This window comes from Carcharodon carcharias, chromosome 18, assembly GCF_017639515.1.
Source record: "Carcharodon carcharias isolate sCarCar2 chromosome 18, sCarCar2.pri, whole genome shotgun sequence".
NCBI lineage: Eukaryota > Metazoa > Chordata > Chondrichthyes > Lamniformes > Lamnidae > Carcharodon > Carcharodon carcharias.
In genome coordinates, this window is record NC_054484.1 from 34,533,706 (window position 1) to 35,110,421 (window position 576,716).

Here is a 576,716-nt window from a genome sequence, read left to right on the forward strand (position 1 = left end):
GAGTTTGCTGTGCACAAATTGGCTGATGCATTTCCTACATTACAAGTGACTACAGGTCAAAAGCACTTCATTGGCTATAAAGTGCTTTGTGATAGATATCTTGTGGTCATGAAAGGCACTATATAAATGCAAATCTTTCTTTAGTAGGATGGAGCAAAGCATGGAACCTCTGGCGGAGAGGCTCAAGTGGAAGAAAAAAGCAAAATACTGCGGATGCTGGAAATCTGAAACAAAAACAAAAATAGCTGGAAAAAGTCAGCAGGTCCAACAGCGTCTGTGGAGAGGAATGCAGTTAACGTTTCAAGCCCCTACGACTGTTCATCAGAACTAAGGGAAAATAGAAATGAGGTGAGATATAAGCTGGTTGAGGGGGTGGGACAGGTAGAGCTGGATAGAGGGCCAGTGATTGGTGGAGGCAAAGAAGTGATTGCCAAAGATGTCATAGACAAAAGGACAAAGGGGTGTTGATGGTGGTGATATTATCTAAGGAAAGCGCTAATGGTGGCATTAAGGGTAGAAAGCAGGACGAGCAAGATGGCCCTAGTGGGGATGGTGTGAGGGGAAGGGATCGAAATAGGCTAAAGGGTGGAGATAAAACGATAGATTGAAATAAATTTAAAAATAGGTGGGAGAAGAAAAATATATTTTAAAAATGATAAATTATTGGAAAAAGGGGGATCGGAAAGGGGGTGGGGATGGAGGAGAGAGTTTATGATCTGAAGTTGTTGAACTCAGTGTTAAGTCTGGAAGGCTGTAAAGTGCCGAGTCGGAAGATGAGGTTCTGTTCCTCCAGTTTGCGTTGAGTTTCACTGGAACATTGCAGCAGGCCAAGGACGGACATGTGGGCATGAGAGCAGGATGATGTGTTGAAATGGCAAGCGACAGGCAGGTCTGGGCCGTGCTTGTGGACAGACTGAAGGTGTTCCGCAAAGTGGTCACCCAGTCTGCGTTTGGTCTCTCCAGTGTAGAGGAGACCACACTGGGAGCAGCGAACGGAGTAGACTAAATTGAGGGAAGTGCAAGTGAAGTGCTGCTTCACTTGAAAGGAGTGTTTGGGCCCTTGGACGGTGAGGAGGGGGGAAATAAAGGGGCAGGTGTTGACACCTTCTGCGGTTGCATGGGAAGGTGCCATGGGAGGGGGTTGAGGTGTAGGGGCTGATGGAGGAGTGGATCAGGATGTCCCGGAGGGAACAATCGCAGTGGAAAGCCACCCGAAGGGTGAAGGGAAGATGTATTTGGTGATGGCATTATGCTGGAGTTGGTGGAAATGGTGGATAATGATCCTTTGAACGTGGAGGCTGTTGGGGTGATAAGTGAGGACAAGGGGGACCCTATCATGGTTCTGGGAGGGAGAGGGTGTGAGGGTGGATGCGCAGGAGATGGGCCGGACATGTTTGAGGGCCCTGTCAACCACCATGGATGGAAAATCTCATTTAAGGAAGAAGGAAGACATGTCAGAGGAACTGTTTTGGAAAGTGGCATCATCAGAACAGGTGCGACGGAGGCAAAGGAACTGTGAGAATGGGATGGAGTCCTTACAGGAAGCGGGGTGTAAGGAGCTGTAGTCGAGGTAGCTGTGGGAGTCATTAGGCTTGTAATGAATATTGGTGGGCAGTCTATCACCAGAAATTGAGACAGAGAGGTCAAGGAAGGGAAGGGAAGTGTCCGTGATGGACCATGTGAAAATGATGGAGGGGTGGAAATTGGAAGCAAAATTAATAAATTTTTGCAGGTCCAGACGAGAGCATGAAGCGGCACCGAAGCCGTCATTGATTTACTAGAGAAAGAGCTGTGGGATGGGGCCTGAGTAGGACTGGAACAAGGAGTGTTCCACATACGCCATAAAGAGACAGGCATAACTGGGGCCCATGTGGGTATCCATAGCCACACCTTTTATTTGGAGGAAGTGAGAGGAGTTTAAGAAGAAATTGTTCAGTGAGAGAACAAGTTCAGCCAGACGGAGGAGAGTAGTGGCGGATGGGGATTGTTCGGGTCTCTGTACGAAGAAGAAGCTGAGAGCCCTCAGACCAACCTGGTGAGGGATGGAGATGTAGAGCAATTGGACGTCCATGGTGAAGAAGAGGCGGTTGGCGCCAGGAACTGGAAATTGTTGATATGATGCAGGGCGTGAGAGGAATCGTGGAAGTAGGTGGGAAGAGACTGGACAAAGGGAGAGCGAATGGAGTCAAGATAGAAGAAATGAGTTCCATGGGGCAGGAACAGGCTGACATGATCGGTTTTCCAGGACAGTCCTGTTTGTGGATTTTGGGTAGGAGATAGAAGCGAGCCATCCGAGGTTGGGAGACTATGAGGTTAGAAGCTGTGGAGGGAAGATCTCCAGAGGAGATGAGGTCAGTGACAGTCCTAGAAACAAGTGGAAGAAAGGCAGGTAGACCCCAGAATGTGGACAACATTGCTGATAGGTGTTCTCTCCCTCAAGTACCTGCTTATACCTTTACTCCAGCCGCTCTGGTGCAGCCATCTTTCATTGCCAAGTCTCAACTTTTTCCAGTTCTGACAAAAGGTTATCAACCTGAAACATTGGCCCAGAACTTCTAATCTCTGATGGATCATACTCAGGAGGTACCCTAGAAGAGATGATGGGAAACACCCCATCCCTCCTCAGAATCCCCCGGAAGTCTCCGCGCAAGGACTGCACGACAATTGTCCAGGAGGTTCAAACGGGGACCAAAACTGTACACAGTACTCCAGGTGCGGCCCCACCAACACTCTGTACAGTTGTAACAAGACTTCCCTATTTTTAAACTCCAATCTTATAGCAGTACAGGCCAAAATTCCATTTGCTTTCTTAATTACTTGCTGCACCTGCATGCTAACTTTGTGTGTTTCATGCACAAGAACACCCAGATCCCTCTGTATTGCACTTCTTTGGAGTCTCTCTCCATTTAAATAATAGTTTGCCTTTTGATTCTTCCTACCAAAGTGAATGACCTCATACTTTCCTACATTAAACTCCATTTGCCAACTTTTTGCCCACTCATTCAACCAATCTCTATCCCCTTGCAGATTCCTTATGTCCTCATCACAATGTGCCCTCTCACCTATTTTTGTATCGTCAGCAAATTTGGGCACATTACACTCTGCCCCCTCCTCCAAGTCATTAATATAGATAATAAATAAGAGGCACTAGGACTGATCCTTGTGGCACTCCACTAGTTACGTCTTTCCAACCTTCCAAAAAAGACCCATTAATCCTGACTCTGTCTTCTGTGTATTAACCAATCCTCATTCCATGCTAATACATTACTCCCCAATACTGTGAGTTCCTATCTTGTGCAATAACCTTTTATGTGGCACCTTATCAAATGCCTTCTGGAAATCCAAATACACTATATCTACTAATTCCCCTTCATCAACTCTGCATGTTATATCCTAAATTTGTCAAACATGATTTCCCTTTCACAAAATCACGTTGACTTTGTTTGATTGCGTTAAGCTTTTCTAAATGTCCTGCTCTTTCTTCCTTAATGATGGACTCTAGCATTTTCCCAACTACAGATGTTAAGCTGACCAGCCTATTGTTTCCTTCTTTTTGTCCCCATCCCTTCTTGAACACGGGCTTCATATTAGCAATTTTTCAATCTGCTGGAATCCAGTAAATTCTGGAATATTTTGACTAATGCCCCTACTATCTCTGCAGCCACTTGCTTTAAAACCCTTGGATGCAGACCATCAGGTCCTGGCGACTTGTCTGCCTTTAGTCCCATTAGTTTGTCAAATACTTTGTCCCTTGTAATAGAGATTGTTACAAGATCTTTCCTCCCATTAGCTCTTTGCTTATCTGGTATCTTTGGGATGTTTATAGTGTCCTCCACTGTAAATACTGATGAAAAATATTGGTTTAAATTATCTGCCATTTCCGTGTTCCCTGTTATCAATTCTCCAGTCACGTCCTCCAAGGGTCCCACGCTCACTTTAGTCACTCTCTATTTTTATATACCCATAGAAGCTCTTGCTGTTTGTTTTTATATTTCTTGCCAATTTACTTTCATTATCAATTATCTCCCTGTTTATTAGCTTTTTAGTCGTCCGCTGCTGGCTCCTAAACCTCAAGGGCTCCTGTTTCTCTCTTAAGTAAAGCTAGGGTAGAAGTTAAAAACAAAGTTCATTACATTTTCTAGTTCATGATGAGAGCAGAAAGTGGCAGAATGTAGCAGAAAAAAGAAGTCAGGGAAGGGACCTAAGTGGGACTGCAACAAAGAATGTTTCATGTATCTCAAGAATAGGGAGAACAACTAGGACCCGTTGTTAATGTTGAAATTGTGCTATAAAAGAATGCATGATTTAAGTTGGTAATTAAGCATAGCTGTCTCAAACTGGGTACAAATTAGGGAATCATTGCAAGAGTATATAAACCAGTTCACTCTTAGTGTCTGGGAGAGTTTGTGACTTTACTTTGTTGTCTTGAAAATAAACTTGTTTTAAGGTAGAGGCTAGCTTCAGACTCATTTATCCTCAACACCTGTAGGGGTTCTCATGGTAACACCTTTGATTTGGAGAAAGTGAGTAGAATTAAAGGAAAAGTTATTTAATGTGAGACTCTGCAGTGGGTGGTCTCTGTTCAAGGAAAATGTGGAAAGCCATTCTGGTGGGGGATGGAGGTATATAGGGATTGAATGTCCAAGGTGAAAAGGAAACGGGTAGAGAAAGAAATTGAGAAACGGTTAAAATAGCAGTGTGTCAGAAGAATTGCGGATGCAAGCCTGAGTGCCTGGAGAAGGAGTGGAAAAAATTAAGTTGAGATAAACAATAGGATCCAAAGACCAGGAATAGACTAGAACATTGGGCTGACAGGGACAGTTCTATTTGTGGATCTTCTGAAGGAAGTAGAAATGGGTTGTGTAAGGTTGGGGTCTATTAGTTTGGAGGCCATAGTGTTAAGATCTCCAGAGATGCCAATGATTGCCTGGGATGATGTTCGGTGGTGGAGTCATAGTTCAAGGGGAGATAGGAGGAGATTTTGGAGAGTTGGTGTTCAGCCTTGTGAGGTATAGGTCTTATCGTCAAGCAACCAGAGCTCCCTTGTCAGCAGGCTTAATGACAATGTTAGAGTTGCACCTGAGAGAATGGAGTACTGCAAGTTCAGAAAGAAAGGTAAAGCAAGTGAGAGGAGTAGAGAAATTGAGATGGATAGCATCACATCAGCTGTGAAAAGATTGAGGGGATGGGGGGTAAAGTTGAATAGGGCCAAAGGAGTGATTGAAGAAGGGAAAGTGGTAGAAGAAGAGCTCACATGATGTCAGTCTCAAGATTCTCTCAGGCTGGTGTATATGAGCATTGAGCTGAGGCCTTTGCTGAGGATCAATTGTTTGGGGTCACAGAGGAGATGGTCAGAAGGAACGGTGAACATGTGACAAAGGAGATTAGAATAAGGGATGGGGCCAGGTAAAAATGAAGGGGGAAGAAGGATCAGGAGGGGTGCTGGTATTTAAGATTCATTAAAGCTTCTGATCCTTGATATCTGAAAAGGAAGAAAACTTTTGTTGAAATGCTGGATGAGGTGAAAGGTGAAATGGAACCAAAGTTAAGGACAGCTCTGAAACAGTGAGTTAGTGCTGCTGATGAGAACAATTGAAATTGTAAAATCTTTCAGTTAAGCAAGATGAAAGTTGCATAACTGAAGATTTTAGTGTCATGCCATTAACTTTCTGAATTTTTTTTTCCCGTCATCTGCAGCAATACAGATGGATGCATAATCACCGTGTTTACGCTGAGAGCTTTGCAGATGCAGACTACAATTTCAGGGACATGGATACGTGTCAAAATACTACACAGCTTTCCACTGATGTTGCTGTCTTTATCACAGATTCATCCTTCAATAAACTGTCAATGTTCCTTGCTACCAACTACTGCAGAAAAAGTTCTTCAAGATTTCTCTTTGCTCTATGAAAAGGATCTGCAAATTCAAACCATTTTCACAATTTTCTTCCCTCTGCCCATTTCATCTTATGTATATAATGCACAGTAGGTGTAATTTCCACTTTGTTACCAATCACCTAAAAAGGGCTTTGAAGCACTTACTTCCTATGTGTTCTGTTACATTTGTTGTGATATTATCAGAATTGGTCCATTGAATCTATGGTGATGCGTACTGGTAATTACATGATGTCAATTTCAAATGTTCCATCATGCTCCATTGGCAAAAGATCCATTTTGGTAGAATGAAGAACATTGAAAAAGTGTTCTTTAATTAAGTTCTGTTTGCCATCAAAAAAATTGAAAATTTTGCAATTACTTTAAAAATCCTTCTGAGTGAATGTGTTCTATAAGCTACTTGGACAATGCCGAGGTCTCTAATTTTCCTCTACGAACAACTGCAAAAGCATCTTCATTTGCAATGGAATTACATGTTCTTTCAATTTGACATGTTTCTTGAGGATTTTATTTTTGGGGCATTTGAGCAATCTGTTATAGACTTATACCAAAGAAATTCTTTGTTGTTATCAAAGATAAAGTAATAATTACAAAATATGCACCTAAAGTACAGCATTATGCTAGTTGACCTGATCTGCCATTATATCTTCAGTATTTCAACTACAACCATTATCACTCCCTTTGCCTTGATCTTTTTGACATTACTGTCTCCCACCCTCTACCCTATCCCAGACCTTCTCTTTTGTTTTTCCTCCCCTCCCCCTCCCCCTCCCCCGTTCAATGGCATTAAACCCATCACATTTCCACTTGCCTTCAGTTCCGATGAAGTCATATTTGACTCAAATCATTAACTCTGTTTCTCCACAGATGCTGCCAGGCCTGCTGAGTATTTCCAGCATTTTCTGTTATTATTATAAAAAGTGAAGCATACTGAGGGTCATCTCTGCACAGAAGCAGACCCTGAGCCCTGTGCATGTAAGAAACAAGGCCCATGTTCAATTACAGGAAAGATGGATGAGGGCAGGGGAATAATAAAATTGGGGGCGGAGGGGGGTGGGGGGGAGGTAGTGCGGTGGGGTAGAAGAGAGCCAAAAGTGTGTCATGTGGGTAAACGGGGATAAGAGTGCTAGTCTGGTGGGGCTGTAGGAGCAGCAGCATAAACCAGGGAGAACGTGACAATTTAACAGCTATAATAGAACAAACACATATCTGCAATATGGGTAAAAAGAAAATCCCCGGTATTACTCACACACATGATGTGTCTGCAGTTTACTGTGCTAACGGTTACATTTGATAAGTGGAGGTGTTTCTTTCAGGGTGGGGTAGGAGCTGAGGGTTTTTTTTAAAAAGCTGGGCTATGATGCTGCCATGTGCACAGGGTCAGTGAGGGCAGAGCTCCTTCTGCTGGCTGCTCACTTCCTGCGTCCTCAGGTTCCCTTGGAAATACAGGTAGTTTCATCTTCAGCGTAGCGGTTTCGACATTTCTCAAGAACCTCCCCCCGACCTCCGACATTAAATTTTAAACAAGCAGACAACCTGGCACACGATGGTGTGTCAACCGGGCCCGGAGCTTTGCTGCCGGCCTCTGCGCTCCTGTCCCTGGTTTATTAAATTGGGGGTGGCTGGGTTGGCCGGGCTTGTGTGGAATGTGCTGCTGGCCCCCGCTCCAGTGTCAGTGCCGCGCGTTGCTCGGGGAGGAGGAGGAGGAAGAGGAGGAGCGGGGGCCGGGAATCGAACTCAGGTACTGGGAACGGGAGGGAATCTCACTCTCACTCGCCGAATGTCGGGGCAACAGGGCTGGAAACCACCTCCTCGTCTCCCGGGGGGGATGTTTCACCCTCCTGCCCTGCCCCTCCGGTTTGAAGCGTGCTTTTTCCGAGTGCGCCGGTAATGAGGCCGCTGACGGGCGATTAGTCCAGGTCTTTTTTTTAAAAAAAGAGACCCCCTCTCCCCCCCCACCCCCCCGCAAGTGACAGACCAGATCGCAACGCAAAAGATGCATCAAAATACATGTTGCAAAACTTAGTACGAAAGTCATTTTGGTTCCTTGGGGAAGCAACCTACTCCTCTGTGTCATTTTCATAGCCAAATGCATAATTTCCAAACTGTTCTTTTGATACCTTGTGGACATTTTTTTTTGCTCCTCTCAATCTGATGTTTTGGAGAATTACATCTGCACGTGTTGTGCACGGTAATGTTGCACCTATCTGTAAGTCCTCTAGGAGGTATTACAGTATTAAAAAAGAACATGTGCTATGAGCTGACTCCTTTTAAATGGACCAATGGTTATTGGGATGAGGTGGAGCAGACTGCCTCCCCGAACTGTTACTGGGATAACTGGAGAGGAATCCGCCCAGCTGTATTTGGACAACCAATCCCTCCCATGGTACCAAATAAGGAATTGTGAAGGTTGTAATAGCCCCCACCGGTTGTAGATGGCATGAGAACAGCTTATTCTAGTGCAGAATTTTTTTCCACATTTGTAGTTAATTTTATTCCACAATTACAATAATGGCAAAATAAATCAAAATTCAACTCCTGTTGTATGTATATATTGTTGGATTTGGTGCAGTGGGACCTCAATGCAGAGGAGGAAGAGGGTGATCCATTTTGTTGTTTCACCTCCGTAGCTGGTGAGTGTTTCCCCTTGGTCTCTAAACTGAGAAACTAACTTGCTATCACCTATACTTTACTAAATTAGTAACTAACTAATCAAATAAATAAAAATGTTGACTGACATGGCAGGGTGGGTGGGTTTTTAAAAATCATTCAAGGGATGTGGGCTTCACTGGCTGGGCCAGCATTTATAGCCAATTCCTAATTGCCCTTGAGAAGGTAGTGGTGAGTTGCCGCTCTGAACCGCTGTGGTCCATGTGGTGTAGGTATACACATAGTGCTGTTAGGGTGTTCCAGGATTTTGACCCAGTGACAGTGAAGGAACTGCAATATATTTATTATAACCCCCCCAGGATGTTGATAGTGGGGGAACTTGGCGATGGAATGCCATTGAATGTCAAGGGACAATGGTAGATTCTCTCTTGTTGGAGTTGGTCATTGCCTGGCATTTGTGTGGCACGAATGTTACTTGCCACTTGTTAGCCCAAGCCTGGATGCTGTTCAGGTCTTGCTGCATTTGGACATGGACTGCTTCAGTATCTGAGGAGTTGCGAATGGTGGTGAACATTGTGCAATCATCAGCGAACATCCCCACTTTTGATCTTATGATGGAAGGAAGGTCAGTGATGAAGCAGCTGAAGATGTTTGGGCCTAGGACACTGCCCTGAGGAACTCCTGCAGTGATGTCCTGCAACATAATTGCAACATATGAGAATTTGTGGAGAGCATTGTGATCCCAGGCAAACCACCTCTGTGAAAGTTCGGCTCCAGAGGCAGAGATGGGGAGAGTTACCCGGAAGCTTGGTTCTGGGAGGCAATCACACCCGTTAGTTTAAGTAGAACTTTAAAATTCATCAATGATCAGGGACAGGCGTGTGTGATTGCGCGTTTGGGGATCCAGGGTTTAGTAATGGAGCCTCGGCCCTTGACTTTTATCAACAGGAACGAGGTACTTGCTACTTGTGTGGATGAGAGTAAGGTCTACAGTGTGGAAGGATAAACTGACCATAGCACAAGAGTGCAGAGCACATTTAAGGAGAGGGGAGGGGCAATGAAAAGGAATGTGGTCATGAGAGGGAACAGTATCTGTCGTCATGGGGATAAATAAGTTCTCTGCAGCTGTGACTGGCAGTTTTGTAGGGTGTGTTGCCTACCAGGTGCCAGGTTTAAAGCCATATCCTTAGGACTGGAGCCAAATTGGGAGGGGAAGGATCCATTTATTATGTTCACGGAAGAACCAACAACATAGGTAGAACTAGGAATGATGTTCTGCTGAGAGAGTTTGAGGACTTGCGGTCCAAATTAACATGCGATACCTCAAAAGTAATAATCTCTGGATTGTGACCTGAGTCTTGGGCCGAGTGGCAAAGGATCAAGGAGACGAGAGAGTTAAATGCATGGATCAAAGATCGGTCTGGGAATAAGGAGCTTTGATTCAAGGACGCTGGCACTAGTACTTTGGAAATAGGGAACTGTTCCATTGGGATGGGCTCTACTTTTCCCAGGAATCAGTGTCCTGTTGAATTTTTTAACTAGGGTTTGGGTAGGGCTTTAATCTAAGAGAGGTGGGAGAGGTCAGGTGAAGGGAGATTTGGAAATCCAAAGAGAAAGTCGAGACATCACAGCAATGTAATGATTTGGATAAAGACAAACAGAGTGGGACAGGAAGGGATAGAGCCTAATGGTAATAGTACATCAGGCAATATGCCCATGTAAAGAATAGTGGTTAAAAAAAATAAAATTGAAGGCTTTCTCTCTCAATGCATGAGGCATTCATAACAAATGAGTGGTACAATAGAGATAAATGAGTTTATAAACACCAGTATGGAGAGATGGTTACAAGGTGCCTGAGTTTGGGAAATTAATATTACAGGGTACACAACATTTCAGAAAGAGACAGATTGGAAAAAGAGGAAGAGTAGACATGATAGCAAAGGATGACATAAGGACAATTGTATAAAAGGTTCTTGGCTCAGAAAATAAGGAGGCAGAATCAGTCTGATGGAAACTAGAAATAACAAGGAGCCTGAAAACTCTGGTGGGAGTAGTTTATAGGGCCCTTAAAAGTATTTTTAAAAATTATTTAACGGGATGTGGGCTTCACTAACTAGGCCAGCATTTATTTTCCATCCCTAATTGCCCTTGAGAAGGTGGTGGTGAGCTGCCTTCCTGAACCGCTGCAGTCCATATGGTGTAGGTACATGTACAGTGTTGTTAGGGAGGAAGTTCCAGGATTTTGACCCAGTGACAATGAAGGAACAGCGATACAGTTCCAAGTCAGGATGGTGTGTGTCCTGGAGGGGAACTTGCATTCCCATGTGTCTGCTGCCCTTGTCCTTCTAGGTTGCAGGTTTGGAAGGTGCTGTTGAAGGAGCCTTGGTGAGTTGCTGAGATGCATCTTGTAGATGGGACACACTGCTGCCACTGTGTGTCGGTGGTAGAGGGAATTAATGTTTAAGGTGTTGGATGGAGTGGCAATCAAGCAGACTGCTTTGTCGTGTCTTGAGTGTTGTTGGAGTTGCACTCATCCAGGCAAGTGAGGAGAATTCCATCACACACCTGACTTGTGCCTTGCAGATGGTAGGCAGGCTTTGGGGATTCAGGTGGTGAGTTACCAATAGCAGAATTCCCAGCCTCTGGCCTACTCTTGGAGCTACAGTATTTATGTGGCTAGTCAAGCTCAGTTTCTGGTTAATGGCAACCCCCAGAATATTGATAGTGGGGGATTCAGCGATAGTAATGCCATTGAATGTTAAGTGGGGATGGTCACTGATGATTGTGCAATGTTCCCATTTGCGACTCCACAGATTCTCTCCTTTTGAAGATGGTCATTGCCTGGCACTTGGTGTGGGTGTGAATGTTACTTGCCGCTTATTAGCCAAAGCCTAAATGTTGTTCAGTTCTTGCTGCATATGAACATACACTGCTTCAGTATCAGAGGATTCGCAAATGGTGCTGAACATGGTCACTGATGATTGCACAATCTCTACATCTGATCTTACGATGGAACGAAGGTCACTGATGAAGCAGTTTAATATGGCTGGACCTAGAACACTACCTTGAGGAACTCCTGCAGCGATGCCCCGGGACTGAGATGATTGATCACAAACAACCACAGCCATGTTCCTTTGTGCTAGGTCTGATTCCAACCAGTGGAGAGTTTTCCCCCGATTCCCATTGACTTTAGTTTTGCTAGGGCTCCTTGATGCCATACTCACTCAAATGCTGCCTTGATGTCCACAGCAGTCACTCTCGCCCCACCTCGTGTCCATGTTTGGATCAAGGCTATAATGAGGCCAGGGGTAGCTCTGGCTGAATTGAAACTGAGCATCTGGGTTGCTTAATAGCACTGTCGGCAACACCTTCCATCACTTTGGATAGGACGTACCTGGGCAATTTCCACATTGCCAGGTAGATAACAGCGTTGTAGCTGTATCGGAACAGCTAGTCTAGGGGCAAGGCTAGTTCTGGAGCCCAAGTCATCAGTACTATTGTTATTCCTAGTTTCCATCCATACTGTTTCAGTTGTATTGCTGGTATGCTGTCAGGACCCATAACACTTGCAGTATCCAGTGCCTTCAGCTATTTCTTGATATCATGTGGAGTGAATCAAATTGGCTGGACTGGTTTCTGTAATGCTGGGAACCTCAGGAGGAGGGAAATGGATCCTCCACTCAGCACTTCCTGCTGAAGATGGTTGCAAATACTTCACTCTTCTCTTATGCATTAATGTGCTGGGCTCTACCATCATTGAGGATGGGGATAATTGTGGAGCCTCCTCCCCCAGGTTTGTTGTTTAATTGTCCACCACCATACACACTTGGATTTGGCAGGACTGCAGAGTTTAGATCTGATCCATTGATTGTGGGATTGCTTTACTTTATCAATCACATGCTGCTTACACTGTTTGGCATGCAAGTCATCCTGAGTTGTAGCTTCACCAGGTTGACACCTCATTTTTAGGTGTGCCTGGCATGGCCCCTGCACTCTTCATTGAACCAGGATTGATCCTCTGACTTGTTGGTAATGGTAGAGTGGGAGATATGCTGGGCCATGAGGTTACAGATTGTGGTTGAATACAATTCTCTGTTGCTGATGGCCCACAGCATCTTATGGCGCCCAGTCTTGAGTTGCTAGATCTGTTTAAAATCTATTCAATCTAGCATAGTGATAGTGCCATTCAACACAGAGGGTAGCCTCAATGTGAAGATGAGACTTTGTCTCCACAAAGACTGTACAAGGTGGCCGCTCCTACTGATACTGTCATGGATGGATGCATCCGTGACAGGTAGCATGATAAGGGTGAGGTACGTAGGTTTTTCCCACTTGGTTCCCTCACTACTTGCCGCAGACCCGTCTAGCAGCTATGTCCTTTAGGACTCAGCCAGCTCAGTCAGTAATGGTGCTATTGAGCCACTCTTGGTGAAGTGCATTGAAGTTCCCCACCCAGAGTGCATTCTGTGCTACCCTCAGTGCTTCCTCCCAAGTAGTGTTCAACATGGAGGAGTATTGATTCATCAGTTGAGGCGGGGCATAGTTTGTAATCAGTAGGACATTTCCTTGCCCATGTTTGACTTGATAGCATGAGACTTCATGGAGTCCAGAGACAATTTTGAGGACTCCCAGCGCAATTCCCTTCTGACTGTATACCACTGTGCTGCCACCTCTGGTGTGTCTGTTCTGCCAGGACAGGACACACCCGGGGACGTTGATAATGGTGTCTGGGATGTTGTCTGTAAGGTATGGTTCCAGGAACATGACCATATTAGACTGTTGCTTGACTGGCCTGTGGGACAGCATTTCCAATTTTGGTGTAAGCCTCAGATGTTAATAAGGAAGACTGCAGGGTCGGCAGGGCTGGATGTGCCGTTGTCATTTCCAGTGCCTAGTATTTAGCATTTAAACTGTTGGATAGAATACTAAGCAAGAAATTATTGGGGGTTTGCAATAAAAGCACTGTAATAATTGTGGGGTCTTATAATCTTCATGTAATAAATTGGGCAATTCAAAGTGGCAAAGGTGGTCTTGAAGATGAGGTTGTAAAATGCTTTTGTGACAGCTTCCAAGAACAATACATTGTGGAACCAACTAGGAACAAAATTATTTTACATCTAGTATTATGTATTGAGAAAGAGTTAATAATCTCATAGTAAAAGATCCTCTAGGAAAAAGTGATCATAATACAATTAATTCCATATAAAATTTGAGAGCAATATGCTCATTTCCAAAACAAGGAGCTTAAATTTAAACACAGACAATTACATGTGTAAGAGGGGAGACTTGTCTAAGGGTTATTGGGCAAATAGACTGAATGGTATTGCAGTAAATAACCAGTGGGAAGCATTTAAGGAAACAATTCAAAATGTTAAACACAAACACATTCCATTGAAAAAAAACTCAGTGAGAAAGATCCCTCCATGGCTTACTGGGGAAGTTCACGCTGTATTAGATTCAAAGAAGAGCTTTATAATGTTGCAAAAGAGAGCTATAAGCCTGAGGATTTAGAAAGCTTTAGAAACCACCAGAAGTTTGATAGATAGGGAAAAATAGGATATGAGAGTAAACTAGTCAGGAATATGAAAATTGACTGAGCTTTTACCAGCAAACATTGGTTCCTTAGAGACAGAGACAGGAGAAATTATAATGAGAATGAGGAAATGACAGACAGTAAAAGACATAAATTACATACTAGAAATAGAGGGTGACCAAGGAACTCACCAAGGCTCCTTAGATAGCATCTACCAAACCCACAACTACTACCATCCAGAAGGACATGGGCAGCAAACACATGGGAACACCACCACCTGCAAGTTCCTCTCCAAGCCATTCGCCCATCCTGACTTGGAAATATATCGCTGTTCCTTCACTGTCGCTGGGTCAAAATCCGAGAACTCCCTCCCTAACAGCACTGTGGGTGTACCTACACCACATGGACGGCAGCGTTCAAGAAAGCAGCTCACTACCACCTTCTCAGGCAATTAGGGATGGGCAGTAAATACTGGCCTAGCCAGCGGTGCCCACATCCCATCAATGAATTTTTAAAAAATAAATAAAATTGAAGACCATAAATTAATAACCAGGGAAAAACTACTAGAGAAACTTCAAGGGACTAAAAGCTCACAAATCCCTCGGACCTGGTGGCCTACGTCCTCAGATTCTAAAAGAGGTAGCTGTAGGGATAGCAGATGATGAATAGTGGATAATTCACCAAGGTTCCTTCGACAGCACCTTCCAAACCCGCGACCACGACCACCAGTGAAGCCCACATTCTGTGATACAGTTTAAAAAAAAGCTGATTATGATTTTTAAAGTTCCCAATATTCTAGAATAGCCCCAGTAGACTGGAGGCTATCAAATATAACACCCCTATTCAAGAATGGAAAGGGAGAGAAAACCGGGAACTACAAGCTAGTTAACCTAACATCGGTCATCGGGAAAATGCTGGAACCTATTAAGGATGCACTTAGAAAATCATAGTATAATAAGATATAGTCAGCATGATTTAATGAAAGGGAATTTGAGTTTTTTGCTCACCACCACCTCAAGTGCAATCAGGGATGGGCAATAAATGTTGGTCTTGCCAGTGATGCTAACTTTCCAAGAGCGAGTATAAAAAACAGTAGGATAAATAAAGGGGAGCCAGGAAATGTAATATGCTTGGATTTCTGAAATGGACTTCCTAAGGTGTCACACAAATGGTTAATAGGCAAGAGAAGGGTTCATGGAGTTGGGAGTAATAGCTTGGATGGAGGATTGGTTAACAGGCAGGAAGCAGAGAGTAGGGATAAATGGGGCATTTTCAAGTTGGCAGGTTGTAACTATTGGAGTGCCACAAGGCAATGGCCTCAACTATTTTCAATCTATATTAATGACTGACCCAAAGAGACAGAGAGTAATGTATCCAAATTTGATGATACATTCCCACCTGGCTTGTAAACTGTGGGGAGTACACAAGGAGGCTGCAAAGAGATTTAGATAGTGTAAGTAACTAGAAAACAAGATGAAAGATGGAGTTTAAAGTGGGGAGTGTGAGGTTATTCACTTTGGTAATAAGAATAGAAAAGCAGAATATTTTTAAAAAGTTGTGAAACCTTTAAACGTTGATGTTCAGAGAGATTTGGATGGACTCTTCAAGGAACACAAAGTTAACAAGCAGGTAAAGCAAGCAACAAGGAATGCAAATGGCATGTTGGCCTTTATTGTAAGGGAATTGGGGTACAAGAACAAGGAAATCTTGCTACAGTTGTACAGGCTTTGGTGAGACCACAACTGGAGAACCATGCAGTTTTGGCCTTTGTGTTTAAAGAAGGATATACTTGCATTGGAGGTGCAATGAGAAGATCGTCCTATGATGAGAGACTGAGTAAATTAGGCCTCAACTCTGGAGTTCAGAAGAATATGAGGTGATCTCCTTGAAACTTGGAAGATTCTGAAGGGGCTTGACAGGGTAGACGCTGAGAGGTTGTTTTCCCTTGGCTAGAAAATCTAGAACATAGGGCTCAACCTCAAGATAAGGGCCAAATATTTAGAATTGAGATAAGGGGAAATTTCTTCACTCAGAGGATTGTGAATCCTTTTACTCCAGAGAATTGTGGGTGCTCAGTCTCAAACGTACTCAATGATGAAGATAGACAGATTTTTGTTGTCTTAGAGAATCAAGGGATATGGGGAGCAGGTGGCAATGTGGAGTTGAGGCAGAAGGTCTGCCATGATCACATTGAATGGCGGAGCAGGTTCTAAGAGCCATATGGTCTACTTCTGCTTCTAACTCTTAGGTTATTAAAAGTTAAAAGTCTCTGGCGACTGCTCTGACCTTGTGTACGTGGTAGATATTGAGTAAAACCTATAACTTGCAGTGTTGCAAGTTCTCTTTAAGCTATCAATTTCTTGCTAAAATGCAGCTGAAAAGTGAGGCCCTCTTGCATATGTGTCTGGAAAATTCTAGCATAAATCACAAAAAATAACATGGTATGTAATTTCTATGTATAAGAACATAAGAAAGCAAGCTGTCCTAGTGTCTTGTGGTAAAGAGGGTGCAACTGAGCAGTGTATGCCAGAAGGCCACTAGTGCGCTGGCACTCTCCCATTATCATTGTAGTTTCACACTTGGCACCTGCTGCCCTCTCCAAGCTCACCTCTTTTATAAGATCCAGCTCCTGATCTCTTGATTCCCTCTAAACTCAACTACTGAGACTTAACAATTTCTTCACAGAATCACAGAGTGCAGAAGAGGCTCTTCGGCCCATCGAGTCTGCACCAACACGTGAGAAATACTTGACTTACCTGCCTAATCCCATTTACCAGCCCTTGGCCCTTGGCTTGAAAGTTATGATGTGCCAAGTGCTCATCCAGGTACTTTTTAAAGGATGTGAGGCAACCCGCCTCCACCACCCTCCCAGGTAGCGCATTCCAGACCGTCACCACCCTCTGGGTAAACATCCCCTCTCACATCCCCCCTAAACCACCTGCCCCTCACCTTGAACTTGTGTTCCCTTGTGACTGACCCTTCAACTAAGGGGAACAGCTGCTCCCTATCCACTCTGCCCATGCCCCTCATAATCTTGCACACCTCGATCAGGTCACCCCTCAGTCTTCTCTGCTCCAACGAAAACAACCCAAGTCTATCCAACCTCTCTTCATAACTTAAATGTTTCATCACAGGCAACATCCTGATGAATCTCCTCTGCATCCCCTCCAGTGAAATCACATCCTTCCTATAATGTGGCGATCAGAACTGCACACACTACTCCAACTGTGGCCTCACCAAGGTTCTATACAACTCCAACATGACCTCCCTACTTTTGTAATTTATGCCTCGATTGATAAAGGCAAGTGTCCCATATGCCTTTTTCACCCCCTACTAACATGCTTCTCCACCTTCAGAGATCTATGGACACACACGCCAAGGTCCCTTTGTTCCTCAGCACTTCCTAGTGACATGTCATTCATTGAATGCTTCCTTGTCAAATTATTCCTTCCAAAGTGTATCACCTCACACATTTCAGGGTTAAGTTCTATCTGCCACTTATCTGCCCTTTTGACCATCCTGTCTATATCTTCCTGTAGCCCAAGACACTCAACCTCACTGTTAACCACCCGGTCAATCTTTGTGTCATCTGCAAATTTACTAATCCTACCCCCCACATAGTCATCTATGTCGTTTATATAAATGATGAATAATAGGGGACCCAACGTAGATCCCTGTGGTACGCCACTGGACTTCCAGTCACTGTCATCACCCTCTGTCTCCTACAACTAAGCCAATTTTGAATCCACCTTATCAAGTTACCCTGTATCCCATGTGCATTTGCTTTCTTTATAAGTCTCCCATGTGGGACCCTGTCAAAGGCTTTGCTGAAATCCATATGAACTAGATCAACTGCATTACCCTCATCTACACACCTGGTCGCCTCCTCAAAAAATTCAATCAAATTTGTTAGGTATGACTTCCCTCTGACAAACCCATACTGACTATCCCTGATCAAACCTTGCCTCTCCAAGTGGAGATAGATTCTCTCCTTCAGAATTTTCTCCAGTAGTTTCCCTACCATTGACATGAGACTCACTGGTCTGTAGTTCCCTGGCTTATCTCTACAACTCTTCTTAAATAGTGGAACCACATTAGCTGTTCTTCAATCATCAGGCACCTCCCCCGTGGCCAAAGAGTAGTTAAAAATTGAGACAGAGCCCCTGCGATCTCCTCCCTTGCCTCCCTCAGCAGTCTGGGACACAAATCATCCGGACCTGGAGATTTGTCCACTTTTAAGCCTGCCAACACCTCCAATACCTTGTCACCCCCTATATTAATTTGCTCAAGAACCTCGCCGTCTCTCTTCCCGAGTTCCATACCTTCATCCTCATTCTCTTGGGTGAAGACGGATGTGAAGTATTCATTCAACAGTCTACCGATGTCCTCTGGTTCCACTCATAGATTGCCCCCTTGGTCCCTAATGGGCCCTACTCTTTCCCTGGTTATCCTCTTCCCATTGATATACTTAGAATATCTTGGGATTTTCCCTACTTTTACCAGCCAGAGCTTTCTCATATCCCCTCTTTGCTCACCGAATTGCTTTCTTAAGCTCCACCCTGCACTTTTTGTACTCCACTAATGCCTCCGCTGATTTGCTCCCTTTGTACCTGCTAGAAGCCCCCCTTTTCCTTCTCATCCAATCCTGAATATCTCTGGTTATCCATGGTTCTCTGGGCTTGTTACTCCTTCCCTAGAGAGAACATGTTGAGCCTGTACCCTCCCCATTTCCTTTTTGAACGCCCCCCACTGCTCTTCTGTAGATTTCCCCACAAGTAGCTGTTCCCAGTCTACCTAAGCCAGATCCTGCCTTATTTTACTAAAATCCATTCTCCCCCAATCCTTACCCTTATAATTACCCTAGTTTTTACACACTAGATTGTGCACATATTTGCTCCTCAATTTCCCACTGACTATCTGGGGGTCTATAATAAGCACCTAACAATGTGGCTGCCCCTTTTTTATTCCTAAGCTCTACCCACAAAGCTTCATTCGATGCCCCCTCCAAGATATCATCTCTCCTTACTGCAGTAACTGACTCCTTAACTAATAATGCAATGCCTCCTCCTCTTTTACCCCCTGCCCTGTCTTGCCTGAAGATCCTATAAACCGGAACGTTGAGCTGCCAATCCTGCTCCTCCCTCAACCACGACTCTGTGATGGCTACTATATCACAATTCCATGTGTCAATCCTCACCCTTAACTCATCCGTTTTACCTGTAATGCTCCTGGCATTAAAGTAGAGGCCATCTAGCCTTGCCCTACTCCCTTGAAACTTAATGCAACTGTACTCCCTCTGACTTGATTGTTTTAGTGTAATATGATGTGTCCCTATTCTGCTAACATTCTGTGTTCCCTCCCCCTGCCGAATTAGTTTAAATTCCTCCCAACAGTGCTCGCAAACCCGCCCGCAAGGATGTTAGTCCCGCTCTGGTTCAGATGTAGACCGTCCCGCTTGTACAAGCCCCACCTTCCCCAGAAATGGCCCCAGTGATCCAGGAATCTAAAACCCCCCTCCTGCACCAACTCTTAAGCCACGTATTCATCTGCGCTATTCTATTTCTGAGCTCGCTAGCAGGTGGCACTGGGAGTAACCCAGAGATTACAACCCGAGAGGTCCTGCTTTTTAGTCTATTGCCTAACTCCCTGAATTCTTGATGCAAGACCTCATCCCTCTTTCTACCTATGTTATTGGTACCGACATGTACCATGACCTCTGCCTTATCACTCTCCCTCTATAGGATGTCCTGCAGCCATTCAGTGACATCCTGGACCCTGACACCAGGGAGGCAACACACCATCCTGGAGTCACGTTGACAGCCACAGTAGCGCCTATCTGTTCCCCTGACTATAGAATCCCCTATTTCTCTGCCTCCCCTCCAAACAGACAGGCTGCTTGTGGTGCCAGAAGCTTGGCTCTGTCCGCACTCCCTGGAGGAACCAGCGCCCTCATTAGCCTCCAAAATGGAATACTGATTTGCAAGCGGGACCCCAGGTGGACTCCTGAACTACCTGCTTTTTTCTCTTAGACTGCCTGATGATCACCCATTCCCTTCCTTCGTCAAGTCCCTTCAGCTGCGGTGTGATCACCTCTCTAAACGTGCTATCCACGATGCTCTCAGACTTGCGGATGCTCCAGTGTCCCCAATCGCCATTCCATATCTGAAACCCTAGCTTTCAGGAGCTGCAGCTGGACATACTTCCTGCACATATGCTGGTCCCGAGCACTAGAAATGTTCCCGGCTTCCCACATGGAGCACAAGGAGCACACCACAGCTTTGAGCTCTCCTGCCAAGACTTATCCCTTTAAATTAAACCTTTTAAATCAATTATTCTAGGGCCCTTCTTTCCTGATCCTCGTTACTACAGAATATACAAACTATAAACCACAAAAAGACCTTAAATTATAAGGGATACCTGACCTTACCCACTGCTTACCAGTCTTTCCTCTCCCTCGTAGCCTCTACTGCTGCAGCAGGGAAAGACCACTCTCTGAAGATTTAAGAAGTTGGATAGCAAAGAAAAAATGCGAATAGCACCTCTTCCCCTCCGCACCAAATTCCCACTGTGCACCAAATTCCCACTGTGCACCAAATTCCCACTGTGCACCAAATTCCCACTGTGCACCAAATTCCCACTGTGCACCAAATTCCCACTGTGCACCAAATTCCCACTGTGTACTAAATTGCCAATATCCACACTCACTCTGGCTGTGTCTCACTCAGGATGAGGTCTCTTCCCTGCTCATGTGCAATATTAATAGCTCCATTTGCTCTGGCCGTCTTTAGAGATTGCCGTAATCATTCCACACCTCAGAGTTTTGGCTCAACCAATCTGCAGTCACAACCTGGCATGTTTTGCTATTCTTGCTTTCCTTTCTAAAATCCTTGATTATCTTTTTGCTTCCACCTTCCTTAAAACTAATCCCATCAGATCAGTAGCCAAGTACTGCAGATGCTGGAAAACTGAAGTAAAAACAGAAAATGTCAGAAATACTCAGCAGGTCTGGCAGCATCTGTGAAAAAAAAAAGTTAATGTTTCAGGGCGATGATCTTTAATCAGAACTAGCCTTCAGTTTAGTGTCCACCTTGTTCAGAGTACTGACATTGCTCTGGTCAAAGTCACAAATTACATCTATCAACAGCTACTGCATTAAGTATCCCTCCTTTTTCTCCTTGATATTTTTTCCATGTTTGATATGGTCATCCATACCATTTTCCTCCTTTGCCACTCTCTCATTATAGTAGATATGCACAAGTTTAGCATTTTTTTTATATTGCTTAGTTGTTTCACTTTTGTTTAATAAGAGTAACCTCAGGCTGTCTTATTTTTAACTTGGGTGTCAGTTGTGCTGAACTTTGCTATGGAATTTGGATAATCCCGTTGTTTTATCAGTGGAACTATTGGGACAAGCTCTTTGCACTTACTGAATTGAACCTAACTTTCTAAATCAAACAGCAAATTTGTAGGGTCAAATTTGTGATGTTATTTGTTCAGTGAGTGTGGAGAATGTATATATTTACTGTAACTGATTTGTTCACATCCACTTGGCTGCATTTCTACAATATAAATGCACCTAAGACATATTAGAATTTACATTACCGTCCAGATTTATGAAGAGAAGGACAGAAATGTGACAAAGTTGTGATCTTTAATATTAGGTTTTAGGATACTTCTGCTGCTCGCATAAGGAAGCTTGAAAGCACTGGCTAAATTCCATGGACACAAGCAGCCTCCACTGTTTCTCTATGTTTAGGTTACATACCTGCTGTGTGTCATCACCCATAACTAAGTCTAATAATTACCTTCCATTTTGACCATCTTCTTTTAAGGAAAGAACCTCCTCTTTCTCAACACAGACATTTCACTATCTAGTCTATTTTTGAATAATTTAAATTTCCTAAGAATGTGATTGTATTGTTAATATACACCTCTTTAATTTCATCCTCAATTTCTGTTTCAATATTGTGGCTGATCCTACCTTCTGTTAACTGTGGCTCCAAGGTAGCACTCTTGCCTCTCAGTCAGAAGATTATGAATTCTAGATCCATCTGAGCCTAAACATCTAGGTAGATATTTCATTACATTACTTTGGGAGTGCTGTAATGTCGGAGGTGGATTGAAGCATTAAATCAAGGCCTGTCTTCCCTCTCCGGTGACCTTAAAAGATCCCTGGTCATCATTGGAGGGGGGCACTGGTGTTCTCCCTGATGTCCTGGCTAATATGTATCCCTAACCAACACCACTGAAACGCAAGTTCTGTCGAAGGGTCATGAGGACTCGAAACGTCAACTTTTTTCTTCTCCGCCGATGCTGCCAGACCTGCTGAGTTTTTCCAGGTAATTCTGTTTTTGTTTTGGATTTCCAGCATCCGCAGGTTTTTTGTTTTTACCACTGAAACAACCTATCTGATCATTATCATATTGCTGTTTGTGGGAACTTGCTCTGCGGAAATTGGCTTCCATATTTTCTACATTGGAACGTAAGCAGCAAAATACTTAAGTGCCTGTAAAGCACTTGTTAATTGACTGCAAAGTGCTTCAGGACATCCTGGTTTTGAAAGGCTGTACAACTGCAAGTCTCTTTCTCTTTCTTACCTAAACACAGAGCCAACTTTCTCCCAAGTCTCTCCCTTTGCTGCACTCTGTTTTCATTAGTTTGTGCATAGTTGTTAACTACTTGCTTTTTGAAAGGGCAATCTGTGATTTGGCTTTGCATCCATTTGACTCGCACAAGGCTCCTTTCACCCGCTAATTCTAGGCACTTTAAAAACCACTCTCAGCACTTTGCAAATGATCTCTTGCCATTTGTGATTTTTCAGCACAAGCAGCAAATGTAACACAAACCATGAATGCAAATTAACTGCAACCTAGCCGCCCACACCAGATGACATTAGATCCATTCTATCCTGCTTCAGCAGAAATGGGTGGAGTCAAAAAGTTTGGAAGAGTATTAGTTGAGACATCACATGAGAATGGTGCAGCAAGGACATGTTAGTCAGAGAATGAGCAATGGCAAGGTTTGGGATGTAGACCCTTCCTTAGAAGCTAGCCAACGATGTATTTTAAATAAATTTGAAACATTATTCCCTAAATTCATTCCTGGATAATGTCTGATTAACTAGGAGATGTTCTGGTGTAGTAGGTACGGCCTCTGTCTCTGAGCCAGAAGCTTCGTTTCAAGTCCCACTCCAGAATTGATGGCCAAGGAAGCTGCATTCATACACAGCCAAACAAGTTGATTATCAACCTTCAAATCCTTCCAACACATGCTAGTGGCAGCTGTTAAGAGTGGGGATGATTCCTGTTCAGCCATGTGATGGAAAGAAAGTTGGTGCCTCTACCATCGCTATCCATCGCTCCAAACTACAACATGCATGTAAAAGTGCATGTTGCCACAATAACTTGGACTCTGAGTGAACTGTAGTGCACCACGGCCATCTGATTAACTCCAATTTGCATACAGCAAGATACTACAAACAGATGTGACATAAATGACCTGATTAGCAGGTTTACTGATCTTGATTGAGGAATAGATGTTGGCCTGGTTACCAGGCAACTCCCCTGCTCTTCTTTGAGTCATGTCCTGTGATGTTTTACATCCACTTGAGAGAGGTTTCAGTTTAATATACCTGACTCCCCATCAGCTGATTCCCCAAGGCACAAGTCAGAAGTGTGATGGAATAGTCTCCACTTACCTGGATGAGTCCAGCTCCAACAACACTCAAGAAGCTTGACATCATCTAGGACAGAGCAACCCGCTTGATTGGCACCTCATCCACAAACATTCACTCCCTCCACCACCGAAGCATAGCGGCAGCAGTGTGCACCATCTATAAGAAGCACTGCAGGAACTCACCAAGGCTCCTTAGTCAGCACTTTCCAAACCCGCAACCACTAACATCCCGAAGGACAAGGGCAGCAGACACATGGGAACACCACCACCTGGAAATTCCCCTCCAAGCCACACACCATCCTGACTTGGAAATATATCACTGTTCCTTCAGTGTCACTGGGTCAAAATCTTGGCACTCTCTCCCTAACAACACTGTGGGTGTACCTACACCACATGGACTGCAGCGGTATAAGAAGGCAGCTTGCCAACACCTTCTCAAGGGCAATTAGGGATGGGCAATAAATGCTGGCCTAGCCGGTGATGCCCACATCCCAAGATTGAAGAAAAAAAAATGGCATCTCTGAAAGTTCAGCATTCTGTCAAGCTGTCATTTCAATGCAGTATTAATTATATGCTCAAATCTCTGAAGTGGGTCTTGAGCTCCCAACCTGACTGAGGAAAGTGAACCCCTGAGTCGAGGCTGACCGATTTTGATTAAGAAAGCATACTGCTTTTGATCCAACTTGGGAGTGCCTATATATTTTTAACCATTTGTGCTTCATTGATAGTCTCTCCACATCATCTCTCTCCTCGCTTGTATTGCCTCGATCACACTCCAATCTGTGCCAAAGGAATTAGTATCCTACATAATTTTAAAGAACAAATAATTTGATCACTGATTGAAGTACAGTCAAATGAACACCATTGGGAAAATTACCAAAATAGATGCATTCTCTGTGCAACTCAAAAGACTCGCTTGGGGTGAAGTTATTCAACAACATTAGTGCAAAATGGGTTGACAGCAAATTGGTAGCTTGTTTTATACTCTGCCAATTTCTCTTCCATTCACTTGTCCTTTGGCTGCGAGCAGCTAACCCAGCAAAGATCAGACCTTCCTGCTGCAAGATGAGCAGTGGGCCATTTGGTCAGGTTTGTTTGCATGTTAGCTGTTTAAATGCAGCCTAAGCAAATTGTGCAGACATGAGTTACCACTTGGAGACAGCTTCTGGGAAGCTCAACATGATTTAGTTTTGATGTCCTGTGGGTGTTTGTTAGTTATCATGAGAGATGCTCTTTGATTTCATTATTCTGGGTGCAATAAATAGTTGTGAAATATATATTGGGCAGACTTGCCTCAATCTTTGTTTCTCTAAAGTCATCAGACAGAGGGAATGAGGCAAGCGTCTCCATAGGGAATTATGAAATAAATTGCATATAAAGCTCTTGTTGATGATCTTAATCAAATCCAGTTTCACAATGTGTTTTCATGAAGGAGCCATAACACTTTTTATTCTCTAATGCATAATTGTTTTGTATACATAACTGTAAATCTGCTCTTTGGCTTTGCTGTTTGCTGCCATACCTATTTATAATTTATTCCTAAAGTAGTTGATAGTCCAGGCCACATTCTGATTAAAAACAAAAACAGAATTACCTGGAAAAACTCAGCAGGTCTGGCAGCATCGGCAGAGAAGAAAAGAGTTAACGTTTCGAGTCCTCATGACCCTTCAACAGAACTTGAGTTCGAGTCCAAGAAAGAGTTGAAATATAAGCTGGTTTAAGGTGTGTGTGTGGGGGGTGGAGAGATAGAGAGAGGTGGGGGGGGGCGCTGTGGTTGTATGGACAAACAAGCAGTGATAGAAGCAAAACAAAAACAGAATTACCTGGAAAAACTCAGCAGGTCTGGCAGCATCGGCGGAGAAGAAAAGAGTTGACGTTTCGAGTCCTCATGACCCTTCGACAGAACTTGATAGAAGCAGATCATCAAAAGATGTCAACGACAATAGTACAATAGAACACATAGGTGTTAAAGTTAAAGTTGGTGATATTATCTAAACGAATGTGCTAATTAAGAATGGATGGTAGGGCACTCAAGGTATAGCTCTAGTGGGGGTGTTTTTTTTTATAATGGAAATAGGTAGGAAAAGGAAAATCTTTATAATTTATTGGAAAAAAAAGGAAGGGGGAAACAGAAAGGGGGTGGGGATGGGGGAGGGAGCTCACGACCTAAAGTTGTTGAATTCAATATTCAGTCCGGAAGGCTGTAAAGTGCCTAGTCTGAAGATGAGGTGTTGTTCCTCCAGTTTGCACAGTTCACATTGTTTGGGCACAGCCCCTTGACAGCTGTGGCCTGAAGGCTTTTTCATCTAATCCTTTGAGTAGCACAGCAGCAAGTCAGCATAAAAGATCTGCCGTCGCTCCCTCCGGGACACCCTGGTCCACTCCTCCATCACCCCCTACTCCTCAACCCCCTCCTATGGCACCACCCCATGCCCACGCAAAAGATGCAACACCTGCCCCTTCACTTCCTCTCTCCTCACCGTCCAAGGACCCAAACACTCCTTTCAAGTGAAGCAGCATTTCACTTGCATTTCCCCCAACTTAGTCTACTGCATTCGTTGCTCCCAATGTGGTCTCCTCTACATTGGAGAGACCAAACATAAACTGGGCGACCGCTTTGCAGAACACCTGCGGTCTGTCCGCAAGAATGACCCAAACCTCCCTGTCGCTTGCCATTTTAACACTCCACCCTGCTCTCTTGCCCACATGTCTGTCCTTGGCTTGCTGCATTGTTCCAGTGAAGCCCAACGCAAACTGGAGGAACAACACCTCATCTTCCGACTAGGCACTTTACAGCCTTCCGGACTGAATATTGAATTCAACAACTTTAGGTCGTGAGCTCCCTCCCCCATCCCCACCCCCTTTCTGTTTCCCCCTTCCTTTTTTTTCCAATAAATTATAAAGATTTTCCTTTTCCCACCTATTTCCATTATAAAAAAAAACACCCCCACTAGAGCTATACTTTGAGTGCCCTACCATCCATTCTTAATTAGCACATTCGTTTAGATAATATCACCAACTTTAACTTTAACACCTATGTGTTCTATTGTACTATTGTCGTTGACGTCTTTTGATGATCTGCTTCTATCACTGCTTGTTTGTCCATACAACCACATCGCCTCCCCCCCCCCCCCACCCCCCGCCACCTCTCTCTCTATCTCTCCACCCCCCACACACACACCTTAAACCAGCTTATATTTCAACTCTTTCTTGGACTCGAACTCAAGTTCTGTTGAAGGGTCATGAGGACTCGAAACGTCAACTCTTTTCTTCTCCGCCGATGCTGCCAGACCTGCTGAGTTTTTCCAGGTAATTCTGTTTTTGTTTTGGATTTCCAGCATCCGCAGTTTTTTTGTTTTTATCACATTCTGATTAATACTTATAGAAATGATTGTGTTCACGGTAAATAGATAGATGTGTGCTAATGCTAGAGACCATTTTTGGGCGGGAAATAAACAGGTAGTCGAAGAAAAACTGTTTTTGTTTTTGAACGTGTACCATGATAAATGTTTGTCCAGTAATACTCATTTGCCAAAAGGTGGTGGTGTTGTACCACATTTGGAAAGTGTTGCAGCTAAGTACGCAGAACATTGGTACTACAGCTTAAATATGTAAAAAATTATCTTGAGCATTTATCTGCAGCACCAACTCATATTTTCCTGTTTAATTTTTATGTATTCGACTTACTCCTAGTCCCAAGATAATGGCTACATCCCTCCCTGGCAACTGTCTACTGTTGAACCAGAGTGTTTGCAATCTTGGTGTCATATCTGTGCTATCACTAAAATCACCTATTTCCACCTCTGTAACATAGCCTGACTCCGCACCTGCCTCAGCTCATCTGCTGCTGAATCCCCCATCCATGTATTTGTTAGCTCCAGGCTTGACTATTCCAGTGCAATACTGGCTAGCCTCCCACGTTCCACCCTCTGTCAACTTGAGGTCATGCCCGTGTTCAAACCAGATCCTGTTCATTCCCTGTGTTCACTAACCCTACATTTGCTTCTCGTTAAGCAACTCTTGGATTGTAAAATTCTCATTTGCATTTTCAAATCCCTCCATGGCCTTGTCCCTCCCTACCTGTCATCTCCTCCAGCCACACAACCCTTTGAGATATGTGCACTCCTCCAGTTCTGGCTTCTAGTGTATCCTTAATTTTAATCAATCTGCCATTGTTGGCCATGCCTTCATCCTCCCAGCATCTCTACTTTTAAAAAATTAATTCATGGGACGTGGGTGTCGCTGACTAAGCCAGCATTTATTGCCTATGTCTAGTTGCCGTTGTTCAGAGGGCATTTAAGAGTCAAGCACGTTGCTGTGGGTCTGGAGTCACATGTAGGCCAGACCAGGTAAGGATGGCAGATTTCCTTCCCTAAATGGCATTAGTGAACCAGATGGGTTTTTACAACAATCAATCAGCAATGGTCATCAGACTTTTAATTCTGGATTTTTATTGAATTCAAATTCCATCTGCCATGACAGGATTTGAACTCAGGTCCCCACAGCATTATCCTGGGTCTCTGGCTTTGCTCTGTAATGCTCCTGTCAAGCCACTTGAGATGTTTTATTACATTAAAGGTGCTATATAAAGCAACTTGTTGTTGTTGCAGTCATGGCGGGCGTATTACCATCTACCTTATCAGCCATGGATGGGGTGTGGCAGAGGGAGGCTAATAGAAATGAAAATGTTTTGTCAGTGGCTCAGCATTTTTGCATGCTTTTTTGAGGTTGATGTGATGTATAACAATTTAGGTGAGAAAGTGGTGAGCTGCCACCAGTCTAGTATGAATGGCTTTTTCCTGGAAAGGATTGACAAGGAGAAAAGCATTGAAGACAAATTTTTTTTTAAAAAGAATTATGCTGTTGCAAAGAAACTGGGAGTTAGATTCAGCCTGTTTTGTAGGGAAAAGGAAGAAACTGAAAGGAATATATATATATACCCATTGTATAGTGGAATTTGATTTTGCATATATATATATATATATATATATTATATATGCAAAATCAAATTCCACTATACAATGGGTATACAACAAACATTAAAATGCGGAGTGAATGTAGTGCAACATTTGGAAACTTTCTTTTTAAGTACATTATAGTTGTGCAAACCAATTGATGTAAATTAAGCCATAGACAGAATTTTTTGTCATTCACACATTGTGGTCATTTGGAACCTTACTTTAATACTTGCCTGTTTGTGTGTTCCCTCCCAAAATGATTTTACTTTGTCAGTAATGTGTAGTAACCATCTTCAATTTGTGCTATCAACTGCATTTCATTCTGTATTATTTAGAAAATACACATTTCCATGGTTTTTATGCTTAAATGAATTTGTCTGAGAGTTCCCCAGTCAAAGAATTTTATGTTGAATAGCCTACTTTAAAGCAAGGACCCCTTTCTTTAATAGGTTAATTCCGAGTTAAATTCTGCCATTCGGATGCATTGAATGTGGCTGTTTGAATTTATTCCAGTTTAAGGATCTTGGGTGGTATTTAATGGAGGCAACAGGGGTGTCTCCAGCTGGCTGGAAGAGCTGGCGAAAACCTGCATTGCTTCTTTTTCGGAAGGTTCGCCAAATTAAGTGCCAGTTGAGTATTTAACTTGGTAGCAGCGGGCCTTCTCCGGGATCCTTGATTCTGGGGGTGGTGGTGGTCCCATGTGCCAAGAGCTGCCCAGCAAAGCAGAAGCTGGCAACTCTTCGTTGCTCAGTAGCTCCACCGGAGAGGCATTGGCTATAGCTAATACTGCACCCACCCAAGACCGAAGATGGCTATTGGACCCAGGCATAGGTGAGTATGGGGGCGTGGGGGTGGTTCACGGTGTGGGGACGTTGGGAGGGGAGTTGACAGCAAGACCAGGGGGTTGACCTTTGGCAGGCTCCCTCTCTCTCTCCTCTCCTGCCTGCCCCCCCCCCCCCCCCCAATGCTAGTTCGCTCGATCAGGTACTGAGTGGTTTCGACTGATGGACCACTGCACCACCCCTGGAGCCCACAAACAACCCCAACAGATATGCTTGTCAGGCTTCCAGCATGACAAGTCTGCCACCTGCCACTGGGTGAATGCCAGCAGTGGCAGGATGAGGCCTTAAGTGGGCATTAATTATCCACTTCACCTTGAACTTAACCAAGGTAGTGGCAGGAAGATGGTAGGGTCCCCACCTGCCACCCTTCCACCTGATTAAATGCCCCCCTGCCACCTAAGTTGCCACTGATAGGGCATTAAATTCCATCCCTTGTCTAGGTTTGTTTATTTGGAAACATCTGATAATTTATATTGGAACTAGAATGAAGAGGTCAAGAATGTAAGGCATTCGTATGTTCATCATGTCCCAAAGAAAGGATAGGGTGCCAGTTCCTAAATCCAGAATGATAGAGTTCAGTTTTCTTTGAAGTGAACATTACCAACCAAACTCCATGAGAGATTTCAGCCTGGAACCTCCCCCCACCCCACACCAGGAGCAAATCTGGACATTAACATACCCATTAGAGATTAACAGAAATCTCCTTTGATCTGATTTCTCTAAGGTTATCGCCTCATAACTGTGTACATTGAGGGATTATGCTGAATTATCATATGAGTTTGATTTAATTCAGACTTGTGATGACGGACTGCTGCAGCTGTTTTCACACATGGTGGAAAACTGTCAAATAGTTTGCATCTGTTGCAGATTCACCTAATACAAAGGATTATACATCCTATAGCACCTTGTTATCTGTTCATTTTTTTGCAAAAAAAAATTTACATTTTGCCAAAAGTAGCTTGTATATTGAAGTTGGATGTAACACTTGTTGCCTGTTTTCTTACAGATTGTTTTTCTGATTGTAGCTCAGATTTGGAGATGAGTCTGTCAGGCATCCTAACCAATTTTATTGTACTGGATCTTGGTTTAGGGATACGAGTTGGAAATGAATGCCGGACTGTGTGCTCCTGTGCAACCTGAGGGAAAAATATGCAGAGCAAAAATTAGAATTGACAGTTAGTAGCAGTATTTATGTGTAACATAGTTCCCAACAGTTTGAAATTAACTATTTTTGAGTACTTAGTTTTCTTTGAATATCTGATGCTGAGCTGCAGGGAAGAGAATGAGACGGATTTCAAATAAAACTTTTTGCAGTGACGTACAAACTGAACTGTTGATTTGCAGCATCATTGTTATTCAGACATTTCAGATTGCACTTCACCATTAGCTATATATGAAACTTGTTGAAAGCTCGTGTCATTTTTATAGGAATGGATGGCAGGTTGTAATTTTGATACTTTTGCTCAAACTTTTCCACCTGCAAAACCTCAAATGTTCTTCACAATAATTTCTGATGTTATGAACAATTGTTATCCTGAAATGTGGGAAGCTGTAAACTTTGACCTGCAGATGGTAGGAGCTGGGTTATGTTGGCACCTATATTTAGTTCGTTATGACCACAGCAGATGTCAGTTACTGAACAAACCAAATCTCAAAAATTTGGCTTACGGGCCACACCCTTTTTTCTGTATTCTGAAAATGAGAAGAAAACATACTGATCTCAGCAGCAAGAAGTTCAGTAACACTTGGGATTTTAAAAATTAAAAGTAAAATTTTTATTAACAAGAAAAGAAAACTTAAACACCCAAGATTACAGTTACACAGTTAAAGTTAGCCTCACAAAACATTCCCCCAAAAGATGCCCTGCTTGGTCAGACCCACAAGTAAACACCTTCCAGGCAATACTCCGTTTTGATTTTTATAGTTAAACATCTATATAATATTACCCAAGGCAAACTGTTGTAGCTTTAATGAAGGCATACCACATGACCTCTTAAACTCTCTTCCACTCTGCTGTGGAAATCCAAGACATGAGAACAAGACTGCTTTTTGTAGCCCAAGACTTTTCTGGCTTGACTAGATGACTGATTCAAACTGCATCTTCTCCCAGCCTGGAGCTGTTTCTAGGAGATCTTCCTCATACCATCAGTAGCCAACAGCTCACAGTACCTCTAAAGTACCTTTTTCTCCCTTTCATCTCAGGTTCCATTGTTCTCACACCTCTTTGAAACTCAGATCCTTCCCAATATAAAATCTTTCATATTTTTATTTAGTCCCTGCTTTCGGGTCAATAAATGTGATATACCCTCTCTTGTTCACTCATGGAACTCCCGTAAGATGCTTAAATGTTCCTTGTCGCCTCTGACTTCCCTTTGATATTCAAACAAACTCTCAATTTAACCAAAAAATGCAAATGGCAGATCCACCCTATTTACTTGTACTTCAAACCCACCATAATATCTTATTACAAATGCACACCTAACTTCTCTATCCTTTCATGTCTTAGCCTCCCAGACAACCTGCATCAAGTAACCTTTCCCCAGCTTAATTAAATCATTTACACACACACACACAGACACAACGTTCTTTACAGAATAACACCATATTTCCAAAAAATATTTTAAAAAATCAATTCTCCCAAGATTCAAAACAATTGTGTTAAATGCAGTCAAGGATGTATAATATAAACATAAGGAACACCGTTTTGACAACTGGATAATATCTCACATGACTGGTATAATACTATTTAATTTTTCTAGCAGAATGGACAATGTACTGCACACTACATGAACAATATTGACATTGATTGGCACACATTTAATTGCAAGGATCCAGATTAAAATTTTTGTGAAAGGTACAGTTAACGCATTAGAGACATGACCTATTCACTGGCTTGATGAGTTAGTAGACCCCAATATACCAACGTTTTATTCAAATGTGTTCATAGTTTAATGTCGCCAAGAGTAGAGTGTATTTTGTTCAAATGTATTTATATGTTATGTTCATGAATGGTAATAATTGTTTTACTCATTGACTCGGCAACATGTAGTTCCATTATGCAGCTGCTTTGTACTTCTGAAATTTGAATAACATCTGTGCAAGATACTAGACAAATTAACTGGGACCAGCAGTAGACTGTCAGTAATGCATGTGCTTAGTTTTAATTTGTTACACTTTGTGTTATGGCTGTCAACTTAGTATGTGTTCTAGTTGACCATTTGACTTTCTTCTTTATGATGAGTTCATAGAGAGGAAAAAGCTCAAAGCTTTTTTAAAAAATCTGGCTGTCTGCCTTAAACTTACGAAGTTTACATATAGATCCAGCTGTGACACATCAAACAAAATATTTATTAGGTTTCTAATTATGATGTCATTTGACTTTGTGGCTATTTCTCCAGGGCACAAGTCTTAACAGCTCCTCTGCTCCACATGTAATTCTAGAAAGACTAAGACTTTACACAATGATGTCAGAGTCTCAGAATTTCCTTTACTCTTCCTCCCCATTTGAAGATTTGTGTTGCTTATAATCCAGTTACATGATTTTTACGTAACTCAGATTCAAAATATTCACAATTACTCGAGTTTATGTTACAAGACTCCAGGGCTGGTTGTCAACTCTAGGAGCCCAGGTCTTAAAAATTTGCCGTGCAGAAGACCAAGCCTGTGCTCTACTTAAAGCTATTATATATGTATCATGTAATTGTAACACATGCTTGTGTTCCTGTTTTTGTAAATTTGGATAAGCAAAACAGAAAGTAACACACACTTGGGGTGCTGTTTTTCACTTTTAGAAACTGAGTTGCCAATCTTGCTGTGCTTTCTCCCTTTCAATGATAATAATTAGAAATGTTGGTTATTTTTTTTATTCATAAATTATTCTACAGGATTTTATTTGCTTTATTGACAGAAACCTTATCAATCAGGACTTTCTAGCCATATGTATTTCATCTCTAAACGGCTGAGTTACTAGGCAACATGGATTGAGTTACAATTGATTTATATTAGCTGGTTCAATTAGTGAGAAATGGGTGCTGAGTACCACAGACTCCATAAGAGAGGAAACCACTTGCCCCACCGGCTATCACTAGCATTTTAAACAATCTTCCATTACTGGGGTGCATTACTTAGCAAAGCAGCACCTGCCTCGGGTACTTTAAATATCCAATCAGAAAACTAGTTACAGGTCTGTGAATGATAGTGGGAGCAATTTGAGATGATGGTGTAAGAGCAAGTGACACAAAAGGCACAGAAACACAACATTAAGCATTGATTGAAATGCAGTTTTTTCCTTTACTGTTTGGTGTCAAATGTTAAATAAACCAAACGACACAAAATGTTTTGGTGAGAATGTAAGGGAAGGAAATCCTATTTAATTTACATCAAACAGCTACATCTGGTGATGGTGAAGACTAATGATTTAGAATTAATGACAATATTTTTGTTTTTATGTTGTATTTTGTAATAAGCCTGTGCATTTGCTTTCTCAAAGATAAAAACTCCATTGAAGGTAAACCTGGAACTTACTTTGAAACAATGAATGCAGGACTAGGGAGCTCAATCTATAAATGCTAAGCTTAGGACCAGTGTCAATAAATACTTCACGTAAAAATGAAGAGGTTGAATGGACTTTCTCCTAGAGGAGCGGAGGCAGTATTTCTGCAATCATTTAAGAATCATCCGCATGATTTGATGGAAGAGCTTGGATAAACTAAATACTTACCTCACTGTGTTTCGTGTATGTGGGGAGAGGTGGAAACAGAAAATCAAATGCTCGCCAGATAAATGGCTTGATGGATGCCACAAAATCCCAGGAGTGTTTACATTTTGATATTCTGATTTAATTAGGTCTAATGTCAAATGTGACTTTAATTCTTCACCGGTAGTGTTTCATCCCATTACCCAGCAGCCCCAGGAACGGTTCCCAGCCTGGAAGCTCAGTTTATCTCATTGGCAAAAGAAGCAAAAGTGACATGAAGAAAACATTTTCATGCAGCAAGTGCTTAGAGTCTGGAATGCATTGCCTGCATGTGTGGTGGAGGCAAGTTCATTTGAAGCATTCACAAGGGTATTAGACTGTTACCTGAAAAGGAAGAATGTGCAGGGCAGAAGGTAGGGGAATGGCACTAGGTAAGTTGCTCATTTGAAGAGCCAGTGCAGGCATGATGGGCCGAATGGCAGCCTCCTATGCTGTAACAATTAAATGATTCTGGTTTTACTCATGGGGAAGATACTTGTAGGCATTAACAAAATATACCAATTGTCAAAAATAAGGCCAACACCTATAACAAATTGAGACATTGAAATAATATGGATGAAGCTAAAGTGGCTACTTGCCCCTCACCTCTGTTCTGAGATGTGTTACCCTCAGTTTTATTAGAAGACTGACAAATATGTGGTTTTGCTACCATTGGCTGTATTTAAGTATAAATGAATAACCAATATTTATTCTTGTAGCAGCACTTTTGCTTGCTGCTACCAGATTTACTAGTTTCACTACTGGCCCAATAAGTACAATGTTGGTAATTGCACCTGATGTCATGATGTCATTACTGTTATGAGGTCAAAACTGCTGATTGAAACAGTGACCCATAATAATGTAAAGGCAAAATATTGCGGATGCTGGAGATCTGAAATAAAAATAAAGTGCTGGGAAAGCTCAGTAAGTCTGGCAGCATCTGCAGAGAAAGAAACACTTAACGTTTTGAGTCTAATATGACTCTTCTTTGGAACTGAAGAAAGGCAGAAATGTGATGGGTTTTATGAAGAAGGGAAAAGGGCCAGGTGGAACAAAAAGTCAGGTCAGAAATAGGATAGAGGGTGAGGGAGATTAAATGACAAAGATGTCATGGAACAAAAGGCAAAGGGAGTAGTCATGGTAGTAGAAAAGGAACAAAGCATTGGTCCAGAGTAGATGTTAATAGCAGAATAAAAGTCAGTGTTTTCTGAAAGAAAAAAACATGAGAGCAAGACACAGACTGGCACTAGGGGGGGAAAAAAAAAAACACAAAATGGAGGACAGGGTTCATGGTCTGAAGTTGTTGAACTCAAGGTTGAACCCAGAAGGCTGTAAAGTGCCTAATTGGAAGATGAGGTGCTGTTCCTGAAGCTTGCATTGAGCTTTACTGAAACATTGCAGCGGGCCGAGGACAGAAATGTGGACGCGAGAGCAAGATGGCGAATTGAAATGGCAAGAAACCAAAAGATCGGGGTCATGCTTGTGTACTGAACAGAGGTGTTCAGCAAAGTGATCACCTAGCCTGCTTTTGGTCTCCCCAATGTAGAGGAGACCACACTGAATATACACTGAACCACACTGAGCACCGAATATAGTAGACTAAGTTGAAAGAAGTACGAGTATAACACTGCTTCACCTGAAAGGAGTAATGTGTTGAATACATGCAGAAAAACAACATTGTGTATCCACAGTTGACAAGGAGAGTAACATAAAAGGGAGCTTGACACAGTGAGCATCCCTTTCCCAAAATGATCAGTAATGCAAAAGCATGTTTAATTAAAGCATGCTTAAAAGTTTAAGTATAACTTACAGAACTTGGTAAATTCTTATTATTGAAAGGATTCTTTTTTTCTGCAAGGTGGGAATGTCTTTTAGATGACATGATTGAATCACGTGGTTTGCCAAGCTGTGCTACTTGGATTTAAGTTCATTACTGATATACATATTCATGGTATAAAGCACACAATTTGAGGTATTGGCTGCCTTATACATGCAAAGCAGAGAATTGTGAGCCATTGTGAAGAAAGCCTGTATAAAAACCAAAAACTACTGGCTGACTGAAAGAGCTGCAGAAGCAGAGGAAGCTTTCAAGAAAGTATATTCACTCGTCAAAGTCATAGCTGGAAAGAAATATGTAAACCCATGAATAGGTATCAAGAATGAAAATGGAGACTTGTCATATGGTAAGGACAAGATTAGGATGAGATGGGAAAATTATTGCAGGCAACTGAAGAACCAGGAAAGATAAACAATGAAGATTGGAAATTTAAAAAAAGACCTAGAACCTGAGTACAAAAAGATGAGATAAGAAAATCTAGAAAGAACATCGACATTGGAAAAGCAGGACAAGATCAGATACCAGCAGAAACACTAAAAGCTGGAGGTGAAACAGTAGTAGACGCAAAGAAAGAGATTATTGATGAGATATGGACAACAGGTGAATGGGCCAGTGAGTGAACTATACCTGAGATGGTCACAATGCTGAAGATAGCAGGCACACAGGACTGTCCAAAAAATTGTACACTAAGTCTCATCAGTCATACATCTAAAGTACAACTTGAGGTCATCGGGCAGAGAGTCGCCCCCTGTGTGAACAGTGAAGTGGTAGAGGAGCAGTTTGACTTCATTCCTGGAAAGGTTACAACTGACACTATGCTTGTGCTCAGAAATCTCATGGAGAAATGTGAAGCTAACCAGGAAGCCCAGCTTTGGCTCACGTTTATAAACCATGCCAAAGCTTTCAACACTGTCGAGCATGATGCCTTATGGAAGGTATTGAAAGACTGTGGTGTACCCGAACATATCATGTGGCTAATACAGGAGTTATATAGAAATGCTTCAGGAGTTGTCAGAGTTGATGGGCACACAAACCAATTCTCGCTTGAGAAAGGAGTCAGGCAGGGATATCATCTGTTACCCATGCTGTTTAATGCTGTGGGAGAGAAGTTGATGAGGATGATGCAGGAAGAGTTAACAGAGAGAAGTGGCACATCATTGGAGGTTGTAGCAAATGGAATCTCCGGCATGAAGACGATACAGCACTCAGCCAGAACAAAGGAAGAGCTTGAGGTACTGGCAGGCCTAGTCAAAAGACATGTCCTTTGGACTGAACATAAATGAGGCAAGGACCACCATTATAGCTCTAAATGGTAATGGAAAAGTACTGGGCTAGAGGTAGTGGACAAATTTGAGTACCTTGGCTTGATGATTAAACACCAAAGTTATACCAAAAATGAAATCTAGGTTAGAATAGCTATGGCAAGAGCTGTGACCAGTGACTTAAGTAGTGTCAAAGTCCAAAAGCATCAGCATGAAGCTCAAAAACTTCTAGTCCAGTCATAAATGCGGAGTGCTGCACTCTATGGATACAAGAATTGGACTCTGAAGAAAGAGGATGGGAGAAGGATAACAGCTTTTGAAATGTGGGTATGGTGGAGGATGCTTAGAATCAGCTGGATGGATAGAAAGATAAATGAGATAAATTAGATCAAGGGTATAAGTTCAAGAATCGAAAGGGTTGCTAAACACAGTTAGAGAGAGAAAGATAACTAAGTGCGAACATTGGAAATGAAGATCCAACAGCCTCGTCCTGGCAACAGCTAAAGGAGAAATTGAGGGTAACTGCAGAAGGTGAAGAAGGAAAGTCAGGTGTGTGGATAACACAGTGAGGTGGACTGAGGGAGGCTTGAAGCAAAACAATGCCAATGGCCCCACTAAAGCTATGGTGACAATAAATGAGCAGTATATAGCAGTTTACATAAAGAAGCTTAATTTATATTAACACATCCTTAGGCTATTCCGAATTACTTTTGAAATGTAGTCACTTTTATGTTGTAAATATGAGAAGCATTTTGTAAGCATCATTATTTCAAAATGCGCATATGAAAACATGATCCATTAATATGTATATACTACAAATCTGTTTGTATAATTGCTGATATACCAGAATTAAACCAGGGTTTGACAGATTAAATTATGAGGACTAGTTGCATAAATTTGGTTTGCATTCCCTTGGGTTTAGAAGCTTGAGGGGTGATCTCATTGGTTTTTAAAAGGATAAATTTATATTAATTCATATCTAGTTTGTGCAGAAATGAATATTTAGCAGAAAGTGTGGGAAATCAGGTATTCTATCACATGTGGCCGAGCCATTATTTTCAGTTTTAAAGTCCTAGTGCGATGAACAAGCAAATCATGGTAATTAAGGAAGCTCAGTATTAGTTGGTGGTCTTGACATGGAGAATGTCAAACTGAGAAGTAAAATTAAACTAGAGTAGAACTTCTATTTAGAATTGTTTGTTTCAGAATCCAATAAATTAGATGAGTATCAGAAGTTGAGTTTTGATGCCTCGATGAGGGATAGAAAGCCCACTGTTTGTATACTTTATACAATTGTTGTATAGAGTGATATTTAAAGCCAACCACCACCAAGTTATAGCTCAGTCTGTTTAAATTAGTACTTCAACTGTATCTCATTCATTGTCGTATTTGACCCAATTGTGGTACTATTATTTTCTAAATATACTGTACCTTTTTTTCATGTATCATACAACACTGAAAGAGACTTTTCAGCTTATTTGACCTGTGCTGTTAAGCTCCAATAGCTGTTTGGTAATAAAGACTGAGAACAAGACTGACTCCTTCAGATAGTTTTATGCACCGGAAATAAAACTGTATCTACAGAGAGAACTTGTTTCACCTGTTATCCCTTTTACTCTTTTGAGCAACCAATTAAGCTACATTAAAGAAAATGAGGGTCCAAGTAAGAAGCAGCCCCTTAAAGGGATATGTTATCCCTTTTATACAACCAAATGGATGCTTAGATTGTTAACTAATAATTAGCAATTGAACTCCTTTAACTGTTATCTTGCCCAACATGTGCCAACTCTTTGAAAAAGCTATCCAATTAGTTCCACTCCCCTGCTTGTTCCCTGGAGCCTTGCACATTTTTCTTTCTTTCAAATATTTATCTAATTCTCTTTTGAAATTTATTATTGGATCTGCTTCCACCAAATTTTCAGGCAGTGCATTCCAGATCATGATAATTTGTTGGATATTTTATTTCCCCCTTGGCACTTCTGTTTCTTTTACCAATTACCTTAAATCCTTGTCCTCTGGTTTGTGATACTTCTGCCACTGGAAACCGTTTTCCCTTATTTGCTCTATCAAGAACTTTTGTTATCATAATTTTCATGTTTTTGCCCTCTATTCCTCAATTGAAAAAGCCCAGCATCCCAATTACTTTTTTTTAAACAGCCTCATTAACATATCCCACACCTTCAAAGATTTGTGTATGTGAACCCCCTAGACTCTGTTCCCGCACAACCCTTCAAAAATTAACCATTAAACTTAGATTGTCAATTCTAACTTTTCCTTCCAAAAGGCTTCACAATGTGCCATTGAAGTTTTATCTCTTTTGGATATAGCATTCATGTATTCATGTTATTTTTCTATATAAAATGATATGCATTATATACAAAAAGTATTCATGGCTAATTTTCTGAAATTAAGCACAGTCAGCAGTTCAGTATTGCTAAACTAAAGATGCCATAAAACAATGTTTACTTCAATTTCACATTCATATATCAAGTAAAAACAAATATATGGCAACATTTGTAATTACTTTAATGAATATAGGTAAGGTTAAGGCTACTACTGTTTAGGGGAATGATAGAGATACATTGAAGCAGCAATTGATGCAGGAGTTTCTCCGGCTTCAGTAAAGGCAAGTAATTTTCATATTTAAAATTGCTAGCTTAGAAATTACTGTTGAGAGTATTAATGGTTGAAAGTTTAGCATGCTTCTATAACATTTCCCTTCTGTTCTTCTACCCTTCTAAAATAAACAAATGAATAGCTGATAAAACCATGGACAGAGAAATGTCATTAAATGTTTGTCCTCCGTATATTCTCCTCCATGTTGTCCAACAATATTGTCAATGGTCATTTTTAGAATACTGCTTTTTGTTGTTAAATTCATATTAGATTTGGGAAAAGTGAAATATAAATAGCCTAACAAAAAGTGTTGAGTGGAACAAAGTCCGTCCAAGGCACCAACTCAGTCGTAGCACTGTGGCTTAGAAGTCGGAAAGCCATGGGTTTAAATCCCTCTCGGTTGAACATTAGCACATAATTCAGTGCAGTATTGTGGAAGTGCTGCATTGTTGGGAGATGACTTCTCTCAAATGAGAGGTGAAACCAAGGCCACGTCTACTTGTTCCGATGGATGTAAAAGAATATTATGGCACACTTCAAAGAATAACATGAGAGTTTCCCAATTTCCTGGTCAACATTGATCTCTCAATTGACACCACTGGAAAAGATTAAAAATTTATCTCGTCGCTGTTTGCTTGACCCTGCTGTATTTACTAATAATTAATTGGATGTTAATGCTTTGCGACATCATGAAAGTGTGAAAGATGTTATATGATAGATGTAAGTTACACAGGAACTGGACCTGTTGAGAAGTGTGGATTTACTGGCGATTTCTAATCTAATATAGGGAGGGACTGGAGTGTGTGTGTGTAAATAGTTTGTTTCAACTAAATTGGTTAGGGAAGACCAGGAGCCACAATCTCAAGTTGTGTAAAGCCAGAACTAGGTTGGATTTTGGGAGGTGGCTCTTTTCCTAGACAATAGTGGACTTGTAGAACAGCTCTGATTCAAGCAATGAATGCTGATTCACTGAGTTTCTTCAGGCAAAGCTGGACCTGTTTCTGGTGAGGGCAGAGATCACTTTGCGTAAGAGGTGTGGACTGTATACCATTAATCAGGGCTAGAGTAGTTACCTAGTCTAGTTTCAATCGCTTAAAGGGGTTGGAGTGGAATTTCCAGATTTTATTTTCACTAATTGGCCTGGATTTTATCTGCTTTTCCGTCTTTCCTAGGTCGTTACTTGGTTTCAGGTTGGATGGGGAGTGCGCATATTGTGATGTACAAGATATCACATTTATGTGGGACAGGCTGAATCAACCAATTGGTCTTTTTCTGCCCATCATTTTGCATTTATTTAAATTTATGTATTCTTTTACATTGGGAATGCTTGGTAAGAATAAGTTTCTAAACAAAACAAGTAGACTAATTTTAAAAATAGATATCTTAAGAAAATGTCATATGTGCATGTATGAAGGAGGGACAGAACTGTTAGGTTGGTAGCTCCCTGTCCTTTGGATGTTTTTTTGACAGCATCCATTCTTTTCAATGTATCATCCTACATTTTATCATAACCCATTTATTTGAGGTCATCTAATTCTTGCTGCTAAGCATTTTGAATATTACTTAATAAGGAAATAGATTCAAATAGAGTAATTGTTTCTTAAACATGTAATGAAGGCACTTCCCAAATGCAGCAATAAGCTTGGTGAAAGAATGTCAAATCCCATGTATAGGGATACTGCAAAAACGCTGAAAATGTTTATTTGGATTGCATATTCTTTATTCGTCTCTTTCCCACTTTACCTCCAGTTTGGTCGAGTATCCATAATATTTTTCAAGACAGGATAGGTCCTCTGTTTTTGAACATTTAAAAAATATTTCCAAAGGGTCCCTCCCAATCTGACTAGTTTTGCCTCTGCATGCTGAAAAACCTGATTGCTGTAAGCTAGAATTCCATATGATAAAAATCTGACAGTACAGCTGTAATAGATTTTATTTTGGTTCATAAATATTCAGTTAGGTTGCCATACTCTTGTGCCAGTAACTCCTTGTGGTTTTTTCAGCTTCTCAATTTTAAGTATTCTTCTGCGGGAGTATGGTTCCACCAAGGCTGGCAGTTCCCTGGTGCTCTATCCAATACCGATTGGTTAAGTTGATATGAATGGTTTTGGCAAGCTGTTTTTATATGACGATCCTGACCGCCATAAATACACTTTCCAGCAGAATAAACTGGATAGAGATTAGGAGTAAGAACCCTGTCTGATTTTTCTCCCTCCTGTCTTAGCTAACCTGGGAGCACTGAGGCCAGTTGCATTGCTATCTGGGTGTAGACCAAGATCTATTTCTAGTCCATGTGGCTCCATGTTACACCACATGGTGCTTTTAATATAACAGAAACGGTTATACTTCTTTAGACATGGATTAAAATTAATAGAGACAAGTGGATTTATATTGGTTTGAGAGAGATTTGATTTGAATTATTGCTAGTTCTTCTTTTCTACATGTGTCATGCTAACACTTAGACTGCCAGGAAGACCAGGAAACTGACTGTCTCTTCAATACTGAAATAAAATAATAACAAAGGTTGTCAGGAAGAGATAATTTTCATGTTCTTGGAATTTATTATAAAGTAGGAATTGTGTGTGTGCGTGTGTGTGTGTCTTTCTGTGCTCGTGTATGTGAGTGTGGGGCGGGGGGAACTTAATTAAATTAAAGACAGCTGGTCTGAAGGCTTTGATATGTCAGAAGTAAAGCTAGGTTTGAAATGCTAAATAGGTAAACATGGATGAAGTTTTAGAATATGAGGTGTGAAATGAAAATTTGCATTTTGAGATAAACCAGAGTACTCGTGAATTTCAAAAGAGAGGGTGAAATATGACACTTAGCCAGAAGAAGTCAAACAGTGTGTTTATTTTTCCCAAAGCTTACTGATAAAATTGGGACTATGAAAGAGTTTTATTATTAGAAAAGTAGAGTTGAAAAGACATATTGGGACAATGGAGTTTACACCTGTTTAAAGGAGATGAGGTTGTATGTAAGGAAAGAAGGAATTCTAAGATCTAACAAGTGTGAAAACCCTCCAGCCTCTAAGCCTGAGGTTGCTGTCTACAAGAATTGAAGTGAAGAAAACTCACTTTGAATTCGACTGTTCAGGGTATCGTGCTACTTTGCCTGGGTCTTTTAAAATCTGTGTGTTTTACTGTTGCCTTAATGGAGGTGTAACTGGGAGTTAGATTAATTAGGGGAGCTAGAAGTTATCATAGTAGTAATTTGTAAACCAATGTATGTGCTTAAAATCATTTTTTAATTAATAAAGTTTAATTTAGTTTTGTAAGAAACCTATAAGACCTGGTGGTCTTCTGACTACTGAATTCAAGGCACACACCTCGAAATAAATACTAATTGTAAAACAGTAGTGTCAGTTGTTTCAAGTTTCCCTCTGGGATTTGAACAACTCACATTTACCAACTGCTGTGCCATAACAAAATTGAGAGCTCTTTGCAGGATATATTTGGAATTCCTGGACTGCTTTGGAGTTAGTGAATCTTAAGGTTATGAATATGAGAATTCAGGAGTTGGTGTGAGGTTTTTTAAGTGGTGAGACTGCAGCATGGCTTTGGCAGTTGTCAAGACTTGTCTGGGAGTTGAAGTTATAACTTTGGTTGGTTTAGCAGAGGTAAATAAAGCTAAGTTAATGGAAATGGCAGATAAGTTACAATTAGGGTTACCTGCAGGGTTAAGGAAATCGGACATAATCGAAGTTATAGCACAGCATTTAAAATTGGAAGGAATACCTGAGAGACTGAGTTCTCCAAGGGGTCATTCATTGGAATGGGCTCAAATTCAGTAGCAAATGAAAAAAGTTGGAACTAGAGGCAGCAGAAAAAAAAGAAAGAGGGCATTTCAAAGGGAGTTAGAAATGGCTAGGTTAGAAAGGCAGGAAAGAGAAAAAGAGAGAGAGAGAATTCTAGCTTAAACAGCTGACAGTTAAAAAAGAGACACCAAAAGGGCCAGAAGGACTTATTTCCAGATCAGAACCCAGTGGGGAGATGTTTAAGTTTGTACAAGCTCTTCCAAAGCTTAAAGAAAGAGATGTTGAAGCATTCTTTATTTCATTTGAGAAGATAGCTTAACAGGTGAAATGGCCACAGGAAAACTGGACATTGTTGCTACAATCTAGGTTGGTGGGTAGAGCACGTGAGGTTTATACTTCATTGTCAGAAGAAAGGTTGATGAACTCTGGTGTGGTAAAAAATGCTATTTTGAGTGCATATGAGTTGGTTCCTGAGGCATTCAGGCAGAAGTTTAGGAATATGCGAAAACAGCCTGGGCAAACTTATATTGAGTTTGAAAGAGTAAAACAAAGTAATTTTAACTGGTGCAGTAAAGATAGAGATGACATTTACAGCTCTTAGGGAGATAATTCTTTTGGAAGAATTTAAAGATTCAGTTCCTTCAGTAGTGAGAACTTGTGAAGGAACAGAGGTCTGAAACTGTAAGACAAGCAGCAGAGATAGCTGATGATTATGAGTTACTTCATAGAGCTAAACCTTTTGTTCATCACCCTTTTAAATCAGAGAAGGTTAGAAACTGGGAAGGTGAAAGGAGGATGGGTAGTCAGGGAAGAGAAGGAGTAGGAGGAAATTCACAGGAGGTTTTTTCAGAATAAAAAGGAAGGTGCTGAGGGTAGAGGTAACATTCGAAAATTGAGGTGTTTTCATTGTAATAAAGTTGGACACATGAAGTCAGTGTGTTGGAAATTGCAAGAAAATCTGTTGGGGTTATTGGGATGCAGAAAAGTTCTGGAAGTAAAAGTACTATGCGTTCTGAGGTTCAGACACAGGAAAAATCTGTGGTTTGTGTACAGGTAAGATAGAAGGAATCAATGATAGGTAAAGAACTGGGAATATGTTCACAATTACACAGAATCCTGAAGAACAAGCTGCAGAAATGTTTAAAGATTTTGTATGTGAAGGGAAAGTTTTTCCATGTGTACAGGGTGGAGTAGGTAAAGATGTTAAAATTTTAAGAGACACAGGGGCTAGTCAATCCATGATGTTGCGTGATAGTGATGTTTGTTGTTCAGAGGGAGTATTGCAGGCACTGGTGATAATAATTGGAGTTCATGGAGATGCTAAACCTATTCCGCCGTGGAAAATAAATTCAAAGAATAAGTCGAAAACAGGCAAAGTGATTGTTGGAGTAGTGGAAAAATTGCCCATTGCAGGCGTTCATTTTATTCTGGGAATGATATAGCTGGGTCATAGATGTGGGTGATGTCTATGGTAGTTGAGCAGTCTGTAGAAGTGTTTTCAACAGAAGTGTTGCTGAAAGAACATCCTGGATTGTTTCCAGATTGTGTGATAACAAGATCACAGGCTTACAGGTTGAAACAGGAAGTTAAAAGGCAGGGGGAAAGTGTGGAAATCCAATTAGCCAACACTGTTCTTGATAACATTGTTTAGGAAGGAAGAACAGAGGGCAATGCAGCGGAGGTGTTTAACTCAAGGCATTTAGTGGAGTTACAGAAAAGGGGTTCACAAATAAAACTGTTATATCAGACATCTTACTTAGAAACAGAGGCAAAATGTATTCCAGAATGTTATTACCTTAAGGGCAATGTTTTAATGAGAAAATGGCGGCCTTGTCATGCTTCAGCAAATAAAAGCTAGAGGGAAATTGTAATACCATTTGGATATAGAAATAAGATTCTGAGGATAGCTCATGAAATTTCAAAAGGGGGACATTTAGGAATTAGACACGGACGAAAGTACAAAAACATTTTTAACAGTCTAGATTGCATAGGAATGTAGACAAATTCTGTAGAACACGTCATGCATGTCAGGTGATAGGGAAACCACAAGCAGTGATTAAGCTGGCATCTTTAATTCCAATTCCGGCATTTGAAGAACCTTTTATTAGGGCCATGATTGATTGTATAGAACCCCCCTCACCTATGACTAAAAGTAGAAATAAGTACTTACTGACACTGGATGTGTCTACAAGATTTCCTGATGCAGTACCTTTGAAAAACATTACAACAAAGAAAATTGAGGAAGAGTTAAATACATTTCTTACAAGATAGGGTTTACCTAAAGAAATGCTGTTTAAGGAAGTAATGAACCCTTGGGGATAAAACAATTTAAGTCAACAGCTTACCATCCTGAGTCACGAGGGGCTTTTGAAAGATGGCACCAAACACTAAAAACTATTATGAGGGCGTATAGTCAGGACTATCCATGGGTTTGTGATAGAGGAATTCTGTTCTTGTTATTTGCTTTTAGGGACACTCCAAATGCATTGACCTGGTTTTAGTCATTTTGAACTAGTTTATGGTCATGAGGTAAGGGGACCACTGAAATTGATTCATGAGAGAATGGTGGGTCAAAATTCAGAAGCTACTCTCCTGCATTTGTATCAAACTTCAGAGAAAGATTGGACAGAGCATGTGAGTTGGCTAGGGAACATTTAAAGATATCACAGCAAGTGATGGAAGTAAGGGCAGACAGGAAAGCTATAGCTCATAGTTTTATTGCTGGGGGGAAAGTGCTAGTTTTATTATCAGCACTGGTTGACTTGTTAAAGGCAAAGTTTAGTGGGTCTTTCAGATTGAAAAGAAACTGAGTGAAGTAAAATATTCCATTTAGAAGAAAGAAGCAGAGGATGTGTCATGTAAATATGTGTAAAAAGTACTTTGACAGGGAAGAGGACCAAAAGGTGGTAGATAATGAGAAAGTGGTAAAAATGCAGGATTCTGAAATTGATTTTCCTCTAATCAAATTGGATAATGAGGGGCTACTTGAAAATTTAAATGTAATATTGAATTACCTTCCAAACAAGTGTCAAAGTGATTTGGAGGAGCTAATGTAGTCACACAAAGCTATTTGTGGGAATAAACTGGGGAGGACAAATTTAGCTATATATGATGTATGTGTAGTAGTTTCATCTTCGCTAAGGCAACATCCTTATAGATTAAATCCAGCAAAGTTATCACAAGTACAGAAAGAAATCAAATTCATGCTTCAAAATTATATCATTGAGTCTAGTAGCAGTAACTGGAGTTCGCCTATTGTACTGGTACTGAAACCGGATGGAGCACACAGACTGTCTGTGGATTATCAAAAGGGGAATGCAGTGACAGAAGCAGATTCATATCCTATAGCACGGTTGGAAGATTGCACTGAGAACGTGGGTCAATCAAAATTTATCACAAAGATTGACTTGCTAAAAGGATATTAGCATGTACTGTTATCGGAGAGAGGAAAGGCTTTTCTGATGCTAGGTGGATTATATCAGTTTAAAGTCATGCCGTTTGGTATGCAAAATGCAGTTGCAACCTTTCAAAGATTGACAAACAAAGTAATTGCAGGTCTGAGCAATTGTGCTGTTTATATTGGCAAGTCGATAATTTTCAGTCAGACATGAGAGGAGCATTTACAGCCTCTGGAAGAATTGTTTTATCGATTACAAGAAACTAATTTGGTGATGAACTTGGATAAAAGTGAATTTGCAAAAGCGCAAGTTATGTATCTAGGCCATACCATTGGACACGGTAAGGTGGCTCCAAGAGATGTGAAAGTCAATGCTATTGTGGATTTCCCCGTGCCTACAACAAAATGACAATTTTTGAGATTTCTGGGCATGAGTGGGTTTTACCGGAAATTTGTACCAAATTTAAGCATGTGGTTGCTCTATTGACTGAACTATTAAAAAATAACAAGAAGCTTTAAAAGACATAGGAGTGCTAGAAGACATTTGACAGTTTGATGACTAACTACAACACCAGTTTTGGCAGTACTCAGTTATGCCAAGCAATTTAAATTGGCCTTTAACGCAAGTGACATAGGCATTAGGGCCATACTGTTACAAGAAGAAGAAAATGGAATTTAAAAACTGAGAGTATTTTTCATGGAAGTTGAATGTACAATGGAGAAGATGTTCAATGATTAAAAAGGAAACTTTGTGTCTGGTGTTAGCATTGTGGCATTTTGAAATTTACATTGCAAAATTCGTCAGAAACAATTGTTTATACAGACCACAATTCTTTATAATTCCTGGACAAATTTCGAGACCAAAATGCAAGGCTATTCAGGTGGCCTGTATTACTGCAACCATTTAATCTACAGATTATACATGTGGCTGGATGAGAAAATCTGATTGCAGATGCATTGTCAAGAGTTTGAAGCTTAAAGAGAAAATTGAACATTTTAAAACTTGGACGCTGGACTGGAATGATTTCTGTTGATAACAAGGATTTTTATATATTTTGTTATGTTAATGCATGTATCTGGTAATATAATAGTGTAATAAGTATAGGAGGTAATGTAAGATGGGTGAAGAAAATGAAGCCGTCTTTTTACATTAAGACGGTTCATTTGTAGTAAGGAGGGGGGTGTCAGGAAAAGATGGTTTTCATAATGTTATTGGAATTTATTTTGAAGTAGGAATAGTGTGTGGGGGGGTGGACTTAAATGAATTAAAGACAGCTGGTCTGAAAGCTTTGACGTTTCAGAAGAGAAGCTAGGTTTGAAATGTTAAATAGATAAACATGGATGAAGTTTTAGAATATGAGGTGTAAAAGGAAAATTTGCATTTTGAGGTAAACCAGAGTACTCATGAATTTCAAAAGAGAGGATGAAATTTTCTTAACCAGAAGAAGTCAAACAGTGTGTTTATTTTTCCCAAAGCTTACTGATAAAATTGGTACTGTGAAGGATTTTTATTATTAGAAAAGTAGAATTGAAAAGACATTTTGAGACAATGGGATTTACTTTAAAAAGGGAAAAACCTGTTTAAAGGAAATGAGGTTGTATGTAAGGAAAGAAGGAATTCTAAGATCTAACAAGTGTGAAAACCCTCCAACCTCTAAGCCTGAAGTTGCTGTCTACAAGAACTGAAGTGAAGAAAACTCACTTTGAATTCGACTGTTCAGGGCATCGTGTTACTTTGCCTGGGTCTTTTAAAATCTGTGTTTTACTGTTGCCTTAATGGAGATGTAACTGGGAGTTCGATTAATTAGGGAGCTAAGAATTATCATAGAAGTAATTTGTAAACCAAAGTATGTGCTTAAAATATTTTTTTAATTAATAAAATTTAATTTAAAGTTTAATTTAGTTTTATAAGTGGTGGTCTTATGACTACTGAATTCAAGGCACGCACCTCAAAATAAATACAAATTGTAAAATAGTTGTGGCAATTGTTTCAAGTTTCCCTCTGGGATTTGAACAACTCAGCATTTACCAACTGCTGTGCCATACCAAAGGTATTTAAATATTTGGTATATCTTTTTATCAGCCCTACAAAAAATGCAAAGTTTGATTGAAAAAAGCTTTAAACAATATTGCCTTATTGTTTCTTTTCTTCCTATTTCCCCTTCTCTCCTATTCCCTATCATCAATTCTTAATTTTTAACGTTAAAACTTTGCTTGCATTTTTCCTGTTGGGTTCTATTGTTAATTTGGAGGTGGCAGCAACTTAAAAGCACATATTTGTCTAAAACTTGGCTCTTTTTATAAGATTTTTTGTGTATTAAAAAGTCAGCACAGTGACTAGCACAGTCACATCATAAATGTTGAATTTTAGACTTGAGAATCTTTTGTGTTTTTATAATTCAAAACAGGAGGCTGCGGTGCAACAAATATAGTCATCAACAAATCCTTAGAGCAAAAACATACCCTGACAAATAAACTTGTTTGCAGCGTGCAGAAATGTAATAAATAGCGCACCTTCAGTAATGTTGCATGGTCTATGTAAACACCTCTATAAATACTGTGCATTTTATTTAATGGTTATCAGTCAAGGAGCCATGTAAAATGTCTCTCAATAATAAAACTACTTCTTGTAGGGTGGGTTCAGCCTTACAACTTCATGCTATGCAACTGGTTGCAGTAGATGCATCAGATTCAGTTTGGTTCAATACAATATAATGTAATTTTAACTTTTTTGAAAAAAACCGAGAGACAATTATACCTTGCCTGCAAGATGCCCCAAAGTGTTTCATAGCCCGTGAATTACTTTGAAGCAAGTCATTTGTTTTGTAGTCCATTGCACCGGAACACGGTTCCACAAACAGTAATTAGATAAATAACCAATTAATCTTGTTTTGGTTGTGTTGGTTGAGGGATAAATACCGCTAGGATCTTTTACGTTTGCCTGAATAGACAGGACACCAAAAGACGACACCTCTGCCAGTACAGTACTCCCTTAATACTAAACTGTCAGCGTGGATCTTGTGCTCAAATATCTAGAGTTGAATTTGAACCTACTCACTACCTCAGATTGTGTAGAAATTGCAACAGAAACAGTGTGTGTTGATATTTGCCTTCCACATGAGCCGTAGTCCTAATTTGTTGTGCATCTCCTTTACCCATGTTCCTTTAGCTCTCTTTCCTTCAGCCATACATTTAGCTTATTCATAAATGCTGATATGTTGTCTGTTTCTGCTGCAAATTAAGCCTGTCCTCTTCTCTGACATAGGTTTCTTGCATTTTATCTTGTATCTACATCCCCTGAATCACTGGAAAAAGTCTGTTTTTATCTCCTCTGTCCCATTACAGTGAGGATTGTGATGAGAAATTTCTTCACTGAACCAGTGTGAATTTTTGGAATCCTCTACCCCAGAGGCTGTGGATGCTCAGTTGTTGAGTAATTGATAGATTTTTTTGAATACTAAGGGAATTGAGGGATATGAGATCGACCATAACTTTATTGAATCGTGGGAACTGCTCCTATTTCTTACATGGTTATGTATCCTTTCATAATTTAAATACTTTTATCAAATCACACTATAATCTCCTCAGCTTTTAAATATTTCTTTGTATTTCTTCGTACCAAGAATCATCCCAATAAATTGTTCTGTACCTTCTTGACTGTTGCAATCTTACTATGGTTTTATATAGATTTACCATTGTGTTTCAATATTTATATCAATATCGCTTTCCACAAAACCCAATATTACAATTTTTTATAGTCTTCTCTGCTTCAGGTGTTGCTTTTGATATCTTTTGAACCTGAAACCTCAGAAATCAGTCAGCTCTTCCATATCATCCAAGTTTTACATTTTTAAATATATATATTTTTATATATCAAAATATCTCCCCATATTGATTGACATTAAATTTCACCTACCGTTTTGTTATCCATTCCATTAGCTTACCATTATGTTGTCTGCTTTCTTCCAAGTATCATTTACTACCACTCTTGGTATCATATGCAAATTTTCTGCAGTCATATGTTCAAATCACTGATGTACACAGTGAACAGAGATGGTCCCAGAACAGAAACCTGTGGGGCCAAGTAGGGTAGGATACTTTCTCAGTTGCTGAATCTGTCTCAATACCTATTCTTTTTCCTTCCTTTGAACCAATTTTAAATCAAATTTACTATCTATCCCCTTATTCTATGCCCATTTATCTTCTCCAATAGCTTCCTATGTGGTACTTGTCAAAGGCTTTCTCAAATCAATTGGAATGAAAATCAGGTACTTCTATAACTGGTGGCTGATTCACGATGGTTACTTTAAGACTGGGTGGAAAGTCATCTTGTATCTGATTCAAAGTTCTAGTCAACTTCGATCCAAACTTAATCAAACTACAGGTTTTGTAAACTACAGGAAGTACTTTTATATGTTCATAATAGAAAAAACTGAAAATACTCATTAGGCCAGACAACATTTATGCCGTAACAGCAGTCAGCGTTTCAGGTATTTGCTCACTCTACTAGTCTTGAGTCTTGTTCATATCCCTTTATCCTATCTAATTAAAACCTATTGATCTTGGACTTAAAACTTTCAATTGACCACAGCTTTTTGGGAGAAAATTTCAGATTGTCATTACCCTTTTTCTGGAAAAAAGAAATTGCTTCCTGATTTCTCTCTTAAATGGCTTTGTTCTAATTTTAAAATTATGTCTCCTTGTTCTAGATTTCCACCACCTGAGGAAATAAAGAGGGCGGGGAGTTGTTTTCTCAGGCAAGTGGAGGCAGGTTTGGAGTTAAATCCCCTAAAAGTGACATCAGACCAGGATTTTGACATCATTCTGCCCCCTTCTGGGTTTCAGCTGAGCAGTTTGAAGGCAGTCAGGAACCCCCTTGAGCTTTTGGAAAATACATTTAAATATTTTAATAAGCCATTAAGTTCTGTTTTGACCAGTGATTCTGGTTTTAACAGCAAGCAGATATATTTCCCTAAGTTGTTAGTAACTTGTCAGGGTCAACTAGGTGAGTGCACAGTGGGGAGTGCTTCAGTGAAGCTGATAGACAAGGAAGCCTTTGACCAATGAAACTGAAAACACACAGCCATGAGAGAGGCAGCTATGCCCAGCACTCCTTCATAGGGAGTGTTGACAGGTGATTACCAGCTTCTTAGAAGTTACTTCACCTGAACTGCAATTCACTCACCTTGAGTTGCACTTACCTGCTGCCAGCCTTCAGCATTGTAAGGGAACAGCTTATGCAAGAAAAACAAGAGGAGTACCAATACCAATTGCATAAGCAACAGCATTTGCTTTCTCCTCAGCCACATGGCTCTATATAGGTCAAAGGAATGGACACCGAGAAGGAAAATAAGGAGACAAGACCCCCAACACAGGGTCTAAAGGCAGCTGTCTTGACATGTATGAGTGTTCATGTCTCAGGTTTAGGTTATCATGGCAGGTCTTTGCCCAACATCAGCCTCCTGAAACAAGACGTACTTCCCAATAAGCCAGGTGGTTATGTCACCCACATCTCCTGCCGTCCTGTGGTCCCGGATTCTGTTGGTGCAGCGTCTCTGGGTTGAAGGAACTGCACATCTGCTGCTGATTTCCTCAGTGACTTCCATCCAAGCTGGCTTGGTTGGAGAGTTTGTCCCTTCTATCCTTGGGAAAGATCACCTCACCACAGTTCCTCAGGTCACAGCAGGACCTGCAGGTAAGAATGATATACCTGGGGACCAAACTTTCCATGTTTCCTTTGAATTTCTGTGGTTGCTTCAGCCTCAGAAATCTATGTCCAGTTAAGCCTATGTAAGCCATGCAAAGTCCCTTTCATTAGAAGTTCTCCCTTTGACAGATCCAGTGTATCATACCGTCTACCCTCCCTGATTGGTCAGGAAAACCAGAAGTGGGATGCTAATGCCATGGTTTAATTAAGTAGTCACAACAAACATCATTGGAGATTCCAATGGGTTTCTAACCCACTAGTGGTCCCACTGTTTTTACCAGGGACAAAGTTGAGAAAGTTTTGCCCAGTGTCTCTATCTTTTTGAATACCTTAACCATTTAAAGCCTTTGATTAAATTACCCCTCAAACTAAAGGGAATATAAGCCATGTTAATGCAAACTGCTGTTGTGTCCATTTTCTGCCTGTATAATGAGTTCAAGAAGATCCAAATAAAGGAAACATGTGATGTTTGCTTCCCAGGTATTTTATTCTTACTTGCAGGTCCTGCTGTGATCTGAGGAACTGTAGTGAAGTGATCTTTAGGATGGAAGGGACACACTTTCCAATCAGGCTTGGATGGAAGTGACTGAGGAAATCAGCAACAGATGTGTGGTTCCTTCAACCCAGATACACTGCGCCAAGAAATTTTTGAAAGCTTCCAGTCTAAAGATACTATCCTGACTTTTAGAGCTTTGGCAAATTATGACTAACACAATTTTCACACCTATTTTCTTATTTTAACACACATTATTTTCTCTATTAACATGTTTTACTATATTAATTTCACTAAATTATTTCCCTTGACATATTTTTGACTTCTCTTGTGTCACTTGCATTTTGTCTTTATCTTCCATTTTTGAAAATGGATACAATGTATTAATCTAACAACTTTATTTATTGTCCATTAAAGTGTTGCCTGCATTTGGCAATGTCCTGAAAAATTGACTGCTGTATTTATGAGTGCTGCCTGATCTCTTGAGTGTTTACCGCTTTTACTGTTTTTATTTTCAGACTTCCAGCATTTGCAATATCTAGATTTCAGAAATCTCTTGGTGCACCTCTTGGCGCAGTGTCTCCGGGTTGAAGGAACCACACATTTGCTGCTGATTCCTTCAGTCACTTCCATCCAAGCCTGCTTGGAGAGTGTGTCCCTTCAGCCCTAAAGATTACCCCATTACAGCTTTTCAGATCACAGCAGGACTTGCAGGTAAGAATGATATACCTGGGGAGCAAACTTCCCATGTTTCCTTTATTTGAACCTTCTTGCACTAATTTTGTTTCAGCAACGCAGATTAAGTTAATTTTGCTAATTGCTGTAATGTGTCAAAAATGACACCCAGGATTTCTCCTTTCAGAGTGCTTTCACTTTGCTGACAAAAAGCCTATTTTGATTACTATTAAAAAGAACATGCATCCTTTTCAAAGGAAATTAGTATATTGCTATATCTTTTTGGTTCTGTGCACAATTCATGTGTGAATAAATATGACAAAGTAGTTTGGCTTGTATGCATTAATCCAGCAGCATATTATTTTCCACTTCAAAGGTGATTAAACATTTAAACAATTTAAAATAATTAGATTTCCAAGTCTGTCAGAGGGCTTTGGATAATGATAGCGTCTGGACATTTAATTCCATTTTGGGAAGCTTAAAGATGCATCCTACTAAAGCAGCATGTTAATAGTGACGAATGTTGTTCTATGACTTACTTTAACTGATGTGGATAGAGGTGGGATCATTTGTTAAAGGTTGTGTTAAAGCAAGTAATTCATTTAAAAATAAAATGTTTAATACATTTGCCAAAGCATGTCTTCTGTAAAATGCTTACCAATGCTACTGTTTGCACAAAAGATACTCTAATGCTTCCTCAGCCATGTGATTATTTCTAGAACTACTTGTATTTATGTAACATCTTTATAAAATTGAAATATATTGTAGTACTCCACACAGCAGTTTACTTTTGTTGTAACCCTTGTTAAAGAAGCAAATATGCCAGCCAACAACGTTGCAATTATGCAACGAATGATCAGTTAACCATTGCTTTTGGCAATGTAGGTTGAGGGAGAAATGCTGGCCAGGCACTGATCGAACTCCTCACTGTATCCACTGAAATCGTTATATCATTCAATTAATGAGGATCTTAGAATCGCAATATTACTGCATTCAGCCCATGGCAATGCTGATGTATTTCTCTATAGGAACATAGGACTTAGGAGCAGGAGCATGCCATTCAGCCCTTCAAGCCTTCTCTGCCATTCAGTAAGATCATAGCTGATCTGATTGTGTTGCAGCTCCAATTTGCCATCTGCCCCCAATAATCCTTGACTCCTTGTCTATCAAAAAATGTCTAACTCTGCCTTGAATAAATTCAATGACCCAGCCTCCATTGCTTTCTGGTGAAGAGAATTCCACATACTAGCAACCAAATGGGAGAAAAAATTTCTCTTCATCTCCGTCTTAAACTGTGTGCCTCTTATTGTTAAACTGTGTTCCCCGTTTCTAGTCTCTTCCACAAGTGGATGCATATTCCCGGTATTTACTCAATCAAATCTCCTCGGGATTGTGTATGTTTTTTTAAGATCACCTCTCATTCTTCTAAACTCCAATGGGTACAGGCCCAACCTGTCCATCCTTTCTTCATAAGATAAGCCCCTCATCGTAGGAATGAATTGAGTGAACCTTCTTTGAACTGCTTCTAATGCAATTATATCTTTTTTCAAATAAGGAGACTAAACTGTACACAATATTCCAGATGCGGTCTCACTAAGGCCCTGTGCAGCTGCAGTAAAACTTCCCTATTTTTATATTCCATTCCCCTTGCATTAGATGCCACTATTCCATTTGTTTTCCTAATCACTTGCTGCACCTGCATACTAACTTATAGTCACTCATGTACCAGGACAGATCCCTCTGTACCCCTGAATTCTATAATCTTTCTCTATTTAAATTGTATGACGCTTTTCTAATCTTCCTGCTAAAGTGGACAAGTTCACATTTTCCCACATTATTCCACATTGCTTCAACAATGTGTGAAGGATAATTTAATATTTTAACCATTCTTCACGAAATGTTTTTTTCCCCTAACCACATGAATTCTGTGCAGTTTGCAACCTCTTGTTGCCATTTTGCTGACCAGTGGAAACTATTTAACCCTTTATAATCTTGACTCACCCCTTAACTTCAGGCCTAGTGAAAATAATCCTGGTCATACACTAGTAAGTCGAAGTTGCACTTCTGTTGCTGTTATATCCTTCGCATTAATGGGGTGCCTAAAACTGTACATAATATTTCCAACTGCAGCCTAATTAAAGTCTTTTACAAGGTCAACGCTATCTCCTCTTGTACCTTGCATTATTAGTTGCAAAACCAAGCATTCTGATTGTATATCTGCACTCCAAAGTCCCATTGTTCCCATATGACATTTGAAATCTTGCCATTTATTGTGTTTCCTTGCCTTATTGTTACTTCTAAAATGCAACTATCTGCCCATCCTGTTTGTGTTCTGCAATCTTGCTATTTGGGCACAGTGCATTACCCAGTGCATTATCCTCATGCTGCTAATTGTCCAGGGGAAGGGTGGTATAGTGACTCAAGCAGCTGTCAATACCTCTTTCACCAGTTTGATATGTTTGTGCAGTGAAGATTGATTGCCCACTAGCAGCCTAGAATGAATATGAGACATAGAGGTCCAAGACAAATTGATCATGTAAAGCTACATATGATGTTGTGCTATGTTGGGAGTTTTGGATGTATGTTAGACATAACCCTTGCAGCTTTCCTGATGAATATTGGCCTATGCAGAAAGAGTTCTTGGACAAATCAAGGTAAATGCCCTGGTACCTGTAAATACTGTTTGAAGGGTCATGGTGGGTACCACAATTCTCTTGGTACAATTTCACCCTCCTAGGATCCCTTGATTGTTGTTCCTCTTCCTTCTCAGAAACACAAATAGTGTGATTTCCACCTATCTGGAAGAAAATTATGGTTGGCGGAATCCAGATTGGTTTCCAGTGCTAAGTGGCCAGGAGTGATTTAACAGTCCACCTGCTCAGATTTTGTTTGGCAGAGAGGGTTAAAAGTGCTCCCATATTCTAGCTTTTCTTAAATTGTTCAATCTTCTTTTCACCTTGTTGGAAGCACCGTATTGAGCCTGTTGTCTACTAAACTCCTAGCTTTATCCATAGCTATTTCAACAGCATTAATGAAGTACGTGTGTGGTACGTTTGTCCATCATATGTAGTTTAGCTTTGTCTACGTTAAATTTCAAATGCTGTGCTGCTTACTTGTATATTTTATACAACTCATTGTGTAATTTCTGAGTTCCTTCTCCAAATCTCCTGCTCTTTTTAGTGTTTTTCAGATTTGATTTGTCTTTGAAAATAACAGATACATAGGTGTGAATTCAAAGCAGCAGTCTCATCTTGGGACTCATTTTTACACTCTAGTTGATTTTAACTTTATGACATAGTAGAAATGACATTTGAATTTCCATGCAAAGAGGTAACCATGTTTGAGAGTGTGATGAAACATCAGACAGTTCTGGGATTTGAAGTGGAAAGGAAACCCATATATGATTTATTGGACTTGTGCAGTGATTTGTAGTATGAGTTGTGTTCTAGAAATTGAGTGACAATATTACATTTATTATTTCTGTAAAACTCTTATGGGCTTTGAGTTTATATCAATGTAGTGTTAAAATTAGTAGACTACTAATTAATATTTGCTGAAATGCCCAGAAAATCAGTATTGATTAAAAGTGTTTTAAAAGTGGATGGCTCTAGTCCATTAAAACAGCATCGGGTATTGACCCTTTTGTTAATGTAAAGTCAAGCGCAAACTACTTTTGCAATTTTATCTAATTAATATAAGTAAGCACAGAGCTCTAAATGAGCACATCAACCAAACTTCTTCTTTCACATGGATGCTACCAATAGAAATCCATTTGTTTAAATGGGCTGGCTGATAATTTGTTGCTGACATAAGTTTGCTTTGTGTTTGTTTTTAAACTTAAATAAAGCTTTTGACACTTCAGTATCATGGGAAGTTTATTTTTGTTTTTATAAATTTGCAAGAAAAGTGATGTATTTATTTAATTCTTATTGCTGCAGACAGGTAACAAAGATATTAGTGGGGTGGTTGGGGTGGAAGGAAGAATGCTGTCTTCCTGAGAGAGGACTGCAGGGTCATGACCCACGGAACCACTGCCACTTCCCTATGGTGACAACTCAACAATCTTCATTGAGATTACTCAACAAGTAATCTGTTAGAGGCGAGATTACTGGACTGTTGTACATTGTAATCCACAGCAGTCTGAACTTCCAATAGACCACTCAGATGTTAGTTGGTTGCTGTATATACTGCAATGTAAGCTGCAACATTGACCACCAGACATCACAGCATGGTTCGACCCACAAGTGTGCGAACGGAGTTGGCCACCACTTCCATACTGGAAATAATGGCCTCCCAAGGCCTGCATTAATCCCTGTGCCAAGTTGGTGATAGACTCCAACATGCTTCTTAATGCTGACTGCAGGCTTTTAGATAGGCTTCCAAATACCAAAGTATTTTGTTGTGCATATCCATCAGCGTTTTTCAGTGGCTACCCATTGAAGGCTTCATCCGAGTCCTCGAGTGAAACCCATTCAGAACCTGGCTGGCAAACTGGCACCTATGCTATCCTTCCTCCTTCGCAGGCTGCAGCTTACTCATGTCTGGTGTCTTGTCATGTGAAAATCTTGCCTTGCATCTATCCTCTAAGATACGTGCAGTGTCAATATCTGAACTGATGGCTGGGAGTGTGAAGTCAAGTGATGGTGCTGTCTCTTAATCATTGCTCTCTTAATGGTGTTTCTCCATTACGTGGCAAGGGTGCACCCCTTGGGTATCTGAAAGGAAAAAGGCACAAGCGTAAGGTTGCGTTGTGGAAGGTTGGAGGTTGGGGGAAGTAAGAGATATATGTTTACATCATCTACAGTTTGTAAATCAGAAGCAAGTGTGGGATGTGAGAAGAAGGAATAAATATGAAGATACCATCATCTTGCCAAGACCTCAGCAATGTGTAGGAGTGATCTGCCCAATAGTTCTCTGCTCACTTCTCTGTGCACTTTCCTCTTCAGTTGCTCACAGAAGCCTCCCATTTTCAATTTCAATGAGCATATGACTAGGGAAAAGAATACATGAGATGGTTCCTCATTGCCTTCCTCATGCGTGCTTAAAGGAAACACAAGTCCTCTTCCTGACGGTTCCTCCACCTGTAAGCAGCCATTGTCCCTCGCCGTTCTAATTCTTCCACCATCACTACCGAAAATTCATTGATTCCACCATTGACCATAGCTTGTAACCCTGAGCACGGGACCCTCACTGGGCTGGGGATGACTGGCAGAGGGCAGGGACGACCAACCCCTGAGGTCTTAAACGGCCCCACTATTCTCAGCAATGGCACCCCATTGATGACCAGCACCATCTTCTCCATGGGGATTAGGACAGGTAATCGAGCCTGTCACCCTCCAGTTAGCTTCTGCTGCCACTGGTTCTGTGCCACTTTGTCCTGTAAGTGAGGAAAGTGTGTCAGTGAATGTTGTGCAATCTGTTTAGCTGATGTGGTTACCATGGTTGAAACTCTGGGATGTGGGTGTGGGTCTTACAGCAATGCCAAATGTGTGGGGTGAAACACATGAATTTAATGAATGAGGCCTGATTGACAGAGATTGTTAGTAGGTGAGTGATTGGGATGTGGTGTTTTGAACAGTGGCTGAGGCTACAGGTGCAGTTGGTAGAACATGGCATTTGAAGCTGAAGTCACTGACCTTGATCACTTACATGAGGTCATTGAACTTCTTGTGATACTGCATCCAGATCCTTGACCTCCATGGCTACCTGCTGCCACTGCCTTTTGGCTGTGTGTCTAGAGTACCTCCTTCCCCCTGCGGTACTTCTTTTTCACCTCCTTCGTCATGATCTCCAATGCAGTCCCTGAAAACCTTGTGGCCTGCTCTCTCCCATTGTGTCATTTTTAAAAATTGTTTTCCAAGTCATATTCTCTTCAATCACGAACCCCTTTAGGAGGTGCAGACTAGCTTTAAGTAATGCAGGCTAGGTTTAAGGGGTGTTAGCCATTTACTATGTTGACCACCTGCTAATGCGTACAGTAATTGAAAATCACAATTATTGCTGACTGGATGCAGAGATCATTCACATAAGTGGGAGCAGAAAGTCAGCGTGCTACCTGAATTGCAATCAATGCTCATGGATTAATCATGTTTTGTGATTGCTACACCCATTTTCAGGAACTATCCAGTTTAACTCCCACTATTTGTTTCTTTGGCCCAGAGTTTGCAGTCAGTGGCAAAGGAACAGTGCTCGCGGTTCATCTTGAAAAAAGCTGCCCGCAATGTTTTAGTGGGGTCTGGCGTACAGACTTCCTCAATTCCTCTTTTGTGATGTTGGTTTGAATTTTGTGTCTTGTACAGGGATCTGTGAATGTCTGTGGTTAGGGCAAGCTGCAGGGAGACTGATCAACTGGACTAAAGAATCCTCACAGAAGGCAAAGCAAAAAGTAAAAAAACTGGAAATATAAACTGCATTTAAATCATAGTACAGGAAGTAAAGTAAAGATTGGGACAAACAAATGGGATTAAGGGAGAAACTTAAATAGAAGAATACAAACTTTGAAAACTATATTTTTTGTTTTTCTTAAAAAAGACTGCAACAATTTTCTTCAGAGGGAATCAGACTCCAAACTGGTAAAAAATAATTTTTTAGAGCCAGAAGGGATGTGCAGCAGTAATTATGACTTATTATGCCCTTAAAAACTCCTACCGGTGATTGAACAAGGCTCAAATTTTTCAATGGTTCTTAGCGTGATAATGGTAGGTAATTAGTTAACTTCACAGCTTAACAGTGATTTCTATGGTGATACTGTTGTTGAAGACTGCAATAGCACACCTAGTAGAGGAGCAGGGTATCACTGACAGCAGATTCCAGATTTCTGTGTTTAACTGTGCATTCATGGATGCCAGAAATGGCCGTCAATTTTATCAAATAATAACACTGAACACCAACAGCCATGCCATTATTGATACAGCAAATTCTGGGCCAACAAGTTTGCTTATCCGACATGATGTCTTTCGTGAGATTCTGAGACTGTGGAACCTCATTCTCTGGCATGTACATTTTGTTTATTTGTTAGCTAATGGATTTTCTAATTATTGAATTCTCTGCTCAGTCCTAGAATTTAAGAGGCTATTTTTCTCAAAATTTTCAGTGTGTGGATGTTAACACTGGTAATTGGTAGAGATTTCCATTCTGCTCAGTTATGACTTTTCTGTTTTGTGCAAAAAACGAGAGCACCAAGCTCTGCCAAATTAAGTAATAAGCATTTCCTTTATTCTGTCCCATGATGTGTTTTAACCTCAATCTCAAAAGGCCATGCATCCTGCACCAGTTTGATCTTTTTTTCTCATTCCCACACTAAGTGCTCTTATGGATATCTCACTGATATTGCTTGTTTGTCATGAACTATCAACAGTTTTGTACTATGTGCTGTTACTTACTGCAGCCTTGAACCTGCATTGGGAAAACTGTAACTCTTTCGAGTACAAACCTGTTTCCATCTGTTTCAGATGAAGTTACATTGTTTCATAGTTTGCCATTGTGAGATTTGAACTCTTGATCTTGGGGTTACAAACCCAGTACCATAACCACTTGGTATGAGTGCTTACTGCACTTTTTTGAAATCCCTCCATTATTTTAATGGAGCATTAAACCATTTAAAATTAACTGATTAATGCTTCTGCTAAAAAGCAGAGAGGAATTTCGGATGAAATATTGAGTATTTTTGTGCTGTGTGCTATCATTCCACAATATAATGTCAAGATCCAAGAATTCTCAGTCAGCAGATGAACCTTTCATTCTATCAGTTGCAACTGAACGTTGATCCAGGGGTGAAATAATCTGTAGTAGCTTCCACCCTACTACCCCCCCACCCAAATTGAGATGATTTAAGCAGAGATCTTATTACATAAAGATGATTTCAGAACAGCATATCTCAAAAATACCTTTTCCTGTGATAAAATATATTTGTGAACATGCAAAAGAGGAAAAAAAAAACTCAACAAACAAACTCATTCTAAAGTTTACTGCTACTCATGAGTTGTTTTTCTCTATTACAATTTGTATCTGAAAATCTGTTTTAATATTTTAAGCAAATACAATTTTCTGTTTTTATACAGTGCAGATTAAATGGTGATTGACCGTTTAATACAAGTCTTTAAAGTTGTGGAGTTACAGGTTATAATATGTACACACAGTATTACTAAACACACAAATCCAGAAGGATGTTGATTAGGTGCAGGGTTTATAGATGACATGCACAAACCAGTCTCAAATTAAAACAGAAGATGCAGGTAATGTAAGTGGATCTTCTAATGAAATTAAGAGCACAGTTATTTTCACCTGGTTTTGGGTTGGGGAAGGGAGGTTAATCATAGACATTACTTACTGTAATTTGTGAATGGCGTGGGGCAGGTGTGGCTGTTGGTGTAATAGTAATACTGCTGGTGATTTTGTTGGTTGACTTATTTGGTGTCCCATTAGTTATAGCTGGAGTTCTGATCTCCTGGATTGAACTGCATGGGCTCATTGGTCTTGAGACAGGTGAAGCTGTTTGAATGTGGGGATTACCTAAGTGGATATGGATTTTATTGTCTTCAGTTGTAATTACGTTAGGACTTGTGTTTGACTTTTGTATCTGCCGCCCTTGTATCCTTTCAGGTGACACTCTAAAGATTGTATGAGCTGTAGCAACTTCTGTTGGCTCAGGTGACAGAGCTTGTTCTGATGAGCTTGCAGTTACAGCGACTATTTGAATTGGTGACAATGTCCTTTCTGGAGTAATTGAACCACATGAGTCTGGAGTTCTTGATTTCGAAACTGTAGTCCTGGTAAGGGGTGTCAGGGCACGATCTGGTGTGGAGAATGCATCGGATGGCTTTGATTTTACGGGTGTGATTGAGGCATTCTGAATAATGGTTATTCTTTGCTTTGGAACACCGCAGTTGGGGATAACCGCTGTGCTAGTGTAAGAGAATGGATTTTCTAAAGTGGGGCTAGTGATTTCGAGAGTAGCTGTGCTGTGCCCATGATCTGGTGTTACTTTTATGTGAAGAGGTTGGCCTTGTTTCTGAGTAAGCACCATTTCACCTGGTTGCACCAGATTTCCATTCTGTTTGGTTACAGCTTTTCCATTTTGTGCACAAGTTTCCTTGCTCTTCATCCATGGTATCCATGACTTCTTATTATTGACGCTATTTACAGTTAACGAGTTGTAGTTTACTTGCAAGGATTGATCATCTAGAGAAGTGTAATCAGCTTCTTCATTTTCTATGCATATCTTTCCATTCACAACTGCTTTTTCTAAAGGGATAAGGCTTCTGTAATCAGGTGGTTCATTGTCTAATGCATCAGTCTGGATCTCTTTTGAGCAGAATTGTAATTCCCCAAACCTCCTGCCATTCATGCCAGGCCGAAGGCTCTTGCTGAACCGTCTGTATCTCTCCAGTTCTTTAGTAAGATTTTCAGTTTCTCTTGACAGTTCTTTGTTTCGGTTTTCCTGTTGAGTCAGCTTTTTTTGCAGTGATGTCTGCTCTGCTTTAAAGTGACATAATAAGTCGTCTGTTGCCATATAGTCATGAATTTTATCTTTGAGGGCTTCGACTTCTCTTGTTAGATGGCTAGATTTTGCCTGTTCCTCACTGAGTCTGTCAAACAGTATTTGTTCGTGGGTTGATTCAGCCTTTTCAGCTAGCTTATATCTGGCCAATTCCTTCTTCACAGCCTCAAGCTCCCCTGATAATAATTTCAGCTCCTGTTGTTCATCGTAATACCTATGCTCCAGTGAGTCATAGTCATCTTCTGTCTTCATTAGGTCATCTTCTACAACTTGCATCTCTTTTAATTTGTGTTTAAGCCTTTCAACCTCATGAGTTAATTCTCTTACTTTGTTGTCATCCTGTTGAAAATGTTTAGGAGATTTGCCAGACTCTTGTTTTCCTTTGTTTTTGAGGTACTCCTTTTCAACTGCTTCAAGGGACTGGAGTCTCTTCTTTAGGAGGTTGGACTTGGACAAGAGGTCATTTCCTCGCTCTTCCTCTGTTTTTAGCTTCTTTTTAAGCTCGTCCCTTTCCTTGGTCAAACTGTATGTTTTTTCTTCCAATTCTGCTTTGGACTTCAATGCCTTTTTACTTTCCTCAATTAGTTTTTCTGTCACAACTGTAACTTTATTTTCCTCTATTTGAAGTTGGGTACTTGCATTTTGAAATTTATCCTCTGTCTGTCTCATCTTCTCGGCCATAGTTTTTCTTTCATCAACCAACATCACGGTTAATGTTTTAAGCTTGCTTAGGTCCTCCTTCATGGCCAATTCAGTTTTCTCCAGTTTGTTTTCAATTGCTTCAAGCTCCCTAACTCTCACTTTTAAGGTTTCCAATTCATTTTCTAATTTCTTTGTTAGATTCTTCTCTTTTTCCAGATTACATTTAAGCACATAACATTCCTGCTTACTTTTACTGAAGGCATCCTCTAATTTTTCCAATTCCATTATTCTCTTCTTTAATTTCTCTACCTCAGTTTTTAGGTTCCTGCTGTGGCTTTCTTCCTTTTCTATTTTTCTATTGAGATCCCTGCACTGGTCCTCCATTTTTAAGAGTTCCTCATCTTTTCCTTCCATTTCCAACACGCGCTTCCGCAGGTCTTCCACTTCTGCCATCAAACTGGAATTCCCACATTCCCCTCGGTTTATTTTTTCCCTCAAATCCTGCAGTTCCCCTTCTGCTTTCTTCAATGATTTATTAGTCTCCTCCAGTTCATCTATCTGTCGGCTGAGTGTTGCGAGTTTTAAACGAAGCTGTCGATTCTGACTTTCTTCATTGGTCAATTTGGCCATTGTTGTTTCCTGTTCCTGATAAAATCTACTGGCTTGTGCTTGCAGTTCAATCTCAAGAGTGAACACTTTGTTTTCTTCTTCTGTTGCCCTTTCCTCAGAGGCTGTTAATTTCTCCTGAGCTTGCTGTGCAGTGACTGATAGCACTTGAACTTTTTGACTCTGTTGGTTAAGCTGTTCTGAAAGCCGTTGTTGTTCATCCACCAGTATCAATGCAAATGATTTCAGTTTGGTAAGCTCTTCCTTTAGTTTTGTAATTTTTTTGACATTTTCTTGATCCTTTTTCACCTGGTAGGCCTTTTCTTGGTCAATTAACTTTTTCAATCTAAAAGGGGGGAAAAAAAGGATAGATAAGAAAAAAAACAACTTGGCTCAAAGCAGAGTAAATGGTTTATTTGTTGAATCATGTTAATTTTTCTGATACATGCAATGATATTCACTGTTTTTAAATTATACTTTTCTTTAGGAGAAAAACATAAAACATTGGAAACATAGCAATCCAGTCAGTATCTGTGGAAAGAACAGATTAGTTAATGTTCAGGTGTAGACTCTTTTGTTCTTTTTACAGATGTTGACTGACCTAAATGTTTTCAATAATAATGTTGGCAAAAATGTGTTTAACTCTTAAGATATGTACTGTAGATGTTGGAAGTCAAACCTTTGAAACCTCAAAAAAAAAACCCTTTAAAAATGGGTGTCGACTTATATTTGAGTATAAGAGTGAATTGCCAGCCTGGTTGTGAGTGGTCGCCATTTTGAAATGTGAAAAGAAAACCATAGTATAGGTTGAGTATCCTTTGTCTGTAAATCAGAAAATCAAGCACATCCAAAAACCGCACTTTTTCTGAACCTCTTCAACCTTTAGCATGGGAAGTGTAGTTGTTTGTCTGCATTGTTTACCTTGCGATTTTTGTGATGAACATGTGGAAAAGAAACTTTTTCAGGTACACTGTATTTATTATTCAGTGATACATCTTACTTTTCTAGCCATTTTATTTACTTTTGACTATTAGCTAACCCAGGCTTAGGCTATTGTAACATAAGTTTATGTGTGCTATCCGAGAACTGAAATTATCTGAAATTCAATATGCAATCAGCCCCAAGGGTTTCAGATAAAGGATACTTGATCTGTAATTCATATTAAATTAATGTGACATGGTTTATTGAATAAATTAACTATATAAATACACTTTTAATCAGTGTTTTAAACCTGTCAAATTTATTGTCATCGGCATTCGACACAAAGGCCGGAATTTTCCAGCCTCTCACGCAAGTAGGATTTTCCCGCCAATGTGAACAGAGATTTCAATGACTTGCTGGTCCTGCTGCGGTGCTGGAAAATTCCAGCCAAAGATCTTAAATCTGTGTGTATCTTTGCAACTCAGCCCATATCGCCTGATTGATCCCTTGCGTCCAGTTATAAATTAAAATATGCATTTGTGAGGTGAAAAGTTGAGGCTGACTGCTAATGAGTTTAGTATGTCATGGCTGTAAAGTGGGATCGATTTATATGCAGAGTCTATGCAAAATCATGATTTTGGGGCTGGAAAAATTGCGTCTCCTATGCCAGGTCAATTTATATGCTATAAACTATAGAATGCTGAATTGAAAGGAGAATATTACAAATGTACTATTCCTACTGTTCCTACTTTGTAGCAGTTCTTTGAATAAAACCTTATACCTTCATTATTTTTCTAAAGGGATCAACAGAAATATCCAAAATTATTTTTTATACATGATGTGCCAAATTTTCCTGAAGATGGAGAAATACAGATCTTACTCTTTGAAAAACAATATGTGCTAAGTTCAACATTAATTTGGCCCCAAACCCTTGAGTTCAAACCATCCCTTGATTCCTTTGCATTGTACAGTTCATTAAGGAGGAATAAAATCTGGTGCATACATTCAAAGTATCTCGATCTTCAAATAAAAGATTTTATTGCCTGGGAAGAAGTTAAGATCTAAATTATCGATTTCTAGCCTCACCTAGCCTTGTTATTTCAGGTATTTCAGTTATTTTGTTAATCAATGTATTACACAGGTAGCCTGCCTACATACAATGTGGCCCCATTGATTGCAGTGAGAACCGGCCCACCTGATCTGCCTGATATAGCAAGCCTCGCCATCTGGCAATACCATTGGTACTATGAGTTTTTCAGTAATCCTCTTAATCCATTTTCTGCGTTGTATTGTTGTGGTCCTCCAATATTCAACATTTTAAGCACAATGCATGGAGAAAAAAAATTAAAATAGGGACCCACAATATATTTGCTTAACGTGCCAGATTGAAGGCAGACTGAACACCTGTGTATTTGATTATTTGTAAACACTAATTTCAGCTGAAAATATTTTCCTACAGGAAATGCTTTGGAATACCCTTCCTTAAACGTCTATACATCTTTCCCCCTTTTAAGAATGCTCCTTAAAATCTATCTTTTTCATCTGTACTAACATCTCCATCTTTTTACTCAGTATCACATTTTACTTAATAATGTATCTATGAAGTGCCTTAGGACATTTTACTCTATGTAAATATATGTATATATAAAGGCACGATGAAAGTGCAAGTCAAAATACTGCTGATGTTGAAAATCTGAAATAAAAACAAAATGCTGAAAATACTGGCAGTATCTGTGGAGAGAGAAACATAAATCATTGACCTAAAATAGTAACTATCATAAGAATCTTTCAAGCATGCAAGTTGTTATTGAGAAGGATGATTTATTGGGCATTCTTTCAACAACACAGAAAAAATATGAAGCCAGAGAATTGTATTACCAATGCTCTCTGGTATTACATCTTGTATACAGTTTTGATGAAGTAAGTTTTGTTCCTTGTGGGCAAACAGCTGAATTGCCGACAGGCTGCAGTACCTAGGCTTAGTCCTGAATGCGGTTTATCAGTTAATGCCAGATATAACAATTTGCAATGAACTATCCTTTACTAGAGTATCCAGTAGATCCAAGCATCCAAAGTGACAACAGAAGTTGCCACTTGTGATTACATGCTCCTACACAATGTTGTATTAGAAACAAAGATACTGGAGTTTGATTCACATTCCAGACATTTATCTATTGTTTGAGTGCGTTCATCTTGAACAAGGACACAGAAAATGTAAACTTGTGTGTGCTGGAGATCTTACAAATTGTGGAATTAGTGATATAAGATTACTGTCCATAACATTCCTGAACAATGATATGAAGAATAAGGGAACAAAATGCTCTTGGAAGACCACAATTATTGCATTAGCATGTGACATTATTAAATTTCTAAAAAATGGAGATTACATTAACAAGAGCAACTTATGTTTATGTAGGGCCTTTAATGTAGAAAAACATCCCCAGGCATTTCACAGGAGTGTTAAAAAATCAAAATTTGACACCAAGCCACACAGGATATATTAGGGCAGATGACCAAAAGCCTGTCAAAAAGATAGCCTTAAGGAGTGTCTCAAAGGAGGAACACGAAGTAGAGAGGCAAAGGTGTATAGGTAGGCAATTCCAGAGTTTAGGGCCTTAGCAGCTGAAGGCAGAGCTGCCAGTGGTGGAGGAGTTTAAATCAGGGTGATCAAGAGGCCAGAATTGGAAAAGTGCAGCTATCATAGAGGGTTATAGAGCTAAAGGAAATCACAGTGATAAGGAGAGGTAAGACCGTGGAGAGATTTGAAAATAAGGATGAGCTTTTAAAATCAAGATGTTGTTCAACCAGGAACAAATGTAGATCAGCAATCGGAGGGATCCTGGATGAACAGGTCTTGGTGCAAATTGGAATACAAGCAGCAGAGTTTTGGATGATCTCAAGGTTACAGAGGGTAGAATATGGGAGACCAACCAGTATGTTGGATTGATCAAGTCTAAGGGTAACAAAGGCATGGATGAGGGTTTCAGTAGCAGATGAACTGAAGAAGGGACAGAGTCTGGGGATATTACAAAGGTGGAAGTAGGTTACCTTACTAATGGGATGAATATGTAGGCGGAAGCTGATCTCTAGGTTAAATTTGACACCAAGGTTGGGAGCAGATAGTTCAGCCCTATACTGTCGCCAGGGAGATGGATGTAATTGGTGGTTAAGAAATGGAGTTTGTGTTGGGGACCAGAACTTAATGGCTTCAGTCTTCCCAATTTCATTGGAAGAAATTTCTGCTCATCAATACTAGATATTGGACAAACAATCTAATAATTTAGAGACAGTGGAGGGTTCAAGAGAGGCGGTGCTAGATATTATCAACGCACATGCGGGAACTGATGCAGTATTTTCACATGTTGCATAGGAGTATATGAATGGCAAGAGAAGCTGTTGCAGGTGATTCTTTGGATATGACTTGATAAAAATAAAACCAAACAAGGACAGTTCACTTAGCTGGATGACTGAGGAGAAGCGTTGGATGAGGGTGTGGTCCACTGTGTCAAAGGGTGCTCATAGGTCAAGAAGGACGAGGATGGGTATTTTTATTACAGTCAAAAAGATTGTCATTTGTGATTTTGATAAAGACCACTTCATTACTGTGGCCAGGAACTTTACTGGATGGATTCAGACATGGAATTGCAGGAACAACGGACACAGATTTGGGAGGCCACAGCAAGTTGCTTGGAGAGAAAAGGGAGGTCGGAGATGTCACCCTGGTTTGCAAGGACAGCAGTACCAAAGGTGTTTTTTTTTAATGAACGGGTGATGGCATGTTTGAAGGAGGTGGGGTGACAATACCTGAGGATCATGAACAATTAACAATAACATGGGGCCCAGGAAGAGAAGTTGGATGGTCAATAGTTTAGTTGGAAAAGGATTGAGGGAACAGGAGGTGGGTCTTGTGAACAAGATCAACACACAGCATTGCAGAAGACAGGATAGGATCTAGAGAAAGATGAGTTCAGGGGGAGGGCAGTGGGGAACATCAGAGGAAGTTAGACCTGATGAGTTTGGGGAAAGGAAGGAAGCAGCAACGGCAGCTGATTGCATGATCTCAAACTCTGTGACTAAAAAGGTCCATGAGCTCCCTGTATCTGTAGGAGGTGAAAATGAATAAAGTAGGGAAGGGTGATTTAAGAAAATAGTTTTTGGTGGAGAAGAGAAGCAGATGGATATCTTTGCATTTTTTGATGATCTTTGAATAGTGAACAGTTTTAGTGATGTAGAGTAAGACCCACTAATACCTTGTGGTCCAACCAGATCTGGTGATGGATGGTTAAACTAGTTGGCTGCCATAGACATTGAGATCTGCATCCCTCAGACTTAAGAGTGCGAAGAGGAGTTCTATACCAGGAAGAATGATTAGGATTAGAGAGAAAATAACAATTTTATGGGAACAAGAGCAAAGGTGGTGGGTGGGAAGGTGTGATTTGGCAAATCGGTAGCTGCAGAAATGTCTGGATGCATTGTGGGCCAAAGGCTAGATATCTGGGAATTTGAAAGTGGTATATGACTTGAGGGAGATGTAGAAAGAAGTGATGTTGGGAGGGGTAGCGAGGGGATAAGTGTGATACAAAGAAATGACTAGAGATTGCCTTATCATTGATGGGTTACAATGGGAGGAGGAAGGCCATATGAGATGCCAAGGACAAGGTGGTAGGAGATTTGGAATATGGATAGGAGTTATATGGAGGGAGAGAATTAGGGAGGAAAGGAAGATAATGAACTCCAAGGAAGTAGAGCAAGAAGAATTGATGGAGGTTGCAATCACTGAGTCTAAGAAATCATTCAATGCATAAGCTGAGGGAGGAAAGCAGATGGATATCTGAGAGAAATTTGGTGTGAAACTTGTGTGAATAATAAAAATAAGGGGTCGGCCATTTAAGACAACAATGAGGAGAAATTTTTTCTGAGGATCGTGAATCTTTGGAATTCTCTTCCTCAAAAGGCAGTGGAAGCAGAGTCTTTTGAATATTTTTAAGGCAGAGCTAGACAGATTCTTGATGAGCAAGGGGATGAAAGGTTATCGGGGTAGGTGGGAATGTGGAGTTGAGGTTACAATCAGATCAGCCATGATCTTTTTGAACGGCAGAGCAGGCTTGAGGTGCCAAGTTGCCTACTCCTGTTCCTAATTCCTATGTTTGTACAATACACATGAGGATTTTAAATGAGATTCATGAGGAGTTAACAAACTGAGATGCTCAAAGGATGAGTAGGGAGACACAGCAGGATGTGTTTTAGTGATAAGGGCTCCACCACCACTGCAGCAGTTTTATGTGGGGCAACAGGTGGGAATGTATAGCCAAACAGGAAGCTTCATTGAAGGGAAATATATCGTCACTCCTCTGCTATGATATCATGGCCTGGACGGACATAAGCTCGAGGTAGCAAGGGCCTTGCCCACGTGCAAATGTATATTCTGGAGGGGGATAGGGAGTGGGTGATGAAAACCAATTCCTTGGCTGAACCCAAGAGTCAGATCTGGGATCAATGAGGAGGAGGTTGGCAAGATTATCCCCTAGCAGGCAAGAATGATGCAGAGAGAGTAGAATGGGGCAACTAGGGTTGCTGCTTGTTGGAGGCAGCAATGACTTCCTTAGTGGGCCTGTGGTGGCAAGACGATGAACACTGAAGCATTGGGGTTTTTGAGGGCAGAGAAAAGAAAGGAAGCATAATGTGACAGGGTAAAGGAAGAAGGGTGGGGGGGGGAAGGAGTAAAGGGGAAATTGAAGTGGGCAACTGTCACTATTCAATGAAAACTGAACTATTGTACAAAACTTAGCACTGTCTTTAATCAGTGGCATGCATGGTTCTCCAGGCTGGCGCATAACAATCATTATATTTAATAAATATTGCCCATTGGACCAACTACCGTATTGGCCATTTGAGCTATTTTGCCTTTTTAAGTGAATTCCTCAGCTAAGCATTTGAGATTTTTATTTTTAAAAACCTGATATATATTTCTCATTAAAACAACAATTTTAACCTTTATTGAACTATCTCTGAAGCTGTTTAAATGTGAAATTCCTTTCTAATATGTAGAATATTCTAAAGCAACAAAATAGGTTTTCGAATTCACTATCACCAGTGAACATTGTCATGTTTATTTTTAGTAATATATCAATTTAGACTGGATGGAGAATGTGGTCAAAACACACCACACCATTAGTGGCAGAGAGTCTGTAATGTATTACTTTATTATTATTTGTATGCTGTTAGGTCTATTGTTGCCCACCCAAACATTTAATTTCACATTTTCATTTGTTGGGATTTGAAATCACAAGTTTGGGATTGTTGGTCCAGTCATAATCACTACTGCACATCAAAAATTAATTCATCAATCTCCTGTCAAGTTTGCTTTCTTCCCAAAAGCTCTGGCTTTTCCCTGTAAATTAATTTTTTGCATGAGTCTACCTTTTTGATGTTCTGTTCCCCTCATTCCTCAATCTATGTTTCCTGATGCTGCAACTGGAATAATAGATGCAGTTAACTTGTAATTGAAATTGTATGACATTATCATTACAACATCAACATCACATTTCTCACTGCAATACAGCAACATTTCTTTGGTCAAATAATAAGGATTTTTAAATTTCAAGACCATATGCAAAATAGATGAACTCAAAACCCCATATATTCCAAGAGTCTTTCACAATGATGCTATTTAAAAGGCAGTTTAATAAATGAACTTTCTCCCAAATCTCTCCTTTTCTCCTAAGTACACTGATTCTTGCTGAAGTATAGTTCCAGGGCAACCATAAGATCTCTGGTGCTTTCTTCAAATGGTTATTCTTTAACATCAACTAGGTAGGTTCATACATTTAAAAAAAGACAGACTTCCATTTATATACTTTCTATTGTTGATGATGTGCTTTCATTGTGTTTTAAAGGAAATATTAGGTAATACCTAAATGGCTAAACAATCATAACAATCAACAACCAAAACAATCTCTGAGCATAGCTTACAAATAATATTGTCAAATTGGTGGTCGTCTTTTCTACTGCTGACTATGATGATAACTTGAATGAACAAGTTCCCGTTTCTATCTGGGCAAGAAAATAGTTTAGTCCTCAAAAGGCCACTGGCCATCACAAGCTAGTCAGGGCAGTAAATGAAGCCTTTCCATTGTTGCTTACATCCCAAAGAGAAAAATTAAGTTCTAAAAAATTCTAGCAAAGGCCCTTTTGAGCCACTGCTATGTAACCTTACATGAACAGTATAAAATGCAGTCCATAGTTATCCAACATAAGGGTTGGATATCATAATCTTTCAACTGCTCTGTAATATTCTAGAATTATATAGGAAATTCTTCAAGTCCCTCCCTTCAATTTTTTTCTCCTCTCTGGTAGACGTTGACTCATGTTGAAGTATGATTGCATAGGCACTAGCTGCTCTCTGGTACCTTGCCTAAGTGACCATTTTTTGAGTCGAGTCCCACCTGTGCATCTAGGGTCATCTGACATTCTGTACGCTCCTTACTTTCCAACAGTTATCACTGGCCAAGGATCAGGAATGGGAGTGCTGGCTGATTTCTTCACCAGTCCCCTGAGCACCCCCCCAATTCTCTCCTCTCTAGCTGTTGGACACAGGATAATTGTAGTGCCTGTTTTGCTGTCCCAGCTGAGATTAGTTAACACAATTAAGGGCTGAACCCTTGGGATTTTCTTGGTATGGCACAATTCCATACTGGCAGTAAATTTACTGACTGAACAGGTGGGAGGGGGTGGGGTGGGGTGGTATAATTACCTTGGGAGTTTTTAATTAAAAAGATTAATTGAGTGTCCACAGTTACAAAAGCGTTTAAAATATTAAGGTGGTCATTTGGTCCATTGAGTCCCTGCCAGCTATCTGTGGCGCAATCGTGTCAGTTCCATTTTCCCACTTTCTGCCTGTAGCCCTTCAAGTTTCTTTTCCTCAAGTGCCTTTCCAATTTCCTTTTGAAATCATTCATCATCATTGCTTCTACCTCCCTCGTCGGCAGTAAGTTCCAGGCCATTACCACTCACTGCGCAAAAAAGGTTCTTCCTCAATATTCCCCGCATCTCTTGCCCTGAACCTTAAATCCATTTCCCCATGTCCTTGTACCATCAGTTAATGGGAACAGCTTTTCTTTGTCTCACTTATTTAAATCTGTCATAATCATGTACACCTCTGTGTACTCCCCTCAATTTCCTATGACCTAAGGAGAAAACCTTAGCTTCTCCAACCTAACCTTGTAGCTAAATAGCTTCATTGCTGGAACCATTCTGGTAAATCTCCTCTGCACCCTCTTAAGGACCATCACATCCTTCCTGAAGTCTGGTGGCCTGAACTGGATGCAATACTCGAGTTGTGGCCTAACCAGAGCTTTATGAAGGTCCAGCATAATGTCCCTGCTTTTGTACTCAATGCCTCTATTCCAAAGTCCCATATGCTTTGCTAATTACACTCTCAATATGTCCTGCTGGCTGCACAGATCTATACACATGAACCCCTAAGTTCCTTTACCCCTGCACACTCTAGAACTGTGTCAATAAATCTCTATTGCCTCGCCATATCCTTTCTGCTGAAATGCACCATCTTGCATTTCTCAGAACTAAATTTAATCTGCCACTTCTGCTCATTAAGCTCATCTATATATCTGTTGCAGTCAATCAGTAACCACTTTTTCACTGTTTGCCATACCAAGTTTGTCATCAGCAAATTGTGTAATTTTACTCCATATTCCGATATCCATGTTATTTACATATATCAAAACAAAATCTGCCTTTTACGAATCCATGCTGGCTCTTGTTGATTATCTTAAACCTCCAAGTGCCTGTTAAGTTTTTTCCTGAGTGTTGTTTCTAAAATATTACCCACCACTGATTTTAACTGACTGACCTGTAGTTACTAATAATGATACCCATTCTTGAATAAAGATGTCACATTTGCCACTTTTCTACCCACTGGCATCTCCCCCACATCTAGGGAAGATTATGGCCGTCCGTTTTACAATCTGCATCCCCACTTCCTTTAGCAACCTGGGCTATGCATCAACCAGAGCAGAGGACTTATTCACTCTAGTTCTAGCTAGGCTTTCCAGTACATCCTGCCTATCAATTTTCACCCTATCCATTATCTCTAACATCTCTTCTGCCAATATTTTGTCCACATCCTCTTCCTTAATAAACAGCAATACAAAGTACTCATTAAGTATTCAAGCCTTGCCCTGTGTCTGTAAGCATATATCACATTCTTTGTCCCTAGTAGGAACCAAACCACCTCTTACTACACCCTTACTCTTTACATCATGGTAGAAGATTTTTGTATTCCCTTTTTTTGTTCCCATGTTCTCTCTGCAAGTTTTATTTTCCTCTTAACCTCCCTTTTGAACTTATTGTATTTGGCTTGGTATTCGCTTCAAGAATTCACTTCACTTGCATCAAGCAGCTTTTTTCTTTTTTTATCATATTCTGTATCGCCCTCATCATCCAAGGTGCCCTAGCTTTGGTTCCTCTGCTTTTCTCTCTTTTTGGAATGTACCTAGCCTGTACCTGAAGCATTTTCTCCTTAAAGATCACCCATTTTCTGTTATAGTTTTCCCTGTCAAACTGGTCAAAGGAGTTCTCCTGAACACATTTGAAAAATTCCTCTCCCTCCTTAACTTTAACATTATCCCAATTTATATTTGGCTAACTAAAGCTCCCCAGTGTCACCACTCAATAGTTCTTGCACATCTCTCTGATTTTCCTGCCGATTTGCTCGTCTATCTCTCTCACTCACTGTTTAGAGATCCAGGATACTCTTATCATCCGTTTTTTGCTACTCAACTTTATCCGAATGGATTCTGTCTTTGCCTCCTCAATGACAAGCTCTCTTTCCAACACTACAATGTCTGCCCTAATCAGTACTAACACCTCACCTCCCTTTTTTCCTTTCATATCTTTTCTGAACACTTTGTGTTCTTGAATAGTAAGCACCCGGCCCTCACCACTTTTATGCCACGATTCCATTGTTACATCACATTCCCACATGGCCATTTGTGCTTGTAGCTAAACAACCTTTTTCACCACTAAGATAAAAGCAAAAAACTGCGGATGCTGGAAATCCAAAACAAAAATAAAAATACCTGGAAAACCTCAGCAGTCTGGCAGCATCTGCAGAGAGGAACACAGTTAACGTTTCGGGTCCATATGACTCTTCAACAGAACTGAGTAAAAATAGAAGAGAGGTGAAATATAAGCTGGTTTGGGGTGGGGGGGGGGGGGCGCGGGGGGGACAAGAGAGCTGGATAGAGGGCCAGTGATAGGTGGAGATAGCCAAAAGATGTCATAGACAAAAGGACAAAGAGGTGTTGAAGGTGGTGATATTATCTAAGGAATGTGCTAATTAAGGGTAGAAAGCAGGACAAGCAAGGTACAGATAGTCCTAGTGGGGATGGGGATGGGGTGGGGTGGAGTGAAGGAATCGAAATAGGCTAAAAGGTAGAGATTAAACAATGGATGGAAATACATTTAAAAATAATGGAAATAGGTGGGAAAAGAAAAATCTATATAAGTTATTGGAAAAAAAAATGGGGGGATCAGAAAGGGAGTGGGGATGGAGGAGAGAGTTCATGATCTAAAACTGTTGAGCTCAATACAGGAGGAACAGCACCTCATCTTCCGACTAGACACTTTACAGCCTTCCGGATTGAATATTGAGTTCAACAATTTTAGATCATGAACTCTTTCCTCCATCCCCACCCCCTTTCCAATTTCTCCCCCTTTTTTTTTCCAACAATTTATATCGATTTTTCTTTTCCCACTTATTTCCATTATTTTTAAATGTATTTCCATCCATTGTTTTATCTCTACCTTTTAGCCTTTTTCGATACCTTCACTCCACCCCATCCTCACTAGGGCTATCTGTACCTTGCTTGTCCTGCTTTCTACCCTTAATTAGCACATTCCTTAGATAATATCACCACCTTCAACACCTCTTTGTCCTTTTGTCTATGGCATCTTTTGGTTATCTCCACCTATCACTGGCCCTCTATCCAGCTCTACTTGTCCCACCCCCCCTTAAACCAGCTTATATTTCACCTCTCTTCTATTTTTACTTAGTTCTGTTGAAGAGTCATACGGACTCAAAATGTTAACTGTGTTCCTCTCCGCAGATGCTGCCAGACCTGCTGAGTTTTTCCAGGTATTTTTATTTTTAACCTTATTCACCACACTTTGTCCATTTACATACATGCATTGCAAACCTGTCTTTGTATTCCTTTGGTCCTTCTTAGTCTACTCCTATCTAATTATGGTACTGCTTCTATCTCCAGTACTATCCAACACTTTCACTCCTTTAAACACCTTATTCCTTTTTCCCATTTTTGTATGCTGGTTCCCACGCCGCTGCCAATTTAGTTTAAACCCTCCACACTCAACCACACTAGTGAACCTCCCCACTAGGACATTGATCCCAGTTCTGTTGAGATGCAAACCATTCCTAATGAATAAGTGCCTCCTGCCTCAGAACTGGTCCTAATGCCCCAAGAAACTCCCTCCATCACCATGCCTTAAGCCTCACATTGATCCTCTCTATCTTTCTATTTCTACTCGCGCTGGCACACGACACGGAGTAATCCATAGATTATTTTTCAAGTCCTACTTTTTAACTTCTGTATCTCCTTAAAATATTTAGGACCATGGTACCTATCTCTATGTCGTGGGTACCAATATGTACCACAACTTCTGGCTCAGTTCCTTCCCCCTACAGAACAACCTGCACCCTCTCCATGATGTCTTTTATCTTGGCACCAGGGAGGGAACACAATGCACACATGTGTGCTCTTACCATCTTTAATATATAATATATATGAGAAAGAGATATTTATATGTAACATATATAACATACAGGCTGAAATGTTGGACTGTGTGTAAAGATTAATGAACTGATGTTAATTTTGATTGGCAGGAAATATGACACATTTAATTTTGTCATTCAAATCCTCAATAATTTCTGTGTTTCATTGTTGGAAATGGTGTGCTGCTAGCATAAAATACTCAATGTGATGTTTCTCACCTGAGAGCAATGTATCTGCAATGCTGTCAACTTCAGCATAGATTTTGGCAATTTGAAAACATGAACAATACTGTGATTCCTTATTTTACTCATGAATTTTGCCTTTTTTGAGCTCCTTGTATTTTGTCACTTGTCAAAAAAAGTTTGGTAATCATACACTTTCAATTCACTCTTGATCTTCAAAGAAGTTGTTCATAATGCACAGGAGTAATAAATGTTGCAGCTATTATAAATATTAAAGGAGAGTTATTCCTTATCAATTGGATGATTAGAGAAAATAGCCGAATATAACTAATTGTTATTGCTTTTAAGCAGGAATTTTGCTTACCTTTGTATTTATGTGAAAACATTTCCTGATCCAGTTTTCTTTGGGTTATGGAGGGTGAAAATTTAATTTGTGTGGAGTGTACACTTCAGTTAAGTGTTCATCATATGTGTGGAAGAAAATGGAGGATTTTAATGTTAAATTCCAATGTGAATATTGTAGCTATCAAAAAGTTAATTATTTCATTCAAGGGCCTTATTAGAAATATGAAATGTAAAGGCCTATCTCTGCCTGGATCCAAAGATTAAAAGCTATCATTTATTCCTCGCTCTCTCGTACTCCTCAATTACTTTGCCTGCCAATTATCTCCGCAGTTCTCGTCTTCAATTTGCTGACATTATTGACTTCTGCTGGGTTTTCTGTTCCAAATATTCACCTTCCTGCTATGTAAAGTAGATTAAGCCTGAACAATGTGCTTACCATCTTTGTTCTAACATTCAATCCAGCCCTCCTCTTGTGAAGTTTGTGTTTATAGTTAGCATCTCTCAGAATTTTAAATGCATGTGAGAACTTTGAACCTTTTCTCTAAAGTAAAGATTCCTAGTTTCTATAGCTGCTTCTTTTGGCACTAATGCCTAATTTAAATATCAATTTTAGCAACCTTTGGCTGTACTCTCTTCAATTCTATGATCCATTTCCCCTCTTAAATACTCCCAAATTGATTGTCACTGCATGAGACTTTTATCCCTGAACTTAAACATCATACCATTTTGTGTACTTTTCATACATGCCTGGTTTCAATGCTGTTCAAAAGTATCTCCCAATCCCCCTCTATTTTGTCTCCTGTAGACTAACACAGTTTTAAACTAATATTCCTACTGCTTATTACCCTGTTCAACCTTGTCATTTTGCATATATTCACACTGAACAACATCCAACACATCAACTCCGTTTCCTGCCCCTCCTTCCAAATTGTTTCTAACTGATGTTATCTAAATCCCTCTGTACTTGGAGTATTTGTCCTGTTGTTTGCAATTCCAAGTTTCATCAGCAAACTTAGACAACCTTATTTATGCCTCCACTTAAAAAAAAAATCATTTCAACAGCCATAGTGCATATCTATGAAGAACCTTCCATCATAATACAGTACCATGTACAATTCTCCTCGTTTTCTCTAATTGTTCCATCTCTTAATTTGTTATTAATGGGTGTTCAGTTTGGAATACATTTCTGATTTCAATTAGTATGTTTTGAAAATAAATGCATATTAAATAAACATTATACAAGGACTTGTGTTTATAAATGCCTTTCAATGATAGATAAAGGTTTTTAAAGGTACATTGAGTCATTGAGAATTGCAAGCTGAAATTAGTAGCAATTGTTTACAAGCATATCATAGAATCTCACAATCTTATTGTAGAGAAGGAGGCTATTCGACCCATTGTGCCTGTGTAGGCTCTTTGAAAGCGCTATCCAATTAGTCCCACTCTCACTGCTCTTTCTCCATAACCCTATAACCCTTCAAATAGATATTCCCTTTTGAAAGTTGTTACTGAATCTGCTTTCACCACAGTTTCAAGCAATGTATTCCAGATAACGATAACTCACCATGTTAATAACATACTCATTCTGGCTCTTATGCCAGTTACTTCAGATCTGAGCCCTCTGGTTACCAACCCTCCTTACAGCGTTAATCGCTCCTCCTATCATAATTATTCATGATTTTTAACAGCTCTTTTAAGTCTCCCCTTGCTGTTCTTTAGAGAACAATTCCAGCTTAACTAATCTTTTCATGTAACTGAACACCCTCATCTCTAGTTCTAGTTAATCCCTGCTGCATCATCTCTGAGACCTTGACAACCTTCCTAAAAGTGTGGTGCCCAGAATTGGGCACGATGCTCAGCTGAGGCAAAAACCAGTGAATTAGAAGTAAAAACAAAAAACTGCGGATGCTGGAAATCCAAGACAAAAACAGAAACAGAAATACCTGGAAAAACTCAGCAGGTCTGGCAGCATCGGCGGAGAAGAGCACAGTTGACGTTTCGAGTCCTTATGACCCTTCAGCAGAACTAAGTAAAAATAGGAAAGGGGTGAAATATAAGCTGGTTTAAGTGGTTGGGGGGGGGAGTTTATTGGGACAAGCAGCCAGTGATAAGTGGAGATAACCAAAAGCTGTCACAGACAAAAGAACAAAGGGGTGTTGAAGGTGGTGATATTATCTAAGGAGTGTGCTAATTAAGGGTAGAAAGCAGGACGAGCAAGGTACAGATAGTCCTAGTGGGTTGGGGTGGAGTGAAGGAATCGAAAAAGGCTAAAAGGTAGAGATAAAACAATAGATGGAAGTGCTAAGTTGGAAGATGAGATGCTGTTTCTCCAGTTTGTGTTGAGCTTCACTGGAACAATGCAGCAAGCCAAGGACAGACATGTGGGCAAGAGAGCAGGGCGGAGTGTTGAAATGGCAAGCAACAGGGAGGTCTAGGGCATCTGGTCCATCTGCAAGCATTACCCAGACCTCTCTGTCGCTTGCCATTTCAACACTCCACCCTGCTCTCTTGCCCACATGTCTGTCCTTGGCTTGCTGCATTGTTCCAGTGAAGCTCAACGCAAACTGGAGGAACAGCACCTCATCTTCCGACTAGGCACTTTACAGCCTTCCGGACTGAATACTGAGGTCAACAATTTTAGATCTTGAACTCTCTCCTCCATCCCCACCCCCTTCCCGTTTCTTCCCCCTCCTTTTTGTTTTTTCCAATAATTTATATAGATTTTTCTTTTCCCACCTATTCCCATTATTTTAAATGTATTTCCACCCATTGTTTATTTCTACCTTTTAGTATTCCCCCACCTCCACTAGAGCTATCTGTACCTTATCTGTCCTGTCTTCTACTCTTAATTAGCACATTCCTTTAGATAATATCACCACCTTCAACACCTCTTTGTTCTTTTGTCTGTGACAGCTTTTGGTTATCTCCACCTATCACTGGCTGCTTGTCCCAACAAACCGCCCCCCTTAAACCAGCTTATATTTCACCCCTTTCCTATTTTTACTTAGTTCTGTTGAAGGGTCATGAGGACTCGAAACGTCAACTGTGCTCTTCTCCGCCGATGCTGCCGGACCTGCTGAGTTTTTCCAGTGAATTAGAAAGGACGTTTTGCATAACGTTCTTGTTTTTAGTATTTGTGCCTGTAAGACGAAAAACTAAAACTCTTGAGAGTCTAAAAAGGCGGTCGGAATTTGGCGAGCCCACTTTGTAGGAAACAGTCTTCTTATCTTGACAGTAATAGCTGAATCACGATCACTGGCTAGTTTTCACAATTCGAGAAGGGCTGTGTCCTTTCCATATTTTGTGGTGAGTGTTGTTAAAAAAAAAATAGTGCACAGAAGGTTACAATTTACTTCAGACATTCCTTATTTTAAAATGTGACTGGAAGTTCAAGAGGCCAAAAATATCCAGTTGAGCTTGCTACAAGAGGCACATTAGACTGAATTATCAGACCTGAAATTGAAATCTTTTAAATTGGGCATTTTCTTGCTTCGTATATACAATTGTAAACTTTACGCCCAAGCTCCAAAATAAGTTAGCTGAATTTAAGAGCATTCATTAGAAAACTGTGACCTGGCTACAAGAACATGTTTTTATTTAGAGGTTACCATTAGGCAGCCCACAGCATACTTTTAACTTTGTTAGCATGGAGCTCAAAAATCCTATTGCCCAAGTAAATATTATTTTGATGAGGTGCTGTATAAATTCCCTGTTTTTCCCTTGGGAATGTTAGGACATGAAAATTTTGTACAGTTGTTTGCATCTCTTTCTAAAAGAGATGTCCAATTTTAATTTGGGCAGGAGTCTAGTGGGCAGGGACCAAGCAAATGACAAACTGTTCCAACATCGACAATGTAAGACCCAGGAGATCTTAACCCTCAGTATTCATCTATGTAGTTATTCTCTCTTTTGAAAGTAGTGAGAAGCAGAAGCTGGCTAATGCTCAGTAGCAGAATGGTGAGCAGCAGGAGGCCATTGCGGGGATTGAAGGAATTGCTCTTGTCATTCAATTTGAAGGGTCTCACAGTTGAAGGAGATATGAATCTTGGTTCTGGGGAGGCCTAAACATTATGGAGCTGCAGAAGCACTCCTCCTGCAACCCCTCTCCCACCCCCACCCCTACCCTCACCCTCACCCCCACCCTTCACACTTCCCTCCACCAAGCAAAGTACTTTTTTTAAAACAAAGGAAAACTTCTAGTCCCGGTTTCTCTTTTCTAATGGGGAAGTCACAATGACTTCCCTGTGCAGGCCTGCAGTTAAAAGTTGCAATAATGCAATTGATGGCTTTATCGGAGCCCAGCCTGCACATTTATAGAATGGGACCCATTGTCTTCTGGGGGGAAATCGCTCTTGCCTATTTAAGAGCAGGTTAAGATTGGAACCTGTGAAAAACCAGTGTGACATTGGTAGATACATCCCATGAGTGATTTTAGCTGTCCACCCTTCTTGTCTATGCTAAGCAGGCAGGTTAAAATTAGACAAAAACAGAATTACCTGGAAAAACTCAGCAGGTCTGGCAGCATCGGCGGAGAATAAAAGAGCTGACGTTTCGAGTCCTCATGACCCTTCAAGCCCGAGTGTGTCGTAGACAATGAAGACTTAAGCAGATAGCTACGGTTTTGATTCCTAAATTTATATTTGTGCTGTAAAGATTGTATTTGTCCTGAAAGTTTTTTTTTAAATTGCAGTCTATATGCTGTTTATCCAACATTCGTGCAGGTTTTTAGGACTTTTCTTTGTGGTTTACAAATTTGTCTAATCAATGAAAAATCTAAATAAAGCTTAAACTCAATAGACTTGACATCAGTAACTGCAACAATTTCTGAAAGTTTCTATTGATAAACCTCAATAGCAGACAGAGAAACATGTTAAACCTTCTTCTTTCAAGCATTTCCTTGACGAATGCTCTGAGACATCAAATGGATTAAAACAAAAGCATTTATTTGGATCTTTATTGCACGTTCTTCAGAAGGCATAAATATTAGGACAAAATAGAACTGCTGGCAATTGTTATAACTTAGTGAGAATGATGATCAGTTTTGGAAGTGCTTGATATATTTTTAGTGTTCTTGTTCAAAATTGGAAGAGGGAAAAAACCACTGTCAGAAGAATGTTCCCAGTGAATGGAGTAATTACAGCTGATTGGCTGTGAGTGATGTCATGCTTTCAGTAGATGGTTGTAGCCTGGTTCACATTACAGTTATTTTACTAACGTTCTGGGGTCAATTAGCAATTTAACCTCAGAACATTGGGGAAGAAATTTCCAAAGTGAACAGGGCTTTTACAGAAAATGATAGGGGAGGAAAATAAACGTAATATGAATGAGGGATCTGTGGGAAAACATAAGTTTGGTTCCTATTATAATTTAACATGTTAAAAGCTGGGAAAATTCACTTCATCAAAACCTGGGTGATTTGCCTGACGTTGGAATTTGCAAGACGAATGTTGTAATAGTCGGCAGAATCTGAGATTTTGCTTACTGACTTTCCTGACTTTGTGCTGGGGTTAAATTGTAATGTAAATGAGGCAAAAGTGCTATTTCCCTCTTGCTAGATTACTGAAATTTGATGTATCCCCAAACTAATACTGTGATAATTTTGTAATGGGCTTGCTTCCCAACCAGATGATGAGAGTTTTAAATCCCAATGTTGCCGAAATGATTTGATTTTGACAGTTACATCTTCATTATCAGACTGCTAAAGTTGTTGAAAGTGATGCCCACAACCTAAATGGGAGGAAAATTGTGCACTTGGCTGGTCTTGCCTCATTTAAAGGTACAAACAGCTTCTAAACATGAAGATCATCATTGAGAAATTTCTGAAAAATAACAATTTTGCCTCCCCATTTAATATGTTTATTTGCATATTAGTTTTCACTGTTTTCCCCCTGATAGTCATGCATTTTATTTTAAACAGTTGAATATGTAAATAATTGATGAATCCACAGTTTTAGTTAGATTTTATGCTCCTGTGAGCTGTTTTATGTGAGAAAAATTGCATGATGTAACTTCGGAATACAGTTATGAAAAAGAGACAAAATATTATCTACTAGTCTTGAACTTTTTTTTTAGTTGACTACTACTTTAGTTTTCTATGCTGGTATATGCATATGTTTCCCATATGTTCCTCCTTTTTCTGATGCTATTTTTCCTGTCTTTTAAGTGTGATAATAGCCCTGATAACCCATGAAAGATAATATTCCTGATAATCCATGAAATTTTAAGTGAAGATTAGTACTTATACATGGTTGTCTTGAAATGTTATTTGATGTCGGGAAGCTATGGCAATATTAGAAAACACATGCACCATTTAAGGCTGCTCTTTTTGGGAGCTAAGCACCTTAAATGGCCCACAATGAGACAACATGAGGCATTAGAAATCTAGGCAATTGGACTTTTAGCTAGTAGTTTTGGTCTCCTTATTTAAGGAACAGTGTAAATGTGTTGGAGGCGGTTCAGAGGAGATTTACTAGATTGATACCTGTAATGAGTGGATTGTTTTATGAGGATAGATTGGACTGGAGTTTAGAAGAGTGAGGTGACTTGATTGAAGCATATAAGACCCTGAATGGTCTAGACCAGGTGGACATGGAAAGGATGTTTCCTTTTGTGGGTGAGTCCAGAACTAGGGGGGGACATGGTTTTAAAATTAGGGGTCACCCTTATAAGACAGAGATGAGGAGAATTTTTTTCTGAGGGTTGTGCGACTTTGGAACTCTCTGCCTCAGAAAGCAGTGGAGGTGGGGTCAACTGAATGTTTTTGAGGCAGATGTACATAGATTCTTGTTAGGTAAGGGAATCAAAGGTCATTGGGGGTAAATGGGAATGTGGAACTTGAAACACAGCCATTATCTTATTGAATGGCAGAGCAAGCTCAAGAGGCTCCTATTTTGTATGCTTAAATTTGTTTTGTTGAAAGTTCCTGGAAATTAATAGTTGCACACGGAGGTACTGCAACTTTCACTCATATACCATTAAATAGCCCTACTAGTTGGAAAATATTATTTGTAAGAAAATAATCCAGAAAAAATGATGGGGGAAAAAATTGCACATACAATATGGAATTCAGAAGCTTCTGTTTTCGAGCCCTTGTTAAAGCCTCTGATTATCTTCTGTAGTTCACAACCAAACACTTTTCAGCAAATAAATTTGTTTATCCAAATTGAGAACCGTTGGCCATTTAGTGTCTACTGGTTATAGAAAACAATGGAAGTTGATATACATTTTAGATTGAGTTATTCATTTCCTGCAGACCAAAGGTTGTTGATATCACTTGTTTACATTTCATGCTTTATTGTGCAAATGTAAGTGGGTGGTTTCACCAAGCTTTGATAAGTCACATGAGATACTAAAGTCCTTAAAAATACTGGGACTTACATGTAAAATGGATCTTTATGAATTTAAGATGCTGTAATATAGAATGTGAAATGCTGATGTATTTTGCATTTTACAATATGCCTTTTGACCTGAAAATGGTTATCTGCATGGTCTAATACATGGATTAAAAGGGATCTGGTTTAATATTTTGATTGTTGAATTTTCTTTGTAGGTTTTGTCTTCTGTCTTTTAGCAGCAGGAATGATTGTGTTTTGCATTGCCGAACCAGATGCTTATAATTAGAGGATCACAAATTACAAAAGAGTGCTTGTTTGTAGTCTTCTTTGAATAACTTGAAGCTTTCAGCCTTTTATTAGAATTTTAGTACAAAGCTGCCATTATAATTAATGCATACGAAGATTAAAGTTAGTGTAATTGAGCAACCTTGTGACTTTTTACAATGAAAATATGGTTTTAATTGATTTGCATACGGTTTAAGAAATTTAGTTTAACATTATATAATGGATGGACTTGGTTATTTAAAGTTACCTAAACTTTAAGTTTATATGAACCATTCCTTAAACCAATAGCAGAAATATTTTCTTAACTGTGCTAATTCTGTGTACAACTCCATGCTTGGTGAATGGATGTCCAGTTGAGACCTGGGAAGAAATGCACAAAAGTGCATTTTTTAAAAGAAAGCTCTAAAAGCATACCTTTAGTGGAGCAACCTGTGCTTGCCCGTCTCTACATAAGTCCCCTGAGCTTCATGGAACTTACAAGTATGTACACATACAAAAACATGACCTGATGAAACATGTGCATTCCCTGATGCATGCATACAGTCAAAATATTAAAAAAATCTAAACTTGGTCTACACTATTACTTACTATTGGTAACCTACCATCCAGATGTAATGTACTTAGTAAATCACAAAGAGAATGACAATAGCTTGTAACATAACTGCATGGTAAATAACTTTGATTTATTTATTTTGCATTGTTAAAACAAACTTGTTCCATGTTTCTCAATTGGTCTTTATTACAGTTGTGTGAATTCAGTAAATGTTTTTTATCATTGGAGCTCTATGCACAAAACATAGCATTTTGGTTTCCCCCTAGCTGAACATTTGCTAAATATGCCGTGAAAGAGTCTTAATTGTACCCACCCCATTCCGGTTGAAATTCAACAGAAGTTTTTGAACTTTGTCCTTCCAAAGTTTTCCAAAGCTTCTGACACCTTGACTTGAGGAGGTCTGTAATATTCCTTACCACAGTGGTTGGGAAAAAATGGTAGCTTTCAAAATGTAGTTGTGGGAGTTCCATTCTGAAGACTGTTGACTTGTACCTAGAGACTACTTTGAGTTTTGGCTTAAGGCTTTAATGCAATTTACATTTTATGACATCTTTACCGATATGTATTTAGTAAAATAAAGTATGAAATCCAACCACAGAAATAGATTCTTTTGCTGACCTTTTCCGATTGATTAATTTATACCACACACTGATATGCAGTTGCTTAAGGATCAATCATAGTAGCCTTATTATGTAATGTTCCGTAGTGTAGTCAGAATCATTTTCAGATTCTGACTTTACTGTTTTATCCTGGGTATCCTTCCCCTTTGACTTTTGGAATTCTCTAGCTGCATAATTTTTTCCCCCACTTTTGTGCAAAGTATAGATCAGCACCAGAAGATCGAGAATTGTGAACTTGATCACTAGAATTAAACAATGGACAAAGCACATGCTTACTCGAAAGTTAAGTGCTCAGTGAATAGTTGAAATGTATAACTTAAAGAATGTGTACTGAAATGTTTTGAAAACCACATTGCCTTCACAAGAAGTTACTCCTATTTCTGTTTTACTGTTTATCCTACTTAGTTTAGCACATTGATATTTCCAAAACCAGCCAACATTACAGAAAGCATATCCTTCTGTTGGTGTAGCCTTTGCAAGTATTGTATCAAATTATCTATAAAAGTATTTTTTATTCCTAAGAAATTATGGCACAAACTGTCTATTGTATGTGCAATACTTTGCTTTTCATTTTGGGAAAGAATCAGGAGAAAAATGTCAAATTTGTGCTGCCAAGGCACTATATAAATTAAAAGTTTAAATGCTTCAGAACAGGACATATGAAATGTATGATTTCTTGACATATTGCCAGGCTAATGAGCATGATATTTAAAAAATATATTTTAATGCATATGTATGTGCATTGCAGAAAAGAAATAAGTTCTGATTCTTAGGTACGGATTTTTTTGCTGAACAAAACCAAATGAAATAAATTGCTGTTTTCTAAGAGAAGAATTACGGAACACATCTGTGTTATAAAAAGTATTATGGAACATAGCTGTTGTAAAAATAATTGTGGAAATATCTAACATTTTAATTAAGAACATGCATAAGAGTTGTGACATAATATTCTGTGTGGTGGGGTAGTCTTCAGAGTTAAAACATCATTCTTAGCTAATTAGACCATATGACACTGTTGTGATACTAATAAACAGGAGCTGACTTGTTTTCTGAAACAAATAAACTTTTACTGAGCGCCAAAACTTACGTAATATATTCACCACACTTCATTAAAAAAGTGTTCAATGCAATGTGCTAAACATTGTATTACAAAAGTGCTATCACTTACAACACGCTATACTAAAAATTGTTACTGCTTAATAACACACAGCACTAAAAAATGTCAAGGACTCCTGAGTATTCACAGGCGAAAATTTAACCAATGCATTACTGATCGATTACTATTAGTACATTGAATCACTTCTACCATTAGTAACATTTACAACATTCTCTAGTGAGTACTGGCAACTTGCATGCTTTTGAAAAGCAATAAAATGTAGAACTTCATCAATCAAACTTTTTATAAGTTAATTATTCAATGTATATTTTGGATGTTTCTCACTTCCTTGAACATGTAATCTCAACCCTCCTAAGTGCATAGCCCCGCCTCAAATCATTTTTTTTTTGCACAAGCCAAGTTGGTTTAATCGGGGTTTAACTGTTGAACAAAACAGATTTTTGGCAGCTGTGATTCTATTTTACTGTAAGTATAAGTTTTAAAGAATCATTCTGAGAATAAAAGTTTAGCACTCATAACATTGTTTCTTCCCTACCTGAAGCCTGCAGTTTGTGAAGTTCCATTACTTGTTTGTGGGAATAAGAGCACTGAGGGAATATGATGATGCGATTCAGCCTTCCACTCATCAGCGATGTGAACATTCCAACAGTAACACCAAACAATGAGAGATGTGCTCTTTGCATCCTCTAGCCAATGGCCCATTACGTCAGATCATTGCCATATATGGTGCTCTGTTGTGCAGACCTGGAGTGTCTGACTGCAACTCTCTGATAGCCAGAACTAGGAAGCTTATTACTGCACTTAGGCTCCAGCTGACGTTTAAGGCTCTGTGAAATAATGTGTTTGTCTACTCAGTTCTCAGCCAAGAAGAATGTGCGGAAGGCTTTAGGTTACAGAATTTCCTTCTTGCCATTGAGTGCAGTGTCATTACTGGAACTGTTGCTAATGGTTTTACCGACTTTCTAAAAAGACTTTCTAATGTTTAATGAAGAATTTCTCATAAAGCTATGAATGTAATTTAGTCTTTCTTTAAGTTCACTGTTGTTAAGTAGGAAGGCTGCAGATATTTTAACACTGTCAAAGTTGCACTGGTATTTAGGCTTCAAATTAGTTACATAATTAAACAATAATTTAAGAAACATCTATACTGTATCAATTATGAATCTGGTACTATCTGATTTCAGAGAAAACAATGAACACATCATAAATGTACATAGAGCAGAGCTTGCCTTTTTAAGGAGTTTTTTTTGGTGTTCTGTATCAAAGTGGGTGAGAAAATATTATCTAGAAATTCCTCTGACATCATTTTAACCCAGAGGCAACATGATGTTATGGTGGAAGAAATTCTGGTGTGAGCAATAGCCTATATTTTGCACCTCTCCCAAAATTCCTCCCTGGTGTACAGAATAATATTGTAGATTCTGTGGTTAGCTGCAGCTACGCCCATAAAAAGGTCAGTTAAGAGGACTTTGCACTAAAATCCTCATTCTTTCACTTTCCATTGAATCTAGATAGGCAGTGTCTATTTAGTGCTAGAAATTGAACAGTGGAAGTACAGCAATAGGACGATATTGAAGATAAATTGAAACTTTTAAAAAAAAGTGTGCTAAGGCCTGGTGTTATAAGCATGTGAGGAGAGGTAAAAATGACTCCCCATTACTACCATTCCAGGTCTGACCATATCGGGAGTTTTTTTTGTGAATTTAGAGAGGATGTGCTTTGCCAGTACTACAGAAGTCCCACTATGTATGCTTTCAGATTATAAAGAATTAGACAGGTTTTCTTAAGTTAAACAAAGAACAAGATAAGTTTATTGAAACTATTTTCCAAATTAAAAACAAACGAGTTAAATCACAACCATCATTCATACATTCCCTGGGCCCACACACATAATAGTGCAGATAGTAGAATAGGAGGATAGGCTTCAGGATTTTTTACAGTTCGTGAAGAAGATAAAACATAGGTATATATGGTTAGGTGTCCTTTGGCTGGTCTCAATGCGATGATTCCATGTTGTGGCTGTTTTATTCGGTTGTCTTTGAGTGTAGTTGTATGGAGCAGATTTCCATGTTTCCGAAAGACTTCAGTTTGCAGTAGACCTCTTTTCAGGCTGATTACTTTGCAAATTCTGGTGCAATGTTCAAGGATTTGGAGAGAGAGAGAGAGACATCTTCTTTGCAGTCTTTCAATATGGCATTCTGAGCTCTGACTGCTTTGGCTTGGTAAAGAGTCCTTAAAGTCCAGCTGACTACATATTCCAGAGGAATTCGATGAATCCATGCCTGCTGCCGTCAATGTTTTTGGAACAGGTAATTGCATTTTGATGTCTCATCTCACAAACTTTGGAAAAGTTTCAGGATGGTGTAAAAGCCAACAGGAGATGAGGGTCTTTCATGCTCCTCAGGGTGTTTGTTCCTTTTCATCCCACTTGGTGGAATACAAATCTGTATATTGTAGCTGACTGACATTCCTCCATTGTCTCAATAGGATTGCAGTTTGTTTTTTAAAATCCAGCCAGAAAGAGAATTAGGAATTGTATAATTTCTTTTAAAAATGCACATCCTTGTAACAGTAGTATGAGAAAGAAATATATACAGTGGCACAGACAGCAAGAGAAAAACTCACCCTCCCCAAATGAGAATACCCCATTTTAAAATTTATTCATAGGTTGTGGGCCTCTTTGGAAAGGCCAGTATTTATTGTTGATCCCTAATTGCCCTTCAGAAGTTGGTAATGAACAGCATTTTGAACCATTGCAGTCTATGTTGTGTGGGTATTCCCATTGTATTGTTTGGTAGGAAGTTCCAAAATTTTAACTCAGCAATAATGAAGCAGTGGCAAGATATTCCCAAGTTAAGATGGTGTGTGACTTGGAAGGGAACCTGCAGGTGGTAGCATCTCCAGGTGTCCACTGCCCTTTTTCTTCTAGGTGGCAGAGGTCATGGGTTTGAAGGTGCAGTTGAAGTTGCTGCAATGGATCTTGTAGATGACATACCCGTGCTGCAGCCACGATGTGTCAGTGGTGGAGGGAGTGAATGTTTAACATGGATGGGGTGCCAGTAAAGTGGACAGCTTAATCCTGGATCGTGTCAAGTTTCTTGAGTGTTGTTGAGCCACACTCATCCAGGAAAGTGGAGTGTATTCCATCACACTCCTGACTTATGCCTTGTGGATGTTGAACAGGCTTTTGGAAGTCAGGAGGTGAGTTAATCAGTGCAAGATTCCCAGCCTCTGACCTGCTCTAGTCATCACAATATTTAAGTGACAGGTCCAGTTATGTTTCTGGTCAGTGGTGAACCAAGGATGATGTTGGGAGATTCAGCGATGGTAATGCCATTGAATGTCAAGGGAAGGTGATTAAACTCTGTTGTTGGAGATGGTTATTGCCTGACAATTGTGTGGCATCAATGTTATTAAGCACTTGCAAGCCCAAGCCTGACTAGGTCTTGCTGCCTGTGGGCACAGATGCTTCATTATCTGAGGAGTTATGAATGGAATAGACACAGTGCAATCATCAACAAATATTCCCAGTTCTGACCTTAGGATGGACAGAAGGTCATTGATGAAGCAGCTGAAGATGGTTGGGCCTAGGACACTACCCTGAGGAACTCCTGCAGCGATGTCCTGGCATAGAGATATTGACTTCCAACAAACTCGGCCTTCTTCCTAGATACTTCACGAGAGTATCAGTGAGCAGGCTATAGATGAGTAACTGCCACTTGATAACACTGTCAGTGACACGTTCCATTGTTTTGCTGATGATTGAGAGTAGACTGGGCGTGAATTGACTGGGTTGGATTTGTCCTTTTTGAGGACAGGGCATACGTGGGCAATTTTCCACTATGTTGTGTGGATGCCAGTGTTGTAACAGTATTGAACAGCTTGGCTAGTAGTTCAGCTAGTTCTGGAGCACAACTTGAGTCTTTACTATAGATTGTGCTGTCAGCTGTTTCTTGATGTCCTGTGGAGAATTGAATTGGCTGAAAACTAGCAACTGTGTTGGTGGAGAGGCCAAGATGGATCAGGAGGAGGTCAAGATGGATCATTCATTTCTACCTGAAGATGGTTGCAAAAGCTTCAACTTTGTTTTTTTGCACTAAAGAGCTGGGCTCCACCATCATTGAGGATGGAGGTGTTCATGAAGCCCCTGCTTCAGTTAGCTCTTTAGCTGCCCACCACCATTCACAGAATCACACAGTGCAGAAGGGGACCTTCGGCCCATCGAGTCTGCACCAACATGTGAGAAACACCTGACCTACCTACCTAATCCCATTCACCAGCACTTGGCCCATAGCCTTCAATGTTATGACGTGCCAAGTGCTCATCCAGGTACTTTTTAAAGGATATGAGGCAACCCACCTCCACCACCCTCCCAGGCAGTGCATTCCAGACCGTCACCACCCTCTGGGTAAAAAGGTTTTTCCTCACATCCCCCCCCCCAAACCTCCTGCCCCTCACCTTGAACATATGTCCCCTTGTGACTGACCCTTCAACCAAGGGGAACAGCTGCTCCCTATCCACCCTGTCCATGCCCCTCATAATCTTGTACACCTCGATCAGGTCGCCCCTCAGTCTTCTCTGCTCCAATGAAAACAACCCAAGTCTATCCAACCTCTCTTCATAACTTAAATGTTTCATCCCAGGCAACATGCTGGTGAATCTCCTCTGCGTCCCCTCCAGTGCAATCACATCCTTCCTATAATGAGGCAACCAGAACTGCACACAGCTGTGGCCTCACCAAGGTTCTATACAACTCCAACATGACCTCCCTACTTTTGTAATCTATGTCTCGATTGATAAAGGCAAGTATCCCATATGCCTTTTTCACCACCCCACTAACATGCCCCTCCGCCTTCAGAGATCTATGGACACACAGGCCAAGGTCCCTTTGTTCCTCAAAACTTCCTAGTGTCATGCCGTTCATTGAATACTTCCTTGTCAAATTACTCCTTCCAAAGTGTATCACCTCACACTTTTCAGGGTTAAATTCTATCTGCCACTTATCTGCCCATTTGACCACCCCGTCTATATCTTCTTGCAGCCCAAGACACTCAACCTCACTGTTAACCACCCGGCCAATCTTTGTGTCATCCGCAAACTTACTAATCCTACCCCCACATAGTTACCTATGTCGTTTATATAAATGACGAATAATAGGGGAGCCAGCACAGATCCCTGTGGTATGCCACTGGACACTGGCTTCCAGTCACTAAAGCATCCTTCTGTCATCACCCTGTGTCTCCTACAACTAAGCCAGTTTTGAATCTACCTTATCAAATTACCCTGTGTCCCATATGCATTTGCCTTCTATATAAGTCTCCCATGTGGGACCTTGTCAAAGGCTTTGCTGAAATCCTTATAAACTACATCAACTGCACTACCCTCATCTATACACCTGGTCACTTCCTCAAAAAATTCAATCAAATTTGTTAGGCATGACCTCCCTCTGACAAAGCCATGCTGACTATCCCTGATCAAACCTTGCCTCTCCAAGTGGAGATAGATTCTCTCCTTCTGAATTTTCTCCAATAGTTTCCCTACCACTGACGTGAGGCTCACTGGTCTGTCGTTCCCTGGCTTATCTCTACAACCCTTCTTAAATAACGTAACCACATTAGCTGTTCTCCAGTCCTCTGACACCTCCCCCCATGGCCAGAGAGGAATTAAAAATTTGAGTCAGAGCCCCTGCGATCTCCTCCCTTGCCTCCCTTAGCAGTCTGGGACACAAATCATTCGGACCTGGAGATTTGTCCACTTTTAAGCCTGCCAACACCTCCAATACCCTGTCACACCCTATATTCAATGGATGTGGCATGACTGCAGAGCTTTAATCTGATCTGTTGCTTGTGGGATCACTTAGCTCTGTCTATGGCATTCTGCTTCTGCTGTTTAGCGTGCATGAAATCTTGTTTTGTAGCTTCGCCAGGTTGGCACTTTATTTTTTAGGTATATCTGATGCTGCTCTAGGAGTGCTCTCCTGCACTCCCCACGGAACCAGGTTGGTCCCCTTGCTTAATTGTAATGGTAGAGTGAGGGAAATGCTGATCCGTGAGTTTGCAGATTGTGGTAGAATACAGTTCTGCTGTTGATGATGGCCCATAGTGTCTCGTGGATGCCAAGTTTTAAGCTGCTAGACCTGTTCTGCCATTTCTCGCATTTAGCGTGGGCGGTAGTATCCTCAGTGTGAAGATGGAACTTTGTCTCCATGAGGACTGTGCTGTGTTTACTCTTACCAATACTGTAGTAGACAGATGCATCTGTGACAGGTTTATTGGTGAGGATGAGGTCCTGTAGGTTTTTTCCTTATTCTCTCGCCAGCAACTACATATCATGGTCCGGCAGTTATACGGGTCAGTAGTGGTGCTACCAAGCCAGTCATTGTGATGGACATCGACGTTCCCCACCCATCCTGTGCCCTTACTACTCTCAGTGCTTCCTCCAAATGGTGTTCAAATGGAAGAATAAGGATTTATCAGTGCACAGTACTCTAGATGTGATCTCATCAACATCGTGTACAGTTGTAGCAAGACATCCTTACTTTTATATTCCATTCCCGTTACGATAAAGGCCAACATTATATTTGCCTTTCTAATTACTTGCTGCACCTGCATGTTAACTTCTTGTGATTTATATACGAGCACAACCAGATCCCTCTTACTACAACATTCCATAGTCTCTCTCCACTTAAATGTTTTTTCTTCTATAACCTACCAAATAACTCACTCGTATCAGCCCTAATTTTGCCCAGCCTATCTTTAGCCCTTTGCAGATTCTTTGCATCCCCCTTACAACTTGATTTCCAACCTATCTGTGTATCATCAGCAAATTTGGCTACAATATATGCAGTCCCCTCATCCAAGTCATGCATGTAGATTGTAAATTGTTGAGGCCCTAGCATTGACCCCTGTGGCATTCCACTAGTTAAAGTTGATCAACCTGAAAATGACTTATTTATGCCATCTCTGTTTCCTGTTCATTAGCCAATCCTCTATGCATGCTAATATATTACTCCCAACACCACAAGCTCTTAGCTTGTGCAGTGACATTTTATGTCCACTTTATTAAATGCCTTTTGGAAATCCAAATACACTGCATCTAACGGTCCCCCTGTATCCATCCTTCTCATTAAACAGAATGCTGAGAAAATTGTTAAACGCTATTTCTCTTCTATAAAACCCTGTTGATACTGATTTACTGTATTATGCTTTTCTAAACGTCCTGCTACTCCTTCCTTAAGAATGGATCCCAGCATTTTCCCAAGGAAGATAGGCTAACTGGGCTATAGTTTCCAGCTTTCTGTCTCCCTGCTTTCTTGAATAGGGGTATTACATATTTGGCTTTCCAATCAACTGAGACCTTTCAAGAATTTAGGAAATATTGGAAGATTGCAACCAATATATCCACTACCTCTGCAGCCATTTCTTTTTAGACCCTAGGATACAGGCTATCAGGCCTAGAGGACTTGTCAGCCTTTAGTCCCAGTAGTTTGCCTAGTGCTTTTCCTCTAGTGATAGCGATTGTTTTATGTCCCTGGTACCCTTTCTGACCCTTGAGTTTCTACTATTCTTTGGATGATTTTTAGTGTTTTTCATCATGAAGTCAGATTCAAAATACTTGTTCTCTACTAGTTCCTTGGTTCCCATTATTAACTTCCCAGGCTCATCCTCCAAGGGATCAATGTTTACTTTAGCTGCTCTCTCTTTTTATATATAGTTGCAGAAGCTTTTCCAGTATATTTTTAATATTTCTTGCTGGTTTACTCTCATAATCTATTTTCTTCATCTTTTTGTTTAGTCATCCTTTGCTGGTTTATAAAATTTTCCCAATCGTCTAGTCTACCACTAATCTTTGCAATTTGTATGCCTTTTCTTTCTATTTCATGCTATCCTTAACTTTTTTAAAATTTAGCCATCGATGGTTCATCCTTCTCGTAGAGTCTTTTTTCCTCAATGGAGTATATCTTTGAGAATTATGAAATATCTCCTTTAAATGTTCACCGTCCTCACCTACTTACCTTTTAGTCTATTTTCGCAGTCCATTTTAGCCAACTCTGTTTTCATACCTTTGTAATTGCCTTCATTTAAGTTTAAGACACCAGCTTTGGACCCAGGTTTCTTACTCTTAAAATTGAATATAAAATTCTGGCATGTTATGATCCTTAAAGGAGTCTAGAGGATCCTTTACTATGAATTAATTGATCATGTCTCATTGCACATTACCAAATCAAAAATGGTCTGTTCCCTGGCTGGTTCCAGAGTGAACATTGAGAGCTTCTAAGGTCATTCATTCTTGAGAGTAAAACACTGCATTGCTACATCTGATGGGTCAGCCCTGGTAGTGGGGCTAGTGATGGAGGAGACCAGAATGTTGGCTGAAATATTGACCTTTGCTTCTCTAGCCTGTGAGATATCTCTCCCAATTTTGGCACAAGTCCCCAGGTGTTATTTCGGAGGAAATTGCAAGGTTAACTGGGCTGAATGTGCCTTTGTCGTTGTCCAGTGTTTAGGTTGATGCTGTATGCCCAATCCAGTTTTAATAAACATTTTTATAGTGGTTTGAAACTACTGAGTGGCTTGCTTGGCCATTTCAGAGGGCAGTTAAGAGTCACATATAGACCAGACTGGGTAAGAATGGCAGATTTCCTTCCCTAAAGGGCATTAGGAAACCAAATGGGTTTTTACACCAATCTAGTGATTCATGGTCACCATTTATTCAATTAACTGGATTATAAGTTGCCCAGCTGTCGTGGTGAGATTTGAATTCACGTCTTTGGATCATTAGGTCAGGCCTCGGTATTACTACTCCAGTAACATAACCACTATGCTACCATACCCATGTGGTAAGTCTGATATCTCCAAACCATGCTGCAAACATCTTGTGGTTGACAAGGGCATGATATTATGAGTAGATATGTCCATTCATTTCTCTTTGACACTTGCTTACCTCCCCATGAGAGACCCATGAGTCGAAGAATCAGATGCACAATTCCGTAAATATATTAACATTGTATTGAGTAACTGTGGAAACTGTACTATTGTGTTTTAAACAGGACTACATAAATGTTGTAAACCTGTTGACATTTAACCTGCTTCGTTGTAGCCTGATTGTACTCTAATATTGCACAAGAGGCAGGCATATAAATTCAGAGGTCATAATACCACTTTTCCAAAGCAGGTGCAGAAGTTGGCTTTTAATGATGTAACTACCATTACACCAAATTTAACAGTAAACAGTTGTTCAACTAGTCACACAGTTAGTGTATATGGATATTGTTCTGTGATTACAGCTTTTTAATGTGAGCTGCATTGATCGTCAATGATGTAATGGTGTTTTATGAAAAGCACGTAGAAAGATATTGCAGAAGTTAAGGAAAATCATACCGGAACTGAGCTTATCAAATGTTTAGCAAGGAGTGTGCACATCAGCAATAATTTTGACTTAAGCTATAATTTTTTTTATTTGCAAAAAAACTGAATAATTACCTTTTAAGAGGCTAAGCAAATAGAGGGCTTTTTGGAGACATTAGATTTAGCACATCTTCAGCTAAAGTATTCAGAACAAAAAGTGCCAGAGGCACAGCAGCATCAGTGAAGTTATGTAGATTTCAGCCTTTTAAGGGCATCATCAGCATCAAGTGAGTGGCTCAGCATCACTATTGAAAGCATAATATGAGTGGCTGTTCTCTTGTGAACCTGTGACAAGCTTTCACAAGTCCAAAAATGTATACTGTATTGAAACTTGAAGACTAAGTTATGAACATCACCTATTCATGCTTATTTGACTGTATTTTGATTTTTGTTCATGGAATTGGTGACTCAAAGTTAATTTTTCAGTTTAAGTAAAGGAAGACCTAGTATTGTTTGTGCTTTTGACTTAACTAACCCTATGCCACTTTGCTAAATGTTACAAAAATAGACTAAAGGTTGGCTGGCTAAGAATGGAATATAGGAACATAGGAGCAGGAGTAGGCCATTTGGCCCGCCAAGCCTGCTATACCATTCAATAAGATCATGGCTGATCTGGTTGTGGTCTCAGCTCCACTTTCCTGTATGTCAACCATAACCCTTGACTCCCTTGCCTGACAAAAATCTGTCTAACTCTGCCTTGAATAAATTCAATGACTCAGCTTCTGCTACTTTCTGGGGAAGAGAATTCCACACACCAATGACGCTTTGGGTGAAAAAATTCTCCTCATCTTTGTCTTAAAAGGAAGACCTCTTAATTTTAAACTATGTCCCCCTAGTTTGAGTCTCCCTCACAAGAGGAAACACCTTCCAGGTATCCACCCTGTCAAGACCCTTCAGGATCTTTTATGTTTCAACAAAATCACCTCTCGTTCTTCGAAACTCCAATGGGTATAGGCCTAACTTGTTCAACCTTTCCTCAACAGACAACTCCTTCATCCCAGGAATGTGTCCAGTGAACCTTTTCTGAACTGCTTCCAAAGCAATTATCTTTTTTTTAAATAAGGAGACCAAAAGTGCACACAGTACTCTGGATGTGATCTCACGGAGGTCTCGTACAGTTGCAATAAAATTTCCCTACTTTTATATCCATTCCTCATGCAATTAATGCCAACATTCTATTTGCCTTCCTCATCACTTGCTGTACCTGCACACTAACTTTTTGTGATTCATGTACCAGGACACCTAGATCCCTCTGAATCACGGAGTTCTGCCATCTCTGTCAATTTAAATAGTTTAATGGACATCCTCAAGCACAGACATTTCACTAGACATTGTGATTGGATAGTGATTCATTACAAAATGTTTGCTCTATTAGGATGTTTTATTGGACCATTGAGTTGGACACAGCCGCTAGATGTTGATCCTTTTTGTTTCAGTAAAGGTATGAGCCCATGGAGAATAGTCGTTTTTTTCCCCCTCTCCAGAGAGATTAGATTTGCAAGGTGGGATAATAAATTGACGCCTGTTGCATTTTTCAATATTTTGAATGATATTAAGAGTACAGTTTGTAGCACTTTACTATTCATGGAGCTTAGTTCTTTGGTATCTTATAATTATAGGCTTGACCTATTCCAAAAGTTAACTGTAGTAAGAGTTTCTTAATGTGTTTACATCAAAATTTGAACAAATTAGTAAAGCAATTCAAGACATTCTTGTCAGTGCTACCTTGAGTACATTTATCAAAACTTGAAGTAAAGCCCAAGTAGGAGCTTAAATGTTTCAAAAATACAATCTTTCCATCGGTTGTGAGGAATGGGGGAGTGAGGATTGATATGTTTTACTTTTCTTAAGAAATAAATACCAAAGTTTTCATGATCTCTCAGTGGAGAGTCAAGGTTTGAATCAACTCCCAATGGAAACATTAAGTTTCCATTTTTCTTCTATTTGTTTAACTTTATTCTTTTCTTTGTATTGATATATACCAAAGGGATGATGTAGATTACTGGTTATGGTTTAGTGTTGCTCCCTATTTATTTATTTTTCCTCTCCACAGTTTAACAGGGCTGCCCTTCTGTATTACACAAAAAATTTCTGATCTTTAAGACTGCAAAAAAATGTTTAAAAAATTGGATTGTAATTCATTCTTGTGAAGAGACTACAGCACTTCTACAGTGCTGTAACTGCGCTTCAAGATTTACATGGTCTGAAATTCCGGGGTACCTGCTCTGTTGCCATTACTGCTATGGGGTGAGACTTCCTGACACTAGTCTGCATTTCCCCTGATCCTATTCTAAATTCTGGGGTCAAGGTACTTAAGGTGTGGACTTTCGAGTCATTTCCAGCATTACTTGGGTATCCCAATACAGTAATTCTAAGACAGGACTTTTCAAATGGCATTCGATTGCTTGATTCTGATGCTGGCACACACTTACTTGATTTTAGAGGCAACTCATGTAGAACTGTCAGAATTCCTGGCAAATGATTGTTTTGCCTGTTCAGGTGATGTCCATACTAATTGGGGGTTGAGCCAGCAGACTTAAGAGGCATCTACCTTATTTCTCAAGAAATTTTGACCATTAAAATAAAAGTGGAGATCTGTCATCTGCCACAATGTATTTTCAGGCTTTAGCCAGTAGGTGGCTTTGTGGAGTGAGTTTCTAATGTTTGCCTCCCAACTTCATAATCATCTTGAATGCAGGTCTTTTTTATATTCATAAAATGACTTTTGGCAATGCCACAAGCAATTTCCTCCTTTCCTTGTGACCTTTTAATATGTTTCTTCACATGTTCATCTAATCCCCTCTTAAATGCGGTGAGTGACTTAGCTTCAATAACATTCGTGATAAAGCATTCCAAATCTCTGCTACAATTTTTTTGTCTTTTTCCTGATGTCTTTCTTTCATGTTCAACATAAAAATCAGCATTTATAGGCAAGTACCTGCTTTTCTATGAACTAAAAATGGCAGAGGAAATTTAATGCAGACAGATGTAAGAACTGCACGTGGAAGCACAAAAGATTTGTCGACTCTAATAATGGCATTGAAATAGCTAAGGATGAATATGAAAGAAATCATGAAGTCTTGGTAGAGTCTATTGCTGAAGTCAATAGCATGCTTAACTACGTAGCCAGAACAAGTCAGGCAGTCATGACTAAACTAGGTGACACCCTGGTCAGACCACTTTTTTTGAGTATTGCATTCTGTTCTGGTTGCCGAGACATGGGGGAACAATCAAGCATTGGAAGAAGTACAGAAAAGTACCACAAGGCCAGTACCTGGTGTCAGTTGTCTGAACAATGAAGAAAAGCTGAAGAAATTTTGGCTTTTCAGCTTGGAAAGGTGACAACAGTGATATTATTGAGAAATGCAAGATAATAAAGGGAATGGAAAAGGTAAACCTAGAATATGATTTAAAAAAAACATAATTAACATGCATAGAACAAGAAGACAAAGATTCAGACTATTAAAAGGTAAATTTAGGATTGATGCTGGTAATTTTTTGTTTACGCAAGTGGTGATCAATGTATGGGATAGGTTTGCAAGAAAACTAGTGGAGGCATAAACCTAGAAATCTTTTAAGAAGCAATTACATTCTAAAAAAGGGGGACTTTAGAATCTTCAAGTGGGTGAACTAAGATAGTTGAATGGCCTTCCTCATTTATAATTATCTTGTGAAAACTTGGTCTTGTGCACAAAATATTTGGAGTGGTTGTGACTGACTATCTCTTTTAGATTATACATGGGAAATAGTATGGGATGCTACTGTTTACTTGGAACCAATTGAAACACAAGCCGTTGACCAAATATGTAGTTCATGTTTAAACGAAAAATCAGATTTTAAGAAAGTCATAGTGCAGTCTGATTGCTTCACAGTTACTCTTCATTTGTTTTTCTCAAACGAATAAAGTAAAGATTTCTGGAGTGGCTTTTGTGTGAATGTACACTGTTGTGCTTATAGGAGTCCTAGCTCAGTTTGGGAACTTGCACATGTGATGAAACACATGCAACTGATCTAAAGAACTTGGGTAAAGCTTGCCATCATATTTCCCAAATTCAGGTAGGTTTGATTACAAAGATTGTCAATCAAGCATCAGTACTAAGACACAATGACAGGTCATGACTTTCGTAATGTATTCACTGACAGCAATATCCTGCAACTAACCATAAAACTGTTTCTCACAATATGCATATGGTCAGCCTTTGAAAAACAGATTTGTTTGAAGATTTTAACATTAAGGATAACATCTCTTCACAGAATCACAGAATTGTTACGATGCAGAATGAGGCCATTCAGCCCAATGTGTCTGCACCGGCTCTTTGAATGAGCATTATGACTCTCTGCCATTCTCTTGCCTTTTCCCTGTAACCCTGCATGTTGTTTCTATTTAAGTAATCATCTAATGCCTCAATTGAACGTGCCTTCACCACACATCCAGGCAGTGCATTCCAGACCTGAACCATACACTGTGTGAAAAAGTTTTTTCTAACATCGCGTTTGCTTCTTTTGCAATTCACTTTAAATCTGTGCCCCCTCATTCTCAATCCTTTTATGAGTAGCAACAGTTTCTCCTCTGTTCAGCTCCCACATGATTTTGAACACCTCTATCGAATCTCCTCTCAGCCTTCCCCTCTCCAAGGAGAACAGTCCCAACTTCTCAATCTACCTTCATAACTGAAGTTTCTCATCCCTGGAACAATTTTTGTAAACCTCTTCCGCTGTGGTAACCTTAACTATGTTAATATATCACAATCCTAAGGTGTTCAGACAAACATTCTAAGGTTGATGGGGACTGTTAAAAACAAATACGCAAATGAAAGGTAAGCTGACTGGCCTATGTTTCAGAGCTGAACACAGACAGGTTTTGCATTCCTTCTTTCCAAAGACAACAGAAAATTATCCCAGAATGGCATCATAGAAGTCATGTTTAAAAACAATTGTTAGAATACTAGGTAAATAAATAAACCCATGTACAAAAATATGAGATTCTTATGATTTTTGTTTTCAATTCCCTTCATGACCTCACCCTCCCTATCTCAGTAAACTCCTCCAGCCCCACAATCCTCTGAGATATGTTCATATAATTCTGTCCTCTTGTACATTTTCAATTATAATTGCTCCACCATTGGTGGCCACACGTTCAGTTGCCGCAGGCCAAAGTTCTGGAATTCCCTCCCTACACCTCTCTCTTTCTCTACCACTCTTTCCCGCTTTAAGACACTCCTTAAAACCTCTTTGATCAAGCTGTTGGTCATCTGACCTAATATCTTTTGAGGCTCAGTATGATTCGTTATTTTATAATGCTGTATAATGTGAAACACCTTGAGACTTTTCATAACATTAAAGATGTTATATAAGCATAAGTTGTTGTATCAAAATTGGACAAATTTGATGATCCTTTGTGTAAAAAAGAATCCTTCTAACTTCCTACTTCATGAATATAATAGTAATTCTGTCACTGCTTAGAACAAAGTGTTCTGGAGCTTACAAGCTATTTTGGACGTAATGAGAACAGGAAAGGCCTCATAGTGAAGGATCCTCTTGGTAAGAGTGATCATAACATGATAGAAGTTTGCATTCAGTTTGAGAGTGAGAAATGTTGGTCCCCATAACCAGTGCCCTAAACTTAAATAAAGGCAATTACAAGGGTACGAAGACCGAGTTAACTAAAGTGGATTTAGTAAATAGGTTAAAAGGGAAGATATTTCAAAACTCTTGACAATGATGTATTCCACTGAGAAAGAAAGACGCAACCAAATGGTACTATCGATGGCTAACTAAGGAAGTTAAGGGTGGTATCAAACTAAAAGAAAAGGCATGCAATGCTGTAAAGGTTATTAGTGGGCCAGAAGATTGGGAAAGTTTTAGAAATCAGCAAAGGACTAAAAAGAAATGGAAGAAATTGGAGTCTGAGGGAAAACTAGCAAGTAATATAAAAAGTCAGTAACACTTCTACAAGTATAAAATAAGAAAATAAATAGCTAAAATGAGCATTGATCCCTTAGAAGGTGAGACTGGAGAATTAATATTGGGGAACAAGGAAATGGCAGAGGATTTTATATCTGTCTTCACAAAAAGCATCCCAAGAATAGTAGAAAATTAAGAGGCAATAGGGAGGGAGAAACTTAAAACAATCATTATCAGTAGAGAAAAGGTAATGGGAAAAACAATGGAACTTAAGGCTGACAAGTCCATAGGACCTGATAGCCTGCATCCTAGGACCTTAAAAGGAGTGGCTGCAGAGAAAGTGGATGCATTAGTTGTAATCTTTCAAAGCGGGACATGGTGGTGTAGTGGTAATGTTGCTGGACTAGTCATCTAGAGGTCCAGGATAATACTCTAGGGACATGAGTTCAAATACTGCCATGGCAGCTGGAATTTAAATTTAATTAATAATATCTAGAATATAATGCTAGCCTCAGTAATCGTGACCATGGAACTATCATCAATTGTCATAAATACCCATGTAGTTCACTCATATCCTTACCTGGTCTCGCCTTAATATGAATCCTGGCCCACAACAAGGTTGACTCTTGACTTGCTCTGAAATGGCCTAGCAAGCTGCTCAGTTCAAGGGCAATTAAGGATGGGCAACAAATGCTGGCCTTGCTAGTGATATCCACATCCCAGGAAAGAATAAAAAATGAATTCCCTAGAAAGATCTCAGGGGATTTGAAGATGGAGCATCATGTGGGAAAATGTGTGGTTGTCCATTTTTGCAAGAGGAATAGAAAAGTAGAATATTATTTAAATGGAGAGAGAATACAGAATGTTGCAGTACATTGGGATCTGGGTGTCCTTGTACATCAATTACAAAAAGTCAGCTTACAGGTACAGCAAGTAATAAGGAAGGCCAATGGAAGGTAGACCTTGATTGCAAGGGGATGGAGTATAAAAGTAAGGAAGTCTGCACCTAGACTACTCTATATGGTTCTGGTCACCTTACTGAAGGAGGGACTTTCTTGAATTGGAAACAGTTTAGAAGAAGGCTCACTAGGCTGATTCCTGGGATGAGGCTTTTGTCTTATGAGGAAAGGTTGAGCAGGTTGGGCCTATATTCATTGGAACTTAGAAGAATGAGAGGTGATCTTATTGGAATATATAAGATTCTGAGGAGGCTTGACAGAGTAGATGCTGAGAGGATTTTTCCTCTCGCGAGGGAAGCTAGAACTAGGAGGGCACTGTTTAAAAAGGGTCTCCCATTAAAGATGAAGAGGAATTTCTTATCTGAGGTTCTTTAGTGTTTGGAATTCTCTTCTAAAGCGAGCAGTTATTGAATATAAAGTTATTGAATATATTTAGGACTGAGTTAGATAGATTTTTGATTGGCACGGGTGCCAAGGGTCATGGGGGCAGACCAGAAAATGGAGTTAAGGCCACATCAGATCAGCCATGATCTTATTGAATGGTGGAGCAGGCACGAGGGGCTAAATGACCTACTCCTCCTTTTTCTTAAGATCTAGTTTATATTTGCTTCAACAATCAGTGGAAATAATCTTACATTATAAACTCTCTGAAATCCTTTGTGTTTTGAATAGTTCTGTTGGATCCTCCTTAGCCTTCTCTTCAGTGAAAATCATGCAACGTTGTGAACATTTCTTGGCATAACTACCTTGTTACATGTGGTAACAGTCTGGTAAATTCCATTTCTCCCATTCCATTGCTCCAGAATCCTTTCTCTAATGAGCTGTTCAAAATGGCAGACAATACTGCAGCTGCATCTTAGCCTATTACTTTTCCTTGTTCATCAGCACTTCAATCTTACTGTATTCAAAACTTTTGTGTAGTAAACACAGAGTCCTCCTTGCCCTTTCCTTTGGGTTTTTTTTTTCTAGCTGCAATCCCAATTTTGAAGATTTTCTTTTGATCCCCCTTATTTGTTAACATGCACAGATACCCATTGCCAAACTAAGCTATTGAGAAATCCACACAAGTACATTTTCTACCTATCTGATATTGCAGGAACATATTCCACTTACTTAAATCCAAAGAATTTTAAGCACTGATTGGTTAATGCACTACATATTCAGAGCTGGGTGCACATCCTGATTGGGTTGCAGCTGGTGAAAATTCAATGGATTTATCTCCTGTGTCCATGCTTTTATCAGGATGACTGTGGCAGTATTTTATGCTGCTCAGATGTGTTAGTGAGGAGCTACTGGGACCTGTTGCCTGCCGATTGAGGGCTCAAGTCCATGCTTGTCAATTGCCCAACCTTCTTGCAGAAAGAGGTAGTTAAGTAGGGTTTCTTAGAAACTTCCGGGATGGAAGTTTGAAACTAATAAACTCTTATTGGCTGTCTCGATAATCAAGAACCTGTGCCAATTCAGTGCAACCTGCTCCAGGGTACTGGAGATTTGATAGCCAACCTGGCTCACTTGTCAGATCTATATTTGTCACTGGGTGTTTTGATCTTTCCCATTTGGCTCCAGATAACCTTGCAACCCAGCACCTTAAAAGATAAGGTAGCCATAACCCAACAAACTATTTGATGCTGGTTATTGCTCTATGTTGAGAGAATGTATAGCTTTAGATGGTGAAATTTCAACAGTTCAACTGCACACAGTTCAGGATTCCCAAGCCACAGATCCTCCTAACCTATAATTTATTTCTTTGGACTTTGTTACATTGGGAACATCCCCACAGAGATGTATATTCCACATCAGTTGAATAGAAACTCTACATTTAAGAAGAGCTATGTTGATGGGTTTCCATGCATCAAACTCAATTTGGTTAGCTGCGAGGCTATAACATCAAGAGCAACTTGTATTTATATACCACCTTTAACATAATAAAATGCCCCAAAGTGGTTCAAAAGAGCATTATAAAGCAAAATTTGACACCGAGCCACATAAGGTGGTATTAGGGCAAATGGCTAAAAGCTTGGTCAAAGAGCTATGTTTTGGGGAACATCTTTAAGGAGGGAGGAGAGGTGGAGAGTTTTAGTGAGGGAATTTCAGAATTTAGGGCATACGCTGCTGAAGACATGGGCACCAGTGGTGGAGCAATTAAAATTGTGATGTTCAATAGACCAAAATTAGATGAGTGCAGATATCTTGGAGTGTTGTGGGACTGGAAGAGATTACGGAGATAGGGAGGGGTAAAGTTATGGATAGATTTGAAAACAAAGATGAGAGTTTTAAAATTGGATGTTGTTTAACAGAGAGCAAGTGTAGAGCAGTGAGCATAGGGATGATGGGTGAACAAGAATTTGTGCAAGTAAGGACAAATGCATCAGACATTTGGATGATCTCAACCTTATGGGGGTGGCGGATGGCGCAGGGGGTTGGTGAGGAGGGTGGAAATTGGGAGGCCAGTGATGAATGTATTGGAATAGACAAATCTAGAGGTGACAAAGGTATGGGTGAGGGTTTCAGCAGCAAATGAGCTGAGGCTAGGATCGAGTCCAATGGTGCAACAGAGATGGAAATAGGTGGTCTTAACAATGGCAGAGATATGTGATGGGAAGCTAAACTTTGGATCAAATATGACAATTTTGTCAATGGTCTGGTTAAGCCACAGACAGTTGTCAGTAGCTGGGGTGCAGGGTTTTTAATGAGGACCAAAGATTAAGAGTTCGATCCTGGATGTACATTGGTACAAGCACAGCTTGTTAGCATAATGAACCAATTGGCTTTCTGCCACTTTGATTTGGTTCAGTTCAAGCATAAACTTGCAGGATTGACCAGATCCATATGGGACGAATCACTTCCCAAAACAAACCTCACCTTCCAGATCCCATTAATGACTCAGGCTGGATGGTCAATTATCATCAGTGCCTTGGACTGTGGACCGGCTTAGCTAAAATATCAGATTACTAAATCTGCCATGTAGACAGAACTTGGCCTTAATTCTCCATTGGTAGATATACTTTCATCTAGAATACTCTTGGCTGGATCATTTATGAAGTCTGGTCAATCAGACACAGCTGAGATATTTGGCCAAACATTCTATGCTTGATGGGGGACTGTTACAAAGATGTAAATTGACACTCCCTCTGCCATCAGCATGATTGCAGTGTGCACTAGCTGCAGGATGCATTATAGCAAGTCACCTAGGCTGCTTTGACAGCACCTCCTGAAACCTTGACCATCATCACATATTAGTGCAAGGGCAGCAGATTCATGGGAATGCCATTACTTCCAGGTTCTCCTCCTAGTCTCACACTATCTTGACTTAAATATATATTGCTGTTCCTTCATTGGCACTCAGTTAAATTCTGTAACTCCCTAACAGCATAATGGGAATACCTTCACCACATGCAGTGGTGCCAAAAGGGCCGCCACCACCTTCTCGAGGACAGTTAGGAATGGGCAATAAAATGTCAGCCTTGCCAGTGATTCCCATATCCCAAGAATGGAAACCAAAAAAAGCTATCTGACTGCCTGACTCTTCAGTTTAAACAACCAGACTCCAGCGTGAATCACCACATTTAGGACAAGGAAAAGAAAACTTAGATGATGCTTTAAGCTAGTAAGATTGCAATTTTCTTCTCCCTTTGGATTCAAATCGGTGCATAGAGATTGACGCTGAATATGTTTATACTCGTGTTCTCAATGTATTTTAGTGTGATACACCTGCATGTATAAATTGATTTTTGTTATTGCTTTTGTGATGTAATTTTACCAACTGTTCAGCAAATTAGTTATGATGGATCAGGTCTAATTATGGAGAGGGGAGAGATTGATATCCCATTTACAACAGCAAACAAAAGCCAGTAAATGAATCATTTGGTCCCAAAATGCAAACTATAAATGGAGTAAATTCTACAAGACCCTCTCTGTGGAACCCAACATGGGATGTTTTATCTAAGCTCTCCTAAGCTCTTGTACTGGTAATGTAGCATTTACTGAAGTTGTTCTTCCAGTTCAGGAATCATGTCACGCATGTACATATATAGCATATGCACAATGCCCATGGCTTTTTTAAACAAACAGGTTTTATTTCCCAACTTTTCAGTTTCTGAGAAAGTACTGTGCTTTCAACATAATCTGTGTTGAAGGTATAACCGCCAGCTTGTTGCACTATACACTGTCATAGGTAATTAAGGATGGGCAATAAATGGTGATCTAGCCGGCGATGGCCGCATCTCATGAACAAATAAAAAAAGAGGGTTTTGTTTTATAAGTTGGATTAGTTGGTAGTAGGAACAAAGCAAAGAAAAAATGGATTGGCGGATGACATAAAGCTGGTTGACATATTTTGACTCTAAAGCTTGAAAAGTAGACATTTAAAAAACACCACCATTCTCTATTCCTTAAATGCTGAATGTTATACAATTTTACCGATGTAGTATTTCAGCAAATAAAACCGTGCACACTATTAAAGCACAACTAGCACTGTATATACAGTTTAAATTGATACAATAATGGGTGCTCTTGAAGGCAAGATGGGGCAGAAAATGGAAGCTTTTAGAAACTTGGACGTTTCTCATTTTCCCAACTGCGTCCCATCAAAAACGTATATGGCTGATATTGTGTGGTGCATTCTCAGCACATAAGTTTTTTTACATGAGATTAGAAGAAGTTATTTAATGTCTTGATTAAAATAGTGAACAGGCGAATTTCATAATGCATTGACGTATTTGTATACTAATATCGCACATTTCATCCTGATAGTATTGCAAAGATATTTTTCAATTTATTTTATTTTTAAAGTCTATTAAATATGTTTGGTATACAAGTTTATTAAATATTTCTGGGTGTTTAAATAAATTATTGTGCTTTGCCTTTAATCTGAGGAAAAAAGTAACAATTTACTGCTATTATTTAAACTCAATAATTAATTTACTTAATACTCAACTTTAAATAAATTACTAGATATCTTTCAGTCAGCAAATTCAAAGAAATGAAACAAGTTATTTCAACTCGATCATAAATTCATTTAATATGTTCTGAGATTTGAAAATACTTTGTATGAGAGAACTTTAAAAACAAGTGTAGTAATACCCAAAAAAATCCAGTGAACTTGCAAGTTTTAATGTCCTTTTAATGTGCATCAAACAATGGGTCCATGTACATCAGGTTTAATTTAGAATAATCAAATCTCTCAGGTGCTATAAAGTTGTATGGTTGGTTCATAAAGTTCTGCTGACATTTTAAATATGTTCCCCGGCATTCAATTTGAGAGTCTAATTCAACAATGTTGGAGTGATTAAGTGACAACCAACTGATTTATTTTAAAAAATTAAATACTACAAGTTGCTAGTTGATCCAAAGGTTTATGAGATAAAAATGGTCACTGTGACACATCATTGTGATTGATAATGAAATGGGCATTATTAACAAAATTGTTCCCCTTCTCCCTGCCACCCTCTCCTCACCTGCCCCCAAGCTATACACAAAAATTGTTTATGCTTTTAGAATTTTTAATTCTCTTCAAAGCTAAAGAACTCTTTTTATTACGAAGGTCAGACATTGTGTTTGGAGTGTTGAAGTACAACTTTTTAAAATGAGTCATATGGACTCGAACTGTGTATTCCTCTCCCCAGATGCTATCAGACCTGCTGAGATTTTGCAGCTATTTTTGTTTTTGTTTTTTAAATGACATTTTTTAAAATTGTAGGCATGTTCAGATTGTATATTATGTAAATCTTAGTAGCAACAATGCTTGAAGATTGAGAAATCAGGCAATTTGATATGTATTACTTTTATAGGGACTCTTGTCATGTGAAGGCAGTTCTGAAAAACTGGCACCATAATACAAAGTCGCACTGCTATAGTCTCATGTAAATATTAAATAATAACGGATCAAGCAAATGTTTAGATTCTTATATTGAGAAATATAGATAATGGACCAAAGCTCAACAATGGAATACTGCTAAGATTGAAAACAGTAGAAAAGAAGGTAGACCAGGAGGTAGTACAAGGTGAGGCCAAGGTGAGATGAGGGGTGAGGGCTAGTGAGCCTAACATTTAAGAAAACAGCTCAGACAAAAAAACCTTTTTAAACAGCCTACTTGGTGACTCGGCAGCCCCTGCTGCCGCCTCCTGTGTCTGGGGAGCAGTGGGCCCGACTCCATCACACACCCTGTTCCGCCACCAACCACACCCCCCCCTCCACCCCCAGAACAAATATCCCATAATTTGGGGCACTTTTTCCTGAGGCGGGTGCAGTAAGCCGGGAAATTTCCCAGCTCGGCGCGCTTGCCTCAGGGGAGCAAATATTCAGGCCCATGTGTGTTGAGAGAACAACATAAAATAAGGAAGGAAGCAACAAACGGGCTGTGCAAAGCAAAGAAAAATTGGAAGGAACATTGCTTTCCACCATTCTTAAGCCCAAACACCTACTAAATATTCATTTCTGAACTTTTCCCCCTTCCTCATCTTAAGAACCAAACGCGTTACATCCTCTTGTTTCTCCCTGCATTCTCGTTGCATTGCAATCATAATCCTTTTGTACTGTTTCCTTTTCTAACTCACTCTTTCAAGACCTTTAAAAATATGATACTACTTACTTCTCTCTGCCTTTCCCCTTTTCAACAATCTTTAGGGTTTTAGAACCCAACCTTGATCTCACCTACTATCTCCTGATTTACTTTCTTTTCCACTGTTTTCAACCATAGCAGCATTCTGCATGTTGGAATTTGATCCATTGTCTAGATTTTTCAATAGAAGAATCTAAACATATTTGACATAGCGTTGTCCAATAATTACGTGATACAATAGCATTTTTACTTAGCACCACTATGCCAGCTTTTCAGAACTGTCTTGGTTTTTATAGGTTCATCTGAGAAAAGAAATGGTTGCATAAAAAGAGTGGAAAATGGTTCCTTACCTAGAGTGAGTTTGGAATGATACTTTGTTAGCTCTGTATTTCAGAAGCCCTTGAAGAAACAGTTTTAAAGTGTGGCCTTAGGGGCTAACAGCTGGTGCAACTGCTTTGTTTATGTTGATAGGTTGTTTCCAATAGGATTTCCAGCTTTGGTTTGCCATATTTCTGAGGATTCAATTGTGTGACACCATTCATGATGTTTAATCATATGACATTTGTTCGCTGTTTGCAATGTTATTACATTTGCCTTAGTTGACCTTGTTTATCTTGTCTTAGTATCAAGCCCTGAATAAAATATTTGACTTTTTGTTTTTGGAGTGACACTTTATAAATCAAAGTACACAAAAGAATAGAAAGATTCAAGGACGAGTAATGTTTAAATAAAAACAACTTTTGTAACAGTATTGATCACAATGATTGCAAAAGAACAATTCAATCTTAATCTCATTGCTTTTTGTGTGGACTTGCTATGCAAAAATCCATTGCCACGTTTCCTATATTACAACAGTAGACTATCTCCTTTTCAAACTTGTGTTACTCTCTCAAGACACATGGCCTGGATTTCCATTCCTGATTGGGAATGGGGGGGCGGGGTGTTGGGGACTAAGCTGGGAAATTTCCCAACTTGCCACACCTGCCTCAGGTCAAGTGGGGGGTGCTCTAAATGGGGGCAATCTTCATTCCAGGGGAATGGGTGCAGGATAGGGTCAGGCACAGGGGCTGCTGAGTGCCGAGGCAGGCTACTTAAAAGGCCCACCTCAGTTCTCTGGGACTTTGTCCCAGTTGTTTTCTTAGACATTAGGCCCTTTAACCCTCACCCCTTATGCACCCTCACCCCGATGCCCACACATGTGAGCTAAGGTCAATGCATCCCTAGTGGCCTCTCACACCATCTATGCTAGCTCATGGTCCCCCCCCTACTCACCCCCACGGCACCTTGTAGCCTATATGCCAGCTTAGTGCCAACTCATGACTCCCACCCACCCCACAGCCCCTTATAACCCCTATGCCAACTTGTTGTCAACAACCTTTGCCCTTACATCTTCCAAGCCAACTTACCCTGCATCCACCATGGGCAGGCCTCAGGAGCCATGCTGAGATTAAATAAAATAAAGTTCTAAATATGTATTACAGACTTCACTGTATAAAAAAATCTCTTATTCATGATTGCCCATTTAATACATTTAAAACCTCTCAAATACTTAATTCCTTATAAAAAACAAACATTTGTATTCATAACCCCACATCAAAGACAGCGAATTTTTAATAACCTCTTTGAGCTGTCGATCAAACTGAACTTACCCACACTATGATAATGATGGGTTGTGGCAAGCATTAATAATACTGTAATGATAGCTCTTAGACTTATGTCAATAAACATCTATTGAAGCTGCTAGAACAGATTTTTTTTCGAGTTTCGGACACAGGCAGGCAGGTTTCTTTTTCAATTTTTAAAAGCTTGGCTATTTAAATAACTTGACAGTTTGACAGTTCTATGGACCTTATTCACCCTTCAAGAGCATTTACGCCAGCACAAAAAAAATTGTAACTCACACACTATGGTTTAAGGCTCTTGTTTCAGCACTGAGTTCAAATGGTCCTGCTGAGTTTGGGTTTCTGACATTCGGGAGTCACCTCCCGCACCAATCCCCCTCAGCGAAAATGGTTTCTGCCATATGTGGGGGCAGACTTTCTGATCGGAAGTACATCCGTCATTTTGGACTCTCCACAACTCCACAAAAATCCAGCCCATGGAGTTTTCAGGCGATTTTAATTGACCCTGATGTCATCATTTCCAAAACCTGGTAATGAAGTGGTTCATTCCAAATAAGGGGGAGACCAGCGGAACTCAGCCAATGCAAATTGACTGCAATTCAAGACAGCTAGAGTACTGCACATGCGCAAACCATGTTTACTGGGGCCATTCTTCCAGAGTTGCCAGCAGCAGCACGCAGGAGACCAATTGCCTATTCCTTTAAACTCTAGCCAAAAGCAGGAGGGTTAGGAACCCTAGTTTCCAGTGTAGCTGGAACAACATATATTCAGTTAATTTAGAGTTATGCTGTCTAACGTGACCTGTGGTTAAATAGATCTTCATTGCAAATTGTGTCAGCTCTGATTTGTTTTTAAAGATGGCCATTTGGACAAGGCACTACCAGGCACTCACTGAATGATACTCAAGATGATTCAATGCCTTGAGAAGGAAAAATGGGTGGAGGGAGGTGGAGAAAGAATTGTTCCTTTTGTAAGAATCAGATTTATTACTGCTTTTCCTCATTTTATTCTGTGCCATGTAGAAACTGGCAGCTCAAAGTCTGTGAGCTTCCAGAGCTGCCCCAATGTTGGACGTGTTGTACTGTCTGTGGTTAACAATTTGTCTCAACTTGTCTGCCACTTCCTGCACTGGTGCCTTATACGGAGGTTCCATGTTCTTGTCCATTTAAATTAAGTTGCCTTACATTAGATCATTTCCTTTATTCTTAGAGAAACTATTAGCTGACTAGTTATTTTCCTATTTAATATTTGTTTCAGGAAGGTACAAATGGTGTAATGTATGTACAGCTTTTTCCTTTCACTTTACTACTCCCTCAGGAAAACCACAAATGAAAAAGTTTTGTAAACACTTTGGCGCTTCTAGGTGCTGTGGAATTGCAGATAAAAGTGTTCTGTCAGATGGTACAAAGACTTAAATTTGTTTTGTATGTACAAGAAACAGTTGTTGGAAATCAATTTTACCCCCACACAAATGGAACACATTGGATCACAATAGCTTGTGTCATTTGCACACATACTAAATAAATGTAATGAGTTGGTTTATTAATAATGCTCTGACATAGTAATCCTCCAGTTTCACATGTAATTTGTACGACTTTGCTGGTTTTACACTTACTCCTAAAATCTGATTTAGATTCATTTTGGGTCAGATTGGCTGTTGTATCTCCTGCAGTATATAGTTACTTGACAAGTGACAGTCTTAGTTCACCTTGAGATTATTTTATCCAGAGTAGCAACTATAACTTTGTGAGGAAAAAAGTGAGACTAGGGTCTTTTTTCACTTCAACATTATCAAGTCATGATAATCCACCCACTCATTGAATGGCAGAAAAGGCATCGGGGCTGATAGGCCTACGTTATGTTATCACTTGGGCAGGTGGGGTCAGTAATCTAAATAAATGTTTGCACACTTCGTATAGCATAAGGAGTAAAACAAGCAAATTCATCTTCAAAGGTATGATGTAGTAACCTTTATAGAGACCAGACTCCAGACTACAGAAATGACAGGAAAAATGTAAAAGGAGGTGGAGTAGTAATATTGATAAAAGACATAATTACAGCAGAAGAAAAGAGGGATTTCAGTAAGGTGAGCAGGCAGTAGAGACAGTTTGGTAGATTTAAGGAACAGCAAAGGATATAAAGTTCTGGTTGCCTGTGGGAATGATGTAATAGCAGGAGGAATAAATAGACATCACAGAAGCATCTAGCAAAAATAATGTAGGTTACAATAGATGATTTTAATTTTCAGATAGATGGGAAGAAGCTGAACAGCAAATCATCAAGGCACGAATTTTGAGAGTGTATTCAGGACAGTTTTCTGGATTAGTATGTTTTTAGAACTGACAAGGGAATACTAGGTTGAAGTGATGTGTAACGAAAAGGAAGTAATTTACAATCTGACAGTATGGGAGCAGTGACGATATGGTTGAATTTGACACTGGCAAGGAAGAATCATAAACCAAGGGTTTTTTTTTCCATAAACTTCGAAGGGATGAGACATAAACTGATGACAGTAAACTGGACTGGACTATTAAATGGTAAATTGACAAGCAATGAGATGCATTTAAAGTAGTATTTGGTATAATACAAAACCAGTACATAAAAGGAAAAATCTCAACTTGTGTAGTAAAGCAATCATGGTCAACAAATGAGTTAAGGTACAGTATCAAGCTAAAAGAAGACTTACACAAAAGCAAAGAAATTTAGTGGACTGGGAGAGCTACTTAAAGCAACCAAGGGATACAAAAAGTGTTGAGGTGCAAAATGTAAATATGAGAAAAAGATTGCAAGGGATCAAAGCTAACAGTAAAAAGTTTTAAGAGGAGAGTGGGAAATAATAACAACAACAACATAAATTTATACAGAGTGTAATGAAACATCTCAAGCACTATAAAGTAAAGCATGTCACTGAGCCACATAAGGAGCTAATTGGTCAGATGACCAAAAGCTTGGTCAAAGTGATAGGTTTTAAGAAATGTCCTAAAGGAGGAAAGTGAGTGGAGAGGTGTAGAGTGTAGACCTCTCCACTGTTGTCCAGCTGGGTGGGACTGCTCTCACCTGCTGGAGAATCACTTGCTCTCTTCCTGCTCCTGAACCCTTAACTCTGATGTCCCCTAAGGATCTATCCTTGACCCTGTCCTATTTCTTATCTACATGCTGCCCCTTGGTGACATCATCTGAAGGTAGAGCATTAGTTTTCACATGTACACTGGTGACATTCTACCCTCAATAAACTTGTCATCCAGAACTCTACTGCCCATGTGCTAACTCACAGCAACTCACATTCCCAGTAAAGCAAAGTCCTGGTTTTAAAATTCTCACCCTTGTTTTTGAATCACTCTGTGGCCTCACCCCTCCCTATCTCTGTAATCTCTTGCAGCCCCACAACTGCGAAGATATTTGAGTTCCTCTAACTCAGGCTTCTTATGTTTCTCTGATTTTATTTGCTTCACCATTGGTAGCCTTGTCTTCAGTTACCTAGATGAGCTTTACCTCATCACCTCATCTCTTGACTCCTTTACAGTTGCTAAATTATTAGACTGCTTACCTGACATCCAGTACTGGATGAGCAGACATTTCCTCTGTTCCTTAGCTACTGACGGCATCTCTCTCCATGACAGCAGCCTGAGATTAAGCTTGTCTGTTTGCAATACTGGTGTCACATTTGATCTCGAGATGAATTTCCAACTTCATATTTGCGCCATCACTAAGATCACCTATTTCCACCTCTATAACTTCACTTTGTCTCAGTTCATCTACTGCTGAAACCCTTGTTCATGCTGTCATTATGACTATTCCAACAGACCCCTGGCTGGTCACCCACGTTCTTTCCACATTCTACTCTCAATAAACTTGTCATCCAAAATTCTGCTGCCCATGTGCTAACTCACAGCAACTCGCATTCCCAGTAAAGCAAAGTCCTGGTTTTAAAATTCTCACCCTTGTTTTTGAATCACTCTGTGGCCTCACCCCTCCTTATCTCTGTAATCTCTTGCAGCCCCACAACTGTGAAGATATCTGAGTTCCTCTAATTCTGGCTTCTTGTGTTTCTCTGATTTTATTTGCTTCACCATTGGTAGCCTTGTCTTCAGTTGCCTGGAGCTCAAGCTTGAGCATGCAAGTAGCTATTGCCTCTGGGAGTAAAAGGCACAGAATGTACTCTGGGTGGGGGACTTCAATGCTAATCACCCAGAACCACCAAGAGTGGTTTGGTAGCGCCACTACTGACCGAGCTGGCCAAGTCCTAAAGGACATAGCTGCTAGACTGGGCCTGCGGCAGGTGGAGAGGGAACCAACAAGAGGAAAAAATATACCTAACATCATCCTCACCAACCTGCCTGCTGCAGATGCATCTGTCCATGACAGTATCAGTAGCAGTGACCACCGCACAGTCACCATGGAGACGAAGTCTCGCCTTCACATCGAGGCTACCCTCTATTGTGTTGTAAGGCATTACCGCCATGTTAAACGTTTCAAACAGATTTAGCAACTCAAGACTGGGCATATTCATGAAATGCTGAGGGCCATCAGCAGCAGCAGAATTGTACTTGAACACAATCTGTAACCTCATGGCCTGGCAAATCTCCCATTCTACCATCACCATCAAGCCAGGGGATCAACCCTGGTTCAATGAAGACTGCAGGAGGGCAGGTCAGGAGCAGCACCAGGCGTACCTAAAAATGAGGTGTAAACCTGGTGAAGCTACAGCACAGGACTACTTGCGTGCCAAACAGCATAAGCAGCATGTGATAGACGGACCCCACAACCAACAGATCAGATCTAAGCTCTGCAGTCCTGCTACATCCAGTCGTGAATGGTGGTGGACAATTAAACAACTCACTGGAGAAGGAGGCTCCACAAATATCCCCATCCTCAATGATGGAGGAGCCCAGCACAGCAGTGCAAAAGACAAGGCTGAAGCATTTGCTGCAATCTTCAGCCAGAAGTGCCGAGTGGATGATCCATCTTGGCCTCCTCTGGAGGTTCCCAGCATCACAGATGCCAGTCTTCAGCCAATTCGATTCACTCCACATGATATTTGAAGGCATTGGATGGTGCAAAGGCTAAAGGCTCTGACAATATTCCGGCAATAGTACTGAAGACTTGTGCTCTAGAACGTGCGGCGCCCCTAGCCAAACTGTTCCAGTACAGCTACTGGCATCTACCTGGCTATGTGGAAAATTGCGCAGGTATGTCCTACTAATAAAAAGTAGGACAAATCCGGCAAATTACCGCCCCATCAGTCTACTCTCGATCATCAGTAAAGTAACGGAAGCGGTCATCAATAGTGCTATCAAGCGGCACTTGCTTAGCAATAACCTGCTCACTGATGCCCAGTTTATGTTCCGCCAGGGCCACTCAGCTCTTGTCCTTATTACAGCCTTGTTCAAACATGGATAAAAGAGCTGAACTCCCAAGGTGAGGTGAGAGTGACTGCCCCTTGACATCAAGGCAGTATTTGACTGAGTGTATCTTCAAGGAGCCCCAGTAAAACTGAAGTCATTGGGAATCAGGGGGAAAACTCGCCGCTGGTTGGAGTTATACCTAGCACAAAGGAAGATGGTTGTGGTTGTTGGCGGTCAGTTATTTCAGCTCCAGGACATCACTGCAGGAGTTCCTCAGGGTAGTGTCCTAGGCCCAACCATCTTCAGCTGCTTCATCAGTGACCTTCTTTCCATCATACGGTCAGTAGTGGGGATGTTCACTGATGATTGCACAATGTGCGGCACCATTCACGACTCCTCAGACACTGAAGCAGTCCATGTCCAAATGCAGTAAGAGTTGGACAATACCCAGGCTTGGGCTGACAAGTGGCAAGTAACATTGGCATCACACAAGTGTCAGGCAATGACCATCTCCAGCAAGAGAGAATCCAACCATCGCCCCTTGATGTTCAATGGTATTACCATCACTGGATCCTCCACTATCAACATCCTGGGGGTCACGATTGACCAGAAACAGAACTGGACTAGCCATATAAATATCGTGACTCCAAGAGCAGATCAGGGGCAGGCATCGTGCGACACGTAACTCACCTCCTGACTCCCCAAAGCCTGTCTACCACCTACAAAGCACAAGTCAGGAGTGTGATGGAATACTCCCACTTGCCTGGATGAGTGCAGCTTCCATAACACTGAAGAAGTTGGACACTGTCCAGGACAAAGCAGTCCACTTGATTGGCACCACATCCACAAACATTCAGTCCCTCCACCACCGACACACAGTAGCAGCAGTGTACACCATCTACAAGATGCACTGCAGGAATTCATCAAGGCTCCCTAGACAGCACCTTCCAAACCCACGACCACTGCCACCTAGAAGGTCAAGGGCAGCAGATAGATGGGAATACTACCTCCTGGAGGTTCCTCTCCAAGTCACTAACCATCCTGACTTGGAAATATATTGCTGTTCCTTCACTGTTGCTGGGTCAAAATCTTGGAACCCCCTCCCTAACAGTACCGTCGGTGTACCTACACGACGTGGACTGCAACAGTTCACGAAGGCAGCTCACCACCATCTTCTCAAAGGCAATTAGGGATGGGCAATAAATGCTGGCCTAGCTAGTGACACCTACATCCCATGAATGAATTAAAAAAAAATTCTTTCAGGCTACTACTAACCATTAAACTGATCTTTTGCACTTTATTTAGATTCCATCTTCAGGCCTGGGTCTTTGTACCTAAGTTTGTTCCTTAAAACAGGTTTGTCAATGTAACCCTTCCTCCCTATGTGCTCATAGCCTAGGAGAATGAGGTGGCAACTTCTGGATACTAATTTTTGCTCGCAGGCCTGTCAATGAAGCCAATTACTTTGCCAACCTCCTACGGGGCATGAATTTAAAAAGCACATTTCTGCTACTCTCAAAATGAATGCAGGCTGTCCTTGCTATTGGACCTGAAATAAGACAGTTGACTTTTATTGCATTGGTTCGAAGCAGGCTGTGAGCTGAACAATTTCGTAAATTGACATGTCTTGTTTCAGTCCGCATCTTACAAGTCCATTGTCTATGGCTTTCCCTCTTTAACCTTGTACAAATTCACTTTCTTCAAAACACAGACCTTAAACATAACCCAATTCCAGATCCTTTCTGTGGATAAAAAATGAATTCAAATCACTAAAAGTGTCAAGCAGGAAGGATTCCCATTTCCCAGTCATCCAGATTTTGCCATGGTTAAGGGCAATTGGGATCAGCCAAGGAAAGGGTTAACCAGCGAACAAAACCTAGGACTGCACTATACAGTTTGGGAGTTAGAGGGTCGTTAGTTCCAATGAGTGGTGTGGATTTACTTATTGCCTGGTACCAGCTGTGCATGATCCGTATCCTGTCACCACACATATACACTTGCTACTGTACTCACTACAATAACGTGTTTTAAAGGTTGTTCACAGTTTAGAATATTTGGTAATCACAGCTTTAAAGCTAAGTTGTCTTCAAGGAAATGTAACCATGGCAACCTTTTCAATATCTTCTGAGGAGCGTCTCTGGGAAGACATCCTTTCGTATCCTGTTTTGTAAAATGGGTTTGTATGTCTTAACTTCTGCTGACACCTAAGTTCACGACTGCATAAGCTACGTTTCTCCATGTCAGTCTATGTATTTCCACATAGAAACATCCCTCCAGTTGGAGCTTGGTTTAGCTGGACAATTTAACAAACTTCAGGTGCTCATTAGCAGACATATCAAATATGGCCTGAGAGTTGCAATCCCTCAACTATATTCAAAATTCCTGCCTGAGGTACTCCCTGATTTCCTTTTGAGCAGGAAATTACTGTTCCTTCCTCCGCATGAGTCTGATCAGAAACAAAAGTTTTATTACGTGGATGCTGAAGGAGCTCTGAGTTGTATTGACAGAACGAAAGTGTTTCTCAAACCTCAATAAAGCTTTTGTGTCTTATGGGACATGTGCATCTGGTAATGTTATGTCTAAGCAAAACATGGTGCACATAGATCTGTTAATGCCTTATCTAAATAATCTTGGAAAAATGGGTAATGGGTGCATTTTGCATTACTGAGCAGGTGAAGCAAACTGCAGGTGAGGTTAAGGAATATTCTACAACTTTATCAAGGATATTGTAAGACAGCATCTCCATTGTCATTTGGATTGGTCAGTCAAACTTGATTGATAGCTTGGAACCTCTGTTTTATATTTAATGTTTTCAGTAACGTGTGGCTTTCCACCTCTTTCCAGGCTATGTTCATTTAATCTCTGTTGTTGAAATCTGAATGGAAACATTCTATTAAAGGACATGGGTTGTAATTAGTTATTACTGTATAATATTTGTTATGGTTTAAGTAGGCTTTATGTTCCTTTTGAATATATAATGTATTAAAATGCTTATTTTTGGTCTTTATTCTAGCAAAGGAAACATCTTCTGCAAAGCCCCATCCATCCAGCTGTGAGTTCATTTCTTGTGAGGCTTCTCTGAATGGCTGTGCAATTGTTGGTTATTGTTCTTAATTTGTTTTTATGCTTGGGTTTTTATCAGATAAAAATGCACCACTGGTTCAGTACCCCAGGAAAGATGTACAGGTACTGTACATGTGAACTGGGAAGAGAATGTCACGGGGGTAGCTTTATAATGTCATCTGTATCAAATTGCCTGAAGAGTTAACATCACCTCATCTGGGTTTAATTCTTCACTATGTGGGGGGTGTTTTCATTCAAAGAAGGAAGATTACCCTACAGATTAGGCACCCTTTATAGATATTTAGGAGAGGAGAAATGCTGGAATGAATTGGCGTTAAATTCCATTAGCTTTGAGAGTGACTCTCTCGTGGTATATGGATAACCTCACAAGGTCAAAATTAAGTTGCAGTCCTATGACTCATCCATTTTTTTGTAATCTATATTATAAACTCAGTTAAATGAAAACCATGTTAAAAATTAAACAAAAAAGTGGAAAAATTACATCAAAGAAGCCCTGTGCCATCGCCATAGATTAAAATTGTCATCCTACTCGCAATAAGTTACTCTGTTGCTGAGGATCAAAATTTTTTTAAAAATTGGAATAATTGAAGTAATGTTATGAATGAATAGCAGTGGAATTTTCCAGTTATAGATGTTCTATTTGAATATTGCCAATGTAAAAGTTTTGACAAAAGAGCACCAATGTGAACAAGAGTGAGTTGTTCTCCTGCTGCTTGGTGTATAAAGGGTTAACAGATGGCATATGCTAATCTATAATGTAGATTACGCTGTACCACTGACATCAGTCAGTCATGTGTTAGATACGAGAAAGAGAGGAGAAAGAGGTTGGACCACCATGCCTAGGAGCAAAGTGCCTACTCTGTAACCTATCTAGATGTAGTACTTATAAACAAATGTTAAGCAGATATCAGAGTATATCTACAGTTTATCTACTCACCAAGTTCCATGCCTAGAGTCCAAGATAGAAGGACCATCTCAGAACATGGTGGCAGCTGTGTAGACATTAATGTAAAAAAAAACACATCACTGTTATCGAAGAAACCACGGAGTGGAGAACACCTTGATAGCCGCTCACAACAAATATAGTCAGGAAGAGGAGGCACACTGGAGAGAGGTAACGATGACTGAATCTGGTGAGCAGTCACAGTCCTAGCCCCGCCAGTTTGACTGCCTCGAGGGCCCACAGAGAGGCCAGCAATGGAAATTTTGAAAACCTATTTTGTTCGGTATCAAGCAGCATCAGGCCTTCGTGAAAAAGAGCAAAAACTTCAATTCAGTTCTTTTCTTTATGCAGTAGGTCCAATAGTGGATGATGTTCTCTTAAAATAGGGAGTGTAGGAGTCCGCTGCAGACTTTGAGATCACTCTTAAAGCTTTGACGCTATTTTAGCCAGAAGAGAAACTTGGTAATTGAACGAGCATGTTTTAACCAGCAGTCCTAACGACCTGGGGAATCGATTTGAATTAATTCTAATTGACCTATATTCCCTAGCTAGTTCTTGCTGAAGGACGAGTTAATCTGTGATCGCATAGCAGTGGGTGCCTGGGATGGAAAACTCTCTGACTTTCTGCACGCTAAAGTTGATTGTACTTGGGATCGAGTAACCCTGTATGTGAGGCAGGCCGAACTTAGATGATTTAATCAGGCTATAATTCGGCGTGACTCTGCGTCTTCACATTACTCCGTTGACTGGGTAGGCCCACAGGCAGTGCTCACACCCACACGAAAGCCCGCCAAACCAAGCAGAAGGATGGGAAACTCTTAAGCCGGCAACCATTTTAAGATGCTTGTGTTGTGGTGCAAAAGCTGAGCATTGACACCAGGACTGCCCAGCAGGATCGACAGAATGCTTCTAGTGCTGCAAAATTGAACATTTCAAGCATTTCTACAAATCCAACAATTTTGAATTTATGAAACAAGAAATGTAAAATCAAGATAAAAACAAAATTACTGAGTTGCTAGGGGAAGTCTTAGTCCAGACTATTGGTCAGTTACAGTGCAAGTTCAAGGCTTTGATACTACCTTTAAAATTGATACTGGAGCTGCTTTGAATATATTAGCAGATAATCTCAACTTCTGCCGATGACCCTTTATTCGTCAGATGTCCAATTACAAGGTCAAGGTGGCATAAACCTTCCAACGAAAGGTAGGATTATTGCTCCTCTTAATTATAAAGGACAACAGATCATTGGTGTTCTCTGTACAAAGTACATCCTTATTGAGTGGTGATTTTGGCAGACTTCTAGGGATTCTAGAAAAAACAGATGATGCTCAACATTTGAATAACTCATTGTATTTCATGCAACAATCTCCAACCTTATATTTAGAAGCAGTGGAAATTCAGCCTTCAGAAGCTAAGAAAGTTTATACAATCGACAGTAAGTTCCCTTTTTTCATGGAGACACCATCCACTAGAACCAAGGCAAAGATTGAAGTTATGAATTTCTCAGTCCTTCATGAAGTAAGGCCAGAGGTGGTGGGTACAGAGGGCACTGCTGCAGATGGTGACCTTTCACATGAAAACTTGCTGGACTTGAATTAGCTCTTCCTAGAAGGAAGTGATGAGGAAGAAGTCCTTGCTGCGATGAGTTGATCTCTTGGAGGTTGAGGTCCTAGAGAATGATTTATCTTTCCAGTTGATAGACGCATCATATGGAGTGTTTGTGGTCTTTTTTAGCTGTGTTTCTAGTGGCTGAGCAGCATTCAGATCTTAGTTCCACTGAACCTAATAATGTATTGCCTAGCCTAGCCTATCTCCCAGCATCCAGGAAGAATCTTCCAGAGACGATGCCTTCTACGACGCCAGGTTAGAGTCCATAGAGGATCACACTGCTAAAGAACTGGTACCTTCCAGGAAAGAAAGTCAATTGACACCCATACTTTAGTCCCAGCTGAAAGTCTTCCCTCCGGAGCTAGAGGTCAGCACAAAAGTTTTGGCAGAATCTTTAGCACTTCTGAAGCTGCAGAATCCTGTACAGCAATCTTGTCTCCGAGTTAATCATCTACAGGAAATTTGTCTCATTACAGAAAATGATGCTGTTGGTATGATGTGGCAGATGATGTGTGCCAGGCAGATCAAATCCTTGAGGGAAACTTGATCATGCAGTCACAACAATTTTGCAATTTGTATTTTATTTCAAGATGTGTGCCCTAATTCAGTGGTAATAAGTCTACCAAGACTCTAGAGCTTTTTTTACAAAACTAAATTAAACACTTACTAACAAAAGAAAAGATTTCAAGCACATACATAGGTCTACAAATTACTACTATAATAACTCCTAAAACCCCTAATTAATCTGGCCTCCAGTTACACCCCCCATTAAAGCAACAGTAAACAAAAAAAAATAGATTTTAGATAGGTTCCATCCAGTTAACACAATACCCTGGACAGTAGAATTCAAAATGGCTTTTCCCAGCTTTGGTTTCTGTAGACAGCAGCTTAATGCACAACTACTGGAGGCTTTTCACACTTCTGGTAGATCTTACCATGCCTTCACTGACACATAGCCTAATTTCCCTTTATACATGTTTCTCCCCTTTAATGCAAATTCCATTGTTCCCATATGTCTTTGGAACTTTACTTTTCTCTTAATTTAAATCTTTTCATGGTGCTTATATTATCAGTAACCTTTGGAGAAAAATAAACACACTGCTTGGCCTAGCTTCCCTGGCTAGGTGTAACATCTTATCACCTCTTTGAAATTCAAACTACCCTGATTTGTCTAAAAATGCAAATTATCCTCACTACACGTTCTAAAACTTCAGCCATGTTTACTTATTTAGCATTTCAAACCGAGCTACTTTTGATGAGTCAAAACCTCCAGACCAGCTGTCTGCAGTTCAATTAAATCGCCCCCCACACACAGAGAAGCTATCCAAACCCCACTATTAATCTCTTTTGCAATAAATGACAATAATATTATGAGAATTATTATACTTTCATGACACTGTCTTGTTTCCATACCCTCAGCAGTTCTTCCCATTGCCTATATTACCCACAACCACTACCATCTAGAAGGACAAGGGGGCAATAGATAGATGGGAACACCACCACCTGGAAGTTCCCCTCCAAGTCATTCACCATCCTGACTTGGAAATATATCGCCGTTCCTTCACTGTCGCTGGTTAAAATTCCTGGAACTCCCTTTCTAACAGCACTGTGGGTGTACCTATACCACATGGACTGCAGCAGTTCAAGAAGGCAGCTCATCACCATCTTCCCAAGGGCAACTAGGGATGGGCAATAAATGCTGGCCCAGCCAGCGAAGCCCACATCCTGTCAAGCAATTTAAAAAAAATTGGAGCAGCATCACGCCAACAGAAAGTAGGCAGTCCTCCTGAAATGTAATTGGGAAATAATTTCTTCTTCTTTTCCTGACAGTCTTACAGGAATTTGGTCATTTTTTTCCTTCATCGTCTAAGTTCATTGAAATCTCAGATCTTCAGTTCCTTTTAAACCTTTGATATAGCAGTGGGTGATACGGCTATGAGTCTTCCCTGGAGTTGACAATCATTCCTCTTCTGAAGCTCTTTCCCTGTGTGTCCAAATTCCTAGTGTCCAGAGTGCCCTGAGTTGTTCTCTTCTAGTCCCATAGAGTCCAAATGTCAATTCTTTTCAGTTTTCTTTCTTGGATCAGTCTTTCATTGAAGAGACTTTGTTGGCCTTTCAGTTGTCATCCTGAAATCTACTCTCTGCTTCCCAGCAATGTTGCTTAATTGCTGTCCTACTCTGCAGATGATATGTCCTACCAGATGCAGAAGAAAGCCCTGAGGGCCGAGAATACTGTGGGAGATTGAATTCCCCAGGACTATGACTTGGGGAGGAGAAGAGTAGGAGTTGGGTAAAATCTGTGGTTGTAAAAAAGGGAGTTACAGATGTGCAATGTAAATAGTTAGGGACATAGTTTCATGTTGTTGAAAATAGGATAGCATCGTTGGGGGTAAGTAGTATAAAGGGTTAACAGATGAGATATGCTAATATATGATGTAGATGATGATGTATCATTGACATCAGTCAGTCATGTGTTACACTCTCAAGAGAACTGTTGGAACACCAAGCCTAGAAGCAACATGCCTACTCTGTAACTTGTTTAGATACAGCACTAGTCAATAAGTGTTTAGCAGAAACTGGAATATGTCTACAGACTGTCTACTGACCAAGCTCCACATTTAGAGTCCAGGATAGAAGGACTATCTCAGAACACTTGCCATAGTGTTTAATGTTCCAAGGGATGCCTTTTGTCCTTTATTTCTAGCCTGTGGGAAATTGAGCCTGGGAATCTGAGTTCAATGATTTGATTAGGTGGGGCTGCAAGACTGAGTCCGCCAGCAGAGAGATTGTTTTGACTCCACAAGATAAGTTGTAAGTTTTGATTGCTTTAACCATCACCACCACCACCCTCCTCCCCTTTTATGGTAACCAGGAACCCCCTCCCTATCCTGCTCACCAGGGCCTGCCTCTGATCTTATGGTCATCAGAAATAAGCCCCCCCACCCCACTACCCCAGCCACTCCTCAGAAGTGTGAGGTGATGCATAGAAATCTGAGGTGATGCCTTTTGGTAGGAAGAACATGGACAGACACTATAAAATAAGGAGTGAAATTTTGAAGAGAGTGCAGGAGCAGAAATACCTGTTTATATATGTGCATAGATCATTGAAAGTGGCAGGACAGGTGGAAAGAGCAGTTAATAAAGCATATAGTATCCTGGGCTTTATTAATAGGGGCATAGAGTACAAGAGCAAGGAGGCTATGCTGAATTTATATAAGACACTTGTTAGACCTCAGCTGGAGTATTGTGTACAGACCTGGGCGCCACATTATAGGAAGGATGTGAACACATTGGAGAGAGTGTAGAAGAGGTTTACAAGAATGGTTCCACAGATGGGAAACTTCAGCTATGAGGATAGATTGGCAAGGTTGGGACTATTTTCCTTGGAGAGAAGAAGGCTAAGAGAAGATTTGATAGAGATGTTCAAAATCACAAGGGAGCTGGACAGAGTGGATAGGGAGAAGCTGTTCCCACATAAAAGGATCAAGAACAAGACGGTACAGATTTAAAGTGATTTGCAAAAGAAACAAATGTGATATGAGAAAAAACTTTTTCGCATGAGTGCTTCGGGCCTGGAATGCGCTACCTGGAAGTGTGGTGGAGGCAGGTTCAATCGAGGCATTCGAGAGGGCATTAGATGATTATTTGAATTGAAACAAGGTGCAGGGGTATGGGGAAAAGGCAGGGCAATGGCACTAGGGGTAATGCTCATTGGGAGAGCCGGTGCAGACACAATGGGCTGAATGGCCTCCTTCTGTGCCATTAAAATTTTGTGATTCTATGAGCTGGTCAGCAGAAGCCACCCTCCCCACACAGTTCCACGGTCAAAATGTCCTTATTGGTCACCCAAAAGGTCTTTAGGAAGGATGTGAAGGCATTAGAGTGGGTGCAGAAAAGATTCATGAGAATGGTTCAAGCGATGAGGAGCTTCAGTTACATACATATACTGGAGAAATTGGAACTGCTCTTCTTGGAGAACAGAAAATTCAGAGGAGATGTGACAGAGATATTCAAAATCATGAGGGGTCTGGATAGAGTGGATAGGGAGAAACTGTGCCCATTGGTGGAAGAATCAAGAACCAGAGGGCACAGATTTAATGTAATTGGCAAAAGAATCAATGGCGACATGAGAAAAACCTTTTTAATGGAGCAAGTGGTTAGGATTTGGAGTACACTGAGAATGTGGTGGAGACAGGTTCAATGGATGCATTCAATAGGAATTGGATCATTATCTTAAAAGGAAAAACATACAGGCCCACAGAGAAAAGGCAAGGAACAGCACTAAGTGAATTGTTCCTTCAGAGGGCCAGCACAGACACCACAAGTCAAATAGCCACCTTCTGTGGTGTGACCATTCTATACTACCTAGTGAAGCAATAGCATAATCCCACAGTTTTTAAGTAGAACCTTCCTCCCCACCGCCCCCCACCACAATCCTCCAGCCAGCTCCTATTTGTGATCCGAACTGGATATTGTGGTTTTTTTTGTACATGCATTCATGTGCACTCCAATCTTATTATCCCTTTGCAATACTTGTTATTGATCAAGTGCTTTACCCCAATTTATGCTCTGCTGTTTGCTTCAGGCCATTTTATGTGACAGCCTCATGCACGTAATGTTTTACCAGACTGTTGACGGTAACAGGAAAGATTTTACTCTGCCACACAGCAACAAAAAAAAGGTATTGCATGTATGAATTGACCATATTTAATTGGGGAATAATTTCCAATGTTGCAGTATTTTTAGAATCTGTTTGAACATGCAGACTCAATACCAAGATTTTGAGCCAACATGTACAAGTTAATTCCAAAAATAGCACTGAAATGTGGAACATGCAGTATCTTGGGGAAATGTAGCCAGTTTGCGATCTTAAGTAGGAAATGATTATTTGTGGCCCTTGACAACTATTAGTGGGAAAATAGTCCAATTTATTTATGGTTATGTTTGTATATATTTTGATTTCCATCACTAGGGTAACATTATAAGTATTGTTAGAAGTTTTTAATGTTTGTAGTTCCTTTTAGCATATTAGATTTTTGCTTTTGGGAAGTCTGTGCAAGAAACTTCATTGGAGTGATTGCATGAATGAAAGTTGGAACTTGTAACATTGGATTCTTGTTTGTCAGCAAGAGAGAGCTTAATGTGTTTTGACAAAGTTTCTTTTTTCATAGGCTTTTGTTCTGTAGTTTGGTTTCTCTTGACTAACTGATTCAATTTGTCAAAGATTCAATCTCCTGTTGTTTATCAGCTAAACAACAGGACATAGAAAATTCAATGCTTGAATTTATATCCTGCCTCATCATGTTGTCAGTGTCTCAAAGTACATAAAGAATCACAATTAAAAAGGAAATAGTCCTATAGATTTCAACTATATGCTGGTAGAAATGTAATTGTTACATGAAAGAGTATTATAGCGCAGGGAAAGAATGTATAATGTTCGTAGCAAAACAATTACTTCCTATTGCATGAGAAGACCACACATTTTATTTTCCAACACAAACACCTTGCTTGTTCCTGCAGTGGCTCAGCATGCTCAGTTTAACATGGAACCAAGCCATACCAACTGGTCCTAGGTTTAAATCCCTGATCAATTAGCTGATCTCACCCAAACTGATTGTAATAAAACTACAAGCGGAGGTTTGACAGTAAGTTAAAATTTTGAATTGGAAGGTTCGCTCTTGCAAAAAAAAATAATTAACTTAGGAATTCAATAAAGGCTGTGAATATTTATGTAGGGTTGAATGGTTTGTAATTAATATAATTTACAATTATATAGCATTTGTTATATTTCAAATTTCTGACTGCTGCCTGATGGGGGCTGGTGATCTTGGTGTAATTTTATGTTAAGAATGTTTTTGAGTTAAATGCAATTCTCAAAGGGTTAAAACTGTAGAACTGTGTAAATGTCACTTGGGATTCAAATGAGGCATCTGAACCAGAGCTGGTTTAGAGATTCTACTAAATATTTGTAGCCATTTGCTTCAGTTTTGTGGGGGGGTGGGATTGGTGCTGGTGGTGGTGGTGGTGGTGGTGGTGGTGGGGAGTACTGTTTATATTCGTGTAAGCATGAGAAGTTGCCTATACTCAGGAGAGAGGGGGAAGTTGATTTTGTTCACAGATTTATAGGCGAATCCCTGAACATGGAAGGAGTAAGTGGTTCCGCCCTTCTATATCTTGTAATTGCTCAGAGAGTATAGGAGAAAAAGGACACCGGCAATCAGTCGGTTAGATAGGTTTAGGGAGGAAGTCTGGCTTAGTGAAGGAATGTTTATTCATTCCAAGCCCATAGCTGGTTAGCATCGAAAGATGGGCCAGCAAAAAATAAGTGAGCTTACTAACAGGTGATAGTCAGCCTATACAGTACCATTATTTTTTCTTGTAATCTTAGCAAGGTTCTGTAGTTAATTGAGTCAAGATACGACTTAGTTACATCTATTACTACATGTTCACTTGCTGTTTCTAAAATAAGGAAGTTTAATCATTCCTGCCTAGCCTTGTCTTGCTAAAGTCTTTCAGTCAGATTTAAGTAGTATACATGAAAGCCTAGAGCCAATCCTTCCACAAGAAACCAGAGCCAATACTGTAAGAATAGAAGGAGTCTTGTAGAAGGTTGCAACGGTATGATTAAGTAAAACTGTGGAAGGATGAAAATTGTAAATTTGATGCATTGGCACTGGAATGTAATGCTGTATGGATATTCTATTTATTTCTATTGTAAGTGAATAGGAATGTGCCTTTTTTCACTGTAATTCTATTTTAGTATTATTGAATATTGGTTTCAACAATGAAATGCTGTTCTGGTGTGCATTTATGGAAAATGCGGGACAAAAGCATTATATATTTTTTTAAGAAGTCCATTTTCTCAAAATGACAGATAAGTAATTTGTAGCATTTAAATTTTTAAAAGAAAATGTTTCAATGCCTTAACAATAAACAGGAAAATGCACTGTTAGTTCATAAATCAGATCCAGAGATTGTCAAATTAGTGTGTGCCTTCACAGAGTCTTTGACAGAACTGTTGTGTTGTCCTGCAGACTTGAAGAGATTTTGTCTGGTGAGTATTTGCATCCAGAAGGTACAAGCATTTCTGGAGCATGACTCATTGACTGCAGCCTGTTGGAGGCCTCACTTACTGGGAGTGACCTTCATTTGGAATGGGTGGGAGAGAGCATTTGGAAGTAAACTCTATATTTCTTTGTGAGAAATATTGAACATAGTTTGAACAGTTCCCACAGCAACACAGAACACGTGATTTTGGTTCAAGAAAGCAAAAATGGTGTCTAGGGTACAATTTTTGTTTGTAATGATGTCTAGAGACTGCTGAATTTTTTATATCTTTCTTGTTGCCAATAAATGACTCTTATGGGAACTGCACAGTTTCACCAGTTTAGGAGGGAGGAAAAGAAACTGAGATCTATCCATTTTACTAACTAGTTATTTAAGAATAGTGAAATAAAAGTGGCTCTGAAAATCCACGGACCCACTATCCTGATGTAAGTGCCAGAATGCACCTGGCATTGACCACAACAAAGAATGCAAGGTCATCGAGAGGACACAGTTGTAATATATGGAATGGGCTCCCACACCACTAGATGTACTGATTCAGACTTTGGATTTTCCTTTACATATTCTCTCAAATACAAAGATGTCTGTCACTCTATAAGTGGTCCATGTGTGCTTGTACTGTTGAATTATATTTTAGAAGAATCAGAGATATTGCAAAACAACTTGTTTGTGATCTTTAACTGAATGTTCTCCAGCCTTTCCAAAGGCAGACAGAAACACATGGGAAGAAGCCAAAAGCGAATCATTAAGCTTTATTTTACAGATAGCAAGTGAAGATGCATAGTAAGACCTGTAAGCAGAACTCACTGAAGAAACTCACTAAATAATTTTCTTGCTCACAGAGGGAGTTAATAAAAAAGATTACAGCACATTATGCCTTTAACGTGCTCTGAGCTTTTCCTGGTCAGCCTTCTGATCATAATGGGTCTGGACTTGAAAAGATTAGGAACCTCTGCACCACAAAGCTAGGCTTCATTTCCAGGCTGACTTGACAGGCTGCCCTAGTTTCTCTTTGCCCATTTCGGCTGGACTTGCCATAGATTACTGAAAATCCTTCTAAAAACGAGGGTCAGCTTATGTTGAGTATAAAATGTGAACCACTAGTGTAGGTGGTCACCATTTTGAAATGTGAAATAAATAACATCGGTAATTCAAATTAAATCAACGTGTTATCTTTTATTTTAATGAAAAAATTCTACAAGGATAGTTTGAACATTTGTAACATTTTAAAAGTCATCAAATTCATTGTCTTATGCATCTGACACAAAGACTTCATTGAATTAATCTTGAGTCACTTCGGCTATGGCAAAATGATCATCAAGATCGTAATGAGGATCCCACTCTGGATCAGATGTGGTGCTTTCGGTTTTATAATCACCCCTCCACAACAAATCATCTTCCTCTCCATCCTGCATTTTGTGAATGATCTGACCATTTGATTGCTGGGTTTATTGAATTTCATCGCTGGTTTATCCATTTTGCTGATGTTACATAATGTGTATTCATGATTTTGCCACTGTCTAATGACAGATTGCTGAAAACTGGTAATTTTGGCATCAAGGATCTTCTGGAAGTCCCTGAACGATCTTGGTCTTCTGCCACAACACAAGACACTTTTGTTCCATAAAGTGGCTACACCAACTAGCTGTTCTTCTGAAATCTTTGCTGGACTCAGGGTTTGATTTGCCCCGCTTACTGCGTATACACACATTGCATTTCTGGTGATGAAGTAACCATTCCAGTGATTTTTGAGGACCTATTCTGATACATGTTTCTTAAGATTAGGTTAGTGACTGGTCCCTGTTTTATAGAGCATTTGCCTTGGACATCTTATTCAGTCAGAGTGGATGATTCCTCCTTCCATTCTTGCACCAGTTTTTCATTAACATCGAATTCCCTCGCTGAGTGTTGCAGTTATTTGATGAGTTAGCAAATGTTTCGAATTTTAGCTTGAAACCAGCTTTGTACTTCATTCTTTTTGAAGGAGGACCCATTCCTGTTCATCAGTCACAATGCACAATCTGCTGTGTGTGTGCATGTCTGAAACTTCCACTTAAGTTCTTGGCAATACAGCCTGTGTCGCCTGTTTGATCACATGCGCTGACTTTTAAGGCAAGTAGAACCCTAAACATGAATTTTGGGGCTGAAAATTAAGGCCGACTCCTAATGCAAGTATAGCCCTAAACATGTATTTATTAGTTGAAAAATAGGGGGTCGACTTATATGCCAAGTATAGGCCTAATTACGCATTTTGATGTTGAAAGTGGGTTGTCTTATACGCTGGGTCAACTTATACCCGTGATCCATGGTAGGGATTTTTGGTACCACTGCCTTTCTAATAAATTTGAGCTGTTTATATCAGATGTTTCTAAACATACTCCGGATTTTTTAAAAAGGATTAAAGTTGGCTTATTAAATTTTAATTGGAGTCATTATTTGTCAACAATTCTTATTTGTCAGAGATCTCTGACCTAAAGTTTGAAATATTTCTATTGAACACTGCCACAATGGTTCATTGGTATATTTACAGCTTGCGAAGTTCTGCTAATAGTAAATTTGTGTCTGTTTGTGGTGTTCCTTATGGCTTGCTAAAATTTACAAGTTGAAGTTAAAATTTTAGCAGCAGTGTAGCAGCAAGAGATGACTCATTCCAGGTCATTTGAAAACAATGCAATGTAACTCTTTTTCTTTGCCCTCGAGAGACCATTTAACACTGAACAAATGCTTCAGAATTGAGAATTCACTGAGCGGCTTCAAATTACATACCTAGTGGGTATTTACTAATACTGGTCACAGGAGTCCAGATCATCATAGCAGTGAGTGGTGTAATCTACTTTGACAATTATATTGCGTGGTTTACAATGTCAAAATAACAACTTCATAAGCCCTTTAATATGGTGCATACCACAAGCCAGATTAAAAAAAAGTTACAGCTCATCATTATTCACTACTCATTTGCTCAGAAACTCTGCTGCATAAACTGTTTTATGAACTTTAATTGTCAATTTGCTTCCCTAACTTAGTGGGAATGTTAATATTTTCATTAAACAAAAATACCTCTTCAACAAGCATTAATACATTTCTCTGTTTGCTATTTTAGCAGAGGTGTTAATCAATTTAAAATAAACAGCTTAAGCCTGTATTTTTAAAAAGCAGTCACAAGACTGCTATACAGACCTGTTTTGTTTGTCTGCTGCTATCACTAATCATCAATGCTGAGTTTAGAGAACTTGCTGTAAATTACTGATGCGTAGGGTACTTTAAGGAGTGCTGAACTTGGTGAAGCTGTTCCTAATCTGTGGTCTGTAAATTCAAACCATGTTCATATTTCTCTCTCAGCTATAGTGCAGTGAGATAAAGAGTAAATCTACCTGTTCTCTGCCCAAATACTAAAGAACACCACGAGTGCTTTGCATCGATGTGACATTGTTTTTCAGTTTTCATACCATAGTGTAACCTTTGTGTGTGAGACTGATGTTAGTGCCAATTAGTGATAGTTTGGTGTTGCAGGTCCAAGCTGACTATGGGAACTGGATTAAAATTGGCCAAAATAAAAGCAAAATACTGAGGATGCTGGAAATCTGAAACAAAAACAAAGATAGCTGGAAAAACTCAGCAGGTCTGACAGCATCTGTGGAGAGGAAGACAGGGTTAACGTTTCGAGTCCGTTTGACTCTTCATCAGAATATGAGATTTGCAGATGAGACTCAAGGTTAGCTCTGTCTTCCTCTCCACAGATGCTGTCAGACCTGTTGAGTTCTTCCAGCTATTTTTATTTTTGTTAAAATTGGCCAAACCCACTTTACATAGGATTCTTACAGGCACTAAACAAAAGAAACAGGTCTTGGGGGCAGAAGGCTGGTGATCAATACTCTGCATCAATCAATTCTGAAGCAAATCATATTTTGACATTCATACTTGACTGCCTATTTTGGGTTAGCCTCACATAATTTAGTATTTCTTTCTATTCAAAGTGAAAGTCCAGGAGAGAATTTTACAGTCCTCCACTCACAGGTTTACAGGTGGCTGGGGAAGGTGGGGGGTGATAGTGGGAGCTGTAAAATTCCCTGGATTGCCTTCTACCTACCCCCGAGCTATCCACAATTCTACAAGGAGCGGGCAAAAGCATAAGGTAATTAATTATCGGCCACCTGAGGGTGGCTTCCTGATAGGCCTCAATTTTCCAGTCGAAGGAGTTCATAGCTGGGGAGGATGCCCAGTTGATCAACCTGCTCGGGCTTCGGGCGAGAAAGTGGGAGGAGACACTTCTGCCCCTGACCCCCTTTCCATATTGCGTGCCCATTCTCCCCCCAAGGTCAGTTCCCCTGGGTGCTGCCTCCTCGCCTGGCCTTGCCATCCTGATTCCTATCCCCCTCTCCTCCACTCCCTTCCCTGCCGCGAGATCCTGCACCTACAGGGTCCTGGGGCTCTGACACTTAGACTGGTGGAACTGCTTGTTGTGAACAGTGCTCAAGGTGGTGCTGCTGGGACTGCAGAGCTGCTGACCAATCAGATTGGCCAGCAGGTCTTTGAGGCAGGACTTCCTCCCAAGTGAGAGGGTGTACCATCTACAAGATGCACTGCAGGAATTCACCAAGCCTTCTTAGACAGCATTTTCAAAAACCCACACCCAATACCATCTAGAAGTACAAGGCAGCAGACACATGGGAACACTACCACCTGGAAGTTCCCTTCCAAGCGTTATCCTGACTTGGAAGTATATTGCTGTTCCTTCACTGCCGCTGGGTCAAAACCCTGGAATTCCATCTCCACCAGCACTGTGGGTATATCTATTCAACATGGACTGCAGCAATTCAAGAAGGCAGCTCACCACCACATTGTCAAGGGAAGTTTGGGAAGGGCAATAAATGCTGGCTTAGCCAGCGATGCCCTCAACCCATGAATGAATTTTTAAAAAAATTCTGCCTCCAACCAATTAATACTCCTCAAAGGATTAAATGGCTGAGGTGTTGCCATGATCGGCAGGGATGTGTCCCCTGCTGGCTCTTTGGGCAATGGGGCGGAATTCCCCACCATCCAAAAAATCCTACCCTACGTATGCCAGGTGACAAGGGGATAAACTGTAAGGAAAGATTTGAGAAGTTCAGACTTTACCACCGGTATTTGAGGCACTTATGAGAAGATCTCATCAAGGGATATAAAAAGATTAAATGGTGAATTCAGAATAATGGCCTGGATTTTGCCGTAATGATAAAGGCTATGCTATCAGTGTTCACCATTGTAAATCTGTCAGTAATTTCTGTCATTACATGTGCGCAGTTAAACATGGAAATCCAGAAGCTGCTATCAGAAATGACCTGCTGCTCCCATGTTGCAGTCTTGCGGATAGACTCAATATTGAAATGACTGCAATGGCGTGAACGTGGGGTGCTTACCCACTCTTTCAGTGGCTGAAAATGTTAGGGCTTTTGCATTCAGGCGTAAGTGAATTTTTAATGGCGTAATAAGTGATGATTATTGATGAACAACCACTCTGGCTTTGAAAGATTGCTCTTAGAAGCATGGAGTCTCATTCCAGCAGAAGAAAATTAAAGTTGGATATTTTATTTACTTTCATTTCTCTTATCTCTCCTCCCCAATCCAAAGCATATTTTATAATCTTTATCTTGTTTTCTGCACATCCAAATTTAATCTAATTTATATTTTCTGCTTTATGCTTCCTGGTTTGCATTTACATATTTCATTGAGGATTATTAAATTTGATTGGTAGAAGAAATCTCACTGTTTCTTAACCTGCTCAGAGATGCCTCAGATCCCTTACACAGTAAAACTGATGCCAGATGAGTGGAAATCTCTGCTGATAAGCCCACAAAACTCTGTGGGCAACTGTCAGCGAAGTGAATGGTGAACCAGATATCAAAATCCCTGCTATTTTTTCAAAGTCATGAAAATAAGGTTTCAAGAAATACATTTTAAGCTAATAAAAAGTAAATTTTAAACATATATCTGAAACCATGTGATAAATGATTGTAGTAATCTTATAGACAGGTTATTAGAAACAGAAAAATTTTGAGTCTTTCAAATACAATTGGATGCTAAAATGGATGAACTAATGTAATTGAAGCTAGAGTTTTCTCATTGGGGACTGTGATCCATTTCCAAATCTTGGAATCATTTTCATATACAAGATTTTGAAGTTTTTGTAACCAATTTGTGGACCTTTTACCTAGTCAGGGGCTGTTCTAGTCTTGGAGCTGTTTCACATCAGGCTAATGAATCATTCTTGATAAGTTCACAATTGACCAGTTAGAAACTAAAGAACTTTGAGGGCAGGCCAAAAACTAATTGTGGTTAAGTACTTTTGAACAGAGAGGTTTATGATCACTGGTTAGATTTTCTTTAGGAAGACTAAAGAATGAAATTCAAACTAATAACAACAATAACTGGTATTTATATATAAAAAATAAAGATGCATTTATATAGCACCTTTCATGACCTCAGATGTCCCCCAAAGTGCTTTCCAGTTAATGAAGTACTTCTGAAGTGCAGCCAAAGTTATAATGTAGGCAGCATGGCAACCAATTTGCACACGGCAATCCCCCACAATAGCAATGTGCTAATGGCAAGATAATCTTTGTGATGTTGGTTAAGGGATAAACATTGACCAGGACACTGGATAACTCCTCTGCTCTTCTTTGAAATAGTGCCAAGGGATTTTTTATGTCCACCTGAGAGAGCAGGTGGGGCTTCAATCCCATGCCCCGTCAGAAAGACAGAACCTCCAACAGTGCAGCAACCCCTTAGTGGAGTGTCAGCCTAGATTTTTGTGTTCATTTCTCTGAAGTGGGACTTGAAACCATGACCATCTGCTTTAGAGGTGAGAATGCTACCATAGCTGACAGCTTTTAGCATAACAAATCCTTCCCAAGGCGCTTCACAAAGGTTAACCATCAAAGCTTTGACACCGATATACATATAACCAAAGGCTTGGCCAAAGTGGTTGATTGTAAGAGTGTCTTACAGGATGAAAGAGTGGATTGATTTAATGAGGTAATTCCAAACGTTAGGGCCTAGGCAGCTGAAGGCATGGCCACTAATGATGGAATGATTAAAATTGGAAATGGTCAAGAGACCAGAATTGATGGAGCAATCTTGGGAGATGTGGGTGGGATGATGCTGTAATGCTATAGGAGACCATAGAGATAGGAAGGGATGAGGCCACGGAGGGATTCAAAAACAAGGATGAGAATTTTAAAATCGAGGCATTGTTTAGGGATTATGACAGTATGCCCTGGGGAGATGGGTGAATAGGACTTGTTACATGTTAGGACACGAGCAGCAGAGTTTTGAATTACCTCAAGTTGCAGAGGGTAGAACTAGGGAGGCTACCAGGAGTGTATTACAATTGTCAAGTCTTGAGATTAAAAAAAGGCACGGATGAAGGCTTCAACAGCAATTAGTTGACAAGGGCAATGTTACAGAGGTGGAAATTAGGCAGTCTCAGTGATGATGTCAGTATGTGGTCAGAGGCTCATCTCAGAATCAAGTATAAGAACAAGGTTGCAAACAATTTGGTTCAACCTCAGATGGTTGCCAGCGAGAGGGATGGAGTCAGCAGCAAGGAAACAAAGTTTGTGATGGGGATTTATGGCAATGGCTTCTGTTTTATTTATGTTTTGTTGGAGGAAATATCTGTTCATCCAGTATTGGATGTCAGACAAGAAGTCTGCAAGGTTAGAGACAGGGGGTGGGGCGTAATCAAGAGAGGTGGAGGTAAGAGGGAGCTGGGTATCATCACTGTACATGTGGAAACTTGATGCTATGTTTTCAAATGATATTACTGGGTAGGGGTGGGGTGCAACATGTAGATGAGAAATAGGAGGGGGTAGATCCTTGTGGGACAGCAGGGATAATGGTGTGGGCGCAATAAGAGAAGCCATTTCAGATTCTCTGGCTGCAACTGAATAGATAACAATGGAACCAGGCAAGTGTATCGGCACCCGGCTGGATGATGGTAGCGAGTCATTGGAGCCGAATTTCATGGTCAACCATGTCAAAGGTTGCAGGCAGGTTGGGAAGAACGAGGAGGCATCGTTTATCTTTGTCACAATCAATTAGAATATCATTTGTGACTTTGGTATCAACTGTGAAGTGGATGGATGCTTCACATGGACATTCAAGGTTTTTGGAGAGGAAGGCGAGGTTGGAGATGGGGCAGTAGTTTGCAAGGACAGCGGGGTCAAGGATTCTTTTTTAAAGGAGAGTGGTGATGACTCTGATTTGAAACTGTTGAACAGTACCTGTGGTGAGAGAACCATTAATAATGTTAGCTAACACAGGGGCCAGGAAAGGAAATTGGGTGGTCAGCAGTTTAGTAGGAATACAGCCTAGAGAGCAAAAAGTGGGTTTCATCAACAAGATATATTTCTGATATGTTTGAATCTGTATTAAATAAAACACTTTTAATTTGTAAGCAATACTAGGGAAAAATAAATTGTGATTTGCAATTTTTGTACAGAAATTAAAGAATGAAAGAATATCAACATTAAAATCCTAACTTAATTATTATTATTATTAACCTAAATAAGTAGAGTCCTAGGACATATCTATCCTCATCTTTGCCAGGCCAATGTAAACTGAATTCCTCCGAGTCCATTCATGTGCGCATTTTTGCTGCTATTCAGACGCATGAGTAGTCCCTAGAGAGACTTGCATTAACCTCTGTGCCACTCTTAATTTTCACCAACTCCACACTCCTTACGAGCAACAACTTCAGCTGCCCCACTGTTCACTCTTGCTGAATTTTCTGCCCGGTGCACCAACAACCATAGCTGCCTTTGACTTCTCCATTAGATCAGCAATCACTGCCCCTCCCACCCCTTTTCATGTTTCTTCAGAATTTTCGTTCCAGAGCAAGGTCCTTGCATTTCACAGTTGTCTTGTGGATGATTGCATTGACATTGTGACTTTGATGGAAACTTAAGTTAGGATAGCAATACCTTTGTCCATCATGAAGCCCCCTTTCTTGACTATACTTTCTATCATCTTCCATATTTAGACCCCCAAGGTAGCAGTGTAGCTCTTATCACTAAATTACTACTACTCCTCTGGTACCTGCTCTTCCTTTGAGCACCTCACTTTGTTCCACTTATCGTTCCTTGTCTTTAAATACTCATATTCTACTGCCTCGTTAAAGCAGCACCCCAATTTTCTCATCCAAGATATTCTCCCTCTTTTTTCCTCCCTCAGCCTTTGCACTAAGTGCCTCATCATGTTCAATGATTTCCATATCCATCTCAAATCACTTTGATTTTATTGCCCTCCTTTGCTCCCTGAAACTTCCCTTCCAAATGTCATACTTTTTGCCGTGCTCTCCCTGACCCCCCCACCTCCCAACCTCAACCGTGCCACCTTGGGCGGTCCCTCTACGTGTTGTCTTGACTACACACATGGTCCATCTACAGCCAGTTCCTTTTATCACTACCCACAGCTGAAGAAGAATGAAATGCAAGGGAATCGAGTTAAGGAGGAACACACGGCAAGGATTTTGCAAGGGGATGACAGAAATAACAAAACCAAGAATACTGACACAAATTTGAAAGATAGAGAATTAAGTCATGAAAAATAATGATGACCACTGAGAGATTGGATATTCAGAATTGCAATAAAAATGTATTGAAACCCTCTTCACATTATCACCTTTGGCAATTTTCAATACATAGATTTTTTATTTTATCGACAACAAAAATAATTGGAATAATTATCTTCTTTGAGAAGTCAAATTAGCCTTAGCAAGGGCAAAGTGTGAAAAAAAAGTTTATTTGTAGAATAACCTCTTAACTATTTCATGTTTCTAATTACATGATTTTTCTGGTGTTCTTCAGGGACTCCTTGGAAATGATATGATGCAGCTCAATGTATTGCTGCAGTGAAGTACTTAAAGCAAACAAAAACAGATGTTTCCTGTGATGGACATAATTGAATATCATGCCATGCTTTCTGTTGTGAAATGCTACAACATATAGTTTGCTCTATTCCATAAAATTCTAAATAAGGCTACATTTTCACTTCAAAGTTGTAATCTGTGGTCCATTTGTTGGAGCATTCCGTAACTACTATGTAAACGTATTGCAATATTGTGCAATTAGAATGGAAAGAAATAAGAAACTTACTTAATTAGAATGGAATTTAGCTTTGACTTTTTATCACAAAACTAAACTAATGCAGTGGTGTGCTAGCCAAGGTCTTTATAAAATTTAGAAATTTGTTGGTCTCTGAGCAATGAGGAAAAGAATCCGAATATGAATGTGCCATGACCTTTAATTTACTTACGAACTTTTTCTAAAAACTTTTTTATACTGCGAAAACATTCCCTTTTGCTGAGACAATGTACTGTTTGCCAATTTCTCTGTGGCTGTTGATGTCACTGTTGCTGCACACATGGATGAGTGGAAATGTGCGTGTTGCAGAGTGAAATGACCCAACTCCCCAAATTGTGCTTGCCTGATATTGTAATGCACTCTATTGAGACCACAGTTAAGAACTGATAGCATTGCAGCTGGTGTTTTCTGTTATTCCAGTCAGTCTAAGATAGAAACCAATGGCTGTGCAGTATTTTAGCTGCAATATATCGACATTTATAATAAGATGCTCATTCTGGCATTACTCATAAATATTTTAGTGAGTGAACTAATTTGAAAGAGTAACAAAGTTTATTTTTTTAAAAATGGGCATGTCAACAGTTCTTCACCACACTATTCTCATGCCTCGTGTCCTCCATTAAGAAAAAGAATGTCTATTAAAACATGGCACCCATACATAGCACAACCCCCTGTACTCATTGACCTACATTGACTCCTGGTATGGCAATGCATACTAAACAAATCAGGCAACAGCTGTGGGGAGAAAGAACAAAAGGGGAAGGCAGGAGAGAGCAAATGACAAAAGGTTTCAGGGAATGGTTAAAGTAAAGAAGCAAAAGAAGTGTTCAGATGAGGCCTGGATAACCGCGATCTGAATGAAAAATGAAAGAATAAAAATAATGAGAAAAACCAAACCAGAAATAAAGTAGAAGCAGAGTTTATGATCCAAAATTTTTGAACTCAATGTTGAGTCCCGAAGACTGTAGGGTACTGAATCAATAGATGAGGTGCAGCTTCTCGAGCTTGCGATGCACTTCTTTGGAGCACTTTAGCAAGGCTAAGGGCAGAAAGGTCAGATGGGAGCAAGGTGAAGAATCGAAATAACAAGCTCGGAGGTATGCTTGCGGACTGAATGGAGATGCTGCACAAAGCAGTCACCCAGTCTACCTTTGGTCTCCCCAGTGTAGAAGAGACGACATTGTGAGCAGCAAATACAGTAAACTAAATTGAAAGAAGCATAAGTAAATCGATGTTTCACTTGGAAGGAGTGTTTGGGGCCTTGGATGGTGAGAAGGGAGGAGGTAAAGGGGCAAGTGTTGCTACTCCTGTGCTTACATGGAAAGGTGGTGTAAGAAATGAACAGGGTTTTTGAGGTGATTGAGGAGTGTCATGGAGTAAACAACCCCTTTGGAATGTACCAATAGTCAAGGGAGCAGGAGGTGGGGCCAATGGACAAGAAGAGCACAGAGAGGGTTCAGGGGAGATCGAGATATTTTAGATCATAACCTCTTTCACTTGCTCCCTCTTCCACTTGCTCAAAGCCTATTACATTTCAATCTTTCCTCAGTTCTGATGAAGGGTCATCATCAAACTGAAACACTAACTCTGTTTTTCTTCACAGCTGCTGCCTGACCTGCTTGAATATTTTGAGCATTTTCTGTTTTTATTTCAGATTTCTAGCATCTGCAGTATTTTGCCTTCGTCACATTAGCTTTATTTTCAAAGGGCTTCACCCATCCCTACCTCCAGCACTACAATTCTCTGAGATCTCTACACTCCTCCTGTTCAGGCCCCTTGCGCGAAACAATCTCTTTTCTCCTTTAAGACACTCCTTAAAACCTACGTCTTTGTCCAAGCTTTTGGTCACATATCCTAATATCTCCTTCTGTGGCAAGAAGCACCTTGAGACAGTAAAGGCACTAAATAAATTCTAGTTGTTGTAAAGACTTGGAAAAAAAGACCATGGAGAGAAATATATGAATGCATACCAGCTCAGTCTTTACTGCAGTACAAGTGATGATCTTATTGTCATTGCAGTCAGGAGTGAGAGAGATCGGGGTCGGGTATGAGGTGATTGGGAGGGGGTGTGGTGGGAGATATTGGTTCCTGCTCATCCTGGCTCCACTTTTAGTTAAATTACTTGCTGCCTTAGTTGGACCCAGCATGGGATCCTGAGGGGGCCTCAAACAAGCAAGAGACCCTTATTTGCATGTGCAAATGACTTAATGGCTATTTAAGACATGGGGAAAGGATGCATTTTTTTGTTCTTGCACAATATGGTGGATGACTCGTGCATCAATCCTTGTATGTTTCACAGCAATTAGAATAAAACTCAAAAGCTCAACTTAATGCTATTAACAAACGCCTTTTAAAAATATATTCCACAGGTGTCACGGATGCCTTCTATTTTAAGATAATAAATGCCAGTTGTTTTAATTGGCTTTTCTTTATCCAAGCTCTTGTAAGCACGTCTTGTTAGATGTTGGACCTCAAATGTTAAAATTAGAGCTAGACTAGAAGTCAAGAGGGCATCTTTTTCACACAAAGGATAATCAAAATCTGGATCTCCCTTTCCCCCAAAAGGCTTGTCTAATTTAAAAACTGAGCTTGATAGATTTTTGTTAGATTAAAGGGATAGAGATCAAAGTTGGATATATTAAGTAGCGGTACAGATCAGCAATGATGTAACAGAATGGTGAAATAGCCTCAAAGGTGCTGAATAGCCTAAATCTGTTCCTTTGTTTTGGTGTGTTAAAGCGTAGAAAACGTGAAAAGATGCAACATTACAGAGAAACCAGGAAATGACTCCTGAGTTCTGCTGTCACCTATAGATTGCTCTGAATTGGAAATTGCTGAGCAGTACCATAAAAGCAATAGTGTAACAGCATCCTACGAGCATGGTTACATCCTTCCATTTCATAAGCCAACCCCTTGCATGCAGCTGTATCATTGCCTCTGCCTCTGTGCTGCTACATAATATGAAAGACAAAAAACTGACTTTCTGATCCACTTTGATTCAAACACAAATGATTTCTGTTTTCCATGCTACTAACATTGGCCAGCTATATTTTTTTTTCATCTAATAAATGAAAGAAGGACTTGCATTTATATAGGACCTTTCATGACCTCCTGCTTTCCCAAAGTGCTTTACAACCAATGAAGTTGTGTAGTCACTGATATAACGGGGGCAACGTAACCAATATGCATACAGCAAGCTCGCACAAAATAGCAATGTGATAATCTGTTTTAGTGACATTGATTGAAGGATAAATATTCGCCAGGATACCAGGGATAATTCCCCTACTCTTCTTCGAAATAGTGGCAGAGAATCTTTTACTTCAGGCAGGTTTTCTGTTCAACATCCGTGATGGGGAAGTTTCCAGAAACAATAATCTGGGAGAAAATTAATAGCCACTTGCACAAGTATGGGCTAATGAAGCAGAGCCAGCACAAATATCCTAACAGCAAATCATGTTTTACTAACTTGATTGAGCTTTTAATGAGTTGACAGAGTGTGTAGATGGGTTCAGTATAGTTGCTGTTGTGTGTATGGACTTTCAAAAGATACTTGACAAGGTAGCACAGATTAGGCTTGTTATCAAAATTGAAGTCCTCTGGCATCATGGATACAAAATTCACTAAGGGATAAAAAAACAGAATTGTGGTGAATGGCTGTTTGTTACACTGGAGGGAGGTATACAGTGTGTTCCCCAGGGTTCAATACTAGGACCAATACTATTTTTGATATATGTTAATAATTTGGACTTCGGGGTTCAGGGCACAATTTCAGAATTTGCAGATGACCCAAAAGCTGGAAATGTAATAAGCATCGAAGAAGATAGTAATAGAACTGAAGAGGACATAGGCTGATGGAATGGGTGGACACATGAAATTCTGGAGGAAAAATTAGGAAAAACAATACAAGCTAATTGGTAAAATTTTAAAGGAGATGTAAGAAAAGAAAGACCTGGGGATGTTTTGTGCACAAATGTTTTAAATTAGCAGGACAGGTTAACAAAGTAAAGATTAATAAACAAATAAAGCATATGAAATATCAGGCTTTGTTAAAGAATAATTATAGTAAACTTACATGAAACACTAGTTCAGTCCCATTTGGAAGATTGTGTCCAATCTTGAAGGCTTTAAAGAGGGTGATGGTTGTGTCTTCAGCTGCCTCAGTCCTAATCTCTGCAGTTCCCTCCCTAAACCACTCCACTTCTCTCTCCTCTCCTTTAAGATGCCTCTTAAAATCTAAACCTTTGCTCAAGCTTTCAGTTGCTTGTACTAATATTTTTTATGTGGCTTTGGTCAGTTTATATTAATTCTTCAATGAAATGCCTTTGGAAGTTTTATTATGTTAAAGGTGCTATATAAATTCAAGTTTCTGTAGTTGTATATTGTTTCTATTTATTTTGAGCAAAATTTTGGCAAACTGCGTATGACAAATTGCATTTGCCTACTTTAGCAATTGTACTAAATAATTCCATTTTATTTTTCTCAAATCTGATATGAGCAGACTGATGTAAGTGTTGAGACTTGCTGGATGGGATGCACATGGTCTGTTGTAGCTAAAGTATGGTCAGTTAGCCCAGTGGTGACCCAGGAGTTATCACCTCATTACTCCTTAATGAAGTGCTGAGTGACAATATTAGAATGTTAGCCAATGAGATCAGAACTAAGTGCCCAAGTATCCTGAGAAATGAAAATATGGCTCTACATCTCTGATGAATTCACTTTAGCTATAGACTGAACATTATATATGCGTATGCATGCCTTTTAAACATAAAGGCATTTATCATTTAATGAAAACAGGAAACATTACTCCTCAGAGTAATTAATGATGTTGAATGAAATTGCAGGAATGTGCAGTGTTGAAGTGTGTGATATAAAATTCTAACAGACAAAAACAATGGACCTCCTAAAATGATGCTTTCATGTGTTTTGAGTAACTGACTAGCCACTGCCTCAGTGAAATGAAGGAAAGTTTCATTGATCCAGCTATGGCATGTACAGTGTTTGGTGACACTGGTTGAACAATTAAGAAAATCATGTAGGTGTTGATTTGTTTTGGTCACGGAGCTTAGGTTATAAGACAATGGTGATTGGAAGTGTCTGCAGATGAGTTTGTGCTACATTAATCTGTGTTGATACACTGATTGTGCCAGTGTATATAGTGGTGCATGTAAGAGTGATACACCATCCAAGTGGATAAGTATGCATGCATTATGGGAAGCCATGTAATAATGAGGACAAGGAAATACACAGTAAGACAGTTGTTACGATTGGGATGGGAGGAGTGCACGAATTATCAAGCCCCAGTACTCCGCAGGTTGTACCATTAATATAAATGTTTAATTTTCTCACCCATGAAATGGTGAATTATGTACCTATACCGCTAGTACCCAAAAGAAAAGAGTCTCTGACCAGGCTTCTTTCAAAAACTCAATGATTAATTTATTTTAAAACAAAATTTCTTTTAGCAAGTTGCAAGTACTGGTTAACACCCTATTGTAATCAGAAAGTATAGTTATCTCTTCCTAAAGAATTCCCCCAACATACACGCATGCGCGCAAAAACACACAAACACACACACACACACAGACAAACAAAGGACAAATAGAGTCTCTCTGCAGAGCTGGGCTTTGGAGGATGGGGGTTATAAAATAAAGGATAAAATCTGCAGGATGTCAACGCCATCGACCTGGAGTTCCCTTGTGTGATCCTGATCTTGCTGGATGTCTGGAAGCTCTCACCAACAGGTCTCAGTTTTGCAGGTCCAAATGCAGACTAGTTACACTCAGATGAGAGTTCTCTTCTACAGGTTGGTAGCCACACACAAATTTAGACAAGGTAGAAAGAGGGAGCCAGCTAGGGCAGCCTTCCTTACTCAGTTTGTTCCCCAAAAAGACTGAAAGCAAAACCACAGGTTCAAACTTAAGGTTTACCTCTGCCCTGTGATTGCCTTTTTGCCTTCCAGCTTTTCATTATTTAAGTACTTTACAGTTCAAAGCAAACAACTCCTTCTCAAGTACCATATAGGTCAGGTGATTTCTTGGAAGAGACCTGCTTGTTGATAATTCCAAGGTGAATTTCTGACCTTTTTTTAAAAAAAAATGTCAGGTTAGCATCCAAACGTACAGATAATGCCAAGTCTTTCCATTTGTAAAAGAAAAAAATCAGCCTTGAGAGATATAATTCCAACACAGTAAACACCTGTGATCAAGATGTTGTAGTAGTGGTTGATGAACAGTTTGAGGTATGCTGAGGATATCGACCTTAGTGAATCTGCTTTAAATTTGAGGTTGTGGCAACAGAACCATTGTTTTGAGGAGTTGCCTGTCTATGCACAAAGTACATTTAAGATGGTGGGTATTTTGAATAAATCCAATACCCACATATACATTAGGATTTATAATGGGGAAATCTCTCAGGAATGTTTCCATTATTGCAATGCAGGCTGCTTCAAACTTACAGCCTTACTTAGAGAGCCTTACTCAACATGCAGCCTACCGTCAACTTTAGAAAACAGTTACAGACAGCCATAATGGTGGGATTCTGAAACTTCAGAGCTAACCACTGTTCTGTTCTCTTGCAGCCACTTAGCCACATGAGGAGATGCTGTTCACCAGGTGGGGTGTATGGAGCACCTCAGTAGGAACAAGTAGTTCTGAATCATCATGTTGCCCTATACTGACAACTGTAGGCATAATTTCTGAAAGAGAATATAACAAAGATGCCCTTGCATTGACAGTTGCAGATATGGCTGGATATCTGTGGCTCATGGATCTTGTGAGTTGGCTATGTAGCCAACCACCAATGTTTCCCTTACTTATGGAGCACCTAACAGTAGTGCACATACAACGAAAAGCAGCTTGGCCTAACTAGCCAAGTGGTTATGGTACTGGGTTTGTAACCCCAAGATCAAGAGTTCAAATCTCACAATGGCAAAACCATGAAACAATGTAACTTCATCTGAAACAGATGGAAACGGGTTTGTACTTGAAAGAGTTACAACGAAAAGCAGGCTTGGCCTAAATAGTCAAGTGGTTATGGTACTGGGCTTGTAACCCCAAGATCAAGAGTTCAAATCTCACAATGGCAAACTATGAAACAATGTAACTTCATCTGAATAGGAACAGATGGAAACATGTTTGTACTCGAAAGAGTTACAATTGGTTTCAACAGATGGAAACGTGTTTGTACTCGAAAGAGTTACAATTGGTTTCAACAGATGGAAACGTGTTTGTACTCGAAAGAGTTACAACGAAAAGCAACATCTTGTATTTATAAAGCTATTTAATGAATAAAAATCCTGCAAGAACACGATGAAGCAAATTGTGACATGGAGTGACATAATGTGCTATTAGGGCAGATGATCAAAAGCTTGATCAAAGAGGTAGGTTTAAGGCGTGTCTTAAATGAGGTGGAGAGTTTTACCAAGAGAATGCCAAAGCTCAGAGCCTTGGCAGCTGAAAGTTTGGAGTAATTAAAATCAGGGATCTTCAAGAGTCCAGAATTTGGAGAAGCGCAGATATCTGAGGGTTGCGGTGCTGAAGGAGATTAGAGAGATTGGGAGGGATCTGAAAACAATGATGAGAATTTTAAAATTGAGTGTTACCATTATGAGGCTTAAAAGATTATTATATTTTGGAACTTTAAGTTTAGTAATGCCTAGTGAGGGCATGTCCTATTCATAACTTGGACTCTGTTCGTATGGAAGCTTCCAGAACCGTTTTTTACTTTTAAAAATGGACACTAAAAATCTATTTTCTGTAGTTTAAAGAATAAGTTGCCTTTGAAAAGAAAATAGTATTTAGCCAATAGTGTTTTTAGTCATTTGTTACAGTAAAAGTTTTAAAACATGAAATTTTGAGATATCATTCCTTCAGCTGTTAACAATAAGTTTGAATTTCTCCTTAAAAGTTAAAGGTCTCTATGAAGATCGTAATGAGACATTGATTAACCAGGAACCAATTTAGGTTGCGCACAGGGATGATGGATGATTGGGACTTTATGCAAGAAAGGTGACAGGCAGCACAGTTTTGAATGACCTTAGGTTTACAGAGGACAGAATGTGAGAGGTTGGCAAGGAGAGCATTAGAATAGTCAAGTCTAGAGCTAACAATGACGCGGATGAGAGTTTCAGTAGCAGATGAGCTAAAGTTGGGGCAGAGTCAGGTGATGTTACGGAAGTAGAGGTAGGCAGTCGTGGTGCTGGTACAAAACCAAAATTCTGCAGATGCTGCACATCTGAAATACAAAAAAAACTGCTCAAATCTCATCAGGTCAGGCAGCATCTGTGAAGAGAAGCAAAGTTAAAGTTTCAGGTTGAGTCATCTTTCATCAAAACAGTCACTCAACCTGAAATATTAACTTTGTTTCTTTCTCCATAGATGCTGCCTGATCTGCTGAGTTTTTCTATCATTTTTTGTTCTTGTCTCAGTCTCAGTGCTGATGTGGATATATGGGCGGAAGCTCATCTCGGGGTCAGATATGACACCAAGCTTGCAAACAGTCTGATTCAACCTGTTACAGCTAACAGGAAAAGGGATGGAGTTGGTGCCTGGGGAATGGAGTTTGTATTGAGGACCAAAGACAATGGCTTTGATATTCCAATCTTGGTTGGAGGAAATGTCTGATCACTCAGTACTTGATGTTAGACAATCTGACAATTTAGCAACAGTGCTAGAATCAAGAGAAGTGGTGGTGAGGTAGAGCAGAGTCTCATCAGCATTGATATGAAAACTGACCCTGTGTTTCCATATGGTATCATTGAGGGGAACTGAGAAATAGGGAGTTAAAGGTGTGGAAGTGGAAAGAGAAGATATTGCAAGTGATGCTCTGGCTATGATTAGACCGATAAGACTGGAACGAAACAAATACAATCCTAACCAGGTAGACAGTGGTGGAAAGGTGTTGGAGGTCACTGGCGTGGTTAGCTGTATCAAAGGCTGCAGACAATTTTAGAAGGCGAAGGAAGGATATTTTTACCTTTGTCACAATCACATATAATGTCATTTGTTACATTCAGAAACAATGTGGATAAGACCTTGACATAAAGGGATAAAATACAGCAACCAAAGGCATGAAACATTTATGCAACTAGCATTGCATAACTGATAAACAGGAATTCACTTTTCATGTATGAGCAGTCAGTGATTCTTAATTATGGAGGAAACAAAGCATCAGTTGTGTAAAATTCAAACAGCGAATGTCTTATGACATCCTCGGTGTGGTTTGTGGAATCTCAAAAATTTAAGACAGTGTCGCTCTTTTACTGTTAGCAGTGCATGCCAGATGGTTGACTGGAGTTGCTTGAACATCTTAGTCATAATTTCCCTGATGAGCCAACTCCCTCATGCGCTGCTCTTTTACTAAACCTGAGAAATTAACCCTGTTATGGGTCATCTTTTGACTGAGGTATCATCTGCTCTTGAAAGAGGCATCAAAGGATGTGGGACAAAGAACAAGGCCCAGGATATTTTGGTGACTGTTTGGAGTCTGGGAGGATCTGGAAGTAGTAAGGTTGGGGGTGGATGCAGCTATTTAAAATATTTATACTGTAATTTCTAACTGTATGTCAACAATTATGGTATAAGGGCACTAAATGCTTTGAATAACTAAAACTTGGCTCCAAGCTCAGTGGTAGGTCAATTGTTTGTTGGAACCCATTCCTTAAAGCCAAAAAGTTGTCATATCTTTGCCATACAATCCAATTTTAAGTTCTTTAAAGTGCTTATTAAGCTTTAGCTGAGATGGTAAATGTTCATTAAGCCTGTTAAAGAACTTGAAGATGGTTTCTGGGTCATGACTGGGCACATTACACAGGTCTTTGCTTGCGAGTGGTTTGGCAACACTGGCTATGGGGAAAATCCTAGGTGTTTGGGACAGCATTTATTGTGGCAAGAGCGAATGTGATGCAAAATAAAACGAAAACGATAAGTCTTTATGAATTCTCCTGGCTTTCCCCAGAATTTGATAATATTACTTTCATGGCATTGTGCTGAGTGCTGTTATGCCATAATGGTCAACTATATACCACCAATTACCATTGGTGTAGTGCCAAATTTTGAGGTGCAGGAGCTCTAAGGAAACGTGTTGGCCATATTATTTCTAAATGTACCATTACATTTTTTTCCAATGTATTAACCATTTGCGTCCCCAAACGTTAGTAAAACGATGCTTTTTAGGCAAAAAATATTAGTGCCGGTAGGCATTTTATTTTGAATCATGTGGTATTTTGAATTATTAGTCTTTGGCATAGCTAGAATTTCATTATGCGACAGTTTAATTAATTAATTCAAGCCTTTTAAAAACATGAATCACAGAAAACTTTATTTACTTTTGACTGGGGAATGATATGTAGAGAGGCCACTGCTTTTTTAGATTTCTATTAATAACCTAGACCTAGGTGTATGGGGCACAATTTCAAAATTTGATGATGCAAGACTTGGAAGTATTGTGAACTGTGCGGAGGATAGTGATAGACTTTAAGAGAATATAGACAGGCTGGTGGAATAGGCAGATACTTGACAGATGAAATTTAATACAGAGAAGTATGAAGTGATACATTTTGGTCAGAAGATTGAGGAGAGGTGATTTCTAAAGGAAATGCAGGAGCAGAGGGACCTGGGTGTATAAGTGCATTAGTTATTGAAGGTAGCAGTGAGGTTGCGAAAACAGTTAATAAATTGTTGTTTGGTAGTACAGAACTTGAGTATTGATGAAAAAAGAGACTTTTTTTGTCAAAACTTTATGTTTGGCACTCATCAGGACAATTCACAAGAATACCAAATACAAAGGGAATAACAATTTATACCACATAAGAAGAGTGCTGATAGGCTGGCCAGTGGACTCTGATTGGTAGAGACATCCCCATGGAGAATGCACCAGTTGATGGTGACTGACAGTTAAGTACCAAGCCTTGTTTGAAATTTAAACCAGGCAGCTTGACTCTGATTGGGCAAAGCATTGTTCTGAGAAATGAGCCAGTGAATTGCTGTCACTTATTTTGTTTAGCTGAAACAGATGCAATGTATGCATATGTTCTTTCTGTCTGCAAAGAGCAGGGCCCTGTGTATTAATATATGTAGCCTCCAGTACACGCAAATGCAACACATTGTGAGCCTGGCTGACAATCTTACATTGGTTGTCAGTGTAGTCATTGCCAGTGTGATGGTAAGTATGTAGGCCGTATGTCCAAAGGCTTGATGGAACATATCAAACAGCATGTCCCTTCTGATGTTCACAATGGGCAAGGTACACACTGTACCCAAACAGCCCGTGCTTGCAAAACTCAAAACAAGTGTCCAACATTAGTTGTGATTCCTAGATTGGACAACATTTGCTAAATAACCCTCAGTGTGCGAAGAATTGCGCTGACAGCCAATTTAAGATTGTCAGTTGGGCTCACAGTGTGCCGCATTTGTGGGTACTGGAGACTACACATTGTTAGGAGCACATTCACGTTCATAGACTGCAGTTCTTAGAGATGAAGGCTTACTATCTCATTCTTAGTGCTGTTGGGGACGGGCAATGAATGTGACACCCACATTCTGAGAATGATATTTTTAAAAATTGGAATGGGTTATTTTGCTGCTATGGTAGAGCTGTGGCATCTTTAAGGCCACATAGTTTAATTGTTAAATAACTAGAGGCTTAGGGCATTCAAAATTGAATTGATGTTTTGTCAGGGAACTTTGCAGAATAGAATGCGCTCATCAGTTTCAGGCTGCTCGTGTGCAGGATAAAAACATTTTAAGATTGTGACAAATGTAAAACACATATTTGTTGCCTGACAAAGTACAAACTATTTACAGCACAGAAATGGGTAATTTGTTCCAACAAATCCATGCCGGTGTTTATGCTCCACAATGTTATCATTACCAGCTTGTTTTTTCTAACCTCATCAGTTCTATTTCATTCTCCCTCATGTTCATCTAGCTTCCCCTTAAATGAACCTATGTTACTTGCCTCGACTAACCCCTTTGCTAGCAAGTTCCACATTCTAATTATTCTCTTGGTAAAGAAGTTTTTCTTAAATTCCATATTGGATTTATTAGTGACCAAGTTATATGGCCCCTAGTTCTGGTCTCGCTCACAAGTGGAAACATCTCATTTATGCCTACCTTATTTAAACCCTTTCATAAACTTAAAGATCTTTTATCAGATCACCTCTCAGTCTTCATTGGTTCTCTTGCCAATCACCTTAAATTTGCTTCCTAACCCCTCCACCCTCAATTTTGAACACCTCTGTCAAATCTTCTCTCGACCTCTCCTCTTTAAGGAGTACAACTCCAGCTTCTCCAATCTACCGATGTAACTGAAGACCTTCGTCCCTGGAACCGTTCTCAAATCTTTCCTGCACCCTTTCCAAAGCCTTCACATCCCTCCTAAAGTGAGGTGCCCAGAATTGGGCACAATATTCCAATCGAGGTCTAACCAAAGGCCTGTTCAAATTTAACATAACTTTTCAATTTATTCCCTCTGGAAATGAACTCGTGCTTCATCGATTTTTTTTTTAATGACCTCATTAACCTGCATTGTTACTGTTCGTGATTTGTATGTCTAATCCCCAGATCCCTCTGTTCGTCTGCTCCATTTTCCAAGGAGGATGTGGCCTCCCTATCCTTCCTACCAAAATGCACCACCTCACAGTTACTTATATTGAAGTTTACAAGCTCATTGTGCATGTTTATTACTGTGTTCCTATATTTTATTGCAGTTCACCTATGTATTACTGCACCCCAGAATGTGGTATTGTTTGAAAATTTTGAAATTGTGCTTCTGATTTCAAAGTCAAAATCAGTTATGTAAATGGTAAACAACAGCGGTCCCAGCAAGAATCCTTGTGGAACACCACTTCCATCATTTAACCAATCTGAGTAGCTAGTTTTAACCCCTACTCTGGTTTCTATTTTGTAGCCAGCTTGTTATCCATTCTGTTACTTGTTCCCTGACTCCACACGTTTGGATCTTCGACATGAGAGTACTATGTGTATTAAAACCATGTTTTATATCAAAATGACTTTACTTATTGAGTGGTCTGAAACCACAGAATAAGTTTTATAAAGAATGACAACAGTGTTTTTAAGTGGCCTAAACAGCAGTTCTTAAAATGGCCAAACATTTGCATGACTTCACCTTGCAAATTACAAAGCTATCAAAGAGAAGTTGTGCTGTCTGGAAGTGATCCACCAGGACAATCAGTTTAAATGACTGTAAATGGCCCATCCCCGGAACTACAGAAATCCAGACATAATCCATTTATTCAGATGGGTGTGGGCCAGTCAGTTAAACTTCATCACTTTGGACAATGAAACCTGGTTGGGAAGGGACACCATTGCCCGTTTAATCTAATCACTTTAGAACAATGCACCCTGGTTAAGGAGAGCCTCCACCCTGAACCATCTAGACAACTCACAACAGTAAATAATTAACATATAAACAATGGACCTGGAATGTGGGTTTAGTAACAGTCTAGTTTGTGAATGAAGTTCATGTGATAGCAAGCTAACCCTTTGTGTTAAAAAAGGAATTGCTTTTCCAGGGTCAGACAGAACATGAATGGGCAACAGAGAGAAGAAAACTTGTGTTCCCTCTCTCAGTCTCCAGCCGTTCTGCATGCATGTGCCCTATCTGTATATGACCAGCTAAGCACTGCAACCATGTCTTCAACATAAACCAAACAGCTGCTGACTTCAGAGGAAAAGACAGAGGTCATCTAGCAAGATTTTAAATTATCTCTGCGTAGAATCCAGGGAAAATCACCGAACAAGGCCTGAAATCATCCAATGCATCAACCTTCAGGAGCTGTATATGATTGACTTTCTTTTGAATATTAAACAATTTAACCTACCCTCCCTTCACGTGACCTGCTTCAGTGTGTGTGTGTGTGTAAATTTCTGGTTGCATGTGTGAACATGAGTTGGACCTTTTGCATTATTTTCATCTATTAGATATTAAGGGCAATAAACATTATTTCCATTTAAAACTTACCAGAAAACCTCTCCCTGTGTGTCTTTTACAGTCACAGCACTTAAATGGTTAAACACACACTAAATTGACAAGTAAATTTGTTTAAAATACTGTTTGTTAATTCATTCAAGGGATGTGGGCATCGCTGACTAGGCCAGCATTTATTGCCCATCCCTAGTTGCCTTTGAGAAGGTGGTGGTGAGCTGCCTTCTTGAACTGCTGTACACCCACAGCGCTGTTAGGGAGGGAGTTCCAGGATTTTGACCCAGTGACAGTAAAGGAATAGCGATATATTTCCAAGGCAGGAGGTCAGTGGCTTGGAGGAGAACTCACAGGTAGTGATGTTCCCATGTATCTGCTGCCCTTGTCTTTCTGAATGGTAGTGAACGTGGGTTTAGAAGGTGCTGTCTAAGGAGCCTTGGTGAGTTCCTGCCTCTTTGCTGTGGTCAACCAAGAGGCAGAAACAAAGGGGAGCCATTCTATCACTTCTCCCCTGGCTGTAACATATGTGGTTCCTGACTGAAGGCTTTTTGGAAATCCAGATATATTACGTCCACTCCATCACCCTTATCTACCTTTTTCCGTTGCTCCTTCAAAGAATTTAATGAAGTTGGTCAAGCATGGAACCTATGTTGACTTTTTATTAAGTTTTCATTTCCTAGATATTTTTCTATTACATTTTTGAGTGAGAATTGCATTATCTTTCCTCTCACTGACATTAAATTAATTGGTCTAGAGGTCCCTGGACTTATATATATGAATCACATTAGCTGTCTACCAGTCCCCTGGCTCTATTCCATTTTGTAATTTTTTTTATATGTATCTGAGAGTACCTCTGCTATCTCTTTCCTAACTTCTCTTAATAGTTATGGATGCAGTCCATCCAGATTATGGGTTTTATCCTTGCAAGTTTTATTAGTTTATAAATTATCACATACTAAGTATATATTTTTTATTAAAATTATTAATGTTTTTTATTAAAAACTTTTAAATATAGATATATTTGGCTGATTTATCTTGACTAGGTTGCTTGGAGGCACGCAAAAGGGATAAGGCATTTTTCCATTATGTGAATGGCAAAATCTGCAATGTTTCTAAGTCAGGTTACAATTTAGCATCCTCTACCTACCTGGCCATAGTGTGGCACTGCAAAGGCCAAGGGAATTTTGCTGGTCGCTCAGAGTCTAGGGATCCAACAATATGATTTATTTTCCTTTTTATAATGATGGCTGCACCAAAATGCCAAGTTCTTCATATGAACTCATGAAGGAGGCAAGGGAGTTAAATGCTTTTGAAAATCTAAGACAATCACACCACATGTCGAGTAGGTGAGATTCATTAATCCAAAATCTGGAATACATTCATCTAGCTGTTCCTGAAGGTGAAACGCCGCAAAGGACTGCTGGGGATTGTGGAGGGTGAAGCAACTAACAGGAAACTGAATTTTGAAGGCAAAAGGCATAAAATATTAACGTGAATATGTAATGGTGGACTAAAGCCTTTGGAGGACAACAGTTGAAAGCTAAGAGGATATAAAATAGAGGTGCTTGAAATTGAGTTTTGATAGACTGAGTAGGTAAGGACTATTTTCTTTGTTTTACAGTGATGAAAATTATTACTAAGGGAAGAGATGTTAGGAGAAATTTGTTTACACAAAAGGTTGTTGGAGCATGGAATGCTTTACCATGGGGAGTGGTCGAGGCCTAGAGCATTGCATCCTTTAAAGTAAATATTTGAAGCACATGAATGTACAAGGCTATGTGGCGAGAGTGGTAGGATTAGTTTTGAAGTTTGCACACAAAAAGCTGGCACAGACCTGATGGGCATAATTTTCCCAGCCCCATGGAGACGGGCTTGGAGGTGGGGATGCTGGGAAAAGAGGGAGGAGCTGCGTCAGGATAGCTCACCAATGCGTTGCTGCTTCTGGAGAAGTTTCCTGTGGTCAGATAATAATGCAGATTGGTGGCTGCTCCATGATGGCAGGCAGCCAAATTACAATAATTAAGACTCCAATTAGGGCTATTTTGTTGATGGCGGAGCAGCCTACGCACGGCCAGGTTAATTGAGGAGTCCTCCTTGTGGCAGGCCAAGGTTCCATCTCCAAACAGGGGGCCACAGGTGATCCAGGTGGAGGGGTGTTCCTCTACTCCAAGAGGTCTACTGGCCTCCTCTTCCCCCTCTGAAATAAGAATTTATTTTTACACCTCCTAGGGCACCTCTATTTTGCCTTCGATTGGGCTGCCGACCAATTAAGTGGCCGCCTTTTGGTATTTGGGGGCTCAGGACTCCCATTTGGTTCCAACACTGGGGTCCTGAAACCTCTGGTAAAATTCTGCCCAATGAATCAAAAGGCCTCGTTCAGTTCTGTGAACACTTTTAGTTTTATATTTGACGGGAAAATCAATTTCTCGATCTACAAATTAAGTGTCATTAAATTCCCAATGTACTTATTGGTCAAGCATAAACCTGAGGAAGACATTATTGACAGCACATGAAGGTGACTAAGACGATGGCCAGGCGACACGTTAATGTATGATAGTGGCTGATTGACTAGAATTGGAAGGTTATTCCCTGGTCTACAGTTTTAAAGTATGCTCCAAAAAACTTTTAGATAATTTGATGGGTGTGGGAGGCAATATATTTTTTAAAGAAGTTATATAACAGTTAAGTGAGTGAATTCAAAAGAAGACCAGCACAAAGCAAGAAAAATGCAATCAATAATACTGTAAATAGTCTCTGGCTGCAGAACATGTTGCTGTCTGTTTAGCTTATCCAGCATCTGTTAACTATTACAGCATAATTATTTAGCCCTCAGGTGAAATATTTTGTGTATCATTTCTTTCATTGCACAAGAAATATTACTTAAGCTCCACCGGATCAATAGGTCATTCAGTGTTATCTGTGGTGGGTCTTAGCTCATAGTGTTGAATACCATGAAATGTGGTCAAAGCATACAGCAGTCTGGCGTCAATTTTGAGCTTTTAACACATAGTCGCAAGCATATGTAATCTCTAAATGTGATGCCAACAACCAAAAAGGAAATGATTACATTGAATTACAATGCCACGTACAGAATTAGATTAGTGAACATTGTCAAAGCATTGTGGAGTAAATTAGAAACTGATGGTAAACATAGAAATGTTTACATAATGATAAACTGTTATGATTGAATGCAGCACTATAGGTTTAATGGGTATATTCCTTTGAAGTAAGTACAAATTTTCCCAGAAATAGCTCAAACTGTAGTCTAAGCTGCAACAACTTTTTTCCCCAATACTATAGCATAATATCACCATTGGCCTAACTACTCCCCTGCTCATCCCAGTGGGATTGAAGGAACAGGAGGCTAGTGATCTTGTGAGCAATTTGAACTCAGAGCAAGAGAGAAGATGTGAAATTGATAGAGCTGAAGGTTCAGGATAGTGTGGGGAGATGGGCAGGGGGATATTTGGTTGGTGGGCAAGTGATTTGTTGGGAAGGGGAGTGCGGGGAAGCAGCTGAACGATGAACCTTGACCCTTGAACCATGAGCTTCTCACACTTGTTGTTGGAGGTCAGTGTGTAAGGGACAGGAGGGAGGGGTTTAAAGAGATGGCTGATAGTGAAGGAAAAAAGGTCATTCTTGCTCTGATCAGGCCCACTAGAGGTTGATGTGATCCAGCCAGATCTGGTATTAATTGTTCAAACAGGGTCTTCAAAATTTATTTGAAAAATCATTTTAAGCTCATTCACTTGACATCATCATGCATGTCAGTCAGCAACTTGCCATGAGACCTATACTGGTTGAATTAGAAAAAAACACCTTTTTGAATAAATACTATGTGCATCAGGCTTGATAACTTGGAAAAAATAAACCATCAAGCTCGCTGCACATAGGAGAGTGCTGTGTCGGACACAACGTGTTTCCCTGATGGCTTGGTGGAAGCATAAATCACACGTGTTACGTGAAAGATGATTTTTATATTGTATAAAATGCATTTAATTCTGTCCTGCAGCTAAACAACTTACGAACAAAAGGATGTCTGAATAGTATCAATATATCAATACAATTCTGAACTAGATATTGTTCAAATGAACAGGAAATAATTTTTTTCAATAATTGCTTGCTGGTGGAATAGAAGTTCACATTTTATGCTTTATTTACCACAACTTTCATGCTTTGCAATTGTATGGATGTGACTCACCCAGCTTCCTTGTGGCTCAACTGTTTGGTTCAACTGTTACTCCTATATAGGTTGAACTGCAGATCATAAACCAGCCTATTATAATAGAAGTCATTTTGTTTCCACAAAATTTTTTTTAAAGTGTACAAAGCTGGTGAATAAAATGTTGAAAAGTTTGGGCCACCCATTTACTTATAGATTTGATCGGCTGCGTCTTATTGTCTGTTTGATGTACTTGTTAGACATCCCCCTTAAACTATTTTTCCATTGCCGTAGTTCAGTTTGCATTCCAGTTAACCCCATGTGGAGGAAATATTTGAAGATATCTCAGGCAAATTATAGCTTCTCTGCCATCTTATCACGTATGGTATTCTGACAATACAGTTAAGTCCACATGGTTACCTGACAGATGATGTGAGATGGAAGGGGTGTGTGTGTGTGCGGGTGGGCGCACAAGTAAATTTTGTTACAGAATTGACTAAGCATTTTTGCACATGGGTTTGTGTATAATTTTTTCCCCCAAGGTACATTTGTGTACGGTTTACTTTTGGAATTAATTGTTCCTCAATTACTGGTACTAATCTTATGTGTCAGGGCAACTATTTGAGGTGAGGGGAGAAGGAACATTGCAGTTCATAAGGTGCAACAATATTTTTGGTTTTTATCCAGGAAATAATGTATATGGTATAATAAAATATATGCCAGTTTTATTTTTCTCTTTTTGTAAGATGCTTAGCATGGAGGTGGATTAATGATCATGACAAACATCTTTGCCTGTTTTTCTAAAAAATATATTTTTATATTGTTGTCACAGCTGAAGATTTTTTTCATGAAGTTTGTTGGTAACAATCTATGATATGCCAGTAGAGGCCAACAAAGGAAGAATTACACTAGTATGCAGATTGTTGGCGGAAGCCACCAGGAGCGGGAAAGGTTATGTTAGAGGTAATGGCCGCAGCATTAACCCCTTCCCCACCTCAGGATAGGGTTGGGGGGGAAGTGGTGGTGGTAGGGGTAGGGAGTTAAAAATGAAAAATGCGTCCTCACCCTGCTGTGTGTTCACTTGCTGCTAATTTCATGGCAGTGGGTTTTGAGCGTGTGGGTCAGAGAGATGTTCAAAATCATGAGGGGTTTGGACAAAGTTGATAGGGGGAAACTATTTCCATTCATGAAAGGATCGAGAACAAGAGGGCAGAGATTTAAAGCAATTTTTAAAAATTTATTCATGGGATGTGTGTGATGCTGGCTAGGCCAGCATTTAATGCCCATTCCTAATTGCCCTTGAGAAGGTGGTGAGCTGCATTTTTTTGAACCGCTGCAGTCCATGTGGTGTAAATATGCCCACAGTGCTGTTAAGGCATTATTGACTTTCTAGCGATTTGATACGACTGAGCGGCTGGCTCATTTAAGAATCAACCACATTGCTGTGGATCTGGAGTCACATTTAGGCCAGAACAGGTAAGGAGGGAAGGAACCAGAGAAGTTTTTACGATGATTGACAATGGTTTCATGGTCATCATTAGACTTTTAATTCCAGATTTTTATTGTTTGAATTCAAACTCCACCCTTTGCCATAGTGGGTTTGAACCCAGGTCCCCAGAGCATTATCCTGGGTCTCTGGATTACTAGTCCAGTGACAATACCACTGCCTCTCTCTTATGGCAAAAGAAGCAAAAGTGTTATGAGAAAAAACCTTTTTGACGGAGCAAGTGGTTAAGGTCTCAATGCACTGCCTGAGAGTTTGGTGGAGGCAGGTTCAATGGAAGCATCCAAAAGAGAATTAGATTGTTATGTGAAAAGGAAGAATGTGCAGGGTTATGGGGAGAAGGTTGGGAGAATGGTACTAGGTGAATTGCTCATTCGGAGAACCGGTGCAGACACAATGGGCTGAATGGCCTCCTATTGTAATGATTCTTTGATTTAATTAACATATTTAAATCAAGCCTCACGGTGCAATTGGGAACCTGATTTAAATTTGACAGCTGCCTCGCCAGCTTCTTAGGTTACGGGAAACCCAGCAGTGAAAGAGAGGCAGAGCTGTGAGCTCGAGGAGGTGAAGTGACTTTCACAGTACCTTGCGGGCCTTTTTGGAGCAGGAGTGTTTCCTGACCTTGCAAGGAAGCCTTCGGCCTTCTCTCTTTCCCTTATTTTCTGTGATCACCTCCAACCTCCAAACACCAACGTTTTCTCCATGCCTGTACTGCAGCCAGCCTTCCCCCTCCCTAGCACCAATGTTCAGCCTTCCCCTCCCCCCCTGATTTTTGGCGGCTGTCCCTAAGGGTCCCTGACTCTGTCATTCTGTCGCTGATGTTCGCGCGCATATGCGCGCCCCCACCATCGGACCAGTCTGTGAATTTGGCCAGCTGCCAGTTACGAAAGGTAAGCAAAAGATGATAGTGAGACTCTGCTGTCTGGAATCGTCAGAACCTCTGTATCCCTGGCCTAGGAGCATTCCCTGTCTTTTTTCGCCCTCCCTGTAACTATCGCGATCAGTGTACTGATGCAGTACTTTTCAGGATGCTGGTAATAATGGAAAACTCACCATCACAAGTTCTGAAAATGGAAATAACCTGCTTTGGTAAAGATTCAGTGGAGAATTCAAGTTACAACTGTTAAAGAGGAAATATGCCTTCTCAAAATCCTTACAAATGTCTTTGCAATCTAACTGGGAAAGATTATGGACTAAAAAATTATGAGTAATGTTGAAGAGTTAAAGTAGATCTTTCTGCTGGACACTGGGTAAGTTTAATTTAACCTATCTTGAAACTGGGGAAAGTAAAATGGAGTTGTTTAAAAGGCTTACCTGCAACCTACAGAACCATAGAATGGTTACAGCGCAGAAGGAGACCATTTGGCCTATTGTGTCTGTGCTGGCTCTCTGAAGGTGCAGTTCATCTAGTGCCACTCCCCTGCCTTCTCCCCATAGCCCTGCACATTCTTCCATTTCAGATAATGACCTCTCTGTCCTTTCCAATTCATGTGCCATTTCTCACCTCCCTTTCCTCTCAAAGTTCTGGAATGTATTGATATCATCCAAGTTTCTGCTCCAGAACTCCCTGTTCATCTCTGCAAGTCAACAAAAATTCTACTGTACAGAGCAGTTGCTGTAACCACACTCCTCCTGTACTTCAGTGAGACCTGGACTGTGTTTCAGCGACACATAAGAGAGAAATTCCATCATCAGTGCCTCCGTCATATTCCAGATTCAATAGGGAGGACCGTCAAACAAATGCTAGTGTTCTTCTTGAAGACAGCTCCACAAATATTCATGGAAAACCCCTGCAAAATCAACTTTGATAGACTAGAAACTATGTCCGGATGGTGGAAAACCATCTCCCTCGCTAGGTCCTGTTTTCTTAATTCTCAAATAGCCAACATTCCAGGGCAGGACAAGGAAAACATTTCAAAGACATGCTGAAGCTCGCCTTGAAGCACTGCAGTATTGATATTAATGACTGGGAGGAGCTTGCTACCAGTTGCTCAAAATGGCGACAACTTGTCCAATAAGCTATATCATGCTTTGAGTCACAATGTCTTACTGATGGGGCAGAACAGTGGCAGAGAAGGAAAGAAAAAGAAGCAAATCCGGCATTCCAGATCCCATTACCTCGCGGGACATCCTGCCCCATGTACCTAAAGATCTGTAGGTTGAAAATTGGTTTATTCAGTCACTTGAAGACCCTTGGCAAAAACTCATGACCTTGAGTAGACATCATTCTCAAATCGAGGGACAGCCACCATCACTGATGTTAACTTCCTTTGTTTTGAGTTTTGTCTTATCCACACTACCAAGATCACCCTGGTTAAAATCACTGATAATCTATATAACTGTAACCATAACATTATCCCTCTTCATCGTCCCAAAAGAATTAATGTATATTCTGGAGTTAGGTTCTTTTCAGAGCCACCCACAGGATTTGTGAAAGAGCTAGTTGCTGTCAGGTAAGGGTCAGAGATCAAATTATTGTAATGGTGGAATGACCTGTTTCTGATTTGATAACGATAACTATATGAATTAAATTAATAATCAAATGGTTTATTTCACTATCCAGAGATCTGTGCGCTACTCTGGGACACAGTAAACGCGGGAGGGCATAGGCCATTCTTGGGCTGACCTGTTTATTCCGCACGGTTCCCAGAGGATTGGAATTAGCAAAGAGTTGCAAAGGACCTGAATCCATTACAGCCTGCACCACCCCCGCACACCCCCACCCCACCCCAGCCATCCCTATTCTTGACACAAAGCTGTGGGATAGAGTCAGGGATTCTCTCCGTAAGGGTCTGCAGCACCAAGGAACTCGCAGTTTGAGTATGAATGATGGAGCTACATTATATGCTCTTTGTACTGGTTTCCGATGCATTAACAGACTCATTCGCTAATGTTTGTAACTAAACTCTCATGTGAATGGAACTGGGTCCATTAATTCATTCCAGCCTAAACTGGGATTTATAATTTTGCCAAAATTCTGTAAAATAACCTACTGGAAAGATGGAAGAATCAGCACAGATATGAAAAAAGTGATGTAATAGCGAATGTCACAAAGTTAAAATGATATAAATTCCCTATTGTGAGCCATCAGCAGCAGCAGAATTGTACTGGAACACAATCTGTAACCTCATGGCCCAGCATCAATCTACCATTACCATCAAGCCAGGGGATCAACCCTGGTTCAATGAAGAGTGCAGGAGGGCATGCCAGGAGCAGCACCAGGCATACCTAAAAATGAGGTGTCAACCTGGTGAAGCTACAACACAGGACTACTTGTGTGCCAAACAGCATAAGCAATGAGTGATAGACAGAGCTAAGTGATCCCACAACCAATGGATCAGATTTAAGCTCTGCAGTCCTGCCACATCAAGTCGTGAATCGTGGTGGACAATTAAACAACTCACTGGAAGAGGCGGCTCCACAAATATCCCCACCCTCAATGATGGAAGAGCACAGCACATTGGTGCCAAAAGATAAGACTGAAGCATTTGCTACAACTTTCAGCCAGAAGTGCTGAGTGGATAATCACTCTCTGCCTCCTCTGTAGGTTTCCAACATCACAGATGCCAGTCTTCAGTCAATTCAATTCACTCCATGTGATATCAAGAAACAGCTGAAGACACTGGATAGCACAGAGTCTATGGGCCCTGACAATATTCCGGCAATAGTACTGAAGACTTGGGCTCCAGAGCTTGCCGTGCCCCTAGCCAAGTTGTTCTAGTACAACTACGATACTGGCATCTACCTCGGCTATGTGGAAAATTGCCCAGGTATGTCCTGTACACAAAAAGCAGGACAAATCCAAACCGGCCAATTACCAGTCTACTCTCAGTCATCAGTAATGTGATGGAAGGGGTCAACAACATTGCTATCAAGTGACACTTGCTTAGCAATAACCTGCTCACTGATGCCCAGTTTGGGTTCCGCCAGGGCCACTCAGCTCCTGATCTTATTACTGCCGTGGTTCAAACGTAGACAAAAGAGCTGAACTCCCAAGATGAGGTGACAGTGACTACTCTTGACATGAAGGCCGCATTTAACATTGTGGCATCAAGGAGCCCTAGTAAAACTGGAGTCAGTGGGAATCAGGGGAAGAACTGTCCTGGCTGGAGTCATACCTAGCACAAAGGAAGGTAGTTGTGGTTGTTGGAGGTCAGTCATCTCAGCTCTGGGACATCACTGCAGGAGTTCCCAGAGCTGTGTGCTAGGCCCAACCATCTTCTGCTGCTTCATCAATGACCTTCCTTCCATCATGAGGTCTGAATTGGGGATGCTCACTGATGATTGCACAATGTTCAGCACCATTCGCGACTCCTCAGATACTGAAGCAGTACATGTCCAAATGCAGCAAGCCTTGGGTAATATCCAGGCTTGGGCTGACACGTGGCTTCCTGGCATCAAAATGGATGAGCTGGAATTGCTTGTAGCTCAACATTGGCAAAATTGAGTTATCTTAGTTGTTACCTCTCAGAAACTCTTACTCCCATATTCCATTCTGAATATTCACTTAAACACAATCCAACAATATGTAACTTTAACCTTATTGTCCCAGTCAAAGCCCAGACTGCTTATCACATTTCCAATTGTCATTAAGACTGCCTATTTAATAGCCTAAACATTGAACATCGCAGTTCCCACCTCAACCCTGCTGCTGATTTTTAAAAAAGCCTTTGTCACTTTGAGACTCAACTTTTCCAATGCAGTCCTTTCTTGATTCATTACATAAACTACAATTAATTCAAATCGCTGACACTTGCATCCCATTTTGTATAAGCTGCTAGTGAACTATCCACTCTATCCTAGGCAAGCTCCATTCCAAAAGTGCATTGATCCCAAAATGCTCATCCTTTCAGCCATCCACAGCTTCACTTTTCCGTAGCTCTGCAACCTCCTCCAGCTTTACATTTCTGCCTCTACTCTCTTCTTTTCTGACTCTGGTGCACTGTGTGCTTGACTGTCCCTTTACCACCAGTGATAGATCTTTCCACTATTTCATCCCCACACTCCCCTTAAATCTCTCCAGCTGGTCAGGTCCCTTGTTATGTTCTAAACTCCTGTTAAAAACCTAATTCTTCACTACTTTCCGCCACCTCCACATATCTTTTCACTTAATTTTGCTCACGTCTGAGCTCCAAATCTGTAGTATATTGGGGTGTTTTGCTATATTGAGCACATTATATAAAAACAAGTTGTTACTGTTGTTGGACTTTGGTTTTGTTAATTGGACAATTGGTTGAAGATATTTGGATTATCATGATTAATATGCTTCAACTCTAGTCCAGGTAAGATAAAGCCATTATAGAGGCTTCAACTTGAGTTTACCTACAATACTCACAAGTTAAATGGAGAGCAAAGTCTGAGGTTTTCAAGTAGGCTGTCAGTATCAATTTCCATAATGCCTTTTAGACTCAATCTTCCTGAATAGGAATGTAGATATGTCATTGGAGGCACTTTACAGTTGTGAATATAAAAATAAAATCGTGCATACACCATATTTGTGTATGTTCCTTGAATATTTTCTGCATGCAAAAGGGATGGTTATAATATCACTAATTCATCGTTTTCAGTTTGGTCTATTAGTGGTGTCTTATTTCTCTTAGCATCAATGTTCAATGTTTCCTCATTCTCGTTTTCATGATATCTTCACCTGTTGCCATTAATATTAGAGCATTTCAATTTCTGAGAAGGGAATATCTACATTGTGTAGCATGTTCTACCCTTGTGGGCCACCTCTTAACTGACCAAGTTAGACCTGTGAGCAGTAGGTTGAAATGACAAACTATGGGTGACATTCACTTAACTGTTCCATTGGGAAATCAGCCCTATAAGCACAGGACTACAGTGCTACTTAATCTAACATCATTTTTCTTATAATTTAGTTTATTCAATCTTCTTAGCGGGGACAAATAAGCAATGCTTGGAATTGCAGAATGTAGAATAATACAATTTCAAAATTCTAGCACAGGAAACATACTGCAACAATTTGTAGTGTTCACAATTCTAAGCATAATATCTACATCTTGGCAGATTTCAAAGAGCCTATTGCAGGAAGGGTGACAGCTGCTAATGAAGCCAAAATACACTGTGTGATGTTAGACAGAGGAACTAAAAGAAGAATTATCAGATATATTGGCATGGATTTAGTGCTACCTCAACATTCTCACACCCAGTTTTTTTCCATCTGGAGGTTGTTTTAGTAGTGGAAGGAAACAGCAACCACCTTTTCTAATCATCAAGGCAACATTATTCATAACAGATGATAAACACTGACAGACTTTCTTGCTATGTACATGTCTTCTGGGGAACTTGTCATGCTTATGCCATGGCTTCTGCCATCAAAATATCTTCACTTGAATGTAACTCAGAAGAATATGAAAGAAATTGCAGCAACCATTATTGGTTTGCAGAAGCTAGCCTTTTAAAACTCATTGCCATTTAACTCACCAATTTGGGTATTGCTGTTATTTCTGACGCCCATTCTAGAATAACCCATATTGCTTTTGTAGCAGTATGTTGCTTCTGATGTCCCTATGGCACTCTTTAAAGCTATCATTGACATTAATCTGTTCTTAGTTTGCAAGATTAGGTGCATTATCCTCCATTCACTAATTAAAACAAAGGAATATCTCTCAGGAAAAATGGGACTACACATATACTTTTTAACTAAAATTAGAAAGTATAACGATTTGTAGACCTATCATGGTATGATCTGAATATTCAGTTCCTGATTGGAGAAAATTACCAACACTAATCGTATTTAACTCTTGTTTTGTGTCCATTATGTAATTATTGAGGGGAAATGTAGTTTTAAATTTTTAATTACTTTCTTAGTTTCAAGGTGTGGTATGGTGTTGTATTTTGTGGCTGAAAGGCCTACTAAGGAGAGTGAATGATGCAGTGGGTTAGACACAAGTCTGACCTCTCTGGAACTTGGTTCAAAATTCTACCCGACTGATGGGATAACAGTCTCTGCTGGCCACAAGGTTCTTGCGTGAAATAAGTTTAAGGCATCTTAATCGGATTTTACGTGGATAAGTACTCCTATTATTAAACTATCCCTAAGTTGAAACCAAGTTGGCAACCATACAGAGAGGTTACAGGGTGACTGGTGTGTAGGAAATGGTAGACGTCAATCTGGTGCATGCTTCTGAGGTTGGCCCTGAAGTACATTATTGAAAGAGTTGATGACAATGCTGTTCATGACCTGCAAGTGCATGATATGGGTAGTGGGTGTGTCACTGTTTCAAGACCTGACTTATTTCTCCTTGATGAACACAAGATTTATATATAATAAAGATACTTTTGGATTTTTTATATTCACATATATTGTATCTTGTTTGAATATGAAGGAGCCTGTGTTGAATTGTCCCTTCTTTTTCCTCTGTTTACCCAGACTAATTTTCAAAAATCTTCAGGAAGATTTGAATTAAAAGAAATTGTGATTCCAACACACATAAAATTCTGTGAAATTTTCTGGAACATTCTTTGGAGAATGGAGTCAAAAGAATTACCGTAACTAAGACCAAAGCTGTTGGGCATAGAGTATTTCATTTGCATTATTTGTGTCATCATACCACATTTCCATTTATTCTAATTGGGGAAATTTTGGTTAATATTATAAATTTCTAGGACTAGAGGGACACAGGTTAAAATTAGGGGTCTCTGATTTAAGACAGAGATGAGAAGAAATTCTTTCTTTGAGGGTTGTTAATCTGTGGAATTCTCTTTCCCAGAGAGCAGTGAAGACTGGATCATTGAATATATTCAAGGCAGAGTTAGATAGATTTTTGATCAACAAGGGAGTCTTGGGTTATAGGGGGACAGGCAGGAAAGTAGAGTTGAGGCCACATTTAGATCAGCTGTGATCTTATTGAATGGTGGACCAGGCTTGAGGGGTGAAATGGCCTACTCTTGCTCTTAAGTCTTGTGTTCTTATATAAAAATAAAGCAGTTAAATGCAAAGAGGTTTCATACTTTGAATTTAATCTCATTTAAGATTCATCCAAGTTTGGCATCTGAATGTTAAATGCTTAGATCGAGGCTTTCTCATGGTATTTGGGAGTAAAATATCAGTTATAAAAAGAAAGTAAACTCAAATTTATGTTCAGACTGATGTCTGACAGGAGTCATTGTGGGATTAACAGAAGGGTAGAAGAGCTAGAAGACACTGGTAGAGTCAGTGGAAAGGAGGTGGAAAGAGGCAGTTGATCAAGCAGTTGGAATTTACTTTACCCTTCAGGCTGATCCTAAAGTGAAAAAAATGATTTATCTGTACCAATTGAGAGGCAATATTTCTTTGGGTGGTCAAACCAGATTTTGGATTGTAACGAGTGGACTTAACCTTGCAGTCTTCATATTTGAGACTGTGGGGGTAGGTGCTGTAGCCAAGGAGCTAAAAGATTGTGGTATGGTTTTAATTGGAATGTGGAATGAAAAAGCTGCTGCTGATGGCGGCAAAAGTGTTAAGGCAGATTGGTGGCCAGCGGATATGTTGTTGAAAATTTGCGAAGGGTTGGGGAGGTGGGTGTGGGGAATGCATATTTTTTCTCTGGTAGATGCTTCCTGTGGATAGGGATGCATGGATAACAAGGGAAATAAAAAAATTCGTTGGAAAGCATCTTGTTAGTGATAGAAATCTTAGGGGGTGAGGCCTCGTATATAAAGCTGGGGATCTGGATTTGCCAGTGAGTGATTTTGGTGAGGAAATCACCAGTTGATAATAAGGGCCTTGAAAGAGAGGCAAACAGGATGATAAAATATGTGGTGTTCAAACAAGGAGGATCAGAAAGTAGAAATGAGACCAGGAAGTGCGAGCCACAGTGCCTTTGTGACAAGTTTGAACAGAGAACGCATGAAACGTCTCCCAGTATAGGGTGCTCTCACCAATATGCCAGGTTTCAGCCAGACATCATATGCTGATGAACCAAACAAAGATCAATGATGCTCTCATTTAGTGTTCTATTTTCCAGCATACAGAAACACCAGTCTAATGCAAAGACGAAATACTGTGGATGGTGGAAATCTGAAATAAAAAAGACAATGCTGAAAATGCTCAATAGGGTAGGGCTGCATCTGTGGAGAGAGTAACTTCAGGTCTGTCTATAGGACAGAGGATAGCATGACGGGGTTTTTAAGATTATATTGGGATACTGTTTTTTGCTATTTTGCCAGGTGCTAAGGGTTTCATAAACCTTTGTGACAATTTTTTTTGCCCCTCGTAATACTCTCAATCTGACAGTTTATAACTAAATCATTCTAACCTGGTTTAAAAAAAAATCAGAAATGGAAAAAATAGAGGCATGAAACAGTAGGGCTACTGATGTCTGATATTGAAAAGGAAAAGAAAGACTTGCATATCACGCCTTTCACAACCACAGAATGTCCTAAAGGGTTTTACAGCCAGTAAAGTAGTTTTGAAGTGTAGTCACTGTTGTAGTATAGGAAATGCAGCAGCCAATTTGTGCACAGCAAGCTCCCACAGACAGCAGTGACCAGACTGTGATCTGGTAATCTGTTTCTGTCATGCTTATTAAGGGGTAAATAATGACTGAGACACCAGGAATGACTCGCCTGCTCTGCTTTGAAATAGTGCTGTGGGATACATCCATTTGAGATGGCCTTGGTTTATCGTCTCATCCGAAAGACAGCATCTCCAACAATGCAGCATTCACATAGTACCGCACTGGAGTGTCTGCTTTGATTTTTGTGCTGAAGTCCTGGAGTAGCACTTAAACCACAACCTTCTGAATCAGAGGCGAGAATGAAGGCAAGTTCAACAGTAGTCCAGGTCCCAGCCTAGTTTCTGCCAGTGCAGCCTTCACAGGAAAAACAGCTGATTTTGCAGGCCACAGAAACCTATTCAATTCTTTGAAAGTATAGTCTTTACAGGAAAGGCATAGAAGGGAACCTCTGTAAACTGATCCCTTGGGTCTCATGCTCTTGATTTTTAACTGTAGTAGAGCAAGAGAAATACAGGTAACAATTTTCATACAGTGTGTGATGCAGATGACAGAATATATCTCAAGCCTCTATATTAGTAGGGTAAAGAAGGAAGACTGAGAACAGTAATAAGAGTGAAAAGCAAATAATAGGAAAAACTACATTTACATTTTTTTGAAATTGTCTGCTAGATAGGGTAGTAGAACAATAACATTGAGTTTGTTCAAAGTACAATTAAATGCTGTGAAGGGATAATTACAGTGTTACTGTAATTGAACATCAATGTCCCAAATCTTCCCATTACCAGATCATCGAAGACTGGATGTATGATGGAAGACGCGCATCATGACCTTTTGGAAGTCCTGACGTCTGGACCTACTTGGGAATTGCCCGGGAAGTTTAAACTTCCAATGGGCAATTCCCTGCTGGCCCGGTCCCTGTGTGAATGTCTCTGACTCGACTTACCTGGATACTTACCCAGGAAATGTTAGACCGATTAAAACCTGATCTAAAACCTGGGTAATTCCACATCCGACCCAACCTGAACCCCTCCAACCCATCCCAGACACATCCATCACTAACCCCGAGTATGTCCTGTTCTACTGGCAGCACAGACTCAGCACAGTGGTACACAGTCGGGAGGGAGTTGCCCTGGATTGATTCTGGATCCCATGATGTCTCATGGCATCAGGTCAAACATCGGCAAGGAAACCTCCTGCTGATTACCATGTACTGCCCTCTCTCAGCTGACGAATCAGTGCTCCTCCATGTTGAACAACATTTGGAGGAAGCATTGAGAGTGACAAGGATGTCAAATGTACTTTAGTTGGTATCTTCAATGTCCATCACCAAGGGTGGCTTGGTAGCACCACTACTGACCGAGCTGGTCGAGTCCTTTAGGACATAACTGCTAGGGTGGTCTGCAGCAGATGGTGAGGGAACCAACAAGAGGGTAAGAGATGCTTGACCTCATCCTCGCCAAGCTACCTGCCGCAGATGCATTTGTCCATGACAGTATCGTTAGGAGTGATCACCGCAGAGTCATTATGGAGACAAAGTCCCATCTTCACATTGAGGGTAACCTCCATCATGTTGTGTGGCACTACCACCGTGCTAAATGGAATAGGTTTCAAACAGATCTAGCAACTCGAGACTGAGCATGTCAGCATTTCTGCACAATGTCCAACATGGTAGCAGAATAAAATGTTCCTTCACTGTCGCTGGATCAAAATGCTGGTACTCCCTTCCTAACAGCACTGTGGGTATACCTACACCACATGGACTGCAGCAGTTCAAGAATGCAGCTCACCACCACCTTCTCAAGGGCAATTTGGGATGGGCAATAAATGATGGCCTAGCCAGCGAAACCTATATCCCATGAATGAAAGAAAAGACTACCACCTGACTCTTCACCCCTGACTCAACCTGACTACCCCCCAACCACCTGACTAATGTCCCTGACCTGACTACCCCATCTGACCCGACTTACTCACCCCCAATCTGACTAGCCCCTGACCCAACTACTTCCCAAACCTGATTATCTCCGACCACCCAACTATCCCCCTCACCAATCCCTCCCTGACAACCCAATCAGCTGACTACTGCCCCCAACCAGACCCAACTACACCCTTCACCAGATCGGACTACTCCCCAGCCACCTGACAACACCCTCCAAAGCCACCTGATTACCTTCCCAAATCGCCCCGACAACCCAATCACCTGACTGGCTTCCCCTATCAGACTCAACTACTCCCCGACCACCAAATTACTCCATTCCTCCAAACCCACCTGATTACCATCCCCAATGACCCCCCCTCACCGACTATCTGCCCCGCCCCCCCCAAACCCCGACAGGACCCGGCTACCTGCTGAACACACCTGACTACTCCCTTGCGACCTGACTACACCTAACCTGAACCAATCCCACTAACCTTCCTTCCCGACCCAACTCACCCCCTCTCCCATTCACTCATCGATTCAGTAACATTCATTAAAATACTGGACCTTTAAATTTACCTGAATACGGCAGCTAGCATTGTAAAAAGCAGGAGCGTCCTTTCTTCCCCTGATCGTACTGCTCTCTGATGGAGTTCCCCGGGAACACTGCACTGCACGTTTCTTTGACAGCTGGGATCAAGATCCCGGAAAAAAAGCGCACCAGTGTTGGGTTGGGAGAATCTTTGCATGCAGCAACAATTTGTGCAGCATGTAGCATCTTCGCTGCTCAGAAGATTCAGGCCATTGAGACAAATGGCCTTTGATCATCCCTAACTTTTCTTATACTTTTACATTTGTACACATTTGGTACAATGTGGGAAGGAAGGATGAATTCTAGCCGGCAATGTGATGATTGGGAATGCATTATGCCAAAAGACTTTATAGCAGTCTCATTACAGTCAGCTTCCTCAAAAACTGGTCACAGGTCATTTCAAAAAATATATGAAATAAAAACCTGACAAATTCAGTCAGACCGCTTTGGGGAGTGTACAGTCTGTTTCTAATGTAATATTTGAACCAGATTGTGCCAGAAATGGCAAACACTGATTTGAAAAGGACACTATAAATGGAGCATAAGTTAATACTGTGCTATAGGGTTTGTTTTTAGTTTGATGATGTGCCAATTCAGCAAGTCATCTTATTCATGCCATTCATTTCTGCCTCTGACCACAAATATGGCACCAAGATTAAGTAGGACATTTCTGAATTCATGGTGTTCTTAAATAGTCAAGTCTTCGAGTTGATTTTGAGTTTTCATTTTTATGCAGATAAAGATTATGGTCTTTCCATTCAATCTTTCCATCCTTGAAAACAAAAACAATTTTTAATAGAAATGTTTGTAACTTAAACATTTTTAAATGCTTTGTTAAAGTGAAATGTTTTATCACAAATGTGTCTAAAATGTTTTGATAACAATGGCTGTCATTCCGATCTCTTGAAATTTATTTTGGAAAATGTTCAAAGTTGTGAAGGGTTGATCGGATTTACTTAACTCTTGCATGTCAGCATTTCTGCACAATGTCCAACATGGTAGCAGGATAAAATCTTGTGTGTGTTTTAAGATTAAAGAAAGGGTTGTATTCCATGCATGCAACTAGTTATGAAAATCAGTTAATTACCACACTTAATAGGAGTGTACACTTTTTAAAAAAAAACTCTTTCATGGGATGTGGGCTTCGCTGGCTGGGCCAGCATTTATTGCCCATCCCTAGTTGCCCTTGAGAAGGTGGTGGCGAGCTGCCTTCTTGAACTGCTGCAGTCCATGTGGTGTAGGTACTCCACCAGTGCTGTTCCCATTTATCTGCTGCCCTTGTCTTTCTAGGTGGTAGTGTTTGTGGGTTTGGAAGGTGCTGTCTAAGAAGCCTAAGTGAATTCCTGCTGTGTGTAGGTCGAACACACTGCTGCTATTGTGCAGGGAGTGAATGTTTGTGGATGTGGTGCTAATCAAGTGGACTGCTTTGTCCTGGACAATGTTCAACTTCTTCAGTGTTGTGGGAGCTGCACTCATCCGGGCAAGTGGGGAGTATTCCATCACACTCTTGACTTGTGCCATGCAGATTTGGTGGACAGGCTTTTGGGAGTCAGGAGGTGAGTTACTCATTGCATGATTCCTAGCCTCTGACCTGCTCTTGTAGCCACAGTATTTATATGGCTAGTCCAGATCAGTTTCTGGTCTATGGTAACCCCCAGGCTGTTGATCTGTTGATATTGAGGGATTCAGTGATGGTAATGCCATTGAGTATCAAGGGGCGATGGTTGGGTTCTCTTATTGGAGCTGGTCATTGCCTGCCACTTGTGTGGTGCGAATGTTACTTGCCGCTTGTCAGCCCAAGCCTGGATATTGTCCAGGTCTTGTTGCATTTGGACATGGACTGCTTCAGTATCTGAGGAGTTGCGAATGGTTGAACATTGTGGAATCATCAGTGAACATCCCCACTTCTGACCTTATGATGGAAGGAAGGTCATTGATGAAGCTGCTGAAGATGGTTGGGCCTAGGACACTATCCTCAGGAGCTCCTGCAGTGATGTCCTGGAGCTGAGATGACTGACCTCCAGCAACCACAATCATCTTCCTTTGTGCTAGGTATGACTCCAACCAGTGGAGAGTTTTCCCCCTGATTCCCATTGACTCCAGCTTTGCTAGGGCTTCTTGATGCCACACTCGGTCAAATGCTGCCTTGATGTCGAGGGCAGTCACTCTCACCTCACCTCGGGAGTTCAGCTCTTTAGTCCATGTTTGAACCAAGACTGTAGTGAGGTCAGGAGCTGAGTGGCCCTGGCGGAACCCATACTGGGCATCAGTGAGCAGATTATTGCTAAGCAAGGGCCTCTTGATAGCACTGTTGATGACCCCCTTCCATTATTTTACTGATGATCGAGATTAGACTGATGGGGCGGTAATTGGATTTGTCCTGCACTTTTTGTGTACAGGATGTGCCTGGGCAATTTTCCACTTGGCTGGGTAGATGCCAGTGGAACAGCTTGGCTAGGGGCGTGGCAAGTTCTCGAGCACAAGTCTTCAGTACTATTGCCGGAATAGTGTCAGGGCCCATAGTCTTTGCTGTATCCAGTGCCTTCAGCCGTTTCTTGATATCACCTGGAGTGAATTGAATTTGCTGAAGACTGGCATCTGTAATGCCGGGGACCTCCAGAGGAGGCCAAGATGGATCATCCACTTGGCACTTCTGACTGAAGATTGTAGCAAATGCTTCAGCCTTATCTTTTGTACGCTGTGTTGGGCTCCTCCATGATTGAGAATGGGGATATTTGTGGAGCCTCCTCCTCCAGTGAGTTATTTAATTGTCCACCACCATTCACAACTGGATGTGGCTGGACCGCAGAGCTCAGATCTGATCCTTTGGTTGTGGGAATGCTTAGCTCTGTCTATCACTTGCTGCTTATGCTATTTGGCGTGCAAGTAGTCCTGTGTTATGGCTTCACCAAGTTGACACCTCATTTTTAGGTATGCCTGGTGCTGCTCCTGGTGTGCCCTCCTGCACTTTTCATTGAACATATAGTGGGCACACTAAGTCTGCCACTGATTGCAATCCCTCTACAGCCTAATGCAAAAATATGGCTTTGATATTGTACAATTTAGTTCTTAGATTGCTAGTCTTTGTGCCTGAGAATTAGTTAGTGCTGCAATTGGCATTTTATTGTATTTAGTATCTGTGATGTACAATTGCTTCATGTATCTAAAAGTTGAATAACTGATCCTTGAACATCTTGGAATCGATCCAGACAATGCCTCTAACTTAATAGGAGGAACTGATAACTGAAGAAAACTTAAGTGACTTATTTTCCTTTATTCTTTCTTACTTTTCTCTGTAACTAACAAGCCACGTGAACATAGAGGTAGCCATATTATGGATTTTTCTGTGATGTTTCACCTACTGAAGAACCATGGCCAAATCACTCACCCAACGTACTCAGCCTGGCCAAAGATGGGAAATGGTGTTCCACAAGCCTTGATGCTCAGCCCACTGTTGCTCAGCAGCTTTTTAAAATAATTTGGACTTGGGACTCGAAAGTTTAATTCCAAAATTTGCAAACCGCACCAAATTGGAGGGTGTAGCTAACACAGAGGAGGATGGCAACAAAATACAGGAAGATATTAATAAATTTGCCAATGAACTTCAATATAGATAACTATGAGGTGGTGCATTTTGGTAGGAAGAATAGTGAGGCCATGTACTCCTTGAAAAATATCTAAATGGGATAGCAGAACAAGCATCTGGTACCCGGGTATATATACAGAAATCACTAAAAATAGCAATGCTGTTCAAAAAGCCATAAAAAGCAAACAAAGCCACTGGGTTCATTTCTAGAGGGAATGAACTGAAAAGCAGACAAGTTACATTAAAATTGAGTAGAAACTTGGTAAGACTACACGGAGTACCATAAATAGCTTTGCTCTCCATATTAGAGGCACTTGAGAAGGTGCAAAATAGATTTAATAGAATGATATCAAAACTGAGCGGTTATACCTATCGGGAAAGATTGAACATGCTTACTGAGTGGGTGACCTGATATAAATCTTTAAGACTATGAAATGGTTTGATAGGGTAGATGTAGAGAATATGTTTCCACTTATGAGTTGATCAGAGTGTGGGGCCATAAATATAAGATAGTCACGAATAAAACAAATAAGGAATTCAGGAAAAGCTTCTTTACCCACAGAATGGTTAAAAAGTGTAACCTGCTACGACAAGTGAATAAGATAGATGCATTTAAGGGAAAACTAGATAAACACATGAGGGAGAAAGGATTAGAAGGATGTGCTGATGGAATTTGCTGAAGAAGAGTGGGAGGAGGATTGTTTGGAGCATAAATGAGCATGGAATTAACTGTTGGGCTGAATGGATCGTTTCTATGCTGCCAATACTATTTAATAATATGTACTATTTAACTATTTAAGAGTGGAAAATTATTTATGGATAAGTAGACAAATAACTGTCCACTTGAAGGATGAGGGTTTTTGTTCAAAGCAACTTAAGACGCAGATTCCAGTTCATCAAACCCATTGGTTCAAGTTTATCTACTGTCAACTGAAGCAACTTAATGAAGCTGTCATCCAGATGCTGACCTCTATCAGTGATAATATACCTATGGAGGAATTGAGTACAAATGCAGTGAAGTTATGCTGAATCTTTATAAAGCTCTTTGTAAAGAGTAGTGCATCCAGTTCTAGCTACCACACTTTAGAGAAGAAGTAAGGATCCTTGAGAGGGTGCAGAGGAAATTTACCAGAATGGTTCTGGGGATGAGTTAAGGTTAGGTTGGAGAAGTTGAGGTTGTCCTTCTTGAATCAAAGGAGATTGAGGGGAGATTTGATAGAGTGTAAAAGGTTATGACAGACTTAGATAAGATAAACAAAGAAAAGCAGTTCGCATTAGCTGGTGGTACAAGGACAAGGAGGACACAAGGACGAAATTGGGTGGGCACTTGAGGGAAATAAACTTGCAGGTCTACAGGGATAGAGAAAAGTTATGGCACTGACTGAATTGCTCAACAGAGAACCTGCATGGACTTGATGGGCCAAATATCCTCCTTTTGTACTGTAATTAGCCTATGACCTGCCTTTGGTGATAACATCAAACACATTACAATAATGTTGCAACAGTCCATAGTTGGCTGTGGGCTTCAATGAGCAGGCTAATTCCTTGTCCCGAAGAGATGCCTAATTGTGAATTTCAGTTTCTCTTTCGAATGTGGTGCCTCTTTCATGGTGCCTCAGCAAACTGAAGCAAAATTTGAACAATACCAAAGGCCACCTTCATGCATGATCTATGACTTAATATCGATGCTAGCCCTGATTTCAGCCAGCTTTTTTTATACGTTCATGGGATGGGGGCATCGCTGGCCAGGCCAGCATTTATTGTCTATCCCTAACTGCCCTTGAGAACTGAGTGGTTTGCTAGACCATTTCAGAGGGCAGTTAAGAGTCAACCACATTGCTGTGAGTTGGAGTCACAAATAGGCCACAACAGGTAAGGATGGCAGATTTCCTTTCCTAAAGGAAGGACATTAGTGAACCAGATGAGTTTTTACAACAATCGACAATGGTTTCATGGTCACCATGAGACTTTTAATTCCAGATTTTTTTTAGGATTTGAACCTGGGTCCTGGAGCATTACCCTGGGGCTCTGGATTACTAGTCTATTGGCAATACCACTACGCCACCACTTCTCCATCTACATGTCGGGGGTTTACCAAATCTGACATTTTACAGATGAGTAGGGGGGCATCTTCACATCCGATATTTAAAAAAGCAAGTTTGTTGGAGAAGGTTATGTTATTAATTTACCAGATATTCAATACACAGCTGAGGATGATAACTTTCAAGGGACCTTTGGAGAGAGTTCCTATGGAAAGCACTGTTGACCTTCACAGCCAATGAGGTATTTTTGAAGTGTGGTCAGTGTAGACAACCGTGCAGGTCAATTTGTGCACAGCAAGGCCCAACAAAGCTTGATGAGATAAATAATTATCTGTTTTAGTAACGTTGGTTGAGGGATTATTGCGGGTCTTTGGATCTGCAGAAGATTCTGCTAGCTCTGATCATAGGGACTTTTTTAGTGAACTGGCTTCTTCTCCAACTACTTTGATGTCTCCAAAATGGTGTGAGGTTTTAATCCATTCTAGACCATAAGATCTTGAACTACTTTATTCTGAATTCAAAGCTCAATATGCTAAATCAATTAAATTGAATTATTTGAAGACCCAGCATTCAATGACTCATGCCCTTAAAGATATTCAAATCTAAACCATTAGCTCACCAAATATTACTGGCAATGTGGCTGATCTGTTAGGGAATGACTTAACTTTCTTTTCATTCAGCACATTAACTGTTTTTCCAGGAACTCTCAGAATACTAATTATAGATAAGCATCATTTATGTAAACCTTCCTGTCAAGCCCAGAGGGCCACCTTTGTTTAAAATTTGTATAATATCAAAATTCAATTTGCAGTTTGAGCAGCTCACTAATGTAACAAATATCTAAAATATTGCTGTATTTTAATTTTGAAGCTATATTATTTAAAAGTAAGATTGCACTTTACTTATGAGTTACTTGATCTTAACCTTTCATAACTAACTGCGAAGCTGCCTAATTTTACATATGGATGTATGAATTGGAGAGTTTGTTAAATGGCCCAAGGTTTCTTGCGTTGAAGTGACATTTCAACATGTAATCACCATTTCTTCACAGTTAGCACTTGATGTAAAAGTATCAGGTTCTATCAGGGAACCTTAATTGTGGAGAGCACATTACATGTGCCTTGCTCTAAATTTTATAAATATTGAATTTCAATATGGGAATCTCACGGAAAGTGCATGTTTCAAAATATTTGTATAGGCCAAATTGAAGTATAAGTGTAGTTGATCTCCTGTTCAAACATTCTGATTGGCAAGTTTAAGTATGAACACTTCCTGTACTATATCCCAGTTTAAACAGTTGTTAACCAACCAAGAAATGAAATAATGTCATGTGAAAATAGTGCGCCCAGAAAATAATCTTTACATGCTCATCAGAATTTCTACCTTACCGTTTAGTTTTGTCCCAGAAGTTGAATTATTTGAAAATTTAGTGAAACATGATCCAGATTTTTTAGAATTTTTGAAAATGCATTAGAAGTGTGGCATGTCTTCTGCAAAAAGCTTTCCTTTGGTTTAGTTGCTGAATATACTTGTTGCATCCACAGATGGGATGAAAGTGCTCAAATCTAAGTCCAATAGGGTTGTTAGCAGTAGCTATAAGATCCTATTATATATTTTGACAACTTTCTACAGTTGTCCTATATTAAGATATTTTCCAGCTACGCAGAGAGGAGATTTTTGAAGGGCCAGGAAGGCGAACACAGAGGTGGGATGGCCTACAATTCCCCACTGCTGGCCGCTGTGCTGGTGTTCTGACAGTTTTCCTGGGCCATTATGACGTCTACCCACCAGCAAGTGGCAGGAAGCCAATTAGCTAACCTAAAGGGCCTATTAAAGCCACTCTATCGACGCCCACTGGAAATATCCAGTTGGCATGCAGACTCCCGCTTAGGCTGAAACCAGCCTGATGGATGGAGGCAGTCTTCTGGAGAAGACTGGGAGTGGGGGGTGGGGAGAGCGTGTGGTTTGTTTGCGCTCCATCCTTGTCTTAGCCCCACAACCACAATGGAAAGAGAGCCACAGCTGTGGCTGCTGGTCATCCTGTGGACGGACTCCCCCTTCACAATGACAACCCGGCAGGTATGGCTTCTTTGTAATTGTAAGTTTTTAAAAAGTCGTCAGAGGACATCTCCATCTTGATGTCCCCTCCCTTTCCCTTACCTACTTTGACAGCTCACATCTCTGACAGTGAGGCTGCTGATCTGTAAACTCTAGAGGGCCTTCTATTGGCCCGCCAGCCTTGCAACCCCAGCCTCCATCTTTAATTGGATAAGGCTCTTGGAGATGGCCACTTAATAAAGTCACTTCCAGGGCACCCTCTCCGACAGTTCCAGGTTCCCCAGCCAGAATTCAGCCCAACGTCAGTATTGAGACTCCTGGAATGAAAATCCAGCCCTAGGTAACAGCATTTTACTGGATGTGAGTATAAATTTCTTAACATACCGTTCACGTTCTTGTTCAAGAAGATTGGTGAATTCATCACTCTTTTCCATGTAGTCCACATGCTTCTTTTTCTCATCCTCCAATTCATTTACTGTCTGTCTGTGGGATCGTTCTACCAAGAGAAGTTGCTCTAACATCCGTCTGTGTGTCTCTTTCTGTTTCTCAACTATTTTGTCGAGCTGTATATAGAGCAAAATGATATTCCGTTATGTGCCTTAAAACTGGGGAATGTTTGTTCACAAACATAACTAGTGAAAAGTAAATAATTACAGCCCAAATTTCTTTGCTGTTTCTATAGAAGTCCTGCAATAACTTGGGCATAACCCACAATAGGGACCCAGTTACACTGGGTCACCAACAATCCTGGGATTTCACCTGTAACTTTGTTCACAGTTGAACCTATGACTGCCACTTACAAGGGCTATAATGTCAGGGCAAAGACTCTGACTTCCCAATTCCCCAGCTCAGTCAAGATCCTGTATAGGACTGGTGGCTAGCATACTGACTGAGAATGCTGAAATAAATAAGATTCTGAGGGGCCGTGATAAAGCAGATGCTGAGAGAATGTTTCCCTTTGCAGGGAATCTTGAGCAAGGGGACACAGTTTCAGAATAAGGGGTCTCCCATTCAAGATGGAGATGAGGAGGAATTTCTTCTCTCGGAGGGTCATTGATCTTTGGAAATCCTGTATCGCAGAGAGCAATGGAGACTGGATTGTTGAATATATTCAAGGTTGAGATAGACAGACTTTTGCTGTACAGGGATGTCAAGGGTTATGGGGCTGGCAGGAAAGCGGAATTAAAGCCTCAATCAGATCAACCAGGAACCTATTGAATGGCAGAGCAGGCTTGAGGGACCAATGGACATCTGCTGCTCCCATTTCTTATGTTTTTACGATTAGGTGGAAGGCTAGAGGAACCAGAGGATCTAGCCACTGGTCCTGTGAAGATTGGGATGATATAAAAATTCAAGTGAGCACTCAGTGGGCTCTTGTAAGGGTGGGCAGGTGGCAGGTTTTCTGGTTGCATGGGGCAAGTGGAAGTTCAGCAAGTATGTTTAGTAGTGTGAGTGCCTTTTGCCCAAAGTTGTGCCCTTCTACTGACCCGGTCAGAGATCACAGCCCATGGATTGTTGAGGCTGATATTTTAAACACTGCAAGAAACTTATTGCTGTTGGAAAAGGATTTTTGCTCAGTTGTAATTCCTTCTAGTGGATGATCACTCAAATTCCAAAGCCTCTAACTGCCTACTTATTATTTGTCATTGTATTGTATGGCAGGTTTAGGAATTCATCTTGCAGCAGCCTCAGAAACCTCTCGAGCTTTTGGAGATTTAGCTTCCCATTTGCCATGAGGGGATTTTAAAAAATAACATTTATAGATAACATTCAGTTCTTTCAAAAATGCTATTAAGGCAATTTATATTCACATTAATTTTTAAATACCAGTCAAAATCTATCTTATTTAAAATAAATAAATTCTGTAATCATAAATGGGGACTTAAACCCAGATGGCCTCAATGTCATTTGCAGAGAATCAAAGCATCATCCTGGAATATAGAAATACGTGAAGAAAATGACTGACTCCTAGCAGCCAGTTGAATTGATGGTGAATAACTTACACCTGCTGAGAAAGGACTCTGCCACAACAGAGTTTTTTTCTCAATTTGATAAACTTCAGTGATTGAATTTTAAAATTATGGGATTGGTTTAGAGAGGAACCAATCAGCCAGATTTTCTGCTCCTTAATATTATACAATGGCTTTGCTAATGGTTATCTATGCTTGTCACATGGGGACATTACCAGGCCTGATTATTATGTCTTGTTTGGTCAAACAGCCTTCCAACAGTAATTGCCTCGTTCATACATAGGGAATAATTGTCTGGTGAGACACCAAAGAGCTGCCACCACCTATGTAAAATTGTGCCCTTCAAGAAAGTAGACGTAACAAAAATCAAGGTTAAGTGCATGGGTTGTGAACTAATAAGAGAAAATTGAGATTTTTCTGTGACTAGTCATTGTAATGGAAAGCTGAAAAATATCTCCTAACCTCATTGCATTCTGGATTTCTTTCTGGTGTCCCATTTTAATATCCAGTTTTTCATTGATTTTTTATTGATATCTCAAATGGAAGATTCCCTTGAAAATAGGTTTGTTAGTGATAAATGAAACCACAGCATAGAAAATGTTACACGTCCAGTTCATAAAATCGCAGAAACTTACAGTACAAAGGGAAGCTATTTGACCTGCCAAGCCTATGTTGGCTTTTTGGAAAAAAATTTGTGCTTAGTCCCATATCCTCACCTCATAAGTTCCTCACCTTCAACTACCTGTCCAATTCCCTTTTAAAATTATTTATGGAATCAGCTTTTTCAGTAAAGCTTTCCATACCCTGGCGACTCTGAGTGAAAAACATTTCTCCCCACCTCTCCCTTTGATCTTTTTCCAATGAATTTTGAATCCGTGACATCTAGTTATGAACTCAATTGCAAGAGGGGATATTTTTTCCCTATTTATCAAACCTCTCATCATCTTGAAAACCTTCCTAATCTTCTTTGTTTCAGGGAAAACAGTCCTAACTTTTTCAATTTCTCCCTGTAGCTCCCATCCTAGTTAACATCCTGATAAACCACCTGTGCATCTTTTCTAATGCAGAAAAAGAGACATGCTTTTGAAGCTTTTCATCTTGCACTCATCAGGACAGATGTAAGAATGCCAAATTTCAAAGGGAATAACAATTTTTATGGTCTGAGAAAAGGGGTGCTGATTGGTTGGTAAATCAGCTTTGATTGGTCGAGATGTTGCCATGGCGAATGTACAAGATAGCTATTGTCCCCTATGTTTTTGTTTATTCAAAAAAGGTGCAATGTCTGGACATATACCTTGACAGTGGACAGATCATTGCATATAAATAAATGTGGCCTCAAGCAAGTGTAAGTGAGCTACATTGCGAGCCCAACCAATAATCTTAAATTGGTTGTTAGTATAACTTGGGATTGTTCAGCAAGTGCTGCCCAATTGCGGAATCATATCGAAGCTTAGAAATTATATTCTGTTCTGAGTTTTGCAAGCATGGGTTGATTGAGTATGGTCAGCATTCTGCTTATTGTGAGCAGCTGAAGCAACATGCTGTTTGATATGATTTGCCTCTTGTTGGGATGTATGGCCTACGTACCTGGCATCTCACCAGCACTGAAATTCAGTTATACCACATAACTGAAGAACACAAAAAATAGGAGCTAGAGTAGACCATATGGCCCTTCGAGCCTGCTCCGCCATTCAATGCAATCATGACTGATCTTGGGCTTCAACTCCACTTCCCTGCCCGTTCCCCATATCCCTTGGTTCCCCGAGAGACCAAAAATCTGTCTACTCACTTATGTGTTAGGCAGAACATATTTTTTACTTTACATCAGCATCCTGTTAGTGGAAAACACTGACCATCAAGCCAAAAAAGATGTTTTGCCTACCACACAAATGAGTAATGTGGTATACGAATTTCAGTGCCAGGTACATAGCAATGACTGGTGGATCACATCAAACAGCACGCCCCTTCAGCTGTTCACAATTGACAGAGTGCTGACCATGCTCAAACAACCCATGCTTGCAAAATTTAGAACATAATGTCTAACGTTAGATTTGATTCCATGGATAGGCAGCACTTGCTAAACAATCCCAAGTGTGCTAAAAATTACACTAACGACCAATTTAAGATTATCATTTGGGCTCACAATGTAGCTTACTTATGCTTGCTTGATACTCTTATGCAGGGATCTGTCCTCAGTAGGCACAAGGAATATATCTAGATGTTGCATCTTTTTTGAATAAACAAAAGCCTAGGAGATAGTAGTTCCCTGGTGCATTCACCATGGCAATGTCCTGACCAAGCAGAGTCAACTTGCCAACTAATTAGCACCCCTTTCCTCATGCAGTATAATTTGTTGTGAAATTTGGCATTCCTGGGTCTGTCCTGATAGTGCAATACAAAAGGCTTTGGCAGCATTTCTGTTTTTTCAGCAACACTCATTCTGAAGTACCAAGCAACTATCTTTGTAATACCTTTTTTTTTCTGAAATTTAGTGCCTAGATTTGTCCACATACACCAGCTGAGTCTCAAGTGATTTATAAAGTTCTAGCATGATCTCTTTGCGTTTGTATCCTATTCCTTTATTTATAAACCCAAGTAATGCATATACATTTTTTAAATTACCTATTAACTTGCCCTGCCATTTTTAAGGATTTTGTAAATATGGACACTAGGGTCTCTACTCATCTGCACTTTTCAAAATCATCCCATTTACAGTGTACTGCCTTTCAAAATTAATCTAATACTTAGTTGTATTTTAAAATTCAATTATGATTTTGAAGGTAGCTGCAAAAAAAGGTAGAATTTAAAGTACTGTATGTTTAATTACGTTCTACACTAATTTTGAGGACCAATTTCTATTTAGAAAGATACTGTCCTGTTTTTCTCAGGTTATTTTTTTTATTCATTCATGGGATGTGGGCTTTGCTGGCTGGGACAGCATTTATTGCCCATCCCTAGTTGCCCTTGAGAAGATGGTGGTGAGTTGCTTTCTAGAACCGCTGCAGTCCATGTGGTGTAGGTACACCCACAGTGCTGTTAGGAAGGGAGTTCCAGGATTTTGATCCAGCGACACTGAAGGAACAGCGAAATATTTCCAAGTCAGGATGGTGGGTGACTTGGAGGGGAGCTTCCAGCTGGTGGTGTTCCCATTTGTCTGCTACCCTTGTCCTTCTAGCTGGTAATGGTCATGAGTTTGGAAGATGCTGTCTAAGGAGCCTTGCTGAATTCCTCCTGCAGTGTATGTTGTAGATGGTATACACCACTGCTATTGTTTGTCAGTGGTGGAGGTAATGAAAGTTTGTGGATGTGGTGCCAATCAAGCAGACTGCTTTGTCTGGATGGTGTCCAGCTTCTTAAGTGTTGTAGGAGCTGCACTTATCCAGGCAAGTGGGGAGTATCCCATCACATTCCTGACTTGTGCCTTGTAGATGATGGACAGGCTTTTGGAAGTCAGGAGGTAAGTTACTTGTCGCACGATTCCTAGTCTCTGACCTGCTCTTATAGCCACGGTATTTATATGGCTAGTCCAGTTCAGTTTCTGGTCAATGGTAACCCCCAGGATGTTGATAGTGGGGGATTCATTGATGGTAATGCCATTGAACATCAAGGGGCGATGATTGGATTCTCTCTTATTGGAGATGGTCATTATCGGACACTTGTGTGGCACGAATGTTACTTGTCACTTGTCAGCCCAAGCCTGGATATTGTCCAGGGCTTGCTGCATTTGGACATGGACTGCTCCTGAGGAGTCACGAATTGTGCTGAACATTGTGCAATCGTCAGCGAACATCCCCACTTCTGACCTTATGATGGAGGGAAGGTCAGTGATGAAACAGCTGAAGATGGTTGGGTGTAGGACACTACCCTGAGGAAATCCTGCTGTGATGTCCTGGAGCTGAGATGACTGACCTCCTACAACCACAACCATCTTCCTTTGTGCTAGGTATGACTCCAACCAGCGGAGAGCTTTCCCCCTAATTCCCATTGACTCCAGTTTTGCTAGGGCTCCTTGATGCCTCACTCTGTCAAATGCTGCCTTGATGTCAAGGGCAGTCACTCTTACCTCTTCAGTTCTTTTGTCCATGTTTGAATCAAGGCTGTAATGAGGTCAAGAGCTGAGTGGCCCTGGCGGAACCCAAACTGGGCATCAGTGAGCAGGTTATTACTAAGCAAGTGCTGCTTGATAGCACTGTTGATGACCCCTTCCATTACTTTACTGATGATCGAGAGTAGACTGATGGGGCAGTAATTGGCTGAGTTGGATTTGTTCTGCTTTTTGTGTACAGGACACACCTAGGCAATTTTCCACATAGCTGGATAGAGGCCAGTGTTGTAGCTGTACTGGAACAGCTTGGCTAGGGGCATGGCAAGTTCTGGAGTACAAGTCTTCAGTACTATTGCTAGAGTATTGTCACGACCCATAGCGTTTGCAATATTCAGTGCCTTCAACCGTTTCTTGATATCACGTGGAGTGAATCGAATTGGCTGAAGACTGGCATCAGTGATGCTGGTGACCTCTGGAGGAGGCCAGGATGGATTATAACAAATGCTTCAGCCTTATCTTTTGTATTGCTGTGTTGGGCTCTTCCATCATTGACAATGGGGATATTTGTGGAGCTGCCTCCTGAGTTGTTTAATTGTCCACCACCATTCACGACTAGATATGGTGGGACTGCAGAGCTTAAATCTGATCCGTTGGTTGTTGGATCACTTAGCTCTGTCTATCACTTGCTGTTTATGCTGTTTGGCACGCAAGTAGTCCTGTTTTATAGTTTCACCAGGCTGACACCTCATTTTTAGGTATGCCTATTGCTGCTCCTGGCATGCCCTCCTGCACTCTTCATTGAACCAGGGTTGATCCCTTGATGGCAATGGTAAAGTGGGGGATATGCCAGGCCATGAGGTTACAGATTGTGTTTGAGTACAGTTCTGCTGCTGCTGATGACCCACAGCACCTCATGGATGCCCGTTCTTGAGTTGCTACGTCTGTTCGAAATCTATCCCATTTAGCACAGAGGTAGTGCTACACAACGTGATGGAGGGTATGAAGGCGGGACTTCGTCTCCACAATGACTGTGCTCCTACTGATACTGTCATGGACAGATGCATCTGCGGCAGGCAAGTTGGTGAAGATGAGGTCAAGTATGTTTTTCCCTCTTGTTAGTTCCCTCACCACCTGCCGCAGACCCAGTCTAGCAGCTATGTCCTTTAGGACTCAGCCAGCTTGGTCAGTAGTTGTTCTACCAAGCCACTCTCAGTGATAGACATTGAAGTCCCCCGCCCAGACACATTATGCGCCCTTGGCACCCTCAGTGCTCAGTGCTTCCTCCAAGTGATATTCAACATGGAGGAGCACTGATTCATCAGCTGAGGGAGGGTTGTACGTGGTAATCAGCTGGAGGTTTCCTTGCCCAGATTTTGACCTGATGAGATTTCTTAGGGTCCGGTGTTGATGTTACGGTCTGCCAGGGCAACTCTCTCTTGACTGTATACCACTGTGCTGCTGGATCTGTCCTGGATGATGGTGTCTGGGACATTATCTGTAAGGTATGATTACGTGAGAAAGCTCTCCCAATTTGTCACTAGCCCCCAGATGTTAATAAGGAGGGTCGACAGGGCTGCGATTGCCGTTGTTGTTTCCAGTACCTAGGTCGATGCCGGGTGATCCGCCCAATTTCAATCCTTTTTTGTGTATTTGTATTGCTTTGTCACAACTGAGTGGCTTGCTAGGCCACAATGTGTCAACCACATTGCTGTGGGTCTGGAGTCACATGTAGGTCAGGTAAGGATGACCAATTTCCTTCCCAAAGGACATTAAAGAACCAGACAACAATCGACAATGGTTTCATGTTTTTTATTGAATTCAAATTCCACCATCTGTCGTGCCATGAACCTGGGTTCCCAGAGCATTACCCTGGGTCTCTGGATTACTAGTCCAGCGACAATGCCACTACGCCATCACCTCCTACTATTCACGGTTTCAGCTCAAGATCTTCCCTTTACTGTTAAGTGATCAACCGCAATCTTATTTGAGGGTATTTGATTAAGTCATGAAAACTTACTCCAAGGACAGCTGTTAATTGGTTTTTCAGTTTTGAATAATGGGAAGGTTGACTGCACCTTGGAGGAATGCAGTAAGAATCAATCCCCAACACCATAGAAGATTTGACTGCACAAAGGAAATTAATGAGTAAGAATGCAATAGTCATAGGCGATTCAATAGTTAGAGGCATTTCTATAACCACAAAGGTGATTTCTGAATGATACGTTACTTCTCTGGTGCCAGGGTAAAGGATATCACTGAGTGGGTGCAGGATATTCTGTGATGAGAAGGGGAACAGCCTTCTTGGTACAGAAGTCTTGGTACATATTGGAACCAATGCACCAGGGAAGCAACATACCATTCAGAACTCACCTTTGTGGTTATAGAAATGCCCCTAACTATTGAATTGCCTGTAACTACTGCATTTCTGCTCATTAATTTCCCCTGTGTGCAGTCAAATCTTCTACGGTGTTGGAGATTGATTTTTCCTGCATTCCTCCAAGGTGCAGTCAACCTGCCCATTATTCAAAACTAAAAAACCAATTAGCAGTTATTCTTGGAGTAAGTTATCATGACTTAATCAAATACCCTCCCAGAACCTGTAAACATTGTGGTTGATCACTTAACAGTAAAGGGAAGATCTTGAGCTGAATCAGTGAACCTGAGAAGAATAGTATGGTATTTTTCTAAATAGAAATCAGTCCTCGAAATTAGTGTAGAATTTAACTAAACATACAGTACTTTAAATTCGACTTTTTTTTGCAGCTACCTTAAAAAGCATAATTGAATTTTAAAATACAACCAAGTATTAGAACAGGTACTTAAACTCCTAATCTATTGAGCAAGAATCAAGTTGAAAGTAATGCCTCTTTTTCAAAGTTCCTATTCCAAAATCTTCTACTTTTACAGATCTAGAAAAGATTATTTATTGTACAAAAAATATAGTATCTAACTTAGGAATGATTCATGCCCACATGTAGATTTTTAACAAAACATGTATATTAATGATTTAGATGGGGCAACTAAATGTAATATCTCCAAATTTGCAGATGACACAAAGCTGGGTGGGAGGGTGAGCTGTGAGGAGGATGCAGAGATGCTTCAGTGTGATTTGGACAAGCTGAGTGAATGGGCAAATGCATGGCAGATGCAGAATAATGTGGATAAATGTGAGGTTATCCACTTTGGTAACAAAAACAAGAAGGCAGATTATTACCTGAATGGCTACAAATTGAGAGAGGGGAATGTGCAACAAGACCTGGGTGAACTCGTACATCATTTGCTGAAGGTAAGCATGCAGGTGCAGCAGGTCGTAAAGAAGGCAAATGTTATGTTGGCCTTCATAGCCAGAGGATTCAACATTGTTTGTTTTCAAGAAGGAGTTAGATATAGCTCTTGGGGTGAAAGGGATCAAAGGATATGGGGAGAAAGCGAGAGCAGGCTATGGAGATGAATGATCAGCCATGATCATAATGAATGGCGGAGCAGTCTCGAAGGGCTGAATGGCCTAATCCTATTTTTTCTATATATGGGACATGAATCTTCTAGGTTTTTAGAAGTTACTGAAGTTTTCAAAACTGTGCAGTATATTTTTCTGCAAAGGGACATGCCATATTAGTGCACTACACTTTCAGCCACCCTAGTTCATTTTGTTTGCACTTGTTCTTGTGACAACTGTAACTACCCATAAATAAAAAAAGAAATATTGGCAATGTAGAGACCCATAGTTGCTGTTGGATAAAAACCTAATGACCTGAATTTTCACTCCCAAGTCGGGTGCACAGTGTTGGGAAAATTCTCAGCTCCCCAAACATGACGTGGGAGAAACTTCAAATTTTTGTTCTAAGGGTGAGTGGGGGCAGGAGTTGTGGGGTGAGTGTGGGTGTTAACTGTAGTTGGGTCCCGTCGCCTTAGGAAACAAAATAGAGGCAGCCAAAGGGGCGGCGGAGGCGTGCCACGGAGGGCTGTTTAAAAGACTTGCCTCGGTTCTCTGGGACTTTGTTCCAGTTATAATAAAAATAGTAGGGCTCTCTCTAGCCCTCACCCCTCACATTCCTTCACCCCACCCACACACTCCCTATGCCCCATCCGTCCAACTCATGACCCAGCCACCCTCCTTGGACCATCATAACCTCCATGCCAGCCCATGTGCCCATTCATCCCATGGCCTCTTATAGTCCCTATGCCAATTTAGTGCCAACTCATGCCAACCCATGCCTGCCACCCACCACCCTTTACCCTGACACTCTCTACGTCAACCCACCCATTATCTACCATGGACTGACCTCAGTAGCCATGCTGAGATGAATTAAAATTAAGTTTTAAGCATCTGTTACAGACTTTGTTATATTAAAAAAGCTCTCATTGATAAAAACAATCCCTTCAAGCACTTAATCCTCAATAAAAACAAACATTTGCATTCGTAGCCCACATCAAAGATGGCTAATCCCTTTTTAACCACTTGGAGCCATCAATCAAACTGTGAACTTACAAGCATTCCCCCCCCCCCACTGTGATAATGATAGATTGTGGAAGCAGTCGAGCAGCAGTAATCCTGTAATGATAACCCTCAGGCCTATGTCAACAAACAGCTATTGTAATTGCAAGCACTGATTTTTTTTCAACTGAGACAAACAGCAGGCTGTTCTTATTTTCAAAATTTAAGGGGAAGGGGCTTTAAATAACTTGACAGCTTGATAGTTCCACAGCTTTTATTCACTTTCTACGCACATTCACGTCTACAATCACCTGAGCTCCCCAAAAGGATACCTGACCTCTCCAAAAAGTTCAGTAGGGTTAAACCTTTTCCTCATTTGTAAAGCCCATGAGTTGTGTTTCCGAAACTTGGGTGACCAAAATTGCTTCTGGGTAAAGGCAGCTACACTTTTAAATGTGCTGCTGTTTCTGTAAATGGTGGAATTGTGAAATACATCCTGCCCACCTACCCTTTCCCTCCCCCCATCCACCCACCTGGCGAAAAATGGTGAGTGCCAGATACAGGGGCAGGACGTCTATATTCTGGTCTCTGGTACCATTTTGATTAAGATGTGGAGCCCTTATGTCTTTGTGAAAATCCGGGCCAATCCAGTGATGTCATTCACTACCTGTTCCACAAACAAAGGGTGGTTTAGCTTCTGATCTCTAGTTTAGGGTGGTTTTAATTATGCTCTATGATTGGCAGGAAACACCATCGAATGGGGTGTTGTCTGTTATTTTTTATATCCCTGTAGATGGTGTAGCCCACTTCCATTTTGTACTTTATCCATTTGGTAGGCTGAGTTGATGGGTCTTGCCAATGAAAATAGCAATCTGGCATGTAGAGGATCCAAAACCTATGGTCCCTGGTTGGGATTCAAGTGCTCTGCTTATTTGGTTAGGGGTGGGAGGATGTGATTACAAAGTCTCACTTTTTTTAAAACAGTGGAAGTACTAGTCTCTTGCTTATAATTAGGCATCTAATTTGAGAAGACTAGCAAAAGTTTATAGCTTATATTGCATATACCACATACCTCGACCATTGGTTTTTCATAGATGTCTTCCTGCAGTGAGTCTGCTTTTGCTTGGATTGTGTCCCGTTGGAGAGCTTGTAGCACCTTCTTTGGCATAACAAAGCCATACTGTGCTTCTAGAAGTGCCAAGTCAATTTTTTCCGCTTTTAATACAGTTATTACTTCATCTCGGGCCTAAAACAAATCCACACAACATGAATCACTGGTATACTTTGTCACCAGTTGATTTATGGAGAATACTGTACATTGAAGAAGATTTTCTTACGTGTTCACATAAGAAATATGTACTTTCGATAAGCTTGCCAGTATGAAAAATTCTCTTTTGTTAAAATGTAAAATTAAACTTTACTGTGTCAGTTGAGGTGAAAGTTGTGGCTTTTCATCTTTAGAAGTACTTTCAGAAATTGTGCTTATTTTTCATTTTACAGAGTGGAAATGCTGATGCAAATTTAGACTAAATGTTGAACACTCTAAACATCTCATGGTTGCCAGCGCATTTTTGAGCTGTCAAAAACATCAAGGTCAACTTATATCCCAATGCACCTAGCATATTTACTCTATTGATCTCCATTCTCTTTGTTTTGTGTTCCTGTTAGCCTTTTGTATTTTTTTTCTCTTTTAATCTTGTGGTTTAGAATTTCTGGTTTAAATTTGCTTCTGTTCCCTGTAGGGAACTGAGCAGAATTAATAACAATATTCCTGTGCACGTGTTATTGTACAACTTACTGAGGTGCTCTTGGTCACAATTTGGCAGGAATTGAGAAGAAAATAATGAACAAATATAATTTAAGCAGACTCAGAAACTGAGGCAAGTAGAAATAAATGAGGAAAAGGCACTGTTAAATGAAGACTAAAGGAATCAACTGAAGTTAAAAAATCTATCACTGAAGTAATTAATTCCGTGCCAGTCAATACTTGCAAAAATATTAACTCCTAAAAAAAGAAAATTAGTAATTAATAGAGCTATTGGACGGAATTTTCCATGCCCGCTGGCGTCGGGTGTGTTTGGCAGCATGAGTGGACAATATGGTGAGAAGGCCAAAAATCGGTTTCACGATGTCGTGAAATGAGTTCCTGATCTTTTACTCTGCCCGTCAATGGCGGGCCAAGATTCCCGCTGTCAGACATTGGGAACTTCATTGTTATTCATCTGCATATCATTATAAGGCCAGCCCGCTGGAATCATCTCCCCAAGCTGGATAGTCTGAGTATGTCGGTGTGATTGCATGCCAGTGTGTTTCACAAAAGCATACGTAAGGTGTGCACTTGGTGGGCTGCACTTCACTCGAGATTTCAAGGTTTGTTTGCCTACCTCGCTTTGGGCAGCACTTGCAGTCATTAGTCAGGCTTTGCAGGCAGCACCACAGCACTTTTATTGGGGGCTCATGGGCTGGCCTTTACTTATCAGACCAGCCATAGGGCATGGATGGCTTTTCAATGGCTGCAGGGGAAGGGGGAGAAGTGGCCTTAGGCAAGGGAAGAGGCTGCAGGGTGAGGGCTGTACTGGGGAAGGGGGGTATCCCAGGGTGTATGTGGGGCACATGTTGATCTGTGCAAGTGGCCTCAAAATGGTGAGGGCTGATGAGGCAGTCGCCAAAGAAGATGAGGCCAGATGGATATGTGAGCGTATGTGTGAGAGAATGGGTAGTGTTGTCCTTTGAGCTGGCAGTACTGAGATGCCAGTGACTGTGTGATGGGCTTTAGTGTGTGAGTTTAGATCAGATGGTTGCCTTATTCTGGTGGCATGGATTAGATCATTCATCTCTATCTGCATTGAATGGCCAACCTCTTCCGTGTAGCATTGGCATTGATCACCACTGCAATCGCCTACCAAGCCTGAGTGGTAATGTTGCTGCCCTTCCTGTGGCCAGAGCCAGGGTTAGAAGACATCACAGCGGTCCTCCATGGCATCCAAAAGGCGTTCAAGAGATGCATCACTAAACCTGGGGGCTGCAGTCTTCTTGCCTTTCAGGGTCATGTTTTCTATGCAGCAGTCCTGGTCTGGAAGCAGAGGTGTGTGCACGCAGCTGTACTTTAAATGTGGTGCCCGCCATGATGAAGCAGTGAGGTGATAGGGTGGCAGGCAAATAGAAACGGCATGTTTCCTGGGAATCATAATTAACTTGGCAGGATTGGGACGATACAACGTGAGAAGCCGCCATTGAGGTCAGTGGGTCAAACTTAGTGCAAATCTGGGACATTTCTGCTTCTATTTAATTTCCAGGGGTTCAGAACAAGAATAGAGATCAGGGACGGGGAGTGTTTGTGATGGAGTTAGCTTAATTTATAATTTGGAAGCATTGGATCTGATGAACCAAGTGGCTCTTTCTCATTCAAATCTTGTTTTCTGAAAGGCTTGAAGGGCCAAATGGCCTATCTCTGCTCTTATCCACTCATAGAACATATGTCCTAGATTATGCTGATGTAGACGTTTCAAGCTGATACTGTAAATAGAAATATGTAACTCATTGATGATGTCAGATACAACAGCAAAAATGCAAGCCTAATTTTGGTACCCGCATTCTTGAAACCTTAAACGTAATAGGAAATTTGCAATTTTATGACTGAGACACGGTTTTATCTTGAAACTTTTGGCACAGTCCTAAGAAATAACTCAAAATTTTAATATATCCTACTTGTGAAAGTATACACCTTCAGAAACTAGCTATAGAAATGTCTTTCCCCTAAAGATAATTGCATGAAATTTGTTGAAATCAATGATAGTAAATAGTTTTTGTCAAAAAAGCTTGCAATTAATGTTGTTCTTGAGCTATTACATGGAAAGCTTGATGAATTTTAATTTTAACTGCCCTTTTGTACTGTTATTCATACCTCAGTCTGTCAATAAAATATTGTAGCAGTTAGTCATTTTCTGTGAACATTGTTACCCATCAACTGAATTGTGTGTTCTGCCTTACAGAATTGACCATCACACCCATCACTGTGGAGGGAAGCCTTCTACAGAGAGCAGCTCAACAGCTTAAGGCAACACCCGGTGAGAATTATATTTCAGCATTCCAACTGAAAAAGCAATAAAGCTAGAGAGACAGAAGTGATCGTGCTGAAAATTGTGCTCACCTCTTCATCTAACCCCACTATGAAATTATTCTCATCCAATCACTAAGTCAACTGATCCTTAATCTTGTCTCTTGTTTTTTTTTTGCAAAACTCTAATCAAATTAAATATTTATTGTCAGACCAAACCTTTTGAAATGTGAGAGGTAATAAAGATTACCAACCTCTAATTCACCTTCAAGTATACTAAGCAGGAACAATAGGTCATCTCGAGAAAGATCTTCATGTTTTTTGGATGACGTCCTTGTTTTGTGGTTTCGCAAAACAGTCCCCGCCTCTTCCATAAAGACTCTTTCTCTTTGATTGTTCATTTTAACTGCCCCTGAGTTCAACCCGTCCTTTTCAGAATTTCGATGACGTGACCTTGCTCTTTGATGCAACCTTTTAGTTTTGGATGAGCTTTCCAGGCTGTTGCTTCTTGAGCGCATTTCCAACTGAAACAGTTTAAAACAAGTTTTTTTTTAATTGAGTTATGTAAAATATCAATATACTAATTGCAACAATTAGCAGGAACTAAACTCTAATTGTATCACTGCCGGTAAATAGAGCAGTTTCAATTTAAGATAATTATTTTTATTATTTTAAAAATTTCACATGCAAAGCAAAAATAATATAGGAAATGTTGTGACCAGTGCTTCAAACTGGCCATCCAAATTTCTTTCAGTTGGGCTCTGGACAATTGTTGGTGCCCAGAAGAGATCAGTAAGAGCTTCAGACTTAGATTTATTCTATCCCGTGCCCCATTCTGTTCTTTTATTTTTATATATATATATATATATATAGTATATATATTTCTCCAAGGATGAATGTGAGAGATTTAAGATCTCCTGTGCTACATAGAGTTGGATGGCATGTTTCATTTAAATACAGCCACTAAATGATATTCACAGCTTAATAAATGCCCTTTGTTTTCACAACATACACTATCCATAAGGATCAAGTAGTTTAGAGTGTTTTTTGCTTCCACTTCACCTCTCTAACCGTTCTTAAATCAAAATTAACTTTGTTAAGCTTTCAAAGATTTCCCAATTGTTTCTCCAGCAAAGCGCCAGAATAAAAAAAAATATTTAGAGGGCCTACCTTATAAACATAACATTGGATATTAAGAAAATTATAGTTTTTCAGACTCGACGATTGAGCAACTGCGTCTTTTAAAATATTTTAATTTGGTCAACTGGAAAACATCTCTAAAGTTATGCAGCACTACCTTATGCAAGTAGTCCAATAAGAATGGAAAGTCAAGGAAAAGCAGTGGAAAGAATAGGGAAGCCAGGATGGATAAATGTGATGAGAACTACATCCTCGCATGGAAGGTAAATGCTGGCATGGATTGGTTTGACCAAATAGCCTGATTCTGCGTTTCATCTTTTATGAGTTTGTACATCACAGATTTATGCTGAATTTGTTAAACCTGACTTTGGTGCTTTAATTGTTTTTTGTGCTCTGGAATGAAGAAAGCCAGCCTGTAGTTTGTTTGCTTTTTGACCATTATGTATTGATCCCGCTTAGCCTGACTGCGATGCTCCCACAGTTAACTGGTTTTCATAAATGAGGAATGGTCAGTATCAATGAAATTACACCACTCCTTGAGCTTTATCCCTTGAGAAAAATTGAAGAATGGGGTAAAATACCAAGCCTGATGGAAAGGGTTCTTAATATTTTCTGAATTTTTCAGCATTGGGAATTGGTGGTCCACTGAGAGCCACCCCCATGCTGCCTCCCTCCTCCCTCACGACCTCCATCCAGCAATTCCCCTCCTGCCATTGCTCATCTGTGGCCCAGGATCCAGCAATGATATTAGGCCTCAGTTGGATGTCATAGCGGCAACAGCCTCTGACATGCTGGTGGCACTGCCATTCAACAGAGCTGCTGGTCTCTGGCCATCAGCTCTTGGCAGGAGGTACTTTGGTCCCTAAGGTCCTAGATCCTTTGGAAGGTCTGCCACTGTCCAGTTAAGTGCATTTCAATTCACCATGTCTTCCCTAAAAGAGGCGATGTGGGGCTTCCACTGGCTCTGCAGCTGGCGGGTGAGACCTCTGTCACCTCCATTAAACTCAGCTCAGTGAGGCAGAATAATGACCAAAGGCACAGTTTTAAAGTTAGATTTTGTTGAGGATTTTCAATACTTTGTCAAAACAAAGGAAGCATGACTGAGATGGGTGATGGCTGTGTTTCCAACAGAGGAATTTCGGTAGTTGGAGTAGCACGGAATGCATAGCGAGACTGGAGGAGATTGCACAGATGGGAAGGGATTTGTAAATAATGGCTAAGTTTTAACTTGAATGCACTGGGGACTAGAAAGCCTGTTAAAGCCAGCAAAGGTAATGATGGTGGGCAAAGCTGGTCTCAGTATTTGACAGAATGTGAGCAAAAGTAGGTTGGTGTTGCAATGGTTAAAACTGGCACTCTTTTTGATAGATTGGAACTTGAAGCCTAGCTCAGGGTTGAGGCTGACTGAGTTTGCCTATCACAGAATCAGAATCACAGAGTGCAGAAGAGGCCCTTCGGCCCACTGAGTTTGCACCGATATGTGAGGAAACACATATTTCTAGTTCAACTTGTGCTAGCAGCTAGGAATGGGGTTGGAGTTGGTGGCAGGAGCCAAATAAGTAGTTTTCCCAATGCTCAAAAAGAAAAAGTTCTGGCTCACCCATGACTTTACATCAGACAGGCAACCTGACAAGGAGGTAATCATGGAATTAAAACTGGTGGAAAGGTTCAACGGGGAGTCAACAACATGTGTATGCAAACTGTTCCATGTGTGTGGATATGTCTTTGGGAGTCGCAGCAACTAAATGGGAAAAAAGGATGTGGATTGTGCTTTCAGAGAATTGGAGATGGTCATAATGGTCCCTTGTCCTGCAAAAATTCATGATTCTATGATAAAAGTAGGAGAATAAGGGTGAAGCCTTGGGGCACTTTGAAGGTCACCATGTAGGGTTGAGAAGTGAAGCTTTTACTGGAGATGCACCATGTAAGAAAAAGTGAGACTGGAATCATGTGAGGATGGACCACATATTCGAAATAAAGAATGTGGATGGAGTTAAGCCAATATTGAACATCACAGTGAGATCGAGATCAAAAGCTCCATGACCACAGTCACAGAGGATGTCATTGGTGATCTTGTTTTAGGATGGATTGATCAAATGGGGAAGCTTGTTAAATCATACTATAAGCAGCCTTCCTCATTCTTTGAAAGACATTTAAGTACCTCATATGAAATTCACAATCAGCTTAACTCTTTCACCTCTTTCTGACCAACTGTGCCCAGAGCTATTTTTATGTTCACTGTTGTTTCCTTGCTTTTGCTTGGGTTGAAACTGCCTCCTGTTGGTAACTTTACCAAATATGATCATTTGAAAGTGAAACAGGATTTTGCATTTTGTACCTACACCAGCCTTCTCTGGTGGTTGGGAGTTGCAATGACTGAGGATTGTGTCTTTTGCATTATGTTCTTATATTGTCTCTGCTGATATCTCTGGACAAGTAATTAAAGGTCTGCCCCAGAAAGAGGATTTTAATTATAGCCATATGGAAAGTATCCTGTAATTTATAGAGTGCAAATTTCTTCAAGGGAGGTGTCCCAGGTGAATTCTCTGCCACCCCACTCTGAAATTACTGCCATGTCCTATTTGTTTGAAGAGGGCGAATACCTTTACAAGAATGTGCAAGACTATGGCCAAGATTTTTCAGCTCTGGTGGACATACCCTGGAGGTACCCTGGAAGATGAATGGCTCTCAAAGACATATCCACACGCACAAGGCAGTTTGCATACACGTATTGTCGACTCCCCATTGTACTTTTCCACCAGTAGTGGCACCCGTGACATCTTGGTCTACTGCTCCATCACCCCCAACTCCTTATCACCTTCCCATGCAATCGCAGATGATACAACACCTGCACCTTTACCTCCTTACTCATCACCATCCAAGGCCTCAAAATTCATTTCAGGTGAAGCAGCGCTTCACTTGCACTTCCTTCAATTTAGCCCACCGTATTCACTGCTCCCAATGCTATCTCCTCTACGTTGGGGAGGCTGACTGGGTGACCACTTTGCGGAACACCTTTGGTGTGTCTGCAAGCATGACTCAGACCTTCCTGTCGCTTGCATTTGCGCACACCATCTTACTCTCATGCCCTCATGTCCGTCCTTGGCCTGCTGCAATGTTCCAGTGAAGCCCAACCCAAACTGGAGGAACAACACCTCATCTTCTGATTAGGCACTTTATAGCCTTCGGGACTTAACGTTGAGTTCAATAACTTCAGACCATGAGCTCTCATCTCCATCTTCACCCTTTTTTTAATCTCATCTTTAAAATTATTTATTTATTTATTCATTTTCTTTTTATAATCCCTTTTCCCCCAACCCCACACCACCACCCCACCACAAGCCATCTGTCACTTTTTTCTATGTTGTGCTTTCACAGAGCGCTGCCCTTGTTCTGCTATTAACGCATTCTTCTATCTTACCTTTATGCCATTCTCAGCACCTTCATTAGTCATTAACACTACCATTAACACTCCCTTTGTCTTGTGTCCATGACACCTTTGTCAATCGCTCCTGAGCTCCCACCTATCCCAGACCTTTCATTTTGCCCCATCCCCTCTTAAACAGTGTAAAATCCATCACATTTCTACTTCTCTTTAGCTCTGAAGATTCATGTGGATTCGAAACTTTAACTTTGTTTCTCTCTCCACAGATGCTGCCAGACCTGCTGAGTTTTTCTAGCATTTTCTGTTTTTAATTCAGATTTCCAGCTTCCACAGTATCTTGCTTTTATCCTGGAAGCTGCGCTGGGGGGCCCCTCGGAAGCCCCAGTGCAAGGACTCTGCTGGAATTGCCCGGAAAGTTTCAACTTCCAATGGGCAATTCCCCTGCATCTGGAATCCTCCAAAACTCTGAGATAAAGTCAGTGACTTTGGATGGTTCTGACTCATTTGCCAAAATAGTTACCAGGAAAAGTTAGAAGGATTAAAACCAGTTCTAATTCCTGAGTAACTATACTACCGACCCACCTGATTGCTCCCCCAACTACCTTTCCATCCACTACCTACACCACCCTACCCACTCACACCTTACGCCGTTAGCTTTTCTCTGTAGCTTGTCAAGGTGGCTGAGACATTTAAACTTATCTGTATATGGCAGCCAGTGTTGTAAAAAGTGGGTGTGGCTTGGCTTCCCCTGACACTCCTGCACTATGATAAAGGAGAACGGGTATGCTCCACATTTCTCAGGAGGCCCAGTTCGGAAATCCAGTCAAAAATGTGGAGTTCTGGGGCAAGGCAATAAATAGGATCAGAGTGGCAATCCATCGTTGATTGCCACTCCATGGAAGATTCCGCCTTATATCTATGAGTAGACAGCCTCTGAAGGAATGCTTTGTAGTATAGTACAGAGCCTAAATTTGATACTTTACAGTTTTTAGGACCTGCTGACCTCATTTTAATAGCTCTGCAATCACAGTGGGTTTGCGTTCTGGATCATTTCTCCTCCTTGACATAAACAATGTGACACATTAATTAGCTACAGTTTGAACTTGTTCTGTTTGTGGAATTACTTCATATTCAATAGAATGCACAGCATCCAAATCACAGTAGGAGGTTTTCCATTTCAGGCTGCCTAGCTGATTATTTTACTGTTGGGGGAGGGGTGGGGGGGGTGGTGGAATTGCAACATTACTAGTTTTAATTCTGTATATAGTCTTGTGCGTGCAGATTTTCCCCTTAGTAGCTGCAAAATTAGCTGTCAATGGTTAACCTGCTACTTTGGACATTCTTACTATTAACATAGGCAGTCAGTCAAAGGTATGATATTACACAAGCTTATAAATAAAGGAAAATAGTTATCAAGTCAGGAAAATGAGAAAAAAGACAGATGTTTTATAAGAAAATAAATAAAACAAAATGCAAGATAGAAAAGGAGGAATTAACGGATTAACTCACAAGATCAGGCTGTTGATATGCTAATGTCTTCATAATCTAGGTTATGCATAATGTCAGTAAAATGGCATTTAACATTTAGCTATCAATGTAAAAGTTTACATTTGCTTGCATGGCAGAAGAAAAGCATGGGCTGGGAACATCAGGAAGAGGAATAGGCCATTTAGTCCCTCAAGCTACATCATTCAGTTAGATCAGTGGTTCTCAAACCTTTTGGCCTGTTCAAGTAGGGGCAAAAGACCCTGTGGACCACCTACTGGTCCGGCCACAGTTGCTTTTGCTTGTGACCGCAAAATACACTCAACAGAATTAATGGGAAGAATGGCATTGCTTTTGATGAGACACCAATGAGCTGAAATCTGGTTCCAAGCTGGAGAACCTTAGTCTCATGTCGTGCTCCACGATTTAAGACAATGATCCACGGTAATTCCTTTAATGTTGAGATTTTTGGAAAATCATTTTTAAGTTTCAAACCATGATATTCTGGGAATAAGAGTCAAAGTGTTCAATTTGTGCAAAAATTTACAACTATCGAAGCACAGTCGAAAATCAAAACATAGATTAAACAGTTAAGCATGGCTGGCTAGAAGCGCTGTGCCATGTGCTCAGACACCTTGCACCTTGCCTGAGCCATGACGAGGCCATACCAGAGAACAGGTTGGACTCCCCATTAGGTGATGTCACACAACCTGACCGGCGATAGTGTTTATACTTATGGATGTTACGGCACAGCTGATGGTAAATGCTGAGTTATTCAAATCCCAAACGGAAACTTGAAACAATTGCCACAACTTGTTTTGCAAATTGTATAAATTTCGAGATGCGTGTCTTGAATTTAGTAGTAATAAGACCACCAAGTCTTATAGGTTTTTACAAAACTATATTAAACATTTATTAACAAGAAAAATGGTTTTTAAGCACACACAATTGTTTATAAATTACTACTATAACTTCTAAATCCCCTAATTAATTTAACTCCCAGTTACAATTTCATTGAGGCAATAGTAAGACACACAGATTTTAAAAGACCCAGGCAAGGTGACACACAATACCCTGAACCAGTCAAACTTAAAGTGAATTTTCTTAACTTCAGTTCTTTGAAGACAGCAGCTTGAAGTTTAGATGCTGAAGCCTTTTCACACTTGTTAGATCTTAGAATGCCTACCCTTACACACAGCGTTTGCTCCTTTATAAATACTTTCCCCATTGGATGCGAATTCCCATTGTTTCGCTATATCTTTGGACTTTACCTTTCTGATAATAAAAATCTCTCATAGTACTAAGTTTTGGCAGTAATCTTTGGGAAAAATAAACACACTGTTTCTAAACTTCACCTGGCTAGATGACACATCTGGTTAGGGACCAATAATGTTTTGTTTAAAGTAGATAAAGTTTGAGATTCAAAATACTTACTAAGTGAATAAAGCCACAAGATTCCATGGGCTTTGAACAAACAAAAAACACTTTACTTACAATTTCAGGTAGATAAAACAATCTACAAGATCTATCTTATACTCTAACATTTGAGGTGTATGTGAATTAACAGGCAAACTGTAGTCAGACACACAACACCACACCACACAATAGCTGACAGGCGCGACTAAAACAGATTCCACGGATATCTCAACAAGCCACCCAGATGTTTGTCACACTGCAAGCCATCCAATCTCAGTGAAACTTGTTTTTCTCACAAGGGTTTCCAATCTCCACATTTGAAGATCATGCCTTGGAATTCTCTCCAAAAGTCACTCCCACTAGAACATCTTCAACAATGACCCACCCTGCAGGGTTTCAATCTCATCTTGCAAGATTCTTTTCCCCTAGATCTCCAAGTATGTTTAAGCTTCACTTTCCAAGCACAATTTCAGATCTTTGGCTATGCCAAGCAGAGCATCCCTGCTCCAAAGGGGTACCTTTGCCTTAACAGCCTGCAGCATGGAGTCACCAACCTTCGGCTAATTTCTCGGACCTTCAAGGCTCTTCTCGTGCCACTTCACTTAAAGTTTTCTCCCTGCTGCTCTTTCTTTACTTCAGAGCCTATTACTCTGCTCTTTTCTTTAATTTCATCTAATGGGACCTATTCCTGCACCTGATCTTCATTTCTTACCTGGGACAACCTTTTGGGACCTTTCCCTGTCTGGATCCTGTGTCCTGCTCCCTGGGATACCTACAAGATAATGGCGTTCTGTATCAGATCATCTGACCTGCCTTTTTCGCCGTTTTTTTTTTCTGTGTAGGCACACAGGGCCGGTCCCCAGCCTGAAGAGCAAGAGAAAGGTGGTACTGTACATGTGCAGACATTTCCCAGCCAGCGTATGTGCAGGAGACAGGGGTGGGGTGGGGCGGTGGGGGTGAATTTTCTCTCTGTCTACGTGCTTAATAAGTATGTGTACTAGAATAGTCCATATTTAAATGATTTAAAAATTATCAGTTAGATAGGAGATTTTTTCCTTTCTTCTCTACCAATTGTCCCTCCAGTTACTTGCCTTATCCCATCTCTAATAAAGGCATTATTATGGTTGTGCTATTGTATCAAGAGAAATTGGGCAGCAAAGGTAAACTCCCAATTAGAAGTGACATGGGATCTACTTAGGTCAGGAGAGTGGTTATGGTGAACCAAAGAGAATATCTGATGCAGATGTGAAATTTTTACCAAACACCTACCAGATCTCGAATCCGGTCTTGGTGATTTAGCAGTTAGATAGTGTGGCTCTTTTACCCACTTAACCTTGGAGAGGGGGTTTTCAATGTAGAAGGTGCTTCAAACTGTCAGCTTGATTAAGGTGTTCTCAGTAAAGATTTAAATTGCATGAAATGAACTGATCTTACATGCCATTTGCCTGAATGAGCTGATCATTCACCTAATCTTAAAGTATGCTTGCAAGTCCAATTTGGATTAGCTATAAAATAAATGGGCTGTTTAGCACCAGAAAATAGGATTATATACAGGCTGTTATATTATTTAATGAATTGATCTGCAAGTGTAATGTTAGTTTGGCAGGTGCTATAAAGGAACATAGTCAAATGCAGTCAGAAACACTTGGGATGTAAAGATGTGTCGAGGGACTGAATGTTTTTCAATTTCTTTTGTGTTTTCCCAAACATTACATTTCTGTAGCTTTATAGCCTGTCAAAGAGATAGGCTTAACAGTTTTATAGTTTTATTTAGATCAACATATTTAAAAGGCTTTATTGTTACTGACATGTAATTTTTACAGTTTGCTCGCTTGTGATGTTTGATGTCTGACAGACCAAGCACTTAAGCTGCTTTCAGTGCTTAAATCCTTTGCTCAAAGACTCCCAGGTAAAGCATATATCCAGTAAGGAACTGGGTTGCAGGTTATGGGGTTAAGTATGAACAGAAATGATTAAATCCTTCATGAAACACTATAATTTCTATGCTGCCTTGATAAAAAAAAACCTGCCAACAACTAACCAGGATTAAATCATTGAGACCATAGAATGTTACAGCACAAAAAAAAACTTTTGACCAATCAATGATATGCTGGTGTTTTTATTTACCTGAGCCCCCTCCTCTAGTTTCAATCTCCAACTTGCTTCTCATATCCTTTAATGTTTTTCCATTTTCAACCAACTCTCTCAATTTATAAAGTAATTTATTAACTCTGCTTTAAAAATGTTGTGTGACAGAGAATTCCACCTCTGAACCATTATTTATGGTAAGGATTTTTTTTAACCTTCATTTTAATTCTTCTCGTAATTACCATATCTTAAATTTATGCCTTCTCATTCCCATCTCGCTGACCAGTAGAAACAATCAATCATTACTGAGTGCAAGGGGAATAGCTGTTTGACAGGATGATCTTGATTTGATGTGATGAGTTTACATAAAAACAGCATCATTCAGGAGCTATAACAAATCTTGTATTTGAAACAGAGAGTGATTTGATTTCAAGATATACAACAACACATATTTATAAAGCTGCTTTAGTTTAATGAAACATTCCAAGGTGCTTCACAGGAGCGTTATAAAACAAAGTATGACACCGAACCACAGAGGGAGATATTAAGTCAGATGATCAAAAGTTTGATCAAAGACACAGGTTTTAAGGAGTATCTTAAAGGAGGAAAGCGAGGTGGAGTGATAAAGAGAGGGAATTCCAAAGTTTGGGGCCTAGGCAACAGTCATCAATGATGGAGCAGTTATGATAGGGAACACACAGGCCAGGGGAGGCGATAGCATACTGGTATTGTTGCTGGACCAGTAATCCAGAGACCCAGGGTAATGCTCCAGGGACCTGGGTTTGAATCCAATTAAAATCTAGAGTTAAAAGTCTAATGATGACCACGAAACAATTGTCGATTGTTTTTTAAAAAACCCATCTGGTTCACTAATGTCCTTTAGGGGAGGAAATCCGTCATCCTTACCTGGTCTGGCCTACATGTGACTCCAGACCCACAGCAATGTGGTTGACTCTTAAATGCCCTCTGAACTATAGCAACTAGGGATGGGTAATAAATGCTGGCCTGGCCAGTGACACCCAAATCCCATGAATGAATATTTAAAAAATTAAAGGAGTTGAGATATCTTGGAGGGTTGTGGGATTGGAGAAGATTACAGAAAGGAGAGTGAGGTCATAGACAGATGTGAAAATAAGGATGAGAATTTCAAAATCAGACTGGGAGCCAGTGGAGGACAGCGAGCACAGAGGTGATAGGGGAACAGCACTTGCTGCAAGTTAACACAAGGGACAGCAGAATTTTGGATGACCTCATGTTTATGGAGGTTAAGTGTGGGAGACCAGTCAGGAATGATGGGAAAATAATTTGTGGAGGCAACAAAAAGATATAGATAGGTTAAGTGAGTGGGCAAAGATCTGGCAAATAGAGTATAATGTGGGAAAATATGAAATTGTCCATTTTGGCGGGAAGAATAAAAGAGAAGCATATTATCTAAATGGTGAGAGATTGCAGAGCTCTGAGGTGCAGAGGGATCTGGGTGTCTTAGTGCATGACTTGCAAAAGGGTAGTGTGCAGATACAGCAAGTAATTAGGAAAGCTAATAGAACATCATCATTTTGTGCGAGGGGAATTGAATACAAAAGTAGGGAGGTTATACTTCAGTTATACAAAACACTAGTGAGACATCTGGAGTACTGTGTACAGTATTGGTCACCTTACTTAAGGAAGGATGTAAGTGCGTTGAAAGCAGTTCAGAGAAAGTTTACCAGACTAATAACTGGAATGGACAGGTTGTCTTATGAGGAAAAGTTGGAGAGGCTAGGCTTGTATCTGCTGGAGTTTAGAAGAGTAAGAGGTGACTTGATTTAAACGTAGAAGATCCTGAGGGGACTTGACAGGGTGGATTTGGAGAGGATGTTTTCTCTTGTGGGAGAACCTAGAACTAGGGACACTGTTTAACAATAAGGAGTTGCCCATTTAAAACAGAGATGAGGTAAAAAATTTTCTCTGAGGGTTCTGAGCCTTTGGAAATCTCTTCCTGAAAAGGTGCGGAAGCAGAGTCTTTGAATATTTTTAAGGCAGAGGTTGGTAGAATCCTGGTAAGCAAGGGAATGATAGGTTATCGGGGGTAGGTAGGCAAGATGCAGATTTGAGGTTACTATCAGATCGGCCATGATCTTATTAAATGGCGGAGCAGGCTAAAGGGGCTGAATGGCCTACTGCTCCTTGTTCGTAGGTTTGTAATGCATTGGAATAATCTTGACTAGAGGTAATGAAGGCATAGATGAGGTTTTCAGCAGCAGATGAACTGAGACAGGGGCGAAGTCGAGTAATGTTACAGAGGTGGAAAAAGGCGGTCTTAGAGATGACACAGATATGAGGTTGGAAGCTCATCTCTGGACTGAATGTGACATCAAGATCTTAATCTCAGACTCAGACCTTTGTCACAGTCACATAGGATGTCATTTATGACTTTGATAAGAGCAGTTGTGGCCCTGTGGCAGGGGCAGAAACCTGATTGGAGGAATTCAAACATGGAGTTCTGGGAAAGATAGAAACGGACTTGGGAGGTGACTCCACATCTGAGGACTTTGGAGAGGAAAGGGAGGTTGGAGACAGGATGTTGGAGTTTTCTGAAATCTTGCCTCAAAAGCAAGCTCAAGGCTTATCTATCCTTTTAAGTGGGCTATCTGATGAGCGATCTATTTTTTGTAATTGCAAAATTTCACTCTGCAATGCCAGTTTCTTTGATGCAATGAATGCTATTTTGCCTCCAAAGTGGCGTCTGTGGTCCGCTCGCACGCTTCTGGTGTGAGGTGTGCTGGGCACCATTTTAGTGAGGGCATTAGCATTCATGCAGAGAGCATCCAGAGTAAGTATACCATGTAATGCTGGTTTGATGCCTTTGCTATCATCTTGAAACTGATGCTTCAATTGATGACCCCTCCTAACCCCTCACAGCTGAACCTACATTTGGCAACAGAAACGACTCTTCTCCCTACACTGTTTAACTTAGAACCTACTTTCAGGTTAGTTGGTGATTGATTTCTTCTGGCTCTTGCTGCAATTTTAGAAACATTTGGTGGTTTGTAGAACAAAAACAGAATTACCTGGAAAAACTCAGCAGGTCTGGCAGCATCGGCGGAGAAGAGCAAAATTGACGTTTCGAGTCCTCATAACCCTTCAACAGAACTGAGTAAAATTAGGAGAGGGGTGAAATATAAGCTGGTTTAAGGTGGGGGGGGTAGAGAGAAGTGGGGGGGTGTGGTTGTGGGGACAAGCAAGCAGTGATAGGAGCAGATAATCAAAAGATGTCACAGACAAAAGAACAAAGAGGTGTTGAAGGTGGTGATATTATCTAAAGGAATGTGCTAATTAAGAATGGATGGCAGGACACACAAGGTACAGCTCTAGTGGGGGTGGGTGAAATGAGACTAATAGGGCATAAGATGTATAGATTTAAAAATAATGGAAATAGGTGGGAAAAGAAAAATCTATATAAATTATTGGAAAAAACAAAAGGGAGGGGCAAGAAACGGAAAGGGGGCGGGGATGGAGGAGGGAGTTCAAGATCTAAAGTTGTTGAATTCAATATTCAGTCCGGAAGGCTGTAAAGTGCCTAGTCAGAAGATGAGGTGCTGTTCCTCCAGTTTACGTTGAGCTTCATTGGAACAATGCAGCAAGCCAAGGACAGACGTGGGCAAGAGAGCAGGGTGGAGTGTTAAAATGGCAAGTGACAGGGAGGTTTGGGCCATTCTTGCGGACAGACCGCAGGTGTTCTGCAAAGCGGTCGCCCAGTTTGCATTTGGTCTCTCCAATGTAGAGGAGACCACATTGGGAGCAACGAATGCAGTAAACTAAGTTGGGAGAAATGCAAGTAAAATGCTGCTTCACTTGAAAGGAGTGTTTGGGCCCTTGGACAGTGAGGAGAGAGGAAATGAAGGGGCAGGTGTTGCAATTTTTGCGTATGCATCGGGAGGTGCCATAGGTGGGGGTTGAGGAGTAAGGGGTGATGGATGATGGAGGAATGGACCAGGGTATCACGGAGGGGACGATCCCTACGGAATGCCGACGGGGGGGTGAAGGGAAGATGTGTTTGGTGGTGGCATCATGCTGGAGTTGGCGGAAATGGCGGAGAATGATCCTTTGAATGTGGAGGCTGGTGGGGTGATAAGTGAGGACAAGGGGGACCCTATCGTGTTTCTGGGAGGGAGGAGAAGGTGTGAGGGCGGATGCGCGGGAGATGGGCCGGACACGGTTGAGGGCCCTGTCTACAACCGTGGGTGGTGGTTTGTAGACTTGTTTAAAGTTGAAGACTACAGGGAGCAGTGTGACACATGCTGAAAAAGACTTTAGCCTGACTGAGGGTTCTGCAGAAACCAGATACTTACAGACCTGGGAGCAGTAGTTTGCATCACCCTTGGACCACAGCATAGTGGGGAGAATGAGCTGAAGTGCCACAGAGCAGAGAAAGCTGCTGGAAGAGGGATGAGGGGGAGAAGAACGTTCAGCAGGAGGCCATATATCTGCCCAAAGTATTCAGGCATCAATTGTGTGTGTCTGCTGTCTGTTTTTTACCAAAGTTTACTAACAACATCCTCAGGGTATCTGTCATCTGTTGCAGCTACAGCTGTAATCTCAGAACAGGCCGAAGATGGTATTGCCGGTGGCTATGAAGGTGACCGTGAACATGACCTTTATGTGTCTGGCTCCCTTTCCAGTGCGAGCATGCGATATTTGAAACATCTCCCAATTTGCTGCCCACTGTTGCATAAAGGAGATGACTGAGTCTCTGTGATTTAAGAGAGCTGACTACATTTCATGCCAGAGAGAAACAGGTGGAGCAAACATGTGGCTTCAAGAGGATTGCAGGCTTCCCCATAGTGCAGGGTACTATGATTGTACACATATCACTTTGCAGACGGTGTTTGTCAATTCGGAGATATATCGCAACTAGAACCGTAGGGATCAGTGCTGGGACCTCAACTGTTTACAACTTATGTAAATGACATTGACGAAGTGATTGAAGGGATGGTTGCCAAATTTGCTGATGACACAAATTTAGGTAGGAAAGTACGTTGTGAAGAAGACTTAAGGAGGCTACAAACAGATATATATAGGTTAAGTGAGTGGGCAAAGATCTGACAAATGGAGTATAATGCAGGAAAATGTGAAATTGCCCATTTTGGCAGGAAGAGTAAAAGAAAAACATATCTAAATGGTGAGAACTACAGGGCTCTGAGGTGCAGAGGGATCTGGGTGCATGAATCAAAGAAGGCTTGTGTGCAAGTACAGCAAGTAATTAGGAAAACTAATAGAATGTTATCATTTATTGTGAGGGGAATTGAATAAAAAAGTAGGGAGGTTATGCTTCAATTGTACAGGGCTCTAGTGAGACCACGTTTGGAGTACTGTGGTACAGTGTTGGTCACCTTATTTAAGGAAGGATGTAAATGCGTTGGATGGAGTTCAGAGAAGTTTTACCAGACTAATACCTGGAATGGGTGGGTTGTCTAATGATGAAAGGTTGGACAGACTAGGCTTGTATCTGCTGGAGTTTAGAAGAGTAAGAGACAACTTGATTGAAACATATAAGATCCTGAGGGGTCTTGACAGGGTAGATTTGGAGAGGATGTCCCCTCTTGTGGGAGAACCTAGCACTAGGGGTCACTGTTTAAAAGTAAGGGATCGCCCTTCAAAACAGAGATGAGGTGAAATTTTTTCACTGAGGGTCATAAGTCTTGGGAACTCTCTTCCTGAAAAGGTAAGGCAGAGGTGGATAGATTCTTGATAAGTAAGTGGGTGATAGGTTATTGGCAGTAGGTGGAATGCAGATTTCGGGTTACTTTCAGATCACCTATGATCTTATTAAATAGAGGAGCAGGCTCAAGGGGCTGAATGGCCTACTCCTGCTCCTTGTTTGTATGTTAAGATTCATGGTGAAGGAGGAACACAATCGCTTATTCACACAGTTGCAACCACCAAATCAGATACAGACACTCTGCATACTTCAGTGAATCACTTAAAGGTGAAGTCTGTGAAGGGTGAGACAATGGGCACAAGTTGCCTGCAGCTAGGGCAGCGAACAGGGGTGGCACAGGTGCCAGCAAGCCAGAGGGCAAGGTCACACACAGACTTTGCAGCAGAGGACTCATAAGGACTTTTATGGGTCAGCCTACAGAAGAACATTGAAGGGTGCATATACTGAAATGCTTGAATTGGCAGGTCTACTAAAAGTCCTGCAGTCAATGGAAGGGAATGTGGAGCAGTCCAGCACCAACTTTACACAGCCCTTTGTACAGTGCTTGGAGCCCACTCTCTCCAGGGTGGAAGTGGTGTCCAACTTCATGAGAACATTTCCATCCCCATGTTTGATGGCTGATCCCTCAGCCTCCATTGTAGCACAAACAGAAGCCACCTAACTTTTGGGTTCGACAATGGAAGTTTCGACTGAGGTCATGCAAGGACAGCTTCTGCCAGACCCAGTTTGTTGCCATTGTAATTGCAGATACCAATGTTCAAAGAGGCTTGCAGGGTGTCAGAACAGTCCAGCAATCCGTCCTACAACATATTGCTGAGGTGCCACCCTGGGCGACTGGTAGTGGCTCTGTGGAACATGTACTTACTGCCCCCTCTCAGGATGATAACATTCGTCCTCCCACCACTGCCACTCTGTCAGCACTCTTCCTGTTCCTATCAGCCAGCCCAGATTGCTGCCACCAGCAGTAGCGGTACAGTCCAAAGTCTGAGATGCCATTTACAGTCTTCAGCAGTGTAAGTCAGCAGCGTCCCACCAACCATGCTGCAGCCGCTGGGCTAGCACCGTGTCGGAGCACTAGGACAGGCAAAGGCACCCTCAAGACAGACACTAAGGGAAAGCACAAGGATGAATAGTTAACTTTTATATGCAATAAAGCTGGTTTGATTTACAAATTTGATTGGGAAAAATTGCTTTGTGGTGGCTTTTATTTTAGCATTATGGTCGAAAGGGTGCTGTGACAGTCAGTAACAGAGGGAGGGTAAGCTGAGGGACTGTCGGTGAATTGGGGAATTAGAGTTCTAGTCCTCTGTCAGATGAGTCGATCACAGATAGCCCAGCCACGTAGTGGTTGTTTCCTCCTCCTCAGCTGCTCTCCATATACCTGGTGGCAAGGGCTATGCCCTCATGATGGCGAGGTTGCGCAGCATGCAGCAGACCACCACAAATCTTGACATATGCTCTGCCAGGTATTGCAGGGCTCCTCCAGAGAAATCCAGGCATTGAAAGCCCTGTTTCAGCATACACATGTCTGTTCTATCACATGTCTTGTGGCAGTATGGCTTTTGGTGTATGTATGCTGCCCACTTGTGAATGGGTTGCACATCAGAGTCATGAGCCACATGGTCAGCAAATAGCCCTTATCGCCCAATGCCACCCTCTAGTTTCTGTCTCTATTGCAAATAGTATAGACGTCATAACTGCTGTCAAGTTACCAGGCATTGCCCTGTATGATGAGCCCAAGTATAGTTGCTCATCAGTTGGACATCTGCCATCTCCATTCTCCAGACTCAATTTCTATGGGACCAATGCTCACTTTGTTAACTCTTTTCTTTTTAAAATATTTATAAAAACTCTTATTATCTGTTTTTATATTTCTGGCTGGCTTTCTCTCATACTCTAACTTTTCCCTCTTTATTAGTCTTTTAGACATTCTTTGTTGATCCTTACATTCTATCCAATCTTCTGGCCTTCCACCTATCTTTGCACAATCATATTCTTTTTCTTTAAGTTTGATGCTATCTTCATCCTTTTTAGTTAACCATGGATGGTTTGTCCGTCCCTTGGACTTTTTCTTACTGGTTGGAATGTATCTATTCTGTGCATTCTGAAATATCCCCTTCAGTATTAGCCACAGCATCTCTATTGACCTATCCCTTAACCTAATTTGCCGATTCACTTTAGCCAGCTCAGCTTTCATGCCCTCATAATTGCCCTTATTTAAATTTAAAAACTTTGCCTCAGACCCACTTGTCCCTTCCTCAAACTGAATGTAAAATTCAATCATATATGGTCGCTGATACCCAGGGGTGCCTTCACTATGAGTTCATTAATTACTCCTATCTCATTGCACAAAACCAGATCTAGTATAGCCTGCTTTCCGATTGGTTCCAGAACATGCTGTTCCATGAAACTATCCTAAAAACATCCAATGTATTTCTCATCTAGGCTATCTTTGCCCATGTGACTTTTCCAGTCCAAATGTAAATTAAAATCTCCCATGATAATCGCCGTGCCTTTCTGACAAGGTCTTATATTTTCTTCTTTTATGCTCAACCATATCATGTAATTACAATTAGGGGGCCTGTACAACAACTCCCTTCTTGCCTTTACTATTTCTCATCTCAACCCAAATCATTTCCATGTCCCAGGTTCCTGAACTTAGGTCATCTCTCTCTATTGTGCTAATTATGAACAAACAAAGCCACCCCTCCATCTTCTCCATCATGGTCAAGTGCTGCTGCCTATGGTCATGCCCCACTTTGTCCTGCAAGAGCAAGGGAAATGTGCCAGAGAAGTGTGGTGCAATGTGTTTGGGTGATATAGCTGTCATGATTGAATAGCTGGCAGTGTGTGCAAGCTGTGAAATGTGGATGTGAGGTTTTCAACTGTTCTTAGTGTGTGAGGGTGAGGTGAAGCTTTGAATATTATGAATGAGTTTTGGAAAATAAAGATTGTTGGTAGGTGAGTGATGGGAGATGGAAGCGAGTGAGTGCATTGATCAGCAAGTGAGGCTACTGGTACAGTTGATGGGATAAGGCATTTGAAAATGAATTCACTGTGACAATTTGTGTGAACTTCTTGTGGCATTACATCCAGGCCCTTGGGGCTGGACTCCTGATATTGGCCGTCATAGTTATCTGCTCCCACTGCCTTCGAAGAGTTTGTCAGGCAGGCCTCTAGGCCCCCTGTAAATAAAAGACCTCTCCCCTATCATCTCTAGTCCTGTGCAGTGTCCCAGAACCTCTGGCCCTGTTGTGCCATAGCTGAGTTCTTACTTGCACTCTTTTCTGCAAACAATTGCAAAACTTGCTCCACTCAGAATGTACAGACTGGCTTAAAGTTGTGCAGGCCAGATTTATGTGATGTCAGTGTCTCACAAACTTGGGGTACCTGCTGAGGCATCCAGCCAATCTGCAGCTCATTTAGAGCTTCTGTGTTAACCGTGGCTCATTTGTAGCAGGCTCGAGTCTAAGTTAGAAAGTTGTGGAGAGTTATCATGAGCACAAAAATCAAGGCTGCCACTTCGGCACAGTACTAAGGGAGCACTGCACTGACTGAGATTCCATCATTCAGGTGAGACATTAAATCAAGACCATGTCTACACCCCTCCCAGGTGGATGTCAAAGATCCTATGGCACTATTTCAGAGAAGAACAAGGGAGTTATCCCTTTATCCCTGGTGTCCTGGCCAATATCTATGCCTCAATCGACGTTACAAATTAGACTTCAGAATGTAGATTATCTGATCATTGCCACATTGCTGTTTGTGGGAGCTTGGTATATGCAAATTGGCTGCTGTGCTTCCTACATTACAACAGTGGCTTCACTCCAAAAATGTACTTAATTGACTAACGTGCTTTAGGTCTAATGGTTGTGAGAGCTGCTGCAAATTGGCAGGCAGCATGAAGCTTGCTTGCAGCCTGCATTGGAAGCAATGAGCGGGGGTTAAATAATGCATTGCGATTTCTGCACCCATTTTCAGGCCCTCCCAATTTTGCAGCCTATGTCCGTTATGTTAAGTAACTGTAATATGTCATGTCACACTAGTGGCTATGCTTTATCTTTGCTCTGAGGAATGGATTATTTTGATACTTTGGCACTCCATGGCCATGTCAAGTATGATTGTGTGTGATAGAAGACTGGTTTGATGAATTGCAAAGCTACATTTACTCTGCTTCAAATTCAGCACCTTCAGCTGCAGCAATATGGTTTTTGTATCTCCCACATCAGTTATGATTACAGTTTCACATACCACTTCATCTATACAGAGGGAAAGCCCCAACAATCCAGACAGAAATTGAAATCAGCTCCCAGGGATGAAGGGGCTCGTGCTGTTTAAAACTTAGATTTGCCAGCAGTAAATACTTTTCATAGCCATTTTCTCCACTAATGCTTCATCTTTTTTTAAAACTAAATCCCTGTAGGCGGAGGAGCAGGAAGAAGTCAAGGTTGCAGCCAAGCATTTTGCTGAGATGTGAAAACTGGCTGACAAGCCTGAGCATGAAGCTGCCTTTCGAGTTTACAATTACCCCATTAAAATTAAAGGAATTATTATAATTACGTCATACATAAGAGCATACTCATAGTAATTGGAATCCTGTCTTAATTCAGATCAGAGTGAGGAAGGTCTTTGTACTTTAGATGTGACTTTATTTGTCAGTATTATATGGCCTTCTGGAATTGTAGGATTGAAGTAGTCTTGAACAGTTACACATTGAGCATCAAAATAAAAGCATCTCTCCACTGACGCTGCCAGACCTGCTGAGGTTTTCCAGCATTTTCTGTTTTAATAACACATTGAACATCCTTTATTCCCCTCCCAAGTCAGCATAAATGACAAGACTATGGCTTTTAATCAAAACATAATTCATTTTAGATTGCACTTATAAGTTGCTGCAATAGCTGATAACACATCTAAGGGTAGTGTCCTAGGCCCAGCCATTTTCAGCTGCTTCATCAATGACCTTCCCTCCATCATAAGGTCAGAAGTGGGGATGTTCGCTGACGATTGCACAGTGTTCAGCACTATTTGTAACTCCTCAGATACTGAAGCAGTCCATGTCCAAATGAAGCAAGACCTGGAAAATATCCAGGTTTGGGCTGACAAGTGGCAAGTAACATTCACACCACACAAGTCTCAGGCAATGACCAGCTCCAACAAGAGATAATCTAACCATCACCCCTTGGACATTCAATGGCATTACCATTGCTGAATCCCCCACCATCAACATACTAGGGGTTACCATTGACCAGAGACTGAACTGGACTAGCCATATAAGTACTGTAACTACAAGAGCAGGTCAGAGGCTAGGAATCCTGCAACAAGTAACTCACGTTCTGACTCCTCAAAGCCTGTCCTTCATCTACAAGGCACAAGTCAGGAGTGTGATAGAATGCTCTCCACTTGCCTGGATGAGTGCAGCTTCAACAACATTCAATAAGCTTGACATCATCCAGGACAAAGCAGCCCACTTGATTGGCACCCCATCCACAAATGTTCACTCCCTCCATCACTGATAAACGGTGGCAGCAGTCTGTACCATCCACAAGATGCACTCACCAAGCCTCCTTAGACAGCACCTTCCAAACCCATGACCTCTACCACCTAGAAAGACAAGGGCAGTAAAGGCATGGGAATACCACTATCTGCAAGTTTCTTTCCGAGCCACACACCATCCTGGCCTGGAAATACCTCACCATTCCTTCACTATCGCTGGGTCAATATCCTGGAACTCCCTCCCTAACAGCACTGTGGGTGTACCTACACCACATAGACTGCAGCAGTTCAAGAAGGGAGCTCATCACCACCTTCTTGAGGGCACTTAGGGATGGGCAATAAATACCCATGAATTAATTTTTTTTTTAAATTAGCTTCCTTGAGATATCACAAAGCATTTTGTATCAAATTTTAAGCACACCAATAATTGAACTTCACATTGCACTTCGAACAGATCTATCTGTCATTTTACTTGTTATCCAAACAGATCATGAACATTTTTCCATTAAGCCACTCATGCATTAAATAGTTTCCAGTGAAATAGATTTGATATCCCAGTGCTTGTTGTGTGTCCTCAATATTTCTGCTAAAGGTTTGATGTGTTCAGAATATAACCAATTGCTACAGACATCATGATAGTAAACGAAATATTTAGGGGAGACGGTGGTTTAGTGCTAATGTCACTGAACTGGTAATCCAGAGTCCTAGGCTAATGTCCAGGGGAGATGGGTTCAAATCCCACTGTGTCTGTTGGTGGAATTTAAATTCAATTCATAAAATCTGAAATATAAAGCTAGTCTCTCATTAACGGTGATCATGTGATTGTGGTAAAAACCCATCTGGTTTCCCTTTAGGGAAGGAAATTTGCCATATTTACCTGGCCTGGCCTACATGTGACTCCAGATCAACAGTAATGTGGTTGATTCTTAACTGCCTTCTGAAATACCTTAGCAAGCCACACAGTTCAAGGGAAATTTCGGATGGGCATCAAATGCTGGCGTTGCCAGTGATGCTCACATCCCATGAAGGAATAAAGAAAAAAAATCAGCATTAGTAAGTAATATGTACAGATATAATGTTGAACAAAACAAGATGCTATTCCGTTAGCCTGTTTTCAATTGTATATATACCCATTAGATAAATTTTACAGCTCTTCAACAGTTAAGAATGCATGGAAGGGATTGACTAAAATTTTTTACTGATATGTTACGATCCCCCTTAGAGACTGATAACGTTTAAAAAAAGATTTGAATTCCCAATAACTAATTCAAATGATCATGCAACAGGATTTCACATTTTAAGACTTTTACTGTAACAATCAAACCAAAATGAATATTGACTAAACATTATTTAGTAGGCAGCTAATACACTAAACTACAGAAAGATACCCACGCCCCCGCCAACTTCCTAATATGACTGGGGGTGGCCCCTTGTTCAAAGGCACTCAGTGCCTGATTGAGGGACCTGGCATCAGGAAGGGGGTGCAGCTGAGAGCAGCCCCCCCTCCCCCCCCTCACTGCCATCCTTGCTGCCAACCCACCTCCACCATCACTGACCTGTGACCTGGGATCCAGTGACAATACTGGAGTATTGTGCACAGTTTTGGTCCCCTCATCTAAGGAAGAATATACCTGACATGGAGGGAGAGCAGCGGAAGTTCACCAGATTAATCCCTGGGATGGCGGGATTGTTTTATGAGGAGAGATTGAGAGACTAATTCTGTATTCTCTGGAGTTTTGAAGAATGAAGGGTGACCTCATTGAAACTTAAAAGATTCTTACAGGACTTGACAGGCTGAATCTAGATGTTTCCCCTGGCTGGAAAGTCTAAAATCAGGGGACATAATCTCAGAATAAGTGGCAGGCCATTTAAGAATGAGATGAGGAGGAATTTCTTCATTCTGACGGTGATGAATCTTTGGAATTCTCTACCCCAGAGGGCTGTGGAAGCTCAATCATTGAGCATGTTCAAGACAGAAATCAATAGATTTCTGGAGTCTAATTACATAAAGGGATATGCAGGGAGTGCTGGAAAGTGGCATTGAGGTAGGTGACCAGCCATGATCTAATTGAATAGCGGAGCAGGCTTGACTGGCAGAATGGCCAGCTCCTGCTCCTATGTTCCTAATATGAGGCCTTGGGTGGGTGTTGTACTGACGACAGCCATCAGTCCCCTGTGGCGATGCCTTCAACTGCGACTTCTGTCCCAGGGATCCTTGATCCCGGGAAAGGCCCACCATTGTCCAGTTAGGTGCGTGTGTGGCACCACCACCTAGAAGTTCCTCTCCAAGACACTCACCATCCTGACTTGGAAATATATTGCCATTCCTTCACTGTCGCTGGGTCAAAATCCTGGAACTCCCTTCCTAACAGCACTGTGGGTGTACCTACACCTCATGGACTGCAGTGGTTCAAGAAGGCAGCTCACCACCGCCTTCTCAACGGCAACAATGGATGAGCAATAAATGCTGGCCTAACCAGCAAAGCCCACATCCTGTGAATGAATTAAAAAAAAACATAATATGGCGGGCCTTCCTGAAAAGAGGTAACGCAGAGGTTACAGAGTTAGGGAGGTGGAAGGCCATGGAAAGATTTGAAAATAAGAATGAGAATTTTAAAATTGAGGCACTGCAGGACCTGGAGCCAGTGTACAAAAGAGACCTAAAAATCAATGATCTAAATCAGAGGAAACGAATTCAGATGCCAGTGAGGAGAGCCTAATGGATAAGATCTTGTCAATTAATAATTTCTCAATTTGTTCATATAGCAATGTTGTATACAGGCACGAGTGTTGTCTCAAAGTGCTTCACAGCATAGCACTTTATTTCTCAACTTTTGACAACTAATTGATTAATGTTCATCAGTTCATTTTTTGTTTACCACCAAGTAGAGTCAACTAGTCTGTTGTTTGGTGCTGTTACTGGCATTTTACATTTTGTTGGAACAAATCAAAAAGGCTGGCTAGTTAGCATCTTAAAGACAGACAGTTTTGGATGCTGTTTTGCCATTTATTTCCAGCAGTCATATTGTTTTCTTTTGATCGCTAACATTTTACTGGATAATGTTGCTCTATCTGGTGTATATTTGGCACTTTCATGCATGGTGATTGTTCTCTCAGTTTTTTTTTAAGTTATTCGTTAAAGGGTTTTGGGCTTCACTGGCTAGGCCAGCATTTATTGCCCATCCCTAATTGCCCTTGAAAAGGTGGTGGTGAGCTGCCTTCTTGAACCGCAGCAGTCCATGTGGTTTAGGTACGCTCACAGTGCTGTTAGGGAGGGAGTTCCAGGATTTTGACCCAGCGACAGTTGAAGGAACAACGATATATTTCTGAGTCAGGATGGTGAGTGCCTTGGAGGGGAATTTCCAGGTGGTGGTGTTCCCATGTACCTGCTGCCCTTGTCCTTCTAGATGGTAGTCATCAAGGGTTTGGAAGGTGCTGTCGAAGGAGCCTTGGTGAACTCCTGCAGTGCATCTTGTAGATGGTACACGCTGCTGCTACTGTGCGTTGGTGGTGGAGGGAGCAAACATTTGTGAATGTGGTGCCAATCAAGCAGGCTGCTTTGTCCTGGACGGTGACAAGCTTCTTGAGTGTTGATGAAGCTGCACTCATCCAGGCAAGTAGAGAGTATTGCATCACACTCCTGACTTGTGCCTTGTAGATTGTGGACAGTCATTGGGGAGTCAGGAGGTGAGTTATTCGCTGCAGGATTCATAGCCTCTGACCTGCTCTTGTAACCACAGTATTTATATGGCTAGTCCAGTTCAGTTTCTGGTCAATGGTAACTCCCAGGATGCTGATATTGGGGGATTCAGTGATGGTAATGCCATTGAATGGCAAGGGGCAAGGGTTAGATTCTCTCTTGTTGGAGATGATCATTGCATGGCACTTGTGTGGCGCGAATGTTACTTGCCACTTGTCAGCCAAAGCCTGGATGTTATCCAGGTCTTGCTGCATTTGGACTTGGACTGCTTCAGTATCTGAGGAGTCGCAAATGGTGTTGAACATTGTGCAACCATCAGCGAACATTCCCACTTCTGACCTTATGATGGAAGGAAGGTAATTGATGAAGCAGCTGAAGATGTTTGGGCCTAGGACACAACCCTGAGGAATTCCTGCCGTGATGTCCTGGAGCTGAGATGACTGACCTCCAACAACCACAGCCATCTTCCTTTGTGCTAGGCATGACTCCAACCAGCGGAGAGTTTTCCCCTGATTCCCATTGACTTCAGTTTTGGTAGGGCTCCTTGATGCCGCACTCATTCAAATGCGGCCTTGATGTCAAGGGCAGTCACTCTCACCTCACCTTGGGATTTCAGCTCTTAGGTCCATGTTTGAACCAAGGCTATAATGAGGTCAGGATCAGATGGCCCTGGCATCAGTGAACAGGTTATTGCTAAGGAAGTGCTGCTTTCATCACTTCACTGATGATCAAAAGTTGACTGATGGGGCAGTAAGTGGCCAGTTGGATTTGTCCTGCTTTTTGTGGAAGGGACATACCTGGGCAATTTTTCACATAGCTGGGTAGACGCCAGTGTTGTAGCTTTACTGGAACAGCTTGGCAGGGGTGCGGCAAATTCTGGAGCACAAGTCTTCAGTACTATTGCTGGAATATTGTCAGGGCTGAATATTGAATTGGCTAAAGACTGGCATCTTTGGTGCTGGGGACCTCCAGAGGAGGCCAAGATGGATTATCCACTCCGCATTTCTGGCTGAAGATTGTTGCAAATGCTTCAGCCTTATCTTTGGCACTAATATGCTGGGCTCCCCCATCATTGAGGATAGGGATATTTGTAGAGCCTTCTCCTCCAGTGAGTTGTTTAATTGTCCACCACCATTCACGTCTGGATGTGGCAGGACTGCAGAGCTTAGATCTGATCCGTTGGTTGTAGAATCAATTAGCTCTGTCTGTCACTTGCCCCTTGTTGCTGTTTGGCATGTAGTCCTGTGTTGTAGCTTCACCAGGTTGGTGCTGTTCTTGGCATGCCCTCCTGCACTCTACATTGACTCAGGGTTGATCCCCTGCCATTGGCAGTAATGGTAGAGTGGGGTTATGTTGGGCAATGAGGTTACAGATTGCAGCTGAGTACACTTCTGCTGCTGCTGATGGCCTACAGCACCTCATGCTTGCCCAGTCTTGAGTTGCTAGATCTGTTCGAAGTCTGTCCCATTTAGCACAGTGGTAGTGCCACACAACACGATGGAGGGTATCCTCAATGTGAAGACAGGACTTGGTCTCCACAAGGACTGTGCAGTGGCACTCCTACGAATACTGTCATGGACAGATGCATCTGCAGCAGGCAGGTTGGTCAGGATGAGGTCAAGTATGTTTCTCCCTCTTGTTGGCTCCCTCAACCACTTGATGGAGACCTAGTCTAGCAGCTATGTCCTTTAGGACTTGACCAGCTAGATTAATAGTGGTGCTACCGAGCCATTCTTGGTGATGGACATTGAAGTCCCTCACCCAGAGTATGTTCTGCACCCTTGCCACCCTTAGTGCTTTCTCCAAGTGATCTTCAACATGGAGGAGTACTGATTAATCACCTGACAGGGAGGTGGTATGTGGTAATCAGCATGAAGTTTCCTTGCCCATGTTTGACCTGATGCCATGAGACTTCACAGGGTCCAGAGTTGATGTTGAGGACAACTCCATCCTGACTGTATACCACTGCGCTGCCACCTCTGCTGGGCCTGTCCTGCTATTGGGACAGGACATACTCAGGAATTGTGATGGTGATGCCTGGAATATTGTCTGTAATTTATGATTCCGTGAGTATGACTATGTCAGGATTTTGCTTTACTAGTCTGTGAGGCAGCTCTCCCAATTTTGGCACAAGCCGCCAGATGTTTGTAAGGAGGACTTTGCAGGGTCGACAGGGCTGAGTTTGCCTTTGTCATTTCTGGTGCCCAGGTCGATGCCAGGTGGTTGGTCCGGTTTCATTCCTTTGAGGTTTTTTCGTGGTTTGATACAACTAGGTGGCTTGCTAGGCCATTTCAGAGGGCATTTTAAGAGTCAACCACATTGCTGTGGGTCTGGAGTCACATGTAGGCCAGACCAGATAAGGATGGCAGATTTCCTACCCTAAAGGACATTAGTGAACCAGATGGGTTTTTACAACAATCGACAATACTTTCATGGTCATCATTAGACTTTTAATTCCGGATTTTTATTAAATTCAAATTTCACCATCTACCATGTTGGGATTCAAACCCAGGTCCCCAGAATATTTCCGTGGGTCTCTGGATTACTATGCCGTTGCCTCCCCTTCATACTATACAGGTATAATTTCTGTAGTGGCAGGAGTTATGAGTCTAGGAATTGCTTTTGGTGATATTAGTCCACAAATGGACACTTTCAAATTAAATTCCTTGTTTGCTGTTTTAACTGGGGTATTAACCATTTAAAATGAGTTGATGCTCGCATTAAAATAAAGGACAAAGAAAGTTATATGACATTAATCATTGCTTGAAAAATGTTACCAACAGTAATTTTGAGGTTATTGTATTTTACTTAAGTGATTGTAAAATTGCAGAGCAACTTATACATTGGATTTTACGGTCTCTGTAGCCCTTGATTTGCCTTGTGGTTATTCACATGTGCAATTGCTTTTCAGATTATGGTATTTAAAAGTGACATCATTTTTTAAGCATATAGATTTTCTGAAAGGAAGTTCTGTTCGTGGTATGCAATCCATTAATGGGGAAAACAGTTTTATAATGTTTAAATATATGTGAATGAGGAGAGAATTAACTGTTTTCAGTTTATCTGGATTTATTGCTTCTGTGCCTGCTGATCCGTTTCCTTTCTTTTTGAAAAAAAACGACATCCCTGGCACCAGACTATACAATTGTAGGTTTGAACTAAGTGCTTCTAGGACAACATAAATGGTTGTGCTAGTTTAGATGATATCTGTGTGACATTCTATTTGTGAAATATGTATAGAAAGTGCAATCATTATAACAAAATTTAAATTAACACTACAGTGAAGATGTGCAGCCAAGGCTCTGTTGAAGTATAACGTTTAACAATGGCAGAAAAATATTCATGGATATAATGAAGTTGTTGTACCTTAATTCTACATTAAAGGCCACAGTTTTAACATAATTAGTTTAGAATATGAAAGCTTCTTGGTTACTGACAGTACGGACCAGAAGCACAAATCCAGGTCAGTATAGTACACAACTGACCTATGTTCTTGACACTCATGGGTCAAGAGTGGTTTTTAAATAACTGCTGCTTTCTACAATGCTTTTTAAATTGACTACAGTTATTTGCATGAATTTTCATATCAGCCTTATCACAGTAAAATAGGACAATATCACTGCCTCTGAAAGTTCTACTATTGTGAGGAGCAAATTTGATAGTAAGGAATTTAACTTATCATTGTTTTATTCCCCCATCGTTGAAGCCTTGAATTCAGACACAGGATATTTATTATCAAATGGATGTCACTATCCACATACGTACATTACAGAGTACATTTGCACTACAGGTGTGACGTGGTATTGTGCTACACATCAGCCCTTTACTTACAGTATAAATGCAGCCTAAATCTGGAATTAATGCTTGACTTGACATGGGAGCAAATAGGAATGCGATCCCTTAGGGAAGGAATTTGCATCCACTTACTTCACTACTGAGTCAGTTTGATAATAACATTCTATTTACCTTACACAAATTTAATGTTGATGAGAAGTCGAAACTGCTTCACAAAATTAGTAAATTTATAGTGTGAATGCACCGAGAAATGTCGTGCTGTTTGAGATTGAGTAGTGCAACAAATTAAGACATATTACTTGGATTTCAATTTAGGGCATCTTGATGAGTTGAAAGTCTCCTTTTCTGGCTGTAAAGGTGCTAATTGAAACAAGTCTCACAGTAAGCATGAGTTCACAGCACACACAATCCATAATTCAACACTAATTAGCACTAAATTGGCAATCTCATTCAGAGAGGCCAGGAAGATGGCTAGGGTAGGCAATAATAAATTCACACTAGCGCCGGCGGCATACACATAAAATGTTAATGAGGCTCGAGGTTCAATTTCGGGTTGGCCCTGAGCCTCTCCATTGGAGCATGAAACCCTTACACATTTATACTCACTTTACTCTGCATCTGTCTTATGTTGTGCCTGACATTTATGCTGATAAATTGTAAAAGTTTTCCATTCCCAGCATATGAATTCATTAATTATATAGAATCAGTTTGCCATAACATTTTTAAAACCTGCACACACTTTATTTTATAGTATGTTCATCAAGGTAACTGCAAATAACACTAAATTTGACAGTTCCAGCAGTTTAAATTAGATTATAGGTGTGGAGGGGATGTTTCCTGTTGTGGAAGAATCTAGAAACAGGGGCCACATTTTAAAGATAAGCCGCCCATTTAGGACTGAGGTGAAGAGAATTTTTTTCTCACAAGGTTGTGAGTCTTCCTCAAACAGCAGTGGAAGCAGAGTCTTTGAGAGGCAGAGGTGGATAAGTTCTTGATAAGCAAGGGGGTGAAAGGTTATTGGGTTAGGTGGAATGTGGAGTGGAGGTTATATTCAGATCAGCCATGATCTTGTTGAATGGCGGAGCAGGCTCGAAGGGCCAAGTGGCCTACTCCTGCTCCTAATTCATATGTACCTATGTATATAAATTAACACACACAAATTAAATGACTATTAAAATACTGCAGGTTCTTGCATGTTCTATCATCAAAGTCCTAAATTTCAATAAATTTAGCTCCTGAAATTCCATGGCTAAATCTTATCATTTTTAATGGAATAATGCTTGCTGATGACCTCTAGGACCTGGAAAAAGTACTTTATTGGCATGTTGTTGCTAGGCAGTCACAGCATTGAGGTATCATCCCAGGCACCTAAGTTGTCAGACAGTCTGGAAATTCAGATGCAATTGATCTATACTGTGGGGGTGTGGCACTGAATCTCCCCCAGAGAACACTTTGGGTGCCCATTCAATAGCTCCCTGTGCATGTGGGCTCCCTTTCGAGATTGAGCAAGATTTTTCAGGCCACAGTCCCATCTTGTATCTAGCTCCCTGCCCCTAGTGGACCAACTTCTCGCCTTCAAGAGGCAATCATGCTTTTTCTTCTTTGGCAAAGCAGCCTCCAAAATTACACCGGGCTCTTTGTGCCTGATGGCAAGAGCTTAGACCCCTTTAAGGTCGATTTAAAAAAATTCATTCTTGGGATGTGAGCATCGCTAGCAAGGTCAACAGTTATTCCCTATCCCTAATTGCCCTTAAACTGAGCAGCTTGTTAGGCCATTTCAAAGGCCATTTATTGTAGGTCTAGAACTATACATTATTGTAGGCCTAGGGTCACATGTAGGCTAGACAATGTAAGGACGGCAAGATTTCCTCCCCTGCTGGCCTTTAATGAACATGAGGGGGTTTTATGACAATAGAACCACAGAAAAGTTATGGCACAGAAGGAGGCCATTTGGCCCATCTTATCCATGCCAACCCGAGGACACCCAGGTGCCCTTTCTAATCCCACCTTCCTGCACCCGGCCTATAGCCCTGCAGTTTACAGCACTTAAGGTGTAGATCCAGGTACTTTTTAAAAGAGTTTAGAGTTTCTGCCTCTACCACCAACTTGGGCAGCGAATTCCAGACACCCACTACCCTCTGCGTAAAAAAGTTCTTCCTCATGTCCCCCCTACACCTTCTGCCACTTATCTTGAATCTATGTCCCCTGGCTCTAGAATTCGCCACTAAGGAAAACAATTTTATCCTGTCCACTCTATCTATTCCCCTCATAATTTTGTCACTTCAATCAAGTCACCTCTCAGCACTCTTTGTTCTAAGGAAAATATCCCCAACCTATCCAATCTCTCCTCGTAGCTACATTTTTCTAACCCTGGCAACATTCTTGTAAACCTCCTATGCACTCTCTCCAGAGCTCGTATGTCCTTCCTGTAATTTGACCAGAACTGCACACAATACTCCAGTTGTGGCCTTACCAGTGTTTTATACAGTTCCAACATTATATCCTTACTTTTATGTTCTATATCTCTGCCAGTGAAGGAGAGCATTCCATATGCCTTCTTTACAACCTTGTCTGCTTGAACTGCTGCCTTCATGGACCTGTGTACTTGTATGCCAAGATCTCTCACTTCATCTACCCCTCTTAGTATATTCCCATTTATTATGTAATCCCTGTAACTGTTTTAGCTCCCTAAATGTATGACCTCACACTTCTCAATATTAAAATCCATCTGCCACTTTACCGCCCACTCCACCAATCCATCTATATCGTTTTGGAGATTATGGCTATCCTCTACACTATCCACTACTCGGTCAATCTTTGTGTCATCTGCAAATTTCCCAATCGCGCCCCCCACATTTACATCCAAATCGTTAAGATGTAACACAAACAGCAAGGATCCCAACACCGAGCCCTGTGGAACACCACTTGAGACAACTTTCCATTCGCAAGGGCATCCATCGACCATTACCCTTTGTTTCCTGTTACAAAGCCAACCTTTTATTCAGTTCGCCACATTACCCTAAATCCCATGGGCTTTTACTTTCCTGACCAATCTGCCATGTGGGACCTTGTCAAATGCCTTGCTAAAATCCATGTACACAATATCCACTGCACTACCTTCATCAACCCTTCTTGTCACTTCCTCAAAGAATTCAATCAAATTGAATTTGAATTCAGTTCAAATTGAACTGGCTATCTGCAGTGCTTAGTTCTTTGTGCCTATTGTACGCTTTCTTTTTCTGTTTGATCTTCCCCTGTATTCCTTTAGACAACCTGGGGGGGGGTCTAGATTTGGCAGTACCACTCTTACTTTTGTAGGGGACACGTCTACTTTGTACAATTAGGATCTTGCTTTTTAGTGCTTCCCATTGGTTTTCCACTGTTTTATCCTCCAGCAGTGCTTTCCAGTCCACCTCAGCCAAGTCCCTTCTCATTTCTGCAAAATTTGCCTTCCCCCAGTTCAAGACTTTTATTCCTGCCTTATCTTTGCCCTTTTCCATGGTAATGCTAAATCTAACTGAACTGTGATCACTGTCCCCAATATGGTCACCAATTGTCACTTTGCCCGCTTGCCCTTCTTCGTTCCCCTAGACTAGGTTTAGAATTGCATCTCCTTTCGTTGGGTTTGTCACTAATTGGTTGAAAAAGTTTTCCTGGACACACTGCATGAATTTTTCTCCCTCAGTGCCCCTTATATTGTTTGAATCCCAGTTGATATTAGGATAGTTGATGTCTCCTACTATTATTGCCCTCTTATTCTTACAAGCAGAAATTTGCCTACATATTTATTCTTCTATTTCCCTTTCACTATTTGGGGGTCTGCATACTCCCAGTACTGTGTCTGCCCCTTTTTTATTTCTAAGCTCAATCCACAAAGCCTCGTTTGTTGACCCATTTGGTATATCATCCCTTCTCACAACTGGAATTGATTCTTTAACCATTAGTGCTACCCTCCCCCTCCTTTTTTATCTCCTACTCTATCGTGTCTGAAGACTCTATAACCAGGGATATTAAGCTGCCAGTTTTGTCCCTCCTTTAGCCAGGTCTCTGTTATAGCAATGCCATCCTGCTGCCATGTGTCTACTGATGCCCTTAACTCATCTGCCTTGTTTGTAATGCTCCTTGCGTTGAAGTATAAACAGTTTAACCCTGTCAATTTCCCTTGCTGGACACTTTTTTGTAAACTTTGCTTCTCCTGTAACTTCATGTCTGTCACAACGTCCCTAGCTAATGTTCTACCTCCATTTTTCTGATCTGAATCTGACTGATCTGATCCTACTCCTGGGATCCCATCCCCCTGCCACACTAGTTTAAATACTCCCCAACAGAATTAGCAAAAGCCCCTACAAGGACACTGGTCCCAGCTCTGCCTGGGTGTAGCCCGTCTGGTTTGTACAAGTCCCACCTTCCCAAGAACCGGTCCCAGTGCCTCAAGAATCTGAATCCCTCCCAGCTACACCATCTCTCCAGCCATGTGTTCATTTGGTCTATCCTCTTATTCCTGCTCTTGCTAGCACATGGAACTGGAAGTAATCCTGAGATTACTACATTTGAGGTCCTGCATTTTAATTTATCTCCTAACTTCCTGTACTGAGCTGGCAGGTCCTCATCCCTTAGTTTACCTATGTCGTTGGTACCAATGTGTACCACAACCACTGGCTGTTTACCTTTCCTATCCAGAATGTCCTGCAGCTGCTCCATGACATCCTGCACCCTGGCACCAGGGAGGCAACATACCATCCTTGATTCACATTTGTGGCCACAGAAGCGTCTGTCTTTGCCCCTAACTATTGAATCCCCTATCACTGTAGCCCTGCCACTTCTTTTCTTCCCACCCCTCTGAGCAGCAGAGCCATCCACGGTGCTGTGAACTTGGCCTTTGCTGCTTTCCCCTGAGAGGCCATCCCCCCCCAAGAGTATCCAAAGCGGTATATCTGTTAGAGAGGGGGATGACCACAGGGGACTCCTGCATTACCTTCCTGAGTCTTTTACTGTTCCTGATGGTCACCCATTCCCTTTCTGCCTGTGTAATCTTCACCTGCGGTGTGACCACCTCGCTAAGTGTGCTATCCACGACTTGCTCAGCATTGCGGATGCTCCACGATGAGTCCACCTGCAGCTCCAGCTCCGAAATCTGGTTAGCTAGAAGCTGCATTTAGACATACCTTCCGCACACGTGGTCACCAGGAACGCTGGAAGCGTCCCTCATTTCCCACATCCTGCAGGAGTAGCATATCACAGGTCTGAGTTCTCCTGCCATGGCGTCCCTCTCGATGAAGCTAGTTACTCCCTTTAAAAAAAAAATGCTAGCTCAGGGCCTTATTTATGTTAGCTAGGAACCTTGATTCTTGACTAATTATACCATATACTTAAAAAATTTGTTTTAGCTCCTACCTCAGTATTAAGCAATGAATTACTTTACTAGATTGAAAAACAAAACTCAGCAGGATTTACTCACCAATCAGCTGCTTTTTTAAAAATCCACTTTCAGAAGAATGTCCCTCGCAGGTCTGGTGCACTCTTGTAGGTACTGCCTCTCCCTCTCTCTTTTTTGGTTTGAGGAGGAGGGAGGGATGGAAACACTACAGCAATGTAATGTTTGGGGCTATTCTGTTCTTTGACAGTGGGTCCTCCTCGATCCCCTTCTGAGTTGCGGTGACTGCGCTGACTTCTCCCAGAATGCTTCTCAGTCTTGTCTCACTACCGCCCTCTGTTGGATGCGCTTCCTCCTGTTGAGGGCAGGGTTCCTTCTCCTCGATCCCCTTCTGAGTTGTGGTTAATACGCTGACTTCTCCCAGAATGCTTCTCAGTCATATCTCACTACCACCCTCTGATGGATCTGGTAGTTTCATGATTATTAATAATGAGACTAGCATTACATTCCAAATTTTTTTTCTTTATTAATTGAATCTAAATTCCACCAGCTGCCATGGTGGGATTTGAACTCATGTTTTCAGATCGGTAAAAATAAAATGAACTGGCAGAGTTCTCAATCTTAATAGATATAAGGTGACTTCTGTAAGTTTTCGCCCTACTTATAGATTCCCCCATGAGGGGAAACATCCTCTCAGCATCCATCCTGTCGAGCTTCCTCATAATCTTATAGGTTTCAATAAAATCACCTCTCATTTTTCTAAACTCCAATGAGCATAGGCTCAAGCTGCTCATCTCAGGAATCAACCTGGTGAACGTTTTCTGAGCTGCTTCCAATGCAACTATCACCCTCTTCAATTAAGGTGATCCAAACTGTTCACTGTTCTCTGGGGGTGGTCTTACTAATGCCTTGTACGTGGTAGCAAAACTTCGCTACTTTTATACTCCATCCCTTTGCAATCAAGTCCAACATTATATTTGCCTTCCTAATTCCTTGCTATTGATGAGCACAAGAAGGGATTTGGATGTAAGCTCTCACTTGCTACTTGGCCAAGAAACTGAGGGCTGCTGCTCTCCATACAGCCTTAGCTCAACAGGGAAGAAGCTTGAGAGTGAAAAAGAAAAAAGAAAGACCTCATTTATATAACGCTTTTCATGATCACCAAATATGTCCAAGTGTACTACTTTTGAAGTGCAGTCACTGTTGCAATATAGGAAAATCAGCAGCCAATTTTTCACACAGCACCTCCACACTCCTCAAAGCTTGTCCACCATCTACAAGGCACAAGTCGGGAGTCTGATGGAATACTCTGTACTTGCCTGGATGAGTGCATCTCCAACTACATTTGCAAAGCTTGACACCATCTAGGACAAGGCAGCCCACTTGATTGGCACCCCATTCACCTCAAACACACTCTCCCTTCATCCTCCACAGCAACGTGTACAAGCGTCTCGTCAAGTTCCCTTCAACAGCCCCTTCCAAACCTACAACAGCACTGTGGATGCCCCTACCCTACATGGACTGCAGCGATTCAAGAAGGCAACCAGCTGCCTCAAGGCTAATTAAGGATGGGCGACAAATGCTGGCCTTTCCAGTGATGCCCATGTACCATGAAAGAATATAAACAAAAAGCAAGCTCCCACAAACAGCATGTGATAATGGCCAGATAATCTGTTTTTGTGATGTTGATATGTGATGGTGTTGTGTTATTATTAATAATAATGGCATGTTATTGTTCACTTAGAGTCAGGATTGCTGAGGCGACATGTACTTTTACATGCATGTTGTAGACTGGAGCTATGGGTAGTGATGTTAGCGGCTCCAACTTCCTTTCCATCACATGGCTGACAGGAATCTCTCCCACTCTTACCACCTGCCATTGACATGTGTGGAAAGGAATTGCAGGTTGACACTCAACATGTTTGAACGCAACTTCCTTGGCCATCAAGTCCTGGGTTGGGACTTGAACACGGAGCTTCAGGGAATGCTAACCACTGCGCCACAAGACCTCCTATATGTTGTTCATTAACAGATAATTATTAGCCAGAACAATGGAATAGCTGCTCTGCTCTGCTTCGAGATAGTGCCATGAGGGTCTTTTATGTCCACCTGAGAGGGCTGATGGAGCTTAGGTTTAATATCTCATCCAAAAGATAACATCTGAAACAGTGCAGCACTCCCTTAGTACTACACTGGAGTCAGCCTTGATTTTTGTGCTCCAGCCCTGGAGTAGGCCTTGAACCCACAACCTTCTGACTCAGGTGAGATTATTATCAGTTGAGCCAAGGTTGACACTTCAGTGGATGAGAAAGGCAACAATTAAGGGTGGCGTTGTGGCACACTGCACTGGAGGACTAATACACTATGTCATGTACTTGTGTGAAGTGGATATGTCTCCACAGGAATGGAGGGAAGGAAGAATGGACGGGGAGACACTTCTCTAATATCAGAGTGGCATAGACTGATACCTGAGAAGGTATTGGGTGAGACTTAACAGTGGATTTCCCTACAATTGACCAACCTGCTGACATTCACTGTCAAGGCTCATAATTAATTAATAGCTACTTGAGTGATGTAAGTTGGCTTTATGTGGAGCTTTATCTTAAAGGATTCAGTACTGCTGCACAGAGGAGAGAAGAAAATTTGTTGAGCGACTAAAAAAAATGGCTACTTATTTTTAAATAAGGCCAACTAATTCTTAAAACACAAACAGCATTATAGGGTTAAAACAATCTATTTAGAGAAAAGATTTCTGAGTTAGCCCTGGCAGGGGTGTGCCAATGATGTCATGTTGGAAAATCCAATCAGTGCAATTTTAAACCTCTCTTCAAACAGTTCAACCACATTGTTGTACTGGAGTGTGTTTATTCTAGACTGTCTAAACATCCCACAGTACTGGGAACTGAGTATGACTGACTTAATAGTGACGTCAAGGAGGGTAGAACAGAAGGGTGGATAGCTTCAATTAGTAGAGATTGACCATTTCATGCCTAGCAACTTGTGGAAAAAATACTTCTATAAATTAGTCTAAAAATATGAAGTTGGATTCTCAGCACTCTAGTTACTGTTTTACATTTATAAGTGGAGCATTACTTAAGACAATGAAAGTTTCAATGTTTGTTTTGGTAATCTTAGGAATGGCCTTGACTGTGAGCCACAGCTTCCTTTTTAGCTAGTTCAGAAATACAAGCACTAACTTCATGCCAAATACCATTCAGTCCTTAAAGAAGGTCAACACTTATTACTTTTTTCCTGCCAGTGTCTAAAGTTAGTCATTACAAGAAGTTTCTTTTTTTGCTTTTCTTTTCAAGATTGGAGGGCACAAGAGACAACACAGTGCATTCTATCTTATAGGTAATTCATTCATGTGATGTGGATGTTTCTGGGAAGGCCAGTATTTATTGTTCATCCTTAATTCCCTTGAGAAGGTGTTGGTAAGCTACCTTACTGGCTTGCTAGGCCATTTCAGAAGGCAGTTAAGAATTACATATAGACCAGATTGCCGAAGGCTGGCAGGTTTGCTTCCCTGAAGGATGTCAGTGAACTAGTTTTTACTATCCAATAGTTTCATGATCACCATTGCTGATACTATCTTGTCATTCCAAATTAATTGAATTAACTGAATTTAATTCACAAACTGCCATGGTTGGATTTGAACTCACGTCTCCAGAGCTTGTGCCTCTGGATTGCTAGTCTAGTATGATAACACATGCTACCATACCATGAAGTACTCTTAATGTGGTGCTTTAGCTACTGGAAAAAAAAAAGCAAAAAGCAGGGTAAAGGGGCTTATATGTGCCAGTTATGTGCTAAAACCTTTTTTAAAATGTATGTTCTTAAAACTTTAGAACAAGCCTTCCTTCAATCCTATATTGAAAATTATCATATTAGCATATTAAGTGTCTAAGTGTGCACTTCCCACAAGTGCAAAATTTACTTCCTGTAACATTTCCACGCCATTGTCAACTTACGAAGGTTTACTCTTTTACTCTTCCCCTTCGTTGAATCCTCAGTGGACCAAATCATTTTCACAGAAAGCCATTGAAAAGCATGATTGTGACCTTGACTGATGCGCTGTGCCTATAGTGGAGTAAGACTGGGGTGTATGTTATGTTTTGGGTTTTTTATGCCAGATAGTTTCCTTGGTGCAACACCTCATGAACCTTTGGTCTATCTGACCTGGGATGTATCTTTATCTGACTGATGTCTGGATAATTTGTACCAAGCTCAGGGAATTAACAGAAATGTATTTTGGTGTAATAATTTTATCTTGTGGCCTTACATGATCTCCTTGATGATATGAGGTGGTAGAATAGATAGCCCACTAAGTTGTGGCTTCAGGTTATGAACGAGCAAACAATTTTATTAAACAGGAGTGAAAAATGCAGTGATACTGCAAGTTTACAGTAGCCACTGTCCCCTCTTTAGAGAATCAAAAATAACACATTGTCATGTCTGTTGTGCTAAACCTGGTGCACATCCCTGAGTATTAGCAAAAAGTACAAACTGCTGATGCCTGAAACAGAAGAAAATGCTTAAAACTGTTATGTCAGTCAGCATCTGTACAGAGAATAGCAGAGGACTGAGTTAATGACCACAGTTAAATAGCACTGTCACTTGACCGAGATGTAAAGGCTGCAACTGTATATGGAAACTCAGTCAAATGATTGATCGTTAACTTTTATATATGACTGCTTTTATTTATTTAGGGTTTGTACAAAAGACACCCTCAAGGAATTGTCCTTTCTCCTTTTCTTACTTAACAAGGTCTTCTTTTCAAGTTACTAAACAAATGAATACCGAGTTATTGGCATAGTTTGTTCATAAACTTGTGAAATACTACTGTTCTTTGATATCTGGTAGGGGTGAGGGGTTGGGTTGGGGGTGGGGGTGGGGGGTGGGGGGGGTGGGGGGTGTGGGGGGGCGGTGGGTGGGGGTGGTGGGTGAGGGGGGGGGTGTGGTGGTGGTGGTAAGAGACTGATAATAAAATTTGAAGAAAATGCATTCATCCAGATAACCAGCTGTTACAGTTTCCTTTCTTAACTATGTTTAGTGGATGAATGCTGCTTTTTCCATGGGAAACTTAAATGAATAGTAACATGTTATGTTGCTTTTCCAATGTACAAATAAAAGATATTTGACGCTCAGTGCCTTTCCTTCGTCTGTGTAATTTTGTAAAACTTAGTACCCTCAAGAATTATAAAATGTATTTCCTGCCTACATGACCCTCTGCCCTGTTTGTAGAGCATATGACATTAGAAACCACACCATTTATTTTCAGACTTAACCATCTATTACTTTCACTTAATGACAGACCAGCATCTCTCATTCGCAAAAAAATGGCACCAGTTAGTCTGCGTTAGCTCATGTATTTTGGATAACATTTCAGTGAACTCAGAAACTTGTGAAATTTTACCATGACTTGTAGACTTCTCACCACATTATTAATGTGAAGTTTTGGCGAGTTCTCTATCTAATGACAGGCTGCCCTCAGCCCTCCCCATCTTTTTGTTAACAAACTGTACATATACAATTTCAAACACATCGGTCATTAATTAACATTGGTCAGTTAATGAATTAGCTTGTTTGACAATAAACAAAATATGGAGTGTAAAAATTAAATTCAGATTACTTTCAAAACAGGAAAGGAGTATTTTTGTTTTATTGTGTGTCCAGAGATTAGCTGGAAACTGGTGTGGTCCAGTTAAAATACAATTTTTTTTCTCCCAGCCCTTTTCAGTGGCAGATCTTTGAAAGTTCATGTTCACATGTTGCTGCCCTGAAGGAGAAAGACTTGCACTTCTGTAGACGGCAATAAGTTGCCCTCCAAAGCCTCATGAAAGTAATTTTAGTTATAGAAATGTGGAAAATTTAAATTGCAGAAGAAAGCTTTTCAGCCCATCATGTCTATGCTAGGCAAAAAAGAGTTTTCCAGCCTTTGGTCCATAGCCCTATCAATTATGGTGCTTCAAGTGCATATCCAAATATTTTTTAAATGTGATGAGGATTTCTACCTCTAACACCCTCTCAGGCAGTGAGTTCCAGATTCTCGGCATCTGAGTGAAAAAAAATTGTCCTCAGTTCCCTCTAATCCTTCGACCAATTGCTTTACATATGATACATACATATGAACTATGAGCAGGAGTAGGCCAATCAGTCCCTCAAGCCTGCTCTGCCATTCAATAAGATCATGGCTGATCTGATTGTAACCTTCCACCTACCCGATAACCTTTCACCCTCTTGTTAATCAAGAATCTATCTTGCTCTACCTTAAAAATATTCAAAAACCTTGCTTCCACTGCCTTTTGAGGAAGAGAGTTCCAAAGACTCTCAAGCCCCTGAGAGAACAAATTTCTCCTCATCTCTGTCTTAAATGAGCGGCCCCTTATTTTTAAACCATGACCCCTAGTATTAGATTCTCCCACAAGAGGAGAATCTTTTCCACATCCACCTTGTCAAGACCCCTTAGCAACTTACAGGTTTCGATTGATTCACCTCTTACTCTTCAGTCTAACTCCAGTGGATACAAGCCTAACCTGTGCAAACCTTTCTTAATAAGACAACCCACCCATCCCTGGTATCACCTGAGTAAACCTTCTCTGAATTGCTTCTAATGCATTTACATCTTTCCTTAAATAAGGAGACCAATACTATACATAGTGCTCCAGATGTGGTCTCACCAGTGCCCTGTACAACTGAAGCATAACCTCCCTACTTTTGTATTCAATTCCCCTCGCAATAAACAATGACATTCTATTAACTTCCCTAATTACTTGCTGTACCTCTATACTAATCTTTTGTGATTTATGCATGGGAACACCCAGATCCCTCTGAATCTCAGAGCTCTGCAATCTCTCACCATTTAGATATATTGCTTCTTTTGTATTCTTCCTGCAAACAGCACCAGCCAATCCACTCTTTCCTAATGGCTAAAATTCCCCATTTCTGAGAAACATCCTTGTAAATTTCCTCTTTATGAGGATTCTCACCCTCTTTAGTTCGACCGAGTCCTTCCTAGAATCGATGACACAGTACTCTAGCTATGGTCCTGCTCTTATATCTCAACTTGTAAAGGAAATTATCCTTATCCACCTAAATTAACCACTGTATCCACCTCTCCTACTGTCAGGGATCTGTGGACAGGGACTCTGTTGCTTTACACTTCTCAGTGTCCACCTTTTATTGTGTATTGCTTTGCCAATTGTTTGTCTTCCCTAATAGCATTTCCTCACACTTCTCTAAATTGAGTTCCATTTTCCCCTTTTCTGCCCATCTGACCAGCCTATTGATATTTTCCTGTAGTCTACAGCTTTCTTCCGATCAACTACATGGCCAATTTTTGTATAATTTTCAAACTTCTTAATCATGTCCCCTACATTTCAGTCTAAATATTTAAAAATTACCACAAAAAGCAATCTAGCACTGAGTCCTGGGGAATTCCAATGGAAACTACTTTCCAGTCACAAAACCACCTGTTGGCCATTATCCTTTGCTTCCAGCCACAGAGCCAATTTTGGATCTTACTCTTGGATACCAAGGATTCTTACTTTTCTGACCAATTTGCTGTGTACGCAGATTAGGCTGACTGTTCTGTAATTATTCAGTTTTCCCCTTCCCTTTATGAACAATGGTACAAGGTTATCAGTCATCTGAAACCATGCCTCTGGTCAGAGAAGATTGGCAAATGATGATCAGAGCCTCTGCTATTTCCTCACTTGCTTTCCTTAGCAGCCTAGAATACACTTCATCCGGGCCTGGTGATTTATCCGCTTGCAAAGATGACAAACTTCTTAATATTTTCCCTCTTACAGGCTTCCAGTCCTGCTTGCAGTTGGGATTGACACAGGCAGGTCCGGAAAATTTGGAAAGTAGCCAAAAGCCCATTGACTTTGGGTGGGAATTTCTGGTCCCGCCAGAAAATTCTGCCCACTGTTTAGTCCATCCAATACTTCACCCGCTCCCTCCTTAACTACTATGCCTGCATTACTCCCCTCTTTTTACAAACAGAGATGCAAAGCATTTATTAAGAATCATGCCCACATCTTTCCTTTCTACACCCAAGTTTTCTTTATAGTCTCTAATCAGCCTTACTCTTTTCTGAATTATCCTTTTGCTCTTTATACATTTATAAAATTGGGTTTTACTTGCTAAAACTTTTTCATGCTATCCCTTTGCTTTCCTAATTATCTTCTTCAATTTTCACCCCTGCATGTGGGAACCAGAGCAATAGGTCAGCAGCTGAAATAAATGACTGGGAACTAGCGAATATGGCCAGTAGGATTAACAGGAAGAGCAGGCAGGGAGAAATTACTGAACACAGTGGGATTGGGGGTCTGAAATGCATTTGTTTTAATGCAAGAAGCATAACAGGCAAGGCAGATAAGCTTAGAGCTTGGATTAGTACTTGGGACTATTATGTTATTGCTATTACAGTGACTTGGTTAAAGGATGAACAGGGTTGGCAGATAAACGTTCCAGGATTTAGATGTTTGAGGCAGGATAGAGAGGGACGTAGAAGAGGTGGGGGTGTTGCATTGCTGGTTAAGGAGAATATCACAGCTGTACGACAGGAGGACACCTCGGAGGGCTCATGCAGTGAGGCAATATGGGTAGTGCTCTGGAATAGGAAGGGTGCAGTCACAATGTTGCGGGTTTACTATAGGCCTCCCAATTGCCGGCAGGAGATTGAGGAACAGTTATGTAGGCAGATTTTGGAACGATGTAAAAGCAATAGGATTGTTGTGGTGGGTGATTTTAACTTCCCTATATTGACTGGGAATCACTTAGTGCTAGGGGTTTGGATGGTGCAGAATTTGTAAGGTGCATCCAGGAGGGCTTCCTGAGACAATATGTAGATAGTCCAACTAGGGAAGGGGCAATACTGGACCTAGTATTAGGGAATGAACCCAGCCAGGTGATCGAAGTTTCAGTAGGGGACCATTTCGGGAAAAGTGACCATAATTTAGTAAGTTTCAAGGTACTGGTGGATAAGGGTAACAGGAGTCCTCTGGTTAAGGTGTTTAATTGGGGGAAGGCTAATTATAACAATATTAGGTAGGAACTGAGGAATCTAGACTGGAGGCGGATGTTTGAGGGCAAATCAACAACTGACATGTTGTGGGGGGCTTTCAAACGTCAGTTGATAAGAATTCAGGACCGGCATGTTCCTGCTAGGCTGAAGGATAAGTATGGTAAGTTTCAGGAACCTTGGATGACAAAGGATATTGTGAGATTAGTCAAAAAGAAAAGGGAAGCTTTCGTATGGGCTAGAAGGCTGGGAACAGATGAAGCCCGTGGAGAATAGAAAGAAAGTAGGAAGAAACTTGAGCAAGGAGTCAGGAGGGCTAAAAGGGGTCATGAAAAGTCACTGGCAACCAGGATTAAGGAAAATCCCAAGGCCTTTTATACATATGTAAAAAGCAAGATGGTAGCCAGGGAAAGGGTAGGCCCACTCAGGGACAGAGGTGGAAATCTCTGTGGAGCCAGAAGAAATGGGATAGATACTAAATGAGTACTTCTTATCAGTATTCACCAAAGAGAAGGACTTAACGGTCGATTTGTCTAAGGAAGAGCGTGTAGATAGCCTGGACCATGTTGAGATCAAAAACGTGAAGGTGTTAGGTGTCTTGAAGAATATTAAGGTGGATAAGTCCCCAGGGCCAGATGAGATCTACCCCAGAGTACTGAGGGAGGCAAGGGAGGAGATTTCTGGGGCCTTGACAGAAATCTTTGTACCCTCACTAGCTAAGCGTGAGGTCCCAAAGGACTGGAGAATGGCCAATGTTGTTCCATTGTTTAGGAAGGGTAGCAGGGATAATCCAAGAAATTACAGGCCGGTGAGCCTTACGTCAATGGTAGGGAAATTATTGGAGAAGATTCTTCTTGACAGGATTTACTACCATTTGGAAGCAAATGGGCGTATTAGTGAAAGGTAGCATGGTTTTGCGAAGGGGAGCTCGTGTCTCACTAATTTGATCGAGTTTTTCGAGGAAGTGACAAAGATAATCGACGATGGAAGGGCAATGGATGTTATCTACATGGATTTCAGTAAGATCTTTGACAAGGCCCCTCATGGCAGACTGGTACAGAAGGTAAAGTCGCACGGAATCAGAGGTGAGCTGGCAAGATGGATACAGAATTGGCTTGGTTATAGAAGGCAGAGGGTAGCATTGGAAGGGTGCTTTTCTGAATGGAGAGCTGTGACTAGTGGTATTGCGCAGGGATCAGTGCTGGGACCTTTGCAGTTTGTAGTATACGTAAACGATTTGGAGGAAAATGTAACTGGGCTAATTAGTAAGTTTACAGATGACACTAAGGTTGGAGGAGTTGCAGATAGTGAAGAGGATTGTCAAAGGATACAACGGGATATAGATCGGTTGGAGACTTGGGCAGAGAAATGACAGATGGAGTTTAATCCGGACAAATGTGAGGTAATGCATTTTGGAAGGTCTAATACAGGCAGGAATTATACAGTAAATGGCAGAACCCTTAAGTGCATCGACGGGCAGAGGGATCTGGGTGTACAGGTCCACAGGTCACTGAAAGTGGCAACGCAGGTGGATAAGGTAGTCAGGAAGGCATATGGCATGCTTGCCTTCATCGGCAGGGGTATTGAGTATAAAAGCTGGAAAGTCATGCTGCAGCTGTATAGAACCTTGGTTAGGCCATACTTGGAATATTGCTTATAATTCTGGTTGCCACTTTACCAGAAGGATATGGAGGCATTGGAGAGGGTGCAGAGGAGGTTTACCAGGATACTGCCTGGTCTGGCAGTTATTAGCTATGAGGAGAGGTTGGAGAAACTCGGATTGATCTCACTAGAGCAACGGAGATTGAGGGTCGACTTGATAAAAGTTTACAAAATTGAGTGGCATGGACAGAGTAGATAGTCAGAAGGTTTTTCCCAGGGTGGAAGAGTCAATTACTAGGGGACATAGATTTAAGGTGAGAGGCGAAAATTTTAGAGGAGATGTGCAGGGCAAGTTTTTGACACAGAGAGTAGTGGGTGTGTGGAATTCGCTGCCAGAGGAGGTGGTGGAAGCAAGTACGATAGTGGTGTTTAAGAGGCAGCTTGACAAATCCATGAATAGGATGGGAATAGAGGGATACGGACCCCGGAAGTGCAAAATGTTTTAGTTTGACAGGCAATATGATCAGGGAGGCTTGGAGGGCCGAAGAGACTGTTCCTGTGCTGTACTTTTCTTTGTTCTCTAATACTTTCTGCAGTATTGAGCTCACAGTATCTAACATCACCTTCCCTTTTATGCCTTATCCTGCTCTAGGCTCTTTGACATCTGGCTGGGCAAGGGCAAGCTGGTGAGGAAGGGTGCAGCAGGGGTGTCTGCATTTGGGCCTTGTTGGAATATATTTCTTCTAAATTCTCTATGTTTCCTCCTCGAATGCCTCTCACTACTGTGCTAGTTAATTACCTTCAATAGTTGTTTCCATTCTACTTTTGCCAAATCATATTTTAGCTTAATAATATTGGTCTTTCTGCAATTTGAGACTTTTACCCTTGGTCTAAAGGAGGCCTTGTGGCGCAATGGTAGCGTACCTACCTTTGCACCAGAGGCTCAGGGTTTGAGTCCCACTTCAGAACTTGATGGCTATGAGAGGTGCTTGCATACCCTGGCCAAACAGGTTAATTATCAGCCTGTAAATCCTGCCAATATGCCTGATGACAGTCAGTAAAGAGCAAGAGAGTTTCCTGTTTCCTGGTGAACCATACTACATAAGGCAATGGCAAACTGCTGTTGTACTTTGCTAAGCATAATCATGGACCAATTCAATGGAACGTCCATGGTCACCAATGCCCTTGTAGGGCATGGTACCTGAGGAGGAGGCATCTTGGTCTATCTTTGCCCTTTTCCATAACTGCGCTAAATCTAGCTAAGTTATGATCACTACCGCCAAACTGCTCTCTAGCCTACAGAGAACAAACACTTTTGATAGTGCATGTTCAAGTTGCAGAGATAAATGATGGTCATATTTGACTGTCAGTCATTTTCTGAGCTTCCTTATATTTATGATTAGAAGACTGCTTTAATCACCACAATAGCAGGCTTTGGTGGCCAAGGGTAAAGAAATCAATGTGGTAGATTCTCACCTGTGTAGTAATCTGGTGGGGTAGATTGTCCAACCCTTATGTGGTTCACTTGATTTTCATTGCATTGAAACCAATGGAATAAAAATCTGACAAGTTCTATGAAGAACACTTGATTGCTACCCAAGAAAATTTACATCAATATCGAGACTTCCTTGTTGGGGTCGTGCTTTTGCACGTATTCAAATATTTCCTTGTGTGAGTGATTGTTTAGTGGAAGTTGTGGACACAACAAGCTGATAACAGCAGTAGAAAGAGGATATTAAGTTTTTTTTAGTAACGTGCTGGTAAAAGGACTGAGAATTCAGGAGCAATTGCTCTGGACAGGATCAATTGTTGAATATGTGAACTTGATTGGAGATGATAAAATAATGGAATGGTTACAGTGCAGAGAGAGGCCATTCAGTTGTTACACTCTTTGCAAAAGCAACTCAGCTAGTCTCACTCCTCACCCTTTCCCCATGGTCCTGTATTTTTTTTCCCTTCAAATGCTCATACAATTCCTTTTCGAAAGCCCTGATTTGTACCCACCCCCAACACACTTTCAGGTATTGCATTCAGGATTCTAATTACTCACTGCATAATGTGGCTGTTGGTTCATTTGCTGATCACCTTAAATTAATCCTCTCCCTTCAGCCAATGGGAACAGTCTCTCTCAATCTACTTTCCCCCATCCCTCATGATTTTAGCAAAGCTGAAATCAAATCCTCAGCAGTGTGGGTCAAATTCAAATTCAAATCTGTGACTTTCCACAGCAGTATGGAGAACACGGCTTAAGGAAGGAGAAGTATATGTTAGGTTTCAAAGTTCCTCACAGAGTCCATCAGCCAAAACTCCCAGTAATACCATCAACCTTTAGAGGGCAGATAATGACCAAGGAGCAGACCTAGTGGTGGGAAGTCCCTCAACCGAGAATTCAATTCCTGACCCAACAGTGGGACTTGACTTTTCTATGGAGTCCAGTATGTTAAGTGAGTGGAGATGTTCTAGACTCGAGATTTGGGGTCCAGGCCTAGCAAGATCCCTGAAGAAAATCATATTACTTTTTTTAACTTTGAAAGATGTGCCCTTTGCTGATGTTGTCAGGGTGAGGGCAGTCTGAGGAATCCTCCACGGTGGGGAAAACAGCTGAGTTTCCATGGGTCCAAGCAGGGTCCAAAGGCGCAATTCTAATGGTTCTTGTGTTCACCTGCCCTATACTAATTAAGTATGGAGGTGGTGCAGTGGTAATGTCACTGGACCAGTAATCCTGAGACCCAGACTAATGCCCTAGGGACATGGGTTCAAAACCCACCATGGCAGCCAGTGGAATTTGAATTCAGTTAAGCTCGTCTTAGTAATTGTGACCATGAAAGCATTGTTGTAAAAACTCACCTGGTTCACTGGGAAGGATATCTGCCATCCTTACCTGGTCTGGCCTACATGTGACTCTAAACCCACAGTAATGTGGTTGACTCTTACTTGCCCAAGGGTAATTGGGGATGGGCAACAAATACTGGCCTTGCCAGTGACACCCATATCCCATGAAAGAATAAATAATGATCCTTTGCACTCCAGCAGCATCAAAATTGAAGAGAACCAGTGGCCACAGTACTGCCATAACTGTTAGGATTATGTTCCATTGATATTAGGCCTCAAACACTTCTTGTTGAGCCAATCATCCATTAATATACATGCTGGCCTGCCAGTGTGTGAAACCACTTAAGAAGTTTTCTTACCACATAGTATTTGTTTCTGCTATAGCAATTATAAATCCCCACGCTTTTTAGCGGTTTATATTGTTTTATTTCTATTCATAGTATCATGTAAAAGCCTAATTCATTACCATATATGTGTATTTCAGAGCATTGTAGTGCCTTACACAAGTTTAAAGAGATTTTCAAAAGTAATCATATGTTTATTTAAATTCTTCTTATAAGTTAGAATAAACTGTTTCTTAATGCTGCACATTAAACTTGAGTTAACCTCATTTTTCATTTAGTGGGGCATAGACTCAATAAACTAATTCCTTTTTCAGTGGAGCTTTTCAAAGCTGTTCTTTTTAAAGAGATTGTAGTGAGCCGATTCTGGTGAATCAGACATTCCTCTTCAGTTGCATCAGTGTTCATGCGGTATGATTGATGTTGTAAGGTTTCTGGGATGACGTAGTGGCTAAAGCTAAGTTTACCTGACAATTATTTGTTCCGCCATGCTTCTCTGCTTAACATCTGAGTGTAAGGAAGCAATGTGTTTCCTTCAACTTAAGCCTGATGTACCTCACGTACTTCTGATTAAAACCAGTGTCACCCCTTGATATCAGATGTTCCTCCTTCCACCCAGGATTCACTCTGGAGCCAAGTACCACAAAGGCTATACAGTACCATCATTTGTATTGTATTGCATGTACTGCCTTGTCTGAAAAAAATGGAAATTCATTGCCCTTAGGTGCATAGTGTACCTTAATATGATCCATTTCATTTAAGTGTGTGTCTGTTTCTGTTAGATTATACTTTTTTTTTAAATTAATGGATTTTTGACAGCCAAAACTTCCTGCTTTCCCTTCAGCAATTTTCTTTGGAATTTTTCAGCTTCGTCACTTTGCATAATACAACATTTACAAAATGTGTCTGAGTGAACTTTAGGAGTTGAAAAATTGAATGTACTGATGCTATGAAGCTTCCACATTTAATATGCAACATGCTATAAAAGTTGCCAGTAACAATCTCACTGCTGTGTGTGTAAATATGTAACTTACTGACCAATTTTGGATGTTTTTCAGATTTGCTTTATTTAAGTTGAGGCTCCTTAGTTTGCTTGGCTTTCTCCTTTCCCGGGACTCCATTTAAACTGAGGGTTTGGTACACATTCAGCTCCTCTGCTACATAGTTTGCTGCTTGCATGATGCTAGATACTTACAATTTTGAAAAGAACTTTATATATTGCCAGGCATCACCCATTCATGATGGTTAACAGACAATGAATGCTGTGACACTGATACTAGACCCACATAAATCAGAAAAACAAAAGGAAAAATAAATATACATTGGCAACAATTTCCAAAGCACATCCAATATAGACAGTATCTACATGAGATATAAAAGTCATTCTCAATAGAACAAGATTCATGAATCCCTCTGTAACAAGAGCACATTAAGAAAGCAGGGTGACCTGGCACCAAACTGTAAAATCTAACAATTTGACTCAGAACTGACCAGGAAGAATCATTACTAAGTTCTGAACAATTGGTGTGGCCCGATCAATACTTATTGTGATTTTCCTGTGTCACGTACATGGATGTTGGCATTCCTGCAACAAGACTTCAAGACTTCCTGTCCCATCACCCCCATACCAAACATGTTTTCTTTTCCAGATACAGTGCATTCCATCTTTCTTTGTCCAGGCATTGAACTTGTGATGTTTTATTACTTTAAGAGCACTAAATAAATCCATTGTTGTTGTAACATTTAACCAATCGCACACACAATTTAAGTTGTTTTCCATAAGAGAAATGAAGATTGAATGAAAATATGGTTCAGGTCAAAATGTTGAAAGGCATAACTAAAATAAGTGTTGGCTATTGATGTAACTCTGTACAGGGTGTAAATGCAAAATTCACACCCCAAAAACTGACAGTTTTTATGCCACAGAGTGATGAATATAAGTTATGAATTGTCACCAAAAGAAGTAATTGTTATGTCGGTTAACCACTTTAACTAAAGGTTCTGGATGATTATGCAGTAAAGAAAGAGACTTTGGGCTATAGATGTAAATTTAAAAGTTTGAATTTGAATAATAAATAGTGCATTTTAGTTGGAACCATAGAAGTAACACTTGTGGATTGCAACCAGTTGCTTTTGAATAATTCAAAATGCAGTTTTAGATCACTACCTTGGAAAAATAGCTAAATTACTTTCTAATGTAGGGAGAGATTTCACAAATTCTTAATTTGAGATTATTATATGGTTATCGCCTCCCTTGAGAAAGTAAATAAATTGTGAAAGTTCATGATCTGTTGGGAAGAAGCACATTCAAAAGATGATGTAGCCTTTCCTTTTGCCATTCTTTCTTCTGCTTTTAGAAATTAAGAGATAGATTGGATATAAAATAGTTCATGTTAGATAGCATAAGGCACTATTTAAAATATTAAAAGTTTATTTGAACAGTAATTGGGTCCTGGAGTGCATTAATTCCACCAGCATACAATCATTATTAAGGCAATGATGTCTGCACTGGTTTGGCCATGTTCTTGGGTTGGATGACGACTGTATACCCAAAGACCTTCTGTACAGTGAATTAACCAAATTACTCTCAACCCCTTGGGTGCAGTATCTCCACTACAAGGATATCTGCAAGTGAGATATGATAATGGCAACTGGGAGACAGTCATTGACGGCTGTGACCTCTGGAGGCTGTCTGTAAGGGCATTGGAAGAGGTGAGCAGAAACAAAAATCTCAGCTGCTGAGGAGAGGGCCCAGAGAAAACAGGGTCCAGCAAATCATGCACCTTCTCAGCCCACTGTCTTCCTCTGCAGCAAATGTGACTAAGACTGCCATGCCAGAGTGGGGCTCCTGAGTCACACCAGACAATGTGTAACGCAGAGTTGAACACCTTGGCGCAAACCATCATCTTACAATTCAGAAGGCTGCCACATATAATTTGAGAAATAAAGGATACAATAGACTGAGACAAGTCAGAAACAAGTCAGACTTGTGAACAAATGTGCGTAGAAACACTGGTTGTGAAGGCACTTACTCAGTAAGAAACAAATAGTGACTTTTAACAATATAAATGTTACTTTAATTAAAGTATTCGTAAACAATGAAGACTTTGCCAGCAATTAACTTCCATGACATCAGATTTTCATAGAGGCGGCTGTGGCTACCAATAATCTAGCTAACTACAGCATGATTTATTTCCATTGAATTAATTAATTGTGGAACAGAATTTACATGTTTGTGTACGTAGCCAACTTGTACAAATGGAGCTTAGTTCTTCAAATTAGATTTCAAATTACCTTTGGGTGAATCTTTAAAGTAGTTAAGATTACGATTCAAAACTAGGATTACTTAACAGTGAACAAATACTTCAAAGTGGACAATTGTTTGAAAGTAAACTTGTAGGACATATCTGTCCAAGCCACCAATCATAAAAGTTATTTAAAAAATCACACATATCCCATATTAGCAAAACAGGTGTGCCAACTAGATTATTGTATTGATATTTTATCTGTTCCAGTCCAGGCCAACAAATACTGATCACTAAACATTGCCTCAACCTCTTTCCTACTCCAAGCAGGTTTGAGCTGATAATGAGTTTTGTTTCTTAAAGACTGTGCAGTAAACCCTCATCCTAAAACAAATTGACTGAGAACTGTGTGAAAATGTCTTTATCTGATTCAATAATATAAGTTAATTGTAAATTAGTTGCTCGTGTTGTAGTAAAGGGAATGCTTAAAATTTGGCAAAATAATAATGAAATTAATTGTTTAAAAGTAAGGTAATTGCTTAAGTCAACACCTTGGTGGTAAAGAAAATCATCCTTGTTTTTCTTCCAACACATGACATTTGCTTTTAACAATTTAAAATAGCCACCAAGAAATCGAATGGGGAATTCAGAAGAAACTTCTTAACACAGAATGGGGTGAGAATGTGGAACTCACTGTCACAGTGAGTAGTTGAGGCAATTAGTACAGATGCATTTAAGGGGAGGCTAGATAAGCGTGTGAGGTAATAGTGGCTTAAGTTGATAGAGTTAGATGAGGAAGGATGGGAGGAGGCTCAATCAGAGCGTAAATGCCATCGTGGACTGATTGAACTGAATTGCCTGTTTCTATGCTGTATATTCTATGTAATGTCTTAGACCAGGACTTTCTGGCCGCCCGAAGTCAACAGACCTTTGGCTGGTCTGTCAAATTTTACGTCCTGCCCGCGACAATTCCTGTCATGGGTGGGACAGAAAATCCCAGCTTTAATGTTCTTGATTTTCTTTTATATATTTAAGTGCTGCTTTCATTTGGAATTTATGTATTAGAATGATTTCACTCTGTGAGAACCATGGAGTGAATTTCAGTGGGGTTCCTCTATGTAGATCTTTGGTGAAAGAGCTACCACTGGAATTGCTACTGGAACTCCCATCAGAATTCTTGCTGGAGCCTGTCTGTTTGGATGTTAGATAAATGAACATCTGATTATATTGTCAGAATTGCAGTCTAAATGTTCAATTAGATATTTAGAATTCTAATTGAAGATGAATTACTGGCATATTAAGCTGTTGTAGGGCTCAAAAGCTCAAACTAAAGATAACATGTTCTTAGTGTCAAAAGAGTACAGTACTGAGACTTTCCTGTAAGCAGTTATGAAGCATCTGCTGCAAGACGGGGCAAAATTTATCTATGTTGCGACACGTATATTCAAGTATTGTTAGATTAAAAGTTCTGCCAAATTTTCAGTGTTTATGGAAATTTATTTAGGAAATCCTTTTTAATGTCAAGATTGCATAATACATGTATGAGATAAAATTTCATTATTTGTTACATGCCAGTTTATTGCACAACCTAGGGCACGTTAATATGATCGCATAGACCAACAGTAATTTCTGAAGTATAACTTTTGTTTTTTTAATACAATGTCCATTTATATTGTAACACCCATGTCCAGTTGTATAATAAGAAAAGCAGTCATCGGCGCTGAGATTTTATTTAAAAAAAACCCATAAATTGTCTTAATTGTTAGATCTCCATTTTACTTCACATAAAATTAAATGAATTCTTTTGGGGTGAAGTAAAGCTGAAATGAAAGTAGGTCCTATAATTTACGCAACTGGAAAGGTCTGAGAGTATTAATGGAGCTTCAAGAATTTGAAGATTGCATGTTCTGAATCTGTCTGGCTTAGATCAGGCTGTGTTTTGTTTTATAGCCCTTTATAATGACACTGCTTTTTACAAGCATCTTTAATTAGTTAAGGTTTGATTGACATAATAAGCTGAAAATAGTCAATGATGTAATGCTGTATCATATCACATGAAGATGCGGCTTGTCTGGTTTAAAACTCTGCCACTTTTAAAAATGTCACGGTCCAATTAGTTCCTGCCTGTATATTTTCCGGACTTGAACTGCCAGATGCAAACAGATGATACTAAAAGTCCTTCAAAAATTGGAAACCACCATGGGGAACTGTAACTACAAGAACAATTTATTCAATTATTTAAACTTAAGATTGCAACATTGTTCCACAAAATTGAAAACTGGTCATTATTGTATTTTTCTTCTCATTACTAATATTTTTTCCACCAAAATGAATGGGGAAAGCAAAAGTCAGGCATCAGTCATGCATTTATTTCCAAATATGCTTAATGTTGTTTCATTATACCATTGTGCCTTTCCTCAAGGAATGATGAATAATTTAGTTTCAATTTATATAGACTTCCAAGTCACAAATACTGTTGTATTGATAGCCAAACGGATGATTGCCATTTTTATATCCATTTCTTGTTCTGCATTGTCTGCATTTTTAGAAAATCGGCAATTACTCTGTTGAACTGTATGAACATACGAATTCGGAGCAGGAGTAGGCCACTTGACCCCTCGAGCCTGCTTCGTCATTCAATAAGATCATGGCTGATCTGACTGTAACCTCAACACCACATTCCAGCCTACACCCAATAACCTTTCACCCCCTTGTTAATCAAGAATCTATCTAGCGCTGCCTTAAAAATATTCAAGAACTCTGCTTCTACTGCCTTTTGAGGAAGAGAGTTCCAAAGACTCAAGACCCTCTGCGAGAAAAAAATTCTCCTCATCTTTGTCTTAAATGAGCGACCCCTTATTTTTAAACAGTGACCCCTAGTTCTAAATTCTCCCACAAGAGGAAGCATCTTCACCGCATCCACCCTGTCAAGCCGCATAAATAGGTCTTTTTCTGGTTGGCAGGGTATGACGAGTGGTGTACCACAGGGATTAATGCTGGGACCTCAACTTTTTACAATTTAAGTAAATGACTTGGATAAAGGATCTTAAAGGTTTCATTCAAGTCACCTCTTACTCTTCTAAACTCTGGTGGACACAAGCCTAACCTGTCCAGCCTTTCCTCAAAAGACAATCTGTCCATTCCTGGTTTAGTTTAGCAAACATTCTCTGAACAGCTTCTAACGCATTTACATCTTTCCTTAAACATTTGCCCACATTATACTCCATTTGCCGGATCGTTACCCAATCACTTAACCTATTTATGTCCATTTGTAGCCTTCTTATGTCCTGTTCACAATTTACTTTTCTACCTATCTTTATATCATCAGCAAATTTAGCAACCACACTTTCGGTCCTGTTAGCCAAGTCATTTACTTAAATTGTAAAAATTTGAGGCCCCAGCATTAATCTCTGTGGCACACCATTCATCGTACCCTGCCAACCAGAAAAAGACCTATTTATGCCAGTTCTTTGCTTCCTGTTAGCTAGCCACTCTTCTATCCATGCCAATATGTTACCCTCTACACCATGAGCTTTTATTTTCCACAATAATCTTTGATGCGGCACTTTATCAAAGGCCTTCTGGAAATTTAAGAACAGCACATCCACCAGTTCCCCTTTATGCATAGCACATGTGACTCCTTCAAAGAACTCCTCCAATAAATTGGTTAAATATGATTTCCTTTTCACAAAACCATGTTGCCTCTGCCTGATTGCCTTGAATTTTTCTAAGTGCCCTGCTTCAAACATTTTCCCTATGACAGATATTAGTCCAACTGGCCTGTACTTTCCTGCTTTCTGCCTCTCTTCCTTTTTGAATAAAGGAGTTGCACTTGCTATTTTTCAATCTAATGGAACCTTCCTTGAATCTAGGGAATTTTGGAAAATTAAAACCAACGGATCAACTATCTCACTAGCCACTTCTTTCAAGACCTTGGGGTGAAGTCCATCCAGACCTGGGGATTTGTCAGCCCACAGCTCCAACGAATTGCTCAATACCACTTCACTGGTGATTGTCATTTTCCCAAATTCCTCCCTCCCTTCCATTTCCTGATTTACAGCTATTTCTGGGATATTACTTGTGTCCTCTATAGTGCAGACCGATACAAAATACCTGTTTAGTTCATCGGTCATCTCCCTACTTTCCAGTATCAACTCCCCAGATGCACTTTCTATATGACTAATGCTCACTTTGTTAACTCTTTTTTAAATTTAGATATCTATAGAAACTTTTACTATCCGCCTTTATATTACCAGCTAGCTTTTCCTTGTACTCTAATTTTTTCCCTCCTTATCAATCTTTTTGTCATTCTTTGCTGTTCTTTATATTCTTTCCAACCTTCTGACCTGCCACCCGTCTTTGCACAATTATATGCTTTTTCTTTAATTTGATCCTATCTTTAACATTTTTAGTTAACCATAGATGGTGGGCCCTCCCCTTGGAATTTTTCTTTCTCATTGGAATGTATCTATTCTGTGCATTCTGAAATATCGCTATAAATGTCTGCCACTGAACCTCTACTGACTTTTCCCATAACCTCATTTGCTAGTTCACTTTAGCTAGCTCCACTTTCATGTCCTCAGAATTGTCCTCATTTGAGTTTAAAGTATTAGTCTTGGATGTACTCGTCTCTCCCCCAAAATGAATGTAAAATTTAACCATATTATGATCACTGCTACCTAGGGGTGTCTTCACTATGAGGTTATCAATTAATCTTATCTCATTGCACAATACCAGGTCTTGTATAGTCTGTTCTCTGGTTGGCTTCAGAATGTGTTGTTCTAAGAAACTATCCCAAATACATTCTATGAACTCCTCATCTACGCTACCTTTGCCCATCTGATTTTTCCAATCTATATGTAGATTAAAATCCCCCCTGATTGTCACAGTACCTTTCTGACAAGCTCCCATTATCTCTTCTTTTATATTCTGTCCTACTGTGTAGTTACAAATAGGGGGCCTCTACACCACTCCCGCAAGTGAGCTCTTGCCTTCATCATTTCTCATTTCAGCCCAAACCGCTTCTACATCCTGGTTTCCTGAACTTAGGTTATCCCTCCCTGATGTGCTAATACCATCATGAACGAACAGAGCCACCCCTCCACCATTTCCTAACTTCCTGTCCTTCCTAAATGTCACGTACCATTCAATATTCAGATCCCAATCTTGTAGCCATGTCTCTAATGGCTGTCAGATTGTACTTATTTATTTCTATTTGGTCTATCAGCTCATCTGTTTTTTTTTCGAATGCTACATGCATGTAAATACAGATTAGTTTTGTCCTTTTTAATATTTTTGTAGCATCTAGCCTTATCTGCTGATTTACTCTTAGATTTGTACTCTCTGTCACCTCCCCTGTCACAGTCTGTTTATCATTTCCCATCTTAGTACCTTTCTCTCTTGCCTAGTTGCTGCTCTTTGGTTTACCACCTCTTCCCAAATTTGATCCCTTGCCCCCACTATTCAGTCTAAAACCCTCTCTACTTCCCTAGTTAGGTGGCTCATGAGAATACCAACCCCAGCACGGTTCAGGTGTAGATCGTCCCAACGGTACAGATCCCACTTTCCCCAATACTGGTGCCAATACCCCACAAACCGGAACCCAATTATCTCACACCAGTCTTTGAATCACGCATTCATTTCTCTAATCTTATTTGCCCTATGCCAATTTGCACGTGGCTCAGCTAATAATCCAGAAATTATGACCTTTGAGGTTCTGCTTCTCAGTTTGGTGCCTAACTCCTCATACTGACTATGCAGAACCTCCTTCCTCATCCTGCCTATGTCATTGGTACCTACATGGACCATGACCACTGGATCCTCCCCCTCCCACTGCAAATTCCTCTCCAGTCCTGAGCAAATGTCCTGAACCCTGGCACCAGGCAGGCAACATAACTGTCTGGACTCTCGTTCCTTGCTACAGAGAACAGTATCGATCGCCCTTACTATACTGTCCCTTACTACCACTACATTTCTCTGTGCTCCTCCCAGTTGAATGGCCTCCTGTACCACAGTGCCATGGTCAGTCAGCTCATCCACCCTGCAGCCCCTACTCTCATCCAAACAAGCTGAAAGAACCTCAAAGCTGTGGACAATTGCAGAGGCTGACACTCCTTCCCTCTGGGTCCCCTTACCTGCCTCAGCTGCAGTCACATCCACCTGTCCCTGACCACCTACCAAATCAGAAGACCCTATCCTAAGGGCTGTGATCGTCTCTTGGTAGAAAATGTCCAGGTAACTTTCCCCCTCCCTGATGTGCCTTGGTGTCCACAGCTCAGCCCCCAGCTCAATGACTCTGAGCTGAAGCTCCTCAAGCTCCAGCCACTTATTACAGATGTGCTTGCCCTTGATAACACAGGTATCTGGGAGCTCCCACATGCTGCAGGTGATGTGTCATTGCTGTCCTGCCATGCGTATGTGCTTTAAGGAATTACTGAATTATATTATTCAATTATTTATTTTCTTTTACATATTTATTAGTCTTATCACAAATCCCTCAGCTCATCAAATTCTCTCACTCCGTTGAGATCACACTCCATTATAGAAATTACAGCATTTGGTCCGTTGTCTATGCTAGGTCTTCAAGTACAGATTCATTCTCTGATCCCACTTCCTGAATCCTTCCATCATATTCTTTATTTTCAAATACTTATCCAATTGTTTTTTTAAAGGACTTCCTAGCCTCTGTCTCAGCAGTCAATTGCAGTAAAGCATACCCCATTCTAATAAACATCAATGTACAAATTTCTTCCAAAGTTATCCATCATTTTTCTGGCGATAATCCTGAGTCTATGCCCTTTTTAATTCTGCAGCCAGTGGAAATAGTAATTTACTATTTGCCCTATTAATTCCATTCATCTTGAAAACCACTGTTATATACCCTTTCTCTGTTCCAAATAAAATCAATTTTCTTCATAACTCTTGCTTTTCATTCCTTTTAATTATCCAAATCTTTTCATGATTCTAATGGTCTTCTTATAATGGAATGCCTTGAATTGCAAAAAAAAATGTGGTTTAACCAGTTTTCTGCAAATTCAACATCCCTTCCTTCCCCCAATGTATAGGAGATAGATAGAATAACATTTGCCTTTTTATAGTCAAACAAAAGCAAAATATTGCAGATGCTGGAGATGTGGAATAAAAATAAAGTGCTGTAAAACCTCAGCAGGTCTGGCAGCATCTGTGTAGAGAAAAACAGTTAACGTTTCGAGCCCAATATGACTCCATGTTAGACTTGAAACTTAGCTCTGTTTCTCTCTCCACAGATGTTATCAGACCGGCTGCGTTTTTCCATCACTAGTCATACATAGCCTTCACAAACCTACGCTAAGTGGGGACTCAAAGGTTCATCCACAACCAAGCTAAGACTGCCACCTTCCAGCCCTTTACAACAGTTCCTAGTTCTAAACTTATCAAAAAATTTTGGTTAGTGCCTTTGCCATCTCTTTCCTAACCACCTTCCACATTCTGGATTGCATTCTATCGGAACTTGGTGATTTTTGTACTTTCATCCCAATTAACTTTTTAAATAGTTCCATTTAGAATACTTAACATCAGCAGTGGCTTTGCATTTTTTTCTCATGGACACTCCCACATTGCTACAGCAATTTTTCTCTGTAAATAAAACGGAAGAAAACAATACAAAATAATGGGTGGACTTTAACATTGCCGACATGGGTCTCACCCAGTGGCTAGAGAACTGACAGGAGCCCCATGTCACCTCTATTGGGGAATGCTTGCTGGAATTAACTGCCCACCAGGCACTTAACTGGCTAGCATCGCGCCTTCTCTGGGATTTAGGATCTCGTGGTCTGAAATACCTGCCCCCACTCCCCACCCCGTCTCCCCCTCCCCTCCCCCTCTCCCTCCCCCCCTCCCCTCTCCCCCTCCCCACCCTCCCTCTCACCCTCCCCACCCTCCCTCTCCACACCTCCCTCTCCCTCCCTCTCTCCCCTCCCCCTCCCCTCCCTCCCTCCCTTTCCCCCCTCCCTCTCCACCCTCCCTCTCCACCCCCCCTCTCCCTCCCTCTCCCCATCCCTCTCAGCCCCTCTGCCCCCTCCCACTCCACTCTCCCCACCCTCCCCCTCCCCACCCTCACCCTCCCCCCTCTCCCCTCCTCCCCTTCCCCTCCCCCTTCCCCTTCCCCCTCCCCCTCCCCCTCCTCCCCCTACCCCCCTCTCCCCCCCTCCCCCCTCCCCCTTCCCCCCTCCTCCCTCCCCCCACTCTCTCCCCCCACTCTCTCCCCCCCTCCCCCCACTCTCTCCCCCCTCCCCCCACTCTCTCCCCTCCCTCCTCCCCTCCATCCCTCCCTCTCCCCCCTCCCTCTCCCCCTCCCTCTCCCCCCTCCCTCTCCACCCTCCTCCCCCTCTCTCCCCCTCTCCCTCCCTCTCCCCATCCCTCTCAGCCCCTCTGCCCCCTCCCCCTCCACCCTCCCCACCACCCCTCCCCCTCCCCTCTCCCCCTCCCCTCTCCCCCTCCCCCTCCCACCCCACCCTCCCTCCCCCTCCCACCCCACCCTCCCTCCCCCTCCCCACCCTCCCTCTCCCCCTCCCCACCCTTCCTCTCACCCTCCCCACCCTCCCTCTCCACACCTCCCTCTCCCCTTTCCCCCCTACCCCCCTCACCCCTCCCCCTCCCTCGTCCCCCTACCTCCCTCCCTCTCCCTACCTCCCTCCCTCTCCCTACCTCCCTCTCCACCCTTCCTCTCCACCCTCCTTCTCTCCCTCCCTCTCCCCATCCCTCTCAGCCCCTCTGCCCCCTCCCCCTCCACCGTCCCCACCCTCCACCCTCCCCACCCTCCCCCTCCCCACCCTCACCCTCCCCCCTCCCCCCTCCCCCTCCCCCTCCCTCCTCACCCTTCACCCCCCTCCCTCCTCACCATCCTCCCCTCCCCCTCCCTCCCTCCTCCCCTTCCCTCCTCACCCTCCTCCCCCTCCTGCCCCCCTCCTCATTCTCCTCCTCACCCTCCCCCTTTCCCTCACCCTCCCCCTTCCCTCACCCTTCTCCCCCCTTCCCTCACCCTCCTCCCCCCCTTCCCTCACCCTCCTCCCCTCACCCTCCCCCCCTTGCCCCTCAAAAGCCAGTCAGAGGCCCACAGCTAGCCCTCCATTGCCTGTCACCACCACCAGGAGTGGTTACTAACCCCAGATGCCTAGGATCAACAAGGAACCCACGCCACAGGTAGTGAGGGTGGATGGGGATCACGGGATCGGCGGGGCAGGATCACTTGTTTAGGGGAGAAGGCGTCAGAAGAAAGAGTAGGGGATGGCTCTCAGCAGGCCCCACCCCACACCAACTCACTGTTTCTGGGGCCGTGTCCCTCAATCCAATGGACCCTCCCAGTAGCTTGTAAGTAAACCCAAAAGGATTCAATACCAGTGGGAGCTGGATTAGGCACTTAAGTGGGCATTAATTGCCCACTTAAGGGCCTCAGTTAGCGTCCTAGTGGAAGGCCGTCCACGAGCCTTCCTGCCCTGGACTGAACTGGGTGGAGGTGGGAAAGCGGTCAGGTCCCCACCCTGCACTCTCCCACCAAATAAATGCCTTTCTGCCTTCAAACTCACCACTGGTGCGAGGGGGATTAAAATCCACCCAATGTTTCCGTATAACTGTTAGTTTTTGAGCTGTACAAATGAGGTCAAAATTACTTGTGTACATGATCCTGACTGACTTGTAAGTAACTCATCAAAAGGCTGAAACAATCTCACTAAGCTGAGGGACTTGTTCGAAAGCATTTCTGCTGAACTCCTGTTTAAAATCATTTCGGAGTAGCCAATGATACAGGACCATTTTGATTATGATTTAAAGCTGTTGCTGCAAATTTAAGAAATAGCCCTATTTACAAAGTGTTTGCTGATTTTTTAAATTGCAATATTCTGCAAGTAATCAACTGCAGAAACAAACAAAAACTCTCAATTTCAGTGCTGTTGTGGTATTTGTTCCGGTTTATCCCATATTGAAAGGATTTCTTTTGGATTTGATAGGGTAATGAGTTAAAGAGGTTGTTTCAAGTGTGCTGTCATCCTCCTTATACGTTTATAAATCCTGATGTCATCCCCCACCAATTAAATTGATGCATTCCATATGTAGGACTTCACCTTACTTAGTCAATGGCCTCACATACCCAGAGGGGTAGTTACCAATAGGACAGACTGCTGCCAAAATGAAACATGTACTGACAAGATTGTTTTACACAGCATTCATCTTTGTCTCTATTTTTATTAATGTAATTTGGTAAAGCACAACCTCTCAAAATATGAACACAGTGCAGTTATAGTCAGCACCTTTTTAAAAAAATTCTCAAACGGTATCAATTTTATTTTTATTGGCATTTTTGAATAATTATTTATATGGGTGTGGCCATTCCCACCATTCCTCAAAACTCCACCCACATGTCCTTGCGAACTGTCACCCCATCTCCAGCAACCCCCCCACCTCCTTTCTAAAGTTTGTGAATGTGTTATTACTTCCCTAATCCACATTCATCTTCCTGCAGTTCCATGTATATCTCTACAATAAGGTTCTGGTCCCAGCCATAGCACCTGTATGATCCTAATTAAAGTCCCAAATGACATCTTCTGTGACTCTGACCACTGTCCATTGCAATAAATCTGCCCTTTTCCTTCTCCCCCTCTAATCTCAATGCAGCCTTTAATATGGCTGACCACACCATCCTCCTCCAAAGCCCCTTCTTTCCAGCTCAGTGGGACTGTGGTCGCTTTGTTCCACTCTTTTCTAATTATACCCAGAGTATCTTCAGAAATATCATTACTTCATCTCCTTTTACCTCTGCAGTCTTCTGTTTGACGCAGCTTTTTAAAAATTCATTCATAGGATGTGGGTCTCGCTGGCCAGGCCAGCATTTATTGCTCATCCCTAATTGCCCTCAAAGGTGGTGGTGAGCTGCAGCCTTGAGCCACTGCAGTCCTTGTGGTCTAGGTACACCCACAGTGCTGTTAGGGAGGGAGTTCCAAGATTTTGACCCAACGACAGTGAAGAAACGGCAATATATTTCCAACTCAGTATGGTGAGCAGCTTGGAGTGGAACTTGCAGGTGGCAGTATTCCCATGTATCTGCTGCCCTTGTCCTTCTAGGTGAGAGTGGTCATGGGTTTGGAAAGTGCTGTCTAAGGAGGCTTGGTGAGTTCCTGCAGTGCATCTTGTAGATGGTACACACTGCTGCCACTGTGCATTGGAGTGAATATTTGTGGATGGGGTGCCAATCAAGTGGTCTGCTTTGCCCTGGAGGGTGTCAAACTTCTTGAGTGTTGTTGGAGCTGCATTCATCCAGGCAAGTGGAGAGTATTCCATCACACTCCTGACTTGTGCCTTGTAGATGGTGGACAGGCTTTGGGGAGTCAGAAGGTGAGTTACTTGCCGAAGGATTCCTAGCTTCTGACCTGCTCCTGTGGCTCTTGTAGCCACAGTATTTATATGGCTAGTCGAGTTCAGTTTCTGGCCAGTGGTAACCCCCAGGATGTTGATACTGGGGAATTCAGCAATGGTAGTGCCATTGACTGTCAAGGGGCGATGGTTAGATTCTCTCATGGTGGAGATGGTCATTGCTTGGCATTTGTATGGTGCGAATGTTACTTGGCACTTGTCAGCCGAAGTTTGGATATGTCCAGGTCTTGCTGCATTTGGACATGGACTGCTTCAGTATCTGAGGAGTCAGGAATGGTACTGAACGTCGTGCAATCATCAGCGAAAATCCTGACTTTATGATGGAGGGAAGGTCATTGATGAAGCAGCTGAAGATGGTTGGGCTTAGCGTCGCCTTATTTTTCTTTCAGTTCTATGAAGCACCTTAGGATATTTTGCTATGTTAAAGGTGGTATATGAATGCAAGTTGTTGTTGTTGAATTCACTTTAACTGTTTACTGAATTCTCTGGCCTGAAGGAGATAAATGGACATCAAGAATAAATCTGGATTTTTTTCCCTGGGTGGCTTTTAATGAATACTTAATTCAAAGCTACGTTTGGTTGATTTTCTTCAGTCGCTCTTAACTGCCAAGTTTTAGTATGCTTTGTACTACATTTTGGCCGCACAAATGCCAAAAATGGGGAATGTGGCTCAGTGGCTGGTGGAAAGGTTACAGAGAAATTTCTGTGTTTATGGAAGGCGGAATAGAAACTTGTATCCAGTATCTGTTCAAACTAGTATATTTCATTTCTCTTGGCAACAACTAAATATATAACTAATGACCTCACTCTAGACCAATCTGGATAATCCATTGTCTGAATTGTATTTGCCAATAAAAATGCCGTATGCTAAATTGTATAACCACTGTAGTGGAATATATTAACTGCTTGGGGAAGAATTATTTTCATTATTGTTGTTCGTTGACCCTTGCTATGTATCAAGAACCATAGAACTACAGACATATTCAGCACAAAGGGAAGCCTGTGCCTGTACAAACGCTTTGCTAGAGGAATCCAAAACTAATCACACATCCACTGCACGCTCTCTTCATTGGCCTGTATCTTCCTCTGCTTAAGCTATTTATCCCCGTTTCCCTTAAAACAGGCAAAGAACCCTGCCTCAACTACACCCTATAACAAAGCATTTCACGCTATAACAACCATCTGCACAAAGAAATTTCTTCTGAATTCTTCTCAATCTTGATGAAAATTTTAAATTCATGCTACGTCGTGACTGACTGGAAAATATTTTTCCCTATATTCACTTTATTAGGACTTTAATAAATTTAAAAATCTCCTTTCATCTCTTGCTGTCCAAGTGGAAATAGTCCCAATATCTTAGGGGTCTCTTGTAACTAGTTTCCCATCCCTGGCATCATCCGATGTATATCTGCTGTATGCTTTTTATGACCGTAGCCTTTTCTGTAATGAAGGCATCCAAAACTACACATGGTAAGAAGTGTGAAGAATAGTCAAATGGCCAAGGTAACTGGAGGGCTGTCAGTCACGAATGAATTTAAATCAGTGCTTGGCGATAAATGAAACTTTGGCTTCAGCCTGCCTCTAGACATTCATAGGTATATAGGGACCCACATGATTAAGTCTGCTTCAGCTAAAGGCGAATCCTATGAATAACGTATAATAAACACAGTGCATGTAGTTTGTATCAGGGTTCTATTTCCATTTCATAATGGAATTTGCCCATTTATGAATGATCATAAGACCATAAGATGTAGAAGCAGAAGTAGGCCATTCAGCCCATCAAGTCTTCTCAATACCATGCTGACTTCTTGGCTAGTTATGGATATATGGTACTTTGTTGCAGCTTTTTTTTTAACCTTTCCGCCATTTCAGGAAGCAACAAAAATTGACTATTCGATCAAATTCCTAGCAGTTTTGAATGCAAAGTTAATCTGTGGAAATTCATTTTGGGAGAATCTCTATAGAAAAATCTGCTCTCTAACAAGAGTGTTGAAGCACGAAAGAAAGCAAAATGGAAGGTTGAGACAAAAGGTTAGGAAGTATTGGAAACATTGGTAGGATAGACAGATGGATGCAGGCAATTTTAAGACTAATGGAAGACACAAAGTGCTAGCTTTGAAGGATCATTCATCACCACAGGTACTTAATCGGTCTCAACCGCCCTTCCTGATATCCCAGTCCAGATGTTTACCATTATCTGTCTTATGAAAAGCAAATGTAAAAGGAGGTTTTCTTTAACTCTGGACCTGTGTTGCCTTACCCTATTGCCTTAGCACATTCGATTGTATTGTTTCAGGTTCACTTTCTTTGTTCTGTTCACTTTAATGGACTCCTAAAAGGCTCTGCTTGAGATGTTTCACTTCAAGGCTAGAGAGCCTTGGGTTATTAAATCATTTATTTTTGTTCTCTCTTTGCTGGGGATGAGTCACGCTCTGATCTTCACTACCACTGAAAGATACCTGAGCTGCTCCTCTATGATCTCTTGAATATGTGACTGAGTTGGTTACCTAATAACCCAGAAATCCTATATTCAGAATTTGTTTTTCTTCTTTCCTTTTGTTTCATCATAATTCTGATTTCCCTACATTACGTCAGTGAGTACAATTCGAAAATACTTAATTGGCTTCAAAGCATTTTGGGACATCCTGAGGTCATGAAAGTTCTATATAATCACAAAGTCCTTTCTTTCCTTAATTGGACACAGGTGGAGCAGACAAGGTAGTGAACTGCTTCCTTGCCTCTGCCTGTGGTATTCTTGAATTTAGAATTATCACCGAGAGTGAGGATAGGTGTCCAGGAACATTGTATCCCTTTTTGTTTAGAATTTCATGTTACTTCTTAACGTATAGAGATCAGGAACATGTCATCGAAGGAATCACTAGGTGAACTTCTGAACTTTCTCACTTGCCAGATTAAAAAAATTGCAGCTATGATCTTTTAAGCATGAACTCAGGATAAGTCAGTAATGTTTTTTGTGCAAAGGAATGAATGAGAGGGATTGCGCTATTGTTGCGCCTCTCCTTGATGGTAACTTTTATTAGTGGAAATTGCTAAGCTGTGATTGAAGCGCCTACTCTTTAATGGCAAAATAGGTCAACCATTACATTCATATTTTCCTGATACTTCACAATAAATTTCTTAGTTTGGTGCTAAGTATTGTAACTATAGGAATGGAAATTTGTAGCAAAGTTTTCTTAGATGTTAAACAGTGAAAACTAGGAAGGAACTTGTTCTGAGATTTAGAATCTGTTCCTTTGGTTTCCAGACCAGCAGAAAATATTTCATTAATTTGATGGCCCAATAGAAATAGTTTGTATTGCTGCCCTTTTCCATAAAAGAAAATCTGCTCAGCTGGTTTTGATTTAAATTACAGTTGAGTCTAGTAGTTACGATTCAAGTAGGATTTAAAAATATACTTGATGTTTATCTGAATAATTTTTTTTTGCTGCATTTAGCCATTGGTGCCAAGGAGAAATTTGTGGCCTTACCATCAATGTCTGTGCTTCTATCAAGTTAAATTGGTTGAAGCTGAGCCTTTTTCAGCTGTTATCATTGAGCCAAAAGAGCAGTCACTTTGGATTGGGGTCAGTTGGTTATAACACATGGGATAGAGCTTGCACTGAAGTTGGTTTGTTTATCATCTTAGCTTTGCAGTTGACCACTTTATTATTTTCAACATCATTTTTATAACCCCTGTAGGCAACCCTGGGTCATCATCTATACCATACTCAAAAGTCCTACTAGAATGACTATTGGCGTAGCGTGAAGTACTGTAAACTCTGTAATATATAGAAAATTGACGGTTCCTTTTTTTACTAGGAATATAAAAATCTTGATGGCAAATTATTTTTAATTTCACAAAGTAATATGATCTATAGTTTGTAATCAAACTCAAGAATGTTAGAAATAAGCAGTGGCGTCATTGGTGTCTGAACTTGTAGCTTAATATTTCAAGTTTAGAACCTTTGTCATAACTGAGTGCTAATCTGTTAAAGGGAATACATTTGGAATATTAACTTAAACTTTCACTTTTCAGATTTTGTCAGACTTGCTGCGTATTTCTAGCATTTTAAAAAGTATTTCTAATTTCTAAGTTTTTTGGCTTGTATTTTAAACAGTATTCTAGCTACATCTAGTGGCAGGAATTGAATATTGTGACAGTGACAATGCTTCGATAAAATGTTTGGATTTCTTAATGTCCAAAATTCTAAGGTATTCGAGTCCTGATTGAAAACCTATGTAACACCATCAAAATTAATGCAAATATTACATCAAAGAAGGACATGTAAGCACTTTTGTACTGGATGGGTAGGGAGGAAAAGTTAAATTGTCTGAATTTTACTGCAGGCCATTATGCACATGCATGACATAGGAAGCTGGTTTAGTTCAGAATCATAGCTGAGTAAAATTTTAGGCTTAGAAAGTGGCTGTTTAAATGGGTTGAAAAGCCGAGAATAATTTTGTTTCATGTTTTTCCCATCAAGGAACCTATGTAATAAAGCAACAATACCAGTGATAGGAGGGAACAAAAGAAAGATAACTGTTGTCAGCATTTCACAAGTGCTTTCTAAAATCCAGTTAATGATATTTGAATGAGATTGTCCATCTACTCTTTTGGGTGCAGAGTACAGAATACAGTGCCATGTTCTTAATGTATGTATGTACACATCAATATTTCCCCTTCCTCTCCAATAAAAACTCAAGGTTGAATAGTATTAGATCACAGTTGATTCCACATAATTCAGAGTAGCTGTCTGGGTTCCCAGGCTCCAACTGCAGTGCAGTGAGTAATGTTTTCAGCAGAGAATGTTTTCCAGCTCTCATTCTTGAAGTTGAATTAGTGTCAGAGTTAATAGTGTAATAACTACAAAGAAAAATATTCAGGAGGAAATAATTACAGAAGTACAAATAACCTAGAAAAGAGAAATGCTGAAAGAAAATCACAAATGACCTAAGAGTGCCATTTTGGAAAGAAAAATGGCACAAGAATGTTAACTCATAGGATTTGTTATTCCTTCTCAAAAGCACTTGTTTCACATGTCTTTTCAAAAGTAGTTCAGATTTTTTTTTGAAAAAGAGAAAGAAACTGGAATTAATCAAACAAGTATCAAGATGGAGAATCTCTTAACCTAATATCTGCAATATATCTGAGTTCACAAGCTTTCTAGTCTATTTGTATTGAAGAGAATCACAGAATTCACAGAATCACAGAATATTTACAGCACAGAAGAAGACCATTCCTACCATTATGTCTGCACTGGCTCTCCGAATGAGCAGTTCACCTCATGCCATTCCCCTGTCTTCTCCCTGTAATTCTGCACATTCTTCCTATTCAGATAACAATCTAATTCTCTTTTGAATGCCTCAATTGCACCCATATCCACCACACTCTCAAGCACTGCATTCAAGATCCTAAATACTTGCTGCGTGAAACAGTTTTTCTTCTGGTCGTCATTGCTTCTTTTGCCAATTACCTTAAATCTCTGCCCTCTTGTTTTTGATCCCTTCATGAGTAGAAACAATTTTCCCCTATCTACTCTGTCCAGACCCCTCCTGATTTTGAAAACCTCTATCAAATCTGCTCTCGGCCTTCTCCAAAGAAAATAGTCCCAACTTCTCCAATCTTCTTTGTAACTGAAGTTCCTCATCCCTGGTACCATTCTCATGAATCTTTTCTGCATGCTGTCCAAAGCCTTCACATCTTTCCTAAAGTGTGGCATCCAGAACTATATGCAATACTTCAGCTGATGCCGAACTAGTGTCCAATACAAACTCAATATAACCTCTAAGACAAAAGCAAAATACTGCAGATACTAGAAATCTGAAATAAAAACAGAAAATGCCGGAAAATCTCAGCAAGCCTGACAGCATCTGTGGAAAGAGAAACAGACTTAATGTTTCGAGTCCATATGACTCTTCTTCAGAGCTAATGAGAAGTAGAAATGTGATGGAATTTATACTGTTTAAGGCATGTGGAGCAAATAAAGCAGGATAGACGGTCAGTGATAGGTGGGAGCTATGGAGAGATTGACAAAGATGTCATGGGAAGACACACACACACACACACACACACACACACACTCTCCCCACACATGCACTTGGCAACCACGCACATGACCTTCTCCCACTCTCACATACATGCACCACCCACACAAATACACACGCACAAACACACACCCCAGAGACCCCTTAAACAATATAAATTCCATCACATTTCTACTCTTTAGCTCAGAAGAAGTCATATGGACTCAAAATGTTAACCCTGTTTCCTTCTCCACAGATGCTGTCAGACCTGCTGAGTTGTTCCAGCATTTTCTGTTTTTATTTCAATATAACCTTCTTGCTCTTGTACTCTATGCCCCTATTAATAAAACATAGGATATTGTATTCTTTACTAACTCCTGTCTCTTATGAACAAGGAGCAGGAGTAGGCCATTCAGCCTTTCGAGCTTGCTCTGCCATTTAATAAGATCTCTCAACCTGTCCTGCCACCTTCAATGGCTTATGCGCATATACACCCAGGTCCCTCTGCTTCTGCACCCCCTTTAGAATTGTACCCATCATTTTATATTGCCTCTCCATGTTCTTCCTAGCAAAATGAATCAAATCATAGTTCTGTACACTGAATTTTATCTGCCAATTGTTCACCCATTCCACCAACCTATCTATGTCCTTTTGAAGTTCTACACTATCCTCCTCACAGTCCACAATCCTCCCAAGTTTTGCATCATTTGCAACTTTTGAAATTGTGCCCTGTACACCAAGGTCTAGGCCATTAGTATATATCAGAACACTGACCCCTGGGGAACTTCACTACAAACCTTCCTCCAGTCCGAAAAACATCCATTAACCACTACTCTCCGTTTCCTATCATTCAGCCAATTTTGTATCCACGTTGCTACTGCCTCTATTGTAATTTAGGAAATGCAGCAACCAATTTTCACACAATAAGCTCCCACAACCAACAATGTGACAATGATTAGATTGCCTGTGTTTCTTTATGATGATTGAGGGATAAATATTGCCTGGGTTGCCAGGGAAAACTTCCTTGCTCTTCTTTGAAATAGTTCCATGGGATTGTTTACATCGAACTGAGAGGGCAGACTAGGTCTCAGTTTAACACCTCATCCAAAAGACAGCACCCCTGAAAGTGTAGCACTCTCTCAGCACTGCATTGGAGTGTCAGCCTAGATTGTTGTGCTCAAATCCTGGAGTGGGACTTGGTGGGGACAACAGTCCATGTGTAAACAACATGCAGATATTGATTCTAACCTACAGGCCCGAGTTCAGATTTTAGGAAATCTATTGACTTGCTAAAAAGTGCCCACATTTCTTTTTATATTGATTCTTGGGAATCTTGAGGGCATGTTGACCTATTAACCCTGATGATAGATAGTAATCAATTTTTTAAAAATTCATTCATGGAATGTGGGCTTCGCTGTTTGGGTCAGCATTTATTGCTCATCCCTAGTTGCCCTTGAGAAGTTTGTGGTGAGCTGCCTCCTTGAACCACTGCAGTCCATGTGGTGTAGGTACACCCACAGTGCTGTTAGGAAGGGAATTCCAGGATTTTGACCCAGCGACAGTGAAGGAACGACGATATATTTCCAAGTCAGGATGGTGAGTGGCTTTGAGGGGAACTTTCAGGTGGTGGCATTCCCATCTATTTGCTGCCCTTGCCTGTAGTGTGAATTATCAGGACGTGTGTATTTATCCTGATAAATACTTTGAATTGGTATGGGAGCAATGTCAGGTTCACAATCAAGCAACAGCCATTTGCTGAAAGCTGGATCTTTATCTTGCCATAGTCCTCTCTTCATCATGTTTGTTATCATCCAACCCATAAAGATTTTTAGCACAGGCCTGTTAATGTAATTTAGAGTTATGATATGACACACACTGCATGTCCTTGTTCATAAGTCAGTGAAAGCTAACGTGCAGGCGCAGCAAGCAATTTGGAAGGCAAATGGTATGAAGACCTCTATTACAAGAGGATTTGAGTACAGAAGTAAAGAAGTCTTGCTGCATCTAGTTTTGTCATTAGCAAAGCTTGGAAACATTACATTTGGTCCCACATCCAAGCACTGATCCTTGCGGCAGTCACAGCCTGCCAACATGAGAATGATCTGTTTATTCCTACTCCCTGTTTTCAGTCAGTTAACAAATTGTCAATCCAAGCCAATATATTACCCCCTATCCCATGTGCTCTAACATTGCTTACTAACCTCCTGTGAGGCACCTAATTGAAAGCCTTTTGAAAATCCAAATATGCCACATCCGCTGGTGCCCCTTTCTCTATTCTGCTAGTTACATCCTCAAAAAACTCTTAACAGGTTTGTCAATATGTTAAATCTATGTTGACTCTGCCCAATCCTACTGTTATTTTCTAAATGTCCAATTATCACATCCTTTATAATAGATTCTAGCATTTTCCCTACTACTGATGTCACGCTAACAGGTCTGTAGTTCCCCATTTTCTCTATCCCTCCTTACTTCAGAAGAAGTAATTCTGAAGATGACTCATTCAACTCAAAATGTTAACTCTGTTTCTGTCTCCCTAGATGCTGCCAGACCTGCTGAGTATTTCCAGCACTTTGTTTTTATTAAAGTAAACACAGGTTGTGCAAAGCCAATTTGTTTTACTGAACGATACATTGCGGATTGTGCTTAGAGGGAACTTTGGTCTTGTTCCATCATTGTTGCAAACTGGTTTCACTGTAACTATCGATACATGGGGCAGAATTTTTAGCTTGGTGGGCGGGTGCGTGCCCAACACGCTGAAGCGTTAAATAAAGCACGTTGACGTTGGCCAAGCATGCCGACATCAACATGCACACTTGCGATATTTTGCTAGATGGGTGCATGATGGAGACAGAGGCGCGCCCATTAATTAAGGCCCTTCAGATACCAACCGTCTCTGACTTTATGTAGCCCGTGCGATTTTTAGGCCATCACACGGTCAAAATGGACAGGCGGGCAGGCCACAATTTGCAAAACCTCATCCATGGGCGGGATAAGAGCGATCAGTGGCCTTGTCAAAGTGGTTAATGAGGACTGAGGGATTTCACTTGCTGATGGTTGCTTCTGTGAACAGAACAGCTTCATTTCACTTCAGAGCTGCATTGAGAGAATTTAGAGGCTTCAGCTCAGGACTCAGTGTTGTTTTCCAGGCCTCTGGAGGATTCACACCGCTTGGGGCCTCCCAGGTATCAGTCAGCCCTCTCTTACCCTAATGGGGATTGTGGTCTCCACTGGAGGCACCTCCTCTGAGGAGAGCGTCAGAAGGGGGAAGAGGCCAGTTGTCCCTATTCAGCTTCCAGGGGAGTGACCTGTGGCAGGAGGGGCGCAAGGCCAATAGGAAGTCCAAGGCGGAAGGGGCTGTAGAAGATGCCACTATCCTTCTGCCAGGGTTTACAGGCAGCAATGCAATATATCTGAGTTGCAATGCCAACGGAGGCTCCGTCTCTTTAGGGAGACACTGACCTCCATCTGTCAGAGGATCGGCCCTAAGATCAGCTCCAGATGTGTGGGTGGACACCCCAAGCCAGTGGCGCTGAAGGTCACAGTGGCCCTCAACTTCTATGCCTCCAACACTTTCCAGGGGTCAGTGGGGGAGCTTTGTGGAGTCTCCCAATCAGCTGCCCACAGTTGCATCAAACTGGTGATAGACGCTCTGTTCAGGTATGCATTTACTTTCATTCATTACCATATGGATGAGGCCAGCCAGGCAGAGCGAGCCAGAGGCTTCACAGTGATTACTGGGTTCCCCCACAGTAATCGGGGGATGCAATCAACTGCGCACGTAGCCATCAAGGCGCCAGCGGGTGAGCCGGGAGCCTTCGTCAACAGGAAGGGATACCGCTTCATGATCATGCAGACAGTGTGCGATCACAATATGCAGATTCTGCAAGTGTGTGCAAGGTATCCTGGCAGCTCCCATGATGCTTACATCCTGAGGCACTCCCTTGCGTCTTGGCTCTTCAGTGCTTCAGCCCAACTGGATGGATGGCTGTTGGGTAACAAGGGCCATCCACTCAAATGGTGGCTTATGACGCTTCTCTTTCACCCAAGAACAGAAGCCTAGCAGCGGTACAACAGGGGTGATGCCTCCACAAGGGCGGTGGTAGAAAGAGCCATAGGTCTTCTCAAGATGTCCTTATGATGCCAGGACCATTCAGGGGGTGCACTCCAATAGCCCCCAGATCTTGTGTCACTGATAGCGGTTGCGTGCTGTGCTCTCCACAATCTGGCACTGGCAAGAGGGGACCCACTGGAGGAAGGGTGGCAAGGGCACCTGCAATGCTTTGATTCAATGCTCCTTCAGCTAGACTACCAAATAAGAGTTACCACCACATGCCCGGGCTGCAGGTTCCATACTCGATCCCTGACGGGACCAGTTCCTTGGTCAACAACATACACTATGTGCCTTTGCAATAAAGTTTCAGGAGACACATGCCTCTCATAACATCATGGCTTATCCTGCACCTACAGAACAAATGAAGCATACAGAGGCCAGTTGCACAAAATAACATCTCATTTACTTGTGAATGTGCAATTTTGCAGAAATTAACATTAACTGGTGTTTTCCATCACGCCATTAAAAAAAGTAAAGAAAAATGGGGGAATCAAATATCACCCGCGACATGGCCATGTTGTGCATAAGGTACTTTAAGATTTCGCTTGCAGGTGCAACGTCCAGTGATGGCACCAGCATTGGAGACAGCCTGCTCACTCTGCTGCGTTGTTGGCCTTGATGACCTTGGCAGGCATCCTCTGGCCCACGGAACCTGTGCTGGCCCCGCCTGGGAGGGAGTGGCCAGTGCCAGGGCTGGCATCTCCTCAGTCACTGCAGCCTCATCAGATGCCATGGTCACTGGCAGAGGAGTGGAGGAGTCATGCAGAGCACCCTGAGAGGAGCCCGCAGAGAGGACAGGAGCCCTTAGTGGCAACAGGCCAAAGTTCGCCAACATCAGGTCGCATGGACTTCCCTGCTCACTATTGATGGACGGACACCTAGCTGGGATACTGGGTACCCAATCCATCTCTCACACTGACACAATAACTTTTGATATGGTACTTTATCAAATGCCTTCAGGAAATTTAAGTAGAGTACATCCGCCAGTTCCCCTTGTTATGATTACATAATAAATATAATTTTCATAATATTTTTCTTTTTTTTTGTAAGGTAGGTTTATGGGTGTGAGTGTAGATGATTCTGACTGATTTAATTACATTTGGAGTCAGGTAGATTGCAAGCTTGACATTATCAAAAAAAGCTACATGTAGACATGTACTTGAAATGCTAATGAGTAAACATGGATGCTGTCTTAGCATGTTAGGTGTGATGGGAATTTGTATCTTTAGATAAGTGAAGGGATTATTTGGATTTCTAAGGGATGTTAGTCTGTTCATAGCTGGCCAGATGAGCAAGCCTAAGTTGTGTGTTTATTTTTCCCAAAGGTTATTGACAATGTTGGCAACATGAATGTTTTATATTATGGGAAAGGTACAGTTCCAAAGACATATAGAACAATGGAATTTACATATTAAGGAGAGAGAAACATATATAAAGGAGAATGAAAGGCTATGTGGTGGGGGCCGTGTAAGATTTAACAGGAGTGTGTGAAACAGCTTTCAAGAAGCCTCCAGCCACATGTGCATAAGTCTGCTGTGTCCAGTAATTAAAGTTGGAGAAAGCCATTTGGAGTTCCACTGTCAAGTGGGTATTGTGCTAATTTGCTGGTTTTGTTATTAAATCTAAAACTTATTTTGGACTGTTGCCTTAAAGTGGCTGTGTAATTAGGAGTCAGGTGAATTAGGAATTTTAGGATTTGTTATAGTAGTAAATAATTGTATCTTATGTACGTGCTTGAAATCTTTTCTTTTGTTAATAAATATTTTAGTTTAATTTTTAAAATCTCTAAAGGTCTTAGTGGACTCATTGCTTCTGAATTCAGAGCACACATCATCTCATAATAAACACAAATTGCAAACCATTGTGATAGTGTGACCAAGTTTCCCTTGTGGATTTGGTCTGCCTGGCACACATCTGCCACATCATAACACCCTTTATCCACAGCACATGTGACTCCTTCAAAGAACTCCAATAAATTGGTTAAACATGATTTCCCTTCTATAAAACCATGTTGACTCAGCCTGATTGCATTGAATTTTTTTAAGTACCCTGCTATAACATCTTTAATATTTGCTTCTAACATTTTCCCTATAACAGATGTTAGACCAACTGGCCTATAGTTTCCTGCTTTCTGTCCCCTTCCCTTCTTGAATAAAGGAGTTATATTTTCATGAGGGACTGCAGAAAAATCATTGGCACCTACTGTTTATTAGGCTTCTTGGGATCAACACATAGACCTTGATGTATGGTTAATGAGGTAATCATAGGTTAAGCATTAAGAAAAATGGAAGCTTGCCTAACTTGAATTTTAAGCCTCACTTGATGACAGTTGCAAGGATGGAGTGTGGAAAGTTGTCACTACATTATATAGAAGGAAAATTCAGCTGAATTTGAGTTACAAATTTTATTCTCTATTCATCTGTCAATGTCATTCATGGCACAGTTGATAGCTCCGTCACCTCTTAGTCAGAGGTTGTGGTTCCCACTCCAGGAAATAGGCACAAAAATCAAGATGCATGCTCCAGTGCAGTACTGAGGGAGTGCTGCACTGTTGGAGGTGCCGAATTTCAGATGACACGTTAAACCGCCGCCTCGGGGATGTAAAAGACCCTATGGCACTATTTTGAAGAAGAGCAGGGTGATATTCCCATTGTCCTGTAAAAATGTATGCCCCGCAATCAGAATCATAAAAAGAGATTACCACTTTTGGAGCTTGCTGTATGCAAACTGGCTGCCACGTTTCCTACAACAGTGACTACACTTGAAAATAAAATATTTTGCTGTAAAGCACTTTGGGACATCCTGTGGTCAGGCAAGGCAAGGCACTAAATTTTAAGTAAAACTTTCAATTTGCATCTAATATAGACATGCTTTTAGCTGGACAATCCTATTCCATTATAGTAATGTATAGGCTTTTTGTTTGTAAAATTACATGTTCTTCTTTCAAACTTTCTTTGCCCTAATGCAAGTATCTTTTTTCCATTTCTTTATATTAGGAGGGGGATGCAGTCTGTGGCAGGGGGAGTGGTAGGGGGGTGGTTTCTGCAGCCCCGCTCCGCCTTTATATTGCTGAATATTGCAAAATAGAGCTAAAAGAAATGTAAGCTTACTTTTCATTTATTCATTACCTGTATTAAGTACATGCCTTATAACATAATTGCAGGTATTGCCATAGATCTTGGGACTAGTTGAAAATGGCACCTTCTAGACTCTTTTAAAAGAACTAATTTGGGTTATAACCACATGTGAATAGGCTAGCTAAGTGCTGTGAGTTCAATGATGTTTTGCATGCAACCTTTGCAGTTTTCCACTGCTATGCTTAGGGCTGTCAAATCCTAAAGAGAAAAAGAACATTTTGTCACTCTATGCTATATTAGACAAAGTTCTTGTGCCAAGAAATGCTGTTTTGTTATGTTTACCTAATGAACTGTTGCCCAGTAGCTGTCTGTGATGTGGAAAGAAGATTAAAATGAAAAAGATATACCACAGTTGTCATATCGAAAGCCATCACAAGAGTTTTTCAAAGTAACGGTTGCTAAACTTGGAGTTTCTTTGCGTGTATAAATAGATTGATTCTGGGAGAAGAGGTTCAGTGCATCCTGATGATGATAGCTTCTGAAACTAGATATGTGTTATGCAAGAGCATTCACATAAATGGATAAGGCATTTACATTAATCTCACCTTTAGAGACTGATACCGCTTTCTCAGCAAACTGGAATGCATCTTTCACTTTCCTAGAATAGTTCAACAGGTTTCAACCAGTGGTTTTTCTTCATTACAAATATATCACATATGGATCAAACAGCAGATGAATTAGGAGACAGTGGTAGATCCTGTCCCATTGGCTGCAAATCCTGATTCCTCTCTCAAATTATTACTCGATCCTAAGATCTCATTAGCAGTGCAAGACTCCAGTTTCCTGTGCAGTGGTCCCAGGATTTCCCTACAGTAATAATTCCTTAATAATAATATTATGCAGAACATAAAACATCAAATTCAGGATAAACAGAATAACTGGAGATCCTCAAAGTCACGTGTTTAAGATGATGTAAATGACGCACTTGCTCCTTGAAACACTTTTCCTGGCACAATCTCCTGTCAATTATTATAAAAGAAGGACAATGAACAAACCATGGGAGAACTGGTGGTTAAATAATTAAGAGGTAACTGAAAGGAGGTTCTTGGTCTTCTACTTTCATGATGATTCAAGATCAAATACTGCTTAATATTAATTTTTCAGTTGTCAGTGAAAGTTGATGGCAAATAGTAATCCTCCGTATTCCAAGTCCTGAGTCTGTAATTGGCCTATATTGTTTCAACTCCCCCTTCTCATATGCATCATTGTGACCACAGAAAGATGGGCTTCTTCCATGCCTTTCCGAAGGCATCTCTTAAGTTGGCTGTCAAATTTTTGCTTCCTGGTGGGAAAGTACTCAGGTACTCAATACCAACATTTGGCAATATAGCTTAGATTGAAAACTCCTTGAGCTTGAAATTAGCTGAGAGGGGATGAGGGAGCTGGAGTGTTGGTTTGAGATTGGAAGACAGGCAGAATTTAATGCCCTCCCCTGAGCCAAGTTTGGAGGTGAGGGGTTATTTAATCAAGTGGGAGGGTGCCAGGTGGGGACCCCACCACCTTCTCGCCACTGCCCTGATTAAGTCCAAGATAGGAAGGCTCATGGACAGGCTTCCCACTCCACTGCCATTGCCCACTTAAGGGCCTCAACCAGCTGCTGCTGGTATTCAACTAGTGGCAGTTGCCAAATGGGGAGCCCGAAAAGCAAACCCTGGCGTGTTTACTTGCGGGCTCCTGGAGGTTCGTCATTGTTAGCTGCTTAGTCCCTGATCGAAGGACCTGGCGTCGAGAAGTGTTGGGGGGTCCACTGAGAGCCACTATCACTGCCCTTGCCTCTGACAATCCCTCCCCTCCTGCAAACCCAACCTCCGACCCGTATCTGGGCCTCACTCATTTATATCCTGGTTCCTCACAGATCCTGGGCCTCTGGTGGGTGCATTGCCAGCAGCTACCACCAATCCCCTGGTGGCTCTGATGGCAATGAAGAGCTACCATTGGCTGACAGCTCTTGGGGAAGGCCCGCCTCTGATGGTAGGCCTGACCCAAAGGAGATGATATGGGCTCTCACCAGTTGGCGTGACCCCCTAGATTAAATTGCACCCACAGAAGCACAGGTTTCCTGTAGGTCCTGATGATTATAACAGCAGGACCTGATTTCCATTCTTTTTTTCTCAATTGTCCAGTCACAACCAGCCAGATTGAGAGGCTGCCTAGCAGGTGGGCAGCCCTTAGGTACCAGGCTGTAGCCAGGGAGCGGGGAGGAGCCGGGAAGTTCGGAGAGGCTAGGAAGGGGAAGGAAGATTGGAGTCTGAAGCTGGGGTGGTGGGAGGGCACTGGGGAGGAAGATCTGTGTTCAGAGCTGTGGAAAATAGGGGGTGGTAGAAATTATATTTGAAAGCATGGGAGGAGGAAGATTCGAGTCTGGAGCTGGGGAAGATTGGGGGAATGGGGTTGGATCTATCTACACAGTAGAAAATGCCAAAAGCACCCCAGGAATAATAAAAAAGGAGGGAACCAAATGGAGGGAGGAACTTAAAAAAAATCACAATCAGTAGAGAAATGCACCAGGAAAACTAATGGGACTAAAGGCTGACAGGTCCCTTGGACCTGATGGCTTGCAATCTAAGGTCTTAAAAGAAGTGGCTGCGGAGATAGTGGTTTTTATCTTCCAAAATTCTCTAGATTCTGGAAAGGTCCCAGCAGATTGGAAAACCTCAAATATAACGCCATTATTCAAGAAAGTCAGAAGGCAGAAAACTATAGGCCACTTAGGCTAACATCTGTCAGTGGGATAATGCTCCAATCCATTATTAAGGAGGTAGTAGCAAGACATTTAGATACTCATTCTACAGTCAGGCAGAGTCAACATCGTTTTGTGAAAAGGAAAGTGTTTGACAAATTTATTAGCATTCTTTGAGGATGTAACAAGCAGGGTTGGTAAAGGTACCAGCAGATATAATGTATGTGGATTTCCTAAAGGCATTCAATAAGGTGCCAGATAAAATGCTTCTGCGCAAGATGAGAACTTATGGTGTAGGGGGTGATATATTAGAATGGATAGAGGAGGATTGGCTAATGAACAGGAAACAGAGTCAGGACAAATGGGTCATTTTCAGGTTGGCAGACTGTAACAAGTGGAGTGCCACAGCGATAAATCCTGGGGCCTCAATTATTTACGATCTATGTTAATAACTTGGACGAAGGGACTGACGGTATTGTAGTCAAATTTGCTGATGATACAACAATAGATAGGAAAATAAGTTGTGGGGAGCATACAAAGAGTCTGCAAAGGAATATAGATATGTTAAGTGAGTGGGAAAACATTTTGCAGATGGAGTATAATGTGCACCAAAGGGTTAGAAACTTTGTTGAACCCCTCGGCTGTAAGACAGACAAGGAATGTATATTGTAAATATCAAGAGTATTGAAATTCTATTGAGGCACCTCAGAATGGAATATGCTGTGTGGAGACGAGTTGAATTATATTGCAGTTTCTGTAATCTTCAGTTTGAAATATTTTGCCCTCAGGCTGTGTGCCTGACATGGAATGTATATTGTAAATATCAAAAGTTTTACAGTTATATTGAGGCACCTCAGAGTGGAACAAGCTGCAGGGAGACAAGTTGAATTTTATTGCACTTTCTGTAATTTTCAAGTTGAAATGTTTTGTAATGTTATGTATTTTATTAATAAAGTATGTTTTTGGGAAAAATTGTGGGAAAATGTGAGGTTGTCCACTTTGGCAGGAAGAATAGAAAAGCAGAATATTATTTAAATGGAGAGAGACTACAGAATACTGCAGTTCTAAAGGGATCTGGATGTCCTTGTACATGAATCAAAAAATGTTAGCATGCAGGTACGGCAAATAATCAGGAAGGCAAATGGAATGTTAGCCTTTATTGCAAGGGATATGGAGTATAAAAATAGGGAAGTCTTGCTACCACTGTACAGGGCATTGGTGAGACCACACATGGAGTACTGTTTACCCGTTTTGGTCTCCTTACTTAAGGAGGGACATACTTTCATTGAAAGTTCTTCAGAGAATGTTTACTAGGCTGATTTCTGGGATGAAGGATGACATGATCGGTTTGATGATGCCGTGGAACCAGTTTGCAATCGTCCACTCAGCCCCCCGATGGTGGGCCGCGTTTCCTGTCTTCAGGAACCTCATTGTAATACATCTGCATATCATTATTAGGCTAGCTTGCCGGAATCGTCCACTCATGTCAGCAGGAAAACACGCCCACGTGTTTCACAACAGCACATAAGCGATGTGGACCTGGCGGGCTACCCTTCGCTCGGGACTGCAAGGTTTGTTTGCCTACCTTGCTTCCGTTAGCACTCGCAGTCATCAGCACTAGGTTTCACAGATGGCACCACATCACTTTTAAGAGGGTTCATGGAAGGTCTCCGTCTAGTAGAGCAGCCATATGTGGGTGGCTTTTCAATGGTTGCAGGGCTAGGGCTTGCTTGGCGAAGGTTGGAGAAGTGGCCTCAGGCAATGGAAGATGCTACAGGGTGAGGGCTGTACTGGGGAAGTGGGGGGGGTAACCCAAAGTGTGTGTGGAGGCACGTGTTGATCTGTGCAAGTGGCCTCGAGGTGGTGAGGGCTGAAGAGGTGGTCTCCAGAGAAGATGAGGCCAGATAGACATGTGAGGGTATGTGGGTGAGAATGGGTGGTGATGTCCCTTGAGCTGGCGGTGAGTGAGATGCCAGTGAATGTCACAAAATGCAAAAAGACTGCAGCCCCCAGGTTTAGTGATGCATCCCTGGCTTAACTGTGAGAGTTTAGAGCGATGAGATGGTTGGCATGCCCTGGCTGCATGGATGAGATCATTCATCCTATATCTGCATTGGATGGCCAACCTCTTCTGTGCAGTATAGGCACTGATCATCACTGCCACCACCTCTCAAGCCTGGTTGGTCACACCGCTGCCCATGCTGCGGCCAGAGCAGGAGTAGAGGACAAGACTGCAGGCCTCCACAGTGCCCAAAAGGCATTCCAGGATGCATCACTAAACCTGGGGGCTGCAGTCTTTTTGCATTTTGTGACAACTTCCCTGCAGTAGTCGTGGGCTGGAATCACTGAGAGCTGTGCACGTGGCTGGACTTGAAATATAGCGCACGACGTGATAAAGCGGTGAGGCGTGGCAGCAAATGAGACCCTGCCTGCCATCGAAATGGTGTGTTCCCCGGAATGCATAACTAATGCAGTGGGTTTGGGACGATACAATATGAAAGCTCGCCATTGCAGCTGGTGGGTAAAACGTTGTATTACCTGCCCACTACTGCATTTAGTGCAAATCTGGGACGATTCCACCCATTAAATTCTGAGGGGGCTTGACAGGTTAGATGCTGAAAGGACGTTTCCTCTTGTGTGGGAATCTAGAACTAGAAGGCACAGTTTCAAAATTAGATGGAGACGAGGAGGAATTTCTTCTCATTAGTTTTTGGAATTCTCTTCAGCAGAGACCCTTGGAAGCTGGGTCATTGAATATATTCAAGGCTGAATTAGACAGATTTTTGATCAACAGGGAGCCAAGGGTTTTGGGAGACAGGCAGGAAAGTGGAGTTAAGGCCACAAACACATCAGCCATGACCTGATTGAATAGTAGAGCAGGCTAGAGGGCCCGAATGGCCTTTTCCTCCTCCTATTTCTTATAATCTTATGGAATCCGAACAAGGCAATATCTGGGAGGCTTGTCTGTCAGGGTGGAGGGGGGAGTTGGGCAGTAGGGGTGGACAGTAAGATCAGAGTCTGGAGGTGGGAGAGGTGGGAGGGTACAGAGGCAAATAGTGTCAGGGAGGATGGTTGGAGCACATTGAAGGCCAGAGGCAGATGGGAGTTTGGAGGAGTTTATTAGCGTTGGCAGGGGGGTGGTGTGGGCGAGATCAGACGACTTGTGGAGGAGATCAAAGAGTTGCAGATTTTAGCAAAGCAGTAAACTAGATCCTGCCAATAAGTGGAGAGGCACCTACCTCCTACATCCAGAAGCCCTCATTTCCCTTTAGACCTGAGGGCTGGAAAACTCAGCTGGCCAGAGTTAAATTTAAAATGGTGGCAATTTATGAGGCAAACAACCTCATTGTAACATTTAAATTGCCTACCTGCCTCTTGACCTGTCTCTTTAAATCAGAAGTGGATTCATAGGAGCTGGAATTCAAATTTTTAACATTTTAATATCCTATTTTTGGGGGTTAAAACCCCTGCCAGATTTTACTTACAACAACGACTTATATTTATGCAGACCCTTTAACATAATGAAAAGTCCCAAGGTGCTTCACTGGAGCATTATAAAACAAAATATGCCACATGAAGAGATATTAAATCAGATGACCAAAAGCTTGGTCAAAGATGTAGGCTTCAAGAACTGTCTTAAAGAAGGAAAGCAAAGTAGAGAGACGGAGAGGTGGAGGGAGGTTATTTCAGAGCTTAGGACCCAGGCAAATTAAGGCACGGCCTCTGAAGAAGAGTTCTATGGACTTGAAACGTTAACTCTGTTTCTCTCTCTCCACAGATGCTGCCAGACCTGCTGAGTTTTTCCAGCATTTTCTGTTTTTATTTTATATTGGTGGAGGAATTATGATTGGGAATGTACAAGAGGCCAGAATTAGAGGAGCGCAGATAGGAAAGTTCAGAGATAGGGAGTACAGAGATAGAGAGGGGTAAGGCCATGGAGGGATTTGAAAACAAGGATGAACATTTTAAAATTGAGACGTTGCTTAGCTGGGAGCTGAAATAGGTCAGCAAGCATAGGGGTGAGAGGGGAACAGGACTTGCCCTGAATTAAGACACGGACAACAGAATTTTGGATGATCTCAAGTTAACGGATGGTAGAATGTGGTGGAGTGCATTGGCATAGTTGAATCTAGAGGTAACAAAAAGATGGATGAGGATTTCAGCAGCAAATGATTTGAGACAGGTGAAGTCGAGCGATGTTATGGAGGTGCAAATAGGCGGTCTTAGTGATGGCATGAATATTATGTCAGAAGCTTATCTCTGGGTCAAATGTGACACCAGGACAGCGAACAGACTAGTTTAATCTGAGATTGTTGTGGATTAGAGTTGGTTGTTAGGGAAGAGAGTTTGGACAAAACCAACAGCTTCAGTCTTCCCAATATTTAATTGGAGAAATTTCTATTTATCCAATACTGGATGTTGGATAAGCAGTCGGATAATTTAACAAAATTGAAGGAGTCAAGAGTGATGGTGGTGAGGCAGAGCTGAGTGTCTCAGTGTAGCTGAAATCCAACGCTTTGCCTTCGGATGATGTCACCAAGTGGCAGCATGTAGATGAGAAATAGGAGGGGGTTGGATAGATCCTTGAGAGATACCAGAGAAGCCATTGCAAGTAATCCTCTGGCTACGATTGGATAAATAAGAATGAAATCACGTGAGAGCAGTCCCACCAAGCTGGATGACAATGGAAAGGTGTTGGAGGAGGATGATGTGGTCAACTGAGTCAAAGGCTGCAGACAGGTTGAGAAGAATGCTGCGGTCACATAGGATGTTATTCATGACTTTGATGAGATCCATTTTGTACTGTGGCAGGGACAGAAATCACATTGGAGGGAGTTCTGGAAAAGATGTGAACAGATTTGGGAGACGACAACATGTTCAAGGACTTTGGAGAGGAAAGTGAGGTTGGAGAAGGGATTGTAGTTTGCAAGGATGGAGGTGTCAAGGGTTTTTTTTAAGGAGAAGGGGTGATAGCAGTAAATTTAAAGAAGAGAGGGACAAAACCTGAAGAGAGAGAATGGCTTACAATATCAGTTAATATGGTGGCCAGGAAAGCAAGTTGGGTGATCAGCAGTTTAGTAGGAATGGGATCAGGAAAGAATCTCATGGACAGGATAGGCTCAGAGAGGGCTTGAAGTGAAATAAGAGAGAAACTAGAGAAAGGTGCAAGATCAGGGCTAGGGCGAGGTGAAGCATTAAAGGAAGTTTAGCCAGGCGGACTAATGGAAGGGAGGGTCGTTGCAGAGGCAGCTGATCAGAATGTTTCAATTCTTAGTGACAAAGAAATCCATGAGCTCCTCACACTTATTGTTGGAGGTGAAGTTGGAGGGGACAGGGGAGAGGGGTTGAAAGAAACGGTCTTCAATCACGAAAAGAAGCCAGGGCTTATCTTTGCTTCCAGGATAATCCTGGAATAGAGAGCAGTTTTAGCAGGACCTGGTATTGCAAAGTCAAATATATATAATTAAGCCTGAGTAATTTATAAACTTTGAGAATTCAAGGGAGTAGAGACTGGACCTTGTTCCATCTGTTTTACAGGCATGTGGCAGTGCCTGGAATAGATGATAGGTGCCTTACATATGTAAATGAAGGGCCTAATCCCTTGCAAAAATTGAATAGCGGTCATTCGAACAGAAGGCAAGTCTTCTCTTTGGAGTGGGTGCTAAACACATGACCTTATGACCCCTTTAACATTCAATCTTTAAAGGCAAAACAGAAAGTTCATTTTGTGTGTGGCATGCATAGGATTGATTTAGAAGCACAAGAAGAGAATCCCAAATATTTCCAGGATTGAGTAGTGTAATTGGTTAGAACGCTTTCATTTCATCTCATCTCTGGTTTTGTACCAAAGCCATCCTGAACTTCCACATGGAAAATACTTGAGGTGTGGGAGGGGGGGAGAGAACATCTGTCATGATGTATACTCATCACAGAATCAATCCTTTGATGTGACATTAGGAAAAGGTCATTTGCCTCATTCACTATTCCTGACTTTACTGCACCTGTCACATGGTGCTGGGGGCTATTTTTGTGCTTGGTAGAACAAATGACACCTGGCTTGTAAACATCAGATCAATTAAATCGATGTTTTTGTATCTTGCTTTTGGGCAGAGTGCTGCCTCTTTATCACTGCACAGCAGGTGTTAAGTACATCACAGCACTAGGCCTGAAATCTGAGCCAAGCACTCAGCTGCTAATACTGTACAGGGGACATCTGAGAGCACGGGGGTCAATTCAGGGTGGACCTTATGCATGTCACGATATCTGTTCGGTCTAACTTATGCTATTCAGTATGCAAACACTTTGGAAAGAGCTGACGTTTATGTCGTTGTAGGGTATTTGTTTTTAAAAGTCAATAATATAATTGGTAAACCTGTTCAATTTTAGCCAGCTGCTGGTACCTTATGGTCTTGGCTTTCAAAACCTGATTTCACTTCTTGAACAGCAAAATAAGCCATTATTTGCTTTCTGCTGCATGTACTGGATAAAAAATTATTATAATCCAAGGAGGTTTCCAGAACATTATTATTATCATATTTCAAAATGGAGCCTACATGCCTCATCCCATCATTTCCTTCTTTCCTGTTATTTCTCACTGCATCTTTGATTGTATGAGAGAATCTCTTGTCATATCATGACATGCAGATTTATGCATCCTAATCTTTTCTTAGATAGTTTGGATTCATGGTATGACCTGGCTGTAAGAATGCTAAGTGCTGGCTGTAAGGATTCTGTGAATTACAGGAAATTTTTTCTTGTCTCTGACATGACCTCCACGAGTGAATTCCATCAAACGTTCCAAGGATGGTTAAATAAAGCATTGCAGCTTCAAAGTTTGAGAGGCATCATAAAATTTTATTTGGCTGACACAGTGATGCCTGACATCCCTCAGGCTGCCAAGCTGTTAGTTTTCCCATTTCTTCTTAGCTCCACCATTCCCACATGGGAATATCAAACATGAGAAAGAACAAGCCAAATTGGAATGATTTCTGCTTCAGCCACTGTAAGCAGAAAGCAAATCTCTTGTAGGGGAAATCCATTCTTGAACTAATCATGTTGCCTAAGACTTTGAAAATAACTCTGAGACTAGTTGATAGGGTCATCTTCACACAATTCCAAACAATATTGTTTGGGCTAGGCTACAACTGGGAGCCGTGCCATTTAATGGAGCTGTTCTGGTTCTAACTCCTGATCAAACAGGCTGTCCTTCTACCCTAAGTATTGTTGAAAAGAAAATAGTGCAGGTTGCACTGTTATATATGTCATATTTTTGTTTGTACATGTCTTAGGACAGGTGGCTTATTATCATAAGATTCAAAGATATCTAAAACTGAATAATATGCTGAGTATCAAGGGTATACAATTACCCAATTATACAGTGTGTAAAGGTAGCCAGGATTGTCAGAAACATATACATATGGATGGAAGGAGGGAGATTACTTTTTAAATGCATTAACAGAGCTTGGAAACAGTACATAGTAAGATGAAACTAGAATGAGCGTAAATAGAGGAAGTAATTAAAGGGTAGCCTTGGATAAAAAAAATAGATGGAAACTGGATTGGAGAGTGGGGCTGGGGTGAGTGGTGGTGATGTCATTAAAGTGTGTGATATAATACTGAGTTGAAAGGAACAATGGTCCCAGGACCAATCCTTCATTGTGCTGAATTATGTGATCTCAGCCAAACACTGAGGGTTTTCCAACATCCCAAGGCTGAAGGGGTGGCAAGGGGAAATCAGCCAGTGTTGCTGCTCCTGATTGCTATGCATTGATCATGCTGAATTTGTGTCTGTCAATGTATAGATATTAGTTTAAAGATGAATCAACTCAGCTTTAAGAAACCTGCCTATACTCCCTATTCCAGAACCAGTGAGCAGGACCAGTGAGCATCAGTTGGATGTGGCTGGAAGGCAGCTAACAACCTTTGAAAGAAGGATAAGAAGGGGAAAATCAAAAGAAAAATTGAGATTAAAAAGAGAGAATAGGCTTGGATTTTAATTTCAATTAATTTATCAGGCAACAATGAGTCTTAGTAATTGCTAATTTTGCTCCCTTTGTATTTTTAACATTTTAAGCAAGTAATAAATAATACAGGCTTAGGAAATTTTATGTATAGAATGTATTGTATCAGAAATGTCAAAACTCAAGATTTTCTGTAATGATTGAGTTGGTTGTATTGGAACCAAAGCTTCTCAGCTGAAGTAGTGGTAACAAAAATTCAATTGACCAGCAATTTGGGAGTGCTAATGTTTGGGCTCTTACAAATGGTGAGACCTGAGGAGCCCTGGATGTTGGGCATCAGACCTTATTCCCATACAGACTTTGTTGTGGGAATCCACTCAACTGTGAGAAACTTGCCAGAATAGATGGGAACTGGATTGGAGAGGGGGTGTGGTGGGGTGGGGGAGTTTGTCATTTGTGTGACATAATACTGAGTTGAAAAGCAGAAAGGTCCCAAGGAACCCCAAGCAGTGAAAGCTCAAGCTGCTGCTTATGCCAAGGTAAGTGATGGTCTAAGGAGAACGGTCACTGGTCCCTGGGGGGACATGGGGTTGGGCAGTAGACTTGAGGCTAGGGTCTAGGGCGTGGAGATCAGGGCAGAGGAGACCAAAAGCAGCAGCAATCAGAAATAAAAACAGTAAATGCTGACATAGTCAGCAGGTCTGGCAGCATCTGTGGAGACAGAAACCGAGTTAATGTTGCATGACCCTTCATCAGGTGATCTTTCAGCAATCTGGAGAGTTGTTTACAAGTAAGTAACTTAGATTTTTAAATTCTTTTACACCTCTTTCACGACTGTTTTTGCTGGAGGTAGTTCCTGGGTTGCTTTCCTTGAGGCAGCCAGAATTTGCAATTGGTCTAATATCTGCTTTAGGTGTTGGTAAAGGATGCCTCTTATTGCCTGCCCAAAATTTTGAGAATATAGAAAGCCACATAATTTGAAAAACAGATGCTGCACCATTCAATTTCTTGGCCATTGTTTCTCTAATACCTAAAACTTGATATTAGCACAAGTACCACCCTGCATTAGCTTCTCTCCCAACCTAGTAATAAAGCTGAATTGATTATAGCTATGAAGACCCAACTGGCCCAATTGCCAACCCTTCCAACTGAAGGAGGAAGTATAACAGCAGTTGAAATCTTTAAAAGAGAAAGTGTACAGAACAAAATGTAAATGCAAATACTATGGTTCAGCTTGCACGGCCATATAAAGGTTGGCATCTGTTCAAATGTAATATCATATCCCTTTAGCAATTTCTCAATGCACTCATATTCCTTTAGTGCGTGATGCGTTTTACATACAGTACAAGATTGATTTATTTAGGACAGATACCCATCACTTCACTTAAGTTCATGAAAGCAATTAGCCCCGAAGGAATCATAATTGCACAGATTCAGGTCATGCTGGAAATTGGATACAGTATGACAATAGTCTACCTCAGTCTGTAGGTATTATAGAGTTGACTTTTTTGCAGAAATATTATTTTGTTGACAGTAAAGTGCACCCTTGAGAACTATATTTACCTAAGGGGGGGGACATCTATTCAGAGTTTTTGACCCATGCAATTTGGTCACATTCTTCAAAAGGCAGAACCTGTGCACAAAACAGAACATTGACTCTCCACATTAATAACTTGGTGTGGTTGAAATTGGGTACATTTTGGGGGAAATGAAGTATATTACATTGTAGATCTTGGTGATTCTCCTCTTATTTTTGGTTTCTTCAATTAGAATAGAATTCTTAAACTCAACTATTTTTTCCAAGGTGATGTTTCATTTTTTTGGGAAGATAGCAACATTAGTCATCTGCCAGCCTTTGATATCTGAACTGTGGGACAGTGAATGTTTGAATATTAAGTAGTAGTTCAGAGGGAGAAATCCCAATTCTGTGATGTTTGGGAAGAAATGGATCAGCACATTCATTGTCTCTTTAGCTTGCAGGTGATATCAGCTCAATATCTCAATTTCACTCATTTTTGATAGCAATTGCAAGAAGAGATTGATTGCTTGTTTCTCACTGGTGGCCAAAGTAGATATTTTGTGTATAAATTATAAGATAGTGGCATTGAGATTTAGATAAGAGAACCTTCCTGCATATGTGACTGGGTTCAACAAATGTTATTGAAGCAGGCAAGTCAAAGTGCATGCCAGTAAAAAGCACTTTTCCAATTTTCCTTCATTCTAAAATAACCTACGTGATTTTCTGACATGCACATGCACAAGTTACCCAGAAAAGTCTCTCTCAGTGAGTAAATTTAGTCACTGTTGAAAAAGAAACTTTGTTATAGTTCTGTGGATTGACAGCACTAACATGAATAATGATAAACTGAAAAGTTTGAGGATTTTACTTCTTCGTTCCAATGCCACCTTCATTTGATAACGACTTTGCCTTGATTTCATTATTTGTGGTTGGAAATTTAATTTATGTATACTGCACAGAGATTATAACTTCACGAAACTTCACCGAGAAAATTTATTCTGACAAGTCCATTTAATCTATGTGTATAATATAGACATTGGCTAGCAGTAAAAGTCAAGCATTAAGAAAGCAAAATACAAAAAACTGTGGGTCGCTTGACAATTCATTGCTTTTGCTTGATAAAATTTACAGAACCAATTACCATGTAAGTTGTGTTCATTTCGCAGCTAAAAATATGAAATATGTTTAGGAAAGCAGGAAAATCCTCCTCTATTTTCCCAAGAGTTCAGGGTAATTGCTGTTATTTCTGTTATAGTGCTATATCAATTTAGTGAATTGGCAATTTGGTAACATTTGCTATTAAATAATTTTAAGCATGAATGCAGCAGCCATAGTTCAGTGCTACACTGAGCTTTACACAAAACCCATCTAAGAGTGAAGGGTTAACTTCACCAAGAGCAGATGGACATCTGAGAACTTCAGAGTGAACGGTTGACATTGTACTGCAAATCAAGTAGCTTTTTAAGATAATTACAGTTTTTTCATAATTTCAGATCAACACAAATATAATCGCTCAGCCAATTTTTCTAATTAGTTCCTTTACTGTGACAGTTTCAGAGTGAAGTGTTTATATATGCAGAAGTAAGCAGAATCTTTGCTATGCTGTGTGATGCATTGACTCAGTGAAAAGCTTCCACAGTGAAATATTTCAGGCAAGAGAAATTTGAACCATCTCACCAGCCCATTTCCTTCCTCTAACATATATCTGCATTATTTATAAAATATAATAAGTTTGAATCCTTTAGATACCAGGCATTTGTCAATTTCTCATTAAGTCCTAAAGTTTCCTGCTCAACCACACACAATGACAACAAATTGCATTTACGTAGCACCTTCACCAATTTTCTCCATATGCTAACAACTCTTTTTCTAAAGTAAAGTCGGAATTGCTTATTTATTTGTTTCCCTAATGTTGCACCAATAGAAAAGATGGCAGAAAAACAACCTTTCTTAATTCATCAAATTCATCACCATTTTAAAATTCTTTCCCGTTTCCCCTTAATATTCTTTGTACACAATATTCATGATGGAATACCAAAGGTTTTCTAATCCATCAATATTAAAATGAGGCTATTCTCTAAGAAAATAGATCACTGAAAATGCATGGATTATTAGCTACAATGGGAAATAAAGATAACTTCAGATATTTTTTAACTTGACAAACACAAGTCATTCTAATTTACCTCTCACTTCCTTGTATAATCTTTTTTTAAATTATTTTAAGTCTAATGTGTTAATGTCTGTCCTGCCTTCTCCTCTTGTAGAAAGGATTTAATTACTAATCAAAAAAATATTTGAATGGCCGAGCCATTTGGAAAACAAAGCCCATAATAGCTCCCCCCCACCACCATAATAAACTCTAACTGAATGTAAAATTAACCCTACAGGCTATTTTGTGTAGGTGCTGGTATTTAACTAAGAGGCAAATAATGCTGGTCACATCTTACATTTTAAAAGGTCAGGTGGAGTACACAACAATGCAGGCAGCAAAATAATGATTATTGCAATTTTGATTCTGTCCAAAAAAAATCTTGATCAGGTTGACAACATAATGCTATTATTTTGAAATCTCAAACATTAATCTACAGTACTGCCCATCAATTAATTTCAACAAATTGTGTTTATTCATATGCATTTCTTGCTAATGTATTATCACAACATTTTACTTGCAAAATTGTTACTGCCAAATAACACTAACCACAATCAATATGGTGGGCTTACTGTTGGACTGCAAGTAGAATTTTCTCCTCCTCCTTTGGACTTATGATTGCAGATCTGACCCAAAATCCAACGTTTTGTTACAGTAAGTCCTGTGTATTATAGATATCCAGTCTTCAGAAAAGAAGACAATGAGTTGGACACGTTTATGTTGGCTTCCTTTTCTTACTCCAGTTTTCGTTGACGACATTGCACAGGAGGTATATTTGCTTGAACGTAGAACATAGGTTTTATTCTGCCTGTTTAAGGACTGGACTTGTATGCAGGGATCTATCTGTGTCCAGAGGCTTGGGCAGTGGGCATGGAGTGGAATGATCCTCTATATTTATCTCACATTTCAGTGGAGCTATGTACAATAAAGGCAGATGGCTCTGTCAGAAAGCTGACCTAACCTCTCCATAGAGAGATGTAACAAGACAGGGCTTCAGGGCTTGGAAAGAGCTAACCATATGCTTGTGATACACATTTGTTGTTGCTAATGAAATAGAATAGTCCACTTTTCATGCTAATTTTAATTCCTTTGGTTGTCAATTGTCTGTCAAAATGCTCTTTTTAAAAAAAATGAATACTTAATTTCTATTTTATTGCTTGAACATCTTTAGCACTGTTTAAAGTAGTCCCATGATTTCATGCAGTTTAGCAACATTTTTATTAAAATTTTGAAGGCTTACTGTTGCAAAGTAAAATATAAGATATTAAAATATACGTTTATACCAAATAAAGGTACACACCAAAATGTATTTCAAATAGATAAGTTTTATTCAAAGTTAAATCTAGTCTGATTAAATGATTATGTTCAAAACAATTTTAAAGTGGACATCATGATTCTGTCAGACAAAACTGCCTTGTTTAAAATAGGAATGCAAAGATAAATAATTATGCTGTTTTTTTTTAGGATATATATAACCTGAGAGTATAAGCCGTCTCCATTACTTCTTTTGCACAGCTCCTTTTGCCCAACCCCCAATATATTTACAGGACATGTGAGAAAGCAGAATGCGATACCTTTTAGATGATGCGTACAATAATAAAAATGCTTGTTGATTCCTTAAATACATTGCCCTAATCTGCGCTTCCTATCGTTAAAAACTGAAAATGATGTATTTTTTCATGGTTAATTTACCATTGTAGGTTCTACTTCCTAAAATCAAAATTTTAATGTTAGATATTTAACATTAAGATACCTTCCTTATCCAAATCCATGGCCTGGATTTTCATGTGGGCTCAGGAAAACCAAAACTGCGCACTTTTGTGCCTTCTGAAATACATGTGTGACTTTGCCTGAAGTTTTTGTCACACAAGGATTGGGTTTGCAGTGTATTTTGCAGGCTGTGATGGAGTGCAGGATGAGTGTGGATGCGGAGGCTGGCCAGTTAGAAGACCCTCCTCGGTTCTCCAACATAGCACAGTTTTAAGGTCCCCTAAACCTTGCCTCTCACCCCTTCAACCCTCCCAACCACCCCCAGGCCTCCTCAGATTGCCCTTGCCACCCCATACCACCTCAGACTCCTCCATGTCCCCCCTGTATCCTCCATAGCCACTCACCCAGTATGCACCATGTACAGTCCACAATAGTAGTGGGAATTATGTTAAAATCATTGCGGAAAACAATTAAACCTCTAATGTACTAATAAAGCCAAGTTCAAACAGATCATTGTTGATTCTGACAATGTAGAAAATTGCCCAGGTATGTCCAGTCCACAAAAAGTTGGAAAAACACAGTCCAGCCAATTACCGCCCCATCAGCTTCCTCCTGATCATCAGAAAAGTTATGAAAGGTGTTGTTGACGGTGCTATCAAACAGCACTTACTCAGCAATAAGCTGCTTCCTGATGCTCAATTTGGGTTCGCCAGAGCTCCTAACCTCATTACAGACATGGTCCAAACATGGACAAAAGAGCTGAACTCAAGAAGGGAAGTGAGAGTGCCTGCTCTTGACATCAAGGGAGCAATCAACCGAGTGTGGCATCAAGGAGCCCTCGCAAAATTGAAGTCAGTGGGAAAACTCTCCACTGGTTGGAGTTATACCTAGCACAAAAGAAGATGATTGTGGTTGATGGAGGAGGTCAATCACTTCAGTCCCAGGACATCACTGCAGGAGTTCCTCGGGGTAGTGTCCTTGGCCCAACCATCTTCAGCTGCTTCATCAATGACTTTCATTCCATTGTAAGAAGTGGGGATGCTCACTGATTGCAATGTCATGTTATAGCTTCTCTGTATTTCTAAATAATTTCCCTCAGTACATGATAAAAGAGCGAGCCTAATGAAATCTAAAACTTACAAAGTAAAGATAATTTCTTAAAAAAACAAACCCTCTTTCTCCGAACTTTCATTGCGCAACTAATTTCATTCTGTGAATGCATAGATTGCTACCATTCACACCTGTACAATTTCTTTTCCTGCAGTATTTAAATTAGGGATACTTAAGCACGTGTACAATTTTCCCTGGAATTTATGTCCAGTGTAAATATGGCTTACGTTTCAACAACTTTTGTGTTACTGATATTAGTTACTGTCGCACTTTTCAATAAGTGACATTGAGCCTGTATATCTGTTATACGATGAATTGCATCTGGCAATTTGCTTTGAAGGACTGTTAAATTGTGGCAAAGCCCATGACCTCAATTGTTCTATCCTTGAAGGCAAATGATGTGGAAATGATGATTGGAATGGCAAGGGGAGAGAGAATATGGAAAAATACCAGTGCTCTGTTCATGGCAAATCAAATCTCTTTCCAATTTTAAGGAAAATATGGAATATATAGTGGACAGAGGAGTGGCATATGTCTATTACAAAAGTAAATCTATTTTTTAAAATAACTTTCCCTGTAAAATTTGACATTTACAACAGATGTGCTACTTCCTAGAAATTTATGATTCAGTGTAATTCCCTCCTAATTACCTTTATTCAGTGCCCAGTTTGGTTAAAGATAGCTGTGAGTATTGCTCGATGGCCTATGTCATGCAGGGCATGCAAGCTATGTAGTTGATGTCGCACAGAAATAGCTGGTGCAGCATATGCCCAAGAGGGGAGCTGAAATATTCAGGGCAAGTGGCTGTTGCTGGTGGCAGAGCCAAGTTGGCAAGATTTCACATATCAGACTTTTTTCAGATTTTCCATTACTTTCCTTTTTTGGGAGAAGCAATGTAGTTACTATATTTATTGGTTTTGTGACGGTGTTTTCCATTCCCTCAACAAAACATGTTTTTAGAGGATATATACTGTATCGTTTAGAGTGAAGTACGGAAAAATCTTTCAAGAGTGAGCAATCTCCTAACTCATAAGCAGCTGAAAAGTACAGCCTTCTATTTATGTTGTTTTGTTTGTAATAATCTTGACTGCTTTTTCACTGTAACCATGTTTTCCACGTGATAGAATTTTTCAAAATGTGTTTGTAATTGCATGGCGAGCACAAGACTGGAACAACTTCATATTACACAGCTGAGCTTTAGATAGGTTTGTCGTCCACTTCTATGACTGTTGCTAGAGAAGCATTTTATGATGTAGAGAAGTACCATCAGCTCTGGTCTGAGCATCGATGTTATCAGTATATTATTGGGTTTACTTTATGGAATAAAGAAACATTTACCTACTGGATTTTATTACACTCGATGAGACAAGACAAATAAGAAATAAAAATGCTGTCAGGTGCATTACCAAACTTGTTCCACAAGAGTAATCAAACATGTCAGTTTTCACTTGCAAGATCAAATAAAATAATCCAGAGTTTAACAAATGAAATTCTTTATGTTTTTAAGACATTATTAATCAAACCTTCAAACAATATTGTACAGAACAATGGCTATAATTACAAAGACTGGTTTTTGTATGGTTTATTTTGTGAAAGGGCTCACTAGAGGTAAGTGACTGCAGAAGGCCTTGGAGGATGGTATCAACCAGCTCTACTCCTAGAATACCAACTGCTGCAGCAGCCTGGACTAACAGGCAACAACAAAGTCACTGCTGGAATAGCAGGGAGGGATGAATGCTGCCTTTCTGAGAGAGGATAGCAGCTTTGCACTCTATGGAGCCACTGCTACTCCTCTTCGATGGTGCCTCGGCAATCCTAGTGATCTGTTAGAGGACAGATTGTCGGATTGCTGTGAGAACTTGCAAGCTGCTTTGCATACTGTAATCTGCAACCATAATGGCAGCAAGGTGACATTGCAAGCCAGCAGGCTGAGCTTAACCGCAGCACTCAGACTTTGAGTGGCTGATGCTTGCGCAGCAATGGGATCTGCAATATCAGCCATCAGATGCTGCATAATGGTTGGGTCCGCAAGTGTGCACCACCTGTGAGTTCCCTTCCAAGCCACATGCCATCCTGACCTGGAACAATAGCGCCATTCCTTCACCGTCACTGGGTCAAAACCCTGTAACTCCCTCCCTAACAGCACTGTGGGTGTGCCTACACCACATGGACTGCAGCGGTTCATGAAAGCAGCTCATCGCCATCTTCTCAAGGGCAATCAGGGATGGGCAATAAATGCTGACCTAGCCAGTGATGCCCACATCCTGTGAAGGAATATTACAAAAGTCCTTGCTGCCCTGCCTTGGTTGGAGTCCTGGTGCTGGTTGCTGCCCTTGTGAAATCAAGTGACCATGCTGTTCCTTTGTCATCATTCTCTTCCTGGTCTTCCTCCATGTGTGAAGGCCTGGACTAATGATCTGGAGGTATGAGTTGAAATCCCACTGCAGCAGCTAGGCAATTTATCTTCAATTAATTAAGTAAGTCCTGAATAACAAGCTAGCCCCAGTAATAGTGATCATGAAATGACTGGATTGTCTTGAAAACCCATCTGGTTCACTAATGTCCTTTTGAGGAAGTAAATCTGTCCTTACTCAGTTTAGTTGTATAAGTGACTCTAGAACCCCAGCAGTGTGATTGACTCTTAACTGCTCTAAGAAATGGCCTAGCAAGTCACTCAGATTATCCATGAAGGCAACTCACCAGCACCTTCTCAAGGGCAATTAGAGATGGGCAAAGAAAAGGAAGAGAAAAAGGCACAAAGGTAGAGTTGTGGTGAGGGGAAAACGTGTAACTAAGAGGTGCATAGTTGCATTGTCTGCACCTTGAAAATTGGAGAAGAGTGTGGGATGTGGGAAGGAGGATTAGGTATAAGGATACCATCATCTTTGATTTTGGCTTCAACCTAAGCAATGGGTGCCCCAATAATGCCAGCACTGTCTCCTCCATTGGGGTTTAAGATATACAGGTGCCCTTGTCCTTCCTCCAATAACCTGCTGCTGCCTCTAATTGTGCATCATCTTATCCTGCAAGAGAGATATAAGTATGTTAGTGAGTGTAGTGCAATATGTTAGGCTAATGTGGTTTCATGGTTGAATAGCTGTTAGTGTGTGCAACCTGTGGATTTGAGGCTTGGCTTTTTTAAATTATTTCATTGGATGCAGGCATCACTGGCAATGCCAGCCTTTGCCCATCCCTAATTGCCCTTGAACTGGGTGGCTCCCTCAGCTGCTGCAGAGGGCAGTTAAGAGTCAGCCACATTGCTGTGGGTCTGAGTCATACGTTGGCCAGACCAGGTAAGGACAATAAATTTCCTCCTCAAAAGGACGTTAGTGAACCAGATGGGTTTTAACTGAGACTGGTTTTATATGCAAGATTTATTAATTGAATTTAAACTCCTCTCTCAGCGGTTTGAAATCATGCCCCCAGAGCATTAGCTTGGACCTCTGGCTTACCAGTCCAGTGACTTACCAGTACGCCATTGCCTATCCTTGCAGCACTGCTCAGTGTGTATTCAATCACAATCTGTAACCTCATGGTCTGGCATATCCCTCACTCTAGTATTACCATCAAGCCAGGGATCAACCCTGGTTCAATGAGGACTGCAGGAGGACATGCCAGGAGCAGCACCAAACATATTTAAAAATGAATTGCCAACCTGGTGAAACCACAACTCAGGACTACGTGCATGCTACACAGTGGAAGCAGCATGTGATAGACAGAGCTAAGAGATCTCACAACCAATGGATCGGATCAAAGCTCTGCAATCTTGCCACATCCGGTTATGAGTAGTTAAAAAACTAATGTGAGGAGAGGCTCCATAAACATCCTCATCCTCAATATTGGGACAGCACTGCACATTAGTGCAAAAGGCAAGGTTGAAGCATTTGCAACCACCTTCAGCCAGAAGTGCAGAGTGGATCATCCATCTTGGCCTCCTGTTGAGGTCCCCACCATCACAGCCAATTTGATTCATTCCACTTTATGTCAAGAAGGCACTGGATGCAGCAAAGACTATCAGCCTTGATAATACTCTGGCTGTCGTACTGAAGACTTGTTCTCTAGAACTTGCTGCACCCTTCGCCAAGCTGCTTCAGTACAGCTACTGGCATCTACCCAGCAGTGTGGAAAACTGTCCAGGTAGGTCCTGTCCACAAAAAGCAGGACAAATCTAATCAGCCAATAGCTGCCCTATCAGTCTACTCTCAATCGTCAGTGAAGTAAGGAAGGTGTTTTCGACAGTGCTATCAAGCGGCACTTACTCAGCGTCAACCTGCTCACCGCTTGTGTGTTCCATCAAAGCCAGTCAGCTCTAGACCTCATTACAGCCTTGGTCTAAACATGGACAAAAGAGCTGAATTTCAGAGGTGATGGGAAAGTGTTTGCACTTGACATCAAGGCAGCATTTGACCAAGTGTGACATCAAGGAGCCCTAGCAAAATTGAAGTCAATGGAAATCAGGGGAAACATGCAAACATACAAATTAGTAGCAAGAATAGGCCATTTGCCCCCTCGAGCCTGCTGTGCCATCCAATAGGATCGTGGCTGATCTGATTGTGGCCTCAAGTCCACATTCCGCCGACATCCAATAACTTTTAACAAGGGAGTCAGTCAAAAATCTATCTACCCCTGCCTTAAAAATGTTCAATGACCCTGCCTCCACTGCTGTCCAAGGAAGAGAGTTCCAAAGACTCAAGACCTTCATGGAAAAAATTTCTTTACATCTTATCTTAAATGGGAGACCCTGACACAGTCATCCTCATGGAATCATATTGTACAAATAATGTCCCAGACACTAACACCATCACCATTTCTGGGTATGTACTGTTCCTGTGGTAGGACAGACCCAGCAGAAGCAGCGGCACAGTAGTATACAGTCAGGAGGGAGTTGCCTTGGGAGTCCTCAACATCAACTCCGGAACCCATGAAGTCTTATGGCATCAGGTCAAACATGGGCTGATTACCACACATCGCCCTCCCTCAGCTGATGAATCAGCACTCCTCCATGTTGAACACCACTTGGAGGAAGCACTGAAGGTGGCAAGGGCACAGAATGAACTCTGGGCACAGAATGAACTCTGGGTGGAGGACTTCAATGTCCATCACCAATAGTGGCATGATAGCACCACTACTGACCGAGCTGGCCGAGTCCTAAAGAACATAGCTGCTAGACTGGGTCTGTGGCAGGTGGTGAAAGAACCAACAAGAGGGAAAAACATACTTGAACTCAACTTCACCAAACTGCCTGCTGCAGATGCATCTGTCCATGACAGTATGGGTAGGAGTGACCACCGCAGCATCATTGTGGAGACAAAGTACTGCCTTCACATTGAGCATACCCTCCATTGTGTTGTGTGGCACTACCACCATGCTAAATGGGATAAATTTTGAACAGATCTAGCAACTCAGGACTCGGCATTCATGATGCACTTTGGGCCATGGGCAGCAGCAAAATTGTACTCAAGCACAACCTGTAACCTCATTGCCTGGCATATCCCACATTCTACCATCACCATTAAGCCAGAGGATCAACCCTGAAGAGTGCAAGAGGGCATGCCAGGAGCAGCACCAGGCATACCTAAAAATGAGGTGTCAACCTGGTGAAGCTATAACACAGGACTACCTGTGTGCCAAACAGCATGAGCAGCAAGTGATAAACAGTACTAAGTGATTCCACAACCAATGGATCAGATCTAAGCTCTGCAGTCCTGCTACATGCAATCATGAATGGTGGTGGACAATTAAACAACTCACTGGAGGAAGAGGCTCTACAAAGATCCCCTTTCTCAATGATGAGGAGTTCAGCACATTGGTGCAAAAGATAAGGCTGAAGCATTTGCTAAAATCTTCAGCCAGAAGTGCCAAGTGGATGATCCATCTCAGCCTCCTCCGGAGGTCCCCAGCATCACAGGTGCCAGTCTTCAGCCAATTCGATTCACTCCACGTGATATCAAGAAACGGCTGAAGGCATTGGATAGTGCAAAGGCCATGGGCCCTGACAATATTCTGGCAATAGTATTGATGACTTGCACTCCAGAACTTGCCGCTCCCCTAGCCAAGCTGTTCCAGTATAGCTACAACACTGCATCTACCCAGCTATGCAGAAAATTGCCCAGGTATGTACTGTACACAAAAAGCAGGACGAATCAAACCCAGCCAATTACCTCCCCATCAGTCTACTCTCTGTTGTCAGTAAAGTAGTGGAAGGGGTCATCAACAGTGCTATCAAGCTGCACTTGCTTAGCAATAACCTGCTCACTGATGTCCAGTTTGGGTTCCACCAGGGCCACTCAGCTCCTGACCTCATTACAGCCTTGGTTCAAACATGGACAAAAGAGCTGAACTCCTGAGGTGAGGTGAGAGTGACTTCCCTTGACACCAAGGCTGCATTTGACCGAGGGAGGCATCAAGGACCCCTAACAAAACTGGAGTCAATGGGAATCGGGGAAAACTCTCCACCGGTTGGAGTCATACCTAGCACAAAGGAAGATGGTTGTGGTTGTTGGAGGTCAGTCATCTCAGGTCCAGGACATGACTGTAGCAGTTCCTCAGGGTAGTGTCCTAGGCCCAACCATCTTCAGCTTCAGCAATGATCTTCCTTCCATCATAAGGTCAAAATTGGGGGTGTTCGCTGATGATTGCACAATGTTCAGCACCATTTGCAACTCCTCAGATAGTGAAGCAGTCCATGTCCAAATGCAGTGAGATCTGGATAATATCCAGGCTTGGGCTGACAAGTGGCAAGTAACATTCACACCATACAAGTGTCAGGCAATGATCATCTGCAACAAGAGAGAATCTAACCATTGACCCTTGATGTTCAATGGCAGTACCATCACTGCATCCCCCACTATCAACATCCTGGGGGTTACCATTGGCCAGAAACTGAACTGGACTAACCATATAAATACTGTGGCTACAAAAGCAGGTCAGAGGCTAGGAATCTTCCGATGGGTAACTCACCTCCTGACTCCCCAAAGCCTGTCCACCATCTACAAGGCACAAGTCAGGAATGTGATGGAATACTCCCCACTTTCCTGGATGAGTGCAGCTCCCACAACACTCAAGAAGCTTGACACCATCCAGGACAAAGCAGTCCACTTGATTGGCACCACATCCACAAACATTCACTCCCTCCATCACAAATGCACAGCAGCAGCAGTGTGTACCATCTATAAGAAGCACTGCAGGAATTCACCAAGGCTCCTTAGACAGCACTTTCCAAACCCATGACCACTTCCACCTTGAAGGACAAGGGCAGCAGATAGATGGCAAACCACCACCTGGAAGTTCTCCTCCAAGTCACTTACTATCTTAACTTGGAAATATATCGCCATACCTTCATTGTTGCTGGGTCAAAATCCTGGAACTCCCTTCCTAACAGCATTATGAGTGTACCTACACCACATAGACTGCAGCGGTTCAAGAAGGCAGCTCACCAACACTTTCTCAAGGGAAACAAAGGATGGGCAATAAATGATGGTCCAGCCTGCAAAGCCCACATCCTGTGAATGAATAAAAAAAAACTATTGTGCCGAAGTTTGGCACAAATTTATGATGGAAGCTGCATATTTCCAAATATCTCATGATTTCCCGTTTAGTTTTAGGGACATGGTACTCCATCAAAGCTTGTACTTTCGCTGTTTTTGGCAACACTTGACCTTGCCCTATGATTTGCCCTAGATAAATTACTTATGCATTTGCAAACTCGCTTGGCAAAGTTTATTACTAGATCTGCCAACTTTAGTTGTTTAAATAGAGTTTCCAATTGTTTTAAATGATCTTTCCAAGTGTTGCTGTAAATCAATACATCACCCAAATAAACTACACAGTTAGAAACATTAGTGACCACTTGATTCATTATTCTTTGGAAGGTGGCTGAAGTATTTTTTAGCCCAAATGGCATTACTCGGCTTTGGTATAGCCTGTTTGGCATGACAGAAGCCAATATCTCCTTAGCTTGCGATATTAAAGGTACTTGCCAGTATCCTTTCAACAAACCTATCTTAGTAAGGAATGTAGTATGCCAGCTCTGTCAATACAATATGCTAAACGAGGCATTGGATAGGAATCTTCTTGTTACTGCATTAACCTTTCTATAATCTATGCAGAATTTGGTTGGTCTGTCAGGTTTAGGCACTAACACTACTGGAGACCCCAACTGTTTTGACTAGGCTCAATTAGATGATCTTCTAAAATATATTGAATTTCTGCTGTCAGTTGAGCTTGTTTCTTTGTACTTAAACAATAAAGATATTGCTTTATAGGTGAAGATTCCCATATAGCCACATCATGCATGGCTAAAGTTGTACATCGTGGTTTGTCCCTACAGATTTCTTTAAATTCTGCAAGTAACCTCACTAGATCCTCTCATTGTCCTACCTCTAAGTATGAACATATGATGTCTAACTGTCCTAACATTTCAGTGTTAGCTAACCAGATAGCAGGAGGTTTGATTTGTGGGCTGCCTAACTCTCCCTCCACCCCTCTCACTGTCACTTTCATCCTCCACTGTCCTTACCACCTAACATACCTGCTCCTTTTTATCTTCCTCCCTACAGTGGTATTGTTTTAACATATTGATATGTCACAGCCAATTCTTTTTCCTGCAATCTGGGGTGTCTATCAAATAATTTACTTTACCAACCCTCTTGATTACCTTGTATGGACCACAGATGTGCTTTCAAAGGTTGCCCCTGTAAAGGCAATAACACTAACACTTCATCCCCTGGTTGTGATGTTCGGGTCACAACTTGCTTATCTGCCCATTCCCTCATTTTTGTTTGAGAAACTTTAAGATGCCCTTGGGCCACTTTGTAGGCTCCCATTGGCTGTTCCTGGAACATGGACATATAATCTAACAGAGGATTTGTCCCTCTCTCCTAAAAATTTTTGATTAATTTCAGAGGACCTCTTATTTTATGTCCATAAATTGATCTAAAAAGGCTAAAACCAGTAGATTTTTTTCATTTGTTCATGGGATGTGGACATCACTGGCTAAGCCAGCATTTATTGCCCATCCTTAATTGCCCTTGTTCAGAGGGCATTTAAGAGTCAACCACATTGCTGTGGGCCTGGAGTCAAATGTAGGCCAAACCAGGTAAGGACAGCAGATTTCCTTCCTTAAAGGACATTAGTGAACCAGATGGGTTTTTACAACAATCGACAATGTTTTTTTCCAAATTTTCATTGAATTTTCACCATCTGCCATGATGGGCTTTGAACCCAGGTCCCCAGAGCATTACCCTGGGTCTCTGGTCCAATTATAATACCACTATGCCACCGCCTCCCCCAGTGAACCTTGGGAAACAAATAAAAGAAAATTCAGTCTTTTGCCCCAATCACGGAGATGTTCATGACAATATGTTTTATTCATTGTTTTGAGGAATTGATGGCACCTCTTTCGAGCTCCAGTGTTTGTGGATGATACGCTGTGGATTTTAACTGCTTTATACCCAAACTACTCATTATGTTTTGAAAAACTTTAGACTTAAAATTGGACACCTGATCTGACTAGATCTCCACCAGTGACCCATACCACGTAAAAAAAAATTGGGTTAACTTTTCCACTACTACCGTAGCTGTAATTGTTCTTAAAGGGATGGACTCTGGAAATCAATTTGTCCTATCCATAATAGTAAGGATATGCTGGTGTCCTGCATCGTTTTTTGTAACAGTCAAACACAATCTACTAAACGGAACCTTAAAAAACTGGTATGGGAACTAAGGGGGTCGGTTTGATTGTATGTTGTGGTTTTCCTACATCTGGCAAGTATGTACATCTGGCACATTTTACAAAACTACACTACATCCTTGTGAAGACCTGGGCAGTAAAAATGTTGGGTTACACGCACTTGAGTTTTCCATATCCCTACATGTTCTGTCATAGGAATTTCACGTGCTACCCGTAATATCTCTTCACAATATTTGGCCAATACCACTACCTGATGAACAACCATACACCTTACGTCTGCTGGTCTTTGAGGAGCTCTCCACTTCCTCATTAGTATCCCATTTCTAATGTAATAACATTCCGGAACTTCCTCAGCTTCAGCTTCATTTTGGGCTGATTATGCTACCTTACTTAACTCTGGATCAGCTTGTTGAGCCCCAACTAGAGAAGATTTATTAAACATCTTTTTTGGATTATCTAAGTCTTTAAAGAAAGTTTCAGCTAAGATCTGTTTGTAATATCACTTTGATCTCCGATGATGGACTTTGCTTAGCCATTGCTAGAGTCATCGTACATGAAGGAAAAATTCCTGGTTTCTTTTCCTGTAACTGCTCCATCTCTTTAACCTCATTTGGGCTTTCTGTAATAATGGGAGAAGCTACTATTTTCACTTCGGCTAAATCATTTCCTAAGAGTAAATCAACTCCATCTACGGGTAACTTCTGAAGAACCCCTACTGTCACTGTCCCAGATATTAGGTCACACTCGAGGTGCATCCAATACAAAGGTACAGGAATACACACCCTGCCAATACCATTTATTAAAACTTTGGCTTTTAATGTATTTTCTGGTGAAAAGGTTATGCCTTTCCCCAGCAAAAGTGTTTGACTGGCTCCTGTATCTCTTAATACAATTATAGGTTCAGCTATCTCATCTGAGGGATGAGGGGTTACCTGTCCCCTCTATAAAAATTCTTTTAAACTCTCATGTATCTTATTTACCTTTCCTGAACTCTCAGCAATGTTCACATTCAGTTTCACAGCTCCAATTATGGCTACAACTTGATCTGTTGTCCTTTCAGTCAGGGGTCCTTTTCCTGAATTGCCCTTTTGTATCCCAATAAGTCCCATGAATTTCCCACGCAACTTCCAGCAGTTGATGCAAATGTGTCCCACCTTGTTACAATGGAAACACTTAGGCCTTCGAATCTCACTTCCATCCTCAGCACCTTGCTTTCTGGTCTGAAGAGGGATTTCCGGGGAATTCCCAGCTGCCCCTTCTCTCCCCTGGCTACTTACCTTCCTTTCACCTTCTATCCTTCTCAGGTCTGTGGGGGTGACAGAAAAAGGGTTTAAATTTATGTACCAGTTCATCATCAGCTTTCTCCACTGCCTGTCTAGCTGTTTTGCCTTCTGATTTCAACATAGGTTCTAATTACTGGAGGAAGTGAATTTTTAAATTCTTCCAGGAGGATTATTTCTCTAAGGGCCTTTTTCGTAGCATCTACCTTGAATGCCCAAATCCAACACGTACGTGCGTGCATGCACACACGCACACAAAGACAAAGGACAAACAGAGAGAGTCTCTCTGCAGAGATGGGCTTCAGAGGATGGGCGTTAGAAAATAAAGGATAAAGTTCACAGGGTCTTGACGCTGTCGACCTGGAGCTCCATTGCGTGAAGACTGGTCCTGGTTGATTGTCTGGAAGTTCTCACTGACTGGTATCAGCCTTGCAGGTCCAAATCTAGACCAGTTGCACTCAGATGAGGATTCTCTGGCTACAGGCTGATAACACACACAACTTTAGGCAAGGTTGAGAGAAAGAGCCAGTTAGGGTCGCCTTCCTTCCTCAGCTTTTTCCCCAAGAAAACTGCCTTCAAAATCAGCAGATTTGAAACTTAAGTTTTTTTCCTCTGCCATGTGATTTCCAGCAAGTTACTATCCTTTGCTTTTCTTCAATTTTTATTTACCTGTCAATTAAAGTGACTGCAGTTCAAACAAACAACCAGATCTTCCTCAAGTACCATAAAGGTCAGGTGATTTCTTGCAAGAGGCTTGCGTGTTGACAGTTCCAAGGTGAATTTATGACCTTTTTTTAAAAAAATCCCAGGTCAGCATCCAAATGTACAGATAAGGCCAAGTCCTTCCATTTTGTAAAATAAAAATTCAGTCTCGAGGGATATGATTCCAACAGCCTTGAGAATCAACTTTCGCAGGTGCAGGTAAAGGGGAGAGTAGAAATATTACAGCACTGCCCAGGGATTTCTTGAGGCCTCCACAATTTATTGTATATGTAAGTTCAATATTTGCATTTAAATGAAGTGTAAAAGGATGTTTTACTAGTGGTTTGAGACATTGGCCAGGCCTTTGTATTAAAATTGACATTATAGAACTCTATGTATTCATGAGGCCTCAGCCAATATCTGCCAGGTGCTTCTGCCAATTTTTAAAAACTGTCTTGTTAAAATGAGCATCTGGAATGGTGCAGTAAGTCCTTTGCAGCATTTTTAACATATCTTCCTTGCAGGATGGTTTACAATCACTGCAGTAATTTTTGAAAAACCATAGACATCAACATATAAGTCGACCTTTGCAGCGTTGAAAAATCCCTCCACAAATGGAGGTCGACTTATACGCTGAGTATAGAAGCAAACTACTAGTGGGGGTTGTGGATGTGGTCATCATTTTGAAATGTCTTCAATATCTGATACAAAGAGTGCGCATGTCTGAAATTCCCATGCATCTTCTTAACACAGCCCATTTCACCTGCTTGATCCCTTGCACTGAATTATAAGATATCAGTAAGTAAAACATATTATTAGGGTGAAAAATTTAGGCTAAGTCCTAATGTGAACATAGCATGTTGTAGCTGAAAAGGGAGTCAACTTTTACGCAGGGTATTTGCAAAACCATGATTTCTGGGGCTGAAAAAATGGGGTCGTCATAATACACTGCAATTTATGACATATTTCCAGTTCACGTTGGCACAGGCAGACCCATTGCTGCTGTTATTGATGTTTTGGTAACTATTACAAATTTCAAATCTGTTTTGGATATTCCCTTACATTGAGCTGAGCTGGTCACTCATATCAGTGGCCCTCGTGTCTCACATTCAAGAATGTACTTGACTGGCACAGGATGAAAGCATCATGGCAGCTCGCTTGGAATCTTGTTCAAACATGCATGTTGGTCTTTTTGTGGTTTCAGACACGCTGCACATTGATGGAGTGGAATCCCCTTTGGTTGATGAAGATTCCAGGGTGATCTAAGGGCACCTTGATTTGCCGCATGTGTGCAGTCGATGACACCTCTACCTATGGGAAAGCAGCCAAAGCTGCAAAGCTGAATTCCCACTCATTCTGACCGGTTGACAAACATGGGATTGTTCACCTGTGAGATGCAATTGTGAGCAGCAGATTGGGAGATCCTACAAATATCATCTGTTGATCCCTACAAAGAGCCAGAGGCGAAGCCAGTAGGGCGGTGGTGACTTTGACAGTCAACGCGTGCCCATCTGGTCCACTTGGCAGGTGGTCTTCTTCCAGGAGGCTCTCATATCAGCAACCACCTAATGGGAAACTCTGAGCCTCCTGAGGCAATGCTGCACGGACATTTTCTGGAAGTTTATTCTTTGTTTGTAAACCCTGTGTTCAGGGTATTGCCTCCTGCAAACTGGAATCCTCCCCTGTCCCCTGGAGCAGCAGGTGGTTGAGGTACAGATTGCTGCTGCTGTTTCTCTGTGTACTGCACCTAGTGCTGCTTATCTTGTTCCTCATCTGAGGTCCAAAGTAAATCCGCATAAGTGACCCCCATGTTGAACTGAAGATTAACAGCTGGGAAATACAGACCAAACAATTCCAACAAAATGTAGAAATGACCTTCAAAGTAGCGAAAGTGCACTCTCAGAATAAGTCTTGTGAGTAAAAGCTTTTCACTTAGGCAAGGAAGCAGGTGTATGATCTCAATATTTAAACCATTTCTTGCCCGTCACTTGTTCAGCCTCTTCAAATCTTGTTGTCCTCTCACCTTGATTTCCCTGGCAAGTTCCACAAAGCCCGAGAAACTGTGCATACACCGTCAAAGTCTGAAATCAGGGCCAAAGAAGCTGAAAATGAACACTTAGTTTATGTAAATTGCCTGTCCCATAGCATTTTCCACATGCTGTAGATTGCACTGAGGTTAAAAATTGAAGTTAGTGGTTTACTGCCAACAATTTCAATCCAGTAGTCCACTCACAAACTTATCCACGTCTTCATATTAAAATTCCTCCCACAATATCCAACTTGGATCACGAAATAGTAATGTTGCATAAAATAGTCCGCATTATGATATTGTAAGATTGGCCTTTATTGCAAGGGATTGGAGTACAAAGATAAAAAAGTCTTTCTTCAGTTCTACAGGGTTTTGGTGTAGGCAGCTTTGGTCTCCATATTTACGAAGGGATATACTTGCATTGGAGGCAGTACATCGAAAGTTTCCTGGGATGAGGGGGTTGTCCTATGATGAGAGGCTGAGTAAATTGGGATTATATTATCTGGAGTTCAGAAGAATGAGAGACGATCTCATTGAAACCTACAGAATTCTGAAGGGGCTTGATAGGGTGGACGGGGAATCTAACACATGGGGCCACAGTCTCAGGATAAGTGGCCGATCATTTGCGACTGAAATGAGGAGAAATTTCTTCACTCAAAGGATTGTGGATCTTTGGACGTCTCTGTCTGCCCCCTAGAGGGTAGTGGATGCTCCATCGTTGAATATATTTAAGGCTGGGATCGACAGATTTTTGGGGTCTCAGAATTAAGAAATATGAAGAGCGGGCGGGAAAATAGAATTGAAGCCCAAGATCATCCATGGTTGTATTGAATGGCGGAGCAGGCTTGATGGGACAGGTGGCCTACTGTTGCTCCTATTTCTTATGTTCTTATGTAGAGTTAGTTATTCAGCAGAATGGGCACATCCTAGTTGAACAGAAATAGACTGATGTGGTCGTCATCATGCCCACTTGCTCTAATTGGTAGGGAAATCTGGAAGCCAAATGTAAATCAGTTGCCTGGGTTAAAATTCCACTGATGAACATGCTCCTGAAATTTTGGGTGTCCCAACTTGCTTTCAGGTTCTTCTTCTGTAAGCAAGAAGGAAAGTTAAAATTTAACCCTATGTCTTTGGCATCTGCCTTCACATTCACTTCACCAGTCTTTCAGTAGGTGGACTGTTCAAGCTTAAGTGAGATGTGATCAGACGTAAATTGTAAAGTTGCACTAATTTGAGCACAGCAAATGAATGTACAGAGTTAATAAGTGTCATCAAAACTTACTTTAACTCAATCAACTTCTGTTCCCTCTTAATAAACAAGAAAAATAATAAGAACTATGCTACATTGCACTATTTGTTAGCAGATTCACAGAACTTTGTCTGATTACCTTGACGTTTGATCTAGCCAGGTCTCTTAAGACCACTCTGCAGTGTGTTGAACATTAAAGAGTGGGAGATATCTGCTCCTCAACTCCCTTACCAGACTTCACACCTAACTGACTTCTCCAAATGTGAGATAAAAACAAAAAACTGCAGATGCTGGAAATCCAAAACACAAACAGAATTACCTGGAAAAACTCAGCAGGTCTGGCAGCATCGGTGGAGAAGAAAAGAGTTGACGTTTCGAGTCCTCATGAACCTTCAACAGAACTTGTTGAAGGGTCATGAGGACTCGAAACGTCAACTCTTTTCTTCTCCACCGATGCTGCCAGACCTGCTGAGTTTTTCCAGGTAATTCTGTTTTTGTTCTCCAAATGTGAGCCTTTTTTATCTTTCTTTAGGCTACAACATCTGTTAGCCATATGTTCTAATTTTACTAGACAGTGTCTTACACAATGTCGGTAAAGTAATTCACGCGCATAAAAACAGAAAACGCTGGCAAAACTCAGCAGGTCTGACAGCATCTGTAGAGAGAGAAAGAGAGTTAGTGCTTCGAGTCTATATGACTCTTCTTCAGAGCTAAAGAGAAGTAGAAATGTGGCGAAATTTATACTGTTTAAGGAGAGTGGAAGAGATAAAGCTGGATAGAAGGTCAGCGATAGGTGGGAGCTAAGGATTGACAAAGATGCCATGGACAGATCACAAGGGGAATGTTAATGCTAATGGTAAAGGCTAAAGAAGGTGCTGATAGTGGAATAAAGGTAAGAAAGCAGAATGTGTGAATAGCAGAACAAAGGTCAGCATTCTGTGAAATAACAACGTAGAACAAGTAACAGATCTGACAGAACAAGTTACAGATTTTTCTCCATGACATCTTTGTCAATCTTTAGCCCCCACCTATTGCTGACCTTCTATCCAGCTTCACCTGCTTCACCCCACCTTGAACAGTATAAATTTTATCACATTTCTATTCCTCCTTAGCTCTGAAGAAGAGTCATACAGACTTGAAACGTTAACTGTTTCTCTCTCTACACATGCTGTCAGACATACTGAGTTTTTCCAGCATTTCCTGTTTTTGTTTCAAATTTCAAGCATCTGCGGTGTTTTGCTTTTAATTCACATGCATGTTTACTTAAAGATTTACCAACATCAGTAACCAAAAACATAAAGCACTTCCAATAATCAAAAACTACTCTTGCACATTTTTCTTTTCGTCTTACCGTTTTAGCAACGAACACACACAAAGGTTGAAGTACAGGCAAAATCGAATATTAATACCCTGTGCCCAATGGTGTTAGCATTATTTGCTAATCAGACATGTAATTAGTCACCCCTGGATTCCTATTTAGCTGCATGTGATTGGTGGCAAACTAATTGCACAACACTGTATTAAGGCTGCCAGTAAGAATGGTTTCTTGCCAGACAATCCATTTTGGTGCTCAAATGAATTGGATCATTCCAGCAACAATAAGTGTTAATGTTTACTCAAAATCTCGAAAAAAAATAACATCATTATCCCAGATCCTTGCAGAACATGGTCTGTCGAAGGGTCATGAGGACTCGAAACGTCAACTCTTTTCTTCTCCGCCGATGCTGCCAGACCTGCTGAGTTTTTCCAGGTAATTCTGTTTTTGTTATGGTAAATGACTGGCTCATTAACATATAAGTACCTTTTTTTTATCTTAGTGGCTACAGTATCACCTGTAAGGAGCACAAGCCCAGTTTAATTTAAAACACACCACTTACTTGTGACTCATTTCCAAATTATTCAGTGAGAAATGAAAAAAATTCCAAAATGTGACAGTAATTCTGACCTTCATTTTCTAATTACATAGCAGTGAATAGAGTCCAAACTAGATATGCATTCTGAAGTATTGTCCTAAATCAAATTCAACAATAGTTCACAGTAATTAACAGATTAATTTTATAGAAGAGTTTTAATCTTTTAAATCATGTCAGTTTTTTTTTTGTTTCATGAGGCATTTTGCTCCATTTGTTCTGTGATAAATTAGAAATCTTTACGAATAATTTTACTAAGCCTCCAGGAAAACTAATAGCATAATTTTAATGAAAAGGATCACTACCGTTGCAGTTCCAATACAAACATCTGGTTAAACAGCTACCCCGGAGTCCTCTTGGCATATAATACAGTCTGGTAATAATTTGAAATTGAGTAAGTCCATATTGAACATTGTAAGAGTAAGCATGCGTCATTTTGCCAGTATTGCCAGGAGTAGTGAGAATGCTAAATGCATAGGGCACTTCCTTATACTTGAAGTCTGTGAGAAATCATCACTGGCATCAAGGGCCATGAACGTATGTCCTAGCTACAATATGTAATTTGTTGTAACACTTGTTAGGCCAAGCTTTGAAGACTGAATGTACAAAGGTTGTGGGCAAGTCACAATTACTAAGGCCAATTTCAGCTTCTTGTGCCTAAAAGCAAATCTGGAGCTAAGGCATGTCTTTGCCCTGTCCTCCAAAGGAACAAAAGTGCCAATGATCTTTAACAAGATAAGAATTTATTCCTATCTTTTTTCCCATGAAAGATTAAAAAATGCAAATTATACACAATTCCAAATTCTGGATTAGGCAGCAATACTCCTAAGCACATTGCACAATCCCACAAAATAGGGGAAGACTGTTTCTCCGTTAAGATAAAGAATAGAATCTACCCGTAAAAAGCTAGTTGAGGTCCTTCAAAGTATAGTTAGGACAGTACTATATGAAGTATGTTGGGGATAAATTTACTGAATGATAGACCTGTCCTGCAAAGTGCTAATGATAAAACCCTAGGTGTTCCCCTCTTTACAAGATCAGCCTGTCCTGCTCAGGACAATGAAAAGGATAAAATTTTGGGTCTGTAAATTGGTTTGTGAACTGAGAGAAAGAAGTCCAGTGTGAAGAGTGGGCGTAAAAAGGGATCCAGAGGCAGTAGACACCACCTAGAAGAGCGGGCAAAAAGAGGACCCCGGGGCAGTAACCACCAACTAGAAGAGTGAGTGAAAAGAGGACCCAGAAGCACTAGCCACCTAGAAGAGCTATCCAATCCAATCCAGTCTCTGCCTCCGGAGACAGCGCTCATGTTCAGAGAGAAATCAAAGTGTGACATCATAGGAAAACAGATAAGCAATTGGTGAATATTTTGCTCGTTTATCTTCAAAACCTGTGTAATTTATTAGTAATTGTAAGGTTTTATTAGGTGTAGTAAGGTTTGCTAGCAGTAGTAAAGATTATTGGGAGCAGCAGTGTTTATTAATTATAAATTAATTAAGAATAAATTAATTAACACAATAAAAATGGCAGGGCAGGTGATGTACTGTGACTGTAGAATCCAGGGCAAACGCATCTGCAGTAAGTGTCTGTGGCTGAAGGAGCTTTGGCTCAGCGACATTGAGCTGGAGGCTGAGTTGCAGACACTGATGCATCAGGGAGGTAGAGTGTTACCTGGACACCTTGTAACAGGAGGCAGTGACACCTCTTAGGATAGGGTCTTATGATTTGATAAGTGGTCAGGGACATGAAGGTGTGACTGCGAGTGAGGCAGGTATGGGGACCCAGAATGTAGAAGTGGAGGAGCCTCAATCTTTGCAATTGTCCAACAGGTTTGAGGTTCTTGCAGCCTGTATGGATGAAAGTAGTGGCTGTAGGGTGGATGAGCAAACTGATCATGGCACACGGTACAGGAAGTCATTCATGCGGAGGGAGTTAATAGGAATGTAGTAATGGTTGGTGACAGTATAGACAGAGGAATAGACAGAGTTCTATGCAGCCGAGAGTGGGAGTCCAAATGGCTGTGTTGCCTGCCCATTGCCAGGGTTCGGGACATCTGCTCTGGGCTGGAGAGAAAATTGCAGTGGGAAAGGGAGGATCCAGTGGTCATGTCCATGTAGTTGTCAACAACATTGGTAAAACTAGAAAAAAGATTCTCCTGAGGGAGAATGAGCAGCTAGGGGCTAAATTAAAAAGCAGAACCTCAAAGATAATAACGTCTGGATTACTACCTGAGCCAGGAGCAAATTGGCGTAGGGTAAATCAGATTAAAGGTTAAAAGCGTGGCTCAAAGATTGGTGTGGGAGAAATGGGTTTTGATTCATAGGGCACTGGCACCAGTACAGGGGAAAGTGGGAGCTGTACTGTTGGAATTGTCTTCACCAGACCCACGCTAGGATGAGTGTTCTGGCAAATCATGTAACTAGGGCGGTAGAGAAGGCTTTAAACTAAATAGTGGGACAAGGGATCAAGTTTTGGAAGATGTCATAAATTAAATAGAGAAGACAAGGCAAAAGAGCAAGGTGGGAATAAGAGAAATGATGATCAGAGCGTGGTAGGAAGGGACACAGTGTACAAACCTAAGAGTGCACCATCAGGTAAGGCTAAATGTTACGAGAAAAGTAAATAGACAGAACTAAAACTTCTGTATCTGAATGCATGTAGCATTCGTAAACAACAGGTGAATTAACAGCACAAATAGAAATAAATATATTTGATCTGATAGCCATTACAGAGACATGGCTGCAGGATGACAAAGACTGGGACCTGAATATTCAAGGGTACATGACATTTAGGACAGACAGGAAGCTAGGAAAAGGTGGAGGGGTAGCTCTGTTAATTAAGAATAACTTTGGTACAATAGAGAGAGATGACCTTAGTTCTGCAGATCAAAATGTAGAATCAGTTTGGATAGAGATGAGAAATAATAAAGGTAAGAAGTCACTTTGTGGGATTGGCTTATAGGCCCCCTAAAAGTAACCACACTAAGACAAGTGTATGCAGGAAAAAATAACCAGGGCTTGTGAGAAAGGTACGGTGATTATCATGGGTGATTTTAATCCACGTATAGATTAGACAAATCAGATTGGCAAAGGCAACCTGGATGATGATAAATAGCATTTTCAGGCAGTTTCTTAGCACAGCATGTTTTGGCACCAACCAGAGAGCAGACTATACTAGATCTTGTAATATGCAATGAGACAGGATTAATTAATTGACCTCAAAGTGGAGGTGCCCCAAGGTAGCAGTAATCATAATATGACTGAATGTCACATTCAGTTTAAGGGAGAGGGGAATGCATCCAAGACTAGTGTTTTAAATTTAAATAAGGGCATTTATGAGGGCATGAAGACAGAGCTGGCTAAAGTGAACTTTAGTTTAAAGGGATAGGAGAGTAGAGATGCAGTGACAAACATTTAAGGAGATATTTCAAAATATTCAGTAAAGATACATCCCAGTGAGCAAGAAAGTCTCTAAGGGAAAGACAGACCATCTGTGGCTAACTAAAGAAGTTAAAGATAGTATCAAATTGAAAGAAAAAGCATATAATTTCACAAAGATGAGTAGCAGGTCAGGAGCTTGGACAGAATATAAAGAACAGCAAAGAAAAACTGAAGAATGAATAAGGAGGGAGAAATTAGAGAACGAGAGAAAGCAACTAGAAATATAAAAACAGATATTAAGAGTTTCTACACGTATTTAAAAAGGAAAAGAGTAAGTAAAGTGAGTGTGGAAAATTCATAGAAAATAGGAAATGGCGGATGAATTTAACAGATATTTTGCATCTGTCTTAAATGTAGAGGATACAAATAACATCCCAGAAATAATTATGAATCAGGAGGTGAAAGGGAAGGAGGAACTTAAAACAATTACAATCACCAGGGAAAGGGTACTGAGAAAATTATTCGAACTAAAAGCTGACAAGTCCCCAGTCCATGTGGACTTCATCCTAGGGTCTTAAAAGAAGTGGCTGCTGAGATAGTGGATGCATTGGTTTTAATGTTACAAAATTCTATAGATTCTGGAAAGGTCTTTTCAGGTTGAAAAAAGAGAATGTGACTCCTCTGTTCATGAAAGAAGGGAGGCAGAAAGCAGGAAACTACAGGCCAGTTAGCTTGACATGTCATGGGGAAATTGCTGGAACCCTTTTTATTAAGGAGGTTACAGCAGGGCACTTAGAAAATCTCAATACAATCAAGCAGAGTCAACATGGTTTTGTGAAAGGGAAATCATGTTTGACTAATTTATTGGAATTCTTTGAGGAAGTAATAAGCAGCATGGAAAAAAGGGAATCTGTGGATGTGCTGTACTTCAATTTCCAGAAGGCATTTAACAAGTTGCCACATCAAAGGTTACTACATAAAATAAGAGCTCATGGTGTGGGGGTAATATATTAGCATGAATGGAGAATTGGTTCGCTAATAGAAAGCAGAAAGTAGGGATAAATGGGTCTTTTTCAGCTTGGCAAGATGTGACGAGTGGAGTGTCACAGGGATCAGTGCTGGGGCCTCAACTATTTACAATTTATATCAAAGACTTGGATGAAGGGGCTCAATGTATAGTTGCTAAATTTGCTGATGACACCAAGATAGGTAGAAAAGTAAGTTGTGAAGAGGACATTATCTATCTATGTCCCTTTGCAGACTCCTCAAGTGAGTGGGCAAAACTTTGGCAGATGATGTATAATGTGGGAAAATGTGAACTTGTCCATTTTGGCAGGAAGGATAGAAAAGCAGCATATTATCTAAATGCAGAGATTGCAGAACTCTGAGGTACAGAGGGATCTGAATGTCCTGATACATGAATCAGGAAAAGTTGGTATGCAGTGCAGCAACTGATTAGTTAGGCAAATGGAATGTTGTTGTTTATTGCAAGAGAAAAGGAATATAAAAGCAGGGATATTTTGCCACAGTTGGTGAGACCACACCTGGAGTACTGTGTACAGTTTTGGTCTCTTAATTTAAGAAAGGATATAAATGCATTAGAAGCAGTTCATAGAAGATTCACTCAACTGATAAAACACCATCTCAGGTATCTTATGAGGAAAGGCTGTATAGGCTGGGCCTGTATCAATTATAGTTTCAAAGATTGAGAGGTGATCTAATTGAAACATATATAAGATCCTGAGGGGACTTGAAGGGTGGATGCTGAAAGGATGTTTCCCTTTGTGGCAGGGACTAGAACTAGAGGACACAGTGTAAAAATAAGGGGTCACCCTTTTAAGATGGAGATGAGAAAAAATTTCTTCTCTCATAGGGTTGTGAATTTTTGGAACACTCTTCCCCAGAGAGCAGTGGAGGTAGGATCAATGAATATTTTTAAGGCAGAAGTAGATAGATTTGTGACTAACCAGGGAGTCATAGGTTACTGGTATAGGCGAAATGTGGTGTTGAGGCCACAATCAGATCAGCCATGATTTTATTGAATGGTGGAGCAGGCTTGAGGGGCTGAATGGCCTCCTCCTGTTCCTAATTAGTATGTTCACAAGTGATAGTAGTAGAATATGAGGAAATCTGTGTGCAGTTAGGTCTACCTATGACTCAACCTGTATTTCACTTTCCTCTCCCTGCTGGCACCACTGGTAGCCTTTATTTTCTGCTCACTGCATGTAAACATTTAGGGTGAAGTGGGTGAGGTGGAATGGGCAGGCAGGGCCAAGTAGGTTTTCCTCCCTCCACTTCCTAAGGACACCATGGGGAAGATAACTGTCGGTCCTGGAGAACAGCAATAACAAAACGCCCCTATGGAGGGAGAGGGCCATGTAGTGGCTTCATCTCCTTCCATTTAGTCCCTTGCACTTATCTGTTGAAATCTCTGATCTTGACCACAGCACTCAGTGGTCTATCAAATCCAATTTATGGGGTGCTTCAGCCACATTTGCCTCTCTCTACTGGTTCTTCTGGTGCAACAATGGCATCCCCAGTTTCCTGTCTTACACCCCAAATCAGCAAAGTAAGTTAGGGATGTGGCAGATTCGGGGGTGGGTGGGGGTGGGGGTGGGGGTGGGGGTTAGCTGGAAGTTCACTGCAACAGAAGTTACCACCAAAGGAAATAAATTGAACCAGAGTCCCAAATTACATCTAGACTGTTAGAAAAGCCTAATTTTTGTGGTGGAGGAAGGAGGAGAGATTGCAGAGGCAAGATAAACATTACTTCCAACTTAATAGAATTACAGAGAAAATAAAACACAGAAGAGCTATTGTGATACAGTGGTAGCGTCCCTACCTCTGGGCCAGAAGCTCCAGGTTCAAATCCCATGTCAGGGCTTGATGGCCACGGAGGATATATTCATAAGATGGCCAAACATTTCAATAGGCCTGATAGCAGGTAGATCAGCAATTCTTTGAATGGACTCTATCAAACCTTTCATAACGTTGAAGATCTCAAGAGAAAAAAGCCTGTTCATCCTTTCTTGTAATACCTTAAACTTATCTACATTGAAATTCATTTTCCAAATGCATGCCCATTCTGCCCAAGTTTATTAATGTCTTACTGTCATTTGTTGCAATCCTCTTCAGTGTTGACTCCCTCCCAAGTTGGTGGTGTCTGAAAATTTAAAAATGTTGTTTTTGATTCTAAAGTATAAATTGTTAATATAAATTGTGAGCAATTGTCTCAGTATTGATTCTTGTAAGATTCACTTTACCCTAATCCATATACTCTGCTTTCTGCCTTTCAGTTGAACAACTATCCATTTTTCCTTGTCCCCTGACTCTGCATGCTCTGACCTTATTCATTAGTCTATTATGTAATATCTTATTGAAGACCTTTTGGAAATCTAAATATGTTACATCTACTGAATTACCCTTGTCTACTCTCTCTGTTACCTCTTCAAGCTTGGTCAAGTAAAACTTTCTCTTTTGAAGTCCATGTTGATTATTCATCATTATATTTTTGATTTTTAGATAGTTTTCTATTTCCTCCTTTAGTAGGGATTCCATTTTTTTTTACCTATTACTGATATTAAACTGAGTGGTCCATAGTTCGCTGGACAAATTCTAGCTTTGTTCTTAAGATATAGTTTTATATTAGCTATCTGTTGGTCCTCTGGCAATACAGCTTTATTTAATAGATTAAGTATGTGTAATTGCGTCTCTGCTTTCTGTTCCTAGACTATTTTGGAATCCACAGATGCAACTGTCTGCATCACGGGTGTTATTCTTTGATTTTGATTATTTAATATTTCTCCTCTTTTTGTTTTATACATGGTTATATCATTTCTAATCGCATCTTCCAGTGTCGCGTCCATTTGTTTCATCTCCCTGGTAAATACTGAAGCTGAGTAATTATTTAAGAATTTTGTGAGTTAACTGGCTCTGCCTGTGATTTTATCCTTATGGTCTCTGATAACCCTATTCCTTTCCTGACTTTCCTTTTTTATTGATGTGCCTATAGAATTTTTTTTATGTGTCACCTTGATAATTTCATTTCATAATTCCTTTTTGCCACCCTAATTGTTTTTTTTTTACTTCTCTCCTAAACTTTTCATTTTATCCCTCGTCTTGTTCCCTTTTGCTGTCCATGTATTTTATATATCTTCAATTTTTTCTCTTCATTGATCCTTGGTGTCTCATTAGTGTTTAGTTTGTTTTTTTCTTTAGTGGAATATATTTTTCCTGGGTTCTGTTGAATACCATTTTAAACGTTTCCGATTGCTGTTCTACATTAATATTGTTATCCATTTTATTTTCACAAAGTTTATTCCCAACCCCTCAAGTCAACTTTTCCCCAATCTATTGCCCTTGACTTTGTCATGCTTATATCCTTCTCAGTTATTATCTTATAGTGTACGATCACTATTTGCCTAGGTGGTCAGGTACTTTTACTTCTCTTTTTTTGTTCTGGTTCATTCCTGTGATTGGCCAAATGATTTTATAACTGAGTATAACTTTTATAAACTTATAACGGAAATCCCTGAGCCATGAGAAACTGATGTAGTCAGATCTTTTTTTAAGCTCATACTGTGGTTTATGTCTGCATAATTTTTTCATACCCTCCACCTCCACAAATATTTGCATGGATTTAGGTTTTGACTACAACAGTTGTTCATCCCTTGCTCTTAAAAAAGAGAAGGAATGGCCATCCTCCTCGATATAACGACCCTCAATTAGCACCAGCGGACTACCAGATTCTGCAAGTTATTTTTATGGGGCTGAATTCTCCCCTCGTTGGGGGCGAAGTTGAAGGGCAGGCGTGCTTCCGATCGGTGCCCCCAATTGGGGGCGCAGTGCCATTTTACGTGGGGGCCCAATTAAGGCCCGTCAAGTGTGACGCCCTCACGGAAGCACTATGCGTTTCCTGTGCTGACGGGGGGAAATCCCAAAATCGTGCATGCGCACGAAAGAGCGGACTCATCTCCCTGAGGCTAAGTGCAGCCTCAGAGAGATCAGCCCTAAATGTTAAAAACCTAAAAATAGAAAAATAAAATTTTCCTAACATGTCCCCTCAACATGAGTTGGGACATGTCCATAATTTTTACAAAAACTTTATTAAATTTTTAAAAAACCTACATGAAACCTCATCCCATCTGTAGATGAGGTTCCATGCTTTTTCTAATTCGCACCAGGACTCCTGGCCTGCCCACCAAACTTAAGGTTGGACAGGCAGGTTCTCTAATTACTTATTTGACTCTGTGAATGACTTCAATTGGCCATTGACAGGTCGGCGGGTGTGCAGCTGATTTCGCTGCGCCCCCGTGTCCCTGAAAATTTAAGTGGGGCACGGTGACGTTGGGAGTTCTGCCCGATGTCATCCCGCATCATTTTACACGTCGGTGAGCGGCCCCCCCAACCCCCCACTCACCAACTCGTAAAATCCTGCCCATGGAAATAGCTTTTGAGAGTGTAATTTTTGTTTGATTGTTAATTGTTCCTTTTCCTCTCCTTTACAAGTTTCACATCTTATTTTGGGAGACTTACAATCTTTACTCCTGTCCTTTGTAGAATAATAAAAACTTTTTAATAAGGTCATCAAATACTTTTCCAAATGTTGTTAACTGGTCCCTGGTCCAAACTCTGTTCCTTAGCTATCAACTCCATCCCTCTCCCAGGCAACATTCTTGAGATTAGGCCATTCTGTTCACAACCTCGGTGTCACCTTCAATCCCGAAATGAGCTTCCGCGCTCATGTTCATGCCGTCACTAAGATCACCTATTTTTACTTCTGTAACATCAACCGACTTCGCTTCTGTCACAGCTCAATCTGCTGCAAACCTTATTCATGCCTTTTTGTTACCTCTAAACTTGACTATGCCAATGCACTCCTGGCTGGTCACCCACATTCTACTCTCCATAAACTTGAGGTCATTCAAAACTCTGCTATCCGTGTCTCAGCTTGCAGTATGTCCTCGTCCCCTATCACCCCTGTGCTCACTGATTTCATTGGCTCCCAGTTAAGCAATGTCTTGATTTTAAAATTCTCATCCTTGTTTTCAAACCTTTCTATGACCTTGCCCCTCCCTGATTCTGTAATCTCCTGCAGCCCCACACCCTCAGAGATATGTGCGCTCCTCTAACTCTGGCCTGTTGTGCATTCCCATTATAATTGCACCATCTGTGGTGGCCCTGCCTTCAGTTGCCCAGGCCCCAAGCCCTGAGTTGATTTCCTATCACCTCTTGATAGGAACCACTTGCCTTTCTTCCTTTAAGACACTCTTTAAAATCTACCTCTTTGACCAAGCTTTTCATCATCTGACCTAATATCTCCTTATGTGGCTTGGTGTTATGCTCTGCTTTATAATGTTCTTGTGAAGTGCCTTTGGATGTTTCAGTACAATATATAAATATAAGTTATTATTTCCACAACAATTTGCGTTCCTGTAGCACCTTTAATATAGTAAAATGTCTTCACAGCTGCATTATCAAACAATATTTCACCCCGAACCACATGAGATATTAGGGCAGGTGAGAGGTAGGTTTTAAGAAGCATCTTAGAGGAGGCATAAGTAGAGCAGTATGAGGAAGGAATACCGGAGCTTAGGACCAGAGCAGCTTAAAGCCAATCATGGAGCAATGAAAATCAGAGATATGCAAAAGGCCATAATTGGAGGAGCACAGAGATTTCAGAATGTGATTCCTCTGGAGCAATTTTAATTATTGCTGATTTGTACCTTTCGGATGTTAAATTTTCCAGGTAATCTTTTAACATTATCTTTATTTTTACCTTGACATGTGTCACTCTGTAAGGTTGGCTGAACACCAAGGAAATGAACTTTGAGGTTTGGCAAGAAACCAGCTCATGTGACCTCCACCTTTCAGTTAATGTCACTTCTTTTTCCTCCTCCCCTTACTCCCCACAATTCATTTCGAATCAATTCAACTTTTACCCTTAGATGTACTGCGTAATGGTCTGAGCTCCGTTATAGAAAGTATTTGTGACAGAAACAGAGAGCTAACTTGGAATAATATTTTGCCCAGCAGGCTTATGAATCTTGTTTATGGCCTGCAACATGCTCTGTTGTTGCTTTTAATAATAATCTCTAGTTCCTGACAGCATCTACTTGGGTTCCCAGAAGGAATCATAAATTCGGTTTGCTGTTTCCTTTTTTATGTAGCCTCATAGGGTTCATAAATTGGCAGCACTGACTCATGTCGTACACTTTGACCCTTTGTTCAGTCTTCAATTCCCCAAGTATTAGCCTAAAAATGGTTTGTTGTGCATTTGGGTGGAAATATCCTGTGTTGCTTAGTTTTGATTTCTCTGCAAAATTTTTGGATGTTTGTGAATTTGTATAACATAGGTATCCTCTGCAAAGTGCTATGTCCTCTCTTAAAAATTTCATTTACAGTTTACGAATTAAATTATTCAAATCTACAGTTAGCACTATATAATATAGTTTCCCTTTGCTCATAAACTATTGAAGAACATTTGATCTAGCCATGCAGAATGTACAGCCTTTTGTCTAATCTATTAGTCTGTTGTTTCTTCGGACATGTTATGTACAACGGAAGTTGAAGCAAGTTGAATGAGGTGAGAAAGTGAAGTTGTTATTTAGCTAATGGCTTGTTTTCATGTCAACCATTATGGGGAAAATGCTGTAATAACTATAAAGTCTAATGTTCTCATTAATGCAAATAGCAGATGTCACCAACACATGACCAGAGATACTAAGGAAGTATTGATTGGGAGCATGTCTAACAATATACCATCTGGTGATTAAAGCACTTGCCCCTGGCTTCCCCATTATTGCAGATTTGATCCCGCACATTGTGATATTTAAATATTCCAAATACAGGTGAAATGCATTTCAATTCAGCCAGTCAAAGGGCCACCTTACAAAAATATCACATCTCCTGGTGTGGAAAGGCTAATAAAATGCACCTTGCCTCACAAGTTTGAACTCCCAATTCTTGGACAAGTCACCAAGCAGCATCAGCAGGATCAGTTGTACTGTATGTTTTGTTGAGGGCCTTGAGTGAAAAAGAGGTATAAGGGAATCATGAAGCAAAACAAAAAATAGCAGCAGAAGGTTCCAGAGAAATTTTACAAGGCTTTCAAAGCTGAAGGGAAGCAAACATTAATTTAACATTAATGACTCCACATATTAGACTGCAAAAAGGTGTGACTGTTTTGGATAAGTTTTAAGTCTGGGCAGTTCAATGCCAAGTCAAATAAGCACTTTTGAGAGTTATAATTATTGGTACCAAATACTTCTCAACTATTTATTTTCACAAAATGTTTTACTGTACAAAATATCAAAATTACCTAGGTAAATATAAACATTTTTATGTGGTCAGCTCTGAAATTTCTAGATATCTGTTATTTGATAAGATTATGGCTTAATGACCGTACCAAGTGTGACATCAAGGAGTCCTAGGAAAATTGATAATGGGAATCGGGGAAAACTCTTCACTCTTTGGAGTTATACCTAGCACAAAGAAAGGTGGTTGTGGTTGTTGGGGAGCAATCATCTCAGCCTCAGGACCTTGATGAAGGAGTTGTTCAGGGTAGTGTCTGCTATCTTCATCTGCTTCATCAGTCACCTTCCCTCCATCATAAGGTCAGAAATGGGGAAGTTTGCTGATGATTGCACAGTGGTCAGTACCATTCACAACCCCTCAAATACTGAAGCTGTCTGTTCCTGCATGCAGCAATACCTGGACAACATTGAGGCTTGGGCTGATAAATTTCAAGTAATATTCACACTGCACAAGTGCCAGGCAATGACCATCTCCAACAAGAGAGAATCTAACCAATCTCCCCATGACATTCAATGGCATTACAATCACTAAAACTTCCATCATCAACATCTTGGGGGTTACCATTGACCAGAAACTTAATTGGGTCAACCATATAAATACTGTGGCTACAAGAGCAGGTAAGAGGCTGGACATTCTACAGCAAATAACTCACCACTGACTTCCCAAAGCCTGTCCCCCATGTACAAGAATGAGGCAAGTGTGTGGTGGAATACTCTCCACTTTCCTGGGTGAGTACAGCTCCAGCAACACTCAATAAGCTCAAAACAATCTAGAACAAAGCAGCCATCTTGATCAGCAACCCATCCACCACCTTAAGCATTCACTCACTCCATCAGTGGCGCATAGTGGCAGCAGTGTGTACCATTGAAAAAAGCACTGCAGCAACTCACCAAGGCTCCTAAGACAGCATCTTCCAAATCCACAACATTTACCACCTAGAAGAACAAGGGCAGCAGATGCATAGAAACATTACTACCTGCAAGTTCCCCTCCAAGCCACACACTATCCTGACTTGAACTATATCACTGTACCTTCACTGTTATTAGGTCAAAAACCTTCAAGTTCTTCCCGAACAGCAATGTGGATATAACTACACAAATGCTGTACTGCAGCGATTCAAGAAGGTGGCTCATCATCACCTCATCAAAGGCAGTTAGGGATTGACCACAAAAGCTGGCCTTGCCAATGATGTTCACATCCTGGGAATGAATAGAAAATAAGTGTGGGAACTGTTTATATTTTTGTATTTTTACATTAACCTCATAGTTTATAACTTTAATCAACACAGGTGGGTAGTTATCAGACTAACATATAGCGCATATTGATACTGATTTTATATCACTTAAAATTTAACAGTATTTTGGATATCCCTTGGGTATTAAGGAACAAGGAGTAAAGGCGGGCACAGGATTTCACTGAATGGCAAAAAGGCTTGAGGAGTTAAATGGCCTACTCCTGGTCTTATGTTCCTATATTCTGGTTCTAATTTTTACAGAAATTCCAGTTCAGTTTGTAATCTTAGGTTAACCTTGACATAGCAATATTTTTGGATTGTCATTGGACTAGTAATCCAGAGGCCCAGGCTAATGTTCTTGTGACACTGTTTCAAAGCTCACCATGACAATTAATAAAATCTGGAACTGAAAGCTAATCTCAGTAAAGGTGGCCATGAAACTATCCTGGATTGTCGTAAAAGCTCATCTGGTTCACTAATGTCCTTTCGGGAAGGAAATCTGCCATCCTTTCCTGGTTTGGTCTACATGTGACTCCAGACTACAGCAATGTGGTTGACTCTTAATTGCCCTCTGAGATGGTCTAGCAAGCCACTCAGTTCAAGGGCAATTGGGGATGGGCAACAAATGCTGGGCTTTGCCGGCAACTCCCACAACCCATGAAAGAATAAATTAAAAAATTATGAAGTCATTTCTGAAGCGTAATTAAGCTCCTCGGAACTAACATCTGAAAGTATAGTCTTTGCATTTAATTGTTTAATGAAGCCATTGGTAAGAATAGACAATTAGACATTGGTCTAAGTATCAGTTGTTACAGTTTTCATGTGGTGTCTAAACTTAAAATGTTTTTATTCCAAAGATATTTATAAAAGTAACGGGAGTATGTTGTGATAATTCCTCTGTGACATGCAGTGAAATAAGTCCCAATAAGAAGGCTTCTCAACTCACATAATTGAGACATTTTTCTTACAGCAAGGTGTAGATGGTAAACTTCAGTCTTCCAAATATGTACTTTATATGCTTTGCAATCTCTCAATACCACCTCCTCTAGACACTTAATGGCATTACCATCATTGAATCCCCCACTATCAACATCCTGGAGGTTTCCATTCATCAGAAACTGAACTGGTCCAGCCATATAAATACTGTGGCTATAAGGGGAGGGCAAAAGCTGGAAATTCTGCAGCGGGTAACTTATGTCCTGACTCCCCAAAGCCTGTCCACCATCTATAAGATACAAGAGATGGAATACTCTTCACTTGCCTGGATGAATGCCGCTCCAACAACACTGAAGAAGCTTGACATCATTCAGGACAAAGTTGTCCCCATGATTGGCCTCATCCACCATCTTAAACATTCATTCACTTAACCACGAACACATAGTGCCAGTGGAGTGTACCCTTAACGAGATGCACTGCAGCAACTCACCAAGATTCCTTTGACAGCACCTTCCAAACCTGCAACCTTTACCACCTAGAAGGACAAGGGCAGCAAATAGATGGGAAAATCACCACCTGCAAGTTTCCCTCCAGGCCACGCACCATCCAGACTTGGAACTATTTCACTGTTCCTTCATTGCTGCTGGGTCAAAATCACGTAACTTCCTTCCTAACAGCACTGTCGGCGTAACTACACCACATGGACTGCAGCAGTTCAAGAAGGCAGCTCACCAACACCTTCTTGAGCCATTAGGGGTGGGCAATAAATGCAGGCCTAGCTAGCGACACCCACATCCCATGAACGAATACATTAAAATAAAACCTTGAGACTGCTACCAATCTAAGTTAAAAGAGTCACAGATGCTGTGGCTTATTAACAGGATTTTTATTTGTAGGGGAAGGGGAAATAAAGTGGATTAGTTACCTTGCCCCAGTACATGTACACATCCTGTTAGACTGTCAAGAGAGTAGTGGGTCAGATCATTCCACTCTCTAAGCTGAAGGAAACGGAATGGTAACGAATAGCTCCCATGGGAAAATATAGGAAAGTGAGGGTAATTGTGAAATAAAATCAAACTAAGTCAGTTTGAGTTTTATTAATTGAGTGTATTATACTTGGCTCCAACTATTAATGAGCTAAAGTTCTATTTGAGAGATATTTTTGGAATAATTACAACATCAATATGTTTTTTATTTAAAGTCCATCATGTTTGAAAATACTGTAAATAGTGCAATCATTGTGACTTCGTGCTATGCCCAGAGAATTTTTCCCAGTCAGTATAATGAGAGAATCTCAACAAGTAACAGAAATGGTGTTCCATGAAATAGGAATTGGAGGTATTATTCTTTGTTTAGATGTCATGCCAGGAGACAATTTGACCAGACTGATCAGCTTGTCCTCTAATATTTTCCTCAAGGGAATTGCCCTGCTTTGCTTCAGACAGGCATTCCATTATATGTGGAACCTACAATGAATTCTAGTTAGGATTTTAAAATGTTTTGGACAGTAAACGTAATGACACTACAACTGGATATAATAGCCACAGAGCTTTTAATTTATCCTTATGGCTGTGATAAATTTAGTTCATTCTTCACCAAGCCCACAGGGGAAGCACCTCAAAAGCAGCAGAATGCTCTTAGTAGGAGCCATGAATAATAGACAGAACTGCCTTCTTCTTGCTTTTAGTTCAAAAATATCAGCTGTTGGACAAAACATTGGATATTTAAGAATAGACCAATGTTATTGGGACTGGGTTTTAAATTTGAAGATTTATCTTTTAGATAACGTGTGGAAAGCACGTTTGGTAAATTTCAAATTCCTCTTGTATTCGAGGTTCATTATTTTACAATAACAACCTACATTTATATAGTGCCTTCAGCTAAGATAAACATTTCAAGTCACTTCAAAGAAGCATATTCAGGCAAGAATTGATCTTTATGATGGAGAGAATACAAGATCAGAAGTTCAGTCTCTGGTCAAATAGGACATCAAGGTTGCAATCTGTCTGCATCAACCAGACACAGTGGTTGGGGAGGGGGTTGGAATTTATGACAAGTGAATGAAATGTTGGGGGGAGAGGCTAATACAATGGCTTTAGACTTCCAACATTTTTTCTGGGGGAAATTGCAGGTCATTCAGGAATGCATGGTGGACAAGCAGGCTGACAACACCAAAGGAAGTTGTTAAGGAGTAGATGAGGGGCCCAAGCATGGATTCTTGCGGGACTTCAGGGGTAATGATAAAGGATTGGGAAGAGAAGCTGTTGCTGGAGATGCTCAGGCTATGATTGGCTAGGTAAGAGTGGAACTAGATGAGAGCAGTTGCAAGAGTTGGATATTTGATGGACACTGGAAGAGTAGGGTATGATCAGCCATGTCAAAGGATGCAGACAAATCGAGAAAAAGTGACAATTGATAGTGCATTCCACTCACAATCGCAGAAGATGTCATTTATGACTATTGATTAGCAACATCTCAGTCCTGTGGCAAGGGTGGAAATCTAGTTGGAGAGGCTGAAAAATGGAGTTGCAGGAAAGAAGGGCATGGATTTGGAAGGCAACCACATGCTCAAGGACTTTAGAAAAGAAAGGAAATGAGATAGCAGTAGTTTAGCCACGACAGAGGAAGGGACTTATGACTGCTTGAAAGGGAGGGGGAAAGCTGATGGTGGCAGTGGGTATCTAAACTAATTATGCAGCAGCTATGTTCACATTTGTGGACTTGAGAGAGCGAGGATGGGGACCATATACCGAGCAAAATGCGAGGTTTGGAAGAGAGTACGAGTCTTAACAGGGACACCAAAGACAGAGCTTATCACAACTTACCATCAGCACAGCAGTGCAGAAGATAAGGCTGAAGCATTTGCAACAATCTTCGGCCAGAAATGTTGAGTGGATGATCCATCTCAGCCTCCTCCGGAGGTCCCCAGCATCACAGAGGCCAGTCTCCAGTCAATTCAATTCACTCCACGTGATATCAAGAAATGGCTGAAGGCACCGAGTAGTGCAAAGGTTATGGGCCCTGACAATACTCCAGCAATAGTACTGAAGACTTGTTCTCCAGAACTTGCCGTAGCCTCTAGCCAAGCTGTTCCAGTACAGCTACAACACTGGCATCTACCCGACTATGTGGAAAATTGCCCAGGTATGTCCTGTACACAAAAAGTAGGACAAATCCAACCTGGCCAATTACCTCCCCATCAGTCTACTCTTGATCATCAGTAAAATAATGGAAGGGATCATCAACAGTGCTATCAAGCGGCACTTGATTAGCAATAACCTGCTCACTGATGCCCAGTTTGGGTTCTGCCAGGGCCACTCAGCTCCTGACCTCATTATAGCCTTGGTTTAAATATGGATAAAGGAGCTGAACTCCCAAGGAAAGGCGAGAGTGACTTTCCTTGACATCAGGGCAGCATTTGACCAAATGTGGTATCAAGGAGCCCTAGCAAAACTAGAATCAGTGGGAATCGGGAAAAATTCCCTGCTGGTTGGAGTCATACCTTGCACAAAGGAAGGTGGTTGTGATTGTTGGAGGTCAGTCATTTCAGCTCCAGGACATTACTGCAGGAGTTCCTCAGGGTAGTGTCCTCGGCCCAACCATCTTCAGCTGCTTCATCAATGACCTTCCTTCCATCATAAGGTCAGAAGTGGGGATGTTCGCTGATGATTGCACAATGTTCAGCACCATTCGCAACTCCTCAGATACTGAAGCAGTCCATGTCTAAACGCAGCAAGATCTGGACAATATCCAGGCTTGGGCTGACAAGCGGCAAGTAACGTTGTCAGGTAATGACCATCTCCATCAAGAGAGAATTCAACCATCGCCACTTGATGGCAGTACCATCACTGAATCCCCCACTATCAGCATCCTGGGGGTACTGTTGACCAGAAACTGAACTGGACTAGCCAAATAAATACTGTGGCTACAAAAGCAGATCGGGCTAGGAATCGTGCGACAAGCCACTCACTTCCTGATTCCCCAAAACCTGTCCACCATCTATAAGGCACAAGTCAGGAATCTGATGGAATACTCCCCACTTGCCTGGATGAGTGCAGCTCCCACAACACTGAAGAAGCTGGACACCATCCAGGACAAAGCAGTCCGCTTGATTGGCACCACAGTCACAAACATTTACTCCTTCCATCACCAATGCCCAATAGCAGCAGTGTTTATCATCTACAAGATGCGCTGCAGGAATTCACCAAGGCTCCTTAGACAGCACCTACCCACCCAGGAACACCACCATCTAGAAGGACAAGGGCAACAGATAAATGAGAATACCACCACCTGGAAGTTCCCCTCCAAGTCACTCACCATCCTGACTTGGAAATATATCGCCGTTCCTTCACTGTCGCTGGGTCAAAATCCTGGAGTTCCCTTCCTAACAGCACTGTGAGTGTACCTACACCACATTAACTGCAGTGGTTCAAGAAGGCAGCTCACCACCACCTTCTCAAGGGCAACTAGGGATGGGCAATAAATGCTGGCTCAGCCAGCAAAGCCCACATCCTGTGAATGAATTAAAAAAGATTCAGAAAGCCAGGCAGTGAAGAATGGAATTGGAGCTTGATCTTTATAGACTCAATAACTTTTATTTAAGGGATACTCATTACATATAGTCCACCTCCAAATGAATGGCAACAGAAGTATTGTGTTGAAAAAAGGAGTAAAGGCCAGGCAGCTGGGAGTTTCAAAACATTGCTGTTAATGATGGAGGTTGGAGTTTTTTTTAAACTGTGGTCAAGTTAGTAGGTCAGCATCCATTGTGCTACCTTAATTTCAGGCTCTGTGCACTTCAAGTAGCTTTTGTTCTAGTTGACCAGAGAGTGGCAGAGGAGTTATGCAATGAAGCCTGTTCCACTCATCTAATCCATCTGGTGGCGTGAAACTCTTTTTGATGAAATACCTGGATTAGAGGAGAAAAAAAATCTTTTTATTGTAAGAACAAACACTGATCTACATTATTCAGGAAGACATTCCAATCCCACCACAATTTATTGAAAACTGTGAGTGAGTTTCAAAGTATCTGCCTTTATTTCTTTTAGACACACCTAAGGAGATGAGTAAAGATCCATCTGAGTATAACATCAAGACAGAAAGAAAGAAAGGAGATGAGATTGTGCAGTCTGCCACAATGAAGAAACGTAAAAAGGTGATGAAGGAAGCTTGATAGATGAGTCTTTATGTATATCGCATTATTTTTTAGCGTTAAGTCTTATTTGATAAATAGTTATTCTCTTGTTGTAGGGGAGGGAGAGCTGGCACCGGGTGCAGTGGAAGTCACTTTATTTGGCTTTTTCTAGTTATTCCTTTGGAGCAAAAGCTATTCTAATCTGCATATGTGCAGCAAGTGTATTTCCTGAAAAGGTCCAAATCATTAACCAATCTGTGGTATCGGGCTTGGAAGAGGTGATTGAAAATAAAATTTAATGTTCAATAAAATTCGCCAGCAAACTCAAATTTTCCATGGAGATGTGATCCAGCACAACCATCAGAAGCTGAACTATAAAGTTCTTCACCCTCTAAACCATCAATAGTGGGTGACATGGGGAGCAGAAGAAAGGGGAATAATGAAAATGGCTTCAAAGAAATGCCCAAAAATTGGATCGCACTGTGTCTGTTTAAAGGTGTAAAATGAGCACCTAGGATTCCAAGATGGTAGACAGCCAGAAATGTGCTATTTCTCAAATTGTTAAATGTTTCTATTCATACAAAGCATATGCCCAAAAAGGGTATTAGGCCTTTTGCATTTGCAAATAGAAGGCCAAGTACCTATTTGAAGTCCTCTTTCCAAAATTTGATTACGCATGCCTGCACATGCTGTGCATGCTTTGGTCAGCTTCTTTGGGCACGTGGTAACTAATCCAGTGGCGTTCAATGAGAACTTACCAGAAAAGTATGCTTAAACCTTTTTACTCACCTTATTGTTGAGCCAGGAGAAGCCCCAAATTCTCTGAATGATTTTGGCTGGTGGACCAGATTGCCATCATCCTGCCACCAGTTCATTAGATTGTTCAGCATGTGGTGAATGCTCCAATTCAGGTATGATCCAATTTCTAGGTCAGAGAATTTTACCCTGAAAAACGACAAAAACGCACAAAAAGGCGATCATGCTCCTTAGAATGGGATGTGTTACATGACAATAAACAATATATCTCAAACAGGGAAACTCTATACAATCCTTCATTATGAAGGATTACAGTGCTTGGTTATATATATATATGTATTTTGGAAGGATAAAATTCACATTTAAATTCTCTTGACATATGAGATCATGATGCATTGCCTTTCTTACCAATGTTTGTTTATTATTGGAATAGTTGCATTATTTTAAAATTCAAGACTACAAATTAAAAATGGATTACAATAGAAAATATCGATGACATAATATAATCTAGTTTGTCTCCATACAGCTTCAGACTAATATTTAATATGGTGATATGCATATATATGTGCAAGCATTCCCATAACTACAGGGATTTCGGGCTATAGATTCTGTTGGTATTATTGTGACTTACTTCCAATTATTCCTGCTGCTCTTGAGGGTGGAGAATTTTAAGAATAATGTGGTAATTAGATTAGTTAGTGATATAACTGGGACTTAGGGACATCCTGAAGTTGTGAAAGGTGCAATATAAATGCATGTTCATTCTTTCTTGGCTGACTCACTGGCAAACTCAGAAAATACAACTTGCAAGTTAAATTGAGACTAATACACCATGTTGCAGAATACTTTTTTGAGCACAGCATCTAATAGTCATAGGATGTTAGAGGATGAACACAGAAAATACTGGAAATACACAGCAGGTCTGGTAGCACCTGTGGAGAGAGAAACAGAGATAAAGTTTCATGAAAGGTTACGATCTGAAATGTTAAATCTGCTTCTCTCTCCACAGATGCTGCCAGATCTGTTGTCTATTTCCAGCATTTAGTGTGTTTATCTCAGATTCTCAGCGTTCATAGGTTTTTGCCTTCGAGCAGCATTCATAGAGCACTATTGACAGAGGTTAAATAATAATCAGACAAAAATTGTCACCCAAATGTAGTGACAGTGGTTGAATGATACAATGGGAAATGATACAACTCAGGATCTATAAATGAACAATATTCTGTTAACTGTTCAAAGAATCATATACAAAAGAATACTTCTGTAATCTGAAAAAAACAGTTACGGACATTTTACAGATGCATTTTACACCCCCGCCAGCAGATTTGAAGGCAGATGGGGGCACGTAAAATCCTACACGTGGTCTCCCTCCCCCCCACCCCCGACCCACCTGACACACACACACACACACACACACACACACACACCCACCCCCCCCCCACCTCCAACCTGACTGAAATATATCAGCAGGGTAAGTGAGGCGTCTTGAGGCCCACTGGCCCTTGGGCCTATTAATGACCACTATAGGGCCTCATCGCACCACTGCCAGTATTTTACCCATGCCAGGGAGGCCCACGCCATGTGGGAAGTCCAGCAGGTTTAGCTGCAGTGTTAGGCAAGGAAGGGGAAACCTCCCCTGGGGACCACATGGGCCCAATGGAGGCAAGCCCACTCAAAGTAATTCCCCCTTTATCTTTTCCACGGCCTTTTAACCTGCACCACCACCACCACCTCCTCGCGCCCCCCCCCCCCAACCAAAACCCCGTCTCGCTACCATCACCATCCACGCTCCCTGCCATGACCCCCCAACGTCAGACTTACCTGTCAGTCCAGGCCCCTCAGCTTTGGGGATTGCTTGTAGTGCCAGCAGTGACTACCAGTGGAGCTGCTAGGACTGCAGACCTGCCAACCAATCTGATTGGCTGGCAGCTATCTAAGGCAGGACTTCCTTGTAAGAAAGGGGCCAAAGTCTCACCTTAAAGCAATTAGCACTGCTCCCAGCAATAAATTGGGATCATGGGCAGGCTCTCTCCACCATGATTTTCTTCGTTAGCTGGGTGGTTGTTGGGGGGGGGGGTGGTGAGGAGCAGGTGGGGCCATGCCTCCCACTGCACCCCCCCACCCCCCGTAAAATCCAGCCCACAATATCATTAAGGTTGAGATCATTTTCAAATGTAGGCATCCATTCAGATGACTCTGTGAGCAAGTTACGGCTTTTTGATATTCAGAGGCATTTCCCACTGACAGCACTCACATGAATCTTTACCTTGTGCAGGAAATTGTTGACCATCTAGTCATTATATTTAATTTCACTCTGCAGCAAACAGATTCTTTCATAGACACAGAAGTGGAGAAGGAACCTGAAGCTAGTTCACCAAAGAAGAAGAGCCGAAGAAAGGTAACTGTCTCTAAGCAGAACAAAAAGATGATGAAAATTGAATCAAGGCAAATATTTATAGATGAAATAAGATTCCCTGATACCCATCTCCTACTTACTCAATCCTCAATTTACATAATCCCTGATATCTCTACTACCCTTCCAATCAGCCATGCTTACCAATATTGTTCATGACTTCTTTGGGTGTCATTTCTCTTCCATTTAAAGTTACATCATCATGAATATGTTCAAAAGATCCATCTGTGCAATCCTCCATCCACTGCCCTATTTGTAATCTTTTTTCGCTCAGTTCATCAAACACGCCATTGTTCCCCAGCTCCCTGCTTGTATCTCAAAACTCATTGTATGAATTCCATCCCTGCTCACAGCATCAAAACCAGAACCACCCTGGCCAAGTCACAAATTACACCTTTTAAGACTGTGATTAGGGTGTGTTAATCCGGTTTGATTTCTTTGTGCTGTCAACCATGCCATTCTCTTCCATTACCTTTCTTCTATTTTCCAGCTTCATGGGACTGCTCTTGCATGGTTCAACTTCTACCAACCCAAATGCAGCCTGTTCTCTTCCTACTCTTATAAGTCACCTTTGGAGTCCTCCAAGGGTATGATCATTGTCCCCTCCTCTTTTTTGTCTATATTTTGTCTATGCTGCCCCTCAGTTACAGCATCTGCAACTCTACCTTTCCAATAATTCCACTGACCTCAAGGCCACCTCCCTGCTGTCAGACTGCCTGCTGAAAGTCCAGTCATGAATGCATTAAAATTACTTGAACTGAATATCAGGAAGACCTAATTCATCATTTTGGTTCCTGCTACAAACCTGCACAATTTCTACTGAATCTATTCTCTTTCCAAAATGTCCTTCCTCAAATTTTTCACCTTTCTCACTCTTTGTATCTGGCAGTGTTGCTACAGCAGGGCGAGCTGATTTTATTTTCCTTAATAATTAAGCAATTAGACAGTTCCAAGGTAAGTATATTCATGGATCTGCCCAGCCATGAACTTAAATAACTCTTTTCTAATGCTGACAGGAAGGTTCAAAGTGACTTTGTGGCTTGTAACCATGTCTTTGTGAGGCAAACACTATAATAGCTTTGTTGCCAAACTAGTGATTTCAGGATGATTGTTATATTCGGTGTGTATTTTCATTTTGCTACCAAATGTCTGCTCTAAACTTATTAATCTTGACCTCTTTTATTTGTAAATATAGAAGATTACTGACATTCTAATGACTTCTGCACCAAAACCTGCTGCCCCTGCTGATTTGCAGAATATAATTGCCCAACACTTCAAAAGTGAACGGTCTGTCATAGAACTCGAGCAACTGAAACTGCCAGGTATGGAACTTGTTTTCTCAAGTATACACTGAGTTGTGTTCATTGAGGATTGCAGTATTATTTCTCTTTAAACAAAAAGGAGATCTTACTGTTTTTAGCCCAGTCAAGATATATTTGAAATGCTCTGTGAATGTAGTATATTCTCCTGATTCTACTTCATAATTTTAGCCACGGAAAATATGAAATATCATTAGTTAGATTGTTGAGATATGAATGCAATTTAAATAAAAACGTTGTCAGTTTAATTAAAAATTTTAAACCAGTTTATGCCATATGAAGAAAATCCCTATTTGTTTCGATAGTCATAGTTTTATTTGTTTTTTTTCAGATTCCTGTTTTCTTCAGAGCAATGACCTCACGCATACCCTGTCCTCTTACCTGAAGCAAGGTAAGTGGCTTACATACAGCACTGTCACAGAATCACAGTGCAGAAGAGGCCCTTCGGCCCATTGAGTCTGCACCGACACGTGAGAAACACCTCACCTACCTACCTAATCCCATTTGCCAGCACTTGCTCGGGGGTCATGTAACAATAAGTCAGTCCACGTTATACCACAAGCTTTGTCTGAAGAAAGATTAAATTTGATTATTTATTTCACAATAGCCCTCATATATATTAGCTAAAATCTATTTAGTGCAGATAAAGGAATAACAAAGGGTGCACTTCTCCTACACATTCTGACAAAGAACAGCAGTTTCATGGGTGATGTGAAAAGTGACAGTAAATCTCAAGTTCCCAGCACTGATCTATTCCTGGCTGCACAAAAGCCAAGCAATACAAAACTATTGCACAGCACTCAAGATCATGTGAGTTGCAGTATAGATGCAGCCGAGTGTAAAGCCATATTTTAAAATGTCCAGGCAGGAGCATTTTTGCTTCTAGATCCCCTGGACAGTTTTAAAAGTTCCTTTTGGAATTATTTAATGTTAGGCCCAAGCAGATACTCCCACCTGTGTCCTCCCAATGTTGAAATTGTGAGGGAGCAGAATGCCGCACAAGCATCAAAAGATCCGTTGTTTATTCTCTTGATGGCAATCAGACTGAGGTCATTCTTCAGTTTAATGAAGGTTGCAGCTGTCATACAATGGTCTCAGCTCAGTAGCTGTAGCATAGGCACAGCCTAATCTGACAAAATTGGACCAATTTGCTATGATTTTATATTGGTCACGCATCATTCTTTTACTACAGTCTTCGCAAAAATAAGAAATCCTTCACAGTATTATTTATATGTTTAATGTTGCCCAGTTTCAGGTGAATATTGTATTTTGTGAAATTTTATGCTAGAGAGGAAAATTGTGGACTTATGTAGAATAATGCTCTTTAAAAGATAGATAAAGATTCAGATTCAGTCATCTTTTAATATAAGTCAATCCTGACCTTTCCTTAAATTTAGTATCACTATGACAAACTAAATATTTATTAGAATCTTCTGGAGAGTCATTTATTTCTGTATTTCTGTTATTGAATTTTGGAAATGCACTGCATTAAGTATATGCAGACTTACCACATGACTGAAATATGCAGCTCGTTTGAAGGCTACTAAGGACACTTTTTAAATGCTAAATGTTTTAGATTTTTATTTGCTTGAATTTTGAAAATTAAACAATAATCTAATCAATATCTTTAACATTATAACTGGATTTGAGTGTAAAAACCTGACAAATAATGAGTCAAAGTGTGCATTTTTAGATTTTTTTTCATCTCAATTTTTGTTTATTTTAGTTTTTTTAATGGTTTTGTACTTGAGTTGATAGGTATTTATTGTGAATTTAACAAACTTTTGACCAGTTTTAAATTTTTTTTCCATACAGTATAGATTTGATATATATACCAAATGTCACCTATTTAAAATGATTGTTGAAGTGGTGTATGTCTGTCTACAGTTTGTCCCAAATGGGTGAAGTTGTGTAAGAACCACACCAAGAACAAGTCTGTGCTGATGTTGATAATATGCAGCTCCGCCCTCCGAGCCTTGGAAATGATCAGGTAAAGGAAGAACTTTCACGACCTCTGGACATCGAAAGTATCTCTCGAACATTTTGTTTTTTGATGTGTGATAAATTGTTATTGTAAGCAAATGCAGCAACTAGTTTGCAGTTAACAAGGTTCCACAAATAGTAATAACTAGTAATCAGTTGAGTGAGGAATAAAACTTAGTAAAGTCACCAAGAGTACAGTCTCCTCGCTTCAAGTAGTGTCATGGGATATTCAATGTCCACTAAACAGGAAGCTGTGGCCTCAGTTTAATGTCTCATCCAAAAGTGGGCATCTGCAACAATGCAGCACTTTGCAGTACTGCACAGAAATGCCAGTCTGAAATATATATCACATTCCTGGAGTGGAGCTTGAGTCTTTTGGCTCAGAGGCAAGTTTGCAACCACTGAGTGAAGTTTTTCCAAAATTACACCTGGAAACATTTTTACTTTTGTTTATTCATTCAAGGGATGTGGGTGTCGCTGGCTAGATCAACATTTATTGCCCATCCCTAATTGCGTTTGAATTGCTGTAGTCCATGTGGTATAGGTACACCTACAGTGCTGTTAGGGAGGGACTTCCAGGATTTTGAGCCAACGACAGTGAAGGAACGGCGATATATATCCAAGTCAGGATGATGAGTGGCTTGGAGGGAAATTTGCACGTGGTGGTGTTCCCATGTGTCTGCTGCCCATGTCCTTCTAAATGGTGGCAGTTGTGGGTTTGGAAGGTGCTGTCTAAGGCACCTTGGTGACTTCTTACAGTGCATCTTGTAGATGATACACACTGTTCCAACAATGTGTCGATGGTGGAGGGAGTGAATGTTTGTGGATAGGGTGCCAATCAAATGGGCTGCTTTGTCCTGGATGCTATCAAGCTTCTTGATAGTTGTTGAAGCTGCACTCATCCAGGCAAGTGTATTCCATCACACTCCTGACTTGTGCCTTGGAGATGGTGGACAGGCTTTGAGAAATCAGGAGCTGAGTTACTCGTTGCAGGATTCCTAGCCTCTGACCTGCTCTTGTAGCCATAGTATTTATATGTCTAGTCCAGTTCAGTTCCTGGTCAATGGTAGCCCCCAGAATGTTGATAGTGGGGGATTCAGCGATGGTAATACCATTGAATGTGAAGGAATGATAGTTGGATTCACTCTTGTTTGGAGATGGTCATTGCCTGGCCCTTGTATGGCGCAAATGTCACTTGCCACTTGTCAGTCCTGGAATGTTGTCCAGGTCTTGCTGCATTTGGACATGGACTACTGCTGTAATTATTTTTTTGAAGTGTAATACCATCATTACTGTATTGCATTTAACTTCTTTTGCACTTCCATGCAAAATTATACTTGCTGGCTATCACTTTTTTGGGTTTTCTTCCTCCATCACTTCATGGCATGATGGCATTTTCCATAAGCAGACTGAACTTTCTCTGAACCCAAACCTGGATCTTTATTCATTGCTTTGAATGAGTTAACCTGACTAACTTTAACTTAATTTCCTATTTGGTGCCTGCAATTGCTGGTGGCATTTAAATGAGGTATAAAGTTGCTTTTTGCTCGGGCCTGAAGTCTGAGTATAGTGCTGTCATCCACTCATTTTACTCACATTTTGGGCACAACTCGACTTTCCTGGCCCTAGTACTCTTACCAGTTGCCTTACTTTTCATTCTGCTGAGGTACTTATATCTTTGCCAAAATCAGTAAAGATAATTAGACTAGACTGGCAGACTGTAGACCCTCACGGTCAGCGGATATTCAACTTTTACATTCCACATTCTGACGTGAGGCTCTTTCACATAGATAGATCACAACCAACCAAGGATCTAAACTCCAGGAGGAGCTGGAAGTTTTTGGAAGTATTGGTAATGGGAGTAAACTGGAGGAAAGGAAAAAGCAAATTGTATGGATCGAAAGAATGTTAACTTCACAAAGTGCAAAGTTCCCTATTTTAATAACATGTGGTATACCTTCCACCCATTTCTGCTCCTGCACAGCTAACATTTCTCTCTGAGCTTTTTAAATGCAGGCTTTAACCCATTTAAAGTAAACAGTCCATGACTACAGTGTATCTCATTTGTTTTGGCAGACTGATTACAGCTTTTAAAGGTGACTGTAAGACTCTAAAATTATTTGCAAAGCATATAAAGGTAAGCACGAATCTCATTAGAATTGCATTATTTCAGCTAACTTTTAATAGGTGATAGATGATCATGAGGGTTCATTTTACTTTATTTGATGGACTGACCGTGAAATGGTGAAATAATCTGGCAGCAACTATTTCATGTGCTTCTAAAGGGCATGAATGAAAGAAGCTCACTCTTATTTTTGAACAAAATGTAATAGAACTTTACCAGCATAAACATTTCCTTCATTACAACCCTTGCATAAACGAGCACATGATAACAAACTGTTTTGCCAATTCCAATCAGCCAGCAATGAACAAGGTGACTGAGCAAAATGTAATGCTTTCAGCCTACATTTGATTCAGCTCTATGTTCAATTTGAAAAGTTAATGTTGGATTGTGCAAGTGCCTCTGAAATAAATGTTGCAGAATCCTCCAGACACACGAAAGTAAATCTACCAGCGGTCAGGGAGAATTTAGAAAATATTCACCCTGAATGAACTTTTTCCACCTTTTCAGAGAAGCAGCTAATAACTAATTTAATGAGAAAATAGTGTGAAGAATTTACTTGACACATGGGAGAGAAACTGGCCTTTCTCAAGATTGGGCAAAAATAGGCTTGGGGGACCAATTTTTGTTCCTACCCGTAAGTGTGTTAGCTGCAAAATTGGAAGCCAAAGACCGACAGAAGTCCAGGGCACCTGCCTTAAATGGACATTGTACTAACTTATCAGGGAAATGATGCATGATGGAAATTGCTTATCAGTTGTGTAGAGTATGTGTCATGTGGTAATTGTTTAAATGAAAGGTGAGGATAAACAGGTGGAGGACATACATTACTTGAGAACGTAAAAAGAGTAAGGTTAGGAGCTATACACTGATAACGTTTCACTTTGTGAATAAATCTAAACTGAGTAAAGATTAACTTCTGGCCTCCTTCACCAACTGGCTGTCAGAAGTTTAACACCACATGCGCTCTATTCAGTTTTTCTGAACCTATAGCATCCTGACAAGCAGTCCTCAAAAGTTAATATTTTGTTACATTTATTTATGTGAAGCCAAGAAGATCAGGAATTATTTTCGTGAAGAATTTGGGTTGGGGGTGTGGGTGGTGGGAAAGCACTCCCAGCCCTTCCCCCTCCCCTTTATCTCCATACACACCCTTCAATGTGGCATATCACTTCTTCCTTGATCAGTAAAACAAGATATTTTGAATTATGCGTCTGTCTGGATTGTTATAATCTGTATCTGTTTTGTAATGTTACAATTTATTAGAGTATCTCATCGTATTCCCTTTCTCATCCAGGTAGAAGAGCAGATAAAATGGCTTGCCAAGGGGGTCATACATCTTGGTGTCGGAACACCAGCACGCATTAGAAACCTGATAGACCAAGGTATAAATCCTATATTGTTTAAATGGGTTTGTTTTTACTCCTTAAGTTTATTCAGAGAGTTCCTCACTGATTATTTTGTATATGCTTAACACTTCTCATCCAGTGTGCGTTACAGTTAAAATCGGCCGTGTGCCAATGTCTAACACTGATCCCTCCGGCTGCGATTTTAACCTGCTCTTCTGAGCAGGTGAGAAGAACACCCACCAGAAATCAGTAGACTAATTCTTTAAATATGCAGATCAGTCCCAAGTGTTGACTTTGGGCTTTTCCAACAGACCAACCAAGCAGAAACAAGTGTCAGTGCCTGGAGAGGTTAGGTTTTTTTTGACCATTACTTGTTGGACCTGGAGAAGTAGGAGTGTTCCTCCAGGCTCCACATTGAGGGATAGATGTTTGGCTCCGTGGCGCTGGTTTCTTTGGCACCAGAGCTCCCATTTTGTGGCCAATATAGTCTCCACACACCAACAATTCTGGAGCGGATTGTGCTGGATGTCATTTTGATCAAGGCCAACCAAGAAGCAATTTTGCCCACACCAAAGTGATCAATAAACTACAGTATTAACATATGCAAATCAGAGGCCTAAAGACTGCTTCTGCTCCCTTTTGCATCTATGGTGTACGCCTGAGGCAGCCAGCACCAGGGCTGATTGCTTCCGGGTAAACCAATGCTAAATAGCACGGAATTAAAAAATAAGCTAAGTACTTACTACAGTACTTACCTCTGCTCTCAGTCTAGAAATGTTCAACCTCTCTCCTGACTCCAACCCCTCCAGGCACCCCAAGCCCCAACCCTGGCCATGACCCCCTAGTACCCAGCCCCTCTCCATCTCTGCCAATGGCACTCCCAACCTACTCCAACAATTATCTAGATTTTCATGATCTTCTTTCCCGAAGCCCAACTGGAGCCCTCCAGTCACGTTCCAAGGCCCAGCCAATTGTCCCTCCATACCCCAGCAATCTTGCCCAATCACTTCACTGAAAATTTGCACATGAAGTAGTTCCCACCAGCTACATGATAATGAGGTCCAAGGCCCAAAGTCCCAGGCTTGTCTGAAATCCCCACCCTGTGAATTTGAGCACTCACCCGCTGACTGATATTATGCTAATGCTGCTACCCAGTTAGCAGTTTCAGTCAGGTTCAGGCAGAAAGTCTCCTGGGCCTCATGCTGCTGCATTCTTGTTCTTGCAAGAATTCCCACCTACAGTATACAGAGGAAAGATTCACAGCCATTAACACCAGGAAAGGCATTGAGGAGACATTGTCCTCTGAATTGGTTCACTGAGATAGGAACGGTCTGAAGGAAGGGGGAACAACTGAATGGCCAATAAAAGGTGAAGGAATGGTTGGCAATGAAGAAGGAAATAAGATGAGAGTGCAGGAGTGGGAAGGGGAGAGGAAAACGAATGAACAGAAAGGGAAGAGGGAAATGGATGGCACTTGTGGGAGGTCTCAGTGGAAGTGAGAATGATGCTGAAGGAAGGGGAACTATGCATTTGGGTCTAGGAGAATGGAGAATGCTACCATTAACTGATGGGGATGAAAAGGTAGAATGGGGCAGAAATGAGAGTTATGTTTTAGGATGGGGATTTTGGAGAATGCTACCATTAACCAATGAGGAGTGGGGTAGGAGAGTGCCAGAGTAAACTGGAAGTGAGGGGAAAGGGTTCCATCTTGAACAAAAGATGGAGGATAAGAAATGTAGTAGTTTTGAGGAGCGTGGAAGCTGGGCACCAGCTTGAACTGAGATTGAAAGCAAGAAGAGTGCCAGCTTGATTTAAGGGTGAAGAGTGCCATTATGAACTTCAGTGGTTAGAAGAGGAGAATGTCACTGTTAAAGTTTAGGGAGTTAAATTTTATATCTTCAGGCTTACATGTTTTGTGCCTCCAATGCAGATGAAGAAACATTGACACACCTAATGTTTAACCTGCAATCCTGTTGCTGTTTGTTTTTGCACATCTTAGATTTAGAAACCAAGGCTTGGGTATTGTGCCAGACAAAATTGAAGCATGAAATAGACAAGGCAAAATTAAGTCATGTCTATATTCCAGTCTGTCAAAACTATGCACACAGTCTGGCCTATTCCTATAGAATTATACCTTAACCTGAAAAATTAAACATATAATTTAATTCAAGATACCTTAAACTGAAAATAAAACATATAATTTAATTCAACGTAAACTGAATTGTTGTCATTATACGCACATTCTACGATAGATTTTAGTTTAAAGGGGAAACAGATGCAACTACATTTCTCCAAGCCCCAGAAGGTTATAAAGAGCATTTATTGTATTTGTGTCTCATTCATCCCTTGTAACAAGTTTGTGCATTTCAGAATTGCTGGTTAGAGAGAATCTGGAATCAGATACTTTAGCCCAGATTTTTGCGGAACAGGACCAACTCTGGAGGCCTTTAAAAATGTCAGATGGGACTTAATTCTGGGATTCTCACCTCCATTCCCATTTCCGGCAGTTTTTGCCAGCACAGGATAAGGGTGTGGTTTGTAACCCTGCACTCACAACTTGGCCATCTCCACTGCAGGGATAGGCATCTCATAGCCTCGTCACAATTTTCATGGAGTCCATAATGAGGCCACCTGACAACTATATCAACAGAAGATGACCAGACAGTCACTAATGGAATCAGCTCAGTAGGGGGTCTGTTTAGAGAGTTTGATGGAGAGTGTCCGCTTTGACTTATTGCCATCTTTATGAGGTTATAATAAACTTTTTTTTTTATGTGGTGTTTCAATGTCAGTATGTTCATTTGGGCAAGTTTAAAAATGTGAATTGGGGTAAAGCTTCTGTTATTGATCCAACAAATGACTATGTCTGATTGACCCTTGTAAGAGCAGCTGTTATTTTCCAAAGGGGATTTTTTTGGGTGTTCTTGGTGTTTTTTATGAGCATTTCAAACATTTGCCCTTGCTATATGGATCACTGGTTCTGTACATACTGCATACTGGGTGAATGGACATGGAGGATGCAGGGAGAATGAAAAAAGCATAGGACTGTATGAAGGGGCATTGGAACCATGGATAAAATATGGGGTGTTGTGAGGGGTGGGGGTTACAGGACCTAACAGCCTTTAATACAACTAGAGCAAAGTTTCCGAAACCTGAGGTCAGCCTTCTAATCAGCCTGCCTTGGCACTCGCCCGCCTCCGTGGTCGCCTCCACATGTGGTGGGCCCAACTCTATCCAGCCGCTGCCTCCCCGGAGTAAACATATGGTAGTGTGGGGGCCATTTTAAAAGAGACGAGTCTAAACCTGACCTTCCTAGTTCCTCCATGAAAATCTGGCCCTTTGTATACTTCACTCCTCCTGACAATACAGCACAGTATTCCACTGCAGTGACATTATAAATGGAAATGGGGAGGGGGGTGGTGGGGTTCAGGATAGCCTTCTCCATTCATGATATAAGAGACAGGAACTGCAAACTTACATAAGGGGCAAGTATATTAAAATTAATTTGCTCAAAATTACTTACAACTAGCAGTTCAATACTGAAGGAATGACAATCATGACTAATGATTGTGAATGTTAACTCTTTCCTGTTGTCCAGATGGACTCAGCCTGCAGTCACTGAAATATATAATTCTTGATTGGAATTGGCATGATCAGAAGTTTAGAAGATTAATGGATATTCCAGAGGTATTTATGACTTACAAACTACCCATGAACAGGCATATGTGTGAATGAAATACCTGCCTGCAGCATTTATATTATCTAACATCTTCCAATTTAATGCAAGTATTACATTCGTATGTCATTGTGTATGGACTGTGGATGAATTAGATCCAATTCCAGCGAGTGGTCTATAATTTGCTTGAAGAAGTTAGTCATATTATAACTGTAAGTAGATCTCAAACATAATTTAACATCTGGGACAATTTACTGCTGTAGAAATAATTATGCAACAAGCACAACTGATTCATGATGTCCCAAATCATGATTTGTTTTATATTTTACTGCAGCTGATGAATCTATTCATGGCAAATAGAACTAAATTGAGATGCCCAAGATTTGTTACAAGAAGAATATGGTGTATCTTACTAACTTGTTAAGTTTAAAAGTCTTTACAATGAATCACCAAGCTGACTTTAAAGTCATTTTAATGCAGATTATTTTGTAAAGGAAATGCTCCATTGAGTTAACTAGTCATTTTTTATGCAATGGAATGAAAATTGGGCATGTTCTACAATGAGCGAGCAGCTTGCTCTGCCAAATTACCATCCAGGCAGTGAAGCTGAAAATCTCTTATAAGTTTATAAATCACAATACCGCTCCTGACAATTTAGGAGAAGTAGTTGCTGATCAAAACATTTGCCCCACAAGCCCAAGCATCATCTCAGAACCAATAGGTTTGAAATGGATCCTGGTTTGTGTGTGTGGGTGGGGGATAGATACTTGCCAGAGAGGCTTTTTTTTAAAAACAAAAAAACTGCAGATGCTGGAAATCCAAAACAAAAACAGAATTACCTGGAAAAACTCAGCAGGTCTGGCAGCATCGGCGGAGAAGAAAAGAGTTGACGTTTCGAGTCCTCATGACCCTTCGACAGAACTTGCGTTCGAGTCCAAGAAAGAATGAGGACTCGAAACGTCAACTCTTTTCTTCTCCGCCGATGCTGCCAGACCTGCTGAGTTTTTCCAGGTAATTCTGTTTTTGTTTTAGGCTTTTTTTTAAGTTAAGTTAAGAAAACTAAGTCAGGTGGAGGAATGGGTTGACTGAAGTTTCTAGCATTTGTTTTCTAAGTCAAAGCTTTGCTCAGCAACTTTCTGACATAATAAAACTGCTCAGGAGCAACTGGGTTAGATTTCAAAAACTGAGATAATGCTCTTAATATTTAGCTAATGTAAGCTTCATATATATGGTACATATTGATTTTTTGAGCCAATCATTCCCCATATGCATTATGAGGTAATCATGCTCTTCATAGAGATATCTCTCTCTCTCTCTCTCTCTCTCTCTATATATATATATATATATATATATATAATATATGCGCACACATACTTGTATAACTTAAACTGATCATTCACCGTATATATTAGACCAGTCAATTGTTCTTTAATATATTAAATGAGCTAGTCATTGTCTGCATATAGCTGATCATTATTTGTATCTTACTGATATTTTTGTATAAGATTAGAAGCTAATACTCTCTATATAATTTAGAGCTAAGTCATATTCTGTATATTTTAGGTGAAACAGGAAACACTGAAACTGCTGGAAACAAGTCTCATACCGGCCTGTAAAAGTGGATCTGTGAAACTGGGCCTCTTCTAATACCAATTATTTCCTGCCAAAGATTAACCTTGTTTGTTTGCTTCCACCTATTTAGGAGCAGACAGTATGGCATTTAATTATTTTAAATTGCATGCTTAATCCTGAATTTAATAAAATAGATAACATTCTTAATAGCTTGTCTGATTTTATAGCCTTTTTACACTTTGTAGCAGTGCATTTGGTTTTATCTTCAAGCCTTTATTTGTGAGTACGGATAGTGAGACAGAATGTTTTTTCAATATACTTCAAGTATAGCAAGTGAGATGGATATATGTGAACAAGTAAATCAAAATGAACAAGACTTAGACAAATATAAATACACAAATGTTATTTCAACTGCATTTTTAATACCATAATAACTAAGATCATTTTTCTTGTCTTAACTTTTTTTTAATTCGTTCATGGAATGTGGGCATCACTGGTTAGACCAGCATTTATTGCCCGTCCCTAATTACCCTTGAACTGAGTGGCTTGCTAGATCATTTCAGAGGCCGTTTAAGAGTCAACCACATTGCTGTGGGTCTGAAGTCACATATAGGCCAGACCAGGTAAGGACAGCAGATTTCCTTCTCTAAAGGAAGGTTTAGTGAACCAGATGGGTTTTTCTGACAATCGACAATGTTTTCTTTTGTTATGGTCATCATTAAACTTTTAATTCCAGGTTTTTATTGAATCCAAATTCCCCCATCTGCCATGGTAAGATTCGAACCCGGGTCCCCAGAGCATTACCCTGGGTCTCTGGAATACCAGTCCATTGACATATAACATGGTGAAACATGATGTAATGTGCTGCAACATGACCATGTGATACTGTCTCTAGAGAAAGTAGAAAGAAGTCAGAATGAAGATAAAACTATCTAAATTTAACCAGATTATTTTCCCATATCTAGATCTGGAGCTTCTCTACAATCTGAAGCAATACGATTTGCCATTTAGAGCACGCATCCTGATAAATATCTTTCCATTAATATTTATAAGGGATAATGCAATTTCCAATATTTTTTAATTATCGCTTTTAAAAATGTTATAAGATTTTGTAGAACCATAAAAAAGCTATGGTGCAGAAAGCGGTCATTCAGCCCATCGTGTCTGTGCCATCCATAAAAAGGAAAAAAGAAACTAGCCGCTCATTTTTAATCCCATTTTCTAGTCCGTAGCCTTGCAGGTTACAGCACTTCAAATGCATATCGAGGTACCTTTTAAATGAGTTGAGCGTTTCAACCTCAACCACCAATTTAGGCAGTGAATTCCAGATGCCCATCACCCTCTGGGTGGAAAAGATTTTCCTCATGTCCCCTCTAATCCTTCTACCAATCACCTTAAATCTGTGCCCACTGGTAATTGACTCCTCAGCTAGGGAAACTTGTCTTTCCTGTCTACCCTATCTAGGCCTCTCATAATTTTGTACACCTCAATTAGGTCATCCCTCAGACTCCTCTGTTCTAAGGAAGACAACCCTAGCCTATGCAGTCTTTCTTCATAGTTGCAAGAAATTATTTATTATAAGCACCTGTGGTGATTTCCCTTGTAGTATGATGAGATAACCAAATATTTGCCTGATGTATAACAGAATTCAAAAATGTAATAGGACAGCCCATCAGCTGCAATGCTAACATCACAGAGGCAGACCCCCCCCGCCTAAATTACTGAGCAATTTTTCTCCCTATCTTCACTTTTCCCTGGCTCTACTCTTCCTTATAAGCTATTCATATGTAACACCTTCTAGTTCTACCAAAAGATAATCAACCTGAAATATTAAACCTGCCTTCTACTGTCCACAGATGCTGCCTGACCTGCTGGTTTGTAGCATTTTCTATTGTTATTTCAGACTTAGCATCAGCAATATTTTGCTTTTTAATTGCACCATTGTGGGAACTAGGAAGCGGAGGACATAAAATAGAAATGTTTCTTTATTTAGCTAATTGTAATATAACTAGAATGACATCACCGTAAAGCAATCCTCCAAGGTCTAATTTTCTAAGAAAAGGTATCCTCTTTACATTTACTGCATTCATTTAAGTAGTTTGTAATAATAGCATTTTACCATAAAATGGCCCAGTACCCATTTGTTCATCATGAGACAGAACATGTGTGTAAATAATTTCTCTAAAAATTGAGACTCTGGGAAATAATTGCAATTGGAAGCATTCACAATTAATGCAGGTATTTGCTGAAGATTGTTACTAACAAAGGGCAGAATCATCCCAGATTTGCACTAAATTCAGTTACAAGTGGGTAAAATGATTTTTACCTGCTGGCTGCAATGATGTCTTCACAACGTTTCATCCCAAACCTGCCGCGTTAGTAATGCACTCCTGGGAAACACGCTATTTCCATGGCAGGCGGGCTTTCATTTGCCCACCACGCCATCACCTCGCCGCTTCATTGTGCTGGGTGCCATATTTAAAGTGCAGCCGCACGCACACCTCTCAGTGCTTCCAGCCTATGGCTTCTACACAGAAGACATGGCCCCAAAAGGCAGGAAAACCACAGCCCCCAGGTTCAATGATGCGTCCCTTGAGCGCCTGTTGGATGCCGTGGAGTCTCGCCATGATGCCCTCTACCCCTGCTCTGGCCATAGGATGGACAGCAACATCACTAATGCAGCTTGGGAGGCGGTGGCAGCAGTGGACAGCGCCAATGTCCTGCAAAGGAGAACAGCCACCCAGTGTCGCAAAAGGATGAATGATCTCCATTCCACTTGGGTAAGTTACTCTTCTCATCACACTCAACTCTCACACTCAAATCCATCACATAACTGCCAGTTTAAGGGACATCACCATTCAGTCTCTCTCACACACCTCCATTGTCCTCATCCCGTCCATGGGACTACGCACCACCCACAGGCATACTTATCATCTGGCTTGGCAGGCATCCTGCTTACACTCCCTCCATCTGTATTCATGCAGAACAAGCTGGCACACAACAAGAGTGAGAGGTGGAGGAATGCCTGAAATTGAGGTCTTCACGAACTTTGAAAACAGAGCCATCCAGCTGGCTGGTGAGGATCTGGACCGGTCCTTTTCTGACGGCGAGGTCGGCAGTGCTCTACCAAGTGAGGATCCAGCAGTGCAACATCCATCAGACAACCATGCTGTGAGTGATGTGTCCTGTTTCACAGGCCCACTGCCATGCACTAATTATCTCTCCTTGCTTTCACGGGCACATCTGGAAAACAGCTGAGGGGGTCCACAACCCAGGGTCTCCAATCAAATAGAAATCTGATGAAACCACCCGTCCCTGCTGAAACCCGTCACAGTGCTCACCCCCACACTCCACCAGTGCAGAGATACACACTTCAGTGGGACCTAGCTTTAAGTAGCCTCGGGATCACAATCTGGCGAGCACATCGCACTTTCTGATCCACAGAACGCAGAGGATTGCTGGAGGCCAGAAATTTGCTGAGTCCGAGTCAGATGATGAGCTTCTGGACTCAGTCATTTTACAGTTGTTGAAACTGCAAAGGCAAGCTCGGGAACATCAGGAAGGGATGTCCGCTGTACTCCTCAGATTGCAAGGCATGATGGAGGGGTCCTTTTGCCTTCAGGCTGAGGAGATAGTGCCGGCATTGCAATGCACCGAGGCCAACACTGTTAGGATGACGGCCGCATGGAGACCTTGGTCCAGGACATTGCTCCTGCGCTGCTGCACGGGCTGAACTTTATTGCTGACGCCATAGTTGGCCTCCACCTGAGTGTACACGAGAGTGGTACGGGGCAGCCCGATCTCACTCCAGCTACACCTCCTCAAGGAGTCAACCAGAGGCCCTCATGCATCCATAGGGAGGGGGATCAGCAGATTTCCACCCAGGGGCCATCCATCCAGCTGAACCCGGGAGTGTCCAGCCTATCTGAATCCCCTCCTCTTGTCACCTCAACAGCTCCAGCTCCACAGGCCGAGGAGGGCGCCAGTGACATACAGCAGGACCCTGAAAGTAGACCGCGGAATCCAGGTCACAGCCTCCAGATGACACTCACCAAGGTCATCACAGACAGGGTGTAGCAGTCAGCCCGGGGAGCACCAAGCGGCAGAATTATGGAAGTTAAAAAGATATAGCTGCATAGTCTGGGCACAGGTGTTAATCACATGTATGTAACGTTCAGTATTGTAAATAAACTTCCAAGATTGTCTCCCTGCTTGTGGCTCCTTGTTCTGATGAGCAGTGTTCATGTCACTCAGATGTGAAACCTTTCTGCACATGGTAAAGGCAGGTGTCTCAGTCCAGGGCCTCTTCCCTGTGCATTTTTGCAGCCTTCAGACCAAAGTAATGGTCTGGCCTCTCATTCCCTCGACATATTAGTGATGCCTGCACCTCGATGGTGCTTGTCATTGCTGTCGGAATGTCGTGGGCATGCGTCACAAAGTTCTCCCATTCTCTCTGTGTGCTCTCAGCACCTTTCAAGGTGGGGCTGGCCCCCATCTCTTCAGCATCTGTGACCAGTGATGTTGTGCTCCTGAAGGGCTCAGGTGCTGAAGGCAGGCAAAAGATCAGATGCTTTTAAAGTTTCACGGCTGCATCTCTATGATATGACCTTGATTATAGAGTGCAAGCGAGCTGCCCCTCAACCAGACAGGAGTCAGACATTCTCAGAGGTTATGTGACGATCTGTGGAGTGTCCTCACTGCATGTTGTCATCATCCTCCTGCAATAAAGTGACTATTAAGGCCTGCATTGCATCTCTATGACAGGAGCATTCTCACAGAGGGAATGTGCGTTGCCATTAGCCAGACGAGAGTCAAATGTTCACAGATGCAATGTGAGGATTTATGGTGTCTCCTCACTGCATGTTGTCATCGTCTTCCACAAATCTAGCAGCTAGGAGGGCCTCCCGAACGCGCTTGCCTCGTCCAGCCAGTGCGAGGGCCTCATCAACACCATGTTTGCCTTCGAGGACCTCCCCACCCTCATCACTATCGACATCCTCCTCATCGGAGGAGACCTCCAGCTCCTGCATTTCCTCCTCAGCCAGCTCCTCTCTTCATTGCAGCACCAGGTTGTAAAGGGAGCGGCAGGTGACGATGATGTGTGACCCCCTCTGTGGACTGTATTGCAAGGCTCCAGCAGACTGGTCCAGCCACTGGAATCTCATTTTCAGCATCCCGATGGTTTGCTCCACCAGTTTGTGAGTTGCAGCATGAGCCTCGTTATACCTCCGCTCTGCTGCAGTCTGAGGCTGTCGCACGGATGTCATCAGCCATGTCCTCTTGGGGTTGCCCTTGCACCTTAGGAGCCAACCCTGTTGCCTCTGTGGACCTTGGAAGACTTCAGAGATCTGTGATCAACTCTGATGTAGGAGTCATGGACACTCGCTGGAAACCGTATGAAGACCTGCAGGATGCGTTTCCGGTGGTTGCACACCAGCTGCACATTCAGCGAATGGAATCCCATGCGGTTGACATAGTTGACCCCTTGTTGCAATAGAGATCTGTGCGCCATGTGAGTGCAGTCGATTGCAATGTGCACCTGTGGGAAACCTGAGGACTGGGTGAATCTAATCGCTCTACATCCTGGTCCTCTTGGTCCCGGGCGAAATGCACAAAGTTGTGTGCCCTCGCATAAATGGCATCAGTGACCTCATGGATGCATTTGTTGTTGGAAGCTTGTGATATTCCACAGGGGTCACGTGGACCCCTGAAAGGACCACTGGTGTGGATGTCCTCCTTTTCCTGTGGCGCCAAATCCTGCAGTAGCTAGCAATGCGACCGACCAGTTCTCTAGACATGCGCAGTCTTCAGCGACACTCGTTCTCGGTTATTTGCAGGAATGAAAGGTGGTGTCTCGTGACCCCAGTCTGCCTAGGTGCCAACCAATGACAGTTCGCTGTGGCCCTTCAGCAGTGTGGGCAGGAGCCCCAGCCACCCGCTCTTCCTGAGGGTGCTGCTCCTCCCTCTGCACGGCCAGGCGCCTCCATTGCTCTCTTCTCCATTGTCTTCATTCTCTGTAAGCCATGAGGCACACAGCTAGGTCACTAGGCTCCGTGCTCCTGATGTAGTCCTCCTGCAGCGTGTGGGTTAGCCAGCAAGGAGAGTTTTGAAATTATCAAGTCTGGAGGTAATAAAAATGTGTATGAGGGTTAAGCAGCAGATGAGCTGAGAGGTGGAGATGGGTAATATTACAGGCCAAAGAGTAAATCCAAAATGTTTGTAAAAATATTTGGGTCCTGTTGCCAGCAGTATAGAGCAAAATTCCATCTTAAATGCAGCACCACTGTCCCAGCGCAGGCTGGGGAGCCCACCTCCAATATATAAATGAATCTTAGGCTAGAAGATCAATCAGATTCAGGTGCACATCACAGTGACAGGGAAAAGTGCCACCCCTCCACCTTAGTGATGCATTCCAACAACAGCAGAATACCCAGCCTTTCTGTCAGTGTCCTTTTATAACTGGGCATTGGACTTTCCCTGCACTTGTGGCTCCGAGTAACCTGTGTTGATTTGATCTCTCTTATTCTTCCCTCCCTGTTGTGCTCTGCCTTGCCTCTCCATTTGGCTGTAATTGAGATCTCTCCATGTAAGGGATCACTGGCAACTACTTGCTAATACAGGATATTATACTCATTTATATAAAAACAAAAAAACTGCGGATGCTGGAAATCCAAAACAAAAACAGAATTACCTGGAAAAACTCAGCAGGTCTGGCAGCATCGGCGGAGAAGAAAAGAGTTGACGTCTCGAGTCCTCATGACCCTTCGACAGAACTTGAGTTCGAGTCCAAGAAAGAGTTGAAATATAAGCTGGTTTAAGGTGTATGGGGAGGGCGGAGAGAGAGAGAGAGAGAGAGGAGTGGAGGGGGTTGGTTTGGTTGCAGGGACAAACAAGCAGTGATAGAAGCAGATCATCAAAAGATGTCAACAACAATGTTGACATCTTTTGAAGATCTGCTTCTATCACTGCTTGTTTGTCCCTACAACCAAACCAACCCCCTCCACTTCTCTCTCTCTCTCTCTCTCTCTCTCTCTCTCTCTCTCCGCCCCTCCCCCCACACACCTTAAACCAGCTTATATTTCAACTCTTTCTTGGACTCGAACTCAAGTTCTGTCGAAGGGTCATGAGGACTCGAAACGTCAACTCTTCTTCTCCGCCGATGCTGCCAGACCTGCTGAGTTTTTCCAGGTAATTCTGTTTTTGTTTATTATACTCAATTATCTGCCTGTGACAAGTGGCCTTGCTACCTAGACCACTCTTATCCAAATTAATTTAATGTCAAATCCAGACTAGAAATTATTACATGCAGAGTAATTTAGTGGATAAAAATGAACTCCCAGAAATCAGAGGAACTTTCTGCAAGCACCAAAAGCTTGAAGTGCAGCTGTCAATGCTGGAGGTGTTACTCATTATCTTTGCTGTCAGCTAGCTGATAAAGTATGGCGTGAAGTTCAGGCCTGTGAATCTTGCTGACACATGCTGTTGACATATTTTTGGCTTTAGTTGAAAAAATTGTCAATAGGACACAAATATTGGATTGTTGAACTGGTCCTGTTAAGTTCCCTCGAGCCTGACTAGTCATCAACCCAGAGCTGAAGTCATGCAGTCTTTTTAATCACCTCACCTCATGTGAGTCAATTATCAGCGAATGAAGCACTGATATTTGCATGAGTAATCACTGTGAGTGCAAATCACTGAATTCAAAATGTATAGGCTATGTACTTCTAACATTGGTTTTTAAGTTACATTTAGTTCCAACTGAAGTTTAGATTTGCTTTCAGAGCACTTTAAATTCACAAATGTCAAAGCAGGCCTAGACATGAAGCCAATGTGCATTTGGAATGCTGATCCCTGCAGGGATAGGAAAGGAAATATTTTATTTCTAAACAGATCCAAATTTAAACATAGTAAAGTTGAAACTAAAGCGAGTATTTGATTGACCACTTTCATAAGGGTGGTGAGATATGCAGTTTTGTACGGGACAGTACAGTTTTTAGCCAGTCTGGACACTGTTCGCGGCTGGATGGCTTCATACCTGGTATTTTGACCCATTGCCTGCTTACCTGGATAAGGCATCAGCAGAGTCCTATGCTCATGGCTTTCCCCATCTGCAGCAGCCTCAATATGACGTGGATGCAAAAGCCAGATTGTTTTAATACTTTTTCCCACCAGTCCTTCAGCATTGTCTTTCCAATGGCACAGAATCCTCATGTATGATGAAGTCACCTGACGCGTGTCGCAAACATGTCTGGTTTGGTCGCCTCTGGCACTGGCCACCCTACCTGTCATCTCATCATGTCCATACTTGTTAGACATATGATTTTATTGGCAGCTTGAACTTATTCAAACTTAAACATCTAGTCTTGAACGAGCCAAAGTTTACTCCAACCAAAGTCATTGTCATCATCCCCTGCCACAAGCTCTGTACCTTCTCCATTGACTTCATCTTCCTCCTTGGCCACTTATTTTAGGTTGAACTAAGCTTGCGAAGTCTGTATTCTATTTGCCCCGTATCTTTTCAAAGTGTGCCTATTTCCACCTGGTGGCATCTCCCGTATCTTTTTTTTAATTCATTCATGGGATGTGGGCTTCACTGGCTGGGCCAGCATTTATTGCTCATCCCTAGTTGTCCTTGAGAAGGTAATGGTGAGCTGCCTTCTTGAACCGCTGCAGTCCAAGTGGATACACCCACAGTGCTGTTAGGAAGTGAGTTCCAGGATTTCGACCCAGCGACACTGAAGGAACGACGATATATTTCCAAGTCAGGATGATAAGTGACTTGGAGGGGAACTTCTAGGTGGTGGTGTTCCCATCTATCTGCTCCTACCCCAACCCATCTTCCACTGAAATCCTCATCCATGGCGTTATCATTCCAAACTCAGCTATTCCGTTGCTCTCCTGACTGGCCGCCTGTAAACTTTAGCTGAACCAAACCTCTGTTGCCCATATCCTATCCCATGCTGAGTCCTATTGACCCATCACTCCTATCCCTGCTAATCTAGATTCTGGCCATTGCGACACAAATTAAAAACTCTTCTTTTGTTTAAATCTATCTGTCAGTTCCATTTCTCTAATCTCTTCCAGCATTTACACCCCCTTGACCCAAAAAAAAATATTTGCTACTCCAACTCTGATTTCTTGTGCATTTCCCATCCCTTCACTCCACCATTGACAACCATGCCTTCAGCTGCATGGACGTTATGATCTGGAATTCCATCCCCATGCTCCTCTATCACCTTACCTTCCTCTCCTCCTCTAAGACCGCCCTAAAAATCATTTTCTGCATTTAAGGTACCTTAGAAGTAAAAGTTGTTCTTGTTAAATTATTTTGAGTATGGTGCTATTTTATGGCTTTTAGAGTCCAGATTTAAACAGTGTATTTACTTTGCCACGGAAATCAGTGGATCCACAAAGCCGGGAGCTGAAATCAGTTTTAAGGAACTGTATACCATGGTTCTATTGGAATCTGAGATGGTCCTACCTCCACAAGAAACAGATTCATAAACTTGCAGCAACTCCCCATAAGAATGGATTCCTCATCCATTTGATGAGGATTTAGAAAGGGCTTTACACACAATTACGTCAAGTACCTAAACTGCAAGACAATGCAACATTGCTAATTTAGACATTATTTTGTCTTCTGACAAAATTGTCAAATCTGCAGTGTCAACCAACTGCAGCAGAGTACAGCAGAATTTCTGGATCAAGAACTGCAGTTGATGTGATCTGTGCAATGGAGAAAATTCAAACAACTGAAGATAAGAAGAAAGGAAAATATTTGTCGAAATGAGCTGAATCCAAAAATGGCTGAGGATAGGAAACATTATTATTGATTAGTTTCTGCCATTGCCAAACACCAGGATCAGATGCAAATGTAGTATATAAATTATTGTCCATAAAAGTGCATCACTCTTATTTTGATGCATAGCTTAATTTTGTTGTGATTTTATGCTTGATTTAGTGTTTGCTATTCATGTAATGCGTCACCATTTATTTAAATAAAAAGTTTTACATTTTTTTAGCAATAATTTGGAATAGTTAAGGTTCTTATCCACACCCAAACTCATGGATTAGAAAATAAATCATTGCTCTTGCACTAGGTGGTAGCCTCCTCAAAATGATGTGATAATTTAATTATATTATTTCTGTCAGACTACAAGGTATTTTGAAGTACAACCTCCATCTTGATATTACCTTCAATTGGCATTAGAGGAAGCTAGGCAGAGACTCCATATAGTGTCTTTTTTAGCTAGTTTCTGAACTTGGTTTTACACAAGCTGCCCTTTCTTTCTCAAGTCATCTATGAGATTAGAAACTGGACATGGCCACATAAAGTCTGATTTCTGAATACTCTTCCCCTTTTTGTCAAGTACCTTAATTTGTTTTCCTCACTGGGGTGATGTCTTCATTTATTTGAGAAACAAAAGAACATATTTTAGAATTATGATAATTGACCACTTGAAACAGATTAGATGATTGCGCATTCCAGCGTGCTTGGCTGTAGTGCTTAATTGCATGCCCGTTGATGACAGAATACATGGATGCATGGGGAAACAGGTAGGGAATGAGCATAATGGAGGACTCTAAAGTTCCTTCCTCCTCCTTCAATCCTTCCATTACCTCCACATTCTGCACCTCCAGACTTCCCGCCTTGTCAATGGTCACAGCTAAAGTGACCTCCCACCTGCATCTGTTAAATCTGGCTTGCGTTGTTTGGCCTTCTCCTACGAGCAGATTAAACACAGGCATATGTTAGCTAGAGGAATCTGTGAGAAAATGCGCACAATCAAGTTCCCAGGCTAGCAGCACCTTTATATAAACCTTGAATATGCAGTGTGCAAGAACAGCAAATGGCATTTATATAATGCCTTTCACACTAGAAACAAATCCAGACACGCTTCACAGAGGCATGAGAAAGAAAGGACATGGAAACAAGGCAGGAGATAATGGGAGGGTTGGCCAAAAGCTAATGAAAAAGGTGGGTTTTAGAAAGGGTCTTAAAGGAGGGGAGGGAGGTGAATAGGTGGACGGATTTATAGAGGGAATTCCAGAGTGTAGGGTTTTTGAGCTTGACAGCATGCTTAAAGATTGTCCCCTGCCACATTGTATGGGCCATGGGGTAAACATTGTCAGGCAGCAATACCCCTCGGTAAAACACGAGCATATCTGCACATTTGGAAATTAAACGTAACAGTTGACAGAGCACTTTGTATATCCCTCTGTGATGCTGTTCTGCACATAAACCACAGCCCTGTTAAGATGCCTATAAGGCCACAATGTAAAATTAAATGTCACGGAAGCAGAGCCTACCTTGAAATTTTCCCCATTGCCAGGAAGATTCCTCCTCACTTCCCAGTTTCAGTACACAGATGAAAAATCATTGACTATTTCTGCCAAGTTGCTATGGTGCTGCTGTTCACTTAAGGGTGAACAGCAGCACCAAAATTGATCTTTTCCAGCAGCTTTTTCAAAGCAACTTCAATAAATGAAACTGTTCCACACCTGGCCTTTACAGCCATTTATTCAAGGACAGAACAGCTTTCAGGGCTACCTTTTAGACCTGTTAGTGCTGGCAAACCTGTACTTTGACCTTGGGCCATTCCTAATGTATTAGGCGATGTATATCGGCTGTGTGGAAAATTCATTTGAATGTGCTGTCTTTGCGTTATAGTGCAGTATTAGCTAACTGTCTTACATGTACATGACGTGCCCCAAAACAAATAGCCTCAGTACACCAACATCAAGACTCTAATCAGCCCTATTGAGCAATACTGTCACATATGGTACTTAAATATGTCTTAGAGATTTCTTTAATTCTATTTTCCTGTCTGCAAAGTTTGTCACAGAACAATGAATCTACATTCACTTTTGGGCATAAGACATTTGCTTGATGAAATCTGTGGTAAATGAATGGATTACACTGAAAGATTGATTAATAAGCATAATTGCAGGAAAATTATTGCTAGAATCTGTAAATTATTCCCCAGAAATTCCTTTAATCAAGCATTGAAGAAATGCTTTATTTCTTCAATGGTCAGAAAATAGCAAGAAATTGCACTGACAATGACTTCAGGTCTTTTCTAATTATTGCAGTTCTGCCACAGTTTATGAGGATTAAGTAGCAATGTTCAACCATTTATTAGTAAACTATTCACACTGCCTCAGGAATAATTTATTAAATTCTGTAAGACTGAAAATGCATCTCTATCTAACACAACCTGTAAGTAGCTCTCAGAGGCATCTACTTATCCTGTTATGTATTGCATTAGGTTCCTTGCTTAATAGACTATTTAGATAATCCTTTATTGAAGAATTATCCTGTAGAGCCCAGGGTAGTGACATTTCCTTCAACCAGAAACAGACTCATTGCCCTGATATTGCTCATGGAGATTTACAGTGAGTGCGTTCTCTTGTCAGAATTGATTATAGCACAACTCATCTCTGGCACAAATGTCACTGAACCATTAGAATATTTTGATTCCAGTTTATAAGAATGAGCCATTGCTTCATAACAATCCTTTCAGATGCCTGTGTGCCAGGTATTCAAGCCCATCTATAAACCTTAGTTTTTACTGAATCCAATATTGAGACACGGTGCACTGCTAGAAACACACCCCTTTGAATGAGATGTTAACCAAAGACCTAACTTCCCTGCATAAAAAATACACAAAAATTGTGAAAGGAAAGGTCATTCCTGCATTGAAGCTATTGAGAAAATTCTCCGAGCACTTGTTTCTGTTAAGATCTCCAGTGTAAATGAGGGAGGAAGATTTCCTCTCTGGCACTTTAAAAGAAACTGGAAATGCATCCTTTATACTTGTGTCTGTGATTTTGCTGCAAATAGGTGGGGTGAGGGAGGGTGTGGGTGGGAGCCATGGTGTTGGGAGTGCATTACTTTCCCCCGCAACCTCCACCCATCCTTCCCCCAGATAGAAAAGTTGATCTTGAGCCGACTGACTGACTGACTTTAAAAAGCGCTGCCCCACAGTGATAGTACACTGGGAGCGGCATTGACAAGCTGAAAATGGGATTTCCACCCCTCAGGGGAGAGCCATCTGGTTGGCTGGCAGCTGAGTAGCCCCAGCAGCGCCAGAACTCAGTAGTGACCACTTCTGGGACTACTAGCAGTCAAAGAGAAGATCCATGGATGCTGACTTACAGGTGAGTCCTGTCTTTTTGGTTCCGTGGGGGATTAGATTTGAGAGGCTGTGGGGGGACACATAAAGTTGGGGGTTGGGCTACTATCTTGGGGGTTTGCCCCTCATAGACACAGGGCACACTTCCAAAGGAGGTACCCCCCTTCCTGCCTTTTGGCCCGAGGTCGTGGTTGGCCTCATTTGTTCTGCCTTCCCAAGCTGTATGTATTGTTGTGCCAGAGGCAGAAACAGGCCCTTAACTGGCCAGTTAAGGGCCTCATTTCACCTAAGGGCAGGCTGATGCCTTATCTGTCCACTGTATTATGGGTGACAGCTTTAGGGTGGGCAGAAAGGTGGTGAGCTAGCCACATGCTTTCCCTCTGCAATTATGCCAGTGAGGCCTGTAAAATTCTCCCGTAATGCCCTTCTTGATATGTTTCACAGGAGTGGTTCTGTCTCTTAAAATAAATACGAAATGATATTGCAGAAATATTGGAATTCTTGAACAACATTTTTTTCTTCTGAATTCAATAATTTGTCTTTTTCCTGGTTCGTCCCCCTTTCTTACCATGCACCATTCCTAGTGGAGGGGACAGATAAACTGCTCGCAAACCTGTGCCGGTTAATACTTGGAGAAGTTGACTTGTGACAATCATTGGAAAATACACAACAGCAGTCTCTGAGTGCACAAGTGTCCTTCCCTCTGCTTTAATTTTTCCCTGTCCTTTTCAGGGAAGTACCTGGCCTCTGTTTAACAGCTACCCCTGACTTGACACTATGGTTGTACCTGAAAACTCAGGGCAGATTTTGGTCTGGGCCAGTTTTCAGACAACTGAATGTCCAACTGATGAAATTAGTCCTTGGCCTCATCAACACACACAGCGCGAACTGCCGGCACTTTGCACCGAAACAGGCAGCCCGCCAAAGTGAAGGCATCAATGTTTTGCCACCTGGCTCACCAGCAGCAGCCTTCAGGTAAGTCTCTGGGGATGGGAGAAGGGGGTGTGATCAGGATTCATGTGGAATCAAGAGAGTACTCCTGATTCCCCTGACTCCACGGGGGATGGTTTTTAAAATATGTATATAAAAAATTTTAACTTGGTTTCTGTTGAGAGCCACTGAGGCTGCTGAGCAACCCTGAGCAGGGTAGGTCCAACACCTGCATTCAGGAAGGCACTGAACACAGCGAGAGACTTGGTCAGGAACATGCAGATATGAAGTTGAGGTATTGGAGAGGGAGTGTACAAACCTCCAAACAACTCATTTACCTGACCCTTCAAGCATCACCTGCCCCGCATGTTGCCAGAGTCTGAAGATTACACATTGGACTCATCAGCCATCTCAAAAGCTCTGGAATGGGAATGGAAGCAAGTGATCCTCGATCCCAAGGGACTGCTTAAAAAGAAGAGGTCTAAAACCTGCTCTGCTCATTGTTGACAAAATTCTTGATGGGGCCATTCAATTGCTTCTCTCCCAAGCACTCATGTAACTGTCCCTTCATTTAATTTATATTCTTGTTTTCAGTGGTCTTTGCTGGCAACATTTTCCACAACTCTTATCATCTTCATCTAATGGCTAATTAGGAATGGACATTACATGTTGACTTTGCCAGCAATGCTTGTATCTCATGAATGCTTAAATATAGCTCCCGGCTTCCATAATTTTAACTTGCTTCTCTTGGCATTTGAACCTTTGTCATAGTGACCAGTTTGCCAGGATCAACTTTAATGAATTCATTTAAACATTTCACATAAACTTTCTTCAAATTTAAATGCCTCACAATCTCAGTCATCTTTCTTGTTTTCACTTGTACCCTTTCAAGGGCAATAATATCCTTCTAACAATAACACAAAAGTCACTAAGCAATTGCTTTTGAACTATTTAGAAGCCATATGTTATCTGTCCACCAACAGACAGAAATGAAGTTCTGGTGCTGTAGCCAACAATGGATGAGGTTTTGCTGCCCCCTGGGTGATAGGCTAGGAGGCACAGGGTTGCTGGTAAAATGCTGGGGAGCCAGGTTGGGAGTGCTCACAGGCACAGTCCTGCCACTGGGCCAGTTTACCAATGGCAGTGCTTGGCTGGCTGCTGACTAGAGGTAGGAGACAGATTAAATCGCTAATGGGCTATTGACAGTAATTTTCTCACTCACTGGCATTTTGCTGGCATCGGAGTACTCTTCTCCCTCCCCCCCCCCCCGCCCGTTGTGGGGGTGGCCACCCGCTACATGACGTGGCTTTCCAGCAGCTTGCCGGGGGGTGCCATCATATCTGGAGGCTCCATGGCCCAAGGAAGGGGCCCACTGCAGCAATGGCCACCTCATGGCCTTGATACCACCACTGGAGGTGTTTCCCCTCCAATCACCAAGACACGCCTGCCTGACCATGGCACAAGAACAAATATTTTACCATCCCTGCAAGGGGTCCCCCTTGTTCTCCTTGCAGCCTCAGCAGCAGCCACATCTCTGGGTGGCGAGCCGAAGCTGCAAAGCTGCCAGTCCTCTGAGCCGAAAGCATGGAGGGCCAGCCTGCCACCCTTAATTGGATACTGGGCCTGGCAGCTGCCGGGAATACTGCGACTGGGTCCAACTCACCGGCCATACAGGCTTGGAAAACGCATATGGTCTTAACATTGGGATTCACCCCATTCTGGAAAAATCCAGGTCATTATCTTATATGCTTAGTTGTAAAATCTTATTTTACACTTGCAATCTGCTTTTCTCCTTTAATTTTCCCAATGCTGCTTTCTGGCAGCACACTTCCTCCAACTGGTATGGCTGAATGATGGACCGTTGAAACTTCCATGACTATGGTAACATACAGGGGTTATTAAATCAGACCCTTGAGTTTTGTGGCACTATTGTTTTTCCCCTAATAGTTTTCCCTGCTAACTTTTGTTCCCAGGGTGGTATTATGGCAAAATTTAACAGATTTTCGTGACCTCATATGCATAATTTTAAAATTAGATTCACCTTTTCTTGAGGTGAGGTACTTCTAAACTGGTTCATTTGGTGATAATTTTATTTTCACTATCATACCAAAACATTTTGTACATGAACTTTATTTGCTAGTTAGTCAAATATTTGGTGCACATCTTTTCTATAATTTTAAGATGAAGCATGCAATGGAAGCAGATTGTTGTGCCAGAACATCAAAAGATACAGATTATTTTTGTATTTTTATTACAAATTTTCATACCAGCCATAGCAAAGTCTTTTATACATTCCTCCTTAATAAGCTTCAGTTGATAGCTATAAGATCCATGTGATGCTTATTTGATTAATTGTACAGCCCCAGGAGACTGAACCAGATGTGAAAAATGCAAAGCTTTCCCATCTCCTTTTTTCTTCTGTGATAGCGTAATGATTTATTTTGTGCGCTTTATACAAGATCAGGCTCTGAAAGGTATATTGTACATGAACATTCCCATTTTCTCGTACTTTCCTATCTTCACTGAGCAACTGTATTGAGAGCTGATACCAATTATTGTACTTATACGGCTGTTAAGTTGAATCATTGATAGCCTTATGACTACAAGCTAATCACACTCCAGGCCCTGTCCCCCTTTAGAGGATCTCTGCACAAGAGGGCCACTAGACTTCACTCCAGGCACTGCCCCCTCCACCACTCCTCCCTTGACACAGGACAGGTTTGAGCCCCGTTCCATATCAGAACAAAAAAAACAAGATTTCAGAGCCCTCTTGCCAGACCACCAGTACGGCTCAATTTTACTTCAAAGCTGCATCTCTTGTGATAACTTCACAAGAGTTGGAACATCTGTAGGATTCTGCAGGTTGTAACTTCCCTCTGATACCTTATCTAGATCTGATGCTTGTGTGTGCACTCACTCAGAAACTGAACTCCAAGTCATTGTTGACTCCTTCTCCGGAGTATATGAGAAAATGGGCCTTTCACTAAACACCCAGCAAACGAAGGTCCTGTTCCAACCAGCTCCCGCCATCGATTAAAATCAATGGCAAGATTCTCAAAAATTATGAACCATTTTTCATATCTTGGGAGCCTCTTCTGGATGAAAGCAGACAAAGACAGTGAAATTCATCATCAGCTCCAATGTGCCAGCTCAGCCTTTGGCCAATTAAGGAAAGAAGTATTTGAGGAGCAGGGTCTCAAACCCAAGACTAAAGTCATGGATTACCGGGCAGCAATGATCCCCAGGTTCCTATATGCTTAGAGACTTGGACTACTTACGGCAGATACCTCATTGCACTAGAGAAGTACTACCAGGGGTGTCTTCTCAAGATCCTCCAAATCTGGTGGCAAGAAAGGGGGTCCTACAGCAGCATTCTCTCCCAAGCTAACTCGCCCAACATCATGGTGCTAATCACTCAAAACCAGCTCTGCTGGGAAGACAGGTCATTGCATGAAGACAGGTATGCATGACACTGGACACTTGAAGCAAATACTCTACTCAGAACTTGGTCATGGCAGGAAGCTCCCAAGAAGACAGCAGAAATGCTTTAGGGATGTCCTCAAAGCATCTTTGAAGAGGTCAAACATACCCGCTGACTCATGGGAGTCCCTGGCCAATGACCAACCAAAACGGAGAAGGTTTACTCAGGAACACATCGAGTCAGAAACACACAGAGGCAAAGTTGAGGTGTTGGAGGGAGCGCAGAAACCTCTAAGCAACTCACCTACCTCACCCTCCAAGAACCACCTGCCCTGCATGTGGCAGAGTCCTCAGATTACACATTGAATTTATCAACCATTTCAAAACCCATCAAACCAAGCCATCCCTGAACCCAAGGGACTGCCTAAGAAGAAGACAGTAAGTCTACCAGGCCACTCTGCTGTGGAGGACATGACAGCCAATCCAAAGCACATCCTGTTCTCACAAACTGTCCACAGCAGCAGATTTTGGGCAGAAATCATTTGGGTGTTCTGACTGATTTAACTCTAATGTGGCCTAGTGTATTGGGATCAGTTATATTGCTTCCCAAGATGAAAGCAAATTTCATGGAATTTTGTAACAATATTGAGAGTGAGTGGAGATATAAATCTATGGTAACATTATGAAACATTCACCTGCCCTTTTGGTGTGGTTTTCTGACACTTTATGAAACCTAAATCAAATTTAAAACAATTGATTAGTTCTAGGTTGTGCCCACAGCTACCTGAGCCCAAAATGGCTCCAAATGACATAACAAGTTGAAAGGTCATTATATAAACTTTTCATAAGACCATAAAACGTAAGAGCAGAAGAAGGCCATTGGGCCCACCGAGTCCGCTCCGCCATTCAATGAGATCATGGCTGACCTGATAATCCTCAACTCCACTTTGCTGCCTTTTCCCCATAATCCTTGATTCCCTTACTAATTAAAAATATGTCTATCTCAGCCTTGAATATACTTAATGACCCAGCCTCTACAGCCCTCTGCAGTAAAGAATTCCACAGGTTCACTACCCACTGAGAGAAGAAATTCCTCCTCATCTCTGTCTTAAATGGGTGACCTTTACTCTGAGTTTATGCCCTCTGGTCCTAGACTCTCCCACAAGGGGAAACAACCTCTCACATCTACCCTGTCAAGCCCCATAAGAATCTTATGTTTCAATAAGGTCACCTCTCATTCTTCTAAACTCCAATGAGTGCAGACTTTCAACAAATTTAAATTTCCCTAATGCTCTGTTTAAGAGTCTGTAAACAAAGTAGCTGACAGCTCTGGTGCCAGGTTGGCCAAGGTTGCGTCTGAATGCATAGTAACCAAAACTTTGCTCTAACAAATACAAATTGTATTGAACAGTTTCCAACAAATCCTGGTGGTGAGGTTGCTGCTCTGCCAGATTACTTCCCTCAAATCTTAGAAAACATGATGTAATCTGACTGAACACATTCCTTAACTGATAAGGAGGTTTAAGCTGATTTAATATGAAACTAGATTAAATAAATGTCCAACCGCAATTGCAAATAATGGAGCAAAACAACATCTGGAGTGCAGTGTGGGAGAGTAATGAGTCTCTGGAGGCAGCCAGGATTAAAACTGTTGAGCAGAATGATGTGATTAGAATTATGGCTGTTAAGTGACCTTTCTACAAAAAAAATGTTGATTTTGAGATTTTTGTTATTAAAGTCACCACCTGAGAAAGATCCAGGTTGTCTGACAGATGCAACAAGAACTAGACAGTTATGTATCCAACTTAAGTCATTCAAAAACTATTTGTACAAAGAATTGAGGTGACCCCAAGTTACTGAAAGGTATGTTCGCATCCCTATTCTGGCAGGAACAAGTTAGGATGAGCAGACTGTTCAAATATGACATGTCATTTGGATAATTTCTTTGAAGCACATCTTTTGGGAATTTGAATTATTTTTTCTCAGACCAGTAATAGATCATTTTCACTGTTGATCTGGAGCAGCCAATCATTTTTAATTTATTTCTTCATGTGAAAGTATGTTGATTTCTGGAAGATTGTTTTTTTTCTTTCTCTCAGTGGATTAAAACCCTTTTTGTCAGCTGCCTCCCACCTACAGGGAGATGATGGCTGTGCAACAAATCCAAATCGGCAATTTAAAAGCAAAATGCTGCGGGTGCTGGAAATCTGAAACAAAAACAGAAAATTCTGGAAAAACTCGGCGGGTCTAACAGCATCCTTGGAGAGAAAAAACAGCCAATGCCTCGAGTCCGCATGACTCTTCTTCAGAGCAAATTGGCAATGTGATGGTTTCAAAAGGTACACTTTTTGCTGATGGCTGAAGAGACCAATCCATAAGAGGCAGGTTCTGCCACAAGTGCTGTGTGTGAGGTGGTTATCAAGTGTCATTGTGGAGTGCTGTTATTGGCCCCCATTGTCAAGCTGCTGTAGCCACTGGGCATCATGGTAGTACACACCAGCCCACATGTAATGTTGTAATTTCCCTCTGTTGTCAGCTGGTGTCTACTATCTGTGAAAATCAATATTTTGGGCTGTCACATCATGCTTGCACATGTGGAAGTGTATGAAAATCCTATGAAACAATGATACCTGGGTGGTCGTTGAGTTGTCTGGTTCAGTTTTCAACACTACTGGTCTTTTACTCCACCTCACTCTTTCCCAGTACTTCAAAACTGTTGAATTTTGTACCTCCCTGAGACTTAACTTCCTTGCTGTAATCTACAAGTATTGAAATCCCACATTTGACATTGATTTCCTTATTTACTTTGTTGTCTCTCCTTGAATGTATCCTGCCCCAAGTGCCTTGGTCTTTCGTTTAGGCTTCTCAAAATAAATCTTCATTTAACTATTATTAGTTACGGGTTGGATTTTGGATGTGTTCATTCCAAGTATTTTATTGAGTTGTCAGGAATTATGTGTAAAAAAAAAAAAAAATTATTTCATTTGCAACTTGATTTTTCTAATGATTTCTAGTGCTTTAGATTATCTCTACCCAAAATCAAAGAGGAAGGTGATCAGAATAACTTCACCAAACTAGAAAACTTTTTTTAAAAGGCCTTCCCTATGTCTTTAGATGTACTAATTTCAAACGTACATGTACAATCACAGGTATTTCAGAATATCCCCTCAGTATTGCACTAGTTTGTGTGTTATTGACATCGTTCATAGTTTACTATCATAAGGGAGTTTAAAAAGTATATTTTTTCCTGCAGTTATCTCTGCGATCTCAATGAGCTGAGCTGGCACAAGCTCCAAAAGTTGGATAGAGGTGGGAGATAAACAGAAGGCAATTTTAGAATTCCAGTAACAGCCTAAGTATATAAGAATGACAATTCTCTGCCAGCTCGCTTCTTACTCACAGCAAAACATAAAACGGAAAATGGCCTTTTGACCCATCTCATCTCAGGACAACCCTCTCATCCGAGGGACCAATCTAATGAACTTTTGCTGTACTGCCTCCCAATGCATCTATGTCCTTCTTTAAATTGCTTAATTAATTCAATTGTGTGGTGTACCTGCATGCTAACTTTTTGTGTACCTTTTACTAGTACATCTAAGTCCCTCTCAATACCAACTTTACAAGTTTCCTGCCTTTAAAAAATATTCTGCTTTTCTATTCCCATTATTTGGCAGACAGAGTTAACTTATCCACTGGATGGTCCACATCCATTAATTCAGCTACCTCCCTAAAGACAGCCGATAGGTTAATGAGGCATAACCAAATGCTTCTAGAGTCATAGGCCCACATTTTTCCAGTCCTGCCTGCCAGGGGAATATTAGCAGGCGGTACAGATAATTTGACGGACTAGCAAAAGGTCCGTTGACTTTGGCGGGAACTTCTGGTCCTGCAGCGGGCATGACCGCAAAATTCTGCCCAAATATTGATAGCATTCTTTAATACACTGTCAAGATTTTTTACCTGTATTTATGTAACGTTAATATGGACACAATTGCTGGATTTATGTCCCAACAACAACAACTTATATTCATATAGCACCTTTAACTTAATTAAATGCCCTAAGGTGCTTCACAGGAGCATTACAAAACACAGTATGACACCAAGCCACATAATAGCTCAGATGACCAAAGGTTTGATCAAAGACATAGGTTTTAAGTGTCATAAAGGAGAAAAGGTGAGGTAGAGAGGCGGAGTTGTGTAGGGAGGCAGTTCTAGAGCTTGGGGCCTTGGCAAATGAAGGCAGAGGCCACCAATGGTGGAGCAATTATGATTGGGAATGCACAAGAGGCCAGAATTAGAGAAGCATGGGTATCTCGGAGGGGGTGCAGGAAATTACAGAGATGGACAAGGCCACAGAGGGATTTGAAAACAAGGATGAGAATTTTAAAATCAAGATGTTGCTTGGCTGGGAGCCGATTATAGGACAGCAAGCACAGGAGTGAGAGGGGAATGTGATTTGCTGAGAGTTAAGACCAGGGCAGCAGAGTTTTGGATGACCTTAAGATTTCAAAGGGTAGAATGTGGAGGCCAGCCAGGAGAGCATTGGAATAGTCCTGTTCTGCAGTAACAAAGACATGGATGAGGGTTTCAGCAGCAGATGAGCTACAACAGTGGAGAAGTTGAGCGATGCTATGGAAGTGGAAATAGATAGTCTTAGAAATGAATTTGAGGTCAGAAACTCAAATGTGACACCAAGGTTGCAAACTGACTGGCTTAATCTTAGGCTGTTGCCAGGGAGAGAGATGGAGTCGGTAGTTAGGGAATGGACTCTCACTTTTTTTTAAATATTGAATTGTTTCACATATTAAATGACTGACATTAACCGCCAATGCGATTAGGAATGATATGGAGTACATTACATCCAAAATCTTGATAATATTAAATATTTTGTCCTTTGTGCGTTCCCTGAAGGTAAGCTCAGTATTTATTTTGCAATGTTTTTAACAGCAACAGCAACTTGAATTAACTTTTGTTACTGAATCTTGTAAAATGTCCCAAAGTGCTTCACATCAATAGAATGGACATCAAGCATTAGTCAAAGACAAAGGCATCTTTGGAGGTGGGAATAGCCCTGTGAGAGTGCTTTCATCACCCAGACTGGAGTGAATCAAGAGGCAGCTCACCGCCACTTTCTCAAGGGCAATTGTGATAGGCAATAAATCTCTGGCCTTGCCAGCGATGCCCACATTCTATGAACTTATTAAGAGTGGTTGCTAAATAATTGGGCAATGGGAGACAGTGGAGGGTATGAATAGGATGTAAGCAGGGCAGAGTTAATTAAGTTGTATGTATACATAATGAAACTTAGAAGCTGATGAGGAGAATTTTAGAGCAGTTCAGCTTGTGCGTGATAATGGCCTGGTTTCATGAGTGGTGGGAGTGATATAGGGTGTTGTTTCAGAAGTGGAAATAGATTTCAGAAGTAAAACTTGTAATATGAAGTATGGCACTTCATCTGCCCAGTGTCTGAATTAATTGATGTATAAATTAATCTATGATACAAGACAGAAATTGTGGCAGTCATTTTAATCTGAGAGCATTGAAATTTTGTGGTACGTTGGTGGTAAATGCTTAACATCTTCATTTGAAATTCCTCTTTGTGCCATTTTAAATAAACGGCTTAATACCTCTGCTAAAGAAATGGAAAGAAACTTCATCCTAATGTATTAGTAATGTGCCTGCAAGTTTCTTACAGTGTAATTGCAAGACCACATTTCATGTTTGAATCCCTCCAATTAGGTTTCCACCCCAGCCACTGCACCAAAACAGCTTTTACAAAAGTCACAAATGACATTCTAAATGACAAAGATAAACTTTCCCCCTCATCCTCTTTGACCTCCTTGCAGCCTTTGACACAGTTGATTACACCATCCTTAACCAACACATCTCCATTGTTGTCCAGCTGAGTGGGACTGTACTCAGTTGGTTCCACTCTTATCTATTAAGTTGTAGCCAGAGGATCATTTGCACCTCTCTTCCTGTACCATTACCTCTGGGTCCCCTGAGAATCTATGCTTGGCCCACTTTTATTTCTCAACTATATGTAGCCTCTTGGTGACATTATCCAAAAAGCATAGGCCTGGATTTTTGCAGAGGCATAGAGATTCTATGGTTTAACCAAAATGGCACTGGGAAGCCGGATCTAGAAGTCCTGTCCCTATTTCCAACAGAACCTATTTTCGACAGTAGGGAAAGGCGAAACTGTTTGCTGAATTCAAACAGACGCAATTTTTACTGGATCCAGCGGTATGTAATGATTTTTTAGAGTCAATGTAAATGCTCGTAATGGGTAGATAAGGTCTGTGGAACTGTCAAGCTGTCAAGTTATTTAAAACCTCTTCCCTTTAAATTTAAAGAAAACAGCCTGCTTGTATTTGTTAGTTGAAAAAAATCCAATCTTGCAGATTCAGTGGCTGTTTGTTGACATTATTAATGCTTGACTGCTTCCGTAACCTGTCATTGTTACATTGGGGATGGGGGGCTGTAAATTCACACGTTGATTGACGGCTCCAATTCTTATTAAAGGTTTAGCTATTTTGGTGAGGAGTTATGAATACAAATGCTTGTTTTTATAAGGGATTGAGTACTTGAGGGGATTTAAATGTATTGAATGGTCTTTTAAGAATGAGGGTTTTTTTTAAGCCTGTAATAAATATTCAGACCACTATTTTATTTCATCTCAGCATGGCACCTGAGGCCTGCCCATGGTGGATACTGGGTGAGTTGGCATGTCTGGTGTAAGGGCAATTGGGGGGGGGGGGGGATCATGGTACTAAGTTGGCATAGGAACTATAAGGGACCATGGGGTTGTGTGGGGGGGCATAGATTGGTAGAGGGCTGTGAGAGGCCATGGGAATGTGTATGAGTTGCCCAGGAGGGTTGAGGGGCAATTAAGGGTGGGTGAGGGCATGGTTTGGCATGTGTTGGCATGGATAGACAGGGGCAGTGGGTGGGGGCTGAGAGAATGGGAGGGGTGAGGGTTAGCGGGCCTAACATTGAACAACACAAGTGGTACAAAGTTGCAGAGAATGCAGGCAAGGCCTTTTAACAAGCTTGCTTCAGCACTTGGCAGCCCCAGCAGCTGCCTCTGATTTGCATCCGGGAGTGGCAGGCCCAATTCCAGCATGCACCCGCTACTCCCAGAATGAAAATCCTGCCATTCGGGGCATTTTTTCCTGAGGTGAGTGCAGCAAGCTGGAAAATTTCCCAACTCTGCTCACCCGCCTTGGGAGCGAAAATCCAGGTCCTAGTGTCATGTGCATGCTGATATGCCAAGCTCCATCACCACTACATCTCTTCACCCCTCTACTGTCCCTAAACTGTCAGACAAAACTGCTTGTCAGACTTTCAGCAGTGGATAAGCAGAAATTTCCGCAAATAAATATCGGGAAGACAGTATTTGGTCCCTGTCACCAAATCTGTTCCCCTGACAACTCAGGTTGAACAATACTGTTCACAACCTTGCTGCTATGTACGAACCCTACCACATATCCGTATCATCCCTCAAACCACCCATTTTCACCTCCATGACATTGCCCGGCTCCACCCCTTACCTCAGCTCGTCTGCTACTGAAACTATAATCCAAGCTTTTGTTACCTCTAGACTCATCTATTCCAACACACTCCTGGCAGGACTCCCTAGTTCACACTCTGCAAACTTCACTTTATGAAAAACTTCACTACCCGTGTCCTAACATGTACCAAGTCTCCTTCATCTCCCCTGTTCTTCTTGGCTGCCTATTAAGAAATCCTGGGGCTGGAGTTTACGCTATTGCGCTGGTGGGTTTGAAGACAGGGGACTCGTAAAATCCAGCGGGTGATCTTCCCACTGCCCACCCGCCCGTCCACAACCTGTCTGAAATTTTACAGGGGATGTTGGAGGCGTTGGGTGGCCCGCCCACTCCTGGATCTATTGAGGTCTTAGAGTGGCCAATTAATAACCACTTAAGGGTCTCATCCTGCCTCAGTGGGGGATGGGGTGAAGCACACTTCATGCGGGAAGTCCGGCAGCTTTAGCTGCATGGGCTGATGTTGGGCAAATGAGTCGGTCCTTTTTTACGGACTTCCTGTGCCCATTGGAGCATCCATCCACCCTTCCGCAGCCTCTCATACCCAGTCCCACACACCCCTCAACCACCTCCCTGGGCCTGCCAGCCTGGCTTCAGCAATACCCCAGACTTACCCCTGAGTCTGGGCTCCTCTTCATTGGGACTGACTGTAGTTCCAACAGTGACCACCCCTCCCACCTGGTGCTGCCAGCTATTGGATTGGCTGGTAGCTCTCTTAAGGCAGGACTTCCTCCTGTGATAGGGGCTGAAGTCTCACCTTAAAGCAGGTAATGCTGCTTCCAATGTAATATTGCTACAGGGCAGCCATCAGTGTGGAGTGTGGGGACCACGGCAGCCAGTAAAGTCCAACCCCTCAATTTTAAAATTCTCATCCTCATTTTAAATCCCCCCTTTACTTCACCTTTTCCTATCTCTAAAGACAAAATTTAAAATAAGGTGACAAGTGCTGGAGGGGAAATGCCTCAGGGAAAATGATTGGGACCACAGGGACTGCCTTCCCTGTCTGTGGCTCCCGCTTTGCTTCATGAAACATTCACCCCTGGTCTGCAGTTCGGAGGCCATGACCATTTAGCTGACGGACTCTTCACACAGCAGGGGGTCAATCCGCTGTAGGCAAAATACCGTTGACACTGCAAAATGGCCCCAATTAGGCACCCTGTCTGCTTCCTGCCCTGCCATTGGAAAAAATGCTTCAAACTGTTGTGTTTTATATCTTGAGGATATGCAAAGATGACACACCAGTTTCTTTGTCTAAACAGGAGTTTTAAATGCTTTTAAAATGTCTGCTCCCGCATGTTTACAGCTTCTTACTTTCAGTTTATTTCTCTTTCTTTGTAACCACACCCAGGCTTGACTAATAGCACACAGAACAAAGAAAAGTCAACAGACACACATGATCAAACATTGATCAATTGAATGCTACACCATGCTAGGACTGCATTGGATAGCCAATCGGAACCAGCCCCCTTCTTCCCAACCCACATCCTGGAGCTGGTAAAATCCCAGCCTCTAATATCTACAGCCAAGCACGAACCCCTCCCCTCTCCCAATGAGATCTTTGTTCTCCGCCAATTGTGGCCTCTGTAACATTTGCAATCTTAATCAATCCAACATTGATGGTTGTGCCTTGTTGCCAAAGCCTTAAGCACTAGAATTCCCTCCCTAAACCTCCCCACCTTTATGACATTCCTTAAAACCAAGATCCTTTGACCAAGATTTTGGCCAAGTACCCTAATATCTCTCTATGTGGCTTAGTGTCAAAGTTTGTTGGATAATGCTTCTGTCAAGCGCCTTAAAGGTGCCAAGTGAATATAAGCTGTTGTTGATAAGTTTCTGGTCTCAGCTGTGCTGATGTGGTGAGGCACCAAGTAAATGCTGCTTGCTTCTTGAAAAAGGAAGGAGGCAAAATTAGAAGATAAAAGCAAAATACTGCGGATGCTGGAAATCTGAAAGAAAAACATACAAACTCAAAATGTTAACTCTGTCTTTCTCAGCACAGATGCTGTTAGACCTGCTGAGTTTTTCCAGCATTTTCTGTTTTTGTCAGGGAAAATTAGAAGGCCAGTCACCATTGTCCATTCACATGCCCTTTATAATTGCTAGGTCTCTTAGCGCAGACTTTCAACCCATCTTCCCAACGGGGAGAGTTGTAGAGCCTGTGGGAACTGTAGGATGAGAGAATAGGGGAAGAAAGTACTGTAAGTACTGAAATGCTCTGACGTTCATGGGCCTAAATAAAAATCACAATGATAAATGATGTTAGTCACATGTGTGTAATTGTGGAGGAAATTGTATTGCGTGCAGTGATTTAGAACTTGGCATGCTCTGGAGTTCGAATTTGGAAAATTGTATGTTTACTAGTATCATTAATTACATGGTGTCACATCATGATATCATCTGACAGAAATATTTCTGCCTGTTTTCTTAACCCTCTCTATCCCCAGTGAATTCAATGTTCAACGATTACAATCTTTACAATAATGTAACTCAGCTATAAATAAATACGATTTAACCTAGGTTCTGTTTGCCTTTGAGTAAAATGAAGTGAGAATGCCTGATACCTCAAAACCACCAACTTAACATTGCACTAGAATTTTCCTGTCAGAAGCCCATTTTGCTGCATTTGAATTATGCTAAATAGTAATGGCCCACTCTTTTTCTCCAATTTTTCCCCAAATCCAACTTAAATTATTACTGCTACTGTATAAGGTAGCAGTAAGTGCACTGGTCGGTGATTATCTTATGAGGAAAGATTGAGCAGGTTAGGCCTATAGTCATTGGAGCTTAGAACAATGAGAAGTGATCTTATTGGAACATATAAGATTTTGAAGGGAAAGCGGGAGAGGGCTTGCGAGCAGGACAGAGTCGGCGAGCGGGACAAAGCAGGTGAGCGGGACAAAGCAGGTGAGCGGGAAAAAGCAGGTGAGCGGGACAGAGCCGGCGAGCGGGACAGAGGTGGCGAGCAGGACAGAGCATGCTAGCAGGACAGAGGCAGAAGCAGGAGAGAGCAGGTGAGCGGGACAGAGCCGACGAGCGGGAGAGAGCCGGTGAGCTGGGGAAATTTGGCAAACTGGAGAGAGTCAGCAAATGGGAGAAAGTCAATGAGTGGGAGAGAGTTGGCGATTGGGAGTTGGTGAGTGGGAAAGATTTGTTGAGCAGGAGAGAGACGGCAAAAGGGAGACAGTCGGCGAATGGGAGAGATTTGGTGAATGGGAGCGAGTCTGCGAGTGGGAGTGAGTCAGAGAGTGGGAGAGGGTTGGTGAATGGGAGAGAGTGAGTCGGCAAATGTGAAAGTCGGTGAGCGGGAGGGAGCTGGTGAGCAGGAAAGAGTCAGTGAATGGGATAGTCTGCGAGGGGAGAGTGTCGGTGATTCGCCGGGGGGCGGCGAGCGGCAGATAGTCGGGACTGGGAGAGTCATTGAGCGGGAGAGAGTCGGCAAGCAAGCGAGTCTGTGAGAGGGAGAGAGTCGGGGAATGGGAAAGAGTCGGCGAAGGTGAGGGAGTTAGCAAACCTGGGAGACGGTAAGTGGAAGAGAGATGGCAAACCTGAGAGTTGGGGAACTTGAGAGTTGGCAAACGTGAGAGTCGGCGAGTGGGAGAGAGCCGGCGAAGGAGAAAGAGTCGGCAAACGTGAGATTCAGTGAATGGAAGAGAGATGACAAACGTGAGAGTCGTTGAAGGGGAGACAATCAGTGAATGGGAGAGAGTTAGCAAGCGGGTGAGAGCGAACATGAGAGATTCGGCGAACATGAGAGTTGGCGAAGGGGAGAGAGCATGAGTGGAAGAGAGATGGCGGACGTAAGTGTCAGTGAGCGGGAGAGAGTCGGCAAAGGTGAGAGAGATAACGGTGAGTGGGAGAGATTTGGTGAATAGTCAGCGAGTGGGAGAGAATCAGCAATTGGGAGAGTGTTAGTGAACAGGAGAGGGATGGTGAGCGAGAGAAAGTCAGTGAGTGGAAGACCGATGGTGAATGTGGGAGTCGGTGAGCGGGAGAGAGTCGTCAAAGGGGAGAGATTTGGTGAAGAGGAGAGAGTCAGCGAGCAGGACAGAGTAGGCGAGTGGGAGAGAGCCAGCAAATAGGAGAGAGTCAATGAGTGGGAGAGAGTTGGCGAGTGGGAGTTGGTGAGTGGGAGAGATTTGTTGAGCCAGGAGAGAGATGGCAAAAGGGAGACAGTTGACGAAAGGGTGAGAATCGGCAAATGTGAGAGATTCAACGAGCAGGAGAGAGCCGGCGAAGGGGAGAGTCGGCCAGTGGGAGAGAGTCATCGAAGGGGAGAGATTTGGCGAAGGGGAGAGAGTCAGCGAACATCAGAGTCGGTAAGTGGGAGTCATTGAACGTGAGATTTGCCCCGTTGAAGAGAGTCAGCGAACGTGGGGGTCGTTGAGTGGGAGAGAGTTGGCGAGCGGGAGAGAGTGGTAAAAGGAGAGAGTTGTTGAAGGGGAGACATTCGGCTAAGGGGAGAGAGTCAGCGATGGGAAGAGAGAGCAAATGCGAGAGTCGGCGAGTGGGAGTGAGTCGGTGAACGTGAGAGTTGGCCAGCGGGAGAGATTTGGCGAAGGGGAGAGAGTCAGCAAGTGGGTGAGAGTCAGTGAACATCAGAGTCGGCGAGTGGAAGAGAGTCGGTGAACAGGAGAGAGCTGACAAATGTAGAGTTGGCGAGAGGGAAAGAGTCGTCAAAGGGGAGAGATTTAGCGAGAGGAAGAGAGAAGTCGAACGTGAGATTCACAAGCAGGAGAGAGTCGGCGAAGGGCAGAGCTGGCGAGTGGAAGAGAGATGGCGAATGTAAAAGTCGGTGAGCGGGAAAGAGCTGTTGAAGGGGAGACAGTCAGCGAAGGGAAGAGCCAGTGAATGGGAGAGTCGGCAGACGGAAGACAGCCAGTGAGCAGGAGAGCCAGCGAACGTGAGAGTCGGCAAGCGGGAGAGAATCGTCGAAGGGGAGAGAGTCAACGAATGTGAGAGTTGACGAGTGGAAGGGAGATGGCGAACATGAGAGTCGGCAAGCGGGAGAAAGTCAATGAGCGGGAGATTCATCAAAGTGGAGAGTGTCGGCCAGCGGGAGAGAGTCAGCGAACATGAGAATCGGTGAACGTGAGAGCTAACGAACGTGAGAGTCGGCCAGTGGGAGAGATTATTCGAAGAGGAAAGATTCAGCGAAGGCCAATGTGAGATTTGGCGAAGGGCAGAGAGTCGGCGAATGGGGAGAGAGTCAGCGATGGGAAGAGTCAGCAAATGTGAGAGTCGGCGAGCAGGAGAGTCAGCCAGCGGGAGACAGTCGTCAAAGGGGAGAGATTTGGCAAAGGGCAGAGGCGGCGAGGTGAAAAGGGATGGCGAGCGTGAGTGTCGGTGAAGGGAAGAGAGTCTGCAAAGCGGAGGGACTTAGCAAACATGAGAGTTGGCTAAGGTGAGAGAGTTGGTAATTGGCCGGGAGATGGTGAGTGGAAGAGAGATGGTGAACATGAGAGTCGGGAAACTTGAGAGCCGATGAATGTGAGAGTTGGTGAGCGGGGAGAGTCGGCGAAGGTGAGAGAGTTGGTAATTGGGAGAGATACTGTGAGTGGGAGTGATTTGATGAACGGTCAGCGAGTGGGAGAGAACCAGCAAATGGGAGAGAGTCGGTAAACAGGTGAGGAATGGCGAATGTGAGAGAGTCGACGAGAGGGAGGGAGTCGGCGAACGGGAGAGAGTCGGCGAAGGGAAGGGACTTAGCGAATGTGAGAGTCGGCAAAGGAGAGAGAGTTGGTAATTGGTTGGGAGATGGTGAGTGGAAGAGAGATGGTGAACATGAGAGTCAGGGAACTTGAGAGTCGATGAACGTGAGAGTCAGCAAGCAGGGGAGAGTTGGCGAACATGAGGGTTGGTGAGCAGGAGACAGCTGGTGAAGGTGAGAGAGTTGGTAATTGGGAGAGATACGGTGAGTGGGAGAAATTTGGTGAAAGTTTGGCAAATGGGAGAGAGTCGGTAAACAGGCGAGGAATGGCGAGTGAGAGAAATTCGGTGAGCGAGAGAAATTCGGTGAGCTGGAGAGAGTGAGCGAATGTGAGAGAGTTGGCGAACTTAAGAGGCGGCGAGCAGGTGAGAGTCGTCAAAGGGGAGAGATTCGGTGAAGGGGAGAGTCGTTGAGCGGGAGAGAGTCGGCAAAAGTGAGTGTCGGCAAAAGTAAGAGTCGGCGAAGTTGAGAGAGTTGGATATTGGGAGAGATACGGTGAGTAGGAGAAACTTGGCGGAAGGTTGGCTTTGGGAGAGAGTCGGCAATTGGGAGAGAGTCGGTGAACAGGAGAGGGATGGTGAATGAGAGAAAGTCGGTGAGCAGGAGAGAGTCAGCGAACGTGAGAGTGTTGGCGAACATGAGAGTCAGCGAGCGGGAGAGTGATGGCAAATGTGAGAGTTGGCCAGCAGGTGAGAGTCGGCCAGCAGGAGAGATTAGTTGAAGGGGAGAGATTTGGCAAAGAGGAGAGATTTGGCGAAAAGGAGAGATTTGGCGAAAAGGAGAGATTTGGCAAAAAGGAGAGAGTCGGTGAAGGGGAGAGAGTCGGTGAAGGGGAGAGAGTCGGAGAAGAGGAAAGAGTCGGCAAAGGAGAGAGAGTCGGCGAAGGCGAGAGAGTGGGCAAACGGGTGAGAGTCAGCAAAGGGCAGAGGTGGCGAGTGGAAGAGGAATAGCGAATGCGAGAGTCGGTGAGAGGGAGAGTGTGGGCAAGTGGGAGAGAGTCATCGAACGTGAAATTTGGCGCGTGGAAGACAGTCGGCAAACATGGGGGTCATTGAGCGAGTTGGAGAATGTGAGAGTTGGCGAACATTAGAGTTGGCGAATGCAAGAATCAGACAGCGGGTGGGAGTTGTCGAAAGGGAGAGATTCAGCAAGAAGAAGAGAGAAGGCGAACGTGAGAGTCGGCGAATGTGAGTCGGCCAGCGGGAGAGAGTCATCGAAGTGGAGAGATTCGGTGAGCAAGAGAGAATTGATGAACGTGAGAGTTGGTGAGAGGGAGAGAGTCGGTGAGCAGGAGAGAGTTGACGACCATGAGAGTCATTGAAGGGGAGCCAGTCGTCGAAGGGGAGAGAGTCAGTGAACGTGAGATTTGGCGCGTGGAAGAGAGCGAATGTGGGGGTCGTTGAGTGGGAGAAAGTGGTAAAGGGGAGAGAGTTGTCAAAAGGGAGAGAGTCGGCGATGGGAAGGGTCAGCAAATGCGAGAGTTGGCGAATGTGAGAGTCAGCAAGAGGGAGAGAGCCATCGAAGGGGAGAGATTTGGTGAGCGGGAGAGAGTTGATAAACGTGAGAGTCAGCAAGAGGGAGAGAATCTTCGAAGGGGAGAGAATCAGCGACAGGAAGAGTCAGCAAATGTGAAAGTCGGTGAACGTGAGACTCGGTGAACATGAGAGTTGGCCAGCGGGAGAGAGTCGTTGAAGGGGAGAGATTTGGCGAAGGGGAGAGAGTCAGCAAACATCAGAGTCGGCGAGCAGGAGAGAGTCGGTGAGCGGGAGAGGGATGGCGAATGGGAAAGAGTCGGTGCACAATATCGAGTCAGTGAGTGGGAGTGTTGGTGAGTGGTGGATATTTGTCAAGTAGGAGAGAGCAAGAAAAAGGAGAGAGTTTGTGAGCAGGAGAGGTAGGCGAATGCGAGAGAGACAGCGAAAGGCAGGGGCGGTGAGTGGAAGAGTCATTGAGTGGAAGAGAGTTGGCGAACGGGAGAGAGTGATAAATGGGAGAGAGTTGTCAAAAGGGAGAGAGTATGTGAGCAAGGGAGAGTCGGCGAAGGTGAGAGAGTTGGTAATTGGGAAAGATACGGTGAGTGGGAGAGATTTGGTGAACAGTCAGCAAGTGGGAGAGAATCAGCAATTGGGAGAGAGTTGGTGAACAGGAGAGGGATGGTAAGTGGGAGAGAGTCAGTGAACATGAGAAAGTTGGTGATCATAAGAGTCAGTGAGCCGGAGAGAGTCGTCAAAGGGGAGAAATTCGGAGAAGGGGAGAGAGTAGGCGAACATGAGAGTTAGCGCTTGGAACAGAGTCAGGGAACGTGAGAGTCAGCGAGTGGAAGAGAGATGGCGAATGTGAGAGTCGGCAAAGGGGAGAGAGTCGGTGAAGGGAAGAGAGTTGGCGAACCTGAAAGTCGGCGAGGGGGAGAGAATCGGTAAAGGGAAGAGAGTTGGCAAACCTGAGAGTCAGTGACAGGGAGAGAGTCCGTGAACAGGAGAGAGTCTTTGAACATACAAGTCATGGAGCGTGCGAGTCGTGAGGCGGTGAGGGGGAGAGAGTCATCAAGCATGCGAGTCAGTGAGGGGGAGAGAGTCGTCGAGCATGCGAGGCGGTGAAGGGGAGAGAGTCACCATAGGGGAGAGAGTCGGTGAAGGGAAGAGAGTTGGCATACGTGAGAGTTGGTGAGCGTGATAGTTGGTGAGTGGAAGAGAGACGGCGAACATGAGTGTCAGCGAGAGGGTAAGAGTTGGCGAACCTGAGAGTCAGTGAGCGGGAGAGAATCGACAAGTGGGAGTGAGTCAGCAAATGTGAGAGTCGGTGAGTGGAAGGGAGACAGTGAACATGAGTTGGCGAGCGGGAGAGTCGGCAAACGCGCAATTCGGTGAATGTGAGAGAGTTGGCAATTGGGAGAGAGTCGGTGCATAGGAGAGATACAGTGAGCAGCAGAAAGTCAGCAAACGCGAATGTTGGTGAATGTGAGAGTTGTCGAGTGGGAGAGGTCAGCAAAAGGGAGAGACTTTGTAAGTAGGAGAGATTTGGCGAGCGGCAGAGAGTCGCCGAAAAGGAGAGAATCGGCGAACGTGCGAGTCTGCAAATGGGAAAGAGTCGGCAAGCGGGGGAGAAAGTCGGTGAAGGGGAGTCGGCAAAGGGGAGAAAATCGGAGAATGTGACAAGTCCACGAACGGGTGACTGTCAGCGAGCGGGAGAGTGTCAGCGAGCGGGAGAGTGTCAGCGAGTGGGATAGAGTTGGCAAGCAGGAAAGATTCGGAGTCCGGGGAAGTTTCGGAGAACGGGAGAGTTGGCGAATGTGAGAGTCAGCAAACAGGAGAGAGTCACTGAAGGGGAAAGAGTCCGCGAAGGGGAGAGAGTTGGAGAATGTGACAGTTGACGAACATGAGAGTCGTTGAAGGGGTGGGAGTCAGAGTACGTGAGAGTCAATGAATGTGAGACTCAGCAAATGGGTAGGAATCAGCGAGCAAGAGAGAGTCAGCGAATGGGAGAGTCAGCGAATGGGAGAGTCAGCGAATGGGAGAGTCAGCGAATGGGAGAGTCAGCGAATGGGAGAGTCAGCGAATGGGAGAGTCAGCGAATGGGAGAGTCAGCGAATGGGAGAGTCAGCGAATGGGAGAGTCAGCGAATGGGAGAGTCAGCGAATGGGAGAGTCAGCGAATGGGAGAGTCAGCGAATGGGAGAGTCAGCGACGGGGAGAGTCAGCGAATGGGAGAGTCAGCGACGGGGAGAGTCAGCGACGGGGAAAGAGTCTGCAAAGGGGAGAGAGTTGGCGAACGTGAGAGTCGGCGAACGTGAGACTCAGCAAACAGGTGAGAGTCGGAGAGCAGGACAGAGCCCTCACAGCAACTTTTAGTTAATTGTTAAATTAAAGAAAGACTAGACTTTAGATAGAATTTAACCCTTAAACTCCTTCAGTCACCAATCTCCAACTGAAGCTCTCTACTACAGCCAAACACAGCACTCCTGTGTAGACTCTGACGCTGACTCTGGCCCATTCGCTGACTCTCTCCCACTCGCCAACTCACTCATATTTACCGACTCCCTCTCTCATTGGCCGACTCTCTCCCATCTGCTGACCCTCTCCCATTCGCTGCCTCTCTCCCTATGGCCGACTCTGTATCACTCACTAGCTCTCTCCCATTCACCACCTCTCTCCCATTCACCGCCTCTCTCCTGCTTGCCAACACTCCTCCAGCCGACCTTCCAACTCGCTACCTCTCCTGCTTGCCATTTCCTACTCCCGAGCCCTTGCTTTGAACGAATGCTCAGAAGAGGGAGGAACCAAGTGAGGGAGGGACAGAGCTGAGAGTGGGAGGAAAACGGCAAGCGAGAGGGTCGGGGTGGAAAGACTAGACTGAAGTATTTGCAACAATCTTCAGCCAGAAGTGCTGAAGTTGGAGTGAGAGTCTTTTAGGGAAGCAATGAGAAGGAGGGTTAGGGGAGGGAAGTAGCGAGTGGGAGGATCAGGGGAGGGAAGTAGCAAGCATTAGGGTCAGGTTAGGGAAGTGGTGAGCAAAAGGGTTCAGGAGGGAAATGGCAAAGGTCAGAGGCGGTGAGTGGGAGTGAGTTGGAGAGCAGTGAGACCATTCCAAAATGGCGCCAGTCGAGTTATGGGACGTTATGTTGGCCCTGATGTGAAACAACATTAAAGCGGAAATCTTGTGCTAAGTGCCCAAATATATCCTCGATACTTAAAATGGAATGACACTGAATGAGGTGACTTAAAATGGATGAAAGGTGACATGTTCCCTAAATGTAGGTACACTCTCAAGAATGATAATACACCAGTCATTGCAAATGGTGCTGAACATCGTGCAATTATCAGTGAACATCCCCGCTTCTGACCTTATGATGGAAGGAAGGTCATTAATAAAGCATCTGAGGATGGTTGGGCCCAGGACATTGTCCTAAGGAACTCCTGCAGTGATTGATTGACCTCCCACAGCCACAACCAGCTTCCTTTGTGCAAGGGATGACTCCAACCAGTAGGGAATTTTCCCCTGATTCCCATTGACTCCAGTTTTGCTAGGGCTCCTTGATGCCACTTGGGCAAATGCTGCTTTAATATCAAGGGCAGTCACTCTCACCTCACCTCGGGAGTTCAGCTCTTTTGTCCATGTTTGAACCAAGGCTGTAATGAGGTCTGGAACTGAGTGACCCTGGCAGAACCCAAACGGAGCGCCAGTGAGCAGGTTATTGCTGAGTAAGTGCTGCTTGATAGCATTGTTGATGACCCCTTTAATCAGTTTGCTAATGATGGAGAATAGATGGGGTGGTAATTAGCCAGATTGGATTTGTCCTGCTTTTTGTGCACAGGACAGACCTGCGCAGCTTCCACATTGCCAGTGTTTAGCTGTACTGGAATAGCTTGGCTAGGGGCGCAGAAAGTTCTGGAGCACAAGTCTTTAGCACTGTTGCTGGAATATTGTCAGGCCCACAGCCTTTGCAGTATCCAATGCATTCAGACGATCCTTCATATCACATGGAGTGAATCAAGTTGGCTGAAGACTGGCATCTGTGATGCTGCGGATCTCTGAAGAAGGCCAGGTTGGATCATCCACTCAGCACTTCTGGCTGAAGATTATTGCAAATACTTCAGTCTAGTCTTTTGCACTGCCATGCTGGGCTCCCCCATCATTGAGGATGGGGATATCTGTGGAGCCTCCTCCTCCAGTGAGTTATTTAATGGTCCACCACCATTCATGACTGGATGTGACAGGACTGCAGAGCTTAGATCTGATCCATTAGTTATGGAATCGTTTAGCTCTGTCTATCACTTGGTGCTTATGCTGTTTGGCATGCAAGTAGCCCTGTGTTGTAGCTTCACCTGGTTGACACCTCATTTTTAGGTGTGCCTGGTGCTGCTCCTGCCATACCCTCCTGCACTCTTCATTGAACCAATGTTGATCCCTCGGTTTGATGGTAATGGTCGAGTGGAGAATACGAGGGGCCATGAGGTTATAGATTGTGGTTGAGTACAATTCTGCTGCTACTGATGGCCCACAGTGCCTTAGGCATGCCCAGTTTTGAGTTGCTAGACCTGTTTGAAATCTATCCCAATTAGCACCCCACCCTCCAACAGCTCAGACACTGTCACCTCTGTGGATATGTGCTCAGGAGTAAATTCAGTGTCACATGCTGCTTTAAGTAACACACACATGCCTGACCAGCTGTCAGAGGCTGTTATAGCTGAGGCCATTGTCATTTGGAGGACGGTGGGAGTCCAGGCCCAGGCTGAGGCCCAGGCTGAGCCCCAGGCTGATGAGGCACCTCTGGTGTCGTCTGTAAGGAGGCAGATACCACAAGTACAGTGTGAGGTGAGTGAAGATCTGGAGGAGTGTCAAGAGTGTATCTGTGCCCAGGCCTTGAGTGCTGAGATTTCTCTCTCATCTGCACACATGGCCTCTTCCATCAAGAGATTGTTGCTTCTCATGTAGAGCCACATCCAGCGGATCAGTCAATGACTGCTAGAGATGCATGCAGACCTCCACAACATTGTATTGTCCCTGAGCTCAAGAGAGCAGCAGCAAGGTGACAGATGGATGACCTGATGGCCCACAGTGCCTTAGGCATGCCCAGTTTTGAGTTGCTAGACCTGTTTGAAATCTATCCCATTTAGCACCCCACCCTCCAACAGCTCAGACACTGTCACCTCACTGGCTATGTGCTAAGGAGTTAATTCAGTGTCACAAGCTGCTTTTAGTAACACACACATGCCTGACCAGCTGGCAGAGGCTGTTACAGCTGAGGCCATCGTCATTTGGAGGACGGTGGGAGTCTCCTGCAGATCCTCATCCTTCTCAGGTCAGCAGGGAGGTACAAGTGTGCCTTACAAGGGAGGAAGTGAAGAGGTCTCCTGCTACTGGGGGTTCCTCTCAAGATGTTCCAGCTGTGGACAGCGGTTCCCCAGCTTCTCTGCCAGTGACACCAGCGTTTCAAGTAGGGATAAATATGGCATTTTCAAATTGGTAGGCTGTAACAAGAGGATTGTTGCAAGGTTCAGTGCTATGGCCCCAGCTACTTACAATCTATATTAATGGCTTAGATGTAGTGACAGGGAGTAGTGTATCTGAGTTTGCTGAAGCTAGGTGGGAATGTAAATCATGAGGACACAAAAAGGCTGCAAAGAGATATAGACAGGTTAAGTGAGTTGGCAACAAGGTGGCAGATCCAGTATGAGGTTATTCACTTTGGTAATAAGAATAGAAAAGCAGAATTTTTTTAAAGGCATGAAATTTTTGGATGTTAATGTTCAGAGACACTTGGGTGTACTTGTACAAGGACACAAAAAATTTGGTGTGCATGTACAGAATGCAATTGGGAAATCAAATGGCATGTTAGCCTCTAAAGCAAGAGAATTGGAGTACAAGAATAAGGAAGTCTTGCAACAATTGTATAGGCTTTGATGAGACCACTTCTGACGTATAGAGCACAGTTTTGGTCTGCATATCTAAGGAGGGATATATAGATGGAGGCAGTACAGTGAATATTCACTAGATTTGTTCCTGGGATAAGAGGGTTGTCCAAGGATGTAAAATGGGACGCTCTCGAGTTTAGGAAAATGAGAGGTGATCTTATTGAAAAATTTCAAGGGGCTTGACAGGATAGACAATGTGGTTGATTCTTCTGGCTGGGGAATCTAGTACACAGGGCATAACCATGGGATAAGGGATCAATCATTTAGGACTGAGATGAGGAAATTCCTTTACTCAGGATTGTGAATCTTTGGAATTCTCAGCCAAAAAAGACAGTGGGTGCTCCACCATCATGTCTGCTCATGGCTGAGATAGGCCACTTTTTGATCTCTCAGGGAATCAAGGGATATGAGGAGGAGTAGGTAAGTGAAGTTGTGGCAGAAGATCAGCCATTGAATGGCAGAGCAAGCTCGAGGAGCTGTACAGTCTACTCCACCTCCTGTTTCTTACGTTCTTACAGATTTAGTCAGACAACAGCTCGCCATTAAAAAGGGTCTCTGATGCTCTTTTCGGGCATGTTGCACAGCTGTGAAGACGGAGACTATCCAATTATATGGATTGGCAAAGTCCCCACAGTGCGCAAGTTGCTTACCATGTTTCCCAAATTACAACAGTGACTACACTTTAAAAGTACTTCATTGCTGTAAAGTGCTTTTGGATATCCTTTGGTCATGAAAGGCTCTATATAGATGCAAGCATTTCTTTCTTTTAACATGGATAGCTAATTATCCTACCCTATGATTGAATGCCTGTTACCTAGCAAGTTGCCATGACATTTGCATAAGTGCCAATTCACCATACCAGGCCTCATGACTCAAGGTCATGTATCTGGACAGTTTATTCATTAGGGTTATCCCATGCAGTCACGGTTCATGGCAACAGTAAAACTTTTGTAGATGGACAGGGACTGTAGATGGAGTGGTGGATGGAATGCATAAATAAAGGATGGCAGTAAAGGAAGGTTCTTGGACTGGAAGGATGTGGTGAGATATGTCTGAAAGGGTTTTGGGGCTACTCTAATTTATGTATAAGCAATCTGAAGTTTTAGGAATTGTGGGAACAATGTTAAATTTGCTCATTACACCAAATGTGGAGTACAGCAGATTGTAAGGAGCATTGTGAATGTCCAAAGAATATTAGTTAGCAGGATAGATGGATGGATAGAAGCTGCAGAAAAGTATGAAGTTATGCACTTTTGAAGCAGGAAGCAGAAAAGCAATGAAGAGAGTAGTGACATACTTTAGGAGGACATAGGCAGATTGGTGAAATGGGTTCATGGCAGCTGAAATTTAACACAGAGAATTGTGAAGTGATGCATTTTGGATTTTGGAAGGAAGAATGAGGAGAAGCAATACAAACGAAATGGTACAATGTTAAAGGGGTGCGGAAACAGAGAGAACTCGGGGTATGTTTATGTAAATCCTTGAAAGTGGCAGGACAGGTTGATAAGGCCATTGTAAAATTGTACAAGATCCTGGGCTTTTTAAATAGAAGCAGATGGTGCAACAGTGAGGAAGTTGTTCTAAACCTTCATAAATCACTGGTTAGGCCTCAGCTAGAGTATTGTGTCCGGTTGTGGAGCCTACAATTTAGGAAGGATGTTAGCTCCTCAGAAATGGTGGAGAGGAGATTTACTAAAATGGTACCAGGGATGAGGGACTTCAGTTATGTGGAGAGATGAGAGAAGCTGATATTGTTCTCCTGAGAGTGAAAATCAAAGCATACAGTAATGAAGGAGAAATTGTTTTTGCTGGCAGTACAGTTAGTAACCAGAGGACACAAATTTAAGGTGGTGGGAAAAGAGCCAAAGATAAGATGAGGAAAATATTTTTTGACACAGTGCGTTGTAATGATCCAGAATGCATTACTTGAAAGGGTAGTGGGAGTATATTCAAGAGCAACTTTCAAAAGGGAATTGGATAAATACTTGAAGGGAAGAAAATTGCAGGGTTATGGGGAAAAAACAGGTGAGTGGGGCTATTTGGATTGTTCTTCAAAGAGTTAGTACAGACATGGTAAGTTGATTGTCCTCCTACTGTACTGCAAGGTTCTAGAATTCTATCCATAAGAAAAAAGATTGCACCCAAAGTGGAAAGATTTTAAATGGATTGGAGGAGTAAAGAAGTCTCATCAGGTTTGCCACCAACAGCCCCACGTCATCCCATCCGATTTTTCAGCCCCCTGCAGCTTGATCCCTGAAGCCCCGTAAAATCCTGACTTTGGTGTACAAGTACACAAATTACTAAAGGTAGCAGTGCAAGTCGATGAATAAAGGGCCACAGAAAATAAAAGCAAGGAGGTAATGCTGAAATTGTACAAGGCCTTGGCCACAATTTTTAGCAGCTTTATGGGGAGAATTTTCTCCCGTCGGGCGGGCTGGGTGGGAACGGGAGTGGGGTGGGCACGCAGCCGCCATTTTGCATGGGCGGGCCAATTAAGCCCACCCAGAAGCGCTCAGCACTACCTGTGGGGGTGAGGGGAGGAGGGAGAGTCAGGGCCCACGTGAAAGAGCATAGAAATCTCCCTGAGGCACAAAATTTGATAAATTTAAAAAATTAAATTATTCAGGCACATCCCCTCATGTGACAGTGTCACATGAGGTGGGACATGTTTATCAATTCACTTGAAACAATTTACTAAATTAATAAAGCCTTCACGAAACCTCATTCTGCTGGTTGGACTGGCAGCCCTGTTAATTTCTTCAATTAGTTTTTAAATGGTCTTAATGGGCCTTTGACAGCCAACTCTGGTGCTCGCCTGCTGAACTGAAGATCAGAATGACACGTGGTGACGTTGGGATGCATGCCCGACATCACCACGCGTCGTTTTACACGGCAGTATGTGGGGCCTGCCCCCGCAAGGCGACCAGAAGATTCAGATGTTGGTGGCAAACCTGATGAGACTTCTTTATTCCTCCAATCCATTTAAAATCTTTCCACTTAGGGTGCAATTTTTTTTTATGGATAGAATTCTAGAACCTTGCAGTACAGTAGGAGGACAATCAACTTACCATGTCTGAATCCTCTTATTGAAAAGCGACAAAGGAATGGAAAAGTTGTAATGTAGATTCGCTAAGATGGAACCAGAGAAGAAGGGTTGCAATTGTAAAGCAAGATTTCAGGAATTAGGATATTTATCATTAGAACTGAGAAGATTAACAGTGATCTGAGAACTTCAATTCAGTATATCTGTAATTTGAAGTGAGCTCACCGATTACTAGAATCCCTATGCAAATAGATTTGTGTAGTTCCAAATAAGTTTGTTAATATATTTTAACATTTCTCAGCTTCTTGTAATTCCTGATTTCTACATGCTGGATTTTTTTTGTTCCTTCGTGATTGTGTGATACAAACTTTATATAGTTTGAAAGCTGCACAACTCATTCCAACTGTGCTCATGATAACTTCTACCATTTAGCACTGGCTGTCATGTGCAGCCTCAGTGTTTACATTCACTGATGTAAAATGATGAATTAATTTTTGTAAGAGATTGGCCAGGATCTTTCTCCTGAAAGATGGACACACGTTTGTTTTATTTTCCTCTGAACATAATGCGATGAATGATACCTTATTTCACGATCACAACTGTTCATTTTATTTAAGTGACATGGCTTGAACCAGAAAAAAACATTTAATATTATTCTATGTGACAGAGATGAGCAAACTGCCTTTCTTTTATTTAAAATGTGCAAAGGGATGGGGTTGGCTAAGAAGGACCAGAAAAAAAAAACTTGCTTCTAACTTTGATAACTGAATAAATATTATAATGTTTGCTGGTATTTCAACAGTCACTAGTGTTAAAGTGGTTACTACCACTTCAGTGGAACCTAGTACGATATCAGTCAGTAGTGCACTAGTGGAGCTTATTCTGTAGGTGGTCACTAGCACTACAATGGTTATCAGCACTTCAGTGTTCATTAGCACTTTGATTTAACCTAGTATTACAGTAGTAACAAGTATTTAGTACAAGAAAAAGTACTGTACTTAGAATAGTTTCTAGTATTTCAACATTCATGAATAATTGAATGAATTGAGTATGTCAGTGTGACTAGTATTTCAGCAGTCACTTGCACTTCAGTAGAACTCATTCTGACCTTTGTTACGCTAGGTTTGACCATTCCAATGCACATCTGAGCTGGTTCCCACATTGCTGTCGGCGTAAACGTGAGATCATCCAAAACTCTGCTGCCTGTGTCCTAATTGGCACCATGTCTGGGCCACCTATCATCCCTGTGCTCGTTGGCCTGGTGTGGAACCCAGTCAAGCACTATCTTGATTTTAAAATTCTCATCCTTGCTTTCAAATCCTTTCCTGGCCTCGCCTCTTCCTATCCCTGTACTCTCCTCCAGCGCCACAACCCTCTGAGATATCTGCACTCCTCTAATTCTGGCCTCCTGTGAATCCCCAATTTAAATTGCTCCACCATTGGTAGCCACGCTTTCAGTTGTCTGGGTCTTAAGCTCCGGAGTTCTCTCCCTACAACTTTCCACCTTCCTACTTTGCTTTCCTCCTTTAAGATACTCCTTAAAACCTAACTTTTTGATCAAGTTTTTTGTCATTTGACTTAATATGTCCTTAAATGGCTCAGTGTGATATTTTATTTTATAATGCTCCTGTGAAGCATTTTGGGACAATTTATGACATTAAAGATGCTATATAAATGCATATTGTTGTAATCATGCTGAATGCAAAAGTCAGTTTCTATAGGTGATTCCTATGATCAAGAACATAACTAGTAATTATGGCTTTACTTAGTGTGCAATGCGCCTTTAAGAATAATATGTGCTAAGGAAGATCACATGACCTGTAGTAACCAATAGGAGAGTAGCGAGGGCTACCTCAGCAGTTAGTGCAGAGATGGAGTTGGAGTTGAAAGCACATGTGTAGTTGCTGCTGAGTATATTGTAAATAAACTTAAGATTTCTGCCCAAGAAGTGAATGCAGATCAACCCTATCATTAATAGCACAACTCGGCCACCCCACAAAAAACTGGTGACAAGGATAAAATAGGATTGAACAGAAAAAATCAAGTTATAAAAGAAAGGAAGATATACTCATTAGGTATACTATCACTTTAAAAAAAACCTGGCCCAATCCAAATGGCGGAGAAATCTCCCAGAGCACTTCCTACATTTAAAAAAAGTACCAAAATTGCAAGACCCCTGAGTGAGAATCCACAAGACAGCTGAGCAAAACAAACAAAAAAAGAGAATTTGTACTTATATTGTAAAATGGGCAGCAGCCCTGTGGACTCAGTGGGTTGGAGAGGCTGGCACATGCCTTGCAAGTTAGAAGGGGAGCAGCAATCAGAGTAGAAAGCAGTGCTGCAGTTTTAAATTTAAAAAAACCCTGCAGAATCACCCAGATAAGGGAGAAGAAATCGCTGCTGTGTTTTTTTTCCGAACAGGGCCTAAGTTTTACACAGAGAAGAAGGCCCACAATCGTGGGGTTCCACCAAAACTCAAAAAGTGCGGGAAGCACACCAGAGAAAAGCCTGCAGCTGCAGAGACGCCCCGAGTTAAAAAAAAGATGACTGCTCTTAAAGCGGCAATACATTTAAAGTGGTAAATACAAGAAAAATGGCTATGGACAGAAAATTAGAAGAGATCCCAGAGAGGCGGCAACTCTGCGGCAGGCAACAAGAGACCCCAGAGAGCGGGTAACCCTGCTGAAGGGAATAAGAGATCCCAGAGGGAGGGTAATTCTGCAGAAGGCAACAAGAGATCCCAGAGAGGGGGCAACATTGCCGAAGGGAATAAGGGATCCCAGAGAGGGGGCAACCCTGCCAAAGTGAATAAGAGATCCAAGAGAGAGGGCAACTCTGCAGGAGGCAACAAGGGACCCCAGAGAGGGGGCAACCCTGCCAAAGGGAATAAGAGATCTCAGAGAGAGGGCAACTCTGCAGAAGGCAACAAGAGACCCAAGAGAGAGGGCAACAAGAAATTAAACAGTTGAAAGGACAGTTGATTGTTCTTCAAGATCAAATACAAAAGTGATGTGTCACCATTCAGCAACATGAAGAAATTAAGAATGTATCAAACAGTAGAATGGAAGTACAGCAGAAGAAATACGAAGAGGGTTCAGGGGAAGCCCTGGTAATTGGAGAGGACTCAAAAGAAGCCCTGGGAGTCATATATAGCTGGATACAGCCAGGAGACAGGAGTTCAGATAAACTCCAAGGCAGTGCCAGCTCAGTGAAGCTAGCTGTCTAGCAAAGAACTGAAGAATCAGCTAAATGAAGCCAGAGGCTTTGGAAGCAAAAGTTGCAGAATTTCCCAAGATTATGAAATTTTGGGAGACTCAGCCACTGAGGTCAGACAAGTTGAGCTTGCACCTGAGAGAAGTCTGTCCAATAGTGAAGTCAAAAAGAAGGCCAAGATTAAAGTCTGTGCGAGAAAGAAGAAGTCTTAAAACGTTCTTTGCAAGCTGGACCGTATTTTAAAAAAAAGAAAAGTGCGTGTTCCAAGTGAGAGAGGTAATCTCTTTGGGTCACCGGGTGGATCAACAGGGCCTCCACCTGGTTGAGGAGAAAGTGAGAGCCATAAGAGAGGCACCTGCACTAAAGAACGGCCCAGAGCTCAAACTATTCCTCAGAATAGTCAACTATTATGGGTGGTTCTTACCCAATTTGTCTACAGTGCTGGCCCCCCTGCATTCTCTACTCAAGAAGAACCAACATTTGTCTTGGGATGTGCCCCAGATAGAAGCTTTCATAAAGGTGGAACAATTGTTGCACCCGTCCAATCTATTAGTGCATTATGACCAGATGAACGAATTGGTGCTGACATGTGATGCATCTCCCTATGGACTGGGAGCAGTGCTCCCTCATCAGATGGACGATGGCACAGAATGACCAATAGGTTATGTATCAAGAACACTCACCACAGGGGAAAAGGGATACTCGCAGATAGAAAAAGAGGCCTGTCCATCATCTTTGGTGTCAAGAAATTTCACCAGCATGTACATGGCTGCCACTTTACAATCATTCCAGACCCACAAATTATTGCTAAGATTGTTTAGTGAGGACAAGGCTATAACACCCATAGTCTCAGCATGAACACAATGATGGGCTTTAATTCTGGCAGCATATGAATACACTTTCATACATAGGCCTGGCAATCAAATCACAAATGCCGATGCCCTTCATCGTTTGCCGATGCAAAAAAATGATGAGCATGTCCCAGTTCCACAGGAACTTGTTTTACTGTTAAATTTCTTAGATTCCTTGCCGTATGTGCTCGACATATCAGAGACTGGACGAGTCAGGACCTTGTCCTGTCTCAAGTACGAGAACAAGTGCTACATAGTTGGTCACAGGAGCCCATACCTGATGAAATGAAACCGTACTTCAACAGAAGACATGAAATAATCAGCCAGGATAGCATCTTATTGTGGGGAGCACGAGTGATAGTTCCTCCAAAGGGAAGGGAGCCACTTTTAATTGAACTACACAGTGCCCATCCAAAAATTTCCCGAATGAAGACCATAGCACACAGCTATCTATGGTGCCCTGGGATGGATGGTGAAATAGAGAATTTAGTGAAGCACTGTGTGCAATGTCAGCAACTGCAAAATTTGCCAGTGACAGTTCCATTACACCCATGGAGTGGCCAGGCAGACCCTGGGTGCAGTTACATATTGACTATGTTGGATATATATGAGGTGAAGTCACCAATGTCAGCCACTACAATTGAGAAAGTACATCAGAGTTTCACCATTCACGGACTACCAGAAGTAGCCGTTCCCGATAATGACGTAGCATTTATGAGTGCTGAGCTTCAACGGTTTATCAGCCTCAACAGTATCACTGATGTGAAAACTGCACCATACCACCCTTCCTGGCCGAAAGAAGCAGTTCAAAGGTTCAAAGCAGGCATGTAAAAGCTAACTGGTGATTCCTTGGCAACCAAGCTAGCACACTTTCTTTTTCATTACTGGACTTGCCCTCACACAACAACAGGTGTCACACCTGCAGAGTTATTGGTGAAACGTTGGGCTGAATCTTCGGGCTGATGTGCGGGTGGCGGAGCCCACAAGTCAGCCCTTAAAATGTCGCGCGAGCGTTCCGACGTCAGCGTGTGGCATTGCGATGTTTAGGTCGGCGGGTGCACTATGCAGCGTGACAGGCGCCCCCATTAATTAAAGGCCTTGTTAAGGCCATTAAGTCACTAATTGACGAGGATTTCGAGGAGCCCGTACAAACTTCGGCTCGGCGCACGGGCCCAACGGGCCGGCGGGTTAAGTGATTTTTTTTAACAAATCTCATCCACTGGCGGGATGAGGTTTGTTTTCGGATTTTAAAAAGTTTAATAAAGTTTTTGTGTACTTCGTTAACATGTCCCATCTCGTGCGACATTTTCACATGAGGGGGGCATGTTAATGATTTTTTTATTGTTCTAATTTTATTCTTTCACCGCCTTTCAGCGATCTCCCTGAGGCAGCACTTAGTCTCAGGGAGATGTGCGCTCTATCGTGCGCATGCGTGAAAGAGCACACTCTCGCAGTTGGGGAATCTCCCCGCAACTCCCCCCCCCCCACCCCCCCACCCCCCACTCCACCCGCACAGGAAGGGCATAGTGCTTCCCATCGGGCCTTAATTGTCCAGCCCACGTAAGATGGCGGTGAGGCCTGTTTCGGCAGCGGCAATCGGCTGCCTGCCCGCCTGCTGCCATCGAGTCAGTCGGGCCCGCCCGCCCATCAAGGGCAAAATTCAGCCTGTTGTCTCAGGACAAGGTTGAGCTTAATAATGCCGAATTTAGAAGGGAAGGTGGAAAGGAGTCAGGGAAGCCAGAAAACTAGACTTGACTGGTAGAAGCCTACATACCTACTCGGGGACTATTTCAGCCACAAAAGCTTTGTGAATGAGGTATTTTATTGAATGAGAGCTGTAGCATTTTCAACTTTCTGCAAACTTTACAGACATTTGAATCACTCAGAGGGATTTGCTGGTGGCCTTCTTGCTGGAGACCACAGTCTTATAATTATATACAGTGTCCTTTAGGTGAACTGTTAACCCATTCCTAAAGGGATAGAGGATTGTGGTTAGTACTGGAAGTTTCTGTCTGTCAGCAATTATATGGTAACTTTAGACACCTTCGGCAGATTACAGACCAAATCTGGTCAAGTGATTAACAGGTTTAAGATGCTGGATGAGTACAGTAGCAGTACAGTTGAAACATTACATATCATGTAACATTAGGATATGAGACACCCAATGAACTAGCAAAGTGACTTTTCACCTATAAGATCGGGACGATATTGAAGCAAAACCAATGGCATAACAATCTCCATTATCTGTCAATTTGGTGGGTCTTTGCTGCGCATTAATACCCTGATGAAAATATTAATCAAGGACACTAGATAAATCCTTAACCTTTTCACCTTAACTCCTGGTCAAGGAACAGTCTAGGGTTCACCAACCACTCTTTGCCTAGGAAGGAATTTGAACTGCCTTCCATCAACAACATCATACGAACATAGGAATTAGGAGAGGAAGTAGACCATCGGCCCCTCGAGCCTGCTCCATAGATTATATTAGCATTCACCTTACCACTCTCCTAGCAGGATTTACACAGGCTACTGAATAAATTATTGAACCCATTCTTGCCAAATATCAAAGACATTGGGCAACAAATTCACGGTCTCAAACTTGAGCATGAAGCACCCCTTTTCTGAGCATTAGCAAACATACTAAAATGAACGGCAGGAACCATGTGCACATTTTCAGCTAGGCATGCACTGTCCACTGAAGGTAAAATGGATACCCAGGGCCCACACCTAAAACAGGACCTTGGGACTACCTCCTAACAGAAAGGAAAGTCTTTGAAATGCACTTACTTAAATCTGAAGCCAGGAGAAGCAGTAGTTCTGTTCCAGCCCCACATGTTATGAAGGCTGGCCAGTACTCCTCTTGCAATTCACCACCACCGTCCCCTTACCCAGTTTCTGATTTCCTACTCCCTTGCTTTTAATCCTCCTCCCCGGCCTCTGAACTTTCAACCTCCAGCGCCCCCAATTCCCTTTTACACACAGAAAAAATCCACAACTGCTAGTTAAATGACTGACCAATGAGTCCATGTTTCTTGATGGTGGTGTTTGAAGGAAAAATGGTGAGCATGTGTACTCCCATTAGAAAGCAATCTGACGCTAGGAGTTTTGTTCTGTACAGCTGCCTCTGCATTATTTCACAACTAACTTACTTGGTAGATTTTCATTGGCACTACTATAATTCCCACTGTATATTAGCACATTAAATCTAATCTCTCACAGCGTGGAAGATGATCAGATAGCCTTCAGAGCCCTGGTGCACTCTACTTTTAGAACATCTGGGACCTAATACCTGTAAGCACCAGGACTGGTTTGACAAAAATAATGAGGAGATTGAAACTCTGCTGGGTCAGAAACACTGTCTCCTTTGAGCCCACCGAAACAACTGTTCATCTATTTCAAAGAAAGCCACTTATAACAACATCCACAAAATCATTCAGTCAAAGCTTAGAGAGATGCAAGGCTACTGGTGAAGCAAAAAGACAGAAAAAATGCAAGCTGTTACAAGAAAGACAGTAAAAATGCTAGACACATCTATGATGCCCTAAAGACAATCTATGGTAGTAGGTCTTCTGGAAATTTCTCCTCTCCTTGGTGCTGACAGGACCACAATGATTACAGACAAGACCAAAATCCTGGCTGAATGGCAGAACATTTTAACAATGTCCTGAATCAACCCTCAGAAATTAATAATGAGGCAATTGTCTGCTTGACCCAAATTGAAGTCAATATGTCACTTGCTGATAACAAAGCTGCAATCAGCCACTTGGTAATACAGAACTTGAATTTACTGAAAAGAGAGATATATTGCCGAAGTTTTTCTTCTTGCACTCATCAGGCCAAACACAAGAATACCAAATTTCAAACCATCACAACAACTGGACTGCAAGAGAAAAGAATACTGACAGATTGGCAAGTCGACTCTGATTGGCCAAGGTGCTGCCAAGGATAAAGCAAAGGGGAACTATAGACTTCCCAAGTTTCCAGGTAATTCATATTTCTTTTATTTGCAGAGATTGGGTTCTCGCATATGAATGTGTGCCTCTTCTAGAAAACGTAAAAGAACTGTGTTATAAGCTGGACTCATTATCTTAAACTGGTTGTTAGTGTTAGCTCACTCAGGATTGTGCAGCAAGTGCATTAACATTGGATGTTTTGTTTTGAATTTTGCAAGCACGGGATGTTGAGTACAATCTGTGCTTTACCTGTTACAAACAACTGAAGGAGCATGTTGTTTGATTTGATCAGCCAATCACTGAGATGTATGGCCTATGTATCTGACATTACGTCAATACTGAAAAGCATACACGACATTGCTCAATTGTGCGGTAGGCAGAACGTCATTTTGGACTGATGGCTGCATCCTATTAGTACAAAATACCACTCATGTGCCACTACATAATAACACACTCTACCTGCCATACAATTGAGCAATGTCGTGTACAAATTTCAGTGCCGATGCAGTGGCCAGATATGTAGGCTATACACCCCAATGATTGAATGATCGAATCAAAAAACATGTTCCTTTGACTGGTCTCCTGTCAAGCGGCATGGCACCAAGGTCAGACGCAATCCCAGGTAAAATATACGAGTCAGGAAGCACATTATTTTTTATATTCTTTTTGACATAAATATTCCAATCATACACAAGGATCGATGAAACAATAATGTGGGTTCTTTATTTTAAGATAAAATTATTTATAGATAATGTTCACTGGGAGGCCAAGCATCATACATCTGATCTGCTGCTTGCAGACTACTACATCCTGTCTCGAGATAGGAATGATTGACAGCAGTTTGATACACCCGCTAAAGATGCATGTCATCATATCACAACATCTAAGCAAAAGGTTTACCCTTAGAATCAAACTATTTACATGACAGCAAAACAAAATAACATTGCATCTGAATGTACTTTAACACAGAGCAATAAACTTACAAGTCTCTTGAAAACATATCGGCAGTTTGCTTATCCATCCAGACTTAGTCATAGTGATCGTTGCTGGAGGCTGCTGTACATTTTCAGAATGCTAGTTAGGGTTGCTTTGTTTATGTTGCGTCTTAGACCATGTTCTAGCCACAAAAGGGTTACTCGGCATTTCTGGCTGCAGAATTAAAAGCTGGGCATTTTCTGGGTGCATGTATGAGACTGCATCACCCACATTGCTCACTTGGCTGGCCTGCATTGGCTGTCGTACCAATGGTGGATGAATTACACATAGCCTGTATACTCTGCCTATCCATTAGTAAAGCTTTGTACTTATGTCTGCTTTGTAGTAGTGCTTCTATGGTGTAACCTCTGGATTGGTCCAAGATGTCTTCTGGAACACTTCCATTGAGATAGATGCCATCATGAGCACAATTATTCTGTCAGCCAGCTCTGCTGCCATGAAGTTGCAGTCATGCCTCTTGTCTCTGCATCCACTTATAAATTGGTCGGTGGTCTCTTCTGGTCGTAGCCCAAAGGATATTAATTCCTGACTGTATTCTGAAGTTATAGAGTCACAGAGGTCTACAGCACAGAAAAAGGCCCTTTGGCCCATCAAGTCTGCGCCGGACAAGCAAGTACCTAACTATTCTAATCCCATTTTCTAGCACTAAGTCCATAGCCTTGTATGCCATGGCATCGCAAGTGCACATCTAAATACTTCTTAAATGTTATAAGGGTTTTTGCCTCTACCACCCTTTCAGGCAGTAAGTTTCAGATTCCCACCACCCTCTGGGTGAAAAAATTCTTCTTTTCATCCCCTCTAAACTTCCTGCCCTTCCAAATTATAATTATTCTATCTTGAATGACTGCAATCTGGGCCCTCTGCAGCTTACACTCTTTATAAATGATACTTAGAAGAGTACTTCCTATAATATAAAATTTGTTGATGACACTAAGCCATATCGACAGGTCAGAGAAGATTGAATACATTGGAAAAGCTCTGTAGAAGTTTTAAATAAATTGATTGAGCTACCGACTTAAGGGAAGTGAGCAGCCACAGGCAAATTTTTCAAGAAGGTAAAATTGTGACATTTCTTGAGTTTACAATGTAAATGAAAACACAAGTAATAGCTCAACATCACAATAAGCATTATTCAATGAAAACATTCCAAAAGGCTTTGCAGAATTTACTGTTGTGTCTGGAAAATGCTGTTTGAGGGTAATTTTGGGATTTTGTAAAATAAGAACGCTACTGGCTAGAACATCTGCTGAAAAGGTACTTGGTTCCAATCTCCAGTTTGGGGATGGCATTATAAATTGGAGGTAATATCACCTCAACTTGTTTGCCTTTAACTCCTTTCAGCCAAGCATAGGAACATTTAATAATTTTCTGTCTACAGTCAATTGATGCATGGTATAGCAGGGGCAACATACAGTCATAGAGTCCTAGTGGTCTACAGCACAGAAAAAGGCCCTTCAGTCCATTGGGTCTGCCCCGGTCAAACAAGTATCTAATTATTCTAATCCCATTTTCCAGCACTAGGCCCATAGCCTTCTATGCCATGGCATTGCAAGTGCACATCCAAATACCTCTTATATGTTATGAGGGTTTTTGCCTTTACCACCCTTTCAGGCAGTGAGTTCCAGATTCCCACCACCCTTTGGGTGAAAAAACTCTTCCCTGCATCCCTTCTAAACCTCCTGCCCCTTACCTTAAATCAATGCCCCCTGGTTATTGATCCCCCTACCAAGGGGAAAAGTTCCTTCCTGTATACCCTGTCTATGCCTCTCATAATTTTATATACCTCAATCATGTCCCTCCTGAATCTCCTCTGCTCCAGGGAAAATAACCCCAGTCTGTCTAATCTCTTCTCATAACTAAAACTCTCCAGCTCAGGCAACATCCTGGTAAATCTCCTCTGCACTCTCTCTAGTGCAATCACATCCTTCCTACAATGAGGATTCCAGAACTGCACACAATACTCTAGCTGTGGCCTGACCAGCATTTTATACAGTTCCAGCATAACTTCCCTGCTCTTATATTCTATGCCTCGGCTAATAAAGGAAAGTATCCTATATGCCTTCTCAACCACCTTAACTACCTGTCCTGCTACCTTAAGGGACCGGTGGACATGCACATCAAGGTCCCTCTGATCCTCGATAGTTCCCAGGGTCCTACCCATTCATCATGTATTTCCATGCCTTGTTTGTCCTGCCCAAGTGCATCACCTCACACTTATCCAGATTAAATTCTATTTGCCACTGATCAGCCCACCTGACCAGCCCATGAAGTTGAGCTTCACTTGTAATTGAATTTCAAGTGTTTGCCATATTTTACCTGGATTTTTCAGAAGTCAATTAGACAGTACTGATGTATAAAGTCTGTGGAGGCCATTGTTGCCTCTAGGAATTTTAATTTTAGTGGTTCGGAAACATTGAGGTCCAGAAAATGTAGACTTATTTACATGTTGTCAGAACAAAGTAAACTCAGGAAATCCACTGCCTTCCAATTGAATGTTAGAAATGTTATGGTCATATTTTAGCTTTTTAATGCTATCTGGAACTTTTGACAGCTTTGACAAGTTTCCTCCAGCTCTTATTGAGTTAATTTAGATCTGAGGTGTAGTACCTTTAGTGGTTACTTCTTTAACTAATCATAGGTTACTCCTTAACAACAATGGTGGTGCTGATGTGCTCTGATATTTTTTCTCTAGTTTTAGCGCCAAACGTCACCCACAAAGTAGTAATTTAGGCAGGAACATGGCTGCAGACTTCAAAAGTGAAAGCAAACAGAAAAAAAGTTTTTTTAACAGGCTTCTTATAGCTGTTAGGAGCTGTTACTGGGTAGACTCATCTTTTTAGTCCAGTATTTAGCTTCAGCAGTAATGAATTCTCCTGTCTGTGGAGTTCTACTTAAAATGAGGCTACCTGCACTCATCTATTTAATTTCTGTTCTTAAACTTTGCAGCAGTTAGACTTTTACCAGTTAACTGCTCCCAAATTCAAAGCATCTTACTGGGACCTGATATCTGTTGTCTGGAGTGAGATGCGATCCCAGAATGGAGGTGCGGCGTGTAGAATCCCTACAAAGCTTAAGAAGCTTTACAGATGGTGCATCTTGGTGGTTGTTTCACTTTCACACGTTTTTTTCTGCATGTAAAGGATTGAAGCTTGAAGTTTAATCAAATCTTCAAAAAACGTGCTGCCACTATCTGCCACCAAGTTACATTCTTCTTCTCTTCAATATAAACATACCAATCATACACAAGGATTGGTGAAACATTAATATGGGTTCTGTATTTGAAGATAAGGCTATTTCACTGGGAGACTAAGTATGGTACACCTGACCTCTACCCTGCTGCTTGCAGACTGGCTACTAATCATGGGACTAATACTTCACACCCTGTCTCAAGGTGGTAATGATTGACAGCCATTTAAGACACATCCCCTTAAATATGCATCACATCACAACATTATTCCCTGACAAATTCATCAAACTATTTCAGATAATGTGGAAACAGGAAGCCATACCTCAGGAATTCAAAAATGCATCAATTGTCCACCTTTACAAAAAGAAGAGAAATCATCAAGCTTGTGACAACCATCGAGAAATCTTGCTTCTGTGCACTGGGGGAAAAATACTTGCAAGAGTCCCACTAAACCCCATTTGATACTGCATCTCCAATGGACCTCTTACCAGAGAGTCACTGTGGCTTCAGAAAAGGCTGTGGTACAGTTGACATGGTGTTTGCTGCACATAGGCTCCAGGAATAATGCTAAGTGCAGAATTGTAACTTCTACTCAACGTTTGTTGATTTGACAAAATCCTTTGTCATAATTAGTTGTGAGGGTTGATGGAAGATCATGGCAAAATTTGACTGCCCAGAAAAATTCATCATTATGCTATGGCAATTCCACAACAGTGTGCTTGCTCACATCCTGGAGAGTGGAGACTCTTCAGATGCCTTCCCAGTCACAAATGGAGTGAGTGTGTGTCATCTCCTACCCTGTTCAGTGTGATGTTCTCAGCCATTTTTCCTGAAGTATTTTGTGTTAGCGGAAGTGGCATCCACATTAGATATCATACAGATGGTTCAGTCTTCAACTTGAGAAGACTTCAAGCTGAGACCAAATTGCATGAAGTTTTGGTTAGTGACTTTCTTTTTGTTTATGACTGTGCCCTAATTGCCTGTTCAGAACAAGAAATGCAACATAGGATGGATTGCTTCTCACCTGCATGTGTAACTTTGGTCTCACCATCAGCACCAAAAAGACTGAAGTCACATACCAATCCTGCCCCCACAGAAACAGTACATGAAGCCATCTATTACAGTCAATGGCCAAATGTTTGAAGCAGTTGACAAATTTACTTACCTTGGCAGCTACTCCTCCAAAATAGTTCACATTGATGATGAAAGCGACACCAGAATAGTTAAGGACAGCATCACCTTTGGCAAGTCACAAAAAGCTGTCTGGAAGCAAAGAGAAATTAGTCTCTCTACAAAAAAAACAACGGTCTCCAGAGCTGTTGCCCTTCCCATTCTCTTACGCTTATGACATGTTTACTCCAGGCGTGCCAACAACCTGCACCACTTTCACATGACCTGCTTGGAGATGCTACTCAGGATTAGTTGTCAAGATAAGGTTCCTAATACTGAGATTCTCTTCCTTATCGATATGCATAACATCCACTTTCTGCTGAAGAGGGATCAGATAAGATGGACAGATGGACAGAACATGTTGCCAGAATGCTTGATGAGCTCTTGCCAAAAAAAGCTCTTCTAAGGTGAACTAATTGAAGGGAAACATCACATAGAGGCCAGAACAAGCGCTTCAAAATACTCTGGAGTTATTACTGAAGAGTTTCAACATCACGCATGAGACAGGAGGATTTTGCACAGGATTGCTCTATAAGAAATAGTCTCATTAGCAAAGGCCATTTTCCTTTGGTCTGTCTCTAACCAAGATTGATAGTTATCACTGATAATCCTGGTGTGCAAGGATAAACTATAGTAAGATTGTACTTCATACTAAACTGAAATGAATTACAATTACAGGCAACATAAACACATCAAGCTGCACCTAAATTCTTGTTTGCACAATATACTATATGAACGGAACCATCACCCAGGCCAATAGGAATTCCAAGTCCAGAGCCAAGAAGTACCTCTTCTGTTTCAACAATCCATGTGTGCCCAACACGCAAGAGATCCTTTAGTGCTTAAACTTAAACTTAACCCATTGAATTCTAATTGATGTCATGGTCATTTTTGACTACAAAGGATGAATACATCAACATCACATCATGCATTAGTACATGATGAAAATATCTGTGTAGTTTATTTACGTTAACCTATGTTTTACAGTGAGCAAAACGAAACAACTTCTCTGACCTCCTAAGTGCAAAGTTTAAAAAAATTCCATTATACATTAAAAGGAAATGTTGAATTCTTAGCCTGCATGTGACACAATGTGAGAGCATGAATTTTCAATCTGAAATCTGCACTACCAAGACTGAGTATGATCAGGAAATAAATTACACATGGCAGCATTGTAGACTTATAACCAAAAGCCCACATGGAGGCTTATCTTTATGATTCTATTTAATAACCAAAATCACATTGCACAGCATTAATTCTAAAGAAAACCAGATTAACCACTTGCCTACCGATTTGTTATCGTATTATTTGAAACCCAATACAGTCATAATCATATCAGCGCAGGATTCACTGTGACTCAAACCTCCGGACAGGAGAACTTGAGACTTAAGTTCTACATTACGGTTCATATTTCACCTTGGGTTGATATGAGTATAGGGACCATAAAAATTGTTGGGTTCAAATTAATCTGGGAACAAATTGTTAGGTGAGAGGCTTCTTTGGTATCATGTTAAACTTAAATATTAATTCAAAGGGAAGGCATGTGGTGTAGACTAATTGAGAGAGATTGTATGGCCATGATTAGTCAACAATGTCATGTTCTTGTATCTTTTGACTAGCAGGATGATTGAAAGTGAACTAGATGGGCTTTGGTCTTCTGTAGTTTAGCATTAGCTATACTACTATATTGTGCAAACAAAATTTTAAATTCAGCCTGATGCACAGATGTTGCCTGTAATTGTAATTCATTTCATGTTTGTATGAAGTACAATCTTACTATGGTTCGTCTTTGTACACCAGGACTATCAGTGATAACTATCAATCTTGGTTAGAGGCAGTCTGTAGGAAAATCCTAGTAATTGCAGTCACATTCTTTACTGGCCACCCACGGACACAGAGTCCTGTTCCATACAGTTAGTAAAAAAAGAGAACGTATGATGCTTTGCTATAGATATGCTTGTTATCTATGAAGTTCGGCAAGAAAATTATTGGCACACTATAATCAGCAGCCTGCCAAAGGTACATTTCAGGCAGCTTAAATGTTTTATTTCCTATCAGGGCATGGCATTGTCCATAAATCTAGCTTCGATTCAACAGAGGATAAGAGAAGTATGACTCACCTATTTGAAATCCTAGTAGATGTATGATCGTGACCCAACTATAACATTTCTTGGCAAAGTTGCATGTTTGTCAGGATTTGACTGTGTACTCAGAGTGCGTGTGAGTAATGGGTGAATGAAGTATCCGGGATCACTTACAATAGCAGCAGATGCTTGGTTTAGTCAAGTGATGCTCATTTTTCATGATGTTCTGTTGCTCTGGTGTCTAAGCAAATTAAACTTGGTTGAAAACATGGCTAGTTCCCAGAATGTGGTTATCACATCCCATGCAAATAAGTCAGTGAACGTAGATTTAAAAGGGCAGTATTTTCAAGAAAAAAAATGTTTGTTAAACCTTTTTCTTGGGGGATGTGGGCAATACTGACCAGGCTACATTTCTCACCTCTCCCTAACTACTCTGAAAAAATGATGGTGAACCTTATCCTGGAACTGCTGCAGTTAGTGTATTAATGCTGCTTGAGCAGTGGTGTTAGGTTGGAAATTCCAGGGTATTGACACTATGACAGTGAAGGAGAGGTGATATTTTTCAAAGTCAAGATGGTGTGTGATTTGGAGGGGAAATTAGAGGTGATGGTGTCCAATTGCATCAGTGCTCTTATTCTTCTCAGGAATGGTGGTTGTAGGAGAGGAAGACATTGTTGATGAGTTGGTATCTTTGGTGAGTTGTTGCAATTCATCCTGTACAGAGTATATACTGCAACCAGTATATGTTGAATGGAGAGGTTGGATACTGAGTCTAGTAGCTGTGGTACCACAATGCTGATCCATGCCATGTCAATGGTGATCTTCAAGGTGTTGATGGCAGGGGTTCGGTGACAGTGGTGCCATCGAAGGTCAGAACAGAATGCTTGGCCTTCTATTGTCTGATATGGGAAGTACCTGATGCTTAAGTGGCACAAACGTTATAAGCAGAATTTTAACCTTTGCACCTGATCATAGTGATGGACGTGAAAATTTGTAGAGTGGGTTTTGCTGTGGCTCTTTAACTCAGCCATGGAATTTGCATCCTGCTTCCTGACCTGTTGGAGTGGGTGGACATGTTCATAATCGCACCTGACTGTGAAATCCCACATTCACACAGTTTGGCTCTGTTGGGACCTCAAATGGAAAGCATGTGGTGACAAAAACTCTTAGAGTAAATAATGTTAATGCGCTGGTGAATGGAGGAGCAAAATACAATCAGGGCATCATGAGTTTGCTTGAATAAATTAAAATGTTAAACCCATGGGACAACTTCAGCAACTTCCCCGCTCAGATCTCTCCTGGTGGGCCAGTGAGGTATTCCATTCAATAGCAGAACCATTCAAACTAGGGAGGGTCACTGATTCAATTTTAGTCTGCGTGGAATACATAGAATTCTTTTCTTTCCCCTCTCACTTATCTTTTTCCTCATTTTACTTCTCTTCTTTCAGTTGCACTTTAGCTGCATGTAGCTGACTCGAGCTCCCTCTTATTAGTTACAACAGCACATCATCTTCTTTATTCCAGTGTTGTTATGGTATCTTTTACATTCACCTGAGGTTGATGTAATGTCTCCCTCAAAAAAGATGGCTTTCCCTCAGTGCTGCATTCAAATTTCAGCCTAGATTATAAGTTCAAATTTCTGCAGTTGGACTTGAACCCACAGCCCTCAGGAGAGGTTCCTTTACATTAAAAAAAAATCACACTTGTCTATCACAACCCAGCCCAGTGACATTTGAAGAGTAGCTGAACTTCATTTGAAGTAGCTCCCAGTTCTATAAGCCTCTGAGATCATTTGATCCCCTGTGTTAGAAGGACTATTGGGAAAGGCTGGAGTAACTTGGGATATACAATTTGGAAGAAGGTATCTGAGAGGTGATCCTAGGGAGGTACATAAGATAGTTTACCAGAATGAATATTCCTTTAAATTAAATTGTGAAAGTAGGACAAGAGGATACAGGTTCAAACAAGTAAAAGGCAGACTTAAGACTGATTTTATTGAAATTATTATTTACACAAAGCATGATTAGCACCTGGATTGGACTTTTAGGTAGGGTACGGAGCCAAAAACACCCAAATCATAATGGGGAAAACCCAGGTTGGTTCCTTTGCAAACAAACCCCTCAATCCACCATAGTCCCTGCACCCAGGTGATCCAGTGAATCTGTGTACAGCCCCAGGAAAATCTCCCCTTAAAGGGTCCTCCAATTCTAAAACACAGCATCTAATTTTGGTTTATCTGTGGACGTGTGAATCAATTCAGAACCATTCAAGTCTACGTGACCCAACCAATGGCTTACTGCATTTAAAATTCCAAATAACCCATAAAATGTCACCTGTAAGATATGCATGGGTGGAAAAGACATCTCTGACCATTCATTGTACTTGTGTCAATTTGAATTTTACATATCCAGATGACACAATTTGTATATAGGATCGCACGACACTTAACAAATATATAGTGACAGATGTACAGACAATTGTAGATATTTACATGATTATGCATAAATAAGGTTGAAATCTCTCCTTAGCAAGTGGTTTAAGGTTGAATTGGGGACTGAGAGACATGCAGTGTACAGTAGCCACTGGGTAGGAGTACCAGTCTTAATGATAATCACAGAAGCTCACATGGCAGGCAGCTGCTGCATCACTAAGTTGAAAATAGGCTTGTTAAAGTCTCAAAAAGGAAAAGGAATGAATCCCTGAAAATGGATTTGATGAGATAGATGTGAACCAATACTCCCCTCTAGCTGTATAAAGCAGAAACTAAATTTGAATTGTTGTCCTAGAGGTTCCCTAAAGGGTATTGCTGTTAGCTGCACAACAGTACTCAGTACTGCTTTTGAAATGGTGTATCCAAAGTACAGAAAGCTCTGACACAGATGTCAAGTAAAATTATTTTCTTCCAGTGCCATGCTGTTCCCCAAATCAGAATATATAAGGCTGTTGTCTTTATTTTAGTTGAGGTAGAAAGTTGTTGTTGTTAATATTGGGATTGCTGAAGCTGATTGGACAATCTTCAGTATTTTTAGAGTTTTATAAAATAAGAGCATTACTATAGTTAGAGCTACTGACCTCTGAACAATACGGAGTCGGTAACATAGTGCTAGCTACGCATTGTATGTCAGCCAAGGAAAATGGAGATGCATAAAAACTCTGCTCATTGGTTAAACTTTGATGAAGGTGGAGAGCTGACTGCCCCACCGTTTTAATATTCAATATAAAATTTGAAAAGTTTCCATTTCCTGGAGTCTCACTCACGAGCTGCCATCCTACAGTACCTGGAGATGTCCTCACAACTGACAAAACATTTGAAAGGAAGAGTTACTTGTTGCTTTCCTGAGTGAAACTCAAATACATTATTGCCAATACAAACTTTGTAGTGTAACTGGCTTATTAACAGGAAAATTCCAAATGTAAGCTCCCATTAACCTTCAGTAGTGGTGAATCATGCTTTTCCTTTGACCAATTTGTTTTTCTGGTAGCTTTTGTGCAGATTATTGTTGAAAGAGCAAAAAACTCAATTAAAGGTGACCGACTATTTTTGCCTTCACTCAAACAATCCAACTCTTGCCACAATCTTCCAGCAGTTCAGTAATATAACAGGTACAAGCCTTTTTGATATTGCTATAAATTGTCAGATGAATTTCCTTTGGATCTTTTTCTCATACCCCCAAACCCTGCCTTTAAGGTCCTGCAAAGGTAGACCAGGTAACAATTTAAATTGTTCCATTACCTACCTCCTGGAGAATAAAATGCAAAATCAGGATTATAAAATGTGTGACTGTCCTGCACTTACACAATTTCCATCTGACTCGCTGCTCTCCTGTGTCAGAGTCGAGTATATGGGAAACCAATTCAATCCAGAAGTGCACTGGGTGAAAGAATCATACAGCCAGGCTCCCTTTAAATAACTGTTAGGGTGACCAAGTTGTACTATTAGTGATAGAGTTGATCTGCAGACACTTCTTGGGTGAAACATTTATATTTACAATATATTCAGCAGCAACTACATTTGTGCTTTCAGCACCAACTCTAACTCTACACTGTCTGTTAAGGCAGCCTGCGCTACTCTCCTATTGGTTACTACAGGTCATGTGATCTTGCCTAACAAGTATTATTACACACAAGGTACATTACACCCTAAATAAAACCATAATTACTACATTCCCCTCCCTTTAACCTGGCTGAACATATTATATTTACAAGTACACATTTTTCAAGACAACATAATATTTACACTGGGTAAGGAATTTACAAGTTCATTCTTTCATGTGCTTTCCTGGTACATGTGGAATGTCCCAGCTCCACAAATTCAGATTCTTTGTCAGGAACCTCCTTTTCCGGAGTTGCCTGAACATTAGGTGCTTTGATGGGCACCTGCAGTTCTGTATCCTCAACTCTTACAGGAACATCAGACACGTCAGTCCTGGGTTGAGTATCCTCAACAGGATACGCAGCCCTGGTCAAGATCACCAGTGGAACTAAATCTTGGTGATTTGTCTCTTTCTCCCTTAAATGGTCCACATGTTTATAGATGATCCTGCCTTCCACCACCACGTGGTAAGATAGAGGTCCAGTCACTGCACTTATTTCACCCAGTAACCACTTTGGTCCTTCCCCGAAGTTTTTAACGTATTTTTACCGGCTTTCCCACAGTAAATTTCCTCACAACTATGCCAGTTGCGTCTCGTTCTCCGGATTCCATAACTCCCTTCCATCTTATCCTCTAAATTTGGCATCATTAAGCCCAATCTTGTCCTAAGACGGTGCTTCAACAATAACTCCGCAAGTGTGATACTTGTTGTGTGAGGGGTAGTCCTGTAATGAAAAAGAAAGCATATTAGCTTGGTTGCCAAGGAAACACCAGTTAGCTTTTTCATGCCTGCCTTGAACATTTGAACCATCCTTTCAGCCAATCCGTTTGAGGAAGGGTGGTACGGTGCAGTTTTCATGAGTGACACCGTTGAGACTGATAAACAGTTGAAACTCAGCACTCGTGAATGCTGTGCCGTTATTGGAAACAACTACTTCTGGTAGCCCATAAATGACAAAACTCCGATGTAGTTTCTCAATTGTAGCAGCTGACATTGGTGACTTCACCTCATATATGTCCAATCATTTTGAATGGGCATCGACAATCAACAGAAACATTGTTCCCGGGAAAGGTCCAACGTAGTCAATATGTAATCGCACCCAGGGTCTATCTGGTCACTCCCATGGGTGTAAATGGAGCTGTCACTGGCAACTTTTGCAGTTGCTGACATTGCACACAATGCTTTACTAAACTTTCTATTTTGCCATCCATCCCAGGCCACCATAGATAGCTGTGTACCATGGTCTTCATTCGGGAAATTCCTGGATGAGCATTGTGTAGTTCAATTAAAAGTGGCTCCATTCCCTTTGTAGGAACTATCACTCATGCTCCCCACAATAAGATGCCATCCTGGCTGGTTATTTCATGTCTTCTGTGAAATACAGTTTCATTTTGTCAGATGTTGTCTCCTGTGACCAACAATGTAGCACTTGTTCTCATACTTGAGATAGGACTGGGTCCCGACTTGTCCAGTCTCTGATCTGTCAAGCACATACTGGCGAGGAATCTAAGAAATTTAACAATAAACAAGTTCCTGTGGAACTGGGACGTGCTCATCATTTTTTTGTAAAGGCAAACGACTAAGGGCATCGGCGTTTGTAATTTGATTGCCAGGTGTATGTACGAAAATGTATTCGTATGCTGCCAGAATTAAAGCCCATCATTGTGTTCATGCTAGGCTATGGGTGGTATAGCCTTTGCCTCACTAAATAATCCTAGCAGTTTGCAGTCTGAAATGATTGTAAAATGGCAGCCATGTACGTATTGGTGAAATTTCTTGACACCAAAGATGTTGGACAGGCCTTCTGTTTCTATCTGCGAGTGTCCTTTTTCCGCCGTGGTGAGCGTTCTTGATACATAACCTTTTGGCCATTCCATGCTGTCGTCCATCTGATGAGGGAGAACTGCTCCAAGTCCATAGGGAGATGTGTCACATGTCAGCACCAATTTGCTCGTCTGGTCATAATGCACTAAGAGATTGGACGGGTGCAACAATTGTTTCACCTTTATGAAAGCTTCTTTCAGGGGTGCCTCCCAAGACCAATGTTGGATCTTTTTGAGTTGAGAATGCAGGGGGCTAGCACTGTAGACAAATTTGGTAAGAATCGCCCATAATTGTTGATCATTCCTAGGAAGATTTGAGCTCTGAGGTGTTCTTTGGCACAGGTGCCTCTCTTAAGGCTCCTACTTTCTCCTCAACTGGGAGGAGGCCCTGTGAATCTGCCCGGTGACCCAAATAGATTACATCCCTTGCTTGGAACGTGTATTTTTCTTAAATGCACTCCAGCTTGCAAGAAACGTTTTAGGACTTCTAAGTTTGCCAAATGCTGTTTTTCAGTGAATCCTGTCACGAATACGTCATCTAAATAGACTACAATCTGGGGCAATCCCTGTAGTAAGCTTTCCATTGTTCACTGAAAGGTGGCATAAGCAGAGGAGACACTGAAAGGCAATCGTGTATATTGGTGCAACCCTTTGTGGGTATTAATTGTGACAAATTCCTGGAAGGCATTCTCCAACTCTAGTGGTTGATAAGCATGACTCACGTCAAGCTTTGTCGTTGTCCCTCCTGCCATCTTGGCATACAGGTCTTCGGCTTTTGGAATGGGGTTAGCTAGACAGTTATTATTAACAAAAACAGAATTACCTGGAAAAACTCAGCAGGTCTGGCAGCATCGGCGGAGAAGAAAAGAGTTGACGTTTCGAGTCCTCATGACCCTTCGACAGAACTTGAGTTCGAGTCCAAGAAAGAGTTGAAATATAAGCTGGTTTAAGGTGTGTGTGTGGGGGGCGGAGAGATAGAGAGAGAGAGAGGTGGGGGGGGGTGGTGTGGTTGTAGGGACAAACAAGCAGTGATAGAAGCAGATCATCAAAAGATGTCAACGACAATAGTACAATTGAACACATAGGTGTTAAAGTTAAAGTTGGTGATATTATCTAAACGAATGTGCACTGAGTGTGGATTTCAGAATGTGACGGGAACAGCAGTCCGAGAAACGTTTTATGTCCCGGAGATACCTGTAATCCTGGGTGGGTTCGAAACATGAGGGGTGGAATTTCAGTTGAAATCCACGTGGGGTAAGTCGGAACGGAGACAGTCACTGAGAAAGGAGATATGGCTGTGAAAGCGGGTTTTAGTAAACACCTTGTCAAACACCAGGAGGGAAATGGAAAGCAAGGAAGGTGAGCAAGACAACAGAGAGATACGGAAATCTTGTCGCAGAGAGGAACAGAACTTCTTCAAGGAGGTGGGCATTTCTTGAAGAGCAGTGGCAGTCAATTAAACACAGAGATAAAAACAAAAAAACTGCGGATGCTGGAAATCCAAAACAAAAACAGAATTACCTGGAAAAACTCAGCAAGTCTGGCAGCGTCGGCGGAGAAGAAAAGAGTTGACGTTTCGAGTCCTCATGACCCTTAGACAGAACTTGAGTTCGAGTCCAAGAAAGAGTTGAAATATAAGCTGGTTTAAGGTGTGTGTTGGGGGGGCGGAGAGATAGAGAGAGAGAGAGGTGGAGGGGGGGGTGTGGTTGTAGGGACAAACAAGCAGTGATAGAAGCAGATCATCAAAAGATGTCAACGACAATAGTACAATAGAACACATAGGTGTTAAAGTTAAAGTTGGTGATATTATCTAAACGAATGTGCACTGAGTGTGGATTTCAGAATGTGACGGGAACAGCAGTCCGAGAAACGTTTTATGTCCCGGAGATACCTGTAATCCTGGGTGGGTTCGAAACATGAGGGGTGGAATTTCAGTTGAAATCCACGTGGGGTAAGTCGGAGACGGAGGCAGTCACTGAGAAAGGAGATATGGCTGTGAAAGCAGGTTTTAGTAAACACCTTGTCAAACACCAGGAGGCCCTCACGCCTTCTCCTCCCTCCCAGAAACATGATAGGGTCCCCCTTGTCCTCACTTATCACCCCACCAGCCTCCGCATTCAAAGGATCATCCTCCGCCATTTCCGCCAACTCCAGCATGATGCCACCACCAAACACATCTTCCCTTCACCCCCCTTATCGGCATTCCGTAGGGATCGCTCCCTCCGGGACACCCTGGTCCACTCCTTCATCACCCCCTACTCCTCAACCCCCTCCTATGGCACCACCCCATGCCCACGCAAAAGATGCAACACCTGCCCCTTCACTTCCTCTCTCCTCACCGTCCAAGGACCCAAACACTCCTTTCAAGTGAAGCAGCATTTCACTTGCATTTCCCCCAACTTAGTCTACTGCATTCGTTGCTCCCAATGTGGTCTCCTCTACATTGGAGAGACCAAACGTAAACTGGGCGACCGCTTTGCAGAACACCTGCGGTCTGTCCGCAAGAATGACCCAAACCTCCCTGTCGCTTGCCATTTTAACACTCCACCCTGCTCTCTTGCCCACATGTCTGTCCTTGGCTTGCTGCATTGTTCCAGTGAAGCCCAACGCAAACTGGAGGAACAACACCTCATCTTCCAACTAGGCACTTTACAGCCTTCCGGACTGAATATTGAATTCAACAACTTTAGGTCGTGAGCTCCCTCCCCCATCCCCACCCCCTTTCTGTTTCCCCCTTCCTTTTTTTTCCAATAAATTATAAAGATTTCCCTTTTCCCACCTATTTCCATTATTTAAAAAAAAACCCCCACTAGAGCTATACCTTGAGTGCCCTACCATCCGTTCTTAATTAGCACATTCGTTTAGATAATATCACCAACTTTAACTTTAACACCTATGTGTTCTATTGTACTATTGTCGTTGACATCTTTTGATGATCTGCTTCTATCACTGCTTGTTTGTCCCTACAACCACAACCGCCCCCCCCACCCCTCCACCTCTCTCTCTCTCTATCTCTCCGCCCCCCACACACACACCTTAAACCAGCTTATATTTCAACTCTTTCTTGGACTCGAACTCAAGTTCTGTCGAAGGGTCATGAGGACTCGAAACGTCAACTCTTTTCTTCTCCGCCGATGCTGCCAGACCTGCTGTGTTTTTCCAGGTAATTCTGTTTTTATTTTGGATTTCCAGCAGTTTTTTTGTTTTTATCTAAGTTATTATTAACAGTTTGTAGTTTCCCAAAATTGTGATGCTTTGGTCAGGTTTAAGGATGGGGTTTATTAGTGCTGCCCATTCTGAGAACTGAACAGATTGTATAACGTCCAGTTTCTCTAGTCTGTTCAGTTCAATGTCGACTTTTTCTCATGGCATATGGGACCAGTCTCGCCTTCATGAAGCGAGGGGTTGCTTCTGGATCCACATGAATTTTGGCCTGCAGGCCCTGGATTTTCCCCAGTTCATCCTTAAAGGCAGTGGCATACTTTCTAGGTAGCGCTAGTAGCCCACTTGCTCTCAACTGGAAAATTTCATCCCATTCTAATTTAATCTCCTTTAAGCAATTTCACCCCAGGAGGCATGGCCCTTCACCTGCTACAACCATCAAGGATAGCTTTGCCGATTGGCTTCCATAATGGACAGTTACTCTTCTTATGCCTTTTACTTGAACATCTTCACCCGTATATGTTTTTAGCTTGGCATCTGTTCGTTCCAAACTTAATTGATGTTCACCATTATTCAAGTTGGAAAGACAGAAGGACAAGGGCAGCAGATAGATGGGAACACCACCACCACCTGGAAGTGCTCCTCCAAGTCACTCACCATCCGGATGTGGAAATATACCGCCATTCCTTCACTGTCGCTGGGTTAAAATCCTGGAACTCCTTTTCTAACAGCACTGTCGGTGTCCCTACACCACATGGACTGTAGCGCTTCAAGAAGGCATCTCACCACCACCTTCTCAAGGGAAATAAGGGATGGGCAATAAATGCTGACCTGGCCAGTGAAGCCCACATCCCATGAATGAATAATAAAAAAACAATTCAGATATCTGAAGGTATGTTCCCCATTTGCTGTAGTGGAAGCTCCTGTGTCCACTTCTATTCTAACAGGTTTGCCATTTGCTTTCATTGTGACAAATATTGGTTCTGTCTTTCCAACTTTCAGATTAAACAATGAGTAAATGTCTGAATTTGTTGTTTCAGGCTCTTCTACATTGTAGATTTCACTGGGCTTCTTTTGTTTACAAGCCTGCTTGAATCTTTCCTTGTGTTGCCTCATCATATGTCCATTTCTGTGACAATAGTGGCATTTGATTTTTTTAAACTGTCAACGCTAAAAGACTGCTCGATTCCACCAAATTATTCTTCAATTTCGCTGCTAAGTTATTTTTCTTTATTCTTCGGCTACCAGGGGCTGTTTCCCATTTCTTGGTGGAGTCTCGCTTTTTCGTACTTCTTTCAGCTGAGGTTTCCTGCCCAGTGTGGAAGACAGCGCTATTTTGCACAATCTGTATTGCTTTTGAATCTCTTACTGTGCTTTCCATGACCAGCACTATCTCTAGCACCTTCTTGAAATCCAGATTCACTTCGGACAATAATGTTTTCTGAATAGAGTCCTCTTTCACACCACACTATATGATCTCAGAGCATGTCATTCAGAGTTGTACCAAACTCACAAGGCTCCGTTAACTGCTTCAAATTTGCCATGTAGCATGCAATTGTCTCACCTGGGGCTCTATTTCATGAATTAAACCTGAACCTCTGCACTGTGACTGAGGGCTTGCTTTGAAGGTGACCCTTCATGAGGTCCACCAATTCATCAAAATTTTTCGAACCTGGGGTACTGGGTGCCATCAAACTTTGAACCAAACTGTGGGCTTTGCCCCCACATGTACTCAAGAGGATCACTCGCCTCCTCCCTTCCCCCATAATCTTGTTCGTCCGAAAAAAGAACGTGAGGCATTCTATCTATTGAGACCAATCGTCTGTGGCTGGTTCAAAAGGATCAATTCTCCCAAATTGCAGCATTTTGAGAGAGGATAACTTCATCAATTCTAACAGAGCTTGCTACTTATGATCACTGGGTGAGGTATAGTGCCGATTTCTTTTTAACTCAATTTCTTCTGTTCTATCCTCATTGCCAGTTTGTTGTAAGGTGGCCAAGTTGTACTATTAGTGATAGAGTTGATCTGAAGATACTTTTTTGGTGGAAATATTTATATTTACAATATACTCAGTAGCAACTACATGTGCGCTTCCAACTCCAGCTCTATCTCTTCACTGACTGCTGAGATAGCCCGCGATTGGTTACTACAGATCATGTGATCTTGCCTGACAAGTATTATTCTTAAAGGTACATTACACACTAAATAAAACAATAATTACTACAATAACATTGAGAACTGTCTGCCAAAAAGTGATAGAACACAAGCATAATCCTAACTTTCCTGAGCTCATAGGTGACTGCAAAAAAAAAAGGCACGAACAGCTGAAAATTTGAACAAGGTTGGCAATGATATTTAAATTTTAATTTAGCTTCAACTTCATACCAAGAGCTAGGTAGCAGGAAGGATAAATAAAGAAGGAAGGGACAAGCATTAATAGAACTGGGAGTAGAAAAATCAATCCAACGCAGAAAAGGGTGTACAATAGGAAAGGTAAATCATGATATTTCATGGTTAGACATTTAGCATATTTTTCATAAAAAACAAGCACTTTTTTGATGTTTTTTTCTCCTTTAATCCCCTCACAGACCTTTCCAAACCTCATGTCTCTGCAATCAAGAGGTGGCTGGGTACTTTGCTTCTGGGCTACTGTCAATGCTATGTTTGATTTCCAGTAATTTAACCACATCACTCATTTGTGGTTAAGACACTTTCCAAGTAAATTCATGATCGCTTGATTCCGTACTCTCATCTATGGATCAGAAGATTACGGATTTGAGCCCATTTTAGGATTTTAAGCCATCACTGTAAGCTGACACCACAAAGTAATATCAGAGGTGTTGAACCTTCAGATGACATGTTAAAGGAAAGGTCCGCAAAATGACTGTGATTGCATGTCAAACATAATTTGTTGGTTTTGAACTGCTTCAGGAATCCTTGAGGACATAGAGGATATTTCTTAATTTTTACAGTTCTGCAGTGAGTTTGGATATAATTCCTGCTTACAGAATTAAATGTTTGGCCTTGTGTATCTTCACATTCTTTCTTCTCTTGGAGAATGACATAGAGTGTTGGAAGGATTTTGCAGACTGATTGATAACCCACTGTGAGCCACAGGTGCACTCCTTCTGGAGCTAAGAAGTCCTGGAGTGGGACTTGAAACCAGGGCCTTCTGGCTCAGAGTGTCACCAACTGAACCATTCTGACTCCCTACATGATCTAATCATGGATAGGAACCCCTGATCATCCTTACAGCATTATGCCAATAGAAATAAATAAGATACGGGCATCATTTCAGTTGAAGTGGTTCATTAGAATGCAAAATAATGTGTTGAAATCTTCAATTAATCACAATTAATATTAGAGTACCAATTGTTGGTTTGTGTCTATTCCACTGCCAAAACTTCATTGGAATCTCAACCACAGGAGCAATGAATGTAGATTTTCTAGCCTGGACCCAGATGTGGGTTGTTAAGTAACAAGCATCTCCACTAATAATTGTCACATTGACCACAACAGAGACAAGGTCATTCAAGAATACCAATATTGTGTTCTTTCCTTGTGATTTTTTTTATTACTGAGCCTTTTGCCTTCATGTGGTGATAGTATTTGCTGAACAGTGCAGTGATTTCTCACATCTTTACAATGCCATCAAAATATATAAAATGCTCATTTACTGTAATCTAAAGAAAAGAACTAACACCGGAAGAAGTAGCTTAGAAACAGTATAATAGTTTACGTTATATAATATATTTTGTTATATGAACCATCCTCTCTTCAACCACTCAGAATACATATTTAACTCTAGCTGAAGTTCAGCTTGAGGAAAGTGAGAAATCATTGGGACCCCATTTATTTCAAAAGCCTCCCGCTAGAACTTCATTTCCCTGTTGTTTCTTTAATGAGATTTTGGCAATGTTGATGATAACAGTCATTATCCAAAATATATTAAAATTCCCAAACAAAAACAAAAACACCTGGAAAAACTCAGCAGGTCTGGCAGCATCTGTGGAGAGGAATACAGTTAACGTTTCGAGTCCGAATGATCCTTCAACGTCATTCGGACTCGAAATGTTAACTGTATTCCTCTCTGCAGATGCTGCCAGACCTGCTGAGTTTTTCCAGGTGTTTTTGTTTTGGATTTCCAGCATCCGCAATTTTTTGCTTTTATACTAAAATTCCCACCTGGGTCACACATTCCATGAAAACCTATGATTGAATTTCCATTTTGGCTTCTCTCACTTGCCCACTGTTACTTCAGAGAAGAAGCTGTGGAGACGCTGGAGAAATGGTGTAATTTTTCCACTGTTGCCCTAGCTCTTTTGCTGATGTCTTGATGGGTAAGTGGGACAAACCCTGCAGCTAAATCATTCCCTATGATAATTCCAATGTTAAAATAATTACAGTTCTGACCACTAGATGGTGCTGTAACATGAATTCCAATGCTCAATGTCAACAGTGATCTATGATAATTACCAGCCACATCTCTAAATGATGATGCTACATCATATCTTTCTCACTCCATGGGCTGGATTTTACGGGGTGTGGGGGTTGTTGGTGGGGGGTGTACTGCTCGTCCCCTCAGAAGAAATGCCAGGTGCCCGCTTAAACAATTAAACAAGGCCATTCTGCAGCAATAACATGCTGCAGGTAGCCTTAAGTAGGTGAGAGTGGGACTTCTGCCCTGCAGTGGGAGGAAGTCCCGCCCTTGAAAATGCTGGCCAATGTGATTGGCAAGCAGCTCTAGCTAGGTTGACCAGATTCTTATTACTCTGAGGTAATGCTCCCTCACAACACGAACAGATTTCTCTTTGCAGCTCCTCAGGTGCTGCACTTTCTCTGTTGAAGCAAGTGAAGTGGGCACAAACTGGGATCTCTCCTTTTCAAAGTCAAGTTCCAAAGAAATCACGCTCTGTGGATGTAAACAACTCAATCACCTCCTATCTTCCTGCCACCCATTTTCTGCCTGCGTGACCCAGAAGTGCCTTTCACACATTATCCAGAAATGTCATGTCGCGCTGTGGAGCAAAGTGGCACACTGTCGACTGCAGGGAATACTGTCACAAACTGCACTGACTGTAGCGCAAAGCGGCAGATCTGGGGTTCATGCGTAAACCTAAATTTAATTCGAACTTGTTCCACTCCTGCAGAATAAACGGGAAAGCTGAAAACCAGGACACTTGGACCATTTTGAGGAAATTATTAATGAGCCACTCTTTGTGACAGAGATTGAGGTATATTGTTACTGTCCTCAGTGGTACTTCCAAGTGATGTTCAACATAGTGATCATCAGCTGAGAGAGGACAATAGGTGGTACACAGCAGGAGATTGCCTTACCCATGTTTTACCTGATGTCATGTAACTTCATGAGGTCCAGAGTCAACGTTGAGGATTTCCAGGCCCACGCCCTTACAACTTTGTATCACTGTGCTGCCACCTCTGGTGGGACAGGATATACACAGGGATAATGATAGGGGAGTCTTCGACATTGGATGAAAGGTATGATTCTGTATGACAATGTCAGTTGCTCCTTGAATAGTCAGTGGGATAGTTCTCCCAGTTTTGGCAGATGTGAGTGAGGACTTTGCAAGGACTTTGGGCTGGGTGTGCCTTTGTCATGTCCAAATCCAATGCCGAGTTTGGCATGGTAGAATTTTTTTTGAAAGGATATGGGTGAAACCAATGTGTTTTTATGCCAACCTAGTAGTTTCTTTACAATATGCACTGCTGCTTGAAGGCTACGTCAATGGAAAAAGGAGCCAATAAAGATCAAGAGTTTCTTGGGCAAGTAGCATCAAGGAATGGGCAAACATGAACTATCAGGAGGCAATGAGGTCACCTTACAATAGAAGTGACTGGTTTAACATTGCACTAACCCTTAGCAAGAGGATGGAACTTGAATAAAAAAAATACTTTCACCACTGATGCTATCATTTCATTCTACATTTAATTAAATGATTTTAACTCTCCACTAGATGGAGTCATACCTAGCACACAGGAAGATGGTTGTGGGTGGTCAATCATCTCAGTTCCAGGGCATCACTGCAGGAGCTCCTCAGGGTAGTGTCCTAGGCCCAACCATCTTCAGCTGCTTCATCAATGACCTTCCTTCCATAAGATCAGAAGTGGGGATGTTCGCTGATGATTGCACAATGTTCAGCACCATTTGCAACTCCTCAGATACTGAAGCAGGCCATGTCCAAATGCAGCAAGACCTGGACAATATCCAGGCTTTAGCTAACAAGTAGCAAGTAACATTCACACCACACAAGTGCCAGGCAATGACCAACTCCAATGAGAGAATCTAACCATTGCCCCTTGACATTCAATGGCATTACCATCACTGAATCCCCCATGTATCAACATCTTGGGGGTCACGATTGACCAGAAACTGAACTGGACTAGCCATATAAGCACTGGCTACTAGAGCAGGTCAGAGGCTAGCAATCCTGTGGCGAGTAACTCACCTGACTCCCCAAAGCCTGTCCACCATCTGCAAGACACAAGTCAGGAATGTGATAGAATACTCCCTGCTTTCCTGGATGAGTGCAGCTCTCACAACACTCAAGAAGCTCAACGCCATCCAGGACAAAGCAGGCCGCTTGATTGGCCCCACATCCACATTCACTCCCTCCACCACCAATGAACAGTGGCAGCAGTGTGTACCATCTACAAGATGCACTGCAGAAACTCACCAAGGTACCTTCTAAACTTACGACCACTATCATCTAGGACAAGGGCAGGAGGTACACGGGAACATCACCACATAGAAGTTCTCCTCCAAGCCACTCACCATTCTGACTTGGAAGTATATCACTATCCCAACTTGGAAATATATCACCATCCCTTCACTGTTGCTGGATCAAAATCCTGGAACTCCCTCCCTAAGAGCACTATGGATGTACCAACACCACAGAGACTGTCGTGGTTCAAGAAGGCAGCTCACCACCACCTTCTCAAGGGCAATTAGGTAAGGGCAAACAAGGCTGGCCTGTAAATGAATAAAAAAAAAATTCCCCAGTTGCCAGCAATTTGCACTTATGGCTCTGGATCATTGGTCCAGCCCTCTGGATTACTAGCCCAGTCATATAACCATTATCGGAATAGTTAGCTCAGTTGGCTAGATTGCTAGCTTGTGGCGCAGATAAATGCCAACAGTGTGGGTTTGATTCCCATTCCAGCTGAGGGAGACTTAGGCCCTGCTTCCTTAACCTGTCCCTGTGAGTGGAAGGTAATGGCAAACCACTACTAACAAAACTGCCAAGACAAACAGCACAGAATGAAGCATTAACAGGCAATGAGCCAAGGACCTGCCTTCAGGCTGAACACTGATGGAATGGGATATAACCACTATGCTAACCACATCCCTGTATAAAAATGAGCAAGCTCTTGTGCTTATTCAATGTTCCATAATTAATTAATATACAAGGAGTGGATGGAGAGAAGACTTGCAGCTCCTTTTCTCGATGGGCTGAGTTATAAGTGGTGATGATGTTCCCACACCGCCCCATCCCCGGTTAAAATGTTGGGGGATGGGGGCGGAGGGGTAGTTGTCCAGGGGGACACCAGCCATCAAAAGGCTGGAAGTGGGATTTCTGCCCCTCAGGAACAGGATGTCCCACCTCAGAGAGCAGTTGGCCAATCAGAGACCAGAAGTTCTCAAGTACTGGCAGCGCCTCCGTGGCCACTGCCAGTACTGTACTCGGTGTTTGAGGAGGAATTCAGTGATGGACTGAAACTTTCTAAGTGTTTGGGTGGTGGGGAAAGGTGGACGGAGGTGGGATTTGTGTGGCCCTGGGTGGGGGGAGTAGCACATTGGGCCTTCCAGTGGGTCCAGAGATCAGCTAAGGGACCACCCACTGCTCACCACCAGCCCACACAGGGAAACCTGCTGAGCTGGTGCTTGGTGTGGGGCTCTCCCACCACTTGGTAAATCATTACACCGGTGGTGGGATAAGCCCCTTAATTGGGCATTAACTATCAAGTCAAGATTGGAAGCACCGAGGCAGTAGACAATTTCAGGTACTTTGGCTCGATGATAAACAGCAAAGTTACATCCAAGAACAAAATGCAGGTTAAATTAGCTACGACAAGAGGTGTAGTGTCTGGAAATCCAAAAGCATCAGCATGAAGCTGAAAAGACGTCAATTACAGTCACATGTGGAGCGTTGCACTCTTATGGGACACGAGAGTTGGACCCCGAAGAAAGGATGAAAGGAGGATAACAGCTTTTGAAATGTCAGTATGGCAGAGGATGCTCAAAATCAGCTTGATGCACAGAAAAGCAAATGATTGGATTAGATCAAGGGTAGTAGTTCAGGAATCAAAAGGGTTGCTAAGTACAGTTAGAGAGAGAAAGGCATCCAAATTATGGCAAAGTGAGTCACATGGACCTTGTACCCAGATAGAAATGCTAAAATTAGTTATCCACAAGACCACCCCCACCCCCCCGATCCCCAACTCCATTCCATCTTGGAATTAAATAGTTTAAAATATAACTGTTTACAAAACCCGACATTCCTGACAACCCCCTGGGACTTGGAAACTAAAAGCCTATCCACTGTCAGCACAGCTGCTCTGGTCATTGTTTCAGGTGTGAAAGGAACAGATAGAAACCCTAAACCCCTTTTCTCCTCCTTCGCCCAGGGGCACTGAGCTCACCTGCGATACCTCTATTGTTGACGTGAAAATTAGTTAACTTAGCTCAGACTTGGGATTGACCTCACCTCCTACTTGTTCTCCGTGGCTCAGTTATATGCCACAATGTATTCAGCAATTGAGCCCTCAAGAGTTTTTGGGTTCTTATTGAAGACCAACAGGCAAACAGGTGTTTGACTTTTAACCAAAATAAATGCAAAATACTGTGGATGCTGGAGATCTGAAAAAAAACTAAATGCTGGAAAAACTCAGCAGTCTGGCAGCATCTGTGGAGAGAGATACAAAGTTAACATTTCAAGTCTTATATGACTCTTCTACAGAAATCAAGTTCCGAACAAGAGTCATATTGGACTCGAAACATTAACTCAACTTCTCTCTCCACAGAAGTTGCCAGACCTGCTGAGCTTTTCCAGCACTTTGTTTTTATTTGACTTTTGCTATTTGACTGGTGTGAAGCAATGAAGACCATCATCACAAAGTAATAGTTGTTGTTTCAGTGTTATTTTATTATAGATAGAACTTCACTTGAATCGACAGTTCTTTTAACTGCGACAGTACAGTACTCGCACTAAAATTATTTTAAAAGTACTACAAGTAAAAATGAGCAAACTTAGTGGCTTCTACATTGTGTAGAACTGTCGGCAATAATTTCAAATAAAGCAGTTTTGCTGACACACGTACAAAGTTAATGTGGAAAACTTGATGCAAATTTTGTATTGTAACAGTAAACTAAGAAAGATTGTCTTTACTAAACACACTGATGTGACGACAGGGCTGAAACTGTGAAATCCACACAATCTTCTATCAGAAAGCAGTTTTCGCAGTTTCAGTATGAACACAGTGATTATCACAAAAATAACTCAAGGTGCATCTTGCAAAATAGTCTTGACATAGAGTGACAGGTGACTGTGCATGGGATGTGTAAGTTGCATGATTTGTTCATTCGTATTAATCATTGGTTTAAGACCATTGATCCCTTACACTGAGCCTCTTTTTACGCACAGGCTTAGGGTTATGTTGTGTTGGAGCTAAACTCCCAGTTTCGTTCATATTTTGTGTGGCATACACTGACAGGTTAAGATAAGCTCAGCTTCGGTCATTTTTTAAGTTGTTGCAACTCTAAATGATTAAACTAAAATCCACACATAAAGCTGGCTTTGAAACAATGGTAATGATAGAAAAAACACATGTTGCAAACTGACTCTCTAAGTAATATATTGAGATGGGATGAGTTACACTGTTGTCTTCAAATACTGTAGGCAGATTAAATCCTATGACGGGTGAACTAGAGGAAGGGAAGAAGTTATTTTTGTGAAATAACTGCTAGTTAACACCCCTCCTCCCATGAACAGATTCAAAAAGTACTTTTTTTTTTCAAAAATAAAACATTTTGTTGTGCTGGCAATCACGCTAATGAAAGAATGCACTTTGCAGTGTAATATTGTGGAGCAAATACTATTTTAAACTATTATTTCACAGAAATAAATCAATTTTGAGAGACCTATCACTCCTTACAGCAAGATTCATAAAACATTGTAGAGCAAAGAAACTTCTCTTGTAGTAACAGTAGTTCTAACCTTCTGTGACATTTTAGGAACTCAGATTTTTCAGGAATACGTACCTTGTAACAAACATAGGCTGCACGCATATAATTCTTCTTTACTATACCCTCAGTCCCATTGGGTGAATTTATCCAGCAAGCTGTGAGCCACCAGTTTTCTTTCAGACTTGCTGCTTTTCACATTGTTTCCAAACTAGTCCTCTGTGCGTGAATGGACTGTTTAAGGCGAGACCAGACCAGATCAAACAGCTATCTCAATTATGGTTGCCACACGTGGTTTTGGATTGGACAATCTGTTTCTTTTACCCCTGAGTGGGATGTCTGGGAATTTAAAACATGTAAACTGGACACGTTTTAAAGGAAATTCCATTTCCCCATTTACTTCTAAGCCTTAGTGCGGATGCATTATCAAGGTGATAAAGGCCTCAAGACATATTCATCATTATCAAAGAAACTTCTGAATTGAAGCCATGATCCCAACCCCATCTGATTGTGAATTTACAACACCATCAACTCCAAACTCAGGGCCACTTCAACAATCCTCACTTTAAACCAGATTTTCTTTTTCAATATTGTATCTTATGCTAATTTTGAATTTTTATGGCATATATTCTTCAAATCTCAGTTAATGAATGTTGCAAAACATCCTGATCCAGCTGGTGGCACTGTAGAGCCTGTATGCACAAAGGTTACAAGCTGCAGGGAGAATGAAAATTAAAGCCAGAGGAGTTGATCTTTAATGTGTGAATGTGGCTAAAATGAAGGGTCAGAGAAGGGAATCACATCTTTTAACTTAGATCCACTTCCTGGTTACTCCACTTCATCTCCTTAATTTGACATGAGAGACTTAAGTTAAAAAGGACATTCACCCCATTTGACATTGTTTCATGATATATCATCACATCACACGATATCAAACTAATCCATTATCGTGTCTGGATGTTACTGATTCAGTCCAATGTCCTATCTTCAACTATTATTCTTGGTAACCTGCTCTAGTTGTTGATCACCACCCCCAAGGTTGGTCTAAACGTTACATTCATCAAGTTAGATTAAGGCAAATATATAGCAAATATGGAGATGCTAGTGCATTTGTTGAGTGAGTACAGCATCAATATTAAAGACATGTTTACTTGCAAGGGCATGCTGGAAACTTTGGAATCATATATTGGGTTTGACATTGAATAGCCACAGGATAGCTGGAAAATATTTCTTTTGATGGGCATAAAGTTATAACTTTATCATTCATTTCCAGCATTCTAGACCCCAAATGACTCATACAAGGCTAGGAAAACCTAAGCAGACATAGAATAATATAACACAGAAGGACTCCATTTGGCCCATTCTGTCTGTGCCAGCTCTCTCAAATAACCATAAATTATTCCCACTCTTTTCCCACAGTCCTACAAATATTTCCTTTTCAAGTACATATCCAATTCCCTTTGAAAGTTACTATTAAAACTGCTTTCACCCCTCTTTCAGGCAATGTGCTCCATGTCATAACAAATTGCTGAGTAAAAAAAAACTTCTCCCCCTGGAATATTTTTGTCGAATCTGTGTCTGCTAGTGGTTAACAGTTTTTCCCTATGTATCTTCTCAAAACCCCTCAATTTTGAACTTATTAAAATTCCCCTTAACCACCTTTCCTCCACATAACTGAATTCCCTATATGCCTGGCACCAATTTGGTAAAAATGTGGCCCCAGAATTGGGCACAATATTGTAGTTGAGGTCCTAACCAGTGATTTTTAACCATAACTATTGTTGGGAGATTTTTAAGGCATATAATGGAGCATTGTGGTGAATTCAGCCAGGAGTCTTAACAGCACCACCTGCAGGCTACATTTCATCCTTGCATTACCAATGCAATAGAACTAATGTGGCCCTCTCAATCCAATTAACTTTGTGGAAAATAATGGAAATCTGTTACTTATATATTTGCTTTCATTTTTCTGACTTGTAAAATTTCAATTTAGTATGCTAAATTGCTCATTTAGTGCCTCAACACACACAGTATGAACCTATATGACGAGTTTATCCTTATTTTGTCGATAGAACTAGTGGTGTAAGAAATGATGGGTGCCATTTCAGAAGCTTAATATGATGTCTTTAGCTTACCTTTTTCAAATATGATTCTCACATTCTAGCTACCACAGGGTGAACTACCTAAACATCAATCAGCAACAAAAAAAAATTTAATCTTGACATGAAGCTACAATCTTTTTCAAGATCAACCGCAAAAAATGTCAATTAAAGAAAGTAAAATAATTGTTCAGAGTGGAACTTCCTATTCATCAGGAAATGATGAGACACTATTTTGGGTCAAAAAACACCTTCAGCAACCTGAGGCCTGAGGAAATGTGTCACATTTTGGTTACATGGGACTCAGAATAACCTTCAAACTCATCCATAGCCACATGAGGATAAGCTTAGGATAAAATGAATAAGGAGCAAACACTGCACCTCTCTGATGGCAAGTAACTATCTCCTGAATTTTCCTAGTATCAATTTTGGATTTAGTGGTATAAAAATGAAAAATGCTAGAAATATTCAGCTGGTCAGGCAGTTTCTGTGGAGTGAGAAGCAGAGCTAATATGTCAGGTCAATGGCCTTTCATCGGAACTGGAGTTACTGTACTTGTCAGGTTGGCATGAGCTTCAATATTTATAACCTATCTTATCTCACAGGTAACAACTATGTATTGTGAGCATTAATAAAATTTGATGAAATCTTAAAAAGATCAAATTTCAATGAAATTCAGATATTAAGAACATTCAAAATGATCCTTGATTTCCATTTTAAAATAAATGGCCTAAACACTTAATGCCATGAAACGTGCAACCAACAAATTTTAACACCAGTTTAGCAGCGGGGAACGAATTGACCATTTTGAGCTGTTAGAACCAGAGTGAGATGAGAACAAGTTTGGATTCAACCAGGTAAACAACACCACTGAGGCTTGAGGGTTCCATTAATTTTCTGCCAACCAGTTACTTTCACCTGGTATTCTATGTACAAATATTTCAATCATATGTCAACAGATCATCAAAAAAAAATCTCTTCCATTCTATGCATACATTCTAAATTCTACCAAAATATACAAACAATAACGGACTACAGTACATGCCGAGGTAAGGCAACAAAAAAGTACATTCTTGTAGAGAATGACTCATACCAGGGGTTTTAATGATAAATGCCATTCTGGGCTGGAATAAACATCCATTATTTATGGTGCAATCTGACACAAGAGTGCTTTGCTCAAAGAAGAACAAAGGGACAGAAATACTAAATGGAAATTTCTTACATTCATTTTTCTAACAAAATGGAAATTGCAAATGGCAGGAGTGCAAAATAAACTTGTTTTTTCAGGTTTCTTTCCCACTGTGCTTAGGCAAACATTTTATATCAAATTCAATATGAATAAAATATACAGGTCAGCTCAGTGTCTTTTTGGATCTGACTGTGTTTCTCGTTAGTTCTAATTTCTATCAGAAACTGATAAATCTAATGTTCAAATGACCATTTACTGTCATTATAAAGGACACTTGTCAATAGGAGCAATGGGGAAGGGAGAGAGGAAGGGGGCCGAGATGGAGAGAAAAAGATAAATAAAATGCTTCAAAGGAAAACAGAAGATCTCTTTTTAAAAGCAACTCTGCTTTTGAGATGGAGTCTGACTTGGCGGGAGTACAACTGGGAAAATTGGGCATGCTGACCTCTGATCTGTGCTTCTGTTCAGCAAAACTCTGTGCCAGGAGCTGAATCTCTTGACAGCTCACCTAACTTTTTTCAGCTTAAAGATCATGAATAATTCTGGTCAGTACTTGGCATTCAGCCCTGGATACACTAGACTCTTAGCAATGTGTGAAGGAGTAGTGTGGATTGGGGGAGTCCCTGTAACAGTAAATGTATTTTGCATCTGTTGTGTAAGGAGAAGTCACCCCAAACCATCATGCTGCAACCTTTACTTTTTTGTCTTATATAAAGCCTATTAATTATGTAAGCCGGGTCACTTGGACAAGGGTTTCCATTTATCACAGCAAAAACTTGCAACAGGAACTTCCTGTCCTCAGTGACAGTGTCACCCCTCTCTCAAGGCACGATAGTGACAATCAAATTAGCAATAAGATCTGGTTTCCAATGCCAGAAACATAACTGTAGATAAAATGCATCAAAATACATGCGCAAGTTGTAGCTCCATCAGCCCAACAGTAAAATAACCCCCTTATGGCATCCATTTCATTTAGGAGAGTGAGGGATTGGAAAACAAATCAGAAATTGTTTAGGCAGATGTGCTGCTCAGCCTGCAGTAGAAAAAAGCCTCCGCAGATGGGAACACCTCTCTGAGGAGAGGTTTGTACTCATCGTGCAAGGTCCCAATAAGTAGTTAGAGTGAAAACATACTAATAACTAACAATGATCAATAGGCTGTATCATGTTCCAGTGGAAAGTTAAAATCTAACTTGTAGAATAAATAGAACATTATTACACCATCAAAAGGTGTGATATGAAGACTGATTCTAATTCGCTCCTTTTTAAAATAAAGACCCTCATATTAAATCAGGATTCTGCTGGTAACTTCTTTTGAACAGAGACAAAGCTCAGGAGAAACAGCATATTTTGCTGTTGCCACCTGTTTACACTGTTACTCTGAATTACAGTGGGAGACCTCTGAAGAATTTTAGGGCCTACATGACAAGCTATTTAACCTGGCTCTCAACGCTGTTAAGATAAGTTGCAGTATTATGGGAAAGAAATTTCCTCTCCAGGCCATTTCCACAACTCTCCCACACGTAACCAAGCTCAGACTGACAGTAAGTATTGGCTTCTGCCTCTCAAATTAACATCCGCCTATCTTAAACAACTATGTGAGGTTGTTTCCTTAATTCAGATTTCAGTAGATGACGTTTTGATAGTTAACAGCATAAAATGAGCTGAACCGAACCAGAATGGACTGACCAGAATCAAAAATCTTACCATCTTTAATGTGGAGCATTATCTAACCCTTTGGTTTCAGACAATTCTGAATACCAAACCAGTATGAATCAACCTCTACAATCCAGGCACATGCAGTTGAACGGCAACATTCAAGAAGACTCCATATTCCATCCATTACAGGTAACAGGCAACAGTTTCTTAGCAGTCACCATGGTAACATGCCTACCCATTAGCTTTGTACAATCATTTCTTTCGCTGCAGCAATGTTCTTTTAACTCATTCTCTCTTCTTCCCACCAAAATACCCTCTGTATGTTGTCTCCTTTTGGCAGTTCACTCAGCATCTGATGTTGCTGCTATCTGTGGTACACTGATTGGTACCTGATATCCTAGTTCCTCTGCAGGCATTGGGACCGCTGTTCCTTTTGGTGTATCGTAGCCTACCTGTCCAGCAGAGGTACCCTCAGTTCTGGGTAACAATGTGCTTAGATTACCCGTCACTGAAGGCCCTGTGCTCCCCGCTGATTTAAAGGTGGAGGCTGCCGCAGATCCCAAGGTTCCTGCTGGGTGACTGGAAATTTCCATTATGATTGGAGTGGCATATTCAGGGCTTGAAACTGGCAAAGGTTCTGCATATGCATGGTAAATCTCTGACACAGGAGCATCGTAGTGAGCATTTCCATCTGGGTCACTGTATCCTGCTTCAGAATCTTCCTCTGGTTTGAAAGTGGACCCCTGCCGTAGCGTCCCTGCTGCTCCTGCCACGAGCGGCTGGGCATATTCTGTAAACACAACACATCATTATTCCTCTGAATGATGGAGCAGCATTATTTTATTTTTCTGCACTTTTGTCCAAGTAATAATAGTTTTATGATCTGTGGATATTATTCTTGATCGCCTCCATGACATGTTTTGTGATACTACTATACCAAACTAGCAAACGTGGACAACAGACCAGTCCAGGGTAAAAGAACCATCAAGTTCATTTTTAAATGAATCTGTTTTAACTGGAGTGTTATCAAACTTCTTTCTCCCCATCCTTCTCCAGATTGCTGTTATCTACCTCACTTTGAAGCTGAGAGAGCAAGAGAGGAGCACGCCTCCCAGCTCTGTCATTGGCGTCCTGTATTTGGCTGCTGAATCTGAGGCACAATGCCTGCAGTGTCCTCACCTCAATTGTAGCTCCATACCCATGTGCAAGTTCAAGTTGAAGGACAAATACTCAGCAATATCATGTTATTAAACGTGCATAAGCTAAAGAATCATGGAACAAAGTAATCAGCCCCTGAAGGGTAGTCCAAAAACCAGTTAATTATCAGAGGGTGACAAAAAATATTAAACTGTGTGAACTCATACTTATAGAAAGGATACTTGAATAAGTAGGCTGGCAGGGTCATTTGAGACTTCAGTGGGAGTGGTCTTCCCGGTCCTTTTGCAAATTGCCCCAGGTAAAGGTGCAATGCGCAGGGTTACGAGCTATGGCCAATGGCAGAATAATCTAATTTTCAGTGGTGATGGTGGAAGAGGGACAACAACTGCTCACAGATGGAGGATCCTTCGGGAACAGGACTTGTGTTTCCTTTAAGCACATATGAAGAAAGCACCAGGAAACCACCTCATATATTCTTCTCCCTAGTCATAATGCTCGCTAAAATTGAAAATGGGAGGCTTCTTTGAGCAACTGAAGAGGAAAGCACAGAACCGCAAGGTGTGGACAAATCAGCAGAGGACCTGCCCTTAGGCAGATCATTCCTACTATTTGAATAAGATCAATGCTATCGTATCAAGAGTAACTACCTTTGGGAGAAAATGAATAAAGCTCTAGGACGCAGTCATGAACTTTGTAGCAGAGTCAACTTACTGGGGCTTGGAAGGAGGATAAGTTGAAACAAATACTTTTATGGTGTAAACTTGCTGTTAATGAGAATTGACGTTGTGCTCTCCCCTATGCCATAAGTCGCTTGCCAGTATCCAATCTCCAGTTTATGTTATATAATATTTTGGGCAGAATCTGAGTCTTTTACCACGAACTATATTTAAACTTGAACAAGCTCTGTCATCAATATTTAATACATATTTATTTGAACTTCAATCTTGTTTAAACAATAAAATAGCTCAAGCAGTCATTTTTTTTATTGAAATGGAAGCATCTGAATGAGTGATCAGCAAAATGAAACATGCTGCTCTGCACAGAATGAGGTTAATGAGGCTTTTAGACAGGTAGAAAATTCAGCCGGCATTCCAGACTCTTATCACCATTCAGTGACCCATGATTGTAGAATGCAAGTGTCAGATGAAGATGGGTCAGCTTTGCTATTAGACTACGCCACAAATTAATGGACTGTTGTTTAATAGGCATATCTACTTTTTTTAAACTCGTTCCTGGGATGCAGGCATCGCTGGCTAGGCCAGCATTTATTGCCCATCCCCAATTGCCCTTGTTCAAAGGGCATTTAAGAGTCAACTGCATTGCTGTGGGTCTGGAGTCACATGTCGACCAGACCAGGTAAGGACAGCAGATTTCCTTAGTGAACCAGATGGTTTTTTTTACACCAGTCACCAATGGTTTTGTGGTCATCATCAGACTTTTGATTCACCATCTGCCATGATGGGATTCAAACCCGGGTCCCCAGAGCATTACCCTGGATCTCTGGAATACCAGTCCAGTGACAATACCACTATGCTACTGCCTCCCCTTTTTGTAGGTTTTTGTGGACCTTGAGGCAGCACCTCCCAGGGAAGAGAGTAATATCGAAGGGAATAGCTTAAGCAAAAGAAAACACATGTAAAAACATAATCAATAATTAGAACAGGTAAAAGGTAACATTTCCAATAACTAGAATATCAACCTAATGGGCCAGCACATCCTCAGAAAGAGTTTATATTTTCCAGATACTCCAGCAATAGCGTTTCTTGTGGAAAAGTAAAGGAGTTTGAAACTTTGCAGCCATTTGTCTAGGTAACAATTCATTCTGCAGCTGTGGCCACAACAAGACATTCATGATCCTGTTTTATAGCGAGTGGTTTCATGGCATTGCCTTGTTACCGATTGTTCAGTCTCTACATTGATTATTCTTGAATACCTGAAGGTTCTGTCTGGATCACTGTGCTTGCATTTCGGGCTCTCAGGCGGCTCATCTCACTGCTGCTGTAGCGCACAGAAGTGTCATCGGGCTCAGTGTTTTTCGCAGGCAGAAACTGCTTCATTCCCTTCCACCAGCCTGCACCATAATTCCCAGTTAGTTAAATAGTCACATATAGTACTGCTGGGCAGAAGATTTAAACAGGCTATCTATATTCTTTGAAGTAGCAGCACTGCCACTTAGTATAAAGCAGAAATATTGGTGTAGATGAATCAGCTCTGAGTCAAACGCACCGAATTACATGATAATTTCCTTCTCCAAACCAGTGAATGTGGAAAAAAGCAAAACACTGCAGATGCTGGAAATCTGAAACAAAAACAGAAAATGCTGGAAAGACTCAGTAGGTCTAACAGCATCGGTGGAGACAGAAGCAGGAGAGAAGTACAGACTCGAAACGTTAACTCTGTTTCTCTCTCCACAGATGCTGTTAGGCCTGCTGAGTTTTTCCAGCATTTTCTGTTTTTGTAGTGAATGTGGAAATCCTGGCTTAGAGATACTTCACACTTTTCTCTCAGCATCTCTTGTATGCATTGATCATTTATTTAAATTACTCTTTCAGAGCTGCCAATTGGAATCATAGGGCGGGATTTTCCAGTCCCACCAAAAGTCAATGGGCTTTTGGCTGGGCCGCCGAATCTCCCACGGCATGTCCCGCCATGACGGGGCTGGAAAATCCCAGCCATAGGATGAAAAAGAATACAAGGAGGCCATTTGGCTCATTGCGCTTGGGCAGGCTTTTTGAAAGACATATCCAATTGGTCTCCCTCCCTTGCTTTATCCTCATAGCATTGTACAAGTATTTCCCTTCAAGTATTTATCCCGCTTCCCTTTTGGAAGCTACTACTGAATCTGCTTGCACCACTGTTTCAAGTGTCATGGTACACATTTGTCCAATCAGATTTCAGGAATGTCCTAAAAATCGAAATAAAAAGTGCCAACAAAAGCTCATCTTTCATTTGAAACCGTAAAAGGGTCTGGATCACTCAGGACTTTCCATTTGTGATTCATTTGCTGACAGCGAACGTGCTCCCGTATGGCCCTGCATTTGTGTGTGAAGGATCGTCAACATGGGTCTGTGCAATAATCACCTAATCCTATATCCTCTCACTAAACAACAAAATCATGGCCACCTCGAAACATTAATTACACAAAGCCAATTTTGTTAGGCAAGTTCAAATTTTCTGACTTCATAAAGTTATAAAATGTATTGCATTAGTTTGACACTTGCTTGGACATTAAAGTTTTGTTATACACCCAAACTTTAAACTGATTGGTAATCTCCCTCACCTGTAGTTCCCATGGGACTTTTTCTTCTTTTTGAAAAATTGCTCACTACGGCCATCCTAAACGCCTTACCCGTTCTCTATATACTCTCAGAATCACAATCACAGAGTGCAGAAGAGGCCCTTCGGCCCATCAAGTCTGCACTCACATGTGACTGTTGAAATCAACATTTATTGCACTGCCTTTAACTCTAGTTCATTGTTTCCTTTGACCTTAAAGCTATGTTGCAGAGTTTTAAGTTCGGCGGGTGGGGCAGTCGACAGGCCCAGGAAACGAGCTGCTGCCTGCGACTTCACGCTGGTAGACAAATTACAGCCTGTCCAGTGTGAAACGTGACCCCTCATTAGTTGGGAAGGGCTGGTGGAGGCAGGGGCCTGTCGGCTGCCAGGTCCAATGGCGACCCAGCGGCCAGTTTAAGAATGGCACAGGCAGTCCCTTGGAGGCTGCCATGGAAGAACATCTCTTCTGTCTCTCATCACCTAACGTGATGGAGTTGAGTGCGGCTGGAGACACCACGCAGGAGGGCAGGTCAGGTGGGCACTCAGCCCCTCCTGTTTTTCACGGTCCTCCTGGAGTAGGTGGTTGCCAGGAGGGACACCCTTGCCCCCAGAAATGGGAGGAGGAGGCCACCTCACAAAGAGGGCATGGGAGGAGGTTGCAGCACTGGTTAGCAGCCATGCCATGGTGTGGCGCACATGGGTGCAATGCCAGAAGAGGTTCAATGTCCTGCTGCGCTCAGGAAGGGTGAGTACCATGTTGGCATGGGTCAGTGGGCAGGAGTATTAAGGTGTGGCCTGCCCCCTGTGGTGCTAGATTCTGAGTGCCAACTGTCAACGATGTTGGACCTGACCAAGGGGGTGAGCCCTAGCTGCTTGGATTGTGTGCCTTGCGGCTTGAGGGCCATGACTCAGCTGTGCCCTGCTAGGTTCCTCAGCTGAGGTTGGCCAGGCTGCAATGGCACTGCAGGCAGAGAATGAACTAATCAATGGTCCTCTGTCCTTTCAGAAGAAGAGGAGCCATAACTAATCAGAGAGGTCACATGAAGGCAGAGGCCCGGCATGCTCCACGTGCAAAAGGGTGTGGAGAGGCGGGGGTGCCAGACGAAGGAATGAACGCAGTGCACAGAGGTGAGAGTTTTGGATTGTGCAACTATTCTAGTGTAGTCTCTTCATTGATGGGAGCCTCAAACCTGGAATTCCCATTGATTATTGGAAGATGATGGCACCATGATGCAGATCTCCATTATCTCACCAGGGTGCCTGGCATGCACAGTGACAGTGTGATGACTTTAACTAATGACATGTCCTTGTACTCCCTTAGATCCACCAGCACGCACTCGGTCTCTGGATCCCTGATGCCAGAGGACCCCTGATGCCAAAGGACCACTGGGCTTCATCTGCACCTATGTCACACCCGCTCTTTGAACCAGGGATCAATGCAGATATCAGCACCTCGATGGGTATTAGATTGGTGGCTAAAATGTTGATGCACATTGGTGAGGGCACTTTGTACTTGCCTGAGGTGCAGGTGGAGGCAGAAATTAGAGTATGAGAGGAATATAGCTAGAAATGTAAAAGCAGATAGCAAGAGTTTCTACTTGTATTTAAAAAGGAAAAGAGTAAGTAAAGTGAGTGTTGGTCCTCTAGAGAGTGACAGTGGGGAGTTAATTGCAGATAATAGGGAAATGGTGGAAGAAATGAACAAATATTTTGCTTCTGTGTTCACTATAGAGGATGCAAAAAACATTCCAGTAATAGTTGTAAATTAGGAGGTGAAAGGGAGAAAGGAACTTGGTGAAATTGAAATCATTAGGGAAACGGTACTAAGTAAATTGATGGAGCTGCAGGCCGACAAATCTCTGGGTTCCAATGGACTACATCCTAAGGTCTTAAAAGAGGTGGCTAATGAGGTAGTCGATGTGCTGGTGGCAATTTTCCAAAATTCCCTAGATTCTGGAAAGGTTCCATCAGATCGTAAAATAGCAAATATAACATAGCAAATAGCAATAACATAGAAAATAGCAAATATATTCAAGAAGGAAGGGAGGCAGAAAACAGGAAACTATGTCAGTTAGCTTGACATCTGTCGTGGGGAAGTTGATAGAATCGATCATTAAGGTTATAGTTGGGCACTTAGAAAAGCTCAAGGCAATGGGGAAGAGTCAGCCTGGTTTTGTGAAAGGAAAATCATGTTCAACCAATTTATTGGAGCTCTTTGAAGGAGTAACATGTGCAGTGGATAAAAGGGAGCCTGTAGACATACTGTACCTGGATTTCCAGAGGCACTTGATAAGGTGCCACATCAAAGATTATTACGGAATATAAAAGTGCACGGTGTAGGGGTAACATATTAGCATGGATACAAAATTGGCTGGCTGGCAGAATGTCAAGAGCATGCTTATATGAGTCTTTTTCGGATTGGCAGGATGTGACGAGTAGAGTCCCACAGGGATGTGTGCTGGGCCCTCAACTTTTTATGATTTACATCAATGACGTAGATGAGGGGAGCAAAAACATGGTAGCTAAATTTGCAGATGACACAAAGATAAGGTAGGAAAGTATATTGTGAAGAGGACATGAGGAGGTTACAGATGGATATAAATAGGTTGAGTGAGTGGGCAAATATCTGGCAAAGGGGAGTTTAAGATGGGACAATGTAAAGTTGTTCTCTTTGGCAGGAAGAACAAAAAAAGAGTATTACTTAAATGGAGAACGGCCGCATAATTCTGAGATGCAGAGGGATCTAGGTGTTCTAGTACATGAGTCACAAAAAGTTAGTATGCAGGTACAGCAAGTAATTTAAGAAGACTAATGGAATGCTATCCGTTATTACGAGGGGGACATTGATGAGACTGCAGCTCGAATGCTATGTGCAGTTTTGGTCTCCTTATTTAAGGGAGGATGTAAATGCATTGAAGGCGGTTCAGAGGAGGTTTACTAGATTGATACCTGGAATGAATGGGTTGTCTTATGAGAAAAGATTGGACAGACTGGGCTTGTTTCCACTGGAGTTTAGAAGATGGCCTTGACAAGGTGGAAGTTGAAAGGAAGTTTCCTCTTGTGGGGGAGTCCAGAACTAGGGGTCACTGTTTTAAAATTAGGGGTCAGCCTTTTAGGACAGAGGAGAGATTTTTTCTCTCAGATGGTTGTGCGACTTTGGATCTCTCTGCCTCAGAAGGTGGTGAAAGCGGGATCACTGAATATTTTTAAGGTGGGGGTAGATAGATTCTTGTTAGGCAAGGGAATCTAAGGTTATTGGGGGTAGATGGGAATGTGGAAATTGAAACACAAGGGGATCAGCCATGAACCTATTGAATGGCAGAGCAGGCTTAAAGGGCTGAATGGTCTACTCCTGTTCATATTTCTTACGAGTGCCAAGGGCGCCGGCAGTCGGAGGACTGCTGGGGACCAGGACAATGGTGAGTCCAAGGCAGATGATGAGCTTCTGGAGTCATCCATTAGGCGGCAGATGCTGGATGTCCAGTGGGATGTGTGAGTAGATCTGGCGGAGATCCATGAGGGTCTGCATGCCATGGTCTCTGTTGCAGAGGAGTCTATGCAGAGCATGAGCACTGCATTGACCCTCATGGCTGAGTGCAATGCTTCCTCCATTGAGAGAGTGGTGACTCTCATGGAGAGGCAGTTCCAGGAATAGAATCAGGGGTTCCTGGGGTGGCGCTTGAACCTGCAAGCCCTCACACAGGCAATGACCTCAGGTGGTCAGTGCCAGTATAGAAGATGGATGAGGCACCCAGTGCCCCAGCTAGGTGCCTGTCCATCAATGGTGAGCAGGGAGGTCCAGAGCGGCCCCATGTTGACACATAAGCTGTCAGTCGTCTCTATGGGCTCCTTTGACGGTGCTCCGGAGGCCAGCAGCAGATCTTCCGCCTCTCCACCAGTGACCATGAGGCTGCAATGAGTGGGGTGTTCCATTCCCTCCCAGGTGGGGCAAGTACAGGCTCCACCGGCCAGAAGATGACCGCCAAGGTTATCAAGGCCAACAAGACACCAGAGTAAACAGGCTGCCTCCAATGCTGGTGCCAGCGAGGGAGAGAGAGGGTGGGGGGGGGGGGGGGGGGGGGGGGGGGGGGGGGGGCGGTGGCAAGACATAGCACTCCAAAAGGTAAGTTAAAGGTACCATGAACACAAGAGGAACAGTTCACGGATGATTTTCAGCTAATTTATGTTTGGTTTAGATGTCTGCTGGTCTAGACATCAACACCAGAAATGGTAATGTCATTATGCATTCAATGTGACAATAACATTAAATTAGCTTTAGTTCAGAAGGTCTGAGTATGGCTTCACCTTTATTTTTCTGCTCTAGGGTATGCCAGTATGTAATGCTGGACGTGAGTGACTTGATACTTTAATCTCACAGGCATTGAGTGGACTTTGCGTGCAAATGAAAGGGTCATTTCAGACACCCAGGATGGAGGCGACAGCCCTGGCATGAGGTGGAAGCAGATCTTTGGCAGCCTAGCTGAAGTGCTGGATCAAGTGCTGGCGTTCCTGCCTCCCTGGAGATTACCAAGGTCTGCCTCTATGCCCTCAGCATTCTCCTCACAGTGTTACTCTCCTGTCTTACTACTGGATTCATCATCTGTGGGCTGTGAAGCTGCATCAAGATCCTCTTCCTCCAATGGATCCCCCTTGCAAGTTACCAGTGCCAGCCTGTGGAGAGCGCAGCATGCAACCACTATCAGTGATACCCGCTCTGAGGGGTTTGTAGTGCACCCCCTGAACAGTCCAGGTATCGGAAACGCATCTTCAGAAGGCCCATGGTCCTCTCTACCACTGCCCTTGTGGAGGCATGACTCCTACTGTAACACTGCTCTGTCTCTTTTCTTGGCATCGTAAGCCATCTTTTCAATGGATAGCCCTCATCAGCCAGCAGCCATCCATCCAGTCAGGCTGGAGCACTCAAGAGCCTTTGCATCTGGGAGCGTCTCAGGATATAAGCGTCATGGGAACCACCAGGGTACCTTGTACAGACTTGCAGAATCTGCATCCTGTGGTCACACACTATCTGTATGTTCATGAGTGGAATCCCTTCGTGCTGACAAAGGCACCCGGCTCACCCACTGGTGCCTTGATGGCCACATGTGTGCAGTCGATTGCACCCTGGACGCGGGGGATCCCAGCAATCAATACAAAGCCTCTGGCTCACTCAGCTTGGCTGGCTTCATCCATATGGTAAAGAATAAAGGTCAGTAGCCACCTGAGCAGAGCTTCTGTCACCAGCTTGACGCCAGTGTGGACAGCTGATTGGGGCACTCCACACAGATCCCCCACTGAACCCTGGAAAGGACTGGAGGCATTGAAGTTGAGCACTGCTGTGACCTTCAGAGCCACTGGCATAGGGTGTCCACCCACACAGTCGGAGCTGATCTCAGGCCCAATCATCTGACAAATGGAAATCACTATCACTCTTGAGAGGTGCAGCCTTCTTTGGCATTGCACCTCAAACATATTGAGGTAGATACATCGCTGCCTATAAACCCTGTCAGCAGGATAGTGGCATCTACTGTGGCCCCTTCCACTAGCACTGCACCTCTTGTGCCCACGCCTCTCCTCCCAGAGGTCCCTCCCCTGAAAGCTGCATTGGAACACCCGGCCTCCTCTCCCTTCTGCCCCTCTCTTCCTCCTCAGAGGAGTTGCCACCAGTGGGGCCAGAATCCCCATTACCAGGGTAACAGAAGGCTGTCTGATACCTGGAATGGTCCACACGGTCTGAATCCACCGGGGGCCTTGTAGGCACCGATAAGACCTGAAACGAAGCCTGGAAACGTTAACAATGAAACCCCAAACAGAAATGGAGCTGCCTCATACCAATAAGCAACCAGCAGCAAACTATCTCCAAAACTCCTTGCTACTCACACTGGCAATGCTGCAGACCCTTTTCATCCCGTCTTTGGCTGTGGTTTAGCAAATTGTTGGCTGTTCGCCTGCCTGTGCGACGAGCACGAAATCACACGGGCAACGTAAAATCTAGCTTAATTGCCATTTTAATGGCCTTAACTGGCCTCATAATTGATGGCGGGCACGGCTCTGACTCATGCACATACCCGCTAACGGAAATATCGCGCGAGTGTGCGGTGATGTCAGGTTGCTCGCCTAGCGCCCTCATGTGTTATTTTATGCTCGAGCGGGTCAGGCACACAGTCGCCCGTTCAGCGAAAAGTTCTGCCCATGGAAATCTACAGCAGAGAGGAAAATGCAAGCACTTTACTCCTGGTAAGCAGGTTTGTATATGTACAATGAAGGTGTTGGCTACCAGAAAGAATTGCGACTGCTAAATCCTTCTTCTTACTCAAAAAATAATAAATGAAATTATTACAAGAAACGAAAAACAAAAAGCTTTATTATGTGCATCCCTCACTCTTTCCCTCCTCTTACAGATAGTTTAAAAACCGAAGCTTGGTGCCATCTAGTTCCTGATATACCACATTCGTTTGATGACTGCATTGTGGCACTTGTCCCTGCACCTTTGTCTCGTATCTTAATAAAACAGTGGTGCTGGAAATCATGTGAATAAACTATAGATGTGAGATTTTCCTTCAAAGTTTCTGGAATAGTTTGAAGAGTTTGCCTTCCACCCAACACAAAACTTCCCTCTTGTTCTTTGCACCCTTCCCCTTTCCTGCTGCTGTACTTGCTTACAACCGGATACATCCATAACCATTTCCAGTTTTGATGAAAGATAAACGTCCTGAAACATTCCACTCCACAAAGGCTGCCAGATCTGGTGAGTGTTTCCAGCATTTTCTGTTTTTATTTCAGATTTCCAGCAGCTGCAGTATTTTGCTTTTGAAAATGTTGCAATCAATCACAGGAATGTAATCGTTTTGTAACCATGTCAACTTGACTCAGTTTGTGCACTGCCAATCAGACAAATGTAGATTCAAGCCTCATTGCTGACTTGAACAGCTACCTTAAATTAGTACAGTGTTATCAGTCTTTTGGATGGGATGCTGAACCACACTTCCTATCTGCCTACTTAGATGGAAGCTTCAGATCTAAGGGGTCATAAGCATCACTCACCTGCTCGATCCCAGTAGGGCAAGTTGTAAGGCCCTGCTACAGGCTTCTTTCTGCAATGGAAATACTTTCAGTTATCAGTTGAATGGATGGGACATAATACTTCAGACAATGCACTCACTGCACCAAAGAGGAAAATGCATGCACATTATCCCCAGTAAACAATCTGTGTTAACTAGAATAAAGGCTTTTAGTAACAAGGGTCTATATCCAGAAAGAATTATAATCGCCAAACCCTCCAGCATAACTCAAAAGTTAATAAATGATAATGAATGAAAAACATTATCTAGAATTTTGCTTTTTGCATTTCTCAAGTTCAGTAAGTCAGCTTACCGAACAAAAGCCTTGGCTTACTAGTCAAAAGTTTAGACAAAGCTGTTCATTATTTTTTCAAAAGAATATTTATTATTTATGCAATCCCTGCTCCTTGGCTGACCATTTGCTCACCTGTTTCTCCAATGCCAGCCGCATACAAGGACCAGTATAAGGGTAGTAAGCACCATGACTAACACAGGCACCAGGACGGCCGCCAACGCCACATCTGAAACCCATTGAAAACAGCTGCAGTTCAGCTAAAGCCAAGTACAGACTAGCTTTGAAAAAAAGGATCCATAAGGCCAGTGATCTCATACTTCTATGTGTAAATCTGAAATGCGAAACTGAACAGTTTGTATTTGCAAACACTTCTAAAGCCTCTGGTGAACAATAACATTTACAGTTGCAAACTTTCACAATGCACTTACAGTAGAACCTTCAATAATATGTTGTATTTGTACCAATAATATTATTATACACAGACTCAAAGAGGCACTTGATGATATTCTATAGCTTTGTACAAATCTATACTCTTGGTCTGGATAGACCTGTAATCTTGAGCACTGAAGCATAGGGCAATAGGTCTTTGAACATTTTTTATAAACATGACCAGTAACACTAATTCCACATGTGCAAGTCTTCCAGGAAATTCTTCCTGTTTACCTCAAGCATCTTGAACTTCTCCCTCAAAATGATAGTGAACTATTCATTCCAAATGAGTTGGGTGCATGTGTAAATTTTTTTTTTAAGAATATATTAGACTATATGGCATAGTGACAGAATGCAACTGGGAGAAACTGTAAAGAGAATTTAAGTCTCCCAAACTTTATCCTGGTGGATAACAAGGGGCAAAGAATGCTTTGGAAAGTTTTGGCCTATTGTACCATTGGGCAAAACATAGGCTGAAGCAAACTGCAGCCAATGCTATCAACAAGCAATGGCTGCTAACTCTACATCTGAACTTGGTAATTGTATTACCAACTCAGATCTATAAGAAAACAAGTATTTTTTTAAATAACTGATTGAATTCGCTTGGTTACCATTCTGCTATATCACAGTTGACCTTTGTACTAAAAGGGATTTAAACACTTAACACGTCAAAGCAGTGGGTTAATAGTAACTAACTGAATTCCAATCAGGATTGCCTGGCAATCAGGTCAGAAGGATTAATAATGCTACATGGAGGTATTTGTGAATTAAATCCCCCTGGTAGTTCAAGTGTTATTCACCATAAAGGTCCTTAGCTAACACGGAACTTAATTGAGACAAGGAAGGACTTAAATTCAATCCTTGTATGGTATTGAGTAAACTGATCTCAGTTGACACAAATAGACTAGAAATGGTCAGGGGTCCAACATCTGTGATGGCCTTCATGGCAAGAATAGCACACCGACGGTCACTGTTAGTGCTCATATGTAAGACCTACTACCTGGGACAGTCTGTAGCACTATTTCATGTGGAATCACACCCAGCTACGGACTGCCATCTTCAGGAGAGGAAGCTTAAAGGATGAAAAGAAAAATTAGAGAAAGTGTGTTCAGGCTCAATGTATTATGATGACCGAATAAGTTAAATGTCGCATATACTTCCAGGATTTTCACTGGTTTTCGGGGCAAGAATTTTGTAATTCTGTTCTGTTCCAACAAATCAGAAAACCTGGAGCTTTATTTATCATATGCAAAGGGGCTGATATATCCTGTAATCAGCATCTTGATTTGATTAAATATGTCAAATGCTGATTTTAATTGAGTGAGATTTCTGGATTTTTACCAGTGTTTGGAGATACCATTCCACAATTTCACCCATTTATCTGTGAAAATGGAAAAACCAGTGGTCTTGCTCTAATTGTATTGGATTGCATTGCTCCACCGTGCACTGTCTGGCTATAGTTAACAAAGCCCCTTTCCCTAATTCTATCATCTGACTTAATTAAGAATAAGTTTTGCACCTCACCTTATATATTAGTGATTCACACACCATTCAGTCAGGGGAATTCAAGGAGTCATAACAGTTACGGACATGACTTTTTAAATTGCAGGTCCAATAATGCAATTATTGCAGTTATCTCACTTAACAAGCTAAACTGGTTTCCATTTAAAAAAAGAACTTTCTTTTCTATTAATGTTTCCAGCTGGTTGCAAGGTGACCCCATCCTGTAACATGATTGACTAATATCAGTAACTGAATAGCCACCAATGTTTCAATTAGTAAAGGACCTCACAGGTGGTGGTTTGGCATACCTTTGGTCACCTTAGGAGTCACTGAATTGTTCTTGATTTCTGGCGTAAATGTAATTTCATCAAACTTTGGAGGGATTTCTGTGCTTAGCAGAGGAGGCAGAGACTGAGATGGAGTCCGAGCTACAAAACAAATAACAGAAATATGATGTAATATGAGACTTAGCCAGGAAAACATTTTAAGTGTTGTGATAGCTCTCTTTAAACGATCTGTAAATTGGAATCAGTCCTAAGGCTATAGTTTTGTACCTTCTCCACTAGAGAAATAATTAACCTCAGGGCTAATTCCTTAAGATTGGAAACAATATGCATATTCCTAGACTCAACCATACATGCAACTATGAGAATGCTTCCTGCACTGCTGCTTACAAATGTCTGTGTGCATCAGTTGTCTGGAAATAGTTGGAGTAAAGAGACTGAATGTAGAAGAACTGCACCCATAGTATCTATACTGTGCTTGCCAAGGCCAAATCATTGGCAACAGAATGAGATTTTAAGAGAAAATGGAGTCAAATTCCAACCCTTGGGTTATCTTTGTTTTTAAATAATAAAAAGTACAACCTGACAGGGTTTGGATGCAACAGCAAGCGCCACATGAAAGAAACTGTAAATAAGGAACATTGAGAAAAAGTGTTTTTTGGTTGCATTTTATAGAACTCAAGAATACGTTCACAACTAGTGGAGTTCTGGAAATATGTCAAACATATTATAGGTCTTACTGTGCAGAGAATTCATCTGGGAACAAATCATAAAAACTTGATTCAGATGTGAACACTGTCAGTTTGGCCCAGCTAATCTGCAGGGGGTAAGAATGAAGGTACCTGGGATAGGTTTTTTCCCCATTTGTTCATGGGATGTGCTCATTGCTACCTAGGCCAGCATTTATTGCTTATCCCTAATTGCTCTTGAGAAGATGGTGGTGAGCTGCCTCCTAGAACCGCTGCAGTCCATATAGTGTAGGTATACCCACAGTGCTGTTAGGGAGAGTGTTCCAGGATTTTAACCTAGCGACAGTGAAGGAAGGGTGATATAGTTCCAAGTCAGGATGGTGAGTGACTTGGAGGGAAACTTCCAGGTGATAGTGTTCCTAATGCATCTGCTGCCCTTGTCCTCCTAGGTGGTAGCAGTTTGGAAGGTGCTGTTGAAGGAGTCTTGGTGAGTTGGTGGTGCTGTCATGCTTCTTCTTGGGATTTCTCCTGCTGACTCCACCAAAGCTTATAAAGGTTAAGTCACAGTTCAATATCAATGATCTGCACCTGTGCCATAGGAGGGACACCTGGGGATCCCAGTGTGATGGATGGGTGTGCACCACCGAGATGCGTGGTGCTCACTGATTTTTTTTTAAATGCTGGTTCTTCAGGGGTGTAGGCTTCAATCCCAGACTGGACCCCTCAAGTAGCCCCCATTGTTGCCTTACCAACAGTATATTTGCCGACCAGATGTGTGGTCCCAACTTTGGTAGTTTCTGACTCTTCATCCTCTTACATTGGTAGCTATGTTTGGAGTGGGTGGAGATTTTTACATCTAATAGGTAATCAGAGAATACACAATGTAAGGCTGGACCTACTGCATCCAAGTCCTGGTCCAATTTCCACATACTCCTGCCAAAGTTAGAGCAGGAGTACATTAGGGAAACTGATAGTAAGTGTTCTCATGTCACACATGGCATTACCAAACTGCATTGCAAAGCACCATTTCAATGTTTTCTACAATTGGCTTTTCTGTTTCCGATAAAAATTCAGCATTTGCAGAAAGCAGTACTTTAGCGCGTATACATTGCTTTGCGAAAAGGCAGCTGATGTAATAAATTTACATTTTTCCTATCTTTTATGTTGGATCCTAAATGCTGCCTCCTGGTAGAGAAGTTATGATGCAATTTGTGCTACTCTGGAAGTGATTAATTCAAATTTGATACACTTTTTTCAGAAAATTATCTTCTGGTTTACAGAATCTAAGTGATTTGGGACATGTTGTAAGTGTAGCAAGCTTGGGAGGGAAAAGGTGACATTGGATCGATGGTTCCACCACTAGGGTTTTGCTTGTGTCGTTTTTGGGTCTGCTGTAGACTAGTTAGTAGAAGTTGATTGCTATGTTTAGTCAACAACCTCATTAACTTTGTATCAAGTGACTATCAGGCTTGTAGAAGGCGAACTAGATGGATCTTGGTCTTTTGTTGTCTAACAATTACAGCCTGCATCAGCCAAGTGTAGGAATCTGATAAAATAGGGCAATGACCCAAATAGTTCCCTCCTTCTGCCTAGGAGTACAGTCTTTTCCAGAGCTCCATCTTAGTTGAAACTGGTTCACCTCAGCCAAAGACAGCACATCCATTCACATGAACATGAAACTTGATTTTAAATCAAATCATGAACTATGAGCTTAGCTCTTTCAAGGTGAGCTGCTGTATCTGGGCTTCTTTCTGAACCAAATATAGGAATTTTAACATAGACATTGATATTGATTGCATTTCAACTCTGAAGGGCATTGTCTCAATGGATCTAAACAAGTTTATATATATATATATATATATATATATATATATTCTTTCATGAGTTGCGAGCACCACTGGCAAGGTCAGCATTTGTTGCTCATCCCAAACTGCCCTCGAGAAGGCAGCACACCACCACATTGTTGAACCGTTGCGGTTCCATTGTAATTTGTTAAAAAAAAGAGTATGTTAAGGGAATCTTACCCAGTGAAAGTTGGTATGGCTGACAACCCAACAGCTCTACTTTCAGTGCTGCCTTCTGGTGCCACTGTACTGGATTAATCTGGATGTAACGGGCGAGAATGGGTGGGATGAAGTTGTTCCGAACTTCCTGGTAATTGTTAGAATTTCCTTGGAATATCTGAGGAAATAAAGTTATTTCATTGTTTATTTTTTTCCATTCGTTCAAGTTTCTTTTTCATGACATCATTATATCCCAATTGGTAAAATCACCCTACAAACAATACAAGTAAATGTATTTCTTAAACAAAAACAGAATTACCTGGAAAAACTCAGCAGGTCTGGCAGCATCGGCGGAGAAGAAAAGAGTTGACGTTTCGAGTCCTCATGACCCTTCGACAGAACTTGCGTTCACGCAAGTTCTGTCGAAGGGTCATGAGGACTCGAAACGTCAACTCTTTTCTTCTCCGCCGATGCTGCCAGACCTGCTGAGTTTTTCCAGGTAATTCTGTTTTTGTTTTGGATTTCCAGCATCCGCAGTTTTTTTGTTTTTATCTCAATGTATTTCTTATGTATATTTACTTAATATACACCTTCCATCATTCAATGTAAAACTTTGCAGTCTTTCTCTTTCACTGGAGTTTGGAAGTCTGGTATGAAATTATCAGATACATCACACCTTAGTGCATCTTCTAGGTTTTTGTCCAGCACTTTTCAGTGATACTTTGACTTCACCTCACACAATGAGACATACCAGACCCACTCCTACTCTCCATCCAGAATGTGCTTGGATGTTGCTTGACCATTGCCATGACATGGACTATTAGAGCTTCTCGTTAATGGCTGAGCTTGCTTCTTATCTGAAGCAGTCATCTGATTGGTCTAGCTATCTAGCAAACAGTTCACTGGTGTTTTCATGGTGCTATTTTCACTACTTATGCAACATTTTAGAGGAGAATGTTACAACCAGGGTGGCAGGAGTGCACAGTTTATCTAGTCCCACTATTGGTCACACCATTAGTCTAAAACTTTAATTAACTGACCAAAATGGCTATTTACCTTTGCTACTGTGAGACCCAGAATTAAAGAGGCTTTAACCAGATTTCTTTCAATAAACTCAGAATGATAAATTTATTGTAAAATAAAACTTATTTTTTAAAACAAGTTGTAAGAACTGGTGAACACACAATTGTAATCTGTAAGTATAACTATTTATCCCTTTTAAAATTCCGCATGTGCGCACATGCACACACAAAGACTAACAAACAAAGGAGAAATAGATAGGGTCTCTGCAGAGATGAATGAGCTTTGGAAAATAGCTTTATAAAATAAACGATAAAGTTTGCAGGGTTTCAATGCTCTTGATCCGGAGCTCTCGTATGAATATGGGCCTCTGGTCCTGGTAAATGTCTGGAGGTTCTTACCAATGAAGCTTCAGCGTGGAGGAGAATATAGGTGGAGCAATCTTTCTTGTCTCAGCCTCTCAGTTTCCAATGAGATGAGGATTCTTAGGTTGATACTGATACTCACATGGTTTCAGGCAAGGCTAAGAGCGTGTGAGCTGGGCAGCTTTTCACTTTCTCAGTTTGGTCCCAATTGATTTCAAAAAACCAAGCCCAAAATTAAAGCTCATCCCTGTCATGCAATTTCCAGTAAATCACTAGCTTTTGCATTTAAACCAGTTTTTAGTGCCACCCATTAAAATAATTGCAGTGCATACAAGCAAACAACACTTCCTGCTCAAGTACCATGCTGGTTAGGTGATTCGAAAAGGTATGCTTGCTCCTAATCCAAAGGTGAACTTATGATCCTTTTTTAAAAAACCAGGTCAGCTTCCAAGTGACCGGATAATGCAGTATCTTCCCATATTTTAAAAGAAAATGGTTTTAACGTCACCAATAAACAGTAATCGAGGGAGTAAAGCACAAACAACAATCAAAAAGACACTCAGACACACTTGTTACCAACAAATGCACACAAGGTTAAAGTGTATGTGCATATGCTGTGCAAATATGAATACTGAGATCACACAACCAACTATTATTTGTAATCACATATTTTCATTTACTAATCAAAAATGCAACTCTCACATCTGGATTTTAAATTAGCCATGTGGCTAGTTGTTAACGTATTGGACAATACTGGTTTGTCAGAAAATCACAGGCTTACTGACTTGTGATTACCCTCCCATTAATGTCAAGGGATGGAAAATTGCAGTCAAAGCACACATGACTTGCTGGTGTAAGTCATCTCTTAAATTCAAAACCCCATTGGCGAGTTGATTTTAGAGAGTCCCAACCATTGTTTTCATACATGCAAAGTCACAGGAACATGCCAACAAACCAATTACCAGTGAAAAGTAGTGAGAGTCAGCACTTCAAAATAACATTATTGTTCCTGCACAGTCATGAATATAACGTTATTAACACTTCTTTTTGAGGACTTTAAGATGCAAAGTATATATTACAAAATATTATAAATACATAGTCACATGTAGTATTGCTTTCAAATTCTGATGGTACTTTTATTATTGAGGCACCCTAATGTCTATGGGTCAGCAAATAAAATGCAGAACCGACTATTGCAAAGATGTAAATATCATTAAGGTTCAGTGTAGTGGGGTTATATAGAACTGAGGGCTTTGCTTTACAAACAGCAACTCACTTTAGTGTACTAACCATGTCCAGGTCACTGTTGGCTTCTTTGTATACCTTCCAATCCTGTCCATCATGACGGGAAAGGATTCGGTATGCAGAGACATAAAAAGAATATTCACCCAGAGTGGAACCTGTGGTAATTATACCTGAGGATAGAAACAATATAAATAAACATTAGCTTAAGGATCTAACATATGGAGTCAGTTTATGAGACTTGGTGGTCCTCATCCTACTCCATCATTCCTTCAGTCCACATAAAGAACCTAAATAATGTACTGGCTTGCAGCAAAGCCAACTCTTAGCACTGCCATTCGTTTATCATTATTGCCTTAATGCCTTTATCTACTATTGGAAACTGGGTTTGAATGACTGAAAACCCATTTCATTAAAGACTTTTAAAACAGAGGATGGGGGGAGCATGATCTTAATATTAACAATTAGGGAAAACAAGTGATAGATATAGTACCAGACTCATCCCTTTGTGTATATTACAAATGCATCAGTGCTAAAAAGCTGTTCTCAATAGATTTTAAACTTAAATTGATGACTTCTAAACATTGTCAAAGGGGCCTTTATAACATACATCTGCAATTACATGATATATCATTCATGTAAAATTGTCCTGAGCTGTATAAGTTATTCATTCATTGTATCAAACTATGCTAGCATGAATTAAATAAATATTTACACTCATATCTGCATTGATAAAAAATGTCATTTTTATTACAATCATTGCCAATGATTTATGTTTTATGTTAGTTTGAACAAACTAAGCAGAGGAAATTTTCCTAAGTCTGTTCCCAGGTCAAGTTGATTTCCTGGATGCATCAAATATTGGAAATTGAGATGGCTGGACAGCATGCCTATAAAGGAACCACAGGATTTTCCTCTATTTTGATGTACGCCCAGAAAAATCTCACCTATAAGTTTAAGGATTTGATAAGACTAATGCACCGAAGAAAATAGTGGAGCACATTATTTAGAGCCAGTTTATTTTGTATTGACACTGACACTTGAAAATAAAAACTAAGCAGGTCAGAGACTGTGAATTCTGAGCAAGTAAATCGCTTCTTGACTCCTCAAAAGTTGTCTACAAGGCACACGTCTGAAAAGTGCTGGAATACTCTCTACTTGCCTGGATGGGTGCAGGTCCAACAACACTCAAGAAGCTCAAAACCATCCAGGACAAAGCAGCCCGCTTGAGCGGCACCCCATCCACCATCTTAAACATTCATTCTCTTCATCACTGGTGCACAATGGCAGCAATATTCACTACCTGCAAGGTGCACCGCAACAACTCAACAAGGCTATTTTGACAGCACCTTCCAAACCTATGGAATCTACCACTTAGAACAGGGGCAGCAGGCTTATGGAAACACCACCACCTCCAAGTTCCTAACCAAGTCACACATCATTTTGATTTGGGACTGTTTTTCACTGTCACTAGGTCAAAATCCTGGAAATTCTTCCCTTAACAGCACTGTGGGTACACCTCTGCCACACAACAGTGGTTCAAGAAAGTAGCTCACCACCACCTTCTCAACGGGCAATTAGGGATGGGCAATAAGTGGCCTTGCCAGTGATTCTCATATACCAGGTAAGAATGAAAAAAAAACTTATTGAATTTCAGACAGTGATCAGCTCCTTTCACAGCTGCATTGCATGCTAGAAATATCTACTGTTAAACAACTTGCCCATTTGATCATTACCAATCTGGGGGTGTTTTAAGATTGCTGTGGTCTTACAATGATGCAGTTTGTAAAACCATTTAGTAAACATCTATATTCTGATCAAAACTTGATATTAAATATAGGCCAAGGCAACATGCTAGGATTTTCAGGTGCCTGATATACCTAATTTACTCAAACCCACTCCTCTTGCCTCAACATTGTGTGCAACTACAACAATGGCTACACTTCCAAAATATTCAAATGACAACCCCAAGGTTGTAAAGGTTCTATATAAATGAAAGTATTTAGTCATCTAGGCTCATGCTCTGGAAATTCAGACCTAAACACTCCTGCCTCTCTCAGCTCCTTTAAGACCCACCTTAAAACCAACCTCTTTGACCCAAGCTTTCTAATCACCCCCTCCACATTTATTTGCTTCTTTACCCCTCTATGAAGGGCTCTTGTATGTTACTATATCACTGTTCCTTCACTGCCGCTGGGTCAAAATCGTGGGACTCCCTTCCTAAGAGTGCTGCGGTGTACCTACACCATATGGACTGCAGCAATTCAAGAAGGCAGCTCACCACTACCTTCTCAGTGGTAATTAGGGATAGGTATTAAAAATGCTGGCCTAGCCAGCGACACCCACGTACCGCGAAAGGATAAAAAAAATTCCTAGCAACTCAATAACAACAGCTTGCATTTATATAACACCTTTCATGTGGTAACCCATTCCAAGGTGCCTCACAGGGACAGTATGAAAAAAAAATTGACATTGAGTCACAAAAGGTGGTTAGGATAGGAAAGTGGTAGGTTTAAAGGAGCACCTAAAGGAGGAGAGAGAGGTATAGCAGTGAAAAGGTTCAGACAGCATATTCCACAGCTTAGCACCTAGACAGCTAAGGCATTCCCATTTTTTGTATATACACAATTTCAAAATGATGACCTACTCCCCACAAAGTTGAGCTGTGGCATGCAGAATAACCCCCACCCCAAATTAATATTTAAATTAAGCTCTCACCTATTTGAGATAGATGCATCCACTGCTGGTATTACCACCCAGAGGAAATTGTGCCCACTGCAAAGTAGGTCAAGATCTGAGGTGAAAGAACTCTAGCCATTTGCAAAAACCAGAATTGTGTTTCCTTCTCTAGAAAACATCCTTCACACCAGCAAAATATGAAGGAACTTGAATTCAGGTATCACATTTTGTAGCCAAGCTCTCTGCACTTGGATTAAAGGTTAAGGGCCAACAGATGGTATAAGTGAAGTATGTTCCTTAAGGTTTTCATCACCAGGATGCCTAACCTGAAACTGCGTAGATCTGCACATAAAACCAATCTTTGCCAACAACACAACTCTGACTGTTTAAGTTACCTGTTATTTTCTTCTCTTTCTTCAAGTCTATTTGTAGCCACTGGGGTTCATCAGTATGAAATGCAGCCCAAGGTGAACCTGGCTTTTTCAGACGAGCCTTTTCTGGTCCCCAGATGTGAAATTGTCCAGAAGGGTCATGCCACTGTAGAACTGAAGATGCATTGATCTGGCTGTCTCCGATGACACCAGACTCCATTCCCAGTGTCCCATAGCAACCTATAAAGCACATAGCAAACATCTAAATTTATCAGATTGTAACATGTCATGTACACACAAGGATTAAAGCCACACAATTTTTAAAAAAGCATGGAAGACCAGTAGTTCATATATTTGTTTAAAATTCATCATGGGATGTGGGCGTCACTGGCTAGGCCAGCATTCATTGCCCATCTGTAATTGCCCTTGAGAAGGTGGTGGTGAGCTGCTTTCTTGAAGCGCTGTAGTCCATGGGGTATAGGTACATGCACAGTGATGTTGGGGCAGGAGTTCCAGGATTTTCACCCAGCAACACTGAAAAAATGGCAATATAGTTCCAGGTCAGGATGGTGAGTGGCTTGGCGGGTGAGGAGTAGGGGATCTTCCAGGTGATGGTGTTCCTATGTGTCTGCTGCCCTTGTCCTAGATGATAGTGGTCATGGGTTTGGAAGGTGCTGTCTAAGGAGGCTTTGTGAGATTCTGCAGTGCATCTTGCTGATGGTACACACTGTTGCAACTGTACGTTGGTGGTGGCGGGAGTGAAATGTTTGTGGAAGGGGTGCTAATCAAGTGGGCTGCTTTTCTTTGGATGGTGTCAAGCTACTTGACTATTGTTGGGAGTTGCACTCACCCAGGCAAGTGGAGAGTATTCCATCACATTCCTGACTGTGCCTTGTAGATGGTGGACTGGTTTTGGGAAGTCAGAAGGTGAGTTACTGACCTGCTCTTGTAGTCACAGTATTTATATTCTATGCCTGTTCAATCTCTTGTCAACAGTAACTCCCAGGATGTTGATAGTGTGGTTACAGGGATGGTAATGTCATTGAATCTCAAGGGATGGTGGTTAGATTCTCTCTTGTTGGAGATGGTCATTGCTTGGCACTTGTGTGGTGGGAACGTTACTTGCTGCTTGTCAGTTCAAGCCTGAATATTGTCAAAGTTTTGCTGCGTTTGGACATGGGCTGCTTCAGTATCTGAGGAGTCATGAATGGTACTGAACATTGTGCAATCATGAGCAAACATTCCTACTTCTGAACTTATGAGGGAAAGAAGGTTATTGATGAAGCAGCTGAAGATGGTTGGCCCTAGGACACTACCCTGAGGAACTCCTGCAGTGATATCCTGGAGCTGAGGTGATTGATCTCCAACAACCAGAACTATCTTCCTTTGTGCTAGGTCTGACTCCAACCAGCATAGTGTTTTCCACTGATTCCCACTGACTCCAGTTTTGCTAAGGTTCCTTGATGCCACACTCAGTCAAATGCTGCCTCCATGTCAAGGACAGTCAGTCTCACCTCACCTCTGGAGTTCAGCTCTTTTGTCCATGTTGGAATCAAGGCTGTAATGAGGTCAGGAGATGAGTGGAACCCAAACTGAGTGTCAGTGAGCAGGATATTGCTAAGCAAGTGCCACTTGATGGCACTGTTGATGACTCCTTACATCACTTTACTGATGATCAAGGGTAGACTGATGGGGCGGTAATTGGCCAGGTTGGATTTGTCCTGTTTTGTGTGTACAGGTCACACCTACACAATTTCCACAGATAGATGCCATGTTGTAGCTATACTGGAACGGCTTGGCTAGGGGCGCAGCAAGTTCTGGAGCACGTCTTCAGGACTATTGCCAGAATATTGTCAGGGCCCATAGTCTTTGCACTATCCAGTGTCCTCAGCTGTTTCCTGAATCACATGAAGTGAATCAAATTGGCTGAAGGCTGGCATCAGGGTTGGTGGGGACCTCCAGAGGAAGCTGAAATGGATCAGCCACTCAGCACTTCTTGCTGAAGATTATAGTAAATACTTCAGCCTTTTCTTTTGTGATGTGCTGGGCTCCCCCATCATTGAGGATGGGGGTATTTGTGGAGACTCCTCCTCCAGTAAGTTGTTTAATTGTCCACTGCCATCCACAACTGGATGTGGTAGGACTACAAAGCTTAGATCTGATCCATTGGCTGTGGAATCACTTAGCTCTGTCTATTGCTTGGTGCTTATGCTGCTTAGCATGCAAGTAGCCCTGTGTTATAGCTTCACCAGGTTGACATTTCATTTTTAGGTATGCCTAGTTCTGCTCTTGGGATACCCTCCTGGACTCTTCATTGAATCAGGGTTGATCCCTGGCAAGGTGGTAAAGCTGGAATAGGGGATATGCCAGGCCATGAGATCACAGATTGTGGTTGAGTACAATTCTGCTGCTGCTGATGGCCCACAGCGCCTCATGGTTGCTCAGTCTTGAGTTTCTAGATCTGTTCAAAATCTATCCCATTTAGCACAGTGGTAGTGCCACACAACACAATGGAGGGCATCCTCAATGTGAGGTCTGTGCAGTGGTCATTCCTACCGATACTGTCATAGATTGATGCATCTATGGCAGGCAGGTTGGTGACAATGAGGTCAAGCATGCTTTTCCCTCCAATTGGTTCCCTCAACACCTGCTGCAGACCTAGTCTAGCAGCTATGTCCTTTAGGACTCTGTCAGCTCGGTCAGTAGTGGTGCTACCATGCCACTCTTGAGGTTGAACATTGAAGTTCCCCACCCAGAGTACATTCTGCACTTGCCACCCTTAGTGTTTCTTTCAAGTGGTGTTCAACATGAAGGAGCGCTGATCCATCAGCTTAGGGGGGCGGTAGGTGGTAATCAGTCGGAGATTTCCTTGTCCATGTTTGGCCTAATGCTCTGAGACTTCATGTGGTCCAGAGGTGATGTTGAGGGCTCCCAGGGCAATCTCTCCAAACTGTATACCACTGTGCCAGCACCTCTGCGGGGTCTGTCTGGACATACTTAGGGATGGTGATGTTGGTGTCTGGGACATTATCTGTAAGGTAGGATTCTGTGAGGATGACAATGTCAGGCAGTTGCTTGACTAGTCTGAGAGACAGCTCTCCCAATTTTGGCACAAGCCCCCAGGTGTTAGCCTGGAGGACTTTGCAGAGTTGACAGATGAGCTTGCCGTGGTCATTTCCGGTGCCTAGGTTGATGCTGGGTGGTCCATCTGCTTTCATTCCTTGTCAACTTTTTAAGCGGTTTATACAACCGAGTGGCTTCCTGGGCCATTTCAGACGGCAGTTAAGAGTCAACCACATTGCTGTGGGTCTGGAGTCACATATCAGATGATGACTTTAGTCCCAGTATTTTTTAAAAATTTGTTAATGCGATGTGAGCATCACTGGCAAGGCCAGCACTTATTGCTCGAGACGGCGGTGTTGAGCTGCCTTCTTGAATCGCTGCAATCGGGGCATCCACAACACTATTGGGGGGAGGGGGGGGTATGGAATGCCAGGATTTTAATGCAGTGACAGGGATGATGGTGAGATACTATATGGCTAGGAGGGGAACTTTAAGAAGGTGTTTCCTTGCATCAGCTGCTCTCGTCCTTCCAGGTGGTAGGGGGTCACAGGTTTGGAAGGTGCTGTTGAAGGAGTCTTGCTGAGTGTTGAACTGCATTGCAACTGTGTGCTGGTGCTGACGGGAGTGAACATTTAAAGTGGTGGATGGAATGTCAATCAACTGGACTGCTTTGCCTTGGACGGTGTCAAGTTTCTTGAGTGCTGTTGGGAGTTGCACTCTCCCAGGCAGCAGAGAGCATCATATTACACTTCTGACCTATGTCTTGGAAATGATGGACAAACTTTGCGGAGTCAGAAAGTGAGTTACTTGCTGCAGAATTCCCAGTCTCTGAACTGCTCTTGCAGTCAGTGTTTCTATGGATGGCAGTTGAGTTTCTGGTCAATGGTAACTCCCAGAATGTTGGTGGCCAGAGATTCAGTGATGGTAATGTCATGGAAGGTGACGGGAGATGGATAGATTCTCTTATGTTGGAGATGGTCATTGCCTGGTACTGGTGTCTCTATAATATTACCTGCAGCTTATCAGCCCAAGCCTGAATTTTGTCCAGGTATTGCTGCATGTGGAAATGGACTGCTTCATTGTCTGTGGAATTGCCAATGATATTGAAAATCATGCAATCATCAGCAAAAATCCCCATTCCTGACCTTATGATGGGGAGACAGGTTGTTGATGAAGCAGCTAAAAATGGTTGGGCCTAGGGCACTACCCTGAGGAACTCCTGCAGTGATGTCATGAGGCTGATGATTGGCCTCCAACAACCATAACCCCTTCCTTTGTGCTAGGTACGATTCCAACCAAAGGAGAGTTTTCCCACTAATTCCCATTGACTTCAATTTTGCTAGGGCTCCATGATACAATATTCTGTTAAATGCAGCCTTGATGTCAATGGCAGTCATTCTCAACTTACCTCTGGAATTCAGCTGTTTTCTCCATGTCTGGACCATGTAATGAGGTCTTGAGCTGACTGGTCCTGGCAGAACCCAAACTGAACCTCAATCAGCAAGTTGTTGCTAACTAAGTGCCGCTTGATATCTTTGTCGACAACACCTTCCAACACTTTTCTGATGATTGAGAGCAGACTAATGGAGTGGTAATTGGCCAGGTTGCATTTGTCCTGCTATGTGGACAGGACATACCTGGGCCATTTTCCACGTTGATGAGTAGATGCCAATGTTGTAGCTGTACTGGAACAGCTTGGCTTGGGTGTGGCTAATTCTGGAGCAGACATCTTCATTTGTTATCAGGGCCCATAGCCTTTGTTGTATCCCGTACTTTCAGCCATTTCTTGATAGCACGTGGTGTAAATAGAATCGGCTGAGGACCAGCATCTGAGATGCTGGGAGCCTCAGTAGCCTGTTACTAAGCTACACTGCTAGGTAAGCTCTTACCTGATAGGGAAGTATTTTACTTAGCTGTGCCAACATTCTGTTTATGGACTAGAGTAGGAAGTACCCTAATTTTAAAGTGAACCTGCCACATCATCCCAGTTAAAATCATAATGCCCTCCCATATGTCATCCCACTAAACTATTCCTTCAAATGGCCAGTGAACATAGGCACCTCAGAAATGTTAACGCCTTCCAGTTGTGCTTATTTTCTAGAACTTTTTTAATTCCAAATTGTCAGCTACACAGAGAGAGAGGGCCACGATTTGAACAGAACATAAGAACATAAGAAATAGTAGCAGGAGTAGACCATACAGTCCCCCAAGTCTGCTCTGTCATTCAATACGTTTGTGGCTGATCTGTCCCAACTCCACTTTCCTGCCTACTCCCCATATCCCTTGATTCCCTGAAGCTCAAAAATCTGTCCCTCCCAGGTTTAAATATATTCAACGATGGAACATCCAGAAACCTCTGCAGTGGACAATTCCAAAGACGCACAACCCTTTGAGTGAAGAAATTTCTTCTCATCCCAGTCCTAAATGTGCCCCCTCGTCCTAGATTCTCCAGCCAAGGGAAACAACCTCTTAGTGTCCATCCTGTCAAGCCTTTTCATAATCTTATATACACCATTTGATCAAGTAAAGACATGGAAGCTTTCAGGTATGACCAATGTTCTGAATTAGCTGATCTCAGCCAAGGGAGCAGTTACAACACTGTAATTGACCCCTGTGTTCCAGTGTTGTAGAGTGGGAAAGAAAAACTTGCCAGGTTCCAACTACTTCATTGGAAGATGTAGGTATGTGATGGCAAAAATTGGGCCGGGCTATGGTGTCATATTGTTTCCTGATATGCTGAAGATTTACAGATGTAAAATGGCCATTTTGATGAGGTACTAAGAGGGTTGTCAGAACATTTGGAACTGTATCCAGCATGAGTTACGGGTTCCTAGTGAACAGAAGGAAAATGGGAACATTACATCTGTAAATATGTTGGAGTGAAGAGGCGCTGTGGTATGTCAATGGGAAATATTAAGCTTTTGCTAAAGACACAAGCGTTAGTTTCTAAATGCAGCTGTTAAACAGAGAAGCTCAATACTTAAGGTGACATGCAAAAAATAAAATCACAGTTGGCTTCTTTGACCAAATACTCACCATTGGTCTTGAACGTAAACAGACTAGCTGATAAAGGTCCACTGTAAAATTAAACGAACTAATAAGATTAAACTGTACAGTACTGTGAAATAGGATTTCTCAGAATTAACTATTTTAAATATTCTGACACGAGCTACTGAATATTGATCATACTGTTTTTAAAATATTCCCACTGGTTTTGAATAGGATAATTAAGAAACTATACAGATAAAGGAAATGACATCTCACTGGTCTGACAGGTAGATAGAAGTTACCAACAAGACAGAAGTTATCAACAAGCACAAGATACATTGAGCCCTTTCCATAGAGTAATACTAAGAGTGGTAAGAGAAGCCACTGGTTGAGATGTTCTGGTTATGATTGGAGAGGTAAAAGTGCAAAATGTGCTGGACAATGGAGGAGAGGTAGAAACAGTAAATGTTGGAAAAACTCAGCAGGTCTGGCAGCATCTGTGGAGAGAGAAATAGAGTTAACGTTTCAAGTCTGTATGACTCTTCTTCAGAGCTTTTATTTTGCTTTGAATATAATGGAGGAGAGGTACTGGAGGAGGATAACATGGGTGGCATTGTCAACAGCAGCAGAGAGATTTTGCAAGGAAAACCTACCACACTGATCGGCCCTGCAATTTACTGGGGTAGGTTTTATGAGTGGGGTGGAGGGGTGGGGATAGCAGTTTTGGTAGAGCCCCATACATTGTGCAGTTTTAATACTGCAAAGCAAGCCTTTTTTCTCCCACCAGGTTCCCCAAATGGAAGCCAGCCTTATTGACAGGTTTGGCTCCCTACCAGTAGGGGAACACTCCAGAGGCAAGATGCAGGCAGACAGCCTGCAGCCTGGTTAGTGGTAGCATGGATGGGCTGGGTGGGGGGTGCGCGTGGGTGGATGTGGTGATCTCCAAACCGGGAGAGGAGTCCGATGGCAGATAGGGAAGAATGTACATTCGGTCAGCTGGGAAGAAGCACTCCTGCTACATAGTTGGCCCACAAGTAGTGCTGCAAAGTCATTTCACCATGAAGCAGTCTTCACTCCTCACCACCCATTAGCTGCTGGGTTTCCCCAAGGCCTGGGAAAACCGGTTGGCCAATGTTAATCCTGGAACAAAGGTTACTACAAGGCACACAGCCTCTAATTTAAATGACCAAACCACCTCATGAAAATGGTTTGGTTGCCAGCTCCTGTTAAAACCAGAAGTGGGTGGATTGAGACCAGATTTTACATTTCCAAAACTTTCTTATCTCACCTGACCCAAATTCATGTATCTTGGGTGGGTGGAGTTGAAGCTCACCACAATCCCCCCCACCCCTGCCCCCAACAGTGACATTTGGTTAGGACCATTTTGTTGAAGTGACAAGGGTGGAAACCCGATTAGAGGAATGCACATAGGATTTTGAAGGAAATATTTGAGGAGCAACAATACATTCACGGATTTGTCAAGAAATGGATGTTGGAGAAGAGTCTGTAAGGAGGGATTAAGGATAAGTCTTTTGAGGATGATTAGAAAGAGAGGGGGACAGTCCCCAAGGAAACGGAGTCATTTATAACATCAACTAGCTTGGGTCCAAAAAGGGTTGAATTACCACTTTCATAAAGTATAAAAACCATCACTCCACTGAGCTTTCAGTTTTGATGAATGGTCCTATCCAAATCCTTAAACATTTTCCTTCAGGTGCTGATCGACCTGCTGCATCTTTCCATCCTTTCCCATTCTTATTCAGTTGACCAAGATTCACCTTATTTTCTTCCATTTTTTTCTGTTTTCTATGCTCCCAGTTTCAGCGGCAATGAGGTATTAGGCAGAGGATTAATTTCTCTTTGCCTTCCCCGCCCACACCAAAGACATTGAAAAGAGCAAGCAAACCAGATGTGAAGCATTCACTGATTTGACTTTGCACAATTTTAATGCAGAGTGATAGTAGGGAGACTGCTCTAACATTTCAGCTGCAAGAACATGTGTCAGCAAAAAAGTGCTATTCGGATTTTTTGAAAAAAGCTAACAAGATACCTTTATTCACACACAGTATTTGTATCCTTCTGAATATTACATGATGATTCCCAACCTCACTGTTATAAGCAAATGGTCAGAGCATCTTTTTTCTCTCAATGATTAAACTTACAGTTTTGAGGAGACATTATTTGCAAGAGTGCTTTCATAGTACGGAATGCCTTTACTCATGACAACATTGATCCGGCCGCCCAGAAAATTTGACACGACACCAGCATGAACACCAGCCATACACAGCAAAGAGGACTGAAAAAGAGATGACAGTCAAAATTTACCATGAACACTAACTCATTACAGATTCACACAACAGCTTAGGGGTCTGAAACATGTTTGTTTTCACTTTTTGATATAGGCATTATTTGTTTTACTTAAAGTTGATCCAGACAAATTGTTCACTATGGTTAAGACCAAGAGTTCAAACATAAGGGATAGACTGGTTAACAACTAGGGATTCAGGTTTAGGAAGGCTTTGTTTTACTCAAAACGTAACAGATTCACGAAGTATGTTACCAGGGAAGACCTTGGGAACTAGTTAGAATCCTGGAAAGAAATGTGATTGAGGGACATGTTAAGAAGACAGTGGAGTAGAGATCAATTACAAAGCCTGGCATCTGGAATTGTCACAAGGATTCTCCCAATTTCTCCCTGTAACTTCAGTGTGATCTTAGAGAACTAACTTAAATGGCGAAAAGTGGTCATATACATTATTTCACCAGGGTTTCTGTCAATTCCACTAAAATCATGGCAGGAATTTGGGAGAAATTCTCAGGCATGATGGGTCCAGTGACCTTTTCCTGCTCTTCAAAATTCTCATGTGCTTCAGTATTGAGCTGACACAAAAGAGAATTTAAATACTTGATCATTTCTCAAGCTGCAAACAATTGTATTTTTCTTTCCATTGGTATATAAATTTGAATGCACAATTGTGGGAGGAGTGCATTAATGCATCCACATTTCTTGGTATGACTGTCTTTACATCAGAAACAAGCTGGGTGGGGTGGGGGTGGGGGTTCAGGCAACTTGTTTAGGCTCCGAGTCTTTGGAAAGTGGTCAGACTTCCCTGCCTCATATTTAGCACTGGAACTCATTCAAAATAAACTTTCACACCTTAATGGGATGTCACTGACAGAGAGATAAATAAATAATTGACTGATTGCACGCAGCCCACAAGCAAATTAGTTAACTTCCTGCCTCCAACCAAGATCTCGTGTATCTAGGCCCACAGCTGCAAGCCAGTCTAATTTTGCTGTCACTGTTGAGGCAGGTTTTAACTGTTCTCTGACTGAGCAGCTGTGGAGAGCGCCTCAAAACAAACTAATAACTGCACTTGCAATGGATTGTAGCAGGTGGCAGCAAAGATTCACATTTATGCAAAACTCCAGAATGGTTTATGGGATAAGACTGGAATAATACGGTGCACATGCTTGTGATGGATGAGTTATGAATTATGAAAATAGGCTATTAAAGATTAAGGACATCACACTAAAATAAACATAATCTATTCCAATAAATTGAAAGATATTTTTCATTATTTAGGCAAGCACAAGTTTGTTTAAAGGAATCAATGAAACTATTCAGCATTATATACTGAAACCTAATCTATCACAGATTTACCAGGGGGCTCAGTAAATTTCTGGTCACATTTATGGTCTACAGTCAATGAAGCTGCCTCTCGACAAAATCAACAGTGAAACTTTGAAACGGAAAATGCTGGAAACACTCAGTAGGTCAGGCAACATCTTTGGAGAGACCAGGAGTGACCATTTTGGGTATAAACCCTCCTTCAGAACCAGAAGATGTTACAGATGAATAACATTCTTTAAAAAAATCAACTTTTATCCTTTCCACAGATACTACCTGACCTGTTCCCTCTTTTTTCATCTCCTACTTACACTATCTGAAATATTTTGCTTTTTATTTGCACTGAAATCTTTATTGTCTCTGTCAAGCTGTCTACAATGGCTACAAAATTACTGGACCCTTGAAGCATGCATTACTGGCTTTTGAAACTGCTGAAATTACTGTTTCGACCTACTATTTTTGCATATGAACTCAGCATGAAGCTGGAAAAACTTCTAGTCCAGTCACTAATGTGGAGTGTAGCATCCTAGGGATAAAAGAGTTGGATCCTGAAGAAAAAGGATGAGAGGAGGATAACAACTTTTGAAATGTGAGTATGGCTGAGGATGCTCAGAATCAGCTGGACGGACAGGAAGATAAATGAGTGGGTTAGATCAAGGGTAGAAGTTCAGGAATCAAAAGGATTGCTAAGTACAGTTATTGAGAGAAAGATAGACAAGTACAGACATTGGAAATGAAGATCCAATGGCCTTGTCCTGGCAACAACTGAGGGAGAAATTGAAGGTAAAAATAGAAGAGAAAGAAGAAAAATCAGATTGGTGGATAACATTGAGATGTGGACTGAGGGATACTTGAAAAAAACTGGGGAAGAAGCAAGACAATGCCAACGGCCCCATTAACAAAAACAAAAGAAACAAATCCTTGGGGCTGAGAGAGATCAAACCTACTGTGATAGGCAAGAAGAAAGCGCTCAACTAATTGTCCTTTACACTGATCGTTTCAACTTTGTTTACATATGAATATGCTAATTTTGTATTTCTTCATGTGCAGCATACATTGGGAACCAACAATCTCACTGCTAGGGCTGAGAAAAGGAAAAGAGGCTTTCTGTAGATGTACACAGGCTAGTTTCTATGAGGATTAACCAGAGACCACCAGGTTCTGTACTTTTGAAAGATGCCAGGTAAAGAAGATGGCTTCACTTTCTTGTATTCTCTTAATTCAAGCTGGAAATTACTGTTGATGCAGACAAAATCCTAAAATTTTGATGGCCTTTGTCTGTCTACTATTTTAAAGCAGGATTAAGCTGTTTATTTTAAATTCCATTAAACGAGCAGGTAAAAGGACTATCATGCATGTATACCAAATGTTCATTACAGTAATTTCTAGGCCTGAAAGATAAAACAATGTGCAGGGTAGATTTTTCCAATCCACAATCACTTGGTACAAATGCTTATTGCACCTGCACCAAAATATTGCTAGCATTAGTTTCGGGATGATGCTAACCTGCTTAAACAAGTTAAGTCCTGTGTAAAAACAACCCACATATACATTTCTTACAAGCACGTTAAGCGTCCTTACAAAAAATTTGCCCATGTGTAGTTTCTATCTTCATGCCTGCCTACTCCAGGACAGTGACACTGATAACCAATAACCTGAAATTCAGGGAGAGCTCTAACAACACTTTGAAAAGCGTAAGCTGCGCTGCATCTTCTACGTATGTCCACAAACCACGTTTTGCATTAACACTTTAAAATTGCAAGTTGAATGACTGCATTGGGCCTTGCCATTAGAAATGATTCAAACAGGAATCTGCTAGGAATGCTGCATGTGAGGACGTCTGACCACATATCACTAGACTGAACAGTACCAGTCACTGTGTCATCACATTTATCTTATGAGAGACCACAACTGGTATAAACAAGCACAGAATTGGAGTGAGTAAGGTTAGACTTCGGAATGCGCAATATTGCATTTTCCATTCTCTATTACATTCATCTGTGTGGAAGCATTTGTTTCAGCTGGTTCTACTGTCTATTGCCTGATTTGTATCCTTGAAAAAAATATTTTAAAAAAAGTCACAAGAGAATTTCTTCAATAGAACATTATGGATTCTACAGATAACAAATAGATGTTATTTAACATTACCATTGCAAGGATTTAGTTAGGTGGCTTTTATAAAGAAGTGCAAATAGTTCACAAAAACGACGGGCCCTGGTGGGAAGAGGCTGGTGAGCAGATCAAAGTGGCAAAAATCAACTTACTATCTTGCTACTGCTGGAAATTGCCGAAAAATGCCACCAACCAGCATTTTAGCGGAGGTGTGGATTCTGATGGAAACTAGAACATGCTTCATTAATAAAGGCAAATAGGGGCCTTATGATGTAATTAGGATCCCATCTATTTTAACAATGTCATCGGAGGCCAACTTGCATGCAGGATGGAATAGGTTGGCTGGCTTTGGTTGGACGTCCTTGCAGTTGGCCAGATCAGGCAAAATATACAAAAACAAACTAGTTATGGTAATCTGTTATAAATCAGCTGATTGTGCTCTGGCTCTAGCTGAGGCCTGTTCCCAATTCTGGACAGTACTTTAGTAAATATATCATCATGGCCTTGGGGAAGCTGAAGAGATTTATCAGAACGGTACTAGGGATGAGGATTTCAGATTTGTAGACAGACTGGAGAAGCTGAGATGTCAAGCAGAGAAGGTTAAGGGGAGATTCAATAGGGTTGTTCAAAATTATGAGGGGCTTTGATAGGAGTAGTTAGGATGAAACTGTTTCCAATTTCAGGAAGATCTGCAACCAGAAGATAGATTTAAAATAATTGGTAAAATACTTGGGGGAGAGGTAAATGGAGAATTACTTTTATGCTGCGGGTCATTATGATCTGAAATGCACCACTACAAAAGGTGATGGAAACAGTTTCAATAGTAATTTTCAAAAAGGAACTGGATATATATTAACAAAAGAGAAATTTTCAGAGCTATTGGGAAAGACAGGAGAGTGGGACTGATTGGTTCTCTCTTTAAAGAGCTGAATGGTCTCCTTCTGTACTGTGTGATTATAGTCAGTGCACTTCAAAAAGTAATTCACAGTATGTGAAGCACTTTGAACACTTTAATATAAAGCATTATATGAGTCAAAGCTATTTGAACTGTATCAAGCTCAGCTGGTCAGTACCTATGGAGTTAAATAGTCAGGACTGTTTGACACTCACAACCACTACCTGCAGTAATCATTCAAGGTGTAGTCCATCTACCTCAAGCAAAAGTCCAATATATTCCTGCTAGAAGTGCACTTTCGATTGGCTGAAGGGCAGAGAGAACTGCAATTATATGAAATTCAGTAATTTGACCCAGTCAGCAGCTGCAGGAAGTTGTACGAGGTGAAAAGGCTCGTGGGAGTGGGTGTGAGGAGAAAGAGAGGAAGAGACAAGCACAGTGCAAAAGGGCAAAAGTTTAAATCAATTTTACTTATTCTGTTTCACTGTTGAAGGTTTTAAGAAATTTTATATTTTTCCAAAGGAAGAGTTTGGCAGGCTTTTGTTTGATTTATTCTTAAAGAATTAGCACCACTAAATGAATTCAGTGGGGGTATTCTACAAAGCCTCTAAATAAAGATATTATTAAAATGACATTACTGGTTTGGAATTTCATTAACCTTTGTGTGTTCTTTGGAATTCAATGAAATCAGTCTGATGAGTCCATTGTATGGAATGTGTGAAGTAAGCACTCTGAAAAGCCAAGGAGTGAAAAGTCTGGGTGCACTCAATGCCCTCTGCTCCACTTATTCCTGCAGATTGCTGGAGCCCAGCTGTTTCTGTGTAAGCTCTGAGGCGAGACCTGATAAACCTCATTAAGTGAATGCTTCTACATAGCTTAAATAAATGTTCTAATTGACAAGCTTGGCACCAGCTGACAGAATTGTGGTTGCTGAAGTTAACTCTGGACATGTTAATCTTGGAAACTCTGATCTCCAGCAGTGAATACCCACTGTCTTATCTGCAGCTCAGTGATCTCAGCTTGCTGCAGCATATACTGAACTCCAGTCCCTCCCATTACAAAAAACATGTTAATTCAAGTATCCTTTGCAATCTATGGGCAGAATTATCCAAGTCCGCTGGCATCAAGCAGCTTGGTGGGTGTGAGCGGACAATATGGCAGGAAGACCAAAAATTGGTTTCACAACGCGTGAAATCAATTTGCAACTGTCCGCTCCACCTGTCAATGGTGGGCTGTGTTTCCCTCTGCCACACGTCGGGAACTTCATTGTAACACATCTGCATAATATCATAAGCCCAGCTCACTGGAATCATCCCCCACACTGGATCATCTGAGCTTGTCCAACGTGTTTCACAACAAGCATTTATAAAGCGCGTACCTGTCGAGCTGCACTTCAAGGGAAACTCAGAGGTGAGTGCACAATAACGTTACACAGCGCTTGCGAGGATTGCCTGTTGGACCTCAAGGTTGAGGTGCCGCGCATTCAGACAAGTTGCATTTTTCTGGCTGGCTGGCAGTGCTGTCCTGGGGCAAGGGCTGCACTGTGGCTGAGGCGAGTTCGGGGGGTGGGGGGTCAAGGGCTGCATGCAGTTGAGGCAAGTTGTGGGGGGGGCCAAGGGCTGCACAAGCATGTGCTTGGGAGTGGGTATTATAAAGTGACCATACCTTTTATAAAGTGACCATTCCTCTGCGGCTGAGACAGTTCAGGTGCATCCAAGTGACATGCTTGGAGTCGGGCCTCTAGCTTGTCTGCCCACTCAAGCAACACAGAGGCATCAAAGTGCCACCAAATACTCAAGAGCTTTTCACCCCTTGGGCACAGACTGCAAACTAATGAGCGTTTTAGTGTACTGCAGGGCAATTGGACAACTGGGCACATTGTACAGTCTCCCTGTGAAAGCTTGCCATGGGGCAGACACTGGTGGAGGCGCTTCACAGCCCCTTGCAATGTCATCATTCAGGTTTGGATCGGTCTCCTCCATGGTTCAAGCTAACAGTGCAGCCTTACAGTGCGGGTTAGGAGAATGCCTATGCCTGAGCTGAGAGCACAGCATGCAGTCCAATGGGCAAAGTTGCCGCCAATCGGTCAGGTAGAATGGGGCAGGGGTGGTGGGGTTTTGGGCAGCCATGCAGCACACTAAGCTCCGGCCATCCAAGTGGTGGCCAGCACTGTCTGGGATGCATTAAGGGGCCTTTGGACTTAACCAAGCGAAGTTCTTAGTACACCCAAGCTAACCCAAGCTCTCTTTCAGTCTCTCAATCTCTCTCTTTCACCTTGCAGGAGGATTACATCAGGAGCATGGAGCCTGGTGATCTAGCTGTATGCCTCATGGCATACAGAGAGAGGAGACGAAGGAAAAGAGAGTGACAGAGGCATGTGGCTGGGCAGAGGGAGGAGTAGCACCCTAAGGAAGAAGGGTCAGCTGGGATTCCTGCGCATGCCACTGAAGAGCCACAGCGAGCCGTTGCTGCTCAGCACCTAGTTAGACTCAGGGTCTATAGACGACGCTGGTCATTCCTGCAACCACCTCCCAAGCCAGATTGGTGATGTTGCTGCCCCTTATGCGGCCAGAGTGGGGTTAGAGGACATCAAGGCAGGCTTCCATGACATCCAAAATGCATTCCAGGGGTGTGTCAGTGAATCATGGGGCTGCAGTATTTTTGCCTTTCGAGGCCAAGCTTTCTGTGCAGCAGTCCTGGGCTGGAAGCAGGTGAGCGCACAGCTGCACTTTAAATATGTCGCCTGGCATGAGAAGCGGTGAGGTGATGGCATGGCAGGCAAATCAGAGGCTGCCCGCCAGCAAAACAACGTGTTTCCTGGGAATGTGTGATTAATGAGGCGGGATTGGGACAATACGGCCTGAAAAGCTGCCATTGCAGCCGGAGGGTAATACATTCTTTTTCCCACCCACTAATGCACTTGGTGCAAGTCTGGAACAATTCCGCCCTACAATTTTGACATTAAGGGGAATGTTAGAATTCCCTCTTGTTTTAGCTAATTAGAAAAAGGAAGTATGGACTTGCATTTATATACCACCTTTTACAACCTCAGAATGACCCAAAACATTTTACAGCCAATTAAGCACTTTTTTAAAGCAAAGTAACAAATGGCTGGTGTTAACTGCTCGTCCGGTGACCAAAGGCTACCTGGAACATTGCTTCATTAATGAAACATCAAGAATGTGCTTCAGGACATTTGCAGGTAACAACTATGACCCAGCGTGATGTTTGTTCTGAACTAGAACTATCCCATAATTTAAGAAGTACCCCATAATTTAAGAAATACTGTTCATTAAGAAATATTGAAACAAAGAATCTTTCATATAACCTGAGGCTGCAAGCACTTTCACGCAAAATTAATTTTGCTAAGAGACATCAGCAGTAAATGCATAATGTAGAAATTTGTTAAATTTAAACACACTATAGCAACATTTATTTTTACAATACTTCTTTTGTTCCTGCAAAGCACAACCATAATAAAAATAGCCTGGGTGGAAGCATCTTTCTGCAGTGCTAATGCTCTCATGTCAGTCAGGATCTGAGGGTTTCTGGCGAGTCAATTAAAGGACATGAAGCATACTACCTCCTCAAATAGACAAGTATCAGAATAAGCGGCAGAATATAACGATCAATATGCGTGTCTTGCAGAAAGATTCCTGAGGGCCAGGATCTTGGAAGACTCAGAAGCTGCTTTCGTGGGGAACCAAACCCACACCAACGCTGTTAGCTGCCACCATGCACTAAAAAATTAATCTTTTTGATGAACACATCAAGTCATAATAAATTGTTGGGCTTACCATGGGGCTGCCACTTGAAGCTCATGACAGCCATTTAATGAGTGCTGTTTCCAGGAGCTGGCACTGAAACACTGATGTTTGTTCCCTAAGACTTGGCTCTCAGCAGCGCCTGTTGCTCCAGTGAGAACAGGAAGTCGGTCACTGCCAGGTATAATTTTCAACAAAAAGTTTTAGCTTCCAAGGTTTTAAAGATTAAAAATGGGGAGGCAGGCAGGCTTGTGGGGGGCGGGGGAGAGGAGGGGGGGACAAGAATTTCTTTAATAGGAAAACTGGAGGGAAGGGGAAATGGACTTATCCTGGACTGCTTAAAAGGGATGTAAAAAGTTAATATTTCCCAAGCTTAAGGGCAGGATTTTCCCCTCGTTGAGCGGGTGAGCCCGGGAACAGCAGCGAGAACGGCCGATTGTGAAACGTGCACAAAGGGCCTCAGTGTTGCCAGGGTATAGACAGGAGGAGCGCAAGCGCTGAAGTCCGTGCCTACGCAGGGGAGTGCGCACTGAAAGCTCTGCTATGCACAGGGCTGCCTCAGGGAGCTGAAGAATTTTAAAATGAAAAAATAAACATTTTACAAATGTTGTGACTCAATCACATGAAGAGGGGCATGTTAAAAAATGTTTTTTCATCCCACCCGTGAATGAGGTTTCGTAAAAATAAATGCAAAGGCCCCCTGGCCTATTCGCCCGCCTGCCAAACTAATGATTGAGCGGTCAGCGAAAAATAGAAATTAATTACTTGTTTAAGGGTTTTAATAAGCCTCTTAATTGTCGGCGGGCGCGCTGCCGCCTCTCGCACCTGTTCGGGCCGGGCGCGCTCCCACCTACGGGATGAAAACTTCTGTCCTAAGTGTCTTAAATAATTTTGTTAGTTTAAAAATTTAACTTCTGCTACCATAAGTTCTATTTTGAACTGAATATTTAAATGTTTCCATTCAATGATTGCTGGCAGGCTTTTAAACATTTTAAAATGCACTACACGAACCTTTCGGCCACCAATCCATGAAATAAATCTCTTTTTTCATGCTCTCCAACTAAACTAAAGTATGCAATTACATTTAAACAGCACAGTTTATACATGTAAAACCTCCCAAAGCACCTCACAGCCAAGAAATTAGTTTTGAAGAGTTGTCACTGCTGTACGAAGACAAACATGGCAGCTGCTTTGCTCTTAGCAAGGTCCCACAAACTGCAGCTCAATGAGTGACAAAATTTATCTCGTGTTTCTTGGTGGACGGCAGTAGTAAGATCTTATTTACTGCTCATTCCTAGTAGCCTTCAGTCATGATTATTTGTACAACTGACTGGTTGCTGAAGGGAGAAAGGACTTGACAATTACTTTAAAACAGTAATTGATAAGACAACTAAAAAAAAACACATTAGAAGCTGTGCAAAACATTAAAGGAGATATTTTATGATGCTGCATTCAAGCACACTTCATATCATGGGATTTTTTCTGATACAAATGTAAGACTCTTAACAAGCTGAACTACTTGGGAGCAGTAGATAATAGCACTCATGAAAAGTTGAATCTTTTGGCCAAAACAGCAGAATTTAAGTCAGTTGACTAACTGCCCCTTCCCTGCTTCATGGCAGAGAATAGGACAGAGGACACCAGTTCAAGCTAGAAAAAGACAAATTTAGAACTGATGTTAGAAAAGTACTCCTAACAAACAGAGGGTGGTATTTAATGGAGGCAATGGGGGCCTCATCTGCCAGCTGGAGAGAACCTAGGTTGCCTCATTAAGGGAGGGCCCGCCGCAATTTAGGCACTTAAGTGGGCAGTAGTGGGCCTTCCCCGGGATCAAGGACCCCAAGGGCAGAAATCCCACTTGTCGAGAGTTACTGGCTTATCAGAGGCCAGTATCACTGAGGAGGCATGGCTGCTGCCAGTACAACACCCAGCAGGGCCTAGGATCATCAATGGGTCACAAGTCACAGGGGAGTGATGGCAGGATGGGTGGGGGGGGGGGGTCGCAGAGAAGGGGTGTCGACAGCAAGGGCAGGGGTTGGCTCTCAGCAGGATGCCCCCTTCCTGAATGCCTTTGAACCAGGGACACACCCCCATCCCCAGGAGCCTGCAAGCAAACTTGCACAGATTTTTTTGTCATGTCCCCCTTCATGGCATGCCCCTCAGCCACTGCTGAGTTAATACCAGCAGAGGCGGGATGATGCCCTGAAGTGGGCATTAATTTCCCACTTAAGGGTCTCAACTGAAAGTGGGGCGGGAAGGCCATCCAGGCTTACTCAGAGTAAAGGCAGGAAGGCAGTGGAGTCTCTACCCACCACCCTCCCACCTGATTAAATGCTCCCTCGCTACGGGGACAGCATTAAATTCCACGCAGTGTCCAACACATGGAATGGAGGCAAAACCCCGAAATTATTATGAGACCAGTGTAATGGGGAACTGCAGAGTCATTCTGGATGAACTAAAATTGGTCTTGATCTATATTGTCATCTTGTGAAGACTTTCTTTCCTTTTACTTTGACCTAAATGGAGGTGAAAGATAAAATAAAATCTAATAACACACTGCACTTTGAAGTGGTTGTAACTATGATCCCTCAGTGATTGTGATTCTCAATTTATGTTCTATTATTCTCAATATGGGGAAGTGAAAAATGCCTTCAAAATAGAGGTAATCACAGTAAAGCAGAGTGTAATGGCATATTGGTGAGATTTGTGTCCCCTATAAGATTAAAATTGCACTTTTGTAAAGCAAGTTAGTACAAATACAACCACAGATAACAAATCAGCATTAACTGGGTTAAAGCTAAATTCTCACAATATTCACCAAATTAATAGCACATTTCAGAGCATGGATGGCTACGTATATGGTACATCATAATTAGAGACTTTCACTTGGCTAATCTCCATCAATAGGTTTGCTCTCTCTCTCTCTCTGTCTCGCTACTTACATCTCGATAGCCATGAGGGATAGTTCCTGAAATGTCGCCAAAAGGTGTCAAACATCCCGCAGGACAGTACTTGCTGAAAATAAAACAAATATAAGTCAGGTTGTGCATATAGTCTAGTCCTTTGCTGTGGTAACAACATAATTAATGAGACAATGAGTCAATGAGAGGGCACAAGTTTAAGTACAAAAAAAGGGAGTTCAGATTCTTTCAGGGTGTGGCTAGAATATGGAAATCATTGTCACAAACCATTGTTTCAGTAGAATAATTAAGCTTTCTCAAAAAGGGAATTAGTTGATTGAGAAAGATAAGTATTACACAGTATGGGGAATGAGGATGATATGAAGTTGCTTGAGCAGAGAAGAACACTAGGAAAGACTCGAAAGACAAAACAGCCCGTTTCTGTGCTGAAACTTTAAAGTTCTGGAGAGGCTGCTGGGGGCCCCACCTGTTCAATACCACCTGGGCATCTTCCAAGACCATCATACTTCACATCAAAGTAACACAATATAGCTGCCACGATCAGTGCTAGGGAGAGAAATCATGGGGCTGGTGCTTCTTTTGTTTCTAGGCCCCTTATCACCAATATGGCATTGAGTATACTATGCATCAGATGTGTGTGCATGTGCTGCACACTCCGTTTCAGAACTTTAAGGGGGTTTGAAGCATCCAAAAATCCAATTTCGCCTCCAGCATCTATTCCTTTCTGTTTATGAGTCTTGATAAGTGCAAATTGGGTGTCAGGATTCCCTGCTTAACAACATGGACTCCAAAAGTACTTTGCAGTAGCTGAAAAGCACTTTTGGATTTGTGACAGGCACTCTATAAACCAATTGGCATGCAAAGTGGAACCAGGACTTCACCATCTAGCAGAGGAGGGGGTGGGGAAGAGTTACAGCATCGAATGACACCCAGTTTGGCACAAAGGTTGGGCACTGTGCTCGTACTCCTTCAACTTACATCATCTCAAGAATATTTTTCTGCTTCTATAAAAAGAGGACACATGATCTGAGGCCTTATTTCTGACCTGGAGAAATATCTCCTGGGTGAAGTAGTAAGGTCATGTACTTGAGAAACAAGTGATTTTAGACCTCCAAGTTCTCCGCCATTCAATAAGATCATGGTTGATCTGATTGTAACCTCAAATCCATATTCCCACCTACCCCCAATAATCCTCACATTTCAAGAATCTATCTAGCTCTGCCTTGAAATTATACAAAAACTCTGCTTCCACTGCCTTTTGAGGTCCAAAGACTCATGACCCTGAGGGAAAACAATTCTCCTCATCTCTGTCTTAAATAGACAACCCCTTATTTTTAAACAGTAATGCCTAGTTCTACATTCTCCCACAAGAGGAACATTCTTCCCACATCCACCCTGTCAAGATCCCTCAGGATCTTATATGTTTCAATCAAGTCACTTCTTACTCTTCTTTCTCCAGTGGATGCAAACCTAGCCAGTCTAACCTTTCCTCAAGAGACAACCCTCCCATTCCAGGTATTAGTCTAGTAAACCACCTCTGAACTACTTCCAATGCATTTATATCCTTCCCTAAATAAGGAGACCAATACTGTACACAGGACTCTAGATGTGGTCTCACCAATGTCCTATATAACTGAAGCATAACCTCTCTACTTTTGTATTCAATTTCCCTGTATACTAGCCTTTTACAATTCATGCATTATAACATCCAGATCCCTCTGCATCTCAAAGCTCTGCAATCTTTCAACATTAAGATAATATGCTTCTTTTTTATTCTTTTTGCCAAAATGGACAGTTTCACATTTTCCCACATTATATTTGCCAGATCCATTTGCCAAATCTTTGCCCATTCACTTAACCTATCTATATTCCTTTGTAGCCTTTTATGTCTCTATGTCCTCTTCACAACTTACTTTCCTACCAATCTTTGTATCATCAGCAAAGTTAGCAACCATACCTTTGGTGCCTTCATCCAAGTCATTTATATAAATTGTAAAAAGTTGAGGCCCCCAGCCCTGATCCCTGTGGCACACCACTCGTTACATCTTGCCAAACAGAAAATTATTTATGCCTACTTTCTGTTTCCTGTTAGCTAGCCAATCTTCTATCAATGCCAATATGTTAACCTCTAAACCATGAAATTTTCTTTTCTGCAATAACCTTTGATGTGGCACCTTATCAAATGCCTTCTAGAAATCTATCAATCGATCAAAGCAAATATCATCTGAAATGCCGCTGTTGCTCTGAAGGGTCGACAGGAGTAATGCCAGGTCTGTATAATCCACCTTAAGTCAGGTGGATCTCTCTCTTTGATTAGTCTTCAAGCTCCTACTCATCCTTAGTTCCTCAAGGGTGAATTTCAGAGAAATGTTTCTTGTATCACTTTAGGATGCTAAAAATGAGATCTGAAATGCTGTGATGTGGAAGGGAAGGCAACCAAAAAGGTCAAAAATTCAAATTTTCCCACAAGTGTAAAAAAATAGCTATTACTCATGCAGGTTTAGAATTGCTTCATAAGATAGCTTTAAAAAATTTAAGAAAAACAAACTCTAGAAAGGGCATTCTACTCTAAACCGTTCTCTGACCAGTTTATAGGGCACTAAAGCACTCCTATACATTTCAAAAGCAAACGGTAGGTACTCTTGGACCGGTTTCGTTTCAATAATTTTTGCAGCCTTTATGAAACTCCTGCATACCGGGAATGAGCCTCCAATGATCTGAGCACAGTCCAATGCTAAATAACTGTATCACTCAAACTCAGTAAACAGATCCAATTGTTTGTTATAACTTCCCAGCTTATTTTCATTCCATATTTCAGTGGGGTATACTGTCCTACTAGTTTATGTCAACAGATGACATTGGGAGTTATTGGTTTAAATTTGTTTTTAAAAAAGCAAGTACAGATTATCTGAATGTCTTTTCTTCCCAACAGTAACTTGCTGGCTGTGATTCCATGACTAATGATTGTCCACAACACATCAAACCTTTTTTTGTGCATATTTATATCAATTATCTGTTTGATAACAATGTATATCCTAGCTTGAATTCATTAGAATTTGGACTATGAACACATTTCAGCACTGTCACTTTGCAACCTAGATATTAGTGCATATGAAAGATAACACATGGGTTTATGGTTAAAAAGACAATTAGATGCCAAACACACAATGATACTGAAATTAAGGTCATAAATAGTATGACTGTCTCTTTGTTAATTTATAACATAAATGAATCATCCTATTTGGTGTTTATATTTTCTGCTCTGTCCTTACATCTCCCTGAGTCAATCAATGCTGCTCTTGAGCCATTATTATGTAGTGTGAATGGGCATCTGGGAATGATTTCTCCTTTCCCCTTGAGGAAGGCCAAATATTTTTGCTGAACTTTCCTCCTCCCGCAAACTCACTTGGTAGCTAACTGCAGGAGTGTACTAATGTTTCAGTGTACTGTGGCACATTGAGCCACAACACACCTTGTACTGCCTGATGAATCAGCCTTTCTGGAAACAATGCTTGAAAAACTGGGCATTGTTACAATTAAGACGGTGGAGAATATGGAGTGATTTAATAGGGGGTGTTAAAGTCACGAAGCGATGGGACAGAGTAGATAAAAACAGAGGCTGAGGAATCTAGAATGAGTAAACATAGGGATAAGAATAAATTTAAGAGAACTGAAAGCTGCAGAAACTTATTTTACAAAGAGGGGAGTGAGATAGTGCAATGTACTACCAGAGTAAGTGACTGAAACAGGGAACATTCCACCATTTAGATAGGTGACTGAAGGAAAGGGGAATGAAGGATATGGAACAGGCAGGCAAATGAAATTGGGATAGCCGCTCATGTGGAAGATAAACACCAACCAAACAGCCAATCTCCATGTTGTAAGATTATGTGACTCAGTAAACACTTTTTACAATAATGCTGTGCACCTTAAGTATTGCTGAAAAAAAGAGACATGTCTAAGCTTTTCGTTTTGCACTCATCAGGACACCTCACAAGAAAACCAATATAAGGGGAAAACAAAATTTATACTGTACATGAAGACAGTGCTGATTGGTTGGCAAGTGGCATTGCCATGGACAATGCACCAGTGACAGTGACTGACAGTTAACTGCCAAGCACTGTTTGAAAGTTAAACCAGGTAGCTTGACCCTGATTGGTCAAGGCATTGCCCTGCCCTTTTTGGCTTGCAACAGGCAGGGTATAGACCGTACCCAACCAGCCTGTGCTTGTAAACTCAAAACACAGTGTCCAACATTAGGTGTGATTCCGCAATTGGACAACATTTGCTAAACAATCCTAAGTACTTCAAGAATTACACTGACAATCAATTTAAGATTGTCAGTCAGGCTTGCAGTGTGATGCATTTGCATGTACTGGAAGCTACATATATTAATGCACAGGGCCCTGTTCTTTACAGATGGAAAGAACACACATTATGCCAGTTTTAGCTAAACAAGTGACAGCTACTTACTGACTCATTCCTCAGGGCAATGCCTATTGGTATTCTTGTGAGGTGTGCTGATGAGTGCAAGATGAAAAGCTTAGACATGTCTCTTTTTTCAGCAATAGTTCTGTACTATGAAACGACAACAATGCACCTTGTTTATCTTGCATATAACTTGATTTTCCCTGTTAAAAGCCAACTTAACAGTATCCAAGAAAAATAATCCACTATACAGGTTAACATGCTACAATACCTTACAGAAAACTGAACCAAATCCTTATGCTGCTTTAAAATGTCCTTTGCTCACTTTACTAAATTAAGTTCTAAACCTAACCCATTGGTTTAATAAATCCTCACCTGAATTCAGGCTCTGTAAAGTGGCTTCCTTTGTCCAAACAGGTAATTAAATCTGTGGGAGAAAATTTACAGAGAATTAGGTAAATGTCAATCACAAACAGAAATTTTTTTAATTAATCATTTATTTTTGATGGATTGAATATACATGTACATACAAAGTCATCAATTGATCCCCCAAGATTACACTTCAGAATTAAAAATGGTTTCCATGGCTTAATTCTTGAGTCTACTACCCAAAGATTTTCTATTCCAGACAGTATGCCAAGGGGTACAGCTCAATCATTGTGCATGAGTGGGGGAGCGGGTTTGGGGATAGGAGGGAGGATACATTTTACCTTTAAATATATAGCTCCTTTCATGTAACCCAACATTCTAAGACACTTTACAAGAGAGGCAGGCATCCAGAGGAAAGAGGAAGGAGGTAGGGTTGTATGTATGATGGTCTGAAGCCATGATTGTACAGATGGCTCTTGCTGAAGTTCCTAATAGTTGGGAGAGAGATCACAAGGATAAGTGATTTAGGAAGAAAATTCTAGAATGCAAGGATTGAGAGTCCCCAAAGGCTCTGCCACTAGTGGCTGAGGAGACTCAGGTGAATGATACATAGTAGAGTAGAATCAGAAGCATGGAGAGTGTGAGGTGAGATATTATGCTGTAGAATACTGCCGAAGTAGAATGGAATGAGGCCAAGGAGGGAATGGAAAACAAGGATTTGAGTCTAGTTGTAATGGTTGCATAGGATTTTGTATAGGCTGTAGGCCTAAGGGTCAAACAATTGCTAAGGCTGTGCACAGCAAATTGAACCTGAAGTAGTAGCTTGGGAGGGTGTTGGAATAAGTACCTGAGGTATAAAGCTCCTTGTAGGAGCTAAATAGAATGGCTTTAGTCTTGTAAATGTGAAACAGGGAAAAGTCTATCTTATCCAGGACTTTGTGACAGAGGGGCAGCTGGAAAGCAGAGTGGTTGTTATTGGATCAAGGGTGGAGGCAGAGAGGTAGAGCTGCATATCATCAGCGAACATTTGGAAGTTAACTCCACATTTGTAGATGATACTGCCGAGAGACTTCATGTATGTAAAGAATAGGTGGGATGAAGATCATGTAGGAAATGTCATTCACTCATAATAAGGTTGCCCTGCACAAAGACCAGTTTGGGAACTGGAGCAATTTGCTCACCCATTCACTTCAATAAATTGAAATCAAGACTCCACAGAAATTCACCAAAATATTAGCAGCTTGGAGAATGAGAAATTTTGCAGGATCAATGCAAGACTGTGTATGTACTGCAAGCCAAGGGGAATCCAATCATCTAAATATGAACCATTTATAATTTGCTCTTTGACCTATAATCAAAACACACATTAATAGAATGCAAGTCCATTGCACATGTCACAGGAAGTGCAACCAGAAAACTATTATGTGCACCATGACCACAGCAACATCCCAGGCAAGGGTCTGATATTAACAGTGTGCATTTTTAAAACTTGTTCTTGGGATGAGAGCATTTAGGGTAAGGCCAACATTTGTTGCCCATCCCTAATTGCCCTTGAGAAGTTGGTGGTGAGCCATCTTCTTGAACCACTGCAGTCCATGTGGAGTAGATACACCCACAGTGCTGTTAGGGAGGGAGTTCCAGGATTTTGACCCAGCAGTGAAGAAACGCAATATAGTGCCAAGTCAGGATGGTGTATGACTTGGAGGGGAACTTGCAGGTGATGGGGTTCCCATGCATCTGCTGTCCTTGTTCTTTTAAGTGATAGAGGTCATGGGTTTGGACAATGCTGCAGAAAGTAGCAATGGCCAGTTTCAGCAATTCATCTTATAGATGGTACACACCAGTGCCACTGTGCACTGGTGTTGGAGGGAGTGAATGTTTAAGGCGCTGATCATGCGGTCTGCTTTGTCCTGGGCAGTGTCGAGCTTCTTGAGTGTTGATGGAGCTGCCTTCATCTAGGCAAGTGGATAGTATTCCATCACACTTCAGACTTGTATCTTTCAGATGGTGGACAGGTTTTGGGAAGTCAGGTTCTGTGCATGAATCAAAAGCTGAAATCCAACAGTTAATATTCTTTAGTTCTGCATATCAGAAGATCTGATGCATGCTGCACACACTTTCCTGACCATTTACATTAATGGCCATTTATCATGCACAGTGTGTGTCCTGTCACCATACGGGGCTCACTGAGTGTGAATTTGAAAGATTATCCTGTATGACATTACATTGAATGACAACATTAACTGATCCATTATGCGCCGATTGCAAACTCGCTGTGACAGAAAATGCAGTTTTCCGCTCCAAGGCAGCAAACTCGGCTGCTGTGGTCAGCTAATCAATGAGCTCCGTCACCGTCAATGATGCTGAACGATCAGCTTTACACTTGAGTAACATTAGACTACACTGATTTGCGAGTTGCATGTAGATTGTATACCTCAGAACCAGCTAGCCAACAGGTAGAATATGATATCAAGCTGAATTCCTACACCATGATCTTTCTTACAGGTGTTAGAATGACTGCACCAATTCTACTCAAGCCGTAGCATGGACTCAATTTTTAAAACTTTTTTTTTTAGGTACTTGAAGGCAAGTGCAAACCTCCCTCCTTAAAAACTCCCAATTACTAATGTAATTTAATTGAAGGGATATAGAAAATTGGGTTGAATGACCCAGCTCAAGTGCTAAGTGGGCTGCTCGGGTTGATTAAATTTGGAACGATCAGAAACCAATGTTCATGGAAAACATCTGTGAAAATCATCCAAGTGAAGATGGTTCACACAAAAGTGCATCCAACTGTTATTACTTATTGCCACATAGCATAAAGCAACTTGGAACTGTGTGCACAAGGTGTCAGCCAACAAGGAGTTTGCAAAGAGTCACCTCTGACTTCAAGCACTAAAATATTTACATTGGCTTCCTGCCTTTCACATTATAGGGATCCCTGCAACTCTTTAACCACAATGCCCTTTGGCAGTAGATTGACACCTGAAGAAGGTGCCAATGGCTTTTGCAAGATGTTAAAGATTGGCCAGAGCACTCTAGAAGCAACAGGTTTTATTCCATCTCTATGAATTCGGTTCTGTTTCTCCCAGCTATATATTCCTGAAGTTGGAAAAAGAGGGGTGGATGCTTAGGAACAAAATGGGGAAAAAGAATTGGTTGGACTAGGAAGTTGGAAAAACATTTAGCTCTATTAGGAGAAAAAGCAAATCTACGCAGCGGAGAATTAGACCACCACGGAACAGCTCATATAAATAAAAGCATAGATACAATCATGTAGGATCGAATACTTTAAATATGCTTTCATGCATTTTCATTTGAATTATATATTTTTTAACTATTTTGACATAGTAATAAATAATGAAAATTACTCCAGTAATAGGAATCATTGTGAAAATGCTCTCACCATGAATTTCAAGATTAAATTGATGAAGGCGAATGTTTCTGTCTAGCTTTCTCTGCTCTCTTTAACACTTATCTTCTCTTCATGGCTGGACTTTTACAGTAAATCATTTGCTAAAGAATATTTCGGATGCCCATTATGTTCCCCCTCCCATCATCTCAGAATGTGGAATAACTCACTGCTGGTTACAAACTAAAAAACTACACACTGAAACTTCCTAGGTTTTGGAGAAGTGCAGCAGCAACAATTGGTGGGCTGACCAGAATATGGGACTTGGTTTCCAGAACCTTTTGTTCTGCTGAAAATTTTGCCAAGTGTGGGCTCACATTTCTTGCATCCACCCATCCTCACCAGAATAGGTTAGCAGCATGATGTCATCCATCAGAAATCCCATCAGGTCCATTTCAGCTAGCCCACAGTACAAAGTGTGCTTGGAGGAGCAGTATTTTGGTGGTCAAAGTGGACTGATGTTTTTTTAAACAGGGAATTTTGGTCCTATATTACACTGTTGTTTTTCAGGCGATAAGGAGTAAGGCCTCATTTTAAACTATTTCCCACACTAAAGTAAAAAAGAAAATCCAGCCAGCGTGCCTTCGCTTTTGCAATTTAATGAAGAGACAGAATCCTCCATTTTGAACAAAATTATTTTAAAATCGTACAAAAAAAAATTGTCACAACCATGTCACATATAGTGCAAACTCAATGCATACTCTCGACATCATCAGATTAACCAAGTTAATCATTTTTTCAAAAAATATGCATTATTCATAATTTTTAAAGTTAGATTACATAGCAGTTCAAATTTCACAATACATGGGGCAGAGTTTTGGTATCTGCCAGTGAGTTTTCAGGCAGTAGAGTGGGGAGGCATCAAGCTCCCCAGATGACGTTCCTGCCGCTATCTCTCCCAACCTGGCAGAAGTTTTAAGTGGGGTGGATGAGGTATGGGCGGCCTGCCCTCCCTCATTTCAACTGAAGCCCTTAAGTGGCCAATTATTAAGGGTCCTGCCCATACAATATAAAGCAGAACAGCTTCTATCCATATAGTTTGTGGCAGTCTTTAAGGTGCCTCTCCAAACTTACAGGTTATATTTGCAATATTCATTCCATGTCAAAATGTACAGCTCGAGGCTGCTTCCAGCCCCTTGGTATACTATGGCAGGAGCGGCTTAGACAGTGGTCTTACCCCATCATGTTTTAGAGGTGACTGCCCCAAGCTTTACTGTGCCCCTCAGCATGTAGTCAGTGACCTTCAAATGTCGAAGACCAGCAAGTTTTGGGAGACCAAAGGACATTTTTCACCAAGTCGTTGGTTCTCCAGCAGCAACTGAGGTTTACTTTGGCGCCCATCCGTGGAACAACCCATACAGCACAGAGTCCTACATTATGGAGCTGCTTGGAATAAATCCTGACAAAAACCACTGCATCATTTTCCAGGCCTTCTCTGCAAAGGCACTACCAGGAGATGAAGGGCAACAGTCTCTTCCCCACAGTTGCTATCTCAAGGGCAGCATGTGGAGGCAGTCAGACTCGCAGCATGCAGGAAAGATCTGACAGGGAGGGCCCTTCTCACCATCAGCCAAGCTATGTCTTGGTGCTTGTTTGAAAGTTCTGGCAATGTGGCATTCTGACAAATGACTTTGACAACGTGCTCTGGGAACCATCTGACAAGACCCACCATCTTTTCTCACAGGGCCCTGAGGAAGTTGTGTGCGGACCACTAGATGGACTTGTATTCAAAGTTTTGTACAAACTTTTCCATGAGAGACAGGTGATGCGGCACTGTTCCACTGATGGAAGCATTCCACGGTCAAGCTAACAAAAAACTGCTAATGTTTTACCAAACAGCACTCCTCCAAACAGTGGCAGGCACATACAGTTTGCATCACATTGAGTGCAATTCTCCTCACAGTGAGATGCATCCACCTCACTTTGGAGTTTAGAACTACGTCGATTAACCTCATTGAGCAATCTTAATGGTGCTATATTTCAACACCAATCCATAACGTCTCATCAGATTCAACCATGGTCAGACAGCTATTCTTCAGAACAACCCAGTTACAATCAACAGGAAGGTGCAACAGTGGAGCTTTTCTGTATTACCTATCAGAGCGTACTGCTGTGTTATGAGCTGCTAAAATAGTGGGTGGAAAAAATGAACAGTACATTTTTATACAACAAAATGTGTATGTATAATGTTTTTTAACATAATGCAATGTCTCAAAGTACTTCACAGGAACATTATCAAAAAAATCTCGACACCGAGTCAGATGAGATATTACCACAGATGACCAAAACTTCAGTCAAGGTTTTAAGGAGGGTCTCCAGGAGGGAAGAGAGATAAAGAGGCAGAGGGATTAGGAACATAGGGAAAAGGAATGGGCCATTCAGCCCCTCGACCCTACTCCATCATTCAACAAGATCATGGCTGGTCTTCTACCTCAATGCCATTTCTCTGCTCTATCCCCATATCCCTTGAATTCTTTAATATACAAAAAATTTACTGATCTCTGTCCTGAATATAGTCAATGACTGATCCTCGACAGCCCTCTGGGGGTAGAGAATTCCTAAGATTCACCACCCTCTCAGTGAAGAAATTCCTCTTCAACTCAGTCCTAAGTGGCTTACCTCTTATCCTGAGATGCTGGCCCCTGGTTCTAGCCCCCACCCCCTGCCCCCCTCCCCCACTACGTCAAGGGAAATCCTTTCTGTATCTGCCCTGTCAAGCCTTGTAAGAATTTTCTATGCTTCAATGAGGTTACCTCTCATTCTTCTAAACTCTAGAGACTAACAGGCCCTGCCTTCTCAATCTCTCCTCATTGGACAATCCCACCATCCCAGTGTTCAATTTGGTGAACCCTCATTGCACCCCCTCTATAGCAAATATATCCTTTATTAGGTAAGGAGACAAAAACTGTATGCAATTTTCCAGGTGCGGTCTCACCAAGGATCCATACAATTGCAACAAGACATCTTCCCTCCTGTACTCAAATCCTCTTGCCTTCCTAATTGCTTGCTGTGCCTACATGTTAGCATTCAGTGACTTAAAAACAAGGACACGCAGGTCCCTTTGGATATCAACACTTCCAAATCTCTCACCACTCAAGGAATACCGTGCATTTCTGTTTTTCCTATCAAAATGGACAACTTCACATTTTCCACATTATATTCCATGTGCCATGTTCTTGCCCAGTCATTTAGCCTAAATCTCCTTGAAGCCTCTTTGCATCCTCCTCACATTCCCATCCAGCTTTGAGTTGTCAGCAAAATTGGAAATATTACATTTGGTCCCATCTAAATCACTGATATAGATTGTGAATAGCTGGGGTTCAAGCACTGATCCTTGTGGTAACCCACTAGTCACAGCTTGCCATTCTGACAAGACCATTTTTGTCCAGCAACCAATTATCAGTCCATGCCAATATATTATCCCCAATGCTATGTGCTCTAATTTCATTTACTAAACTCCAAGGTGGGACCTTACTGAATACCTGCTGAAAATCCAAACACACCACATTCACTGGTTCCCTCTATTCTGCTAGTTACATCCTAAAAAAACTCCAACAGGTTTGCCAAACATGATTTCCTTTTCATACATCCATGTTCACTGTGCCCAATCCTATCATTGTTTTTTAAGTGTCATGTTATCACATTCTTTATAAAGGATTTTTAGCACTTTCCCAACTCCTGATGTTAGATTAACAGGTCTGTAGCTCCCCACTTTCTCTCTCCCCCCTTTCTTAAATAATAGGGCTATATTTACTATCTTCCAATCTGCAAGAACCATTCCAGAATCTACACAATTTTGGAAGATGACCACCCACACATTGACCATCACTACAGCCACCTCTTTCAACATTCTGGGTTGAAGGTCATCAGGTCCAGGATATTTATCAACTTTTGGTCCCATTAATTTCTCCAGTGCTACTTTTTTTTATATACTAATTTCTTTCAATTCCTCATTCTTGCTAGTCCATTGCTTCCCTAGTATACCAGGTGGTGTTCTGTATCTTCCTCTGAAGACAAACAGAGTGTTTCTCTGCCATTTCCTTATTCCCCATTACAAATTCTTCGGTCTCTGCCTGTAGTGAGCCCACAGTTGACTTTGCTAATCTTTTCCTGTTCAGACACCTACAGAGGCTTTTAGCATCCATTTTCATGTTTCTCATTAGTTTACTTTCACATTCTATTTTCTCTTTCTTTATCAGTGATTTGGTCCTCCTTTACTGAATTCTAAAATGCTCCCAAACCTCAGGCCTACTACTTTTTTTCAGGCAACTATATAAGCTTCTTCCTTTGATCTAATGCAATCTTTACTTCTCTTGCTAGCCATGGTTGGATCATCTTTCTTACTGAATTTTTGTGCCTCAAATGAACGTAAATTTGTTGTAAACCATGTATTAATTCTTTAAATGCTAGCCATTTCGTGTCTACCATCATACCTTTTAATGTAGTTTCGCAATCTACCACGGCCAATTTACCCCTCATACCTTTGTAGTTTTCTCTATTTTGATTTCAAACCATAGTTTTGGACTGAACAACAGCACATTCAAACTTAATCATATTATGATAAAAGCAAAAAACTGCAGATGCTGGAAATCCAAAACAAAAACAAAAATAGCTGGAAAAACTCAGCAGGTCTGACAGCATCTGCGGAGAGGAATACAGTTAACGTTTCGAGTCCATATGACTCTGCATCAGAACTATGGAAAAATAGAAAAGAGGTGAATTATAAGCTGGTTTAAGAGGGGTGGGGCAGGTAGAGCTGTATAGAGGGTCAGTGATAGGTGGAGATTGCCAAAAGATGTCATAGACAAAAGGACAAAGAGGTGTTGACGGTGGTGATATTAGCTAAGAAATGTGCCTTGCTCGTACCTTGCTTGTCCTGCTTTCTACCCTTAATGTCACCATTAGCACATTTCTTAGCTAATATCACCACCATCAACACCTTTTTGCCCTTTTGTCTATCACAGCTTTTGACTATCTCCACCTATCACTGGCCCTCTAGCCAGCTCTACCTGTCAGTCTCTCCCCCCCCCCACCACCCACCCACCTCTTTAAACCAGCTTATACCTCACCTCTTTTCTATTTTTCCTTTGTTCTGTTGAAGAGTCATACGGACTCGAAACATTAACTGTATTTCTCTCCGCAGATGCTGTCAGACCTACTGAGTTTTTCCAGGTATTTTTGTTTTTGTTTTAATCATATTATGGTCACTCTTCCCTAGAGTTTCCTTTAGAACAAGATTATTAATTCTTCCTTTCCCTAGGGAGTGAATTCCAGAGCTTACAGCCTAGGTTGCTGAAAGTACAATTGCAAATGATGCAGCAGTAAAACAAGGGATATGCTAGATGCCAGAATTCAGTGTGGAGGTGGGGGGTGTGGGGGGCAGTGGTTACAGTAATCTATGAGGGCTGTAGGATGTCATAGAGATAGGGAAGGGTGAAGCCATGTAGGGATCTGAAACAAGGATGTGGATTTTAAAATAGAAATATTGCTGGACTGGGAGCCAAGGTAGGGCGAACAGGACTTGTGGTGATTTAGGATAAGCTCAAAGTTTACAGGGGTTGACAAGCAGGAGGTTGGCCAGGGCAGGATTGGGATAGCCAAGTCGAGAGATAGCAAATGCCTAGATGAGGGTTTCAGCAGCTGATGTGCAAAGACAGGGGTGGAGATGGGCGATGTTACGTAAGTGGAAGCAGACAGTCTTGGTGGCGAATCGGGTATAGGATCAGATGTTCATCTCAGCCTTAAAAAGAGGACATCAAGGTTGCGAATGGTTTGGTTCAACCTTAGACAGTGGCCAGGCAGGGATGGAGTCAATGGCTAGGAAATGAATTAACCATATGTAAAATTAATAAAGAGAGAAAAAAAATGGTTTTTAACTAAAACAGAGAACCGAGGAGGCTTGTCTATTTACTTCAACTAGACAATGCTGCTCATGGTGTGAAAGAATCAGGATAAAGAGGGCTTTAACAGTTTAAGAGTTATCTGTACTATACCATTTTTTATGTAGTTCTAACAATCTATGAGTGCACTTGGATAAATGTTGAGTTTCTTATGCAACAACTTCCTATTTGATAGGATATTTTTTCAGATGAGAATCACAAAGTTACATTGATGCTGATTCTAGTTATATTCTCTGAAATTGTATAACATAGCAGTGACTGTAATGCTTATCTGCATGCAGCTGACATCACGATTGGCTGTAAAACAGCTACCCAGCTGTTCCCTAAAGACATGTTCAAAGTACACCATTTTGCAGAAATGGGATTCGCTCCTAAAACCCTTCTCCCCCACCCATTCCCAATGAGGGAGTATTCCTATGCCAAAGAAACAAGCAAAACAAAACTGACCAGATCTTTCATCAAGAAAATAAGTTCTTATTAGTGTGTTGCTCTTGTTTATTTGAAAAGTGGTGAAAGCCTGCACAGTCTTGTTACCTGAGAACGAGATTTCACATGAGTAGGAAGAGAAAAAATAACTATAACTAACTTAATTATTACTTAAATATAGAAGGGGAAACTATATTATGGACAACAGCATCCATTTGGATTCCCGCGAATTTGGCCAATGAGTTGAAGGTAACTGAACTGAGGGAGACAACTGCACAGCACAGCCGCTGATAAACTGCCAGTGATGTGCCCCACTGTATGCAGTGCATACAATTTGAGCTGTAGCCTTGTCATGGGAACACCCTACCAGCAGAAACATAAGTGCTGGTCCATAGGGTTAAAATCAGTGTCATACCATCATTATTGCACTCAAACTGGAACAGGGGCATACACAGAAAACTGTTAAGTGCTCTGCTCTATGCCTGTTACAGTTTAGCCCCAGGCTGAAAAAGAATAAACTGTTGCCAACTTTAGCTTTAATTCAAATTTGCTATTCCTCCAGGGCACAAACAAATGCATGATGGGTCAGGAGAAGGTCACTAAGATGCCCTGTAGTAAAGCTTCTTTCCTGTTCAAATTTGCACTGCGCCTTGGGCCAAAAACACATTTATCCTGCACTGTCTAGCCCAAATTATCTGCTTGTAGGTCAAATAAACAATATGACTTTTGTGATTAATCTGGGCTAAATAACCCAACTGACTGCAAGTTCAAAATGCAGCATTCATCAGGATTATTAGCAAACAGAATTGAACATGGAAATGTTAAGAGCATGCCCCATTGTACTACTGTACAAACTCTGTGGGCCTGTTGTACACAACAACAAACATGGTGAAGTTTGAAATGCATCTGTCCTTGGTAGGCTGTCTCAGTGTTGTATACCCTACTGGGACTTTCCTTAATGTTAGGTGGCTGTGTTGATTGGTATTTTACTTATATTGCTTAAACTAGGTTTTTAATTATAATATTCCTTTGCCCATAATTTCAGTACCTATTTCTCAGCAATAACCTAGCAGTCGAGCTGAGGGTGTTATAATAATCAGTTGGAGTCCCAGTTAATAAACAAAGATCCTTATGTGTAAAATACCAAGCACTTCAGGCCACCTTGAGTGGAGTACACATTTCAACACCAGGGCTGGATTTGTGTCTTGAATCAGCTCTTAAAATGTAGTTTTCTTTTCAGGAAAAACAATTTTCTGCCTTCTCAAATCCACACCATTTTTGTGTGGCCTTTTTGTGGGCCAGGAAGGCCTTAGGTTCAAACTTTCCCAAAGCTGGGGTCCCTGTTGTGAGGACCACACAGAAATTCTATTTCCCTCCACATACTCTTTTTGTGTGTTGGTGTGGGTTTTGGAAGTCAAAAAAGTGCGCCTCCTTGGAGAGTTCATGACCACTGCTGAATCCTGGTGAGGAGTCAGGAACAGGCAAATGTAAAATGCTTTAACACCTTCTAATGTCACTATTAGGTGCTATACAGCAATATAGATGTGTTTTTAATGGAGTGATTAATTCTAGGGCTCTGTTCAGCAAAGTTAAGTTGACTATTACATTGACCTGCATTATATGACTGTTGAGATGTATTACAGTACAGTTTCCATTGGAGGAAGTGCCATAGTGCTTTCAAAAATTTAGAAAAATTTGTTGGTAGCCCTCTTGTCATGTTTGGCTCTATGATTTAAACGTGCAGACAGCTTTGACTTAGAGGAAACAATCCCCCGTTTTGAATGTTAAAAAAAATCTAAGTAACTGCTTCCCCTCACCGGTTGACAGACAATCTGCATTGAAATGGAAATGTAACACCATCTGTTCTTTCAATTTCTGGGTCTTGCAGCTGTAATGGTTTGTTTTGATAGCTGTGGCTGATATTAATGCTTGGCTAAGTTCCAAAAACTGTTAATAGCCTGAATCTATTGACATAGCTGCTCATGAGAATGATTGACAGCTTAAAGAGGTTGTAATATTCTGCCTTTTGATGTGGTTTTGGAGTACATGGTTATTTATTTACACAACTTAATAATCATTCATGCAAATAAACTTCTTTCGATAGGAGTGCAGTTTGTTTGCCATATCAATGACAGATTTCTGAATGAGAGTTTTATTAGATTGTCACAGGTTTAATTTTTTATATCTACATTTTAAAGAATTCCAAATGCTGTTGCATGTCTCCTGGAGACTGTACAGAATAGATACTGGGCGAGTAGCTATGCAGGTTACATGGGGGGCATTGGGATCTGAGGAGGCATGGGGGAAAATAAGGGCGTGAGGTTTAGGGGGCCTTTAAATTACATTGGGAGCTGGGCTGCTGTCTCAGAGAACTGAGGCCTATCTGGGAAACCTCTCACTAGCCTGCCTCCACAACCATGCTCTATCATGGCTTAAAATCTGTGAATCCAAGCCCTGTGTGAAAACACACAAATCTCTGGCATAGTCAGTCATGAGTCGGATGTGTGTTTTGGAAGTTGGGAACGGGTCTGGCTCAAGTTTAACACACATGACACAAAAATTAAGCCCCACATTTCTCAACAGACATTTGAAGCCTCATGGTCACACATCAAAGGGTAGTGATTTTAGTTGAAAGCCCCAGTCCCTCAGATTTAAGGTGGGGGGGGGGGGGGGGGTGATGAGTGAAGGGATGGTTTGTCTCTCTTTTCTGGATATAGGAATTTTTTTTTGATTCATCCTTGGGATGTAAGCGTTCATGACAAGCACTTATTGCCCATCCCTAATTGACCTCACGAAGGTGTGCAACATATTTCAGATTTCAATTCCACTTACAGTAACAAAGTTACAAGCTAACCATCAAAAATGAACTGACATCAAGTACCACTGGTCACCTGTGAGAACACAGGCGTGCTCGCCGCAGCAAGAAATTCCTTCGGGGAGAGCAATCTTTTCCAGTACTCAGACATGTCAAATGTGAATGTAAAGAATAACTATCACTGTTGTTCCAACAGTGTATTAGCTAACTGAAACACTAGGACACACCCTAGGGGTTAGAAACTGCATGCAATATCCCAAAACAGAAGTAATGTAGAGTAAGAACAAAAGTAATAGACAAGCATTCAGCATAATAAGAAGACACTACATTGCCTCTTGTGCGCTTGGCTTTAGGAATATATATCCTCCTCTTTCTGGCCCCACATCCAAAACTAAAATTTTATTTTTTCTCCAAAACTCACCTTTATTGTCCCAGCACTTGCTCAGCCACATCCACAGCAGCAAAAACCTCTGTGGAATGGTCCTGGTGCATGTGCCACTCATGGCAGCACAATTTCCCACAGGGGTCGCAAAACAGGCATTAGACCCGCTGATCAGGAGATCGTCACGAACGCTATAGCCTTTTAAGCCACATCACACTGTTTCAGCATGCCAACGTGCTGTCCAGGAGAGGAACTTTGGAAACCACTGATTTCCAGCTTTGCATAGTTAATTTTGCATATACCATGGATAATGTACTTCACCTGCTTGGCTCTTGACATGGTACTTTATGCCAGTCACAGCATGGTCAACCCAAGTGCCTTGTACCACATCCCCTGGCTACTGAGATTTACCAGGGAAACTAAATTAATATGGACCATATTGTAATCATTAGTTGAAGTAGGAACTTTGTTTCAGAAGCTTTTTTTCTTGAGAGAAACAATATAAAATAAAGGATACTATTCTAAAGGGTGTGCAGGAGCAGAGAGACCTGGGTGTATATGTACTTAAGTCATTAAAGGTGGCAGGACAGGGGTAGAAAGAGCTGTTTCTAAAGCATACAATATACTAGGCTTCATTAATAGGGGCATAGAACATAAGAGCAGGGAGGTTATGATGAACTTATATAAGACACTGGTTGGACCTCAGCTGGAGTATTGTGTACGGTTCTGGGCACCACACTATCAGAAGGATTCAAACGCATTAGAGAGAGTGCAGAAGAGGCTTACGAGAATGGTTCCAGGGATGAGACACTTCAATTATGAGGAAAGATTGGAGAAAATGGGTCTATTTGCCTTGGAGAGGAGAAGGCTAAGAGGAGACTTGATAGAAGTTTTCAAAATCATGAGGGATCTGGACAGACTAGATAGAGAGAACGCTTCCTGCTCATAAATAGATCGAGTACCAGAGGGCACAGTTTTAAAGTGTTTTGCAAAAGAAGCGAATGTGAGGTGAGAAAAAACTTTTTCACACAGTGAGTAGTTAGGGTTTGGAATGCACTGCCTGAAAATGTGGTGGAGGCAGGTTCAACTGAGCATTCAAGAGAGCATTGGATGATTACTTAAATAGAAACAATGTGTAGGATTACAGGGAAAAGGCAGGAGATTGGCACCAAGTTAAAATGCTCACAGAGTCAGTGCAGACACGATGGGCTGAATGGCCTCCTTCTACTCCCAAACAATTCTGTGGTTCAAAACCAGTGTCTACATTCTGACCACATGAGCATTCTAACTAGACAGTTATCTTAACAAATGAAAGGAACTGAGCTAAATTAGAAAAGGTCAGGGTCTTGGTATGTAATACTGTTGGAAAGCCCTTACTCAGAAATACCAATTTTGCAACCCAGGGATCACATTCCTTCCTCCCAAGCCTTCATTTCCCACCAATATCTAGCTGTCTCCCATAACACACACACTCCACTGGGTTCCTTCACATTAGGCAACATTGAATTTTTTTTAAAAATAGGGGTATATGTCAGTGAAGCCTGGGTGATGTTTACGATAGATTACAGGTATTTAGGATCTACAACAGCTTGTATGGTTTTAATTTAAATTCAGGTCCGAAGATTCTAGAGATGTCTACGGCGACGCTGTCCAAAAGCACCAGCAGTTTTATCAGGCATATTTCTGTTTTATATGTAGGACTGGCACAGTGGGACATTTTGAAGGTATGATGAGCATTTAATTTTAATTAGTATGAAAAATGGTAACTCAGAATCACATGCCACTTTGGTATTTTATGAATTTTGTCATACATGAAAATCGATTCACCTTTGTAAGCAAAAAGTTTAATGAGTTCTTCTGACAGACTATTGCAATTAGTATTTTAATATTCGGGATGTATTGTGCTATTAGGACATTCTCATGATATGTGTGTGGTTGATAAAACCTTACCCATAACTACTTATCAACAAAAACCTCTTTATTTGGGCTATGAGTATTAAATTTATTTACCTTCCTAGAATTAAGGCATTTTTTAAATTTAGCTCGAAAATTAAGCAGGAAATATTAAACAATGCACATTTGACAAAATGCTGGGCTAGTACCGGCTTCTCTAATACGGGCTAGTACTGGCATTCTACAGTGGCCTGTCCAGTAATTGTACGTTAACCACTGTGTGGATCAAGAGGTTAAAATAGGAACTGGGGAGTGGGTGTAGGGGGAGGGAAAGATCATAGCCCGAGGAGCAGGAAAGAGACCACGGGGTCGGAGAAGATATAACCAGCCTGCCCCTCCAGGCCGGGTTATTCAGCCGACTCCAAATCCACTACTGTTAAACTGGAAGTAGGAACACGGAGCAGTAGGTGTATGGTTACCACTGGTAATTTAGTCTCCCTTCCCATCATGCTGATTAAATGACCTCCCCTCAAGCAATGTGGAATGGAGATGAAACTAGACATTCGCTGGTGCCACTCAGAAACAGCCCACAGGAGGCAAGTGTGATGAATCCCTCACTAATAGGAATGTGCTGTGTGCGTACCCGGCACTCTCTGATGGCAAATCTCTGATCAGAAAGTCAATAATATGAAGCATCATGAGCTTTTATTGATATCCCATTGACATTATGCACCATAGTGCCACCCAAGTAATGGAACAGTGTTCTAAAAAAATTAGGGCAGAACGCAAAACTAACAAATATAATAATCCTACATCATTCAGGCTACAAACAGAATTGGAACCAATCATGGAAGGTGATGGGGCTGCGGAAGGGAACTGAAAAGAGGCCTGTAGTGGGTTAGGGGTGGGGCCATACCGATTGAGCAGGAAGGGAACCACATATCTCTGCATAAAAACATCCCTGCAATTAACAGGCATCGCTTAACCTCTCCTATATTTCCTGATCTTGTCAAAGCAAATTGTAAATGAAAAAAATAATTTTCCATTTCCTATTTTCTTTGTCAGCCGGGTATCAGGCACTTGCAGTAACTTGTTATTTTTCATAAGTGTCCAATTCAAGTTACTGAGAAATCTAAATGTAGGACTTCTGATCGCCCAATACGGAATGAATATGCTCTTGGCATAGGGATGTATACCTCTTATCCATATGTTGAGAGATCAGGTTCCAGCTGGCAGACTGCGAGCCTTAGGGACCCCTATGGTAATACTGCTGGAATTGAAATACCTAAACCAGCACAGCTTTTTGGAGCTAGATCCTATTCTTTGCCAGTTAGGATAAGCCTACTCATTGGAAAATTAATTTGCACAGTTATCTGGAGGCCAACGGGACGGGAAGAACCTTGGACCCAGTGACAGGCCTACCCCTTCAGGGTTGATTTGCTTTTGGGCTTCCATGCCCAGGCAGATTATCTTTGCTAACCCTAAGCTTCAACCTAAAGAAATGCTAATTATTTCCCCACCTCTACCTCTGAAAAAGGTTTTGGTTGGTTATCAGACGTCTGACAAGCATAGATTTGAAACCCCCTTCGATATGTTTGCCGCACTCCATTCTCTCAGGTCCAACCATGACTTTGTCATCAAACCCGCTGACAAGGGTGCTGCTGTTGTTGTCTGGCGCACTGACCTCTACCTCACAGACGCTGAGCATCAACTCGCAGACATTTCCTCCTACCTCCCCCTGGACCATGACCCCACCACTGAACATCAAGCCATTGTTTCCAGGACTGTCACTGACCTCATCTCCTCTGGAGATCTTCCCTCCACAGCTACCAACCTTGCAGTCTCCCAACCTCGGATGGCCCGCTTCTAGCTCCTACCCAAAATCCATAAACAGAACTGTCCCGGCAGACCAATCATGTCAGCCTCTTCCTGCCCAACGGAACTAATTTCTTGCTATCTTGATTCCATGCCCTCTCCCCTTGTCCAGTCTCTCCCCACCTACATCCGCGATTCCTCTCTCGCCCTACATCATATCAACAGTTTCCAGTTCCCTGGCCCCAACCGCCTCCTCTTCACCATTCGCCCATCCCTCTACACCTCCATCCCCCAACGGGATGGTCTGAGGGTTCTTCATTTCTTCCTCAAACAGAGGCCTGAACAATCCCCATCCACCACTACTCTCCTCCGTCTGGCTGAACTTGCTTTCTCACTGAACAATTTCTCCTTAAACTCTTCTCACTTCCTCCAAATAAAAGGTGCGGCTATTGGTACCCGCATGGGCCCCAGCTATGCCTGTCTCTTTATGGGGTATGTGGAACATTCCTTGTTCCAGTCCTACTCAGGCCTCCTCCCACAACTGTTTCTCTGGTACATCGATGACTGCTTCAGTGCCGCTTCGTGCTCTTGTCTGGATCTGGAAAAATGTATTAATTTTGCTTCCAATTTCCACCACTCCATCATTTTCACATGGTCCATCTCTGACACTTCCCTTCCCTTCCTTGACCTCTCTGCCTCAATTTCTGATGATAGACTGTCCACCAATATTCATTACAAGCCTACCGACTCCCACAGCTACCTTGACTACAGCTCCTCACACCCCGCTTCCTGTAAGGACTCCATCCCATTCTCTCAATTCCTTCGCCTCCGTCGCATCTCTTCTGATGATGCTACCTTCAAAAACAGTTCCTCTGACATGTGTTCCTTCTTCCTTAAACAAGGTTTTCCACCCACGGTGGTTGACAGGCCCTCAACCGTGTCCGGCCCATCACCCACGCATCCGCCCTTACATCTTCCTCTCCCTCCCAGAACCATGATAGGGTCCCCCTTGTCTTCACTTATCACCCCACCAGCCTCCACATTCAAAGGATCATCCTCTGCCATTTCCGCCAACTCCAGCATGATGCCACTACCAAACACGTCTTCCCTTCACCCCCACTGGCGGCATTCCACAGGGATCGTTCCCTCCGGGACACCCTGGTCCACTCCTCCATCACCCCCTGCACCTCAACCCCCTCTTACCGCACCTTCCCATGCAACCACAGAAGATGCAACACCTGCCCCTTTACTTCCCTCCTCCTCACTGTCCAAGGGCTCAAACACTCCTTTCAAGTGAAGCAGCACTTCACTTGCACTTCCCTCAATTTGGTCTACTGCATTCACTGCTCCCAATGCGGTCTCCTCTACATTGGAGAGACCAAATGCAGACTGGGTGACTGCTTTGCGGAACACCTTCGGTCTGTCCAGAAGCATGACCCAGACCTCCCTGTTGCTTGCCATTTCAACACACCACCCTGCTCTCATGCCCATATGTCCATCCTTGGCCTGCTGCAATGTTCCAGTGAAGCTCAACACAAACTGGAGGAACAGAACCTCATCTTCTGACTCGGCACTTTGCAGCCTTCAGGACTTAATATTGAGTTCAACAATTTCAGATCATGAACTCTCTCCTCCATCCCCACCGCCTTTCCGATCCCCCTTTTTCCAATAATTTATCTTATTTTTACACTATATTTTTTTCTTTTCCCTATTTTTAAATTTATTTCAATCTATTGTTTCATCTCCACCATTTAGATCCCTTCCCCCCACCCCACCTGCACAAGGGCCATCTGCCACTAGCTTGCTTCCCTTAATGTCCCCATTAGCACATCTTTTAGATAAATATCACCACCATCAACACCCCTTTGTCCTTTTGTCTATGACATCTTTGGCAGTCTCTTCTTGGCCTCCACCTATTACTGGCCCTCTATCGAGCTCTCCTGTCCCATCCCCTTCCAGCAGCATATATTTCATCTCATTTCTATATGTCTTAGTTCTGATGAAGGGTCATATGGACTCAAAACATCAACTGTATCCCTCTCCGCAGATGCTGTCAGACCTGCTGAGCTTTTCCAGGTATTTTTGTTTTTGTTCTGGATTTCCAGCATCCGCAGTATTTTGCTTTTATCTTCTATATAGCCAGCTGGGCTGCTCAGCATATCTCTTGCGACACCAAAAGTGTGCTTTGCCACCATCCTCCCAATCAGAGCATATCCCACCGAAGAGTGGTTCCACCAGTTTGAGATGTAGAGCTTCATCAGTAACTGCCTATTTCTTTGTTAACTAAATCAAGTCATAGATATATGGCTTTCATGTCAGGACACCAAATAAGGCCATCTGTCATTCCAAGTCTCAGTTTCCTCGCTACTAGGCATCTTTTCTCAGTAGTGTTGGAGGATTTACATTAGGCAGACTGATTGGGTCAGCTAACTTGGTATTCTAAGTCCCATTTCAATGCTCACTGAACCGTTTTGGCAAATGTACATGTCTGCCATGAGCGTATCTCCAACTCCAGGGTATTCTATGCCAAGGTGATGTAGGCATGAATGCCACATCCCCCTGCTGTTCTTCTAATAACTAAATGTATAGAGATTTTGAAAGAATGAGCGAAACAATAACTTATCTGTTCTCTCCACAGATACTGCCTGACAATGCTGAATGTTTCCACCATTTTCTGTTTTTGTCTTAGATTTCCAGCAGCTGTGGCATTTCATTTTTTCTACTTAATAATTTTGAAAGTGTTACTAGTTCTTCATCACAGAATCACAGTGCACGGCCCATCGAGTCTGCACTGACACAGATGACCTACCTACCTAATCCCATTTACCAGCACTTGGCCCACAGCCTTGAATGTTATGACGTGCTAAGTGCTCATCCAGGTACTTTGTAAAGGATGTGAGGCAACCTGCCTCCACCACCCTCCCAGGCAGTGCATTCCAGACCGCCACCACCCTTTGGGTAAAAAAGATTTTCCTCACATCCCCCCTAAACCTCCTGCCCCTCACCTTGAACTTATGCCCCGTTGTGAATGACCCTTCAACTAAGAGGAACAGCTGCTCCCTATCCACCCTGTCCATGCCCCTCATAATCTTGTACACTTCAATTAGGTTGCTTTTCAGTCTTCTCTGCTCCAAAGAAAACAACCCAAGTCTATCCAACCTCTCTTCATAACTTAAATGTTTCATCCCAGGCAACATCCTGGTGAATCTCCTCTGCACCCCCTCCAGTGCAATCACATCCTTCCTATAATGTGGTGACTAGAACTGCACACAGTACTCCAGCTGTGGCCTCACTAATGTTCTATACAACTCCCAGCATGACCTCCCTACTTTTGTAATCTATGCCTCGATTGATAAAGGCACGTGTCCCATATGCCTTTTTCATCATTCCATTAACATGCCCCTCTACCTTCAGAAATCTATGGACACACACGCCAAGGTCCCTTTGTTCCTCAGAACTTCCTAGTGTCATGCCGTTCATTGAATACTTCCTTGTCAAATTACTCCTTCCAAAGTGTATCACCTCACACTTTTCAGGGCTAAATTCCATCTGCCACATATCTGCCCATTTGACCATCCCGTTTATATCTTCCTGTAACCCAAGACACTCAACCTCACTGTTAAACACCCGGCCAACCTTTGTGTCATCCTCTGCTGGTCGAAACATAGAGGTTTATGAACACAAGTATGGAGAGACAAGATTGTTCCTATTAAGGTATGTAAATTCTTCTCTGTGATGGCAAATCCTGAGATCCTAACAAAGATGAGGATTTTTGGCAGGCGGACCACATACTCTGGTGACTTCTCAGCTGGGCTGCCAGCCAGCAGATTCCCTGGTATAATGAGTCTGTCTTCATTCCACATCTGAGCTGAGGAACCACAGGAAGACAAAGTCTGGCTTTTCTTTGGTGGGTTCTGATTTAAAACTATACAGGAAACACACACGTTTCTTTGTTTTGTATCTAAGGCAGAACCCTGCAGAAAGCACTCATTTACTGAGAAAATAAAGGAAAAAAATCAGACCAAATTTAAGAGTCTGGAGACAATTAACAATAGGATGAACAAAAGATATCCAGCTAAAATCACTGAATATTGTGCTGGGAACGGTCAGATTGCTGGTTCAGCATTCAAGAATTTAAAACAAATAATTCTCCCCCCATTTTTAGTTACCAGGTATCAGAAAACAGTCCTCAATAACACAGCAGCTGGACAGTTTGCTTTGCTTTCATGTTGCTACTGTTAGGCCATCTTATGGGGAAAGCATCTATTTTTCAACTGAGGCACCTCCAAGGGACAGCCCAAGCATGGCTTTGAGGAAGAACCTGAACATTTTTGCTATCCTATTATGGTAAAGCGATTTCTCAAATGAATGCACTACCGTTGGGTATTCAAGTATTTTGTGATTTCTCTCAGATGGAACTTAATTCCATCATCAAAGACATTAGGTTATGTAATCAGTGGTGGCTGTTGTTAACAAAATTTCTTATGATCATTAGAACTAAGAAGGCAGATTCACCCTCTAATTATTTGCACTAGACTTATTAATGGTCTAAAGAACATGTTAGTAATGTTGTAACATACTGCAGAATGGGGTCTGTGACAAACTTGGGTTAATTCAGACTCTGGGCGAGGGATAGATTTCGGAACCACAAATGTTTTAATTGCAAGTCAAAATAATTGTACTTCTTACCCAGGTTCTATAGTGGACATCCCATCTGTAGAATCTTACCAACTGGCTGGTTTATAGCCACTCTACGGACCTGCAAGTCTTGCTCAGCGGGGCAAATGTTATAGATTGGAACCCATGTCCACTCATGCACAGTGATGCAGTTCATGCCCTGAATTGAAGGAACATTTGCACAGTGTGGATGGGCTGCTGGTTCCTTCAAGGGCAATTTGGTACACCCATCTAATCTATCTTTATAAATGAAACAGCTATAGACCTCAACATAGATCTAATCTTCACTGACCCTGGCATCCAAGGCAGGATGTTTTCTAATTTGTAGCAAAATCTTTTTGTATGTTTGTGAACCAATTTAACTGTCCATTTCCCTACTGAAAAATTGGTGACCAGTACTTGAAAAATCAATAGGGTGTATTTAAAGGGTTAACAGAACGGATATGCTAATCTATGAGGTACATGTGATGTTCTACTGACATCAGGCACTTGTGCTAAGTACTCTAGGCAGCTGTGAGGAGAGATGTACCTTCCCTTTAACCCTCTATATACATACTGAAGAAGTGTAAATAAGCTAGCTTTTACATAAATACCCTGATATACCTACAAATCTTCTTTGTTAGAATCCAGGCTTAGCACATTCTACAGCATAGGGCACCTCAGTTTTGCCACTGATGCCCAAGGCTTACCTGATGCATGCTTCAGGATGGCTTGTAAATGCTAGGCTAGCACAGGCAGGAAGGCTGCCTAAATATGCAAAAAGCGGCCCCATGCTAGTTCTTTGGGACTTATTGCAACTTTCTGGGCTAAATGGGCACAGTGTGCACAGTGCACACACTCCACCCATTTGTACCAGGCATTGAGTGATCCAATGGTATTTAAAGCTGCTAGAGAATGCACAAAAATGGTTTGTAAAAACTCCCTCTTAGGATTACCTCCCTGGATATTTTGCAATGCTGCCTTGCATGCATACAAAGGACACTATTTCGAGCTTTTACATTGCTCGTTGACATTGTAACTACCTTCAGGATTGACCACAACTGCGGGCAATGGCTCAGCTATGTGGATTTCGATATGACCATACCCTGATGTCAACGAAGTACGGAAAATTGCAACAACAAAGGGATGCAGCTGAGTTCAGGTTAGTTGTTTGATTTGTTGCTGGTTTAGCATGAGACCTTGCTATTTGGATGTCCTTCTACAGCCAGCGAGCTGCGGTGGGATGTCCTTTTGGTGTCCACAGCTCACAATATGTAAATAAGGTTGAAAACAAAAAAACCTTGCTATATTGATGCCGACCTGGATTAATACTGGAAGCTGTGAGGGACAGCAGGGAGTCCTCTTCCCAGAGCATGTCAGGGGAAAGCCACCTCATTGTGCAGCAGGGGCACCTTTCTGTTCAGTATCATCTCCCTCCGCTTCCAATTCTTTCTTCTCTCTCACCAACTACTCCTCCCCCATTGAGCTGTCCCCTTCAAATGCCTCACCCTCCTCTGCGAGCATAGCAACAACCATTCTGACCGAGATACTTGAAGATGATGTTGGAAGGCACCAACCGATCGGTCCAGGCACTGGAATTACACTTTCAGAAGCCAATGAACTGCTCAATGGCTGTGCCGTTTAGCAGGCGGCGTTGGTTGTATTGTCCCTGTGCCTTTGTCTGGGGCACACGTAGAGGTCAGTAGCCCTCTCTTCAAGGAATTTCTCTTGTCCCCTAGGATCCATCCATGCACTTTGGGGGCTGAAGTGAAGATTTTGACTGGCAGAGGTGAAGGAGTCATGGCAGTTGCCAGGAAAGCGAGCACACACATGAAGGAGCGCTTGTTGTGGTTGCAGACCAGTTGGATATTGAGGGAGTGGAAGCCCCTCCTGTTGATAGCCCTCACTAGCTGGTCACTGAGTGCCTTAGAACCATAGAAAAGTTATGGTGCAGAAAGAGGTCAGCCAAAAAAAAGAGGAACATGAAACTAGACGCTCATTTTAATCCTATTTTACAGCACCCGGTCCATAGTGTTACAGATTACAGCACTTCAGATGCAGATCCAGGTACCTTTTTAATGAGTTGAGCATTTCAGCCTCAACCGCCAACTAAGGCAGTGAATTCCGGATGCCCACCACCCTCTGGGTGAAAAAGCTTTTCTTCATGTCCCCACTAATCCTGCTACCAATCACCATAAATCTATGCCCCCTGGTATCTAACCCCTCAGCTAGGGAAACAAGTCTTTCCTGTCTACCCTATCTAGACCTCTCATAATTTTGGCCACATGGGTGCAGTGGAATGATGCCCTGCACCTGGGGGAATCCAGCAATGGCAATGCAATCCAATGGCCCTCAATCATTAAATTAATGTGTTTTCCAACTCTGATGAAGAGGACATCAGTGACTAGTGAGATGTAGTGGTGTGCAATCATATTTGAGATGCCACTGGGTCCACGGCTGATACCTTGGAAGGAGCCAGAAGCAAAGAAACTTAAGGCCACTGGCACTTTGATGGCCACTGGCAGGGCAAGGTGACCAGTGCTGTGAGATCTTCAGTGATGGGGGCACAGATGTCAGTGACCATCTCTCTGGAGAGGGACAGTCTCCTGTGGCACTGGATCTCTGTAACCTCCAGGTCTGTCTTTGGCAGTTGGCCCTGTGCTGAGTATCATGTGCTGTACTGATGGCTGGGGTTCCACCCTCCCTGTGTAGTGTGATGCCCTTTATCGTCGATGGGCCCAAAAATCTGACAGTCATGCCTCCATTGCCAGCTGCAGTCTTCTTTCTGGGCAGGACCACACTCAGTTGTCCTTGACAGCCTTGCCCCCTTCTCTTCTGCCCCCACAATGCCAGGGGGTGTACTGATCCCATTCAAAGCCCAAGTGCTGAGTGCTCATTCATCCTGCCATCTGTGCAGCACCATGGGCACTCTTGTACCAAGTGCACAGCCTCCTTTGCCCTGCTGACACTCTTATAGGGCCGGATTGATGCACTGAAACAGTCAAGACTGGCTCCCCACCCTGTATCCACCTGCCCTTAGCTGTTCAGCAAGCAACAGCTTCTGAAACCCATGCGTCGCTTTAAATATTCCTCTTTCCCCCTTCAACAAGCTCTGAACAAGCTATTTAACAACATTAGTGGCCTCAATGTGGAGAGCAGGATTCCTGTCCCATCTCCCCACTGCCCTGGTGATTATCGCTGGCGCCAGAATGGGTGCCTTGATATGATACACTGCCAGGCACCCATGTTTCCAGGCTCCCCCCATCTCAGTTTCTGCCTTCAGGAAGCCCCAAAATTCAGTCTAATAACTGCTATTGGCCGGGGTTGGAGATTGCGGGGTTGGTGTGGAATTCAGAGCGGAGACCAGGGGACGGAGTTGGGGTTGGGAGTGCTGATGAGATCCTCTGTTGTGAGGCCAAAAAGTACATTTCTGCTCTTCCCAGCTCCAGGAAAAGTATTTACTTTATTATAGGCGATCCCTAGGTTTTCATAAATCAATTTTACAGAAAAGTGATTCAAACAAATTATAGACCCCTTATTTGCATACACAAAGGCCTTACTATGCCTATTTCAGATGAAGGTAAAAGACACCTCTTTTGCCCTGATCCCATATAGCTGGAGTCCACTTCTGGCCAAGAATGTGTGTGTACTTCCTGCCCGCCATATCGGGGCCTCAGTAGCCCCTTAGTAATACCTGAGAGAGAAGCTGGCTGGACCACTTTCTAGGCCCCTGATTTCCCAGACAAATCAGTTTCCAGTCTTGCTGGTTCCATCAATTGAAGATACTCAGCACAGCAAGGCAAGCAGCACTACAGTGGTCACACAATGTCACTTTTCAGGCTTGACAGAGGTATAAGAATGTCCCGCTTGCCTACTATTGCCCCACGTCTGCTGTGTGACATGTGAAGAAAAAGGAATGTATTGAAGAGGGATTAGTGAATACTCAGCAACCACAAATCACAATTTTCTAATATAAATTGTTAGTATATTTCATCATGTCCACCGCTGCCTTCTAAAATATACACAAGATAATTTAGTCTCCCATCAGAATTGCTAAGATAGCATAGAACAAACTAATAAATTGAGGCACATTAACTAGAATGACAGGCAACCAATAACTCTTAATGTAAGGTCAGGCAGGGCTTTGAGATTACGCTGTTAATGGAGGGAATTTAAATCCACTCATATTTTCTACCTTCAGATCAATACCGCAGTGGTTAAGATGGATTGCTATGTGCTTGCTGCATGAAAAGTCTGGATGTTCTCATATTTCATATCTGCCAATCATTGTCTGACTGACACAAACTGACTGCCCCCAATGCAATGTCTGACATCTGTGCAGAGCACATAATTATTTTTTGCCTGAGAGAAACTCTGAGCCACAAATAAAACATGACTCCAGTCTGTCAGAAATGGAAGTCTGCGAAGTTGAGTAAAGAATTAGGACGCACACTGAGTGATAGCTTTGTACAAAACCCGACTCTGCCCATGTTTCTTAGGTGACAGATTACATACATCAAAATAATTAACACGGCAATACACTTGCTACAATGGAGTGGCAAAAGATTTTCTGCTCTGGTTCACCTTCTTGCAATCCTGTCTCTGCTTTGTATCATTCTGGAAAGGCTACAAGAGGAGTTGAAACATAAAAAAGCAGCAAGGGGAATAAAAATAAACATTATATCTGCCTTCTCTAGTCATCAAACTGCAAAAAATTAGAATTAGAATACAATATATTTGCCAGCCACTGCTTGTTAGCATTTTGCTGATGACAATATAATTATGAAATGTCCAAGAACTCCAATTCTCCCCGTGATGAAATGCCTGGTCTCAACGCAACACCTCTCCTTGCCAATGCTTAATCAATGCCAAATTTTAAAATGGCACCATGGTTTTTCTGAACAGGATCACAGCCAAACACCAAAAAGGTACTTTACACAGCATAAAGATTAGTAACGGCAATATAAATATCTAGAGGAAAGGCTGTATTTGTCAGACTTTTGGCTGAAAAATTTACAGAACTATTTATCTGAGCTTTTGTTCTTTTATTGAATGTTTACATGTTCACAAAGTACATACCATACTGGTGAACATGTGAGTGGGCTGATCTCAACCAACGTGCCAGTAAAGGCATTGCAGTTGGCATCAACATCCCGAGGTTAAGGAGGGAAATATCAGACAGGAATGTCACTTCTGATCATTATCCAGTAACCCCTGCTACAAAGTTCATGTCTGGCCCTGAGTAAGGGCTAGATCAAGTTCAGTTATGGTGCCCTGCAAGATCAAATATTCTGCAACTGCTCACAGTCTTTTGGCCAAATAACCAAAAAATAAGGAGGTAATGCCTTTGGGATGCAAGGGAAGAAAAGAAATGGAAAAAAATGGGAAGGCAGATATAACAAAAGCTTGAATTATGGATCCTGAAATAAAAGTAGATAATGTTGGAAATGCATAGCAAGTCAGTCAGCATCTCAGACAATAACAATTTGCATTTATACAGTACCTTTAACAAAATAAAACATCTGAAGGCACTTCACAGGAGAATTATAAAGCAAAAATTTGACTCCGACCTACATTAAGATGACATTGGACAGATGGCTTGGACAAAGCAGCTCGCTTGATTGGCATCCCACTGACTTCCTTAAATGTTCACTCCCGCTACCACCAACACACAGTGGCAGCAGTGTGTACCATGTACAAGATGTACTGCAGCAACTCATCAAGCCTCCAATGGCAGATCTTCCAAATCTGTGACTTCTACCACCCAGAAGGACAAGGGGGAGCAGATGCATGAGCGCACCACCACCTGCAAGTTCCCCTCCAAGCCACACACTATCTAGATTTGGAACTATTTCATGGCTCCTTCACAGTCTGAGTCAAAATTCTGAAATTCCCTTCCAAACAGCACTTGGTGTACCTACACCACATGGACTACAGCGGCTCACCATCACCATCTCAAGGGCAAATAGGGATAAGCAACAAATGTTGACCTAGCCAGTGAAGCCCACATCCCATGAATGAATAAATAGTCAGGGATGTTCAAGAGGCCAGAATTAGATAAGCATAGACATCTAGGGTTGTGCAACTGGAGGAAATAATAGTGATAGGGAGGAGCAAAGCCCTGAAGGGATTTGAAAACACAGATGAGAATCTTAAAATCAAGGGTTTGCTTAACTGAGACACAATGTAGGTCAGCGAGCACAAGCAGCTGGGTGAACAGGACTTGGTGTATCTCAAGTTTACAGAGGGTAGAATATGGGAGGGTGACTAGGACCAAGTGGAATAGTCAAGTCTAGAGATAACAAAAGTATGGCTGTGAGTTTCAGCATCAGATCAGCTAAGGCAGGATAGAGTCAGGCGATGTTACAGAAATGGGGACAGTTGGTCTTAAGATTGGTCTGCACATGTGGTCAGAAGCTCATCTTGGGATCACATATAACACCAGATTGCAAACACTGATGATTCAGCTTCAGACGATTGCCAGGGAGAGGGATGGAGTCACCAGCTTGGGAATGAAGTTTGTAGTGGGGGCTGAAAACAATGTCTTCCCAATATTTAGTTGGAAGAAATTTCTGCACATCTAGTGTGAGATGTCAAACAAGCAGTCTGGTAATTCAGCGAGAATACAGTAGTTGAGGGAGGTGGTAAAGACGAGGGTAAGTTAATGTGGTAAGAACCTGCATTTATATAGCAACTTTCATGGCCTAAAGGGATCCCGAAGTGCTTCACAGCCTGAAGCATATTTCAGATTTTTTGCAACTATACAGCAGGGAAACACGACAGCCAATTTTTGCTCAGCAAGGTCCCACAAGCAAAAATGAGATATTCAGCCAGAGTCTCTCTTTTATTCAAATCATATCTTTAATAATTCACTGAAGAGCCAGCTACATTACTTATTCAAATCTGTGGAATAGGACTTGAACCTTCTAACTCAGATGGAAGAGTGCCAAGGCTGACACCTTATGTTCAGAGGGTAGCTGAAAAGGCACTCCTGACAAGTCTTGCTTGTAACTAGTTTTGTTCTTTCATATACTGATTAACCAGCTGTGCATTTCAATCATTGTTTTTATTTTAGCACATATGCAGCTAAGCGCTCTCTTCAAACACTAATGTAAGCGTTTTGAAGATTTTAAATAAATAAATGAATTTCACTGCATTACGCCATTCAAAAGGAAAACAAAATCAATTAAAGAGGGAAGGGAATTGTGTGCTTTTCCTGTGTTTGAGTAGTTCTGGTTTGCTTCTACGAACAGCCGATTGTTTCCCATCTGTCCGTGCTAGGGTCAATCTCCTTTCTCTCTTGCAGCTGTTAAGACAGGAGTCTGGTCAGCTAAATCTCATTCCCAGTGGACATCAGTTCATAACACTGTCATTAAATATGCCACAATTAACACTAATAAGGTAGTCTAGCTCAGAGAGGTCGAGGACAGTCAATACAGGAAATAGGAAAGTCATGGGGTCACAGCAGAGATTCCATTTTAATGTTGAAACAATTTAGGTCTGGGTAATTATTGGACAGCTGTACTACATATTTAACTAATGCTATAGATAACCCAGAAATCCTTGATTCTGTCAGTTAGTGCAAATTGCAAGAATGTTCTGTTTGCTCTTTTACTGATGAGCAGAAAGATTTACTTATATAGGTTTTCAGTGGAACCATGGATTTATCTAGTAGTAGACACCCAAGCCAGATTTACTACCATTTGATCATCTGCTTTTGGATGTACCTGGGGCATACAATGGAGCAAAATTGAGGATTTGTGGCCCATTAGTACAGCGCCATTGCTGAAACTCCTCAGCTCTGATGGGGACAGATATCCAGCTGCTATAACCTCACTCCACCATGTGTAAAAAGACAGGTAGGTTGGGTTTGCTGCAGGCTGTATGTTCCTTCTGCCTACTCTTTGTTTCCTCTACCGACAGTAGAGACAGCCTAAAGGGAAGAGATGGTCGGGTTTGACTTGGGCGGTGGGCAGGGAGGGAGTGAGAGGCGTTTTCATAGCTGGTTCTAATGGGCTTCAGCAAAGTATTCGAATCATATTATATTTTAGTTATTGTAAGCTTTTGAAAAGTGCTCAAGCTTCCATAAGATCTTTGGAACATTACTTAATTTTCTTTATGGGTACTTTAAAAGAGTGAAAATAAAATTTAAAGTTTATTAAATTAGTTTGGACATATTTTAAAATATTATGGTGGAGACTGGCTTAAGAAACAATTGGGGTCTCGTGGGCCACTCCTGTTCCTCTGCCTGATCGGCAGACAAACCATGTGGATGTCAGGCTACAAATCCAAATAACCTCCAACACCTCACCGTCTACAAATACAAGTGGGCAGGTTGACCATGACACCTAGCAATGCTTCCTTCACAAAACTGCCATCTGCAGGAAAAGCTCACATGGAACACCTTCAGTTAATTTTGATCAGAGAACAAGCTCAACTCAAGTACTAGTTAATATACAATTCTCCAACATACTGCTTCATGCAGGCATTCTGCCACCTCGCTCCAAATCATTCTGCGTTAATCCAGTCAGTCACAGAGGCATTTTGCTGAAAACCTTCCTACTGTTTAAAACCATCATGGATTTCCCGTGATGCCTCCTCTAATGTGTCCATTCAGTCTTAGCCTTCTGGTTCTCCTACACTTGTAGCAATGTCTGAGGTGGCTGCCTGATTATTGTGGTAAGAGATTTAGGCCACTGAGGTGGTATTTGCTTATAGTTGGTTGAAGGCTGTTGTCCTTTTGAGGAAAGGGAGCACAGAAAAGAGTCTCAATTTTGGAAGGCATTCCTTATTTATAAGCAATAGCAACTCAACTGATTAGTCATTAATATTGTGGGCCAGATCCCCTAAAGAAGCACCAGCCTCAACGACTTCAGTGAACTAAATGGTATAACACAATATGGCTGCATTAACACTTACAGTGCTGCAGCAGCACTGGATTCCACCATCCTCCGTGCCCACCCCACACTCCCAACTTGAGGTCCAGGAGGAGCAGGAGTGCTTCCCACTAGCTCCTCCAGCTAACCAGCTGATCTGCCTTCTTTACTGAGGTCCCGTCTCCTGACATTCTGCATCCCCACCCACTCCCGATATTTTCAATGTTGATTTTGAAAAAAAATTGCTCAACCAGTTATGGTCTTATTAGTGATCAAGAATTTGGTTTTCTGACTGAACAGTCGGATTTTCTAACATTCTTTGTTAACTCGCCTTTTATCTTAGACTCTGACAAACCTTGTTTCAAATATTTTATGTTTTCTTTCAGGATATTAGACTTGGGGTTTCCAAACAAAAGCTAAAATGTCCATCGAGATCAGTTTAGCTTTAATTAGAATCCCTCATTGCCGATTCAACTCACTTGAGGGGTGAGGGGAGACACCTACATTAACAGAATGCTAAAAAAAAAAGCATGCTTTTTATTTAATAAAAAATTGCAAAAGCAATAACACAAAGAAAGAAACAGTGATATTAAACATTTAATATGTTATGAGGCAAAGCTAAATATTTGAATAACCATTTATCAATCAGGTCTCAATCTGTTGGACCAAGAGGTGCACACACCCATGACTGATCACTTAATTCCTCTGAAATCCCTCTTCTTGTACAAGAGTTGACAATACTTTCTGAGGCAGATCTCTTTTTCTTACGGTTAGGTGGTGGCAGTTACAGACAAGCACCAACTGAGCATTCCACAGCACAGGGGAATTGATGTGGTAGGAACTGATCATTAACAGGGAACTTGTTAGGCCAACTGGGTATCATAATGGGCAGCACGGAGCAGTCAACTGTTGAGAATTAACGCGTAAGCCCCCTGGGGTGATTGTTTTCCACTGCAGCTGCTTTGACCCTTGTGTTATGGGTTTTACATAAAAGCAAAAAAAAAATGGCAGAGGCTCACATTCCTCACAACCTTGTTTACCCAACACTAGGCAAGACTGAGCAACACAGCAGAAGCAGCAGAGGGGGGTGATTTAAAGTGAACACTAAAAGATAAGAAAAGACATTTGGTTGCGAGTGAAGTCCAGCTGCTTTTTCAGCAACAGCTGCAAAGAGTTACAGAATTTAGAGTTACAGAAATTTGTTGGGTTTATGACGGTACAGCTGAATACACTGCAATTAGAGCATCAACAGCTACCTCTAAGAGTCCGGTAGAACCAATGATTAACTTCTGGGGGTAGGGAAAGAAAGAGTGACACAGCAATAAACAAACCCATAAGACAACACAGAGTGAGGATAAGAAGGAGCTGGTGGTGGAGGAGGATTGTGTGGTCAACCGTGTTGAAGGCATCAGATATGTTGAGGAAAACAAGGAGGGTTAATGCAACATGGTCACAGACACAGGGGATCTCATTTGTAACGTGATTACAGTCATTTGGTGCTGAGGGTGGAACAGGCACCTGATTGAAGAGGTTCAAACATGGAGTTTCAGCAAAGACAGGCTTGTATTTAGGAATTAACAATATGCTCAAGAACTTCAGAGGGAAAAAGACAGTTGGAGAGGGGGCTGCAAGGATAGAAGGGTTGACTGTAGGCTTTGAGAAGGGGCTAGGGGGAGAGTTTTATAAAGGCAGGGGAATAGTACATGAAGAAAGGGAACCACTTTCAATGTCAGTTGTGATGGAGGTCAGATGTTCAGTGGTCAGCAGATTGGTCAGAATAGAATCAAGGAAGCAGGGGGTGACTCCCACGGGCAAGGTAGGATTGGGAAAGGTACAGGGAGAGATAGGAGGGAAAACTAGTGAAAGACACGGGTTCAAGCAGAAGGGAGCCTAGCAATGGTTTGACTTGGTAGGTATTTGGAACGGAGAAGCAACAGGCAAATAAGCTGAATTTTATTGACAAAAAGCTAATGGGCCCCTCACACTTGCTGTTGGAGGTGAGGATAAGGATTTAAGGATACTGTTGGCACTAAAGAAGAGAAGCCCGGAATTATTTTTCCTCTGAGATAACGCCAGAGTAGTGGGCAATTTTGGCAGAGATAAGCGAGGGACAATAACACTGATGTGATTCACTCAGACCTGGCGATGAATTGGTAAACAAGATGTGTGCCAGAAACATTCAAGTTTCTGCTCCGTAGGCTTGAGGGAGTGAAGATGACAACCGCAGCAAGCAGAATGACCGTGTTGGGAGTAATGTTCTCCCTGAGCTGCACAGCTAAGCAGCAACCCAAAAGTACCTGCACAGGCTGCAATAAATTAGCCCCTTTAAGTCACTGTGCAAAAGATTTAAAGGTCCGCGCATGTAAATGAATCAGCTGCACCAACACATTGGTTGAGAAAGAAAAACAGCTGTTCCAGTGACAAGGGGCAGGTGAGGTGAAGATAAGGGAGCTCTTGACCATATTGATGGCTATTGAAATATTGTGGCAAGTGCAGGGCCACAAGCAGATTGAAAGTGAAGCAGTCAGTAATTTGGGAAAAGCAGTCTCTCCCCCAGGAGAATCCAGAAAGAGGTGAGTTTGTCAAACGATCGGGCATGAGAGTGGTGAAGGATACAAGGAGGTAGTTGGAGATGCTCTTGTTAATTTTGAACATTCCGATTACCTTATTTTTCTCGTTGCACTTAAATTAAATAGGAAAATTCTTTCAAGGTTAGCCCTAATTGATACCTGACCCGAAATAATTTGTGCACAGGTTTGCTCATGAAAGGGTGGCCACTTAGGGAGGGTACAAGATATGACTATACCCCAGCAAGAAGCAGCACCTTTTGAAAAGGAGGGAGTATATTATAGAAACATAGACAACACCACAAAATGTTGTGATGAAAATATCATTGTATTTGGACTCGTAAAATCGGAAAGTGGATCTAATAATCACAAGACACTAGAGCTCAAGTACCAATAAAACAAATTAGCCCTTCTTCCAGGATCCAAATAACAAGGGCTAGCACATTATCCAGGTGACCAAGTCTTCAGAAAAAAAACAGTGCAGTAGGAAGGATAGATCTTTAAACTATCTGCCCACAGTACTTTTTTGTGCAGTACCCTCTGCAAATGTTGACACGTCCTAGTGAACCTCTAACCTAACTTCTGAAATCCAGTGTAGCCTATTGATTGCAGAAAATATTTTCACTACAAGATTGCAATAGAAATTATCCTACAGCAAGTTGAGAAATAAAGGAACATCTTGATCCCCATCTCCCTGGAATCTGCTCACGCATCCGTTTGAGTATTTACCATACAAAATGTAATAATTTAATTTAAAATACTTTAATCTAATCTAAATTTAAGCTAAAATTTAATCTAACTCTAATGCTCCTTTAAATCCAACGATGTAATGTCTAGACCACATGTTGAAAATCCCACTGGCCTGAAGTCCAATAACCAATTATTACTTGGTATTTTTACCTCCAAAATGTTAGCTTTGGAGACCTTAAGGAACATCCAGTTACCATACCCAAGGGTTTCAAAGTCCAGCTTTGTTGAGAAAGATTACTTCCACCCATTGGCAACATCTTGTGACACCTGTGAGCACTGCAGTACAATACTAATAACAGATAGATGCATTCTATCTGTGGACCTGAATGTTGCTTCTTGTCCCACCCCCCGACCCCCAACCCCCCCACCCTTAAACCAGCTTATATTTCACCTCTTTTCTATTTTTCCTTAGTTCTGTTGAAGAGTCATGCGGACTCGAAACGTTAACTGTGCTCCTCTGCACAGATGCTGCCAGACCTGCTGAGTTTTTCCAGGTATTTTTGTTGTTGTTTTGGATTTCCAGCATCCACAGTTTTTTGCTTTTATCTGAATGTTCATGTGCTGGTACATAATTTTTGACCTGCTGCCATCTCAGAAGCCAGCTGATCAGCCAACTAGAGTTGTGAAAGAAATGGAGATGAATGAAAAAAGTCCAGCTGAATCTCAGCAACTATAGTTAAGTCCAACACAGCTGTAATTATAGCCACAGTTTACAGCATAAGGGGAGACCAACTCAGCAGCTACATATAAGGATGTGGTGCACCACAAGTACACTCATGTCTTCAAGCACACATACTGTGCAATCACAATCTGGCTTCACACAGATTTTACTTCCTTGGTTAGTTTGAATGGCCTTAGGACTTGATAATTCACTGCAATAGAATTTAAAAGCAATAAAACCATTGTGGCAAGTTACTACAGGAGGAACAGTAAGACCAGAGTAAGAATGCATTGAAATTGGAACAGAAAATGGCTACAAAATTCCTTCTATGAAAGAGTCACTTTTCCCTACCCCTCCAATCCTAGAAAAGAAACTCTTGACACTTACAGAAGTGACATATCTTGAATTTATTTAAGGAAACAGCAATACTGTTTATCATGTGCAATTTAATCTACTGAAATTTTTTCAATCAGCAACTGCAACCAAGTTATATGCTTGAGTACAGGATACAGTGTTGCTAAAGTACAAACAACACTGCAATTCCTGTAAATTAATAGAAGATGCTAGGTATCTTCTTCTAACCCCAGCCCTTGCCATGTATTCGCTATACCCTCTGACCTTCCCCTCTCTGGTGTCAAACATTCTGTGCTCAGCAAAGGACTCAATTTCATCCCCTTACGCCCTCACCTCAATCTCTCCGACAAGATGTTAGGTATCTGATTGGAATGTACAGAACACACTCCTGACCCAAGTCATTGTCTGAACATCTTAAGGATCATCCAGAAAGTTAAGACAGACAACGGTTCGGTACAAAGTTGTGTATTCTCATAGCAACCACCATCATGTTTCCAATAAATGCCATGTCTAAGTCATTAAAGTATATAGATAATACTACCAGATGCGATTGCCAGCATAGATCTCTGCCTCTACATTCCATTAATAAAATGAGTCATATTAAAGGGTTGTGGGATATCTTTGTGTAATTTATTCTGCAGGCTCCACAACAATCCAGCTGGAACTTCAATTACTATGGGAATGTCAAGCGAATGTGACAGATCAGCATTTCCCCAGAAACATGTGAAGCAGTGCACTTTAATTAGAAGAACATTGAATGGAAGCATACCCTGAACTGTACGATTATTACCAGGGTGGAGGAACATCTAGAGGTACAGATCAGGAAATGACCATACAAAAGGCAGATAGGACTCTAGCTTTCACATGTAGGGAACTGAATAGAAAGGCAAGGAAGAGACACAGAATTTGTACGAGACAAATGTATGCCATTCTTACATGAAGGATTTTATAGCCATAAAAAGGCTAATGTGAACAGAGAATATTAAGGGAAAGATTTTTTAAATTTTGAAAGGTTTCAGAAGGGTAAATGTTGAAAGGTTGCTTCCAGTGGTTGGTAAATTGTCAACAAGGGGCAGAGATTAAAAATGGTTCGGTGATTAAAGATGGAAGTGAAAATTTTTGCATCGATACAAAGGGCTTTAAGAACATGAAATGCTTTATCATAAAAAGACATAAGAACAAGGAGCAGGAGTAGGCCATTCAGCCCCTCAAGCCTGGTCTGCCATTTAATAAGATCATGGCTGATCTGATAGTAACCTGAAATCTGCATCCTATCTACCCCCGATAACCTATCACCCCCTTGCCTACCAAGAATCTATTCAAGGACTCTGCTTCCACCGCCTTTTCAGGAAGAGAGTTCCAAAGACTGACAACCCTGAGAGAAAAAAATTCGCCTCATCTGTTTTAAATGGGTGACCCCTTATTTTTAAACAGTGACTCCTAGTTCTAGCTTCTCCCACAAGAGGAAACATTCTCTCCACATCCACCCTGTCAAGACCCCTTAGGATTCAAGTCACCTCTTACTCTTCTAAGTTTCAGCAGGTCCAAGCCTAATCTGTCCAATCTTTCCTCATAAGACAACCCACCCATTCCAGGAACAATAACAAAAGCAGCTGGAAAAAACTCAGCAGGTCTGACAGCGTCTGCGGAGAGGAACAGTTAACGGTTTGAGTCTGTATGACTCTTCATTAGAACACAGAATACCCATTCCAGGTATTAGTCTGGTAAACCTTATCTGAACTGCTTCCAACACATTTACATCCTTACTTAAATAAGGTACACAGTAGTCCCACTAGTGCCCTGTGCAACTGAAGCATAATCCCTCTACTTTTGTATTCAATTCTCCTCACAATAAATGATAACATTGTTAGCTTTCCTAATTACTTGCTGTACCTGCATACTAGCCTTTTGTGATTCATGCATTAGGACACCCAGATCCCTCTGTACCTCAGAGCTCTGAAATCTCTCCACACTTAGATAATATGCTTTTCTCTTATTCTTCTTGCCAAAATGGACAATTGCACATTTCCCCACATTAAACTCCATTTGCCAGATCTTTGCCCATTCACAACCTATCTATATCTTTTTGCAGCCTCCTTATGTCCTCTTCACAACTTACTTTCCTACCTTTGTGTCATATGCAAATTTGGCAACCATCCCATCCATTCCGTTATCCAAGTCATTTATATGAATTGTAAACAGTTGAGGTCGCAGCACTGATCCCTGTGGCACATCACTCATTACATCTTGCCAACCTGAAAAAGACCCACTTATGCCTACACACTCTGCTTCCTGTTAGCCAGCTAATCTTCCATCCATGCCAATATCTTACCCCCTGTATCATGTGCTTTTATTTTCCACAATAACCTTTGATGTGGCACTTTATCAAATGCCTTCTTGAAATCTAAGTACAGTACATCCATCATTTCCCCTTTATCCACAACACATGGTTACTTCCCTAAAGAACTCCAATAAGTTGGTTAAACACGATTTCCCTTTCACAAAATCATGCTGACTCTGCCTGATGACCCTGAATTTACCTAATGCCCTGCTATAACTTCTTTAATAATAGCTTCTAACATTTTCACTGCAACAGATTTTAAGCTAACTGGCCCGTAGTTTCCCGCTTTCTGACTCCCTCCCTTTTTGAACAATGGAGCTACATTTGCTATCTTCCAATCTAATGGGACCTTCCCTAAATCTAGGGAGTTTTGGAAAATTATTGAGGCAAAGGTTATAATATAATTTAAAAGGGAATTGGGTACCTATTTGAAAAGGAAGAGCACAAGAGGATACAGAAAGGGCAGAAAAATCATATTACAGTAGACAGCATTAGTTGTCTCCTTCTGCACTGTCATCTTTATCTTTAGTCCATCAGTTAAGGACCTTATTCCTTAGATTAGCTAATGCTAAAAATACACTGATTCTAGTCATTCCCACCTTTCATCTCATTTACAACATTCCTCCTGCTGCATTCTTTCACTGGAATCTATAATCCACACAAGGAATTGAACTTTCGGCTCACAGATACTGAGACAAGGGAGTTCTGTGAGCTGTAGAACACCAAGCTGAAACTTAAAGAGAACTGGGGCCACAAAGTGCTTAGAACGGCCAATTAGGTCATCTAAGGACACAATAAGAAACTAAATAAACAAAGAGCACAATGTACAAGAATAATTACTTCATATGAAAGACTGTTAGTTTTTGGAATATAGTCTATTTATGATAACTCAAAGTTGTTTTTCGCACAAAATAAATTTGAATTATTTAAGTCATCTCAATAAAGAATGTAAATAGCATAGCAAAAGGAGAACTTGCATGCTAAAGATTAACGTAGCAGATCATTTGAATTATGTGCCTTTGAATAAGAGCCCAGTAAATTAGGAGCCCCATTAGAAGCATTTAAAAAAATAATTGAACACATTCCTGTTCCAACAGGTGCAAATAAAGAGAGTTAAAAATGTGTCAGTCAGAGTAGGTACAGAACATCAGCCTTAAAGATAGGAGACTAGTTATCTCTAATTAATCTTCTCTATTCTCCTGGCCAACATTCCTCACTCAAAAAAATACTTCTAAAAATGTCTCAAATTAACCGGTTATTCGCCTTACTCTGCTGTTTGCGGAACATTGCTGGCACAAAATAACTACTGTGCTTGTCTAGGTAACCGTACTTCAATGCAATGTCAAACATAAATTGTGTAAAGCACTTTGAGAGGCATTTTAATATGATAAGACACAATAAGGCAAGTATAATTCCTACCTCTATATCATGTGTGTTTAACATATTTCAGTTGTGGGCTTTATTTCCAGATTGGATCTCATGCTGCAAGTACTGTGGGATCGAAATCCCCTCCAAATGGGAAATTTATAGAATATAAGTTCAAACCCATGGACACGTTTTGACCTCATGATTGGAACTATAAATTTCAAAAAGATAAGCTGCAGTCAACAGTACAGGGCTGGGCAGCAAGGGGTTAATTCGGACATTTGGTGAAAACACAGTGACTCGTTAAAATGGTTTGGAAATTGACTAACGCGATCAAGAAGTCTCATTACCCAATACAATGGCACAAAGGACATATCATCAATACAATACACTCAAGGAATTATCCACAGACAATATTACTGGAACAGTCATTCAAACCCTCATTAACATTGAAAGGTAGGTGCTGTTACTATGCCACCTCAAACAGCAGGAGCTTTGCTCATACAATAAGAACTGATAATATTCATCTGGATACATCTTCCATGTAAAACCCTGTATTGTTTTAATCAGCAGAAGCTGATGACATTTGACTGGACTTTGCGTGGAATCAACTAAATGGACATTGGAACAACAGGAGATATGTTTTGACATGTCTGAGTTAAATTATTATAAAAGGAGAACACATCTGAGCTGCAGTCGGAAGAAGGGTCGAGTTTGGTCACCTTGACTCAGACCTGCAGTCAACACCAGACAGACCAGCCGAGTTGGGGATTGTAAGTTTCAGCCAAATCGTAGTGATATTGGTCCGAAGGTTTTGTGAAGGTTTGGGGCGAAAACTTGGTGTTTTCTGCCAGTACCTTGTAACTTGTTTCAGCGATATCTTGGTATGTATTGGTCTGAGGGTTTTTTTCTTAAGGTTTCAGGACAGGACATGGTGTTTTGCCTCTGTCTGTGCAAATTTTAACCAAGTCGTGGTGACTTTGTGTCGGATAGTGGGATTAGGTTGTTTTAAATTTGGGGCTTTGTACTGTGGGGTTGTGGGTGATTCAATAAAGCAATTGTGAATTATTAGAAGTAACTTGTCTCGCTGGTCATTCTGTTCAAGCCATACACTTGTGAATCTGGTGTCACGAACCTGAGTGTGGGGAGGGTCTCTGAGGGGAAAAAGGGGAACCCCTACAGAACGCTGCTTTCATTTGAAAGCACAATCCATCTAATAGCAGTTCTCATGTAGCCCGAAGCTTACAGCACACTATCATCTCAAACCCTATTCTTCCACAGAGCCAGCAGGCCACATTACAAACATATTAAAATAAAGATTTTATTGTTAGCTGCCTGAAGCAAAATTTCTTGTTTTGCAGCTTAGAATCCCATCACCCTTAGCATTCATTAATTTTCAAAACTTCCAACTTGGCTCAAATCCTTTAGTTATCTGAAAGAAGCCAAGGTTGGCGATTTTATCACAACTGAGCTGAAAGTTGGGGTAACCATAGAACTGGGTTGACATTAAGTGAGTGAATATCCTGGAAGTTGTTCAGAGACACTGAAACATGCATTCCTCATATAATACCTGATTCGTTTGATGTAGAGTATGATACAAGGAACCCTCGGCCAGAGACGTGAGTGCCGCTCATGAACTGAACAGTAGCTTCATTGCTTTCTGTCTCTATAACCTTGTCCCACTGAATTCCAAGTCCACAATATTTACCTGGAAAATCAGCAAAACATTAATCAACTTTTAAAACAAATCATTTGCATTAAATGTCACGGAATAGACAGAAAACAACAGTTTTGGCAGTTACCGTTATAGTGATTACAAATCCAACGTGGAAATTCTTTTTTGTTAGCTTGCACTGATCAAGTCTCTAGTTCAGGCTAAAGAGTTCGCCAAAGGGATCATTCTAAAACACATAAATGCCAGGTATGCAGGACATCATCAACCATCCCATCCTAATTTTTTCCAATCTATTCCTAAAGGAATTGACTTCTTTCTCCATGCCTTTGAGTTGGCATTAGGCAAGTCATCCAAGAAACCATTCTAAAAGTGCAAGCCCTGGCAAAATGTTGGCAGAGCGTTTAATTACAGAGGACATCAAAGGAGAGTCCAATTCAGAGTCTGTTTGAAAGCTACGAACAAGTACTTTTCTAGCAGAGGTCACTAGGCAACAACCAGGATCATAAGCCCCAGCTGATTTTTACCCTTATAGCTTAGGCTAATTGAAGTGCCTTAATTGAGGCAAAGCTGAGATCAACTACTTATCATCGAACATGAATTGTATCAGGACAACAAGGCCTGTACACCTTGGTGCTACACCAGGCTGTGCTTTCACCAAATAATGCATCACCTGAATATTGGGGATCAACTTCTGCACAACACGGGCGAACCAATAATTCCAGAGTTTATTTAACTCATTGCAGTGAACTGGATCACTCATACCTGCTTCACTCAAGGGACAAAACTTGAAATAAACAGCTTCCTTTGAATATCCTCAGTGAAATACTATGGAAATTTTCAAACACTTAACTCTCAATTACAAACAAAGTGCTGGAAAAACTCAGCATATGTGGAGAGAGAAGCCGAGTTAAAGTTTTGTGTTGGTTCCAAAGAAAAGTTATTCAAATCAAAACTTCAACTCTGTTTCTCCCCTCACAAATCTCCACAAAGCAGCCAACTTGATTGCCCTTCCACAAACATTCACTCCCTCCATCACTGACAAACAGTGATAGCAATGTGTATGGTCTACAAAATGCACTGCAGAAACTCACCAAGCCTTCTGAGACAGCACCTTTCAAACCCACGATTACAGACATATAGAAGGCCAAGGGCAGCAGATACATGGAAATACTATCACTTGGAAGTGCTCCTCCAAGCCACTCACCATCCTGACTTGGAAATATATCACTGTTCCTTCACTGTCTCTGAGGCAAAATCCTAGAGCTTCCTCCCTAATAGCACTGTGGGTGTACCTACACCACAGGGACTGCAGCGATTCAAGGCAGCAGCTCACCACCACCTTCTCAAGGACAATTAAGGATGGGCAATAAATGCTGGCCTAACCAGCGATGCCCACATCTCAAATTAATTTTTAAAAAGTTGTTGCCAGATCTGAATTTTTCCAGCACTTTGCTTTTATTTCAGATTCCCAGGATACACAGTATTTTGCTTTTACTCAACTCTCATTCAGCATGTTAGGATCATCCATCACCTATTAGTAAACCAAGTGCTGCAGAATGAGGAAATTATCAGCTTTAGTTCAACCAGATTATGTATACTCTGTTCCTCCTAATTCAAATCTATTTAATTCAAATTACTTTTTAAGCAAAAAAAAAAATGCCTCATGTAGTGTTTGTTTGGAACTGCTTAATTCAAATTAACACAATTTAATGTTGTTGTACAAAATATTATTTAGGATCCATATCCTTATTTAGCTGCAAAGTCTCATCTTATAGTCAATGAAGAATGTATTGACCAAGTGCGCCACCCAGTTCCCAGGAAAACTTTCAACCAGATTTCAGTATGTAAAAGAGGCAGCAAAAAAATCTTAGCAAATAGCCATAAAATATCGACCTAGATTTTGCATTCACCACATTACTCCTTTGAAACCAACAGCAATTTCTGGAGCCTGACCATGTAGTTAAAGGTGGAAATTCAGAATTTGCAGTTAAAAGTGGAAATTCAGAATTTGTTGTTGGTGATTCTATGCTTATCCATACTGTGCGTTGTTGAAGTCCCTGCAGGTTGCAGTTAGAAATCACAGAGCTTTTTACACTGCAGTATCATTATCAAACATACCCCCCACCCCTTTAAAAAGGATACATCTCATTAATGAGGTGTAAAAACAGGTTTTTAATGGCATACTAAGTCATAACTATCGCTGAAGATCCTCTTTGGTCTAAGAAACTAATTTTATGATGGTGTAATGTCAAATTTTTCCATTCTGATAAAAGGTCCAAGTTTTTTTTAGTATAATTTAGTTTTTTTTTTAAGTTAATGATATTTCAGTTTCCAGTGTGCACGTCCCAATCATTTATTTCTCTCTGTAAAATGTAACAAAAGTGATGGATAATCAGAGCACTTTTACTTCTTGGTTTGCTATACATGAGAATTCAATGCGATTGGCTGCTTACCCTGCTCGATGACATTACTGTTGCTGGGCACCTGAGCATCCCCAATTCAAACTAAGATTGGAAAAGAGAAATTCCACACCACAGAGATCACTAGATCTTCGAGGGCAGCTTTTCAAAGGTCAGAAGTGAGCGGCAACCATTTTTAAATAATTGTACAATTGCAATATGCTACGTGTTGATAAAGCATAAAACTAAATGCAAACAAATTATAAACATCATCATCTTCTAAAGTGTTAAAACAAGTTAATGCTATGATCCACTTTCCAACTTAGATTCCTGATAGCGCCCTCATCTACTTTACAGCAGCACTGCAGTGAGCTATTCAATTCTTAATTGAATAAAGGTCTAGGTTGCCTCTATCCTAATGTTGCACATAACGGATAACATCAGTGCTGGAACCAGAAGCTCTGCTTTGTTGTTCAGAAGTTTGATGAGGCAAGCTTCCTGCATGTAATGCACACATGATAAATACCATTCAGGATTCACAGGAATGTGGCACAGGATTCCCGCATTTTTCAAAGGAACCCTGGGAAGCTCAGTATTTAATTCATACGCCATTGGGCAAGCATTTTATAAAGGAGCAAAGGTGAGGGGCATATGATAATCCAGTCATCCATGTTAATGTTTCCTCTTAAAGTAATTGACTTATACCGAAGACTGGCATATAATTAATCAGTTATACTGCATAGTTTGTGCCAAGGAAAACTCCATGGAGTGCAAACTAAGCATTGCAATTTGGATGTAAAGTCACTCAAAGCATACTTAGGTTGCCTCCAGGAGGTCGGATAATAGCCAACCATTGTTTTGCATGGTTTTCATGGTTTTGCAACTCTTGGCTAACATTCCACTCAGTTGACATTCATTTCAACATTCTACAGTTACATTACCTCTATCACCAAGCTAGGCCAAGTCCTTTGAAAATCCCAGTTGTAGATTCCTGCTTTTTTTTTTACCACGGTTAGTGCTCTAGTCTACCCTAGTATGTGTAGGGACAGGGAGGAGAAATAAAGATTACCACAGCAACTAGATCAAGGTAACTTGCACCCTGAACTCACAGTCTATCATTGTCTTCTCCCTAACTAAAAATCAAGAGTATTACATATGGAAGAAAGAGTATAGCATCTTTGTTATTAGGGTACTATTAGGGTAGAGATAATTATGAAATTTTTACTGTATACATGCTTAATGCACTCTCCCAAATTCCTTTATCAGCTATCTTGACAATGATATTCATCCATTTTTTTATATGTATAGTTAGCTCCTCCATTAAAACAGAATTGGAGGATTTAATGCGAGTTCACATCTATAAGGATAATCTTGCTCCCAATAACTTCTATCCTTCTAAAACTTTCACTGCTTTGATGAATTAGTCCCAATTAGAGTGAAACTGTTCATACTTTCTAATCAAGTAGCTGTTAAATAAGCGGTCAATACTCAGTACACTCCAGATACTCAATTATTCTTAGATTACTTGACAATTAATATAAATGGTGCTTTACTTACCAATTTCACTCCGGCCTGGGCCAATTCCATTATACAGTCGTAAGTAACTCAAATGACAAGAGGTAGAGTCTTCAATATCAAAGTCCCCAAATTTAAAAATAATCCTCTGACTGGGCTGCACCCGTATCTCCCACTCACAAACGGTGTTATTGGGATAAGTTTGGGGATAATTTATTGATGCAAAAGTTCCACTCTCCGGGCCAAGAACAGTATGTCCACAACCATCACCTGAAAAGAATAATAAATATTTTTTTAAAGTTGTAATACGCGAATTACAAATTGTAGAAAATTGCCTAACAATACAATATAAGCTTTGCAGAAATATTTTGAGACCTTTCGGAATTGGAGTATACTAAACAGAGTGCCATGACTGCACCTCAGCCTCACTGAGAACCCTTGGGTCAGCACTGTACAGTAAAGAAAACCCAATGACTGCTCTGTAGCCTTGAACTGTGCAGAACGTATTTATCAGTCTTTGCTCAGTGATAGCACTCTTGCCTGCAAGTCGGAAACATGTAGGTTCAAGCCTCACTCCAGAGACTTGAGTACAGGATGCGGGCTGATACTTCGGTGCAGTCCGAAGGGAGTGCTGCACTACTGGAGGCGCAGTATTTGGATGAGACATTAAACTGAGGCCCTCTCAGTTGGATGTAAAAAAGTGCCACGCCTGAGTAACAGCAGGAGACGTCTCCCAGTGTCTTGCATAACATTTAACCATCAACAAAAATCAGAGAAACGGATTGTGTGCTAATTTCTCATTGTTCCCTGTTAACTATTTCTGGTTCCAATTCTGCTATTATGAATGTGGTTTTTACCCATTAAACCATTGCTTTTTGCTGGTCTGTTAATGGTGGCTGTTTCCCGTCTTTCCACAGAGCCCTGCGCTTCCACACCATTTCTACCCGGTGCCTCTCTCCCTACATGGAGAATGGTGGCATTTTGTGCTCCCTTGATCTCTACTGAGTCCCTGACTGTGCTTTCCATTGAGAGCGCCAACTCCAGTGCTTTGCTGAAATCCAAATTTGTCTCTGACAGCAACCTTTTTTTGAATGGTGTCTTTGTTAATCCCACACACTAATCGGTCTCTTAACATGTCATTAATCAATGTCCCGAACTCAGTGCTCTGTCAGTTGTTTTAAGGCTGCTACATAGCAAGCGGTTATCTCTCCAGGAGCGCGACACCTCGAATTGAATTTAAAATGCTGCGTTGTTACCAAGGGTTTTGGTTGGAAGTGGCCTTTCACTAGATTCACCAACTCATCAAAGCTCTTGGAATCTGGGGAGCTGAGTGCCGATAAAGTACAAATTAGGCAATATGTTTTACTGCCACATGTCAACAAGAGGATCGCTCGCCTCTTCTCCTCCCCCAGTGTGTCCTTGGCGAAAAAGAAAAACGCGTGGCATTCAATATAATGTGACCAGTCATCGGTGGTCTGATCAAACGGTTTGATGCGACCAAATTGTGGCATATGGAGGGCGATGACTTTGACGACTACGGTGAGGGTTTAGTAATGTAATATACTTACAATTGGCCTGCAGGACACAGCCAATTCAGTACAGTTGAGTCTTTGGGGCTTTCCTTGGAGTTGTTGATTGGTCATGTTAGCCTTGTTGCCAGTTATGTTTTACTATGGGTTGCCTTGCTTGTGAACCAGTTGCATGCTTATCTGTTGGCAGGCGGGTTGATTACAATATACTGCAGATGCAGAGACCAATATGAAATGAAACATATACTATTTACTTACAAAAACAACAGAGCACTAACATGATGTGTGCTTCTCCAGCCAGAACCTACTCTAGACTATCCTTAACATGGTAGCCCACGCTACGCAGCTATTGGGTCTTAAAGTCACTTGGTCAATCTGATCACAGTCTCTTAAAGGTGTATTACACTGCAGATTACCACAGATATATTAAGAATTTACCTTCTCTACCTAGTCACAGATGCAGAAGATGCCCTTCAGCCCATCGAGTCTGCATGTGAGAAACACCTGACCTACCTACCTAATTCCATTTACCAGCACTTGGCCCATAGCCTCGAATGTTATGATGTGCCAAGTGCTCATTCAGCTACTTTTTAAAGGATGTGAGGCAACCCGCCTCCACCACCCTCCCAGGCAGTGCATTCCAGACCGTCACCACCCTCTGGGTAAAAAAGTTTTTCCTTACATCCCCCCTAAACTTCCTGCCCCTCAACTTGAACTTATGCCCCCTTGTGCCTGACCCTTCAACTAAGGGGAACAGCTATTCACCCTGTCCATGCCCCTCATAATCTTGTACACCTCAATCAGGTTGCCCCTCAGTCTTCTCTGCTCCAATGAAAACAACCCAAGTCTATCCAACCTCTCTTGTTAACTTAAATGTTTCATCCCAGGCAACATACTGGTGAATCTCCTCTGCACCCCCTCCAGTGCAATTACATCCTTCCTATAAAGTGGTGACCAGAACTGCACATAGTACTCCAGCTGTGGCCTCACTAACATTCTATACTACTCCAACATGACCTCCCTACTTTTGTAATCTATGCCTCGATTGATAAAGGCAAGTGTCCCATATGCCTTTTTCACCACCCCACTAACATGGCTCTCCGCCTTCAGAGATTTATGGACACACACGCCAAGGTCCCTTTGTTCCTCAGAATTTCCTAGTGTCATGTTGTTCATTGAATACTTCCTTGTCAAATTACTCCTTCCAATGTGTATCACCTCACACTTTTCAGGGTTAAGTTCCATCTGCCACTTATCTACCTATTTGACCATCCCGTCTATATCTTCCTGTAGCCCAAGACACTCAACCTCACTGTTAACCACCCGGCCAATCTAATATTGTAACTTTATTGAATTCACCAACGTGAGTGCTGATCCCGTTGTTCACAAACATCAGTTCAAATGACACTGAGGTGAGGTGAGAATCACTGCCCTTAACATCAAGACCGCTTTTGACAGAGTATGGCATCAATGAGCACAAGCAAAATTGCAGTCAATGGGAATCAGGGGGAAAACTCTCCGCTGGTTGGAGTCATGCCTAGAACAAAGGAAGATGGTTGTGGTTGTTGGAGGCCAATTATCTCAGTCCAATGACATCACTACTGGAGTTCCTCAGGTTAATGTCCTAGGCCCAAATACCTTCAGCTGCTTCATCAATGACCTTTCTTTTATCATAAGGTCAGATGTGGGGATGTTTGATGAAGTTTACACAGTGTTCACGGTTTGCCATTCCTCAGAAATTTTTGTCCACGTGCAGCAAGACATTGCCAATATTTCGGCTTGGACTGATAAATGGCAAATAACATGCTTGTCACATGAGTGCCAAGCAATGATCATCTCCAACAAGAGAGAATCTAACCATCTCCCCTTGACATTGAACAGCATTCCTGTCGCTGAATCCCCCACCATCAACATCCTGGGAGTCACAACTGACCAGAAATTTACCAGGACCAGCCATATAAATACTGTGGCCACAAGAGCAGGTCAGAGGCTGGGAATTCTGCAGCAAATAACTCACCTCCTGAATCCCCAAAGCCTGCCCACCATCACAAAGCACAAGTAAAGCATGTGATGGAAAACGCTCTACTTGCCTGGACGAGTGCAGCTTCATCAACACTCAAGATGTTTGACACTATTCACAACAAAGCGGCCCACTTGATTGCCACCTCATTTAGCAATTTAAACATTCACTCCCTCCACCATTGGTGTACAGTGGCAGTCGTGTGTACCATCTACAAGATGCACTGCAGCAACTCGCCAAGCCTCCTTCGACATCACTTTCCAAATATGCGATCTCTACGACCTAGAACGACAAGCGCAAGAGACCCATGGAACACCACCATCTAAAAATTCCTCCCAAGCCACTTGCCATCCTGACTTGGAAATATATTGTCATTCCTTCTCTGTCGCTGGATCAACATCCTGGAACTCCCTCCCTAACAGCGCTGTTGGTGTACCTAAATATGATGGACTGCAATGGTTCAAGATGGTAGCTCACCACAAGCATGTTCTCAAGGGCAGTTAGGGGTGGGTAACAATTGTTGGACTTGTCAATGGTGCAGACACCCCATGAAAGAATAAAAACTCTCTTATAACAGACTGAGAGACTAACAGTATTAAGGTAACAGCAACTGACCTCTCAATTTTGTGAAATGTGAACAAAATGCAGCTTAAAGCTTTTAAAACAAGGACAGTAAGGGCATGCACATAGACCATGTCTACAACCAGGTAGCAAAGCAATACAAAAAACATAAAACACGGATGATAAGTTAAAGATGGATTATTGTGATACTGTTGGCGGCGTGGGGGGGGGCTTGTCTCTCTATTTGTGCAGGATACACATATCACTAATTATGCTGTATACATCACAAAGTATTCTTCCTGAATGGAGTAATACAGCCAGCCTACAACAGTCATATGTGATGTGGCTCCATTAGGGCCCAAACAATCAGAGCAAGAGATAGCATTTTACTGTCATTAAAGTGCACCTAGCACAAATTTCAGTCTGCTTTCCCTCAATAAAGCCAACTGCTTACTGGTGGGAAACCAGCTCACTTCAGGATGGGATCAATGGCAGTTCTTCCCTAAGTTCCTGGTTTACACGTGGGAATAGAAAGGACCTGAACACACCTTTGGGTAGCTGCATGCAAGAAAATGTAAAACATTTGCATCTATGGTTAAGAGCAGGACCTCACTACGAGCAAAAGAAAAGTTAGCTGTATCACCATGCGAGAGATATCTGGGGACTGGAGAAAGCAGGTATTATACCTTTTTTTAAAAAAAATGTAACAGAAGTGACAGACACCAGTGAGTTTGCCTTTTAGGGTAGGTTTGGCTATGAAAACCTTTCTAAGGGTATATCATGGTTGGAAATAAAATTATAAGATAGCCAATATGGGTTCTTGATCACGGGGGTCTTGTTAATTGAATGGATTGGTTTTCTTTGAGGGTGTAACAAAGGAACTCGATGGAGATAAGGTAATAGATGTGTTGTACTTGGATTAAGCAAGTTCTTGGAATCATAGGACAGAATTTAGCCCTCGATGGGAGGGCGGGCGGGCAGCCAAACTCCGCTGCCAAAACGGGCCCCGCCACCATTTTGAGTGGGCAGGCTGCCCGACGGGAAGCGCTATGCACTTCCTAGGCCAGGGTGTGGGGGGATTCCCCAAATGTCAAAGTGCGCTCTTTCACGCACTGCTCCCTGAAACTAAGTGCTGTCTCAGGGAGAGCGCTGAAAGTTTAATAAACATAAAAAATAGCAAATTAAAAAAATTAACATGTCCCCCTCGTGTGACAATGTCACACGAGATGGGACATGTTAATAAATATTACATAAAGTTTATTAAAGTTCTTAAAAACAGACATGAAACCTTATCCCGCCAGTGGATGAGGTTTCACGTATTATCAGAAGCCCGCTGGGGTTCCTGGCCTGCCCGCCAGCCTTAAAGTTGGACGGGCAGGTCCTTTAATTGGGTTAATTATCCTGTCAATGGCCTCAATTAGCCATTGACAGGTCGGCGGGCCCTGCCCCCAACTCGCCGATGGAAAAATTCTAGTCATAGAATCGTAGAGTGATTACAGCCACAGAAGGGGGTCATTTAGCTCATCATGCTGGTTCTTTGCAAGAGCAGCTCAACTGGTCCCACTTCCCAGCCCTTTTGCCATAGCCTTGCAATTTTTTTTCTCTTCAGATAATTATCCAATTACCTTTTGAAAGTCACAGTTGACCCTGCCTCCACCACGCTCTCAGACAATGCATTCCGGATCCTAACCACACGCTGCAAAAAAAAACTTTCCTACATGTCGCCTTTGGTTCTTTTGCCAATCACATCAAATCACAATCCTCTAGTTCTCAACCCTTCTGCCAATGGGAACATTTTCTTTCTATCCACTCTGTCAGACCTCTCAGGATTTTGAACACCTCTATCAAATCTCTTCTCAACATTCGCTTCTCCAAGGAACCAACACCAGCTTCTCCAACCTATCCACACAACTGAAGTCCCTCATTCCTGGAAACATTCTCGTAAATCTTTCCTGCCCCCTCTTTCATGCCTTCACATTCTTTCTGCAGTGTTCTGACAGTAAATTCAAGCTATTGTAACAATGCTTAGTGGAAGTGAGTAAAGCAAGTCAAATATTGAGATGTATTAAAAGATTAATTTTGAGCCAAAAATGCAAAGTAACCTTGCAGTTTATAAATTACCAATGCAGCCTTACTTAGAATACCATGCACAGTTCTGGTTGTTACAGTACAAAAGGGCCATTGCAGCTATTGAAAGAATATAGAAGCAAGCAAATAAAATGATTGGGGTGATGGAAGGATTGGATTATGAGGGGCAATTATGTTTAGAGGTGATATAATTGCTGCTTTTAGGATTCTACAGGGACTGGATAAGGTAGGCTATGGCAAGTTATTTCACATTGACCAGAACTATAGAATTAAAGGACACGGCCTGTGCCTGAAGGGAAGTAAATTCAAAGCTAATCTGCGGAAATAATATTTCAGTGAGCAAGTAATCAATCTGTGGAGCAGACACCCTAGAGAGACAGTGAAAGCAGTTAGTATTGATTCATTCAAACGAAAATTAGGTAGATTTAGTCTCTTTGCCTAAGAAAGGATATACTTATCTCAGAGGGGGTTCAAAGAATGATTCCTGGGATGGCGGATTAGCCTTCGTGGAAAAATTGGAGAGGGTTGACTCTGCCTATATTCCCTTGAGTTTAGAAGAATGAGAGGTGATCTCATTGAGCTCAAATTTTAAGGGGCTCTGGGATGCTGGGAGGATAATTCCCGTGGCTGGGGAATACAGAACTAAGGGTCACAGTCTCAGAATTAGGGGTCAGCCATTTAGGAAGGAGATGAGGAGAAATGTCTTCATTCAAAGGGTTGTGAACATTTGGAATTCACAGAAAGATCTGTGAATGCTCAGTCATTGAGGAAAATTAAAACAGAGATTGACAGATTTTTGGATGCTAAGAAAATCAAAGGGTATGAGAACAGTGCAGAGAGGTGCAGCTGAGGTAGATCAGCCCTGATGTTACTGAACAGCGACGCAGGCTTGAGGGGCTGAATGGCCTACTCCTGCTCTTAATATTCTTTCAAAAAAATAATATTTTGGGATATATTACACGAGTAATTTGAGGCATGGCTAACTGTAGCATGCTTGCGAGGAATAGGTGACTCCTTTGGTTCCCAGAAACCTTTGCCATTGTGGTTTTCCTCACATCATGTCTAGCTCTGTTGTAGACAGACAATTAGAGAGACCAATTCCTGTAATTATTTATTTACTCCATTATTATTGTATCATACAATAACCAGGATGATAGAAAGAAAACAAGATGGCCCTTGGTCTTATTTCCATTTAGCAATTCCTACTTTGCAATGGGAAAAATTCAGGTCATCTAAAAACCCTGATGCTGCTGTTGAAACCTCAGGATATGCAAATCCAACAGTGAGTCTACAGTTTTAGCGATTTACCTTACTGTCTTTTGTAAGATCGCTGGCCAAACAATTCAATGGAATCACATTTTTATTGAATGACAGATGAACCCACAAATAATTATTTACTGCTAACTGTATTATTTACAACTTTGCAGTTGAAATTTTGGCACTGACAATGCTAGTTTTCAGCAGGTATAAAAGTGCTGAATTTTTCCGGAAAGAACAGTGTTTTCTCAAGCAGTGGCTATTCTGTGACTGGGTCTGAGGGTAACTGAATAATATGCCTGATCCCATGAGTTGAGGACAGTTGCCCCTTCAGAGAACACGATAGTCACAGTGTATCCCTTTCATTTTAGTAAAGAGCAATACATTTAATAAAAATATCATGAGCCCTTCACCAAGTTGTTTGTGGCTGTGTGCAATAGTTTAATGGTACTTTCATACTTAATAAGACATTTCATACTGATGACTTTAATATGATGATGTTGCTGGGTGTCCTCCAGCTGGAATGAAGCTTAAGGCAGATATTTATTCCTCCCAAAATTCCTAACCTGAACCATATGAGTCAAAGGGATAAACATGTGTTTAACCAGAAGCAAAAGCCTGATTGTCATTTAGGAACAGTACAAGGCAAGAGGGTGTGCTGTCCACGCTCTGCACAGTGGGGATAAGGGGACACTAATTAAACATTAAAAGAAAAAAATATAAGAAGGAACAATTATGAAGTAATTGAAAAATAGAAAATTGTAAAGGGCATAAAACAGACAGCCAGTTTGCTATTTCCCATTTATGACCAGTGATAAGCCAACAACAATTAAATTTATATATTGCCTTTAACATAGTAAAATGTCCTAAGGTGATTCACAGGAGAAAATACCAAATTAAATTGGACACCAAGCTACATAAAGACACATCAGGCCAGGTGAACGAAGGCTAGGCCAAAGACATAGATTTTGAAGTGTGGCTTGAAGGAGAAGAGAGAGAGAGAGACAGAGTAATTTAGAGAGGGAATTCCACAGCTTAGTGCCAAACAGCTGGAAGTATGGCTGCTAATGATGGAGTGATGGAAATCAGGATTGTACAAGATGTCACAATTGGAGAAGTGCAAAGATCTCAGTTGTAAGGCTGGCTGAGGTTACTGCTAAAGCTGGGCAAGGTTATGGGGGTACTTGAGCACAAAGGTGAGAATTTTAAAACTAAAGTATGCCAGTCAATAGATGTAAGGGAGCACATGGGTGATGAGTAAACAGCAGGGAAAGGGCAGCAGAGTTTTGTAATGGGTGCACGTTCGCAGAGGGTAAAACGTGGCAGGCCAGCCAGGAGAGCAATGGAATAGTCAGATCTGGAGATAACAAAGGCAAGGGTGAGTGTTTCAGCTGCAGATCACTACATCCCCTCCCCCGCCCCACCACTTCAGTTGGCAATCTGTCAAAAATGGGCCCAGCAAATATGCTTTAACTTTTATCAGCTGTTGCTCTGGGCTCTACAAAAACAAGCAGGATTATTGCTGCATAGGTTGCTTCTCTTCTCCCTCTACAGGCCTATCTTTTTACTAAGAAAGTAGTAATCCGGGCTTCTTTTTTAGCCACAATGCAGTCTGGTCCGGAAGCTGACTGGGCTGTTCAATAATGTCCTGCAGGCTGCCCTGGGCACTCATTTTCTGCCCACAGCCCTCTAGCCCAATGCTGTCACAGATAAATTCTCAAAATGGGCCAGTCCCAATAGGGAGCCTATTAGGCTGCTTTGGTCCAGGCAAAACCCATCCAAAGACAAAATCTACCTCTCCATCTATCGGAATCAAAATTCACCAAAAGTAAAAAGAGCACAGGAAACAAATCAGTTATGTGAAGTTAGTAAAGTTTTGGAATACTCATCAAAACCCTGCTCTAAAGTTGCACTGATGTTATAAAAGTGACTGTAACAGAAGGACAGTAAGACTTTGACTACTTCAAACATTCCTGCTTTATATCTATTCCCCACTGCTTAACATATGTATTAGTAATAAATACATGATGGAACTGCAGGATATTAATTCATTCATGCTTTCCTCCAAATAAACAACATACTGGAATTTGTCACCTAGGGCAGTTTTTAGTCTCCTGAGAAAGTCCCCGAGAGATTTTAACCTCAAAGCTATTAGATCCTAGTCAGTTTATAACACAGAACTCCATAATCCCAGATATCCATTCATTGCAATACAGAGTATATTATTAACCAGCACCCTATGAAGGCAGTTATATTAAAATCTTTATTAATTATAATGTATTTGATGGGGATGAGATACCCAATGTACCAGGTATTAAAATCTACATGGCTTTAATCTCTTCTGCCATTGCTTTCAGTGTTTAGCTCCTACTTGAACATATGCCACAGGATTGTCACCCAATTTATGAGAGAAGACTCACAGGGCTGTCCTTTTGCACCTAAAATTTTCCACATTAAACTGATCCTAGCCTGGGTCCTAAACAGGGACTAGGTCCTAGAACAAAAATCACCATGATGAGATAAAGCAGTGATATAGCTGAAGAACGATAGTGCCATCTTTAGTCATTTCCAAATCAAATCTAATATTTTGGCATTTAAACTTGTATTAGGCTCGCAAGACAAGTACTGGTATAATGTTTCTTATTTTATTGACTGAAATTTATATCATTTCACAGAAGTGATTTTAGTGCACACAGCTAATCTATCAATTTCCATATCCAGTGGTCCAGTGACAGTTCACAAATAACTGAGTGGAGGAGGTGTTCAAGCCAAAGAGTCTAACAGAGTTGTATGCTCAAGTCCCCACACCAAACTACAACAGAAATCATACATGGGCTTAATTAACAAAAAAAAATTTCCACAAAATAAATAAGAATAATCTACTAGACTCGATGCATTACTATCGCAAACATGATACCTGGGCCCTTCCATGAAACAAACCCAGCAACACGTGTGTCATGCTCAACACACATTCGATTTTATCCAACATAACTTATTTGTGGTACAAGTATATTAAGTATTTGGGTGCGGCAATGCTTATGAAAAGGACTACGTTCAAAGCAAGAGTCTATTATTAATAGTACAATGCAGCTGTCATGATCAAAATGAAGGTGCTGACAATGCAGCCTCTCTGAGGTTGGTGACAACAAAAGAAACATTTCTATTCATTTCTGGCTACATTTTGCTGCTTCTGGAGGCTGAGAACTAAACCACTTCCAACAGGTGGTGCCCTCTGTCCCAAGGAACAGCCATGGTGTCTCAATTATGTTACAGCTTTGTCTCCAAAAGCAGCGCTATCTCCAAATATAATACTGTAAAAATAAACAAGGAATCAGACTGTTGAACTGCATTCCAACAGCCGATGCAATGGTGAGCAGCAAGAAATTTGTCAGTCCAAACCAATTCTTGCAACAAAGCCACCTATAAATCCCAGTCAGTGATTTGAGGAGTTACGGGGATTGGAAGCTCTGATACATGATGTTACAGTTTGCACGTCTGTCCTGCACAGGATAATCAACATGGAGGCAGCTACATATCAAATTTGGAAGCCCAACAAAAATTATTTTGCATTGTTCGAGTTGGATTTGCTTTCCATAACTGCATTTCCTAGGCCTCCAACTATTTGTGAACTACAAAAAATGGATGGACATTAGCACTTCTACCAAGCTAAGTTTCACTGGTATAATAGAACTGTCTATGAAAGCTTTAATAATGGTGCCCCCTCTCTCCACCAACATACCCAACAACTTGCCAATACAAAAGCAACAAAAACGGAAAATGCTGGAAAAACTCAGCATCTGTGGAGAGAAAAACAAGAGTTAATGTTTTGAGTCCGTATGACTCTTCTTCTGAGCTAAAGAGAAGTAAAAATGTGAAGAAATTTATACTGTTTTGGGGAGGGAGCAGGTAGAGCTGGATAGAAGGCCAGCAATAGGTGGGGACAAAGGAGAGATTGACAAAGATGTCATGAACAAAAGGACAAAGGGGTGTTAATGGTAGAGGTACAGGCTAAAGGAGGTGCTGATGGTGGCATCAGGGTAAGAAAGCAGAATAGCAGGACAATGGTAAGCACTCTGGAAAGAACAACATGAACAAGTGACAGAAGACCCTTATGGGGGTGGGGTGGGGTGGGGGGAGGGGACGGTGGTGGGAAAAAAGACTGGAAATAGGATAAAAGGTAGGGATAAAACAATGAATAAATGAATAAAAATGAAATAAAAATAAAAATAAGTGGATGAAAAATATAAATGAATATTGAAAAAAGGGATAAAAAAAGTGAGGATAGAGTTCATGGTCTGATGTTGTTGAACTCAATGTTAAGCCCAGAAGCTGTAAAGCGCCTATTCGGAAGATCAGGTGCTGTCCCTCCAGTTTGTGTTGTGCTTCACTGGAACACTGCAGCAGGCCAAAGACGGACATGTGGATAGGACAGCAGGATAGTGTGTTGAAATGGCAAGCAACAGGAAGGCCCGGGTCATGCTTCCAGACAGACCGAAGGTGTTCCACAAAGCGGTCAACCAGTCGGCATTTGGTCTCTCCAATGTAGAGGAGACAGCATTGGGAGCAGTGAATGCAGTAAACCAAATTGAAGGAGGTGCAAGTGAAGCGTTGCTTCACCTGAAAGGAGTGTTTGGGGCCTTGGGCAGTGAGGAGGGAGGTAATGCTCACATGTTCATGCTATTCTTTCCAGAGTGCTTACCCTTGTCCTGCTATAATCACTTTCTGCTTTCTGACCTTAATGCCACCATCAGCACCTCCTTTAGCCAGTACCACTACCATTAACACCCCTTTTGTCCTTTTGTTCATGACATCTTTGTGCTCCTTTGCCCCCACCTTTTGCTGGCCTTCTATCCAGCTTCACCTGCTCCACGCCCCCTTAAACAGTCTAAATTTCATCGCATTTTTACTTCTCTTTAGCTCTGAAGAACAGTCATACGGACTTGAAACTTTAACTCTTGTTTTTCTCTCCACAGATGCTGTTAGACCTGCTGAGTTTTTCCAGCATTTTCTGTTTTTGTTTCAGATTTCCAGCATCCTCAGTATTTTGTTTTTACAATACAAAAGCAAGTTATTGTAGATGTTGGAAATCTGAAATAGAAACAGAAATTGCTGGAAATTTTCTGTTTCTTTTATAATTTGCCAACTATCCTGGTTCTGAAGTCAATGAAACGTGCAAAGTCCAGACCATTTCTATAAGTGAATTAATGTACTTCATAAGCTGCAAAGTGCTTTGGGGTATTCTGAAGACATGCAAGGCACTATATAAATGCAAGCCTTTTTTTTAAATCTTAAACTGATTCCATGATAACAAAATAAAAAACCATGAAAAGCAAAAGCACATTTCCTGAGCAGCAACCGTAGGCCATCATAACCTTTAGTGATCCCGGGTCTTCCTCCTGTACATTAACATGAACATATTTTCACCTCAGTGTTCTGTGAAGATGTCATTTTAATAGCACTGGACAGTTCTGCAAAACATCAATGTCATTTCTCCTTAATTAAATATATCTTACAACCTCTTAGCTGAACGGTGAATAGAATTACACAAAAAGTAGTGTGAGCTACACCGGCTTAAAAAAAATCAAGCTAAGCTCGCAACCAAACAAAAAGCCCCGAATCTAGAAAAGCATACTGTTTAAGAAATATATTATATAATATATAAGCTGTTTCTAAAGAAAAGTATTTTTTGCCTTTTTAGACTGTATTTGAATTTGCTTTAAAAATCAGTGCTTTCCTATGAAAGGTTTGCAAGAGAAAATACATCAAGCTGTTTTATAAAGTTCTGAGCATTTAAATATGTAAGAAATAAAACATCAAAAAGCTTGAGGCATCTGTGCACGATTACATTTTAATGTTTTTGCTTTTGTTTAAAAAAAAGAGGCCGTAATAAATGGGAGCATTGCAACCAGAGTAGATGAAAAGTGAATACCTGGCATAGCACATTCCTTGCCTTTTAATAAAGCTCCACAAAGCAATGCTCCCTCTATCCACTAGCAAACTTTTCTGTTTAATAGCAAATTAAGTTTAAGAATTAAGGTAAATGTACTTTATAGTTAAAAGAAAAAGAGCGAAATGGTGACGAGTTCCATAACAGCTGTTGTATAAGCTCTTGCTTAGCTGTTCAGTTGTGTTACTCAAACCAGCTCACTATTCCAAAATCGTCCTGAAATGCAAAGATAACCCCCAGCTTCTTTTCTCTACTATAGACCGTTTTTTAAAGCCCCTTGCCTTTGCATCCTTTACCCTCACCTCCAACAACAAGCATGAGGGCACGGACCTCTTTAGCATATAATTGAAGTCTTCCAATCAGCTACCTCTGCCACTTAAGACCATAAGACATAGGAGCAGAAATTAGGCCATTCGGCCCATCGAGTCTGCTTCACCATTCAATCATGGCTGATAAATTTCTCAACCCCATTCTCTTACCTTCACCCCATAACCTTTGATCCCCTTACCAATCAAGAACCTATCTATCTTGGTCTTAAATACACTCAATGACCTGGCCTCCACAGCCTTCTGTGGCAATGAATTCCATAGATTCACCACTCTCTGGCTAAAGAAGTTTCTCCTCATCTCTGTTCTAAAAGGTCTTCCCTTTACTCTGAGGCTGTGCCCTCGGGTACTAATCTCTCCTACTAATGGAAACATCTTCCCCACGTCCACTCTATCCAGGCCTTTCAGTATTCTGTAAGTTTCAATCAAATCCCCCCCTCATCCTTCTAAACTCCATCGAGGATAGACCCAGAGTCCTCAAACGTTCCTCATATGTTAAGCCTTTCATTCCTGGGATCGTTCTCGTGAACGTCCTCTGGACCCTCTCTAGGGCCAGAACATCCTTCCTGAGGTATGGGGCCCAAAATTGCTCACTATATTCTAAATGTGGTCTGACCAGAGCCTTATAAAGCCTCTAGTGCTCTCAAAATAAATGCCAACATTGCATTTGCCTTCCTAACTACCGACTCAACCTGCAAGTTAACCTTAATAGAATCCTGGACTAAGACTCCCAAGTCCCTTTGCACTCCAGATTTCTGAATTCTCTCCCCATTTAGAAAATAGTCTATGCCTCTATTCTTCCTACCAAAGTGCATGACCTCACACTTCCCCATGTTGTATTCAATCTGCCACTTCTTTGCCCATTCTCCTAACCTGTCCAAATCCTTCTGCAGCCTCCCTGCCTCCCCAGTACTACCTGTCCCTCCACCTATCTTTGTATCATCTGCAAACTTAGCCAGAATGCTAGATCATTAATGTATAAAGTGAAAAGTTGTAGTCCCAACACTGACCCTTGCGGAACTCCACTAGTCACCGGCCGCCACCCCTCATCCCCACTCTCTGCCTCCTGCCAGACAGCCAATCTTCTATCCATGTTAGTACCTTGCCTCTAACACAATGGGCTCTTACCTTACTGAGCAGCCTCCTGTGCGGCACCTTGTCAAAAGCCTTCTGGAAATCCAAGTAGATAACATCCATTGGCTCTCCATTGTCTAACCTACTCGTTACCTCCTCAAAGAATTCTAACAGATTTGTCAGGCATGACCTCCCCTTGATGAAAACATGCTGACTTTGCCCTATTTTACCATGCACCTCCAAGTATTCTGAAATCTCATCCTTAATAATGGACTCTAAAATCTTACCAACGACTGAGGTCAGGCTAATCGGCCTGTAATTTGCCGTCTTTTGCCTCACTCCCTTCTTAAACTGGGGGATTACATTAGCAATTTTCCAGTCCTCTGAGACCCTCCCTGACTCCAGTGATTCCTGAAAGATCACCATTAACGCCTCCACTATCTCTTCAGCTATCTCCTTCAGAACTCTGGGGTGTAATCCATCTGGTCCAGGTGATTTATCCACCTTCAGACCTTTCAGTTTTCCTAGCACCTTCTCCTTGGTAATGGCCACCATAGTCACCTTTGCCCCCCTGACTCTCTTGAACTTTGGGGATGTTACTCGTGTCTTCCACCGTGAAGACTGACGCAAAGTACCTATTCAGTTCCTCCGCCTTTTCTTAGTTCCCGACTACTACTTCTCCAGCATCATTTTCCAGCAGCCCAATGTCCACTTTTGCCTCTCTCTTACCCTTTATATATCTAAAAAAAACTCTTGCAATCTTCTTTCATATTACTGGCTAGTTTACCCTCATTTTTATCTTCTCCCTCCTTATTTCTTTTTTAGTTGTCCTCTGTTGGTCTTTGTAGGCTTCCCAATCCCCTGGTTTCCCACTGCTCTTCACCGCATTGTATGCTTTCTCTTTAGCTTTCATGCTGTCCCTGACTTCCCTTGTCAGCCATGGTTGGCTCGTCCTCCCTTTAGTATGCTTCTTCTTCCTAGGGATGAATTTTTGCTGTGTCTCCCAAAATACTCCCAGAAACTCCTGCCATTGCTGTTCCACTATGTTTCCTGCTAGGCTTCCCTTCCTCTCCTAGCCCACCTGACAAAACTTCCTCTAAAGAGGTTCCACCACTTACCAAGCCCAAAACTTTTATTTTTTTATTCTGTCTCCTATCATGCTTCTCCAAGCTCAACATCTCTATAAGGCCCACCTCCTGGTCTATTCTATAAAGTGCTGGGACTCTATTCCCACTACTGACCACCCAGCTTCCCTTGTTAGCTAATAGTGTGAGCAATTCTCTCTCTTGTGGGACCATCCCTCTGTCTTCTTCAAATCTGGCATCATCACCTCAAAAAAATATCCTGCACCCTGCTGTCCATGTAAACTGCCATCCCATCTCCAACTTCTATTTCCTCTCCAAAGTCCTTGAATATGTTATCACATCCCAAAACCATGCCCATCTTTCCCAGGGTTCTATGTTTGAATCCCTCCATTTGGGTTCTGCTCCTACCACAGTATGGTAATGACTTTTTATCAAATTTCCAAGTGACACCCCATGTGACTGAGTACAGTAAACTATACTTCCTTGTCATTTCAACCTATCTGCAGTCTTTGATACAGCTGGCCACACCATCCTCCTCCAAAGCCTCTCCACCAGTGTCCAGCTGGGTGGAACTACACTTGCCTGGTTCCATATATCAATGGCTTCTTTTCTTCCTCCTGTACTGTTATCCCTGGTGTCCCCCCAACAAGGATCTATCCTTGGTCTCCGCCTATTTCTCAACCACATACTGCCCTTGGTGACATCATCTGGAAGCAAAGCATCAGTTTTCACATGTATCCTGACAACATCCAGCTCTACCTCACCACCACTTCTCTCTACGCCTGCACGGTCTCTAAATTATCAGACTGCTTTTCCGACATCCAGTGCTGAATGAGAAGAAATTCCCTCCAATTAAATATTGGGAAGACTTTGTTTTCGGACCTGGCTCCAAATCCATTTCTCCAGTTATTGGCTCAATCCCTCTCCTGGGCAACAATCTGAGATTAAGCCAGTCTGTTTGCAACCTTGGTGTCATATTTGACCCTAAGATGAGCTTCAAATCTCACATTTGTGTCACCACCTAGACTGCCTATTTACACCTCCATAAAATTGTCCAACTTCATCCCTGTCTCAGCTCATCTATTGCTGAAACCCTCATTCATGCCTTTGTTACCTCGAGATTCGAATACTTCAAAGCACTCTTGGCTAGTCTCTAACATTTTACATTACGTAAACCTGAGGCCATCCAGTACTCTGCTGCTCATCTCTTAACTCGCACTAAGTCCCATTTATGTATCACCCCTGTGCCTCATGACCTACACTGGCTGCCGGGCAAGCAATGTCTTGATTTTAAAATTCTCATCTTTGTTTCAAGTTCCTCCACAGCTTCGTCTTTTCCCACCTTTGTAATCTACTCCAACCCCACAATCTTCCAAGATATCCATGCTTCTCTAAGTCTGACCTCTTATGCATCCCCAGTTTTAACCACTTCATTATTGGTGACTAAGCCCTCTGTTATCTGGGGCCCAAGTTCTGGGGCCCCCTAAACCTCTCTGCCCCTCTACCTCACTTTCCTTCTTTAAGAAAGTCCTTAAAAACTACTACTTATCCTAATACCTCATTGTGTGGCTCGATGTCAAATTGTACTTTATAATGCTCCTGTAAAATGCCTTGGGACATTCTGTTACGTTGAAGGTGCATATAAATACAAATTTTTGTTGTAGAAGTCACTGGTACACTAAAAACTCAATGCAAGTTATTATCACTAACATGCTACCCATTGCTGTCAGTGATTTTATAACTTATTTTCTGTTGACTATAGTTTTTTCTCCATCTCATCTGATGGGGCAGGTTGAGATCTTGGCATTCCAAAAAAATTCTTCCATTCAATTCATAGTTTTAACAAATGATTTGTGCTTTCAAAACCACTTTGGATTTTATGGAATACACACTATATAAAAGATCGTGGGCCCAATCAAAATAAAACACATAATACAAAGTGGATTTTGCTGGACTTCAGTATGAAATAATTCTTTACTGTTAGTTAGCCTGTAGCCCCAACAACTTGTGCTTAAACACCTGGAAAGCCTGTGAAAATGCACTCACCTAGCTGAGAAAGGATAAATAAAAGCCAAATAAAGAACTCCACAGACCTCCTCCCAGCAAGTAAAGTTTAGGCTAACTTCCACATTCATGTATTTGCAATTGTTAATTAAAACCGTAGCTTGCAGCCTATGAGTCAACCTTTGAAGCTTTGAAAAATCCTTCCAAAAACATGGGTCAACTTATACACCAAATATAAAATGTAAACAACCAGTGTTGGTGTAGGCAGTTACCATTTTGAAATGTGGAAAAAGAAACATAACACCAGTAATTAAAATTAAATCAAAATGTCATATTTTATTGAATAAAATAATTCTACAGGATAGTTTGAACAGCAATCATAACATTTTAAAGATTGTCAAATGCATCATCTTCAGCTAGCTGACGCAAAGAGTTCATCAAATTCATTCAGATTCACTTTGGCTATGGCACCACCATAAGGATCCCACTCTGGATCAGATATGGTGCTTTCTGTTTCACAATCATTCCTCCACAAAAGTTCATCTTCCTCTCCATCCACTGAATTAGATATTCCGCATTTACTGAAAAATCTGACAACAGTTTGTACATTAATAGGATCGCACGATTTGATGATGAATCCACACAAGACACCAAGAGGAGCAGCACGCATATCTCCACTCTTTGTGAAGGATTTTTCTCAATCAACCCAATCCATTCACTGCGGACATGATCTTTGAACGGCTTGTTGAGGTACATAAAGGTATGACTGTCTTTTTTTTAGTCTTTCATGGGAGGTGGGTGTCATTTGCAAGGCCAACATTTGTTGCCCATCCCTAAGTTCCCTTGAGAAGGTGATGGTGAGCCACCTTCTTGAACCACTGCAATCCATGTGATGTAGATATACGCACAAAGCTGTTAGGAAGGGTGTTACAGGATTTTGATCCAGTGGGTGAAGGAATGACAATTTAGTTCCAAATCAGGATGGTGTGTGGATTGGAGGGCAACTTGCAGGTGGTGGTATTCCCATGCATCTGCTGCCTTTGTCTTTCTTGGTGGTAGAGGTCAGGGGTTTGGAAGGTACTATCAAAGGGGCCTTGGTGAGTTGCTGCAGTGCATCTTGTACATTGTATGCATTGCTGCAACTGTGCATTGGTAGTGGAGGAAATGAATGTTTAGGTAGGTTGATTGGGTGCCATTCAACCGGGCTGCTTTGTCCTGAATAGTGTCAAGCTTTTTGAGTGTTGTTGGAACCCCATTCATTCAGGCAAGTGGAGCATATTCCATCACATTCCTAACTTGTGCCTTGTAGATGATGGACAGGCTTTGCAGAGTCAGAAAGTAAGTTACTGACTGCAGGGTTCCTAGCCTCTGTCCTGCTCTTGTAGCCACAGTATTTTCATGGCTGGTCCAGTTCAGTTTCTGTTCAATGGTAACCCCCAGGATGCTGATAACAGGGAATTCAACAATGGTAACACCATTGAATTTCAAAGGGAGATGGTTAGATTCTCTCTTGATATAGATGGTCATTGCCTGGCACTAAAGTGGCAAGTGTCATTCGCACTGCACATCAGCCCAAGCCTGAATATTGTCCAGGTCTTGCTGCACATGGACATATACTGCTTCAGTATCTGAGGAATCACGAATGGTGCTGAACACTGTGCGAACATCCCCACTTCTGAACTTATGATGGAGGGAGATCATTGATGAGGCAGCTGAAGGTGTTTGGGCCAAGGACACTACCTGAGGAACTCCTGCAGTGATGTCCTGAAACTGAGATGATTGGCTCCAACAACCACCATCATCATCTTCCACTGTGCAAGTATGACTCCAACTTGTGGAGAAAAGTATGACTCCAACTTGTGGAGAATTTTCCCTGATTCCCATTGATTTCAGTTTTGCCAGGCTCCTTGATGACACACTTGATCAACTGCTGCCTTGAAGTCAAAGGCTGTCACTGTCATCTCACTTCTGGAATTCAGTTCTTTCGTCCATTTATGGACCAAGGATGTAATGAGGTCAGGAGCCGTATGGGCGTGGCCAACCCAAACTGAGCATCAGTGAGCAGGTTATTGCTGTATAAGCGTTGCTTGGCAACACTGTTGATGACACTTTCCATCATTTTGCTGATACTCGAGGGTGGCTGATTGGGCAGTAATTGGCCAGGTTGGATCTGTCCAGCTTTTTGTGACAGAACATACCTGGGCAACTTTCCACATTGTTGGATAGGTGCAATTGTTGTAGCTGTACTGGAACAGCTTGGCTAGGGTTGTGGTTCTGCAGCACAAATCTTCAATATTATTGCCAGGTTATCATCAGTGCCCACAGCCTCTGCTGTTATCAGTGCCTTCAGCCATTTCTTGATATCACAAGGAGTGAATCAAATTAGCTGAAGATGAGCATCAGTGATAAAAACAGAAAGTGCTGGCAAAACTCAGCAGATCTAGTGGCACCTGTGGTAAGAGAAACAGGGTTAGTGTCTTGAATCCAATTTGACTCTTCTATGCATCTGTGATGCCACGGACCTCAGCAGGAGGCTTAGGTGGATCATCCACTTAGTCCTTCTGGCTGAAGATGCTTCAGCCTTGCCTTTTGCACTGATGTGCTGGGCTCCCCCATTGAGGATGGGGATGCTGGTGTAGTCTTAACCTCTTGATGGCTGTTTAATTGCGTTCCAGTTTTCTGATTTACTCTGTACCTTTCACAGTGGAAACACCATCAACTAGCCCGAAAAATAATTCAGCTTTCATTCTGTTCGTAATTGTCTGCTTGTCGACCACCAGTTCAGGAAACATGGAAAAAGAATGAGTCAGGTACTATTTTACCTCAGATGTTAACCTACTATCTCTTTTCCTCAATGCCCATTCAACTCATTGCCATTTTTCCACCAGCACAACCTCAACCAGAAATGACCACTCACCTCACCACCCTCCTGGGCACCCCACCCCCCAAATAACTCCTGCTCATCCCTGGTCTCCATGACTCAGCCTGCAGGCAACATTGGAAGAGACAATGGTGCTCCTAAAGTTTCATATTATTGGCATTGCTCATTTATAATATGGAGCATGGTTATTCATTTTTATTGTAAATCTGGCCTGTCCCTTTAAGGCAAATGCTCACGTGAATCCTGTGGGTACCTAGACAGCTGTGGCTGCTTACACATTTCAGCCTCCAAGACAGAAAACCCCAATCTTAAGTGCCTGCCTTTCTTTCTCTTCTTTCAAAATTATTTTCCATCTGTAAAAATGTACGATACCGAGTGTGCCAGACACACAATTTTTATACATATTAATCTCCCACAAGTAACCATGCAGAAAAACAAACAGGTTTGTAAAACAAGACGTGAGGAGTTATATTACTGAAATGAGAGAGAAGTGTATTACAATTGTGGCGAGGAAGTCAAGAATGAATTTATATAATATTGGCCCAAATGGCAAGGCTAATAGCACTCGCCACTATTAACTGCAAATACCATGGCAACTTCAAGCCAGGGCAGATGAACAATTAAATGTGGAAATTGAAAAGTTGCAGTCAATTGCGCCATTCCACCACTAGCTTCATGAAGAGCGTCACATTGTCTGGCTCTCAAATGCATTGAGCGGCATAAAATTGTTGTACTTGCATGGTAAATACCTAGTAAATTTGTCACAGCAAGTTAAATCAAGTCGCTTCAAATCTAAGTACAGTGTCCTTTTAATGATCTAATGAGTGTTATGTGGAGTCTCATTCCTTTAAAAAAACATTAAAAGTAAGATAATTTTTTTTAAAACTTTGTCTCTTTTTTCCTCTCAATCCAATCTTTCTTTTCCTCTTTTCCAATTCTAACTTAACTTCCATGTTCAAGCCTTGCTCTGTTCATTCCACAATCCTTCAATCTTATTAGTTAAGGAGATATAGAGTTGCTTGCCCACTTTCTTTGGATCCCAAGAGCCATGCTGTTTCCATCTCATCCTTCCAACATCTTCAAGGCAAAATACTATGGAGATTAAATGGACATGGTGCAGTAAAACTAATGGCAGGGGCTGGTTGGTGACTAGTTACAGGAATTTTGTGGTCAATGTATTGCACATATAGCTTTCTAAATGTATTGAGCATATGAAGCTTTGGAATGCAATGAATCACCATAAATTTTCAATACATTTAGAAACTGAGTTAATTATTGATATGACTTTAAGGATTGTGTGCAGGGTAGTTGGATGCAGGTGATTCCGAGCACCTCAGATCTGAGCTGGACTGTGTTGGGGGAAGGAGGAACAATATAGAGCTGATGTTAAGGATATGGATCAGGATGAACTTAATGACTACTAAGTTTGTAATCATAATTTTAAGGCTGGGGGCTCTGCACAAACCTTTTAAAAGTAGCAAATAATAGTTTCAAAATTTTAGTTGAAAAGTCAGATTTATTTTAAGAAAGGAAATTATTTCCCAAAAGGAGCCGGTGGGTTTATACCATTGGGACCAGTGAGAGAAATCAGAAGGGCTCTCTGAATTAGTGCCTCTAGTTGCCTCTTGGTTACTGAATCCACAGCAAAAACAGAGTGCCACTTGAAACTTGCAACACTTCAGTTAAAGCGCAAGGGTTCTTGACTTTGGGTTGCAATGGCTTGGGCTCATGAAGGTTCAGGTTATTACAGGTCTATCTGGGCTACTGATATACTGGTGCAGATTCTTGATTATGGTTCCACATTTGTAAAAAGGTCAAAAGCAGGGGAGGCTACATGAGAGAAATTGTATTTCCTATGGATTGAGGCATCAGACAGCAGTTGCATTGGCTCTGGCTGATTGCAAAGGCTGAAGGAGGGGCTGAGAGGTCATTGTTCAATGGTATTAAGGTAGAGAAATAGTGGAGAATATAGAGGTGGAGGAAGCCAGAGGGTGGGAAAGGTGAAGGTGGATGTGGAATGAGAGGCGATATCAAAAAGCAACTGCAGTTTTGGTAGAATAGCAATAAAATTATAAAAAGAATGACATGCAATCATATGGCACATTTCAAACCACAAGGATGTCCCAAAGTACTTTACAACCAATCAAATATTTTTGAACTGTAGTCACTGCTGTACTGTAGGAAATGCAGCAGACAATTCGTGCATAACAAAGTGATAATGGCCAGATAATTTGTACTGATGATGTTGATTCAGAGGTAAACAGAGCCCAGGATACCTTGGGAGAACACCACATCTCTTCTTCACATAGTGCCATGGATTTTATTTTATGTCCGCTTGAGAAGGCAGTTTAACTTCTGATCTGAACGATAGCACCTCCAACAGTGCAGCATTCCCTCAGGAATGTACCAGACTATCAGCCTCAATTTTGTGCTCAAGGTTTGCAGATTTGAACCCTTTTTCTGTCTCAGAGGTAGGACTCGAAGTCTAAAGTTCTGAAGAGGAGTCATTTTGGACTCGAAACGTTAACTTTTTCACTCTCCACAAACACCCTCCAGCAGCTGAGTTTCTCCTGCACTTTCTGTTTTTATTTCACTTACTTACAATATCTGTCTGGGACAAAAATGAAACCCTACTCTTGGCAGAACCCAAGCAAAAGTGAAGATGGGCAACAGTTATATATGGATTGCATATCCTTGGCTGTAACAATTCATTTAAACATTGGAGAATGTTTTTCTCCAACATGGAAACATATTCACTTACGCCTCCTTCCCATGCTAAAAAATCAATTTCAAAATAATCTCAGTTCCAGAATTATGTTGAACTGAGATTTGACAGTTAAAAGGAAGGCAAGTACCTCCTATAGACACAGCTGAAAATTAAAAGTTCAGAAAGTAACAATGAATTATTAAATTCAAAAAAAATGACAACTGCAAACCTTGATACACTGCAATATTCAAAAATATATCATGACCATCTAATTAGTTTATAATATTCAAATTAGATTTAAGCAGGAGGCTTTACAACTGGAAAAAGAAAATTGGTCTCTAGGCCATATAAAATAAAACAGATCCTACCTCTTTAAATGTTCACAAGAGCCCTGATGGAACCCATCCCCCACCCCCCTAGCCTTTTGCTCAATCTCTGAAGTACTCCAGAAAACATCACTTCGCTATTTCATGGAAAGGGAGGGGAAGGAAGAGTTCAGGAATACGAAACACTTCGTAAAGAGCACAAACCAAATCAGGAAAAGTCATCAAAGCTCACCAACAGCCCCTGTCCCCACCGAGTGGGAAACTATTGCAGCGAGAAAAAGCTGAGAGTTTTACACACAGCAGCCGCGCGCTCTCTCGCTCTCACTCTCTCTCTCACCCACCTTTCTGCCCGATCGCGCTGCTAAATGTTGCAATCAAGTAGAAAAAGATGCCGAGCTTTCTGATGTGTTTTCCTCTCAGCGTTCCAGCCTCCATGCCGAAATGAGAAGGGAAGGCATAATGCGGCGGAGTTGTTGAGCGATCGCACTCCGGCTCCCAATCTCTCTCTCTCTCCCTCTGCTGCTATTGCAGCTTGGACCCAAATCTCAATCACATTCACTCACTGGTCAACCACTTCCTCCGCTTCCGCTCATCCCATAATGCAGCCTGTCTGCTGGACATACTACCCAGGCTGGGTATGGGGTTCCTGATTCCCCTCCCTCCCCCTCACCTCACCTTCTCTCCTCACCCCTCTTCATCTCACCCTCTCACTGGCTCCTCCTCATCCTCACCTTCGCTCCTCACCCCCTCCTCACTCTCACCTCTTCTCACTCTCACCTCTTCTTGCCCCTCCTCACCTCTCACCCCTCTTCACCTCACCTTCTCTTCTCACCCCACCTCACCACACCTTCTCATTCACCCTCACCTCACCTTATCACCTTCATCTCACCTTCTCACCCCTCCTCATCCTCAACTCACCTTTTCACCCCTCCTCACCCTCACCTTCTCCTCTCCCTCCCCCTTGCCTCATGCTCTAACCCCCTTTTCCCTTTCAGCTCAGATCCACACCCTCACCCCCTACCCTTGTTACATTTGTGCCTTTGACAACTGAAACCTCATCTTCAGCACTTGGGAACTGTGCGTCCAGTTGTGTTCCACTTGGACTTTTGGACTACACATACGCACCATAATATTTGTAGTTTTTGCTATTTATATTTAATATGTGACAAATCTGCTAAGAGGGAGGCAAGATACCAGCAGAAACTTTGAGGATAAAGTACAGATGTCACTGGCTTTAATACTGGGCTTGGGGCTGGTTCTGTCATAGCTTTTTGGGGTGTGTAGGGGGTGAACTGGCCTCAGTGGCCTCATGTTACAAAGGGAAGTCAGCCTTGATCCCCATTCCTCATTTCTTCCAAATGCTATTGCCGGAGAGTGCTCATGCAGATGGGATGGGTTTTATCTGTGAGCTGCTCTGATCGAAAAGGCTAGTGAATATCTTTTTCCAACATGAGTCACCATTATTAAGAGAGGAGAGAGGAAATTTAACAGTCTGATTGGTGGGAAACATAGTGCTGGATCGCGAAAAATCATGATCTGAATGCTCCGTGTCATCTCACAATAACTGAACTCAGTAATATTTGGAAAGGCGCATGGAAAATACTGCGGTTGCTGGAAATCTGAAATAAAAACCGAAAACGTTGGAAATACTCAGCAGGTCTGGCAGCATCTTTGGAGAGAGAAACAGAATTAACGTTTCAGGTCCGTGACCTTTCATCATTGACCTGAAATGTTAACTTTGTTTCTCTCTCTCTGAAGATGCTGCCAGATCTGCTGAGTATATTCAGCATTTTCTGTTAATATTTTAAAGGCATGGTCTAACAGTTTCTCGATTACCATCTGCCATCAAGCATAGTTGTCACACAGTAATACAGGAAAACTTTTGTTTTGTATAAGGCATGACAATTGATTACTTCCTGTAAAAACTGTAAATATTTCTTAGGGAGCCAGATGAAATTTTAATTCAGAAGTAGTTTATTTTCCTCTTTCATAACAGATACATTAAGCAAAGCAGGGGTGGGTTGTATCATCGTTGGATTAGATCAAATATCTGTCAAAAGTTTTGGTTAATTTACCTGACCAAAATAGCACTGGCTGGAAAAATAGCCACAGCAGGAATTGGCATCATGCCATTGTGAATTCAATTGCATGTTGCTATAAGCAGCCAGTAGTTTGTACCCATGTTCCTTGTGCTACCCACTCTACCTACATATTATTTGATAAAACTGTATTTTACCAGGTCTCTTTCATTTCCTCCTTCTCCTCTTTGTCCCTTGCAGGAGAAATGTAGGTTATCTTCCCACCTTCCAATATTTCTAGCTGTAAATGCATTCCAGTAGTAGCAAAGTTGCGCTAAAATGTGATTGTAGAGTAGTGCCCCACTTAAACTGTCCAAACTTTGGACAAGCTGTTTCAGCACAATGATACCTTCTACAAGAGTTTGGCTGGAGGCAAGTTCTTCTCAGTTTCCCATCTGTCCCAATATTATTTCTACTGAAGAAAATTAAGATAAGAACCAGGAGAGATGTGAAATGGGCTTGGATTCAAAATCACCCATTTGACATTATCCTATAAAACGGGGGAGATTGAGGATTGGAGCTGGGAATGGGAAGGTCAGGAGTTAGGACTGAAAGTAGGGGAGGTCAGGGGCCAGGACTTACATCTGAGACCAGGGGAGGCCAATAATGGTGGTGGTGCGGCGGTTGGTGGCAGGGGGCAGCGAAACATTGGGGCCAGGAGTGGGAGAGGTCAGGGGTCAGGGTTCGGGGTTCAGGGTTGTGAGTGGGGGAGGATGGGACTCAGTGCTGGGAGTGGGATAGGCTGGGTTGAGGAGTTGAGGAGGTTGGAGGTTGGGACAGAGAGTGGGAGAAGTTGGAAGTCAGGACCATTGAAGCGAATGATCAGGAAATGAGAAAAAGTGAATGCCTATCTTTCTGATATATTTGTGTGATAAGACTCCCCATTAGCAGTGCAATGTGATAACATTTCTCCATTGTTTCTTGAGGTGTACAGTCAGATTGTGTTGTTGGATTGAACCAGTGCTTGGAAATGAGAAGAATGAAACTTTACAGCTGTTGATGCTTTGTGCAAACTAGCACATATGATTTTTTTTTAAGTTTACAATTAAAACTGGACAGTTGTAACTTAAAATAAAACCTGTATGTCATACAAACATAGATGGTTTCAGTTTTGATCTATAGTATGTACGGTGGTAAGCTTAGTACCCCTGCAAACCGTGGCAGCAATGTGTACCATCTACAAGATACACATCAGCAGCTTGCCAGGGCTTCTTCAACAATGCCTCCCAAACTCACAACCTCTACCACTTAGAAGACAAGAGCAGTAGACGTATGGGAATACCACCACCTGCAAGATCCCATCCAAGCTGCACACCATCCTGACTTGGAAATACATCTTCATCATTCTTCATCATTCCTAGACCAAATTCCTGGAACTATCTACCTAACGGCCTTGTAGGAGTACCTTTACCACACAGAGAGCATCAATTCAAGAATAAGGCCCAACACCACCATCTTCCACCTTCTTTTATTCTCATTTAAAGGTTGTGGATGTTGCTGGTGAGGCCAGAACCTATTGCCCATCCCTGATTGCCATTGATAAAGTGGTTGTAAGCCGCCTTCTTGAATACAACCGGAGTGGCTTGCTAGGCCATTTTAGAGGCAGTTAAGAGTTAACCATATTGCTGGGGGTCTGGAGTTACTTACAGATGAGACCAGGCTAGGACAGCAGATTTCCTTCCCTAAAGGACATTAGTGAACCAGATGGGTTTTTACAAAAATCTGGTAGGTTCATGATCACCATTACTGATGTTAGCCTTTTATGAAGAGATGGGCAATAAATACCTGCTTTGTTAATGATACCACAAACTGAAGAATGACATGGAAAGGAACTGATCACAGAGGTGTAATGGGCAGGCACTACAGTGATCTTGGTGTTTCTGGTTGAAATAGAATAGCCAAGACTCCCACTACTATTCAATAACCCCAGCTGGAAGTTTGTGGGTGGAATTTTATCAGTGGTGCACCATTCCTGACAGTGGAACTGAAAGAGTGCACCACTTCCACTCTCTTGCTTTTCCCTGTTTCTCACATGATTATAATTAAAATTTAAAGTGCCAGTGGCATGCACCGGAAACATGTGCAATTCTGTGGCAGGGGTGCTTTTTGGTGGTAAAACCCATAATCAGGTGACAAAACTGCAACTACAGGTGGGCTGTAACGGAGCCTTCTGGCCAAACAAGGTCAAAACTTTCTAGCCTAACTCCATTGCCATTAACGTAAGACTTGAGAGCACAAAGGTGGCAAGGGTGCTATTCAAAATTAAATTTCATTTGTAAATATTTCACATCACATTGGTTTCACTTTATTCATCTGTGCATCATCGTCTTATGTTGAGACTAGAGAAGTAAATGTACAGGTACACCTCATGATTGGCATGCGTTGATGGTTAGAGGGGAGTTGGGACATTTCCTTTATTATGGAAGAAACAATGTTGTGTTTTTTGTTCACTGTTTATTGAATGTTCATGTTATTGCCCAATGTTGTAACCACCACTCCATGGGACATGGCTGAACATGTGAGCTCACCTGGCCTTTCTTTCTATACATTGTAAAGGCTATTGTCTGAGGTCATTCTCAGCGGAGCGTAATTGAAATGTTGTAGATTAACTCAAAGCCCTCTAAGGACTCTGCCAGCCAACACCCTGAGATGGACTCACATTTCGACAGTACTGACACTGCCCTTTAGGCTCCTAATTTTTCTTACCTTGGCTGACCGTCCCCACCACCACCATACCCAGGACACCAGGCCCTCCCCACTTCACTCCTCCATGCCTCCAACCTCACCGCCTATCCAGCCATGGATCCCTCTTCCCCTGCTCAATGGCCCTACCTACTCCATAAACCCCTTCTAGCTGGGGCCCAGGAACTGATACTAGTGGGGTACTGCTAGGATTAATGCTTGAGCCCCAGCTCTTCGCAATCAACTGTGACACCTAGTTCTATGTTCTTCCACAAGAGGAAACATCTTTTCCACATCCACACTGTCAAGATCTCCCAGGATGTGTGCACACGTTGGCCGAGGACAAGATCAAGCTTAGCTATGATGCCTCCTGTAGCTAAACAGCTTGATGTCACTTACAAGACTGACACCTGAATAAATTGATCCTTGGGTGAATGGCCAGGGGCAACTTACACCAAGAAGTAAGCAAAACTTCTAGAGGTTGTCAAAAAACTGTTGAGAATAAAAATGTTTCATATTTTCCACAGCCTCCTTGGTCAGTGAAACATATCAGCCAACATTTGGGGAGCTTTAAAAATACTAGCAAACATATGTACCCTCTTCCCATTGCAGTAAAACTCCCGTTCTGTAGGAAGGTTAAAGGATTAAAACACTGTCCTCAGGAGTGAATTCACTACCTCTGTGGCAGTACAAATTTCTTAACATTCCAGCCTCTCTGTGCTTAATCACTTTCACATTGGCAGAGGGCAGCTTGACCTTTTTAACTTCCATTAATGTATAGCTTAAAGCGACCCTTCCTTTTGGTGGGGGATTTCTGCATCGTCCTTATTTTATTACCATTGGCTCAAAACCTTTGGCATAAGTTATAAAGATAAAGCAAATAAAGTTTTATTTTTCATTAAGTAGCCATGTAGAACTGACAAAATAACCGACAATAGCTGAGTACTCTGCAGTTACAAGCATACGCTGTCATACAAATAGCCAGGCAATTACTTGCTGTACAACCGCAAATGATTCACTGCAGAGTCACGGATTATCTAATCAAGGGAAATAATGTAACAATAAACTGTAACTACTTACACCAAGATGATTAAACGTGTTTTTTTAACTTAACTTTTAATTTTTAACTTAAAAAACCAGAAACCAAATAGTTTTTCAGAACAGCAGGTGGTGTGAACAGAAACCTAGTTCAGGCTTTTATGGAAAAATTATAAAACTGTGGCCAGGCAAAATCAATGTAGATTTTTGCAAGATAGAAAAACAATCTATCTGCATGCCACTAAATGGAAAATGTTTCATTGAATCACCACAACTCTGTCTGGCTCCTCGGATACTCACACCATAATGTATATCAAAGTGGAGTGGGAATGCCATTGAATAAGTGCAAAAAAAAGAATTATATACAGATAGGTTCAGCAATCAGGCACCATCACAAAAAGAACTGGAAGAAGACATGGTCCCTAAATATATTTTTTTGAAAGCAGGTGAGTCTTCTCCCATAGGTGTCCACTTTTAACCTTTTAAACTTCACAATCGTGGAGGCTGCTTCATTCAAGATTGCCAGGAACTGTGTAGTGGAGTCCGTTATAATCATGGCTTGCAAGGTGCGTTCTCCAGGCATTACTCCTGCTCAGGTGGAAATCTCCATTTGTAGACAGCCCCTGTATGAGCTGATTATTTATGTGCTGCAGCAGGGCTGGGAACTGTGTTGAACTCTCCAGCCTGTGGGTGCAAGGTTTTGAGCTGCCTATATATTACCTGCATATCCTCATCTGTGTACTGTGAATCACTGTGCTTTTTCCTCAATCTTGTTGTCTAACTGCTCCAGTATCCACATACCTATTAACTGGAGGTTATGACCTCACAATCTGATAGCCCTTTTCACAGCTACAGGTAATCCAGGGCTCTACTGAATGAAAGCAAAACGCTGCGGATACTGGAGATCTGAAATAAAACAGGAAATGCTGGAAAAACTCAGCAGGTCCAGCAGCATCTGTGGAGAGAGAAACAGTTAGCTTTTCGAGTCTGTATGACTCTTTTTCAGAGCTGAAGATAGGTATGAGTGTGATGGGTTTCATACTGTTGAAGAAAGGGGGTGGATCAGGTGGAGCAAATTAGAAGGCCAAGGATAGTTGGGAGGTCAGGAGAGATTTGACAAAGATGTCATAGACACAAGACAAAGAGAGTGGTAATGGTAGTGTCAAAGACTAAAGCAGGTGCTAATAGCAGCATAAATGCCAGATAGCAAAATGTGTTAATAGAAGACTAAGAGTCAGTACACTCTGAAAGCAAAATATAATAACAAGTTATAGCCTGGTCTTGTGGGGCAACGCAGTCGGGAAAAAAAATCAAAATGGAGGACAGAATTCATTGTCTGAATTTGTTGAACTCATTGGGCTGTAACTTCCAAGACCAGGGCAGTGTGACTGGGGGGTACCCCAAAGATGTGCTGGGGAACCTAACCCCCATAGTTTCCTAGGGAAAGCTTGAATAGCAATTGCCAGGGAAGTGCAAACTCCCCATGGGCAATCACCCTGCACTGGTTGTTCTGACTGTGTTACGTCAATAGTTATCCAGAAAAAGTTGGAAGGATTGAAGCTACTTATAACTTCTGGGTAACTGTTGCACAGAGCCACGCCAAACTCCACATGGGACTCACCTCAGACCCTTGAACCTGCATGGGACTCCCACCACCCCCCCAGCCCATGAATACACCCCCCCAAGGGGACACCCAAACCGCATGTTATTCCTCCCCCGCAGGAATCCCCCCCTCCACCATGGGATTCCCCCCCTCAATGGGAGTCCCCGCAATGGGATTTTTCCCCCCACGGGATTCCCGCTCCCCATGGAACTCCCCCACCCCAGAGGACACTGTCCCCCCCAAAAAGGGATTACTACCCTATCTGGGCTCTCCACAAAGCCAGACTTCTGACTTTCACTACCCCCCGACCCAACGCATCTCACCCCAAGGCCTGACCTGACCCAACCCTCTGCAACAAGGCCTCGCCCAATACCCCTGGCGAGAACTGACCCGACCCACCAAGCCACCTGCCCAGAGGCCTGACCGGACCTACCCATCACCCTGAAGTCCAACCCCAACCCCCCCCTAACCCCCTAGATCTGACCTGACCCAATCCCTGAGGTCAGACCCAACCCTACCCCTAGGTCCGGCACCCCCATGAGGCATCCTCCCAGTTTCTTTGTCTCTGTTGCGTCAGTTCCGATGATGCTACCTTCCACAATGGTTCTCTGACATGTCTTCCTTTTTCCTGAGTTGAGGGTTCCTCCCCACTATGGCTGATAGGCCCCTCAACTGTGCCCAACTCACCTCCCCCACTTCTGTCCTCACCTCTTCCCCTCACTCCTGGAACCATGATAGGATTCCCCTTGTCCGCACTTTTTACCTCACCAGCCTCTGCATTCAAAGGATTATCCAATGCCATTCCTGCCAACTCCAGCATGATGCCACCACCAAACACATCTTCCCCATACCTTTCTTATCAACATTCTGTTGGGACTGTTCCCTCCGTGGCACCCTTGGCCCAACCATCTTCAGCTGCTTCGTCAATGACCTCCCTTCCATCATAAGGTCATAAATGGGCATGTTCGCTGATGATTGCACAATGTTCAGCACCATTCATGACACCTCAGGTATTGAAACAGTCCATGTCCAAATTCAGCAAGACCTGGACAAGGTCCAGGCTTGGGCTGACAAGTGGCAAGTAACATTCACACCACACAGGTAATGACCATCTCTAGCAAGAGAGAATCTAGCCATCGTCCCTTGACATTCATTGGCATTATCATCACTGAATTGCCCACTGTCAACATCCTGGGGGTTACCATTGACCAGAAACTGAACTGGACTAGCCATATAGATACTGTGGCTACAAGAGCAGGTCAGAGGCTAGGAATCCTGTGGCAAATAACTAGCCTCCTGACTCCCCAAAGCCTGTCCACCATCTTCAAGGCGCAGGTCAGGTGTGTGATGGAATACTCTCTATTTACTTGGATGAGTGCAGTTCCAACAACACTCAAGAAGCTTGACACCATCCAGGACAAAGCAGCCTACCTGATTGGCACCCCTTCCACAAGCATTCACTCCCTCCACCACCGATGCACAGTGGCAGCAGTGTGTACCATCTACAGGATGCACTGCAGGAACTCACCAACGCTCCTTACGCAGCCCCTTCCAAACCATTACCATCTAGAAGGACAAGGGCAGCAGACACATGGGAACATCACCCACTTGGAAGTTCCCCTCCAAGCCACTCACCATCCTGAATTGGAAATATATTGCCGTTCCTTCACTGCCGCTGGGTCAAAATCCTGGAACTCCCTCCCTAAGAGCACAGTGGGTGTACCTGCACTTTATGGACTGCAGTGGTTCAAGAAAACAACTCAGCACCTCCTTCGCATGGGCAACTAGGGATGGGCAATAAACACTGGCCTAGCTAGCTATACCCACATCCCATAAATGAATAAAAAAAAACCCTGGTCCACTCTTTTATCACACTTCATCCCCTTCCCACGGCACCTTTCCATGCAATCACAGGAGGTGTAACATCTGTCCCTTTACCTTCTCCCTCCTCACTGTCGAAGACCCCAACCACTCCTTCCAGGTGAAGCAGGGCTTCACTTACACTTTGTTCAATTTAATCTACTGCATTCGCTGCTCACAACGCGGTTCCCTCTACACTGGGGAGACTAAATGCAGACTGTGTGATCGCTTTTTGGAACACCTTCACTCAGTCGGCAAACATGATCCCAACTTTCCTGTCGCTTGCCATTTCAACACACCATCATGCTCTCATGTCCACATTTCTGTCCTTGGCCTGCTGCAATGTTCAAGTGAAGCCCAACGCAAACTGGAGGAACAGCACCTCATCTTCCGATTAAACACTTTACAGCCTTCTGGATTTAACATTGAGTTCAATAACGTTAGACCATGAACTCTCTCCTCCATTTTGATATTTTTTCCCAAACCCTCCCCCCACAGGGCAAACCTGTACCTGGTTCTTATGTTTTGCTTTCAGAGAGCACTGACCCTTGTTCTGCTATTAACGCATTCTGCTCTCTGACCTTTATGCCACTATTAGTACCTGCCTTAGTCTTTAACACTATCATTATTACTCCCTTTGTCTTGTGTCCATGGCATCTCAGCCAAATCTCTCCTGTGCTCCCACCTATCCCTGAACTTCTATTTTGCTTCACCACCTCTTTTCAACAGTATAAAACCCACCACGTTTCTACCTCTCTTCTGTTCTGAAGAAGTCATGTGGACTCGAAACATTAACACTGTTTCTCTCTCCACAGATGGAACCAGAGCTGCTGATTTTTTCCAGCATTCTCTGTTTTTATCTCAGTGGTTGAAACCTTTTTATCTTGAGCCCCTCACCTGACATATATTTAAGAGCTGTCTCCCCCTATGTGAATGATGCAGAGTTCAAATAGCCACTTCAGTTGCCCAGTACCCTCCTTCATCATTTTAACTGACCCCTTTGTGTCTGTGTGTCATGTGCCCACCCCAGGCAATCAGAGTCCTAATTAAAAGGCCCAAATTGTTCTCTAATGATGGCCTCAGCTCTCTCCCTTCTTCTCCCTCTCCCCAGCTTTGCATTTTAACTCTAATTCACAGCTACCCCATCTGGTCTCAGATCTGCTAACATTACCTTATGGAGTTAGGGCCTGAGCCCTCGTGGGAGCTCTCAGCTGCAGAACACTGGATCTTTTGGCGTTTGGGTTTCATGGGGTGTTCCCAGCTTCCAGATCGTGATCTCTGCATTTTAGTTGCTTTACAAACCTTTAAGCAGGTATGATTATTTGCCAGCAGCATTCCAGCTCCCACTTTCTGAATTGAGGAAGACTTTGAGGAGACAGAACAGCAGCCTCAGCAAGCTGAAGAAAGGCTCAAGGTAAAATGGTTTTGACCATTGGAGCCCTGGACACCTGTAGCTGTGGGAAGAGCCACCAGATCATGAGGCTATAACCTCCAGCAAACAATTGTCAGCAGTCGGGAGTTTCATTATATATCGGATGAGGGGGCCATGCCCAGGGGAACAGACCAAGACACAGCTTCCCGAACCCAGCTGAAGAGCAATACAGGAGGAGTCGTGCATCTCCAGACAGGCTGTCACAGACCCCTGCACCCTCCTACTATGTGGACTGCTGGTGTGGGTCATGTCCTGCCAGTGGCCTTTAGGGACACCACAGGTGGGATTTTTACACTGCTGGATCCTTTCAGTCTGCAACAGGGAACATCAGCCACATCTTGCACTGCAGTTCACTTCTGGATTAGGCAGGTGACCAATGCTCTATTTTCCAGGGCCAAGCTGTACATCATCTAAGCCACTGACTTCAGCATTCAGCAGGATAGAGTTCATAGCTAGAGTGGTCTACTCCTGCTCCTAATTTGTATGTATCTTTTATTCGTGAACATACGTCATTTTTTTTCAAAAAGGGGTGAGTAATGTGTAACCTAAAGCTATCCAAAATGGATAAAAGTTAGGTATTTGCAAAGTGACCCAAAACTATCTAGTCTGGATCATTTGAGTTTCCAATTTGGATGGTTGAGCTCTGAAGTATTTCCTTTGAGTAGAATCTTAGTGCATGTTTCAATTTTTAACAGTTTGAAGAAAATAAACATCAATTCTGTATTGATTGTTATTTTAATTACGTAATTGTTGGAATTTGTTCTTTTGCTGAAAATAATCTGAAGAACGACAAGCAGAAGATTTTTAATCACCTCAGGATTGTCTTGAAGCACTTCGCAGCCAGTGAGTTACTTTTCAAGCACAGTCACTCATATGCGAGTGTGGTAGCCAATTTGGGCACAGCAAAGGTAAACAAAGGCGAGTAGAGATTCCAGTGTTGCCATTGCTACCCAACACTTTGTCCCTTCCATGACTTCATCCTGAATCCTGGGCATGGGAGATCATTACGAGTAACAGTGGCTGGGAGCCCACATCAGCAATGCTACAGCAGGGGTTTGCACCCAACATACTCAGAGCAGCTAAACCACAGGCAGGTAGGCTAAAGAATTTATACTTCTTTGCTCCCTGTGAGTCAGACCCAGAATCAAATGGTTTTTGATCCCTTTCCTGGTGGGGTCCTCTTGTTGCCCGGAAGACCATCTATCCCTGTTTTATGCAGCCACCGATACCATTCTTCGGAATTCTCTACGCCAGAGATGTTGTGGGTGCTCCATTGTTTAATATCCCTAAGGTTGGGATAGACAGATTTTTGGGGAATTCTTTCAGGGAATTAAGGGAAATGGGGAGGGGGTGGGAAAATGGAGTTAAAACCCAAGATCAGCCATTATTATATTGAAAGGTGGAGCAGGCTCAATGGGCCATGCTGTCTACTCTTGCTCCTATTTCTTATGCTCTTTGCAGCAGCTGCTGGCTTCCCTTGCATTAAGAGCATGATTAACTTGTGCACAAGTCAGCATCATTGGTCAACAGAAGAGGATGTCACTCTATCAATGTACAGCTGGTATAGGAACAACAACTTGTAGGTTTGTGAAAGGTACTCACGGAGATCTCATAATGCTTTTTTCTGAGACACTTCACCATCCAACAGTTTTTGACACTGCGAGGAGAATGACACGATGGCTGCAGGGATTGGGGACCCTGGTAGACTGGGCTGATGACACCCTCACTGCACATAAGCAGCTCTGATACAGTGGAAGCCAGGCCACAGCCAGGATCCTTAGAGGGCAGATAATTGGACTGTTCAAGTAGGGGTTACAAACATACAAACAAGGAGCAGGAGTAGGCCATTCGGCCCCTCAAGCCGATTTCAAACAACTTGACCCACTCGGGGAAGTTGAGGGGTGGCTCCCTGCAATATGCCCCAAATAAGAAGGTCAGAACTCATTGTGGTCTGCTGTATATTGCACAACATTGCTTTACAGAAAGACCCACATCTGGAGCAGTAAGAGCAGTAGCAGCAGTCATCATCAGGTAAGGAGGACCAGGACCAGGAGGAGAAGCAGCAAAGGAAGCAGGGCCACTTACAGCATGAGATGTCAGGGATCAGTTTATAGCTCAGGATTTATACCCCTGCCCTGTCAATGTAGCTAGAACCCTTCTGCATAATAACTCTTCACACGTTCTTCACCATTTCTGGCAGTCTGAGGTTAAGAATATATAAATGCTTTAGAAAAATTCTATATCTATGACATTCAGACACATTCAGACTCAAAAGCTGCCTTTAAAACTCCACAACAAAGTCTGAAAGATGAAGATTTTAATGCCAATCACAATAAATAACTTACATGAATTTTTCAGCCAGTTGATAAACCTGTAATACTTCTTTCAAAAAGGTTTACTATCTCCAATGCTCATATGGAGCACTCCACTATAGTATCTTTAGCAGAGCTGGTGAAAGCCTACTACTTCTTATCTGTAAACCCTCAAATAATGGAGTGCTCCATATGTGCAGCAGAGCTGGTAAACCTTTTTGAAAGAAGTATTACAGGTTTATCACTTGGCTGAAAAATTCATGGAAGATATTTATTATGATTGGCATTAAAAACCCTCACAAAGCATGTGGTCAGTGACTCCTGGATGCTCAATCCTGTGAAGGTTTAGCCTCCAGCTGTGGAAACCAGGCTATTATCGGAATAATCTGGTCCGGCTGAGCTGCTGGCTTCATAGTGTGTACTGGATGTGGACTGAGGTGTTGGGGAGAAAAATGTGCAGACATGCTGACATCCTGAGAGAAGCCAACGCATTCCACTCCCGACTGCCATTCTCTTGGAGCTGTGAATTTTCAGGCATTGATGGGAGAACCAATTGCAAATAACTGACCCCTCCAAAACCCCTATCGATTTGAGCCACTATTCCCTGCAGTTTAGTTGAATTTAAGATGAAAGTAAGGGTTGGTAGTTCACTTTAAGTGTGTTCGCCTTGCTGCCCCCATATGATACCCATCACAGGTTAAAATCAACTCTTTGGTTCCAGATCTCAGCCAGGATACTGTAGTGAAGTACTGTACTGAGTAGAAGGCAGGTAGCTTAGAAGAAAATTGGAAATGGTGCATTTGTGAGCATCAAATTTCAGTGCAGCATTGGTAGAGACCTGGAAACAAGTTACATGGGTGTCTTCTTGTCCAATGAAAACAGTGAAGAAAGATACAGGTTGGGGAAAGATAAAAGGATTCCTTCTTTAATGAGTAAATAACCATATTTTCTAAAGTTATCTTTGGAAGCTTTACAAACATGTAGTTTCCTTTCATTGCATATCAGTAAGATTTCTCCTGTGTGGTACTTCATAAATGAAGAACACATGAAACAAATGTTTAGTGGGTTCCATTTGTTTTTAAAATTGAATTTAAGTGGTAAAATGGAATTTTTATTACCTTTGATTATTGTATGTATTTCTCAGCTGTTTCTTGTTCAATTAATGAAAGCACACTGGGCTCAGTTAATTGGATTACCCCTATGTCTATTCCCTGCTAAGAATTCTGCACAAATTAACTGACTGCCAATTTCATTACTGTATAAAGCCCATCTGATATCTCTTTCATTGTTTCGATTTGAATGATGGCACATAAAGAATTGGCTTTCATGGGAAGTATGACATCACATGATATCACTTGCCAATTATTTGTGACAGAAAAAAAACAATGTCATGGAATGTTAGTATCATTAACCTACTAAGCTTACAGTGTTCTGAGTAAATTAATGAGAAACAAAGAGATCCTTAATATTTGCTTCAGTGTTTACTGAAAATAAGTACAGGACAATAGGAATGCCAGAGGAGGATATTAAAGACACGGAGGTACTTTTGTGTAATAATGTAAGGGGGTGGTAGAAAATTGACCACCCATTTCATATTTCTTAATTTTTATTTCCTTTTATTGCTATTACGATGAGAACAAGAAATAGAATTAAGAAGGAAAAGCCAACGTCTGAAACCTTTAGTGTCATGAGTACCTTAATCACAATTGATCAATCTGAATTACAAGTGTGACAAGAGTTCAGCCCTTTTGGTGTCAATCGCGTCACACAGTCTAGCCGTTATCCCCAGTAGCCTTCAGATCAAAGAGGCACCCGCACCACCAAGCTAACCTGGGTCACTAACAGTGACCAGAGCTTCCACAAGTGGAGCCACTAAAAATTTGCTCCAAAGGCTCTGACCTGATGTATCTGGAGCCCAGTCCAATTACTGGCCCTCCCACCATACTTGTGCCCTAGGACTGGCAGGATTATGGAGGAAGGGCAACATTTTTCAGTCAGTGTGTTCCCTGACATACTTGAGCATTGTGGATAGATTGGATTGAGTTGCAGGAAAGTAGTGCATTAACTCTGATGTGTGTCACAATTGTCTCGAAACATACTCTAGCCCAAGCATTATTCATAGTATACAGTGAGGGAATTTGTGGAACAGTTTCATTTAACCATTCTCGCTTTTCTTTTTTTGAAAATGACAGATGTCATTGGTGGAAGATGTTGATGGACAGCAGGCTGCCATAATTGGATTAATTGATATCAGTGTGATATTGGGTTTTATTGTGCTTTGTTGGGAAGAACTCAAATCTCTGTGTAATGCCTCCATCTAGTGGCCGTTGTATAGAAAACATTTTCACTTTGATAATCCTATTTGATGTCATAATATAGTTCTATTAAGTTATCTCCCCTGGTTGCACATTTTGTGTGTGGTTATTATACCATAAAAGTTTTACATCTATTCAAAATTAAAGCTAGTTAATCTACAGATTTCTAGTTTCAGGATTTATAGAGATTTTGAAAAGATTTGACAGATACAGGTATTTGCATCCTTGCTAACGTACATTTCCAAGCCAACCAGGGAATAAAAGTGATTTATTTCATAACATGAAAAGTGAAATTCAATCAATATATTTCAATCAAGTTTATTTCTGGTGTAATTTCATAAGTCCAACAATGTAGTTCTGTTGAATCCTTGGGAACAAATTGCCTTTGTAGCATGTATTGGACAAACTATTTGAATTCAATAGAAAGTAAAGTTGAGTTTGGTATAGAAGGGATTACTGATACAATCTCATAATTTTCCACCTGGGTGAGTTAGATTAAAATTTCTCCCAGGGACCCATTAATATTTATTAAAAAATATATTGGATGAAAGAAACGCATAATGATAAACTGTACAGACACTGTTACACTGCTCCAGGGTTGTGTTGTCAGGCCAACTATCTATCTTGTCTAACATGCTTAAATGATGGCAATAATGTTTGAGGTGTTGTATCATTTAATATTTATGAATGAAGAACAAACTTGTGTTTATATAGTGCCTTTCATGATATTCTGTGTTTAAAATGTTGTCTTTCACAAAATGGTGATTTTATTTACTATGACAGTTCTATCCCTTCAAGCTAATGTATGTGTATATGTAGAAGAAATCATATGTGGGAAATGTCATCATTAATATTTATTAAGTGCAATGGTGTGTGTGTGTCAATTACTTGTCTAGGTTCCATAACTTCACAGCAACTGTATCCCTGTTGAAGTTTCCCTTTGTAGTTAATGTCCCAAGGATGTCCCAAGGTTTTTTATAATCAGGTGTGTTATTTTTGAATTGCAGTCACTTATAATATACTCGTTCTCAACCTCCACAGAAAGTTGGGAATAATGTAATTGTGCACATGTGAGATTAGAGGGTGGAGGGAGAATTTGAATATGTAGTCATGCATGGTATTGAAATGGGCAACTTAAAAGAAATAGGATTCTTAGGAAACTTGGTGCTATAAATGTCTCACTGATGCATAGCAGTAATCAACAAAGCCAATGGAACGCTAAACTATATAGCTCCAACAGTGGAATTATAAATTGGAGGATTTTATAAATTCATTCATGAGATATGGGCATTGCTGGCTAGGTCAGCATTTACTGCCCATTCCCAATAGCCCTTGAGAAGATAGCGGTGAGCTGCCTTCTTGAACTGCTGCAGTCCATGTAGTGTAGGTGCACCCATTGTGCTGTTAGGGAGGGACTTCCAGGATCTTGACCGAACAACATTGAAGGACCGGCGATATATTTCCCAGTCAGGATCGTGGGTCGCTTGAAGGGGAACTTGCAGGTGGTGGTGTTCCCATCTGTCTACAGCCCTTGTCCTTCTAGATGGTAGAGATTGTGGTGCTTTTAGTGTCTAATCCTGATCACAAAGACACAAGAGAGATATTCCAGAGCTGGAAGTGGTGCAGAGAAACTCCATGAGGCTGATTTTTAGTGTTAAAAGCCTGAGTTTTGAAGTTAAACTGGAACAAATTGGACTCTGAAACTTTGAAGAGAGACATCTGAGAGTTAGCTTCTAGAGATATATGAGATTGTAAAAGGTATGTGTAGGTTAAATCCAGAAAATGACTTTAAATTAAGCTATGAGAATAGAACAAAGAATTACAGGTTTAAACTAGGCAAATTTAGGGTTGATATCACAAAATTCTTCAAAGAGTAATTAACACATAAAATGGATGCCCAGGTAGAGTAATAGGAGAACATTTAAAAACCAGTTGGTTACTGCAGTGAGGAAATTTTAGGGCCATTAAGGATAAGGTGGGCCAAATGGAATCCCTCTAGTGGTCATGTGATTTAGTGATACTAGCAACAGCACCTCGTATGACAATATTAATGATATTTGCCGTAGCACACTAAAATTAAAATTTAGTCAACACTTGCTGTGTGCTTATAATTATTATCTAATTAACAGCGCAAAATATTTTGATATTCTAAAATATCTTCCCTTACTTTTATTGAAAACATACTAATACACATGAGGAATAGTGTGTTTTTTTATTCATTCACTGGATGTAGGCTTCACTCGCTGGGCCAGCATTTATTGCCCTTCCCTAGTTGCCTTTGAAAAAAAGGTGGTGGTGAGCTGCAGTCCATGTGGTGTAGGTACACCCACAGTGCTGTTAGGAAGGAAGTTCCAGGATTTTGACCCCGCGACAGTAAAGGAATGGTGATATATTTCCAGGATGGTGACTGACTTGGAGGGGAACTTGCAGGTGGTGGTGCTCCCATCTATCTGCTGCCCTTGTCCTTCTAAATGGTAGTGGTCATGGGTTTGGAATGTGCTGTCCAAGGAGCCTTGATGAATTCCTGCAGTGCACCTTGTAGATGATACACACTGCTGCTACTGTGCGTCGGTGGTGGAGGGAGTGAATGTTTGTGGACATGGTGGCAATCAAGAACGGGCTGCTTTGTCCTGGAACATGTCAAGCTTCTTGAGTGTTGTGGGCAAGTGGGGAGTATTCCATCACACTCCTGACTTGTGCCTTGTAGATGGTAGACAGGCTTTGGGGAGTCAGGAGGTGAGTTGCTTGTTGCACGATTCCTAGCCTCTGATTTGCTCTTGTAGCCACAGTAATTATATGGCTAGTCCAGTTCAGTTTTTGGTCAATGGTAACCCCCAGGATGTTGATAGTGGGGGATTCAGTGATGGTAATGCCACTGAACATCAAGGGCGACAGTTGGATTCTCTCTTGTTGGAGATGGTCATTGCCTGATACTTGTGTGATGCGAATGTTACTTGCTACTTGTCAGCCCAAGCCTGGATATTGTCCAGGTCTTGCTGCATTTGGACATGGACTACTTCAGTATCTGAGGAGTCGTGAATGGTGCTGAACATTATGCATTTGTCCTGCTTTTTGTGTACAGGACATACCTGGGCAATTTTCCACATAGCCGGGTAGATGCCAGTGCTGTAGCTGTACTGGAACAGTTTGGTTAAGTGGTGTGGCAGGTTCTGGAGCACAAGTCTTCAGCAGTATTGCTGGAATATTGTCAGGGCCCATAGCCTTTGCAATATCCAGTACTTTCAGCCGTTTCTTGATATCACGTGGAGTGAACCGAATTGGCTGAAGACTGGCATCTGTGATGCAGATGTATATCTAATCCTTTAAATATAAGTGCCTGAGTGGATAGTAAAGATTTTTCAATATTTGGCCTTTTTTTTGTTTTATTCAAGCTCAAATCAGTGTAACCTTTACCCAACAATTAATGCGAATGGAAATCTCCTTCATAAAAGGGACAATGCAAAGTTGGCCTGCCATCTTGTGGTAGGATGGAGCAATTGCAAACATTGAAGCACTTAGTATAAACGAGCATTTCCCAGAAAAAAACAATTTCACCCGTGCAAGTTTGTTCCCTGACAGTCTTTATGGCTCATAGTTAGGGTTACACCAACTTTGCAGACAATGTTCAATTTTATTTACATGCCAATAAGAATTAAAAGAACCAGATCTTATTTATGAATGATCAAAAAATTGACACGTGACAGCTCTCGAGAGCAGGAAGGTCTTTGGAACTATAGACGCTTATAGTGCAGAAAGAAGCCAGTCAGCCTTGAACATAATAAAATATTCCAAGACACTTCATAGGAGCATTATGAAAAAGATATGACACTAAGCCACATCAGGAGATTTTTGGTCAGATGACCAAAAGCTTGGTCAAAGAAGTAAGTTTTAAGGGTTGTCTTAAAGGTGGAAAGCGAGGTAGAGAGGAGGAAAGGTATAGGGAGGGTATTCCAGAGCTAAGAGCCTAGGCAACTGATGGCACAGCCATCAATGGTGGAGCAATGAAAATAGGGGATACACAAGAGGCCAGAATTAGAGGAGCACACATATCTCAGTGTTGAGGGCTGGATGAGATTAGAGAGATATGGAGGGTGAGGCCATGGAGGGATTTGAAAACAAGGATGGGAATTTTAAAATCAAGACATTCCTTGACTGGGAGGCAATGTAGGTCAGTGAGCAGAGGGGTGATAGGGGAATGGGACTTGGTGTGAGTTAAGACATGGGCAGCAATGTTTTAGATGACCTCAGGTTTATGGAGGATAGAATGTGAAAGACGAGGCAGAAGCGCATTGGATTAGTCACGTCTAACGGTAATGAAACCATGAGTGAGGGTTTCAGCAGCAGATGAGCTAAGACGGGGCAAAGTTAGGTGATGTTATGGAGGTGGAAATTGACAGTTTTAGTGATTGGGCAAAAATAAAGTCAGAATCTCATCTTGGGATCAATTGTGACACCATGGTTGCAAATAGACTGCCTAATTCTCAGACTGTTGCCAGGGAGAGGGATGGATTTGGTAACTAGAGAACGGAGTTTAGAGCAGGGACCAAAAACAATGGCTTCAGTTTTCTCAAAAACAGAAAATGCTGGAAATACTCAGCAGATCAGGCAGAATCTGTGGGGAGAGAAACAGTGTTAATGTTTCTGGGCATTTTCATCAGAACTCAGTCAATCATTTGTGTCCGTGCAGGATCTTTGCTGAGTGTAGTAATTATGGTTTTATTTTGCGTGTAATGGAACATTGTGAGTTCGGTACGACTCTGAATGACACGCTTAGAGGTCATCTAGTCTGTGGTGTGAAAGAGGACACTTTTCAGAAAAGATTATTGTTCAAAGTGAATCTGGATTTCAAGAAGGCGCTAGAAATGGCGCTGGCCATGGAAAGCGCAGTAAGAGATTCAAAAGCAATACAGAGTGTGCAAAATAGTGCTGTCCTCCACATTGGGTGGGAAACCTCAGCTGAAATAGACGTGAAAAAACGAGACTCTGCTGAGAAGCGGGAAATGGCCCCCAGTAGCAGAAGAATAAAGAAAAATAACTTATTAGTGAAATCAAAGAATAATTTTAATAGAGGTGGAAACTAAGTCTTTTAGCGATTGGCAGTTTAAAAAATTGAATGCTACTATTGTCACAGAAATGGACTTATGAGGCAATGCAAGGAAAGATTAAAGTAGGCTTGTAAACAAAAGAAGAAGCCCAATGAAATCTACAATGTAGAAGAGCCTGAAACAACAAATTCTGTCATTTACTCCTTGTTCAACCTGAAAGTTGGAAAGACAGAACCAATATTTGTCACAGTGAAAGTAAATGGCAAACCTGTTAGAATGGAAGGGGACATGGGAACTGGAGTAATCGGGGGACATACCTTCAGATATTTGAATAATGGTGAACATCAAATAAGTTTTGAAGAAACAGCCGCCAAGCTAAAAACATGTACGGGCGAAGACATTCAAGTAAAAGGAATAAGCAGAGTAACTGTCCATTATGGAAGTCAATCAGCAAAGCTACCCTTGATGGTGGTAGCAGGAGAACGGCCAAGCCTCCTGGGGTGAAATTGGTTAAAGGAGATTAAGTTAGAATGGGCTGAAATTTTCCAGTTGAGAGCAAGTGGGCTACCAGAGCTACTTAGAAAGTACGCCACTGTCTTTAAGAATGAACTGGGGAAAATCCAGGGCCTGCAGGCCAAGATTCATGTGGATCTGGAAGCAAACCCTCGCTTCATGAAGGCGAGACCAGTGCCATAAGCCCTGTGAGAAAAAGTCAACATTGAACTGAACAGACTAGAGAAACTGGGCATTATGCATCCTGTTCAGTTCTCAGAAAGCAGCACTCATAAACCCCATCCTTAAACCCGAGCAAAGCGTCTGAATTTGTGGAGATTACAAACTGATGGTTAATAAAGTAGCTAAGCTAGACAGGTACCCCATTCCAAAAACCAAAGACCTGTATGCCAAGCTGGCAGGAGGGATAATGTACACAAAGCTTGACATGAGTCATGCTTATCAACAATTAGAGTTGGAGAATGCCTCCTGGGAATTTGTCACAATTAATACCCACAAAGGGTTGCATCAATATACATGATTGCCTTCTTTCAGAGGACAATGGACAGCTTACTGCAGGGACGGCCCCAGGTTGTAGTCTATTTGGATGATGTATTGGATTCAGTGAAAAAGAGCATTTGGCAAACTTAGAAGACGTTTAAAATGTTTCTTGCAAGCTGGAGTGCTTTTAAAAAAAAAAGTGCATGTTCCCAGTGAGGGAGGTAATCTATCTGGGTCACCCGGTAGGTTCACAGGGCCTCCACCCAGTTGAGGACAAAGTGAGAGCCTTAAGAGAGGCACCCGCACCAAAGAACATCTCAGAGCTCAAATCATCCCTAGGAATGATCAACTATTATGGGTGGTTCTTACCCAATTTGTCTACAGTGCTGGCCCCCTGCATTCTCCACTCAAAAAGAACCAGCGTTGGTCTTGGGAGGCGCCCCAGAAAGAAGCATTCATAAAGGTGAAATAATTATTGCTCCGACCAATCTATTAATGCATTTCCACCAGACGAAAGAGTTGGTGCTGACATGTGACACATCTCCCCACAGACTGGGAACAGTGCTCTCTCATCGGATGGACGATGGCATGGAATGGCCAATAGGTTACATATCAAGAACACTCACCACAGTGGAAAAGGGATGCTCAGAGTTAGAAAAACAAGGCCTGTCCATCATCTTTGGTGTCAAGAAATTTCACCAGTACGTATTAAGCCACCACTTTACAATCGTTTCAGATCACATACCATCGCTAGGATTGTTTAGTGAGGCTAAGGCGATACCACTCATACCCTCAGCAAGAATACAATATTAGTCTTTAATTCTGGCAGCTCCGAATACACTTTTGTACATAGGCCTGGCAATCAAATCGCAAACGCTGATGTCCTTATTCATTTGCCTTTACATGAAAATGGAACGTGCAGTTTTCTTTTTTTAAACGCACTCCAGCTTGCAAGAAATGTTTTAAGACTTTTCCTAAGTTTGCCAAATGCTCTTTTTCAGTGAATCCTGTCACCAATATATCATCTAAATAGACTACAACCTGGGGCAGTCCCTGCAGTAAGCTATCTGTTGTTTTCTGAAAGCTGGAACAAGTGGATGAGATGCTGAAAGGCAATCATGTATATTGGTACAACCCTTTGTGGGTATTAATTGGCGAGCATGTCCCAGTTCCACAGGGACTTGTTTTACTGTTAAATTTCTTGGATACCTCGCCAGTATGTGCTTGACAGATCAGAGACTGGACAAGTGGGGACCCAGTCCTGTCTCAGGTACGAGAACAAGTGCAACATGGTTGGTCGTAGGTGCCCACATTTGACTAAATGGAACCGTACTTTAACAGAAGACATGAAATAATCAGCCAGGATGACATTTTGTTATGGGGATCATGAGTGATAGTTCCTCCAAAGGGAAGGGAGCCACTTTTAATTGAACTACACAGTGCCCATACAGGAATTTCCCGAATGAAGACCATATCACACAGCTATCTATGGTGGCCTGGGATGGATGGCGAAATAGAGAGTTTAGTAAAGCACTGTGTGCAATGTCAGGAACTGCAAAAATTGCCAGTGACAGCTCAGTCACACCCATGGGAGTGGCCAGGTAGACCCTGGGTACGTTTACACATTGACTACGTTGGACCTTTCTTGGGAACACTGTTTCTGCTCATTGTCGGATGCCCATTCAAAGTGATTGGATGTAAATGAGGTGAAGTCACCAACGTTGGATGCTATAATTGCCATTTTTACGGACTACCGGAAGTAGTTGTTTCTGAAAATGGCATGGCATTTACGAGTTCTGAGTTTCAATGGTTTATTAGTCTCAATGGTATCACTCATGTAAAAACTGCACTGTACCACCCTTTCTCAAATGGACTGGCTGAAAGGGCGGTTCAAAAATTCATGGCAGATATGAGAAAGCTAACTGGTGATTCCTTGGCATCCAAGCTAGCATGCTTTCTTTTTCATTACAGGGCTACCCCTCACACAACAACAGGTGTCACACCTGCAGAGTTATTATTGAAATGCTGTCTCAGGACGAGATTGAGCTTAATAAAGCCAAATTTAGAGGGGAAGGGGCAAGGAGTCAGGGAAGTCAGAAAACTAGACATGACTGGCATAGTCGCGAGAGGAAATTTGCCATGGGAAAGCCAGTATATGTAAAGAACTTTGGGGAAGTACAAAAGTGCCTACCGGCTGAAATAAATGCAGTGACTGGACTTCTATCATACTAAGTGGAGGTGGAAAGCTGCATAATCCCCGTAAACATATGGACCATTTAAGGAAGAGAGAGCCAAATCACCAAGATTTGGTTCCATCATTGATCATGACCCGGTCTGTGTTTCCTGTTGAGGATACTCAACCCAGGACTGACATGTCTGCTATTCCTGTAAGAGTTGAGGATACAGAAACACCTGATGTTCAGACAACTCCGAAAAAGGAGGTTCCTGACAAAGAATCTGAAGTTGTGGAGCTGCAACATTCCACACATGTCAGGAAACCACCTGAAAGACTGAACTTGTAAATTCCTTACCCAGTGTAAATATTATGTTGTCTTGAAAAATATGTACTTATAATATGTATAGCCAAGTTAAAGGGGGAGGAATGTAGTAATTATGTTTTCATTTAGTGTGTAATGTACCTTTAAGAATAATACTTGTAATGCAAGATCACCTGATCTGCAGTAATCAATAGGAGAGTAGCACGGGCTACCTCAGCAGTCAGTGTAGAGATAGAGTTGGAGTTGAAAGCACACATGTAGTTGCTGCTGAGTATGTTGTAAATAAACTTAATGTTTCCATCCAAGAAGTGTCTGCAGATCAACTCTATCACTAATAGTTAAACTCAGCCACCCTAAAACACTGAGCATTCCAAAACTGATCCCATTGAGCTGCTTTCTCCTCATATTCTCCTCAATTCATCCAATTGTCATGAATAATGGAAAATAAGGCAATGACGGAAGGGTTGAACAGTTACTTTGTGCCTCTCTTCACTGTAGAAACTTACAAGACTTCTCAAGATGCTTGAAAATCAAGAAGTGAAAGGCAGGGAGGAACGTAAAGCAACCTCCACCACCAGTGAAAAGCTGCTGGGAAAACCATTAAACCTAAAGATTGAAAAGTCCCCAGGACCTCATGGCCTGCATTCTTAAAAGAAGTGGCTTCAGAGACTGTAAGTTATAATCTTCCAAAATTCCTTAGATACTGGAACAGTCCCAGTGGATTGGAAAATAGCAAGTGTGACACCTCTATTCAAGGACGGAGTGAGGCAGAAAGCACAAACCTCTAGGCCAGTTAGCCTAACACATGTCATAGTGAAAATGCATGAATCCATTATTAACAAAGTTATAGCAGGATACTTACAAAATCATAATGAGTTCAGGCACAGTCAAAATATTTTTGTGAAAGGGAAATCATGTTTAACTAAATTATTAGAGCTTTTTGAGGAAGTAACAAGCAACCTGGATAAAGGGGAACCTGTAGACGTGGGCCAGAATTTTGCAATCGGACGTTGGGCGCATGCCCGACCGGAACGCATGTAAAATTGCGATCAGGTGTGCACCCCGACATCATCACGCACGCATGCAATATTGAAGTCAGCGGGCATGCACTGGAGGCAGAGCAGCGCCTGCTAACAATTAGAGGACAATTAAGGCCTTTAAAAAACCCAATTGTCTGCGATTTTATGTTGCCTGTGCGATTTTTAGCTCATTGCATGGGCAAAGTGGATGGGCGAAGTTCACGTTTTTATCATTTTCTCATTCAAGGGCAGGGTAAAAGGCCCCCGGATCAGCAGCACTTTCTCTGGCATTGCCAGTCCTTTGCGTGTGAGTACAGAGTTGTCCCAATGGTTCTTGACATCTCATTAGATTGTCAAGCCTGCCTTTCAGTATCTCAGGTCCTCATCTTCCCTGGAAGGTTCCCCTGAGTATTGCAGCACAGTTGCTCCTTCATTTCCAAGGCACTGCTCCTCTGCATCCCATCTAATGCGGTTAGTGTATTCCTCTAGTGGGACCTCCTCTGAAGAGGAAGAAAGGGGCAGGAGGGAAAGGAGGTCAGGTGGGCATGGGCAGCATCCCAGGGACAGACCTTTAAGAGGAGAGGCAGGGGCTCAGTAATGCAGGACCAGCAGGGAGGCCAAGGCAGGAGGGCATGCCAAAGGCGCCACTACCCAACGTCTAGAGTGCTCAGGCAGCGCTCCAACTACCTCCAGATGTCTCAGGTGCAATGTCTGAGACCCCGCCTCTCCAGGGATACAGTGACAGCAATATGTCACATGATAGGTCCAGAAATCACCTCCAAATGTGTGAGCGAACACCCCATGCAGGCGATTTTGAAAGTCTCAGTGGCCCTCAAATTCTATGCCTCCAGTTCTTTTAGGGTTCAGCGGAGGATCTGTGTAGACTGTCCCAATCAGCTGTCCATAATTGTGTCAAGCATGTGACTGGTGCTATCTTTAGACACGTCTGCATATTCACCTACTTCCGGACAGATGAAGCAATCAAGGTGGAGAGAGCACGAGGCTTCACTGCGAGGCTGGGCTCCCCCAATCCAGGGTGTAATAGGTTGCACTCACGTGATCATCAAGGCGTGAGCAGGTGAGCCTGAAGCTTTCATCAACAGAATGGGGTTCTACTCAATGAATGTTCAGATCGTCTGTGACCACAGGACAAAGATTCTCCAAGCTTGTGCCCATTACCTTGGGACCCCACATGATGCATACATCTTGTGTCACTCACAGGTACCAAGACTGTTCATGGCTCCTGCATGATTGGATGGATGGATCCTGGCTGACAAGGGCTACCCCTTGAAGAGGTGGCCCATGACCCCATTTCATCACCCAAGAACTGAAGCCGAGGAGGGATACAACAGGAGTCATGCCTCCACAAGGGCAATGGTGGAGAGGTCCATCAGGCTGCTGAAAATGCACTTCAGATGCCTGGACCAGTCAGGGAGAGCATCGCAGTATTCTCCAGAGTGTGTCTCCCTCATAGCCATCGCATGCTGCGCCCTGCACAACCTGGCTCTAGGCGGGCCCACTCAAGGTTGAGGAAAGCGAGGCAACTCCACAGGGGATGACTCAAGTGATGGCTCAGAGGAAGAGCCTGGGGAGGCACAGGGTGAGGACCTTGAGGCTGAGGGCAGGAAACTTCACGGAGGCAGGAACACTAGGGATGCTTTGAGCCAGTGAACCTTCTGCTAAGCATCCGAGGCATCGGTGCCTCATCAAGCCAATGGCACTCTCTCCTTTGCTAGCAATCAATAAATGAGAACCCAACACATTACGCCAGCACCACACAACACCATACTTTTACAAGCGGGTGCTGCATCTGGCACCTATTCATACCATCCAGACAACTCAGCCCATTTAAGTCAAATAAATGTTTATGGTACTTAACATAAACAAACAAGGAATCCCTCCCTGACACAAGAGTAAAAAAAAATGCAAAAAATGTCACCCATGACACACCCCTGCTGTACTCAAGGTGCCTTCAACTTACTTTTGCGGGTGCTGTGTCTTGGTGCCTCACCTCGCTGACAGTGGGGGTTGGAAGCAACCTGCTGACTCTGTTGTCCTGGTGGCCCTGAAGACCTTGACGGTCATCCTCTAGCCACCAGAGCCTGAGCAGGCTCTGCCTGGGAAAGTGCATCCAGCCCCATAGCTGGGCACTCTTCAGTCATTGCAGCATCATCAGGTGCAGCGGCCACTGACAGAGGAGCGGAGGAGTTGGTGCCCTCATCCAGAGTGCCCTGAGAGAAGCCCATAGAGATGACAGGCAGCCCGTCTGCCAGCGTGAGGTGCGTTTGCACCCCCCTGCTCTCCATTGTTGACAGGGACCTAGCAGAGAGACTAGGTGCCTCATCCATCTCTCACACTGGCAGTGACCTCCAGAGGTTATTGCCAGCGTGAGGGCTTGCAGGTCTGAGTGAAACCTCGGGAAATCCTGGGTCTGCTCCTGAAGCTGCCTCTCCATGAGAGTTGCCACTGTCTCCATGGAGGAAGCTGTGCATTCGGTGTTAAGGGGCAACACAGAACTCATGCTCTGCATGGACTCATCCGTAAGGGGGACCACGGCATGCAGACCCTCATGGGTCTCTGCCAGTTCTCCCTGTGCATCCCGCTGGAACAGCCAGCGTCTACCGCCTGATGGATGATTCCAGGGGCTTGTCATCTGCCTTGGACACAGCATTGCCCTGGTCTCCAACTGTGCTTCCACTGTTGGCTCCCTGGGACCCCTCTGTCTCTGCCAGCTGCTCATGCGAGTGTGATGTACCCTCACCACTGTGCATTACCGCGGAGCCAAATAACTAATGCCCACCAACAAGTGAGTATCTGTGCTGGTGCCTGGTACAAAGAGACGGTGTGATAATGGTGCAGGTGTGATGTCTTCCTCGGAGCTCAATGTGGGGTCCTCAGGGTCACTGGCGGTTCCTGCAGATGGTGCATTTGCGGGAGGAAGGCAAAAGATCAGTACATTCAGTCATCAAAGTCACTGCACATACTAGGCAGGCTGAGGAGACAGTGTAGACCTGCGACATTGGAGCTTCAATGGGTTTCTGATGAGAGGAGCCCATTATGTTTCCAGTGCCCATCTCACACACATCTGTCATCTGCACTCTTACCTTCATCTGAGACGCCCGCCTCACCACGACCGGAGGATCGAGCTGGATGAAGGCATTCAAGCTCCAGTGCCTCACTCTCGTGCTTAGTGAGGATGCACAGATTTGACACTCCTCCATTTGTTCTGCAGCGCTCTGCGGTGTTATGACTCCTCTTGACAGGGAAAAATAGCCTCATTATTGCTGCGTCTCCCTGAAGGTCCTTTCCTGCTTCCTACCCGCCCTCCCACCCGGGCATTAGGCAGGCTGTGTCACTGTGGCACATCTCACTCTGCAATGCACTGAGGCCATTCATGCTGAACTCCCAGCCTTGGCAGGGCAGGCTTCAGTGCCAGTTGGCAAACACACTCTTAGATCCCTGACCGTTCCAAGAAATGGACACCCAACTAAAGTTCTCCACACAGGTCCATGCCATTTCTGCAATTACCCTTGCTGACTGTAGCAGATCATTGAATCTTTTGCAACACTGAAGCCACATGTGGCGCACCACCTCATGCCCACTGAACTGGGCAGCGACCTCTGTCCATGCCTTCTTGGTCAGGTGGGGTGGTCTTCTCTTGCCATCCCTGGGCATTAAGATGTGCTGCTCGGCACTGACCTCCTCCACCAGCACTCACCAGGCACTCATCTGAGAAACAGGGGGCAGAGTGCCCACCCAACTTACTCTCCTGCCTTCCATGACCACCAGGTGCTATGGCCATGAGTGCAAACCAGGATACTTCTTGAGCAGCTTCCAGACAGCTCCCTCAGCCTCCCCCACAATTCCTGGCAGCCTTCAGGAAGCTGCCTCTTCTGTTTTATGAGCACCCCGCTGGGTTCCCAATGGACCCGGTGCCCAACGCGTTCCCAACCCCGTGCACAGAAAACATATCTGGTGGTCATGTTTCACACTGGGCAGGCCTTAAATGGCCACCCAGCATAAGATTGGGTTCACAGCATGAACTCAGCCAGGAGTGGGTTTTACATCGGCTTCGGGGTGCACCCCGAGGGTAGAATTCAGGCCACTGTGTACTTGGAGTTCCAAAAGGCATTTGATAAGGTGCCAAATGAAAGGCTGCAACACCAAATAAGAGCTCGTGGGCCTGAATGCTATACATGGTGTACGAGTCGGATTGCCCCCACTCAACACCATCTGCCAACAGTCATTACATGCTGACTGGCCACTTAATGGCTGGCTAGCGAGAAAGGTGTTTGCTGAGAGGCCCAGTGCTCTTGGGGGTTTGGCAGGGGTGGGGGGGAGGAAAGGGCAGGCTCTTCCATTGGGCATTTTGCTGGCGCAGGGCTTAAAAGAACCACCGGTATTGGACAATGACACCGGGGAGGTGGAAGCAACGAATCTGAAATTGACTGTACCTATAATTGCATGAGCTTCTTCAGTGACAGCCATTCACTGCTGGCCAGCAGCATAGACAGGACCCTCTTCTGTAAGAGAGCGGAGGCATGGGGCCAGAGGACAAAGTCAAGCTATTAGGAATGAAAATGAGCACATGCACCCAGCCCCTCGGTTCTCTAATGACTTTTTGTGTACCGTCCTGCAGGCACTGAGGGAATGATGGAAGATGCTGCTGCCAGACAATGGGAAGAGGAAGCCACCACATCTAACCAAGAAAGCCTGAACGGAGGTGATGGAGATAGTCAGCAGCTGTGGGGTCATGCACAGGATCTGGGTGCTGTAATAGAAGGTGGTTAATGACTTCCACTCTGCAAAGCTGAGTTAGGAAGCTACTTGGCATTTGGAATTAATATATTTGGGTGAGCATGCATTTAGTGATGCTGGAAGGTGGTACAATAAAGGCTCTTGCAGTGAAGTAAATATCTGTCCAGCAAGGTTGTTAGGACTAGATAGGATGGCAGGCATTCCTAGAAGGGGAAAGTCCTGCAAAGTGTTGGGCATGAATAAGCAATGTACAACTCAGCCATATAGGATTAGGACTCATGAATGTTCTCTTGTGTTCACAGGAGAAAAAGAATCACAATACGCAAGAACACAACTATACGGGCAGGGTCTGAAAGCTTATGGTGACTGTTTTTTTTGATATACTGTATCATCATATTTGTGAAGTGCACCATGCCCATGCAAAGGATTCTGCAACAGCTATTTAGTCTGCCTCCTTAAAGCTCATGTGTACTCACTGCTGAAGGATCCTGCTTTGGACACCGTGAAGTAGGCTTCATAGTCTTGTGTATATTAATAGACAGTCTTTATTAGCAACTCATAACTATGTACATATATACAGTAGAGGCTACAGGTATGGAGCTGACTCAATCCTGGGCCTTTACACATCTCTATCCATCTCTAGACTGACCCTGGCTCTGGGTCAGGTGCCTCCTTACATCACTGTGTGGGCCCTACTGTACTCAGTTCCTCATTAACCCTGAATGTACAGACCCTACTAGTACACCTCCCCCAAGTCTTTATCTTATGGATTTAGAGTTACTCCAGTTTACTTCAAGTCATACATTGTTGTAAAATCTTGTGCACTTACCTTATTGTTTCAACCATAATGCGATTCCAACATTATTGCTATTACAGCATTAACATTAACTACATTCTCGCTTCCCCATCTCTCCTTCAAGTCTTTGAAGTTAGAGGTTCAGGTGGTCTGGAGGCCTTATAACCCTTCCGCATCTCGCTCGCCATTCTGTTGGGAGAGTAGCAGGCTCCGGTGTTTCTGGTTCCTGTTGTTGGCTTGGAGGTTGGCCTGGCATTTGGGTATACGTTCATCCATTTCTTTCATTGCTTGATATTAAACCACACCTGGTTGGTCTGGCTGGTTTGGTGGCGCTTGGTTGTTGTTACTCTTGATCATTTCCTGCAGGCTGGACGAAAATGATATTTGCCTGCTTGGTGGGAACTTTTCTCCTTTTTTTCTGGTTGGCCCATCAGGAAGCTCTCTGAGGCTGAGGAAGGGCATTCCTGTGGCAAGAAGAAGATTGAGTAGCATGCTCGCCTCTGTTTTTTGTTGTTGATGGTGCGTAACTGCTACCAGGTTCTAGAATTCCTTGTGCTTCTGGCACACTGGCTGGAAGTTGCCGTGTGTGCACAGTGATTGATGTGTCGACCAACTGTAGCATCATCGTAGTTGGAGGGAGATGCTCCTCAGACTGTTGATCCTTTTCTGGTACCACTTCCACCGGAGGTGCAATGGTAATCTCATGTGTGGTAGGTTGGTTTGACCACTGGGGACTTACTCGGACCTGGAGTGATAATTGACAAACCTGGTCCACAAAAAGAGAAGAGAGATTGCAGGTGAAATCAGAGTCTGAATACTCTTTAGTGTTTGAGAACTCAGGACTGTGCAGTTCTGGCTGATTAACGACAGTGGCAATCTTTGACATCTTCTGCCATCTGGAGGATATCGAGGGCTACACAGGCATCCCTGTTCAGAAGAGAGAAAGGCTGATTCTGGACAACATACATCAGCTTAAAGATCTGTTTGTTGTATACTTCAATGGTTCAAGGATCATGCTGATGACCAGGAGTCGAACTCCCACTGTTCCATAAAGTGGAGTGTCCGTTGTTCGAATCCAAAGGCCTTGAATTTGTCTGACAGGACTGTCAAACTGGCACCTGAATCTAATTTAAAATTTGTTAGATAACCATTTACCAGGATGTCAGCATTGCAAAATGAAGAGCCACATTCTCTGATATCAAGCAAGAAGCCTGGATGTATGTCTTCAGGGTTTTTGGTCTTGACCTCGAGAATGACCTTTGTGGTGCTGGGATTTTGACTTGCACAGTTAACCAAAGTGCCTGTATCTGTTGCAGTGGAAGCATTGGGCAGTACCCACAGGACACTAATCTTTCCTATGAGGGCACTTCGCACTTCAGCGCTGGCAAAGTCGCTCTGCTGGGCTGTTCAGGAGTTGCTTTCCTTGACTTGGATGGTCCCTGCGTTCCTGGGACCAGTTATAGTGGGCTGAAGATAGGTTTCTGCTCCAAGTAGTGTTCTGTCCTCTTAGGATGGTCGTGTGTTGTTCATGTAGCTCCGACAATCTATATGGCTGAATTGCCTTGTTTAGGGTCCTCTGCTTTGCAAACCCTGCTGGACTGTGACCCCTTCAGGGTGTGTTGCTTGCTGTTGTGGGCAGATGCGTTGATGCTGTCTCTGGCTAGCTGGCCTTCTCTCTCTTCTCCTCCTGTCCTTTTCAGCCACCTGACAGAACAGTCCCCATGGTAAAGCAATTGGATTGCTAAGGTGCAGACTGACTGATGTTTGAATCAGTCTGTTGTTGGCTCTTTAAAGACTGAAGTCTCCTTAGCCCCCCAAAGATTAACAAAATGGGTCTGAAAACAATCCAGAAAGCCAATAAATATTTAAACAATAAATATTACTCCTACCTCCACACTATTTGCTTCTTTGGCAGCCTTACATTCTACCCTGCAATGAGAAAGTGCTCACTGTGAGGTCACCATCTGCCCACAGCCTGTGGGCTGACCATAAAACTGCACATGCTGTTTGAAATTGCAGTGCATTGCCTCTTTAGTTGCTTCAATTGCCCCTTTAACTGATGTCAGGCAGGCGGCCGACTTTTGGGCCTACCCACCTCCTGAAATATTGCAATGCGGCATGATGATGTTGGGACCCTCCCTCCCGAAATCATCATGATCTATTTTACAGCACATTGGGTCAGATAATGGGGCTGGAGGAGATTACAGAGATAGGGAAGGGAGAGGCCATGGAGGGATTTGAAAATGACGATGAGAGTTTCAAAATTGAAGCATTACTTAACTGGGAGCCAATGTAGGTCAGAGAACACAGGGGTGATGGGTGAATAGCATTAGGACATGGGCAGCAGAGTTTTGGATGGCCTCAAGCTGTCAGTGGGTAGAATATGAAAGGCTGGTCAGAAATGCATTGGAATAGTCAAGTCCCAAACTTATAAATGGATGGGTGAAAGTTTCAGTGGCAGGTGAGCTGAGGCATGGGCAGTATCGAACGATGTTACAGAGGTGGAAGTAGGAGGTTTTACTGATGACGCAGATATGGTGGTCAGAAACTCATTTCAGGGTCAAATATGACACCAATGTTGCACACAGTCTTGTTCAGCCTCAGACACTTTCCAGAGAGAAGGATGGAGTCAGTAATTAGGGACTGGTGTTTGGAGCAGGACAGAAGATAATGGCTTCAGTCTTCCCAAAATTAGTTGGAGGAAATTTCAGCTCATCCAGTTCTGGATGTCAGACAAACAACCTAACAATTTAGAGATGGTGCAGAGGTTGGGAGAGGTGATGATCAGGTAGAACTGGGTGTCATCAGTATACATCTAAAAACTGATGCTGTGTTTTCAGATGTCTGTGAGGGGTGGCATGTAGATGGGAAATAGGAAGGGCCCAAAGTTAAATCCTTGAGTACACCAGAGGTAACAGTGCAGGGGCAGGAAGAGATGTCATTGCAAGTTTACTCCAGCTACAATTATAAAGATTAGAATGGAGCCAGGCGAGTGCAATCCCACCCAATTGGACAACCGTTGAGGACTGTTGGAGTAGGATGGTGTGGTTAACTGTGTCAAAGACTGCAGACAATTCTAGAAAAACAAGGAGGAATACTTTACCTGCATCACAGTCACATAGGATGTTACTTTGATAAGGAGTGGCGTGTCGGTTAGCACAGTTGGCTCTATGGCTAGAGTGTGATGCAGAATGACGCCAATTGCATGGGTTCAATCCCTGTACTGGCTGTGGTATTTCATGGGGACCCTGCCTCCTCGCCTTGTTCCCAGCTTGTGGAGTGATGCCCCTCAAGCTACAAGTTGCCAAAATTATCTATCTTTTATGGAGAGAGATGCCTATGGTCCTTTGGGACTATGGCTAAGATGAAGATGATGATGACAAGAGCCACTTCGATACTGCAACAGAGGCAGAAGCCTAATTGAAGGGTTTCAAACACAGAGCTCCGAGAAAGATGGACACACATTTTGGAGGGAGCAACACATTCATGCACTTCGGAGAGGTTGGAGATGGGGCAATTGCTTGTAAGGATGTGGTACCAAGGGTTGGTTTTTGTGAGGAGATTCATGACGTTGGCAGATTTGAAGGTGATGGAAACAATACTGGAGGACATCAGACCATTAAACAATATCAAGGAGGAGAATGCAAGAGGAGGACCCTGGCCTAGGCAGTCAGCAGCACCTACGGGAGAGTGCGAGAGAAAGACCCTGGGACAGGCAGTCAGCGGCACCTAGAGGAGAACGCGGAAGGAGGACCCTGGGACAGGCAGTCAGCGGCACCTAGAGGAGAACGCGGAAGGAGGACCCTGGGACAGGCAGTCTGCAGCACCTTGGGGAGTGTGCGAAGGGAGCATCCTTGGACAATCAGTCAGCAGCATCTAGTACCTAACATCACAGAAGAAACATAAGTTCATTGGTTGGTGAGAAACTGCTGTTAGGGAGTGTCATCAAGTAGCTGAGAATTAGAAAAACACATTCATTTTAAAAGTAAGGGCTACTTACATTTAAGTAAGAAAAATAAGCAATAGGGAAATAAAGTTAAGTCGAGGCCAGGTAAAATAAAGTTGCATAAGTAAACCAAAGTAAAATAAAGTTAACACAAGGGAAGGAAATTGAAGCCATGTCAGGGCAGCTCGGTTATGTGGAATGTGTATCTTGTAATATGTGGGAAGTTGTGGATGCTACCAGTGTCCTCGACGACCACACGTGCAGGAAGTGTCACCAGCTGCAGAACCTTGAGCTCAGGGTTTCAGACCTCGAGTGGTGGCTGGGGTCACTGTGGCGTACCTGCGAGGCTGAGGGCTACATGGATAGCACATTTAAAGAGGTGGTCACACTGCAGCTTAGGAACCTGGAGGTAGAAAGGGAATGGGTGACCGCCAGGCAGTCCAAGAAAACCAGGCAGGTCGTGCAGGGCTCCCCTGGGGTCCTGCTCACCAGTCAGTTTTCTGTTTTGGATACTGGTGAAGGTGTTGGTTTCTTGGAATCAAGTTTGTGGCGCCGCAGACAGCTCTCTGTACCGAGGGGGAGAAAGAAGAGGGCAAGAGCAGTAGTAATAGGGGATTCCTTAGTTAGGGGAACAGACAGGCCATAGACGTGACTCCAGGATGGTATTTTGCCTCCTTGGTGCCAGGACCAAAGATGTCACGGAGCAGCTGCAGGACATTCTCCTGGGGAAGGGTGATCAGCCAGAGGTCATGGTCACATTGGAACCAATCACTTAGGTAGGAAAGGGGATGAGGTCCCGAAAGCAGATGTTAGGGAGGTAGGAAGAAGATTGATAAGCAGGACCACTAAAGCAGTAATCTCAAGATTACTCCCAGTCCCATGTGCAAGCGAGTAAAGAAATAGTAGAATTGAGCAAATAAACACGTGGCTGGTATAGGAAGGAGGGCACTGGGGAGAGTTCTGGGGAAAGTAGGACCTGTACAAGCAGGATGGTCTGCACCTGAACAGGACTGGGACGCATATTCTTACAGGAAGATTTGCTAGTGCTGTTGGGGTTGGTGGGGGTGAGGGGCAGGGGGGGTTTAAACTAGAATGTCAGGGGGTGAGAACCTGACGGTAAATTCAGAGCAGAGAACGGGAGATGGAGAATTAGTGAGTGACTCTGAAAGACAGAAGCAGCACAGGTTAAAAAGTGTACAGCACAAGAATTTGGCAGTGTTAAAAGGTAGATATGTAAATGCAAGGAGCATAATAAATAAAGCAGATGAGTTGAAGGCACAGATAGACACATGGCAGCATGATATCATAGCTATAATGGAAACTTGGCTTAAGAAGGGACAAAAATGGCAGCTCAACATCCCTGGACATAAAGTTTTCAGGCAGGATAGGGAGGGGGATAAAAAAGGTGGGGGCATAGCATTATTGGTTGAAGAATCAATTACAACTGTGAGGAAGGATGATATACTAAATGAAGCATCAAATGAGGCCATATGGGTTGAGCTCAGAAATAAAAAAGAGGCAGCCACCAAATAGACCCCTCAACAGTGGAAGGGAGTTAGAAGACAAATATGTGGACAGATTTCTGAGTGCAAAAACAATAGGATAGTAATCGTTGGTGACTTTAACTACCCTAATATCAATTGGGGTATGAATAGAGTGAAGGGCACAGAGGGCGCAAAATTCTTGAACTGCACTCAAGAAAACTTTTTTAGCCAGCATGTAACAAGCCCAATGAGAGGGGGCACAATTCTAGATTTAGTCTTAGGAAAGAAGCTGGGCAAGTGGATGAAGTAGCAGCTGGGGGACCATTTTGGAGGTAGTGACCATAATACAGTTAGATTTAGCATCATTATGGAAAAGGACAAAAATAGAACAAGCGTAGAAGCGTTCTAAATTGGGGTAAGACAAATGTTATAAAGCTGAGAGGTGAGCTGACACGAGTGAACTGGATACAGCTATTAGAAAGAAAAACTGTGTCAAATTAGTGGGAGGCATTCAAAGGTGAGATTCTATGGGCACGGTGTAGGCATGTCCCCCCAAATCTAAAGCCCCCTGGTTATCCAGAAGCATACAGGCCAAGATAAAGCAGAAAAAGAAAGCTTATGACAGTCACAAAAGATTTAATACTATAGAAAGCCTAGAGGAGTGTAGGATGTACCGGGGTAAAGTAAAAATGGAAATTAGGAAAGCAAAGAGAGGATTTGAAAAAATATTGGCAGGTAAAATCAAAGAAAATCGTAAGATGTTTTACCAGTGTGTTAAGAGCCAGAGAATAACTAAAGAAAAGGTAGGGCCTATCAGGGATGTACATGATAATTTGTGGATTGATGCTGAGGATGTGGGCAGGGTTCTCAATGAGTACTTTGTCTCAGTCTTCACCAAGGAGAGGAATGATGAAAATATTCTAGTTAAAGAGGAAGAGTGTGAAATATTAGATACAATAAGCATAGTGAGAGAGCAAGTACTGGAAGGACTGCCATTCTTGAAGGTAGATAAATCACCAGGGCCGGATGGATTGTATCCCAGGTTGTTAAAGGAAGCCAGGGAGGAATAACGGATGCTCTGAGGATCATTTTCCAATCCTCACCAGAGACAGGTTATGTCCCGGAGGATTGGAGGTCTGTGAACGTTGTACCATTATTTAAAAAGAGTGTGAAGGATAGGCCAGAAAATTATAGGCAGGTCAGTCTGACTTTGGTGGTGGGCAAATTATTGGAAACAATTCTGAGAGACAGGGTAAAGGCACGGACTGATCAGGGATAGTCAGCATGGTTTTGTTTGGGAAAGATCGTGTCTTACTAACTTAACAGAAATTTTTGAGGAAGTAACAAGGAGGATTAATGAGGGTAATGCATTGTCTACATGGATTTCAGTAAGGCATTCAAGGTCCCACATGGCAGACTGGTCAGGAAAGTGAGGTCTCATGGGATACAGGAGAAGGTTGAATCCAAAATTGGCTCAGTGACAGGAAACAAAGAGTAATGTTCAATGGATGGTTTTACAATGGAAAACAGTTTCCAGTAGTGTTCCACAGGGCTCAGTGCTGGGGCCCTTGCTGTTTGTTGTATACATTAATGATTTAGACATAAATGTGGGAGGCATGATTGGCAAAATTTGCAGTTGACAAAAATTGGCTGTGTAGTTGATAGTGAAGAAGATAGCTGTCAATTCCAGAATGATATCAATTGTTTGGTTGAGTGGGTGGAGAAGCAGCAAATGGAATTCAATCTGGAAAAGTGTGAGGAAATGCATTTTGGGAGGGCAAACAAAGTAAGGGACTACTCAATAAATGGGAAGTTATTGAGAGGGGTAGAGGAAGTGAGAGACCTTGGAGTGCATGTCCACAGGTCCCTGAAGGTGGCAGGACAGGTCAATAAGGTGGTAAAGAAAGCATATGGAATGCTTTCTTTTATTGGACAAGGTATTGAATACAAAAGCAGGGATACAAAAGATGGAACTGCATAAAATGCTGGTTAGGCCAAAGCTGGATTTTTGTGTACAGTTCTGGTCACCACATTACAGGGGAAGGAGATAATTGCTCTGGAGAGAGTGCAGAGGAGATTTACAAGAATTTTTTTTATTCATCCATGGGTTGTTGGCTTCACTGGCTGGGCCAGCATTTATTGCCCATCCCTAGTTGCCCTTGAGAAGGTGGTGGTGAGCTGCCTTCTTGAACTGCTGCAGTCCATGTGGTGTAGGTACACCCACAGTGCTGTTAGGAAGGAAGTTCCAAGATTTTGACCCAGGGACAGTGAAGGAATGGAATATTTTTCCAAGTCAGGTTGGTGAGTGACTTGGAGGGGAACTTCCAGGTCATGGTGGTCCCATGCATCTGCTGCCCTTGTCCTTCTAGATGTAGTGGTCATGGGTTTGGAAGATACTGTCGAAGGAGCTTTGGTGAATTCCTGCAATGCATCTTGTAGATGGTACACACTGCTGCTACTGTGTATCGGTGGCGGAGGGAGTGAATGTTTGTGGATGTGGTGCCAATCAAGCGGGCTGTTTTGTCTTGAAATGTGTCAAGCCTCTAAAGTATTGTGGGAGCTGCACTCATCCAGGCAAGTGGGGAGTATTCTATCACACTCCTGACTTGTACTTTATAGATGGTGGACTGGCTTTGGGGAGTCAGGAGGTGAGTTACTTCTTGCACGATTCCTAGCCTCTGACCTGCTCTCATAGCCACAGTAGTTATATGGCTAGTCCTGTTCAGTTTCTGGTCAATGGTAGCCCTCAGGATGTTGATAATGGGGGATTCAGTGATGGTAATGCCACTGAACATCAAGGGGCAATGGTTAGATTCTCTCATGTTGGAGATGGTCGTTGCCTGACACTTGTGTGGTGCAAATGTTACTTGCCACTTGTCAGCCCAAACCTGGATGTTGTCCAATTCTTGCTGCATTTAGACATGGACTGCTTCAGTATCTGAGGAGTCACAAATGGTGCTGAACATTGTGCAATCATCAGTGAACATTCCCACTTCTGACCTTATGAAGGTCATTGATGAAGTAGCTGAAGATGATTGGGCTGAGGACACTACCCTGAGAAACTCCTGCAGTGATGTCCTGGAGCTAAGATGACTGACCTCCAAAGACCACAACCATCTTCCTTTGTGCTAGGTATGACTTCAACTAGCGAAGAGTGTTTCCTCGATTCTCATTGACTCCAGTTTTGCTAGTTTTTGCTCCTTGATGTCACACTCAGTCAAATTCTGCCTTGATGTCAAGGGCAGTCACACTCACCTCACCTTGGTAGCTCAGCTCTTTTGTTCATGTGAGAATCAAGGCTGTAATGAGGTCAGGAGTTGAGTGGCCCTGGCGGAACACAAACTGGGCATCAGTGAGCAGGTTATTGCTAAGCAAATGCTGCTTGATAGCACTGTTGATGACCCCTTCCATTACTTTACTGATGTTGCCAGGGCTTGAAAATTACAGCTATATGGAGAGACTGGATAGGCTAAGGTTGTTTTCCTTAGAAGAGAGGAGGCTAAGGGGTGACCTAATTGAGCTGTACAAAATTATGAGGGGCCTAGATAGGGGTCAATTATGAGGGGGCATAGATTTAAGCTGATTGGTATAAGGATTAGAGGGGACATGAGGAAAAACTTTTTCATGCAGGGTGTGGTGGGCATCTAGAATTGACTGCCTAAGTTAGTGATTGAGGCTGAAATGCTCAACTCATTTAAAAGGTACCTGGTCCCGCATTTGAAGTGTTGTAACCTGCAAGGCCACGGACCAGGTGCTGGAAAGGGGATTAAAATGAGCTGCTAGTGTCTTTCTTCTCTTTTTGGCCAGCACAGACACGATGGGCCAAATAGCCTCATTCTGCACTGTAAACATTTCTATGGTTCTATCAATTAACATGGGAGCAAGGTGAGAAGTTGGATGGTCTTCAGTTTAGTGGGAACAGGGTTGAGGGATTAGGGGGTGGGTCTCATGGGCATGGTGAACTCAGAGCAGGTACAAGGGGAGATAGGAGAGAGAACAGAGAAAGATGAAAGTTCAGGCCTAGAGTAGGAGTGAACCTCTTTAGGGAATAAAAGCAAAATACTGCTGATGCTGGAAGTCTGAAATAAAAACAGAAAATACTGGAAAAACTCAGCAGGTCTGACAGCATCTGTGAAGAGAGAAACAGAGTTAATGCTTCGAGTCTGAATGACCCTTCTTCAGAGCTAAAGAGAAGTAGAAATGTGATGAAATTTATACTGTTTAAGGGGGTGGGGCAGGTGAGGCTGGATAGAAGGATAGAAGGCCAGGCGATAAGGAGAGATTGACAAAGATTTCATGGACAAAAAGACAAAGGGAATGTTAATGGTAGTGGTAAGGGCTAAAGAAGATGCTGATAGTGGCATAAAGGTAAGAAAGCAGAATGTGTTAATAGCAAAACAAGGGTAAGCACTCTGTGAAAGAACAATTTGGAACAAGTAACAGATGGCCCTTTTAGAGGTGGGGTGGGGAGGGGGTGGTGTTTGGGGAAAGGGATAAAAAGGGGATAAAAAGGGGGATAGAACAATGAATAAATGAATAAAAATAAAAATGAAAATAAGTGAATAAAGAATAAAAATAAATTTTAAAAGAGGGGATAAAAAAGGGGTGAAGATAGAGCAGCGTGTTCATGGTCTGAAGTTGTTGAGTTCAAAATGCTAAGTCTGGAACAGAATGTTTGGCCATGAGGATGAGGAGAAGGAAGGAAATTGGCAGAAGCATCTGATTGGATGGCCTCAATCTCAGTGACAAGGAAGACCATGAGCTTGTCACACATGTTGGAGGTGAGTGTGGAGGAGGCAGGGAAGAGGTGATTAAAAAGATGATTTGCAGTAGAGAAAAGAAGTCAGGATGATTCTGGAATAGTGAGTGGTTTTGACAGATGAGAGCAGGACCCAAATGGGGTTTTATGTGATCCAGCCAGATCTAGCGGTGAGTGGCTAAACCAGTTATCTAGCATATCCATTCAGATGTGTCCCTTGCACTTAAGGGAGTGGAGATGAGGCCAAACAAGGGGAAATGTCCAAGGTGAGAGGGAGTTTTAATAGGGACTGGGGCATTGAAGGTGGAGGTGAGGCTATGGTGGAACACTCAGTGTCTGCAGAAATGTCATGGTAAATGGATGTCAAATGTTAAAAAGTTGGGATTTTGAAAGTGCAGTTGCAAATGTATTGGGAGAAAGTTTTTTTCTTCAGGGGGAAACACAGAAAACCTCCTGTCCAAAGCAGAGAATAGTAGCCTGAATATAAAGAGTTATTTATATTACATTTTAACTGACACAGCCAAGGATGTGGCTTGTATCAGTATTTCATTTGCCTGCTGCAAAGTTCCTCTCTCTTTGATAGAGTAAGTTAAATGATCTTTCAAATCATACATTCTATGTTACAATTCTTAGCCCAGTTATCATCCTGGCACAATCGTATCATCCTTCCAGCAGCTTATGAATCATCTAATTGCACACAGGGCTTGATCAATTCTACCATAACCTCACAACCCTGACCCCTGCTCCTCACTAGATATTCTTCAAGCCCTTTTGTCAGAACAAGCTACAAGAATAATTACGGATTTATAATTCTTTTCATTCGTTCATGGAATGTGGGCAATTCTGGCGAGGCCGACATTTATTGTCCATTCCATCTAAATGCTGGAATGCCAGTCATCTTCCTGCCCACTCAGTAAGCATTTGCTGTGTGCTGGAGAGGGACAGGATGAAATGATTACATAATGGGGAAACAAGAAAAGAATGAACATTTATAAAACATTTCTTGACATGAATAAATAAGAAATGATGTAAATGTATGCATTATTTTAAGTGCTAAGGATCAATAGAATTATAAATTTGCAACAGAATGACTGCTTCAATACTATCTAGATAGATGGTTACCACATTGTGCAAGTTATAGGCAGATTAATATTCTTTGCCAATTGCTTTCTTTCATTTAGTTTTCTCACATAGAGTTCTGTCTATGCGGAAGAAGCTCTAAAAAGGTGACTAAGATCACCCCTACAATGTGAAATAAACATCCTGACATGCCCAACTTTTGGGAGCATCATCCAGTCAAAGGTGAGTCTCAATTGTTTGTCTCTTGATAACAGTTCTTTGCATTTGCATCTTTAATGAGGTTCGACCTGTTAATGAGAAAACCGTTACTATTATTACGTTTTAGAATTTCTGCAAAGTCTCTGGAATGAAGGCACAGGCCTTTTGGGTGCTATGGAAACCCCATAACATAAATCAAAATGCATAGGTTAAAAAATAGACATGGAGCAGTGTTACCACTTCTGACAATATAATGCAGAAATTATCTCTGGACATATAATGATGAGCACCAGATGCAGTTCAATGACATTTTATGGTCTACTATTTTAATGCAGCATTAACACCCCTGACAGAGGAATGTCTGATAAGCATGTTAACTGTTTATCTGTTAAGACTGGTAATAGTAATTTCTAGGATTATGTTACTGAAAAGAGGAATGTTACCTCTTGATATTTTCATATTGCAGTGAAGAGTTCCGACTGTTGCTACTTGCTTTTGGAATGAACATGCGTTCACTGCTCCTTTCTCCTTCCTCCAAATTCAGACATCATTAGCAAACCCAAGGAATGCCCAAACTGAGCACTGTGGTTGTAGCTACAGGGCATAATCTGATGAAGGCAAGAATGTCAGGTTCAGAGACTGCACCAAAGTTGTACTGAAGTGCAGAAATACAATTGCTGAGAGCAGAATAAATATAGAAATGTAAGAACATAGGAACATGAGTAAACCACTCAACCCCTTGAACATGCTACGCCATTCAATTAAATCATGGCTGACTTACTTATTGGTAAGTCAAAAACAGCAGGAAAAATCCAAGGCCCCAGTTATAATTCGAATTGAGTTTTGGGAAATTAGATAGCAAAGTGGCTTGGAAACTCACCTGCTACTCCAGAAATGAAGCCCCGGGTCTCATTTAGGTCCAGCTGGCCTACTTTTCACCAGGAATGGGTGAGAAGCACAACAGAAGTAGCAGAAAGTGACATGGGCCAGAGCCAACCATCAACATCTGGTAGATGGTAATATTGGCCTAGCGGGCTGTCTCAGGAATAAAGGTGACATCAAATTTAAAATGCCCTTTCTGACCCCAGCTCCCCTTCCTCCTGTTTCTTATCTGGCCTGTAGGCTGCAGCGTCTTTACTACTTTGGCAGTGGGGGTGGGAATGGTAGTGAGATGCTGGTGCTGGGTTGAGGATTTCCCATGTCAAGAATACTCACTTCCTGAGGCTTTAATGGGACTTGGCATATGGTTGCTGGAAAATGCCTGGTCGGATAAGAGCACCACCCCAATGATTGTGTGGCCCACCTGGTGTCCTGGTGGTGTTTTAAAAAAAGGAGACTGCATGGTATAACTTTTTCCTGGAGTGGAGGGAAGGCTCTCCTCTGTCTGGGTCACCCTCGATTTAGTTTTAAGCTTAGTTTCTGTCGGGGGAATCCCAGATACACTCCTAGTGGCACAGGCTAGCACCAGTGCTATCCAAAACAGGCAACCCAGCAATTTATGGTGAGTTCAGTAGCGGAAATCCTGGGTAGGCACAACTTGGCTTTTAAACCCTGTGGATTTTCGGGGCCTTTCATGTTAGATTGATAAGTATTAAGGCATCTTAATGCTAGAGCTGCACCTACAGACACATTTAATGCTGTTCCCTGATATTAGCATAATGTAATTTGGCTATGACTCTGCTACATTATTATCCCAAACCACCAGAATTACTTTTCACATTAAATTAGCAATGAGTTAATCTAATCCGACCATATTACATTTAGAATTTTCCCCATGATTTAAGAAGAATGTAGCAGGGCTTGACAAAACAATGTAGTTGACTGAAAATAGATTAAAGATGCTGTTTGGAGCGTTTGAGCGCATCATTGAATCAATTGCTAACAGCATGCATGCAGAGACCCACCAAAGTACCTCTTGAACATTGGCTGCCTGTTATCAGATGATGGTAATAAATGCTTTGTGGTTGAAGACTTTGGCTGACTGAATCCAGAGATGATGATC

At 41.8% G+C, this 576,716-nt stretch overlaps 3 protein-coding genes across 12 annotated transcripts; 1 reads left to right on the plus strand and 2 right to left on the minus strand.

Annotated features, from left to right (window-relative positions):
• Positions 1-7,445: 7,445 nt before the first annotated feature.
• On the plus strand, positions 7,446-337,979 carry cmss1 (cms1 ribosomal small subunit homolog). 5 transcript variants are annotated; one of them, XM_041211440.1, is made up of 13 exons: positions 7,446-7,636; positions 53,833-54,028; positions 120,714-120,752; positions 194,228-194,302; positions 322,497-322,603; positions 325,659-325,736; positions 326,947-327,073; positions 327,402-327,461; positions 328,958-329,060; positions 331,130-331,190; positions 332,473-332,560; positions 336,123-336,211; positions 337,764-337,979. In XM_041211440.1, exons 5-13 carry the CDS (start codon positions 322,511-322,513, stop codon positions 337,845-337,847), a joined length of 783 nt encoding a protein of 260 aa, XP_041067374.1. In that variant the 5' UTR covers positions 7,446-7,636; positions 53,833-54,028; positions 120,714-120,752; positions 194,228-194,302; positions 322,497-322,510; the 3' UTR covers positions 337,848-337,979. The 5 variants fall into 5 exon arrangements, with proteins under 5 accessions (XP_041067374.1, XP_041067377.1, XP_041067376.1 ...); XM_041211443.1 differs by lacking the exon at positions 120,714-120,752; XM_041211442.1 differs by lacking the exon at positions 53,833-54,028.
• On the minus strand, positions 30,417-284,714 carry filip1l (filamin A interacting protein 1-like). 6 transcript variants are annotated; one of them, XR_005945860.1, is made up of 7 exons: positions 284,477-284,714; positions 194,547-194,816; positions 191,308-191,481; positions 180,170-180,348; positions 62,319-65,082; positions 51,059-51,186; positions 30,584-30,649 (listed from the first exon to the last, which is right to left on the minus strand). XR_005945860.1 is itself a non-coding variant. In XM_041211434.1 (6 exons), exons 2-6 carry the CDS (start codon positions 194,808-194,810, stop codon positions 30,452-30,454), a joined length of 3,579 nt encoding a protein of 1,192 aa, XP_041067368.1. In that variant the 5' UTR covers positions 194,811-194,816; positions 284,477-284,714; the 3' UTR covers positions 30,417-30,451. The 6 variants fall into 6 exon arrangements, 4 of the variants coding, with proteins under 4 accessions (XP_041067368.1, XP_041067372.1, XP_041067371.1 ...); XR_005945861.1 differs by lacking the exons at positions 30,584-30,649; positions 51,059-51,186 and adding exons at positions 57,854-58,704; positions 58,850-59,366; XM_041211434.1 differs by lacking the exon at positions 51,059-51,186 and having other exon boundaries at positions 30,417-30,649.
• A 74,685-nt stretch (positions 337,980-412,664) lies between the features above and the next one.
• On the minus strand, positions 412,665-533,346 carry dcbld2 (discoidin, CUB and LCCL domain containing 2). Its single transcript, XM_041211757.1, has 15 exons — positions 533,160-533,346; positions 509,056-509,283; positions 504,995-505,132; positions 465,218-465,269; positions 460,436-460,508; positions 449,254-449,387; positions 447,140-447,180; positions 441,065-441,280; positions 438,039-438,163; positions 435,385-435,541; positions 432,696-432,815; positions 430,588-430,681; positions 430,144-430,193; positions 421,760-421,897; positions 412,665-419,458 (listed from the first exon to the last, which is right to left on the minus strand). The coding sequence occupies exons 1-15, from the start codon at positions 533,251-533,253 to the stop codon at positions 419,010-419,012; spliced, it is 2,109 nt and encodes a 702-aa protein (XP_041067691.1). The 5' UTR covers positions 533,254-533,346; the 3' UTR covers positions 412,665-419,009.
• Positions 533,347-576,716: the final 43,370 nt, after the last annotated feature.

Bases quoted from the DNA above. Each gene is read 5' to 3' on its own strand.
- filip1l (XM_041211434.1), bottom strand. From the start codon at position 194,810: ATGCGCTCAAGAAGCAACAGCCTGGAAAGCTCATCCAAAACTAAAAGG. The intron at 191,482-194,546 runs GTTGGTAATCTT...GATTTGTTTTAG, and splicing joins TACTTGAAGGTGAATTAGAG to GCCCGAGATGAAGTAATAAC. The intron at 180,349-191,307 runs GTATGTGGTATA...CTCTATATACAG, and splicing joins ATGAAAAACCAATGGTCGAG to CTCGACAAAATAGTTGAGAA.
- cmss1 (XM_041211439.1), top strand. From the start codon at position 284,519: ATGATTGCAGATCTGACCCAAAATCCAACGTTTTGTTACA. The intron at 327,462-328,957 runs GTAAGTGGCTTA...GTCTGTCTACAG, and splicing joins GTCCTCTTACCTGAAGCAAG to TTTGTCCCAAATGGGTGAAG. The intron at 329,061-331,129 runs GTAAAGGAAGAA...TTGTTTTGGCAG, and splicing joins CGAGCCTTGGAAATGATCAG to ACTGATTACAGCTTTTAAAG.
- dcbld2 (XM_041211757.1), bottom strand. From the start codon at position 533,253: ATGGAGGCTGGAACGCTGAGAGGAAAACACATCAGAAAGCTCGGCATC. The intron at 460,509-465,217 runs GTGAGGATTTAT...TTTTATTTTCAG, and splicing joins TTTACAGAGCCTGAATTCAG to CAAGTACTGTCCTGCGGGAT. The intron at 449,388-460,435 runs GTAAGTAGCGAG...TCTCTTTTTCAG, and splicing joins TCCCTCATGGCTATCGAGAT to TCCTCTTTGCTGTGTATGGC.